The sequence below is a fragment of the Spermophilus citellus genome, assembly GCF_964194105.1.
Source record: "Spermophilus citellus genome assembly, chromosome: 16".
Lineage (NCBI taxonomy): Eukaryota > Metazoa > Chordata > Mammalia > Rodentia > Sciuridae > Spermophilus > Spermophilus citellus.
The window spans coordinates 46,875,442-47,364,621 of NC_138196.1; the positions used below are offsets into that span (position 1 = coordinate 46,875,442).

At 38.1% G+C, this 489,180-nt stretch overlaps 6 protein-coding genes and 1 pseudogene across 12 annotated transcripts; 5 read left to right on the forward strand and 2 right to left on the reverse strand.

The window, feature by feature from the left end:
• Positions 1–252: 252 nt before the first annotated feature.
• LOC308635197 (proline-rich nuclear receptor coactivator 2-like) lies at positions 253–849 on the forward strand (annotated as a pseudogene). The gene has a single exon. The product of its transcript is annotated as a proline-rich nuclear receptor coactivator 2-like (transcript).
• A 23,080-nt stretch (positions 850–23,929) lies between these two features.
• On the forward strand, positions 23,930–26,305 carry LOC308635312 (disintegrin and metalloproteinase domain-containing protein 25-like; the record flags this gene model as incomplete). Its single annotated transcript, XM_081269664.1, has 2 exons — positions 23,930–25,984; positions 26,081–26,305. The coding sequence occupies 2 exons, from the start codon at positions 23,930–23,932 to the stop codon at positions 26,303–26,305; spliced, it is 2,280 nt and encodes a 759-aa protein (XP_081125790.1).
• A 26,417-nt stretch (positions 26,306–52,722) lies between these two features.
• LOC308635314 (disintegrin and metalloproteinase domain-containing protein 25-like) lies at positions 52,723–56,175 on the forward strand (the record flags this gene model as incomplete). The annotated part of the gene is made up of 2 exons (XM_081269666.1): positions 52,723–54,846; positions 55,999–56,175. 2 exons carry the CDS (start codon positions 52,723–52,725, stop codon positions 56,173–56,175), a joined length of 2,301 nt encoding a protein of 766 aa, XP_081125792.1.
• A 42,398-nt stretch (positions 56,176–98,573) lies between these two features.
• On the forward strand, positions 98,574–162,026 carry SLC7A2 (solute carrier family 7 member 2). 4 transcript variants are annotated; one of them, XM_081269206.1, is made up of 13 exons: positions 98,609–98,730; positions 136,045–136,188; positions 138,384–138,774; positions 139,413–139,568; positions 144,194–144,359; positions 145,362–145,495; positions 149,170–149,392; positions 151,344–151,483; positions 154,345–154,447; positions 156,021–156,226; positions 157,272–157,438; positions 158,164–158,272; positions 159,304–162,026. In XM_081269206.1, the coding sequence occupies exons 3-13, from the start codon at positions 138,399–138,401 to the stop codon at positions 159,498–159,500; spliced, it is 1,977 nt and encodes a 658-aa protein (XP_081125332.1). In that variant the 5' UTR covers positions 98,609–98,730; positions 136,045–136,188; positions 138,384–138,398; the 3' UTR covers positions 159,501–162,026. The 4 variants fall into 4 exon arrangements, with proteins under 4 accessions (XP_081125335.1, XP_081125334.1, XP_081125332.1 ...); XM_081269207.1 differs by lacking the exon at positions 98,609–98,730 and adding an exon at positions 102,039–102,158; XM_081269209.1 differs by lacking the exon at positions 136,045–136,188 and having other exon boundaries at positions 98,574–98,730.
• Positions 160,106–222,718, forward strand: PDGFRL (platelet derived growth factor receptor like). Of its 3 annotated transcripts, none has more exons than XM_081269212.1 (6): positions 160,106–160,199; positions 187,894–188,191; positions 209,800–209,951; positions 214,960–215,253; positions 219,192–219,331; positions 220,717–222,718. In XM_081269212.1, exons 1-6 carry the CDS (start codon positions 160,145–160,147, stop codon positions 220,903–220,905), a joined length of 1,128 nt encoding a protein of 375 aa, XP_081125338.1. In that variant the 5' UTR covers positions 160,106–160,144; the 3' UTR covers positions 220,906–222,718. The 3 variants fall into 3 exon arrangements, with proteins under 3 accessions (XP_081125338.1, XP_081125337.1, XP_081125339.1); XM_081269211.1 differs by lacking the exon at positions 160,106–160,199 and adding an exon at positions 175,385–175,608; XM_081269213.1 differs by lacking the exons at positions 160,106–160,199; positions 187,894–188,191 and adding exons at positions 197,974–198,259; positions 205,423–205,522.
• MTUS1 (microtubule associated scaffold protein 1) lies at positions 221,885–369,353 on the reverse strand. The gene is given in 16 exon segments (XM_081269205.1): positions 221,885–224,072; positions 224,074–224,182; positions 224,702–224,799; positions 228,068–228,184; positions 229,004–229,099; positions 229,244–229,317; positions 230,346–230,451; positions 231,372–231,586; positions 246,231–246,297; positions 254,158–254,372; positions 281,059–281,097; positions 283,779–283,910; positions 290,907–291,068; positions 313,459–313,654; positions 318,212–320,428; positions 369,080–369,353. Coding segments are annotated over 15 exon segments (3,819 nt in total). The 5' UTR covers positions 320,291–320,428; positions 369,080–369,353; the 3' UTR covers positions 221,885–223,958.
• A 44,682-nt stretch (positions 369,354–414,035) lies between these two features.
• FGL1 (fibrinogen like 1) lies at positions 414,036–442,001 on the reverse strand (the record flags this gene model as incomplete). The annotated part of the gene is made up of 7 exons (XM_081269439.1): positions 441,925–442,001; positions 438,806–438,986; positions 429,545–429,704; positions 429,213–429,310; positions 425,690–425,778; positions 425,339–425,526; positions 414,036–414,195 (listed from the first exon to the last, which is right to left on the reverse strand). Exons 1-7 carry the CDS (start codon positions 441,994–441,996, stop codon positions 414,036–414,038), a joined length of 948 nt encoding a protein of 315 aa, XP_081125565.1. The 5' UTR covers positions 441,997–442,001.
• Positions 442,002–489,180: the final 47,179 nt, after the last annotated feature.

Here is a 489,180-nt window from a genome sequence, read left to right on the forward strand (position 1 = left end):
ATCTTTAGCAATTAGAGAAATGCACATCAAAACTACTCTTAAGATTTCATCTCGAGGAGGTTGGCTCTCAGACGCAGGGTGGTCAGCAGCCAGCTCCTCATTGCTCGTGGGCTTTGTTAGATCCTTGCCTCATCTCTCCCTGGAAAAGGGAGGGAGGGAGGCTTCGATGTTGAGAGGGAGCCGTGCAGTCCGAGCTTGAAGTCGTTAGGACTTCTCTCAAACTTGTGTGCTGAGGAGACTCAGACGTTGGCCTCAGCTCCTAGGCTGAACTCAGCAGATTGGCCTATGAAAACTTCTATATTGAGACAAAGGAAAGGATCCATCAGAAAACAACACCTATTATTTTGGGCTTGGCAGCAAGGAAGAGGACAGGTAGTGGAAATCCTGCAATCGGAAAAGCAGACTGAAAGGTGACAAAGAAGCTGAAGATGGGTGGTGGAGAGAGGTATAACATTCCAGCCCCTCAATCTAGAAATGGTAGTAAGAACCAACAGCAGCTTAATAGAAGACCAAGGATCAGAATTCCCAGATGAAAATTGTTTATAAAAAAAAAAAAAAGAAAGAGGACATGGTTATAACTCATCAGCAGCTGCATAGCAGGCCATGCAAAATGGGGGGAAGAACAAAAATTTTCCAAGTAATCCAAATTGGAAAGCTAGCTTATCAAGTCCCACCTTACTTTTTAAGTCTCAAGTTAATCAGAACTATTATGGAGCCAAATTTAGTGAGGCACCATCACCAAGTGTTCTTCCTAAACCACCAAGCCACTAGGTTCCTGTGAACTTTAATCCTTCAGACAAGGAAATAATGACATTTCAGCTTAAAACCTTACTTAAAGTCCAAGTATAAAATGATATAAAGTACTAATGTTTAAATTTAGTTTACAAAAAGTTGTCAGTTGGTCTGAAACAAATTACAGATTCACTAGGGAGTTGACCAATTTGTGTAAAACTGCTTATTAATGTAAGAGTATCAATCAAATTTCATCTCATTTGTTTTACATATTGTGTGCACTGTAATGTAATGGTGGTTATCAGTGCAACTTAAAATAAGTGTACTTGATAGTGTTCTCAATTGAATAGCTGTTAAGTGAAAACCAAGTTTATATTGGGAATGGTAAAGGAATCAACTTTTTATATTTTTATTGGTGGGAATATAGTAAAAGATTCATGGATAAGTAGATTTACATGTAGTAAATCAGATTAAGCATCTAGCTGAGACAAGGATTGAAAAATAGGTGGACATTTGAAAGTTTAATGTCCCAGAAAGCCAAACTAGTAACACGCCAACAACTTAATGCACTGCCAAGAGAGAATGTGAATTTTTAATAGTTGTATTTTACTAAATTGCACAGTGATGAATCTGTAAAGAGCACTTGGAGTTTACTAGAATGAGGCACAGTATACATAAGGTGCCATGTTTCTTAAATTGCAATGGATAGGTGTCTGCCAATAGATGCACCCAACCATTTTTTATAGAAATAGTATTGAGCACTTGATAGCTTTCAAAAAATACATTTTTTTTTGTTTTACAGCACTGCACAAGCTATTCTGACAGTGATGTGGCCTCATATCCCTGCAAATCTTAAAGTGGGGAGTTGTATAATGTGAAAGTTCAAAGTACCTTGGGAAGAAGAGCCATGTAAATACACATAATAAACTTGTAGCATATGTAAAGTCTTCTTGGCCTACAAAAAAATAGAATATTTTAGTATGAATTTGCTGAATATAAGACCATGGACTGTTTTTTTTTTACTATGGCCTAATTTTAAAGGTCCAGAATTGTTTTTAAAGTTTGCCCTCATGCTAAAGTGCCAGTGTATGTGTGTCATAATTGATTTGGTTGTAAACTATATTACAAAGTAAATCCTAGTGTAATAAGTTTTGTATTATAAACAAAAAAGTCTAAGTTGCTAGAACATTTCCTAATTTTAGGAAATGTAAAATGCAGTACAAGATTCCTCTACTCTCTAGTCTATAAACCCAAAGATTCATTTTGGCTTTTACAAGTTCTTGTAACCAATGATACAAATCAAAATTGTATTTGGTGCCAGTGAGTTTATTTTTTTCTGGTCATGAGTAAGTACAACCCAGGGAACCACTTAATGCAAAAGATGTAATCTCTTGCATAATACCCCTTTAGGCCTGTTTTACCAATCTTAAGGGAAAAATGCTAAATATGACAGTCTAATAGCAAGTTAGAAAAGTACATGGACCAATTTAAAAGTTCTGATAATGCCCTACTTTCTAATTTGGCATCTTTTTTGATGTTTTAAATATAACAGGCTAAGTTATACTTCACTAAATGAATTTTTTTAAGAGAGAGGGAGAGAGAGAGAGAGAGAGAGAGAGAGAGAGAGAGAGAATTTTAATATTTATTTTTTAGTTATCGGCGGATACAACATCATTGTATGTGGTGCTGAGGCTCGAACTTGGGCCGCACGCATGCCAGGCGAGCACGCTACCACTTGAGCCACATCCCCAGCCCCACTAAATGAATTTAGATGAACTATTGCCCAAGTCAAATATTGAATATACTAAAGGCAAAAAAAATTCATCTCATTCCAGTCAGAATGGCAGCTATTAAGAATACAAACAACAGTAAGTGTTGGCGAGGATGTGGGGGAAAAGACACACTCATTCATACATTGCTGGTGGGACTGAAAACTGGTACAGCCTATATGGAAAGCAGTATGGAGATTCCTTGGAAAACTGGGAATGGAACCACCTTTGATCCAGCTATACCACTCCTCAATATATACCCAAAGGACTTAAAAAACAGCATACTACAGGGACACAGCCACATCAATGTTTATAGCAGCACAACTCACAATTGCTAAATTGTGGAACCAACCTAGATGCCTCTCAGTAGATGAATGGATAGAGAAAATGTTATGTATATATATAACGTATGTATATGAATATTACAGAGAATTAAATGAGAATAAAATCATGACATTTGCAGGCAAGTTGATGGAGTTGGAGAATATAATGCTAAGTGAAGTAAGCCAATCCCAAAAAACCAAAGGCTGAATGTTTTCTCTGATATAAGGATGCTGATTTATAATGGGGATGGGAGGGCATGAGAGGAATAGATGAACTCTAGATAGGGCAAAAGGAGGGAGGGGAGGGAAGGGGACATGGAGGCAGTAGAATAAGATGGACATCATTACTCTAAGTACATGTATGAAGACATGAATGGTGTGACTCTATGTTATGTACTACCAAAGATATGAAAAATTGTGGTATATATATTTAATCTGAATTGAAATAAATTCTTCTGTTATAATAACAAATTAGAATAAATTTTTTAAAAGAAAGGAGTTAGCTTTTAATTTGTAAGCTAAGAAATAACAAAATAAAGTCAAGTAAATGAAAATTAAAAGTAGCAGGTAAAGGCCCTCTCTCTCATGCATATCCCCTTGGCTCTTATTCTTTCAATAGTAAAGATAATCCTGACTGCAAATCCAAATGCTGAAAATGAGGGCTTTTTTATTTTTCTTTCCCCAGAGCCTGCTGTATGGCAGGCTGGATAGATTGGAGAAGTAATAGCTTGGAAGCAGCCCTCAAACCATAATTGAATTGCTAGGTAATAAATAAAGTGTGAAGCCTTAACCCAAGTCCATGTCATAGTAGATCCAGTAGATCTATGGACTACCAGGTAGAAATTTCTTCGTTACATAAGGGCCTATTCAAAATATTATACCTATAACTGGCAAAATCTAGCCCCTGGCCTTTATTATGAGAATAACCACATTGGAACTCCCTGAAAAGACTCCCACCTTCCATGAAAAAAAACTAAGAACTATATCATATATTAAGTAGAATGATGGGAAGTCGGAAATATAGTCCCTACACTAAGGCATTTAAATTTCATGTAAGAAGTTAGCCCAATAATGTCCATGTTCAAAATGTGTGGGTCAGGAAGACACTTGGGAAATCTGTACTTTCCATCTCCACAAATTTTGGCAATGCTGAACCAATAGATCTGGACCCTGTGAAGTGGAGGAACCCATCTACAAAAAGGTAAAATAAGGGTCCCACAAATCTAAAGTAACCTATTCTCCATTGTCTTTTTTAGCTTCTTCTTCTAGGGAAAAAAAAAAAAACAAAATAAAGCCTGATATACATGAGGATAAAAGGGTTCTATTCCATGAGTGGTCAGGGACAATTATGTCCTGCAAGATGTTCATAGAGGCTTTCTCTAGCCATTAAGGCATGCCTGCCCACTCTTAAACCTTTAATCTGGAAAGTTCACTGAAAGCCCATATGTTGAAAGCTTGGTTCCCAGCCCATGGTGCTGTGGGCAGGTGGTAGAAATTCTTAAGAGGTGGGGTCTAGTGGGAAGTGTTCTGAGTGTTGGGGGCATGCTATGGAAGAGTGTGTTGGAACTTTGAGTCTTCTTCAATTTTCACTCCTGGCCATGATGTGAGTGGCTTTGCGCCACCCTATGTTCCCTGCCATGATGCAATGTCTCAAAGCAATGGGTTAATGGATCCTGGACTGGGACCTCCAGAATTGTGAACCAAAATAAATTTTTCCTCCTTCTAAGTTGATAATCTCAGGTATTTGTTATAGTAGTGAAACACCCATTTTCTGGAGGTATCAACAACTCCCCAAGAGAAGACCTAAATCAAAGCTGATGAAGCATGGCATGCAAATAGCATATTTTACTCTCCACTAAGTGAGACAATTCTAAGCAATTTACATACTGTTTCCCAAAGTCACCAAGAAGAGTTAAGCTCCAGTTGACCATGTAGCACTGCTCTTGGTAATGGAACCTTTGCTCCCATCTCTTGTCTTCATTCCCTACTTCCTTTGTTTTCCCAAATAAATTTCTTGCACTCAAATTCTTAGTTCTGTGTCTCTTGAGAGATCACAAACTAAGGCATGTCCCTTTAACAATTTTTTCATTAAAAACATGATTGAAAAAAAGCATGTTGATAATTTTTTTAAAAAATAGCTATAGTGCTCATTCACTACACCCACTTCAATAACTACTGGGGCAAGACATATTACAAAGCAATGTTCTAATTGTTACATGCTCAGAGTCATGAGCCAAAGATTCAATAAGATTTTGTTCTACCTTCTTTGAGAAAACAAGAAATTGTATACTTATGTTAAAAATCCATTTAAAGTGTTTAATTATCCATTTAAAAATACTTCTTTACAAAAGCTTATTTGCCCATTTTGTGTTGCTATAATACAATACCTAAAACCAAGTACTTCATGAGGAAAAGTTTTTGTCTTATGATTCTGGTAAACGCAAAGAACAAACAACATGGTATCAGCATCTGGCAAAGCCTTCTGGCCATTTCACTAAATACTGGATCAGCTGGCATAAGTGGGAGCAGCATATATGCAGAGAGGGGAAGCAAGAGACAAGTAGCAAGAGAATGAGCTGAAAAAGCCAAACTCACTTTATAACAACCAGTCTCACAAGTACTAATCTAATCCCAGGAGAGCTAGAACTCCGGAGACAGCATCAATCCCATGACCTTCACCTTCCACTGTTATTACCCACCCCCCACACACATACCTGTTAAAGATGCACTACCTCTCATCATTGGGGACCAACCTTCCAGCCCATGAACCTCTGAGGGGGGGGACAAACCATGTTCAAACCATAGCAACATATATATATATACATGGGCATTTCCCATTTGTATACTAAAGTGGACAAATTTCTGCTTTCTGAGAAGCTCATCTGTGCAGAACAGCTTGAATCCACAATAAGACTGCTTTTCAGGCTAAGTTGTACTCTGCCTAACCAAAGAGGTGCCTTTCAAACTCTAGTCCACATCATTGGCTCTTCTGGGATCATGCAGGGCCCAAGCAGCAAAGCTATAGATTTCCAGCATGCATTTGCAAAATAGGTATCTACCTCCTTAGATATTCATGCCAAACTCTCTTAAATATAAAAGGATGTGAAACCCCAACAAACTCCTACCACATGTGCACATGTGTGTGCATGCACACACACACACACACACACACACACACACACAGAGGAAATGTTAGATGGTTACTCAATGTAGTTTTCATTGCCCTGAGTTGCTTTATCTAATGCTGGAATGTACTCATTAAATATCATTTAAACCAGTATTCTCTATGATTCTATATGGGGCTCCAAGTCTCAGCACATTGGAACTAGAGAAAGAAACACTGTCAAGTTCAATTTAGTCAAGATGATCTCCCTAACAATACTTCAAAGATTGTATTCCCCTAATTCATACAATAGGATTAGGATATGCACTCAGTTTAAAAAGATTACTTTACCATTCTGATGATCATGCACAATTTTATTGCTATTAAACTCCTTTGTATAGTGTCTCAAGCAGAGTTTCTCTTGGGAAAAGTACTTATGTTACTTTTTAAAAGAAATGTATACTAAGATTTGTATTTTTAACAAATCAAAACCAGTACCTTCGAGAGAATCCTAAGCCTACACTAAATGTCAACTTTTGGGATTTAAAAGTAATTTTGAGGGCTGGGGTTGTGGCTCAGCAGTAGAGTATTCGCCTAGCATGTGCAAGACCCTGGGTTCGATCCTCAGCACCACATATAAAATAAAATAAAGGTATTGTGTCCATCTTCAACTAAAAAATAAATATTTAAAAAAATAATTTTGATAAATTATTTCCATTGACCGCATGATTAAATGAGTAAACATCCAATTGTTGAAATTTTTCAACCTCATAGCCTAATTCAGCCTGTGTTGTATATTGCCTGTCTGGTTCGGTTTTCATTCTTCTTTTGTTTTTAATTTAGTATTAGAAGTGCTTTCCAGTTCAATAGACTTCCTCCCACCAACTCATTTTTATCTAATTCTCAACTACGTGCAAATTTTGGTTTTCCTATCTGGCCTCCCAGAGAAACTAAAATTGCAATTGTTACATTAAAACAGGGAGCCCCATAGATTATTCCTGAGACCCATACTAGAAGCATTTAATACAAAAAAAGATTTTTGCATATTTCCAATAATGATCACATGCCTACCTTGGTTGTGACATAATTAAGCATTTAAAATTAAATGTAATTGCAAGATTTTTCTCTCGTGTCTTGTTTTTCTCCTGTGAATTATTTTTGCACCAAAGCTCTTTGAATGATACATATGGTAGGAAGATGATAGACACTGGGCCAGCAAAAGGGGAGGCTGCATGAGCAGCATGCTGAGACTCTTTGGACCAGATAACGGTCATAGGTCATCCCTAGCATCCACTGCTCCTCACTCATGGAGGTGGCCCCATAAATGGAACTGTTGTTGAAGGACAGCTTGGACAGAGTAATCTGGTTCAGAAAGGTCAATTCTTTAAAAGCCTATAGTCAACAGTTTTAAGATGGCAGCATAGAGAAGGTCACTTTCCTGAATTCTCCATGGTGTGAAACCAAGAAAGCAGACAGGCAAGGTGAAAGACAAAAGGTGGGTGGGGTAGGGGACATTACTGTTATAATATTGAGCACTCAAAGCAGATCTGGAACTCAAGAGGGTGGATATAATAAAATAAGGAAGAACACCCAGTGCATATTTCACTGCCCCTGCCAGAGGCACCACCAGAACTGTACCTCCAGAAGCAAAATGGAGAGATAAGGGAATTAAAGGATCCCATTTTTTTTTCAGAATGCATTTTCATTTATTGTATAAAATGGAGCACAACTTTTCATTTCTCTGGTTATACGTGATGTAAAGTCTCATCATGTATGCAGTCATACGTGTACCTATGTTTATCTCATTCCACCATCTTTCTTGCCTCATGCCCCCTCCCCTAGTTCCTCCATTCTTCCCATGCCCCCACCCCCCAATTGTGGATCAGCATCCACTTATCAGAGAGAACATTCAGCATTTGTTCTTTGGGGATTGGCTTACTTCACTTAGCATGATAGTCTCAAACTCCATGCATTTACCTGCAATTGCCATAGTTTTATTCTCTTTTAATGCAGAGTAATATTCCATTGTGTGTGTGTGTATGTGTGTGTGTGTGTATATATATATATATATATATATATATATATATATATATATATACACACACCACATTGTCTTTAGGATCCCATATTTTTAGGTGGGTCTAGATACAGAGTTTAGAGATCAAAGACAATGCCTACTACACTGAAAGACACGATGCACAATATCCTTATACCGGAAAGAAACCTCATCTCTTCCTATGTCATATGAAGGACATAGGAAGGAATCATTTTGCAGCTGCGATGCAGGAGCCAGCAGCTGAGAGATCCAATTCCTGGAAAACTTGAGTCTGGTTCAAAATACAGGCCTGGCAAACCCACACTGCATGACATATAGTGTGCCTACGTGGACTAGGAGAAAATCAAACATTGAAAGAGATTTACACATGGGACAACTGGTAAAGGAAACTCTCCTGGCTCTCCCTCTCCTCTCCAATCCCACTGCTTTCAGGACATGCTGAGAGAGAAGCATAATGGCTGGGTGTTTGAAAGGGCTGGAAGGAGAGATTGAGTTTGGAGACTAAATCTGAGACCAAGAAATATGGGGACCACAGGTGAGGCAGTGGACTAAGAATTGACTCTTCCACCACAAGAGTGGAACCCAGGGGAGAACCCTGGAGTACAGTCTTCCAGTGTGAACCAGCAATTGGTGGGCCCTAAAGGTGGGCTGATTTAAAATCTTCAGACCAACTGGCGTTCAATGAAGAGCCTGTAGCCTACCTAAACCTGCCCCCACCTACCCAATTTCCTCTCTCACCCTAGCAACCCCACCCTGAGGGTGGAGCATGATGCTCTAGATGTCCCTGCCTACCAGTGCTGAGAAGGGTAGCAGGAATTATTTGAACTCCAACAGAAACAATTTTATAACTTTTCATCAAGATATTTTTTTCATTTTTTCTTTTCTGTAATTGTTAGCTTAATGGTTTATGGACATTTAAACATATTCATGTTGCTTTTTCTCACTTCTAGCATTTTTTTTTGAAAATATTTTTTAGTTGTCAATGGACCTTTGTTTTATCTTATTTATTTATATGTGGTGCTGAGAAGCAAATCCAGTGACTCACACATGCTAGGCAAGGGCTCTACCACGGAGCCACAACTCCAGGTCTCTTTTCACTTCTTTCTTTTGCTAACAGCCAATTTCTATTGTTCTCTTTCACTCTTCCTTTAATTTACTCATATCTTCTCTTCTCCTCATCATAATCATCTCATCCTATATCACTTCTGTTCTGTCCCTGTAAACCATTCAAAATTGTAAACTCTTTTGCTAACTTACTGTTTTTATCATAGGCAATAACTGATCGTATCATTTTCTGTAACAAAATATCTGAGGCTAAGTAAATTATAAATAAATGCAGTTTATTTAACTCAGTTTGGGGACTAAATGTCCAAACCAGCTCTATCATGTCAGCCTCTACTGAGGCCTTTCTGAAGCAACATAACCTGGTTGATGGCATCATGCAGCAGGTAATTGCAGGAGTGGCCAGTGGCACATGGGGAAGAGATCACATGGTAAAAAAGAACAAAAGAGACCAAGGTAAGGAAGCCAAATTTGCTTTACAACAGCACATTCTTACTGAAGCATCTGTTGAAATGTCTTCTCCTACATTTCCAATTTTATTTACACCTCCTCATTTTTTTGTTAGTTTAGCTAAAGGGTGGTTTTTGTTTGTCTGTTGTTTTGTTTTTTGGTACCAGGGATTGAACCCAGGGGTGCTTAAACCCTGAGCCACATGCTTAGCCATTTTTATTGTTTATTTTGAGATAGGTTTTGCTAAGTTGCTTAAAGCCTCCCTAAGTTGCTAACGCTGGATTTGAACTTTTAATCCTCCTGCCTCAGCCTCCTGAGGATCTGGAATTTCAGGTGTATACCACTGTGCCTGGTGCTAATGGGTTGTTTGATTCTTTCTTTATAAGTTTAAAAAAATTCTTAGCTTTATTGATTTGTTCCTATTCTGTATCTTTCCTCTGCTCCAATCTTTGTGATGTCCTTCATTCCACTAACTTTGGGCTTAGTGTTCTCGAGACTACACTTGTAGTTCCTTGAGGGTAGTTGCTATAGACTGCCCTTATTATAGGATGCTTTTCCTGAATCCTATAATATTTTTTTTAAAGAGAGAGTGAGAGAGGAGAGAAAGAGAGAGAGAATTTTTAATATTTATTTTTTAGTTCTCGGCGGACACAACATCTTTGTTGGTATGTGGTGCTGAGGATCGAACCCGGGCCGCACGCATGCCAGGCGAGCGCGCTACCGCTTGAGCCACATCCCCAGCCCTCCTATAATATTTTGAATGTTGTGTTTTCATTTCTGTTTGACTCAAGATATTTAAAAATTTTTTCTTTATTCACATCTGACCCATTGGTTTTGCAATGTGTAATTTCCACACATTTGAGGATTTTCCCAGTTTTCCATCTATTCTTAACTTATGATTTCATTCTGTTTTGGTCAGAAGAGATATTTAACATAATTATAATCTTTTAAAATTGTTGTGATTTTTTTTTCTGGGATGTAACTTGTGATCAGTCCAGCAAAATGTTCTCTGCATGATTGAGCAAAATATATATGCACTGCAGCTGGGTGGCATGTTCTGTTCATGTCTCTTAGGTTTATTTATTCTATAGTGTTGTTCACATGTGCTATTTACTTATTAACCTTTGGCCTAATATTATAGCCACAACAAAGCAGGATATTGAAGTCTCTCACTATTTTTATTTCTCTCTTTATATCTGTAAAAGTTTGTTTCAGATATTTAGGTGCACTGATGTTGTACACAGAGATATTTATAATTGTCATATATCTCTCTGATACATTGACCTTTTATCACTACATGATGACTTTATCTCTTCTGACAGTTTTTGACTTAGCATCCATGTTCTCTGATATAATTCAGTGTCCCTATGAAAGGGGGAAATTTTGGACAGAAGGAAAACAGCAAGTAGAGATTAGAATTATGTGGTTGCAGACCAGGGAACTACCAGAAGCTGGGAGAGAAGGCTGAATGAAATCATTCCTTAACAACTTTAGAGGCACAAGGGGCTTGAGGATACCACGATGTTAGACTTATGGCTTCTAAAACTGTCATACAGTAAATTTCTTTTTCTTGTTAAGCTACATTATGTACCTTTGCTATTACAGCCCTAGCAAAATAACAGACATGAAAAACCATCAAATCAAGTTTGGTCTCTAAGAATTAGTGGTAAAAAACTAAACTAGTGTGTGTGTGTGTTGGGGGTTGGGGGGGGGAGGCAAGAGAGTCCAGCTGCAGATATGCTTTGTCTCTGAGTCATTCATTGGCCTTAGGAAGAAATATGTAGATGAATGCTGATGTCTGAGTGTCTCTGAATAGGTTCAAAAATTTTTTTTAATGGAACTTGAAGTCCTTCAACAGTTCCAAAGTATGATTCAATGTTGAAATAAACTGAGACCAGGGTAGTAGTGGTTTGGGCAAAAGTGCATAGTGTGTATGAGGAAAATATCAAATAGGAGTAAGGAAATGAGTCTTATTCATATTGAACTGTTATTGGAATACAATGAGAGTAAGGAAGTCAGGGCTTTTTATACTGAGTAGTAAGTAGCTTTAATAGAGACAATGGAGCCAGAGTGAAGAGGAATTTGAGGTTGTTGCCATGCTCTGAATTCTGAAAGATTCTTGTTGCTAGGAAGCTCAATCTAGAACTCAAATGAGAGACAATTGAAAGGGAAGGGATTCATATTTCTCTTTGTCATGAGAGTTCTCAAAAAAGTCTTTGTTGGTGGGTATTAGAAATGAGACATAAAGAAGGCTGTACCTAGAAATGATCATGGGAATCATCACTTCATCTATTGGTAAGTTATTCAAGAGTTTAGCTCTAAAGAAGAGAAACTCAAATAAACAGGATATGAATGAACACAAACTCGTTCACCCTGCTTCACTACCACCCTGAGAAACCATAATTTCTTGAGAGTTATTCAGATCTTTAAGAGCATTAAGCACTTTATCATTTCTAATTCTACTTTATTGGCTTGGGACACAGTGAACCATTTTTAATGTATTGTTACTCAAGTTTGAAAACACTGAATTAGACTATTATTAAATAAGAGTGAGGAGCCATGAGCAGTGGCATAGGACTATAATTCCAGTGGCTTGGAAGGTGGAGGCAGGAGGATCACAAGTTCAAAGCCAGCCTCCGAAAAAGTGAGGTGGTAAGCAACTGGGTGAGACCCTGTCTCCAAATAAAATACAAAATAGGACAGGGGATGTGTCTCAGTGGTGGAGTGCTCCTGAGTTCAATACCCAGTATGCCCCCCCACACACACACACAAAAAGAGGGAGGGTCAGTGATAATTAGAACATGTAGATGGACGCATTGTTGAAGTTTTGGCATAGGATAATCAACTTTGAGGATTCTGTACTATCAGAATATTATCTCACTTGATGAATAAAAATATTATATTCCCTCAGGGTCTTTGCACCTGGAGTCACTATATAAAACAATGTCATGAGTGAAAAAAGGCTGGCTTGAATTTGTTTTCAGTTCATTTTCCTATTACCTGCTTGCAAGATGAGGTCTTAAGAATATATTGTGAGGGGCTGGGGTTGTGGCTCAGTGGTAGAGTGCTTGCCTGCATGTGTGAGGCCCTGGGTTTGATCCTCAGCACCACATAAAAATAAATAAATAAATAAATAAATGTGTCCATCTACAACTAAAAAATATTTTTTTCCAAAAAAGAATTCATTGTGAGACATTTATTTTTGTTCACGCTCAACAAGGCACACAAGTAACCAATGACTATTTCCATCACAACAAAAATCTACACACTTGCATAATTTTAAATACATATAAAGAGAGAGAAGGACAGCAAAGAAGCTGTTCAGAATTTTACTCATTTTTTTATGTTTTCTGTTCTTATTTTTTTTTTTGGTATCATTTGATTTTTACTTTTATATTTTTTATTTTTTTATTGGTTGTTCACAACATTACACAGCTCTTGACATGTCATATTTCATACATTAGATTCAAGTGGGTTATGAACTCCAAATTTTTACCCCAAATGCAGATTGCAGAATCACGTGGGTTACACATCCACAATTTGGAGAAGCTGTCCTCAAAGATGTCTTTTAGTGACCTTGCTTACTCCGGTGGGTTTTTGGCATTCGTGAAGTTAGCGGCCTCTTTACTTAATTATGTCCCCAAGCAATCAAGGTGCTCTCCTCACTTGAAAGATGTGGGTAGTGACCAGCCTCAGCCGGGTCCCCTTCCACCTATCCTCCATGACAAAGAAAATTACCTGATCCTGTCCTAAATGGGCATTAAGTGAAGAATTCTTGGTTTTGCCACTTAAATTTACCGCGGTGGAAATCTGATAATAATAACAAATCGCCAAAACAAAGACAATATTGATTTTCATTTGAGGGAACATGTTGATGAGAAAAATTGAGGGGGGGGGAACACCCAGAAAGTTGAGAAACCATGTAAACAACAAAGGCACAGGTTATTAAAAACATGGAAGTATTTAAAATCAATATCTGGCCCTGCACCGCCCCGGCCCGCGTGGTTGACTGGTGGCTTCCACCTCAGCCGCAGAGAGAACCTGGGAAAGGATGGTGGCCCGCGAGGCTCCTAGCGGTCAAACCGGCCGTGATATCCCTGAGCCAGGCTAGTGAGGCAGCGTCGGCGGACAGGTTCTAGGTCTCTGTCCACCCTTCTGCCTGGGCCAGAGGAGGCCAAACTGCCTGTGGGGCTGGAGGGGGGTCCGGTGCCTGAGAAGGGGAATTCTCTTCACCAGGATATGAAGACTATTCCATCACCAATTGCACAAAGTGATCCTTGTTGGTTTGGACAATGCAGGAAAACTACCATCCTTTACCAATTTCCTGTGAAGCTGTGCATACATCCCCTACAATAGGAAGTTACACAGAAGCGTGATTAACAATGCGCGTTTCCTACGTGGGACATTGGTTGCATTTTTTCTTGAATACTTACTACACCAACTCGGAGTTTTGAATAGTAGTTGTGGACAGTACAGAGAGGATTTCTGTAACTAGAGATGAACTCTAGGAAAGCGCCTAAGGACCTAAGAAAAGCTGGATTACGGTTTTTTGCTACTAAGACATGAAAGACTGCAGGACTGTAGCATAAATCTCCTAGTTTTTGAAGCTAACTTCTATTAAAGATCATGAGGGGCATACCCAGGCATGTTGCGCTCTTACTGGGTAGGGACTATCCCAAGAACTTGAATGGATGTCACGAGTTAAGATTAGATGATCTCTACTGAGCTCTTCTCATAGACTTGTATAAACAAAGTGCTGGACTTTCCCTGAAAACTGCAAAAATTAATGTTTTGGATATACTTATAATGAACTGGTTTAAATTTTTCTTCTTGTTGAAAACAAGATGAAGTCTCATCTTTCAATTTGCTTTCTCATTCGTTCCTTCTAAAGTACTATATTAGAGCTGCATTTGACATTTTACTCAATGAATCCTCTCAGGACAATGTATAGCCTGTGCTAAGTACAAAGGGAGAGGTTTGAACTTTAAGAGCTTTATTATCAATATACCCCTCCCTAATTGAATATTGTTCTCTTCTTGTTCCACTAAGTCAAAATACAAATCAGCACAGATACTGTTTCCAATATATTAAAATGTAATGTTACTTATGAAAAAAGTATTTTGCTTAAAGTTGTGTATGTATTATGTATATATCTCAAGCTTTGATTTATGTTCTAAAGAAAAGCAAATAATGCAAAAATTAGTAATACCCTTTAATGTGATAAGTACTGGCATTGGTATAAGTGCCATTTTATACTTTTACTGTAGTTTCTCTGTATTGTACTAACCAACCCCTGCCTCGAATTATTGAGTGCTGCAGTCTGGCTGGGCACAATTCAGGAGCCACTTGTCAGAAGAAACTAACTGTATTTTTAGAACCACACAGCCAAACAAAACAGCTCCTCAGGAAAAACCCTCAAAGCCCAACTGCCACCACTGGCTTCCCACAGCCTCTCTCCCAACCACAAGCCTCTCCACCTCCCACAATCCTCCTGCTCTTGAGGCTGATTGGCTGGGTCCCATGGACAGAGCCAAAAAAGTCCCCCAATGAGCAGCTCCATGGTCTGAAAGGGCAGGGAAACAGCCCAATGAGCATCACCGCAGAGGAGCCAATCAGCTAGATGTTGCTGGGGTCGCTGTGAGCCAATCATCAGCTGGCAGCTGGAAGTTTGCCGGGGCCCCTTCGGCTGTGGCTCTCAACATCTCCCGCTCTCTGTTTAAACAACAAGCATGTGGCTTAGGGACCGACCATGCCTGCCTTAGGTTGTCCAATAGTACATATGGTTCTTACCCGTTATCGGATGAGCTGACCTCAAGGCGTCAGCCTCCTGTCTTAGGTTGGTACCATTGCAATTGGATCTTACCCGTCACTTACTACAGGTCCAGTATACAGCCACACCTGTGGAGAGGTCTTTGTACCTGCCGGGGGGTGAGGTTCTTTGCCTCACTTCTGTTGGCCCCCAAATTTTAGCTGAACGATCATGACAAGCAGAAGGGAGGAAGATACACCAAGCCAATTGATGGCTCCTTTTGGAAAAATTGTACCACCGATGACATCATCAGCAAAAATACCCCAACACTACTACAAGTCGCTGCACCAACAGATAGTTCACAATGCATACAGGTGATACATAGTCCAGGCAGGTTTTGCAACCAGAGGGAGCGCAGGGTTGGACATCTGCGCCTCCGCCAGATCAGTACTAACTCCAGAGATAGGAGTTCAAATCATTCCCACAGGAGTAAAAGGACCTCTTCCCGAAGGAACAGTAAGCTTATTATTGGGACACAGCTCTTCTACTCTAAAAGGACTTATGATAAGTCCTGGGGTAATGAAGGTGAAATAAAAATTATAGCCAGTTCTCCAAAGGGTATATCAGTAATTTCACCAGGAGATAGAATAGCACAGTTACTAATAATACCAAGCCTACATGATAAATTTTCCAGTCGTGTCGTAGAAAGAGGTTCCAAGGAATTAGGCTCCACAGGTGTAGATTGGGCTATGCTTTCTTTAAATTTAGATTCTCGCCCCATGCTAAAACTAAATATTCAAGGACATGAATTTAATGGGCTACTGGATACAGGTGCAGACCTTAGCATCATCTCTTGTCAAGAATGGCCAAAACATTGGCCATTACAACAAGCCACTCAAACGCTTCGAGGCCTAGGAGTGGTGACTAATCCCCATAGTAGTGCAATGGTATTAGATTGGAAGGATCCTGAAGGATGTGAAGGAACTATACAGCCATATGTATTGGATCATCTTCCGGTAAATTTATGGGGACGAGATGTCCTAGATCAATTAGGTTTGACATTAACAAATAACATCAACCAAAATGCACCCACCATTATGGCTAGACAAGGTTTTAGGAAAGGAAAAAGATTAGAAAAACAAGAACAAGGTATAGCAGCACCAATACAAATAGATCAAGGAACAGATAGACATGGGTTGAATTTTCAGAAAGGGCCACTGAGACAATAAAAATTACTTGGAAATCAGAAAGACCAGTATGGGTTCCTTAGTGGCCCCTGACTAAAGAAAAGATACAAGCAGCCCATGACCTGGTCAAACAACAATTAGCGGAAGGACATATACAACCTTCTGTATCTCCCCATAATACTCCCATTTTTTTCATCAAAAAGAAATCTGGTAAATGGAGATTATTGCAAGATTTAAGAGCCATTAATAATGAGATGGTTATTATGGGACCTGCTCAATCGGGGATTCCTCAATTGTCTGCTTTGCCAAAAACTTGGTATGTTTTAGTTATAGATATTAAAGATTTTTTTTTCCAATTCCAATTCATCCTGAGGATAGTCCACGTTTTGCATTTACTATCCCTGCACTTAATCATGAAGGTCCTGATCAGAGATATGAATGGAAAGTACTCCCTCAAGGGATGGCTAACAGCCCAACTATGTGTCAAATTTATGTTAACAAAGTAATCCAGCCACTTAGAAATCAAAATCCTGAACTATAAATATTTCACTATATGGATGATGTATTATTAGCACACAAAGCTAAAAACACATTGCTAGAATGTTATGCCACACTTACAAACTTATTAAAAAATTATAATCTAGAGATAGCAATAGATAAAGTACAATTAAATTTTCCAATTAATTATTTAGGAGTTCTATTATCCTCAACCATGGTCTGTCCACCAAAAATTCAAATACGAGTAGATCAACTCAAATCACTTAACGACTTTCAAAAGTTATTAGGAGACATAAATTGGATAAGGCCTTATCTAGGTAAACCAACAGGAGAGTTGGGACCTTTATTTGATATCTTAAAAGGTCCATCAGATCCAAATTCACCCAGAATGTTAACGCCTGAAGCAAGAAAGGCATTAAAAATCATTGAAACATATATGGAAAATATGCATTTGGATAGAATTGATATAAGTTTGCCTTTATTATTTATTATACTACCAACAAAAAATATTCCTACAGGAGTATTTTGGCAAGAAGGTTCATTATTATGGATACATTTATCTTATTCTCCTAACACTATTCTTACTAGGTATCCTGAGGCTGTAGGACAATTAATACTCAAAGGAATAAAAGCAGCAAAGGGAGTATTTGGAATTTCTCCCAATAAAATTATTACTCCATATACTATGAATCAAATTGATGAGTTAGCTAATAAGTTAAATACTTGGGCAATAATCATGTGCAAATCTAATGTTTCATTTGATAACCACTTATCATCTAATCCTTTATTGTCTTTTTGGTCATCGCATCCTGTAATTTTTCCAAAAATGACAAGAAAAACACCTATCATGAATGCTCCAAATATATTCACTGATGGATCAAATAATGGTACAGCAGCAATAGTTACACCTGATCAAACTTTTACATTTTTAGTACCCAAACAATCAGCTCAAAAGGTAGAGCTTAATGCAGTATTACAAGCTTTTGTGATGTTTAAAGATTCTGTATTTAATTTATTTTTCCGATAGTCAGTATATAGTTAATGCTATAGTATCCCTTGAAGATGCTGGTAGGATTTCCCCTTCCTGTACTGTTTTCTCTTTGCTTTCCACTATACAAAGTCTAATCTGGGACAGAAAAGATCCATTCTTTATAGGACATATCAGGGCACATACAGGATTGCCTGGAGCCCTTAGTTTGGGCAATGATTTAGCAGATAAAACTACACATGACATACATATTTTTCTCTACACTAGAAGAAGCTATAAATTTTCATAAAAGGTTCCATGTCAATGCTAATACTTTACAAAAGCGTTTTAAAATAACTAAGGAACAAGCCAGACAACATATAATAAAACAATGTCAAAATTTTGTGACATTTTTACCACAAGTTAATCTTGGAGTCAATCCTAGAGGATTGATACCTAACCATATTTGGCAGATGGATGTCACACACTTGCCAGAATTTGGAAAATTAAAATATTTGCATGTTACAGTTGATACTTCTTCTGGATTTTTGATGGGCTCCCTTCATACCGGAGAAAAAACTAAAGATGTTATAGCTCATTGCTTACAACATTTTCCCACTGTAGGCATTCCAAAACAGTTAAAAACAGATAATGCCCCTGGTTATACTTCTACCTCTTTTAAACAATTTTGATCATCATTTGGCATTACTCATATAACAGGAATCCCATACAATCCACAGGGACAAGGCATAGTTGAAAGAACTCATCAAACTATTAAAATGTACTTATTAAAGCAAAAAGATGGAATTGGGAAGGGGTATATATTCCCCAAAGATAAACTTAAAATAACCCTTTTTACTCTAAACTTTTTAAATTTGGATTCATCAGGACTTAGTGCTACGGAAAGGCATATGTGTCCAAAAAATGTGCATAAGCCCAAGGTACTTTGGAAGGATATTCTAACAGGACAATGGAAAGGTCCTAACCCAGTAATTGTCTGGAGTCAGGGGTCTGTTTGTGTGTTTCCACAGGGAGAACAGCAGCCGATTTGGATTCCAGAGAGATTAACCAAGGTCCTGACCCAGTGATTGTCTGGAATCGGGGGCCTGTTTGTGTGTTTCCACAGGGAGAACAGCAGCCAATTTGGATTCCAGAGAGATTAACTAAAGCGATTTCTACAGACCAAGAAGAAGATTATTTGGCTCAAATCCATAACAGCTGATATCCAAAACTCCAGTTTGGCTATCCTTACATCTGCGACAGAACTAGGATGCTTTTTTCAATATCTATTTTATTATTGCCCTTTCCCACATCATGAAGTTCTATTTTGTTTTTTGAGCTCATACAGACCTAGGTCAATGTTTTGCTGATCAGTTCTATTTTTTGACTATAGAGTTTTTAAACATTGCAATGGAGATTTCACCTGTAAAAAGTTATAAGGCCTTTACTATTATGTTATGTGTTGTGTGCACACTTGTGTTTTATGTTGTATGTTTGTATGTACGCATGTCCATATATCATATATGATGAGCGCTCATGAAAAAATGGATCCAAATATTTTTTTTATTCATGTGATTTAAATGGTTTAATTTAAATTGGGTAAACAACTGTTGAGGATTTTTTAATATGTGAACAAAAAAGGAGGTTAACAGATCTGTTTGTTTACTTTCACCTTTCCTTTTCATATTTAATATTATTTAATATTAATAATTCTCTTCAAGATAATGTAAATTGTTAAGAAAATTGTTTTCTTTTAGTGCCTTCTGGAATGTTACATAATTTTTTCTTTAGCCATTATTGCCAGAATTCCTATCTTCATCCCAGTGCTGGTGAAGACAAAGATAAAACCAATCTACAGCTTCTGCAATTGAGCTTCTCTTTAAAAAAAAAAAGATACAAGAAAAAAACTTGACATTGTATACCTATTTTGGCTGTTCAATAACACACGAGGAAACATGTAATGCAACTCAGTGAAATATCTGTCAAATTTGTGGCTTTACCAGGGACACGATTGTACAGTGAGCTTTATCAGATTATTCTTTGTATTGGTTTAAATTACTGAATAGATTATTACTCCATTCATCAGTCAATCATAGATTGCAATTAAAACTATCAAGTGATTTCTTCTTAATTGAAAACTATTGTATAAAACATGTCTAACCAGAGAGGTAACATTCTATAAATATTATTAATTAATTTAGCTACAATCTTTTGAAGTATTAAATTATATATGTCAAGCAGTTAAAATGAATTTGAGAGTACAAGTAAGGCATAAAAATTTTCCAGGCAACATTTCAAATTTTTTAATTTGCAGATATCCTACTTCTTATCTTAGGAGTTGGAATACTTGTCAGTTTTTTGTTGTTGTTGTTGTTTGTTTGTTTCTGAAAGTTTTTGTCCATCTTCTTTCACTATGTAAATGCAATGTATAACAATTAATAATGCAAATTATTTTTAAATGCTGTTGGCTGAAAAATTGATTGACATATGATATATTATTTTACTAAGAAATAACTTGACCCAAAATAACTTTTGTTTGCTTAAGCTCTTTTTTTAATGTATGAAAATTGAAGGTTATTTTTGTCATGATTGTAAACAGAATTATCTTGTGTTAAAACATATTCTTGAGTACTCTATTTGTATCTTTTATGCCCTGAAAATTTTAAAGTTAACCCAAATTAGCATGTTTAGAATATTCAAGAAAAAAAATAACTACTCTTTTAAATTTTTTTTAGTTGTAAATGGACCTTTATTTTTACTTATTTTATTTATATGTGGTGCAACGAATCGAACCCAGTGCCTCACATATGCTAGGCAAGTGCTCTACTACTTAGCCCCAACCCCAGTTCCAAATAACTACCTTTATTGAAACTTTTTAATTTTTTAGTTGTACATGGACACAATATCTTTATTTTATTTTTATGTGGTACTGAGGATTGAGTTCAGTGCATGCATGCTAGGTGAGCACTCTACCACTGAGCCACAACCCCAGTCCCCCAAATGACTACTTTTAATACCAACCTTTTAAATTTCATGAAGATTTGGGTAGGAAGAATAGTATATAATATAAGCATTGATAAAACTTTTAAAATTTATTTCTATAAAATGTAAAATAATGAGTATCTAAATCCAAGTTGGGTATGGTACAACAGTGTTTACTTTGGATGTTTCATGTGTTATATTTATGTTTTAATGTTCAAACCTCAATTAAAATATTAGTATTTGTCAGGCTTTTAAAAAAGTAAATCCTAAATTACTAAGCTTTGTCCATATGTACTCCTACTTTTGAAATTACTTGTCATATATTAAAAATTCCCTTAAAAAAACCCACGGGGGGGGGGCAATAAATATGTTCCTGACTTCATCCTTTAGGCTGAGCTATCAGGCTATCTTATTCTAGTTCTGTGTATCTTCCCCTCTTACCCATCCTGCTAAATAGACTCTGCTGTGATTTATTTCCTTAGAAGTATTGGCCGTGTGTTGACACAGTGGTGAAAAAAGGTGAGAGCATTCCTCTAGATTGGTTTGAGCACTTTGGTCAATAGGGGTTGAACCAACGGAGTCTTGAGCTGGGTTATAGGAATGAAAGATCAGTGATGGGAACTTGAAAAATAGGAGAACATGGAAGGCAAATTATGTGTGTCCTCTATGAAACCGATGAATAATTTTTAATTAAGATTAAGTTATGGACAACTAATATGTGAGAGTTAAGTTACGATGGCCAAGCATGATGACATGATACAGAACATGATCAATGGCTAAAGACAGTTGACCACAAGTCATAACAGAAACATACTCTCACACACCTGGGAGCTTGTGGTACTGAGGATTGAGCTCAGTGCATTCATGCTAGGTGAGCACTCTACCACTGAGCCACAACCCCAGCCCCCACAAATAACTACTTTTAATGCCAACCTTTTAAATTTCACGAAGATTTGCTTAACACAGCGAGAATATAGATAAGATTATTGGTGGAGAAGAAAGTAGCAGTAGACACCCAACACTTTCTGGCTTAGCAGCACTGATCAGGAGGTTGTTGAGAGAATTAGGAAGAATAGGAAATAATGGTGGAAGGAGATGGCTGCTACTTTTGTGATTTAAAGTGGCTTTGGCAACCAAAGCAAGGTACGACTGAATATCTGATCTGTCCGACAGAGGGGTTTCTGAGAAAGGAAGACATCTCCCCTGGTGGGCTTCCCAATGTTGGCTTATAAAATTAGGTTAAATTAACTAGGAAAAAGGAGTTCTCCATAAAGAAGTGTTAACAGGGGAGAGACTGCTGCTATGTTTCATGAGTAGATGATTCCATAGTGATAGGAAAAAAAATATTAGAAAGAACATCAAGATGAAATAAAAATTAAGGTGAAATGTGTCCTGGGTCCAGGAAGCAACAGGTGCTGAATCTGTTCTCTTTTGTGTTTGAACTTTTTACTATGGAAAGTGATGTTTGATCAGTGTGTTTTAGATCCCTCATTGTAGATTCCACATTCCTCTGCTGCCATTGTTGCTTTCTCCCCCAACCAGCATTGTGATTCTCAATGTCACCACTTTTATGTTACCATTCCTTTAATGATATCATGAGTACCATGGATACTTTCTCTAGGTCAAGACAAACAGGCATTTTATATGGAAACTATTGAATGAAATCTAACAGATTCTTAAAATATATCTTTGCTACAAACACTATGTAAATTTATGTTGTATATTATTAACTTATTCCAGGTTGTATCATACTTTGATGTTTCCCAGGTGTGCTACACAGTAACTGCATATGCTGCAGTATCTTTCCTACTTTGCTTGATAACAAAGTAACAAATCAGTATTATCAGACAGGAAGTGTGCTTTTATCAGATTTCTCATTTGTACTCTTCCATCATAGGATATTTGTACTCTCAGAATTATTGTTTAATCTGTATTTTTGTAGGTTTTGTCATTTCTGAGACAAATCCATGGGAAGATTGATCTTGGAGCAGTTTCCTCAGGATCCTGAAATGCCAGGGATTTTGATGCCTATGTTCTGGCACAACATCATCTGCACCAAAACTTTCCTCCATTCTCCCAGGGTTCATTGATTTAGTTTTCATATTAAGAGACACTTTTATTTTGCTCCCACCCTCCCTATTTCTGTTCCTCTTCCAGCTAGCTTGATCTACTTTTCTTTATATAGGGCCAGATATTTTGAAAATAGTATTTTGTGCATGAGTGTAATCATATAAAACACCTTTCAGTAACATGTATCAACCCAAGTTATGTATTCCCCATTCCAACTCCACTATTGCTTGTTTTAAGGCCTGAAAATATCCATTATGAGCAGATTCCAATATTTTTGAAGGACAATTGATGCTTTGACATGGAAATCCAACAGAATTGGAAGAAGACCAAACAAATCATAATTAGTTGCATGGAAGCCCATATTAAGAATCATGAAGAAAAGTAATGCATATAAAATTGTTTTGCATATTTCTCCTGAGTAATGTGTGTAAATAGTCATTTGATATAGGAAACCAAGTATTATTTATTCCAAGTCAATTTGTATATATTGTAATTCCTCATTAAAACAAAGTATATATTCAGCTTTTCATTCAGACTCTTGATTTAAATATTTATTGGGAAATGTTCCCACTTGTACATGTATTTAGAGAATGGTTCATGAACCCACAAGTCCTCCGTCTGTGTATGGCAATTTTCAACCAATGGGCAGTTGTCATTCTTTTCAACTCCCACAGTCTGACTCCACCTCACCAAAACTAAAGAGCAAATCCAGTGCATTATATGGAGTCATACCCTAAACCAAACACTAATGCATTTTAACCCATACCCTGCTATTCTTCTCCACCTTAGACTTTTCATAATTTAGCCACCCCATCTCTGCCCTTCTTTTCATTTTTTTCTTTTAGTTGTGTTGCTCTGATGGATTGACTCTGCCAGAAGATATCCAATTAAAGGTCAGTGCTGCTTGCAACCAAGTCAAAGGGAGGAGACAGGACAACAGCACCTCCTGCCCTGCCCCTTTGCCTCCAGTCACAAACCATGATGGCTGTGGGTGAGGCCCTGGTGCATATGAAGATCACTGTCCTACACCTCTGCCTGGGCATCTTACTTTTCCTTTCTGGATGGGCCCAGATTGGCCACTCTCAACAACAAAGCCCCCCAGAAGTAGTGATACCCTTGAGGATAACTGGCACCCATAGAGTCATGAGGCCCCCTGACTGGATCTCCTACAGTCTGCACTTTGGAGGCGAGAAACACATTGTCCACATGAAGGCCAAAAAACTTCTGGTGTCCAAACCCTTCTCTGTGTTCACCTACACAAAGCAGGGTGCTCTGCTCGAGGACCACCCTTTTGTCCAGAGTGACTGCTACTATGATGGCTATGTGGAAGGGGACCCAGAATCCCTGGTTGCTCTTAGCACCTGTTTGGGGGGCTTTCAAGGTATGTTAGAGATCCATGACAATGTTTATGAAATCAAACCCAAAAGACTTTCTGCCACATTTGAACATCTGGTTTATAAGATGCACAGAGAGAAGACACAATTTGCACCCATGAGATGTGGACTAACAGAAGAAGAACTAGCACGACAACTGAAGCTCCAAAGGAGTAATAATTCCATTCTGAGGCAAAGTGGCTATGAAGGGTGGTGGACCCACACATGGTATCTTGAAACAGTTTTGATTGTAGACTATCAGAGATTCCTTTATAAGCAAAGTAATGTTTCATTTGTTATACAAGAAGTATTTTTGCTTGTCAATAACATACATTCCCTTTTAAGTCCATTGGGTGTTGATTTGATTTTACTTGGAATTGAAGTCTGGAATGAAAAGAACTTTTTTGAGGTGAGTAACAACATATTTGAAACCCTGTATGAGTTTTGCAATTGGAAGAGAGACAACCTAGATTCTCGAATAAAACATGATCTTGCACATTTTTTGGTAAAACAAAATTTTGGTATGTATTTTGGCTTAGCCTATGCTTCAACAGTATGCATACCTGGTTTGGAATGTGGAGTGGATAGTTTCCCAGATGATGACCTGTATGAAGTCTCACTTACCATAGCACATGAGATGGGTCATAATCTGGGTATGTTCCATGATGTATGGATATGTCAATGTGGGCAACGCCATTGTATAATGTCTGAAGAACGATCGGATGGCACAAGATTCAGCAACTGCAGTTATGCTCAAATGTGGGAAAAATTTAAATATATGACCTGTATGCTCAACGCACCAAAACAAGAGGACATCTTCAGGGGGACTGGCTGTGGGAATGGTGTGGTTGAAGAAGGAGAGGAGTGTGACTGTGGATCCCCAATTTTGTGTACAAATCATCCATGTTGTTCGGTAACATGCACTCTGAAATTTGGAGCTGAATGTGCTTCTGGGCTTTGTTGTGAAGACTGCCTTCTCTTGCCACCAGGTCAAGTGTGTAGAGAAAATGTCAGTGAGTGTGATCTTCCAGAGTGGTGCAGTGGTACCTCACCTGAGTGTCCAGAAGATGTGTATGTGCAGGATGGGGTCCGTTGCATGGGCGGTGGCTATTGCCATGAGAAGAGATGCAATGCACGTGATGAACAGTGCAAACAGATCTTTGGCAAAGAATCTAGGAGTGCACAGGAGAGTTGCTACATAGAAATGAACAGCCGAGGTGACCGCTTTGGTAACTGTGGTCTCAGTGATGACCACTATGTTATGTGTAACATATCAGATTTCCTCTGTGGAAGAGTTCAGTGTGAGAATGTGAAAGAAATTCCCTCTTTGAGAAGTCACACTACTGTGCATTGGATTGACTTCAATGGTGTGACCTGCTGGGGTACCGACTATCATTTTGGGATGACCATACCAGATATTGGTGATGTGAAAGATGGCACAGAGTGTGGTAATGGACAAGTGTGCATACACCGGAAATGTGTCTCTATGTCATTGTGGGCAAGTGATTGTTCACCAGAGACCTGTGCTATGAAAGGGATCTGCAACAACAAACATCACTGCCATTGTGACCCTAACTGGGAGCCCCCAAACTGCACAAGAGATGGTCACGGAGGGAGTGTTGACAGTGGTCCACCCCCTGCAAAAGAAGTGCAAGAATGGAGGGCGAGGAAGAGAACACCGCTTTTTATATTACTTTATTGGCTCTTATTTATATGTTTGTGGCTTTTGATTTTAATTACAAAGAAAACACGGCTTAAGAAAAAAGAGGAAAATGTGCAGCCTTCACCTAAGAAGGAACAGTTGGGTACTCAAACTTCACCTGAGATGAAAGAGTTGGGTGATCAAACTCCACCTGATATGGAACAGCTGGACAATAAAATTTCACCTGGGATGGAAGAATTGGATGATCAATCTTCACCTGAGCTGCAACAGCTGAGGGCTTCAACTTCAACTTTATCTGAGGCAGAGGAGCTCAATGTTTAAACTTTATGAGGAACAGAAAAACAAAATTTTGCAATTTTGGAAAATAATACGAATCCTCAATTAAATCCCCATCCATTAATATTAGTATCCTGGCAATAAAAATGTTATTGCAGATTTTAGAAAGCACTGACAGAAAGTTCAGATCATTTCAAGATCATAAAAATTCAGTATTTAATATATGTAATTCCTAGCTCATTCCCACTTTTCACTATTTCAAGCAATTTTAGTAGTTTGTTTTGTTATTTCTTTATATTAACTGTACTGGGGATTGAATTCAGAGCCTTGCACTCACTAGGCAAGCATTCTACCACCAAATACCTCCCACCCTAGTGGTTTATATTTCATGGATATGGTTCTTTGTGTTTCTTTAGCAAAGGCCTACAGCATGGATGGGTCAAGTGTGTATGTGTGTGTGGGGGTGCATGTGTACTCGACATCTCTCAATTCCAAACCACCTTCCCTTCTCATTCTGCTCTGTCACATGGAGAGAGGAAATTTACAAATCACACCCCTTTGCAGTCCTCCCTAGCCTTTTCTTCCCTTGGGGGAACCAGAGAGAGACTGGATGCCTGTGGGAACTGCTTTGAAGTCTGTATCAGCATCATATCAGAGTTTTCATCTAGGCAGCTGTAGTAGCTTTCAGTGTGCATGTTATTAAATATCATCAGCACCTTGTGGTTACCTCAGGGGTGTGGTTTCTTATTTTGTGATTGAATTCTGGGGGCTATAAAACTTACCTTGGTATGATGGAGAACACAGGAAGGAGTCAGACATCAGAAGATTTGAATTTTTTCACCAATTCTCTTTACCCTCTTGAGAATATGATTTAAACTGAGGGAGAATGTCTTTGTAATCTCTAAACAGGACCAAAGCACTTGCCTCTCAACTCCTTTGCAACTTTGATTATAAAATAGGATAAGAAGATATTTATAATTATATATAGGATGTAATAAGTCTTGGTAAGTTTAATTTTCTCTGGGGAAAGAAGCCTAGAGAACTCCAATTAAGCCTTAAAAACCATACTTGGACATCATCAGAGAGCTGGGGAAGTTCAAACTGTAAGAAATTCTGAAGTGAGTTGAGAATCAACAGGCATTCTTTTCTCTGGAGAACTAGTGGATGTTGGATGTCAATTGAAGATGAGATCTGGCCCAGTGAGAGGAAGAGAAGCAGAACTCAAGTCCTCTGAGTTACTTCCCAGGGCTGCGTTCATAAAGTAGACATTTGGAGGCTTGAACTTGTATTCAGTCCCATCAGCCATATTTCATGGAATTGTGGGATACTGGTGAGCTTGTCTGAAATTTCTAAAAGGCATATTTTCCTAAATCCATGTTATATTTTGGACACAAGACACAGTAAAGTGGCTTGTCTCAAGCACACTGAGTTTCTCCAGTAAGACACTTACTGGATTCTGGCCTTTCATTTCACAAAAGGCTGAAGAGGTAGACTGTGAACATTTGGATGTAGAGATTGATCCCCATAATCCTTCAAAGCCGAGCAGTTAGTGTCATGTACACTCCCAAGTGAAAGTCGAGCAGGCCCATATCTGAGCAGTGCTCTATAAGTAAAGATTAAGTTGGGAGCCATGCTCTCCTTCTCCCCTCATATATGCTTCCATCTGGACTCGCCTGCCACTTCCCTGATCCTTCCCCTGTTCCATGAGCCAGTGCCTTCCCATTACCCCCTTCGGAGGTGGACCCTACTGTCTGAGACTTTTCAAGTCCTTTTATAGCCTCACACCATGAGCTCATTCACATCCATCTTAAAACTTTTTTTTAAAAGAGAGAGAGAATTTTTTTTAATATTTATTTTTCAGTTCTTGGCAGACACAACATCTTTGTTTGTATGTGGTGCTGAGGATCGAACCTGGGCCGCCTGCTTGCTGGGCAAACGTATTACCGCTTGAGCCACATCCCCAGCCCCCATCTCAAAACTTTTTGCAGAACAGCTTTGATCACATTCTCCCATTAGCCTTGTTCTCCCCTCCAAGGATTTGAGCTGCTTTGGGATCCTGGCCTGAGGGCTGGAGGACAATTACCACACACCTTCTTCCATTTACCTAGTGCTCTTCTTCTTCGTCGTCCACACTCCGGACTCATTTGGGTACAAGTCTCCTCTCTAGAACTTAGATCTTGGCCCCGCACCAAGGTTCTCACCCATCCCTTCCCCTTGATGAGTTCACTCCAGCTTGCCATGGGGAACTCCCAATCCCTTCCCCTTGGCGAGTTCACTCTTGGATCTTGGTTCTCAGGTCCTCAGCAGAGGTCATGAAAGCCCTGGCCAGGCAACCAAGACTCTCTATGGGCAAAGCCCAGGACTAGGGAAGTAGTGGGTGTCTCCCTTCTCAGTCCCAGACTCCAACTCACCATAGGGAACGCCCAAATCCCATCTGACTCAACTCTTGGCTGCCTCCTCACCCACTGAGCCTCACTCCATTTGGCTCCTGATCTAAAAGCCCATAGACCAATTCAACCTTCTAATCTTCATGACTTTTGTGCAGGCTTTCTTCTTTCTCTACTCTAACCCTTCCCTTTGCTCATCTTGCTCTCCTGCCCAGCTTCTACTTGCCACTAAAGCTCTGGATTCCTCCACAGACCCTACTTCTAGCAAGGGACCCAGAACTCTCCTATATTGTAAAACCCTAGGCAGCAATCTCCCTGGCTGAGGCCACACTGAAGCTAACGTTGACAAAAGACAGACTGAGTAGACTTGATAGGGGACCTAAGGGGGAAAAAAGTGTCAATTTAACTTTCCCCTTGTCTACCAACATGGGCTGCAACCTCTCATTAAGGAGTCAAAGAAATTCACCTTTGGTGCCCCACTCACCATCCTGGCTCCCCAGAACCTAAAGGAACTCCTCATCTATAAGGGCTTACATTTCTTACCCGCCTGCTGCCTTTTATCTCTACAGGTTTCCCTGGTGGAAGATCCCAGTCTTACTTTCCACTCGTGCTCACCTTTAAACCCTGCTACTCTCCCCTCTGCTCCTCACAACTCTTCTGTCTCTTCTCCTCTTACCCATTCATGCACTGAAAGTCTGGAGGAGTTTCTTCCACATCCCTCCTATGTATAGGAAAGTCCCTTGCTCCAGGCAACATACACAGAGTTCACAGATGGCTACTCCCTCCTTCAGGAGGGAGTTCATCAGCAGGGTATCTAATAGTCTCTCTAACCTCAGTTGTGGAAGTGGCTCCCCTCCCCAATAATACATCCAGTTGGCAGGCTGAACTTGTTGCCCTCATCAGAGCCTTCACTTTGGCAAAGGGAGCCTTCCTCAATGTCTACAGTGACTCTAAATATGCTTTCCATATAATTCTCTCCCACTCTGTTATTTGGAAGGAGCCTGGATTCCTTACCACCAAGGGGACTTCAATTACTAATTCCTCCTTTATCTCCAATCTCCTTCAGGTCCCAAAGCTTCCCACTGCCATTGGAACTGAAGGATGGCAGCTAAGTAACCCTCTTCTCCAGTGGGCACTTCCTTTCCTGACCTCTCTCCTTGTCATAGGCCTTTTTCTTATGCTTGCCCCCTGCGCCATTATATTTATTCAAGACCAGATTCAAAGGATCTCTAACCAAACCGTGAACCAGCTTCTGTTACAGGACTTCCAATCCCTCACCAAAATTGGGCTGTCCCCAGTCAGCATCACCCAGCACCTCTTGACCATCACCATTGCCTCAGTGACACACTGTAAGGGTCCGGCGAGCGACAGAGGAAGAGACCACCAAGAGACCGACTCATGCAACAGCAAAAGGGGGTTTATTGGGGATCCAGCGCGCTGGGGCTCCGTGCTCACTCAACAAGGGAGAGTGGCCCAGAGCCCCCAGCAGGGGTTGAGCAGTGCTTAAGTACACTTTTTTAGGGAGGGCAGGGACTTTACATACATCACAGTTTCCTTTAACAAATCACCATACACCGCGGGAAAATCAAACAACAATTCTCAAACATGATTAGTACATTCATTGGCGGGAACAGGTCGGGCGGGAGTGATAGGTCAGTTCTAAGGAGGGGGGTACATTCAAACTGATTGGTTTGGGCCCTGAATGCCTACATGCCAAACTGCACAGGGTCTAAGTTATTTAACAACTAAATGGTCAGGGGGAATATCTACTGGGCAGTCCTGGGAATTGTCCTAACAGCTACAGGAATTTCAGGTTTTGAGTGCAGTTTAGAAACTTTACAATACCTAGTCCTTTACATATTAACTCAGGCTTTGCAGCTTAGAAGCAGCTTTACAATGCCTGGTCCTTTACATTGTAACCTCAGTTTCTTTTATCCTTTCAACACCACTCTCCTAACAAGGGTCCAGACACTGCCCCTTCCCAGCAGGAAGAAGCTGCAGAAAATTGATCGATGCCCCTGTCCCTTAAAGACCCCAATAAGAAACAAAAAAGGGGGGAATGTAAGGTTCTTACTTAGCATCTGGGTGGCCATCTTAAGTGACAGTCGCCATCTTAAGAAAAATTTTGCTTTCCCTCCCAAGGGACTTTCTGAGAAAGGCTCACCACTCCCTCATACCAACCCCACCCTTAAACACCCACATTAGGACCCGCCCTGTTCTAATCCCTTAGCCACCCCCATGAAAGTCTCCAACACCAAGTCTATATTGCCTCTCTCCATTATGGAGAGATGTGCCTTTATTTGTCAGCTCTGACAAATAATATCTCAAATATATCATGGGATCCCTCGAAGAATAAAAACATTCACATTATAGAGAGTCCAGAAAGAAGAGAGGAGAAAAGAAATAGTAAACCTATTTAATAAAATGCTAGCTGAAAATTTCCCAAATCTTGGGCAAGACATCAATAAACAGGTCTATTAAGCTTAAAGGAACTTAATTAGATTCAGCCTAAACAATTACTCTCTGAGATACATTGTTGTCAAATATTTTAAGTCCAAGGCACAGAAATCTAAAAGATACCAACAGAAAAGCATCAAAACACATATAGGAAAATCTCCATTTAATTAACAGCAAATTTCTCAGTGGATATCTTTCAAGACAGGAGAGATTGGGACAATATCTTTAAAACTCTAAAGAAAAAAACCAAAACAAAACAAAATCCTGCTGACCAAGAATACTATACCCAGCATGGCTATCCTTCAGAATGGAAGGTGAAACGAACTCCTTCCAAGACAAGCAAAAACTGAGTCAATTCATCATCACTAGGCCAGCCTTACAACAAATGCATCAAAATTATGTCAAAATAAAAGGATAATAGCTACTATCAAGAAAATGTAAGAAAGTGTAAAACTTAATAGTACCTCAATACACAAAAGAAAAAAAGGATCAGCCCTTATCAATACAGAAACCAACCAACTACAAAGAACAAGAGAGGAAGGAGAGAACCAAAGCATATACAAAACCACCACAAAATTAACAAAACAACAGGAGTAAGTCCTTACCTAGCAATAAAAAGTTGGAATGTAAATGGCTTAAAAGATTCTCCACTTAAAAGATTTATACCAACTAAATGGGGGAAACAAAGACCCAGCAATATGCTGCCTGTAAGAAATACACTTCACTTGCAATGACACACAGGAACTTAAAATAAAGAGATGCGCAAAAATATTCCATGGAAACAGAAACCAAATGCAAGAGCAGGAGTAGCTATACTTACATAGCACAAACATTTCTACCTTGCACACAGGCAACAGTCATGAGACTTGCTTTGAGACTCCAATGATATAGTAGAGAAATTTGGGATCTGTTTGTTAGTTTTTCTTTCCTGGCTCTACCACTACCTTGTATTACCATCTTAGAGAAAGACATTTTAAATCCCCAGATCATCCTTGTGTGCAGAAGAAATACTGTACTGGGCCAAGTTAGGATTCACATGGGTTCTAGTTTACCATGAGCATAGTGTGGTTTACCCATACACAGGAATAACATTGAGCTTCAACAATACAAATCTCAGATTTCCCCTGTACTGTATACCTTGGGTTGTCATTTGCCCCTTTTCTTCTTAGGAGTAATAATAGAAACATCACATTGAAATAATCTTAAACTGGGGGAGGTAGCACATGCCTGTAGTACCAGCCACACAGAAGGCTGAGGTAGTAGGATCACTTGAGCCCAAGGGTTTGAGAACAGCATTGACAGCATAGCTACACTCTCTCTTAAGAAATCATAAAATAAAAATAATAAAAATAATCCTAAGGGGTTGCTTAATCCAAGCTCAGAAATAGCATCTTACCCTGTTCATGTAGGTATATACTTAAAGGAGCGTTCAAATGTTGCAGATTTTATTTGTTTTGTCATAAGGAAAATTTAATGGAGCATAGAAAATTGTGTGCAGAGATTTTTTATTTTTGATCACATTTTGTGGACTATAATTCATTTTGTATTCAATCACAAAGGATTTATTATTTTAAAATAATAAACCAAGAATGATATATTAATAATATAATATTTAAAAGTACTCTAATTTGGTGTAGTTACAAATGTAAATTAACAAACCATCACACAGCATAAAGTCTTCTCTGATATAAGGGGGTGACTCAAAATGGAGTAGGGAGGAAGAGCATGGGAAGAAGATTACTTCTAGATAGGAAAGAGGGGTGGGAGGGAAAGGGAGGGAGAAGGGGAATTGCATGGATGGTGGAAGGAGACCCTCTTCGTTATACAAAATACATGTATGAAGATGTGAATTTGGTGTCAACATATTTTGTATACAGAGATATGATAAATTGTGGTATAAAGATGTATTAAGAATTGTAATGCAAATAATAATAATAATAGAGCTCATGTAAAAAATAAATAAAATTTTTTTAAAAATCAACAAATATTTGTGCTACACATAGTCTGAAAAATTAGTTCGCAAAAGCAGCCTAAAGAGAGAAATATTTAGGAAGGATAATGAAAATTTGAGATAATTTTTATTAGATTAGCAATCCTATCACCCACAGTCCCTGGGGCAGTGTTTATCACAAAACTTTGTCAAAGATTGGCAGGAAGCCTTGAAAACTCTCACACCAACAAAAGTAAAAGTGCCACAATCGCTCTGATGAACTTATTTAAAAGAACAACCATAAAGTAATACTTTCCAATATAAAATTGTGTTGCTGAAGGTAGAGAATGGAACAAAATAGAAATATTTAAAATTGTACTGCTTAAGCTGGGCACAGAGGCACATGCTTGTAATCCCAGTAATTCAGAAGGCTGACATGGGTTTCTTAAATTCAAGGCCAGCCTGACTCAATTTTTTTTGAGATAAAACCAGATTTTTTTTTAAAAAAATATTTATTGTTTAGTTATACGTGGACACAATAAACTTTATTTTATTTTTATGTGGTGCTGAGGATTGAACCCAGTGCCTCATGCATGCTAGGCATGTGCTCTACTGCTAAGCCACAACCCCAACCCCCCAAAACAGATTTTGATATAAATGAATGAGTTATCCACACAGTGGCTCTTTTCATAATTAGCAAAAATATGTAAGTTGAAAATATATGAAAAAAATGTTCAACATCTCTAGTAATTAGAGAAATGCACATCAAAACTAGTCCAAGATTTCATCTCACTCCAGTCAGAATGGCAGCTATTAAGAATACAAACAATAATAAGTATTGGCGAGGATGTGGAAGAAAAGACACATTCATACATTGCTGGTGGGACTGCAAATTGGTGCAGCCAATATGGAAAGCAATGTGGGGAGCCATTCTAACACGTGATTGGGTGACTCCCGTTAAGGGCCTGAGGCGCTTTGGCTCTGTCGAAGCTTTCCCGACCCTTTCCTGATGAGAGAGCCCATCCGTGTGGGGGTGTGCCTGACCACTGACCCCGGGGACCCAATCACTGACCCTGACCTTGGAGTGCAGCCCCCCCTCAACCTTCATTGGATGGAATTCTCCCCTGAATCTCTTGTTCCCCAATAAAAGGCTACTCCCCGGTGTGTTCACTCTCTCTCTCTCCTGCTAGCCCTGAGTAATCCTTGCTGCCCTGCTGGGCGGCTAGAGGTGGGAACTAGAGAGGTGAGCCGTCTTGGACCTAGCAATATAAATAAGGTAACTGAGTTTGTGTGTTTTATTTCGATCTCTTCTAACTAACTTTATGCCTAGAATCTCATTAATGAAACCATTGCGCAGGACGCGTGGTAGAAAGCAATATGGAGAATCCTTGGAAAACTGGGAATGGAACCACCATTTGACCCAGCTGTCCCAATCCTCGATCTATACCCAAAGGACATAAAAACAGCATACTACAGGGACACAGCCACATCAATGTTTATAGCAACATAATTCACAATAGCTAAACTGTAGAACCAACCTAGATGCCCTTCAGTAGACGAATGGATAAAGAAAATGTGTCATATATACACAATGGAATATTATTCAGCATTGAAAGAGGATGAAATCATGGCATTTGCAGGTAAGTTGATGGAGTTGGAGAATATAATGCTGAGTGAAGTAAGTCAATCCTAAAAAACCAAATGCTGAATGCTTTTTGATTTAAGGATGACGATTCAAATTGGGGTTGGAGTGGGGGGCATGGGAGGATTAGAGAACTCTAGATAGGGCAAACAGGAGAGAAGTGAAGGGGGGGGGAAGGGGTAGGTAAAGCAGTCGAATGAGACGGACATCACTATTTTAAGTACATGTATGCAGACACAAATGGTTTGACTCTACTTTGTGTACAAAAAGTACCAGACATACGAATAAATGTGCTCTATATATGTAATACGAATTGAAATGCATTCTGCTGTCACTTATAACAAATTAAAATTTAAAAATATGTAAGTTGAATCAAAAAATTACTTTCTGTATAATAAATTATAATCAAACTTTAATATCCTATATCATACTAAAACTAACTCAAGAGGGAAATACATAATGTTCTTCTGCATTTTTCTTTTTGTTATAAAGTACCATATAGACCAAAGGGAAATTAAATGGAGGTATAACTTGGTCTCACATAAATCATATACTACTACTTTGAAAAAAAAGAACTTATTGAGAGAAAATATCAATAATTTGTTTTGTTTCCTACCTCAAAATTAATTTTTTAAATAAAAAAGGGGTCAGACATGGTGACACATGTCTGTAATCCTAGGGAGGCTGAGGCAGGAGTATCACAAGTTCAAAGCCAGCCTCAGCAACAGTGAGGCACTAAGCAACTTAGTGAGACCCTGTTTTAACACAAAATACAAAAAAGGGCTGGGATGTGGCTCAGTGGTCAAGTACCCCTGGGTTCAATCCCCAGTGCCAAAAAAATAAAAATAAAAAAGGGATGCGGATATTAGGTCAGTGGTAAAGTATCCCTAAGTTCAGTTCCCTGTATTAAAAAGAAAAAAGAAGTTCCACTTTTTATAATATATATATATATATATATATATATATATATATATATATATATATATAAACTTACTATTATGTCAACCAACATGACAAATCAGCTATAACATTTTAGACAAATGCTCAAAGGGAAACAGTATTAACTCCTCAAATCCCTTTCCTAGAGACACTTGTGAATGGTATGTATTAGAAGGCATTGTATCTTTCCTAGGTTGTAAGTTAAGTAGATAGCATGGAAGGCAAAGGATATGCATTTCTTACAAGAATGAAAATTTCTTAGAATGGTGCTGTTAGGATACCTATGGACTCCTCATTGGAGACAAACGTTTATTTAATATAACAAGATAAATTGTTTCCACAATTAGAACTTACCACCACTTTTTTGCTTGACACTGGATGAGTTAGTTGGATTGCATTCTGTGTAGTGTTGTACCAAATACATAGACCTTTAAACTCCACAATTGAACTTAATGCCATAAGATGGAATATATATAGGATCTGAGACCAGCTAAAGAATGAGAGGCAGATTCATCCACTATCATATGCTAAATGTAGGTCATAAATACACTGAGTAAAAGAGCATTTATGAGTATAATTGCAATCTCCCCCCCACATGCCTCTATCTCCATCACTATCTCTATCTCTATCTCAGTCTCCAAAGGGTGCCATGAACCTAACTTAAATGAGCAAAGGGTACAAACTTTTGCATCAATAGGTCACAGTGAAATAGAATGTCTTCATATCATTATAGTTTACTTTAAGTTAAACAACACACTGATAGGTAGTTCTTGACATATGGTTGGGAAAAGAGCTAACTGTGTGGAAAGAAGACAAAGTTAATTAAAGACTAGATGTTGAGCTAGATATCAACTGGAACAAAAATTGTGTTGAGATTAATGTTGATACGAGCAATGAGTATAGAAAAAAAATGGTACTAATTTGTGCCTGAATACTAACCCACATAATTTTTTTGAGATTCATTTTATTTACAAAAGATAGCTGGTGATTTTAAAATATGCTTCCAAAATTAATTAAATACTGAAGAAAGCAAAGAAACATGTAAATTCTATTAAGTGGAAGTTACTCAGTGTGTGACTTTTCCTCTGTGTAAACAATGAACAATCTACAGGTTTTCACTATAGTATATTCTCTATCAAGGTGTGTTATGGTTTGGATCTCTATTGTCCACTGTAAAGCTCATGTGCTAGGCAATGTAGGAGTGTTCAAAGGTGTAAGGATTAGGTTTTGACAGTGGTCACCCCATCAGTGGATTAATACCCTTGATGGATTACTAATTTGAATGGACCACTGGTGGTAACTGTATATACAGTCAGATTGGGCATGACTGGAGGAAATCATCACTGGGTCCATGTCCTTGGACTATATATGTCCTTGGCCCTTTCCCCACTCTTGCTCCCTCTCTCTTTCTCTCTGTTTCCTGGCTGCCGTGAGTTGAACAGTTTTCCTCCTCCATGGGCTTCTGCCATGATATTCCTGCTCACCTCCAGGCCCAGAGGAATGGAGCCAGCTGAACATGGACTGAACCTCTGAAACCTTGAACCCCAAATAAACTTTTTCTCCTCTAAGTTGTTCTGGTCATGTATTTTGTTCACAGCAATTAGAAGCTGACTAAGACAAAGTGGTTTCCTGAATATTTGTAATTCATCATTGGCTTGATGTTTATGACAATAAACTCCTTTTATGATTCTAAACATTTTCTCAGGAAGTTTATCTCAGTGGTGTTTTCAATGTCTGAACAGACAGATTCTGTCACCCTTCCTCTGAACAGGCTTCATTATATGAATTTGCTGCAGCCATCCCCAGGAGGAGCAGACAAATGAACTGTACCTCTCCAGGAACTGGTAGGATAAGCTTGCATTATAAGGAACGATGTAAGTCCGAGGAGTATTATAATAAATAGGACAGCCATACTAATTTAAAGCTAATGTTACCCCCACATTTGTTTCTATTTCTCAATTAACTCAGAACTCCAAGAGGGAAAAATGAAATTAATTCTCAAACTCAAGTATGTGATGTATGGACCAAGAGATCCCTAAACTGCACTAGCAGAAATGAGACCTGCTGATCAAGGTAGCATATGAGGATAATAAGATTCTTGGGTTGACTGCAGCATTTGATGACTACAAATGAGTGGCTGGTTTTCTAAAAGATTCGCTGTGAAAGTTTCAGTTCGGTGGAATATAAATAGTAAACATTTTCCCAACAGTGTTTGTTAAATTAACCAATTTCTGTGTATGGAGTTACTTTCCTAATTCTCCCTCAGTCCAATTCCATAGCTTTTCAATAAATTTTCTTAATAGATCAGTCTCATTTGAACGTTTCTAGCCTCATTTCATATCTTATATTAAAGGTATTGTTAGCATATGATGAACTGCACATTGAAAGTGTAGAGTTTGGCAAATTTGGATACATGTAGGCATTGATGGAAACTATGACCACAATCCAAACAATGGTTCTCATATCCTTGAATGTGGCCACATTTTCATGGTCCATTAACAGCCACATTTCCCTCTGCATCTTGTGGTCTTTCACTCCTACCCCTGCCTTCTCATATACAATATGCAGTTATTATTTTTTTTTGTTTGGCTTATTTCTCTTGGCATAATTTTTTTTTGAGATTTATCCTGTTAATCTGTGTTTCAATAGTGCAATTCTTTTTCTTACTAATATCTAAATACATGGTTATAGCTAATTTACATATCCAGTGACATGTTTTTTTTTAAAGAGAGAGAGAGAGAAATAATTTTTTAATATTTATTTTTAGTTTTCGGCGGACACAACATCTTTGTTTGTATGTGGTGCTGAGGATCGAACCCAGGCTGCATGCATGCCAGGCGAGCGCGCTACCGCTTGAGCTACATCCCCAACCCTCCACTGACATGTTGATGAACCCTTGAGTCATTTCTCCATGGAGATTATTACAAACAAACCTACTATGAACATTTGTGTTAAGTTTGTTTGCTTTTGTGGTAGAAGGTTTTTAACTCGGGGGCTTGAACAAGCTGAGTAAGCCCTCTACCCTAGCCATTTAAAAAAAAATTTATTAATTTTATTTTTGAGACAGGTAAGGTATCTATGTTGGCTTCCAAATTGCAATCCTCCTGCCTCAGTCTCCCAAATAACTGGCATTACGGCCATGTGCTTCAGTGTCTGGCTTGTATATAACAACTTTTTTTTCTCGGTTACCAGGGATTGAACTCAGGGGCACTCAACTTCTGAGCCACATTACCCCTATTTTGTATTTTATTGAGAGAAAGGGTCTCACTGAGTTTCTTAGCACCTCACTTTTGCTAAGGCTAGCTTTGTACTTGCTATCTTCCTTCCTCTGCTCCAGAGCAAATGGGATTATAGGCATGCACCACCAAACCTGGCCTATATATAAGTTTTTATATGGATACAGGTATTTGTTTCTGTTTTATAATACCTAACAGTGGAAAGTTCGGTTCATATGGTTTATATATATTTAATGTTTAGTGAAATGGCCCTACTGTTTCCCAAAATCATTGTATGATCCCAGCAAGGACAGAGATTTCTCATCACAGCATTCTAAGATTCTAGATTCTAGATTACAGTCTTTTTCCCCCAGTGATTAAAAGTGCTGTTATATAGCTCATTGTATGGGTATAAATGGCTCAAGAGCATTCACTCTGGAGAAGATTTGTTCATCTTTGATAGTGGCTTGACAGAGTTTCTTACAACTTCAAACTATGTGTTCATAGCACATTGCTCTCATATGTCCACCTCTTTGTTCCCAACAATGCCATGGTCCTGGCAATACTCCCAGTCTAACTCATGAAGCCAGTTCTGTGGTCAGTGGGTCAGAAGATCAAGTACTGTCCCCTTCTCAAATAAGAAACTCAGAAAGGAATGGGGTGAGATTTCAGCCCCCATGGAACATGGCAACCCACACCAATATCCTTCCTCTATTCTCTCATACCATCAACTAGTCCCATCACCAGACCTGTTGGCCAGATTCTTGTCAACAAGAATATTAAACAAAAATCTCCCCTGATTCCAATCCTTGGAAGTGATTTTTGGGGGGTTGAGGTCCTTCATCTTTGGTTTTAGACAAAGATGGGAATAATTTCAATCAATGAATCTCATGCTTCCAGAGCCCTCATCTCATACCCAGATCTTCTCAGACTGGTAGAGAAGGATAAGCCCCAACTTCTAATTTCCCTGAACTTAGAATGAGGGATACTCAGGGTTTTTTCCCTTTCAACTTCAATCCTAAAACAACAGGAAGAGATCTCACTTAACATCCTACCCTGGCCCAGCTATAACACCTGGAAATTCTAGATGTATGGTTGTTTCTCATAGGAATGAATCTTCATAAGCTCTTACATTTGAACTTCTATGGCTGAACATAACTTCAACACACTGGTTGAACTAAGGGTTGGAATTGCAGTTGTAGCTGGCATGGATTCTTAAACTTTGTGCAAGATAGTATTTAAGTTATATGGACTTTTTAGGAATTGGTGAGTTGGAAGATTCTTGTTCCTCATTGCCAATTTATTAGCAAAGAATAAAAGTCAGGACATTGAACTTCAAAGTCTACCAATCACTCATGGGATAGAGAACATTAGTGTAGGAGGATCTTCCTCCCCCCCCCCCCAATAATCACCCTGTCACATGGTCTCATTGGCTCTAGTTGGCTAATTTTAAAGACACTAATCTTAACCGTAAATTTCAGAGATTTAAACCATGTGTTAAACCAAAGAAAAGTGATGGACTTTAAGCACAAATAGAGACAATATAAAAAGAACATCTTCCACTTTTGTGGGGGAAAAGAAAATAACAATTTATCCCCAAACACACACACACACACACACACACACACACACACACACACACCCTACCTATGCTACATCTGGAATAATTGGTCCCCAGAAACAGGTTGGTTAGTACTGTGGATTGGTTTTAAAATATGTTCAGATCTTTACATCAATACAGAAGTCGTGATATAGTTAAAGAAAGATATAATGGACATGAAGTTTTTTCACACTATGTTTTGTAATACTTTTTTCTGATTTCTGTCTTATACAAATTTCTTAATTACAAAATTTCCAGAAATTTTTTTAAAAAAGAAAATTCAAAATACCCCCAAATACTCATAAACCAAAAACATCAGTAACCAAAAACATCAGTAACCAAAAGTAACATATAATTCTAACCATCTATATCATTGTTCAGAAACAAAAAATGGAGTAATGAAAAAGGGAAAGTTTCCAGATCCAGCAATTATGGTGTCTATGTTATGCAAAAATTAATGATAATCGGTTTACTTTTACTTTAATTCAACCAAAGAAAATGATTCCAAAATGAATGCAGGAATTGGTATATTAAGGTTACTATTTTTTTTATTGCACAATATATTTCTTTAAAAATCTCTCTAAAATTAAGAGGAAAAGTCCTTAAGATGTTTCAATAATATTAAATTTTAAAATACTATTATTTTTTGAAATTTTCAGATATCTCATATATTACTTTTTGTTTATAGTATTTATTTATTCATATTTAGATAATTCCAGATATCTAAAGATAACTGTAGAACCTTATTATGGAAAATGGCAAAATTAGTACTTACATTTAGGTTTTTTTAATTTCCATATTCCAACATCCTGGTTTTGATATTTATACAACTTGTAAATAAATGTTTATAAATGCTATATTTTTATACTATCAAGGTTCATAGCACTCATATTCTGTTCTGTAGCCATTATGTCCACATTGACCAATATTAGTTTCTGTATTCTTACAATGGATCCAATATTCTCTATCACTTCAACACAGCAGTTTCTCAAATTGGTGAATGGAAGCTCTGCATGAAAATGCTTAACAAATATGTGCACTAAATGTTCCTTCGAGTGCTTCCACTAACATTGATATTAGGGCTTGGATGCAGCTCAGTGGTAGAGAGCTTGACAAGCATGTATAAAACCCTGGGTTCAATACCCAGTACCACTACAAAAACAAAAGATTGATATTATAAATCATACCATCATTGTTGGAGCTCCAGAAGCCAAGGGCCTAAAAAGGCTTAATATAAAAATAATGCTTTCAATCCAAGCAAAGGTAAGTGAGTCTATGTTTTATTATATAAATAAAAGCTGTTCATTGTTGAAAAAAAGACAAGAAAAATATGAGGAAAAGTTAGACCTTCATTTGTAATAAAAGCAGACTAGAAAAAACCTCAGCAGTATTTTATTCATTATTTTACCTGAATTTTTAGCTTTAACAAACTATCATCGCTTATGTTCATCTCTTACATTGAATTAATGCTGTCAATGTGAATTTTATTGGTTTACAATTTTATTAACTTTTAATCCGTAATTTGAATAGGTTTTATAGTTTTCTAAGAGATATAAAGAAAGGAATCAATTAGTTTTTTATTTATAAGAAATAAAAATAAAATAAATTCAAATATATAAATTTTAAAAGTAGCAGGTGATAGTCCTGTCTCGTGCATATCCTCTTGGCTCTCATTTTTTTAGTAGTGCACATAGTACTAACTGCCAACCTAAATTCTGCAACTTAGGCCTTTTTCTTTTCCCACCAAATCTTGCTGTGCATGACACATGGCAGGCCAGATATATTGGAGAATTAACACATTGGAAGCAGCCCTCAACTCATAATCAAAGGAAAATGGAATATTAATACTTCATTTCTCCCTCTTTATGAGAGAGGAAAGGCAACTATTTCTTGTAGTTGTACAGCATATTTAAGAACCACCTGTTGGATGCAGGTCCCTTATGTAAGGGACCTAAACAACCATCATAGTCCGGTTTTCGAGTGGGAGGTACATGGAGGCTACATGATAAATAAAGTCTGAAGTCCTGAGCCAAGTCCATTTCACAGTAGATCGAGGAACTACCAATTAGAAATTACTCTGTTACCTAATTCCCGATTCAAATGCTATACCTATAATAATTGGAAAAATCTAGTCCCTGGTCTGTATGTTGAGAATAACCAAATTGGAAACACCTGAAAAGGCTCCCAACTTCCCTGAAGATAAACTAAGAGCTATATTATAGAATGGTAGGAAGCAAGGACTATGGTCCCAAACCTAAAGCTATTTTAACGTCACTTAAGAAATTAGCCTCCATAGAATCCATGTTCAAAATGCCTGGGTCAGGGAGCCACTTGAGAAATTTGTGCTTCCCATCTCCACAAATTTTGGCCATACTGAGCCAAGAAGTCCTGGATCCTGTGAGGAAGAGGAAACCCTCTGCAAAAAAAGATAGAATAAGGGTCCTACTAAATCTAAAGTTACCTATTCTCCATTGTCCTTTTGCTTCTTCTTCTAGTGGACCAACAAGAAAAATGAAGCCTGATACACATGAGGATGAAAGGGTTGTTGTTACATGATAAGAGCAAGCATGATTGTGTCCTGCAAGACATCCACGGAGGCTTTCTCTGGCCACTAAGACATGCCTGCCCACTGTTACCCCTTATATCTGAATGTTCACCAAAGGCCCATGTATTTAAAGCTTGGTTCCCAGCCCATGGTGCTGTGCACAGGTGGTGGGTGGAAACTCTGAAGAGGTGGGGCCTGGTGGGAGGTCTTCTGACTGTTGGGGCCATGCTAGGGAAGGGTGTGTTGGAACTTTGACCCTTCTTCCTTGGTTTTCATCTGTGGCTGTGGAGTGAGTGGCTTTGTGCCACCCTATGTTCCCTGCCATGATGTGCTGTCTCACCACCACAAATTCAGAACCAATGGGCTAACTGATCCTGGACTGGGACCTCCAGAACTGTGAGCCAAAATAAACTTTTCCTCCTCCTTAGTTGATATTATCAGATTGTTGTAGCTACCTGGAAATGGAACACCCATTTTCTGGAGGTGTCAACGACTCCCCAGGAGAAGCCCTTATCCAAGCCTGATGAAGGATGGCATGCAAATATCACATTTTTCTCTTCTCTCAATGAGATAATTCTGAGGCATTTGACTTGAAAAAAACGATCAAGGCTTGCCGGGAGAAAATGCCGGTTTATTGAGGAACAGCTCTGCATATTTATAGAGCAGGGGGGCGGTTTGACAGTTATGACAGTTTAATGGTTGAACAGTTTGACAGTTGGCTGGGGTACTTTCTAATTGGTGGGTAAGGATCATGTGAGCCAGCAGGGCTAGTCTGATTGGTGGGTAAGGATCATGTGAGCCAGCAAGGCTCACCATTGGACGGCAGGATCATGTGAGCCAGCAGGGCTCACCATTGGACGGCAGGGTCATGTGAGCCAGCAGGGCTCATCATTGGACGGCTCTTCTTGGGGGATGGGGAAGTTAGTCTTTGGAGCCCGGGCGACTCCCAACATGACTTACATGCTATTTTCCAAAGTATCCACAAAGGGCTAAGTAAGCTCCATTGTCCATGTAGCACTCTTCCTGTAACAGAACCTTTGCTCCCATCCCATCTGTTCTTCCCCTACTTCCTTAGTTCTCCCAGATAAATTTATTGCATTGAAATCCTTATTTATTTCAGTGTCCCTGAGAGACCCCAAACTAAGGCAGGTCCTTTTAAAAATTGTTTTTCATTAAAAACATGCTTGAGAAAAAATACGTTGATAACTTTAAAAAACATGGCTGTAGGTTTATTCACTACGCCCCCTTCAATAACCACTGTGATAATACATATTACAAAGCAGTGTTCTAATTGTTTACATGCTCATAGTCAAGAACCAAAACCTAGAAATAGTATACTTATGTTAAAATCCATTTAAAATGCCTATTTACAAATATGTATGTCTTGACCAATTTGTGTTGCTATAACACAGCCAAATACTTCATAAGGAAAAAAAGTTGTTGTGTCTTATTATTCTTGTAAATGGAAAGAACAAACAGCATGGTATCAGCATCTGACAAGGGCACCCTGGCCATTTCACTAAATAATGAAATAGGATCAGCTGGCACAAGTGGGAGCAGCATATATGCAGAGAGGGGAAGCAAGAGACAGCAAGCAAGAGAATGAGCTGAAAAAGCCAAACTCACCTTATAACAACCAGTCTCAAAAGTACTAACCTAATCCCAGGAGAGCTACAACTCTGGAGACAGCATCAATCCCATGACCTTCACCTTCCACTGTTATTACCCACCCCCCACACACATACCTGTTAAAGATGCACTACCTCTCATCATTGGGGACCAACCTTCCAGCCCATGAACCTCTGAGGGGGGGGACAAACCATGTCCAAACCATAGCAACATATATACACATGGGCATTTCCCATTTGTATACTAAAGTGGACAAATTTCTGCTTTCTGAGAAGCCCATCTATGCAGAACAGCTTGAATCCACAATAAGACTGCTTTTCAGGCTAAGTTGTACTCTGCATAACCAAAGAGGTGACTTTCAAACTCTAGTCCACATCATTGGCTCTTCTGTGATCATGCAGGGCCCAAGCAGGAAAGCTGTAGGTTTCCAGCATGCATTTGCAAAATAGGTATCTACCTCCTTAGATATTCGTGCCAAACTCTATTAAATATAAAATGATGTGAAACCCCAACAAACTCCTATCACATGTGCACACATGTGTCCATGCGCACGCACACGCGCACGCTCACACACACATACCGAGGAAATGTTATATGGTTACTCAGTGCAGTTTTCATTGCCAAGAGTCGCTTTATCTAATACTGGAATGTACTTATCAAATCATATTTAAACCAGTACTCTCTATGATTCTATATGGGGCGCCAAGTCTCAGCACATTGGAACTAGAGAAAGAAACTCTGTCAAGTTCAATTTAGTCAAGATTACCTCCCTAACAATACTTCAAAGTTTGTATTCTCCTAATTCATTCAACAGGATTAGGATATGCACTCAGTTAAAAAAAATTACTTTACCATTCTGATGATCATGCACAATTTTATTGATAATAAACTCCTTTGTATATTCTCACACAAACAAGCCAGAGTTTCTCTTGGGAAAAGTACTTATGTTACTTTTTAAAACAAATGTATACTAAGGTTTTTATTTTTAAAAAATCAAAACAGTACCTTCAAAAGAATCCTAAGCCTATACTAAATGAATATCAATTTGGGGAATTTAAAAATAATTTTAATAAATAAATCCTTTGACTACATGATTAGGTGATTAAACTTTCAAGTGTTAAAAATTTTCAACCCCAAAGCCTAATTCAGATTGTATTGTATATTGCCTGTGTGGCTTTTTATTTTGTTATGTTTTAATTCAGTATTTGAAGTGCTTTTTCCATCCCATAGCCTTCCTCTCAGTAACTCATTTTTATCTAATACTCAACTAGGTGCAAATATTGGTTTTCCTATCTGGCCTTCCAGGGAGGCTGAGAATGCAACTTTTACATAAAAGAGGGGGCCCTGCATATTTTGCTGAGACTCATACTAGAAGTATTTGATAAAACAAATAAAAATATTTTGTGTAATTCAAATAATGATCCCATACTTAATAGGTTGTGACCTGTTTAAGCATTTAAAATTAAATGTAATTGCAAGATTTTTCTCTCCTGTCTTGTTTTCCTATTGTGAATTATTTTTGCACCAAGTCTCCTTAAATGCTAAACATGTTAGGAAGAATATAGACACAGGGCCAGTAAAAGGGGAAGCTGCATGAACAGCATGCTGAAGTCCTTTGGACCACTAAACAAACCGTCGTGGATTATCCTCCAGCATCCACTGCTGCTCACTCACAGAAGTGGCCCCATAGAGGGAACTGTTTTTGAAAGACTTCCTGGATAGAGTAATCTGGTTCAAACAGGTCAGTTCTTTAATATCCCACTGTTTTAGTCTATTGTGGATTGCTATAACAAAATATCTGCGGCTGGGCAAATTATAAATAAATGCAGTTTAGCTCACAGTTTGGGTGGCTAAAAGTCCAAAACCAGCTCCCTCACGTAAGCCTCTACTGAGGCCTTTCTGACAGCAACACGACATGGCACATGGCATCATGCAGCAGGTATTTTCAAGAGTGGCCAGTGACACAGGTGGAAGAGGTCACATAGTAAAAAAGAACACAAGAAAGCAAGATAAGAAGCCAACTCTTGATGAAGCATCTGTTGAAATGTCTTCTCTTTCATTTCCAATTTTATTTGAGCCTCTTCCATTTTTTTTTGTTAGTTTAGCTAAAAGATGTTTTTGGTTTGTTGTCTGTTTGTCTGATATCAGAGATTGAAGCCAGAGATGTTCAACTAATGAGTAACTTCCTACTACTTTTTATATTTTATTTTGAGACAAAGTTTTGCTAAGTTACTTAGGACCTCACTAAGTTATTGAGGCTGCATTTGAACTTGCAATTCTCCTGCCTCAGCCTACTAAGCTGCTATTATTTCAGGCAGGTTCCACCGAACCCAGTGTTAAAGAGCTGGTTGATTTTTTTTTTCCTATCTGTACAAGAAAAAAAAATTCTTAGGTTATTGATTTTTTACTACTTTATTTTTTATGTTCTAATAATTGTGATGTCCTTCATTCTGATTACTTGGACTTAGAGTTTTCCTATTTCCCTGTTCCTTGAGGGTTATTGCTATCAGCTGCCCTTACAAGATGCTTTTGATGAATCTTAGAAGATTTGGAATGTTCTGGTTTTGTTTGAACCAAGATATTAAAAATGTTTCCCTTTATTCATATCGGACCCATTGGTTGTGCGAGGGTGCATTGTGTAATTTCTATACATTTGTGGATTTTTCCAGTTTCCCATCGACTATTGACTTCTAGTTTCATTCCATTTTGTTCAGAAGAGATGCTTAACAATATAACTACAATCTTTTAAAATTGTTGTGACTTCTTCTGGAATGTAACATGTGATCAGTCCAGCAACATGTTCTCTGCCTGCTTGAATAGAATGTGTATGCACTGCAGCTGGGTGGCATGTTCTGTTCATGTCTTTTAGGTTTCTTTATTCTATAGCGTTGTTCACATGTGCTATTTATATATATATACTATATGTATAATATTACAGCCACAATGGAAAGCAGGGTATTGAGGTCTTTTACTATTATTATATTGCTGTCTATGTCTCTCTTCAGACCTGTCAATATTTGTTTCATATATTTAGGTGCACTGATGTTGTACACAGAGATATTTATAATTGTCGTATATATTTCTGATGAATCAATCTTTTCTCATTACGTAATGAATTCCTGTGTCTCTTGTGACAGTTTTTTTCTTAGCATCTTGGACAGAGAGTGGAGATTATAATTATGTGGTTGCAGACCAGGGAACTACCAGAAGCTGGGAGAGAAGGCTGAACTAAATCATTCCTTAACAACTTTAGAGGCACTAGGGGCCTGAGGATACCATGATGTTGGACTTCTGGCTTCTGAAACTGTTATACAGTAAATTTATGGGGTTTTTTAGGCTACATATTTTATATTCCTTTACCATGACAGACCTAGCAAAAATAATACAGACATGAAAACCATCAAATCAAGTTTGGTCCCTTGGAACTAGTGATAAAAGTGTGGGGAAGGGGGAAGGCAAGAGAATCCAGCTGCAGACATGCAATGTCTCTGAGCCACTCATTGGCCTTAGGAATAAAGATGCCAATGAATGCTGATGTCTGGGTGTCTCCAGAAATGTTTTAAATGAGCTCAATTTTTTTTTTCCCCTGGAACTTGATGTCCTTCAAGTGTTCCACAGTGTGGCACAATTTTGAAGTGAACTGAGACCAAGGTAGCTGTATGAGCAAAGTGCATATTGTATATGAGGAACATATAGAATGTGAGTAAGAAAGTAAGTCTTATTCATATTGAATGGTTATTGGGACACAATCAATGAGGGTAAGGAAGTCAGAGCTATTTATATTGAGAAGTATGTAGCAAGAAGGTTTGATAGAGATAAAGGAGCCAGAGTGAAGAGGAATCTGGGGTTGTTGCCATGTCATTCTGAATTCTGAGAGACTCTTGTTGCTAGGAAGCTCAATCTAGAACTCAATCAAATGAGAGACAATTGAAGGGGAGAGGATTCATATTTCTCTTTGTCATGAGAGTTCTTGAGAAAGTCTTTGTTGGTGGGTGTCAGAAATGAGACACGAAGGGGGCTACACCTAGAAATAATCATGGGAATCATCATTTCATCTGTAGGTAAGTCATTCAAGAGTTTATCTGAAGAAGAGAAATTTAAATAATGAGGACATGAATGAACACACACACGCACACGCACACACACTCAATAAAACTATGAGTTCTTGGCAGTTATTCAGATCTTGAAGAGGATTATGTACTTTATAAATTCCTTTTCTACTTTATTTTGTAGGAATACAATAAACCATTTTTAATGTATTGTTACTCAAGTCTGAAAACACTGAATTAGACTATATACAAGAGTGAAGTGTAGGTGTTAATTAGAATACAGAGATTGATGGATTTGATGAAGTTTTGGTGCATGACGGTCACTTTGAGGCCTCTGTACTATTATGACATTATTCTACTTGATGAATGAAAACAGGGTCTTGGCATCTGGAGTCATTGTACAAAATAATGTAATGTGTGAAAAAAATAGTCTTCCTTAAATTTTCTTTTGAGTTTGTTTTTCTAATACCTGCTTGCAAGATGAGGTGTTAAGAATACATTGTGATGTTTTGAACATAAAGGGATGCTGTACTTTGTCGAATGGTTTCTCTGCATCTATCGAGATGATCATATGGTTCTTATCTTTAAGTCTATTGATGTGGTGAATAACATTGATTTCTGTATATTGAACCATCCTTGCATCCCAGGGATGAATCCTACTTGATCATGGTGCACAATTTTTTTGATGTGTATTTGTATTCGATTCGCCAGAATTTTATTGAGGATTTTTGCATCTAGGTTCATTAGAGAGAGATTTATTTTGCTCACTCTCAACAATGCACACAAGTAATCAATGACTATTTCTATCGAAACAAAAATCTACACCCCTTTGTAATTACTAAATACATGTAAAGACATGGAGAGCAAAGATGCAGATCAAAATTTTACCCATGATTTGGAGAAGTTATCCACAAAGTTTCCTTTAGTGACCTTGCTTACTTCTGTGGGGTTTTAGCCAATGTGAAGTTAGCCACCTCTTTATTTTACTTGATTACTTCCCCAAGCAAACAAGGTGCTCTTCTCATTTTAAAGATCAGGATTGTATCTAACCTCAGACAGGTCCCCTGCTACTTATGTGAAATGACAAAGGAAAGAAGAGAAAATCACTTGATCCTGAATTAAATAGCACTAAATGAAAAATTCTTCATTTACAACTTAAATTAACATTATGCAATTTGATAATCATAACAAATTGCAAAAACAAAACAATATTGATTTTCAGTTGAGGGTCCTACCCGTTAATAAGGAAATTGAGGGGGAAAAAAAAACAGAAATTAGAGGAAATATGTTGGACAAAATGCACAGATTTTTAAAAGGATGGAAGTATTTAAACAATATTTGTTTGTAACTTCATTCTTTAGGGTGAGCTATCAGGCTATCTTTTTCTAGTATTATGTGTCTTCCCTTCATACCCATCCTCCTAAATAGACTGCTGCAATTTATTTCCCCAGAAGTATTGACAGTGTGTTGTCACAGTAGCAAAAGCATTAATCTAGACGGGGTTGAGCACTTTGGTCAACAGTGGTTGAACCGATAGAAACTAGAGTTGGGTTATGGGGGTGACAGGTCAATGAAGAAAACTTGAAAAGTGGGAAAACATGAAAGGAAACCTTTTGTGTGTCCTCTGTGAAGCTGATGAGTAACTTTTACTTAAGAATAAAGTTATGGGGGCTGGGGATGTGGCTCAAGCGGTAGCGCGCTCATCTTGCATGCGTGCGGCCCGGGTTCGATCCTCAGCACCACATACAAACAAAGATGTTGTGTCTGCCGATAACTAAAAAATTGTGTCTGCCGATAACTAAAAAATAAATATTAAAAAATTCTCTCTCTCTCTCTCTCTCTCTCTCTCTCTCTCTCTCTCTCTCTCTCTCTTCTCTCTCTCTCTCTCTCCCTCTCCATCACTCTCTAAAAAAAAAAAAGAATAAAGTTATGGCTAATGAATATGTGAGAGTTGAGATGTTCAAGCATAATGATATGATACATAGCTGTCAGTCAATTGCTAAAGGTGGCTGATCACAAGTTGTAACAGTAATAAACACATCTGGGAGCTTGTGAGTTGCCCACATGCTTGCTTAACATAGTGAGAACATGAATAAGGTTGTTGATGGACAAGAAAGAAGCAGTAGACACCCAACACTTTCTGGCTTGTGCAGCATTGATCAGGAGGTTGTTGAAAGATTTGGGAAGAAGGGGAATAAAGGTTGGAGGGGATGACTCCTAGTTTTTTGGTTTGGAAGTGGCTTTGGCAACAAAAGCAAGTTATGACTGAATATCTGGTCTGTATGACAGAGTGGGTTTCTGAAAAACTAAGTCACCTCCAATATGTGCTTCAAATTGTTGACTCAAAAAAATTTTGTAAAATAAACTAAGAAAAAGGAGTTCTCCATAACGAAGTTTCACCAGAGGAAAGTCTTTTGCTGTGTTTAGTGAGAAGTTTCCATGAGTGATAGGAAAATTATTTTAAAGAGAGAGAAAGCTCAAAGAACTTATAATCAAGATCAAAGAAAAATTAAGGAGAAATGGGTCCAGGAGGAGAATGGTTTTGAATACAGACACTTTTGTGTTTGAATTCCCAATTGTGGAAAGTGGTGTTTGATTATTGTGTTTTAGATCCCTTGTCACAGATTCCACTTTCCTCTACTGCCATTGTTTCTCTTTCTCCCCCAGTCAGCTTGATGGTTCTTAATGTCATCACTTTTAAGTTATCATGGCTTTAATGATGTCATGAAAACTATGGATACTCTCAAAAGGACAAGAAAAACAGGCATTTTAACTGGAAAGTATTGAATGCAATCTAACAGATTCTTAAAGTGTATCTTCACTGCAACCACTGTGGAAATGTATGTTCCACATCATTTACCTGTATCATCCTGTGATATTTCCCAGGCATGCTGCACAGTATCTGCATATTCTGTAGTACATTTCCTACTTTGCTTGATAACAAAGCAACAAATCAGTATTGTCAGCCAGGAATTGTGCTTTTATCAGATTTCTCATTTGCACTCATTCATCATAGGATATTTGTACTCTCAAAATGATTGTTTAATCTCTATTTTTGTAGGTTTTCTCATTTCTGAGACAAATCCATGGGAAGGTTGATCTTGGAGCAGTTTCCTCAGGATCCTGAAATGCCAGGGATTTTGATGCCTATGCTCTGGTACAACATCACCTGCTCTGAAGCTTTCCTCCATTCCCCTAGGGTTCATTGATTTCCTTTTCATATCAAGAGGCTTTATTTTGCTCCCAACCTCCCTATTTCTGTTCCTCTTCCAGCTAGTTTGATCTACTTTTCTTTATATACAGCCAGAGATTTTGAAAATATTATTTTTTGTATGAGTGTAATTCCATAAAACACCTTTCAGTAACAAAACCAAGTTATGTGTTCCCCTTTCCAACTCCACTATTGCTTGCTTTATGCCTGAAAATATCCATTACAAGCAGATTCCAATACCTTTGAAGGACAATTGGTGCTTTGACATTGAAATCCGACAGAATTGGAGGAAGATCATACAAATCATAATTAGTTGCATGGAAGCCCATATTAAGGATCATCAAGAAAAGTAATGTATATAAAATTGTTTTGCATATTTCTCCTGAGTAATGTGTGTAAATAGTCATTTGATATAGGAAACACAACCAATTATTATTTATTCCAAGTCAATTTGTATATATTGTAATTCCTCATCAAAACAAGATATATATTCAGCTTTTCATTCAGACTCTGGTTTTAAATATTTATTGGGAAAATGTTCCCACTTGTACATGTATTTAGAGAATGGTTCATGAACCCACGGGTTTGGCAAATTCCAACCAATGGGCAGTTGTTATAATTTTCAACTCCCACAGTCTGACTCCACCTCACCCAAACTAAAGAGCAAATCCAGTGCACTATATGGAGTCATGCCTTAAACCAAACACTAATGCATTTTAACCCATACCCTGCTGTTCTTCTCCACCTTAGACTTTTCATAATTTAGCTAGCCCATCTCTGCCCTTCTTTTCATTTTTTCCTTTTAGTTCTGTGGCTCTGATGGATTGACTCTGCCAGAAGACATCCAATTAAAGGTCAATGCTGCTTGCAACCAAGTCAAAGGGAGGAGACAGGACAACAGCACCTCCTGCCCTGCCCCATTGCCTCCAGTCACAAACCATGATGGCTGTGGGTGAGGCCCTGGTGCATATGAAGATCACTGTCCTGCAGCTCTACCTGGGAATCTTGCTCTTCCTTTCTGGATGGATCCAGATTGGGCACTCTCAACACTACAGCCCCCCAGAAGTAGTGATACCCTTGAGGATAACTGGCACCCGTAGAGGCATGAGGACCCCTGACTGGATCTCCTACAGTCTGCACTTTGGAGGCAAGAAACACATTGTCCACATGAAGGCCAAGAAACTTCTGGTGTCCAAACCCTTCTCTGTGTTCACCTACACAGACCAGGGTGCTCTGCATGAGGACCACCCTTTTGTCCAAAGTAACTGCTACTATCATGGTTATGTGGAAGGGGACCCAGAATCCCTGGTTGCTCTGAGCGCCTGTTTGGGGGGCTTTCAAGGTATGTTAGAGATCCATGACAATGTTTATGAAATCAAACCCAGAAGATTTTCTACCACATTTGAACATCTGGTTTATAAGATGCGCAGAGAGAAGACAGAATTCCTGCCCCACAGATGTGGACTAACAGAAGAAGAACTAGCACGACAACTGACACTGCAAAGGAGTGATAATTCCATTCTGAAGCAAAGTGGCTATGAAGGGTGGTGGACCCACACATGGTATCTTGAAGCATTTTTGGTTGTAGACTATCAGAGATTCCTTTATAAGAGAAGTAATGTTTCACTTGTGGTACAGGAAGCATTTGTCATTCTCAACAATGTACATTCCCTTTTAAGTAAATTGGATGTTAATTTGAGTTTACTTGGAATTGAGGTCTGGAATGAAAAGAACTTTATCAAAGTGACTAATAACATATTTAGACTCCTGGATGAGTTTTGCAATTGGAAGAGAATCAGCCTTGAATCTCGCAAAAAACATGATCTTGTACATTTTTGGGCAAATCAAGATTTTGGTATACATCTTGGCTTAGCCTATATTGCAACTGTATGCATACCTGGTATGGAATGTGGAGTGGAAAGTCTCAAGAATGATTATCTGTTTGATTTTTCACTTACTACTGCACATGAGGTGGGTCATAATCTGGGTATGTTCCATGATGTATGGATATGTCAATGTGGGCAACGCCATTGTATAATGTCTGAAGAACAATCAGATGGCACAAGATTCAGCAACTGCAGTTACGCTTATATGTGGGAAAACTTTCCATTTATGAACTGTTTGCGCAATGCACCAAAACAAATGGACATCTTCAGGGGGAATGTCTGTGGGAATGGTGTGGTTGAAGAAGGAGAGGAGTGTGACTGTGGACCCCCAATTTTGTGTTCAAACCATCCATGTTGTTCAGTAAGTTGCACTCTGAAAAATGGGGCTGAATGTGCTTCTGGGCTTTGTTGTAAAGACTGCCTTCTCTTGCCACCGGGTCAAGTGTGTAGAGAAAATGTCAGTGAGTGTGATCTTCCAGAGTGGTGCAGTGGTACCTCACCTGAGTGTCCAGAGGATGTGTATGTGCAGGATGGGGTCCGTTGCATGGACAGTGGCTATTGCCATGAGAAGAGATGCAATGCACGTGATGAACAGTGCAGACAGATCTTTGGCAAAGAATCCAGGAGTGCACAAGAGAGTTGCTACGCAGAAATGAACAGCCGAGGTGACCGCTTTGGTAACTGTGGTATCATTGATGACCACTATGTTATGTGTAATATATCAGATTTCCTCTGTGGAAGAGTTCAGTGTGAGAATGTGAAAGAAATTCCCTCTTTGAGAGGTCACACTACTGTGCATTGGATTGACTTCAATGGTGTGACCTGCTGGGGTACCGACTATCATTTTGGGATGACTGTACCAGATATTGGTGATGTGAAAGATGGCACAGAGTGTGGTAATGGACAAGTGTGCATTCGCCGGAAGTGTGTCTCTATGTCTTTGTGGGCAAGTGATTGTTCACCAGAGACCTGTGCTATGAAAGGGATCTGCAACAACAAACATCACTGCCATTGTGACCCTAACTGGGAGCCCCCAAACTGCACAGAAGAAGGCTATGGAGGGAGTGTTGACAGTGGCCCACCCCCTGGGAAAATAGTAATGAAGAGAGCTAGGCCAAAGAAGAATTTCCCTGCACCACTTATTTTTTTATTTCCATTTTGTCTTTTGATGTTGATTGTGTTATTTTTGATTTTGGCGAACCTATAAACAACGCCTAAGAAAGAAGAGGGAAATGTGCAACCTTCACCTGAGATGGAATAGCTGTGTGTTCAAACTTACCCTTTACTTGACAAAGAAGAGCTCAATATATAAACTTTACCTGAGATAGAAGAGCAAAATTTTTACATTTTCAAAAAATAATCCCAATCCTCAGTGAAATTTACCATGCATTAACATTTATTATCCTGGAAGTAGAAATGTTATTGCAAATGTTAGAAACCACTGTCAGGAAGGTCCAGAGATCATTGCTTCAGGATCATAAGCATTCACCATAATACATGTAATTAATAACAGTTTCCTACTTATCATTATTTCAAGCAATTTTAGTAGGTTTTCTAATTTGTTTTATTGGGTACTGGAGATTGAATTCAGGGGCACTTAGCCACTGAACCACATCCCCAGCCCTATTTTTGCATTTTCTTAAGACACAGGGTCTCCCTGAGTTGCTTGGCACCTTGCTTTGGCTAAGGCTCGCTTTGAACTTGCGATCCTTTTGCCTTAGCTTCCCAAACTGTTGGGATTTCATGTGTGTACCACTGCCCCTGGCTGATTTCATTATTTTTTAATGTTTACTGCACTGGGATTGATTTCAGAGTCTTGCACATGCTAGGCAACCATTCTACCACCAAATATTAGTCATAGTGGTTTATTGTTCATGGAAATACTTCTTTGTGTTTCTTGAGCCTACTGCATGATTAGATCAAGTGTGTGTGTGTGTGTGTGTGTGTGTGTGTGTGTGTGAGTGAGAGAGAGAGAGAGAGAGAGAGAGAGAGAGAGGAGAGAGGGAGAGAGTGTGTGTGTACTCCCCATCTCTCATCACTCTGCTGTGTCACAGGGAGAGAGGAAACTCACAAATCACACCTCTTTGCAGTCCTCCTTAGCAGTTTCTGCCCTTGGGGGAGCCACAGGGAAACTGGATATCTGTGGGAACTGCTTGAAGTTTGCATCAGCATCACCTCACTTAGAGTTTTCATCTAAAAATCAGCTGCAGTAGTTTTCAGTCTGTACATTATTCCTATGTATATTTAGGAACTTCCAGAAGCAAAAGTATCATCAGCTACCAAACAACTTATCCTCAGAGCCCTGGGACCTGGTTCTCTGAGGACTCTGCCAGATTCCAGAGGTTCCAGCACCAACTTGGCTGTACCTGTCCTCAGAGGTTGGGGTTCTAGAATCATAGAACCTATTCCCAAGATCTGGGCTTGAATATCTGACCTCTTCCCATTGATCTCTAGTCCTCATGGTGACAGCTATGCCTTCTACTTAGTAACTTGTGGTTATCTCAGGAGTGTGGTTTCTTGTTTTGTGACTGAATTCTGGGGGCTATAAAACTTACCTTAGTATGATGGAGAACACAGGAAGGAGTCAGACATCAGAGATTTTTTTTAACCACTGCCCTTTACCCCCTTGGGAAAAAGATTTAAACTTAGGGAGAATGTCTTTGTAATCTCTAAACAGGACAATAGCAGTTGCCACACAATTCCTTTGCGTCTTTGATTACAAAATAGGATGAAGAACTTATTTATAATTTTTGTATGTAGGATGGAATAAGTCTTAGCAAATTTTGTTTTCTCTGGGGAAAAAGACCTAGAGGTCTCCAATGAAACCTTCAAAACCATACTTTGAGGTCATCAGAGAGCTGGGGAGGCAAGGAGGACTCAATGAACTAACTTTTCCAACTGGAACACAATTGTGAAGTGAGTTGAGTATCAACAGGTGTCTTTTCTCTGGAGAACTAGTGGATGCTGGATATGAATAGAGGAGGAGGTTTGGCCCCATAGGAGTACAGGAACTCTGCTGAGAAGCAGATAAACTCCAGTCCTCTTAGTTACTTCCCAGGCCTGCATTCATAAAGTAGACATTTGGGGGACTTCCACTGGTAATCATTTTCCCCCAAGTCTCTTCTGCATTGTGAGATGTTGGTGAGCTACTCTGAAATTTCTAAAAGGCATATTTTCCTAAATCCATGTTACATTTTGTACACAAGACACAGTGAAGTGGCTTGTCTCAAGCACATTCAATTTTTCCATAAAGACACTTACTGGATTCTGGCCTTTCATTTCACAGAAGGCTGAAGAGGTAGACTGTGAACATTTGGATGTAGAGATTGATCCCCATAATCCTTCAAAGCTGAGCAGTTAGTGTCATGTACACTCCCAAGTGAAAGTCGAGCAGGCCCATATCTGAGCAGTGCTCTATAAGTAAAGATTAATCCAAGATTTATTGAAAGCTTGCTCACCTCTGGCCTAGCTTAATCCATGATTGATTTAAGTAATTAGCTCCTTAGTCCATCTTCCCAACCCAGGAAATGGGAAATTGTAGTGGAGCCCTTGGTGATTCAATGTATAATTACCAACATACAGCGAAATATTTTTACATTTGCTGTTATGGTTCAAATGTCTGTTCCAAAATTCATTTTGAAATTTCATTGTCACTATAATGGTATTTGGAGGTGAGTCTTTCTGAGGTGTTTAGGCAGGACCATCATGACAGATTAAAGCCTTCATTATGGGAGTGGTACAGTTATCACAGGATTGCCTTTCTCATAAAAGCAATCTCCTTCTCTCTTGCATCAACTCTGTCCTTTCCATCTGCCATCATGGATTGATGCACCAGGAAGGCCTCATCACATGCAGCCTTCAATCAATAATTTCACAACTTTCGGAATCATGAGCAATAAACTTATTTTCTCTGTAAATTACCAATTTGCAGTATTATGTGATAGCAGCAGAAAATAGGCTAAAATACATGGTAAAAGGAAAAAACCTGACTTGCTATTAGAGAATTTTTTTTAAAAATGGAGTAAGGAGATAAAAGAACAAACTCTTAGAAGTTCCAAAATGATTCAGAATGTAGAGAAACAATACATGAGTCTATGATCATGATTAATATATGTTAAAATAGGAGAATATGTACAAAATGTAAGAAAATGTAGAATATCTTCAGTGAATTAGGAATTATCTAATTGATATTTTCCAACTCAAAATTATTGTAAATAGAACTCAGTAAATCAGTTGAACGGTTGATTGGACAGTCAGATATACAAAATTACTTAACTGGAAGACATGTCAGTTTAAAAATACCCGTAATAAAGCATAAAAAAGGCCCATGAAAGAAAGTATATGAAATATTTTAAAAATTATTTGATTCCTAGTATTGGAGTCCAAGAAAGTAAAAGGGAATTTGATGCAAGTAATGTTCAAAGAACTGTTTGTCAATGTTCTTTTTTAAATAGAAGTAAGAATCCATCCCAGTCCTCCATATTGGATTATGTATTTCTCAGAGACATTTTTAGCTTTTCTTCTTTCTTTAGATTGTGTCCTCTCTAATGATCTATCTTCAAGTTTTCTCATTTTTTCACTGCTTATTCAAATCTTCTGTGGATCTCCTCTAGATTTTGAAAAAAAATTCCCACATCCTTGCCAATACTTATTGTTACTTGCATTTTTGATAACTGCCATTCTGACTGTAGTGAGATGAAATCTCCGTGTAGTTTTAATTTGCATTTCCCAAATTGCAAATTTTTGAGCATTTTTTTATTGACCATTTGTATTTCTTCTTCTGTTCAGTTTCTTTGCCCATTTATTAACTGGGTTATTTATTTTTATTGGTTAGTTTATTTTTGTTGTCGTTGTTGTTAAATTTTGAGTTCTTTGTATATCCTAGAGATTAATGTTCTATCTGTGGTACAGGTGGTCAAGATTTTCTCACATATGTAGGCCCTATGTTCCTGCGCTTTATTGTTTCCTTTGCTTTGAAGAAGCTTTTTAATTTGTTTCCATCCCTTTTATTGATTCTTTATTTTACTTTTTGTACTTTCAGAGTCTTATTCAGGAAGTCTGTTCTTCAGCCCACATGATGGAGATTTGTGCCTACTTTTTCTTCTAGTAGGCACAGGGTCTCTGATCTAATGCCTAGATCCTTGATCCACTTTGTTTGGAGTTTTGTACAGGGTGAGAAATATGTGTTTAATTTCAATCTACTATATATGTATTTCCAGTTTTCCCAGCAACATTTGTTGTAGAGGCTATCTTTTCTCTAATATATGTTTATGATACCTTTGTCCAATATGAGATAAACTATATTTATGTGGGTTTGTCTCTGTGTCTGCTATTTTGCTCCATTGGCTTTCATGTCTGTTTTTGTGCCAATACCATGACAGTTTTGTTACTATGGCTCTGTAGCATAATTTAAGGTCTGATATTGTAATGCCTCCCATATTATTTTCTTGGTAAGAATGTTTTGGCTATTCTGGGCCTCTTATTTTTCCAAATAAATTTCATGATTGTTTTTCCTATTTCTATGAAGAATGTCATTGGAATTTAATAGTAATTACATTGAATCTGCACAGTGCTTTGTGTAGTATGGCCATTTTGATATTAGTAATTCTGCATTTCCAAGAAATCTTTGGAATTTTTCCATTTTCTAGGGCCTTCTTCAATTTGTTTAGTGTTCGATAATCTTTATTGTAGAGGTCTTTCACCTCTTATGTTAGATGCATTTGTTAAATTTATTTTATCTGTTAAAATTTATTTATTTGTTAGATTTATTTAATCTTATGTTAGGTTTATTTTTTTTTCAAGGCTATTGAGAAAGAGTTTTCTTGATTTCTCTCAGCTGATTCATCATTGGTATACAGGAATGCAGTTGATTGATGCATGTTAATGTTATGTCCTGCTACTTTGTTGAATTCATTAAGGAGTTCAAGAAGCTTTCTGGTGGAGTATTTGGGGTCTTTTAAATATAGAATTGTGTTGTTGGCAAAAAGGGATATTTTGAGTTCTTCTTTTACTATTTGTATCTCTTTAAATTCTTTCTTTTTTCTATTTTTTTTTTTTCATTTAGGATGATGTTAGTCTTTGGTTTAACATCTATAGCTTTTACAATGTGGAGGTACGTTCCTACTATCCCTAATTTTTCTAGGGTTTTGAACATGAGTGGACGCTGAATTTTGTCAAATGTTTTTTATGCATCTATTGAGATAATTATGTGATTTTTGCCTGTAAGTCTGTTAATGTGATGAATTTATGTGATTTTTGCCTGTAAGTCTGTTAATGTGATGAATTACATTTATTGATTTCTGTTTGTTGAGCCAACCTTGTATTCCTGGGATGAACCTCGATTGATCATGGTGCACTATTTTTTTTAATGTTTTAGTATGCTATATGCCAATATTGTATTAAGAATTTTTGCATCTGTGTTCATCAGGGATGTTGTTCCAAAGTTTTCTTTCCTTGATGTGCCTTTGTCTGGTTTTGCTATCAGGGTGATACTAGCTTCATAGAATGAGTTTGGAAGGGCACCCTCCTTTTCTATTTTATGGAATAATTTGAGAAGTATTGGCATACGTTCTTCTTTGAAGGTCTGGTAGAACTCAGCTGAGAATTCCTTTATTCCTGGGTTTTTCTTTGTTGGTAGGCTTTTGATAGCATATTCATTTTCATTGTTTAAAATTAATCTATTCAAATTTTCTATGTTCTCCTGTTTCAATTTGGGGAGGTCATATGTCTCTAGAAATTTGTCAATGTCTTCATGGTTTCCTATTTTATTGCAGTATAGATTTTCAAAGTAGTTTCTAATTATTATCTGTATTTAATAGTGTCTACAGTGATATTTCCTTTTACATCGTGAATTTTAGTGATATGAGTTTTCCTTTCTTTTTGTCATTAGCTTAGCTAAGGGTTTACCAATTTTATTTATTTTTTCAAAGAACCAAGTTTTTTTTTTAGTCTATATTTTGAATTCTTTCTTAGAATCAATTTCTTAGATTTTTGGCTCTGATTTTAATTATTCCCTGTCTTCTCCTTTTAGTATTGATTTCTTCTTCTTTTTCTAGGGCTTCAAGATATAATGTTAGGTTATTTATTTGGTGACTTTCTGTTTATTTAGTGAATGCACTCACTACGATGAACGTTCCTCTTAGAACTGCCTTCTTTGTCCCAGAGATTTTGATAAGTTGTGTTTCAATTCTCATTTTCCTTTAAGTGTATTTTTATTTCATCCCTGATTTCCACTGCTATCCATTAATCATTCAATAGTGTATTATTTAGTCTCCAGGTGTCAGGGTAGCCTCTATTCTTTGTCATTGATTTCTAATTTCATTCCATTATGATTTGATAGAAAGCAAGGTATTATCTCTATCTTTTTTATATTTGCTCAGAGTTGGTTTGTGCCTTAAAATATGGTCTATTTTAGAGAAGAATCCATGTGTTGCTGACAAGAAAGTGTATTCAGTCATTTATATATGAAACATTCTCTATATGTCTGTTAAGTCTAAATTATTAGTAGTATTTGTTAATACTACTACTAATATTATTACTAATAATAATATTATTCTTTATTTAGTTTATGTTTGGAGGATCTATCCAATGGTGAAAGGGGTATGTTAAAGACACCCAGTATTATTGTGCTGTGGTCTATTTGATTCTTGAAATTGAGAAGGGTTTGTTTGATATATGTAGATGTTCCATTATTTGGGGAAAATATTTACAATTGATTGTAATTGTCTTGTTGATATGTAATTCCCTTGAGCAGTATTAAACGTCCTTCTTTGTGTCTTCTGATTAACTTTGATTTGAAATCCATTTTATCTGATACGAGGCTAGAAACCCTTTCTCCTTTACAAGATTTATGTACATGATATGTTTTTCCCATCCTTTTACCTTCAGTGTGTGGATGTCTTTCCCTATGTGGTGAGTCTCTTGGAGACAGCATATTTTGGGGTCTTGGGGGTTTTTTTTGTTTGTTTGTTTGGTTGGTTGGTTGGATTTTTAAATTTTTTGTAGTTGTAGACAGACAGAATGCCTTTATTTTATTTGTTTATTTTTATGTGATGCTAAGGATCAAACCCAGTGCCTTGCACATGCTAGGCAAGTGCTCTGACAGTGAGTTACAGCCACAGCCCCTGGGTCTTGTTTGTTCTGCCAGTCTATGTCTTTTGATTGATGAATTTAGGCCATTTACATTCAATGTTATTATTCAGAAATGATTTTTATTTATTTTTATTTTCATTTTATATCATATTAATTTATTTCTGGTTTTTAATTTAAATTAGTGTCTCCTTTGATCAATTATTCCTTTAGTGTAGTTTATCCCTTTGTGGATTTTCAGTTTTATTTTTTATTTCTTCTTCATAAAATATTGTATTAGTAGGTTTTTTAGTTCAGGTTTTCTAGGTCTGAATTCTGTTTATCATGGAAGATTTTTATTTCCTCCTCAAATGTGAAGCTTTATTTTGCTGAGCATAGTATTCATGGCTGGCATACATTTTTCTTTCAGAGCATTGTGTGTGTGTGTGTGTGTGTGTGTGTGTGTATTATTCCAAGACCACCTAGCTTTGAGCATCTGGGCTGAGAAATCAGCTCAGATCCAGATTAGTTTCACTCTAAATGTTACCCATCATTTTTATCTGACAGCCTTTAATTCTATTCTTATTCTGTATGTAAGGTATTTTCATTATAATGTGCCTTGGTGTGGATTTTTTTAATTTTGTATATTTGGGACATCATAATCCTGCTATATTTGGTTTTCCATTTCATTCTTAAGGATTCACAAATTTTCTGATATTATTTCAATGGAAAGATTGTGCATTCCTGCAGTTTGTATCTCTAAGCCTTCCTCTATCATGATAAATCTTAAGTTTATTATCTTTTCATGTTACCCCATATTTCTTAGAAGTTCTGTTCATGGATTCTTAACATCTTTTCACCATGTTCAACTTTATTTTCTAAATTATATATTTTGTCTTCATTGCCTGAAACTATTGTCTTCCAAGTGGGCTAGTCTATTGGTGATGACTTTCATTGCATTTTTAATTTGATTTATCATTTCCTTCATTTTGAGGATTTCTGCTTGATTTCTTTTCAGAATCTCTATCTCTTAATTGAAATGATCTTTCACTTCCTGTGTTTTCTCTCTGATTCCACTCCTTACATTATCTTTTACCATATAGATTAGTTTAACTATGAACTTTCTAAATTCTATCTCTGATATTTCCTCCACTTTTGGATCAATTAAGTGTATTGTTGAGGTATTCTGTGCTATTTGAGGTGATTTGTTCCCTTGATTTTTGTATTGATTGTCTATCCATCTATCTGGATGGATCTAATGCTGTGTATTTTCTACCTTATACATTTATAGGGTCTATCAATGTTACTAGTACCTCACAGATGGGGAGGGGAACTCCCATGAGCACCAATGTATGCAAACACTATATAGCAATAGATTAGGTCCTTAGTTCCTATTTTGATATCTAGTGTTAATTGATGTAATACATAGAGATAGTAGGAACAAATTTTCCATCAGTAAAAACAGTAAATAATCATACATTATGTCTGAGTTAAAAACAAACAATTGGTGTTTTCTATGACTTCCACTATATTAACTATTCCTGTGATATTGGTGGTATACTAGACATTATATACCTCAATTAGTATTAAGAACAATTAAAGATAGAGTTGAGTATTAGGGAAAAAAGCGTTGGTCCTGATTAGAGCTGAAGAAACTACATTCTCAACTTTAACCAAAGCCATCATAGTTTACCCCAACAACATCCTAGAACACAGCACCAGAGCAAAGTCTTTTACCATGAAAGCTATCTTATAAAATTAGTAAAGCCAATTGATTCATCAAAGATACCAATATCAACATAAGGGCACTTAAAAAGAATTAAAAAAGCAAAGTAACATGACATCTCTAAAGGAACACAATAGCAACAATCCCCAAAGAAAAGGAAATCAACAAATTGCCCAAGAAAGAATTCAAAATAATGATTTTAAACAAAATAAATAAAAGAGAATGTAGGGAACATTTCAATGAATTTAGGAAAAAACAACTCATGATATAAATGAGTATTCAGGAAAGTGTAAAGATAATACTTAAGAAACAGAAATTTAAATCTTGGAGCTGACAACTCAATAAAGGAAATAAAAAATGCAAGTGAGATTCTCAATAACAGCAGGATATATAAAGCAGGAGAAAAACTTCTGAACTTGAAAACAGATCTTTTTAAAATACTCAAGTCTCTATCTCTGCTCTTTCCTACCACCCCAATACACATGAAGAGCAACAAAATATTAGAATGAATGAAGAGAATCTTGGAGACTTGTGGAAATCCACTAAAAATAAAAACATTCACATTATAGAGAGTACAGAAAGAAGACAGAAGAAAATGTATAGTAAGCCTATTTAATAAAATTCTAGCTGAAAACTTCCCACATTTTGGGGAAGATGTCAACACACAGGTCTATAAAACCCCAATAAGATTCAGCCAAAACATTCACTCTCTGAGATATATTATAATCAAATGTTATAAGTCCAAGGCATAGAATTCTAAAAATGGCAATGGAAAAGCATCAAAGCACATATATGAAAACTAACAGCAAAATTCTCATTGGATATCTCATTGGGAAAATATCTTCGAAACCCTAAAGATAAAACCAAAATAAAATAAAAGCTGCTGAAAAGAATACTATACCCAGAATAGCTACCCTTCAGAGCTGAAGATGAAATCTTTCCAAGACAAGTGAAATCTGAGACAATTCATCATCATTAGGCTAGTCTTGCAACAAATTCTTTAAGGGAGTTCTACACATCAAAATAAAAAGATAATAACTACAATCAAGAAAATGTAAGAAAGTATAAAACTTAACAGTCAGATAAACAAAAGAGAAAAAGAACACCCTTATAAATACGAAATCCAACCAAGCACAAAGAACAAAAGAGGAAGGAAAAAAACAAAGCATATACAAAACAACCATAAAATTAACAAAACAACAGGAGTAAGTCCTTACCTAGCAATAAAAAGTTGGAATGTAAATGGCTTACATTCCCCACATAGAAGATTTATTATAATGGCTGAATAGGGAAAACAAAGACTCAGCACTATGCTGCATATAGGAAATACACTTGCTGGTCATGACACACCAAAATAAAGGGATGGACAAAAATATTCCATGGAAGCAGAAACCAAAAACAAGAGCAGGAGTAGCTATATTGACATAGCTCAGATATGCAAATACCTTGCATATAGGCAACGTCACAAGACTTGCTTTGAGAAATCAAATTATAAAGTAGAGAAATTTAGGATCTGTTAGTTTTTCTTTCCTGGCTCTGTCACCAACATGCATTAAGATCTTGTGAAAGACATTTTAAATCCTAGATCATCCTTTTGTGCAGATGGAATACAGTACTGGGCCAAGCTAGGATTCACATTGGTTCTAGGATTCTCTGACCATAGTGTGGCTTACTAATGCACAGGAATAACACTGAGCTTCAACAATACAAATCTCAGGTTTCCCCAGTTCTGTACAACATGGGATGTCACTTGACCCTTTCTTCTTGGGAGCAATAATAGAAGCATCACATTAAAATAATCTTAAACTGGGGAAGGTAGCATATACCTGTAGCACTAGCTATACAAGAGGCTGAGGTAGGAGGATCACTTGAGTCCAAGAGTTTGAGAACAGCATAGGCAGTATAGCTACACTCCTTCTTAAAAAATCATAAATAAACAAAATAAAAATAAGGGCTGGGGTTATGGTTCAGCGGTAGAGCACTCTACTAGCACATGCAAGGCGCTGGGTTTGAACGTCAGCACCACATAAAAATAATAAATAAAAGATTTTTTAAATAAAAATAATCCTAAAGGGTTATATAATCCAAGCTCAGAAATAGTCCCTTACCCTGTTTATTGGGGGTACCTAGTTACAAGAGTGTTGAAATGTTGCAGATTTTATTTGTTTTGTCCTACAGGAAATTTAATGGACCAGAGAAAATTGTGTGCACAGCCCTGTTATTTTTTATTACTTTTTGTGGGCTATAATTCTTTTTGTATCCAATCACAAAAGATCATTTTAAAATAATAAACCAAAAATGATACATTAAATAATAAGGTAATATTTTAAAATACTCGAATCCTGTATAGTTATAAATGTAAATTAACAAACCAAAACACAAAATAAAGAAAACATAAACAAATATTTGTGCTAACATATAGACTGAAAAATTGGTTTACAAAATCAGTCTAAAGAGACAACTATATTGGAAGATAATAAATATTTGAGCAACTTTTTATTAGATTAGCCATCCTATCACCCACAGACACATGCATATAATCCCAGCAATTCAAGAGACTGACTCAGGGGTTCTCAAGTTCAAGGACAGCCCGACTCAATATTTTTTGAAGATAAAAACAGATTTTGAGGGAAATGAATAAGTTATACACACAGTAGCTCTTGTTACTTAGCAAAATTATGTAAAAAAAATTCCTAAATAATTACTTTGTGTAATAATCATAATCAAGTCTTAATATACTACATCATAATAAAACTAAATCAAGAGGGAAATACATAACATTCTTCTTTTTTATTATAAAGTACCATATAGGCCAAATGGAAATTAAAATGAGGTGTACTTTGGTCTCACACATAGGATATACTACTTTGGCCAGAAAAAAATAAAGAAGAAGAACTATTGTTATTGAGAGAAAATAACAATAATTTTTTTTGTTTTTTACCTCCAAACTAAAAAAAAATTTAAAATCAAAAGGGATGAGGATATAGGTTTAGTGGTAAAGTGTCCCTGAGTTCAGTTCCCTGTATCAAAAAGAAAAAAGAAATTCCACTGTTTAAAGAAAAAAAAAAAAAAAAAAATATATATATATATATATATATATATATATATATATATATCAACTTACAAATATGTCAACCAACATGACAAATCAGCTATAAAGTTTAAGAAAAATGCCCAAATGGAAAACAGTATTAACTCCTCAAATCCCTTTACTAATGACACTTGTGAATGGTATGTTACAAAGGCATTCTATCTTTCCTAGGTTGTAGGTTAAGCAGGTACATGGATGGCAAAGAAAAACACATTTCTTCCAAGAGTAAAAATTGCTTAGGATGAAGCTGTTAGGATACATAAGGCCTTCTCTTTGGAGACAAACTCTTATTTAATATAACAGATAAATTTTTTTCCAACATTAGAACACATCACCACATTTTTGCTTGACACTGGATGAATCAGTGAGATGGCATTCTGTGTGGTATGGTATTGAATACATAAGACTTTTAAGCTCCAGAATAATACTTGGTGCCATAAGATGGGATATGTATAGAATCTGAGACCAGCTAAAGAATGTGGCGCAGATTCATCCACTATCATATGCTGAATGAGGGTCATAAATACACTGATTAAAAGAGTGTTTATGAGTATAATTTCAATCTTTCAATCTCTTTCTCTCTTTCTTTCAATCTCCCCCACTTCATCTCTATCTCTATCACTACCTCTATCCCTGTCTCCAAATGGTTTCATGAACCTAACTTAAATGAGCAAAGGGTACAAAACTTTTGCATCAATAGGTTTCACAGTGAAATAGGAACTGCTATGCATGTCTTCATATCATTGTAGTTTACAGTTAAAGAACATACTGATAGATAGTTCTTGACACATGTGGTTGGGAAAAGAGCTAACTGTGTGGAAAGAAGACAAAGTTAATTAAAGACTAGATGTTGATCTAGATATCAACTGGAACAAAATTTGTGTTGAGATTAACTTTGATACGAGCAATGAGTATAGAAAAAAATGATACTAATTTGTGCCTGAATACTAACCCACAATTTATTTACAAAAGATAGCTGGTGATTTTTAAATATGCTTCCAAAATTAATTGAATACTGAAGAAAACAAAGGAACATGTAAATTCTATTAAGTGGAAGTTACTCAGTGTGTGACTTTTCCTCTGTGTAAACAGTGAACAATCTACAGGTTTTCACTATAGTATATTCTCTATCAAGGTGTGTTATGGTTTGGATCTCTATTGTCCACTGTAAAGCTCATGTGCTAGGCAATGTAGGAGTGTTCAAAGGTGTAAGGATTAGGTTGTGACAGTGGTCACCCCATCAGTGGATTAATACCCTTGATGGATTACTAATTTGAATGGACCACTGGTGGTAACTGTATATACAGTCAGATTGGGCATGACTGGAGGAAATCATCACTGGGTCCATGTCCTTGGACTATATATGTCCTTGGCCCTTTCCCCACTCTTGCTCCCTCTCTCTTTCTCTCTGTTTCCTGGCTGCCATGAGTTGAACAGTTTTCCTCCTCCATGGGCTTCTGCCATGATATTCCTGCTCACCTCCAGGCCCAGAGGAATGGAGCCAGCAGAACATGGACTGAACCTCTGAAACTTTGAACCCAAATAAACTTTTTCTCCTCTAAGTTGTTCTGGTCATGTACTTTGTTCACAGCAATTAGAAGCTGACTAAGACAAAGTGGTTTCTGAATATTTGTAATTCATCATTGGCTTGATGTTTATGACAATAAACTCCTTTTATGATTCTAAACATTTTCTCAGGAAGTTTATCTCAGTGGTGTTTTCAATGTCTGAACTGACAGATTTTGTACCTCTTCCTCTGAACAGGATTCTTTATATGAATTTACTGCAACTATCCCCAGGAGGAGCAGACAAACAAATTGTAGCTATCCTGGAAGGATAAGGATGGACTTAAGTCTGAGGAGTATTATAATAAATATGACATCCATAATAAATTAAAGCTAGATCCAACATTAGTGTCTGTTTCTCAACTAGGTCAGAACTTCAAGTGGGGGGAAATGAGATTAATTCTCAAACTCCAGCATGTCATGTATAAACCAAGAGACCCTTAAACTCCACTAGTAGAAGTGATACCTGGAGATCAAGGTAGTATATAAGGATAATGAAACTCTTGGGTTGTGTACAGCATTTGATGACTGCAAATGAGTGGCTGGTTTTCTAAAAGATTCTCTGTGAAGTTGCAGTTTAGTGAATATAAACAGTAAAAGATTTCCCAACTGTGTTTTTTAAATTAACCCACTTCTGTGTATGGAGTTACCGTCCTAATTCTCCCTCAGTCCAATTCCATAGTTTTTCAATAATTTTGATTTCTAGATCAATCTCTTTCAACGTTTAGAGCCTCATATCATATCTTTAAGTTAAAGGTATTGTTAGCATATGATGAAATGCACATTTATCGTGTACATTTTGATAAATTTGGATATATTTAAGCACCAATGGAACCTATGACCACAATCAAAACAATGGTTCTCATATCCTTGAATGTGGCCATGGTTTCATGGATCCATTAACACCTAAATTTCCCTCTTATCTCTTATGTTCCCTGGCTCCTACCTCTCCCTGAACACTCCTTTTCATATATAGTATGCATTTTGTTGCAGGGAAGGGGGTGTTTATTTCACTTGGCATAAAAATATTTTGAAATTAATCCTGTTATTGTGTGTTTCAGTAGTACAATTCTTATTCTTATTGACTAATATCTAAATACATGGTTATACCTAATTGGTACATTTTGATGAACATTTGAGTAATTTCTCCTTGGGGGTTATTAAAAACAAAGATACTATGAAGATTTGTATCGACTTTTTTTGCTTTGTGGTACTAGGGATTGAACCCAGGGCCTTACACCAGATGGGTAAGCCCTCTATCACTGAGTTTTATCCCAAGCCATTTTAAAAAATATTTTTTAGTTACAGATGGACACAATTTATTTTACTTTATGTGGTGTTGAGGATGGAACCCAGTGCCTCACGCATGCCAGAAAAGCGTTCCACCTCTGTTGAGGGCCACAGCCGAGTCAGGATGACACATGGCATTTTTGCCAGAAGTAGTGGTTGAGAGGTGACGCTAGCGATCCATTAAGATGATGACTTTTGAGTTCTGGCGGAGTTCCGGTTGGGTTCCGCTTGAGCTCTCGTGGGGATTTCCGGAGAGTTCCCATTGGTTGGGGAAGTGCCGGAGGAGGGATATTTCCGGTTGCTGGTTCCTGGAGGAGCCGCGTGGGATTCGGGAGAGTTCCCGGGGAGTGTGTGTGGAGTGTGCTGGTGGAGTTCAGAAATAAAGTTTGTTCCTGCTTCAGTGGCTCCTGATTTGTGCCCAGCCTGAGTGCAGCACACCTCTGAGCCACAACCCCAGCCCTATCCCAAGCCATTTTTAAAAGACTTTTTTAAAAAATTTATTTTTGAAAAAGGTCTAGCTATGTTGCCTAGGCTGGCCTTCAAATTGCAATCCTCCAGCCTCAATCTCCCAAATAACTGGCATTACAGCCATGTGCTTCAGTGTCTGGATGGTATCCAAGTTTCTGTATGGACATAAGTATTTGTTTCTGTTTCATAAATATTTAGCAATGGAAAGTTTGGTTCATATGGTAGATATATAATTAATGTTTAAAGAAATTGATCAACTGTTTAAAGCAACTGCCTAACTATTGTATGATCTCAGGAAGGACAGAGATTTCTCATTACTGTATTCTATGTATGATTCTAGATTCTAGATTACAGTCTTTTTCCCCCAATGATTATAATTGCTGTTATAGCTCATTGTATGGGTATAAATGGCTCAAGAGCATTCACTCTGGAGAATATTTATTCATCTTTGATAGCGCCTTTACAGAGCTGGTTACAACTTCCAACTAGCTGGAAACTTCATATCACATTGCTCTCATATGTCCACCTCTTTGTTCCCAACAATGCCATGGTCCTGGCAATACTCCCAGTCTAACTCATGAAGCCAGTTCTGTGGTCAGCGGGTCAGAAGATCAAGTACTGTCCCCTTCTCAAATAAGAAACTCAGAAAGGAATGGGGTGAGATTTCAGCCCCCATGGAACATGGCAACCCACACCAATATCCTTCCTCTATTCTCTCGTACCATCAACTAGTCCCATCACCAGATCTGTTGGCCAGATTCTTGTCAACAAGAATATTAAACAAAAATCTCCCCTGATTCCAATCCTTGGAAGTGATTTTTGGGGGTTTGAGGTCCTTCATCTTTGGTTTTAGACAAAGATGGGAATAATTTCAATCAATGAATCTCATGCTTCCAGAGCCCTCATCTCATACCCAGATCTTCTCAGACTGGTAGAGAAGGATAAGCCCCAACTTCTAATTTCCCTGAACTTAGAATGAGGGATACTCAGGGTTTTTTCCCTTTCAACTTCAATCCTAAAACAACAGGAAGAGATCTCACTTAACATCCTACCCTGGCCCAGCTATAACACCTGGAAATTCTAGATGTATGGTTGTTTCTCATAGGAATGAATCTTCATAAGCTCTTACATTTGAACTTCTATGGCTGAACATAACTTCAACACACTGGTTGAACTAAGGGTTGGAATTGCAGTTGTAGCTGGCATGGATTCTTAAACTTTGTGCAAGATAGTATTTAAGTTATATGGACTTTTTAGGAATTGGTGAGTTGGAAGATTCTTGTTCCTCATTGCCTATTTATTAGCAAAGAATAAAAGTCAGGACATTGAACTTCAAAGTCTACCAATCACTTATGGGATAGAGAACTTTAGTGTAGGAGGATCTTCCTCTTTTTTTTTCCTGGCATAATCACCCTGTCACATGGTCTCATTGGCTCTAGTTGGCTAATTTTAAAGACACTAATCTTAACCATAAATTTCAGAAATTAAAACCATGTGTTAAACCAAAGGAAAAGGGATGGACTTTAACCACAAATAGAGACAGAATAAAAAGGAACATTTTCCATTTTGGGGATGGGGAGAAAATCCCCATTAACCCCCAAACACACACACATACACACACACACACACCCTACATACGCTACACCTAGACTAGTTGGTCCTCAGAAACAGGTTGGTTAGTACTGTGGATTGGTTTTAAAATATGTTCAGTTCTTTAAATCAATATAGAAGTTATGAAATAGTTAAAGAAAGAAATAATGGAAATTAAGTTTCTTTACACTATGTTTTACAATACTTTTTTCTGACTTCTGCCTTATACAAATTTCTTAATTACAAAATTTCTAGAAAAATCAAAAGAAGAAAATTCAAAATACCCCCAAATCCTCATCAAGCAAAAACACCAGTAGCCAAAAGTAACATATTCTAACCATCTATATCATTGTTCAGAAACAAAAAAAAAAAAAAGGAGTAATGAAGAAAGGAAAGTTTTCAGATCCAGCAATTATGGTGTATATGTTATGCAAAAATTAATGGTAGTCAGTTTATTTTTACTTTAATTCAACAAAAGAAAAGGATACTGAAATGAAAATGCTGGAATTGGTCAATGTGAGTTTAATATTTGTTTATTGTGAAATGTATTTCTTTCAAAATTTTTCTAAAATTAAGCAAAAAAGTCCTTAAGAAATTTTAATAATATTAAACTTTAAGATATTATTATGTTCTTGAAACATCAGAAAACTCATCTATTACTTATTGTTTATTAATATTTATATATATCCAGACACCTAAACAGAACTACAAAACTTTATCAGGAAAAATGACAAAATGAGTACTTATATTTAGACTTTTGTATTTCCATATCCCAATATCCTGTTTTTGATATTTACATGACTTTTAAATAAATGATTACGTATGCTATATTCTTCTAATGTCAAGATTCATAGAATTCATATTCTGCTCTTTAGCCATAATTTTCACACTGACCAACATTAGTTCTGTATTCTTTTGTGTTTTTTTTTAATTTTTTTATTGGTTGCTCAGGACAATACAATGATCTTGACATATCATACATTTGATTCAAATGGGGTTGAATTCTTATTTTTCCACGTGTACAGATTGCAGGATCACATTGGTTATATAGCCACATTTATACATACAGCAATACTAGTGTCTGTTGTATTCTGCTGCCCTTCCTATCCCCCCCTTCCCTCCCCTCCCCTCCCATCATCTCTCTCTACCCCATCTACCTTAACACATTTCTCTCTTTTTTTTTTCTTCCCCCTCACACCATCATATATGTAATTTTATATAACAATTGTTTAAGTTGTAGATGAACACAACACCTTTATTTTGTTTATTTATTTTTTGTGGTGCTCTGGATTGAACTCAGTGACTCCTGTGTGCTAGGAAAGTGCTCTACCACTGAGTCACAACCCAGTCCAAGTTCTTATTCTTACCATAGATACAATACTCGATCACTTCAGCACAGCACTGTTTCTGAAATTGGTGAGTGCCAGCTCTGCATGAAAATGCTTAACAAATGTTTGCATTAAATGTTCCTTCAAGTGCTTGCATTAACACTGATATTATGATAATACCTTCATTGTTGGAGCTCAAGAAGGCAAGAGCTCAAAAAGTCTTAATATATAAATAATACTTTCAATCCAAGCAAAAATAAGTCAGTCTATGTTTTACCACATAAATGAAAACTTTTAATTGTTGAAAAAAAAGAAAAATGTCAGGAAAAGTTGGATCTTCCTTTCTAATAAAAGCAGACAGACATGAAAAATCTTAGCAGTATTATATCCACTATTTTACCTGGCATTTTAGTTTTAATGAACTTTCATCTGTTACATTGAATTAATGCTATCAATATGAATTTTATTGGTTTACAATATTATTCACTTTTAATCCATAATTTGATTAGGTTTTACAGTTTTCTAAGATATATAAAGAAAGGAGTCAATTGGGTTTTTATTTATAAGCTAAGAAATAACAATAAAATAAAGTCAAGTAAATTAAAATTAAAGGTTGATTAAAAGGAGTAGGTAATGGCCCTGTCTCATGTATATCCCCTTGACTAATTTTTCAGTAGTGAACATAGTACTGACTAGAATCCAAATGCCTACAACTAGAGGTTTTTGTGTTTTGTTTTTGTTTTTCTGTTGTGCCTGGCATATGGCAGGCCAGATGTACTGGATAATTAATACATTGAAGCAGCCCTCAGCCTATAAGGAAAATGGAGTACAAATATACCAGTTCTCCCTCCTTATGGGTGAAATAATATTCAGGCAACTGTTTCTTGCAAGTTGTTCAGCATATTTAAGAATCACCTGTTGGATGCAAGTCCCTTATGTAAAGGGCCTAAACCAACATCTTAGTCCTTTTTTAGAGTGTGTGTACACAGAGGCTAGATGATAAATAAAGTATGAAGTCCTTGCCTAAGTTCACTTCACAGTAGATCCACTAGAACTATGGACTACTAAGTAGAAATTACTCTGCTAAGTGCTTATTCAAATGCTGTAGTATGATTGGGAAAATCTAGTCCCTGGCCTGTATGGTGAGAATAACAAAATTGGAACCCCTTTCACCTTCCTGAAGATAAACTAGGGCTATATAATATATTGATTAGAATAGTAGGAAGCAAGGACTATGGTCCCAAACCTAAAGCTATTTTAACATCACTTAAGAAATTAGCCTCCATAGAATCCATGTTCAAAATGCCTGGGTCAGGGAGCCACTTGAGAAATTTGTGCTTCCCATCTCCACAAATTTTGGCCATACTGAGCCAAGAAGTCCTGGATCCTGTGAGGAAGAGGAAACCCTCTGCAAAAAAAGATAGAATAAGGGTCCTACTAAATCTAAAGTTACCTATTCTCCATTGTCCTTTTGCTTCTTCTTCTAGTGGACCAACAAGAAAAATGAAGCCTGATACACATGAGGATAAAAGGGTTGTTGTTACATGATAAGAGCAAGCATGATTGTGTCCTGCAAGACATCCACGGAGGCTTTCTCTGGCCACTAAGACATGCCTGCCCACTGTTACCCCTTATATCTGAATGTTCACCAAAGGCCCATGTATTTAAAGCTTGGTTCCCAGCCCATGGTGCTGTGCACAGGTGGTGGGTGGAAACTCTGAAGAGGTGGGGCCTGGTGGGAGGTCTTCTGACTGTTGGGGCCATGCTAGGGAAGGGTGTGTTGGAACTTTGACCCTTCTTCCTTGGTTTTCATCTGTGGCTGTGGAGTGAGTGGCTTTGTGCCACCCTATGTTCCCCGCCATGATGTGCTGTCTCACCACCACAGATTCAGAACCAATGGGCTAACTGATCCTGGACTGGGACCTCCAGAACTGTGAGCCAAAATAAACTTTTCCTCCTCCTTAGTTGATATTATCAGATTGTTGTAGCTACCTGGAAATGGAACACCCATTTTCTGGAGGTGTCAACGACTCCCCAGGAGAAGCCCTGAACCAAGCCTGATGAAGGATGGCATGCAAATATCACATTTTCCTTTCCTCTCAAGAGACAATTCTGAGACATGTGACTTACATGTTGTTTCCCAAAGTCACCAAGAAGAGTTAAGCTCCAGTTGTTCATGCGGCACTGCTCTTGGTAACAGACCCTTTGCTCCTGTCCCATCTGTTCAGTCCCTGCATCCTGAGTTCTCTCAAATAAATTTCTTGCACTCAAATCCTTATTTCAGCATCTCTGAGAGATCCCAAACTAAGGCAGGTCCTTTTAAAAGTTGTTTTTTCATTGAAAACATGCTTTAGAAAAAGCATTTTGATAACTTAAAAAAAAAAACACAGCTGTAGTGCTCATTCACTACACCTAATTCGATAACCACCTGGGTAACACATACTACAAAGCAGTGTTCTAATTATTTACATGCTCATAGTCAAGAACCAAAGTTGCAACAAGATTTTGTTCTACCTTCTTTGGGAAACCAAGAGATTGTATACTCATATTAAAAGTCCATTTAAAATGGTTATTTACAAATATGTATGTCTTTGCCCATTTTGTGTTGCTTTAACACAGCCAAGTACTTCATAAGGAAAAGAGATTTATGATTCTGATAAATGGAAAGAACAGCATGGTATCAGCATTTGACAAGGGCCCCCTGGCCATTTCACTAAAGAGTAGATCAGCTGGCACATGTGAGAGCAGCATGTATGCAGAGAGGGAAAGCAAGAGAATGAGCTAAAAAAGTCAAACTCACTTTGGAACAACCAGTATCACAAGTACTAATCTGATCCCAGGAGAGCTAGAATTCTGGAGACAGCATCAATCCCATGACCTTAACCTTCCATTGTTATTATCCTCGCCCCCACACAGATACCTGTTAAAGATTCTACTACCTCTCAACATTCAGCCCATGAACCTCTGGGGGACAAACCATGTCTAAACCATAGCAACATATACACACATGGGCATTTTCCATTTGTATACTAAATGGACAAATTCTGCTTTCTGAGAAGCTCATCTATGCAGAACAGCTTGAATTCATAATAAGACTGCTTTTAAGGCTAAATTGTACACTGCATAACCAAAGAGGTGACTTTCAAACTCTAGTCCATATCAATGGCTCTTCTGGGATCCTGCAGAGCACAAGCAGCAAAGCTATGGATTTCCAGCATGCATTTGCAAAATAGGTATCTACCTCCTTAGATATTGTGCCAAACTCTCTTAAATATAAAAGGATGTGAAACCCCAATAAACTCCTACCACATGTGCACATGTGCGCGCTTGCAAATACACATACACACACACACACACACACAGGAAATGTTAGATGGTTACTCAATGCAGTTTTCATTGCCCTGAGTTGCTTTATCTAATGCTGGAATGTACTCATCAAATCATATTTAAACCAGTATTCTCTATGATTCTATATGGGGCTCCAGGTCTCAGCACTTTGGATCTAGAGAAAGAGACGCTGTCAAGTTCAATTTAATCAAGATGACCTCCCTAACAATACTTCAAAGATTGTATTCCCCTAATTCATACAGGAGGATTAGAATATGCACTCAGTTAAAAAAGATAAGATTACTTATCATTCTGATGATCATGCATAATCTTATTGCTAATAAACTCCTTTGAATAGTTTCCCATATACACAAGAAGAGTTTTTCTTGGAAAAGTGCTTATGTAACTTTTTAAAAGAAATGTATACTAAAGTTTGTATTTGTTTAACAAATCAAAAAATTACTTTCATGGGAATCCTAAGCCTATACTAAGTGAATGTCAACTTTTGGGATTTAAAAATAATTTTGGTAAAGAATTTCCATTGACTGCATGATTAGATGAATAAACTTTCAAATGTTGAAAATCTTCAACCCCAAATTCTGCCTGTGTTGTATATTGCCTGTCAGGCTCAGTTTTTGTTTATTTGGGTTTTTTTTTTTTTGTGTGTGTGTGTGTGTGTTTTTAAGAATTCTTCATTTATCTTTTAGAAAAGAAAAATTTTAGTTTAGATACAAACAGTATCTTTAATTCATCAATTTATTTTGGTATGGTGCTGAGGATGAAACCCAGTGCCTCACCCATGTGAGACAAGTGCTATGCCCCTAGCTACAACCCCAGCCCCTTGTTTTTGTTTTAATTTAATATTTGAAGTGCTTCCTCAGTTCCATATCCTTCCTCTTACTAATTCCTTTTTATCTAACACACAACTAGGTGCAAAGTTTGCTGTTCCCTACCCCTAAGCCATGGAAGCTGAGATTGTAACTTCTACATTAAAATAGAGGGCCAGCAGATTTTTTGGAAATCCATACTAAGAGCATTTAATTAAAAAAATAGAGATTTTTTTTTCATATTTCACATAATCATCCCATACCTACATATGTTGTGACCTGATTAGGCATTTAAAATAAAATGTAATTGCAAAATGTTTCTCTCCTGTATGTTTTCCTATTGTGAATTATTTTTGAACCAAGTCTCCTTAAATGATAAACATGTGAAGAAGAAGGTAGACACAGGGCCAGCAAAAGGGAAGGCTGCATGAACAGATGCTAAAGTCCTTTGGACCAGATGACGGTCAAGGGTCATCCTCCAGTATCTACTGCTGCTCACTCATGGGGTGGCCCCATAGATGGAACTGTTGTTGAAGGACTGCTTTGAGAGAGTAATCTGGTTCAAACAGGTCAATTCTTTAAACCCTACTGTCTTGTCTTAGTCTATATTAATTGTTATAACAAGATATCTGAGGCTGGATAAATTATTTTTAAAAAGTAGTTTATTTAACTTACTGTTTGGCAACTAAAGTCCAAAACCAGATCCAACTTGTTAGCCTTTACTGAGTCCTTTCGGAAAACAACATACCGTGGCGGATGGCATCACATAGCAGGTATACATGCAAGAGTGGCCAGTGGCACCTGTAGAAGAGATCATATGGTAAGAAAGAAAGCAAGAGAGTAGGCAAGGAAGCCCATCTTGCTTAATAACAGCACACTCTTGTTGAAGCATCTGTTGAAATGTCTTCTCTTTCATTTCCAATTTTATTTGAGCCTCCTCAATTTTTGTGTTAGTTTAGCTAACGGGTGTTTTTTGTTTGTGTGTGTTTGTTTTGGTTTTTGAACCCAGGGACGCTTAACCATTGAAGTACATCCTCAGCCCCTTTTATTTTTGAGACAGGGTTTTGCTGAGTTGCTTAGGGCTTCACTAAATTGATGAAGTTCAATTTGAACTTGCGGTCCTCCAACCTCAGCCTCCTGAGTGGCTGGGGTTACGGGCAAGCACCACTGTAACTGGCACTAAAGGGTTGGTTGGTTTCTTTTTTCTATCTTTAAATTAAAAATTTCTTAGCCTTATTGATTCTTTTCTCTATTTTTTTCTATTCTAATAATTGTGATGTCCTTCATTCTGATTATTTGGGCTTAGAATTTTCCTATTTCCCTGTTCCTTGAGGGTTATTGCTATCGGCTGCCCTTACAAGATGCTTTTGATGAATCTTAGAAGATTTGGAATGTTCTGTTTTCATTTTTGTTTGAACCAAGATATTTAAAATGTTTCCATTTATTCACATTGGACTCATTGGTTGTGCGAGGGTGCATTGTGTAATTTCTACACATTTATGGATTTTTCCAGTTTTCCATCAACTGTTGACTTCTAGTTTCATTCCATTTTGTTCAGAAGAGATACTTAACAATATAACTACAATCTTTTAAAATTGTTGGGACTTCTTCTGGAATGTAACATGTGATCAGTCCAGCAACATGTTCTCTGCCTGCTTGAATAGAATGTGTATGCACTGCAGCTGGGTGGCATGTTCTCTTCATGTCTTTTAGGTTTCTTTATTCTATAGCGTTGTTCACATGTGCTATTTATATATATATATACTATATGTATAATATTACAGCCACAATGGAAAGCAGGGTATTGAGGTCTTTTACTATTATTATATTGCTGTCTATGTCTCTCTTCAGACCTGTCAATATTTGTTTCATATATTTAGGTGCACTGATGTTGTACACAGAGATATTTATAATTGTCGTATATATTTCTGATGAATCAATCTTTTCTCATTACGTAATGAATTCCTGTGTCTCTTGTGATAGCTTTTTACTTAGCATCCATGTTCTCTGATGTAATTCAATGCCCCTATGAAAGGGGGAATTTTGGACACAGGGAAAACAGTAAATGGAGATTAGAATTATGCGGCTGCAGATCAGAAGCTGGGAGAGAAGGCTGAACTAAATCATTCCTTAACAACTTTAGAGGCACTAGGGGCGTGAGGATAGCATGATGTTGAACTTCTGGGTTCTAGAAACTATCATAGAGTAAATTTCTTTCCTTTTTTCAGGATACATATTTTATATTCCTTTGCTATGACAGCCCTAGCAAAATAATACAGACAATGAAAACCATCAAATCAAGTTTGGTCCCTTAAGAAATAGTGATAAAAGTGGAGTGGGGCAGGCAAGAAAGTTCATCTGCAGATATGCAATGTCTCTCAGTCATTGCCCAAGGAATGAAGATACAGATGAATGCTGATGTGTGGGTGTCTGAGAGAATGATTTTTAAATGGGCTCAATTTTTTTTTCTGGAACTTGAAGCCCTTCAAGTGTTCCACGGTGTTTTTCAATGTTGAAATAAACTGAGACCAGGATAGTGATATGAGCAAAGTGCATAGTGTATATGGGGAACATATAGAATGGGAGTACGGAGTAAGGAAATTAGTCTTATTCACATTGAACAATCAATGAGGGTAAGGAAGTCAGGGCTATTTATATTGAGTAGTAAGTAGCAATAAAGTTTGATAGAGATAAAGGAGCCAGAGTAAAGAGGAATCTGGGGTTGTTGTCATGTTCTTCTGAATTCTGAGAGACTCTTGTTGCTAGGAAGCTCAATCTAGAACTCAATCAAATGAGAGACAATTGAAGGGGAGGGGATTCATATTTCTCTTTGTCATGAGAGTTCTTGAGAAAGTCTTTGTTGGTGGGTGTCAGAAATGAGACACGAAGGGGGCTATACCTAGAAATAATTATGGGAATCATCATTTCATCTATTGGTAAGTCATTCAAGAGTTTAGTTTTGAAGAAGAGAAACTCAAATAATGAGGACATGAATGAACACAAACCCTTAGACACACAGCTCAATAAAACCATGATTTCTTGCCAGTGATTCCGATCTTTTTTAAAATATTTTTTTAGTTGTAGAAGAACACAATATTTTTATTTTATTTATTTTTATGTGGTGCTGAGGGTTGAACCCAGTACTTCACACATGCCAGGTAAGCACTCTACCGCCAAGCTACATCACCAGTCTACTTATTCATATCTTGGAGAAGATTATGCACTTTACCATTTCCTATTCTACTTTATTTGGTGGGAACCCTGTAAACCATTTTTAATGTGTTGTTATTCAAGATTGAAAACATGGAATTAGACTATAAATAAGAGTGAGGTGTAGGTAGTAATTAGAATATAAGAATGATGGATTTGATGAAGCTTTGGCTTATGACAATCAACTATGAGGTCTTTGTACTATTATGAAATTATTCCACTTTATGAATGAAAACATTGTATTCCCTCACGTCTTTGACATCTGGAGTATCTGTATTAAAAAAAATGTAATGAGTGAAAAGATAATCTGGCTCCAATTTTCTTTTGAATTTGTTTTCTTACTAAACTGCTTGAAAAGTGATGTCTTAAGAATACATTCTGATAGATTTATTTTGGTTCACTCTTAACAATGCACACAAGTAATCAATGACAATTTCCATCACAACAAAAATCTACACACCTTCATAATTATTAAATACATCTAAAGACATGGAGAGCAGAGAAGCAGATCAGAATTTTACTCATGATTTGGAGAAGTTGTCCTCAGTGGTATTCTTTACTGATCTTGCTTACTCCCGTGAGCTATTGGCATTTATGAAATTAGCTTCCTCATCTTTCACTTGATTACTTCCCCAAGCAATCACAGTGCTCTTGTCATTTTAAACATGAGGATAGTGCCCAGCTTCAAACAGGTCCCCTGCCTGCAATAACAAATGAAAGAAAATAAAATCACCTGATCCTTTATTAAATAGCATTAAATGAAAAATTCTTGGTTTTAGAACTTAAATTACCATCATGGAAATTTGACAATAATAACAACTTGCAAAAACAAAGACAGTATTGATTTTCAGTTGAGGGTCCTACACATTGATGAGGAAATTCAGGGGGAAAAAAAAACAGTAAGTTTGGAGACCATGTGGACAAAATGCACAGGTTTTTAAAATCATGGAAGTATTTAAAATCAATGTCTGTTTGCCATTTTGTCCTTTAAGCTGAGCTATCAGGCTATCTTATTCTAGTTCTGTGTGTCCCCCTCCCTTATCCATACTCCTAAATAGACTCTGCTATGATTTATTTCCCCAGAAGTATTGGGAGTATGTGGCCACAGTGGTGAATGCAGTAATCTACATTGGGTTGAGCACATTGGTCAACAGTGGTTGAACCAATGGAGACTAGAGCTGAGGTATGGGAAAGACAGGTCAATGACGGAAGCTTGAAAGTGGGAAAACATGGACGGAAACTTATGTGCGTCCTCTGTGAAACTGATGAGTAACTGTTATTTAAGAATAAAATTATGGCTAACTAATATGTGAGAGTTAAGATGGCCAAGCATGATGACATGACATAGGACCCAGCTTTCCGTCAATGGCTCAAAACTGTTGAGCACAAGTTGTAACGATAACAAAAACACATCTGGGAGCTTGTGGGTTGCCCACATGCTTAACACAGAACAAGGATAAGGTTATTGGTGGAGAAGAAAGCAGCAGTAGGCACCCAACACTTCCTGGCTTTTTCAGGGATTGATCAGGAGGTTGATGAAAGTATGAGAAAGAATGGTAGATAATGGTGGAAGGAGATGGCTGCTAGTTTTTCAGTTTGGAAGTGGCTTTGCAACCAAAGCAAGTTATGACTGAATATCTGGTCTGTATGACAGAGTGGGGTTATGAGGGGAAAAAAAATCTCCCTTGGTGCACTTCAAATCGTTGACTCAAAAAATGTTGTAAAACTAAGAAAAAGAGTCTTCCATGAAGAACTGATAACAGAGGAGAGACTGCTGTGTTTGGTGAGAGGAAGATTCCATAGTAATAGGAAAATGAGTCGAGAGTGAAAATCTCAAAGAAATGAGAATCAAGATCAAAGAAAAAATGAAGGAGAAATGTGTCCTAGGTCCAGGAGGCAACAGATACTAAATGCAGCTACTTTCGTGTTTGAATTCCTTTTGTGGGAAATGGTATTTGATCAGTGTTTTTTAGATTCCTCATCGCACATTGCGCATTCCTCTGCCGGTGCTGTTGTTCTTTCTCTCCTAACCAGTGTGGTGGTTCTTCATGTCATCATTGCTTTAACGATGTCATGAAAACTGTGGATACTCTCATGGGGTCAAGAAAAACAGGCATGTTATATGGAAACTATTGAATGCAATTTAACAGATTCTTAAAGTATATCTTTGCTGCAAACACTGTAAATTTATATTCCACACCATTAACCTGTATCATCCTTTGATGTTTCCCAGGTGTGCTGCACAGTATCTGCATATTCTCCAGCATCATTCCTACTTTGCTTGATAACAAAGCAACAAGTCAGTATTATCAGCCAGGAACTGTGCTTTTATCAGATTTCTCATTTACACTCATTCATCATAAGATATTTGTACTCTCAAAATGATTGTTTAATCTGTACTTCTGTATTTTATGTCATTTCTGAGACAAATCATGGGAAAGTTAATCTTGGAGCTGGTTTCCTCGGCATCCTAAAATGCCAGGGATTTTTAAAATGAAATTATTTATTTATTCTAATTTGTTATATATGATGGCAGAATGCAATTCATTTTGTATTACACATATAGAGCACAGTTTTTCAAGTTACTGATTGTACACAAAGTATTTTCACATCATTTGTGTCTTCATACATCTACTTAGGGTAATGATATCTAACTCATTCCACCATCATTTCTACCCCTTTTTCCCCTTCTTACTCCTCTCCCCTCTTTGCCCTATCTAAAGTTCCTCCATTTCCTCCATGCTACCCACCCCCATTGCCATTATGAGTCAGCATCCTTATATAAAAGAAAACATTTAGCCTTTGATTTGGGGGGATTATGCCAGGGATATTGATACCTATGCTCGGTACAACATCACCTGCACTGAAGTTTTCCTCCATCCTTCCAGAGTTCATTGATTCCCTTTTCATTTCTGAAGGTACTTTATTTTGCTTTTAGTACCCTCTCTTTTCCAACTATTACACTTCCAGCTTGTTTGATCTCCTTTTCTTATCATAGGGCCAGAGACATTGATAAATATTATTTTTGGAACGAGTATAATCACATATAAACACCTTTGAGTAACATCTATCAACCCAAGGTATTCCCCCTTCCATTTCCACTTCTGCTTGCTTTAACGCCTGAAAGTATTCATTATAAGCAGATTCTAATACTTTTGAAGGACAATTGATGTTTTGACATTGAAATCCTACAGGATTGGAGGAAAAGAGGACAAGTCATAATTAGTTGCATGGAAATCTATATTAAGGACCATGAAGAAAAATAATGTATGTGAGAATTGATTTACATGTCTCTGCTGAGTAATGTGTCTAAAAAATCACTTGAAATAGAAAGGGATGCCTATTGTTATTTATTCCAAGTAAATTTGTATAAGTTGAGATTCCCTCATCAAAACAAGGCATACAATTTTCCTTTTCATTTAGATTCTGTTTTAAATATTTATTGTGAAGATATTCCCATTTGTACATGTATTTAGAGAATGATATTATGAACCCACATATCCTTAAACCCAAATGTCCTTCATCCATGTGTGGCAATTTTCAACCAGTAGCCATTTTTCATTATTTCAACACTCACAGTCTGACCCTACCTCACCAAAATTAAAAAGCAAATCCAATGCACTATAAGGAGTCATGCTCTAACCAAACACTAATGCATTTTAGCCCATATCCTGCTGTTCTCCTCCACCTAAGACAGTTCATAATTTAGCCACCCCATCTCTGCCCTTTTCATTTTTTTTTTTTAGTTGTGTTGCTCTGATGGATTGACCCTGCCAGAAGACATCCTATTAAAGGTCAATGCTGCTTGCAACCAAGTCAAAGGGAGGAGACAGGACAACAGCACCTCCTGCCCCGCCCCTTTGCCTCCAGTCACAAACCATGATGGCTGTGGGTGAGGCCCTGGTGCATATGAGGATCACTGTCCTGCAGCTCTACCTGGGAATCTTGCTCTTCCTTTCTGGATGGGCCCAGATTGGCCACTCTCAACACCACAGCCCCCCAGAAGTAGTGATACCCTTGAGGATAACTGGCACCCATAGAGTCATGAGACCCCCTGACTGGATCTCCTACAGTCTGCACTTTGGAGGCAAGAAACACATTGTCCACATGAAGGCCAAGAAACTTCTGGTGTCCAAACCCTTCTCTGTGTTCACCTACACAAAGCAGGGTGCTCTGCTGGAGGACCACCCTTTTGTCCAGAGTGACTGCTACTATGATGGCTATGTGGAAGGGGACCCAGAATCCCTGGTTGCTCTTAGCACCTGTTTGGGGGGCTTTCGAGGAACACTAGAGATCCATGACAATGTTTATGAAATCAAACCCAAAAGACTTTCTGCCACATTTGAACATCTGCTTTATATGATGGACACAGAGAAGACACAATTCCCACTCATGAGATGTGGACTAACAGAAGAAGAACTAGCACGACAACTGAAGCTCCAAAGGCGTGATAATTCCATTCTGAGGCAAAGTGGTTATGAAGGCTGGTGGACCCACACATGGTATCTTGAAGCAGTTTTTGTTGTAGATTATGAGCAATACCTTTATAAGAAAAGTAATATCTCACTTATTACACAGGAAATATTTGTCATTGGCAATACAGTACATTCCCTTTTAAAAAAATTGGATGTTGAATTGATTTTACTTGGAGTTGAGGTCTGGAATGAAAGGAACCTTGTCAATGTGACTGATAACATCTCTAAACTCCTGGATGATTTTTGCAATTGGAGGAAAACCAGCTTTCAATCTCGGGTAAAAACTGATGTTGTACATTTATTGGCAAGACAAGATTTTCATATATATCTTGGCTTATCTTATGTTGGAACTGTATGTGCATCTTACTTGGGATGTGGAGTGAATCGTGTCATGGATGATAAACCATTGGAATTGTCACTTTCCATAGCACATGAGATTGGACACAATCTGGGTATGTACCATGATGCAGTAATATGTACATGCGGGCAATCCCGTTGTATAATGTCCAGAGAACCACCATATGGCTCAAAATTCAGCAACTGCAGTTATGCTTATATGTGGGAAAACTTTCCATCTATGAACTGTTTGCGAACTGTATCACCGAAACAAGTGGTCAGCCCCAGCGGGACTGTCTGTGGGAATGGTGTGGTTGAAGAAGGAGAGGAGTGTGACTGTGGACCCCCAATTTTGTGTTCAAACCATCCATGTTGTTCAGTAAGTTGCACTCTGAAAAATGGGGCTGAATGTGCCTCTGGGCTTTGTTGTGAAGACTGCCTTCTCTTGCCACGAGGTAAAGAGTGTAGAGAAAATGTCAGTGAGTGTGATCTACCAGAGTGGTGCAATGGCACCTCACCTGAGTGTCCAGAAGATGTGTATGTGCAGGATGGGGTCCGATGCAGGGACAGTGGCTACTGCCATGAGAAGACATGCAATGTACATGTACGTGATGAACAGTGCAAACAGATATTTGGCAAAGAATCCAGGAGTGCACAGAAGAGTTGCTACACGGAAGTGAACCGCCGAGGTGACCGCTTTGGTAACTGTGGTCTCAGTGATGACCACTATGTGAAGTGTAATAAATCAGATTTCCTCTGTGGAAGAGTTCAGTGTGAGAATGTGAAAGAAATTCCTACTTTGACAGGTCACTCTACAGTGCATTGGATGGACTTCAATGGTGTGACCTGCTGGGGTACCGACTATCATTTTGGGATGACTGTACCAGATATTGGTGCTGTGAAAGATGGCACAGAGTGTGGTGATGGACTTGTGTGCATTCGCCGGAAGTGTGTCTCTAAATTTTTGTTGACATTTAATGCAAAATGTTCAGCAAAGAACTGTGCTATGAAAGGGATCTGCAACAACAAACATCACTGCCATTGTGACCCTTACTGGGGTCCCCCCAACTGCACAGAAAAAGGCTATGGAGGGAGTGTTGACAGTGGCCCACCACCTCCTGAACCACCCACTCTACCACCCCCTACACCAACCCCTACACCAACCCCTGCACCATCTGCTGCACCATCCCCTGCACCATCTGCTGCACCAACCCCTGCACCATCTGCTGCACCAACCCCTGCACCATCCAATGCACCAACCCCTGCACCACCCAATGCACCAACCCCTGCACCACCCAATGCACCAACCCCTTTTCCACCCAAAGCACCAACCCCTGTACCACCCAATGCACCAACCCCTGCACCACCCAATGAAACAACCCCTGCACCACCCAATGAAACAACTCCTGCACCACCCCCTGAAAAAATGGCAACGAAGTATTTCCCTGCACCACTTATTTTTTTATTTCCACTTGGTCTTATGCTTTTGATTGTGTTACTTTTGTTTTGTAAGAAAAAACGATAAACAATGCCTAAAAAGAGGAAAATGTACAACCTTCACCTGAGATGAAATAGCTGAGTGTTCAAACTTACTCTTCACCTGACAAAGATGAGCACATTATTTAAATTTTAACTGAGACAGAAGAGCAAAAGTTTTGCATTTTCAGAAAAGAATCCCAATCCTCAATGAAATTTCCCATGCATTAACATTTATTATCCTGGCAGTAGAAATGTTATTGCCGATGTTAGAAACCACTGACAGAAAGGTCCAGAAATCATTGCTTCAGGATCAGAAACATTCACCATTTAATAAATTCCTAGAATTCCTAGAACATTCCTACTTTTCATTATTTCAAGAAATTTTAGTGATTTGTTGGTTATTTCTTTATGTTTTCAGCAGCAGGGGGGGAGTAAATTCAGAGCCTAGCACTCATTAGGCAAGCATTCTACTACAAACTTCATCCCACCTCGTGGTTTATTTTTCATGGAAATAGTTCTTTGTATTTCTTCAGCAAAGACCTACTGCATGGATGGATCATGTGTGTGTGTGTGTGTGTGTGTGTGTGTGTGTGTGTGTACTCCCCATCTCTCAAATCGAAACCATCTTCCTTTTTCACTCTGCTGTGTCACAGGGAGAGAGGAAACTCAGAAATCACACCTCTTTGCAGTCCTCCTTAGCAGTTTCTGCCCTTGGAGGAACCACAGGGAAACTGGATATCTGTGGGAACTTCTTGAAGTTTGCATCAGCATCACCTCACTTAGAGTTTTCATCTAAAAATCAGCTGCAGTAGTTTTCAGTCTGTACATTATTCCTATGTATATTTAGGAACTTCCAGAAGCAAAAGTATCATCAGCTACCAAACAACTTATCCTCAGAGCCCTGGGACCTGGTTCTCTGAGGACTCTGCCAGATTCCAGAGGTTCCAGCACCAACTTGGCTGTACCTGTCCTCAGAGGTTGGGGTCCTAGAATCATAGAACCTATTCCCAAGATCTGGGCTTGAATATCTGACCTCTTCCCATTGATCTCTAGTCCTCATGGTGACAGCTATGCCTTCTACTTAGTAACTTGTGGTTATCTCAGGAGTGTGGTTTCTTGTTTTGTGACTGAATTCTGGGGGCTATAAAACTTACCTTGGTATGATGGAGAACACAGGAAGGAGTCAGACATCAGAGATTTTTTTTTAACCACTGCCCTTTACCCCCTTGGGAAAAAGATTTAAACTTAGGGAGAATGTCTTTGTAATCTCTAAACAGGACAATAGCAGTTGCCACACAATTCCGTTGCGTCTTTGATTACAAAATAGGATGAAGAAGTTATTTACAATTTTTGTATGTAGGATGGAATAAGTCTTGGCAAATTTTGTTTTCTCTGGGGAAAAAGACCTAGAGGTCTCCAATGAAACCTTCAAAACCATACTTTGAGGTCATCAGAGAGCTGGGGAGGCAAGGAGAACTCAATGAACTAACTTTTCCAACTGGAACACAATTGTGAAGTGAGTTGAGTATCAACAGGTGTCTTTTCTCTGGAGAACTAGTGGATGCTGGATGTGAATTGAGGAGGAGGTTTGGCCCCATTGGAGGACAGGAACTCTGCTGAGAAGCAGAGGGACTCCAGTCCTCTTAGTTACTTCCCAGGCCTGCATTCATAAAGTAGACATTTGGGGGACTTCCACTGGTAATCATTTTCCCCAAAGTCTCTTCTGCATTGTGAGATGTTGGTGAGCTACTCTGAAATTTCTAAAAGGCATATTTTCCTAAATCCATGTTATATTTTGTACACAAGACACAGTGAAGTGGCTTGTCTCAAGCACATTCAGTTTCTCCATAAAGACACTTACTGGATTCTGGCCTTTCATTTCACAGAAGGCTGAAGAGATAGACTGTGAACATTTGGATGTAGAGATTGATCCCCATAATCCTTCAAAGCCGAGCAGTTAGTGTCATGTACACTCCCAAGTGAAAGTCGAGCAGGCCCATATCTGAGCAGTGCTCTATAAGTAAAGATTAGTCCAAGATTTATTGAAAGCCTGTCACCTCTGGCCTAACTTAATCCATGATTGATTTAAGTAATTAGCTCCTTAGTCCATCTTCCCAACACAGGAAATGATAACTCTGTAGTGGAGCCACTTGGTGATTCAATGCACAATCACCAGCTTACAACAAAATAGTTCTATACCTGCTGTTATGGTTCAAATGTCTGTTCTAAAACTCATGTTGAAACTTCATTGTCACTATTATAGTATTGGGAGGTGAGTCTTTCTGAGGTGTTTAGGCAGGACCATCATGACAGATTAAAGCCTTAATTATGGGAGTGGGACAGTTATCACAGGATTGCCTTTCTCATAAAAGCAATCTCCTTCTCTCTATGCATTCTCTCTGTCCTTTCACCATCTCCCATCATGGATTGACCCACCAGGAAGGCCTCATCACATGCAGCCTTCAATCCACAATTTCACAGCTTCCTGAACCATGAGCAATAAACTTATTTTCTCTATAAATTATCCATTGTGTAGTATTCTGTCATAGCAGTAGAAAATAGGCTAAAATACATGTTAAAAGAAAAAAACCTTACTGTTATTAAGGAGTTTTTAAAAAGGAATGAATAAAGAGATAGAAGAGCAGACTCGTGTCTTGGTCTTTTGGATAAGATCAAATGTAGTATGATTCAGATAGCAGAGCCAGAGTATATGAGTTTATTACTATGATTAATATATCTTAAAATAGGAGAATATGTACAAAATATAAAAAAGAATGTATAATATCCTCAGTGAATTAGAAATTATCTAATTGATATTTAGAACTAAAAATTATAAACATAGTAAGAACTCACTGAATCGGTTAAACAGTTGATTGGACAGTCAAGTATATAGAATAACTTAACTGGAAGACACAGTTTTTCTGTAATCAATATAGTTTTCAACACGAGAATAACTAACTCACTCTGAGGAGGAAAGCATTAATCCCTCTTAAAGGTTCTTTAGCTTAACACTGGATGTTCCTAACTAAACTTCCATAACACAAATCTTTGGAGAGTAAACCATATCCACACTCACAGCACTTAGATTAGTCTTGTCAGACTGTTAAATCTAATGCTTTCATCAGAATATTTATCTCTACCTTGTGAATTAAGAGTTTTTTAAAAATTTTTGTATCTTTTAGCTGATACTTAAAACATTGCATATATTAATGGAGTACCATTTAATGTTTCAACACATGAGTATAATGCATAACATTTAAATCATTTAATCTAATCCACTGCATAATGTTTAAATCAGTTAAATATATTTATACTCTCAAATTTTTATTTTTCTTTATGTTGAAAACTTTTATAATTCTTTATTCAATATTTTTAAAATATATAGTATATTTTGTTATCTATAGTCATTCTATTATGCAACAACATAGCAGAAGTACTTCCTCCTATCCAACAGTAACTTAGTGTACGCATTGATAAGTTTTCTGCATTTGTTCTTCTTCCTCCCCTCTCATCCTCTGTAACTCCATTCACTCTAAACTTGTATAAGATCATCTTTTTTATAGTCCATATATGAGTGAGATCATGTGGTATTTTTCTAAAATTAAGAGATTTAAAATTTTAAATTGTATTTAGAATTGAATAGATTGGTGGAAGTATGAAGTGATATGAGAGTAAAACCTTAGTAATTTAATTTGTACACAATCTTTTCCCTTACTTATGTATGTCTTCACAATGTCTTGGAGAAGTTAAATAAGCATTAGTATTCCCACTGTCTGGAAAAAAGGAAAACACATTGATTTAATCAAGGAATGTTTTGCTCAAAATCAAACATTTAGTTAAGTTAGGAACCAGTAAGATTAATGTGGGCTTTTTACTGCATATCTGTATACAACTTTCTTTTTATTTCATCATTTCTTCCCCCAAATTAAATTTTAGAGAAGATCAAAATGAAAACTGAACATATCTGCAATTCTCTCTAGGGCAGCATCCCACTCAGGGTCAGCACCACTGTTAAGTATTATAAGAGGTCTCCTAGTCTCTCTTTCTCTGGGTCCCTTTCCCTTTCCAGGTAAAAGAGAAAAGGAAAAGCTTCCTCTAAAGCTTCTGAAAAAAATGCACAATATCTCCACGCAGTGTAGCTTGATTTAGTACTTGACAGTGGGGTTCAATTCACATCGAGTGGGTAGTTACAACTCTTCTCTATGTTGAGGAAAAGCCCCAGATGTTCTCCTTCTGACTGAGTAAGCATGCACTGACTTGTTACAAAGATGCTGGTGGACCAGACCACTCATCATTAACTAAGACTGCATTTTTGTCTGGGATTCAGAAGGAAAAAAAAGTGACCGCTTAATTTGCCAAAGGGCATCAATTCATACCAATCCAAATTTAAAAGTAAAACAGGTGGGAACTTTTAAAACATATTATCTGGGCTGGGGATGTGGCTCAAGCGGTAGCGCGCTGGCCTGGCATTCGTGCGGCCTGGGTTCAATCCTCAGCACCACATACCAACAAAGATGTTGTGTCCGCCGAGAACTAAAAAAAAATAAATATTAAAAAAATTCTCTCTCTCTCTCTCTCTCTCTCTCTCTCTCTCTCTCTCTCTCTCTCTCTCTCCCCTCTCTCCCTTTAAAAAAAAAATAAAACATATTGCCTGAGGACATTAGGACACATTACAAACTCACATTTTCAAGGATGGATTCTGTCTAACTCAGTTAAATATAAATATAAATATATCTAAGACAGTTAAATATATCGAAGTCATGCAGAGCAAGGAATTGACTCTCCCGTTTCCTTTCTCCTCGGTACCAGACAGTAATGGACATTTTTACTGTTGGATCTCAAAGAATTAAATTTTCTAATGAGGCCACAGGGAAGCACTGGAAGGTGTTAGACAGTAATATTTTCCACATGAATATTTCAAGAACCAAGTTTCACAATCTGGAATTCACAGCACTATGTAAGAAGTTTTTGCTAAGGGGAAATTGGAACTTAGGTTTTTTGGGTTTTTTTCTTTTCCAAACTTGGGCTAAAACTTTTCTATGAGTAATTCTATTATGGCTAACTTTATGAATATATGATATAACTGGTGTGTCATGAAAAGATTCCCATTCAGTAACTTAACAGTTCAAACCTCCTATCATTTTATCTTGTGGCTTCATTTCTTTAGGACTTAGAGTTTTCTTAATCATGTAACTTTACTTCTAGCACTTAGAATTGAAATGGTTTCCTTGAATTTCCCATCTAGGAGGTTTCACTTCATTTTGATGCTGATGCTAAGCCAGTGTCCCTTGAGAATAAGCAAGGGACTTGAAACAAGCGTGGCTTCAAAGGCAGCCAGAAAGAGGTCTCAGAGGTTCATGACAGGGAATTGAGAAAGGATTTGAGTTCGGCTCCTATGAAGAGATAATTCTACTTCCATGTAGGACTTCTTCTAGCTCCAACTGTTGAGACTCAAGTATCTCTTTCTCATTTGGTTGAGAGTAAGACACTCTTCTTCATAGAGGTATACATGGAGACAAATTCTTAAAATGGAAGACAACTGACTTTAACATGTAGGATTGCAACCTCCTATGATACCACACAACTTAGGCTAAGAAAAAATGTTGTGAAGTCAGCAGTAAGGTAGCTTGAGAAAGCAACCACATTCCCTGTTATAACATATTTACATTGTCTCTTCTCTGTTGTTTTGTCATAGCTATCAAATTCACAGAAGGCCAGTGGTTAGAAATGAAAAAGCATCAGAGCTTGAAGTATAGTAGAGTAAGGTAGACCAGCTGTCCCAGTTATCTCAGGACTGAGGGGAATGATTAGTCAACTAGATAAGTAGCAATTTAAATGAACACTGACTTCTGTTTCACATGGGTTGGTCTCTTCATTGAAATGGTTTACTCAGGACAATATTTCCTTAGAGAAAAGGTCACATAGTGCCATTGTACAAAAATCTTATGTTTGGTGCACAGGTTTAGAATCTTGGTCAGAAGCAGAACAAAGTAGGTAGGACTGACTGGCAACATTAATATCCCCTTTATTTTCTAGCTTCATAGGGCAGAGAAGTCCTTCTGAAGGTAATTGAATGCATGGAGGCAAATGATATGTGGAGAACCAATCCATATCAGAGCACAATATTTCACCCCAGACAAATTGGTCTACCCATTTTATCCCAAGCCTATTCAGGGCTTCTTCACTTCCTCTACCCCAGAATGCTTTTCTCTTTCTTTCCTAGCTGCAGACAAGGATGTTTTAAAACTCTACTTCTTCAGAAAAGGCATTCCCAACCACCTCCTTTTTAAAGCTCTCTCTCACAGGAATAATTTTTTTCTTTTGGAATTTGTCTACCGGTTTTATTTATAATTGATTTCCAATGCCTTATATTCTGTTGTTAGTCAGCTTTGCATCTTTGAGACCAAAATAAATACTTGACAAGAATAACTTAAGAGAAAGAGTTCATTTTGAACTCACAGTTTCAGAGGTCTTGGTCCATGGCTGACCAACTCCATTGGTCTGGGTCTGGGGTGATTCAAAACATCATGGTGGAAGGGTATGGCAAAACAAAACAAAACAAAACAAAAAACAACTTCTCAGCTCATAGTAATCTGAAAGCAGAAAAAGGGTAGAAGGAGCCATGGACTGATATGGTTTAGGATATGCCCCCAGTGACCAATTTCCTTCAGCCACGCCATACCTACCTACAATTACCATCCAGTGGTCCATTCAAATCATGAATCCGTCAAGTGGATTAATCCACTGATGAGATTATGGTTTTCATATCTTATCATTTCACTGATGAACATTCATATATTGTCTAACACAAGAGCTTTTCAGGGACATTAAAATCCAAACCATAACATCTCCTCAAGTGGGCTGTGTAGAAACCCAGGTTGTGAAGTGCCGCAGTCTGGGCACAAAATAACCGAGCCACCACAAAGCCTTGTAGGTTCAAACAGCAACTCCTTATTCCCGAACTCTCACGGGTACTCTACACACACTTCCCAAGAACACACTCCCTCCACCAGGCTCCGTGTGCCAATTCTCCTGGAACCCCTCGGGAACTCAATGGGAACTCCAAAATAGTGGGCACCAGAGGCAGCAGGATCTGCCCTAATCCCGGAGCCGCCCTATTCCCACCCCAGGATCTGCCCTAATCCCGGAGCAGGATCACCTTTCAACCATTCCCTCTAGCAAAATGCCAGGCGTCATTCCGGCTAAACTGTGGCTCTCAACAGTGAAGTAGGGTTATTTCTCTTTGAAAATTTTCTCTGTTCTTGCATAGTACCTAGCCCAGGTTTGTTCATTGTCTAAACCAGATTGTAATAGAAATATAAAGTAAGCCACATTTGCAACACATTGAAAGAAGTCCAAATAAATAAACTAAATCAATTCTAATCATATCTAATCTTACTTAGCTCCATATATCCAAATAATTATTTCAACAAGTACTCAGGTGAAAAAAATATTGAAGTTTTTTTTCTTACATGATTTTTATTGTACTGTCTTTGAAATACAACATTTATTTTGCACATCAATGAATCTCAATTAGGACTAGCCACACTCAAATGCTTAAGAGCCACATATGGCAGAGGCTACTATGTGGATGATATAGGTCTAAATGGTAAGCCAAAGAAAATGTACTAAGGTGGATGATGGAGACTTTCCATGACTTAGGGAGTTTAGTTGAATTCTATAATCAATTAGAAGATACCATGAGTTTTTGTGAAGATTGAAATAACTTACATTAACATGAAAGGGTAAAGTTTCTAAGCTGGAAAGCTTGAATTAAAATGTAAAAGATTAGGTATTATTAAGTTCCTCTGTTACACCCAGATTCCTGAGATAGTTAAGACAACGCCCTACTGGCCATTCAGCCTAGGGCCCTGTGCAGTTTGTCACAGGGCCCGAACCAATCAGTTTGAATGTGTACCCAGTTTAGAAGTGACCAATCACCCCTGCCCAGCCTGTTCCCGCCAATGAATGGACTAATCATGTATCAGAGTTGTTGTTCAATTTTCCCGCGCCTCATGATGATTTGTTCTGATGTATGCAAAGCCCCCCACCCTCTCCAAAAAGTGTACTTAAGCTCTGCTTGACCTCTGCTCTGGGCTCTGGGCTGCTCTCCCTTCTTGAGTGAGCACGGAGCCCCAGCGCGCTGGAATGGATCCCTAATAAATCCCCCTTGCCATTGCATGGAGCTAGTCTCATGTGGTCTCTCCTTCTCCGACGTTTCGCCGGACCCTTACAAACATAATGAGGGTAGATTAGGAAGGTGAATTTACAGAAATCAAGGGTTATTTCTGTGTTAAAGAGCAAATGGAGTAATAGTAGCAGAAGTGTGTAGTTGGGGGAATATAAAAAAAGTAAAAGAAAGAGTAAACAATAATTCTAAGGCATTAAGCCTGAAGTGTCAGGAGTGTTGGGAAAAGTATAAACGGCAGCCGTACCCCAGAGAAAAAACCCCAACATGGCACCTAAGGACTTCTTCTTCCTACCTTCTTCTTCTCTGCAGTGGCCCGAAAAGTTCCCGCCCTTGTGAACTCTCCAGCCAGCGCCAATTTCAAATCTCGCTGGCGGGAACCTTAGCCCCAATGAGAGCTAATTCCTGGGCGCGGGAGCTGATATCTGGAAGAACTTGCCAATAAACGGGCGGCCTGCCATTTATCTAAGCCCTACCATCTCCCCTTTAGTTCTATATAAGCACACAGCTTTTTGCAATAAAATTGGAATTCTCCCGGCGAAGTGTCTTTGCATGGGGAATTCTTTCAAGGAGAATAGGAAGAAAGAAGGAAACAGGAGGAAGATAGCATAAGTAAGTAAGGACCTTGTTTTAGCCATCTAGTTTTTGCAAGTTTATCTCATCAGAGACACAATTTGGAGCAAAGGTGAGACATGAGGCCTGATAAGGCAACTTTGGGGATCCATGCCATCAAGTTGGTTGAGCCTTAGGAATGGATCTCAGCTAAGATTGTGAAGGTTGATTGTTGAGGGCCACAGCCGAGTTGGGATGACTCATGGCATTTTTGCCAGAAGTAGTGGTTGAGAGGTGACGCTAGCGAGCCATTAAGATGATGACTTTTGAATTCTGGCGCAGTTCCCGTGGAGTTCAGAAATAAAGTTTGTTCCTGCTTCAGTGGCTCCTGATTTGTGCCCAGCCAGACTGCGGCAGTTGATGGAGATAAGCATGATTCAAGAACATAACCTTAAGAAGGCCATAATTAGCAAGCAGAACAAAAAGTTATCAAGATGATAGGAGGAAAACTAGGATATCATGGAAGCCAAGGTGGGAGGCAATTTCAAGACAGAAAAGAACAGAAAGCAAGAGAGAATATGAGGTTCCTGAAAACTAAGAACAGTCTACTGGACATAGTTAGGAAGACATCTTTGGAGCAATTAGGACATTTGTCAAAGCTGAAGGACAAAAGAGAATGTCCATTAGTTGAGCTCTTTTCTAAAATCCCAGTTTTTAGTCCTTAGAATCACAGGCTAACTGAAGATGTTTGGATGGAGAAAGTTAACTTTTTGTTTTTCCCAGCAGATACAATCCCAGCAGGAATTCTGGCAGAAGGAAACAGAACCCAGCACAGTGCTGGTCGAATTCTGGGCGATTCTTGATTAATGGCCAAAGTAAAGAAAACCCAGCAAGAAGCCAAGTGACAGGATGCAGGGAAATGTGTAAGGGAAGCAGTGTAGGACTGAAAACCATTGCAAAACCATTATTTGGTCTTAGTTAAAAGAGAAACAGAAAAACATGAATTTAAAAGATAACTTGTCATCACAAGGACTTCTCGTACTCATTTTCAATCATTTATTCAACATTTCATTGCTTACCTTAAGGGATGGGCAAATGTGGAATGTGACCAATGGAAAGTCACCTTTACAAGTTTGAGATCAATATCCAGTGGTCTAATCATTTGGAGAAAATTGGAGGATTTTAGCTTGAAGATTATAAAGTCACAAAGCAGAACTAATAATAATCAACTCATTCAGCCTTATTGATAGTTAAAGCAATCCTTTGTCGTTGTGGACTTAAGATTTAGTTTGGGTTGTATTTGGCAAGTGTGGGAGGACAGGGTGTGGAATATATTCAACTACAACAGTCCATTGGAATTCCCTGCAATTTCATAAACTTTTTAGGAGTTAAGGTTTGTTTGTGAAATCCTCAGAAGGCAACAATCTTGGTTACTCCTGAATATGACTAAGGTGGATTTTCTGTTTCATTCCTAAGAAAGAAACTTGGCAGATTTAAAAAAATAAAATGTTCAACTTATTTCAAATATTTCACTTCTAAAATTTTTATTTCACTTTCTCTTATCTCCAACAGTACATGTTAGAGCTCATACTAGATCTGTGGTCATCTTATTCTTTCTTCATCTACACAAAGTTTAAAAGCTGAGAAATTATCAAAGATGTAATGCAAGATTTGGGATTAATCAATAATTTCAAATATATTAAGACTAGTGGGTCAAAGTACTCCTATTGGAAACTTGTTAGAAAGAACTTGCTCATTTTTGTTAAAAGATGAAATGGTTTTTATTATTTACACATGGACACACTGTGTTTTTGTCCCAGGAAGTATCAAAATCAGATGGGCAGAATAAACTCTAGGATTGGTATTCTGACAAAATCAGCAGTTTCTAAAAGTTGAATACATTTGTTTATCCCAAATCATTGTGCTGCAAACTAATCACAGGGTATTTAAATAAAAATATATAGGGAAAGTGTCTTATATTTTAAAACAGAAATTTCTTTTTTTTTTTTAAATCAAGTGAAAATTTTTAGATTAGATCCTTTCCCTTGAAAATTAGATGAAACATCTTGAGTTTTTTAGTTTTCACTCCTTTGTGCAATATCTACTAGGGATTTCATTGGAATAGGAATTTGGTGTCAGGGTCCATACCTATAATTTTTCTAATGTTATTAGTGATCATTTGCATAAAGAATCTATTTTATACCTTGAAAATAATTTTACATTAGTAGAGTCTTCATCACGTAGGATATTTACTTGAACATATAATTCCCTAATAATCACAGTGTCCTTTAGGCCTGGAATTCCTTAATGGAATCCATGGATGACTAAGGGGTAATGAACTATGAAGGCAGTAATTGAGATTTCGTGCATGTACCATTTTCTTGAGGTGAAGTCCCCCCTCCACACTATTTATTAGTCTCTTGGTAAAACGTGCCTTCAAGAAAAACGGTTTAGAGCATAATATTAAAAGTATGTGTCACTGCATCAATATGAATCTTGAACTCTGTCAAAGATATTCCTAGTAGATGAATAAAGCGATATTACTATGATATTAAGGTAGAACTTTCTGCCAAACAAAAACAATAGTATAAACTTTTTGTTAAATTCTGTGCCAGTGTTTTGCTTCATTTGGATTAAAATTAACAAGAGTTTCACATTGTGACTCTAATCTTATCAGAGACTCCCAAAGTAAACAATAGCACAGTATGAGAGACCTTGATTGTGTAACTTCTGCTCTTGCTCTCTTGGAAATCGCAAATGCCATTTTCTTATAGACCCATTCCCAACAATCATGACTACCTATTCACGTTACTGGAGTTTTCAAAATACCAACTGCACACTATTTATAAGCTTTTATTTTCTTGGTGGAAGTAGTACTAATCGATAAGCATAACCATCTGGGCTTCTGTGTACCATTATATTTATTATTTTCTTATTTCCCAATGGTTCTCAGAATGAAAAGTAAACAGTGGGGGGGAAAGTCCATTTAGAAGAAACTTCGGAAATGCTCCTAAGGTTATGTCCCCCCAAAGAAATGGAGAATTTCTTCTCCCGCCAAGATCCTCCTTTCCAAGCCAGCGCCCACCCACTGTGACCCAGGCGGGTGCACGCCCACGTGTGCCAGCGCTGCTGGCCCCAGGCAATCCCATCTGAGCAGAGCTGGACGCCGCCCACCCAGAGGATTGGCCAGCCGCGTGACCGACCCGGTGGGAGGCGGGCTTGGCGAGCGGTGTCTGCAAGCGCGGGGGCGGGAGAAGGCGGTGCCTCCCCGCCCCTCGCCCCGCCCCCGGAGCGGCTACACCGAGGGACGCCCACGTGCCCAGCCCGCCTTGTGCAGCTCGGCGTCAGGCTTTCTACTCAGCGGGGACGAGCGAGGTGGCGGCCGTTCTTCCAGCCACTTCCAGCCTTGCGCAAAGACAAGCTCGCCCACCACCGCCCCCTCGGTCGGCCCTAGCGCAGCAGTAAGTTGCCGGGTCTGCGGCCGCACAGAGGGGCGGCCTGGGCGTCGGGGGCTGGCGGGGAATAAGTGTGATGGGGGCTCTCAGGCCATGTCCAGCTGCGCGCAGCTGCCCGGAGGCCGGGCTCCAGTAACTTAAGAGATCCCGGGAGCTGTGGGCTGAGGCTGCAGCTGTAGACCCTGCCAAGCTGCGCTCCGCCGTGCGCCTCTCCTAGTCTAGCCGCGTCGGGCTCTGCAGCAGCCGCGCGGGTCGCGGGAGCAGGGAGAAAGCCTGACACCCGGACTCCGTGGGGGTCACTGTTGTTCCGCGGGGGCCGGGCACCCCTTCCCGGAAAGGCAGGCCAGTCCTGTGTCTGGGACTTACGAAAGGTCCCAGAAGTCGCCTTCTGCACCTTTAGGGTTCTTGATTTAAATTTGGAACACGGCTTGGGTAGCTGGAAGCTTTTTCACCTCCGGCTGGAGACCTGGTAGGACAGGTAAAATGGCCCCTTCACGGTGTTGAAATTGGCATTTTAAAGTAAATGGATGTAGTTTTAAACGTGTTTGAGATAGGATGTATCTTTTTAAGTTCATTTTGTGAAGCCTTCAGCATTGAACTGGAAATTCACATCGTGAGGCATTAGAAATCATTGCTAAGCCCGTCACCCCAAAACGCCGGTTCAACTTGAGAATATTAAACCTTCAATTTTCACATATATTCCCATCTATGGAATAAGGTAATCAGAAATGGTACCGTGTAGCTGTATCAAAGAAATACATTTAGCAAAAGTCACAAAGTCATACAAGGCTTTGGAAGAGGAAACTACCTAGATTTCAAGAGTAAAAAAGTTCATTCTATTCAAACTTGAAAACACTTATGCAAAACTTTAGAAGAGGATTTTAGGTGACTCATTTCGGACTGATAAGATTGACCTAGATGTTTGAACAGGAAATATCTTCAGATCTTACTGAAACAGAACTACCTGAATCTAGGGACTGGACTATGAAGTGTATGTGGTCTCCGGCCTGTTCATTCTTGCCTGAGCCTGTATTTTAAAACTTTTTTTTCCCCCTTTTTCCTCCCTCAGTACTACTAATAATTATCTTCTCAGGAAAGAAACGTTTTGTGTTTGTTGTCTTTTTCAAACATATACAGGATAAAACCATTCTATGTTCTATACTTCCTTATGGTTACTTTGGGATATTAAATCCTTTTTCCTTCTAACTCACAGAAGATTGACATGAAATGGTGTCTTAGCGCAGAATGTGAACCATTTTTCCTCCCTTTACTAAAATGTTGTTAGTTGGCTACTCCAGGGTGACTCCGGGAGGCCATGTCATATATAAACATATATATTGATTTTTCAAGTTTCCTGCCTTGATTTGTAAATGTCATTTGCCTTAATCCGTTTTAATCTTTTAAGGTATGGCAGGCCTTGGAGACCAGACTAAAACTTTGTGGTATCTGCAGAGATTCTGTTTGCAGAGTCCTTGACTTCTTTAGCATATCAGCATTGCTTGATTCCAGAGTCTTCAGTCATTGTCATTGGAGTTAGAGTTAGGAGACTGTAAAAGGAGACTAGAAACTGGGAGGAGAGACATGGTAGCTGTGGGCATTTGAGAAATCTGAGCATACTCTGGAGTTTTTCATCTTATAGTTATATGTATTTTTGCCACTTGAACACACGTGTCTGAAGAGTTTTAAAGTTAATGTTTCTTTTCTATCACTACACATGTGCTCACCTTTGCAGAATAACAGTGCCTGGTCCCTGTTTTCTTCTCATAGCTCATTTTTTGTCCTGACTGTTCTGTCCAGGAATGGAACCTGCATCATCTTCTTTTTTTTTTTTTTTTTTGGTCATACTTTTTTTCAAATGGTTCTTCCCTTGTAGATTTTCTCTGATGACTTCTCTTATTTAGCCTGGTTAATGTCTTCCTTTCTGGTTTGTTATATTTGTTTGCCCCCTATCCTGTGTGTGTGTGTGTGTGTGTGTGTGTGTGTGTGTGTTGTCAGAGCCATCTGCTGGCTTTATGTTGGTACCCTTCAGTGACCAGCTTTCAAAACACAATCATGAAAACACCCTTATATTACTCTTTGCTTCACTCTTTCACCAAAATGGGTGTGAACACAAGGATTTTTGAAGACTGACTTCTTATTGCTTACCTGATGCCAAACATTTAGAATAAAAGTAAAATTTTCAGTTGAATATATTTCTGAATTTTCACATTTGGTACTATGTGCATCATTTGAATGTTTTGCAATACAACTAAATACTTAAAGTTTCTCTTAGGTGATACTACTTGATGAATGGCTTAGAAAATGTGCTTAACTTATTCTAAATCTCTGTGTAGTATTCAGATCCATATAGATATAACCTTGAAGAACAACAAAAAAAAACTAATAAATTGTTCTTTCCATTGTCCTCTACTTTAGCAACACAGTGCGTCTCATAGCACATGGTTAGTGTGTCTATGGTTGAACAAATGCCGCTATGTGAACAATAATGTGTAGCTCCAGCCTTGGAGGTATTTGATGATTATTTTCACTTTGGGGAGATTCTGTGTTGATGGAGAATTAAAAAGAGCAATTTTTTAAATTTGCTATAACTATAAAAAATATTACCACCTCTCAACAGATGACTTCAGTACTGTGTGCATCAGAAAGCAGGGGATTAATGCATTGGATCTATGAAGATATCTACAAAGATGATCATTAAAAGCACATGTGCTTAGCATTTTTGTTTGACTGCTAGTAACAAATTTATCCTGACTTCTCTTTTATTTCCTGTTATTTGCCTTTCTGGCTGTTTTAGAAGTGGTGGTGGTGGTTATGGGTATGTGGATGCCATTTTGACAAAACCAAACCAAATGGGGATTCATTTCAGGTGCCAGCTAGTCAAAACAATCTCAGCATATGATTCATCTATTAATTTTTTAAAATTTTTTATACCTTTATTTATCTATTTATTTATTTTTATGTGGTGCTGAGGACCGAACCCAGCGCCTTGCATATGCTAGGTGAGCGCTCTACTGCTGAGCCACAGCCCAGCCCTCACCTATTAATTTTTCCTGTCCAATTTAGTAAACAGAACTGGTATATGTTAGTCTATGGAAACAAGGAGTATACTGTTGTTTTTCACATGCTTATGGACTCATAAACTTCAGGTTAGTTCTGAGAACCTCTGCTGCCATTGTGGTAACCTTCTCACTGGTAAGTATAATTAGTATTGACTTAAGGAAAGGTGTGTGTAATTGTGACTATTGCTTACAAGACTGGATTTGAATGTGGATTATCTCTTCTGTCCTTATTTAGGCTTAGTTTGAATCTCTGTCTACAGAGAGATCTGTGATTCCCTGGGTTTTTTGGTGCCTATTGATTTGATACATTGTTGAAAATCTTGGTTTAACTTGACATGGAACTTTATTCATCCAAGATTGGATCATCCCGATAGGGTACGTCATGTAATGGATTTTATTTCTTACTTTTCCCTTAAAAATGAAATAAATTATGAATCTATACCTGCACATTCTAGGAAAATAAAAAAGTGCTGCTGCATGCTATAAGGCGAATGATATGAGAACATTACATGACCTTTCTTCTAGGAGTTAAAAAAAAATCACTGTTATATTCATTTTTGGAATATTTGGTGAACAATACACAACAAAGAATTTTTATGTCCCTTGTTGATTCTTACTAGTTTTTCCCACAGTTGTGGGAGAAAATTCTCTTAACCCATTCTGGCTTTATCATACATACAATTGTATTTCAAAGGCTCCCTAAACATACAGTTATATTAAATACAATGCTGTCCCCCCATCAAAGCTCATTGCTTTTTAGGGGAGATGTAGTGATCACAGAGTATAGAGCTTGGGGTTTCTATGGAGACCAAACAAGGCTGTGATCCGGACACCTTCATTTTGCACTCTACTGGTACCCATTTCAGGGGTCATATAAGCAGATTCCACTGAAAAACAGATGTTTGGTCTCCTCAGAAAGTCAAATTGTAAAGTAAAATTTAAAGCTTACTTTTTACTGATTTTACTTCTCTGTTGGCAGAAAAATGTTGTGTGAGTTGATACCTTGATCATGATAAAAAGATAAAGATTGTTTGGCTAGGGTATTTTCTTAATGGCTAGATACCTTGTTTGTGGCATCTAGCCATTATTTTGGTAAATGGTGAGTGGCAGTAGTCACTAGTGGAACTAACAGTTAATTTATATAGAACCTAAAAAAAATAATAAAAATCTCTTTGCAATTTCTGCATTATTGGCTTCCTTAATATGAACTTTGGGCAGATTTTCTGAATGCAGTAATACAGTTTCTGCTTCTTAAAAATCACAGACTTTCTAGAACTTGAAATGTGTTAGAGTGGCGGGACTGAGATATCATTTCTGTCTCACATGCAGTGTCTTATTTTATCAAAGCAAGTAGATTCTTTGTGTTATAATCCCCCTGCTCATCATTCATTCTGTATGGTTTCTAAAAGAAAGTATGCATTTAGTGGAAACAACTGAATTTGATTTTTGTGAAACTAATGTGTAAAATGTACCACTACTCCTATGCAAAAGTTATAGTATTTAGTAATTGTGTGAATAACCAAATTACTGAGTGGCATTTTGATACATTGAGATTCTATTGGAATAGGAAATAGGACTTTGTAACTTTGATTTTAAGAATATCTAAAGGAGTTTTTCATCATCAAAGTTTAGTTCATTCATCATAGATGAATGAATGTGTGTTATATGTGACTGTGGACTGGGTCTAGGGTCTGTAGAGAAACACAGAATAAGTCACTTGGTCCCTGCCTCTGGGTGTTGACAAACTATTAAAAGATCTGAGAGAAAAGGTACAGTATTCTATGAGGTTATATTTTATTTCATTATTATTTTTACTTTGTACTACTGATGATTTTACTCATGGGAACTCTACTACTGAGCTATATCCTCAATATTTTTATTTTTAAGAGAGGATCTCACAAGTAAAAAGTTGCAATCCTTCTACCTCAGCCTCCTGAATAGCTGGGATTAAGGTGTTGCTCCACTTTGCCCACTCAAGAGATTATATTTTAGATGGAAATCACAAAGACTAAAATTCCAGAACTGCAGTCAATCAAATTAAGAATGTAACGTTATATCTTAATTTCTTACTCTCATTTGAATTGTTACACTGATTTTACACAAACTCAGTGAATTTACCACCCACAAATCCTGAGGGGCTTTCAGCTTTCCCTTCTGTTATTCCTGCTGCAGCAGAAGACCCTCTGAAGACCACCCCAGAAAGCAGTCAGCATCTTCCAATCTTGGCTTTCAGCTTGGCATGGATGAAGAACTAATAAAAGGTTGATGGTGGAAGACATTCTTGTCCATTCCATGTTCTAGAGGGAAGAGTACTTTGTTAGAAAGAAACACATTCAGTTTAGTGACCTACTATTGGTTACTAGGTAAATGTGTGTGTGTGTGTGTATGTGTGTGTGTGTGTGTGTGTTTTAAGAATGTTTTCCTGTAATCTTCAATTCCTGTCAGACATAGCTCTTCTCTTGGACAGTGTAGTGATCTATGAAGAAGTGAAGGTATGTATCACTGCCTCAACTTCCAAGTTTCTAGTTCTTTAAAAAAAAAATCTTGATAATCATTCCTGAGATGGGGGCACAATGGGGAGTGGGCAAGAAATTAACTTACATTTCAGTCTACTAGGGACATTATTTAAAGGAGTGCTGGAGTGAGTCCATTTCTTCTAATTGAAAAAACATCATGAAGATTTTGTTTAATGACCCTGGAGTACTGAGAATTTCCTTCATAATTCTTGGCAACACACTGTTTTCTTGACATTGTTTGTTCATCAGTGGCCAATGAATATCTGTCGTTTTAGTTCTTGGGTTAGATACTGGGTAAGCATTCATTGTATTGTATTTATCAGTGATATATGAATAAGATTTTACATGGACTTCCCCTAAATAAATTAGTGAATAAAATTTTCAAAAATCTCTCCTTTGTGTTTTTCCTCAAGTAAAGAATATTTTTATTGAGTGAATTTTCCCCCTTTTCCTTTGGAAAGATGGCTTTTTTTCAGACATGGATTTTTATTTTTTCTCCTCCCGAAATGTACTGTTTTCACTTCAACAATGTTCTTGGTCTTTTCAAGTAAAAGGCACTTAGTAATTTTACATGGGGCCAATAGTTCAGAGGATAGTTGGAATTTATCCTAGGTATTTTTTTCTGATAAAAATTCAAATAAAAAAGTTTCCTGACAGTTTGTATCAAATTGGATATGAAATCCTCTGGGAAAATTTCATTCCCCCAAATTTAAGCTACTCTGTATAGACTTTTTGTCTGCTTTAATGATCATTTTAAATAATACAGAAGGTTGAAAACCTTATTTTTCATTAGGTGCCCTTTATTCACAATTTATAATCTTGAAGTGATATTTTTAAATGTTTATGTAATTATGATTAGCAAAGCCAATATTAATAGAATTGGTCTCCATTTGGGGATAAAATTGAGGTCATTTTGAATTGCCAGAGTAACTTGATTTACTGTTACATTTCTAAATGAATTCCTTAGAGAATCTATGTATGTTCAGAGTTATTTTCCTCCCAAATCCTCTTCTCTTTGGGTTTTTTGTACATTACAGACAAATAATATAGACAAAATTACTTTAACAGTTTTGGAGAAGTTAAAGTTCACATTCTTTTTTTTTTTTTTTTAAAGAGAGAGTGAGAGAGGGGGAGAGAGAGAGAATTTTTAATATTTATTTTTTAGTTCTCGGCGGACACAACATCTTTGTTGGTATGTGGTGCTGAGGATCGAACCCGGGCCGCACGCATGCCAGGCGAGCGGCCACCACTTGAGCCACATCCCCAGCCCTAAAGTTCACATTCTTGTTAGGTAGAATAGTTAATATTTACAACTTTGAAGTCCATGCTGTTTGAGCAATCTCTGAAATTTAACTGTAGATCTTGAAGGACTGAGTAACTGGATCAAGTGGGAAAATTAGAGATTCAGTTTGAAAATGAATGAAATAATTTTCAGCAGTCTTTTCTAATAATGTTAGAAGGAAATACATTTAGTGACCTATTAATTCAGTTTAGTACTTGAGCTAATGCAATTTCACCTGTTTTGTGTCTATAAGATAGAATCAGAAAGGAGTTCTTCCTCCTTTACCCTGATATGCTATCCATTCTGATTACATTTCTAGTCAGTGACATAAATAACAACCTCAGTTCACAGCAGCCATTCCGTATAGAAATGGCTTCCTTGATGTTTGGAGGAATATGTAGATACTTTGTGATGAAATTGTGTATCCTCCCATTCAACTCAGTTCACTTCCCCATAAAAAAAGAATGCACATACAGACATTTAGACTGCACCCCTACACCCAACAATTTTGGGTGAGATTTGTGGAAGTTCAAGATTTCCTATATATCAACCAGTGGACAGCTACTGTTTTAAGATACTAGGACAAGAACCTTGTGGTCAGAAACCATGGTAACTCCTCGGAAAAATATTGTAGGAGAATTCTCTGCAGGATGGGGACTTGGTCATGTATCCTTTCCTCTTAATGATTTAAGATGGATTTTGGATTTTGGAAGGACTGAGAGTGGCTCTGTGGTAGGTATGGCAGTGGGAGGCACTCTGAATCAAAGAGCTACACTAGTAATACTGGGGTGAGTGCTCCACAGTAGAAGCTGTTCCTGGCCTTGAAGGAACATTTTGGACTTTAATTTCCTGCATCATCATCTTTTCCTCCAAATTCTCAGACTCACAGATTTCAATATGTGCCTCTGGACCAGGAAGTAAAATAATTCTGAGGTGTAGCCACGATTATTTGGAGTATTTGTAAATGCATCCATAAACAGGAAGAAAGACAAGAATGAATAGGAATAGTCAGTATCCTCTTTCAAGTTGAAGCATCTTTAGAGAGTGATTGTGAAATCCAGTCTTGCTGCCTTGGTGGATCTTGTGGAAATCTCTGGAATTTAATAAACTCCCAGTAGAATAAAACCAAAGAGGTCATATACTAAAGAGCAAGGGAAGCATCACTGTGGGCATTGTTTTTAACGTGTAAACCCAAGGCCTTTCCTCTTCCTTGTGTTTAGTAATGTGCCGAGTTAATAATAATAAGGCAAAGTGAGGAATTTGAGAGTTGATTCTGTGCAGAAGAAGTTCTTGCTTGTTGTTAGGATTTGTAATATTTTGTTGCACCAAGGGGAAAATAAACCTTTTAAAAATGCATCACATTTAGTGGTTATGTAGGTGGAGTAGGGTTTGTGTGTGCACTATTCGTCCAGAAAATAGCACAAAACAGATTCACATGCCTTTGAGGAACAGTCGTGGGTGTTGATAAAATTCATAGTACTAGAGCTGTGAAAACTTCAAGGCTGCTGCCTGTTTTAAACTCTCTGAAACTGGAAATTTCATCTTTGAAACAAAATCACTTTTTCATTAGATGGTTGATGCATGAATAAGGCTTGGAAATAGTTTGATTTTGTAAAAATGATGAGGGACTGGGGCGTGATGGTCTAGCATGCCTAAGGTTCTGGGGTGGATCTCCAGCACTCTGGAGCATGGTATTTGGTTTTGTATTTCAAGCTGTAAGCAGTATATTTAAAACTGCCCTATGGAAACTTTCTAAAGCTTTAGAAGTGTTCATTTCTCCTTTCCTTGGCTGTGGAGAGTTTCCAAGTTCCTGGTGTTACCTATGAGCTGAGCACAATGCTACATGCATTTGGAAGAGAACTCCCAAGAATGACATTGTAGAGTTCTTCTTTTTTAAGTTAAGCTGACGTCTAGAGAGGTGTAAGTCAGCTGACGTTAGACAGTAAGAAACCAAGCGAAGACAATAGTCCAAGCATTTTGACTTGGAAAACATCCTGATTTATATCGGGCCATTCTGCTTTCATGAAAGAAAATCATAATAGCTATAACGAACTACCTATGTGGAATTTTATAAATAGGATTAAAATACAATTTTAACTGAAAGGTTTTTAGATTTAAAAATTTCTTGGAGCTTGGTGTGTTTGATAGGACATTTTAGTAGTGTGACATTCTTAGCATATGAACAATTTTATAAAATGTCATATATTTGTGGAAAATGAGAAAATATACCAATCTAAAACATAAAAGCATTGTAAATATGGGTTTTAAAGCCATTTAAAGTCATTAAGATTTAAGCCTCATAAATGGTGCTTGTGTAAAAGTAGGTCTGTTTGGAGTGCTATTGGGGTGTGTTAAAAAAAGAAAGCTGTGTGAATTTTTATTTTTTCTGATTTTTCTAGGTAACAGATGGTTTGTACTTAGTTCAGTGACCCAAACAAAAAAAGAGCAGACTTTGCATAAAATTTCTGTTGATAATGCATTTTATCTGCCCTGAAATGGATCATATGAACTTTTTGGATAATGAATAACATATTTACATTGCTCTGATCATTTTTGCTACAGAACACAAAAGAAATGTGAAGGACAAACAACCTAGTATTGTTGCTTTAAAAGTTATTCTTGTGGGCTGAAGTTGTGGCTCAATGGTACAGCGCTTGCCTATCATGCATGAGGCTCTGGGTGTCCATCTACAACTAAAAAAATAAAATAAAATAATTTTTTAAAAAGTTATTTCTGTAAATTATTTAAATTTTTTTTTCTGTTTTTACTGCATCGTTACCTCTAGGTATGCCTGGTTTCTTTTTCAAAGTGCTGAATTGTTATTGTGACTTTAAAAAGGGAAAGCACTATTTGTAAAGATTTTAAACTTTTAAAGTTGCAAAGAGCCACATAATTTCTGCAAATCCAGTTTTGAAGTATTGGGTACTGATCCAGTTTTGAATCCATTGTTTGTCTTTTTGTTGATTGTACTTTTCATGGTGAGCATCTGGGGAGATCTACTAGCAGAGTGTGGACACCAGCCCTAATCTTCAGGACCAATAGTAGTTGTACATTCAAACCTTCTGTTTTAACAGTGTAATTTACCACATGTAATTTTCATGCACTACATTTTTCATGCACTACATATTATACCAGAGGAATCAGTAAAATTGAACTATGTAATTTGACTTCTCATTTTGTATTCATGAATCAAAATTAAGGTCGTTTTCAAGCATTGGCGTGGGGGGTGTTCTTTTTTAAAAAACTAAGTGTAAAATAAAAGGAAAAATTATTCTTTCTTTTTCTTCACCCCCAGCAAAATGATAATATGCAGAACAATGTTTTAAGGAGCGATTTTTCTTTACTGTCCATTTGAATAGAATACCTACTGAAATTATTTCCTGGGTTGACCTTTTTCACATCTTTTAAGACATGATATTACTTGTTAGTATTAGTAAATCACGAGATTCTAGACTCAGAAGCAGCCTATGCATTACATTTCATTTCAAGCAGAACCGTGTCTGACCATTTCTCATAGGTGTGTGTATTATGTAGTGAGCTGGCCGCTATATATAGAGAGACATATCTGCAGAAAACTCAAAATATTTCCCAACTGGTAATATAAATAATATTTTCATATTTAAAGACAATAAAACATTGAGAATATCTGTAACTATAATGGGGGAAATCAGCATTTTTCCCTTAGTATCTTAACCCCTCATACTACAGTGCTGATTTTTCCAAATTAGTTTGGTGGCTAGGAAGACAGGGAGGGAGTGGTTAAAGCATCAGAAGAACCCTTAAGTTTTCTGCTGTGAACAAGAAACATAGCACATTCATTATTTCTTAGGTTTTCCCACCAAAAGTGTCTTGTGGTCTCTCCTGACCACAGGGGTATGATGCCACTCACAGATGTTAGCGACCCTGATTTGTAACTGGGACATTCCTGGGGCAGTGGCTGTTTAAGAAAGAGTAATTTACCATTGGTTATTTTCCTTCTTTTCCTCCTGTTCTCCTCCATTTTCTTCTTCTCTTGAGAGTCTGAATAGGAAACCTACTTAAACCCGACTCTCGTGCTCACCAGAGACCCACCTTTCAAGGCTGAGCTCTTTTATAGATCTTGTCCTAGGTGTGTCCCTTAACTCTGCTGTCCTTGGCCTCGAATTTGTATCATCTCCTTTGGTTCAGTTTGTCCTTGAAGAACATGATTATGTGCATCTGGCACAGGCTCTGGGGAGTGTGCCAGGGTATAAGGAGCCTGTACTCAGCATATTTTTGGCACAGGTGGGGCATCCTTGCTGTCCTCTCCCTTGCTAGTTCTCCTACACTCCCCCCCCCCTGCAATCCTTTCTGTAAATATGCTAATTGTAGGATAATTTACAACCTTTTCAGAGGATAGAAACAAACCAGTGAAAATGGTAACTCAAAATCTTTTTTTCTGCATTCATTTGTACCATCATGTTAACCTTGCAAGGAAGCATCGCTTCTGAGTAACTTTTAAATGGAGCTGGAAAGGACTCAATGCATAGAATTGAACTAATATAGTTGCTCCCTTTCAAAATTCTGCTATTAACTTTTGTTACTGTTCAAGTGATATAGAGTAGATAGAATTCAGTCAATCACCTTTGTATTCTATATAATCTGTCTCTAAAGCATTAAGTGTTATGCGTACATTTAACATTTTATTATGCTTAAGCATCTACTTGTTTTAGATTAGGTTTTTCAAGGATAATAATTATTTTATAAGGGTTTACTGTTACAAGGCAATGAACTGGGGGCTTTCCAAAGCCTCAATAGCAACATTCTCAGTTTAAAAAATTTCCCATTTGCAACTTGGACTCTTGAAAGTTAGGATTTAGAGTTGGAACTCATTTTATTGCCACTAAAGTTTATATTCTTTCTACAAGTTACCTCCTGACAAACTGATATGTGGAACCATTGATTTCACAAAATCATCTGTCCTTTTAAGTAAATCTCACTTAGAAATCTTTGGCATACTAGCTCAGAGATAAATTTTGAACTTTGTAACTCAGTTTTCTTGATTTTACTACTATGACTGCTCAGTAACTATGGAATGCCTAGCAAGTGCAGAACTTTTCTGCGTATTTAGATGTAGACACAAATGAAAAGGAGCTTTTGGAACTTATGTTAGTGTATCTGTAGCCAAAACTGAATAACAAAAAGCTATGTGTTTTTTTTCTCCCGTGGTCTCAGAGTCATACAATCCAGTATCATTTTTAAAATCATTAAAAAAAATAGAACCCCAAGTGGTTTGGAGCAACAAGTATATAATCTCTTCTCAACCCTCCTAAGGTGTTTATTTTTAGTTTTTTATCCACCACAATTTTATACACATAAAAGTTTACTCTTAAGCTTTTTAAAGTGTGCAGTTGAGTAGTATTAAGTGCATTCACGTTGTGGTGCAACTGAGCTCTGAACTTTTTAATTTTGCAGAGCTGAAACTCTATACTCATTAAACAACTCCCCTTTCCCCACCTGCTCTAGCCTCTGGTAACCGCCATTCTTTCTGTCTCCGTCAATGGGACTACCCTCTGGACTTCACATAAGAGGGAATCACACAGTCTTTGTCCTGTTGTGACTTTCTTATTCAATCTATAATGTCCTCAGGGTTCATCTCTGTTGTAGTATGTGTCAGAATTTGCTTCCTTTTAAAGCTGAATAATATCCATTGTAGAAAAAATGAATACTCCACATTTGCTGATCCTTTATCCATTGGTGGACACTTGGAACTCTTCTACTTTGGAGGGGGGGATATTGTGAATAGTGCCCCTACAAACGTGGGCATAGAAATATTTCTTTAAGACCCTGCCTTCTTTCTGGTGCATATCCAGAGATGAAATCACTGGATCACATGGTAATTAAGATTTTTGAATGCACAATACTGTTTCTCACAGTGGTGGCACTAGTTTATATTTCCACCACCACACGGGGGTTCCAATTTGTCCACAGCCTTATACCTTTGTTCTCTGTACCTTTTAATAGTGGCCATCTTAATGAGTTTTAAAGCATTTTATAGTTACGAATTTGCTCTGCACTGAAAAAAAAAAAAAAAAAGAAAGTGACACTTTACCTTTATTCACACACATAAAGAACTTAATCCCTTTATTCCAAAATTTAAGAAATTTCAGTTTATTCCTTGGATAATACATATATTCATATGCATAATAATGAATAGTATAGGGGGAGAAAAGCTCCTCGGCTTATCTCAACTTAAAAAGTGCATATAAATATTAAAGACACCCTCTTCTCTGTAAGGGTACAAGCTCCCAGCCAGCCATGGTGATCCATGTCTATAATCTCAGCATCTTGGGAGTCTGAGGAAGGAGGTTTGCAAGTTTGAGGCCAGCCTCAGCAACTTATTGAGGCCCTAAGTAAGTTAGCCAAACCCTGTCTCAAAATATTAAAAGGGCTAAAGATGTTGCTTGGTTGTTAAGCACCCTTGGGTTCAATCCTTGGTACCACAAAAGAAAAAGAGAGAGAGAGAGAGAGAGAGAGAGAGAGAGAGAGAGAGAGAGAGAGAGAGAGAAAGTGTACAAGGATACAGAGAGAGAGAGAGAGAGAGAGAGAGAGAAAGTGTACAAGGATACAAGCTCAGTCCTTACTGGATTGCTTAGGAGAAAAAACACCTCCGCACATTTGTGAGACTTCCTGCACCTCAAAAGACCTCCACTGATTTGGTCTCAGTTCTCTGGAGTAACCTAATGAATGAACATAAATGAATGAAACAGAAAATGCAGGATAGTAAGGAATGTGGTGAACCAGAGAGTGATCAATTTAAAACTTGTGGGTCTTAAAGCATACATTGGGCGTTGGAAGCAGTGACTGATAAATAGTTATAAAGAAATCAGCAAAGTCTCTGACATTCTTGGAAGAGTAGATGTGGAGTGAACTGCAACCCAGAAGACCCCTGTTTTTATTTTAGATCTTTCTAAATAATGTCAGAACACAGTGGTGTATAAAGCAATTTCAAATACATATTCCCATCTTAAAATGCATGGAAAGCTGGGGAAGTATGTTGCAGCTAGTGAGAGCTGAGCCCTTTAAGCTGTCTGATTCTAGAATAACTTAAAATTATGTTTTCTAGATTTCTCTTGAAGTGTATTTGAATGGGAAGAAAAGTCGGTTTTGTGTCTTAGGATAAAGGCAGTAGAGACTCCATGAAAACTTGATTGCAAAGAAAAGGATAAAAAAAAAATCTGTTAGTATGGGATCTGGATATTCCCAGTATCTGATGGCATGGATTGGGCTAAGTAGGTCAATGATGGAGCATTTCTTTTCTCGTCTTGTAGGAAATTATTTTATGTCTGATGGGTAGAGTTACCAGTAGAACTATGTGCCACTAGAGAACAGGAAAAAGGGGGCAGAAAAGGAAATTACAGTTGTTAATACCAAAATAGACTTGTTGTATCAGATGAACCTTTAAACTTAGGTTTACCAGATCAATATTTATTTGATCTGAATAGTATATATGTCATAGTTTAATGCCCCTTGACACTTTTGCAGAATGCATCAATAAGGCAGATATACCTTATAGTTTTTAAAATTTTCTAATCCCTATGGATTTACATGGCCGCTACTTTTTTGGGGAGGAGGAGGATATTGAGTGGGGTGTGAAGTCTTGGACAGTGTTGACTTTGGTGTAAACTACCTACCAACACTCTCGACTCCTGGTTTGTACATATGCAGGGAACCGTAAGCTAAGCCTTATTTCTCAGTGTTAGGTAGGCTGCCTAGAGCCTGGGAGCAGGCAGAATTCTGCATTTCTCATAGCTTCTAGGTTGTGTGACATAGAGGAAAAGATATGACTTTGAAGTTACACGGGGCCAATTCTAGCTCTGTGATTTTGATCAAGTTACTTAACATCTCTGAGCTTACGTCTCATCATTGAAGATGGGATGCTTTTTCTGAGTGGTAATGAGGAATAAATAAAGTCACCTGTGCCGGGAGCCTAACACCATAGCAGAAGAGCAATGAAGAGCCTTAGTTGTTACTCGTCATTTTCATATCTGGTGTAGAAGAATCTTGCTTTAAAATGAAATCCCCTTTGAATTACATTTTCTCCCCATATGCTAGCTCAGATGTTTATTCCTTTTTCTTCTTTCTTCTTATTTCACAATCCTCTTCAGCTACTATACTGAGCTGGATGATGTAATCTTTAGCCAGTATTGGCTCTTCCTCAAGCTATGGTGACAAGTTTCTTTCCTGAAGGCACACACTGGATAGTATTTCATCTCAGTTTAGAATGTGTGCTTCATAACAGGACTATTTATTCGTGGAGAACTGCTTGTGCCTCTCGCTTCCTGGGATGTGGTAATTAACACTTTGCTCAACACAGCAGTCAGTTTCCTCAACCCAGGGTTCATTGTGGAAAACTGAACTGTGGAAGAAATATAAACTTCACGCTTGTCTCTTAGATGGTGCAAACATCTAATCAAAAACTTCAGTGGCTACAACACAATAGAACATTAGCCAACAAATTTTATTTTTGTTTTTATTATAAGACTTCATACTGGGTGCACTGGTCCATGCAGGTAATTTAGGATGCTAAGTAAAGCAGGAAGATCACAAGTTTGAGGCCAGCCTCTGTAACTAGGTGAGACCCTTAGCAACTTAGCAAGACCCTATCTCAAAAAAAAAAAAAAAAAATTAATTAAAAAAAAAAAAACAGAATAAAGGGACCGGGATGTAGCTCAGTGTAAAGTGCCCATGTTCCATCCCTAGTATTTTAAAAAAAATCATTATATTGCTTCTAAATACTAATGCATATTTTAATCTATCATGGAGAGTCAGACTTAATTTAGGATCTTAAACTTGATATGTACTAGTGTGTTAGTCTGCTCGAGGTGCTGTAACAAATACCACAGGATGGGAGGCTTAAACAACAGACATTTATTTCTTATAGTTCTGGAGGCTAATAGTCTGAGATGAGGGTACCAGGACAGTAAGGCTCTGCTTGCGGCTCTTTTTCTGACTTCTAGCTAGCCCTCTTCTCTCTATGCCCTTACATGGTAGAGTACCAGCTCAGACTCTGCTCATGGGGGATCCTTCCCACATGGCCTCCTCTAACCCTAATTGCATCCCAAAGTTTGCAGCACCAAATACTATCATACTGGGGCGTTAAAATCACACAAGAATTGAGGGAGGGGGAGTATGTAAACACTCAGTCTATAACTACTAGCTAGTAGTTGATCTTTCTAAGCTTTGGTTTTCTCATCTGTAAATTAGAGATAATAATTGGTACCTACCTCATAGCATTATTGGGTAATTTAGTTAGGATAACCTATCTAATGTACATAGCCTAGTTCCTAAAACTGTGTTCCCTTGATAAAAGTTGGGTCTCAGTAGTGGCACCAGAGGTAAATAGCACAGCAATGGTAGTATATCTGTGTACATTTTATGAGCCTGTCTCATTCCGGAATGCTTGTCAGATTTTGAATTGATGCTCAAATTCTCATTAGGCAGTATCAGACACACTTCCATATTCCTGCCATTTTCTCTTCCCCGTGTAGCTGCAAGCTTCCTGCCTATACCTCTGGCTCCTCCCAGCCATTCTCCAGGTGAGCCTTCCTGAGGCTATGGACTAAATCATTGGGCTCTTCTGCCTTATATATAGCTGTGTATTTTCAGCTGCTTTGTCGCTTCCTGATCTTTACTTCAAATCCTTCAGTCTGTTTCTCTTAACTTTTTTCACTGCAGCTTCATCTTGTCTCCCTCACTCACATCAAGATCATTCACATCAAGATAAGAGGTTCTCCAGGTCTTCAGAATACAGGCAGGCACATTATTATCTCTAATTTACAGATGAGAAAGACAAAAGTTCACGTTCAGCTTGTGGGATGCTGTTTGGTGTGGACTTAAAACTGGGGACATTTTGAGATTTAGATAAGTAACCAAAACATTTTAAGTCTTAAAAATATTGGTTTTGTGTTACACATAGCAAACATGTTTTAGGATCGAATCCTCAAAGATAAAAACTTTATTATAATATATGTTCCATCAAGATATATTTCAAAGCAGAATCGTCTCATGCTTGGGAAATCGTCAGAATCCATGTGTGTGTGCATACATGAACCCTTATCCTTAAATAAAAATCATAAGTATTATTCAACACAGAAATGTACTTTCAATTCAAAGGCAGGTAGTAAACTCTACAAAGGAAAGGGTCATATGAAGATGCATCCAACAGGCTGCCCTCCAGCTTTATCAAATGAGCATGCGTCGAGAATGAGGTGATAAGCTAAATACAGACATTGCTCTAGTGCAGGGCTCTAGTGATGGATGCCATCCACAGAGGTGTCAGTAGGGTATTATGGGCTGTCAAAGGAGGAAATCCTTCACAGAAGCCAAGAAGAAGTTTAATGGAGAAGCTGGGATTTGAGAAAGACCATGAAAGAAGTGTGAAAGAACATCTCCATGTTTAAGAAGAGGTTAAAAAGACATTGTTGATGGGCTGGGGCTGTAGCTCAGTGGCAGGGCGCCTGCCTTGCACATGTGAAGCACTGGGTTTCATCCTCAGCACCACATAAAAATAAATAAATAAAATAAAGGCATGCTGTCTACCTATAACTACAAAAAGTTTTTTCTTAAAAAGACATTGTTGATTATGGAACAGCATGAGTAGAGAACTCCTCCTGTATTTGTATCAAGGTTACATATTTGACATTGAGATAAAGAAATGTCACTTTAAATAAAACTGTCTAAAAAAAAACCTGGAAAATATGGGACCTGTTGGCAAGAGCACACAATTCTCCATGATCAAAGAAAGTGGAATGTACAGATCTGTGCAGAGGGGAGGGGAAGAAGAAGATTGTGGAAATATTTCCCATTTATTACTTGCTTTCTGTGCTTTCTGTGTGCCAACGCTGTTTCAAACGTTTCACTTATATTGATTGATTTAATCCTGAGAGAGAAGTCTAGCTATATGGATTGAGGTCATGGTAGAGACTTTGAATGCTGGGGTAAAGAGTTTATGTTGGGGTCACCACTGAGGTGTATGAATTGCAATAAGGAGTAATAAGCTCCTATGAAATCAGAACTATGGGGTGAATTTTAGATTGAAGGAACCTTCAATACTAGAAGTCCCTATAAGCAGTAGTGGTATTTGCAAATTTACAAGTCCTTTAAGAAAGAGGATATATTTTTAAATGAAGGAACATGTTAGTTTATTTTACACTCCATTATTCATTTATGACCACAAAACTGCTATATAAGATTTTTGAAAGTGTCTTAAAAGCAAATCAATTGTTACCTCTTTGAAAGTTGTTTAAAATTTTCATCTAGAGCTAAGATACATGTTACTGAAATGACATTTTGTAAATCTATTTCAGGCTCAGCATTTTTGAGATGGAATTCGATTTTGAAAGAAAACACATAGTACCATAATGATATTTACTCTGGCTGATTTGTTGATATTATTGATTAGGTTAATATATGCAAGTAACTACAATTTTTTCCTATTCATCTTTTGAATCTTTTTGTTTTGTTCTGTTTGGGTTTTTTTGTAGTCCCTGAGCCTTTTTAAGATACTTCTAGGAAAAATTCATTTAAAACATGAAATTGTACGTTTTGATGAAAGGAGGTCAAAGAAATGTTTGTATTTCGGAAACATGGAGGGAAATACTTGTAGATCTTAGGCAATGTTTGGTGTACTTTGTTTCTCCCCCGTACAAAAATGCTTGTAAATGACCTGTGCTTGTTCTTTGTGATTGATGGCAAGGGAACAGAGTGTAGGGTTCTAAGAATTTGCATCAGATGAATTTGGCAGTATTCTGCTAGTTCCCTGGTATTTAACTCTAGGCACAGTTTCTGTCCTGTTAGTTTGTGTGCACTAAAGAAGTTACACTGAAAAAGTTCTACTGCTCGTCCACATTCATCCCTGCCTGACATCCATGTGGTGCCTCTGGAATTCCATTTCTGAGCTTCACACTGTGAAGACAGCCCGGGCAGGACTTTACCCCAGAGAGGGGCTCCTCACAGGAAGGAGACGTGGCACTGGGCTGTGGCCTCTTTTCAGCTTTCTGGCGCAAGTGTCTTATTAGCATGGGGTGCTGGGACACACTTGGCGAAGGAGGAGAACCCAAGAGGCGAAAGCTTGAAGGAAACCCAGCTCTGTGTCCACACCCACGGTGATGCATTGCTCATGAGCAGCCAGTGAAGGAAAAAATCAAACCCAAATGCGGAAGCCAGTTTCTGGGTGCTTTCATTTTCCTGTTGAAGGTTTTGTCAAGCAGCTCTCCAGGGAAGCCTTACCCGGGGCCATGCTTAGGGAAATTGCATTTGGAAAGTTGTTTTGTTGTTGTTTATTAACAGGGGCTACAAAATGTTGTTGAGACTGTGCCTTTAATGACTGCAGTGCCTGCAGCAACTCAGCCTCTGAGGCAGGAGGGGGAAATGGTCCAGGCTGTACTTGGGGCCTGAGAGCCTTAAAACCTGACTGACTCAGGGCTGAGCGTGTGTCCTGGGACTTGAGTTCATCCTGCACTTGTTTGTGCCTACCCGGGCGGGTGGTCCAGAGGAGAGACTGGGCAGGATTCTCTCTGTTTTCTCAGACAATGAAATAGAGAATGCTGCTTGTCCTCCTTATCTGTTTCCCAGTTTTTATCTGGGCATAAGCATGAATACCTAAAATAAAGACTGGGTTCTTAGTCTCCCATGAAGCATACTGTGGCTACTGAAGCACTTCTACTAATATCCTCCCCGCCCCTTCCCTGCTGGGGTTGAGCCCAGGCCTTGTGCATGCTAAGCAAGCAAACCACTGAGCTACATCCCCAGCCCTGAATTCTAGCTAATATCAAGTGAGGGGAGATGTCCTTTGTGACTTCTGGGAAGTATCCTTCAAAGGTGTGTGAGAGGGTATTTTCTTTATCCCTTCCTACTTGGTACTGACTGGAATGCAAATATGAGGACTGGAGTTTGAAGAGATTGTTGAGATCTTGGGGTGAAGGCTGTATAGTGAGTTGACAGGAATAAGCGAGAAGGAGCTCACATCCCTGATCTGTAGATCTCAGCAGATGAACTCTAGACCTGCCTGACGGGACAGTGAAATAAAGCTGCAGGTTCAAACCACTGCCATCTGGGTTTTCTGTCCCTGACATCTGAGCCTTAATCCTAATGAATCCAGGGGACTTGGTGGTAGAGGAAGTTAAAATGAAGATAGGCAAGAGAGATTCAGATTTTCAGTATTGAAGAATTTTTAAGCAGTCAACAGTGTTTTTAAAAACTAGAATGGATTAATAAATTCTGAGATGAAGGCATTAAAACATTTAGCACAATTATTCTAGGGTAGCTTAAAGGTCCTTTTCTCATAAAGTGGGGCATTTAACAACTTGGAAGGTGTTTGTTGACCTACAGTTCTTTCCTCAGTGTATCCATAAACTTCCAGAACATTTGAGTTTTAAAGTAGATTTGGGATTGACCTAACTAGTTTACCAGTCTGAATTGTGGTCAGATTTGTATGAGAGTTTCCTTTGAAATTTGCTTCATGGGTTAAAATTTTATCAGTTTTGTTTCTCATGGGTTTAAAAAGAGTATGGATTCTCTAATTTCTTGATTCAGAATTCCTAGCATCTTAGTCCGACACATTTACTTGTGTATTTGTTTATTGTTGCTCCCTGTGGGTTAATTTCCATGAGAGTGAGGACTTGGTTTTGTTTAAGGCTCTGGCTCTGACATTAAATGACTAGAACCGTGATGCACAGTAGAACTGATTGCCGTTTATAAGTTAATAGAACCATGTTAGGTGAGCTGTTCACATCATCTGTAGCACTGCTTATTTTTTGTTCTTTTAACTTAAATAATCGAGGGAGGTGAGCTGAAGTCTCTCACTAAGCATGCATTCCTCAGTTTGTCCCCATATTTCTTTGAGTTTTTGCTTTATGTTTTCTGAAGCAGTTTTATTTTAGTATATCGCTATGGTTTAGATGTGATTTGTCCCCCAAGGGTTTGTGTACTGGAAGCTTGGCCCTCAGTGTGGCCCTCAGTGTGGCAGTGTTGAGAGGTGGTGGGACCCTTGGGAGGTGGGGGTCAAGTTAGAGCTGGTCAGGTCATTGGGGTTGTTGCTCTTAGGGAGAGGTTAAGGTAGTTCTCCTTGGACCCTGAATTTGTTCCCACAAGGTTGCTAGAAGAACAAGATTGGCCTCTCCCTTCACTCTGGATTCCTGTCTAGGCATGTGATTTCTTCTTCTTGCATGCACTCCTATCTTGATGCCATCCACCATATGAGGCCTTCACCAGAGCTAAGTTGATGTCTGTTCCATGCCTCTGAACCTCCAGAACTTTGAGTTAAGTCAACTTCTTTTCTTTATAAAGCTCCCAGCCTTAGGTATTTTGTTATAATAACAAAACTGACTAACATATACATAGAAATGTAGTTGAATTTATTCAACTAAATAATAATAATTTTAATTTTTATGTAATAGCTCTAATTATTAGGCCTTTAGCCTCAAATTTCATCATATCTTATATTAACATGGTTATGTAATATCTTATTGACATAACTCTGCTTTCTTTTTTATTAGAATTTGCCTGAATTTTCTTTCTCTACTTATCAGCATTTGCCTGCTTGATTTTTCTTTATTTATTATGATTATTATCCTGTTTATTCTTTCTCCATCTATTTCCAACCTTTCCATATTCTTTTGTTTTGATATATCTCAGTTATGAGTTTTTTAAAAATTCAAATAGATGCTCTTTGATTTTGACAGGAAATTTTGTAAATCATATTTACTGAGATTCTTGATCCTTTAGACCTGTTTCTATCATTTTAACTTATGTTTTATTTGTGCCCCATTTCTTACCTCCTTTTTTTTTCTACTGTGCATCACTGTTCTAGTTATTAATGACAGAGTCATAAACAAACCAAGTCCTCACTCTCATGGAAATTAACCCACAGGGAGCTACAATAAACAAATACACAAGTAAATGTGTTGTACTAACATGCACAGAACTCAGCATTGAGAAATTAGAGAATCTATACTCTTTATAAACCCATGAGAAACATACACAAAAACCAATAAAATAAATTTGAAGTCATGAAGCAAATTTCAAAGGAAACTATTATACAAGTCTGGCCATGATTCTGTACTATTTGGATTTTATTATTCCATTTACTTCCTCTACTTACTTGACTTATATAAACTCTATTTCTTTTCTTTTGGTGCTTAGATCTGAAATTTGCCATGCATACTTTAAACAAGTCTGTTGACTCTCTTTCCTGATAATAACCTATGTGTAATTATTGTGTTTCATTTTAGTTAAGGAATTCTTTAGCTGTGTCTAATATGCCATTTAACTCATTTACTAAGTTTTAAATTTTTCTGTGATTCTATTTTTCCAAGAGGTCTCTTCAGTTATTTTTAAAATCTACCTGGGTGATTTCGTAAGTTTTCTGCTTTGATTCATTTTTTTTAAATTTTGATCTTTTATTTTCTAAAACTTTTTCTACATAGCTATTCCTTATGCTTAATCTGAAGTTTGAGGAGGGTTAGATATGTTGTTTCTATTAACTTTCACATATAGTGTTTTAACTTTAATATGTAGTGGTTTATTTAATAGCGTGTGTTTGGGATTTTTTTGATTGTGAGCCTATATTTTGTTGAATTTAGTCTGTAGAAATTCTGAAGGCCAAAATTAAGTGGACTTTCCTCCAGGGAGGATATACATTGGTATATAAAACATGCTAAATCTATTTTATTAGGTACACAAAAATGCCACTGACCTGGACCACGTGAGTCCTCTTTGTCCTGCCCTAGCACTGTAGTCTGGTTTCAACTCTCTCATCTGGAGGAGGGCCTGCGGCTTCCTACTTGATTTCTTAGTTTTAAGTATGTGTTATACTGGAAAGATATTCTTATAAGAATTAACAAGAGCCGGGCGTGGTGGTGCATGCCTGTAATCCCAGCAGCTCGGGAGGCTGAGTCAGGGGATCACAAGTTCAAAGCTAGCCCCAGCAAAAGCAAGGTACTAAGCATCTCAGTGAGACACTGTCTCTAAGTAAAATACAAAATAAGGCTGGGGATGTGCTCAGTGGTCGAGTGCTCCTGGGTTCAACCCTCAGTACAAAAAAAGAAGAAGAATTAGTGATAGCATGTATTTGTAAGATTCAGCCTCTGATTTCTCAAGTCTCCTGACACTTAAAAGACAGGTTGAGCATCCCTAATCTGAAAATCCAAACTTCAAAAATCTAAAACTTTTTGAGCTCCAAAGTGATGCTCAGAAAGTTTAGATTTTTAGAGTAGGGATGCTCAACCAGTGAAAGTCTACAGGTATTCCAACGTCACAAAATCTCTAAAGTCTGGAACACTTCTGGCCCCAAGCATTGCAGATCAGTGATACCCTATCTGTACGGTTTTGAACCTGCCTTCAAAAGACTCTAATGTCTGTATGCTGGTGTTTGAACATAAAGGAGCTTTATGTAAAGAGAGAGACTATTTATACAAAATCTCATGGGGACGGGGAAGGGTTGAGGTGGCAGCTTTAGAGAACCACTCAGTCACAGGTCACCAGAACGCTGTGTGGAACAGGGAGACCTGGGTTCTGATCTAGTCTCATTAGTTGTCTGTGTGCCTGGAAAAAAGTCTTTGGGCCTGAGCTTTCTTCTTTAGTTATCAGCAATCCCTTTCATTGTAAGTCTTAACTTCTGTGTATCCACAGTCTCTCATTAAAGGCAGGTGGTTTTTATAAGTGGATTATTTTTGGTGTTCTGAGACAAGAATTTCAAATACATAACTTTGGTTTATATTATAATAATGAATTAAGTACCTGCCTTTTCTGCACTTCACATATCCATCTCATTGGATCCTACAGCATCCTTCCAAGAATGACACTGTGTCCTTCATTTTACCAGTAAGAAGATGAGGAATGAGAGGTAGAAACCTGTCTGAGGGCATCGAAAATCCCAAGCTGCTCCCACATTGGGTTGCTTTTAGGAGTTCACTTTTATCACTTACCTGTAAGATCGGTGCATGGGTGGCAATATAACTACACCTGATTCTCATTAGAAATTTTTCAAGTGTTTAATTTTGCATGAGTGCCATCTTCAAGTTCTGTTCTATGCCTAGAAGTATGGGAATAATTGTTCCGTTGTTGCCTTTGTAAATTATCAAAAAAAAAAATGCCTTTTGTTTTCTCTTTATCCCCACCTTAAGAATTAGTAAAAATAATCAGATGAAATGTTTGTGCATTTATGTATACAGTTGTAACTTTCACACCTAATCCTGATTTTTTTTTTTTCCTGGCTTGTTTGTAGCAGAAGTAACAGCCACCACATGAAGTCAGGAACAAGTTCTTAGCCTCCATGATTAATATCTGTGATATCCGTGTGCTTGTTTTTTTTTTTTTTTTAAAGCAATAGCACCTTAACTTTTGGTATTGAAGAAGTCACCAAAAATTATTGATTGGGGCAGGAGTCAGGTTCAGACTCAGAACTTTACTCTGTCCCTGAAGTTAGATAAAATTGTAATCTAATATGGAACCCTTTTCCCACATATTTTCTCTACATTTGTGTTTTTAAAATTATCTTTTCCTTATAGGTATTTCTCTAATTGGAAAACTATTTAGAAATCTTTTTTTTTAAAGGGTGACTGATCTGATGCATGTATTAATTTGCTTGACTATAGTAACCATTTCACTATGAATAAGTATATAAGAACATTATGTTGTATGCCATGAGAATATACAATAAAAACCCAAACATGAAAGCAGCAAGTGGCCAGAGATCTTAGTTGTAATTATTAGCACTTGTTGCATTTGCTTTTGATTGCCTAACAAATTGTCTTTGCGTTCACAGGACAATGTCCTAGGAAAGGGGCACCATCATAGATAACAGCTTTGGGTGTGTGAACTGCAGGAATGGCAAGTCCTGAGGGAAGCTCTGGTGGTACTGCAGGAGGATTTGTTTACTGTGATTTTAATTTGACAACTGTTTACCTTTAACTTATTGTGGTATAATTCTGCCTGCCTTCTTAGTGATGGGCTGTGTTCCCACGAGTTCACACTCCGGGCACATTAAGCAACTGGATGTTGCTAGAGCTGCAGATGATGAAACATTGTTTTACTGCATGCAAAGGACATTCCTGCAAGCAGGATTTGTTGAAACCTTCCTATGAAAGATTCTTAAACAAACTTGGTCTCTGTTCACAGAAGATAAATGAAATAGGGAGGCTGAGTAGTGAGAGTTTGGGAGGTTCAAAAAATTGCAGAAGCTTTTTTTTTTTTTTATCTATAACACTTTTTTCTCCTGATAACAGAAATAGTTTGCTTATACCCAAGGACATTCTCTAATGATTAGCTGGTGGACACAATCCATATACTTACATTTTCAAAAGCAGATTTCAGAATACTCAGAGAAAACATAAATAGAACTCCATGAACTGTAATCTGGAAAGGTTATACTCTATGAGAAGAAGAAAAGACCACAATACAATTAAAATCCTAGTCAGATAACGAATGTTTAGCATTGGAAACAGGAGGGGCAGATACGAGAGCATTCATGTCACTGCCACAGGAATTCATTTGAGGGGTTCATATTTAAGAAGAATACAGCGAATAGTATGAATTTGTGAAAAAGTCACAAAGAAATGTTTTGAGTTTCATGAAATATTTGTTCGTGAAGGTGAACAACAAAGGGCGAATTCTTACCTGGTAGCAGCAGCAGGTGACCTAGGCAATATAGAGCTCCTGAATCTCTATCTTGCTTCTGTCCATCCAGGAAGAATGGCCATCTGAGTAGAAGGTCAAGTGGATAACCATGAGGGAAGCCAAAGCCCAAGCTGGTGAGAGAGAACCTAACTGCTTTAAGCTCGTTCAGTTTTCGAATGAATTACATCCTGTGATATTAAGAGGATTTGTAGCTATGTGTGTGGAGCGACCACCTGTAATCCTGACACCCTGAAGTACCAGAAAGGAAAGAGGCAATCACCCTTATTTTTATTTTTTATTTTTTGGTTTTATTTTTTTTATTAATTGTTCAAAACATTACAAAGCTCTTATGACATATCATATTTCACACATTTGATTCAAACGGATTATGAACTCCCATTTTTACCCCGTATACATATTGCAGATTCACATCGGTTACACATCCACTTTTTTACATACTGCTATACTAGTGTATGTTGTATTTTGCTGCCTTTCCTATCTTCTACTATCCCCCCTCCCCTCCCTTCCCCTCCACTCCCATCTTCTCTCTCTACCCCACACCCTTATTTTTAAACTGAAGACCAGTGTAGATAGAGTCTGGAAACCATAGAACAGGGAGTTGGACACAGTTCATTAGCAGAATTCCAGCAATCTGTGGTATGTACTTGGAAAAGAAGTAACTGATCCCCAAAAGGCACCCTGAGTTTACCAAGAACAAATTGTGCCTAACACATTTCACATCCTCTCTTTTATAGTTATCAGACTGCTGTATTTGGGAAGTTTAAACATAATGTGTTAGGATTTCAGCAAAGCACTCAGCACCATATATTCTGATAACCTTGGGATAAGTTGGAGAGAAATGTGCATTTCTCTGTAGGGGCATCATACGCTCAGGGTGTTGACTTATGGGTCAGTATCATAGAGGGAAGTTCCCGGTGGCATGCCATAGTGATCTTTTGTTGCTCCGTCAGGCTTAACCTTTTTTGTCATTTACTTGGGTTAAGATCAGATTTGCAATGGCACAAAGGTGGATGGTGTGTTTCAACACACTGTTTGATGGATTTGCACTGCAACATGATCCCAAGCACTATAAAACTCAAAATGATGAATTTAGGTTTTAAGGTAGCGAGACAAAATGAAAGTCAAGGAACCCATTCTATACTGATACACCTTTTAAAAATGGTGGTACACACCTATTATCCCAGTAACTAGGGAGGCTGAGGCAGAGGTTTGCAAACTTGAGGCCAGCTTCAGCAACTTAGGCCCTAAGAAATTTAGCAAGACCTTGTCTCAAAATAAAAAATAAAAAGGGCTGTGGCTGTGACTCAGTGGTTAAGCATCCCTGGGTTCAATCCCTGGTACCCTCCTTCTTCCCCCAAAAGTTGTAAAATAAATGTTTTTATTAGTGCATTATGATATTTATGTAAATATCTTTGAGAAAAAAGACAAGAAATTTAGTTGACTACAAACCAAGTAAGAGCCATTCATTCATTCATTCACTCATTCATTGAACAAATATTGACTGCACTCCTGACTGTATTTCAAAGACTGAGGACACTAGATGCAACAAATGAATATAATGTAGACCTTGATTTCAAGAAACTTGTAGAGCAACTTGTAGTCTAAAGAAGTGTATTAATTTCCAAGGATTGCCATTTAAAAAAAAAAAACAGGTATCTTAAAATAACAGAAATTATTATCTCACAGTTCTGGAAGGTACAGGTCCAGAATCAAGGAGACAGCCGAGCCACACTTCCCTTACACTATGGTGGAGAATCCTGCCTCACCTTCCCTAGCATCTGATGGTGGCTGGCAGTCTTGGTGTTCCTTAGCTTGTAGCTGCTTAACTCCAACTTCTGCCTCTGTTCATCACAAGACCTTCTTCCTGAGTGTCACATGGCACTTAACCTCTTCTTATAAAGACTGATCATAGTGGATTAGGGCCCACCCTAATGACCTTATCTTAAATTGATAACACCTACAAAGACCCTGTTTCCAAATAACATCACCAGGCAAGGTACTGGGATTTAGAACATCATCATAGCTTGTGGGAGGACAAAAGTCAACTCCTAACAAGGAGGAAAGCAAGTAGTCACCTGTATACTATCTATGATAAAGAAAAAGTGACCTAAAAATACAGAGTAGGCTAGGGGTGTGGCTTTGTAGTGGAGCATGTGCTCAGCCTGCTTGAGGCTCTGAGTTTAGTTTGATGCCCAGCATTTTCCCTACCAAAAAAACAAAAACAGAACAATAGGGTGACCTGTTTTAGCAGGGGAGGGAGGTTTGTCCCGAGTGATTGGGTGCTCTCCAGGTTAAAAAGAGAAGGAGCAACTTTCCAGGAAGAAGAAACAGCGGTGCTGAGAGCCCTGCAGCAGTGAGGCTGGCGTTCTGAGGAAGTTGATAGGAAACCCAGTGTGCTGGGCGTGGGGAGCAGAAGATGGGCTGAGGAGATAGGGAGGAGCGGAGCCAGCAGGGCTGTGTGCACCGTGTGGAGGCAGCGTGAGGGGGTTGTGGAAAACAAAGCAAAAAAGAATACAGGTATACAAGTATATAGGATGGATGGAGCCCTTGGCTGACCACATTTGGAGCCCTTTGTGTTGTAAGGAGTGCCTTATTTAGATCAGTGTTTGTTGGACTTTGAATCAATACATTTATCTGAAGGGATAGATGGCTTAGGATTTGGAACTATCGACTTGCATGAGAAGACTTTTCTATATTTGTCCTTGGGGCAGACTTAGACCCATTGGTAGGAGTTAAAGGAGGAGAGCGTGCCATGAAATAAAAGGCTTTCTAGCCCTGAGAGCTACACAAGGAGAGAACAGGAAGTCTTGAAACTTAGGGGATTCTTTGCCCCCAGAAGATGGCCACCTGTCAGGAATGATGGAACTCTGCAGTGAAAATAAGGTGGGAACAGTTTCCTTGAAGGCCCTCTACCAGGAGCATTTGTAGGCTTTCAATGTTACCCTAAGATTTCTAAGATATATTTACTTGTGTACTTTATAATTAAAAATTGAGAGCATTAAAAATGCCTTAAAAATCACACATCAGGCTGGGGTTGTGGCTCAGAGGTAGAGCACTCGCCTATCACACATGAGGCACTGGGTTCGATCCTCAGCACCACATAAAAATAAAGATATTGCATCCACCTATAGCTAAAAAATAAATATTTTTTTTTAAAAATCACACATCACTGGAGCCAAATTCATTTAAAAATCTGGGCAGAGTTTGAACAATCTGCTGCACTCTGCTCTGCGGCACCTGTGTTTCCTGACACTCTGCTGTGGTTGCAGTAATTACCCTTAACCTCACATCTGTGGTACAACCCTCTCTCCCCTTGTCCTTGCGTCCTCACGGCTGCCTGTAGCTGATGTGTTCTGTCAAACTCACTGCTGGGTACTGGGATTTAGAACATCATCATAGCTTGTGGGAGGACAAAAGTCAACTCCTAACAAGGAGGAAAGCAAGTAGTCACCTTTATACTATCCTATCTATGATAAAGAAAAAGTGACCTAAAAATACAGAGTAGGCTAGGGGTGTATTTTGAAATGTATGTTAAGCAAAAAAAAAAAAAAAATCCTATTTAGAAGTGATGGCATGTGAACACACACAGTGTCTTTTACATCAGGCAAGCAGCATTCCCTTCACTGGGAGAGCAGGGAGCAAGAGGGCACAGGGTGTGAGCAACCGTGTGAACCCTACCACATGTCTTCAGAGGGATGTTCTCAAAGCAGCACAGACCAGCTGCCAAAAGGACACTTCAAAGGAATTTCCATCTTCAGTCACATCTCTTGAAGGAGACATAGCCGTATTCTACTTCTTTTTCCTCTCCTCCCCACTTCTCACTTAGCAGGTGGACATTCCGGAGGGTCTTGTTCTTGAGGCTGCTGTCTTTACCTAGAGTCAAAAAGAAAGCTCAGGAGCTGATAGAGAAGGCAGAGAACCTTCTCGATCTGTCTCTGCAGTAGCTCAGAAGACCTGGGAGTGGGACCACAGGTGAAGGACTAGGGACCAGCGGGAGGCAGCCAGAAACATCTTAGGGCATCTTTTTACCTGTGCAGGTGAGAAGACAAATGTTCTAAGGATAGTATGAGGTCAGATTAGACTACAATATGCATGTGGAGAATAACAAAATATAAGGCTAGGAGGTTCTGCTAAGAACAAGTCACAGCAGAGGGGTTTTGAAACCCAGGCTGAAATGTTGGAGTTGTTGAAGTTGGCAGGAGGCCGATGAGATGCAATTGTGGATAAATTGATCTGGAGTCTGAAAATTAAAAGCTCATTGTTTACATTTTATAATTCTCTTATTTTACTATGTGCTGATATTTCTAAATATTTTCAAGCATCTGTAAAACTATAGAAATTAAATTGTTGAGCCAAAATAGTTCATTTATACATCTCTGTACAACATGGTTTCAAATATTTGCTTTTTTTTCTCCTGGGCATCATTTAAGGTCAGGGCTGGTTTTCTGGACATAGCCAGAATTCAGGACCAAAGAGTGGATCTTTCCCTCTGCATCTTAGGGCTGAATACCATGAAGGGCAGATCAGAGGATTTTTCCTACAGAAGCAGGATGCATGTGGGGTCCAAGGGAGTTTATCTTTGTTCTTTCTACACTCTTCTTACTTGAATACTGCAGGTGTACCACTGCCATTGTAAAGCCTTTAGAGGAGAGAAGGCTAACTTACCATTTACCTAAATTTTAGTTTGGGGTATTAAGATTAAAAATGAATGTTTTAAACAAGAAGTATGAGAAGCATCAGGAGTAACAGGTAGAGTTTAATTTAATATAAGTAAATATATACATATTTTATATAAATTTCAGAGTTTGCAATGCTTTATTCTTTTGTTTCTATGAATCTTATTCATATAAACCTACTCTTTGCATATTACTTTAAAACTCATTGATCAATGATTACCCAGTAGTTTTTTAGATTCTGAGATAATTTGAATCTTAAATTGTATAGCCACTTAAGCTATTGCTATTCAAAACTAAAAATCAAAATAAGTGTTTCCAGGAACTTTTAACTAAGAATTTACAGAGTAATATGATTAGGAATTTTTTTTCCTTTTTGCTATTTATTAGGGGAATAACTATTAATTACTAATAAGTATTTTACAAAATTCAGAATCTTTTCAGAGTTTTTTTAAAATACAGTGAGGAAATTTTTTGAGGAAAATTTTTAAATATATATTTTAAGAAGTGTCAGATTATATAAATCATCAAAATTCAAAATGTATTTTGAAGATTATAGATATTGCTTAGTTATTAGAAAAGAGCATAGTTGGTTTTCTTATTTTTTCTTTGCTCTAAGGAGTAGCTAAACAGTATTCAACTTTTTTTTTTTATTGGTTGTTCACAACATTACAAAGCTCTTGACATATATTTCATACATTAGATTGAAGTGGGTTATGAACCCCCAATTTTACCCCAAATGCAGATTGCAGAATCACATCGGTTACACATCCACAATTTAGTATTCAACTTTTTTAAAGAGTGGATTCAGGAGTGGAATAATGGATCAGTCAGATTAGTCGTGGCTTCTCCCAAGGAAAAGCCCTTGGTGCCTCCGGCTCCAGCCCCAGTCTGACCAAGGCGAGCCTTTTCTGTGAGTCCCAGTAGTGCCTGGACTTCCCATAGCCACAACTGTCTAGCAGATTCTCGGTAATGACCATTTGTCTATTCCCCTCCGTCCCCTGGAATTTTGTTAAGAAATTGCATGTAGACTTTTTATTTTTCGAAAATTTTAAGGCTTAATCTTTTAGAGAAATTGGCATTGTGTTGAACGACTGGTGGGTTGAATTCAAGTCTATGTAATAATATAAAAATTAAGACAAATTCTGGTAAGTACTTTTTAGAGAAATTGTTTGCAGTTATAGCTTACTGATAAGAGAATAGAAATGTGACAAGGAAGCCAGACTTCAATTTTAGGGATCTTATTGTTTCATTTTAATTTAAAAACATTTCAACTTAAAAAATTATTCTTAGTTTGCATATTCTAAATATAATTTTTACTGACTCTGAACTATGATGATGAAGAACTGGCACCATTTTCATTGCTTCTCGGAGCATACAACAGGAATGTTTTATTCAGAAGTATTTAAAGCCAATGGGAACTCACAAACTTCTCTTAGTCGATAGTAGTGTTTCAACAAACTGCCAAGATGCTCATGATAAAAATATCTGGTTATGCATTATTCCTGTAATTTAAGAGATACCAAATCAGAACGTGCTTTTCGAAGTTGAAAAATAGTTTCAAAAGTTATTACTGTTTTTCGAGAACTGACTTTGTAGTAAAACCATAAACTATAACTTGATATCCATCTCCATTTCTTGAACTTGAATTAAAAATGAGTGTGAATTCTTGTTCAGTTCTTTTTCTACCATAATTTTATGGAAGAAATTTTGCCAACCATTGAAACAAAAGTGGTCAAATTCTAACTATTAATGAAGTTAGGTGGTTTTGGGGGTGGAGGAGGTAAAGGTGGTGGATGGAAAGGGGTGCTTTCCGAGAGAATGATTAGAGGAAATTGGATTTCTCAGCTCTTTGCCTTCAGACAAAGAGAGGTTTCATGTACTTTTAATTTCCTTCCTAGTCTAGGTACCTACTTCTAGTGTCTCAGATCTGAAATTCAGCTACTAACCAAGACATGCTTAAGGTGCCTCCAGGTCATCTGGATTTTCTTGGCCTCCTGGAGTTGGCTAGAATTTTATGGGCAGTGGATTAAAGGTGGGAGTAAGGTAATATAGAGTGTTTTTAAAACAGTTGTGTTTATTTTTTAAAGCAGTTTCCTTGAGACGTAATACTGAATGAATCCCCCTCTTGTAACGAGGAGCAGTTTGAACACTGCATTGGCCACCATAAAATTCAGCAGCATTTATAGAAGAATTACTGGCAGTTTAATTGACAGTAACCAAAGATTTAATGCTATAAACTTCAGTAATCTAGAAAATCTACTCATCTGAAATAGCTTGCCCATAAAAAAACATCATGCCAAATGTTACAGTGTTCAGTGGGTGTGCGTCAAAAGCAGGCCTAAAGGGTATTAAACTCTTTGAATACCTTATGGGAAAAATATTGAAACAGATTTCAAGTTATTACATCCATACACCTGTTTCTGGAAGGAAGAATAATTATCAGGAAATGTAGCAGAAATTGCCAAAGTTCCAGATTTCATTGAAGAGTTGAAAGTGGGAGTATAAAACCTGGTAGAGCAGGCCCTCCTGTGACCCCCATGACCTTCAGCTATAGCTTCTGGTTTTCTTGACCAAAGACAACTCAGCATAGCTTAAGTACACAGAGGTTTGTGGAAAAGATGCAGAGGAATCTGGCACACTCAATTTCAGGTCAGCAGGGGCCGAAGGAAGGGAAAAGTTGGCTTGCGCCCCTCCTTCCACGTCTCCCTGCTTGGGCAACACACTCTGTTATCCCTGTTCTTTTCTGAGTGGCCACAGACTGGCTTCTACTGCCAGCTTCTTGGTTTCTGCACTGTGCCAGACTGGTGCCCGGCCCATGTGACTCCAGCTAGAGGACTGATGGTTTGACTGGTTCAGTTGTAATGTTCAGAGTTACAAGGTCTCCTAAATGTTCCCAGCCTTTGAGTATTTAACCCTAAGCTAGGTATCTGTCTGTAGCCCCCTTACTGTGGCTTGGGGGTTGTAAAACAGTGCTATGGGGAGAACAGTGGAGAGGAAGCAGGAGCAATGGTCAGTGAGATGGGTCCGTGGTATAATGACTGGACAGCATAGTGGTTGTCAGTAGAGGGTCCCACCTGCTGCGTTTCACCTCTGTTTCCATGACATGCTGAATGTGATATTGCATAACTCTTCTATACCTCAGTTTTCTCAGCCGTGCTATGAGATTAATAACAGTCCCGATCCCACAGGGATAGTGTGACAGGTCATCAAAGAATAAGTTATCAGGCACAGTGGTGCAAGCCTGTAATCCCAGCGACTCTGGAGGCTAAGACAGGAGGATCATGAGTTCAAAGCCAGCCTCAGCAATGGCAAAGTACTAAGCAACTCAGACCCTGTCTCTGAATACAAAATAGGGCTGGGGATTTGGCTCAGTGGTTGAGTGCCCCTCAATACTTAGTTCAATACTTAGGTATTTTTATTTTTTAATGTTTATTCTTAAGTTTTAGGTGGACACAATATCTTTATCTTACATTTAAGTGGTGCTGAGGATCGAACCCAGTGCCTCGTGCATGCTAGACAAGCACTTTACCACTGAGCCACAACCCCAGCCCAGTACTTAGGTATTTTTTAATAGTAGCACTTGTAGATTAGTGACGGGTGTGAAATAACTTTGGAAAGGCACTCATAAGGTGATGGTCTCAGTAGCCTGGGGAGAGGGAACAGGTGGTACCCTCTGGCATTTGGAGTGATTTATTACCCAAGGATTGCAAAGACCTTATGGGGATTAAGCCGGTCACTGAGCTCTTTGACGGGACAGGCAGAGTGCTGACTGGGCAGCTGCTCTGGTTACCAAGATGTAGAGGGCTTGCTTTCTTCATTTCACTTTCTTCTTCCCCAATCCTAAGAACAAGGTTGCATGCTCCACCCCCTTTATTTATTCATTTATTTGCATCTATTTGAATGACAGGTATATTTTGCTCCTGGTTTTTGCTTTCACTAAAGTTAAATGAATTCACATGTTTTGAAGCACCCGTTGTCTTTACAAACTTCAAATCTCTACATCAGCCATTTATTTCTTGCATGTTCTTAAGAAAAGTCCTTGCCTGGGTCTGGACTCTGTATCAGAAATTTTGAAATAATACATTTTGCTCTTACTTCTGACAGTACTGCCTTGCTATAAAAAGGAAGAAAATATAAACTGTATTAGGACAGTGGTTGTAACTTTGTAGTGGCCTCAACTGTGTTTTAATTTATACAGGTATCTACAATGATATTCACCTATCTGGAAAAAACTTTAGAGATTAGAGTTATGTAAGTTGTTCAGAAATTGTTCAGAAAATTTGACATGAAGGTAAGATAAATTTTGGATCAAATATAAGTGAAATGTATATGAAAAAGTATTCTTATTTTCCAGAAAATTAAGGTTTTAGGTTTGAATGCAAAAGTTTGTTGTTTTGGTTTTGTTTGTTTGTTTGTTTTGTAAACCCAGACTAAACAGTTATCTTTTATGATTGCCTTTTATCCTGAATAATAGTTATTTCTTAAGAAATTAATCTCACAAAGCTAAGAAAAAAGAATAAGAGAAAACCCAATATTTTTAAAAGATTTTTTAAAGATGGACACAATATCTTTATTTATTTTCATGTGGTGCTGAGGATCGAACCCAGTGCCTCACATGTGCGAGGCAAGCACTCTGCTGCTGATCTATAACCTCAGCTCCAAGAGAAAACCCAATAATTTTGTGGCATCCTGTCCATATCTTTCTTTCTTTTTACTAAAGTTATTTAACCTACAATATAATTTGTAAAATTGTCTTGGAACTTTAAAGTTGTAGAAATACAATTGATGATGGGTGTGGAAATCCAAGATCAAAAGGTCTAGTTCAGAGAAAAAAATCCCAGGAGGCAAAGATCTTTGTCCTATTTACTGTAATTACTTTCCTTCTGTCAGTCCAAAAACAAAGTGCATATGTCTGTCTGTGAAACTAGCAACTGGAATGAGGAAGAAAAAGTTGGTTATAATTTGAATGAGCTAATTCATGGATGATTTGTTGGGACGCCTGTCCCACTCACTTGTCACTGCTAGTTCCACTCCTGTAAGATTTATTGTTAGGGCCTGTGATACTGGGACAGAGGACTGAGTTTGAAATTTCAGCCTGTACTTAGAACAGGAGGAGAACAATTCATTTCTATGTGACTTAAACTCTGCATCAAACTATTGAACCAAAGTGAAAATCCAGGATGGACTTTTGACTGTATTAGCAGATTTTGAAAGATGTCTGAGGAGTTGAAAGGAAGTCCTCTCTGTGGTGGAAAATCATCAGGGCTGAGGATTTACTCGATCCCAAAATTCTGTGCTGTCATGTTGGCAACCTGGATGGAAGAAGTTTTAAAAGGTCATAACTCCAAGATGCTGAAGCAGGAGTTTAACTTTTTTTGGCAAGAATTAATAGGGGTTGGGGTTGGAGTCATAGCTCAGTGGTAGAGCGTGAGGCAAGTGGGTGGCACTGGGTTTGATTCTTACCGCCCATGTAGATAAGTTAATTAAATAAAGTTATTGTGTCCATCTATGACTAATAAAAATACTTAAAAAAAAACTGATAGGAGTTTGTCAAGGCATAAGGTGCTTAGAAACTGTGATACTTAAGATGGGGAGTGGGTGAAGGTGGGCTGAGGAAGATGCACATGTGTCATTAGGTTCATTGGCTCATTGAAATCATCCAGAACCTTCTGCAGCAGACCGTATTGTTAATCCTTCCCAGTCCTCACTTGGCTAATTTTATTTTCAGGTCTCATCTAATATTATGCCTGTGTTTCTTCCTCAAATAAGAAGCCACTGTTTTAGTAATTATTAAAAAAATATTGAAGAAGGATTCATATCTATTCATGTCACCATAATGATTTGAGATGTCATATAGAGACATATAGATATCATATAGACATGTCATATAGACACCCTTTATAATTCTAAGGCCAGGGACATGGGGATGAGTGTTACATGGGCCTCTTCCCAGAGTCAGATCACTGTCCTTTAGTACATATATGTAGGTTCCATACTAAAGATGAATCCTTGGTCAGTAGAGCAGAAGCTGACAGGGGGTATATGGTACAGATCCATATTGCACTCCTGGAAAAACTGTCAGCCCCTTGTATCAATAGCATCACTTCGTATGGGTTTGTTGCAAAAGGTTAAGTATGAGTGAATTACTTTTTTCCTGCTGTATAATTTTTTTATTTTTTTGAAAAAATTTTTAATTGATTTTTAAAAATAAATGACAGCGGAGTGCATTACAATTCTTATTACACATATACAGCACAATTTTTCATATCTCTGGTTGTATATAAAGTATGTTCACACCAATCGTGTCTTTATACATGTACTTTGGATAATGATGTCCATTGAATATTTTTTTAGCAGTGAAAGTGCCTTGCAAAAATGAGAGTAAGGGGCTGGTGATGTGGCTCAAGCGGTAGTGCGCTCGCCTGGCATGCGTGCGGCCCGGGTTCGATCCTCAGCACCACATACGAACAAAGATGTTGTGTCCGCCGATAATTTTAAAATAAATATTAAAATTCTCTCTCTCTCTCTCTCTCTCTCTTAAAAAAATAGAGTAAGGTTGACATAACTATCTCACAAGATTTTTTAAAAAATATTTAAAGGAAAAGTTATTAAACAAAAAAATGTATTGATAGCAAATTATTTCACTAACATAGGGATAGTGTGACATATCATATCACACATATAATTTTTCCCATTCCCTTGTTGCCACACTATTTTTATATATTGCTGTCTCTGCAAAAATATATATTTTATGAAAGCATGAGATTATCTTTTTTCTTTAGTTACTAAGCACTGTATGATACGCCCACTAGGATGTGATGAATGTTTATTTAAGAATGACTCATTAAGTTGACCCAGTATGTTTTCATGTTCCTTTTCTCCCATCCCATTATATTTCTACAAAATTAGTTTTGTGTCACTGCTTTTATTATCGGTATTTTACCAGGCTATGTGTAGTTGAGATTGTTTGCAAAGGACATTGAGTAACCTGTCAGTTCTGAGAAATTTCTGACGTATGCTTTTCAATTACTCAGAAGCAAATGAATGCTTGACAATTGGGACCTGTGTCTTATTTCCCCAGAGCCGCATAGAAAAGCTATCTCACATAAAATACTTTGCATCTTTAATAGGAGACAAGCAGGAGAAATCCAGTCTTACCTGATGAAAGCGATACATTTCTAAAAGGTTTCACTTTTTACTTCCTACATAATCTGAAGTGAATGACATTCAATTTTATATTGAAGAGCTGACCATTACTAATCTATTGATTTCAGGTAACAATTGGTTTCCTTATTTTCTTTCATTTTTATGCTATATTTTCCCCTCAAAATCTCACAAACATGAGTGTGATTATAATATCAGAAAAAGGTTTTAAAAGTAAAAGCTCACCCCCAGTCTTATCAAAATCCCTGCTTCGTTTTCCTTGCTTGCTTTCTGATTTTTTTTCCTATGTTAAATATGCTTAGTTGTAGAATCTGTGTCTTTTATTCACAAAAGTCAAGGTTAAACAAGTGCTAGCTCCTTCATGAACGTTTATTTAGTTAAATGACAAATAGGTATACCTCTTTCTGTTGCCCACTTGTTGCATTCCTACAGTTGGGTATGACATGTCCCATGATCTTAAATCTCTAGTGAAATTCAGTGTACCATTTCCAAGCACTGTTCCTTTAGCAGTGGTGCCTAATTCTTGATCTTCGAACAGGTCTGTATAAAAAAATACTTCAAACATTACAGAAACTCAGCATTTAATAAATACCTTCTCCCATCTTCCCTCCCCTCTTAATTGAACTCTACATAAAACTTCTACTTTCCACTTTCTGATTCTTTTTAAGCACAACACGTACCTATTTTATCTTCTAGATATGTTATACAGGGATAGCTATCAACGCCTAAATATAGTATTGACAAAGTTGCAAATTTTTCAACAAGCACTTGTGAAGTGCTATGTTTTGGTGTGGAAGAAATTGAAGATGTGTAAAAGTTTATTTTTAACTTCAAGAAATTTTTTACTTGTTTTCCATGTTGCTTTATATTCTTTGAATTAGCTGCCTTCAATATTGAGAACTTGTATTTATGTCAATGAATAATGTTCAGTGGGTTAATTTTACCTGCCAGAATTAATGTGATACTGATTTGTTCACATTCCAGAAATATCTCTTTCTCTTACAAATGTCATTTAGATTTAGTATAGAAAAGTAGCTTTATTTTATTCTTACAAATAAAATATTTTAATACAAGCTTTAGATTAAGGTTGAGACATGTTCAAGGGTTTATTTTATAGCATATAAGGGTCTAACCTGTTGAGGGAAGATGTCAAGTTGTGATCTTATGAGTTGAGGTTATTGATGGTGAATATAATAAGTTGAAGGAAACAGCATTCAAAGCCAACAAGATCATTGTGCCGAAGTACAATACATGAAGTGAAAACAAACATGACTTTTCAGTTAAAATTTTATTGACTGATAAGCAATTTGTATTCTATTTCCTATTCTTTAGAATTTGCCTGCTGAATCACATGTCTCTGTAGACAAGGCCATGTAGAGCTTTCTAATTTTTATTTTATACATAGGTTGTACATATTCATTGGAATCAAGTTTAAACAGATATTAGAAATATAAAATGAGGAATGGGGAGTAAGATTCTTTGCCTTCTTTATTTCTTCCATTTAAAAAAAAGGCTATAAATAATAATATATAATAATTGACATGGATTTTGGGTTTACATATTTCTTTTAAAATCTCAAATAAATATAGGAAGTCATACTTAAAGCATGATTAAATAGTAGTTTTAGTCACATAATCTCAGCATGCTTTGAGGCCAGTTTCATTATCCTAGCAAGTTCACATCTGCTCTACATTGTTTTAAAAGGAAACTGTAGTTCACACAGACTGGCTAGTGCATCACGATCACTATTTTACCTGCTTTTAGACAAAACTATACTGTAAATGCCATAAAGCTAGAGAACACATCTGTGTAACACCTTTCTGTACATACTCGTAGCACAACCCCTGACATTTAGTAAAGGTCTAAAATACCTGAGTTGACATTTAGTAAGGTCTAAAATACCTGAATGCTTATAGATACAGAAACAAACTTAACAGATGAGGCAATTTACTTCCTTCCTTGGAGCAATGACTAAATTAACCACCTCCTGGAATTTCTGTCAACAGAATACTTTTTTAAATTTTTAGAAAGTGAACAAAAGTGACAAATCCTTTTGAACACCCAGGTCTGCTAACCCTTTGCTTCCCAAATCAGCCACTCAATGGCATCTTATGTGTGGTGTGTGAGTGGGCTCTAGCAAATGCATAGCTCTCAACCCTCCATCATGTGGTTGCTCTGAGCCACACCATGTTAACAGGTAAAAAGTGAATGCAGTCACCCTGAGTCAGGACAGGACAGGTCGCCAGATGGAGGGATGCTGTTTCCAGATGCCTCTGACCCCCTCCTCCTCCTCTCTCCCACTCAGGTTGCACTCTTCAGAATGATTCCCTGCAAAGCAGTGCTGACTTTCGCCCGATGTCTGATCCGGAGAAAAATTGTCACTCTAGACAGTCTGGAAGATTCCAAACTATGCCGCTGCTTGACCACCATGGACCTCATCGCCCTGGGGGTGGGAAGCACCCTGGGTGCTGGCGTGTATGTCCTTGCTGGGGAGGTTGCCAAAGCTGACTCGGGCCCCAGCATCGTGGTCTCCTTCCTCATCGCCGCCCTGGCGTCCGTGATGGCTGGCCTCTGCTACGCTGAATTTGGAGCCCGAGTCCCCAAAACTGGGTCTGCATATTTGTACACTTATGTTACAGTTGGCGAGCTGTGGGCCTTCATCACTGGCTGGAATCTCATTTTGTCATATGTGATAGGTACGTTTCACAGATAAATCTAAATTGTGTAGAATGGTAGAAGCAGCACCCCCGAGCAAGAGGCCTGGTGGTGCAGTGCAGGTCTACGTTCCTTGACAGCTGCCTGACCACCCATCCCAGTGCCTCACTTTTCTCATTTCTAAAATGTCTCCAGTTGCACAATTCTGTGATTGATCAATTGATTGATCTATTGATCTTATTTATTTATTTTTTTGCTTGAAATTGAAGTCAGGGCCTCATGCATGCTGGGCAAGCACTTTACCACTGAGCTACATTCCCTGCCCCAATTCTGTGATTTTGTTTCAACACCAGATATGTCTCCTAATGGGTTTGAAAATCCCATGTTAAAAAAAAAGAAATATATGTATATATATTTTATATATATAAAATATATGTATATAATATATATTATATGTGGTTCTTTATTGCAAATAAAGTCACCTGATTCTACAGTTTTGAACTTGAGCATTTGATACTATTGTATAGTTACAAAATTATTAAAATAATTTTCTAATGTGATTAAAATTTTCAATTTATGTGAATTAATGAAAGTTAATCCTAGAATAAGACCAAGTAGCATATGATGTTAATTTTCTGCTAGTGATTTTTAATCTCTGAATGTTCTATATTTTGGGAAGGTACATCAAGTGTGGCAAGAGCATGGAGTGGCACCTTTGATGAACTTCTTAGCAAGCAGATTGGTCAGTTTTTCAGAACATACTTCAAAATGAATTATACTGGCCTTGCAGAGTATCCAGACTTTTTTGCTGTGTGCCTTATATTACTTCTAGCAGGTAAGATAACCAAACATACTTTTCCCTATGATGAGCCAAATTCCAAATTAATCATCTCAGGAAAGTAGGTCACTGCTGAATTTGGAGTGTGAGTTCTCCACATTAAGTCAGCATGTTTACACACTTAGTTTTCTGTTGGATGTCTGTGGGCATTGTCACTGGTTAAACTCATTTTATTTTCTGTGATTGGTTATGTTTCAAAAATAAGCAACTCAGGAGGCTCAAAAAGAGGATTGCAAGTTCAAGATCAGCCTCAGTGATTTAGCAAGACCCTTTCTCAAAATTAAAAATAAAAAAGGTTGGTATATAGCTCAGTGATGAAGTGCCTCTGGGTTTAAACCTCAGTACCAAACCAAAGACAAAAGTCTGAATCTGAATTGTTGGGGATAGAAGAAACATGTCTGAGTAAAAGGCATTAGCCAAATGATAGCATGAGGACATCAGTTTTATAATATGTATTGAACATTTGCAGGAGTGGCAGTGAAGTTTCAATAAGGAAAATGTACGATTTCTTGGGATTGATCCATCTTATCCAATACAACTACGGATATTTGCAAGTATACTATTTCTAGAAGAAATTCAGGTTTTCTATCAGGCTTTCGTCTGCATATTGTAGGCATCTGGTTGAAAAGGAGGCATTCAGATCATCTTTTTTTGTTGTTGTTGTCTTTTTAAAATTTTTTTTTAGTTGTAGATGGACACAATAACATTATTTATTTATGTATGTGGTGCTGAGAATCAAACCCAGTGCCTCACATGTGCTAAGCCAGTGCTCTACCACTGAGCCACAACCCCAGCCCACACCTTTTGTTTTTGAACATAGATGTTGTATAGCAAACATAGTGGATGAAATTTTGCAGTTTTTACCAGTGTTATGCATAGTGGTTTAAAAAGGCACAAGAACTACAAGTAGGAACAATTTGGTTTTCAATCTTGCTCTGCCACTTACTGCTTTTAGAACAGTTTACTTACAGTTTACTTAATCTTTCCATCCATCACTCAGTTTGCTCATCCATAAAATAAGGATATCAGTTTCTACCTTAAACATGCCTCTTTCTTGGTACTTAATAAGCACTCAATTGACGGCCAACTTCATTTTGTAAACATAGTTAATCCCTGTTGTCCCCTTCTGTTTTCTTTTTTTCTTTCTTTTTTTTTTTTTCAGTTGTGGACAGCATGCCTTTATTTTATGTTTATTTTTATGTGGTGCTGAGGATCGAATTCAGTGTCTCACATATGCCAGGCAAGCGTTCTGCCACTGAGCTACAGTCCCAGCCCCATTTTTTTCTTTGTTTCTTTAATATTTTTTTATTTGTTCTAATTAGTCATATATGACAGTAGAATACATTTTGATACGTCATACATAAATGGAGTATAACTTCTCATTCATCTGGTTGTACATGATGTAGTAGAGTTACTTACATCATGTAATCATGTATGCTCATAGGGTAATTATGTCCAATTCATTCTATCATTCCTACCCCCATGCCCTTTTCCCTCCCTTCACTTCTCTCTGTCTAGTCCAGAATACCTCTATTCTTCAGAGAAAACATTGAGCCTTTGATTCTTTGGGACTGGCCTATTTTGCTTCCTGCTATGCCCTTTTACTTGTTTTGATTATTTGAATGTTTTTCATTTTGATTGATAGTGCTATCTGCAGTCCTGATTTTGCTTGTGTGTGTATGTGTGTGTGTTGCTAGGGATCAAACCCAGGGCCTTGGGCATGCTAGGCAAATGCTCTGCCCCTGAGCCATTGGGCATGCTAGGCAAACACTATTACTGAGCCATACCACCAGCCCTGAAGTCCTAGTTAGGCCCATCAAGGATTGCACTAAAAATAAAATTTTTTATTTGTTCCTACTTCCTACTTGATTTACCCTGAGTAATCTACCCACTCTTGCCTGTCCAGCCTTACCTCTATTTTTTTCCCCCAGACTAGAAGGATGTGACAAAAATATCTTTTGGCTCATTATGAAATGTTTACCTGTAAAATTATCTAATTTTAAAAATATCCTTATCCTTTTAAAAGTTAATCCTTAATAAAATGTATTATATAGGGATAGAAACATGAACAAAATTTATAGGTCTAAAATGTTTTCTATTTTGCTTCTAATGGCAAAAAAAAAAAAAGATACATTCATTGTCTTTCATCAGATGATGGAATTTAGTTTGGTATGGTAGCTAAACAGCCTAGCTTACATTAAATAAGTTATATCATATTTTATTTAGAGGTGATTTCATTAAACTTAAAATATTCAGCATTAATCTCTCAGCATTGAGCAGCATGTAGCTGTGACCCATTTAAATTCCATGGCAAGACTAAGGCTTGGCCTGAGCCTACATCATTTTTCTCTGTTCATTCATCATCATAGCTTTCCTTTAAAGATAGTCTAAACTTACATTATAACTCTGTCCTTAGAGTCTTTGAAGGTCAGAAACCCCTCTTATAAATATTTATTCCTTTGGTAATACCCCCTGCCTTGTCAACCGGAGGGAAGTATATGCCATCAGATGAGATATTTATTGGTCTCTAATCTATTGGTGGGAGATGAGACCTCAGAGTAAAGAGTGCACATGGAGCTTTGTTATTCTCTGGGATGTATAGTAACCATTTGTAACCCAGCTAGACAATTACGAGTCAGTACTTGTCCAGACCCTGTGGCTGTCCTTTGTATCATTCAGAGTTATTATTATGAGATTCTGGGAATTAAAAGAATGAGATTCAACTTCTCTCACCTCTGCTTGGAAAATCTTGCTTATGGGATGCAGGGTGTTGTGGGTGTAGAGAAGAAGCAGGTAAATCTGTGGCATAGTAGTTCCATAGCAGTCATTTCTCCAATAATAATATGTAAACTTTATTAGGTCCATATCTTATGCTAGATAGATTAAAGATTCAAATATGATAAATATAATAATTATTAATAACTAGAAGGAAACATATGAACATTTATAGGTTAATGTTAGGAAAAAATCATTAAAGATAGTAATTAAAAGAGGAAAATTTATAGGTTCTTTGAATAACTTTTCTATATAAATAATCAATAGGAAGGTTAAAAGTAAATGACAGAACTGGGTATAGCTAACTGGTTAGAGCATCTGCCTCATGTGTACAAGGCCCTGGATTCTGTTCCCAGTACCATAGAGAAATAAAATATAAATAAAAAAAGAAAGAAAGAAAATGATAAATAGGGAAAGTATATACTATACAGAAAGCTTATAGCATTAATTTATAAATAAATCTTATAAATCAATATGAACAGAATGCACTGATAGAAAAACTGGGCAATTTCAATTGGGCCAAAGTTTCTGTGGAATATTTTCACAATATGACTAAAAAGCCTTGGGTAAAATTGCATACCCTTTGATACAGTATTAACTTATAGAAATTTATTGTAAATAGCTCAAAATAAAAAGGGCTGGGGGGGCTGTGGTTCAGCGGTAGAGCACTTGCCTAGTACAGGTGAGGCCCTGGGTTCAATCCTCAGCACCACATAAAAATAAATAAGTAAAATAAAGTTATTGTGTCCAACTACAACTAAAAAATAAATTTAAAAAAAAGGCTGGGGATGCAGCTTAGTGGTAAAATGTCCCTGGATTAAATTCCCATTATCAAAAAATTTTTTAAAAAAGAAAGAAAATTGTTGTGGGCTGAGGCTGTAGCTCAGTGGCAGAGTGCTTGCCTCAAATGTGTGAGGCACTGGGTTTGATCCTCAGCACCACATAAAAATAAATAAACAAAATAAAGACATTGTGTTCATGTATAACTAAAAAAATTTTAAAAAAGAAAATTGTTGTAAAGAAATATTTAGAAAGTATATAGAGATATTTATAAGAGGATGATATCACTGCTCTTTATAAATGTAAAAAAAAACTTAAGAGTGATCTAATTGTCTATAAATAAGAGATTAAAGTATGGTGTCTCCATATAATTGGTTACACAGCTGTTAAAAATGAGGTTATGTATTTGTTGATGTGGAAATATGTCTCTGTGTTTGTGCAAAATTCTAGAGGAGACATCATGGATGACTTTTATTCTCTTTATAGTTCTTCTGATAAGATTACTTGTATAGAATATTTTTATATCTTACTATACAATAAATATATCTTACTATACAATAAATCAATAGTTTCTATAAAACTATTGATTAAAATAAATTTAACAAGGAACTTTTTTGGCATGACAATTGAAGAATTATATTCCAACTACGTGTAAAATAAATACATGGCAGATGTATGATTGAGCTTTTAATTTTAAAAGGTTCAATCCCCAGTACCATGAAATAAATAGCTTAAAATAGCTTTTTAGAATAGCATTCTATTAGAGTGATGAAATGTCGCTTTACATCTGTCTACCATTGGTAACAATGGCCAGAGTTACTAGACTTATATTTCTTAGTATGGAATCTCCTGGCTGAGCACTTTTTCCTCCAGAAATCAAACTGGTTGTGTTCAAAAGATGTGGCTTCACAATGAGCCAACTAATGAGTGAACTAGCAATGGAAAAGGATAAATGGGAGTTAAATACATGAATGCTGGTAACAATAACATCCCTAAGTCTATATTTGCTTCAAAATGTCATTGCCTTTCCTATAGGTAAAATGACAATGCTCTTTCTTTTTCCATAGGTCTTTTATCTTTTGGAGTAAAGGAGTCTGCTTGGGTAAATAAATTCTTCACAGCTATTAATATCCTGGTCCTTCTCTTTGTCATGGTTGCTGGCTTTGTGAAGGGAAATGTGGCTAATTGGAAGATTAGTGAAGAGTTTCTCAAAAATATATCAGCAAATGCCAGGTAAAATGTTTACGCTTTTTTTTTTAATCCCTCTTTTAATTTTTATTTTAATGTTACATTGTAATGGGGTGTACATGAAAGTTTTTTTTAGTGCAGTGGTTCTCAAACGTTTTGCTTCTGAGACCTTTCTGGGCTCTGTTCTATGCCAAGGCTCTCCCTCCCAGACTCCCCTCCAAACATAAAGTTGTAGGTATGCTCCCTCTTGAGCCACTGTGAAAAGCTGTATAGCTGCTGGTTCTGGGGAAGGGCCAGGGCAAACCCTAACCACTGGAAGAACTTGACCTTTTTCCCCCAGCTGTACACCACCTCTAAAAACCAATGAGTGTCTTTGAGTCTTGCATCCTTTGGGACCACATTCAGTTTCTTTGCATTTTCTCAGACTTTTAATAATTTTCAGGCCTTGTTTTTTAGAGAATGATATTAGGTGTATAAGCAGAAATAAGATTACAAAAACATCTATTACATAGAGTAAGATACATGTAAATGTTTCTCTTTATATATATTGTTCATGGTCATTCTGATGAGGTAGAAATTAGTGTCCTGATTTTATACAGATTTTAACATATAATGAAATTTTAGCTTCCATATTATTGAGCAAGCCTAGGGAATTCTGTTTTACTTGTAATCTGGTTCCTATCTGCTTCATGAGTTGAAGAATGTACTTATCTTGGAAAAATAGGAAGGAAGTTTCTTGTCTTTGTCACAGAGCTTGGCCCATACTAGGGTCTGTACTCTGAAAATACTGCCTACTTGTGGGTTCCAGCCAGAGTAGGTCTGGATCTTATGCATTTGCTATTGATCAGCCTCTGCTTGGATGTTAGTGACACAGAGGGTCATCATCAAGAACAGGGACAAAATAAGATGTTAGTTTTAGTTTTTTATATGTCAGCTTCAAAGAGCTGATGAATACAACAACTTTCAAAGGATGTTGTTTGAGACAAATCACCAAAAATGTAAGTTTCTATGAAAATGACTTAACTATGTGTTTGCTCTCTTCCTTAGAGAGCCACCTTCTGAAAACGGAACAAGCATCTATGGGGCTGGTGGCTTTATGCCTTACGGCTTTGCAGGAACCTTAGCTGGTGCTGCCACTTGCTTTTATGCCTTTGTGGGATTTGACTGCATTGCAACAACTGGTAAGAATAATGTCTTAGCTCCAGGTAGAAGGTGAAAGTATTCCTTATACCACAGGAGTAGCTGTGAGTGGCAGCAGAGAGTCAAGGAAAGAAGTGGGATTTGGGTAGGAAGGGTGCTGGTTCCAGATCCATCTGTGACACCTGCCATATATGATTAAAAAGGCACTTAGTGAAACTACTGAGCCTTGGCTTCTATAGCTGTACAGACCCCTCAGATACTGTGAAGATTACCTAAGATAGCATATGGGTCCAGTACTTTGCAAGCTGTCAGATACTTAGTGTTAATCATAATTACTATCCTTAACCTTCTATTTGGAGTGCTATCACTTTAAAGTGATTATCTTCTTAAATTGTCTTTTCTTTAGCCAGACAAAACATTGACTGATTCTTTTATCTTTATCCTGTACAATAAGTACTCAAATAAGAATTACTCTCCAACATAGAAAATTTAAACAAATCAATTTCAAGCAAAAATTTTTTCCCATCAAAAGCCTACCAACAAATAAAAGCCCAAGGCCAGATAGATTCTTAGCCAACTCTACCAGACCTTTAGAGAACTAACCCAAATCCTCCTTAAGTTATTCCATGAAATAGAAGCTCATTCTATGAAGCTAATTATCACCTTGATACCAAAACCAGACAAAGACACATCAAGGAAAGAAAACTTCACACCAATATCCCTGATGAACACAGATGGAAGTATTCTTAATAAAATACTGGCAAACTGAATACAAAAACATATTAAAAAGATAGTGAACCACAATCAAGTGGGGTTTATCCCAGGGATGCAAGGTTGGTTCAACTTATAAAATCAATAAACGTAATTCATCACATCAATAGACTTAAAGACAAGAATCACATAATTATCTCAATAGATGCAAAAAACACATTTGAAAAAAAATACAGCACCTCTTCATGTTCAAAACACTAGAAAAGCTACGGATAATAGGAACAATGCTCAACATTGTAAAAGCTATATACACTAAACCCAAGGCCAACATCATTCTAAAAGGAGAAAAATTGAAAGCATTCCCTCTAAAAACTGAAATAAGACAAGGGTGCCCTCTTTCACCACTTCTTTTCAACATAGTCCTTGAAACTCTAACTAGAGAAGTTAGGCAAAAGAAAGAAAATAAAGGGTTATAAATAGGAAATCAAGGACTCAAACTACCCCTATTTGTCAATGAAATGATTCTATATTTGGATGACCTAAAAAACTTAACCCCTGTCTCTCACCTTGCACAAAACCAGAAAGCTTCTAGAATTCACAAATGAATTCAGTGAAGTGTCAGGATATAAAATTAACAATCATAAATCAATTGCATTTCTATATACCAATGATGAATCAACTGAAAGAGAAATTATGAAAACTATCCCATTCAAACTAGCCTCAAAAAAAATTAAAACATTTGGGACTCGAGCTAACAAGAGAAGTGAAAGACCTCTACAGTGAAAACTGTAGAGCTGTAAAGAAAGAAATTGAAGAAGACCTCAGAAGATGGAAAGATCTTGCATGTTCTTAGATAGGCAGAATTAGTATTGTCAAAATGGCCATAATACCAAAAGTGCTATACAGATTTAGTGCAATTTTCCTGTTAAGGTTCTGATGATGATCTTCATAAAAATAGAAAAAGCACTTGTGAAATTCATTTGGAAAAATAAGAGGTCCAGAATGACCAAAGCAATCCTTAGTGAGAAAAGTGCAATAGGAGGCATCACAGTAGTAGACGTTATTATTATACTACACGGATATAGTAAAGAAACCAGCATGGTATTGGCACAAAAACAGACACGAAGACCAATGGAACAGAATAGAGAACACAGGCAAACCCACATAAATACAGTTACCTCATACTAGCCAAAGGTGCCAAAAACATATGTTGGAGAAAAGATAGCCTCTTCAACAAATAGTGCTAGGAAAACTGGAAATCCATATGTAGCAGAGTGAAATTTAACCCCTGTCTCTCACCCTGCACAGAACTCAAAAGTGGATCAAGGACCTAGGCATTACACCAGAGACCTTATGCCTACTAGAAGAAAATGTAGGCCCAACACTCTGTCATGTCAGCTTAGGAACAAAGTTCCTCAACAAGACTCCTAAAGCACAATGAGTAAAATCAAGAGTCACTAAGTGGGATGGCATCAAACTAAAAAGCTTCTTCACAGCAAAGGAAACAATCAAGAAGGTGAACAGAGAGCCTACAGAATGGGAGAAAACCTTTGCCACCTGCACCTCAGATAGAGCATTAATCTCCAGGATATATAAAGAACTCAAAAACTTAACACCCAAAACCCAAATAACCCAATCAATAAGTGGTCCAAGGAACTGAACAGACACTTCACAGAAGAAGAAATATGAATGGTCAACAAATATATGAAAAAATGTTCAACATCACTAGCAATTAGAGAAATATAAATTATAACTACGCTGAGGTTTCATCTGACTCCAGTACACTCATACATTGCTGGTTGGGACTGCAAATTGTTGCATCTCAGAAACCATCATTTGACCCAGTTATCTCACTCCTCAGTTTATACCCAAAGGACTTAAAATCAGCATACCACAGTGACACAGCCAAGTCAGTGTTTGTAGCAGCTCGATAATTCACGATAGTTAAGCTATGGAACCAACTTAGATTCCCTTCAACAGATGAATGGATAAATAAAATGCAGTATATTTACACAATGGAATATTGCTCAGCCTTAAAGAAGAATGAAATATGGCATTTGCCAGTAAATAGATAGAACTGGAGACTGTCATGCTAAATGAAATAAGCCAATCCCAAAAAACCAAAGGCCAAATGTTCTCTCTGATATGTGGATGCTAACACATAAAGGGGGTGGGGAGGGAAGAATAGAAATTCATTGGATTAGACAAAGGGGGATAAAGGGAGGGGAGGAGGTATGGAAATAGGAAACAAAATGAATCTTACATACAACTTTCCTATTTCCTAACAATTCAGATATGTACATATATGAATACACAACCAGTGAAACTCCACATCATGCACAACCACAAGATTGGGATCCTAAATAGAATAAGTTAAACTCCATGTGTGTATAATATGTCAAAATACGCTCTACGGTCATGTGTATCTAAAAAGAACAAATTTTTAAAATAAGAATCACTCTGCAAGTGTTTCCTTTGGGTTCTTACCATTACATGGCCTTATATTACAGTTGACCATGTTTTGGGTAATGCCTAATTTTATAAGGATACAAAATATTCTTTTTTTAATATTGCAACTAGAATTCCTTTAGAAATAAGTTTATGGGAAGCCTTCATGTTTAAGAGCCTACAGAGTGTCATAGCAGTCATTTAATCTCTGTGGATGAGTCATTTTCCAAATGGATTAAGACTATAGGCCTATCCCTAAATCCTTAAGAATGCTGATGTGATTTTTTTTTTTTTTAATGGGAAACTTCTCTTTTTTTTTTTTTTTTTTTTAAATGCGTGACTTCTCCCTCTGGAAATTAGATTTTTATGTGATAGCTAAGTACTTTCAAAAAAAAGAGGGGAAGTTTTGTGTCAAATAAGTGGATCAATCTAAGAAAACAGCAGGGACAGATGCAGAGTAGAATCATCATGGAGGACAGGAAGAATTTGTCCCACATTAAGTTCTTTGCCCTTAATTTATTTCTTAAGCATGAATATCTTTTGTTTCTTTCCTTAGGTGAAGAAGTCCGGAATCCCCAGAAAGCTATTCCCATTGGAATAGTGACTTCTTTGCTTGTTTGCTTTATGGCTTATTTTGGGGTCTCTGCAGCTTTGACCCTTATGATGCCCTACTACCTCCTCGATGAAAAAAGCCCCCTTCCAGTGGCATTTGAGTATGTTGGATGGGGCCCTGCCAAATATGTTGTTGCAGCAGGCTCTCTGTGTGCGTTGTCAACAAGGTACTTTGCTTTGCCTTTGGGGTAGGAGCAGTTTGGGTTCCTCCAAAGTGCAGTTAGTATCTAAAACACTGCCTTTGTATGTTCTAAAAATATCCTAACATGAGGAACTTATTTTGCAGCTGTGTGTTCTCACTAAACAGTTTGCCCTGAGTTGCCATGTAAAAATATTAATTGATTAAAACAAAAAGCCTTTTTCCCCCATCAGTTTTAGAATTAGCTTTCCAAGATATGGATGGTCCAAGCTTCCACTGAAATATATATGGCATCAGCACAAACATATATATGTCACTCATCTTTGTATATGTGTGTGTTTTAAAACTTTAGGATTCTAACTGTAACGGTAGAATAACGTTAACGTTTTTCTGCTGGCCTTGGTGTTGCTTGTAGTGTTTGAGATGGTCTGAAACTGTATGCAGACTTGGCATTTCCTGCTGTCCTTTAAAGTAATATTGTCTGTGTGAGTGGAAGATATGTGTTGTATCATTTTAAAATACAAACATACACTTTTTATTATGAGCACAGACTAAACTTGCTCTAGAAATAGAAATTACCATTTTCAAATGAATGGTGGAAGTTCATATCCTATTTATCTTAAGAGAAAAGGGTATTTGAGTCTTACATGGTCATATTCAGTTGCTATTTGTTTTAATACTTTAGGATTCATATCTTGTTTTTTTTTTAGTTATCCGTATTTCCAATTAATGCATGATCAAAAGTAAAATTTACCCTAATATGGTACTACATTGTACTATAGAATATTTTTACAAAGAGAAAATTAATCTTTTTGCCTGATTACTAATGTTTTGAGTAAAAGTAATTTTCTAAAAGTCAAATTAGAAAAATAAATATAACTTTCAGTGTAGTTTTATTTCAGAATTCCTTTTATTTTTTTAAAACATAATAATGTTGAGTGGCAATTAGAAATTATTCTGTGACCTGGACACAGTGGTGTACACCTATAGTTTCTGTCACAGAGGAGGCTGAGGCAGGAGGATTTCTTGAGCCCAGGAGTTTTGGGCCAGCCTGGGTAAGCATAGTAAGATCTCAAAAAAGAAAGAATTGCTATTGTGGGTTTCTCAGCCGTGTGCTAGTGTTCAGGTTTATTTTGAAGACTTTCACATGGTTTTAAAAGTCTGAATTGAAAACATATTGTGTCACTGTAGTCTTAGAAGGGTTGGACAGAGATTCATCTGTGGTTAAGCTCAACACACCTTTATTAAAAGAGAAAATGGATTTTTAAAAATAAAGCATTTTACTTGTTTTCTCTTTAGTGTTCATCTTTTACAACTAAATAATAGATGGAATGGTATTACTAGAAACACAAGTAATTAAAAATCTTAAGCAAAATTCTTGTTAAACTTTACTGTTACTAACTTTTAGTTGTGGCTACTTCTCTGTACTACCTTTTCAGTAAGTTGATTTTTTTAAAAAAACCTGTATCAGCTTTAATTATCTTGTGATGCTGAGAATTATTACCAATTTGATCAAAGATTAGACTAGATGATGAAAAATAATGATAATATAAAAATGCATAGTTACTGAATATGAGATACAGCTGCTTAATCTCTTCTTTAATTATGTGTTAATTTAGGAAGTTTATTTCTGAATTATTGTCACCAAAAATGTCTTAATGATATTAATTTTTTTTTTTTTGTAATGTCTAACTATTTCATTTTAACTCAATAAGACTCATGGTGCACACAGATGGCTTACTTGCAATATTGTTTTCAGTGTGATAATTTGGTTGGGCAAATAATCTGGAACAAAATAATGACTAGTACAATGTATTGTCAAATATTTTTAAATGTCCAATCATAGTGCATTTTAAAATAATATGACTTCATAATTATAGCTGTCCAGCTGATTTGTACACAGTTACTTGATTTCAGTGCTGAGGTGTAATCTTGCATGAATGTGTTTGCCATACTGCATGTCTTTGCTTTTCATTCAGTCTTCTTGGATCCATTTTCCCAATGCCTCGGGTAATCTATGCTATGGCGGAGGATGGGTTGCTTTTCAAATGTCTAGCTCAAATCAATTCCAAAACGAAGACACCAATAATTGCTACTTTATCATCGGGTGCAGTGGCAGGTGAGAGAGGGTTGATGTCTGTTGAGAAAAGGGGGATCTTTTTCATCAAGGATTCTGAGAAAGAATAGAAAGTTAGGTGATCACCTGTTTTGATTGATATGAAGTTCAATAGTTCAGTAATTTTTTGTGACTTGTTCCTGTTTTGAATTTTTTGGTTCTGCATGTTACTATGTCCAGTCTTTACCTGTGTATATACCTTTCTGGAATAATACTTAAAATAACTTACATGTGGATTATGAATTTTTCTGTTCTAGTCTTCTGGGCTCTATGTTTCCTTTACCCCGCATTCTGTTTGCCATGGCCCGGGATGGTTTACTGTTTAGATTTCTTGCCAGAGTGAGTAAGAGGCAGTCACCAGTTGCTGCCACGTTGACTGCAGGGGTCATTTCTGGTAAGCTTTACAAATATAGGCTTCTTCAACACTGGACTGGAGCATTTTGTGCGCATGCATGGACTTAGAAAGTGGGTCTGCATGCTGTGCATGTAAGTTAAGAACAAAATCATGGATAAATTAATGTATGAGCATTGGAATTAACATTTGAAAATTGTGGTGATGGTGGTGGTAAATTGAAATTCATCCTTAATTGATCTTTTTGGGATTTTTTATCATGTCATTATTTTAACCATTTGGACTTCTAACTGATGTGCAAAGGTTATAAAATAATGCTTCTTCAATATGTATTGGGTATACTTTTTTAATTGATGAATGAGCACATGAAATTCTATTTTTGATACAGAATATTTTAATTGAAGAATCACTTAATTTGGGAAATATTAATTTTAAAATAATTATTCTAGGATTTTTTGAAAGCTAAACTTCACCCCTCCTTAATCAAGTATTGAGAAATGTCAAAGATAAAAGATAACCTCTGGCTGGCCATTGTACTTGCTACCCTCAGTACTGTGGCATCCCTGCTTTCTGGGTGCCTAGTTCTCTAAGACTTACAATATCCTCTTACCCCATTTGGAATCTAGTTGTATTTGCACCAATTTGGATGTGTAACTTACATTCAGAAAATCCAGATTGCCTACATTTTGACATGTCTTAATATCCTTGTAAAATGCCTTCGGCCAGATTCTTATTGCATGCAAAAATTTTCAGAGATTCTACAGCTTGAAAAGAATGGTCTTAGAGGACTGTTATAAGAAGCAGGATAAAAACAATAGAAAGTTTTATAGATATATAAAATGATATAGCCTTGGTAGTAGACATTTAAGTCAAAATAATTTGTTAAAGCTCTGATATATTGGGGACTTAGAGAGGGCTAATGCTTCATTGTATATGAAATGAGATTTCAGGGCTAGAAAGTATTTGCTGAAAACAGTTTCACTTTGTGAACATTTTTCAATAAATCTGACAGTTGACAAGGCGTAGATTAGAAGGTCAAGTCACTTGTTTTCTCAGATTTCTGTCCCTGTAAAATAAAGATTGAGCTGGATGACCCAAAGATCATTTTATTTATCAGTGTATTACAGTATTAAAGATAGTTCATAAATTTTTCTTGTCAAAGGATCACACATTTTATTTAATCTCTAAAACCTTTTACTCTTTTAAGTAAAACTATTGCCCAATAATACTTTGTATTCAGAATTTTAAAGATAATGTATCCCTCTCCACTTGAAAATAATGTAATTCAGCAGCATAATAAGATGTAGAAGTTAATAATGAAAGAAGGTAATTGTAATGGAATTCTTCTTTTAATGCTCTGAAATATTACATTTTGGTAATTTTGGGCTCTCAGACCTTACTTGCCTGTACGGATAATCAATCATATTTTCCTCTCTAGCTACCTTATTTCACTGTGATCCTTATAAAACATACGGAAATTAAGTATACTAGCAATAAAGAGTTTTTGAAGTTAGACTTACAGCGTATTTAAAGGAAAGATGTGGTATTGTAGAAGGAGTGCAGGGATGTTGGTTTAGGTGGAGCTCTGCCTCAGCCTGGTGATTGTAGCCTTGCTAAGTTAACCTGTCTGTAAAATGGGGATAATCCTGTTAGGTCAGACCATGGTCAAATGCTGGGTTTTGGGTCAAAAATGGTCCAATACCAGCTATTTTACATAGCTAAACCAAAATTATTTCCCATCTCATAAGATCATTGACTTAAAGATGAAATGAGATCATAGAGATATAAATCTTTCAGAGAGAGGTCTGGAATACCATATAAATGTAATGTGACATTCTCTACTCACTAGGATAGGGACTGATATGTGATAAATTTAAGTTAATATTAAAGTATATTTTACTTGTTAACATGATTGGGATTTGTGTGCAGGACCACAAACTGGTCTCTCACATCTAACCAGTCTGCCTGGAATGTATAGCTTTAATCAGAGTAGAATTTCATCTATATCAGAAATATTGAATTGAAAATTACTGTATTGTTTAATTTTGTCAAACTCATTTCAAAGTTTTTGGGTTGTATGTACTACTTAATACAGATAGAAATTAAAATGACTATATAACTTCTAAAATGAAAACTCTCTGAAATTTTTTTATGGTTTTTAATAGTGAGCTAGCCAGTATTTGCTAGCAATATTTTTCTTCTGAGACATCCCAGGACAGTATTCTATCATATATTTTCACTGTTTATCAGGACAAATGTGTTGCAAATAATAAATGAAACATATTTTGTACTTGCTAGACAGCTGAGGGTCTTTGAAGACTGATTAGCAATTTATATGACCTAAAGAACACTTTATAACTATGAGAAATATATTTTCTATACTTTAATTTGTCATTGATACTGAAATTTTTTAAAAAGTGCCAGTTATTTGTCCCTGAGTCACGTGATTAACTGTATTGAATTTCATCAGAGGTCATGAACTTGGTCTTTTTTCCTTTTCTTCTCCCAATAGCTGTGATGGCATTTCTTTTTGACCTGAAGGCACTTGTGGACATGATGTCCATTGGCACCCTTATGGCCTACTCTCTGGTCGCAGCCTGTGTGCTCATTCTCAGGTGAGTTACCACTGGTTCTGAAAGGCATTTGCCAGGTAGGGCTCAGGGAGTAAAGAAAATGGGTCTTACCATCCTTGCTTTCAAGGATGCCAATAGTCTGACAAGGTGTGAGAGGCCATGTCCGTCAGTAAAAATCATTGTAAAGTGGCAGAAGCAGAAGCAGCCTTGGTCTTTAGCAAAGAATTGAGCACAGTTTGATCATTAGTGATAGGTCGGCCCAATCTATGTAAATGGTAATTTCTTATAATGTATAAAGATATTTAAATATACAATACTTTTTGTCCCGATAATTCAGTGCCAAAATTTTACACTAAAAGTTTAATTGAAGAAGCATGCACACATATATACATACATATTGCTGTATGTATATATGTGACTGCATGACCAATATGATTCTGCAACCTGTACATTCAGAAAAATGAGAAATTAAACCCTATCTGATTCAAATGTCTGATATGTCAAGATCATTGTACTGTCATGTGTAACTAACTAAAACAAATTAAAAAAAAGAAGCATGCACAGATAGATTTAAAAGATGTTCATGGAAAAGGTAAATTTACAAGAGTGAAAAAAAATGCAACTAACCTATCAAAAAGAGAATGGTTAGATAAATGAGGATACATTTATTCAGTGGATTCTTTTACAGCAAATAAAATGATAATTGTGTGGATATATATGTCAGTTTCAGGATGTAAACCTATATATAGCATCTGAGCTTACTTAAATAACATATGTTTACATAAAGAATTGATATATGTATATACACATATATGCCTGGATGAAATTGTACCAAAATGCTAACAGTAATTAACACTGGGAGTGGTTCCAGGTGGTTTTAATTTTCTTCTGCATACGTTAGTGTATTTTTTCTCAGTGAGCATATTTCTTTATATGGAGGGAAAATACTACTTTCTAAAATAAGCAAAGGCTGCTCAGAAGAAGAGGCCTCACTGGAGAAGGATGGGGGAGATACCAGGAGGTGGGGCCTGTGGTAGGAGGTGCAGGCTGCTATCTTGACAACTTTCTATAGAGGAAGAGGGCACAAATCATAAAGGAAAATGGTATGCACTGGGTAGGGAGAAGGCAAAATGGTTAGATGAGCTTGTCTGGGTTAAGCTACAGGAGTCAGATTGGAAAGTTAGTGGAAATGAGACCAGACTATGATGAGGCCTTTGAATGCCAACCTGAAGAGATTACACTATTCGGTAGCTGGTATTTAGCCAAAGTTTCTATACTGTTTCCATGAACTTCATTTCCTTTGAGCTTAGTCGATTTCAGAAGCAATTATCCTATTGTCACAATTGCCTCACCTTAAAATTTAACTATTTTTTGCACCTATTGTATAACTTTCTAATTAAGTGTTATCAGAGAAAATCCAGGGTTGCTACAGATATTTTATTGAAAAGGTTTGTGACCTGGGTCGGCACATCATGTGTCTGGGTCGTGGGAAGAGTCACTTGATTGCACACAGTATGACTTTGTAACATGTCCTACTTAAGAGTTGTAGCTGCTGGTTTCATTTGAGCCAAATGTCTCTTTGAAAATAAAGACACAAGTATCTATTTGGGGATAGGTACCAGCCTGGTTTATGTTATGAGCAGCCCAAATACTCCCCTGAGAAAGAAGCTCTGGGATCATGTGCCGATACAGCCTCAAAAAGTGAGTCCCAAGTTATCATGCTGCAACAACAAGGCTTCAGCCTGCGAACACTCTTTAGCCCCTCTGCTCTGCCTACACGACAGTCGGCTTCTCTCGTGAGCTTTCTGGTAGGATTCCTAGGTAAGTCTTCTTCACTGCATGTTGTAAAAACCAGCAGATGTGTGTAAATGGAGCCAGAATGAAGTGAAAGAAAGAGGACAGTAGGACTTGTGTTGCTCTAACCTATGTTAGCAACCAATTTGAGTCCTGAAATTTCCACCTAACAAGTTATGAGTAGTTGAGATTATGTGAGTATTATCAAGATAGGTTTATTGTGTCTTGATAATTGAAGAAGAAAGGAAGAAATTCCCTAAGGAAAGAGTTGCAGAAGTGCAAAACATTTCACTGGCTGTTAGGATACTCTGCTTTAAGTCTATCAAGTCAAATACCTCTTCCAATAATGGAACCCGAATCAGATGGGATTGGGAGGCAATGTAGTAAATCTTTGTTTGCTCACCCTGTTATCTAATTACCTGTAAATCCAGTGACTTTTCTTGATCATCATGGGTGTGGCACCCTGCTGGGCACTTGGAGTAGTAGGAAAGATGGTCCTTGCTCTCACAAGGCTCTTATGGCACAAGATTATTGCTGGCAAGCCAGGGAAGAAGAGGTTTCTCTGAAGAAGAGTTAGAGGACCCTCTAACATAGACTAGGAATCATGTCATTGTCTGAAACAGGGAGAAATGATGCAGTTCATATAATATTATCCATCTGAATTATCACTTTATGTTTGCAACAGCTTAAAATACACTTGCCATCTCTCATTGGGGAAAAAAAAAGCGGGGGAGCTGTCTACCCTCTATAGCATCCCATCAGTCCATGTAATATAGTCAGAGAGTAGCAAATGAGGTTCCAGATGGCATATGGGCAAGGAAAGCAAGATGGTAGCATCAAGTGAGAAGGTTGTTGTCTAAGCAGACGGTAATGCAGAATCATACAGTGTTTCTTAAATCAGTAAAATCAACCATCTCTTTTCCCAATGCAAAAGAAGAAAGGAGGAAGCAAATAATCTTTACATTCGGTGAAGCCCATATATAAAGAACTCATGTTGTATCAGAATAGACTGTTAAAACTGCGGAAGTGAAGTGCATGTGCTGACTTCATTTTAATACTTACACCTTGGCAGCATTCCTCATATTGGGCCTGAGTATTCTGACCACTTATGGAGTCCAGGCTATTTCCAGGAGGGAAGCCTGGAGCCTCGCTCTTCTCGTGCTGTTTCTTGTTCTCTGCATCGCCGTCATCCTCACTATTTGGAGGCAGCCACAAAATCAGCAAAAAGTAGCCTTTATGGTATGTGTGGTGGGGATTAGAGATCCTAAGCATTGTGTGCACTCACTTCCTCTGTTTGAACTGTGAGTTGTTTAAAAAAATAATAATAATACTAACAAAGTTAACCCATGAACAAGAATGTCGAAATTCCTGGACATGTCCCTTTTGTCACAGTATTCCCTCTGTTGTACTCCTCATTGCTAAAATTTGGATATGCTCCTAACGCAAGATTTTTATATAGGGTAATAAACAAATTTTTTTTACTAATCTGTAATATCAGAAAAATAATTGGAATATCTTTAGAAATTCAGAGCCCTCTCACATTTATTCCCATTGAAAGCCCTTCCTCTGTAATAATCATGTCCTATTAGAAGTGAGAGCAGGCTTGGGCTGGAAGAGGGTTACCATGTATACACAGAGTTCCAGTGGCATGTCCTGTTTTCTATAGTAGACGGATAAGCCCTAAACCCACTTTATCTTGGTGATGATGCAGAAGTTATTTGGTTTGGTCAAACTCCTATTGCTTTGAGCTTCAGTAAATAATCTGAAATGTGTCTCTCCTTTCAGCAGTCTCTAGAAGTACGTTTTTTACTTGGGTTGGTTTTCTTGGAAGAATATAAATTTAATGATGCATTTTGAGAGTAATTATGACAAATTTATTGCATAATTTTGGAATCATTTGGGGAACATGCTTTCAAATATGAGTATAAAAATATGAGTTTAAAAAGATGTCCTTTTCCTCTTAGGTTCCATTCTTACCATTTTTGCCAGCATTTAGCATCCTGGTGAACATTTACCTGATGGTCCAATTGAGTGCAGATACTTGGGTTAGATTCAGCATTTGGATGGCTCTTGGTAAGTCTTTTAATTTATTAGTTTTGGGAACTTTGGCCCTCTCTTTCATTTTTCATGGGCTGTCATTAGAGAATATTTCCTCTCTAACCTCAAGCTTTTTAATTTTTTTTTTTTTTTTAATTCTTCAGTTCCTTCCTATCCCAAGTCTTAGAATACATCAGTGTTTTCTTTCTCAGGTATTTTTCACATACCTGTTTTTCTGTTTGTTTGTTTTTTGCTATGCTTGAAGTGCTAGGGATAGACTTCAGGCTCTCGCACATGCTAAGCAAGTGCCCTACCACCCAAAGATATCTCCAGTCCCTCAGATCTCTTTTTTAATTTAAATCTCTCAGTAAGCCTGGAAAACCACTTGGATTCTATTTTCTCCAACTTACAGATGAGAAAAATGAAGCACAGAAAAAGTAATGTCATATCAACCCAAATTCTCACCCAGTTTTCTAAAATATAACCAAAACACAGCAAAATGCTTGCATATGTGTAATTACCTTAAGAGAATACGAAAAAGATCACCTCTTATCCTCACACAATTAGCATGACCATTGATTGACAATTCCTGTATACACCATTCTTTGGCCTCTCATGGTGATAGTGACATGTGGAAGGCATATCCATGTCCCTTTTGTTAACATAGGACATGCTTTCCAGAATAACTAACCATGACTGTGATAGTCCACCATGCCTATTTAAGATGTAATTTTAGTCTTTACCCACATGTCATTTTGTTGAAAGTATGGTATTGAGTTTTGAAAACATACATATAATTTTATTCCACATAAACATTGCCTGAAAAACATTTGTTTAGAGAAAAATGCATTCTATAAAGTTAAAAATAAAGAAGTACATTTTTCTACCAGAAAAAATATAGAGGAGACATGCTATGGGGTACCTTGTATTTGCATTCCATTCTTCTAAAATGGCAGAAAGAGAAGGGGGGAAAGCCTATTAAGTTGTATGTTAAATTTCCCAGATGAAGAGTTACTTTCTGAGACACCTAAAAGTTTGTTTTTTGTTTTTTTTTTTTCCTCCAAAAGGTTTTCTTATTTACTTTGCTTACGGCATTAGACACAGCCTGGAGGGTAACCCAAGGGATGAAGAAGATGATGAAGATGCTTATTCAGACAACATTAATACAGCAGCAGAGGAAAAATCTGCCATTCAACCAAATGACCATCACCAAAGAAATCTCAGTTTGCCTTTCATATTCCATGAAAAGATAAGTGAATGCTAATGCTTGCAGGAGCAGAGCTGGTCCACAGTCTTACGTACATATCCTACATTGAATAAACTATGACAGGATGTCATCATCATGCTAGGTTGTCATGGGATTGCAGCGTGCACAGTTCACCTGAATTGTATCTCCTCACATGGTGAATTATATGCCTGGGGAAACCTCCTGAGCTCTCTTCTCAGTGATGAATATCCCTAAAATAGTGTATGTGTGTGTGTATGTGTGAATGTAGGTATATGTTTGGGAACATGAATGTTAAAAGTTAGTTGGTATATTTTACCATTATTTTGTCACATCACACCAGTATTGTCATAATTGGTGGCATATACTGCACATACCTAAATAGAGGTGAATCACTGAATAGAAAGTGTTTTGTACGTGCCCTCTGTGGTTGGGGAAATAATGATTGCTTTTCCTTAATAGGCTTCGTTAATGTCAGTGCAGGTACACTAAAGATGCAGTTGCCCACTATCATGTCTATCACTGGTAGAGGTGAGGGGATAAAGAATGAGCCTTTTCTTTAAGTTGTAAATACCAGTAATGAGTTTAGTTCAATTTTTTTCCTGTGTGGTACAACAGTTTGCTAACTTCAGCCAGAAGGAGCATTTGCCTCTGCTGTTATATGCAGGACAGAATGGCATTCCATGTCACCAGATGGCATCCCCTGGAACTCTTCTTTGCAAGCTATAGTCCTTAGAGGTGAGATACCTGCACCATCTGCACCCTCAACCCACTGAAGTGCTTGTCAGATGTACTGTGATCTACTTGGGACTCTTAAAACTAAGGAGTGAGGTGGGCCCCATGGCCTGAAAGCAGAAATAAATGGAAGTCACTTAAACCAGTAGAATCTGAGAAATGACTCCGTTGGTGGAATAATTCATACATTTTTTGTAGGATCTGATCACAGTTCAACATTTTTAACTAAACAGGCACAAAATTCACTCCTCTTTTTCTATTATTTTGTCTTATCCTAAGTGTGAGGGGATACAATAGCAAATTCTACCTTTACAACACCAAGTAGAGGAAAAGATGCAAGAATGTAAGAAACAACTCCCCTATTCTGATATTAAAGTGCCTGTTTGGATAGTAAAGGGCATTTGACCCAGTTTAAGGAGTTAAGATCTATTTTGATTCTGTTGTTTCTTTTGGAAGCGCTTAGGGAAGTCTCCCACCCTGCTCCCCAATAAATCTTTTAGCACTTTTTAGTGCCTTTGCTTTTAAATGACTGTTAGTCATTTAAACTATTAAACTATTAGTACCAGTTCCAGTGTTTCACAATAGCCATCAATAAGTGGGGAATTCTTTTGATTAAGAACGTAATTACTTAAAGCTTTAAACTAAAAAATTAACCAAACTGAATTAAAGCTATATAAACATGATAACCTTTGTCTATGAATAAATTGTATATGTTAAAATATTCTACGTTCTATATTTTACCTTATAGTGGATCATAAATTCATCTTCAGTGTGTTTTGCTCCTCATGAATGACTTTTTTGTGCAAATATTTAAATAGTTCATTAGAGGAGGCTAGAGCTAGACACTTACAGGTGGGTGGCATCCGAGAACACCTGGGTGAGTGTTACCAAGCATGCTAGTTGATCCCCCTAATCCAAAGGCAAGGAAAACATTTGTTTTCTGACATTTCTTCTAGGAGATCAGTTATCTTATTGATGCTATTCAAGTTGCAATTATATTGTGTAGTCAGGAGTTGTTTTAATTGAATATCAGATTAACAGGTAGGAGGCCTATGTTTATAGCTGCTATGTTTTAGCATCCCTAACACAACTCATTACTGACATTCCACAATTTCCAGGATGCATGTGGTAAAATCTGAAGCCCAGCCAAGTTTTACTGAAGGGGAGGAGTTAAATAAGCAAGGGGCAAAATATTTTAGTAAGGACTGTGGGGATGAAATCCTTGCTGTTCTAGCAGTACACTTAGACCCTTTTTATTCTAGAAAAAAAATGTAGAATGGGCCCTTCACACAGGAAATGTGCACAATTTCATATATGAATCTTTAAATCTTTTACTATGACAAAATTAAGAAATTAGCTTAGAATGTGATAGGCAGCTAAAATAGTATGCCCACTATATTCAATTAGGGAGCAGAATTAAGTTAAAAATTGTTTTTTCCACATTGAAACACTTAGTAGACAAAAATGTCTATGAAGAGATGCTTGGTCATGGCAGCACATTTTTTCTGTGAAGACTCAAGTGGATGTGCCTGTTTGTATGTATGTAAGCATGTTTACGTATGTATGTGTGATGTATATGTGTGTGTGTATTTCAAATATCCGTGTATTAAGTTGTGTTTATGGTAGGCTTTGATATTGTTATTTGGATAGAAAAACAGCTGATGTGGAGAAAAATTAGTGTTTTATATTGATAGGTATTTTAGGTTTTAAACTATTTAAAAATATACAGCAATTTTATATGTATATTTTCTATAGATGGATTAAGAAATATTTATCATGTTTCTAATATAAAATCACTGAACTCTACATTATATATATTATAACAGGTGCTTTGTAATCTAAATGGAGTAGAGGTAGGGACTTTGGGTATCACTGTTTACTTGTTTCCTTTGTACCTTTTCTGACACACCAGTTCTGTTGCCTGCATTTGAATTTATAACCCTTTGAACAAAATGTTATATTTACTTTTTTAGGATTTCCAAAATGTTTTATGTAGATTTGACTAGTAATCAATCAAATTTATATAAAGTCCTCTCCAGAATTTAAAAAAAAAAAGTATATCACATTCTTTTAATTGTGATTAAGTAAAAGCAGCTCCCATAACTTTTCTTTATATACTAGGAACTATCTTCTCAACATTTTTCAATGAAAATGTCTTATAATGACTCCTTAATGTTTTTCTCTAAAAAGGAATGCTTTGTGAATTACCGTAAAAGGCAATGCTATCCCTGCATTTAAGAAGATGACTGTGCATACTCTAGTTTAAAAACTCCTTATGAGAAAAGCTTGTTAGAGCCTTCAGTATAAACTAAAATTCAGATAATTGCTTAACCACATTTTCCCCCAAGATAAACATCAAGAAAACTAAAATATCATTTGATACATACACATGTGCATTAGTTCTATGTATCAACATCTCAATGTTGAAACTAATATCGGTATATAAAATCTTACTGTTACCAAAGTTGATATCAACCAATGAAAGGCAGGATAAGAGCCTGTTTTTTATTTTAATGAAGAAGTTTTTAAGCTTTTTTATTTTAAATATTAGCCAAAATATTTTCTGAGTCCTGGGTGTTGGCAAGTTAGCTGTCAATTCTTTTTGATAAAACATTTTTAATTAGAATCTGTTTTTACCATATTTTCTAAATTCTTTTGAGTACTTCAAGGAGTATAAGGGAAAGTAATTGCCCTCAATGATGAGAGAGCAGCTGAGCCTTATCATCTCTCTCTATCAGGGCATAACTACATGACAAAGTCGTGCCAAAATTCCAGCTCTCCTTTCCCTGCACCGTTGCTCATGATTTCTCCTGATTGCTTCAAGTGACAGCACCAAAATTACAATTCCCACAGGGCTTTCAAGGATTGGGTTTAGAGTGTACATCATGGATTATTAAGATTCACATTATTAGTGAGTATTTCTGGTGAGTGAAGTTAACTACCCTTTTTGCTAGTGCCAAAACAGTGCCTTCTCTGTACATTCTCTACTTTATAAAGTCCTCTAACGTGCTTATATATCAAGGGGAAAAGTACTGAAGATCATATAGTACCTAATGCCAGCAAAGTTCTTTTTTTTTTTTTTTTTAATGTATGGATGTGAAAATAAGGTTGCTTAACTTTTTTTTTTCCTTGTATAATTATATTTAAACACTTTAAAATAGTTTTCTGGTTTCTGGATTTTCAGAGGCCTGATCCATTGTTGTTGTAGTTGTTGGTTCATAATGTTCTTTATTGTTGTATGTATACGGTATGGTCTTATTGATTTCAAATGCATTTTGTTATGGCCCAACCCAGTGGGTAACACTGCTTGCTGAGAACATTGTACTCAGCTGTTGTTCACCATGGCTAAAGCCACTGCCACAGTCTCTGGGCCTTCAAGACTCTTCTTTGACCACTGATAGCACCATCAAAACCAGAACCCCAGGCTGGTTCCAGGGTCAGACAGCCTGTACCATGTGAGCAGCTCTAGCTACCCCTGTTGGTGGGGTCTTAGAATAATGGGGAGAATATGATATAAAAGACTTCAAATGCAAATAAGTTTGTTTGGGGTCTTTAATTTCAGTTCTGAATATCCCATGAGTATGTCCAGATAAATAAGGACCAAGGAACATCTATGACTCATGGAAGAGGTGGCTGCTTCCTGGAACTGGCAGGTTAGGAGTAGGGCCTGCTGCTCTTCCTGTACACTGATGTGCAGAGTGCATGGCCACGACCCAATTCATAAGAGCCTTTTATTACCAACAGAATAGGTTTCTCTGACCCACAACTGGTCAATAGACCCTTTATTTTTCAGATCCACTACCTATGCCTAGTTGTCTTAATGCTTCGTTATCATTGTACTTAATAGAAATTATTGATAGGGTCTAAAACATACAGCAATTCTATGTCTGTAAAACTCAACAAATACATTGCAGTTGTGCTAATGTAAAGATTTTTTTTTTTTGTTTAGGAGATAATTTTAAGTTTAATGTTTTCAATGATAATCAGTGTGTCTTTTTACTTTTAAAGTTGGATTCTTTTTTAGAATTTGTAATAAAAAAACTATTGCTGCTTTAACTACTGTAAAATATGCTTTCTAATGCGATCATGTATTTTTAAATAAATTTTAATGTGACAGTAATTAAATATGCATGTTTCATACAAACCAAAACTATGCATTTCATATTGACTAAAACCTTTTTTAACTGGGGGAACTTTAAAACTCAATGTGATCTACTTTGAAACTATTTTGTTATACTTGCCTGGGGCCTACTATATAACTGCCAAGACCTGCAACACTAAAGACATGTTTTTCCATATCTTCAAGCTTCTTGGCACATTCCCAAAACTATCAGTTGCTTCTGAAGCATGCTACTCCAGGGTCTCACAAGTGAGATTTTACACCACCTCAACTGCCATTTCATGGACCAGTCATTTTCACAATGCTCTGATCTATAAGAAGCTATTCAATGATCATCCCACCAAACCATAACCTTTAATAACTGGTGATAGGTTTTATAGACCTAAAATTTTTTCAGGATGGTAAGTAAATATTTGCCAACTTCAACTCTTTTGACCCTCTGATAGGGAGAAATGAAAGTATTTTGAACATGATTCTAAGTTACAAATCTTTTAAATTAGCTTAATTTTGAAATTTCTTGGTGTATAGTAGTTACATTGATGCTAGTAAAATGGAAGGAACACCTTGAAATGTTTACACTTTGATATCAATTTAGCCAGCACAGGAAACCCTGCTAAAATAGCTAAGAATTTGCTAAGTAGATACCTAAAACCATGTATCTAATTGTTGTCTTGATTAGCATTGCTAATAGGTGTGGGTGCCCCATCTCTGCTTTGGCACCATGGGAGCACAGGAAAGAACTCCCCAGCAGCTGTGTCTGGGTCCAGGCAGGACCCCCTCAGGGTACGAACATGACCTAAGTGTTGTGTAAAGATGGCCACCGATAAGATTTCTCCTTAGGCTCACAATCCATGAGTTGCTGAGGGACTGTGTTGAGAAGTCCCCATCTGTGTGGGATGAGTGATTCATTTCGTCCCATAAAATATCTCAAAAAAATTCTCCAAGACATACAAAAATAACTCCCATCAACACATTACCTCAACTGTTTTAATATGGGTGCAACTGGAAAGAAACTCAGTGCAAAACAGATTTACTGGGCTGGGATTGTGGCTCAGCGGTAGAGCGCTCGCCTAGCACGGGCAAGACCCAGGTTTGATTCTCACCACCACATTAAAAAAATAAATAAAATGGCATTGTGTTGTGTCCATCTATGAAAAAGATTTCTCTCTCTCCTTTAAAAAAATTAAAAAAAAAAAAACAGATTTACTTATGTGAACCTTTCTAGTAACGGTTTATAGCCACCTCTTAAATATGTTTAGATACCAGAGATTTGAGAGATCATAAATGTGGATAAAGAGGCCTTGTTCCTCTACCAAGACTGGAGCAGTCATCAGGAATAGAAAGACACAAAGCAGAGACTGCATTACCAAGAGACCCAGGACTACATCATGGCCCAGGTCATGGTGGAAAGCAAGCTGATTTCTGGGTTCTGGGTCCTTTAAGCTATTACTATTATAGCATCACCATAGTTCAGGATTCTGGGGTCCCCCATTGGCTAAGTCTCCAGAATCTACCCCCGCCTGCACATTGATGTCTAATGATTCTTTACACAAGGACCAAGGCTATCATGTCCTGATCAAAATCCAGCTTAAAATTGCATGTTATTATTAATTTTTTTTAATCATATGTCTTACTGCCAATGTTGTTGATGGGAACCACTGTCTTGAATTGGTTCTGAGATGTAAGTGACTGATAATGTAGATGCTTTTTAAAAAGCACTTAGAACAAGTAAGCAGAGGTAGAGATCATTGAAGTAGGAAGGAGGGATCCCATTAAGAGAAAGCCAAGGATGGAGAGCTAAAGGTCTTACATCAAAAATTTCCAATTACATATTTTAGTTTAGAGTTGTCCCCCTTTCCCCTGCCATTCAAAGACTCTTGCAACTGTTAAAACTTGTGATGAATCTTTACAACATGCTACATTCTTAGCTAGAAAGGTCATTTCTTTTGTGTCATTGACTTTAAGGAGACTAAGTTTCTAGGATCTTTGCCTGACCCTATGGTATCTCATGGATGTCTCTAGGAGTGTCAAAATGCCTGGCATTTCTATTAGAATGAGATTTTCAGTGAGTATTGTATTTAAAGCCATTAAAGTTAGATCCTGCTAAACCTTGAAATAATAATTCTTGCAAAAAAATCATCTGGTATTTCTGTGGTCCATAAAGACTATTTAGAGAAGTTAAATGTCCTATCTTGGGGGGCAGAGATGGGATGACCAGAATATAGGGCAATTTTTACATTTTATGCTTACTGAACAAATTCCTGATGGCATTCACCACTTTGAAAGCAGTTTAAAAAACAAAAAAATAGGGCAAAAGAGAAGGGAGATGTTTCTATGACTACTAGATAGTCATAGAAAACTACCATCATTACTTAAAATTTATAATGACTATGCATATAAAGTAATTCACGTACCAAAAAAGGAAATCGTTGAACTGGAAGGGTTGAAATTTCATTGTGACCTTTAGTAACCTGAAGGTATTGCTGATATTGCTGCTTTGTATCCATCCTGTACACATTATATACAAATTTGTGCTTCTAAATAAAATTGAAAAGCATAGGTCTTTATGGACATAAGCAGTGGCCCTCCATTGCTGGGTCACACTCAGTTCTCCCACTCCTCCATTCCCGATTTTTACTTATTCCTTCTGCCACTCTCCTCTCTAACTATCCATCTGTTAAGCCAGTGCCAGGAGCTGTTGATCACACTCTGCAGGGAAAGGTAACAATACTCAAGTAAAACTGTACCCTCCCAAGTGTGACAGTGGCTTCCTGGCTACTTTTAAAAAGATATTTCCATTCTTCCCACATAAGGAAGCAGCTGGTTCAGGAGAGGCGTGAATCCCCTGGTTGCTCCATTCCTGAGCCACTCAGTGCTTCGTGAATTTAGGGAATCCATGGATAATAAACACTAAAGGCTAATTCCAGCAGCTCAGGAGGCAGAGGCAGGAAGATTGCAAGTTCAAAGCCAGCCTCAGCAACTTAGCAAAGCCCTAGACAACTAAGCAAGACCCTGTCTCAAAATAAAAAATAGAGCATTCCTGGGTTCAATTCATGGTACCAAACAAACAAACAAAACAAAGCAAAAACACTAAAGGCTAATGTAAGAGTGGCATGGGGGAACAGATAACCAATAGCTAATAAAGAAAGAAAAAGTGGTTGTTGCTGACAATATGATCAATTGTATAAAAATCCAAGAGGTAAGTTCCAAATAGGAATAATAAGAGGGTTCATTAAAGTGACTAGATATAAGCTAAACAAGCAAAAATTAATGAGGCTATAGGAAACCAGGCTTCAAGTTGTATTTGATTTAGAGCAGCAAGATATTGCCTATTTTAATTAGTTAATTAAATACTTAAGTAACACATATTACAGGGAAAATGAAAAAGATCAACACAGTGATTCTAATAATAAAATTCTCATCCCAGAAACAAAATACAGAGGATTTTATAGTAAAATAAAACCCATTAAAATATAACTTTGGCAATGTTATTTTTAAAATTCAAACTCATCTTGAGATTTATGTCTTTTAAGAAGCTACATGTGGGGGGCTGGGGCTGTAGCTCAGTGGCAGAGCACTTGTCTAGCACATGTGAGGCACTAGGTTTGATCCTCAGCACCACATAAAAATAAACAAATAAAATAAAGGCATGCTATTCATCTACAAAAAATTTTTAAAAAGAAGAAGAAGAAGAAGCCATATGTGAGCTGGGGCTTCGGCTCAGCAGTAGCACACTTGCCTGGCATGTGTGAGGCACTGGGTTCGATTCTCAGCACCACATATAAATAAATAAATAAAAGTCTATCAACAACTTAAAAAATATTTTTTTTAAAAAAAGAAACTACATGTCTTGGAAAGCCCCTATATTTCTTGGAACTGTACTCCCATCCTCTTCTGGACCATTATATCAGTTTTCTATGGCTGCCATTACAAAAATACGACAAATTGAGTGGCTTAAACAGCAGAAAGATATTTTTTTACAGTTCTGGAGATCAATAAGCTGATTCTAAATTAATTTGGAAAAGAAAATGTACAAGGATAATCAACAGAAGAAAAAATGATGAAGTACATCCTTGGCCCGAAGAATAAAACCCACTACACTCCATAGCAATGAACACAGTGTGGTATTTCCCTAGGTATAAAAATATCAGTAGAATAAAATAAAACAAAAAAGATCCATTTACATATGTATTTAATACATACTAAAAGCTCAAAAAGAAAAAGGACCAAATGGTGAAATAATTACCATCCTACCAAAAACATATAAAGCTAAACATCTAACCAGCCATACCAAAAATAAATTATAAGGAGATTTAAAGACTACACATGAACAACAAAATTACAAAATATCATGATTTAGTTTGATAATTAGAGGCAGAAGAGACATAAAACCCAGAAGCCATGAAGGAAGTTATTGAAAAATGTAACATTAAATATGTGCTTTAATTGCTTGAAGAAAGGCATCATTAACAAAAACACAAATGAAGGATGAAAATGGTCTAAAATATGTAAAATACACAAAAGCTCAATAGCTAGTACATATGTGTGTATTTGTGTACATATAAAACTGTTATTATAAAGCAAAAATAAAAAGAACTCAGTTTTCAAAAATAGACAAATATATGTGACTAATAAACATATGATAAGATGCTCAGCTTCAATAATAATAAACAGAATAGGAACTGAAAGAACACAATGTGATTTTTTTTGCCTCTATCAGTTTATAAAAATTGAAAGAATGGTCACATTCAGTATTGGTGGAGCAGTAAAGAAATAGGTCAGCATACATGTGCCTGAGGAAAGTAGAACTAGTTATAAATAGGGACAGCTTTGTAGAAGGGAAAACTGGTAGCATTTATCAAAAATATTAAATATCATGGACTTTGGCTAAATAATCTCACTTCTAAGTGTCTATAGATATACTCATGGGTACAAAGAAGTTGGGATAAGGATAGTTTGTGTGGTGGTTTTTACAGAAGATTTTTTTTTAAACAAAGTACTATAAAGAGGAGAAAATTAAATGATAGTGTGTCTATGAAATACTTTGTTGCTAATAGAAGGGTAACAGACATGAAAGGGTATTTCTATTATTTTCATCATTTCCTGTCATATAATTCTGTGGGGGTTTTCAATATTTTTGAATGGATTAATTAGGTAGTGTTTTGTTAAGTGTTCTTTTATAAATAAAATACAGCTGGGTACCTTGATGCACACCTGTAATCTTAGGGATTCTGGAGGCTGAGACAGGAGGATCAAAGCTAGCCTCAACAACTTTGCAAGACTGCAAGCAATCTAATGAGACTGTGTCTCAAAATAAAAATAAAAAGGGGTAGGGATATGGCTCAGTGGTTAAGCGCCCTGGTTTAATCACTGGTGAAAGAAAGAAAGAAAGAGGGGGGAGAGAGGAAGAGAGAGAGAGGGGGGGGGAGAGAGAAAGGAAGGAAAGGAAAAAGGAAAGTAAAAAGGAAAAAGGAAAGGAGAAAGGGGAAAGGGGAAAGGAGAAAGGAAAGGGGAAAGGAAAGGGGAAAAGAAAGGGGAAAGGAAAGGGGAGGGGAAAGGGGAGGGGAAAGGAAAGGAAAGGAAAGGAAAGGAAAGGAAAGGAAAGGAAAGACAGCAGAGTGACCCAGTGCTACTCTTCATTAATGCCAAACTTCTTCATGACATGGCGTCATTTTTCCTCTCCTCAGGTCTTCCACTTCGCCCACCTCAAGGGTCAGCCAGTATTCTAGCATCTTCTTCAGTATGTACTTTGTAGCTTTGTGCTTTTCCAGATTTTCTTTCTCCAGGTATCACTGTTTAAAAACAAGACAAAAAAACTTAATGAAAAGCTATTAATACATTATGAATACAATAAAACACAATTCAGTCATTAAACATGAAATAGAGGGTGGAGTGAAATCAACTAAATTTATTTCCTGGCAAATGTCTCATTTTTTTAAAGAAAGCAATTTTTCTGACTGTAAAAACAATTCCTATTCATGGTAGAATACTTTGTGAATGCAGAAAATACACATTTTAAAAGGACTCCTGTAATCACATGACTTAAAGACAACCATTATGAGTTTCATCCAGGTTTGTTGCTTTCTGATCAGTGTTAAAAGCAAACACATCAAAAATGTCTTTCAACATGCATGGAATCATACATACATAGTGTTATATCTGGCTTTTCCACTGAGTGATGTAGAAGCAATAGTACAAAATCCGAGGTAAGAATCCAGGCAGTGGCAGAGAAAATAAGTAAACTGCCCAGTTCACACAATTACTAATTAGTAAATTCAAACCAAGTCTGTGGTCTGTGACCTGCCCTCTTAACACTGTTCTATTCCCACCCACTTTTATGTCAGCTTTGTTGGGTAAAAGTCACCTTAAATAAGGTAACAAACAACCCAAGCAAATAATGGGCAAAATATCTGAACAAACACCTCACCAAAGAAGATATAAAGATGGCAAATGAGCATATGAAAAAAGCTCAACATTATGTCACTAGCAAATTGCAAATGAAAATAAGGAGATAGCACTAAATGCTTCCCTATTAGAATGGCCAAATCCCAAACACTGACACCAACTGCTGATGGAGATGTGAAACAACAGTAGTGGGGATGCAAAAATGGTACAGCCACTTTAGAAGACAGTTTGGCAGTTTATTCCAAAACTAAATGTACTCTTACCATATAACCCGGCGATCACACTTTCTACGCTTTCTCGCTTTCTCGGTATTCCTGATTAACTGCTGGCTTTCAGCAGGCTGCATACCCAGGACACCTGGGGAGTTTCTTTACATTCTTGCCCCCTGGCAATGGTGACCACAGTGGCTTCTGTCTCAGTCCAAGCCTTCTAAGGTCATTTTTGCTTGTCTTGTGTCAGCTCAGTCATAAGGAGGCATTTTATGCCTGGGCCTTAACCAGAGGCCTTCCTTAGTGTTCCTGTCCTTCTTCCCAAAGGCACCGAAATTGGCCTGTGTCAATAGAGGGGCTTTGGAGGAAGGAGGAGCAAGTTTCCTGTCCCTCCCAGCACAGCAGCAGACCTCTGCTTTGTGTCAGTACAGGATCCCGGAGGAGAGCCACCTCTTAGCCCCACTGCAGATGGCTCTTCCTCCCAATCCTCCATCCACAGAGGAGGACCTTTGCCTGGAACCACAGGTGGAAGGCTTTCTCCTCCCTCATCCAGCAGCTTTCAGCTTTTGCTTTATATAAGAGAAAAGTTCAGGAAGAAGGCAAGTTTTCATCCCATGCACCCTTAAAGGAGGTTTTCTCAGGTCTTCTGTCTGCTTCTTCTTGTGAACAATCAGCAAAGATTCGTTGGAGTGGATTTGGGATTCTCCTTGTGTCTGGGGCTCACAGGGATCCTCAACTCTTGTGTCAGCCAGCCTTCATTCAGGTGCTAATTTATTAAAAATTTCAGCTGTTTTCTTCTCGTGGCTGCTTTTACGGCAGTACCAATACCTCCCTACTCCTGCAAAAAGCAGAGCAGGAGTCCCTGGCTCCATGGGACAGCTCGGGATTCTGTTCATCTGTTTTCCTTTTAAATTTTAAGCTCTCTGTTGACACATCTATTAGAATAACCACAAAGCACTCCCCTCTGATTTCAAGAATTTAAGAAGGGCATCTTTAGAGCCTTTCCTGCCTGTAGATCCGGGGAACCCTGCTTAAGAGCCTTCATTTGTAGGGATAACAACAGCTCATTTTAACCAGCAGAATGAAGGTTTAGACCCACATATACAGAAGGAAAAAAAAAACCTGAATTGTAACTTACCACAAGTTTGACTTTGGGCATCCTTATCCACAAAATGGGGATAACAATAGTGCCTACCTCATAGGCCTGTTTGTTAGGATCAACAATAAGCGTATGGTAAGGATCTATGGACCTAACACTCTACTTGAAACATAGTTAATTCCTAATAAATAATTATTATTTTCTAGGAACTGGTGGCACAATGCCAACTTTTATAAGGCACACTTCCTACTTTTGAATTCATAGTTGGTAGTTCACGAGAAAAGCATAAAGAGATTACAACTAAATTCTGAGTTCTTTTGTCAGTGCTATTGTAGAGGTGTACATACCAGGGAAGTACTTAGGACAACTGGCAGGATGTGAGATTGAGCTAAATTTTGTAAGATTAGTGAGGCTGCTAATTTTATGAAAAATTAGTGGGATGGGACAAAAGGAAAGCAGATGGTCAAATGGAGGGGGGACTGTTGGGGCAGGAGCAGCAGGAGAGGTGGCTAGGGGTGCAGAAAGTCGGGGCAAGTACCATGAGGAATGGAGGGCAGGAGGGGAGTGACCACATAGGAGGAAGCCAGAGAGGCAAGCAAAGGTCAAGAACTCCAGACGATGAGCCTTGCTGGAATGCCATGGAAGGGTGGAGGCAGGGTGAGTTTTATTTGAAGATGGATCTAATTGCTAGGGAGATCATCCACTGACGCACAAGAAGGAGAGATGGAGAGATCAGTTAGAGGGCTGCAGCCACACTCTGAATGAGAAAGGATAGCAGGTCCAACCAGGGAAGTGACAATTGATGCCAATGGCAAAAGAAGGGTGGACTTAGGGCTCCAGGGGGGTAAAACAGAACAGGACCTAGCTACCCGATGGAGCCAGCAAGAGGGAACTCTAGACTGAAGCCCAGGCTCCAACAGAGAGGGAATGTGAAGCACTCAACTCACAGACTCAGAGTGAAAAGGGACCCCAGGCTGGGGCAGCCAGACAGATCTACATAAGCCAGCATGCACTCCAGGAGGTTTTGCTCAGAATCCTCCCCAGAAGGTGACTGTGGAGAACAGGCCGTGCTCTGCTCTGAGTTACTCCATGATACATAGACACTCCATGATACTCTCAGACTCACCTACACCTGAGTTACTCCATTTTGGAAAGCACCTTGACATAAGCTACTGCATTTTGAGCTTAAGCGCCAGCTGGAATGACTCTACACCTTGGTTGTACAAGTCAACAACCACCATTTGCCTAGCACAACTATAAGGCCGACAGGGTCCAGGCTCCTTGAGTGAGGAGCCTTGAGTGAGGGGGTTGCTTCATTTGGTGATATAAGTTTGATAATGCCCATGCATCCATGTGCTTCTGATTAATTTGATACGTTTACAGATGAGAAGCAGGACCTCAGTGGGAAGCCAGTCTCATTGTAGTGTTAGCACCAAATATTACTACTACAGACTCCTGGACTCGAAGTAACAAGAAGGAGACTTCTCCCTTACCCCCAAGGTAAGAGGTGCTGGAGCATAGAAACGAGTGTTTCTTAGCTGCTTCGTGCAGGAAGAATCAAGAATTCTATGTTCTATTGCCAACTATAGCTTTGCTATCCACTTACACTGTTTATGGGGAAAACTGTTATCTGGGAATAGAAAAGGCCAAGGACTCTCAACTCCTCTCACGGCTCATTTAACCTTCCAGGATCTTGCATTCATAAAGGGAGGGAACTAAACTTGAGGATTGTTTGAACAGATGTGCACTGTGTGTTTGATGTTGTGGTTATGAAGACTAGGACATTGTCCCATCATGGCCACTTTTAAGGAGTGGAGACTAGCCTGGAGATAAGCATTTAGACTACTGCAGAACTGTGTGTCATTGTCATTAATGTAGACCACTGTCAGAATTTATTGACTGACAGTAAATTCACAGGGTATACTATTTTCACCTGTAGAAAGAAGTTCACTGAATACTTGTGGGTCACCTGATAGTCATAAGCTGGGCAATCACAAGTTCTTTTATTCAAGTCTTAATTTCTAATATATATATAACACTCAGAACACACATCATACTTCACACAATTATATATATATATATATATATATATATATATATATATATATATATATATATATATATATATATATCAGAAAGGCTAAGAATGGGTTAAGGCAGCCATAGGGGTTCAGTAAGATGAACTGAGAGGAAAGGCAGAGAGCAGGTACTAATGGTGGTTAGATTAGATGTTCAGGATGTCAAAATGCAGGAACTTATTCTATGCCAAGGTCCAGACAGACAGCAATTTCAGAGTGTCCATTTGGAGTTTCAGCTTGGAGTGGGTCATGCATGGTTGTCATGGGCAGGAGAAACCATGCTCTGCTGAAGCTAGATGGCACAGGAAATTGAAGGTTTGTCACTATGGCAAATCTCTCCCCCTCAGCTTCCTGAGTAGAGGAGACTACTGACACTCACAGCACCTAGCCCTTTTCTGGGTTTCTTAATGTGCATGAGAATGGGATTCAGTACTAGAACTGAAGAGCCTACTTGGAGAAAATGAATCCTATACTTACAAGGAGCCCAGAGCGCTGACAAAAGATGGGAGGAGGGTACTGATACTGTTACTTGGATTTGGGGGGGGGTGGGGCACAGATCCTCCTAAACACCTGTATAGTGTTCTGCAGAGCAGTGGGTTTTCTGTATACTAGAGGAACAAGCAATTCCTCCAAAATCTTGGTGGGAAGGAGTTGGCCAGCTGTGAGTCCTTCTGCTGGCAATGCAGACTCTTCCATATTTGGCACCTCCCCTCATATGTCTCAGCTGTAGTAAGATGCTCCTTACTCCTTTTTCAGTAGGTTCAGTCCTAGGTGCATAGCCCATCTCTGTCCAGTCATAGGGTGACAGCAGGAATAATCAAGGACAACAGTGCAACAAATGAGAGAGACAGACAGACCGACAGAAAACCAGGCAGGCAGACAGACACTGACCTTCTGGGATCAAACAAGTTTAGGGGGAACTTTTTACAGAGCACTACGGCCCTGCTTGAGCAGGTGGAGTAAGCGCTGGTGACATTTGCATAGATATATTGTGTGACTCCATCCATATCCACAGGTTGGACCTCAGCTACTGAGTGCGGGTGCCACCCAAGACCTTCTCGAACTTGTAAACTTGATAAAAACGCTGAGACTTGGAGAAAAATCGAGGCGTGGTTATTGTCATTGACATTTCGCCTTTAAACCTTCCTCAGAACTCAGAAGTAGTACTGCTCTTCACCGCTCCGCCAGGGGGCAGGAGGGGTCACATTACACAGGGAATTTTTTAAAAGAAAAAAAAAAATCCCTAACTTTCCCCCCAAATTGTGTTCCTCCTCATGAAACCGAATCCTCCAGCTGCAGCCTCCCAGCCGCCCGCCCCGTGCTGCCGCCGCGGCTTGGAGGCGGCGCCCCTTGCCCGCCGCCTCCCCCTGCGCCCCTGCCCTGCCCTGCCGCGTCCTGCGCAGCCCTCAGCGCCGCGCCACGGACCCGCAGTCCCCAGCCCTGAAGATGAAGCTTTGGCTGCTGCTTGGTCTTCTCCTGGTGCTCGAGGTGCTGGAGAATGGTGAGTGACTCTGGATGGATACGATCGGGCTTGTGCTGCCTATAGCCCCCCGACCCCCGTCCCCATCCTGCTCTGGCCAACAGTTCCTCCTACTCCGGCAGTCTGTGGTTCTGCTCCCACGACTCCCTGCCTGGTGCACCTGCCCCCTGGTAAGAGGGTCTCCTTTCTTCTGCTCTCCACCTCTCTTGCTAGCCTTCTGAGAAAGTGGCCGTTACTTGGACCCTCAGGAACCCATCGGGTCTGCTCCAGCCCTCTCGGGCAAAAAAAAAAGCTCTCCGCGGGCAAACGGAGCATCTTCAGCCAGAGCCTGGTCCAACCCTGGTGTCAACGTGTCGGTCTGGGAGGTGGCGCGGGAGGGGTAGATCGCTTTCATTTCCGCGCTGCAATCGGACCTCAGCTACTGAGTGCGGATGCCACCCAAGCAAGGCAATTGCTGATTCTTACGCAAAATTCTTGCACAAAATTCCAAGGGTCCTCCCCCGCAGTCCTGAATTTATTTCTGTATACCAGTTTGGGCTTAAATCCTGCAAGATCTGCATAAGTCTTTGACTAGAAATTTTTGTGAAACCTTAAACCTCAACCCCACCGCTGTCACGTTGCTTCATTTCTAATGGGAAAATGCATTTTTATACCACATAAATGCACTTTTTAAAACGTGTGCCTGCTTGTGGTTCTTACTGTTGTGTGGACTCAAAACCACAGGGTCCGGTTTTATTTGTATGTATGTATGTTTGTGTGTGTGTGTGTATGTATACATATGGTATAGATCATATATATTCTATTTTTGTAGTATCTATCTGCTGTTTAGTTTGCCTCTTTAATTGTTGTTATTTTTACAGTACATCTTTCATCTGGTTACATCCTGGTTTCCTCAAACCTCCCTTGAAATTCCTTGGCTACAGCCATGCATTTGCTTAGATTTGGTTGGAAAGCAACTTTTTTTGCTGTTATGCCACCTCACACTGGCTCAACCTGGTTCAAATTTTAAAACACTCCTCAATCCTGAACGGTTCCTTTCTTTCCTGTGAAATTATAATCATTTGGAGAGAAAAAAAAAATTCTACTTTGGGAAGTTCAGGGTGGTTTGTGGGACTTGAAGTTGAGCATGAGGATCCTTCAGCCTAGAGCCATGCTTAATAAAATATAGGCAGAGTTCCACTGGAGGAGCAATGTTTACTCTTTGCCCAGAGAGAAGTTGGCATGAGTTCAGTTTGTAAAATCCAATATTAAAATGCTCCTGGCAGGTCCCTGTATGTGACAGTTGAAATGGAGGAAATGCAGTATTTGGTACCATTTTTTTGAATAGGGAAAGAGATGGCCAGACAAAATAATTCCAAATAGTCCATTCATTTTGTTTATACCCAAGATGCCAGTCTCAGAGGTTCAGGAGATGTCTTCGGCCAAGGTGTACCCAGATCATGTGAATTGTTACCAACATCTGCCTAAATTAACTAGCATCTGTTTAAACAAAATGTGATTCTTTCAGTATTAAGTTGAATACAGACTGAATATTTTATAAGAAATAATGAGTAAATTTTATGTGTGAAAATAGTGCTGTGATTTTGTTTTTTAAAGTCCATATGTATGATTTATAGACCATGGATAAAATATTGAACACATACTTGGCAGTAAATTTGCTTTATTAAGTTATATAACACTTTTCCCAGCCTAGCCAGAATTATTTTTGGTGTTTTTTATTTTTTTATTTTTATTTTTTATTTTTTTCTGTTTTGAGTTGTGGGGCAGGCTCAGACTAGGAACAACCAAGGAAAGTCATACTGGAAGTCCTTTTAATGCTGGTCTCTGATTGGCAGATTGATCCCAATACCACCTGCTTCTGATCCAAAATCACAAACTGTAGACCCAAGGCTTGGCTTGTCCCATGGCCTTTTGGCTTTTGAGATCACATCTGGGAGAGAGGTTTTTATGAGGAGGAAAAGGATTCCCTGCAAGTGGGGGCGAACATCTGTCCTAACCTAGTAAAGTTTGCCATGCCTAATTCTAATGTGAGTTATGTTTTTAGAAATGTTATTTCTCTTCATGAGGTGGAGGTGATTAGAGGTGCACATTTCATGCCTCAGTAGCATGAAACTGAGGCATGAAAACAGTGAATAAATTCCCCAAGATCTCAGTTAGAGGTACTCATAAGCAAATGGAGAGGATAGATAATAAATAAACAAGACATGGGGCTGGGATTGTGGCTCAGCGGTAGAGTGCTCACCTAGCATGGGTGGGACCCAGGTTCAATCCTCAGCACCACATAAAAATAAAAAAGGCATTGTATTGTGTCCATCTACACATAAAAAATAAATATTTAAAAAATCAGGTCATGTACTTTTTAAAAGTAAATAAATAAATAAACAAGACATAATTTTGGGAATTGATAAGTGGCATGAAGAATCATTAACCCAGGTGCATTAGTTCCCTGTGGCTGCTATAACAAACAAGTTGAGTATCCCTTATCTGAAATGCTTATAATCAGACATGCTTCATATTTCAGATTTTGAAATATCTGCATATATAAGTGATTATAATAAAGATGGGGACCTAAGTCTAAACACAAATTTCATTTATGTTTAATATATGCCTCATGTACAATATTTTTAGTACATCTGTATTTTGACTGTGACATGTCACAAGAAGTTGAGTATGGAATTTGTTTTCTTTTTTGGTGGGGGGTGGGTACCAGGGTACAGGGGCACTTGACCATTGAGTCATATCCTCATCCCCTTTTTAAAATATTTTATTTAAAGACAGGGTAGCAGTGAGTTTCTGAGGGCCTCACTAAGTCGCTGAGGCTGGCTTTGAACTCACAATCCCCCTGCCTCAGCCTCCCTAGCCACTGGGATTACAGGTGTGTGTCACTGCACGCGGTGGGTATAGAATTTTCTTTTGTGATGTCATGTTGGTACTCAAAAAGTTCTGGATTTTGGAGCATTTTGGATTTTGGATTTTGGATTAGGGATGCTCAACCTGTACCATGAACCAGGTAGCTTGAAACAACAGAAGCTTATTCTCTTGCAGTTCTGGAGGCAAGACCTTGTTGCTTTTAAAACTCTGGTCAGGATGCTTTTGAGCCTCCATCTAGTAGTGTCTGGCAATTCTTGGTTCTCTGTGGCTTACCTCTGCATCACCCCCAATGCAGCTGATGTCACATGGCTGTCTTCTTTGTGTGTGTCTCTGTCCTCATGTGGCATTTTCCTCTTGGTGTGTCTCTCCTCTTTTCATAAGAACATTAGTCATACTGGATGAGACCCTATCTTCTGTCTTCATCTTAAATTGATTATAGCTGTAAAGACCCTATTCCAAGGAGTTCACATTCACAGGTACCAGGGGTTAGGACTTCAACATGTCTTTTTGAGGGACACAATTCAACCAATAATCCAGGGTGAGACATGAGAGGTGCATGATGCCAAGGTGGGGAAGCAACCTCTACAGATGTTAGAAAGAAGAGCCCTGCATTCAAGTCAAGGCCATGGCGAGTGTAGCAGCTTCCAGGTGGCTGATGACCATGGTGCCTAAGGACCATGAGATGTAACAGGAGATGGTAAACCCTTGTAGCACATGGGAAGACTTAACACTTTCTTCTAAATTAGGTGAAAGTCACTTGAGGTTCTGAGCAGAAAAATGTCCATGATTTATATTTTCAAAGGTTGAGTTCTAGGTAGAAACCAGGACCCTACTTATGAGGTGGTTTCATAGTGTGAGTAAAATATGGCTTAGGCAAGGATATGGCAGATTATGGAAGTAGATGGAGGGAAAGGAGACTGGGGTCAGAGTCAGTTTTGAAGTCAAAACCACAAGCATTTGCTCCTGGATTGAATATGGCTTAGGAGATAAAGAAAAGGATCCGGTAAGACCCTGAGGTTTTTGTTCTGAGCAACTGGGTCCACAGACTTGCCATTTGCTGTTAAAGGAAACTCTGGAGAAGAAGCAGGTCTAAATCACTTTCAGAGTTCAGTTATAGGTGTATTAAATTTGAGATGCCAGCGAGTTTTCTAAGCAGGAGTGCTGAGTAAGCCATGGGATATTCAGATCTGAGTTCAGAGGCAAGGTCAAGACTGGAGGGAGGGCAGCTCACCACATGTAAATGATGCCAGAGCCCTTGGATGGTGTGAGGTCACTTAGAGAATGAATGTCATTAGAGAGAAGCTGCCAGGGCTAAGCCTTGGGGGCTGAGATGGAGCAGAAAAGAGAAGGAAGAGCTGCCAAGGAGACAGCAGAGTTGTCAGAGGCACAATGACAGCAGACAACTGAGAGCCAAGAGGATAAAGGTTTTTAAGAAGCACATCATCATCTGGGTTCTAATAACGGTTCTGGGAAAATGCCTCAAATTCTATCCTGAAACAGAAGTAATGAATCCTCTGCAATTTTATGAAAATGATACTTTTAAAAGTGGTGGGAGGGGTTTTGGAGTGGGGTTCTGGAAGGGAAAAGGTGTAATCTTTCCACCTTTTTATCTTAGAAAAAGTATGGGGTTTTTCAGGAAGAGTGGAAAAACAAGAAAAGACATCTCAGTCTATACAAGTAAAAAGGGGTAACATCTGAGCTGCTCCAAAGGGTTTATGGTGTGGGGGTTACTTGATGCTACCCTCAGGGCTAGCTTTTCCCCTTAACTGCTCATCAGGGAGGAAAACAAACAGCTGTAGCTCTTTCACGTTAATGACTATGTTCAACATGTAATCCTCCACTAAGCAGCAATGATTCAATTAATGAATTTATTTGCTTCTCCAACACAAGCCTACAGAATTAGAGAGGTCAATAGCCAGGTCAGATTTCATGAAGAAGGTCTGAATGGAAATTCTCAATCAATGCTGAATAAGCGAGGTCCTTTTCCTGCTTGCTTCTTGCTGTGTAACATAGGGTCATTCACTGGGAGCTTTTGACCAGCGTCTCCTCACTTGTGGATGCTAATATATGTCTTGGAAAAGTCATCTCCGGCCTCTGTGCTCTCATCCCCAGTGTCAAGTTCTGTTTGACTTGGAACTCCTTGTGAAGGGCTGGGCCCATCCAAGAATCCACTTAGACAATGGTGCTATGCCTGAGATTTATGCAAATAAAGTGAAATTGCCACAAGATGCTCATCTCTATGGTGGAAAAACAATGGCATGCACCAGAGAACTCTCTAGACTTGGAGTCAAAGGATCTGGCTTTGCATTCACTACCTTCTCAATGACGTGGAGTAAGCTATTTGGCATCTGTTAATTACAAAAAGAATAATAGCTTCTTTGTTTCACTACCAGTGTACCATGGAGTCACATGAAACAACTACAAAGCAACAAATAGCACTTAACTAGCATTTACTATGGATCACACATTATTCTTAGCATTTTAAACACACTAGCTCATTTAATTCTCACAATAATCCATGCAATAGTTATTCTTACCATATCATTCTCAATTACAGAAGAGGAAGCTCAGTCAGAGAGAGGGCAAATAACTTCCCAGGACATGCAGTTAGTAGGTGGCAAGTCAATGATGATATTTTATTGTCTGTGAATTTTGCCACCTATTTCTCTATGAAATATCCTATGCAATAGTTTCAAAAATGCAATGTTAATAGATTATCACTTTTATTTACTTATGATACAAATTCTTATGAAGCCTTTTGGGATATAACCAATTTACATAGTTAAGTAAGTCATATTTTTTTTTTTAAAAATAAGACATGGATCTTGACCATTCCTCAATCCCAGTATTCTCTGGGTATCTGTGGGGCCACTAGGCTGGGATTCTGCATGAGTGTGAGTGTGCACACACACACATGTGCTTGAAGCCAGGGCCTCACATATGACTATGCACAAGCTCTCCAACTCTTCTCAGGTTGGCTTCTTCAATTTAGTGTTATTAGCACCAAATCATGGATCAATTCTGTGGTCAGATACCTGGAGCAGTGGTACATTGGATCAAATGATGGATCTATTTGGTCAAAAAAGTCATATTGTTTTGCAAATACAGTAGCAAATATTTGGATGCATGATATCTGTAATTAGATAATCTGATGTTCCTGAGTAGCACAGCCACATAGGATCTGACAGTTCAGAAGTCAGACAAAGACTAAATTCCAAAGGATTTCAGAAGGTTATTGTCATTTTGTGATTTTTTTAAACTAGGGATTGAACCCAGACAAGCTTTTACACTGAGCCACATGCCCAGCCCTTATTATTTTTTATTTTGAGACAGGGTTTTGCTGAGTTGCTTAGGACCTTGCTAAGTTGCTGTGGCTGGTCTTGAACTTGCAGTCTTCCTGCCTTAGTCCCCCTGCATCGCTGAGATTACAACATGCACCATTGCTCCCAGTTGTTTATTGTCATTTTGGTCACTTGAATTCCTGTTATATGATAGTCTGGAGATCTATTAATCTCACAGGCATAGTGTGACTAAAATGTTTATAACTTGGACATTATCATAGTAGGCTTTTATTTTTATCTTTAGGGGGGAAAATGTGACTTGTAGGGGCAGGGATGTAGCTCAATGGTAGCGTGCTTTCCTAACATGTTCAAAATCTTGGGTTCAATATCCATACCAAAAAAAAAAAAAAAAAGGAAGGAAAGAAAGAAAGAAAAATGACTTTTACCTTATTGCAAAGCTGAGGCTTCTGCTTCATAATTAATGTTGCTGAATCAGTGAACTTCTGTTGGTCTGATATATTCCCACCAGTTACAGTGCTTCTCCTTCTAAGAGGCTGAGGAATCCTGTACAGGTAGACACTGTGTGTGCTGTCATTAGAACCAGGCGTGAATAAATCAAATACTGAAGGTCAGTGGAAGTCTAGGCAAACAACAGTTTCAACAACAGGCACTGGGAACTCTATCTTGGAGAACAGGGTTCAAGGACACAGTTCTACTCCTTAAGGGGATTGAGAAAGTTCAGCAGGAACTATGACCCAGAAGAATTGGAGTAGAGGAAAGAAAGGAAATAAGAAGAAACAAAAGCCTAGGAGAGGAGCTGGTCCTAACCAGACCTGAGGCCACAGAAAAGAGCAGGTCTCAGGGAGCAAGGCTTACAAGCCCAAGGAAGGCAGTGTACTGAGGACTGGAAGTGGGCACTGAGCTGAGAGTTCCCAGTAGCGGGATTGGTTCCAGAGTCTGGCTCAGGCTGAACTGAGTGGAGGCTAAATGGCTCCTCTCTGTCTCAAAGATCAAATGGGTTAAGGATATAGCTCAGTTGGTAGAGTGTTTGCCCCCATACTGAAGGTTCTGGGTTCAAATGCTAATACCAAAAGGATAAAGGAAAAGAAAAATGAAAGATCAAAAGGTAAGCCTTTTCTGGTATCCTAGTTTATCATTTCATAGTTCAGTTCAAATTAATTGAGTTTTGATTATGATTTTCTCCTGACTTATCATTTTCCCCATTTTATACAAATGCCCTGCAATTCCCTCAATTGGCTGAGGTTTGTGTAGTCATATATTGCAAATATATACAAAATGTCTATCTCCACATAGTGAAATGAGCACTTTGGAATAGGGATCAGGAGACTTGAGTTTTATTCTACCATCTGCACAATTTATTTAACTTTTTAGAGCATCCTTTATTATTTTAATCTATAGCACAAGGACTTTACCTAATTGATTTCTAAGGTTCCATAAGTTTGGATGCTTGTGTAAATCTGTGGGCATAGATCAAGTCACCCTTTGAGCTTATGCAGACAGATGGTCCAGCTGAAACTTAGGTGCCTATTCGCCTTTTTATCCTTGGTGAGTGGACAACGGCACGGCTATAGGAGACTTTGCTGAGGTTTCTAGAGCCCAGTGGCCTGCCAAGGGCAGGGCCATGGGAGCAACTCTCCCTGAGACAGGTAATAAAGGGTGCATTGTCTGAAGAGAAGGCAAAACAATAAGTACGCCAACATAAAGTAGGTCAGCTTTTTATTATCTCTGTTTGCTGCCAACTCTCGACAACGTTGGTGATAAGATCCTCCTCCTCCAAATATATTTCATTGGCTCAACTCTGAACCATTGCTACAGTTAATGTTTAGTTTTAATAACTTATCTGTAAGCTTTAAATTATCACGTGTTTAGCACTTATTGTTTAAGAGACCTTGTATTATGCATGAATGTTGTCAGCTCTTGACAAATTTAGAATCCACTTTACACTTTCATTTTGAAAGAGAGTTTGTTATGGCGCAAAGTCTTTTGAGTACACTTCCGGTGCTATTTGGGTCTCCAGTCCCATGAGACTCCAAGACCCTGCATTTAAATGGTAGATTCAAACCGAACAGTGAGAACTCAGGGATGAATAAGACCAAAAGCAGATTTTGAATGAACTACAAGGAATAATATTTTTTTTTGTTTATAAGGGCAAATTTCAGTTCATATGTCAAATATTTTGCTGAATTTGAATAATATTTTTGAAGCTGAAATATATTCCTTTAAAATTGTTTAAACTAAAGAATGAATGAATAATGATTATTTGTGATAATTAATGAAAACAGTTTTGACAATGAGAAAGGGGGTATTTTTCCCATTACAATTGTGTGTAATAGCAGGATTTGTTGCAACATATTTGTAGATGCACAAAATATAACAATATAATTTGGCCAATGACATTCCACAGTATTTCCCCACCACCACCACCCCTTTCCCTTTCATCTACTGATTTTCCTGCCTACCCCCCAACACACACACCTTTCTTTTTCTTTTTCCTCTCTAGTTTCCACATTTGAGAGAAAATATACAACCCTGGACTTTTTGCATTTGGCTTATTTTGCTTCACATAATATTCTCAAGTTCTGCCCATTTTCTTGCAAATGACATAATTTCATTCTTCTTTATGTCTGAGTAAAACTCCATTGTGTATCTGTACCACATTTTCTTCTTCCATTCATCCATTGATGGACACACAGATTAGTACTATAGTTTGGCTATTGTGAATCGAAGCACTCAATTCTTTAATAGTTGGGGAGGTATGCTGAGTTTCATAGATTAATCCACACAAAATTAATTTTATGGTTAAATTCCTAACATTACAAAATTGTATAAAGTGAAAAACCAAAGATTTTTCTTTACATTCTTTGTTTTGGGAGCAACCAGATTCCTTGCTTCCTCCAAGTTCCTATGCATATACAAATAATCAGAAGGAAGGCCCATTGCTGCCCTGCTCACAGAGAAAATCATGACCTGTTCAGTTCCACCTATTCAGGGTAAGTTATTCTTTCCTTCATGGCTTCATCTGCAGACCCTGGGTGTGAGTCCTTAGAGCTCTGGTTACCATAATTTATAGGTCTTCTTCTGAGAACATGGTAGTATTGCATTTACCTCCCTTGGAGTTAAATATGACTTGTTTGGGTCAATAACAGGTGAATTGGAATGATGTTATACTTCTAGACTGAAGCTTCAAAAGCAGTGAGCAATCTTCTACACACTCCATTTTCCTCTGCTTTGGTGCCTGGCAGTGTTCTGGTGGCTGCTCTGTTAGCCTGGGTCCTGAGGTGAGAGGAGGTCCTTGTGTAAGAATGACCTGTCCAGTCAACACTTTATGGGTGTGTGCAATGAGCAAAATTAACCTTCTGTGAGACTGTGATCTAAGAAGAAATATATTTTTGGTCTTTGTCCACAGTTCTGAGCACAGATCTTTAAAACCCTTGTAGCTTCCTGAGTTACAAGGATGAGAGAATACCTTTTTAAAAAAATTCCAATAAGCCCTTTCAACCATACTTGAGTTTATGTTAATGAGGTGATTTTTAGAGGATGAGGCTGTTGCCCAGTGGAACCAACCATGTGATTAGAGGATTGGAACTTTCAGCCCTACTCCCTGAGCTCTGGTGAGGAGATGGGGGCTGCAGATTGAGTTCAATCACCAATGGCCAGTCATTTAATCAGTCATGCCTACATAATGGAAACTCCATTAAAAACCCTAAGTAAAGGGGTTTGGAGAGCTTCATGGGCTAAACACATGAGGTGCAGGAGGATGGTGTGCTTGGAGAGGGCACAGAAGCACAAAGGTCCCTCCATATTGCCCTGTGTACCTCTGCTTTGGGCTGTTCATTTGTATCCTTTATAATAAACTGGTAAACACAAGTGAAGTGTTTCCTTGAGTTCTATGAGTCATTAGAAAATTATCAAACATGAGGAAGGGGTCATGGGAATCCCTGATTTGTAATCCAGTTAGCCAAAAGGACCAGAGACTCAGTAGCATCTAATATGAGAGCAACTCCTGTGACTGGGCCCTTAACCTGTAGGTGTAACAAGGAGTTAGGCTGTTCACTTGGGCCTGGAAATGTCCAATGGGTAGCTAAAAGCACAATTAAAAACTTGGCATCTCTGTCTCCATTTTGCATCTGAGTCACCTTGGATTCAAGGAAGGATGGGTTTGATTGATAAACATCTTGCATGAGTGCAAACTCCTTCTCAGACAACCTGCAACTTTCTTATCTTAGATCAGGCCCCACCTTACTAATCCTGAGATAATGATCAACCATAGTTTTCCCAAGACTGCTTGACTGTGCATCTCTCTAGTTTTTATCTATATAATCTGGAAGTTCATACCAGTACCCTGGAAGATAGAACTGGAAATACTCATCCTCTTTGTCTTCCCAGTATAGCTATACTAATTAAAGTTCCTTTCAGGCTTTTCACTATTACTTTTCCATTTGTGTTTGGGGTGAGTGACTGAACCTAATTTGTTGGGATCTTCAGGCCTCTTCCAGGAACACAGGGTCTATGCTTACGCTAGGTAGATAGTATCAGAACTGAAGTGAATAATAGGACACCTTATTAGTTAGTATCAAGAGACTTGGATAATTTCTTGATGGGGAAAACCCATACATTTGATGCCAAGATACTGTGAGTTCAGATATTTCCTTCATTTTGCTATTTTGAGCCACTGAGATTTGGGGAGGGGGCATATCCTTACTGCAGCATAATCTAGCCCATCCTAACTGCTAATTCGTCCTGTTGGAAGTCTCACAAGTGCCTGGGGCTATTGAACAGCAGATGGATGTTGGCTGTGGAGCTGAGCTGACAATAAAGCCACACATTGTGAGCTCATCCTCTCCCTGGCTCCTCTCTGCCAATTCCTTGGACCCTCACCCATTTTCTCAGTCCCCCTCCTGGCACCAGTCTGCCTTGTTCCTTCCTTTCCACAGGCACAGTCTTGTTTTACTTTTGGTAGAGGAAAAGCTGGTTCTCCTTTTTAATGGCTGCTTATTATTACTGGCTTTCCCTTCACAAATAATTGTCACTTCTGCTGCATTTGATCATAAGCAAAGCTGGAGGGGCCATCTTGGTGTAGAAAAGAGCAGTGATCCAATCACAGGCCTCTTCCTCCTTGAGCCACCGAGTTGTCCTCATAGTCCCAGATTGGTATTTGCCAGGAGTTTTTTCCTTCTTATTAAAGTGATGGGGCAGTTCAGCAGAAGTCCATCCTCATCAGCCAGAGGCAATGCAAAGGTCCAACTCCAAGTCGGGGGGGGGGGGGTGGGGTGGGGGGGGTGGGGGGGGTGCGGAGACAGGTGGGCAGGAATGAGTGAGGAGGCCATCTCTTAGAATGGTTGACTGCTCTTTGGGCCTCAAGAAGGTGAGACATCTGGCCAGGTCTTGACATAGTGAGGCCATCAGATCTGCCCCTTGCCTTTGTGGTTTCAGCTGCTCCTTGACTTGCTGACACTCCCAGAGCTAGGTAGGAGCGTAGGACTAACTCAGATGCAGTGTACAGGTAGTCCAAACTTCCTTTCCAGGTGGTGTTTCTTCCAGGCAAACTTTCTGGACCAAGTTCCCTGCTGTGGATTCCCACAGAAACCTGTAGGTGCTGCTGTCCAGCAGTGACCACCAGCAGTACTTGGGGTTATTCCTAGGGTCTGCTAAGAAGCTCCTCCTGCCAAACCAGATTTGGGGTTCTCTCTCTGGTCCAGGCCCCAGCATAAGGAGGGGGAGTGGGTATAGAGGCCTCCTCTGGCCTGGAGGCTGGAAGACCTGAGGCTCCTCTGGGTCAGGAGTCAGTGCTTCAACTTGGGGTTGCCCAAGACCAGTACCATCTGCTCTTCTGAATCCTAGTTTAGAATCTTCTTAACCCCTTGGCAGCATTCCCAACTCTTTTCATTCTTCACCTCTGTGGAACATGAACCCAACTCCAACTCCTGCCATTAACACTGTGGCTGCTGTAACAAAATACACTGAGTGGCTTAAACAACAAAAATTTATTTTCTCTCAGTCTTGGAGGCTGGAGGTTTAAGATCCGACAAGAGGGGTATTAAAAGTGGGTATTAAAAGATTACCCACTTGGGCTTTCACATACTCCGGGGATGTCACAATGCTAGCCCACTGCTCTCTTCTCCCATTTGTACAGTTGCTGGCCAAGACCCTCCCAAGAACAAGCGTCCAAAAGAGCAAGGAGAGAACAGAATCAAACCTACCAACAAAAAGGTGAAACCCAAAATTCCTAAAATCAAAGACAGGGACTCAGCTGACTCCACACCAAAGACTCAGTCTATCATGATGCAAGTGATGGAAAAAGGTCGCTTCCAGAAACCCGCTGCTACCCTGAGTCTGATGGCAGGTCAAACGGTAGAGCTTCGATGTAAAGGAAGCCAAATCGCATGGAGTTACCCTGAATATCTTGACACCTTTAAGGATTCCCGCCTCAGGTAAGCATTCTTTTGTTCTTGTTTAACTTGTGTTGGGTCAAGTTTTGGTTTTTGTTTCCTCATTCGATATTATGTTGTTTCTGGCATCTACCATTTTACTCTAATAGATTATAAAAATGAAAGTTCAGTGAGCAAAAGCTGTAGATTTTATATCTTCAGAAAAGAATTGTTGCAAATCCTATTGACGCTGGTTGAAAGAATGAAGTTCTATGGGCAACTCTAATGCACAGAAATGGAGATTGAAGGTACTCCTTAGTCAAAACTGATGTGTAGATTAGTAAAAATGTACTCAATGATTTATGTTGTTTTTAAGTAATCATAGTGAAAGCTGAAATGAACTAATGAGATTTCTGTGGCTAAATTGACCAGGGAATAACTTTCATTTAGTTTTAAACTTTTCTATTGTGTCTGATTATTTTTACTTCTGTGAATGTAGAACTTTCACATACCAAGCTGCCTGAGAAGGTAAGAAGGCCAAATATTTCTCATGTTGAAGCAAGTACTTCAGGAGGCTGAGCTTCTTGTTCAGGGCAAGTAGTCAAGAGGATGACAATGGATGAGCTGGGTGCAGTGGTACACGGGTGGAATCCCAGCAACCCAGGCAAGAGGATCACAAGTTCAAGGCCTCAGCAACTTAGTGATATCCTGTCTCAGAATAAAAAAATAAAAAGGACTAAAGATGTAGCTCAGTGGTAGAGTGCCCCTGGGTTCAATCCCCAGTGTGAACAAAAAAAATTTTTTTTAAGATAATGATAATGAAAAGGGGTTGGGAATGTGGCCCAGTGGTTGAGCACGCATAAGGCCCTGGGTTCCATCGCCAGGATCACAACAGACAAAACTGCTGAGAGGACCTTCCCAGGGTACTAGGAAGGAGCCCTGAGTACTGGCTATGGGTCAAGAAGTGTGTTTGGGGTTAGAATCCTGTATATCTTTGGGGAATTCTCCTAAATCCGTTGGATCTTAGTTTCCTCGTGCATAGAATGAAATCAAATGATTTCCAAGATTTTTTCCAGCCTTGTTTTCTATGATTTATGATAAGAAATACAGAGTATTATCTGGGATGACTGGAGTGTGGAAGGAAGGCATTTCAAACTCTGCTTGTTCATAACAGACATATATTTCTGCACAAATTCCTCCTCCACCGAAATTCAAGCCTGCGAGGACATCACCATCCTCTCAGTTGCTCAGCCAGAAAACTCAGCAGCATCTTTTCCTTACTCCCTTAATCCTCATGTCCACCCGCCAGGTGAAATCAGCCTTCTCAACAAACATAAACCTGTGCTCTTTCCACGTGGTTTCATTCCTGTTCCTCTAAGAAGCCACACCCAGGGGTACCCTCTTAGCCACGCCCAGGCTGCCCTCAGCCACACCCAGGTGTACCCTGTTAACCACGCCCAGGCTGCCCTCAGTCACACCCAGGTGTATCTCTTAGCCAAGCCCAGGCTGCCCTCAGCCACACCCAGGTGTACCCTGTTAACCACGCCCAGGCTGCCCTCAGCTACACCCAGGTGTATCTCTTAGCCAAGCCCAGGCTGCCCTTAGCCACACCCAGGTGTACCTCTTAGCCACACCCTGGGGAACCTTCTTTTTTTTTTAACTTTTTTTTTTTTTTTTTTTTTTGTAGTTGTAGATGGACACAATACCTTTATTTTCTATTTATGTATCTTTATGTGGTGCCGAGGATCGAACCCAGGGTCTCACGTGTGCCAGGCAAGCATTCCACCACTGAGCTACAGCCCCACCCTCTGGGGGCACCTTCTTAACCACACCCAGGGGGGTCCTCCTCCTGTCCCCTTCTCCAAACAGTCAGTGCGATGCTAACCAAGGCAGAGCTGGTCATGTCACTTCCTACCTAGCACTCTGTGGTTTCCACTGGGATCAAGTAGAGCCTACTCCAAGCACTGAGACCTCCCTGATCTCTACTTTTTCTTAGCCTCCCCTTCGACCTCCACATTAATATCTCTGCTCTCCTGACCTGGGCTTCGGGGATGTTAAAAGCACCAGGACCCTGGGTCTTCAAAACTTGCTGCTTCTGTTGCCTGCAGAACTCTTGGCGCCTCCTCACCTGGCGCCCTTCAGCCCAGGCTCGGCTTTCTCAGCGAAGCCCAACAGGCTGCTCTGGGTGTGTGTGCCCATGGTAGCTGGCCTTCCTCCTTCCTGCTCTCTGCATACTTACACCTACTTTTTCCTGAAACTTTGAGTGCTAGGTATTTAGCTTTATCTATTTAATGACCAAATGACAATAACCTCCCTTCCTCCCAATACTATATATGCCCTTCTTTCTTACACACACACACACACACACACACACACCTTAGAAAATAAACTAAAATACATGCATCTAGTATCCTCTTGTATAAGACCTTTGTTGCATATTTATTCTGACCCTACACTTCAGCATCACAATGTAACACTGTAAAGTCTTTAAAAAAAAACTTTATTTATTTATTGATTTAGTATGTAGTGCTGAGGATCAAAGGCAGTGCCTCACATGTACAAGGCTAGCACTCTACCACTGAACTACAACCCCAGCCCCTATAGAGTCTTTTTTTAAGGTTTGATTGGTTGAATGGTGACCAGAAAGTGAGAGAGTCAATCAATTTTCCCCATTCCCCTCTCCATACTTGAAGAATTTGTGTGTGTGTGTGTGTGTGTGTGTGTGTGTGTGTGTGTGTGAGAGAGAGAGAGAGAGAGAGAGAGAGAGAGAGAGAGAATATGTATGTATATCCTATGTATGTATATCCTGCTTGGTACAAATCTGGAGAGATTTAATACTACATATATTTGCTTTTTAAATACACATGTATTTGTGTTTTAAAAAAAATAATGTAAATTTACCCTCTTAATAATTTGTGTGGTGTGTGTGTGTGTGTGTGTGTGTGTGTGTGTGTGTGTGTTGTGCCTGGGATCAAATCCAGGGCATGCTAGGCAAGGGTTCTACCACTGAGCTACATTCCCAGCCCGCTCTTAACAGTTTTTAATACAACAGACTTCTAGAACTGAGACTTGCAGGACTGAGACTCTATGCCCACTGAAAAATTCTGTTTTCTCTGTTTCCCATCCCAGCCCTGGAAATCACCATGCTGCTCTGTTTCTATGAGTTTGACTACTTTATAACAATAGAAGTGGAACCACGTCGTATTTGGCTATTTGTGACTGGCTTATTTCACTTAGCCTAGTGTACTCATGGTAGCACAACAGGACTCCTTCTTCTTAATTTTTTCTGGTGTTGGAGTTAAGCCCCAGCCTTGAGCATGCTAAGACCATACTGTACCACTGAGCTGCAACCCAGTCCCAGATTTTCTCCTTGTTTAAGGTTGAATAATATTTCATGCATAGATAGATGGATGGATGGACGGATAGATAGATAGATAGATAGATAGATAGATAGATAGATACAGAGATATTTAAATCCATTCATCCATGGATGGACATTTACTTTGCTTCTACATTTTGACTATTCTGAACAAAGTTTCAGTGAATGCATGTGCACGTATATCATCAACATCTTGTTCTTAATTCCTTTGTTATACTCCCAGAAGTGAGATTTATCACGTGTGTATTTTAAACTACTTAATTTACTGAAATCAGATTTACACACTTCTTTGAAACCAGAATTGAGGTAATTTACTCTAAACATTTTTTTTTTCACTTATAAAAAGTACCCTACACTTAGAGGGTTTGGTGCTTGAAGATTTAGTATTTTTTAAGAGTATTTTCCAAGTTACATCTGAATTTTATGATGAAATATGTTTGAAAACATTTTAAGGAGCATGAATCTGAATTGAAAAGGAATATATGGGAGTTGAAAAAAATCCATTTGACTTTTTGACATTAAATAGCACTTATTTAATGCACAGTTGGGGCCTTATAAGAAAGTAAAGACAGATTGGGGCTCCCAAAGATCTTATGAAATGTGAAAAACATCTACTCCTACCTCTCTATCAACTACAAAAATCCACAATTTATTTGACACTAGAAATTCAAGAAATGGACTCTTGACATTGCTCCCAGAATGTGGCGCCTTTGGACAGCAGAGAAGAATTCTTCCTGTGTTTTCTTTTCCTGTGGAATTAGTTCTTTCCAGCATTGACTGCTGTGGGGTTTGAAGCTCCCCAGGTGTGCTTCCAACAGAGCCTGGTGGTGTTAACCGATATTGGTAACTTTCTGGAACCAAGTTTAATGTTAGTTACCACGTTTATCCAAACAATCTGAATTCTTCATCTTTTCCTACTAAAGTGTGAGCTGTTCTTGTCACTGATCTATAAAAGCATGCATACAGAGGCAGCAATTTATGAAGAAGAAAGGGGTCTAATTATCTTGCAGAGCCCCAGGTAAGTGAAATAGGACCTATGTGGATATAAATGTTATATACATTTGTTTTCCCCAAAGTGATGGGCATGACATAATCACTTACTAAATGCTTGAATGAATTAATATATATGGCATAACATTTTTGGATAGTTGATTTAAACATGATATAAACAAAAGAAAATTACCCACCCCAGTATAAGTAAGTTGGCCTCTCCTTAGAACTGAAGGATGCAGAAATCCATCTGGACCCATGAATTTTTCGTCCCAATGTTTTAGCTTCAATACTGCTCCAGTTTCTTAGACTATAAAACAAGATGGCCTCTGCGAACCCTCACAACTGTGAAACTGGGATTTGAGAAAATGAATTTTGAAACCAATATTTCAGTACATTGGCATAAATATTTTAACCAGCAATAATTATATATATATATGTATATATGTATACATATAGTCTAACTATTTATCATTTTCGTAATAATATTATGTTCCATTAACTTAATAAAGCATTGTTTGCTCACCTGGTTCCCAATTTGTGGCTGCCTTGAGAGAAATTTTACTATCATAATTTGTGTAATTATAAGTATTTTTATATAAATCTCTTGCTGTGATTGTTTATATGTCTAACACTGAGAGAGAGAAGCATTCAATTTCCTTAACCAAATCATAAGGAAAGAAAATGTGTTATTTCACACATTTGCTCTATGAGAATGAAGAGTTGAATGTGTTCTGGAACAAAGAAGCCAGACTGAGGCCCAGTTAGGTTGGAATCCTGCCTTTACCACTAATCAATCAAAAGTGATTTTTGATTAGTAATTTCTCTAGGACCCAGGTTCTGCATCTGGAATATGAGATAATATTACATGTGGTAGGTGCTACCAACAGAATGTATGAGCCATGGTAGGCATTCAGTGAATTTTAATGAATTGTTACCAGGCAGAGTATATTCCCAAGGACACTAATCTATTGATTCTTTGGGATAGTTGATTCTGCCCAGAAATCACACAAATCAGAATTGTGCATGGCCTACTTGGCTGCCCATATAGAAGATTCAAGAAGGTTTGTATACCTCTTTCTCAACAAGGTGTGTACTGATGTTAATTGATATTTTGCAACATGGTGTTTATGTCTGTCTTCCCTCACAGAAGAAGGAGCCCCCTGGGGAAAAACCCATGTCTGTTGGGCTCATCATAGGATTCTGAGCACCCAGAACAGTGACGCACACCAGACCTCAGGGAATGTTTTTTGGTTTTTTGGAGGCTCTTGCTCATGTCAGGAACCAGTTCCTCATCATGCATTCATTCATTCAATACTTTAAAATAATTGCTTTGAGCTCAAGTGTGTACTTCATATAGTGAGAGGAGGGTCTGAGAGGCAACCAATTAGTGTTACCTTATTTTATGCCTAAAGTGTTGTGCCACATGCATATCCCCATGTCTCAGAATCTATTGCTTCTTGACTTTGTAGAGCAGTTAGTTGACGTTCTCTTCTCTCTCCCTTTATCCACCCTGCCCTGTTCTGTCTTCACTTCTTTCTCTTAGATTCTGGGGTCTGATATTTTGTTATTTCTAGAACGCTAGAATGTGTTCTAAATTCTTTTACTCTCTGTTCTTCCTTCATTCCTGCTTGGAAGCTTTTCATCTCAAAGAAACCTGTTCATCTGCCCTCTCTGTCAGCATGTGGTCACTGAGCTCTGCTGGTGGAAGCCACAAAGCTGCCCAGATGGGTGCCATTAGACTGTGGTCACCTTAATTCAGCGTCGGAAAGCTGAATATATTTCATTGGAGAGGCCACATGTTCTGTCTTCTTAAAACTCTGCTTCCCTCCATCTCTCTCACTTTGAACTAAAGAAGTTATCTCCAAATTTATGGAGAAATTGTAGCTAGAGTTACCTTAACCTCCCCTATCACGTATTCTCCTTCCCTGTTCTCTCAGTCACAATGGAAGAAGGGTTTTGCCTCCTAATGCCAAAGTTGTAGTAGTGCCCTGGATCCCTACATACTTCTTGTGAACTTTAACACATTAGTTATCATGTCTCTGATCTGGCCTTTCAACCTTTCCATCTTGACTGGGTCCATCCTTTCTGTAAGTCTTCACCAAATTAAGAATCTGGCCTTGACCGCCAGGCACCCTGTAGCCACCTTCCTCTCTCTTCTCACCTTCACCGCCAGACCCTATACTCCTGGTTCACATTTTTTCTCCTGGACATCCTTCCTTCCACCTCCTCCTGGCTCCATGACTCCACAGACGACGCATCACCAGGCCAACAAGGTCTCTGAAGCCAGAGGTCACTCTCCATCCCCGTGTGACTTGCTCCACCAGGTCCAGTCATGGGGGTGAGCCTTCTCCTCTTGACATCTGCAGCACTGTGTTCTTATAGGGTTTTCTTTCTGTCTCACTAGCCCCTCTTTGCAGTCTCCTTCACCTGCTCCAGTTTTCCCAGACATTGAGTATTGGTTCTGTGCCCTCTTCTCACTATATTCTGACAAATGCCCTCCGCTTATCACGTGTTATAGTTGAACGCTTCTTTTGAGCTACACATTGGTCTCTTCACATGCCTGCTTACCATATCCCCTGAGGTCTTCCATGAGCCTCTTTTCAAACTTATGATCTTCCTCCACACCTGGTTCTCCTGTGCCCTTCAGTTCAGTGAATGGCAATAATCCATCCAGCTGCCTCTGACCCAAGACCTGGGAATCACCTTGGACCCTTGCATCTTTCTCAATTCCATATCCAAACAATGATATCCAAACAATTATTTCTAGAATTTTCTTACTTTTTCCTACAACAACCACAATGACTCTACTATCTTATTAATTATGTTATCTGCTTTTTCACTGGTGTTCCCAGCACATTGTATAATAATCAAATCAATATTCAGCATACCCATCACCTCATACATTTATCTTTTCTTAGTGGTAAGAACATCCAAATTTATTCCTTGTAGATATCATGAAATATCTATAGCAACCATAGTCACCCTGCTGTGCATCAGAACACCAACTTCCTCTTATCTAACTGTAACATTGTACCTGTTACACGGTCACCCTATCTCTCCCTTCTATCTTCCCCAGCATCTGGTGACCACTCAGAAGGGAACAGAGTCATAGAGACAGATACACAGAGAGTGACAATCGGGTGGTGGGTGTGAGTTCTAGAACTCAGGCCCCTTGGTTCCTTAGGTATAGCTGCTGACCTCTCCAGGGCTCTGTGATTTGTCCAGTGGAATAAATTTAGCTCCAGTGTCACTCTTGGTCTGAGGAAGGTAGCTTCAGAGAGGATAGATTTGTTGACTGATTTTTTAGCTCTAGATCAGAGTAATGAATCTGATTTTAAATTTATGGTTCACACCAGAAATTAAGAGGATATGCTTATGCAGAGTTTTCCATTTACTTCCTGCTTGGGACAGCCTTGAAACTGATATTTACAAACCATGTCATCATTAGAATGCCCACTAGGTGGCAGGCATCAGCTGTGCTATAATTGTCTTCTTGAGAAAGATTTCTAATGAGTACTGATTGGCAAAGAATGCACACTTCTGCATGTGGTTCTTTTATCCTGTTAGGCTATGTAGTGGTCACAGTTTCAAGTTATATTTTAATTGATAAGGAATTAGATTTACCAACATATTTATTTATCATTTACTTGTGGTACTGGGGATTAAACCCAGGGCCTCATGAAAGCCAAGCAAGCCCTCTACCATGGACTGAGCCACATCTCCAACTCAGCAAGTCTGTTTTAAAATGTGATGTAAATTTATGTATCCACACAAGAATGTAGTCATGAATAGCTGTGAGCCCTTCTGCGTCTTTCAAGAGCAGTGGCCACTTTGAATCATTTGGTTGCTTCCTTGGAGGCTGAAAGTAATACGCCAGAGATTCTATTTTTAGGATTTTCTGTATTTTCAGGTGCTGAAATTGATTCAGTTTTCACTACTACACTCAGTCCATCCTCATCATATAGATAACCCCTTTCTTTAAGATGAGTAACAGCAAAGAGGTTTTTATTTTGTTTTGTTTTGATTTTTTTTTTTTTTTTGCGGTATTAGAGATTGAATGCAGGGCGCTCTACAACTGAGCTATGCCCCCCACCCCCAGTTTTTTAAAATATTTTTATTTTGTGGTCTCACTAAATTGCCAAGGCTGGCCTTGAACTTGCCATCCTCCTGGCTCAGCCTCCCTAGTTGCTGGGATTACAGGTATGAGCCATGGGGCCCAATAATTTTTGTTTTTTTCCGACCTGATAGTAGTTATGATAATTTATTTAACACTTTGTTTCTTGGGTCCTCTGCCCCCTCCCTCTTTTCCAACAACAACAACAACAACAAAACAATTTTAAAGGATTATTATGTTCAAGGTCCTGTGCTAGGTAGATGCTGGATATGAAATTAGCTGGGGAGCAAAATAGATAGAGCCTCTACACCCATGGAGTTTTTAATATTATGGGGAGACAGACTGTCAAATAAGCAATTTTAATATCATTGTGTGCGTGACTTTCTTATAGAAATACAACATCGGGGAGGTGAAAACTCAAGTTGATATCTGAGGGTTGAGAGTCAACCAGGTAAAGGAGGGTGCAGAAGAAGGTAAGAAAATTCCAGAAGGAAGGAGCAGCATGTAGGAAGAACCTAGATGTGAGAAGAGTGTAGCACCTGGAACATTGAGGGGGAAAGTAGGGTGTCTAGAGGCAAGGCCCAGAGGAGGTTACTAAGGAGGAGAGAGGATGCTGGGAGGTGAGCCGGAAGCAGAACACGCAGGGCCTTGTTAGCCAAGTTGAGCAATGTAGAGTGAAATCTAGGGCAGTTATGAGCTCTCGACTCAAGGCCTTTACAAATGTACACACTAAAAAATGCAGAGGCATATAAAGCCACAGTGTGAGAGCTGGTGTTCCACCCTGAGGCTGCCTTTGGGACAAAGACAGCGATGTCTCTTCCCAGTCCCAGGTTTGCCCCCTTTCCCTCCATGCACCCCACATTGCTTCCCTCAAACTGGGGCCTTTAGACATACTCATGGACCTAATGCTTCTCGACAAGAGCATTTAAACTTTTTATTTTTATTTTGCTGCCAACATAAAACATATCAGGAGACTATTCCAGATCATCTCCTTGAGCCCCATTGGTGCATCAACATGTTTCATTTCCATCTTCTCCAGAAACACTTTATTTCTTCAACCTCATCGTAACACACTCCCAGAGTTGAGAGCAGGCGATTTCTTGACATAGTGCTGAGCCAAGGATGGACACAAGAAATACAGAGGCCTGTCCAATGGCTTAACTAAATCTGTGCTGGTAGGGACCAGGGGATGCTGGAGATTGGAGCTGGAGATTATGCAGACAAGCTGGGCTGATGGGGTGGTACCCCTTGGTCCTGTTCCCTAGGAAATAGCATCCCAGCATTGTCTTTCAGGATGTTTCTGTGGTATCTGGTGGGATGTTGGTGTTTTTCACTCAAGAACTGGAAGTCGGAGCAGTGGGTGGAGCACAGGAGATCTCTCTGATGGCTGGTTCCTCTGAAAACAATAAATAGCTTCTAGAGAGAAGGGAAGGCATCTGGGTTTTCATTTGGCTGCAGTTGGTAGCCGCTCACTCCACCCACGGACAACACAAAGGCGGGTGGGCTGAGGAAGCAGACGGCGGGCTCCGGGCCAGGCTCCGCAGTTTCTCCAGCCTGTAAAGAGAGGGCTCTCGGACACGTTTTAAAAGAAGAAAGATGTTTACAAACAGAAGAATCCCACTGTTGAGAATCTGCACAGACTTTGGTAAATATTGTGAACACCACCGTGGTGTTATAGTAAGAGGAAGGTAGCTTTTTCCCCTGATTTTGTTTTGATAAAATATACATAAGAGAGCTGAGGCTGGGACTTAGTGGTAGAGGGCTTGCCTGATACATGTGAGGCACTGGATTCCATCCTCAACCCCACATAAACAAATAATTAAAAAGTTATTAAAAATATATGATTCACCTAGTCATTTTTAAGTCTACAACACATTCACATTGTTAGGTTGGTATCTTGTAGGTATTTTGTTTGTTTTTTGTTTTTTTTTTTTTTTGCTACCAGGGATTAAATCCAGGGGCATTTAGCCACTGAGCCACATCCTCAGTCCTTTTTTATTTTTTTATTTTGAGACAGGGTCTCACCAAGTTGCTTAAAGCCTTTGTAAGTTGCTGAGGCTGGCTTTGAACTTGTGATCCTCCTGCCTCAGCTTTCCGAACTACTGGGGTTACAGATGTGCATGCACCACTGCACCTGGCTCTTTTAAGTTTAAACTCACTTTCCTTCAAAGCTAGTTTTTGTTTTCTGGAGAGTTTCTTTCTTCTCCCTGTGTCTTTGTCCTTAACCTGGAGGTGAGTCTGGGTTGGTTTGCAGTGGTGAATCTAAAGCCTACACTGCCACCAAATTCGGATGCATTTCTTCAAATGACTTTCTACCCCAGAAATTAAAAACAAATAACTCATCCAATCCCAAAGGTGGAGCTGTCTGCTCCCAGACTCCCCGGCACCAGCATCAGGCCCTTCAACATGTGCCTAGAGATGGACTGCGGGGGGTGACGGGGGTGACGGGATGAAAGACTTCTCTGGTGTACTAAATGTTCTCACAGGTTGTTCAGCGTTCAGGAAAACACAGCTGTGTTCTGTCCAGGACATGGGTGGGGGAGGGTAATAATAGAACCAGTCTCATTGTGTTGTCAGGAGAGAATGAGGTCATGCCTGCAAAGTGGTTGGCACACATGGTCAACTATCTCAAGGATGATGAGCTATTTTTATTCACATTACTGTACCCCAAAGAGGTAAATCATAAGCAAGCAGCCAGGTTTTCAGGAGGTTTTTTTTTAATGCTTTAATTAATTAATTATTTTAAGAGAATGTTTTAGACTCATGTGTCAATCTCCTACAAACTTCATGTTCATGTTAGTTTGGACCTGGAATGTTCCGCAAAGGCCCAGGTATTAAAGGCTTTGCCACCAGCCTGTGTAGCTATGCTGATGTGGTGGAGCATTTAAGAGATGGGCCTAGTGGAATATCCATTAGTTATTGGGAGTTTGGCCTTGAGGGTGGTGTTAGACCCCAGCTCCTTCTTCACTCTGTCTTTACTTCCTGGCTGCCAAGAGCACTTTCTTTTGACATGTGTTCCTGTCATGATGTGCTGCCTCACCACAGGCCCAAAAGTAAGGGGCCAACCACCCATGGATGGAAACCTCTGGAACTTTAAGCCCAAATAAACCTTTCTTCCTTAAAAGTTGATTATCTCAGGTATTTTGTCCCAGTGATGGAAAGCTGACTAACACTGTGATGCCAGAGCACTGATGGCTATTCATGCTAATATTCCCCAGGTAGCCTAAGATCCAGTGCACTCCCCACCTCTACCATTCTAGCCATTAAGAAGGGGGAAAATGTTTTCTGCTGTTATTTTAAAACAACGTTAAATAAACGAAACATTACATTTCTTGAGCATTCTGGTAAGTCTAGGTACTGTGGAAAGGTTGGCAAGAGGAGGTATAGTGGACCTCTATTCACAGTAAATTCACTATGCCCTGTGTGAATGGGCCCAGGCTCCTTGGCCTCTGAATTCACTCTTCTGACTTGGCCATAATACATTCACTGTGACTGTAGGCTTGCCTATTAACAATTGTTTTTCTAACAAGGGTGGCAGAGGCTTGCTCCATTGTCTTCTGGCCCTCACTCCTTTTCTGGGGCCTATTTTTCCCAGAATATGTGGCTGTGGGCATTCAGCTGAGCAGAGCTGGGAGATCTTTTTCCCACATCACCCACTGAGAAGTGTCGAGGAGCTTACTTTACATGGTAGGATTAGAATGGCCAATAAGTAAGGAAGGCCTGTTAAGATCCAGGAGCTTGCTGGGCCAGGGTGAAGCCACAGGGAGGAGGCCCCGTCTAAGGAGCTCCCCCTGTGTGAGAGCCAGTCTGAGAACAAAATCAGGCTGCACTCCCATGGGTATTATTTTTATTTACAAGCATAAAATGATATCCCAGATTTTTTTTTTTTAGACCTGAAAAAGAATTCCTGCTGGCCCTCCCTGTTGGAAATTCATGTTCTAAAAAAGGCGATATGATGTAGAAGTCACCTCCAGGTATTTAAAGTACACAGGAGCCATGCAGGATTACATATTTATAGAGCATCGATTCTGCAGTTTTATATGTGGTTGAACTTGTTTTGCTTTTATTATAGTTTTTCTTATTACAAAACAATACGTGCTCATTTGATTTAGAAATTTTCAAACTACAGAAAAGCAGAAAGAAGAAGGAAGCCACTAAAAGTCCCAGACATACTTACTATATGAGCTCTGTAGTGTAGAATCTTCCAGATTTAACTTTACACATAAGGAAACACACAGTTATGATTAACTTTTCCCTAACATATCATGAATACTTTTCTGCCTTGTGGCTACAATACCAGAATACATTTAACTAAATGTCTTGGGTCTCGTGGGCTCTTGGATTCTGTCCCATTTTCTGCTATCACATGCTGTAGTCCGGCTGGGCTGCCTAAGTCCGGCTGGGCAAAATAACCGAGAGGTGACAAGCAACTTGAAGGTTGAAGCAGGAACTACTTTATTGAGAGTGAACTCAGTAGGAACTGAGAACTCAAAGTAGCGGGCACCCAAGGTAGCAGGAGCCCCTTCTCTGCCGGACCGCAGAGGTACATATACCCAACTAATTACACACAGCTTAACTTAATTGACATCATCTAGACACAGCAGTCAGTCATTAAGGAATCCTCATCATCTTAATGGCTCAAAAACCACTCCTCCTGGCATACTGCCAGGCGCCATCTTAACTTGGTTGTGGCCCTCAACAATCGCAGTTATTGCACAACTAACATCAAGGTAGCAATGTCCTGTTCCTATGGGTGGAATCTGGCCCCAGGCTACAAGTGTTTTATTCTAGGTGGCCTGATGGTATTTTCAGTTGGGTGAATCTCTGGCATGTCAGGTCTGATTCTGGTTTGTGCTGTCAAAGGGACATAGACACTTCTCATTTTTTCAGAATCTGGGAAGTATCTGAGGAGGAAGAGGAGTTTTCCCTTGGTAGAGAAGTCAGATGCACTGGACAGAAAAGACGATAGCATCAGGTGGCTGGAAGACTGGGAGGAAATAGGGAGGGGAGCTCTCAGCATGGTGCTAAGAACCCAGCCAGTGCCAAGGAACGGACTTGAAGAAATGAGAGAAGCTGGCAGGGCCAGAAGGACTCCACATATGTGGTCTCCTGTGAGAGAATGGAAGAGTGCCTAGTGTTACTTCTTTCCCAATACTACAGAAGAACTGGCATAAGTTGTTGTCGTAGAAAGGACTTCATTGCCTTTGCCATACATTAGCATGACTTGTCATTGGAACAGAAATATTGTAGTTATAAGTGCAAGAGTTTGGAGAAGATTCTTGGATAGCACTCGAACATGGAGATAGATGATAGATAATAGATTAAGAGGACAGATTATAGGTGGATGGTCAGTTAGATTTCAGCCTAGTTTCTGATATTGGACCTCTATTTGCTTTGAAGGTCCTTAGTTTGCATATTTGGTTCTTCCTGAGTTCTCACACATATGTCTTTTTTTTTCTTTCTTTTTTTAAAAATATGTAAACGGTGACAGCTTCAATGTGTTTTGCCCAGCTGTCTGTTTCCCAGGATTTGTGCTCTGTTCATATGGTTCCATTCGCAGCATCATGGAGTAGTTCTTTTCTGACACATTCTTAAATCAAGACTCAGAGTAAACACAGGCCCTCGACAAACACTTGAAACAAGGACCAGCAAATACCCACGGGTCTTCGTCTCCCTTAGTTCTTGGCACAGTGCCTCACATGTGGTGGAAGCTAACCAACTGATGGTTGAAATGAATAAGGAGGATGCATTACAAGATCTTTTCACCTGGCTCTTTACATTTTTGTTTTATGCCAATGTAAGGTACACAGAGTGGCCAAGGCAGAAAATCTGAGTTTAGATAGCTAAATGGCCCCGGGAAAGTTATTTAAACTGAGCTTCCAATTCTCCTGTGGCTCCAGCACTTCCTGTATAACCTTGGGAAAGTCTCCTAAGCTGTCTGGCCTTGGTATGTTCCCTCCAACATGGGAATGACAGATAGCACTTCCCTCCCAGGGCTTCCTGAGGGTCAATTAAGTCAAAATGGGTAAAGGGCTTATGTCAAGGCTTATATTAGGCTCAACTTAAGTTTTAGTTATTATTCTAATTGGTTTCATCATCACCAGCTGATAGGATTAAGAAAAAGTAACTTGCATCTTGGGTACTGTCACTTATATACTTGATTATTTGGGGGGGGAGGGGTACCAGGGATTGAATTCAGGGTCACTGGATCACTGAGCCACATCCCCAGCCCTATTTTGTATTTTATTTAGAGACAGATCTCACTGAGTTGCTTAAGGACTTGCTAAATTGCAGAGGCTGGCTTAAAAACTCGAGATCCTCCTGCCTCAACTTCCCAAGCGGCTGGGATTACAGGCGTGCACCACAATACCCAACTGAGTTCTTCTTTTTAATTTTGTTTTTTAGTTGTAGATGGACACAATAACTTTATTTATTTTTATATGGTGCTTAGGGTAGAACCCAGTGCCTCACAAATGGTAGGCAAGTGCTTTATCATTGAGCCAGAATCCCAGCCCTGTACTTGATTCTTAATAACTGGTTTTCCTGTAATTGTTTGCTTCAATTAGTTACTGGATGATTAGGTGAGGATTTAATTAGAAAGTAGTTGGGCTGAGGGTGAAGCTCAGTGGTAGAGTACCTGCCTAGCATCTGCATGTCTCTGGGTTTGATCCCGAGCACAGCAAAATCAAACAGAAAATGGGGTATCATTTTGAAAACTGGGTTGATTTAATCAGATTACCCATGTTTTAGTTTGTCATGTGAAGATGTAGGTATGACTATAGTTAATCGGCTTTACAAACAAGTTGGAGGCACTATCTCTCAATCAAAATTGCTTAGTTCATTTCATTTTGTTTTTTTAAAATATTTATTTATTTAGTTTTCCGCGGACACAACATCTTTGTTGGTATGTGGTGCTGAGGATCGAACCCGGGCCGCACACATGCCAGGCGAGCGCGCTACCACTTGAGCCACATCCCCAGCCCCTAGTTTATTTCATTTTGATTGGATGGAAATCCATACCCTTTTCGTTTACAAACATCCATAACCTGTGTCTATACAGCACTAGATTAGATGCTTTGCCACTTCACGGCTGGGGACTTTGAACAAGTTACTTTTCTAAGTTTCTGTGTCCTCATTAGCACAAGAAAAAAATAGTGCCTCCACACTAAGGTGGTTGTGAGAATTAAAAGGGACCATAATAATGATGATAATCTCTAAACTGTATGGAGCTCTATGTGCCGGACCCTGGGCAGTTACGAAACTTATTTGAAGAGCTTACACAATGCCCAGCACTCCATGTGTTATGGTTTGGATGTGAGGTATCCCCCAAAAGCTCCCATGTGAGATAATGCAAGAAGGTTTGGAGGAGAAGTGATTGGGTCATAACCTCAACCTAATCAGCGAATTGATCCCTGATGGGATTAACTGTGTGGTGACTGGAGGCAGGTGGGGTGTGGCTGGAGGAAGTGGTTAATTGGGGGCGTGCCTATGGGGTATATATGTTGTATCTAGAGAGTGAAGTCTCTCTGCTTCTTGATCACCATGATGTGAGCTGCTTCCCTCTGCCACACTCTTCCACCATGACGTTCAGCCTCACCTCGAGTCCTAAAGAAAGCGGCTGGCCCTCCATGGATTAAGACCTCTGAAACTGTGAGCCCTCAAATAAACTTTTCCTCCTCTAAAATCGTTCTGGTTGGGTCTTTAAGTCACAGCAGCGAAAAAGCTGAGTAAAACACCATGAATGATTGTTTTTACCACAAGTCTGAAGAGGTAGGTGTCGCCAGACTCTGGAGGTTGGGACCTCTAGCTTAGGAGTGTACAGGTCATGTGGAGTGGGATTTTGAGTCTTTGCAGGCTGCATCTAAAGTCCGCCACCTTACAGTTTACATGGCCCCTCCCTCTCACCATAGCCCAGCCAATCAGAACTTTCTTTGCTGTGCACTGATCTTCCCTATTTCTCCTCACAGGAGATGCCCTTCTTTTGGAATGCATGTCTCCTGTTTGCATGTGTTGAAATCCCTCCCTTATCCCAAGTCCCTCTGGGCCTTGAAGCTTTTCCTGGTTATCGTCCTTGGAGTTCCCAGGGTACTTGCTACTGGGAATTTGAGAGTAGACAACTACTGCCTAGACATCTTTGCCTTCTTCCTCTCCGCTCCAGTGCCTCCCATTTAATTTGTGCTCATGAAGTATGGAGGCTTCTAATGAATAATTACCTTATAACTCAGAGTTCACCCCTGGCTCTTAGCTTGCAGCGTCTAGGGAGAGGATCCCACAATAGTTACCTGGTCACTGCCAAGGTGAGCAGCATAGTGGCCCTTAATTCTGGGAACTACCAACTCCTTCCTTTGTGCCATCCTTTGTCCACCTCTAGAAAAGAGTAGGTCAGGCTGAATGCTGGAGCTTCAGCCCTTCACTGATGGGATCAATAAGTGCTAACCCATTGGAGGAAACCTCCAATCCTCATGAGTCTTAAATTTTGCACAAATGCTGTCCACATTCTGGCCTTGTCTGTCACTGAGCTGTCTGCAGGCAGGGCTGGAAGTGCTAGTGTGGAAGACAAAGCCAAGGTGAGCTGATGGGTGGAAATGTTTGGAGCTGCTCTAGTTAATGCCAGTTTTTCTAATCTTATTCCACTTTTGTCAGGGCACCTCTTTTTCTTCACTCAGATTTATATCCTTCACCTCTTCCACCCCTGCAGGTATTATTCAGCGGTGCAAAGAGAAAGCAAGGGTCTTTGGGATGAAGTGCTTCCTTACAAACAGTGGCTCTCTTAGGGCTCAGTGAATCCTTTTCTTCACTTTATGACAGATGCAGCACCCGGAGGCGTTAGGCCATATCCCAGCCCCTTGGGCCACATGCTGCTTGGACTGTGCAAGACCATTAGTAGAAATGGACATTTTAAATCCAGGTACTTAAACTGTAATCCTGCTAAATAATTTGTTTCCTGTTTTAAATGGTTTGCACAGAAGAGGGGGTGGAAAAATGTAGAAATGTTTTCCAGTGCATTTCCTTCCTTCCGCCCCCAATCCTGCTAAAGATACAGCATGAGGATTTCGTGGTGGCAGTAGGCTTATTCCCAGGTGTTAGGTTTTTATGTGCCTGTTTATTTTCCTGGTAGGAATGGCCTCTTTTACTTACTATCACGACAACAGGAACAAGTGCTTGGCCCAGAGAAGGTGTTCAGCAAATTCACTGATTACCTGTTGGTGTTGTATCCTGGTTCTGAGTTCTGTGGGGATGTGACCTGATATCATGGTCCACATGGGGAGACCTCTACCTCCATTTTCTCTTCCCTTTGTCATTTTTTATCAGATGAAATCAAGATCCATCCTTAAAGCCAAAATTGATCTTCTGCTAGTTGTCTGAGTCATTCATTCTACAAAATAAAATGTGTGTGTGTGTGTGTGTGTGTGTGTGTGTGTGTGTGTGTGAGAGAGAGAGAGAGAGAGAGAGAGAATGAGAGAATATCTCAGCTAGGCAACTGAGTCTGTCAGGCATCCATTTCTTGTGTCTTTCTCCTGTGATTTCCTTTATGATTCCCTTTCCTCAGTTTATCCTCCCCTCTATCCACCTCTTCTTTTCCCAATGACCCCATAGTTTTTTTTTGTTTTTGTTTTTGTTTTGGTACCAGGGATTAAGCCCAGGGGTGCTCAACCACTGGGCCATATCCCCAGCCTTTTTTTTTTTTCAATACATTTTAGTTAGGAACAGGATCTTGCTAAGTTTCTTAAGATTTTACTAAATTGCTAAGACTGGCTTTGAACTTGTGATCCTCCTTCCTCAGTCTCCTGAGCTGCTGGGATTACAAGTATGTGCCACGGCACCCAGACACCCCTTAGTTTTGTCCTCAATGTCTTCTACCCCTCTCTTCTTGAATGTGTTTATTCTTCTGGCTTCTGCTCTTACCTTTGGGAAAAATGGACTCCCATAAATACAAATCATACTTAAATGACCCACATTTCATCTCAAATTCAAAATCTTCCATGGGGAATCTATTATTTTTACCAAATTTCCATTTACCTCCCAACTATTCTATTCCATTCCATTCTATTCCATTCTATTCTTTCTGACACAGAAATGCAAATCAAGTGGCCATCCCTGGTGCATCTTATACCTAGTCTGTCCTAAATCTCTCTCACCTTGGATTTGCTTACGTTCCAGCCCAGGCCCCAGTGCCTCGTATTTCTCTTTGTAGCAATGGCAGCAGTGTCCCAGGCCCTCCCTGTTCTTCCTTACCCTCCCACTCTGCCCCCACCTTGGCTATTGTGGTTCCATCATTTCCTACCTCCCAAACTGGATGGGAGGGGTCCTCACTGCTTGGTGGTTGAACTCTGCAACTGTCTTGCTCTTCTCAACAATATGCTCACGGCTCCCAACCCACTGCTCTGTCTCGCTCTGTAACGGATGAAACCCCCAAGTCATTATTGGGTTTCTTCTACTCACCACCCACGAGGGCCTCTGTACTGAATGCAGCAGACCCTGATGTGGCTTGAGGTTTCCTGAGCAGTGTGCTTGGTGTGCCTCTCAGTCCCCTTGCTGTCCACCCTCCTTCCCCTACCTTTCAAAGTCTAGTTTGTCTCACCTCCTCCTCAAAGCTACCATCAACCTCTTCAACCCACAGTGAGCAGCCCCTTTAGAAATTCTGTCATTCTTTTTGCTTTTTAAAAAAATATTAGTTGTCAATGGATATTTATTTATTTATTTACGCAGTGCTGAGGATCAAACCCAGAGCCTCACACATGCCAGGCAAGCGCTCTACCACTGAGCCACAACCCCAGCCCCAATTCTGTCATTCTTGTTCTGAGGACCTCTTTAGTTATTCTTGGATCTTTTCGTATTGATTGGTTTTAACTCCCTAACCAGATTGGAATTTCTTTAAGGTTCACTGATTTTTTTTTTTTTTTACTTGCTGTGCTAATTCTCCCCAGTGCTGAGTGTGTGCTGTTTGTCATTGCTATGGTCGTATTCACAATAACTACTCTCAATCTGTAATTTTATGTGTAATTACAAATAATTAGGATAATACACCTACCCAGGCATTGTATGAAGTGCTTGATATGCATTTGCTTATCTAATGAGTACATATTCAGTAACTTAGGAAGAATTGCTCAGTTGGTCACCAGCTGTGGGATCTCGGGGAAATCATTTCTGACAGAGTTTCCTCTTGTGCACGGTTGTTAACTTTCCATTACTGTAAAACACTTGAAAAGAGAAAAAGCTTATTTTGGCTTGCAGTTTTGAAGGACCCAATCCATGATTTATTGGCCCTACTGCTTTGGGCCTATGATGTCACATTATGGTGGAGTGGAGCAAAGCTGCTCTCCTCATGGCCAGGAAGTGAAAGAAGAGGAAGAGGAAGAGGAGGGGCTAGGGTCCCACTCTCCCTACAAGGGCATGCCCATAGTGACTGGAAGACGTCCCACTAGGTCCTACCTCTTAAAGTCTGTACCACCTCCCTGGGCTGGCAACCAAGCCTTTAACTTATGGGCCTTAGGGACAGATCCAAACTACAGCACTTGCAAATAGAGAACTGTTTTGCAAGTTCTTTCCATTTCCAACTCTGTGGTTTAATTACAATTCACTCGTATTTAGGGAATCCTCACTGTACACTCTGCACAGATTTGTCACTCTACTCTGCACAGAAATGGCTCAGTCCCTTCTCTTACTACCATCTGGATAATAACAGGAAGCCACGGGTATCTGAGTGGTGGAGAACAAGGGACCCAATGACTTCATTAGGAGAAAGTGGGGAGATTCCTGAGAGTCTATTGTAATTAGAAGCTTCCTGAGGGAGGAGAGATTTCCGTTCCCTTTAAAGGAGGCAGTTGATAAAGTGGGAGTACAGAGACGCCTCTTGGCAGGACTGTTGAGCACAACAAGCTATTCAGCAGTGAACTAGAACAGGGTTGTGGTTAGGCCCAATTAGCCTCTTGCATGTGCTAAATTTAAAGTGATGACTGACCATATTGCTGTAAGATAAAACGAGAATCTCGACTCTACCAGAAAGGTACGTGGCTCTCAGAGGAGTGGAAACGTTTGGATATTTGAGAAGAATCCTCAGATTTAAACCATTTATTTTGGCATCCCCATGTGCTAAGAATCATTCAAGATAAGACAGTATTCATTGCAAGGACAATACATCTGGATTCCTGTCAAAATATATTAGAATTGATTACCATTACAATTGGTTGGAACTTGTGTTTGATAGTAACAAGTATGTCTCTCTTGGTTTCAAAAAGGAATTGAAGGGGTTTGCAAAATATATTTGCCTGGCAACAAAGTGAAAGTATGAGAGAAAGAGAGAAAATAAAAGTAGAAGTAATAGAGTGAGACCAGAGAAAAAGCCCAAAGGTCCAATGATATTAAATATTTTACCAGAGCTGGGCTGCCAACCTGGAGCTCAGCTTGCTAGAAGCCAATTCTTTTTTTTTTTCCCCCTAAAGAAAAGGGTTTTGCTGCTGCTGGTAGTAGTGGTAGTTTTAGTTTTAATTTTAGTTTTTTTTCTTAATATGATGATGTAGCATCTCTAAGATTCCAAACTTATAGTCCTTTTTTTTATTTGTTCTTTTTTAGATATACCTGACAGTTGAATGTGTTGTGACCTATTATACATCCAAGGAGTATAACTTATTCTAATTAGGATCCCATTCTTGTGGTTGTATATGATGTGGCGTTTCACTGGTGGTGTATTCATATACTAACATAGGAAAATTATGTCCAATTCATTCTACTATAGAGACTTATCCTTATTAATGAAGAGGATTTTGTATTTTGGATAATGCTCTTGTGCTTTCATTCATGTTGTTTGCTTTTAAAAGAACTCATTAGAAACCATGGCTAAAAGCAAAACACCAGCCTGAGGCTTTTTGGCTTAGCTTCTGAGGTCACGCTGCTAACAGACCCATCAGCTTGCTTAAGAAAACCCCAGTTCTGAGGCCAAAGAGAATTTCCTCTCCTTGGAAAACACAATTGTCATTTATTATTTCCTTTTAGGAAAGGCTTTTCTCTCTGCTTCCCCCACGCCCCATTTCCTTCCAAACACGTTCTGATTGCTTGGTGCCATCTGAGAGTGCCTGAAGTCACTGGGTGTTTAAATCAGAGAGCAATAGAGCAGAAGAGTGGTATCTGGAAGGCCCCTGGCCTGGCTCTGACCTGCCTGGGTCCCTGTCTCTCTTGTACTCATAGTGTGAAGCAGCATGAGCGCTACGGCCAGCTGACCCTGGTCAACTCCACGGCAGCTGACACGGGTGAATTCAGCTGCTGGGGACAGCTCTGCAGTGGCTACATCTGCAGGAGGGATGAGACCAAAACAGGCTCCACCTACATCTTTTTTACAGGTAACATGTTTAGTACATTTAATGGAACTCTTCAAACTTCTGCTTTTGGCCCAGAACATTGCATGCTAAATAGCCAATAATGACAGTAAGAGCCCTCCCTGTTTAGATTCTGGGTTAAAGGCTTTATATCAATTACTTCAAGTAAGTCCTTACAACAACCCTTCAGGGTAAGTATAAATATCATTTCCATTTTTAAAATGTTTAGGTGGGAAAGTAGAGGTCTAGAGAGATTAAATAAATCCTCAAGATTACACAGCAAGGAAGTGGTGGTACCAGGATATGAACATAGAACTGTCTGATTCCAGGGGTCTCTACCTGCAATGTCCAATATGGTACCCAATATGCACATGTGTCCACTTAAATGTAATTGATAGTACTAATTAAAACCCAGTAAAATTTAAAACTCATTTTCTCGGTCACACTTGTCACATTCCGGTGCTCATCTGTGACAAGTAGCTGGTGGCTATGGTACTGGAAAGAAGGCATAGACAGGGAACATTTCTGTCACCACAGAAAGTTCTGTTGGATGGCACTGCTTTGACTTTATCACCCTAACCTCAGAACCTATGAGGACCCCCTCTGCGACCCCCATAGTCACAGGATGCTTTGCTAAAGACCTCCTCACATTTGTTCTTATGAGTACATGAGCTAATGTTTCAGGGGCAGGATTCTCAATGGGTGTGGCCCTCGTGGCTCTAGTCCCTGTCCCTGAACCTAAGCAGGGTGACTGAAAGCATGCAGATACTGTGCCAAATATGGTGTGCAAGTTGAAGCCTGCACTTTGACAGACGGGTGTTGCACAGTGGTCCCCTCTTCCTCCTAAGAGTTCTCTAAGCTCTGAAGTTGGTAGGGGGGATGAAATTCTCCAACAAGGTTCAGAGGTCAAGAATCTTACACATTCCACATCCTGGTACTGGTGTTCAGATAAAGCCAGAATCTTTTCTTGGTGTCCAAGAAGGGATTTTCCATGAGATTTGTCTACATCGTACTCAGTTCATCTGTCTTTCAGACCTAGAGTGACTTATGCCTAGGACCCAAATGACCTTATGCCTTGGTCCTTAATTAATGCTTTAGTAACATTTCATGGGTTTTCCCCTTTCTTCCCAAATAGCTTGTCTTTTCTGACAAGCAGTAACATTAGCAGGAGGGTATATTACAGTTCATTTCCATGACATCCCTAGGAAATGAATAAAATCTAATTTTAATTGTTTTAGAAATAATGCTAATGCTGAGATTCAAAAAGGCAAGTGACTTGTCCAGTGTTTCGTGACTTTTAATGGCTGAGTGAGGAGTCAAAGCTTGTTCTTCTGACATAGGACCCATGTGATTACTGCTTGGACTCTTTAAAGAACAAGGGCAAGATGGTAGATAGACTGATAGACAGACACTAGCTAGCGTAACTTACATTGCCAGGAGAATTGCTAGGGCAATACCTTTGGGTCTTCATTTTGGTCTACTACATAAAATTGCCCATGTGTCCTTTGTATTATTCCACACTACAAAGCAACAGTGGAAAAGGCAACCAATGAAGATAAGTAAGAGCCTATTCCAGACAAGGAGGGCACCATCTTTCAAACAGCAGAATGAAGACTCTTTGTTGAGATTAGCTCTGCTTGTCATATTTTCCAAAGTATTGCTCCAGGTTTTGAACTGAAGGTTTCACTTGAATAGAATGTCCTACTAGGTTTATGGACTCTCTTTGAATTTTTTTAAAAAAATAGTTTTAGTAGTAGATGGACACAATACCTTTATTATTTATTTATTTATTTTTATGTGGTGCTGAGGATTGAACCCAGGGCCTCACATGTGCTAGGCAAGTGCTCTACCACTGAGCCATAGCCCCAGCCCCTCTCTTTGAATTTTTTAGATCTTCACTGAAGTCTTTTTGTGAACCAAAGGAGGACAAAACCATTGATTTCAAGAAACCTGGGTCAAAATAGGATGTTATCAAATGTGTTGTATAATTTTAAAATTCCTTAACACTAAGCTAAGAGTCCTGTTGGATTTTCAGAATAGGGTTTGTCAATTTGTCTTTTCAAGCATGGCTGTGTTTGAAAAAACCAAAATGGGCCATTCCAGAAGCTGAGGTTCCTGCCGCTGGCTCTGTCAGAGCATATGCTTCTCAGCTACCCGTGCAGAGAAACGTCTACTGTTCATTATGTTTGTGTTTCCTAAAATTTGTTTGAAAATATTTTGAAGCGTCTTTCTCGGGGATGACTATTAATTTGTGCAGTGTTTGATGAAGCAACTGCCACATATATTTCCTCTTTGGTCTTTGTCCAGGAGGCTCTCAAAAGGGTTTTCTTCTCTCTTCCACTTTTTATAGAAGTATAACATACATAAAGAAAAACATTCAAATCCTAAGTATACAGCTCAATAAGTTGTCCCCAAGGAACAGGCAGACGTAGCCACCGCCCAGACAGATCAAGGAGGAGAACATTACCAGCAGGAGGGCTTCCCTGTAGTGAAAGACTTGGGCAATAATTTTCATATGTAGGAAAAACCACATTAATAAGTACTGTACTAAATACTGAGTTGGCTGTAATTTGGATTTTAGTTTCTAGACTATTAATTTTTCAGAAATATAAAATTCCACATGTTTAGTTTTCCAAAATAATGTTATACAAGCAGATGCAAACACATGTGCATGGGATATATAATATATATATTCTGTAATTTTTTAAAGGAACTTCAACACAATTGGTTTTTTGTTTATGTGTGTATGTGGTGCTGCTCATCAAACCCAAGGCCTTGTGCATGCTGACAAGTTCCTTACCTCTGAGCTATATCCTGAGCCCTGCAAATATATTTTAAAACAACTGGTAGGGTTACTTATTTCAAAGCACCTATTATAGTATGAGAAATAAGACAGTTTTTTTGTTTTCTGAAAATTGTATTGTTCCTTCATTCCATAGGCTTTGCTCATACTCAAAAACCCTTTAAAAAAATGTTGCCTCTACAATCTTACAATCATATAATCCTGGTATTATTGCTAACAACATGTCTTTAATATTAAAAAAAAAATCGTGGTACTGGGGATTGAACCCAGAAGTCCTCCACCACTGAGTTATACCGCCCAAGCCTTTTTTACTTTATTTTGAGACTGGATCTCATTAAATTGAATTTGATATCATCCTGCCTCAGCCTGAGGCCCTGGGGTTACAGGCATGCACCACCATGCCCAGCTAGGATGTCTTTAATAGTATTGACTCCAGGGTCTTCTTTTTATAAAGGGTTGTTGAAGCACAGATAGATTAAGTGATACAACCAAGGCCAAAAAAGAAAGAAAAGCTGGTTTATCATAAAATAGCACAAACTGCCTGGTCTGGTTGGTATATAGCCTTGCAATGGTGGAGACTCTTGAAGCTATAACCTTAGAGATAGGAGGAAAGACCTCCATGCTAGTATCTTGGTACTCCAAACCACAGAACGCTTGGCCCTTGAAGACTCTTGATGTTGCTTCCAGGAATCCTGTGGCCCAACTTAAAACATTATACAGTGTTGACACAGAAGCTCATAGAAGAGAAAACTGAGAATGGGTACTTGTTTCAGGAACACTGTAAGAACCCAGGAAACAATACAGCAAGTGTTGTGGTGAGATTAGCCTGAAGATTTCTTTTAGAAATCCTTATAATATTTTTTCACAGAATGATCCAGAAAACAAAGGATTTAATGTGTTGTGCCAAATGAATCAAGCAACATACACACCCTCAATAAAACGAAACGAAAGCCCAACTCAGAGTCCCTTAGCTGTCCTGGGGACAGTATGGCTAAGCCAGTCCTCATTTCTCCCATTTCTATAAGATAAAAATGCCACCATCTTTGGCTTAAAGAGCCTGGAGAATGCAGTTCACTTCAGAAGGAAAAGGGGGAGTCCAAGAGGTTGGCTGAAGGTCTCAGCCTAGTGAAGGCCCAGCAGAGGCCAGACCTGGGATTAGCAGGTTTCTCCTGCATCCTCACCCCATTCCCACACACTAACCTTGGCAGGGAGTAGGTCCTCTGAGCTGAGAGTGAAGACAGGGTCAGAACACCAGTTCTGTCACTATGCTGGGCCTCCCAGAGGAACTCTGATATGCTAAGAAATGCTGATGATGGACAGTTACTGACTGTGGGCTCTGGGGCTAATTTCTCCACACAGAAGCAGCAGCAGATTGTTCCAAAGTATAAAACTTCTCTTAAGGAAAATAGTCTTCTTCCCTGCTTTCTTAGTGTGGTGATCCATGGATCTGATTGAGACTTGAACTAAGGTTTTTTTTTTGTTGTTGTTGTTTTTGTTTTGTTTTGTTTTGTTTTTTGGTACTGGGGATTGAACTCAGGGGTGCTCAACCACTGAGCCACATCCCTAGCCTTTTTTTTTTATTTATTTAAAGATAGGATCTCACTGAGTTGCTAGGGCCTCGCTAAGTTGCTGAGGCTCACTTTGAACTAGCAATCTTCCTGCCTCAGCCTCCTGAGTCACTGGGATTACAGACACATAGGGTTTTAACATTTCTTTTGAGGAGATATGTTAGTCAGCTTTCCATCATTAGAACAAAACATCTGAGATAATTAACTTATAGAGAGGAAAGGTTTATTTTGGTTCATATTTTTGGAGGTTCTAGTCCATGAAAGATTGGCCCAAATCTTTGGGCCTGTTGCCAAATGTCCCAGGGAAAGCCTACTGGAGAGCAAAACCGCTCATGGCCAGGAAGCAAGACAGGAAGAGACTAGGCTCCCTGAGTACAGGGCCCCAGGGATCTAAAGACCTCCCACTAGGCCCTACTTCCTAAGTGTTTGGCCACTTTCCAATAGTGCCACCCGGGGACCTCTAGGGGACATTCACCATCTAAACTATGGTAGGAAGTACTTTTCCTCCAAAAAGTGAAAAGCACAGAGGATCCATCCGTTTCTACTCATAAGAACCCAGTGTTCTGAGTGATTGCCCCCCTCTCGTCTTTGTGCCGGAGTGTGAGGATCCCTAAGGTGCTCTTTCGCCTGGGTCAATGAGCCTGTGTATTCCCCTTCGCAGAGAAAGGAGAGCTCTTTGTACCTTCTCCCAGTTACTTTGATGTCGTCTACCTGAACCCAGACAGACAGGCTGTGGTTCCTTGTCGAGTGACTGTGCTGTCAGCCAAAGTCACTCTCCACAGGGAGTTCCCCGCCAAGGAAATCCCAGCCAATGGAACGGACATCGTTTATGACATGAAGAGAGGCTTTGTGTATCTGCAACCTCATTCTGACCACCAGGGGGTGGTCTACTGCAAGGCGGAGGCCGGGGGCAAGTCTCAGATCTCCATCAAGTACCAACTGCTCTACGTAGAGGGTAAGTCTGCTCCCCCATAGGGCCTAGATTTTAGTCATTTCTGGATGGTCCACTATAGGTACTGCAGTTCCTTCTTATGGGTGGAAATAAGGAAGCACAAAGTGCTGTCCTAGGTGCCTTCATTACAACACCACTTCTTGAATGTTCTACATCCTTGCCCTCTGATCCAACCAAATTCTTTGGCTCCGGTACTGCCTGTGCATTTGACCAGCAAGTCTGCTCTATCTCCAGCCTCCCCTTAGAACATCCTTTAGGCTTCTTTAACTAAAATCTGCTGTCTCCCAGGAGCACCATCTACTCCCCACCTCGAGGATGACTTCCCTCTTGTGCCCATTCCCACATCCGGACCGTCATTCTCTCAACCTGTCAGGAACCTCTTCTCCTCTGCAGGGTAGGAACCTCCACGAGGTTCCACCATCTTTCTCATCTCTTCCTGTTGCTGTTTGCCATTGAATTTTAAAGATTACGTCAATGTCCACTTGGAACCCACTGGCCTGTTCATTATTATGTCAACAGGCACAACTGGTCTCCATATCAGAGTCCAAACCTAAACTCCAACCATAGGCTCATACCTTCCCAGGTTGACCCAGCCACTCCTTCTGCAGGGACCCTCCCCTCTCTACTACCCCCAGAATCATCCTATCCTCCCCACCCCAGCTTGGATTGGATTCCAGGGCTTTCTCTGCAATACTCTGCTGCCACCTTGAACTCCTTACACTGTGTACTCTCCTCTCACGGGTCCAGGAAACACATCTTCTAGCTGAGGGTGGAAGAGTGTGCCTTTTCTACCTGCCCATACCCAGAGAGCTGAAGGCTGATGGGAAAATCCCACAGGTGGACAGCAGGTGTTGCTATGAACTCTGGGTCTCCAGTCTTTGATGCCTGGCAGTCTCTGCATTTCTCCAGTCTCTTCAAATGGGTACTGCAAACCTGAAGTCCTCACAATTCTGCCCACTTCATTTGCTTCCAGTTGGTCTCAGTCCTTCGTCCTGACAGAATTGAACCAAGATCAAATCTCTCCATTAAAAATGGATTTTTTTTTTTTGGAAATGTGACATTTTGAGGGGGGAGTTTCAACTCAGTGCATCATACATGAAATGCCTTTTTCCATAGTAACTTCCATCAATTCTGCTGTGTTGAGACTCCCTTTCTAAGTGTAGTGAGATCCATTGGTGTTAGCTAAGTCAAATTTCTCATCCAACAGACACTTTGGGTTAGTAAGTCAGCCTTAGTCTAGTTTTTAAGACTGTTCATTTAATATTTTAACTCCATATTTACTCCAAAACCAGCTCCTGTTCTCCCCTTTAGCAAGCCTAGCTGCTTGGAGAGGGAGTAGTTGATCTTCGCTTGGTCCCCTTCCCACTTTGGTGCTAGCCTGGGGGAAGGAGAGAGACTGGAGCCCAGAGGTGGTGGTAGTAAATGTTGACCTGGCTTCTCATTTATGAACCCAGTGGGGACAGGCTGTAGCTTTAACACTTATGTATGATAAGGGACTCATCCCAAGCATGTCCCTGGGTGCCAAAAGTCCCATTTCAGATGTGATCTCATTCTCCTGCTGATCCCTTGGCTGCAGGTCCCCTCTGTTAGCATGCATTTCTTTGCATTCAGCTGCAGTGTGTTCCCAGAAAGACGATAGCCCTGGAATCTCTGTTCCTCTGATCCCTGGACTATGGAGCATGTGGCAGCCAGAAACTTGCATCCAGTCCCTTTCTTCTCCTGGCAACCCTCACCCTCTTGCCTTTTCCAGGGCCCCTCTGCCCTGGGCGGATGGAACAAGGCAGGCCAGTGAGTAGATCGATTGCAGAAGGACATACTGCTTCCTTTCCCTGACAAGTGTTTCTTTTGAGTCCCGTACCCTCCAATGACTTCCCGGAGAGAACACGCCCTTCCAGCCCCTTGCAACTGGGGCAAGCCGATGGTTTTCCATGCATTATAGTCCCTTCAAGATGACTTCTCTCTCTCTGAGAACTCTTGTGCTGATGGGGCGAGTGGTCTGTGTGAGGCGCAGGGTTCCTTTCACTGCATGGAGCTTCTCCATTCTCTGAAGAGATGAATGGCCCCGAGCTAGCTGCTTTCTGAAATTCGAATTTGGGTTCCTTGAGGCCTCCTGTGCTCAGCCACGGGACTTATTCAGCAGGCTTCTAATAATGTCACAAAATAACTCTCACAACTCTCTTTGACCACCCGCAGCCCATTGCTAAGACTCTTTCTCCATCAGAGCCAGGCTCCCTGAGAGAGCTCTCTCTGTTCCCCTTCTGTTTCCTTTCCTTCTTCACACACTCTTTGATCCACTCTATTGGCTCTTTCCCCTGCACTCAACCAGAACAGCCCTGGCCAAAGTCCTCAGGGACTCCCATGCCATTAAGCTCAGAAGACAGTGTCTGTCCTTATCCTACCAGATTCCACCTCTCCTACATACCCCCCCCCCCCACTTCTTTGGCTCCGCGTCTTCACTCTGCTTTGTTAGTGCTTTGCTTCTGTCAGCTCTTAAGTGTTGCAGTTCCCCCAGGCGTCCTTCCTACTCTGCCCTAGAACTCTTCCTGGGCAAACCTGTCTATGGCCATGGCTCCCCTTCATATCTATTCACTAAAGCACCTAAATGATTATGTGTGGCCCAAAGCTGTGAGCAGCAAGCTCATGTGTCCAACTAGGGTCTGCACTCATCTGCAATTAGATGCCCCATGGCCCCTCTGTCCTCGTTTCTGAACTCAGCATCATCCTCCCTGGACCCAGTTCTCCCGTGTTCTCTGCCTCAGTGATGGCACTGCATTCATCCAATGCAGGACCACAGCTGGGAGCCAAACCCAATCTCTTTCTCCTCCTAGTCCTTTAGATTGACTTTTAAAAGGTACTGTTTCTATCCACCCTCACTGCAAAAAAAGACCTGCACTATCATTACCTCTTCCAAGAACTAAGGTATCTAATTGAGCTCTATGTCTGCCCTTTCTTTCTCCAGTGCATTTCCCACACAGATGTTGATTATAATTCCAACAAAACCACATCTCTTAGAACCACAGTTGATATCTTCCTCATGACCCACCTCTGCCTCTGCCCTCCTCACCAGCCTGGTCTGGCTTCTCTCCTCCCTCTCTGCAGCATGCCCTTGCCTTCCTCTGCTGGGGGAGGCCTTCATCTCACCTCATGGGCTTTGCACCTGGGCATTCCTGGCCTGTCGATGCCTCCCCCTCTCCCATCCTTGTCTTTCAAGCTCACCCTGAGATGTTTTTTTTTTAGTTCAGACATTGCTTCCTCATGGAAGCTTTTCCTGGCTCTCAGACAATTCTGAACTTGCAGAGAATGTTGGGCTTCTCTTCTGCAGCTCTCAATACAGTTGAAATTTTGAACGAGCCATACAATGACTTGCTTAGTGGCTGCCCCTCCACTGCCATGCAGGCCCCGAGTCCATACCTTTCTCATTTGTTCCTGTGGTCCCAGCTCCTAGCACATACCTAAGGCTGCCATCAAAATTACTAATTAAGAAGTGGCCATAATAAAGATGTGTATTTTCAAAATGGTATGAAGTAAAGGCACTGCAAACAGATAGTTCTGTGACTTTCCTGGAAATACCATTCTCAACCAGATATTCAGATTTTCTCCATTTTTTTTTTTTTTCCTGAGAATTGACAGCCACTCACCTGTCTGTTCACCTCCATTCCTTTCGGTGCTGCTGTCCAGACTACCTTCATCCTGTTCTACTTGCTTTTTCCACAAGTACCTTCCTCCTATTCATCTTTTATTCCCTTCATGTGACCCTAGAGTTCCAGATGACTACCCTATTCTGGGCCACCAAGGTAGAAAGGCACAGGCAGTGCCAAAGGAGACCCAAAGTGGAGGGCTAGCCTCAGTGCTGGTTGGGAAGCCATGAGGAAGGCAGAAATATCATACTCTCTCCAAAGGATCATGGATCTCCCCTCACACTGTCACCTGCTTACTTCCAGTTCCCAGTGGCCCTCCATCCACAACCATCCTGGCCTCCTCAAACAAAGTGAAAGGCGGGGATGACATCAGTGTGCTCTGCACTGTCCTAGGGGAGCCTGATGTCGAGGTGGAGTTCAGGTGGATCTTCCCAGGGCAGAAGGTGAGCGCCACATCTCAGCCAGCCATTTTAACTCATGGTTTTAAAAACTGCAAGAAACCTATGGGACAATGGTAGGGACCAAAGCCTGTTTTCCTCTAAAATACTTCAGCATATTTCCAAAATGAATTTTTTAAAGGACAATAAAAGGGATTGGTTTCATTAGGTAAGTCACTCAATGTGCCCTCTTTGTATGCAGTTTTTCTTCATGACCTTAATTAAGAAGAGACAAAAGGGAAAGGAGGAAACTCCCTCTATCTTCAGTCTCCTCTTGTAGGTATGCCAGAGGCTCTTCACAAGGTTCACTTACACTCTGTGCTCTGGGGCGAGGAGCTCTGAGCAGATATCCACCAACTGGGCCCTGTCCAAAAGGTGCTGTGAGGCCAGATACCATTTAAAAATAGACTTTCCATAAAAGCAATTATAGGCATATTTAGGCTTTGTGCATGCTCTGCTTGCAAAAATAAATAGCTCCACTACCAACATGGAATAATCCCTTTGTTGCCAGAGGAAATTTGGCCCCTTAAGTCATACTCAGTAGCCAGTATACTTCTGGACTAAGGCTGTGATGGGTGGAAAATAAATACCTCCGGAGAATAGTATTTTCTAGCATCCTGGTACTTGATGTTTGTTTTTAAGCAAGTGTTGCCACACTTGGAAGGCATTAATGATTTTTAATAGAGGGCTTTTTTTCTTCATTGCTAAGTGATATTTTGTGAGCAGAAAAACTCTTAACTTAGTAATATATTACCTTTATCAAATGAATTCAGAAACACTATGTTCTTACCACCAAAGTGGGCCAAAATATTTCAAAAGTGACCATCTCCTTCTAGAAAGAGGGGTCACATTATCCACAGCATCACTTTATCCATCCTCAGTACAAACCTCTTCTCCCTGGGGTTTGAAGTCACCTTTGCCTGGCTGTGCTTCTCCCTCTCCTGTGTGTCAGTGCTTGGGAGTTCATTTGCTGAAGAGTGCCTGGGTGTCTGACTTTTAAGTTTATAAATAAGAACCACCTGAGGGGCTGAAGGTGGGGAATGTGAAGACAGGATCGGTAGGAAATTCTGTCCACGTTTTTATGCTTAATACTAGTTCCACTTGGAGTTCCAAAAAAAGACATTTTTATACTAAGTAGAAACTTACTCAAGGGCAGAAAGAAATCATCAAACAGTATCCTAAAATTCAGTTCTGCTGGAGGAAAAAAAATGCAGCCTTAAATGATTATACAGTGTAAAAGCTCTCAGAGCCTCCGAGCTCTGCATACCAAATAGTCTTTTCTAAGCATGTGCTTTGCACTTTGAAAGGAAATTCAGTGATGTTGGATGCACAGGAGCTGTTTTAGAGCAGCCTGCTGCCCTGCTTCAATCTGTGTGGATGTCTTTAAACAGGATGAAAGGCCCGTGGCGATCCAAGACACTTGGAGGCTGATCCACAGGGGACACGGACACACCACAAGAATCTCCCAGAGCATCATCACAGTTGAAGACTTTGAGACCATTGACGCAGGATATTACATTTGCACTGCTCAGAATCTCCGAGGACAGACTACAGTAGCTACCACTGTTGAGTTTTCCTGACTTGGAAAGTGAAGTCTAATGGACTGATGGAAAGCCCATTTGTCTACACAGTTGGCTTTGGGGTTCTTTTTATTAGTGCTTTGCCAGAGGCTGACATCAAGTGCCAAGCCCCAACCCCTGCCTGTGAGTCAGACTCAGACATCCAAACTACAAGGAAGTCATCCATCTATTAATAGAAGTGTTAACTTTTCTAACAGAAAGCATGTATTTTGATTGCTTACCTACATCTATGTGTTTCTAGTTTTTATACTAAACAAGCATATGTCAATGAGTTTATATAATCATTTCTATTAAATGAGCAAGTTTTTAAAAAAACTAGCATTTAGCCCATTTTTCTAAGTGGGCTTGAAGTACATCTAGAATTACTTTGGCAGCAATATTCAGGTCAATACCCAGTATTCTTTGATATAACAGCCACACTACCATTTCAAAATGTGCTTATAGTTTGACTACTTACCCACAAGTGGCCACTCAAGATTGAAATATTCAGACATGGCACTTTTTCTCAGTAACTTTAAAGCTAATGCGACTTATTGATGTAGGCATTAAAAAAAAGCCTATTAAAAAAAAACTGCTGTGCTCAAAAGCACTAATTCTAGTCTATTTGATAAGAACCAGAGCAGGCATTTTTAAAAGTTTAACTTTTAACCTAATGTAGACACCATGATTAAGGAAGATATGATTGTCTAGACTCATCTCTGAAAATATTTAGACCATAGCTGTTCCAATTTTATGTTACACAGCAGAAATTCTTAAAACAAACCAAAATATTTCTCAACACACATCTTTGAATTTAGAAAATCTTAGCCCTAACTCTAGCTCTGTGAGCCAAATTTCAGCCCACAACGAATTCTGTGGTTGCCTTGGAAATTCTTGTTGGAATAGGAGATATGACCTAAACTACTGAGCTGAGAGGGGCTACGCATGGGTAATGCTTTGAAGAGCAAAGTAGGGCAGAGGCTGCAATTCTTACAGTGAATATTCCAGCATTATTTATTTGATCAAAGTAAAATACACTTTCCAACACTACAAACAGCACAACCACAGTTGTTTACACATCCATATTTTTAAGATGTGCCAACATTTTGCATCCTACATGATCCATTTGGTTTGGAAAAAAAAAATCTTAAAAGTTCTCTATTTCTTTTTTCCTATCTTCTCTCCTGTTGTCTCCCATCCTCTGTAGACACGTTAAACTAATTGCTATATGATTTATTTCCCAGACACCTAAATGGTATGGAGGACAGCAGAAAATAGCACAAGATTAACCATGCATAAGGGGTGAATGGCAAACCCAATTTTGGCTAATGTCATTGAGAACAACTTGGAAACATGAGCAGAGATTCCAGGAGGTGGCAGTGAACCTGCGTTCCCGTTCATCTGAAGCAAACATGGATGATTACATACATAACAAACTATTGCAGGTTAAAAACTTCCAACACAATCACTAATGGAAATAACATGCATCATGAATGTCAATTTGCTACGTAGTGTACAGGTAAGGTGATGACTCAAATATCCACCTCTAGTATCCTGAGTCTACAGGGGTTATTTGCATAGTCATCAAATGCAGATTAGTAAATACTGACATCACAATGTTGACACATGCAGAGAGAAGGGAAAAAGCCACAGTTGTCCTTCCACCTTCCCCAAAGTCCTAGAAGTGGGGAAAGTAACAAGTGAATTTTTGAAGAGAAACTCAAACACAACTTGGAGAGTTGTAAAAGCCACATTTTCCACTCATCAGCTGGCCATTCTGCTACCTTCCCAAAGACAGCAGGAGTCCTTAAAGGGTATCCCCAAGAGAGCATTATTCCCAGACAGTTTGGTTCTAGCAAACACTGCATCACTGGCTTTAGTCAAGGTGCCATGTTCACAGACTGCTGAACACTATCTTGGTTCTAGCCAATGACATTCTCTTTTCTCAAAGGTTTCCCAAAATGTGTCAATTCAGATCCAGGCCTTGGTTTATTTGGAAAATAGGTTCAGCACCTTGAAGAGCTGGCTCTGGAAAAGCATATTCCTCTATCCTTGTCCCAGAGAAAAGCAGGTAGGAGGTAGAAGGTTTGCTTTTGTGACTCTGGATGGTGGAGAAAGGACAAAGGGAGAGATGAGGATAATAGGAGAGAAGACAACAGCTTAAATCTGTAAGGAGAACTTAGATCAAGGTAAAAATAAGGCAGAACAATCCATTGCTACTGCCCTTTTTTCTTTATACAGATTTTTTTTTTTTTTTAGAAAAATTAGGGTTCTACATTTGCTCATAGCCTGAGAAAATGGATCATAGCATAGTGTGAGGCTGTAAAAAATCTACAGGTAAATCAAGCTAAGTTTCAACTGACAGGGCTGAACATTGAAAAACTGCCAACGTGTTACTCCAAAAAATGATAGGGAGAATATACAGACATCGACAAGTCAAAGCTTTTCCTGTCGCACGTACCCTCTCCCCACCTCGTTACAGGGCTGAACAGAGTTGGTGGTAGATCATTAAAATTCAAGCAACTATTGCTTTTTCTTTTATGGCTTTTGTTGAAACATGTACACTATGATTTTCTTAGTCCATACCCAGTTATATTAAGCTTTTGACTTTTAATGTGCAGCAAAGAAGGCTGCCCCAGACACAGGACACTGTTACATCCATTTCATTCACACCCCCTACCCACAGTCAGACCGAAATAAAAAAATCACAAGAAGGTGTCTGTGGTGAAGAACATTATAAAGGTTATAAATCTTTATCTTAATAGGCCCCTGAGAGTTTTTCCCCTTATGCTTAAGTGAAAAAGGCAATGAACAAGATTCTCTCGTTCCTTAAGTGCTCTGTGCAACAATGTCCACGTCGATCCCGAAATCCTTTTTTGGAGGAGTCTTCTGCAACCAGTCCAAAGTGTTCCTCCAGAGTCCCCGTCTCGTAACTAGCCAACTCTGGTGGCAGGTGCTTTCCAGTTATTCTGTAGTAATTCCACATAAGCTAATGTAGCTTTTGCTCCCACAATCACTATTGGGGTCGGTCCTGCAAACCTGCGCCCAGGTGCCTTCAGAGAGTCTGTTGGCTTTCAGAAAGCGTCATCTGGGTGAAACGCTGGGGCTGGGGAAGGAGCCAGAATTCCTTGGTGACTGAAAAGGGATCGCTGAAGACGTGGGGGATCTCTTGGGGCTACACAAGTCCCCGTTGTGCAGCTTCCACAGCAGCTCCTCATTCTCCATGGAGAGGCGCTTGTTGACTTTCGACTCCTTCTCCAGCGACTCCTGCAGCACTGCTTGCTCAGTGGAGAGTTGCCTTAAAAACAAAAAAAGGGCCAGAAGCCGTGTGGATCTAAGTTAACAACAACAACAGCTTGAAAAAATTTCTTACCACTTACAATCTGAAAGCTACACCAATAAAACAGAACTCTACACATTGCTACAGGTTATTAAGCTGGCTTAGAAGTCCAAATATTGAAAGCATAAGCTGAAGCCAAAAAAATTATATTTTGGGGGCAACTTCATAGTAGGCTATGACACTGCTGTGAGAATTTTACGTGTTTTCTGACTGTCTGATGTTCAGGGTTATTTTCTTTTTGTCTAAAAGCATTCGGCGGGGGCTCTGGGAGAAGGCTGTTCACCAAGTCTGTGTTCAGTCCAGACCACTTTGGTAACAGCATGGACACCTCCGATCCCACTTCCCAGATGATCAGTGCCTCCATAACCCCCAGCTTCAGTCACGTGACCAGGAGGTCCATGGGGGAATGAGCCAAGACAGTAAGGCTACAATCAAGGATGGGAGGGGCTAGGAAAGAATGGGCCGTTCCATTTTTACCTTGAAATTGCCATGTGCTTGTCCATCCGAGCTTTTAATTCCTCATTCTCCTGCTGGAATCGCTTCAATTTGTCAACCAAGGCTGTGTTGTTGTCCACCTTGGTGAAAACGAAAATTCCAACATTTATAGGTAATAAAAAACAAACAGAATCCCCTCATTTTTTTCAGGCACATTCCTGATGCAAGCACACTTTGGGGAGACTAAGTTAGGGAAATTTAATAGCATATTGGAATATTTAGACACTGGGACACTACAGAAAGAATCAATCTACAACAGCAAAACTCAGCATCTAGATTATGTATTTTTTGAAAATGGTTATGCTTCACTACTTGTGGGAAGCCATTCTGACGCGTGATTGGGTGACTCCCGTTAAGGGCCTGAGGCGCTTTGGCTCTGTCGAAGCTTTCCCGACCCTTTCCTGATGAGAGAGCCCATCCGTGTGGGGGTGTGCCTGACCACTGACCCCAGGGACCCAATCACTGACCCTGACCTTGGAGTGCAGCCCCCCCTCAACCTTCATTGGATGGAATTCTCCCCTGAATCTCTTGTTCCCCAATAAAGGGCTACTCCCAGGCGTGTTCGCTCTCTCTCTGTCCTGCTAGCCCTGAGTAATCCTCGCTGCCCTGCTGGGCGGCTAGAGGTGGGAACCAGAGAGGTGAGCCGTCTCTCGGACCTAGCAATATAAATAAGGTACTGTCTGTGTGTTTTATTTCGATCTCTTCTAACTAACTTTACGCCTAGAACCTCATTAATGAAACCACTGTGCAGGCCACGTGGTAGAACTACTGACACATCCAAGTTGAAACTTTGTTTCAAATTCCTCCTGAGAGCTTGTTCCCTGCTGGGTCTTTCCCTTTCAAGGTGGTAAAATAAATACTGCAGCTGAATGGCCAGTGTTTGTCAAAGTTATTACATCTTATGGCGATTTTTGCAAAAATAAAAAAATTAAAAATTTCTCACATCTGATGAAAACTCCTAGGTCAACATTTCATAGTTCTTGGTCAAAGAACTTCATGTTCTTGGATATTAAGAAGGCCTTAAATGCATCTCATGGCGACCCTCTGGCAGTTGCCTCTGCATGGCCAAAGGTACAGTGCAGTGGAGCACAGCACCAAACAGAAGGGGTAACACTGCAGAACCAAGGGGTAACACTCCGTCTTGGATCAAGACACATTTGTTTTGCTGGTCTGCCAAGGCTAAACCTTCAAGAACAAACTGATCAGCTGAGAGATTAAAAGATAAGATCCCTGAAGACATTTAATCACTTAACACAATGGAGAGCCAATTCCATCCAGTTCACTTTTCAAAGGTACGATTTCATTACTTGCTTAAGAGGCAACATCACAGTTTGGTCAGAATTAATCCAAACCTCTGTCATTGCAGTATTATGACTAATCCACTTTGATCCAAGTGCCTGGTTTGGAGCTTTGTTGTCATTTTTTGTTAGTTTTGCAGAACCCAGGGCCACGGGCATGCCAGCAAGCCCTCTACCACTGAGCTATATCCTCAGTGCCCAGTTGCTCCTAAAACATCCTCATATCCAGGAAATGCTCAGCACAATCCATTCAGGTGAAATAACTTTCCATAAAGTGACTACAGAATAAAAGAAAAAGGAGACCTCAAAATACTTAGTAATTATGAAGGAATTCAAGATGAAAATTAGAGGTGGGAAAACCTGGGTTTAAGAGACTAAGTGGGGACTGGTGTTAAAATATTCTCATCTAAGCCTTCATTTTTATAGAAGAGGAAATTGGTCCTGATAATGATACAGAACTAAGTATTTATCTATTTTTGGTATTAAGGATTGAACCCAGGGGTGCTTTACCATTGGGTTACATCCCTAGTTCTTTTTGTATTTTGAGATAGGGTCTAAGTCGCTGAGTCTCACTAAGTTGTCCCCAATCTTGTGATTCTCCTGCCTCAGTTCCCAAGTTGCTGGGACTATAGGCTTGTGCCACCATGCCTGGCCAACAGATCTAACTACAGACAGAGCTGGTTTTCACACCACTGCTTTTTTTCCTTAGACAACCTCTGCGAAGACCTGGAACTTGCTATAAGTAAGGTGATGGTGGCTGTGCCCGTCACAGCAGCAACCCATCTAATGTGATGCCCCTTGGGTGTGGCGAGAGACAGAAACAACCACGGGTCAACAAAAACTGAAATGTGCTGGTACTTTCACAACAGAGTCGATTTCATTACATATGATTTCTGAAAAGTTTTGTTCTATGAACGGCATATGAGGCAACAAATTATTAACAGGATTGTCTCTCTCATCACTACCTGTTGTCCAATCTGGTTTAACAGGATGATTGTTGGCAGGAACTGGTATAGCTACTAGGTTGGGCCATTAACAATCATGAGTTCCTTTCATTTCTTTAATAAAACCAAGATTTCCTGATGATATCAAGTGTCCATATATCCAAGTGGGGGCTTAGCCATTACCTTCCTCAAAAGACAAATAATAGTCTCTAAAGAAAACCAAATGAAACCAAACTTGGCCAAATCCCCAAACTCCCAACAAACAAATGCCAAACAGACCAAGAGCAACCTCCATGCTCCTATTGTCCAGGGCTAGTCTGGGTTTGAATGAGGAACTTATTTGACTATGAGTCACCCACAACAGGGGTGGGGGTGGGGGTGGTAAGCAGTGCTTGGAGGCTGGCTCCTTCTAGAGCACAGTACAACAACAACCGGGATCACTTAAGCTGCCTGGCCAAACCTGCCAACTTGGTTAGAGTCCTGGATAGTGGCAGCTGGATTTCAGGGCTAGGTCAAGAGAACACTGGCCTGCCACTCAAACACAGAGCACCGGGCAGCTGGGCTTTGTCCTAGAGGCTGCAAACTAAATTCTATTCATATTTCTCACAATGCTTTCTATTTGTCCCAGTGGATTGATCTTATAAAGCACAATTCTTTTATCATACTCTAATTTACATGAAGAAAGATGAAGAATTTAGATATGTTATTCCAATGGAATTAATTTACATACCCCACTGTTCTGGACCTGAGAAACCTACCCAGAGTTGGTGGTTATTCATTTTATGTTATCCAAAAACTTTTATTATACAGGTGAAGATTCACAGACCACTGAAACATGAGTCTGATTCATTTGGTTATAGTTTTTCCAAGAACTGAATGCTCCTTTACATATTTCTTGAAAAACAAATATTCTAGAAGGCAACAATGAATCAGCCTTGATCAAACTCGGAAAAGAAAATGAAATTACCTTTTGTATAAGGTCCAAATACATCTAAGTATTGGTGAACCAAACTCCATAGTTCTAAGACTCAGAGTTTGATTCCTATTTCGCAGGTATTAATACATTTGGTAAGATCCTCAATCTACTCTCCTGAAAGAAGACCTACCAGTTTCTCCATTTTCATTAACTTGATGTCCTGTTGATGCAGTTTCTCGTTCTTGATCTCCAACACAGCTTTCAGGCTTTCTAGTTCTTGCTCCAGATACATGATCTGAGGGTTCTTCTGGAAAAGACACAGTTCAACATTGCTCTGACTTGTTTCATACAGTCATAGAGTCTCTTTAATATAAAGAATCTTTTAAAGTTAGACATTGGAAAAACAAGTAGCAAGCAATTTCCTCCTTCTTTGAGCAATTTTAGAGAAAGAGGTGAAAAAGAAGAATTAAGATCATTTAATCTCAAGGACTATAGTTGTAATATTGAAAACAAACATTTCACTCAATTATCAGTAACTTCATGCAGAAAATATATTGGTAGCATCAAAAATGTTATTGGAGCTTGGCTCTGTGGCCACACACTACTGATCAAATGTCCACAACAAGCAAATCCATAGACATGAAAGGCTGCCTGGCTGCTTAGTGCAGGAGGTTTGGGGGGATATGGGGAGTGATGGCTAATGGGTCAGGGATACTATTTGAAGTGATAAAAATGTTCTGTAATTAGACAGTGGTGAGTGATGCATAATGAATATCCTAGAAAATGAACTGGAAATTTAAAAAGGGGAACTTTGTAATAAATCATATTATAATCATTTTTTTTTAAAAAGATGGTTTTCACCCTGATAGTTTCCTGTAGGTATTTGCTCAGACCACCCTGAAAATATTAACTTTCTGTCAGCTTTTAGAATGTAAAAAGAAAGGAGATATCAGTAAACAAAGAGAAGCTGTTTTACATTAAAAAAAAAAAACAAACAACTGCAAGACATCAAGGGGATTCCAAATTTGCATTAATTCTCTGGCTGCTGAACACTGAATCTGAGAGGCAACTCATATTCAGTTTTTCAGAAGAAAAACTCAGTAGTGATAGACAGCACACAACTTACCAAATTTGCCTTCTCCCTGGATATTCTTTTTTGCTCTTCCGATTTCAGCTTTTCATTTAAAGCATCGTTTTCACTCTTCAGATCATTGATTTGTTTCTAAAAGACAAACAATGACATGTAGGATGTCAGTTAATCAGCAGATGGTAGAAAACAGAGCGAAGGTACACAGGGACATAGCCAAACCACAGACATCCAGAATGATGGCTTTTTGTTTGGAGGAGGATATTGAGATTCACCCACCTCTAGTGATTCCTGCTTCTCAGAAAGTAAATCCTCAAGCATTTTCTTTTCCATTTCATGGCTCTTCTTGATTTCTGAAAATGAGATTTTTTTTTTTTTTTAAGGCAGTAACATTCTGTGATTGCTGCACTCCACAGTTGCTGAAGCATACAGATGTATGAGCTCGTCATGAAGTTATGACGGTGCTACTTCACATCTGCATGATGCCTTCACATAAATTAAGCAACCTGTTCTCAGAATGGCTTTATGAGGTGGGTAGGGCACTGAGACCCACAGAGCCAAGAGACTTTAGAAAGCACAGAATAGAGGGCAGGGTCTCAAAACAAGGGCTTCGGACTCTAGGTCTGGAGCCCCTGTGTTCTTTTCAATGTGCATTCCTCCACACCATAGCCTACTAAGATTAAGCTTGTTTCCAGCACAAAGATGGAAAAACAATGTTTATTAAATGTCTACTGTGAGCCAGTCACCTTCACCTATCGTCATCTCTGACCTCACGCAGCTCTATTTTTCTGATGAGAAAAGTCCTTGCTCAAAGTCACACAGCCAATTCCCACCACGTGTGCGTGTGCTCCTCCCCAAGATGCCCCTGGCTGGTGTGAAGACTCCAGCCACACTGTCAAGTTCTGAAAGAAAGGGCTTCTTGTTCTTTTCCTTCAACCTCATCTTTCCAGTGATGACAGGAGAGAGAATAACAAAGGCTTCTTTCTTGATCCAGTGAGCGCCGCCTACGTTTCACAGCAGTGCTGGTGTGCAAGGCGGGTACTGTGGCTCCTTCACTGTGGCATGATATAAAACTGATGCCTTCAACTTCCCAGGAGCATAAAATAGCAACCAGCTACAACAACCAACACCAAAAAGGCCTTTAAAATCTTTAAAAGTTCATACTGCTTCCTAAAAGACTGGCATTTATAACAAATGCTTATTTGTATCCTTAGGGAGAAAGGGCCTCCATTAACAATGAACAATATAAAAAGAAACCAAGAACACCCCAAGATGAATACCACAGGGCATTCTCTGGAGGGGAAAGTCTGAATCATTTCTGCTTAAAGAAATGTCATGTTTTTCCATTATCTCATTTTTAAATAGCAAATAACATCCTTGCCTGAAAGGGAGTCTTCATAGGCCTTCTTTAGCAATTCCACTTTCTCGGAGTGGTTAGCTTCAATTTCCAGCTTAGCGGTTTCATGGGCGGCATTTAAGTTGTCAAACTAGAAGAAACAAACAAAACAACAGTTTCCTGGTAAAACCAAAAGTTCTATGTTGAATAAACATGCAGCGACATTCGGTGACTTCATACAAAGTGGCTCCAGAGCTTAAGGGCTGCCTAAGCCAAGGAAAGACCACGTGAAGAACGGCTCAATGTGCATTTACTGCTCTACTCCTGTCCCCAGGGCCCTCTGGTAGCAGTGGCACAGTCCATCCAAAGGATGCTTCACCATGACAGTGACAGGTGGCCCTGTCACACTAACCACCACATCCTCAGCCCCTAGCACAGGACTGGCATGTACAGTAGACACTGTGTAAATACTTGCTAAATGAAAACTTAAGCAAAAAGAGGTTTACAATATCCTAGTCAGTGGGAAAAAATGGGTTAGAGAAGAGGAGGTGTGGGGGGACGGGAGTGGAAGGAAGGAGGAGGAGGACAAAATTCGAACCAACACCAGTATGCTTCCAAATCTGGGTTGTTGGATAAAGGCCTGTTTTAGCCGGGAATGATGATGCAAACCTGTAATCCCAGCGGCTTGGGAGGCTGAGGCAGGAGGATCACAAGTTCAAAGCCAGCCTCAGCAAAAGCAAGGTGCAAAGCAACTCGGTGAGACCCTGTCTCTAGATAAAACAGAGCTGGGGATGTGGCTCAGTGGTTGAGTGCCCCTGAGTTCAATCACCTGCATCCCACCCCTGACCAAAAAAAAAAAAAAAAAAAAAAAAAGGCTATTTAAAATTTTATCTTTTCCTTCATCCTTTTTCTTCCCTTCTCTAACTCAGCATATATACATTGCTTTGATCATAAGAAAAATTCAATTAAGACAATTTCTTTTAACCTATTCAACTAAAAGACCAAGGGAAACTCCTCGAGAGGTATGAACAGAGATTAAGCTCAGCACACTCCCTCCAGCAGGGCACAGACCTGCTCTTGCAGCTGGATTTTATACTTCTCTGCTTCTTCAATGTAAATGTTCTGGAGCTTTTCACACTCTCCAGTGTAAAACTCCTTCAGCCGATTCTCCAGTTCTGCTTGGTCCGTCTGGTGCTGCTGGTTAAGCTTCTGGACAAATCCTTCATAGGCCGTTTGTAACTCATTCCTCGCTTTTTCTAATTTCTCACAGGTTGTTGAAGCAGCAACTAAGATGGAAGAGAAAGGGAAAGTTGCCGCTGAATTTGTTGAATGTCCTAAATTCACAGTGTTCACACACCCTGATGGTGACTCCAGAGGCGTACACAGTAAGGTCTCATTCCTCTGGTGACCAGTGCTAGTTTGCGTCTTGAATGTACCCAAAGGCCCATGAAGGCTTGGTCTCCAGCCTTGATGCTATTGGGCAGTGGTGATTGGGAGGTCTTAGGTCACTGGGGCATGCCTTGAAGTGGATGGCGGGACCCCAGGCCCCTTCCTCCTCCTCTTTCATATCCCAGCCATGAGGCAAATGGTTTGCTCTGCCACATAATCCCTCCCCTCCCACCATGCTACACTGCCTTACCACAGGCCCAAAGCAACGAGGCCAATCCACCACGGGCTGAAACCTCCAAAACTAAGTCAAAATAAGTCTTTTTTTCCTTCATAACTGGATTATTTCAAGCGTTTTCATTACAGAACCGAAAGCTGGCTAACAAAACCAGATTTTCAAGCATAATAGTATATAACTGAACTATAAAAAGGAACAAAAGGGAATGATATCTGGAAGAAACAACAACAACAAACAACCATAAGACACCCCAAAAGACTGACTACACCAAGTGGTATGAGAAGAGCTGGGTTCCCAAGTAAAGATCACTCTCTTTTGTGATGACCAGACTGGGCAATGGTCACAAAGAGAAGAGCCCAGATTGGCCAATGTATGTATGAATTGCTTTTCTTTATTTTGTTTTGTGATGCTATACTGGGGAAGAAACTCAGGGCCTTGTGCATGCTCTGCAAATGCTCTAGGTCACTGGCCACAACCTCAGCCTTTCTCTGGCCAAAGTATTTCTGATGACAAGTAACTCCACTCAGACCAGCCAGGGTTAGAAGCCAAGACACAGAAGGAGCAGCAGCAATCACACAAAAGAAACAAATGGACTTTTAACTTGTACTGAATTTGAGTTGATAGCAATTTGCTATTTCAAAAATATAGGTATAAAAACAAAATATTAAAATATACTAAACACAAATCACATAAAAACCTTAGGAATAAAGTACTACCTTTTAAAAGCTCTAATATCAAATAAATATACTGAAAGGTTAGCATATTTTTAAAAAGCAAAGTAATATGATAAACACAATTTTAATGTGAAACATCTTACCTTTTCCCTATCACTATTAAAAAGAGGACTACGCACAATATAATACATTGTATAACACAGAGATACCTATTTACACACTCTAGTAAATCCTAGAAGATCTCAAATGTCTCAGGAAGCCTGACTTCAAGATTTCCCAGCCTTCCTTCACCACTGAATAAACACAGGTAAACAGAACATTAGCGGGTTCGTGTTTTTTTGTTTTTTGTTTTGTTACTGGGGATTGAACTCAGGGACACTCAACCACTGAGCTACATCCCCAGACCTATTTTGTATTTTATTTAGAGTCGGGTCTCACCGAGTTGTTTAGCACATTACTTTTGATGAGGCTGGCTCTGAACTCTCAATCCTCCTGCCTTAGCCTCCAGAGCCGCTGGGATTATAGACCTGTGCCACCATGCGCAGCTGGTTTGTATTTTGAATACTGCACAGTGTCCATAGATTAACACAAAACAGTCACTGGTAAATCTGCTGAATTAATCCTTACCTTTCTTTTGGTTTTAAAAAAATACCTTTTAGGAATTATGAAAAAACAAACTGTTTTAGGGCAAAGAAAAGAATATTTTAGATCAATCATTATTCTACCTAAAGAATGTGAAATTGGCTGGTTCCTGGGATGAACTTCTTATAATGGTGTAGACTTGTTTCTCCAGGAATTTGCCACGTGGTGGTAAAACTAACCAAAGCCATTTGTCCCAAATCAGAATTCTTTCAGAGGAAAAGGAAGGCATGTTAAAGTAGTGGCCAAGAATAATGTCTACCAAAGAGAACCCTTAAATAAATCCATAAATATTTACTGAAGAGGTGCTATAGTTTAGATTTTAAGTGTCCCCCAAGGATCCATGAGGTACCACTTTAGCCCCCAGCTAGGTGCTATTGAGAAGTAGGGGAACCTCTTGGAAGTGTGGACTTAACAGGAGGTCATTAGGTCACTGAGGTGTGCTCTATGGCATTGCTCTGCCATGACATATGGCCTCACTCAAAGCAACAGAGCCAACAAATCATGGACTAAAACCTCTAAAACTGGGAGCCAAATTAACCTTTTTCTCTTTCTAAGTTGGTTATCTCAGGTATTTGACCAAGTGCTCGAGAGCTATCTCACACAAGGGGAAAGGAATGTTCGATGAGTCAGAAAAGCAACTTGGTGACTGACACAGAACAGGGGTCCATACTTGTTGAACCCCGAAATCCTATGAGAACCCGATTCCTAAATGTACAAATAAGGGAACTAACACAAGGAGGGTAAATACTTTGCCCATAGGCACAGTGCTGGTAAATGGCAGAGGGCTGGATTTTGGCAAACAGCCTGGATTCTGATTCAATCTGTGCCAGAGACTGCACTCCTCCTGCCCTCCCCAAGCTGCCTCTTGTGCCAGGAGCTGGTGGGGAACAGGATGGCGCCTGTCCCAGGAGGCTCCTAGTCTAAGACGATACAGACACAAGCAGCAGCAATATTGGGCTACACCTAGAGTCCCAGTGAGTGGCACCCAAGTGAGTTCCCATCCAGTCGGAGCTGGGGGGAACCAGGTTTGGTCAGATTTTTAAAATAGTTTTTTAAAAATTGTGGTAAAATTGACAAGACATAAAATTTACTGGTATAATTCAATGGCATCAAGTACATTCACATTGCTGTGCAACTGTCAGCACCATCCATCTCCAGAGCTTTTCTCACCATGTCCCCCCCAAAACTAAAAATACATATCAATTGATAACTCCTCCCACCCTGCCCCAGCCTCTGGCAACCACCATTTCACTTTCATTCTCCATGACTGAGACTGCTCCAGGAACCTCCCATGAGTGGAATCACACAACAGTTCTTGTCCAGCTTATCCCACTTGGCATATCGCCCTCAAGGTCACCAATGGTATAGTATAGTCAGGATTTTCTTCCTTTCTATGGCCAAATAACATTTTATCATTCATATATCTATATAGATAGATAGATCTCACAAACTCACACATTTACCTGCTGATGGACCCTTGGGTTGCTTCTACAATTTGGCTGAGATTGAATAATGCTGCTGTGAAAATGTGTATACAAATACCTGCTCTCAATTCTTCTGTGTGTACATATCCAGAAATAGAATTACTGGATCATATGGTGATTATAGTTTTAATTACTGGAGGGACCACCATACTGGTTTCCATAGTGGCTGCATTGTGCTGTATGAGAGTCTGGTTTCTCCACATCTCTGCCAAAATATGTGGAGCCATCCTGATGAGTGAGAGGTGGTATATTATGGTTTCAATGTGGTCAATAGATTTTTAAACTAAGCCACGTGATATAAATAAATTTCTGGTATCAAGAATAAAAATTATACTCCAACACGAACAGTAGCAAAAGACCAAACAGTGTGACCTTGGGGACTAAAAAGTTTACAAGCAGAAATGCTGAAGATCCAAAAGTAGACAAAGGCCAGATTATAGGGGCTATCCCATGGAATAGCAGACAAGTAGCCCTTTGGGATTAAATATTAGAAATTATTTTTCTAAAAAATTTCATAAAAGTTAATGACTATCTTAGGCTGGGGCTATAGCTCAGTGGTAAAGTCTAGTATGTGTGAGGGTTTGATTCCCCAGTATCAAAATACAACTTTCACATTCACTGATATTCCATTGTTTATCAAAGGAGAAAACAAAAAGATTCAATAAGTCAAATGTTAGTCACATGAGTAAATAACACATTAGCTTCTGCCAACTTACTCTACAGTATGTACAAATAAAATGACAGCACAGGGCCACAAGGATGGGAACCTTTCTCTGAAGATTCCTGTGCGCATTCCATATTAGACATTTATATGGACATAGCCAATAGAAAAATGCTTTGCAAAACATTCAATGATGGTATCAATAGCCCTCATGTCACAGAAATCTTGGTTTGACCTGGCCTTTTCACTTAATTCCTTTGGAATTTCAGATATCAGTAAAATTTTAAAAAAAGAAAAAGTGCTAACATGATCTGAGCTCTCTGAAAGCTCCTATCAGAAATAGAAGTGCCTGAGTGAGGCCAGTAACTCAGTAATAAACTCAACCTGTCTCCATAAGTTACCGCACCTGGCGGATTTCAATGCATTTGCCGATAATTAAACTACCTCCGTTTTCACTATATAGCTATGGTACAGAGTTTCAAGTCAAATAGGATACACAGAAATCCTTTCACATTAGCCACTGGACAGGATGTTTCCTCTGTTTAGCAAAAACAAAAAGTCCAAATAGTGTGCACTCTTGTTGGCCACCACGAATGAGGTGAGGTGAGGACAGACGGGAGGGACCGGGAAAGGAAAGAGGAAGAAAAAGGGTCAGATGGGCAGCGGGTAGTTTACTGCTGTTATTCCAGCAGTCCAAAGCTGCAGGCCCAGCCCCAGACGGTGACATCAGCCTGCAGCTGTGCAGAGACCTTTGCTCTGTTTACTGGACTGTGGTGTGCTGTGTGGAGAACAGCTGGGGTGCAACAATTATCACTCACACAAATGGCTGTAGTTTGAATCCACTCGCCTGGGCTCCGAAGGAGACATTTATCTGGCATGAGGACTCCAGAGCTACTTTTAAAGGGATGCACATGTAAACACTGTATAAAGGGTTTGCAGAGTGCTTCATCTCTGCAGGGACACACTGTGCAGGGAGGGAGTGGAGGGACGTCACCCCATGGACTTTCCTGGTACTTATCACAGCACAGGAGACATCTACGACATGCCTATGCTGCCTCCCATTCCTGTCCTCAGTCTTGCTCATTCCCATGCTCAGTTAATCAGACAACCAACTTTTTAAAGAACTTACTACATGAACACAGAATCTACTTGCTGAAGCAAAGGAGGCCTTTTGTCCTTGTTTCAATCATTCTTAGATGGATTTTAAAACACACATATGATTAAAGCCACTGAGGGTCCACGACCTGGGGGAGAGCTGAGACTTCTGTGCACGCACTTGTAAACTACGAGAGCTTGCTAACAGCCATCTTCCTAAAAATGAGGAATACGGTTTTCAGAATGTACAGAAAAGTCACTGGCTCATTTAAAGAATCATCTCTAAAACGTAACACCAATTAAAGAGCAGAAGTCGATACTTTGACCCCGGGGTACACCACCCCTGAGAAGAATTCTAGGCTGAGGAAAGTACAAGAAAAGCTGCTGCCCGGATAGTCTGCCTGAGCTACCTGAGCAAGGGAGAAACATTCCCTAAGAAGTGAAGAAATACCTGCAGCTTTGCTTTTCAAACAATTATTTGCATGGCATCTAGAAAAGTTGCCATGCCACAGTCAAACATAACCTGGGGGGGGGGGAAGAGCAGGATTCATCCCTGGTCCTTTAGCAACTGACCTTATGGAGCAAGAGTCTTCACGGGTTTTTGTAAGGGACGGTTAGATTTATTTTCATCTCAGACAAGTTTCCCTTTGTTGACCAATAAATGTTCTGTTTACAGAGGAAAATAGTACACACCCATGGCCTGAACATATACTTTTGAAATGATAAGGAACTTTCTTAATAATCATTTCACAGAAGCATGTTCCATTATGAGAAAACAACAAAAAATTAAAAAAAAAAAACAACTTTAAGAACATAAATAAATGCCTTAAGAGAGTACAGCCAGAACACTTAGGTTGAAATCTGTCATACCATTCTGCTATGTGATTTGAGCAAATTACTTAAGCTTTTCAAGCCTGTTTCCTCATTTCTTAAATGGAGGTAATACCAGTGTTTCCCCTATGGGATTAAATAGGCTAACACATGAAGTGCCTGGCCCTGTGCCCGACTTGAGAGTGTGGTAAATGTTACTGTATTATTTCTCGCTGACTCAAATGTGTTTGGAGGGTCCTCAAAGGCATGCTTGGGATTCCGTAACAGTTAAAAAGTCACATTTCTTGTGGATTTCAAAAAAAGGAAATATGCATGCACGCCTACAGATGACAGGGAGCCAGTTTAGTAGTGTACCTCCATCTCAAACCTTATCAACTATGGTTGCTCTTGACATCATCTACAACAGAATTTCCCTAGTTTCAGGGGAGGTATGTTCACATGGAAGGTGAGGCAAATTTTTGTGGAGCTACATAAGAAAAAGAAGAGTCAAACAAGATTTCAATCATTCTCCCCCTGCAGATGCACACCTTCCCTAGGTCCTGGCAAGCCTGCTGGGCTCTTCTCTGTACCACCCATGAGGGAAGTGAGACACCTGGGTCCAACTCTGCTGGTCTGCTTTGAATTCCTCTTTCAATCTCTTTGGCTGACTGGAAACAAGCCACCTGCTCTTAGTTCTGGTCTCAAACAGCACACAGTTGGTATAATTCTCAGCATAACTTTATCTGACTTCTGTCCCCACCCTCAGAACCAAGAACAGATACACTACCTTCTACCGTAGTAGTGTGATTACTTCATGAAATCCTACTGAGCCCTTCCAGGGCCAGCAATGATGTTGGTGACTCTTAAAGCAGGGTGGGCTCTTTCAAAACTGGAGGTAATAGTATTCAACGAAGTATCCAATAAGCACCTTTTTTTTTTTTTTTTTTTTTTTTTGGTACCAGGGATTGAATCTAGGGGCACTTGATCACTGAGCCACATCCCACCCCCTTTTTAAACATTTTATTTAGATACAGGGTCTTGCTGTGTAACTTAGGGCATCACTAAATTACTGGGGCTGGCTTTGAACTTGCATCCTACTGCCTCAGCCTCCTGAGCCACTGGGATTATAGGCCAATAAGCACTTTTTGAAAAGCACATTGATACTTTGTGGGAAGGCAGTCTTCTGTAGAACAACAAAGGGTGAGGCTTAGACCATCAGACATATAGGCTTTTCCAACTTCCTGGGCTTCTAGGTTGTGATTAACAAGGTAGGAACGAATACCACCTGTTCTGCCAACCTTATAGTTTATTGAGAAATACATAGTTATATTAAATTTTGTGGAGTCTTCACAGACTGTGGAATGACACCTAATCACAAGAAGCTCCACGATTTACTTCCTCAAAAGTACTTTTGTTTTTCCCACATGACCCAAGAAATCTGGCAGACATGTGCTAGACGAGGGTTTTTTGTAAATTTCAGAATTAGCTGCAAAGGTTTTTCTCATTGCTCTTGGGCCTTATACCCATGAATTGACATGAACCAATTTCAAAATCTTCCACTGATCATAACTTAACAAGAAATTGATTTTTACAAGATGCCTGCACTATCAAATCAACTCTCCCATAAATAAGACCCCTCTACCTTTAAAACTCAGTTCAGACTTTACAAAGGGTTCTTATGTTTTTGAAAAGCACATTGATACTTTGTTCTTATGTTTATTTTTCATGTAATATAATAATACTCTGAGTTGATAAATAGCTATTCCCACAAATCTCATTTTACCAAGGAGGGAGCTAAAATGTCAGACTTCAGTGGAGACCTCAAGCCTTTGAGTACTATAGCACAAAACACCAAATAGGATCTGACCCGCTGTTTCCCAAGTCTGAGATGCAGAAGAGAGAAGTTAACTTAGACCTATAATGGACACCTCAGGGAATTAAGAGCTTAATTATCTTGTGGAGGTGCTGAAAGACTGAAAGTCTTGGCGCGGGAGGAGTACCTTTGAGGAAGCAAATCCTGGAGCTCTTGTGATTAGGTATCATTCCATGGACAGTTAAAAATGATCTTTTTCCCCTTCCCCCTACACTGATTAGTTCTCACGAAGTCTTACTGGCAGGTGGGGGATGACGGGCCCAGTCAGCCTATCTTCTACCTCCTGACACAAGGCCAGCGGGGCCTCCAAGGAGCCTGCAGGTTCTTCCTCCCACCATGAAGACAGGTCAGGAAAGGCTTTGTTGGTTTTCAGTTCGCTCACTGGCCAACGACAGGCTGCAAAACAGATGCTCTTCTTTTCACAACAGCAGACAGACATCCCAAGTGCAAAGGAAAACATCTAGGAATGAAAGTGGATCCCAGAGGAAAGCATGGCCTGGTAACTGGCAGTGTGCTCCACAGCGCAGGCCTGAGGAAAAGGAGCTCGACTTGGAAGAAACCATGTTACAATCAAGAGAATTAATTTAGTGTGAATAGAAATGTGATTTCAAGTCAGTCGCTAGCTATTCTGCCTGTCCTCCCTGATGAATCACTGTTTAGGGTACAAGGGTAAACAGCACTGGTAAAAGTCTATATCATGCATAAAATCTGGAGGCCTGTTTACAGGCATGAAGCAAGGTGATATCACTCTTACTATGCTTACTTGATTTTTTTTTTTTTTTTACATAAAAGAAACAACTTTCTAGATAGTGCACTGTCAAAGTATAGTCCTGGGAGCACCTATGTCAGAATCAACTGGGTGATTATTAAAAGCGCAGATTCTTGGGCGCCATCCCAAGTCCACTGAGTCAGAATTAATGGGCGTGAGAACTGGGAGTCTCATTTTAAGCACGTCTATTTCATTATACAATGAAGTTTGAGAACTATGCTCTAGACAAATGATGCTAAATTAGGAAAACCAAAAGGTGAGAGACTGGAGTTAAGACAAGAACTAGGACAAAGAGGAATTTCACTCAGGAGCTTTCAAAAACAGACACCAGTGCTAACATTTTACATTACTGCAGGTGAAACAACACGGTTTTTTACTGATAAATGTGGCTGGCCAAAGTCCAAATTTAGGACAGATATCGATAAGAATGAGCTAAATTTGAGGTGTCTATCAACTCCATCTTCAACTCAGCCAAATAAAGTACTCTGCTTGGTGTATACTTGGTTTTCATTTCACTGATAGACATTTCATTAAAGTCTACTTTAAAAAAAATCACTTCTGTAATTTTGTAACACAAAACTGACTTAGCTATATGAAGAGTTTTTAAGTTTTTAGTTCACAACCTTGTTAAACCAAACTTATAGCCAGAACTAGGACAGGGAAAGAATTAACACATTCCATGGGGCGTGAGCTAGTCTGAAGTTCAGAGCCACTGGGTAAGTGTTGATCTGTTTACTACTTTTGACAACTTACTTTTTAAAAGTAGATAACAAGACATTCTAATAATACTGCACTTCTTAAACTTTCTATCAGAAGAAAAAGTTCCAAAAGTTCAATGTAAACTAGCGTTTATTTCAAAGGATTTTCCAATGTTTTTCATGAAGCTTTCCTGTTGTGATTGACTTGGGTTTTTAATCCAACCGTTTTGCTTCTGAGCAATTTGGCCTTAGGAAAGGACTCACTTTGTTGGAGTTTTGTTTTCTTTTTATAAAATGCAAACTACTTATAGAGCTGAACATTGCTTTCTAGGAATAAATAATAAATGTTGCAGCCATACCCATCTCATAACTTTTACACACAGAGGGCAAAATCAACTAATCTTTTACATACTATGGGAATTATAGAAGTGTTTAATGAACTAAGGGTTAGAGCCTTCATTTGGTTCATAAAACAGAAACAAGTAGGACTAACATAAAATTACGTGAGAGTTAGTTAAGCTGTTAGTTCTTATGGCTGAAAAATAATTTGGAATGCAAAATACCTTTCTCTATTGAAATAGATGAAAACATGCGATCCCAAGGACTGACTTTAAAGACAACAGAAACCCCTAACAGATCATAATGATGGCCCTCTATACACCAGTTTTCATTCAACACAGCTCTAGAAAGAATCAGGATGACACATTTACCCTCTCTTGGGGCAAAATATCTGCTGTGGGTGTAGACCATTAAATTTAACTATTCAAAATGATCTGCTAATTAACTGGGATTACCAGACACAATGTGTCCAAGAAAATTATATTTTACCTTTATTATTATTCACTCCTAGAGACACAAATGTAGCTCTCAAAACAATTCATAAGAAAACATTTGTGCACAAAACCCATAAAGTGTTTGTGTACCAAAAAGAGAAAACCCCCTTTCCCTAGCTCCCATCCTCAGTAACAAAATCCCCTCATTCACTACGGTCTAGGTACTGGGTATGTGCCAGGCACAAGGTGGTAGAACTACAAAAAAATGCAGGAGATAGTGACCTTGCCTTTGAAGATCTCATAGTTCTGGATGGCGAGAGGAGATCTATAAACAAACAACTGTCAAAACAGAGTCTTCCGTGTGGATAAAGCACCCTGAAGGGCATAGTGAAAGTGAAATTCACTTGCATAAAAGATTTGGGTGAAACTCCCCTGAAGACGAGGTATTTTAGCTGGGACTTAAAACACGAGAAAACGATGAGGCAAGAAGAGAAGGGTGGTAGAAAGAGGAGGAAGCACCGCAGGCAGAGAGGGTAACACATGCAGGAGCAGTGGACAGAGGTCAAGTAAACCGGGGCCAGGGCCTGGAAAGGAGGTGTGATGCAAGGGGAAAGAACAGCATGTGAGGAAGAGAGATGGGGGCCTAGAGGCAAGGCAATCTGTTGGGCGGCCACTGCAGTATCATCTAGATAAGAAACTATGGAGCTTATATTAGAACAGTGGCAGCCGGAATGCTAGGGAAGGATGTAGTACTTAGGACTCAGACTGCCACATGGGCAGAGCATGGGGAAAGGAGGGTGATCATTCATTAGCTTGGGTGGAAAGTGAATCAGTAATGTCAACACAGGCCGAGTGAGGAATGGGTCTGAATGAGGAAAGACTGCGGAGAATCTGGAAGCCTAGGAAGGTTTAATCACAGTAGACTGGCTCACCTAGAGGCAGCCCTAGAGGAAGAAGAACACCTACAGCTTAGGAAGGAAAGGGCTAGGAGAATACACTTGTGAGTCATGGTTGTATAGCATGGAGGTGAAACCAGGGGAGTGGATGAGGAAACCCACTGACTGCAAGGCTATTTAACAGGTAAATGCAGGCTTATCAGGCAAAAATGGAAAAATACTGCACCTGTTAAGTTAAAAAGATCAGAGGATACACACAGTAATACGGATGCATCTTAAAAACATGATACTGTGTGAATGAAGCCTGACACAAAAAATGAGCATACTATGTATTTTCGTTCACCTGAAATTCTAGAATAGACAGCACTAACCTGTGTTGATAAAAGATAAGTGTTTGCTTCTGAAGGATGGGGTGGTCCCCCTGAAATAGGGCACAAGGGATTTCCTGGGATCACAGAACTGTTCTATGTCTTGACAAGGATATAGGTTATATGAGAATATGTTTATCAAGTTGGACAGAATAACAGAAATGCTGCTGTATGTAAATTATACCTAAATTTTAAAACCAGAGCACAAAGCTGTATATATTCATCTAAACAAAAACAAGGAACTATGCAAATATAAAAGTTATAGTTGGATAGTGGAACTAGGGGCTATTTTCTTCTTGATTAAAAATTTTGTTTTCATATAAGTTTCTTAAATAATAAAGGAACTTTAAAACCTCAAATGCCAATAATATTTATCAAGTACTCAGGAAAATGCGAAGCATATTATAACCCCCACCCCCACCCCTTGCAGGAAGCAGGAAAGAATCTATATAATTTAGGGCTCTACTGTTTGAATATACTAGGAGAACACAAGATAGAGCAGATACATTGGTGTAAAATCTCAAGGGGCCGCTGGAATGAGGGGAGCTCCACAGTTTCTTTCTAAGCTTTTTTGAAGAGTTATTGCAGAAGCAAATAGCCAATAGCCAATTATTCCATGAAGGTGTGTAGCTCAGATGGCAGAAACATGCAGGCTGCGGTGGAGGGAAGCTACCTTAGCTTGGTGGGGACAAGATGAGGCATTAGATTCTCAAGGTCAAAAGCACAGCTCTACTTGGGCTTCAGTGCCTCTCAGTTTATGAGTTGTCTTTATTCTCTGCAGTGCATAGTAGTTTGGGAACCTGGTCTCAGTTTTCATAGAGAAAGTAAAGAAAATTCACCCTGTTGGAGAGCGACAACAATGACCTCACATCATCTTGGAGGGAACGGTGGATACTGCGCTGATGAGGATGATGGCAGCTCTCTCTTCTTGAGTTTCCTGTCATGGGCCAGGTGCTATGCCATTGTTTCTTACATGTGACTATTTTATTCATGCTACACAATAGGCCAGAAAAATATCAACTTTCATATCACCAACAAAGAATCTGTACTCAAAGAAGTCAGGTAATGTCTAAGGATTGGAAGGACAAACTGCCAAGCTACTATCTCCACACAATGAACTCCACCATCAGGAAAGGATGGATCAGGTCTCAGGAGTCTAAGGAGCCTGTCCTGAGGTATTTCTGATAACATCTCTTGCTATTCCTCCCTACAGTATGGTTTATGCCCTTACAAAATGGCAAATGTGGTCAATCACTACCCAGCTGGAAAACTGCATATACCTCAATACCTATTATTTAATGGCAGTTAACACTTGGTGGGAGACACTTTATAAAGTATCATTCCCCCCCTGTGATTCTCATAACCACCCTCAGGGCAGACAATCACTACTGCCACTTTACAGAGAATGAAACTGGGACAGCAGAGACAGACGTGACTTGCTCTAGGTCACTCAGCTACTACGGATTTGAACAAGGACACGTGACGACACAGTCCTTGCTTGGTGCTCTTCTTGACTGCCTCAAAATTTAAAACAAGTTTTAAACTCTGTTATGTAAACCTATCATTTTCCATCTCGGTTCAGGCTAAAACCAACAATCCAACTGTGTGCTCTGAGATGTTCTTCCTGGCCAGTTTATCACAAGTGTTTAAGGGATTATCTTCTCTTCCCTGACAGAACCAAACATTTTCCAAATTCTTTATGCTGCTACTTGAGCAATTCTGCTGGATTCAACAGCAGCAATGACACATTCCCAGAGATGGACCTTAGGTGATAGGAGGATATGGCCAGGCTACCCACTGCATCCCGACACTCTGGCAGCAGAGGAACAGCACACCCGGACACTCTCTCCCAATCACAGATGGAAGGTGAGAGTGGGTACAAACTGATGGCTACTTCGTGACGATGTGATTGACTGGAGGTGTCAAGTACTGCACCCCAGTTTAAATTGCTTAATTGTGCCATCCACTAAAAGGCAAAAAGAGGATCCCCAATTCAAGAAGAGTGAATGAGCACAGTGTTCCGTTCTTGTTCCTCCTTGCCTTAAAGAGAGGTTGAAATGTGAAACACTAGGTAGGCTCAGCTCCACCTTCACTGGGATACAATGAATGCTAAACACACAGAAAGGCCTCTTTCCTGATGTTCTAACTCTGTATCCATTACATTATTTAAGGCACAAATGCAAATTAAGGTGGCCATCTGTGTAAGCAAAAGGGCAGCAGTCAGGTAACATGGCAGGAAGCCCTCAGAAACGCCTCTCAGCTGTGGTTTCCCTGAATGCTTTCACGAGAACTGTCAAGTCTTCGGGGTTCTGAAGTTTCATTTGTCTTAATATTACTTTCCCATAAAGGGTACTTCATGTACACAGCCTAAAACAAGGTCAAGACTGTTGCTTTGGCCAGATACTATGATCCAGGGAGTTAGCCAGGAGTTTGTCCTCCCTCCTCTTGGAGGGTGGAAAGAGAAAAGTAACATGAAGAGCAAGTCTTGACCCTCTAGGTTCTGCCCCTCAATTCTTGCCCTGCTTGGACTTGGCGTGGTGACAGTGGTTGTTTCAAAGAGTTTCGGTTCAGCAAATTAGACTGGCAATGCTTAAACTCTGGTCTTTTCCAAAGAAAAACAGGCACAGATTCTCTTATATCTGGATGAGCATAATTTGCTCTTCTAGCTGTTACCTTTGCATTACTTATACTCATACCTACCCATGCTTCCAGTGGAGACGACTGCTGGCACACACAGAAAACTACGAAGGGCAAGGAAGGCAGCTTTTGGATGGACAGCTCCAGGCATAATTGGCGCTAAAGTTCTCTAGGCTGAGGAGCCCCGCAAACAGGGGATCCCTAAGCAGCCCAGCTCACTCAGTAGCTGAGGCAGAAAAGGCAGTATTGTCTCTATCCCATGAACCCTGAGGACCTCTAGGACAGACCTGAACTAAAATAATCTTGCCTTGAACAGCAGGAGTGGGTGCTGAGCCATTCAGACATGGCTCCCTGTGGAGTTGGGCAATTATTCACCCTTAGCACTATCCAAATCGTAAGATCAAAATAGAATATGCCTTTTTCAGATGAATGGTCCTGACAAGCAGCACCCTTTTAACTGTAAACTCACTACTCACAAGGCACCCCTAGGAAGTGTAATGTAATTGCTGTTATCAAAGGGAATTTCCTCAATGTTCTTTCATATGAAAAGTGGTTCAGAAAAAGAAAAAAAAAGATGATGGAATTATTTAACGGGAATTCAAGCGATTAAAAAAATTATTCTGTCTCTCTCTCTCTTCAGCAAGAGACATGTTTTGGTCATCAGAGGCTCTGCTAGGCTTTAGTGAGATCAGTGCCAGGAATTCTGTGAACTTGAGGTCAAGCTGCCAAGATTCAAAAGAAATGTCGATAGTAAGTGTTTGCACAGATACTGGAGTGGGAGAGCTGACAACCGCCAGCATGCAACTCCAGACACCATGCAGACAGGAAGTCCAAATTCTCCAACCTTCCCCTCACCCCATACAATGTAACACCACCACAAAAAAAAAAAAAAAAAAAAAAAAAAAAAAGAAAAAAGAGGCTCTTACCTAGCTCTCCCCTGAGGTTCACAAGTTCTTGAGATAGGGTTTTGTGTTGTTTCAGTGCTTCCTCCCGCTGTGGAAAACACACATCAAGTTACTAATGTTTTCAAGAGGGTCCTTTTCAGTAAGGTACACAATTGTTATCACTAGGAAAATGAGACCCAAGATCGGGAAGCCAAGATGTGAATCATTTCAGCTAAACTGTGTGTGTTGTTTAAAACACACACACACACACACACACACACACACACACACACACACAGATGTCCTTAGTTGTAAAGGAAATTCGTGTTTTAAAAATCTGTATTTTCTCAGGTCCTCGTGAAACTTTCCTTTGAGGAATTGAATTGCTCATTTAAAAAAATATTTGCTTAAGAGTCAATGCTTCTGGGCTGATCCATACAGCCTTTCAGCTAATGCATACTGTACTTAGGAGAAAACACATTCTCCTTCCCACGGGCAATAAAAGGCCTAATCAGTTTAAGATAAATATTTAATGTTCTAAACATAGGCATTTATATATACTTTGTCCTATATTTACAAATAAAAAAGTTTTGCTACAAGGGCAATCCTTTACTTCTAAATGAGACCAAAAAAAAAAAAAAAAAAGTTTGTTACAAAGCTACAACAACAAAAAAGTAAGCATTTAAAGACGAACTAAAATTGAATTTATCCAGCTACACATGAGTTTTGAAAGATTATTGTATCTTAGAGCAGCTATAATTCTAAATAGATGTTAAAGAAACGAAGCAAAAGAAACAGGCAGCTGTTTCAGCATTAAAAAGGCAACAATCAACTTTGCGATACAGAATAATTTTTAAGTTCCCAGCAACTCGTACCAATCACACAGCCACACATACTTACACACAGTCATCAGACACAGTTCCTTACAAGGTGGATTCCCTAGTATCAGGGCATAACTAAGGAAGACGTACAATTTCCAAGCTCTGAGAAAATGCCCTCGCTAGGATCGCCCCAGAGGTAGCTCCCACCGCATCTTGATTGCAGTATTGCAGAGATCATAAGATCCAGCCTTTGCAGGCAAGAGTTGCTTGTCATTCAAAGCATTTCCCTGATTCCAGACACCCTCTGCCCTAGTCCCTGACATTCTTCCAGAAAAGCACTATAAACAAATACTAATTACCCTTGTTGCTGCACATGGAGAATAGAGGCACATTTTGCTGCTGGGGCAGCCCATTTTCCAGCTTCTGTCTCCAACTCCCCACCCCCTGCACTGTCCAAGAAGTGCACAGGTGGCTGTGCCACCCACCAGTCGGGTCTGTCTACATTCAGAGCTCTACCAGGAGGAGCGCCATTGGCCCTGGTGGCCTTCCTGCAGGTTACCGTATGCCTCAGACTCCTCTCTCCCCACAGAAGCTGATACTGCAGCTTCTGCCTTTGGCACAAGCAGCCTGTGATTACTTAAAGCCACAGCCCTTCATTTATGAAAAACGAGAGCCAGACATTAGACTGATCGATTGCCACTTACTTAAATATCAGCTGGGATGGTGGAAACAAAAACTGACCCTTCTGCAGGGATAATGGAGTTATTTTTAGATTTGTGAGCCTTGTTACTCCCCTCTCTAATTGAGGTCATTAGATTATCACACTTGCTAATAAAGAAGGGAAACCTGTTCCTCAAAACCCATAAACTAAATGAGGTTATGAACTAGGCGAAGGGCAATGAAAGGGGCCATGTTGTGCTGTAGAATTTTACATGATGTTGTAAAATGAATGGAGTTTCTCTCAAAATTTGATTTGATTACATAGGACACAGACCATTGATGAATTTTTTTTCCTCTTTTTTTTATTGGTGCATTATACATAACAGTGGGATTTATTGTTACATTCTTGTACATGTGCACAATATGAGTTTAAAGTGTGCAGATTCAAGATTTTGAGGTCATTTCTATTTTATTACTTTTATTTTGCACTAGTCTTTCACAACACAGTTAAGGAAATTAACACTCCTATGAATGGATAACAGTAACCAATACTGAAGAAACATTTTATTCATTGAGAACATTTTAGCCTTAATGGTATCCTAAATGCCTGAATTTTAAAAAATGTGGTATTATTTTGAAATAACCAATCAGTGATTCCAAGTTTTAAAAATAATAAATAGGGCTGTGGGTGTAGCTCAGTGGCAGAGGGCTTGCCTAGCACTAGAGTTCAATCTCCAGCACTGCAAATAAAAAAGTATTTGTTAGGAAAGCAATCAACTGGGATAATAATGGAAGAAATAATTTAAAATGTATATATAATTTTAAAAATATGTTCTTAATCTCAATTTCAGCCTTAATTTTGTTGGGTAATCTACTTTGGATAAACGGTAGTACGTTTTGTCCCTGATTATATTTATTAAGAAAGAGAAATACATAGTTACTATTAAATGTTGTAGAGTCTTCACCGACTGTGGAATGATACCTAATCAGAAGAGTTCCAGGATTTGCTTCCTCAAAAGTACTTTTGTTTTCTTCCACATGACCCAAGAAATCTGGCAGACATGTGGTAGACAAGGGTCTTTTGTAAATTTCAGAATTAGCTGCAAAGTTTTTTCTCATTACTCTTGGGCATTATACCCATGAGCTGATATGAACCAATTTCAAAGTCTGAAGACAGCTTTATTAGATACCACAAGTGATCCTGAAGCAGTCAGGCAGGGGAATGAAGCTCTGGGAGTGGGCATCGCCCAGTGAGCCTGGGCTACACCCCCCTGAACTCAATCCCTTGCCTCATTTGGGTGGAACTTTCTTGAGTGTCTTCCCCTCAATAGTATGGCTTAAGGCATGCTCACTGTCGATCTTGTCCTCCTCTCTTGCTTCCCTTGTGGGAGCTGGGGCCAATGAGACATCGCTGAACCCCAAGAAAAAGACATTTTCTCTCAGTGCCAACCCAATTCACCTGGAGTGACCCTGACTGATTAGTCACATGTGGTGGCACCCTCTCTGGATGCCTGACCTTCTTTACCTGTTACAGAAACCTTCTGGGAATGCTAAATGCCAGTCAGCAGACACAACATCCCCTACCCCAAATGTGCTTCTGAATTGGTTGGCAAGTTGTTACTCATTACCAATTAGCTAAGCATTTTTCATAGCACATGCTTTAAAAAAAAATGTAAGAAATTTAAGGTCTCTGCCTTCAAGGCTCCTGGGTCCTGGGTGGAACTAAAATGTCCAGGCCCAACTCTTTGGTTATCAATCAAAACAGATGACCTCATCTGAGGGGAAGCAGTATAGGATAATGGAAAAACTGAAGGCTTTAAATATGATATTTATGTGAAATGCCAACCACAGGGCCCATACCATAACAGACACAAAAAATGTGTTCATTTCTGCCCGACTTCCTTGGTAGCTTGCCCTTTAAATGTATTCATCCTTTACTTGCTGATGATAAAATATATTTTGTCAGATTCTGATTCACTGTTTTTCTTCAGATATTCCCAGATCAGTGTTTATGTCTTAGCTAATGAACTCCAGATAACAGGTTTATTTGATTCTCGTTACTGTAACAGCAGACACACACACACACACACACACACACACACACACAGTGGAAAAAAACTAAAGGGGGAATCTGGATAGAAAAATGCTTTTATACTCATGAATTAAACATATAAAATGCTCCAAGAAAAAATACGGATTCACCATAATTTAATTAAGGGTCCCTGGGACACAGGCACTTAGTGTCTGGCTGTGGTCCCATCAGTGTGCCTGAATTCTGCTAGCTACTGAGGAGTATCAACAGCACAGGATCTTGCAGGGAAAAAAAAAAAAAAAAGCCTGCATCAGACAGTTCTGATGTGGCCATGTCTAACCTCCCCAAGGGCCACACAGTGAATTTGTCAGTATGGCTACTTTTTTTTTTTTTTTAATCTGAGGCAATTTTACTTAAAGTAGACTCCTAGCATCACTCAAGATTCACCTTTGTTTAGTTACTAGTCTAGGCTAAATTTGAAGGCACTTAAAATAAGAGATTGTGGGGAGGGGTAGAATTCAATCTTCTCTAGGTTTACCTACACAGACCCTTTTAAAAAGACACTGGGATTACTACCATCACAATCTTGTTGGCTTTGGCTGTCAGTGTAGGATACTGTACAACCATTCCAGGATGAACCAAGAATGAGAACAAACTGAAGATAATGGTGTGTATTCTGAGAAACAGAGGGTGTAACATAAGTTTCCAGAATGATGAGACATTTATTAGAACTTCTAACGAAGGTGTGATGAAATGTGTCTGCATTGTTGAATACACTTGCAACAGAAGGATAAGAGAGAGTTCTGGGACTCACTATAATCAACCCTTTTTACCCATAACCCAATGCTTCAAAATCATTTAGAAAAGATTAGTAATTGCAAGATATATACGTGCACATATAGGTACACACATATTTATACATATAAATATATATATTTGTACATACATATTCATACATATTTATATATACACACACAATATATGTGTATGCACACACACACACTCTACAGGGTGAAGGGAATTTTTTTTTAGTTGCTTAACTTTCCCCCTGGCTAAGTCTTTCCAACTGTTTTATAACAGTACCTGTACATATTAGGCAATCAGTAAATATTTGCTGATTGAGTATGAAGAAAGAAGGAACAAAGGACATTTACATGAAAATTTCCTGTGTATCCTCCATCTGGGATTCCATACTCCCCATTCATTACTTCATTCACAAATACACTGTCTATCACAGCTGCTGGGTGGGTTCCTAATAATGAACTAGAGTCAGATCCTGCTCTCGATAAGCTTCCTATCTTAAAAAGCACTAACTGGAAAACTAAATACAAAGAACAAAAGGGAAGTAGAAATGCTGCTGGAATCTAGAGGGTGAGCTGAATAGACAACTAGAAGGCTGAGGAATCTTCACTAAAGAGGGAACTCCTGAGCTTTGTTCAATTGAGTCACAATTACATAGGTGTCAGGACCCACATTTAGGTGTGAGCGAAGTTCATATATGGTAAAAACATCCTTGGAACTCACTCATGTTATGGACTATCCAAGCATTTCTCTGTATGCCCAACCCAGTGAATTTTTAATCTAGTGTTGGATCTGCTCTTTCCACAACTGAGTACCTGATAAATTATTTGGCTTGGAAGAGCTAGGTCTTATAAGAAAAAAAAAGTATTTTAAAATACTTTAGATCCAATATAATGGAGAAGGTTCATGTCACAAGGGAGCGAAACTTGGGGCTTGAGAAGATGCCTGAAGAGCAGACTCCTGTCTTTCATCTCAAATCACTCCTGGGCCTCTGAGGGACATGGAAGACAGCATTGCCTTCTTCACTTAATTTGCATTTTCACTTTGGTTGTTTGCATAAAAAAATCTATAAATTAAATGCAGGTGGTGATATGAGAATGTTGTTAAAAAAAAAAAAAAAAAGTCCTGAACATGTGAGAAGGTTTCAGAGGGAGAGTAGCTGCCCAGGAAGAGTATTTAAACCAAGGACACAAAGGGATAGGACATTTTCAGTTCATAAAGTCCTAGCCATAAGTTTAAGTCCTGGTCCTCCTCTTGCTTACTGTCTGATATTACTTCACAACTCTATTCCTTAATTTTCTTGACTGTAAATTCCAACTTATTGTGATTTTGATGATGATTTAATAAGGTAAGAAAGAATATCTGGTATCTTAGAAAATATTCAACAAATGTTAGATCCCTCTCACTTTTCCTCCATTTTCCTAGTATGCTGCTGAGCACTGGCACTGTGAGGCTTACATTAAAAGGGCAGCTGGTGGGCTGGGGTTGTAGCTCAGCGGTAAAGCGCTTGCCTCACACATGTGAGGCCCTGGGTTCCAGCCTCAGCACCACATAAAAACAAATAAATAAATAAAAATAAAGATATTGTGTCTATTATAACTGAAATAAGTAAATATATATATTTAAGTATATATATTTAATATATATATATATATATATATATATATATATATATATATATATGGCAGCTGGTAACAAATTATAGAGAACCTTACATTCCAACTTGTAAACCAGAGTTGTCCAAAACAAATATGATGTGCTGTGTATGTAATTTAAAATTTTCTAGAAGCCACACTTTAAAAAATTTAAACAGATAACATTTTACTCAATCTGAATATATATTTATCAATACCATTTTGACAGTCACTATAAAAATTAATAATGAGGCATTTTAGGTCCTTTCACTTCATTCAAAGTTTTAAAAATCCATATGTATTCACCACACATCTCAACTCAGATTGATTACATTACAAATGCTCAGTGGCCTCCTAGAGGCTATCCTATTGGCCAGATCAGTTGTAGACAATGGAGATACCCTGGGGGGGTTTAATCAGCAGAATGGAAAGCTTTGGAACAGTGAAGTTGGGAGTAGTGTTCGGGAGAGATTATAGGGGAGAAAGTTTACAGGCATAAAGGCTGGTTATGAAGTTGCTATCAGAACCAAGCGGACAGTTAGTTGTTCCGGGGCTGAACAACGAAGACAACTGGTAGGAATGGCAAAGATGGGATGAAGGGGACAAACCCTGAGTTGAGAGCTCACAAGACCTCATGACTGACTTACGTAGGAGATAAAGGAGAGAAGAGTTGAAGATGGTGCTGTTAAGCTGGATGCAGTAAAACGAAATCACTGGTTTATCTCTGAATAGAAAAACCAAACGTTCCCTTTGTGGTTCCTAATTTATCCTACTTGGTTACATAAACTAATTCTTGAATTCCTTTCTTACATATTAAAGAGTACCAAAAACACAATATACTACCATAAGTAAAAAAAACTAGGTAAATGTCTTTACCTCCCCCTCAGGGGCAAAAGATACACACGCATGTGTACACACACACACACACATATATATACACGCACGCACAAGGGGCTGAGAATACAGCTCAGTGGTAGAGTGCCTGCTCAGCATGTGCAAGGCCCTGGGCTGCATCTCAGGCAAACACACACCCACCCACCCACACATATTCACATAAATATATCATATATGTAATGTTTAGTAGCTTTATCTGCATAAATTTTAATTAATATTGATATGGACATTATATATTTGTATATAACCAATATCCATATTTATATAAAAGACAAAATTGCGAAATATTCATCAAATATTGGTCTAAACTGTTATCTAGTCTCCTAGCTCTTCAAAGGCAAAGGCCAAGTCTTATTCACCTCTGTCTCCCCTCCCTAGGTGGGCATCTGCATCATAGTGGCCTCTGTATTAAGATCACTATGGGTTTACTGTGTTGAACTGACTTACAGAACGAAATTGAACAGTTTTCTTCTTTTGAGAAAGGAAGTTATCCACCTTTAAAACTGTGATTAAAACATATCTGAAGAACTATGTCTGCAATGTTCACTTAAACTTGGTTTCTCTATAAATTTTAACCAGTTCCTGAATTAACATCCCTGTAAGAATATCAGGGAAGAGTAAGTAAACAAAGAAAATCTGCTTTGCTTCTGACATACCACAGATTATTTTAGGAATGGATGGAAACTTTGAAGAGTCTCCAGATGTTATTCTGGGAGTTATCTCAAAAAGAGTTCTGACCCATAAACATAATCAACCTCATTTTTGAAAGCATTAAATTAAGTGTGATATTGGAAAGCTGCATATAATTAGACAAAAAAAAAAAAAGAACTGGGAGGGGGCGCTTAATGCTATTATAGGTGTACTAAGAGTACCACAGGCAATTATCTTTTTTGAATATTGTCATTCTAATCAAGAGACTGGGGAGAAAAGGACATACTAAGAAAATGTTTCCATTCTAAATTTCGGGAGAGGAACTTAGGGTATCAATTAAGTAAACAAAAGCAGAATTGGAGGAATTATACAACTCAGGCATACTCACAAGGGCATTGCCCCCAGTCTTCTCCCATTTTGCCCCACCCCTGCCTCAGTGAGCAAGATGACCCAGAGTGGAGGCCACCCTTCCTTACCTCGGACAGGAGGTGCTGGATCACTACCGTCAAGGCTTCAAACTTGATGTTACCACAGGAAAGAAGCTGTTTGAGCTGCAGGATAAATCCACTCTGATTTTCACATTTTGTTTTATATCGAGCCAATTCCAGTGTTTTTTCCGAGGACAGTACATCTGGAGATGTCTGTGTCTGGATGCATGAACTTCGGGGATTCTTTTGTCTGCCCTTTTCAACTGTGAAAGGAATTAATACAGGCACAAGGATGTGTGAGGTTAACTTTTCTAATCACCAACACATGGGTTCAAAAACAACTCGATAAGCCACAAAAATGCATTTATGTCATGTTTACACAAGGAACGCATATGGATGAGAATGGGGTTGATCAGTTGATCAAAGATCTGGATGCTTAGAATTTGTAAATGCAGACTAAGGCTACAGTTGCTGACTTTTAAAGATTAGTTTGGAGCAGAGAACTATGCACATAAAACAAATACGTCTAGCAACCTAGACTTTAAAGATCTTTTCCTTCTCCTGTACATTTTGTACAAATGCCTCACTCTTGTCATATTATAGTGTCATATTATAGTCCAGAAGAACAAATTAACAGAAGAACAGAGAAACATGAAAGTTGGGTGGAAAATAATGTTGGCTTCATAGCTTTCAATTTTGCAGTTAAATTGGTAGAGAAATCTGATAGTGACTACTATTCTGATTATATATGCTGAAAGCAAAACACAAATGACTGGACTTTAAAGATCTTTCCCTTCTCCTGTCCGTTTTGTACAAATGCCTCGCCCTTGCCGTGCTGATGGCCCGGTCATTTCAAAGATTTATACCACAGATGTGCCATTTCTGAGTCTTTAATAAGTCAGCACTTAATTGAAAATCTACTCACATTTTGCCCCTTTAAGTTCACTGTTAAGAAGAGATATGTGCTTGACCATACTATTCCGTTTTCTACAAAAGGCGAGCTTCATTCTCCCCTCCCCCAGCAAGAAGCAATAGGGCGGGTGAGGTTTTTTTTTTTTTTTTTTTTTTTTTTTTTTTAAAGCACTTGCTAACACTACAAATCCACCTAAGATGTCACACTAAGTGATTCTTCACTTCCTATGCCATCCTGCCCCGGGGAATGACTCTATTTTAAATGAAAAAACTGTTCAGTTTGGAACCATTCCAAATGTCCCAGTCACTTTAAATAATCTAACAGAATTGGAAAAACAGGAAGCAAGCAGCTTAGCTTCTTGAAATAAACAGGCCAAATGATCAAAACAAACCTAAATCTGAAGAAAAAAAGAAAAGACCCAAACAAACAAACATTTCCTTAGCCGACAGACATTCCGTGGCATCTGCATTTTGTGGTCAACAAATTGAAGACAACTTGAAGCAGCCAGTGATTATTTTCTCTAATTTTTCAGGGAGAAGCAAACCACTACTGTGATTGTTTGAAGGAAAATAAACAAAGCACAACCTTGGTATTCATGTTCCAAGAACCAATGGCAAAATACACTCAATATACTTTTCAAGTATAAATCAGAAAAAAGGCTCTTATTTTCTATGGTTTCTGTACATGGTTAAACAACTCACATTTGTATCAAAACTTAATAATCCTTAGTTCTAAAATACTAAAATATCCATTGTGTTTTATTAATACTTGAAGAGAAGGGGAAACTATCCACAATTCTTTATTGGTAATAGGCTTTTTTTTTTTTTTTTGATACTGGGGATATAACCCAGGGTGCATTATTATGGAGCTATATCCCCACCCTTTTTTGACACAGGATCTAGCTAAATTACTGAGGCTGGTCTCAAGTTTGCAATCCTCCTGCCTCAGCCTCCCAAGTCCTTGTGAAAAACCAGCCTCTATCTCAGAGCAAAGCCTGTCCAAAGAAGGGACATGGCCTTTGTCCTTGGAAAAACCCACAGAGCACTCCTAGGCACATTCCCACCCTGCTAAGTTGTTTATCTACAAATAACAGGAGAGATCTGCTGCACCAGGTGTCCCTGACTCAGTCAGGTTAGGTGGGGATCCATAGCAACCCCCTAGCAGCCACCAATCAGCATGAGACAGGGAAATACCTGGGATGCCAGATGACCCTCCCAGTAGTTTATGGTGGTTGATAACAAGTTGGGAAACCATGTAGTTCAGCACGTACACCCCTCTTGGCTTAAACCAATCAGTTCAAACGAATACCCCTTTTGTACTGACCAATCACCCCTACCCAACTTGTTTCCGCCAGTGAATGTGCTAATCATGTTTTAGAGTTGTTATTTGATTTTCCCGCGGTGTGTGATGATTTGCTAAAAGAGGCTATGATGTATGTGAAGTCCCTGCCCTCTCCAAAGAATGTATAAAATTGCTGCAAACCCTGGGCTGTGTGCACGGAGGACCCAGCTAGCTCGAAATAAACACCTCTTTGCTGCTTATATCGATCTTGGGTCTCTGGTGGTCTTTGGGGGTCCCGAATTCGAGCATAACACTTGGGATTGGTATGTGCCATTGTGCCTCATTACTGATAATAGTTATTAAGTTGCTTATTAATAATATCCACTTTCCTAGCAGATGGAGAATATATCCAACTGATAATGTCATATTATAGTCCAGAAGAACAAATTAGTCACTTATTATATAAATTAAACATAATTCAAATATTTAACAACCTGTCAAAATATCTAAGAATAGTGTTTCTTTATTTTATGTTATTTCCTAAATGTTCTAAGAAATTGTATTTGCCCGATAATATATAATAATTGTGTTTTACAGTTCAGTATTCTCACTTTCCCTTTCTTTTTTGAAATGGGGGCCTTATTACGTTTTCCAGGCTGGCCTCAAACTACTGGACTCAAGTGATCCTCCTACCTCAGCTTCCTGAGTAGCCAGGACTACAGGGGTGTGCTATGACCCTGGCTTCCCTCTCTTTTTATCCTTCCAGTAACCTAAGTAGGGAAGGGAAGGCTCATGAATATAGAAGAACTTCCCTAGGTGTAGACAGCCTCTGTGGGATTGTTTCAGTCAGAATCCTCCAGACCTCTTAAGCAAGTCTCAGCTGTTCCCACATGCTTTGGAAAGTGGATTGTTTATCATATAAACAAAAATTAAAATTTTTGCAATAAACTTAACAAAATATTGTTTTAGTACATTCAGGTTAGATACAAGTTCATTCTCCTGATATCATTGTTCTGCGTCCCATCAATACTCACTCAAATAAAAAAAAATTTTTTTTTTTTTACTAGGGATTGAACTCAGGGGCACTCGACCACTGAGCCACATTCCCAGCCCTATTTTCTATTTTATTTAGAGACAGGGTCTCACCGAGTTGCTCAGCACCTCACTTTTGCTGAGGCTGCTTTGAACTCGAAATCCTCCTGCCTCAGCCTCCCCAGTCACTGGGATTACAGGCATGCGCCACTACTCCAGGCTTAAAATTCATTTATTTTTGATAATTGCTTTATCATTTCTTGAGTTCTTAATAACATCTGATCCTCTTTCTAGAATTTCTCTCTCAACTATTATTATTTAACACAATATCAGTTTTAAAACTGCCAGATGACAATTATTTACAAAATCTGAAGGAACTTTTTAATATTAATATTTTTTGAGAAAATACTAAGATTCTTGCTTTTTTGCTTATAAATTTATGACAAAAATATTATAGAATACATACTAAAAATGTTTTAACTTTTTAGATCAGGGAACAGGAACCAGAGAGGTAAAAGATGTCCTAAAGCTTTTTTTAAAAAACTTTTAAACCATAGGGTAAATGTATTACCTACTCAAAAGTTAAATATAAAATCAAAATGTAAACATTATTTTTAAAAAAATGGTTAAATGAATTTTGAGCACTTTGTATTTAACACTTAACCATCAAGAATATATTATCTGTTCAGAATCCTTCTTGGGGAGTAGACAGGAATCTAAATAATATGGGTTTTATTAGGGACTTGGACTAGATTTATAATTAAGGAAGAAAGAACACACTGACATATTACTCTAAGAGAACATGTCTTCATTTGTCTACCCTCTACCTGGAGCTGGAAAAGTATGCTGTGACCTCAATCTTCCGCTCCACATACTGTGCTCCCTAAGGACAAAACTGTACCAAGGGGCAGCTGATGACCCAGTTTGCATATCCTTCCCTCTCCTCACTCCCGGTTCAACTGAAGATCAGGGATGATGCAGAAATCTCCGATGATGCTCAAAGCTCTAAAGACTCATATAAATAGGATTCTTCATAATACTGAAAAGCCACGGGTTTCCCTTAAATACTGTGGGATCTGTTATTTACATGAAGTTAAGGATAATATGAGCCAAACTTTGCCCTTCTATGCTTACATGCCCTTACATATTTATTGGGATGTTACTATTTTGATAATGCAGCTATTTTTTTTAAAAAATAAACCATTTTGTTTTATATATATATATATATATATGTTCCAATTTCAAAGAATCAATTTAATAAGAAACCTTAAAATTAAATGTTAACTTCTACATCAATTCAGATTTCTCTCAACAAGACAACTGATTCAACTTTACATGGGATTCATTCTAATGAAAATTGAAACCTCCATCACAAAAACACTTGAATCAAAGTCATTTGCTCAACTGAAACAGCTGAATAATAACACTCTTTGCCATCTTTGTTCTTTCTGCTCAGAAACCTTAATTTAACAACTGTAAAACTAACCCAGTGAACTGGTTTATTGTCTTTAAGTACTTGGGCAAAGAGGAACAGGCCCATTTTTCAGATACTTTTTGAGAGAGTCAGGTCGGTCATAGAGGAGGACACATCCATCCTAAACAAGCCATACTTTTACTGAATCTGCTGGTTTTCCAAGTTATTAAAATCAAGTTGAACTCATGACTACTAAGAGAATTTGCCTTGGGTTCCATGAAACATAGCACTAAACGCAGGATTCAATAATGTTAACTAGTTTCTGTATTTACTGAGCCACTCACTTACTCACCAACTATTTACCAAAATGTACCATGATAGCATTGATAAGGTGCTGGTGAACCTACTCTGGTGCCTCAGGGTCCAGGAGGCATCATGGTGGTGGTGGGGGCAATGCTGTGTCTGAAGCAGGTCAATACCTGGGACCCTGTTGACACAGATTTTTCCTAGTGTCATCTTCTTCAACTTTCAAACATCAACCTCCTTGTACAAAGGTGACAGGCACTGGGTAATATGTGCTTTCACTACATATTGCATTGAAAACTAATGTTGTCTAATAAAATGTAGGTCATGAATCTCTACCAGCCTGAACAGACAGCCAATTCACTCCTTTCTGCCTTAATCTGAACCTATGTGTCTAAAAGCCCCAATAGAGATACCCACACACAATTTCTTTCAATCAGTGTTTCCTTAGCATTTGATGATGGGTGTTTATCACAGGATTCTTCATGAGAGCAAAGCATTAAAGTGAGAATTACTGGAAAATATTTTCTAATAAAAGGGAGCATCAAACTATGAAACGGTCACCCAAATATCTACTGCTCTTTCTGTAAGTGTCTATGGGATTTACATGAAGTTAAGGATAATATGAGCCAAACTGGTCCTTGCTCTCTGTTTAGCAGAGACAGAAATATGCCAATAGTGGCGACATGATTTGCTAATTAGGTACTAATCTATACAGTGTGGTGGGAGCACGAGCAGGGAAATGCCTAGATCTGGGGCAGAGTTCCCAGGGGCATAGTCCTTTATGGACATTTGGCAGATAGACAGGCAGGCAGAGGACATTCAGAGTAAGGGCATTCCAGGCAGGTAAAGCCAGCAAACACAAAGGCACAGGGGATGCCCTGGTATCATGACACAGGCAGCAATCCCCAAATTAAAGTAAAATGAAACTGCTGGAAATAAATAGGGAAGACAGCATTTGCACCACACAAGGTTTTATCTTGTAGGAAACAGAGAATACTGAGCGGGGTCCTGGAGGCATGGAAAGGAAGATCTGAGGGAGCAAGACCAGAAGCAGAGAGGCTGGGAGGGAGGCCCAGAAGAGAAACTCCAGGGCCCCTGGTACTGAGAGCAGGCAGGAAAAGAGGAATTTGCTCCTGAGGGAGAAGAGGAGGACTGCGTGGCCAGCTGGATCAAGAGGCATCCAGGGTGAGTCACAGGTTTCCAGCTAGGAAATAACATCAGGAGGAGATTAGCAAGAGGAATGAGGGCGAGGGCAGAGAGGGGAAAGAGTTTGGGGTGGGATGTGTTGAAGAAGGTGTTAGGACATTCTCTATGCTCTGCTCTTGAGTCTCTAAAAACAGTCTATTTTAATCTTACCTGCTTTCTAAATTTAATGAGCAGTCATACAATTTTTCCAAGGTGCAATTGGCTCCTTATTTCCCATTGTCTTGTAGATGGCCTCTAACCCACAAATATGAAGACTCACTTTCAGGTTGTAGCAATTTAACAATGAACCCATGGTAACTTGTATAACATTATCAAAAAATTTTTTATTATTATTTGTGTTATAAATACTAGCTTAAATTTATATGAAACTTTCTAGTGTTCTTTTCATTATTTGTTTGCTCTGAAAAGTTAGTAATCATAATTTAGGAGACACATGTAACATTTTTCTATTCATAGGTAGGTGTGGTATTTGCTTAATACGGACCAATACAGGTTCAGGAAAGTACTAGTGTTTAGAGTTTTAAAATTACCCAACCAAGAAATTCTTTGGAGAAAGGGGACTTTAGGAGTCCTTAGTTTTTTTTTTTTTTTTTTCTGTCTTGGGGATTGAATCTAGGGCATGCTAGGCAAGCACTCTACCATTGAGCTATACCCCCAGATCATCATTTACATTTTTACTTTACTATATTGGTAGGATTTGTTGCCATGAGCTATATTATAGGTGTTAACAGTTTTGCTTTTTTGTTGTTGTTTTTGTGTTAAAAGCTAAATTAGATTAGAAAATAGAAGGCAAATTCACATAAAAATTACTGTTTTGGGTTAATTATGCTTGTAAAATTTTTCTTGGAAGAAACCCAAATAGTCCAAAGTTGATCTTAAACATTTTCTATGTAGCTTGGCAGGAAGAAAGATGGAGTCTCATGTTCTTGCGTACCTAAAACAGACTAGCAATATCAAAAGAAGAATACAAATTCATTTCCTTCAGAAGTACTGGAAGAAGGCACTGCCTCCCTCCATCAGATGGCTTTCTAAATAGCTTAAAGTCCATCTTACTGTGTTGACTTTTTGGATTTGTTTCCATCTTAAAAGGTATGTTTAAATGGTATGTTTACCAGTAAGGCAGGAAACAACAAGAAATATGTGCAAGTTAGAATTATATATATATATATATATATATATATATATATATATATATATATATATATATATATATTGGTGGCACTGGGGATTGAACCTAGGACCTAGTACATGTGAGGCAAGCACTCTACCAACTGAGCTATATCCCCAGCCCTAGAATTTTATATTAACATTAAATATTCCAAAGACAAAGTATTTTCATTCTAATAATGTAATAATTTCATTAAGAACGTGAATTTTAATTTAAATCAGGAAACATAATTGAGTTATGTTTATTCACATTGTATATTAAACTGAATAGGTCTTTTCTCAGAAAACAGTGCAAGTTATAGAGAACAATATGTTGTTCAACACACTGCTATTTCATAAGATAGTAGCTACCCATCCTAGCTTTTCCCTTTATTATCATACAAATTGTGGTTTCTCACCCTAAAATATTCAACAGTAGCCTTCTTATACATCTATGTTCTTTGTTTCAATGATCATTTGGGCTCACCAATTTTATTAGATACCTAAAAACATGCTTAGTATTATAAAGCCTGCTTTTGCCAAGCATTTTTCATATTATTTGTTTATTTATTTACTTATTTTGGGGGCCAGGGATTGAACCCAGAGGCACTTAACCACTGAGCCGCATCTCCAACCCTTTTTTCATATCTTAGAGACAGGATCTCAATAAGTTGCTTAGGCCCTTGCTAAATTGCTTAGCCAGCTTTGAATTCGAGATCCTCCTGCCTCAGCCTCCTGAGCCACTGGGATTACAGACATGCGCCACTGTGCCCGGCTAAACCAAGCATGTTTTTTTTTTTTTAATTTCAACAACAGGACTAGGATTGTGGCTCAGCGGTAGAGCACTTGCCTATCAATGTGTGGGGCCCTGAGTTCGATCCTCAGCACCATGTAATAATAAATAAATAAAATAAAGGTATTGTGTCCAGCTATAACTAAAAAAAAAAAATAAATATTTAAAAAAATCCCAACAGCAATAACATGCATCAAAAAAGGATCCTTTTAAATATAACACACGGATGAATACAGTACCAGAAACAATGTTATCACCAGTAGGAACTGGTCCCAAAGCAAGAAGGGAAGTCTTCAAAACCTTTCTCCTTACAATTACTGCCTCCAGGGCCCTTTTTATTTTATGATTTCAAGTATTGTCTCTCCCGAATTTCACATCTGAGCTAGCCATTTTAGGTGGTGTCACCACAGTGCCAACAAGGCCAGAACCCGTGGGTCAGAACTCCACAGACACATATGGTACCCCCATGTTCCCAGACATGTTGCAATCATGTTTTTTTCTAACAGAACCTCCCCCCAAAAGCATCATGGTTGAACCAAGACACATGCAGATATATAACCTGAGTGGGTAGGTTGGGGGGGGGGGGCAAATACTACAAAGGGGGTTAAAAGGGGGAAAAAAACCCACAACCTCATTATTGTGTATTAAAGACAACAGACTATCTTAGGAACCAAAATTAAAATAGCCAATTAAAACATTCAACATTAGAAATAGCTATCATACAGAAACAATAACAAAAAGAAAACAACATTCTCAAAATACTAACCAGTTAAGAGGGCAGTGCCTAGATCTCAGGTCACTAGTGAGCAATAGGAAAAAGGCAAACCTTGCACCCACAAGAAAGCTCTATTAGTCTTGATCCTCCCCAAAGTTATATAATTGCTCAGTTTATAGGGATCCTAATGTGCTAAAATAACCCAAAGTATTGCCTAAGACAAATACAGAAAGATAATACTCAACATTAAATATATTTAAAATCATATCCATTGCTTCAAAATATGTGTTAGAGATAACAAAAAGTACAATACATATTATTCTATATACAGAATGATTCTCTATTAATGAAAACTCAACCTACTGAAATATTTCAATTATTCTAATTAAATTAGCATTTCCTATGTATAGTTTACCATATTCTTCTATTGTTACCTGATGAAAAACACTGCTATACTCTTGAATCCAAATCCAAACTTTAATTTATGGTTTAATCTCCATTTTTGTGTGCATGTAGATACATTAAAACACAACTCAGTGCAGTAAAACATTTTTTAGCCATCTAAAACCTGTCAGATTAAGATGTATTGGCTATCTCTCTTTCAACCTTCCCCCTACCCCACTCAGTACTAGGGATTGAACCCATGGGTATTTTACCACTGAGCAACATCCCCAGACCCTTTTATTTTTTTTTTTTTAAAGGATTCCACTAAGTTGCTTAGGGTATTGCTAAATTGCTGAGACTGGCCTTGAACTTGCAATCCTCCTCCCTTAGCCTCCTGAGTCACTGAGATTATAGGAGTGCATCACCATGCCCAGCTTCAACCTTTTACCAAAATATTATTTATAATGAAAAGTCATTTAACACTTAACTGCTTTTTAAGTTAGAATGCTGTAACTAAGAAAGGCAGACCCTCACATCATAGCAAAGCTATAGCTACAGGGGCGTCTGTCAATCTATGGCAATGTTTGTAGTATAATGCCATTTATAATACCATATCTTACTAAATTGCCCTTACACTTATGTATGTCAAGAGACCAGGAAAACTGTCAAGCCTGCTTCCAAGGAATCCAAAAAGAAGAATCTGGATTCACAGCAAGATAACAAAGAGGTGGTGGAAGGTTACATCTTTTATCTGTTACTCTTGAACTTGGGTCTTTTGTGTTTTACAAATTATTAAATCTTATCTTTTTACAAATTGTAATACAGAGACTGGAGTTGTAGCTCAGTGGTAGAGCACTTACCTCAAAAGTGTAAGGCACTAGGTTCGATCCTAATACCACATAAAAACAAATAAAAGCACTGAGTCCATAAACTAAAAAATTTTTTTTTAAAATTGCAAAACATACAACGAAGCTATGTAGCTTCACTGATGTCTTCATTTTGTAGTGAGAGAAACACAGAGTTGAAATTTAGTCACTACCACCTTAATAGTGCATGGACAGAATAACCACCATAAATGCACTATTAATAAAATATTAATTGTATAAGTCACATCTAAAATTGAGAACATTTTTTTCTCAATGTATTGTTTTATAATGAAAAAACTCACTTAAGTGACCAAAGTCAAATGTTTCAAATTTTCTAATTAGTATTTGTGAAAACAGCAGCTTCAAAATTTACTTGAAATAAGTACAAACAGGTAATTACCAAAAAAATTAATTTTAAACAGACCTGTTGCAAGTTTTGACTTGTTAAATAATATTTGCCCCTCATTTTCAAGTGGCTAATAATGGCTTCTGAGAAATAACTTTTACCATCCCTGGGGCAGAAACCATAAAATACCCATCAAGTACTGGAGAGATTAGAAAAGTCAAAACATTCTGTTTCCCAGCCTCCCTTGCAGGTAGACAGCCATGTGACTGGGAGCTAACCACTGAGATGCAAGCTTAAGGGACATGATATCACCCCCATCCCTATATATTTTTTTTCCTGTCCAAAGCAGCTATTGTGAGATCAAGAGGCCACAGTCATGAGGAAAGGACTAAGAGAAAAAGTAGAGATGTTGATCCTGACATTACTGATCTAGTGAACATGATTCCTTTTTCTTAGGTGAGACAAATAAGCTATTTCTTAGTTAAGCTGTTTTTTGCACCTAAAAGCAGTCCTACTTCTACTTGACAGTTTAATAGTGAATACCAAATATAAGAATATAATTGGATGAAGTTCATCCTAATTAAACAAATTTATTCACATTCTGCCTGAACCTAATATACAGTCAAAATGCTTCTCTTCAATACTACTTTTAAGTACATGAAAATATTTTCTTCTAATAACACTTCTGCCCTTCAATACACATACACATCCACCACTCCTTTTTGCTCCTGCCATCACTTTTAAACTCACTAGCTCATCAAAAAGAATTTTTTACTTCTTACTGCAGTAAATTGACTTCACTTAAGTCAAAGAACATTAACTCTGAGGTTCCAATGACACTACTCATAATAATTAATACAAGTATTTCCAGCTTCACAGAAAAAATGAATTCTAAGTGGTGATGACTATTTCTACTTAGAAAATTCTCTTCCCCATACTGATTCATTATAAAATTGGAACTAATAGGCTGGGTAAAATTCTGAAATATACCGAGCTTAATGCTTGTAGCAAGAGATCATGCCAGCACTCTGACTAGTCAGTGAAATCTCTTCTGCACTTCTCTGCTCCAGATATCTTCATCCATGCCTGACATCACAGGAGACTCCTGAAAAATTCTCTATTTCTCTTCTCACCCCTATTTAACCTGTATCCAACAACACACTTCATCAATGGTGTTGCTCAAAAACAATATACCAAAGGGCCCAGCTCCCATGTTCTGACTGGGTGTTGGTTCTCGCCATCCCCTCTTTCTCGCCAGATTTTCTACTCAGGAAATACAATTCCTTTTTTTTTTTTTCCCTTGAAAGAGGCACCCCCTCCCTCGCCTCCAGGCCATCACAAGCTATTTTCTCTATCTGGAATACTTTTAATTTCTCAGCTAATTCCCGAGGGGGCAACTTAAAAGACATGACTTCTTTATGAAGTCCTTGATGAGGGTAGCTCCACCTACTGAGAGCTGCCTGTGAGCCTGGTCCACACCCTACCACTACACAGCCCCACCTGCCAGGTCTGACTCCTTCTGTTAAACTATGGGCTGGGTGGAGGCAGGGCCAATGTGGGACCTGGTCTTGTGCCTCGCACATAGAACACGTCTGACAGATATTTATGCAAAAGACTGATTTTAGTCCTGCAATGTGAAAAGACAGTGTATAAGCTGAGGGAGGACTGGTGGCACAGAACAAAAATAAAACCCTTCAGAGATAGCCCAGACCACATTAGGGCAGATGATAGGAAATTATCAATATTTTTCCCTATTTTTATTAATAAGAGGAGCAATTTCAAATACTTAAATGCCTGAACCAGGGTAGTGCCAGTGGGTAAAAACAAATAAGAGATTTTAGAGGATGAAGTCTTAGATTCTTGTGATCAATTGGCTGTGGATAAATAAAGTTTGATAACCAGAGAGGGGAGAAACATGGTGTCATGAACTAAATAGATGAATGAAGAATATTAGCTGAGCTTAGGAGGTAATAGAAAAAACGAATTTTCAGATGCGGTGATATAACCAGGGTTTTAAAATCTACAGGCAGGAAATGCAGAGAATTTGAAGCTAAGGGGACCCTGGAAACATCTTAATTCCAGTCCTTTATTTTGCAGCCTTGTGAGGTTAGGTGATCAAGGCCATTCACTTAGTTACTGGTAGAACCAAAGCTCTGACCCAGGACTCTTAGAATCCAGGTCAACAGCACCGCCACTAAGGCAACCAACACCTCTTCCTTTACTAAGAATACAAACAAGTTACTGGCTTCAGATCATTTAAGAATAAATGCAATGGCTTCAATATACGTATCTGGGAGGATTTCTCCAACCTTAAAATGACATAATATGGATAAGCTCTTAAGACTCTTATTGGGGGTTAAGTAGAAATACATTTTTTACATAATTTTAAAATGTTTCTTCCACACCACTCTTTCTATATTATTTTTTTAAATGTCATACCATTCCCTGTTCTAATAGAGTTGTAACAACATTCAAAATCAGAAAAACCTGAAAGTCGGACATTCTAAACAGAGCTCCCAGGTTTTATACCCATTTCTGCCACTTACTGTGTACCCTTGGGCAAGTTAATTCACTTCTCTGGGCCTTGGACTTCTTGGTGCAAAATAAGGTAGACTAGATCACTGCTATATATACATTCTAAAAGTCATAACTGCAAGCAAATAAATTTTTAAAGATATTATTACAGAAATTTGGAAAATAAAATATATCCAAAAATCATTATTAACTAAACTTGGGTAATTACAGCCTTGTCTCTTTGCTCAGGTTTTCTTGGAAAGCTATTTGCTTCACAGAAGTACCACAAATCACCTAAAAATGTCAACTAATAGCTGGTTAAATAAATTAAGTTTGGCCAACAATGGCTATTATAGGACTATCACAAACAATGAGGCACCTGATCATGTATTAACACGTTTAATGTGTTAACATGAAACTCTGAGATATATTAATATTAAAAAAACATCCTATAGGAGGCTGGGGTGTGACTCAGTACTTGCCTAGCCTACCTGAGGCCCGGGGTTTAATCCCCAGCACTGGGAGAGAAGAGGAAAAAAAAAAAAAAGTACAGAAGTTATATACTATGCTTCCAGTTCTGTATAACAAAAAAGATAAAAGCCCTATTTTTATATATTATCAATATATAGGTTTGCATATGATTATATGATTAGATTAGATTATATGATTAGAAAGTGAGAAGAAGAATATCCAAGAAACTATGAGGCTGGATGCTCCGTGGAGAGGGCAAGGAGCCTGGGTTGGACAGAGCTCCACTCAAGAGCCTTCTGAAGACTGTTTCTCTTTTCAACCTGGTATATGGATTACAATACTTTTAAACTTGTTACAATTAAAAGCTATTTGGCACTATTCTAGATAAATTACTACAAATATAGCGCGCCCATTTATTGTTAATTTTCCCCACTTTAAAAAATTCATTTCAATTTTTATTTTTGAGGGGTGCTGGGGATTGATCCCAGGGCCTGAGGCTGAGCTACACTCCCAGCCCCCCACCTTTTCATGTTTAAGGCTGAAGGAGTGAGAGGGGTACTGGGGCTGGGAGAGGAAAGGCCACTGTGCCCCTCGCAGCTCACCTCATTTACCTCGGGCCCTCAGCTCAGACCACAGGGAAAGACCGCCAAAGGCAAATGACAGGGCAAGGGGAGTTATGAAACCTGAGGAAGAGATGTTGGAAAAGAGAGAATCATCCCACAGAGAAGGCAGATGCCTCTGGGAAAACAGTCAGCTGAAAAAAATCACCAGGGACAGAGCCAAGTGAAAAACAAGAGGACATGTCCTATCAAAGTCAACACCAACCAGCCCAAAACAAGGGGAAGAGCACCCTGGTCTTCACAGCCGAGAGCAACTTAACTGCCCACAGCTGTAATTATCATCTGGCACAAGAGGCAGCAGCACCAGGCAACCAAATCCCCTGCAAGTGAGCCGGCAGGTTCACGTATGCCTAAAATACACACCGAGTTTATTTCCATCTTGGGCACAGAAAAGGAAATATCAGATGAGAACATAAATACCAGGGGCAGTATTCTGTGATTGCAAACCCTTTTTACTTAACAAGATTAGAAAACTAAATTTGTGGTTTGCTTGTTAGCTCCCCACAAATATCAGGATATTTCATTTCATAATTGTTTAGAACATAGAAATCTTTCAGGATATTAAAATAGCCTATCAATCTCAATGAGAAATGACAAAAATGAAGAACTACAGAAATCCTCTTATCTCCCTTTTTAATAAAAAGAGAAATGGTCTTTTTGATTTACTTGTGTTCCATTTCCAAAATCATCTGAAGTCAGTTGTAATTTAATAGGTACTGGTTTTTACAAATTTGGTTGGTGGCAGAGAAAAGAGCCCAGAGCACCAAGGCAACGATTCTGCATCCCCTAAACACAAACAGAGCACACATCCACTTGCAAACAAAGTGCAACACCAAGAAAAAACTGCTTATTTTCACCAATTCAGCTGACTTCTTTCATTAAACAGAGCTCTATTTTTCCCTAATTATCTGTCTTCTTAAACATCTCTGATAAACATCTGCAAGTTAATCAAGATGTCCCCCATGCAACACTCAGCAGAGATCTAGGCAAGACTAACCTGTATGGAAAATAACAGTGCTCTTCCTGAACCCTGAAGGGAGTCGCAGATTTCGAAGCAATCCTTTGGCAGTCAGCCGGACGTGGATGGTGGATAAGGAGAATTTGGGTGACAACAACATGTCTTCAGAGCAGGTGGAAGGGTTTCACAGAAGAAGCTGCTTCCGTGGACTATCACATGCTGTCTTTTTAAATTCAGTACTCTTCTTTGGGGCCAAGAGGCACAGCAGAGAAAACATGCCTACATAGCTAATGTCATTCCACCAGAGGCTCACAAAGTGAAAAAAAAAAAAAAACAGCGCTATCCAAGGGTTTCTGGCTTCCCTTTTCACTCCCAGATGTTGTCAAAACAATGCTCTTCCTCTGAATAAGATCTCCTCTTAGCAAATTCAGAGGCTAGCAGCCGCTAAGTTACATCACACTGTGCCTGGGGTGGCCTGTGGTTCTCATCAGATGGGAAAGGGGAGGAGAAAGTGGGTGGTCTTAGGAGCTTTATGTAACAGCCAGTGCTGTCACAGGTCCTGTAACTACTTGGAAGATGGAGGGAAATTAACTACCTCATATACCTCGTGTTTATTTAGAAATTAGGAAAAAAGTAAGATTAATCTGTGTCCTGATTCAATATTTTAAAATTAGGAATATTCACACTAAGAACACTGGGCATTCCCCCCCCCGCCCCGCCCAATATTTTTACCTATGAACCTGATGCCTTGGGTAAAGAAAAAAGCAAAAACCGTCAAGCAACAAATGTTCTCAATCTTTAATAAAATTTCTATTCTACTATGCTAACGACAGAATGATGAAAGGTTTAGGTTCAACTTTAATTCTCATGTGCTTAGGACTTTAAATAAAAATGAATAAAAGGCTAATGCAATTTCTTTACCAGAGGAGCAGTCAACCAGACATGCAGTGCTATAGGAAATACACTTATTACATTGGTAAAGTATCAAGGTGGGGCTGGGGACGCAGCTCAGTGGCAGAGCACCTGCTTAGCATGTGTGAGCCCCAGGTGGAGAAAAGCAACATAAGGTGATCTTTTACTGTGATCTTTTAGAGACTAGGAATGTGGGCAGGGAACAGCTTTACTGGTCCCTATTAATTTTATTTCAGCAGAGTGGTTTGTAAAAAGTACATTAAAATATGACAGCAAAAGTCAAAAGAAGTTGAAAGTTAAAAGTAGGATTAAGAAACACATGCAATATGCTCACTTAAAGTTCATTCTATAAAACCAAGGGTAGCCTGAACTCAATGTTATTTTTTTCTTATATTTTTTATTAGCTGTTGATGGACCTTTATTTACTTATTTATATGTGGTGTGAAATCCAAACCTAGTGCCTCACACTTGTTAGGCAAGCTCTCTACCACTGAGCCACTACTCCAGCCCTCAATGTTATTTTTAATTTAAAAAAAAAGCAATGTATAAAAATGATGGATGCCTGTTTCCAAGATTTCCTAAAAAATAAAGACTCAAAAAGAAACTGAGAAACTGGTAACCAGAAACAACCCTACTACATGCTGTTAAAATAGAAAGGAAGCAATTATTCTTTTAGAAATTCTATAGAGCATCTAGGGTTTGAAGAGGGAAGAATACAGACAGGAAAGGAAATAATTAAACACTTCCTCCACCCTGTTCACTCCACATTCCACAGCCTGTCACATCAGAGGTCATCAACAACAGAGACAGACCCACTGACTTGCCTCAGGTCACTGTGAGACAGAGACAACGTGTTCAGATGCACTCTGCATCTGTGGCAACTGAAGCACAAATAATCAAGGAATGAGGTGAAAAAAATGGACTTTTAGATGTTGTGTCTCTACTTTATCAGTTTATTTTTAAAAATCCAAATACTTTCTCCCAGATTCTGAATATTAAAAACATATCAAGCTGGGCATGGTGGCCCATGCCTGTAATCCCAGAGGCTTGGGAGGCTGAGGCAGGAGGATTGTGAGTTCAAAGCCAGCCTCAGCAACTTAGCGAGGCCCTAACCAACTCAGCAAGGCCCTCTCTGTAAATCAAATATAAAAAAGGGCTGGGGATGTGGCCCAGTGGTTAAGCATCTCTGGGTTTAATCCACAGTCCTAAATAAATAAGTAACATGCCATGATTCTCTCCCTACAACTCCCCAAACTATGGAAAAGCCAATATAGCAACCAGCATCAGAAGTATAAATAGAATAATCAAATTAAATATTGATATTAAAAATAGATATGCCACGGTCTTTATAGTCGGAAATGTTTCTGCATTTTTTGGTGGTGGTGAGGCTTTGTTATTTGCTAATAGTGAACTATAAATCATCCCCGTCTTTAGCCTAGACTTCCCAAAAGAAGAAATCAGCAATTTAGTCACCGATTGGTCATATTCATTAAAATTTTTACTTGAACTGTCCTACATACTTTACCAGTAATGTTATTAATGATCTTTTTGAAACATCAGAGCAAGAAAGTGCAAGAATAGATATAAATAATGCCAGTGGGAAGGAAAATTCAAAAGACGTTCTTGTTTGTACAAGAAAGCACGATAACACACAAAAGCAGAGAAGCCTACTAGGTAGAGACCAAGAACTGCTCAGGCCAAGTTTCCATCCTTTCCCAAACACAGTCTGCCGCCTGGTGGCCATCCAGCACAAGTGAGCCCCAGCAATGGGGCTGCTATGCTCTCCGTTAACAGGGGTGCCAGGGGATGCCTTCAGACCACCAGGCTCCAGGCACTCCTGCACACACGGCAGTCACTGCTCACTTAAGAAACCGAGATATTTTAAGGTCTCAACTATTTTTAAAATACATACCTGCACATGCATATATACACACATACTATTATTTTAAACATACATATATACATACATATACAGATCAACACACACACTTCTGGGGGAGCAAAATTTTTCAAAAATTTGTTCAAAAAAGTTCTTTGACTATTTTAATCAGTCAGCTCCTACCATTTCTACACTATCTACTACTGTTTCTGAAATTCTATTTAAAATGGAAAAAATAGCTAAGAAAAGAAAGTGTCAGGTTTGTTAGTTTAGAAAGTCCCAATTTGATTTAGGTGAACATGGTAAGGCTCACCACGGGCAGCAGTGGGGAAAAAAAAAATCAAGAAAATTTGATGGTTAAGATGGGAACAGTTTGCAGTTATTACAGACTAAGTTTTTATGACTTACATTAAAATATGAGTTAGTATGTTACTATGAATTAGTAAGTAGAAAAGTAACACCAAGATTTCAACATAGAATTTCAACTTTAAAGAGATAAAGGATGAATACTGAAACAAATATATAAAAACATCAGCAATGCTTCAGGAAGTTTTAATTTTTGTTATACATTTCAATATTTTCTTTTTTTTATACACAGAAATTGGACGCAGGAAAATAATTTTAAACATTAGAACAGTTTTGCAGAAAGTTTCCAAAATAAACAGTTTCTACAAATGACATAGATAAAGGAAAACAATTTAAAAAACTGTATATAAAGTCTGCAGTAAAGCTTAAACAACAGAAGAAGATAGCATGAGTGTTAGGTCAGTACATTGTAATATCACAATGTATGCAAACAACAGAAATCAAAATTGTATTGCATAAACCGTACTGTGGCAATGTGTGTCTGTTTTGTTTTGTTTTAAATCAGCAATTTAGAAAACAATGATCTCATGATTCTAGCATATGTTGCTCAAGGGGTTTAGATGCCAGGAAATGCATTCCAAATAAGACTGTGTTGTTGCTAATGATGGTAAAGAATCAGCTGGCTAGTTCAGACACTGCAGCCTCTCTGTCCAGCCAACCTTCTTAACCTAATAGAACATCAACCATAACATTCATCTCCTTATTTCCCCTAACACATAACACAAATTGCAACAATCTCTACCATAAAAAGTTCAGTTCTTTATTTCAGTTGTGGAATGCTCAACTCAAGGCCCAATATTTCCATAATGTCCTCTTCCTTAGGCGGAAAATATACTATACTATAATTGTTTTACAAATTCACACAAAACAATAAAAAATTTAAACTACCCACCCATAAGATTATCAGATATTCAAGAACAGTGTAATTTCCTTTTCTGTAGTTACCCAAAATAAGAGCTTAATTTAAAAGCAGTATTTTATTTCATGCTTAACATTTGTTAAAAAAAATGAACATGTGAGGGTTTTTTTAAACAAATTTAATTTTTAAAAATAAGATTTAACAGCCAGAGATATAGCTCAGTTGGTAGAGTGCTTGCCTTGCATGCACAAGGCCCTGGGTTTGAATTCCCAGCACCAAGAAAAAAAAATTATATCAGGCCACTCTGTATATCAGACCACTCTGTAACTGCTTAGTAAACTTATTAAACTTAAAAGTTTAATATCTGTCTTACCAAAGGATTAAATAACCCCCTACATTGTTAATTCGATGGCTTCAAGAAGATTATTTAAGTGTCAATAAACATACTTTAAACAACACCTGTAAAGACATTGAGGTTATTTTCAATTTGCCCCCATTTTAAGCAATTTTGAAGAGCAGTAAGTAAATCAATCCTTTTCCTAGGATCATTTCTGATAATGAAATTGCTAGGTAAAAGGCTTTGGCTATATACCACAACTACTGTAATCTCTACTCTACAGCATGTAAGAGCAACTGTTCAGTATTTTCATTCAGTAGGTAAACTTCTTTCATGTTCCTTGGCCCTACATATTTCCTTTCTTTCCACTCATTTTTCCTTTTTTGTTTGTGTATTATCCTATTATTATTACTATTATTATTACAGTAAAACATTTAACTTGAGATTGAACCCAAGGGTGCTTAACCACTGAGACAGGGTCTTACTAAGTTGCTTAGGGTCTTGCTAAGTTGCTGAGGCTGCCTTTGAATTTTAGATCCTCCTGCCTCAGCCTCCTGAGCTACTGGGATTACAGGCAGGCAGGCACCATTGCACCTGGCTCAACAAAATTTTAAGTTTACAATATCATACAATGTTGTCCAGCAGATCTCCAGATCTTTTTCATCTTGAACAACTGAAACTATCTATTCCCCTTGAAAAGCAACTTCTCTTTTCCTGGCAACCACCTGCTAGTGCCCAGGACCTCTGTGCTGCATTCTGCTTCTGTGATTAAGCACCTTGTGTAAGGGGAATCATGCATTTGCCCTGTGACTGACTTATTTCCATTCAGCCTAATTTCCTCGAGGTTCATCCACATTGCCAGATTTTCTTCCTTTTTGAAAGCTGAACATTACAATGTCCACATATACATTTTCTTTATCCTCATCCACTGATAGCCTACAGGTTGCTCCCACACCTTGGCTACCATGAGTAACGCTGCAATGAATGTTTGAGGGTGACTTTCTCTTCCAGATCCTGGTATTGTTTTGATGAATGCCCCCTTTATCACAGCCTTGCTTCACAAATATCGTCTCCCATTCTGCCTTTCATGCTACCATTCCCTCTGGTCTGTGGAAAAGTCTTAGTGGTGTAGTCCCACTTGTCTAATTTCATTTTTGATGCCTGTGATTGTGGGGTCATACCCAGAAGCCATTACCAAGAACACGTCATGAGTTTTCCCCTCCTCTGTTTTCACAGGAGGGCTTCATAGCTCCAAGACTTACACTTAAGTCTTTAATCCATTTTGAGTTGTTTTTGTGCACGGTGTGAGACGAGGGTTTACTTTTTTCCTTTTTCGTGTGGATATCATTTCCCCAGCACCATTTGTTGAAGAGACTACCATTTCCCCGCTGTGTATTCTTGGCACATTTGTCAACCAACAGTTGACCATACATGCAGATTTATTTCTGGCTATTTTATTCCACTGTACTATATGCCTAACTTTAGGTCAGTACTATACTGTTTTAATAACTGTAGCTTGGTAATATATTTTGAAATCAGGATCTATGATGCCTTTAGCTGGTGGCAATTACAATTATGTAATTAAAATTACAATTACAAAACAATTATGATTGTTTTGGCCATTTTGGTTCTATATTGTTCCAAAGAAGTTTTAGGATTTTTTTATCCTGTCTCTGTAAAGAAAACACCATCGGAATTTTAATGGGAATTGCATGGACTCTTGGTCTCTTTGGATAGTATGCCCATTTAGTGTTTATTGTGGAGTTGACTATCTTGCTGATTTTAAAGAGCTCCACATAGAGTAAATAGGGTGCTGATATCTCAGTTTGTTCTTTGCTTATTTATAATGATTTTAACAGAGGAGGAGCTTAAAACAGCTACATTTACTAATACAGTGTTAGTATTATAACAGTGTTCCCAGAAAGGCCTTTTCTACTCAAGTCTACATTCTTAGTGCTTTTATTATTTTAACTTTTGTGTTTAAAACTAATCCCATCTGGAATACAGGTGAAGAAGAGATCTAGCTCCTTCTAAAAGGCAGTTATTATATCAAAATTTACTAAACAATCCATTTCCCACCTACTTCCTAATTCAAAACAGCAAATTTATCATGTATCTAAATAGCATCTTCCTTTTTTAAAAAAATTTTAATATTTATTTTTTAGTTATCGGCAGACACAACATCTTTGTTTGTATGTGGTGCTGAGGATCGAACCCGGGCCGCACGCATGCCAGGCGAGCGCGCCACCGCTTGAGCCACATCCCCAGCCCCAACATCTTCCTTTTTTTAATATTTAATTTTTAGTAGTAGTTAGACACAATACCTTTATTTTACTTATTTTTATGTGGTACTAAGGATCAAACCCAGGCTAGATGAGAGCCCTACGGCTGAGCCACTACCCCAGCCCTGCATCTGCCTATTAAATATGAAAAGCACATGATTATAATCCTATGGCAACAGAGAGAGCGCGCCTCATCCAGAGGACACACTCTGGCAACATTAGCACCACCTCATCAGAGCAGGGTTGCAACTTTAAACCACTTTCCAATACTTGGAAAAAGGATCTACAAAAAGCCACCCTGCTGTGTGCTACCTTGACTAAATGGGTACGGAAGGAAAAGTGCATGTGTATTTTCCAGGGCAGACACCCTGGCACCTGAGACTGATGGTCTTAGGCAAAACAATCAGGGAGCAGAAGAAACAACTCAGATGCCTCTGGTGTCCCAGATAGCTTCCCTGTGTGGCAGAACCAACACCATAATATTATGCTGCGGTACATGTGATATCTTCCTTGTAAACAGTAAACCAAGTTTATTTAGAGTCAATGTTGCCCAGAACCTTATAGCATCATAACCTTTAAATAAATTACAACAGCTAGACCCTATGAGAATGCCTCTTAAGTTTAAGAGGTCTTTCCTGCTGGCTTTAAGGATTCAAAATAATCCAACTTCCTGGAAAAGAACTCTAAAAATCAGCCACTAGAAGTGTAAGAGCCATGGAGAGCATGGTCATCACCATCCCTCACAGCAGAAGGAGCCACTGTCTGAGGACCTCGAATATAGAAATCCTACCTCGTCCAAGTTATTCCCATACTGGAAATTACTCCCTAAACATTCCCATATTGTGAAATGAGAAACTTGAGAATTGGAGAGGCTTAGCAACTTGCCTGACGTCAGTATGCAAATAGAAAGTGTCAGGCCCAAGATTTACACCAGCACCCAGTGCCTCACAAGTTCACTCTCTTCCTGCTCTCCTGTATTATGGGAGAAGGGAATTCCTTCAAAATAATTGATTAAATACTAGACTAATTATGTAAAATTTTTATATATCAGTCAAAAAAAATTTTAAGTAATATCCAGTGTTGACCAGGAGATGGTGAAGCCAGCACTCTCACATTGTCAATCATGGAACAAACTGACACAAAGCTTTTGGAAAACAACACTGTTATCTAAGCAAAGCAACTAACACGTGTGTATGTTTACTGATACTACTTTGAATAATCGATCACAAGAAAATTCTCCAAACTTTGAAAGTGCTAAGTGTAAAGCTGTTCATCGCAGAATCATTATGAATGTAATATAGAAGCACCCCAAATATTCAAGAGCAGTTGCTAAATATTCCCACATAAGCTGAATGTGACCTTCATTCAAAGTGATCACTGTGGCCAGGTGTGGTGGCACATGCCTGTATTCCCACAGGCTCAGGGGACTGAGGCAGGAGGATTGCAAATTGGAGGACAGCCCCTGCAATTTGGAGAGGCCCAATGCAACTTAGTGAGACCCTGTCTCAAAATAAAAATTAAGAAAAGAGGTGGGGATATGGCTCCATGGTTAAGTGCCCCTGGATTCAATCTCCAGTACCAGGGGAAAAAATTGATCACTATGTATTAAGAAATAAAAATGATATTAAGCTATCTGAATTTTACTTTAAAAATCCCAATAAAATAACCTGAAGGGTAATTTCTGAACCTCTGCTTGCTAAATTTCTTTGGAATCTGGCAAACTGCTATAGTTAAAGGTGGTTATTTTCCTAAAATTAAAGGATATGAAGTTGGTCACCTGTAACTTTTGCCACTATTTGCTGCTCAGAAAAATAAAATGATCTTAAAGGTTTAGTACAATGATTAAGTACAATGGTTTTTATATCATCTAAAATGTGATGATTTGCCAGCAAAATATGAAGAAAGTCAAGGGGATCTGCTGTCACAGAATATCATGCTGGTGATGGTGGGGAAACCTTAGCAATTCACCCTTCCAGTTATATGGAAAAAGAAAACTATCATTGAAGAGGCTGACCACCTAAAGTCATTGGCTACTGGGACACCACTTCTTAGCATCAAATCTGTGCCTCCCAAAAATGACACGTGGAGACTTTTCCTCATTAGATTCTTAATACCAGGTCAGTCTTAAGTCACAACAATCAAGTAGAAGAACCTAGAATAGTCATGTTTGTGGTTTTAGGAAAATACATGGATGCACCACACAATCTAGATCAAAATGTCAACCTCTTAAAAGGATGATACTTCAATTAGAAAACTGATTAAAATTACGTTAAAAATGTTAGTGGTTACTCAGTCAGGTGTTACACAACTCTGCCCGTTTCTACTCCAAGGTCAAAGGCTTTGTCAAATAAGCCCACAGTACTTTCCATTTCTTTCCTCACATAATCAGGCATAAATCTGCCATTCTGATAAACTCTGTCACTGAAATGTCAGTCCTACAACCTAACAAGGGAATAAGCCTGATGCTACAGCATTTCTGTAAAGGAAGAATACATCGAAGATTATAATCTACTATGTCTGACAGAAGTATTCTTATCATAGTTCATATGATCACAGAATTGAGACATGACTTAAGATTGTCTTTCCAAGCTTGATATTTAATATAGAGCAAAACAGGTGAATTCGATTAATTTAACTAGCCACTTCACTGTGCCACGTATCAACAACAGCCCACAAAGCACAGAACAGTCACACACAAGAAATAATACTTAACAAAAGACTTGCTCAAAACTCATATTTTGAGAACTATAAAATATTTCAGAAATCAAAGAACACATAACTGGAAAAACATCCTATATTCATGGATTAGAGTACTTAATATTGCTAAGATGCCAGTAGTTTGCAAATTCATCTACAGATTCAATGCAATCTCTATCGAAATGCCAGCTGATTTCTTTACAGAAGTTGATAAGCTGGCCATAAAATTCATATGAAAATTCCAAGGGGATCCAAAAGAGCCAAAACAATCTTCAAAGAGAAGACAAGGTTGGATGACTCATGCTTCCCGATTTCAAAAACTTGACTACATCACAGTAATCAAGACACTGTAGTTTTGGCAAAAATAGATGTATGTAGATCCACAGAATTCGATTTAAAGTCCAGAAATAGATCCTCATATTTATAGCCAATTATCTAAGACAAAGATGCCAAAACATTTTAATGGAGGGGGAAAAAATTTTCAACTCATATCCACATGAAAAACAATGAAGTTGGATCCCCTACCTCACACTTATATTTAAAAAAAAAATGAACTCAGTTCATAACTTGGTATGTGTGAGGCCCTGGGTTCAATCCCCAGCACTAAAACAAAAACAGAACACCTCAATGGATCAAAAACTTAAGTGTAAGAGCTAATAGTAAAATCTTAGAAGAAAACAAGCATAAATCTTCATGACCTTGGATTAGGCAATAGTTTCTAAGATACAAAATCAAAAGAAAAAAAAAACAGATAAACTGGACCTTGCAAAAACTTTTGTACTTCAAAATACTAGCAACAAAGTGAAAAGATAGTCCACAAAATTGGAGAAAATATTTACAAATCATATCCCTGACAAGGGTCTAATAACCACAAAATATAAAGAACTCCTATAATTCAACAATACAAATGATCCATTTTTTTATAAATGGACAAAGGATTTGAATAGACACTTCTCCAAAGAAGATACACAAGTGGCCAATAAGAACAAGAAAAGATGCTCAACATCATTAGGCCTCAGGGAAATGCATATTAAAACCATGAGATACTGTTTCATAGCCAGTAGGATAGCTATAACCAAAAAGACAGAAAATAGCAAGAAAAATTGAACCCCTTGTAACACTGCTGGTGTAAAATATAAAATGATACAGTATCTTTGAAAATAGTCTGGAAGTTTCTCAAACATGTTACATACAGAGTTATCACATGATCCAGTTCTCTTGATAATGGTTAACTGATTTTCCTACATAAACAAAGCTATCTTTTTCTTCTAAATGTTAGTAAGTGTGAGAAATTTTTAAAAAAGAAAATAAAAACCGCAATGTACATAGAGTAGTTTCTTTTGATTTTTAAAATTAGAACCACATATACTCAAACTCAGGCTATTGAGGACCTTTAGAATTTAAATCATTCTGCATGGCTGTCTTTTCTAGCTTCAAGAATTTACAAAAGGTTAACCATTTTCATAGCATTTCTCACATTGCTCTGCCTTATTAAACTGAGTGTGTTTGGTGTGTCTTCAAAGATTCTAGTTATTCCCTGTGCACTGTCATCTGCCCTATTTTCTTTACACAGGAGTCTCACAAATTTAACTTCTTGCCTGGGTTTTCCTCACTAGATTGCATCCTTCAAATCAGACCTCATGTAGCCTTCCTGCCTTCCTAGAACTTACTGTAGTTGTGATTTATGTTTATTAGCCAATTCTTTGATTACCCTGTCAGATCCCTGAAGACAATACCATTGCTCATTTTTGGCTCACAACTGCAACCTGATCTGACACTGTCACAGACAATGAATAAACTATGGTCAGGGTGCTGTAACAGGGCCCCTCTCTCTCTTCTGATTTCCTGCCCTAATCTGCAAAGGACTTAGAATCCACTGTATGTAAAGTAAGAGACTGCAGATAGTACGCGGGGGACCTGATCAGATGCACAGAGTATATACGAAAATTCCACTTTGTGAAATCTGTGACTTTGAGACACAAAAGTTTTTGATTCTATGTGATTCAAATGATTGAAGTTACAGGCCACTGGAGAAAGATGTGTGCCCAATAGAATTGTAAAAAAGAGAGAAAAAAAAAAAAAAGAACAGAAAAATGTAAGCTGCTGAGCTGACAAAAGGCGCTAAAACCAGATTTGGAGACTATTCAGCAATTTAAGACTATCCAATTTGGATATCCAATTTGGATAATTTGGAAAAAAAATTTGGATAATTTGAAAAAAAAAATTTGGATAATTTGACAACTGGCATGGAGCTATAAGGCACTACAAGAAAACCGTGAGGACTCTGCTTATCAGTGTTTCTAGCACATAACCATCTGCCAATTACTAGTTAAAACTAGCTGCCATATTCTATCCAGGGAACTTTACAGAGATCATATGAACCATATTAACAAAATCATTTTTTTAAACTGAAATTACCCATTATTTATAAAATGTCCTTTAACATATCAGGTGTCTTGTCAATCATGCTCCCCAAATATTAACAATCTGCAGGTCCACATCATAAGCAATTATTTATACCTCAAAGTCTAAAATTCTATTTATAAGCCTATGAGTGAGCAATTGCTTTAAATAAATTTAAATAATTTTCATGATAACATGACTTAATAAAAAAATTATTTTTCTCCATCAATATTTAAAGTGGTCACTCACCTGTATTGAAAGCTGTAAATAGGTTTTTTCTTGAAGGACCTAAAACATAAAAGAAATATATGTAAAATGCACATATATTTTATTGGAAATACCACACAAAAACCAAACTATTTTGTAATAAGAATGGTTTTATTTTCAAAAACAATCCATTAACCTAAACTTTAGGTTTCAGGTAAGAAATACTACTGAGATGAAATCACTTTTTATCAAGCATGTTTTAAGTAAATGATATTCCAAGTGTGATCCAAAATGATAGTTTAAGAGTGATATGAACTCATCACAAATTACAGTTTTTAAGTGGGCAGTTTTAATGGGCCAAGCCACATTATTTTTAAAAAATCAAGAACAGCTAAAGTTCATTTTTTTAATGCCACTGAATTATGAAAAGTAAATGGATGTGCAGATTATTTTTAAAAACATACTGAATGCACACATTTTCTAAGCACATAGTATTATCTCCCATTGCTATCAGGGCAAAGGGGCCAGACTTTTTATAAAAGACTAGTGTGCTTTCTCAAAGTGCCAACTTCTATTCAGTTGTGAAGAAAAGCACACTTAATGCATTTTCTCCAAACTGATACAGTATAAAATACAACCAGGAATGGCAACTGGTATGGAGCTATAAGGCACTAGAAGAAAACTTCGAGGACTCTGCTTATCAGTGTTTCTAGCCCATAACCATCTGTCAATTACCAGTTAAAACTAGCTGCCATATTCTATCTAGGGAACTTTACAGAGATGATTATCTCTTCAAATATGTGACCGTTATAAATGGAAAGCACTGATTCCCCTTCAAATCAAATCTCTGTGATATAAAACTTATAAATTCAATGGTGAGGTACTTCAGAATACTGGAGTTCTCTGGTCCACAAAATCATCAGGGGAAGCTCTAAGTTTTTTCCTGAAAGTTACCACAGTATCAGAGTTTGACAATTTTTTTTTCAGTCACTGTTGTGCACATTATGGGGTTTTATCATCATCAATAAAAACTACAATTCACATCCTGATGCTATCCCAGGAATGGGCCATTTGACGCCTCAGAAATGTATTTAAGAGCATGGACAAATGAGAAACGGATGGCACACTTAAGAATTTTTGTTCTAATACTTGCAATTGTCTCTTCAATTAGATAGCAAGAAGAAAGTGTTGATAAACAGTCAATAGGTCCATTATCTTTAAGTTACCACATGATCACACACACACACCGAATACATGGAGATATATACATACAGAGACACACACACAGAGGCACAAATACACTAAACTGTTTAGAATGCTGAGCAATGGATACTCTCATACTACTGTTAGAGAGTAACTCCTTTTTAGAAAGTTACTTAGTAATATATACTAACAAAGAGATTCATACAGTTAAACCTAGTAATTCTCCTTTCAAGAATATCAGGAGGAAGTAATTAGAATCTGAAACAATGAGCAATGATTCATATTGAAAGATGTTCATCTCAGTATTATGTACCACAATAGAAGTCAGATACTATCCAATATAAACTAACTGGACCACCATAGAATTGGAAAGTACATCACCATTAAAAGTGAAAGAAACTCTCACGATATACTATTAATTAATAAAAAGGAAGATACTAAAGGATGAATACACTATGATCTTGATATTGTTGAAACAAAAACAAAACCTTGTTTATATATATAGGAAAACAATTAGAAGGAAATGCAATGGTAATTGGTGGCTGGCAGAATCAACAAAGACTTTTCATGTTTCTGTTTTCCAAATTCTCTAATATAAAAACAGGTCTCATTTTGTGGGCTGATTCTCTCATTTACATTTATTCTTTCAGTTAAGCAATCTTTTAATTCACTAAGAACAAAGAAGACTTTTTTTCTGATTTGTATATATGACAATGGAATGTCACAATTCGTATTACATATATAAAGCACAACTGTTCATATCTCTGGTTGTATACAAAGTATGTTCACACCATTCGTGTCTTCATACACGTACTTTGGATAATGATGTCCACCACATTCCATCATCATTTCTAACTCGGTGTCCCTCCTTCCTTTCCCACCTCCCTACCCTATTCCTCCCATCTCCCCCTCCCTATCCCATATGAAACAGCTTGATGCTGTTTGTTTTAATGAATCATAATAATAGCCATTACTTATCAGGTGGTTAGTATGTCCTCAATACTGTTAGAACAAGAAGCCTTCTGATGTGTGTCAGACCCACTGTGAGAAACTAATGTGAAAACATTGGATGTGAAGTATATACATGTGAAAAATATATAAGCATGTTTTATAAACCCCAAAAATTATTCTTAGCAGCTACAGCAATTATAGTGAGTGACATAGGAAAGATTAGAGATAAAGAGCAGAGATAAATGAACATGGTCTTGGAACAAAGACAAGAAATTAATAACCATGAAACATTGACAGAAAGCAAATCATAAATTTCTACTCCTTTATGTCTCATGCTCTAGAGTGTTACAATAATTTAACTCTTTTGCTACTTTCACCTTATACCCTTCTTTTACCTGTGGACTTTTATATAACAGGTTTTATTTATAGAACCTACTAAATCTCATAACAAGAACAACTCTCTCAGTGTCAAATGTATTCTATCTCCTTATTCAATACCTTTTTTTAAATGCAAAATATACCATAAACCTAATTGTCAAATTTTAACTTCCTACAAGTCAAGGACTCCACATGTCTTACTCTCCTTCTATCCATACTAAAGACCATACCTTTTGGAGGAGTTTTTAGCAAGTGCACATGAGCTCTGGGTACCAAAGGCTTCAAATATAAGGATCCTGAGCCATTCTGAAATGCTGGTTTTGGAGGTTTCTCCTCATACTTGATGGCAGCAGCATTACCAGCTGTAATAAAATAGAAAAGTACTTTTTATAAGTAAATAAATTGGATGAGGATCAGGGGAGCATAATCAATCTTTCACAGTTACTCCTTCTTCCTTGAATCAACAAATGCATGCTCATTGAGCATCTATAATGTGCCGGTCACTACTGAGTGTTGGATATACAAAGGGAGTTCATGTTTTCAATCTTGTATCTTCAAGGACACAAAGTCATGCTATAACCAGTGTGACCATACGTTCTGGCTTGCCTGGCATTATCCAAGTTTATACATCTTGTACAGTTCACCCTTCATCCCAGATAAAAATTGGGAGGTAGATCATATGGCTACCCATGCTATGTAACAATCATGCCCAAGGTGCAGACAGGAGAAGCATACATCTTCACAGGTACAAGGCAGAGTACAGCTAGCCAGCTACATTAATGACACAAGGACAACTAGACAAAACTCTAAATTCCAACATGAGATCTGGTTATGATCCCTGGCTGCTGCAGCAAGAATCTGAAATGCCAACAGCTGCCCTGTTATTAAGGTGCCTAGCCCCAAAGCAAAAAAAGATCAAAGGGACTCCGACCTAAATAAAAATCACCTTCTATATTACATGGAAAAGTTTCTCCTCCACCAATAAGACTTGATTTTTTTATTTTTATTTTTTTAATTTGTTTTAGTTGTAGATAAACACAATATTTTTATTTTATGTATTTACGTGGTGCTGAGGATCGAACCCAGTACCTCTGCATGCGAGGCAAGCGCTCAACCACTGAGCCACAACCCCAGCCCGATTTTTTATTGTTTTTAAATAATTTTCAACATCTAATTCCAAACATCTAATGCTACTCTGCTATTCGGCCCTATGTTCACACATTTCTTAATTACCCCTTTGATGCCTTTCCTCATCTTAGGCTTTCAGCAAAGGTTAAGATGTTTACCTTGTTTACAAATACATTATCAATGTGAAGACCGCTAGAAAGTTTTTGCTAGGCAAAACTATCCTAATTCCTACAATAGTGCTCATAGCTGTCACATTGGAAACTTGTAAAAAAAAAAAAAAAACACAAGCAATTATGCTCCCCTGATCCTCATCCAATTCTTGTACAATAAGCCATCTGTGAATTCTTCTTGGGCACAGATAACTTTTCTAATATTAGGTCAAATCACTCAGAGCCTTCCCTCCTGCTGACAAGCTGCTGTCACTTTCCTGACCTTTTTTCCAATTCTCACCTTCCCCGGCACTTAGAGCTTGTTTTTCCAAAAGTTGACAGGAAGCTAAGGGAAATGACAGACCTAAAGGTGCTACTACTGTAAAATTCAACAGCACTTTTTAGTAGATGTACAGGGAATGTTATAGTCTTAAAATGACAGACTCAAAATTTCATAGGTTATTTTCTAGATTTTCATATAATATGGTTATCAGGCTTCAATGAGCATTCCAGTTTTTGTAAAATTGAATCCAATAAAGGAAGAAAATGATGTTATTAGAATCTTAACCATGATTAATAACAATTGGGATTTTAGTCTTGCTTTTCTGTAAGCAATTTTTGTTATATTTAGCAGCAAACAAATCAAGCCACGTGTTCAGTTAAATTTCTGAAAGTAATATAAAACTGTATGATTCTGCATTCATGCTTTTTTTCCTAAGCTTTAGACCTGCACTTCGCAAAAGAATTTAGTGAAAATATTTCTTACTGAAGCAAAGGACATATTTGTCATGAGATGTGACATTTATGTCTGCTAAAAATTCTCTATCATATGCAAAACAAGCTCGATACAACAGCCCCTAGCACCAGATCCCTCATCAACTTTGGGACATACAAGAATTAAAACTCATATTTCAAGCATAAAATGTCTGCATCTTACTCAGATACAAAAACATTTGTATCTTTATGGCTTACTTACATATTTAGGTAAAAATATACATATATACTGTATAGTGTGATCCATTATATATGCATACCACTTAGTGAGGCAAACTGTTACACTGAACATACTTTTATGACCCAACACCCAAATACCTTTCAATTCTCAAAACACTCTACTCCAGCTGGCTCTTGCTTTTTAGTCAATGCCATCTTGAAGGATGAGGCATGATACCCTTAAAATATTTCTCCTACTTTCTATTTTGGTTCCTAAAATGGCAGCTGATCTGGTATCCTGATGCTATCTAAAAATTTCCTCATCCAGAGTTATTATTCCCAGATGATGAACTCTTTGGTGGCAATGATTCCAATATAGTAAGAGAAGCATAACCAATGTTCAAGCAATGGAACAGGAGCCGGGATATTCAGGCTCTGGTCCTGACTTGACCACTGCCTCCCTGTGCTATAACACAGGGACCCACCAACCTCACGGTACTCATACCTACGGAGGCCAGATGCATCCTCAGAATCATCCTAGCACAGTGCTCCTGGGGCCATGACCACCCCAGAACACTTGAACTGTGGATTCAATATGTGAATTCTACATGTGATCACCCAGGTCTCAGCTCTAATGTGTAGTTTTAAAATTATGTTGTCTTCTTTAGTCCTATCTAAATTATGCTGAAGTAACGGACTCTCTGAAATATTTATTTTCATTTCCCCAAGGCAAAATGTGCTTCATGTGAAATGAGAGAGAAAAAAAATCAAAAAAGAAAATGAAACAATCTTCTCAAAGTCTAAGCAGAAGAAATAATTTTACTTTTAGAAAAGGATTTATCAGGGGCTGGGTCTGTAGCTCAGCGTAGCATGCACAAGTCAGTCCCTCAGTTTGATTGCCAGCACTGCAAAGCAACCAAACAACAAAAATAACAAAAACTTATCAGTCCAGTTTATGTGTAAATGAACTACATTCTAGCATATATTTGAAATTAGTGTGGTTTTTTATTTACTGAATTATGGATATATACACACAGAGCCAACCTTCTGTTCATTTATTGAATTTTTTTGTGAATCAGTTTCACACTCCCCACTGTGCCAGATCATCTGCCCACCTGGCTTAAAATCAAATCACTACTGAAAGCCTAAGCTTTAGGATTTCAAAAGCAAAATGTTCAACTTTGTAATAATGAGAATGTCTCACATATACATCAGAAAAACAAGGGGAACAAAAAAGTGTTCTGGATTAAATTTCCATATTAAACAGTCCACACATAAGTGCACAAGTAGAAATGTAGCTGTGATGCAGAGCCGGCTGCCTCTCCCAGCCTCCTAACCTACAGCAGACATTACTAGTCAAACAAAGCTTCCCCTCGGAGCCTGGAAGCAGCCTGAGAAAGTGGCAGCATTGCACTTCCTGGAGATTCTTATCAACTGACCAATGTTGGCGGGCAAGTTCATACTCACTTGCCATTCCTGCCATGACAACCAAACAAAAAACAGGGTGAACAAGACTCCTTCTCTCTACCGGCTTAATCGCCTGAACAACTCAGAACACCCTCCTTCCAAATTATCAGGCACCTTCTTATTGCAATGCATAAATAAATATGAATGAATTTTTATATGAATGAATGAATAAATAAAGTCAGTCAGACATTTGCTGCATATGGCTTCTGAAGATGATCTGGCCCTTCCCCTCTCATTCCTCAGATGAGAAGACTGAGGCAAAGAGAATGATCATCCAACTTCACCAGAACTGGCAGGAAAACTAGGATGAGCTTGAGGTGAGTGTCCTTTTCTATGTGCCACCCCTACCCCCCATCCGGGCAGCCAGGGCTAGCCATAAAGGTGATAGAAAAGAACACCTATTTCTTTATTTAGTCTCCTGATCTATTTCCAAGAGAATGCAAACAGCTTCAGCTTGCATCTCATACACTTCCCTGCACCATCTGCCCTAAAAAATAAACATGCTTTTGTGGCCAAAGTGAAAAGGGAAGGAAGTCTCTGGACTTCAGATTCCTGCCAATGGGGCAAAATTGTACACTCTCTCAAGACCTAAATTGCACAATGGTCTATAAATCTTCAACTGTATTCAACACCCAGAATATATCATTTATCCTTATCCAATTAATTTAATGGTCTTAAAAACTGGATGCTAGGTACCTGACTCTAAAAATAGCTTATGATATTTAACCTCAATAAATGAGTGTGTCTGGTTACAGACACTATTGTGTAGTGTTTTATGCTAATATCCAAAGGAAACCATCTTCATGACTTTCAATCTTTCTATGTTTAAAAACATACACATATAAAATGCCCGCCAAAACTCTGAAATAAGAAAAATTATTGTCTTACACACATCTTCATTCATTTATGTTATTTCTATAGGATCCCAAAGTACTGAGAACTGGATGCTAATTTCACAATAGCACTACACTACTCCTCAGAAGTTCTTACATGATGCTGCCACCATTTGTCACATCACAATGAAATGAACAAAGCAAAAAGCCAACATCCTTTAAAAGGGTTCAAATGCTTAAGCCAATAAGAATCAAAACATTAATCAATAGATTATTTCCTAACATGACCCTCCATTTTGAGAAGCAGGAAAATTCCAAATCAAAATTAGTTTAAAATATGCACATTTAGTACTTTTATATGAAACACACGTTAATTATGATTGAAGAAATTAATCAAAGATGTGATGTTTCAATTATAATTGTAGGAAAGTATTTTTCTAGATTTGTACAACCACAAACTACACACACAAAAGCTACTAATAAGAAATTAAACTATCAAATAGTCTTTGAGAATAGCATCATTTTATATGCCAAGAATACTGACAATGCTTCTAAGTTACATTTAGTAAGAATCTCCAAATACACAAAATATACAATAAAATTTGTTCTGTACAGAAGTATTCACATCTTAAATATATTTAAATACGCCTAAGAAATACTATAGTTAACACAAATTACAAAGATAACAATGAAGAGGTCCTAAAACCAATTTATTGAATAGAAATTCAAGCATGCTTACAAAGAAAAGAATCAAACCAGAAATCATCGACCTACTTCTTTTCCCAGTAAACGTGGCTAACAAAGGGATTATACAAAGGCTGTAGGATCCCACGACCAGCAGTGTCAATAAGGTAGCATCATAGTGCCTCTCTGAACCAGCCGGTGGGGTGAGTGTAGAATTGATAAAGATTTTTGAAGAAATATCGGTTTCTGTACAACTGCGAAATCCTCCTGGTACAGTCATTTAAAAGGATCAAAGCAAGCTCAATCAGGAAAAACTGCAGCCATGCTCACTCTGTGTCCCTCATGCTTGCTCTTAGTGAATTAGAATGGAGGGGAGGAAAAAAAAAATCTGTGCGCTCCAAGGCACTACACAAAACAGATTAAACCAGCTAGCAAATCAAACTAAGAAAGAGACTCACTGATCTGAATGCTTAATCTGCAACAGAGACACATCGCCACTAGACAGCTCTGTGGGTGTATGGTGAACCCCTTTGTTAACAGACAAAAAGGAATGACAAAAGCATTTCACAGCCTCCTTAGGAGTGTCAGACGCGGTCCTGAGGCAGTGTCCAAGCCAACATGGGCGGTTGATGGAAAACGCTGGGTGACAGCACTAGAAAATGCATCTGCTTCCAGTCCAGTGTCACAAACCCTATCCCTGCGGGTACTTGGTGATTCTGTTTTGGCAGTTTTTTTTTAAAAATTCACACTGTAGAACAAAGAAGGCTGGAAGGAAAATGATCTTAAAATAATACACGTGTGAGTTACCTTTTCAAATTCTGAGAATAATCAGTTGCATGCAAACCCTTCTGATGTTTGCCCCAAATTCAACTAATAAATAGGTCATAATCCTGTTAAGATTTAGATAATATATTCCAGTATTGCTAATGTGTTCATTTGCTGCTACTTATATTTGTGTATGAGACCAGCTACTGCTGTTTAAGTGACTTGTCAGAAATGTGCTGTCATTAACTCAATGACTGATCCTCCATAAACCATTCTGTCACATACCTGCTGTGTGACTTTGGACCTGTAACAACATCTCTGAGCTTCAACTATTTCATATATAAAATCAAGATAACAGACGTCATTTGAGGGAAAAATATGAAATAATGTATAGTAGCCCTGCTACTATTTTATATTCAGAAAGATTCAATAAGCATTATTCCACTTTGTCCTTATCTCCTCACCAAAAAGAAGAAACTGATTTGGTCTTAAAAGGGAGAGAATCCTCCACTCCTCCCCACATGTTTGTATCTTGTTTTATCTGATATTTTGGTCACCAACATAAACGTCTTCTTTCTCCTCAATTACTTTTTAAAAAGTATTTGTTCATTTTAGTTATACATGACAGTAGAATGTATTGTGACACAGTATACATGTATGGGTCTCCTCAACTACGTGTTACAGTAAGGACCGTTCCATCGATATCCTGTATTCCTCACTATTACCTATCATGATGGGGTCTGGGCACAGTAGGCACTCCAAGAGGGTCTGAATTAATTCACAAATTATTTTGTGAGTTAATTTAAGGAGGAAATGAAAAAAATAAGTGCTGAATCCATTACATTTTTCAAATGAAAAGGAAAGCTTAATTAATTTGCTTTACTAATTAACTTTTTATACAGAAAACAGAAGAACTTTAAAAATATGCTCCATTTCAATTATTTAGAATTAGGCTTGAAGTTACAGCATATTAGTTACACTGCATGATTCTAGCATCTAAATTAAAAGTTATAGAAAATACATCTACAAGAAAGTCTTTTACAATCTCTCTGAGTTCCAGTTGGGTTCCAAGAGCCTCTACATTGTTATTCTTTCGTTAAACCCCAGAATACCACTGACTGAAATGATGCTTTTCAGACTCCTTCATGAAAAAACACAACAGGTGCCTCAACACATCATCATTTCAGTGCTTCAAAGCACATTCATCAACATAGAATGTTTAATAAAGAATTCATACTCCCTGCCAAACTTTCTGAACAATTCCAAAGAAGCATTATGCAGATTTTCTCCTAAATACAGAATCAAAAATTCTCCTACTTGTTTATAGAGCATTGTTTTTTAAAAAAATATATAAATACTGTTCCAACCACCCCCAAATTTTGACAAGAGAGCAACTTACAATTAGTGCTGTAGGTGCTCAGATCACTGTGGGTGCTGGCAATGGACCGGCTGCTTCCTGTCCTCCGGAGCACAGAACTTTTCACAGATGCCTTGGATTTGGGAAGTGGCCTAGGCAAGTTCACCCAAGATGGCTGTGCAGATTTCAAGCATGTAGGTTTTCCTTGGGATTCAAAAAAAAGAAAAACGCACATTTCATTTTGAAAGCTGGCACATTCAGTTTTGTAAACTCAAACTTCTTCACTGTCAGCAGAGTCAGAATACAAAATGAATATTCAGATCAAGTAACTTCAGATGAAGGATGAAAGCTTCACACAGACTTTTTATTTCCAAGGCTTCAGAGACAGAAGAGCATAAATGAGGAGGCAATCAGGCTATGAGAAGTGTGGCTGTAACCCTGCACCCTGAAGTAACTGACGTGCACGTCCTCTCTGAGGTAGAAAACAGATCAGAGAATCCTGTGAGAAAGCTTTCAGCAAAGTTGAAATCAAAGCAGAAACAAATTGATATGAACCCCTTCCGTACATTAATACAAAAATAAATGACTCCATGCACATGTTAGGCTGCCAAATAAACTATAGAAGTGAAAAATTTTAAAGCATCCAAAACAGAAACACCAACTTGATCTGAGAAAAAATTCATTTGGAAAATGCCTAATGCCTAACACCAGGTGGTGCTACATTATTAGTATTTTTAAGATCCACCTCTTCATCTTTACTCACCAGCTTGCCAAACATACCACACCACACTTTCTAAACTCTTCCTTGTGGCAAGTTTCCACTTACTTGTGAAATATGCACGTTTCCTATCCTCAGACACCTTTGAAGGCACACCATGCTTACGCTCAGACCTACTACTAAAGGCATGAGCATAGCCCAAGCTCAAGTCTTTGATCCCAACTCTCTTCAAACTCATTTTCTTAAAGAGTCTCTTTTATTTACTTTACTCAATGCCTTAAACAGATGAATCCCAAATTCTCACCTGCAGCACCACCCACCTGAATCCCAGTGACACTCAGGTTTTAAATTCCTTTTTGAGTGTTTCAACTCCCATCTGTATATGCTAAATTCTAGCTCCACTTTTCCTTTTTCACAAGCCCAAAACATTGCAATGGTGTTTTTTCCTCAGATCCCCATACCATCAGTCACTCTATACTACTAGTATCACATAATCGAAGGACACCAAGGGTAGAAAAAGACCTTTGAAGAAAATATTGTCATGTTTTACCAATGGCACCACAAGTGAGTAAAATCATGCTCATTCCCTTATCTTAGGGATTTCAGTAATAAAAATCACATCTTAATGGAGAAAAAAAAAAACCGCCAGCTCCTTAGGTCAGGCATCTGAAGCCTCCAACAGGAAGCCTCCCCATCACCAGCCTCACCCCATAGTGTTCTTGTATATCAGTGTTTGCTCTGCTCCAATCAACCCAGTGTTCTGACATCAGGATACAGATACACCATGTGTTACTACACTTGGTTGAGCACACCATTTCTATCCTTCCATCACTTCCAACTCTATCACCTTTATCTCCTGAACATGAAAATTAAGGTCATGACCCAAGCTCAAGTTTGGGATTTCCCACTATCTACAATATGCTGACATTTTTAATTCTCTTAATTAATATTTAATTTTATTTTTTTTTTCAATTTTATTTTTTTTATTTTTTTTATTTATTGGATGTTCACAACATTACAAAGCTCTTGACAAATCATATTTCATACATTAGAATCAAGTGGGTTATGAACTCCCATTTTTACCCCAAATACAGATTGCAGAATCACATCGGTTACACATCACATTTTTACATACTGCCATATTAGTGACTGTTGTATTCTGCTACCTTTCCTATCCCCTACTATCCCCTCTCCCCTTCCCTCACATCTTCTCTCTCTACCCCATCTACTGTAATTCATTTCCCTCCATGTTTGTTATCCCATTCCCCTCACAACCTCTTATATGTAATTTTGTATAACAATGAGGGTCTCCCTCCAGATTGTGGGGACGGGCTCAAAATTCCTTAACAGGACACCCATAGCACAAGAGTTAATAACAAGAATCAACAAATGGGACTTTCTTAAACTGAAAAGTTTTTTCTCAGCAAGAGAAACAATAAGAGAGGTAAATAGGGAGCCCACATCATGGGAACACATTTTTACTCCTCACACTTCAGATAGAGCCCTAATATCCAGAGTATATAAAGAACTCAAAAAATTAGACAATAAGAAAACAAACAACCCAATCAACAAATGGGCCAAGGACATGAACAAACACTTCACAGAGGAGGACATACAATCAATCAACAAGTACATGAAAAAATGCTCACCATCTCTAGCAGTAAGAGAAATGCAAATCAAAACCACCCTAAGATACCACCTCACCCCAGTAAGATTGGCAGCCATGACGAAGTCAAACAACAACGAGTGCTGGCGAGGATGTGGGGAAAAGGGTACTCTTGTACACTGCTGGTGGGACTGCAAACGGGTGCGGCCAATTTGGAAAGCAGTATGGAGATTCCTGGGAAAGCTGGGAATGGAACCACCATTTGACCCAGCTATTGCCCTTCTCGGACTATTTCCTGAAAACCTTAAAAGAGCACACTACAGGGATACTGCCACATCCATGTTCATAGCAGCACAATTCACAATTGCTAGACTGTGGAATCAACCCAGATGCCCTTCAATAGATGAATGGATAAAAAAAATGTGGCATTTATACACCATGGAGTATTACGCAGCACTAAAAAATGACAAAATCACGGAATTTGCAGGGAAATGGATGGCACTAGAGCAGATTATGCTTAGTGAAGCTAGCCAATCCCTAAAAAACAAATACCAAATGTCTTCTTTGATATAATGAGAGCAACTAAGAACAGAACAGGGAGGAAGAGCAGGAAGAAAAGTTTAACATTAAACAGAGACATGAGGTGGGAGGGAAAGGGAGAAAAAAAAGGAAATCACATGGAAATATTTAATTTTAAATGCATAAAAGGGAGTCCTAGGATTGGTTGCTACCAAGTGCTGTTCCCTTGTTCCCTGCCCTCTACATACATACATATACACACACACACACTCACACACACACACACACCCCACCCTTATTTGTCTTTTTCCAGGTCATTCTACTCTGTTCTCCTCTTATGCCCTCTGTGTGACTGAATTGGGCTCCCTCACCCAGCTCCCATTTCTGCCCTGTGATAATTCTCTCGTAAATCCTTGCTAGGACACACTTACAGCTCCACTCTAGGTCTACTGACCTATAACCTGCATTTTAACAAGGTCCCCCAGATAATGAACACACACATTAAATTTCAGAAGTGCTGCTGACAATCCCAAGGATGTGGAGCCTCTCCTGCCAGGGCACCCTTCCCTGTGAGGTCCACCCCTTGCCTTGCGCTCACACCACACGCCTGCTTCTGCCACCAACTAATTCCACAGGTCTCCTAGACTACTTTCTTACAGGAAGAACGTCTGATTCGACGTTCTTAGACCTAGCACTGGTGTGGAGTATGGAGTGAGAACACGTGTTTGCTGAATTGACTTTTCTTTCAATGCCAAGAGTAAATAATGAATGTGGATAACGTGTTCCCTCATCATCCACATGAAAGCATGACGCACTGTACCCCTCTGAACAAGCCTCTTCAGTCCTTTAAAATGGTTAGCAAATATCAGATATTCCAATACCCATCTGATCTTTCATTTATATTTGCCATCAGTTTTACTAGCTTTTAGAGGAAAGGAAAAATTGATTTGGGGAACAAAAATTTACCAAACTATTATACCTTCAGCAGAAACGTTCTAATGAATCATCATCAGAAATAGTGAGCAGGGCTGGGCAAGTAACAGATTAAAATTTCCGGGGCCAGAGCTCCAATGTATTCAAGGCTCAACAGGTTTTGAAGTCACTTATTCTTCAGAAAGGTATGCTTCACAGAACTGCTTCTGAAAGCATTGTAAGTTTACAGGCTCAGCATGAGTAGGCTCAGCATGCCTCAGAATTACTAGAGACCTGGACCTTTACTGATTCTACACATAGCCTACACCAAAAGCGCACTCACCCCAGAGCCCAAATGCCATTCCAAGTCTCCCTGTCCCTCCCCTCTACCTAATGGCAACTTGTAGTCCCTGCAAAGTCTTCTGGAAAAAGAAAAAAAAGCCATCTTTATTCCATCATTATAATAAGCAATAAGGGTAGTAAGTAATGCCTTTCACCAAAAGATTAGCTCTTTTTAAGTTTAGTGGGGGTTTTGTTTGTTTTGTTTTATTAAGATGGGGTCTCACGATGTTGCCCACGCTGTCCTTCACTCCTAGGTTCAAGTTATTCTGCCTGAGCCTCCCAAGGCCTGGGACTACAGGGGCACACTACCACACAGCTCTCCTAGCTAGTTCTTTTGATGCTGAGAATAATCCTAGTGGTATATTATTATTACAATCCCAGATAAGAGAACTAGGTGGTTAAAGGGGCTACTTGGATCACATGTCTAACTAGTGTTAGTGAGTCAGAATCCCTAACCACCAGCCCAATGTTCCGTCTGCTGTGCCACAGAAAAGCAGCATCACATTTAAAGGAAGAAGAACAAGGCTTGTGGGCAAATTCAAAATTTGACATATCATCTTTCATACATTTGATTCAAGTGGGTTATGAACTCCCATTTTTATCCCAAATACAAGTTGCAGAATCACATCGGTTACACATCCACATTTTTCCAAAATGCCATATTAGTGACTGTTGTATTCTGCTACCTTTCATATCCCCTACTATCCCCCCTCCCCTTCCCTCCCATCTTCCCTCTCTACCCCATCAGCTGTTGTTCAATTCTCTCCCTTTTTTTCCCCTTTCCCCTCACCATCTCTTATATGTAATTATGTGTAACAATGAGGGTCTCCTTCCATTTCCATACAGTTTCCCTTCTCTCTCCCTTTCCCTCCCACCACTCGTCTCTGTATAATGTTAGTCTTTTCCTCATGCTCTTCCTCCCTGCTCTGTTCTTAGTTGCTCTCCTTATATCAAAGATGACATTTGGCATTTGTTTTTTAAGGATTGGCTAGCTTCACTTAGCATAATCTGTTCTAATGTCATCCATTTCCCTGCAAATTCCATGATTTTGTCATTTTTTAGTGCTGCATAATACTCCATTGTGTATAAATGCCACATTTTTTTTATCCATTCATCTATTGAAGGGCATCTGGGTTGATTCCAGAGTATGGCTATTTTGAATTGTGCTGCTATGATCATTGATGTGGCAGTATCCCTATAATAAGCACTTTTAAGGTCCTCAGGGAATAGTCCGAGAAGGGCGATAGCTGGGTCAAATGGTGGTTCCATTCCCAGCTTTCCCAGGAATCACCATACTGCTTTCCATATTGGCCGCACCAATTTGCAGTCCCACCAGCAATGTGCAAGTGTACCCTTTTCCCCACATCCTCGCCAGCACTTATTGTTGTTTGACTTCATAATGGCTGCCATTCTTATTGGAGTGAGATGGTATCTTAGGGTGGTTTTGATTTGCATTTCTCTTACTGCTAGAGATGGTGAGCATTTTTTCATGTAATTATTGATTGATTGTATGTCCTCCTCTGAGAAGTGTCTGTTCAGGTCCTTGGCCCATTTGTTGATTGGGTTATTTGTTATCTTATTGTTTAATTTTTTGAGTTCTTTGTATATTCTGGATATTAGGGCTCTATCTGAAGTGTGGGGAGTAAATATTTGTTCCCAGGATATCGGTTCCCTATTTACCTCTCTTATTGTTTCTCTTGCTGAGAAAAAAACTTTTTAGTTTAAGTAAGTCCCATTTGTTTATTCTTGTATTTAACTCTTGGGCTATGGGCATCCTATTAAGGAATTTGGAGCCCGAACCCACAATATGTAGATCGGAGCCAACTTTTTCTTCTATTAGGCGCAGAGTCTCTGATTTGATATCAAGCTCTTTGATCCATTTTGAGTTAACTTTTGTGCATGGCGAGAGAAAGGGGTTTAGCTTCATTTTGTTGCATATGGATTTCCAGTTTTCCCAGCACCATTTGTTGAAGATGCTATCCTTCCTCCATTGCATGCTTTTAGCCTCTTTATCAAATATAAGAAAGTTGTAATTTTGTGGATTGGTCTCTGTGTCCTCTATTCTGTACCATTGGTCCACCTGCCTGTTTTGGTACCAGTACCATGCTGTTTTTGTTACTATTGCTCTGTAATATAGTTTGAACTCTGGTATCGCTATACCTCCAGATTCACACTTCCTGCTTAGAATTGCTTTTGCTATTCTGGGTCTTTTGTTTTTCCATATGAATTTCATGATAGCTTTATCTATTTCTACAAGAAATGCCGTTGGGATTTTGATTGGCATTGCGTTGAACCTTTAGAGAACTTTGGGTAATATCGCCATTTTGATGATGTTGGTTCTGCCTATCCATGAACAGAGTACATTTTTCCACCTTCTAAGATCTTCTTCTCTCTCTCTCTTTAGGGTTCTGTAGTTTTCATTATATAAATCTTTCACCTCTTTTGTTAGGTTAATTCCCAAGTTTTTTTTTTTTTTGAGGATATTGTGAATGGGGTGGTTTTCCTCATTTCCATTTCAGAAGTTTTGTTGCTGATATACAGGAATGCCTTTGATTTATGCATGTTGATTTTATATCCTGCCACTTTGCTGAATTCATTTATTAGTTCTAGTAGTTTCTTTGTAGACCCTTTTGGGTCTTCTAGGTATAGGATCATGTCGTCCGAAAATAGTGATATTTTAAGTTCTTCTTTTCCTATTTTTATGCCTTTAATTTCTTTTGTCTGTCTAATTGTTCTGGCTAGTATTTCAAGGACTAAATTGAATAGGAAGTGGTGAGAGAGGGCATCCCTGTCTTGTTCCAGATTTTAGAGGGAATGCCTTCAGTTTTTCTCCATTTAGAATGATGCTAGCCTGAGGCTTAGCATATATAGCTTTTACAATGTTGAGGTAAGTTCCTGTTATCCCTAGTTTTTCTAGTGTTTTGAACATAAAGGGATGCTGTACTTTGTCGAATGCTTTTTCTGCATCTATCGAGACAATCATATGGTTCTTATCTTTAAGTCTATAGATGTGGTGAATAACATTTATTGATTTCCGTATATTGAACCAGCCTTGCATCCCAGGGATGAATCCTACTTGATCATGGTGCACAATTTTTTTGATATGCTTTTGTATTCGATTCACCAGGATTTTATTGAGAATTTTTGCATCTATGTTCATTAGAGATATTGGTCCGTAGTTTTCTTTCTTTGCAGTGTCTTTGTCTGGTTTCGGGATCAGGGTGATGTTGGCCTCATAGAATGAGTTTGGAAGAGCTCCTTCTTTTTCTATTTCTTGAAATAGCTTGAAAAGTATTGGTATTAATTCTTCGAAGATTTTGTAAAACTCCACTGTATACCCATCCGGTCCTGGGCTTTTCTTGGTTGGTAGTCTTTTGATGGCTTCTTCAATTTCTTCCTTTGTTATTGGTCTGTTTAAAGTGTGTGTATCTTCCTGACTCAATCTGGGCAGATCATACGACTTAAGAAATTTATCGATATCTTCACTGTCTTCTATTTTATTAGAATATAGGGTTTCAAAATACTAATTATCTTCTGTATTTCTGTAGTGTCTGTTGTGATATTGCCTTTTTCATCCCATATGTTAGTAATTTGAGTTTTCTCTCCTCTTCATTAGCATGGCTAAGGGTTTGTCGATCTTATTTATTTTTTCAAAGAACCAACTTTTAGTTTTATCAATTTTTTCAATGGTTTTTTTTTTGTTTCAATTTCATTGATTTCCGCTCTGATTTTAATTATTTCTTGTCTTCTGTTATATTTGCTGTTGTTTTGCTCTTCCTTTCTAGGGTTTTGAGATGTAGTGTGAGTTCGTTTATTTGTTGGTTTTTTCTTTTTTTGAGGAATGAATTCCAGGAAATGAATTTTCCTCTTAAAACTGCTTTCATTGTGTCCCATAGATTCCGGTATGTTGTCTGTATTGTCGTATATCTCTAAGAATTTTTTGATTTCCTCCTTTATGTCTTCTGTAACCCACTGATCATTCAGTAACATAGTGTTTATTTTCCATGTGATGCAGGATTTTTCCTTCCTTCTTTTATCATTGATTTTCAGTTTCATTCCATTATGATCAGATATGGTGCATGGTATTATCTCCACACCTTTATATTTACTAAGAGTTGCCCTATGGCATAATATATGATCTATCTTTGAGTAAGATCCATGTGCTGCTGAGAAGAACGTGTATCCACTTGATGATGGTTGATATATTCTATATATGTCGGTTAAGTCTAGGTTATTGATTTTGTTATTGAGTTCTCTAGTTTCTTTATTCAGCTTTTGTCTGGAGGATCTGTCTAATGGCGAGAGTGGTGTGTTGAAGTCACCCATAATTATTGTGTTGTGGTCTATTTGACTCTTGAACTTGAGGAGAGTTTGTTTTATGAACGTTGCCACACCATTGTTTGGTGCATACAAATTGATAATTTTTATGTCTTCTTGGTGGATGGTTCCTTTTAAGAGTATATAGTGTCCTTCTTTATCCCTTTTGATTAACTTAGATTTGAAGTTGATTTTATTCGATATGAGTATGGCCACTCCTGCTTGCTTCCGAGGGCCATGTGAGTGGTAAGATTTTTCCCAACCTTTCACCTTCAGCCTGTGTATGTCTTTTCCTATCATATGAGTCTCCTGAAGGCAGCATATTGTTGGATTCATTTTTTTGATCCAGGTTACTGAGCTTTCCCTTTTAATAGGAGAAAGCTCTTACAGTAGAATGGTAAACAGAATAGGCATACACCAAAGGCCTTAACCATTCACCAAAGTACTAATGTTTAATAGTAAAGTTGACCTAGAGTAGTTATATAAGTGGATCTCATATAATGAAGCAATAAAGCATACACATCATCAGCAATATTGAAAGAAAGACAAGGCAACACTAAGCTAATTGAGGGACTATATTAATCTGAGCACCAAAATCTCCAACAAGTGAAATCAATATGAAACTTCTCTTAAAGTTCTGAAAAAAAAAAAAAAGACCTTTATGGGTTCAGACCACATCATGTAACATATCCTGATGTAAGGTAAAAAGATTTAAGATCTACCTATGGATATATTATTGACCATAGTCATTTATTTTAAGCTTACACATTTGGCATAGACTTACATCCAGACAACAGATTTGTTTTGATTCTATGAATTATAACCATCTGTTGCCTGGGGAAAAAGAAAAAAAAAATTGTGCTTTGCCATATGTTATAACAGAGTCTATTGGATTTGAAGCATACATGTTTTCCTCTAGCACCCAACTTACTAGGAGAGCCATCTTAGAAAACCTGATTGAGAGCTCTGTATACAATAATTATGTTAAAGCACTGAAAAACTGCATTGAGCATTGGAAAACTGACTTGGCTGTTCTTTACAGTGGATAAAAAAAAATAATGGGTTTTGGAGATTCAATTATCTAAATATAAAAATATTAACTCCTATATTACCTACATTAGAAGACATAGTTCATCTTAATATATAGACAATGGATTTATGTGAAAGTGTGTGTTACACACGTATATACCTGCTTACCTAGTAAAGTAACTGTAACTAATCATAAAGTTTAAATGTGTGGTGATAGAAACAATTGACATCTTACCACAGAAATCACTACCATATGTTTGCAGGGAAAATTATAAACTGTTAGCAAAATCCTTATGTCTTTTTATTAGTTATGCTGTTGTGTAGCTTGCACTCCTTGGTAGGTGCACAGAAAAAGAAAATGAGGCTGGAGAGGTGGGTAGTTTCCAGTTGAGAGAGCGATGACAGTAGAGGCCATGATGCTGAGAATGTTAGACCTTACTTGCTGGGGGTGAGTGTGGTGAGAATTTGGGGACAGGAGCTATGTAGCCTCTTCAGCACTCCCACCAGGACCTGATCATGCGGTGGTGGAATGCAGAACAGATTGAAGACTTGGAAATCAAGGAAACAAGTAAGAAAAGTCTGGGGCACCTGCCAGGGGTAGAGTGGTGGAAATTTTAACTAGACAATGGAAATTACTGAGATCAGTTTGTAACATACAAAAATTAATAAGAAATGCACACGGCAGAGTCACTTACTACAAGTGTCAGGAAGAGAAAATTCTAAACAGTTAAAATACAAAATTTAAGAATCTGTTAATAATTATAACTTTAAATGTAATCACATAGAGAAAGTGACCTTTGTAGTAATTGTGTACAGCAGCTCAGAAGTATAATAAAATTAAAGTCTACCCAAAGCAATAAAAAATTAACAATTTTGGGGAAAATGAATTACAATACTCAAATCAGTGGCTACAGGTTCATTTCCAACTCATACTTTCACTAACAATAATGGACATGTCTACAAACTTAGCTTCAATGAAAGTGTTTTAGTGTGTAAACATTGCTTAAATAAACAAGATATGTGGCCTAGAAAATAGATGCTACACAATACCAACAGGTTTTTCATCTACCAGGAAGACACAAGAATGGTCCTTTAGCAATGATGAACAGTTGCACATACACAACTTTCTGTGAAGAAGTTCACTAAAAAGTGGTAATCCCATGTGAAAAGTATAAAAAAATAGGAAAATAAGAAGTTTAAATAAGTATATGTTAAACATGCACTAATATTTTAATTGAATGCTATTCCAATAAAGTACTTTTAAAAGAGCAATTAAGTTTTTAAAAAACTTTAGTCTGTAATTAAGATAAAAATAGCCAAAAATTCCATAACAGAAAAATAAGAAATCCACAACTCAAGAACAACAAACCAAACAATTCAATTTAAACATGGGCAAAGGACTTGAACAAACATTTCTCCAAAGAAAATATACAAATGGCCAACGGGCACATTCAAAGATACTCATCATCACTAGTCATTAGGGAAATGCAAATCAAACCACAATGATACAACCTCACATCCATTAGGACAACTACTATAAAAAACAACAAGTATTGGCAAGAATGCGGAGAAAGTAAAACCATTGTACATTGTTTATAGGAATACGATAGGGTGTAGCTGCTATGGAAAATAGTGTGGCAGTTCTCCAAAGAATTAAACATGGTGTTTCCACATGATCCAGCAACTCCGCATCTAGACGTACAACCAGAATGAAAGCAGGGATTTGAACTGGTATCTGAATGCCCAATCCCAAAGCTGCATTACTGACAATAGCCAAAAGTGGAACCAATTCAGAGTTCACAAAGAGAGGAATGAACAAAACGTGGTACATAAATACAATGGATTATTATTCAGCCTTTAACAAGAGGGAAATTTTGACGCTTGCTACACCTGCATTATCGTTGAAGACACAATGCTAGGTTACCTATGATAGTTACAAAAGGACAAATATTGTAAGACCCCCCCCACTTTCCATATCACAGAGACAGAAAGCAGAATGTTGGATGCCAGGGGTTGGGAGAAGGAGAAACTTGGGAGTTATGGTTTAATGGATACAGAATTCCAGCTGAGGCAGAACAAAAAGTTCTGAAGATGGGCAGAGCACAACAATATAAGTGTCCTTTACTCCACAAAAAACAGCATATTTTTAAAAAGGCTAAAATGGCAATTCTACATGGTGTAAATTTTACTGTAATCTTCAAAATATATAAAAAGGAATTTGTGCAACTAGTTGATAAGGCATATTATTTAAGCATAAAATAGTCAATTGTGAGCCTAAAACTGCATTGACAGATTAATAATCTAGTTATTAATAAACACTGGCAATATAAGTCAGGATAGAACAAAGGAGATAATTTAAAATCACAAAATGAATTTATTTGTGGTATTAAGATATTTTAATTTCAAAGAATTAAAATTTGAACTGGACACAGTGGTACATGCTTATGATCCTAGCTATTCAAGAGGTTGAGGCAGGAGGATGACAAGTTCAAGGCCAGCCTCAGAAACTTAGAGATACCCTGTCTCAAAAACAAAAAGGGCCGGGGGAGACTGGAGATGTAGCTCAGTGGTAGAGTGTCCTAGGTCCAATCCCCAATACCATAAATTTTAAAAATATATATATTAAAGTTTTGAGGGGCTGGGGATGTGGCTCAAGCGGTAGCGCACTCGCCGGCATGCGTGCGGCCCGGGTTCGATCCTCAGCACCACATACAAAGATGTTGTGTCCGCCGAAAAACTAAAAAATAAATATTAAAAAAAAAATTCTCTCTCTCTCTCTCTCTCTCTCAAAAAAAAAAAAGAAAAAATAATAAAAATAAAGTTTTGAGAAGCAGTGTGAGGTAGTGGTTAAAATTTGGACAATCTAGACCAGATGGCCTGGGTTCAAACCCAACTGCAACAGGCACTAGCTATGTGCATGTTACCTACTTTCTCTGAGTTTCTATTTCCTCTCTGTAAGAATGGGGTGATTATAATTGTACTTACCTCATACGTCCTTGTGAGAGTTAAAGAAGTTTATAATTAAAAAAAAAAAAAGAACAGTGCCTGGTACATAATATCATACAAATATTAGCTCCTAGATCTCACCAGCCATCAAAACAAAATTAGATAAAAAAGTAAAAGGTTTAAGATAAATATAAAAAATAATTAAATATAGGCCAATCTTCTCTGTGTAGGAAGGTCTTGTTATGCATAAAAACAGGAAAAATTTAGGGAAATGATATATTTGACAACATAAAAATTTAAATTTTTAAAATCACCACATACAAAATTAAAAGGCATATGGTAAAACAAAGAACAAAGACCAGATCAACAAGAATCATATGCTCCCAAAATAAAAGTCAGTAAAAGGAATTTTTTTTTTTTAAACACAGCCTCAATTTGTCTTACACCTTTCCTGGCTTCCCAATCCCCATCTCCATGGCTCACATCCTATAGAAAGTTTTAAAAGTCAAATAATTGATTCCTGACCTTTCTTGATGTTTGGAGGGACCATGTGATCCAGTCTGTGCAGATAAGAGGTAAGAATAAGAGTACTGGGAGGTGAGCTGCTGACCAGGATTTTTCCTCCCTGATAAACGTAGAGAGGCATGTCAGGAGAAAACTCCTACTCTGGGATACCAGGGTTGGCTTCCAGCCTTTGACCACAGTGGCAAGAGGCTGTTACACATGGAATTCTCAGCGACCATATTTTAACTGAAAAGTTACTGAGATTAGCTAATGGGGGTTGAGGCAGGAGGAGTGGAAGCCCAGAAAGTAGAAAGATGACATTACTCAATCACTGCAGCTGGATCTGCCTGCCTCTAGACTTCCTGTTAGACATGACCTTCAGGCTTAAACCCATTGGGTGGGTTGTCCAGCATCTGCTGCAAACCATGCTCAACTACCATGTTCTGTCTGTGACCCTTAACACAGCTGATCCCTTCTTTCTCCTTGAAAGGCTTATTTACTTGGCTTTGAGGATGCTACACTTGACTGACTACCCTCCTATATTCCTAGCCATTCTTTCTCGGTCTCCTTTGTGATTCCTGCTGCTCTTTCCACCCCTTTAAGCTTTGGAGTACCCAAGAGGTACCTCTGACCTGCTCCATCTACACTTACTGTCTTGGTGATCTTCTCCAGTTTGGTAGCTTTATCTATCATCTCTTAAAGAGCCTCTTGCCACTGTGTTCATTTGTATTGAATCCCAAATGATATTCCTACACCAGACTTCTATGAACCGTCTTTTATGTATCTACTATTCACCTATCTCGGTCATTGAATTCCTGATGTCCACCCCCTCGATATCCATGTCTGCATCATTCTTTGCCATCTCAGTTAATGTCAGCACCATCTTTCCACTGCTCACACCAAATGTTTATGGTCATCCTTCACTCCTCTCCTCTCTGCTTTTACCCCTCAACCAACCAAGTCCTGTTGGCTTTACCTTTGGCACAATCCTGATCCAAGAAACCAGTATCTTCTGTTGTGATTAAGCCTCTCCTCATTGCTCCCAAACTCACTTCCATTCAATCTATTCTCAACTATCAGAGGGGATCCTCTCAAAATCTAAGTCAGGTTTAAAGCCAAAGCCCTTATGATGATTTTCAAGCCTCTGTGTGATCTTGCTCTCACTACCTCTCCAACCTCATTTCCCATTTCCCTTTTCCTTACTTCATTCTTTCTATTCCTAGGACACATTAGTCAAGCTCCACTTCAGGATCTTTCCTCTTGCTGTGTGCTCTAACTGGAATAGTCTTCATCTAGATAGTCACAAAGCTCTGACTCCTTGAAATTACCAAGATGTAATTTCAAGGAGGGAACATTTTTATCTCGTATTCACCTGAATGCCAAGCACCATCAATGAAAATGAGATATCATTTTGCACCTTCTAAACATGAATACTTGGAAAGAGTGTTAGAAATGTCAAAATACTGGCAAGAGTTTTGGAAAAACTCATATGCTCAGAGTAGGAGCATTGACATGTATGCTGCTTCTGGCAGGAACTTGGCAATGAATCTCAAAGCCTTGAATAAAATTCCCCCACCCAGGGTCCATCTAGATGAATGTATCCAGGAATTTATCTAATCAGTTTATGTACTTTCAGAGTTCTTCTATGTGGAGTTGTTAAGTATACTAAAAAATAAACTACCTTAATGGTCAAAACATCTGAAGAAATAAACTGTACCTACTGTGTAGATACAGTTGAATGAGTTACAGCTTGAGTGAGTCCCTCAAAGTAATTGTGTTGAAAACTTAAACTCCAATGCAACAGGGTAGGGAGGTGGGGCCTAATGAGAGGTCATGAGGGCCCTGACCTTAGGAATACACTAATGATATCTTGGGTTAGTTATGGGAGAGTAGGCTTTTACAAAAGTGAGTTGGACCCCATCTGTCTACTTATTCTTTCATGCCCTCTTGCTTTTCTGCCTTCTACCATGAAATGAGGCCAGTGCCAGGATCTTGGACTTCCCAATCTCCAGACAAATAAATTTGTGAGTCAAATAAATTTCTATTGTTTATAAATTACCCAGTTGGTAGCATTCTGTTACAGAAATACAGACTAAGACAATATCACCTCATGATAGAGTATTATAGTCATTTAAAACCATGTTACTAAGAAAAATGTAAGAATCTAAGAAAACAGGAACCATACCTTCTAAATAAAAAAGAAAATTCTGTGAACTAACTAGGTACCTATTGGCTATTAGGCATAGGATTTTATTTTATTTTTTTCTTTTTGGAGACGAGGCCTGTGTTACTAAGGCTTGTCTCAGACTCCTGGGCTCAAGTGATCCTCTGGCATAGCTGGGACCACAAGTGCATGTCACTGTGCCCAGCTAGAAATGAGATTTGTAAAACAGTATAAATTGTCCCCATTAAATATGTGTAAACATGTGCAAAAAGAAAAAGCACTGAATAGTTATAAATTCTGATGCTGAAAGCTATTTGGTGGTAGTAAGGTTAAGGGTCATTTTTGTTTCTTTTTTCCTTCTGATTTTTCACTTAAAATAACCTGCTGGGAAGCTGGCAGTGGACACTTGACAAATAAGTTCAATGCCTAGTACCAAAATCAATCAATAAATAAATTGTCCGAATTGACTAATTCAAGATGACAAGGGGTAGAATAAGGTTTGCCTTGCTTGGAACAATGCCCCCACATTCCTTTCATGAACTTAAAAGACCTAAACTCTTTTCTTGGTTGATCGCCAGAATACTATTCCACTGTGTCCTAACTGACCATCCGCTCTCTTCAGTATTTCTACACATCTTCATGTTATACTCTGAATCCTCTATTTCTGCTTCCTGGTACACCAGCCAATTTCTACTTAAACACACACACACACACACAACAAAACCTCAATCCATATGTGTGTTTCTGATGTTTATTTCTGAGGTCTTAAATGTCAGAAAGCATCAACACTAAACCAAGACTGGCTGTTACCAATGTAAGGGTATACATCTCTTATAAAATTACATTTATTATATAGAAAGAATTCCATCAAGCTGGTATTCGTAACCTCAGCCTCTTCTGAGATCCCATTGTTTCTGTGTTTTGTCGTCTCATATCATAAGGACAAATGTGATGAGAAGGACTCACCACCCTCCCCCTTTGTCAATGCCCTGAGGGCGGGAACCATGTCTCACTCTCTCCACAATCCTCCAGTGTCTGGCATAGGACTTGCATAGTATTCACTCTCAATCTGTGAAGTGAATGAATTACTTTCCAGAGCACAGAATTTTAGTAACTCGCTCCATTTCTATATTGTGAAATGTTATTTCAGTATCCCACGTTCTTACCATAGCCAAGATAATACTTTACTAGCAGGATATAAGAAACTGTACTCTGTGTACCCATCACACTGACTTAAATTCCAGGGTAAACTCACAATAGGAAACCACAGCAGCACAGGTGAGTCACAACAAAAACACAGCCAGTCCCAAGAGAGTGGTAATTTGACAGAGAAACAAGAACATTCCACAAAGCAAGGTTTTCACAGGCACTTGAATCACACAGAAGCACAGCACTGAAGGTCAGGACCTGAGGACCTGTCTGTGCCTGGACTTCACAAGAAGTCTAATGCTTTGGGTGTGGATTAACAAAAATAACTTCCTTAGTTACGGGGCTGGGAATTTGCCCACAGCTAAGGGAATGTCTAAACTTCAGAGTATGATAAACCCAGGACTTGGAAGTGCTGCATCCTTTCCCTAGCTACCATGCAAAGATGGACAGGGTCTTCACATGTTCACCAGTGACTTTATTTTTTGGCAATGATACCAAGAACTGATAAGAACAGAGGATGGGGCTGGGGTGTAGCTCAGTGGAAGAGAATGTGTTTAGCATTCACAAGGTCCTGGGTTCAATCCCCAGTGCCAAAAAAGAAAAATGGTAGAAGGCATTTGGCAAGCATTCTGACTCATTAGGAGCCAAGATTTGTGGGCAGAGCTCCTCTAAGCAGTGAAATCACTGAGACCTCAAGAGTGAGCATCAACTTCCTTTCCTAAGTTTACAAAAGTGAACCAGTCAATAAAATCCACAAACTTGTTTGGAAGAAATCATCAATCCTCAAAAAAGTGAGCTTGAATATATGCAAGAAGCTACCCAGCCCATTATCTGCTGCTACTTTGAATGTTCACTCTTAAACCTATTTCATCTCCTAGTATATCTCCTTCTACACGCTTCTGCATTCCCCTCTTTATTTCAAAGACATATTTGCCCGGGCAATGGATGCATTCTGACTATTCTGTTGGCGGGCTGTCATGCTCATCCCTCTTGCTCAAGATTAGCTGTTTTCCCACAGGCTTTCTCAACCTTGCCACATTTTTTACTGTCTTAAACCTCAAACACGTACACACCCCTTTTGAGGTGCTCTCCAGTCTTCAATACCTTCAGGGTTAACATCCCTCAAGCCAAACCCCTCATTCTCTAGAGAATCTTCTCCTGCTGCTCTACTGTATATCACTTTATGATCTCACTATCTACACAGCCATCAGAAAAAGAATGCTGGTGACACTTGGGACCATTCAGATCTTACTGGACAGTCTTCCTTGAAAATATCTGTAGTACGTGCTCCACTTTCTATTCCGAAATGCTGGCAGGAATCTTAGAATTCTGTGTCTAGACTACTAGAACGGACTTGCCTCAACCTCCTTAGGGCCATCTCTCACTGACCCCAACACATGCCTTGCTCCAGGCATGCTGACCCTAGCCTCACTGGTCCCCAAACACAATATATACTTTCACAACTCAACATCTGAATCTTTGACAATGCCGGCTATTTTATCTGCAGGCAAACCACCACAGGCACATTCCAAGGCTCCTTTGAATGTCCACACTCTTCTCCAGCCTTTCCTTAGTCTGAGCTGGTGTTGTTCCCTTTACTAAGGGCACACAGTGCTCCCTACAAGTCTCCATTCAAATCAAGTCCAGTGGTGTTCCTAAATATCTGCTGGGTAACAGGTACAGTGTGCTAAACACAAGAATATAAAAATAACTAAACCTGGACCCTATGCTATGGATCTCACAGGTTAGCAGGAGACAGACATGTAAGAAAATAATTACCACACAGCTTGATATGTCACAAAGGTCAGAGCAGTTCTTCCAAGATCTGAAGCATGAAGAGCCTACATTGTATGATTTGCTTGGACACCCCTTTCCACCCCACCCTCCAATTAGTGAGATTCCTAGGAGAGTATATTGGTTTAATCATATTTATATCCTGAGTCTAGTAGACTCCCAACATGCAGGCCCTCCAAACGTTTCATGAATGGACAAATAAGGGACTTCATAGTGACATATTAAGCATATTCTATGAGTTATTCCACAGACCAATGTCCTTCAGAATCATTACTAAGCGAGAAGTATGTGCAATATCTAGAAAAGATCAAGAATTTAGTGATGTTATGAGAAAGAACAGGGAAGATACTTCTTTCTCAAGTGCCTACAGGGTCCTTGCTTTAGCTTATCTTCTTGCACTTCATCATCTTATATACTAAACATTTTATTTAGTTTATTTTCCGACTTCCCTTACTAGAACTTAAGCTACCCAGGGGCAAGAACTTGTCTCTCTTGTGCACTTCTTCATTGCCAACACTAAGAATAGTTCCTGGTACAAGCAAGCATTCACTGGACAGTTAACATAATGCCCTTTAATGAATAATCCATTCAGATGCAATGATGAAGAAGTAAGTGTGTCAGGGCTGCCACATGCACAGCAAACAAGGGCTGAGAGCACAGATTCTAGGGACAGACTGTCTGGTAGTCACTGAAAAGGCAAATGCATGATTAAGTGGGAAACACACACTCTTAGGATGGAAACCTGCTCAGAACCAGTGCTACCTGAAACTGCGATCCTGACGTATCTATCTAGGTTACTTACTCAGCAGCACTCACTTTTGATAACCATAGAGAATAATTTATATCATGGAAATTTAGCCAAGGGTCTGAAGTGTACCACAGTTTCTAAACCATTCCGTTGAGCTCAAGAATTTTCTTTATTTATTTAAAAACTCACGATCCTACTCACAGTTCTTTAACAATATGAGGGCTGAGAGCTTGGACTCCAGAGTTTACCACTTTGTCTGAATCCCACCTCAGCCACTTCCCAGCTACATAACATCAGAAAAACCCTCCATGGTGGTTTCCTAATCTATAACATGGGAGGAGGCCTCAGAAAATTATTCTGAGTGTTACACGGATTCATAGATGAAATGATTAAAACAGAACCTGGAACTTGGTATACATTCAACAGCGTGAGCTGCTATTGCTGGCATTATAGACATAAGTTTTATCATTATTTCATCTTACTTATTTAACTAAGTGTGTTAAAAAATACATACTCCCAAGAAGCCAAAGTACTTTGGATTTGGTTTCTTATAAGCTAACCTAGTCTTATATAAATTTTCCCATTTTGACAAATAAAACAGAAGAGATCCATTCAGTTTAATTATGATTATTTCTCACATTCATTCTAAATCTTCAAGAAAATGGCTATTTTAACTCTAGGTCTGGTTTTCCACTTAGTTCTCTGAAAGGATTTACTAAAAACCCTATACAGGCTGGAACATTCCTGCTGCTCACCTTTTCAGCAAAGTGACTTTGTACGAGTACAGTGGATATTCGTTTGGTTTCAATTTTCGAATACACAAACACTGCATTGTATAAGAAAATAGCAACAGGCTCTCAGTGATCTGAAGGCGCATTGTTTTTGTTCCTTGATTCTTCTTTTAACTCTGATGATTACAGTTCCTTTCCCCAACACAAAAACACCTTTCAATTTGTTGTGAACAATCCAAACAAATAAGTTGCCATCAATTTTTTAAAAACATAACAGCATAATCAAGTTAGTCCTTGACTTAGTCTGCTCAGGCAGCCATAACAAATATCATAAACTATTGTACTTTAAATGACAGAAATTTATTTCCTCATGGTTCTGGAGGTTAAGAAGTCTTATCAGCTCATGGTATCAGCTGATTTGGTTCTAGTTGGGACCCTCCTCCTGCCTTGAAGCTGGACACCTTTTCACCAAGTCTCACAGGGTAGAGAGGGAGCCCTGGTGTTTTTCCTCTTCTTATAAGGGCACCAATCCTTTTGGCTCAGGGTCTCATCTTTATGACTTCCTTTAAATCTTCATCACTTCCTTAGTCCCATTAAAATTCATGGCTTCCACATACAAATTTGTGGTGATAAGACTACTTGGTCTATAAATCTTCTAACCTCTCAAACATAAAACTCTAATTCAAATCCATAACATTTCTAGTTACATAAAATTTTCTTTCTTTATATATGGGAAAACCACTAGGTAAATTATAATTTAACTCAGACTAAAAAATTTTTGTTTTCTTGGTACTAGGGATTGAACCCAGGGAAGTTTTACCACTGAGCTATACCCCCAGCCCTTTTTATCATGAGACAGTTGCCAACCCTGGGCTCAAACTTGGAATCTTCATGCCTTGGCCTCCTCAATAGCTGGGATTACAGGCATATACCTCTGTGCCCGATCGCATTTAAATTTTAAAAATTTGAATGCATAACTTAATTATCAAGCTCATTGACACAGGATAACAAAAGCTTCAGTCATTTTCCCTGTCCCTTCCTAAAACAATACAGATCACTTTTCCCTAAGATAGGACATTATGTAGCACACACTGAAAGGATTCAAAAAATATTTCAGGGTTTAATGGGAATGGTCACCTACCTAAAAGAATTCTATCTTTTAAAATATACCCTGGGTACTGGCCTGATTTTTTTTTTAATATTCATTTTTTTAGTCTTAGGGGGACACAATATCTTTATTTTTATTTTTATGTGGTGTTGAGGATCGAACCCAGCGCCCTGCGTGTGTGCCAGGTGAGTGCGCTACCGCTTAAGCAACATCCCCAGCCCCCGATTTCTTAAAAGTGTGTGCACTAAAGTTTTCTGGGATTCGAGCATCATGTGGTTCAGAGAATCATACTAGTAGCAGCCATGACTCGGAAAATTAGATGAGCTCCAAACTGCACCTAGAAAGATAGGACTACTAAAGCTGACAGGATCCCAGAGTCCCAAGCTTTACACTCGACAGATGTGAAAGCTGATGGTCAGGGAGGGTGAATGACTTACTGTCTATGGCAGCTCATGGGTCAGAGTGATATTAGAACACAAGGCTCCTCACCACAGGCCATAACTCCACTTGCCTCCAAGCCACAGGTTCTTCTAAATAGGAAGGGAACTCCCCACACCCTGGCAAACACTGTGTGCCTTGTCAGGCAGCAACAGTGAGAACCAGAGCTTTGATCTCTCTCACACCTTGACTCCCAACTCTGGCAATACCCTAAAAACAAGGATCACAGCTTCTCCCATATCCTTTGGCTTCACTTTGTTTTCCTCTCAAATGATGAACACTTCAAGCTGATGGATTCCCCTTTCCTGATCAGCTCTTCTATGGATGGAAATGAAAATGGGCTAGGTGAATCTCCATGGGTCTGCTTCCCCAACCGCATGATCTTCACATAATCTGTGAATCTAAATAAACATCCCTTAAAACACTTCTGTGCCTTATAGCCTTCTCACACTAGCAGCTTCATGAGAGGATTGGAAAATGAAACCTAAAAATTCTCAATTGTAGTGAAGAGATCCTCTGGGATTTGGCTGGTTTTATTAGTTTCTGTAAATGTTCTCACATGTGTGGGTACATGATTTGAGAGGCATGTTTCCTTTTAAGACCATTCAATAGTAGTCACTATTTTTTTCCAAGGGAACTTACTTCTAAATCTATCTGACATGCCTTTAATTTGCTCAACGTTGTACCTGCAGAAATAAGGGGTGTTCCCTGCAGACCGTGATCCGTCGACTAGAACGGCTGGCAGGCTTTCTGTCTTAGCCTCTGTGAAACAGGGCTTGACTTTTCCATTTCCTGTTCTGGTTTGTAACACAAAGAAATCTGAACATCTGCCAAATTTAGTAAGACACTTAATAGCTATTCTTGAAGTTCTCAAATTTCATCCATCCAACACAGCTTTAAAACTACACCTTCAAAAGTACAAGCCAGCATAGATGAAAGTTCACACCAGAAAAAAACTCAACTGTTTAGTTGCCCTCATCTCCCTATAAATTTACATAGAGTAATTTTCTACTTGAATTTTACTGAAAGATGTATTCTTTCTTATATGGTGAGGACACTCGATGAATCTATAACATAGAAATACTGTTAAATATTAACCATTTATTTTTAAAAAGTTAATGAAATGACTCATAGTTCCAACAGTCACCCAAGTGCATGTAGATATGCATCCTTCTCAACAGCTTGTAGTTTATGTACATAAATCTATCTCCAACTAGATTTTGTAATGCTCAAAGATAAGGGCTGAATTGTCTTGTTTTGTGATTTTTTCCTAAGCATAATGCTGAACCTCAAAAGGCTAAATGTGGGCTGGGGTTGTGGCTCAGTGGTAGAGTGCTTGCCTCACACATGTGAGGCACTGAGTTCAATTCTCAGCACCACATATAAATAAATAAAATAAAGGTTCATCAACAACTAAAAATATATAAATATATAAAAAAGCTAAATGTATTCATGACAGAGGTGTTATTGCTGTGACCAAAACTGTCATTCTGCTTTCTGCCAAGTTTAATTCAACATTCAAATAATTCATAAACTGCTATAAGCAGAGCTCAACTACTTTATTCTTACCAGAGGTGGACACACGCCTGATCCTCTGAGGAGATAAGGTTCGATCAGAACTGAGGCTCCGACTGTCACTGTTCCGCCTTAAACAGGAAACAGCAGGCCCCACTTTGACTTTTGGAGTGGGTGTTTTTCTCAAACTGCAAGAGTCAGGTTTGGATATGTTCCTCCCTGAGGTGGTGGTAGGTTTTGAAGCAGAACCCTAGGGAAAAAAAAAATAAATTAAAATTTAATCCAGATCAGAGCTTGTCCATACAATTTCCATGTGTTATTAGCAATGGAAGAGAAACACTGTCTGTCTTAGCAGATTTTCCAGATAAACATTTAATTCTTATTTTTACTATGAAGCAATTAAAACTCTTCACAGCTGACTTTTCAATTCAGCCTGATCTGCCTTTGGACCCATTAATGAGGTTGTTCTCAAGATCACCCATACCACAAGTCCTTTGCTGGAGAGTTCTCTCTCTAGCATCTGATACTGACCACTCACTCCATCTTTCTTTGGTTTCCCCAACAGAGGTCTTTCCTGGTTTTTCTTCTGGTTCTCTGGCTATTTCTCTGGGTCCTGTTCTGAGCCTTTAAGTGCTAGTCTTCACCAGGACCCAGACTTGGTCCTGTTCTCTTTTCTCACCACATCGTCTCCCCACATGATCTCATCTGCTGTCTCAACCACCACCTACACATTGGTGCATCCAAAATCCATATGTCCAAGCCAACACTCTCTCCTGACTTGATCCTATATTTAACTCCTATCTGCCCCTCCCCACTTAGATCCTTCAGGTACCTCTGATTAACAATAATCCTATTATTGTTGGTGCTAACAGTCCTTATACTATGCAAAATATCATTCTAAATTCTGAATACATGTATCAACTCACTTAGTAATCCCATGAGATTGATACTTTATCACACTCCATTTTACTGAAGAACATGAAGCACTTTCTAAAATTAAACTGATTTTACACATTCATCTCAGAACTTATCTCTTCTCATTCACCATAAAAGCTTCTTTTGGCTGCTTCCTTTCTTACCTCTTATATCCCTCTTTTCCATCTCCCCTAGAATAAGCCAGCCAGCATGGTTTACCACTAGGATTACTGAAGCTATGTCCTCAGGATCTCTCTGGTCTCACCAGCCTCCCATTCATCTTCCATACCCTGGCCAGGGCAATCTCTCTAAAATTGAAATAGGGTCAGACCTAGTTCTACCCCCACCTTCCAGAAAAAAAAAATCAACTTTTTTTAAGATACATCAAGCCCCTTCTAATATGGTAGCCTCTTCATACTCTTTAGCTTATGTCCAAGCACCCCAGCTCCATCACGCCCACTTATCTGGAGGCCCCCAAGTCAGAATATCTTCTCGTATTTCTTCATCTTTATACATGGTATCCCCTCCACCTAGAATATGTGCCTTCTACATTCTGGCAGTGATTCAACTACATCTCCCCCAGAAAACTTGATAATTCTCCCCACTGACCACACCCTCCTTCCTCTCCTGCAACACAGGAATCTATTTATTTTCCCAGCTTGGTATTTAACATGCTCTTCTAGCTTACTTTTTAACATTCCCCACTGCACTAGGCACTATGTTTGGGGAGGGGCTATGTCCTTTACATCCTACCAGCTGCCACCATATATGTGGCACACAGTAGGCACCTAATAAATGTTTCCATTCTACATTCAGGAAATGGGAGTCAAGCCTTACTCAGAGGACACATGCCAATGCTGTAAACTACCATCTGTGTTCTGCCTTCACATAAAGAAGAGAGGTCATTTTGCAGTGAATGATGGAGCTAGAATTTGAAACAACTTCAGAATTCATGCTCTTAATTCTGTGTTGCATACTCCCACTTGGACCCTTCTTTATTTAGTAAATCATAAGGATGATTTCCAATAGATACTAAAGCCCTATGCTGATGGCTGTTGGATCCAACACCAGGTGAACTCAGTGCTAACTTATAGACCAATATCTCAAGGGAAGAGCTGCAGGTCAGGTTCTGAGATAGGAGAATACTAAATTGGCTAGGAGAAGCAGGGGAGAGTAGCAGACACACTCTTATCTTCTACCTCTACCTTAAAGCTGGCTGACCAAATCCCCCAGAGCAACTTTCTTCTAAAAATTAAAACAAACTTCTCATTAATTTACAAAAGTGAATCTTATCTTGCCTTTCAGAGCCAACACTCCACAAAAGCCCTGTGATGTATGTAACAGTGAGAGGACGTGAATTTGAATTTCCATTTTTCCACTTAGCAGCTTTATGAGTTTTAAAGAACCTCTTAAACAATTGCCTTGTTGTTACTGGGAAGAATAAATGACAATGTATGTGAAGCACCTGAACACTACTGGGAAAATTAAATGACATAACATACATACACGGTGACTGAGCCAAGTGCTTGGTTCAGAGCAGACACTGAATAAATATCAATTCCTTTCCTTTTAGACACTTCACCACTTTCTAACACATTATCACAATTGCATAACTTCTTCAATGGGAAACTGCACTTCACACTTTGTATCAAAATAAAATTCCCTCTTCCAAATAAGAACCTTTCTGAAGTTTCAGATAAACCCTGACCACCCAACAGCTTATGAGGCTGTAGACAGCCTCGAGTCAACTAATTTGGCCCACAGACCATACTGAAAATTAAGATCCCTCCAGGACTCTCTCTTCACAGACCCTGGGCAAGCAGAGCCCTTGGGGAGTGCTGAAGTCACCCACGAACACTGCAGGTGACTAAAGTACACAGCCAGAGTCACCCACTCAGCTTTCAGAGCCAAGCACCTTCCCTTCCAGACATGTGGATACTGGAGAGGCGAAATAATGAAATCAAAGGGCACCGTGCTTAAGACAGGGTCACGGAAACAGAGTGAGTTCTTTAAGTACCATAAGTACCAGCACCACAGAGATCGTAAGACTGTCCTTCAGGACTCATATCTAATTATGAATCCTAATTGCAGGATTCTGAAGGTGAAAAGCACCTCATCTCCAAGATGTACCGGGACCCCTTTCAACCTGAGGATCCTATTACCTTACTTGAATACTGCATCATGGGCCTGAAAAACATGCTTTCATTCTGCATGGGGGAAAATATAAGGTTAAGACTGAATGCATAAATCTGGAAAAAAAAAATCCTCTAGCTTCAAAAGTATATAACCAATTTATATTCAAGGTAAATATTTAAAGAAACTTTACACCAGTTTTTCTGGTAGCCAGGGATAGATATGAAATAAAAGTCTCCCATAAATCAAGAAGAAATAAGTGTTCTGTTTCTATGTCTATCAACAAGCACCAAATTAAAATTACAGGTTGGAATCAAGATGTTACTGAAACATAATTTAGCAAAATATTACAATTATAAATTATATGTTCAGTTTGATAAATTCTTTAAAAATTTTTAGTTGTCGATGGACCTTTATTTTTATTTGTTTGTTTATATGTGGTGCTGAGAACTGAACCTAGAGCCTCACACATGCTAGGCTACAACCCCATTTCTGATGTTTAAAAAATTTTTTTTAAACAAAAACAAACAAAAAAGCTTTTAAACAAGCTTTAGGATGACCAAACCATTTGTTACAAATCTGTGGTTTACCATTCTTCCTAACAGATCTCTAAACTGACACAGCTGAAGAGTATCTTCAGTCTTTCTTAACCTTATCACCTAAAATAATCTTATAATTCCCTCCTTGTGGCCCCCATACACCCTTAAAACTCCTCTGAAACAGCCCATCAGCACCTGACCACAATACATATTTCATCCCTCTTACATATGAGCCCTCCAAAGGACAGGCTGTCTGTGTTATGTCCACCTTCCTCCCCTGCACCCAGTTCCACTCCTGGCCCCAGGGACAGACACCCAAGGACAGCCTGCGTGGGGCTGAAAATACACATGTCCCCACAGCCAAAAATAGGCCTGAGGACAAGTACATAACCCCAACAGTAGCCTATCAAAGTGTTTTCAAAACTCAGAAAACCAATGTCTTCATACTGTTGCCAAAATATATGCAAGTTTATAGAAAAATAATCTTTGAACTGCACGTGAGTTCTTTATTTTTTTTTAAATGGACTGATCTAGTCCCAAGTATTTGTTGCTATAGGAAATATGCTGCTTGTTCACTAAACACAAATAAAATGGATTTTATTTATTTCTTATACCAGAAATCAATAATTAGGTATGCAAGAGACCTTAGAAATCTACTAGTCCAATCCTTTGACCTTTGGGTCCACAAAAATTACTTTCCCAAAGTTACATTAGCTTGTCAGAGACAGAATCAAGAATCACATCCTTGTTCACAGGAAGAGGGGTCTACTCCCCAGAGGTAGGTCCTCAATAAAACATCAAGAGTTATTCTTATGTTTACTAGCACTCCCTAGCTATTTCTTAGTGTAGGTCAAGATATCTGAAAGTTTATAAAATATTTTCATAAAAATAAATACCTAATGTAATCAGGTTATATTTTAACTTCAAATAACCAATCATAGTAAAATATTAAATTAACTTGTTCTTTTAACACACTATCAAAAGGAACATTGATATTCAATACAAAATACTGAAATGGAGGATTTTTTTCAACATGCAGGTTTGTTGTATGTATGACCTACTCACTCTAGTATGTATTCTCAGACAAAACAAAGAATTAACACCTGAAAGCATATTTGCACACCTCGTTCTGCCATATTATTGGATATTAATGGACCAATATTGCTAATAGACCCCAGTTTTTTCCACCACCCCTGAAGCACACAAAAGCTTTCACTTACCAAAAACAGGGAACCGTATTCAAAAGTCTGATTCATAACTTCCTTTTTTAGCTCTCGTTTTTCCAGAGGTGTCCTATTTTCTTTTTCACCCTTCTTTTCAGGGCTAATCCTATCGATGTTGGAGACATATGTCAAACATTCAGCACTTTCCATTTCGACAGGGAGTATGCCTTTCATCTTCTCAAAAAGCACAGCTACAGTCCGGGTCTCACATGCTGCATTACAAGAACTTGCTTTGTCAACATCTTCCTGATTCGATTTCATGGCAGATGTTGTTCTTGGAACCCTGTGTGAAGCATTTTTAGAATGAGTTGTAACATGTACAGCCTGGCCAGTAATGAGTTTATTAAACTGCTGCTTGTGTGTCTTGTTAATTAGGATTTCTGCTTTTGTGTCTGAGTTCAAGTCAGATCTTGGTGTTTTGCTCAAAACTGTCAACTGCCTTGTGGAAGACACTGTTGAGGGGGATGAGACACTATTCAACTGAGATTTGGGTGTGACCTTTGGTACCGCAGGATCTTTGGACTGCAACACAGGTCTAGACATAACTTTTGCTTTGACATTCTTGAAATTTGGTCTTGGGTAACTTATAATTTCAGTTTTTCTAACCTTGCTACCTACAGAGATATTCGTTTTGGTAGCTAATTTTCCTAGGCTAGGCTTAGACATGTTCACAGGTGTCCCCTTGGATTTTGACAAATTTTTAAGGTCTCGATGACTCTTCTCCATTTTATTATATTCTTCTGTTGCTTCAACAGGCGAAATAGTAAAGCTTGCATTTGTGTGTTCTAGGATGGGCGTTGACATGCAAACTGTGTTATTTGTGCTAATGATCATATCATTTGGATCCCAAGTCAGTTCCAATGATGAAACCATCTTTTGTCCTGGTGAGCTATTTAATATCAGTTCTACACCATTATTTTGGGTTCCCAAATCCTTATCATTGGAAGCAATTTGTCGATCATCAGTCACAGTGAAGTTGTGCTCCGAGTTCAGCACTTGGGCTTTATTTTTATCAAAAGCTGGCACCAGTAAAGGGCATTCATCATCAATAACACAATCGGACACTGTTTCTCTTAGATTTTGGCCCATTTCCTTTTCACCATATGAGCTTTGTGAATGTGTCTTACTATTTGGTTCATCTTTAGAGAAACAATAGAACTCTTGTAATATAGACCCATTGGGGACTTCTATGCCATCGGAAACTGGTGTTAGTGCTTGTATCTCTTTTTCTCCAACTAGTCTTTGCTGTGACCCATCTGTGTACTCACTGGTGACCTTTCCTAAAGAATACTGACACTGATTTCCAATATCTGGAACAACATCTGTTTGCATTACCATGTCAGAAAATGCTGTATTTGAGGCCTCTGATGATGTGGCTTGAGGGTTTTCAAAGATCTCTTTATTATAATTAATTTCTCTCATATGCATTTTATCAAAATGGGATGATGTCCAAGTGGAACAGGATACAGAAGATGTATTTCCACTTCTCATACAGGTTGGTTGAGGTCTTCCAGAGGTGTGCAAAGACTGACTCTTTTCACCGACATGATGTGTGATAAAAGTGCAGTTAACTTTATTCACTTGTGCGTCAAAGGTTTTGTTTAACTCCAAGGCAGCAGTAGCGTAGTCTGAACAATTCAAATCATCATTAGATTTCCACATGAGAGGCAGAGATGGCTCAACACTCTGGTCCTGATCTGCTTCTAAGGAATGACAATCGCTGTGCTGGTATTTGGGCTTCTCTGTATTTATAAGTGCAGAAGACAGACATGTGGGATCTTCATGTGTTTCCAATACCCGCTTACTAATGAAATCACTTGACTTTTGGTGATCGAGTACTTCAACACATTGGTAGTTTGAAAAAATACTTTCATCGCTGTCCACAGAAGGGTCCATTTCATAATCGACCACCATGTCCTCTGGGTTGAGAGAACTCCAATTCACATGACTGGTTGAAGAGTTTTGGGTAGATGGCGATTTTTGGTTGTATGCATACCTATTTCCATTTTTATCGCTGAAAAATAAGGAATGCGATTCATCTTCTGTTTTATCATCATTCATTCTGGATATTGACATTAAACCTCTTCCATTTTATTTCTTCAATTCTTCTCAAACGAGAGGGAAGGAAAAATATTTTCCAGCCTCCTAACTTTTCAGCACAGTCGGAAGTTTTTCAGTTTAAGATGCTTCAAAGGTGAAATGATTTGTTGCTCCCTGGAAGAAATAAAATGTTTAACTCAAGTAAATATTAGAAAAATTAATGTCACCCCTTGATTAATTTCAATCACTTTTTTCCCCACATGCAGTATCCACCACTTTTAAATATGTGAATAATTAAGATATTGTTAGCTAATTGTCTATCCCCTTTTAAAGTTTTGGGGTTTTTTTAGTAGGAACGAGGCATCAGAATGGAAAGTAGAGATACTGCTAAAGTCCCTGGGACACACATCTCAACTGATATGTCTCCTCCTTGTCATAAGAAGAAAGCTAAGTCTGGCAAAGTTTTTCCTTCTTGTTGGTTGACAGAGTGACCATTCATCTGAACTTGCCTAAGACAGTCCCAACTTCTGTCCTTAGTCCCAGCATAATTCCTAACAGTGTCCCTTTCTCAGAAGAGCCCCCTACCATTTCCAAGGAGAATGATGACCAGACAGACCACATGGGCCCAGCAAATGAGCTAAAGATCAAGGAAGATTTAAGGAATTCACATTTCACTTTCCTCTCCTTCCACTTCTGTCTTAAACATACGCCATTTCCAAACGGAAGGGGGAAGAAGTTGTCGATTCTTTTTTTTTTTTTTTTTTTTGGTAATGGGCACTTAAACACTGAGCCACATCCCCAGTCCTATTTTGTATTTTATTTAGAGACAGGGTCTCACTGAGTTGCTGAATGTCTGGCTAAGTTGCCGAGGCTGGCTTTGGACTCGCAATCCTCCTGGCCTCAGCCTCCCAAGCCACTAGGATTACAGGCTTGTGCCATTGAGTCCAGTGAAGTTGTTGATTCTTAAAAATGAAAGTGGTACTCTACTGAACGTTCCTTGAAATTTTAAGCAGAGAGTTACTATATGTTTACACTGACCTGTGTTTCTCCAAAATCCACAGGTTAAAGCCTAATACCCCCACCCCAATATGTGACTATTTCGGAGATGGGGCCTTAAAGAGGTAATTAAAGTTAAATAAGATCATAAGAGAGAAACACTTATCCAAGAGAACTGATGCCCTGCTGAGAAACCAACACCTACCTATACACTCTCTATTTCTGACCCCTTATGTAAGGACACGGCAAGAAGCAAGTTGTCTGTACAGAAGGAAAGGAGCTCTCATAAGAAACCAAATCCTGATAGAACCTTGCTTAATCTGGAACCAGCTTACAGAACTGTGAGAAAATAAATTTCTGTTATTTAAGCCACTCAGTTTATGATATTTTGTTATGGCAGCCCTAGCCGACAAAGATTTCATATCACCCAGCTACTTTACTCCTAAGTATGTATTAAGAGAAATAAAAACATGTCCATACAAAAACTTGCAAACAAATGCACACGATTCTTAATAGAAGTATTATATTGTATTGTATGGCCAAAAAGCAGAAATAATCCACCTATCCATCAACTGGTGAACAGATAACAAAATGTTGTATATGCATACAATAGTATTCTTGGGCACAGAAAGGAATACAACATTGATTCATACATACTACAACATGGACATGTGTCACATGAAAATATTATACTAAGTGGAAAAAGTTAGTCATAAAAGACTATTATGATATTATTTACGTGAAATGTCCAGAATAGGCAAATCTATCCAGATAGAAAATAGGTTAAAATGGTTCAATCCCCAATACAAAAGAAAGAAAGAAAATAGGTTAGTGGTTCTCTAAGGTTGAGAAAGGATAGAAAAAAGGGAATAAAAGTGTCTAAATGGGATGTTTCTTTTGGGGGAGTGAAAAGTTCTAAAATTAGATTTTGCTGATAACCGCACAATGCTATGAATATACTAAAAACTATTAAATCATGCACTTCAAGTCTTAGAAGCACCCATAACAGCTTTCAAATCCTGTGATTTTTTGAAAATAACTAAAATTTTACTATGCTTTTTAATCAAATTAACGTGCTTAAGAAAGATCTGAACGTTCAAAGTTGAACTACAATCACTCAAATCACTCATTCAGATACACATCCACTTGAACTGACTTTCTCATCCTAATAATCAATGTCAGCCAAATGTCATGGTGCTGTTGTGAATAAAATATCCATGAAGGGGGAAAATGACACTCTGTGTGAGATCTATAAATTTTTGAATTAAGAGATCTCATTTTTCCCTTTTGCAATCTTTCTCTGTATTGAAACTTCAGTGACCTGAATAAAAAGAATAAAATCAGAATAGAAGCCATGAAGAACTGAAAGGATCAGTATCTTCTCTAACAGTGTTTTGTGTGTTTCTGGCCATGAATCCAGAAACCAACCTTAAATGGGATTTTAAAAACGCTGCAATGTTTATCTCAACAGTGCATGTGTGCATGCACAAAAACACAGATTCTAAACTCCTAATCCTAAAATAAGGGCTTTGTTATTTATATACCGATGGAAAACACAAATTAGTCAACTATTTTCACCAGATGACTCTTCAATTAAAAGGAATCACTGAAGCAATATTTTTATTAGCTAGGACCTTCATAAAAACTTTCATGAAACACAAATTAACATTTTAAATTCTCTGTTATAAAATATACTGAAGCTGAATGTTCAAATCTAGAAGTACATTTACTCCCTTTTGAGTTTACAAGTATGGAGTATAATTTCAAAAGCATTAAAATATGTTACACCTTTCAGCTTCCAGGAAGATGGATCCTCATTCAAATTATGCTGGTAGAAGCAAACATGAGCAAAGAACATTACAAAAATAAGTATTATTTGCCTTTATAAACAGGGTCCTTAGATTCAATTAATGGAATTTTTGTTACCTAAGCTCTCCTTCCTCCAAAGTACATAAAAGATGATTAAAAAAAATACAACCTGTTTTAAACTGAATAAAGTAAACTGTTCATGTCAAAGCATTTTATTTAAAAAATACACAAATAGGATAAATTATACCACCAGTCCCATGCTATTTGATATTTAAGTTGTTTCCAGTTTCTCTTTATAAATAGCCCTAATCTTTTTTCAATCTTTGATTTCTGATCATTTCCTTTAGAAAATCTTCTTGGAAATAAAAGCATTAATGAATCAAAGGGCATGATTATTTTAAGGTTTTTGACATAGTTTATCAAATTGGTAAATAAAAAAGTCAAGATTTTTTATAATGTATGTCTTAATATATGTGGATATATTAATATATGTGGATATAGATATAATCTGAGTTCCATTTTTAAACCTCATGCATCTTGTTCAGCATGGTATCACAAGCATTTTTATAAAGACCATGAAATTCCATTAAAGTTAAGACTAAATGTTGCAGATTTACAAAAAAAATCAATGGTTTATGTAGAGTAATATGAAAATAAACCCATCAACCATTCAACTTTCAGATGATATTTAGTATATTTGGGCTTATTTTTTTTAATTCACAGAAACAAATTTCAAGTGGGTTAGCAAAGCTATTTTAAACAAACACAAAAAATGAATTTGGAAGATATACTTAAGGAGAATTTTGATATGGCATATTTACAGAAGTATTTTCTGTCTTTTAGATAAAAGAATTAGTGATACAGAGATCTGGATACCAAAGTTTCTGCAGTTAACCTTATCAGTTCCAGGATTGGTTAAAAGATCAACTGCACCATTCACTTTAGAAAACAATGCCTTGACTCACCATTACCATGAAGATAAAGACATAATCAGGAAAGGGCTGACCAGCCTTTCCAGTTTGTTGAAAGCTGGCCATCTGCCTTAGGATCAACCTCATTCCTCTCCTGCTTTAAAAAATAACACCTCAGCTTCCACCCACTATGAGCTAGACATATATTCTTTGAATTAATCTCACCTGGTTAAAGTTTTCATATACCTATGGTTGCAATATAATTTACCTCAAAAAAAAAAAAAGACAAAGTTACTATCTTGGAAATATTTTTATCAAAGCAAAAGCAGAAAGAGAAAGGAGAGAGAAAGAAAGAAAAATTTGAAACAAATCATTCTCACCATAAAGGATAAATTCTCAACTTTCAGTAGCACTAAAAGAACAAAGTATAATGATCAGGTTTCCTTTTAAAGAGAATCTTTTTTTTTCACTTAATGTTTTTTTATTTATATGCGACAGCAGAATACATTACAATTCTTATTACACATATAGAGAATCTTTGGGGAAAAAAGATCTTTTTTGAGAGAATTTTGGATGAGAGCTATTCTGCAATAATTCAAATTTTGGCATACGATATAGCAACTCCTCTTGAATAAAAAGGTTATCAAAATGTGTATTCCCATAATGATTTATAAGGTTCAAAATTGGTACCCAGGTATTAAAAGAAATGATCAAAGAATTACTAGTATAAGTTCTAGGATAGAATTTTGATACCTTTGAAGAAAAACAATATAGGTAATAATAATTTAGGTTCCTCTCCAAATTTTAGCTTTAAAAAATGACTTTTTATTGCCCAGAGATAAAAATTACATTATTTCTTATAGTGAAGAAATACATCTGAAAAACTGAATCCTTATCATGTTAATTAAATCATAATTGAATCCATTATCTATCATATGAATGCTGGAAGAAATTTTAGAAATCCAATTCAGACTTCATTTTACAAATGAGAAACCTCTGGGGAATAAACTACACGTGGTGGCCAAATTAGTCATTAGCAGGTTTGTGTCAGGTTCTACAACAGATGTGTCTTGTTGTAGCAATTGAGGCTTATATAACAGCCCATATCTGCTACATCTTCCTATGACCCACCATGTCTAGCTCTGTAATTTGAACATTCATAGGATCAAACTTGCTGTACAATGTGATAATTATGAAAATGAAAAAAAAAAATTATTTCTAAAAAATCAAACATAAAACTAGCTTCATTAGCTGAGGCTGTGGCTCAGCAGTAGCGCATTTCCCTGGCATGTGTGAGGTACTGGGTTCAATTACCAGCACCACATACAAATAAATAAATAAGATAAAGGTCTATCAACAATTTTTAAAAAATATTTAGGAAAGCTAGCTTCAACAATCTGTGAGGTGAATAGAAAGCCTACATCCTGGAAGCAAATTTTTACCCCTCACACATCAGATAGAGCATTAATCTCTAGGGTATATAAAGAACTCAAAAAGCTAAACACCAAAAAACCCCAAATAACCCAATCAATAAATGGGCCAAGGACATGAACAGACACTTCTCAGAAGAGGATATTCAATCAATCAACAAATATATGAAAAAATATTCATCATCTCTACAATTAGAGAAATGCAAATCAAAACTACTCTAAGATACCATCTCACTCCAGTCAGAATGGCAGCTATTATGAAGACAAACAACAATAAGTGTTGGCGGGGATGTGGGAAAAAAGGTACACTCATGCATTGCTGGTGGGACTGCAAATTGGTGCAGCCAATATGGAAAGCAGTATGGAGATTCCTTGGAAAAGCCTTACAAACAGCATACTACAGGGACACAGCCACATCAATGTTTATAGCAGCACAATTCACAATAGCTAAACTGTGGAACCAACCTAAATGCCCTTTAGTAGATGAATGGATTAAAAAAATGTGGCATATATACACAATGGAATATTACTCAGTAATAAAAGAGAATAAAATCATGGCATTTGCAGGTAAATGGATGGCTTTGGAAAGATAATGCTAAGTGAAGTTAGCCAATCCAAAAAAAAACAAATGGCAAATGTTTTCTCTGATATAAGGTGACTGACTCATAGTTGGGTACGGAGAGGGAGAATGGGAGGAATTGATGAACTCTAGATAGGGCAGAGGGGTGGGAGAGGAAGGGAGCGGGCAGGGGGTTAGCAATGATAGAGGAATATGATGGACATCATTATCCAAAGTACATGTATGAAGACATAAATTGGTGTGAATATACTTTATATGCAAACAGATGTGAAAAATTGTTCCATATATGTAGTAAGAATTGAGATGCATTCTGCTGCCATGTATTTAAATATAAAACCAATTTTTAAAAAAAGAACTAGCTTAATGGACTGGGTTGTGGCTCAGCGGTAGAGTGCTCACCTAGCACGTGCAAGGACCTGAGTTCCAGCCTCAGCACCACATAAAAATAAATAGAGGTATTGCGTCCAACTACAACTAAAAAAATTTTTTTTTTTTTACACAGTTGTAATTTGTAGTTTCCAATCATAAAAATCTCAACAGTCTTCTTAAAAGTGTTTTTAAGAACTCACACATCACCATAATTTAGCTCTCTGGGCTTTGAAACCCAAAATATTATCTGATCTTCAATTTGCTTTAAATTAAAAAAAAAGACAACAGCACAATATCTAAGCTATGAATTTTATTTTACTCTAAATTTAAAATTTAAGCAGTTGAACAAAAAAATATTTGGTATGCATATTTTTAAATATATTCATAAGTCTCTATTCTTCTGCTCAACCTATTCAAGGTAGGTTTTTCCTCAAAACCTCAGCTTATTACCATTCTTCACAATTCGGATTTAAGTTCTTAAATTAGCTCCTGTGACTGTCTTCAGACAAACTCCTCAAACGCCAAGTTTAGTAAGGCCCATCTTATGCCCAGGAACCAAGGACAAGCCTACCTGGTGCTCAGCTTCCTGAAGTATAATAATTTCTTGCGACACCAGTTGAACAGGAGGAAGCTAGAACTAGTTTAATGGATAGCAAAATAGAAGGCTATGGAAGCAACACCAGCATTAAAAATATCTTAGTAAGTACAAATTGGAAATCATATGCTTTTATTCTCATTCTTCTAAACATGTGTTTCTGACTTTAATGTGCATACAAATCGACTGAGCCTCATATTCAAAAAATGATTTATTAGTGGGGAGCATTGGGATTCTGCAATTTCAACCCATCTCCCTAGTGATATTGATGCTTTTAGTCCATGCACCACCTAGATGCAGCAGGACATAGCAGAGAGCTTTGAGAAAGGAACTGACTGGATCAACCATACTGCTGGCTGTCAGGTAGCTGCTTTCACATCCAACTGTACCATGTCTCTAATTGGAACACTTTCCCCACATTTGAATCTTCATTTAGGCTTTTGAACTTTCCTCTAAAGGCAAGAGTGTACGCTCATTGAGAGTGTTGCTTCTGTCCCTCTTCAGTTTTTTCATGGAGAGAGCGCCGAACTAGGGTACACTCCCGCCCTTTTTCCGTCCTTTCTCACTCCACTCGGAAATAAAGTGACATTAGCGGATCTTGTAAATTTAGGAAGAATTAGGTGCCCATGTTCAGAATGGCCCAGTACTGTCCTGTTTCCACTCAGGAATGAACTTCCCCCTAGAGTCAGGAGTAGGGAAGGTAAAGAAGGTTTTTAAGATGGGATCAGGGGCTGGGGTTGTGGCTCAGTGGTAGAGTGCTCACCTAGCACGTGTGAGGCCCTGGGTTCAATCCTCAGTACCATATAAAAATAAATAAAACAAAGGTATCATGTCTAACTACAACTAAAAAATAAATTAAAAAAAAAAAAGACCAGATCAGTACCTTGTGAGAGGGGGAACAATCACATGGTAAGACAGGAGGCCAGAGATTTAAGGGCCACCTCACTCTTTATAACAACATGCTCCTGCAGGACCTACCCAGGGTCCCTTGACAACTAACTAACCTGAGAGTGATGCCCCAGTGACCCGATTACCTCCCACTACATTACCACCTAACACCACCACGCTGGGGACCAAGCTTCTAGCACACGAACTCTTGGGAGACACACTCAAACTCTATCAGGTCATGACTAGGGAGAGGAGGAAAGTAGGAATAATATTAAAGAATTTTAATGTTATGGTTTGGACCCGGAATGCACCACCAAAGGCTCCTGTGTTGAAGGCTTGGTCCTCACTGGTAGCTCTAATGGCAGATGATAGAAAATTAGGAGGTTAGAATTAGTGGGAGAAAGTAGATTACAAGGCATGTTTTTGAAAGGTATATCTTGTCACTAGCTTCTTCCTCTCTCTGCTTCTTGTCTGCCATGGGGTGAACAGGAAACCTTCCACCTGCCTTCACACAGGTCCAGAAATTATGGAGTCACATGACTGTGGACTGAAACCTCTGAAACCATGAGCAAAAACAAAAATCTTTCTTCCTCAAGTTGGTTTTCCCAGGTATTTTGTCATAGTGGCAGAAAGCTAACACAATTAGCAACTGATCCTGAAAACATGATGGCCACAGCACTGAAGCAGGATCCTGCATGTCAGGCCCCTCATGAGCCACGCACTGACCTTTAGCTTTAGATTACGGTGAGGTCCAAGGGATGACCCAGCAGAGGCTACTGCAGCCACCCACAGAAACACATGGGGCTTCAGGGAGTGGCTATTTGCAAATCATTACAAGGCATGTCACCAAGATGTCAGTCCAGATGGACAGGATTTTTGAGAAAGCAAGACATTTGTTTTATTCACCAATATATTTACAATACTCAGAAGAGTATGTAAGAGGGGTCTCAAAAAAATTTGTTGAATTGATGTATAAAGAGCCAAAAGGAATTGATTTTGGACTTGAACTTCTTTGGGTTTTATTTAGCATATGCGGGCTTTAAAGTACAAGGAAAAAAAAAAATCAATCCTAAAATTATTTTTCCCCAGGAACTTTATGATGGCAAAGGATTAATAATATTCAAATGCAAGGCATCTCTATTTCACTGGCATCTTAACATTTTCATCAGATCTCACTGTGCTCCTACAAAAATCCATATTATACATATATATATATATATATATATATATATATATATATATATATATCTCACACACACACACACACACACAATGTTATATATAATTTAAGACTGAAAAGAAGAAAATAAATTTATGCCCTGGGCACAGAGAGATCTCTAAACCAATTTAGATAATGCATCCATCAGACTTCTGGAACAAGATCTGAACTGCCCTTCAGAGGGGCTAGAAGAATGCCCAGAAGGACAGTGTTTCACCAAGGAGCAGTCTCCTGAAGTTGTGGATTAAGCAGAAGTCTGAATTGAGGGAATAAGAAGTAAGGATGTTGTCTTCTTTGATATAAAGAGAGCAACTAAGAACAGAACAGGAAGGAAGAGCATGAGGAAAAGACTAAGAGTAAACAAAGACGAATGGGGGGAGAGAAAGGGAGAGAGAAGGGAAAGCATATGGAAATGGTAAGAGACCTTCAATGATACACAAAATTATAAGAGGTTATGAGGGGCAAGGGGGAGGGAAAAAAAGGGAGAGAACTGAACAACAGCAGGGGAGGTAGAGAGGGAAGATGGGAGGGGAGGGGAGGAGAGGGGGGATAGTAGGGGATAGGAAAGGTAGCAGAATACAACAGTCACTAATATGCCATTATGTAATAACGTGAGTGTGTAACAGATGTGATTCTGCAATCTGTATTTGGGGTAAAAATGGGAGTTCAAAACACAATTGAGTCTAATGTATGAAAGATGATATATCATGAGCTCTGTAATGTTTTGATCAATAAAAAAAAAAAAAAGAAGTAAGGATGTTAGAGGTGAATACTTTATCCCCTTTCCTGCTGTGTCCTTTCATGCCAGAGTTCAACTAGTGTTATCTTTCTTCATTTCAGTCTGATCCCTTGTTTTCATCCTGCTCAGAGGAAGTGAAGTAACAAATCTAATGAGAAAATGTGGGAGGAATAAGCCCCGCATTCTTGGCTGGGCTCCTCCTGCTGTCTTCCTGGGGACAAGTCGGCCTACGAAGAGCACAAGTGCACTCCGTGACCGTGACCAGGGCAGCCCTGCAGTTGACTGAGAGGACCTGATTCTGGGCTTTGACATTACAAACGGAAGCTGCACCCTTCACAAGCAGCCTTGATGGTGACAGAATGGCAATTTCTTTACCCTATTGTATTTTGCCATTGGTTCTGAACTCAGATCAGAAAGAGTATGATGGACCCTCTATTCATAGCAAATATTACAGTTTTATTTATGTTTAATTCCTAGTTTAAACCTATGGCTTCCACAAGGTTCACCTTTTTTATTGTAGTAAAATATGAATAAGAATAATATTACCACATTTTGTTTATCCATTCACTTATGGATGGACCACATTTTGTTTATCCATCACCTATGGATGAACACTTAGACTACTTTCCTCCTTTTGGCTACTGTGAATCACACGGCTATAAACACGGGTATACAATTATCTGTTCCAGTCCCTGCTTTCATTTAGGTTGGGCATATACTCAGAAGTGGAACTGCTGGATCATACTGGAATTTTTAATATATTTGAGGAATCACCATATTGACTTATACAGCAGCTACACCATTGCACACTCCCACCAGCGATGCACAGTGTTCCAATCTCTCCATATCCTTGCCAATACTTGATATTTTCTATTTTGTTTTACATCAGGCATCCTAGTACGTGTGAAGTGGTATCTCATGGTGGTTTTGATTTGCATTTTCCCAATGACTAGTGATGCTGAACATCTTTTTATGTGCTTTTTGGCCAGGTACGTATCTTCTTTGGAGAAAGGTCTATTCAAGTTCTTTGTCCATCTTTTTTTAAGTTGGGATTTGTTGTTAATGCTGTTAAGTTAGTACACTTTTTTTTTTCCAAAAAAAAAATAGATCCAATTTTGGAAGCATGATTGACTTAAGACAGTATGCTAGAGAGGGGAACTTACTTAATTCCTGTTCTCTCTTTGAGGGGCACAATTCAACCCATTAGACAAAAGTCAGCTGACAGAAGCTGGGAAGAGGCAAGAATAAGGCCTCCTCCATCGACAGCAAAGGGAGCATTGTCCTGCTGAGGCCCTGATTTCAGACTTCAGCTTTCAGATTTGCGAGTAGATAAATTTCTGTTATTGTAAGCCACCCAGTTAGTGGTACTTTGTTATGACAGCCCTAGGAAACTAATAAACTCCAATCACAGAAAATAAGTAAAGTCAAGTCCTTTCATAGGTTAGTTGTCTGAAATTCACAACACAGTTTCTATTCTTACAAAAAAATATATGCATAAACAATTGTGAGACTCCTGGTCAACCTACACATGGTATTTTAATTTACTAATGTAGCTTTCATATTGCCCAATAGTACTGCTATTTCCAGATTATAGGAAGTGCAGCCAGCAAGCATGGCTTCATGGATCCCTAAATGTTAGAAACACATACCCTTTGCCATAGCCATAGCCTCCAAGATAACGAAATTTTTCTCTCCCTCTCTAATGGGTGAAGTGAAGACGGTATTCACCCTTTCCCACAACCACTCAAAGAAAGTGACTCTTGCTCTGCAATTGCCCAGATGGTGAGAAGGTCTCTACCCCAGTTCCTTCACTCACACCTGCACTGTATACGCACAAGCACAAACAACAAAAAAATTTGTCTACTTCCACATTTTTCTCTCTCTGCTTGTAACTGCAGCAAAATTAAAACAGCCCCTCATTTTAAGGATTAGTAGCGATGGAAAAAAAGTTATTTGAGGTGGAAATATTGGTATAAACCCAAAAACATCCTAACTTTGAGAGACATTTATACAGAAAACCATAGTTCAAATGTTTAGCAATATTGGAAACTAAGAGAAAAGACTTTTTATAATATTTATAATTATGCTGTTTTGGGAACTAAAGACCTAGAGGGCTAATGATTTTGAAGCGTAAGACAAACGCCTTAGAATAGGTTCAGTTCTGCTGTGATAATAACCCAAACTTCAGTGACTTCACACAAATGTCAGGGGTGTGGGCAGGGAGCTCTGCCCATATCCCTGCTCAGTCAGGAGTCCAGATTAACTGCATGTCACTCGGTGAAAGTTCCATGATCAGTAGGTCACTAGGTACTGGGAGTTCCTCAGGAAACAATGCACTCCCTCTTAAAGCTCCTGCCTAGAAGTGACACACATCACTTCTGCTACAGCAGCAGATGTCACCAGATGAAACAGGCCATCGGATGAGATCCAACTTTAGGAAAGTGTATAAACACAATCTAATCCTCTGCCCAGGAGTGGGAGAACAAGAAACAGCTACACACAGAACTAAGGTAGTAAGGGAAGAATCGATTTCTGCTAAGAAATATGATACAAGCAAATCTAATAAACAAATTTAGCAAAGTAGGACACACACACTCATACACACACACAAAAAAATTAATAAACAAAAACCAGTATCTTTCTATGTGCCAATAATAAATCCACTGAGAAAGAAATCAGGAAAACAATTCCATTCAAAATAACTTTAAAACAGTACCTAGGATTAAACCTAACCAAGGAGATAAAAGACCTCTACAACGAAAATTTCTGAAGACTGAAGAAAGAAATTGAATGAGACATAAGATGGAAAGACCTCCCATGTTCATGGATGCTCTCCATTACACCAGGACTAGTTGTCATCTGCATTTCACCATCCTTAAAAATCTTTATTTCTTTTTTTTTCATTTTGATTTCTTGACTCTTTCAGAGAGGTTATCTCAATGCAAGACTCAATCTGAATACAATTAATAATAATCTCCATAAAAACATCAAAAAATACACACATAAAAAATCTATTCATAATTCCAGTGACTTAAGAGCTGAGGCTGGAGAATCCCAAATTAGAGGTCAGCCTGGGCAACTTAGTTAGACCCCAAGCAACTCAGCAAGACCTAAAAAATTAAAAGGTCTTGGGGCTTAGCTCAGTGCTACAGTGTCTCTGGGTCAATACCCAGTATGATAGAGGAGGGCAAAGAACACATCCACTCACAAATACAGCTTCTAAATTATCTGACAACAAAAATGAGAAGCTGCACCAAAAATTGGCTCTTAATTTTCATAAAACCTCCCATCAATTACCACAAAGCTATATATAATTAAGTGATCTGTTTAGCAGTTTGCCTTCATAATTTTTTTTCTTTTTACCAAAATCTAATTAATTGTGACTTTAGAGCTACATTTTAAGCACAGTTGACATTGAGTGCCGTTTACTGAATTTCTTTTGACAAGTTCAAGTTTGGCATAGCTGTTAAGGATCATAAAACCGAAAGCACACTCCATTAGCAAAAACAAATCTTATCAGTATCAGTGCAGTTTTAAGGACAAGAACAGAAACTTGGCAACTAATAGGTAATTAAATGTCTGCAAAGCACCACATGTGAGTACACCCAGTACACAAGTAATTACCATCATTGATTAGACACTGACAGATGGAAAAATTTAACATTCCCACCCATCCCAGAGGCCACATGCAAATTTCATTCCTTCATTATCTCTTCCTCCCTCTCCAGACTTCACTAAACCCTGTGCTTCCAAGTTCCCTTACCTGGGGATCTCAGGTCAGACACCAGTATGTGCATACCCATTCCTCATTCTGCCCCTACCTGTCAGCAGAAACCTGAATCATACAGATGTCTGCTACGGCCCACGTAGTTTTGGAAAAGAGGTCATCCATAGTTTAGCAGAAAATTCTGATTCAGAAAAATCATGATTTTCTATGGAGTTTTGGAAAATCAGCCAAAAATCTGGATCATTAAGATTTATTATTTTGGGGGCTGGGATTGTGGCTCAGTGGTAGAGTGCTCACCTAGTGCGGGCGGGACCCGGGTTCGATCCTCAGCGCCACATAAAAATAAGGGCACCACATAAAAATAAAGATTTATTATTTTTGAACTTAGAATTTCAATGGGTATAAACTTAAGTCAAAGACCAGATTCCCACTTAGACTCAGTTTCAACAATTTATTATTTTCACTTGAAACTCATAAAAATTGCTATGAAGGATACAAATGTGTGTCAGTGTGATGTTTTAGAATAAGATTAATAGCCAATATGTGATTATTGATGGGGCACAAAAAGCTATTCTAAGTGCTTTCCATAAATTTTCACAAAATCACAAACAACTCTTGAGAGGTATAAAGTAGTATAAGCCCAACTGTATACATGAGGAAGCTGCAGCATCCAGAGTTAATAACTTGCCATAGTTAACTAACAAGGAAGCTGCAAACTAAGTACTCTGGTTTTGTGTTTCTTTTCAACGCTGTGCTAAAGAAAATCAATTCCAACAGGGAAAAACACATACAAAGCATCATATATGAAAGAATGATATACTCTACCTCATTAATACCAAAAGTTAGAAGACAATGAAGAAATGTCTTCAAATTTCTGAGTGATAAGTTATTTCCAAAATGTAATTCTGCACCCTATCAGACCATGAATTGGAAGTGAGTGCAGCCAGGCACAGTGAGGCATGCCTGTAGTCCCAGCTACTCAGGAGCCTGAGGCAGATTACCTGAGCCAGGAGCTTGAGGCTAGTGTACTTCAAAAAGAAAAAAAAGTAAGGGTAGATAAAGAGTTTTAAAGGCATGCCTAAAAATCCCTTTGAGTTTGTAAACCTCAAACTTAGCACCCTTACACACTTTCTCAGGAAACAGAAATGGTGGAGAATGAATGCCATCAAAATGTGGCAGAGCAAGAAAACAGGGAATTCAAGAGAGGGAAAATGCAGAGCCCTACACTAGCCCAAAGAGCAGCAGGATGTCCGTGAGGTCCAATAAGGATGTCTCCAGGGAAAACAGAGAATAAATATTGGAAAGCTTTAGCAAGTTAAAAGCTTGAACAGAGAGAAACCAGAGATTTTGGAGATGTGAGATGCTTGTCCAGAACAGTCAAACAAAACAAAGTACACTGCAGGGTGAAGGGGAACAATTATTAATCTTAAGGAAAACAAACAGCTATACAAAAGAGAAAACATCATAATATACCATGTGGCTTGCTGAGGACATTAACGTCATATTTGTGGAAGCAATAAAATTTCACCCAAAAAAAGGTCTTATGGTTATAACAAAGACTTGGGAAGTTAGAGGGGTAACAAAAATCCTCATCAATAATAAGTTAATACATCATGCTTAAAAAAGATGTTAAGAGACAGAAATATAAAAATATTGCTTTAAAATATAGGGGTGAGCACAATGTGAAACAGTGAAGGGAGAGAAATTAACTGGATCTAAGAACAAGAGTGAGCTGCCCTTGGATAGAACCCTCTGGGCATGAAGTCCTGCTCTCTTATCTACAGTTTCACTTTCCACAGTTTGTTACCCACAGCCAACCTCAGTCCAAAAATATTAAGTGGAAAATTCCAGAAATAAACAATTTATAAATTTTAAATAACTTCTGTAACAGTACATTGTTATAACTGTTTTATTATTAGTTACTGTTGTTGACCTCTTATTCTGAGGAAACCACAAAGTATGGGTACTATTCATGAATTCACGTATCTACTGGGGGTCCTGGAATGTATCCCTCACCCCAAGGGGAGATGACTGTAATCATCTTCTTAAACTCTGTGCATATCATAAAAATTAAAGAATTATAGAAAAAGATGACATGGAAACTTTAATCTCTAGCCTATTTTCTCTTTCTACTTAGAATCATGCTACAAAATAAGGCTCCCGTTTTTAGTTCCTTTTGTTTGTTTGTTGTTGTGGTGCTGGGGATTGAACCCAGGGCCTTGTGCCTGCTAGGCAAGGGCTCTACCACTGAGCTCCATCTCCACAGCTCATGGTTCTGCTTGCCTCTTCTAATCTGAGTCTCAAGAAAGGATGAATGGAATTACAGATGGAGCTCCATGAAGAAACTGGGAAACCTGGACTTCAAGTGACCTTTTTCTGAATGTATCAGTGACTCTTTCAGCTGCTGCTCTAGACTTAATCCTAAAATGGATACCGTAACCTGCTGATTTTAGGCCAATATTCATGCTGAAACATTCTTCTAACTCTAGCCACCATGGATGAAACCTATGGACGACTGAGGTCAAACGTGAAATTCTGCTCTAATTATAGGCCAAAGCTACAAGGCTGCCTTATAAAATATATCCTAATTACAGCATTAAAATGTGAAAATATGTCTCAGACATGATTATTTTGTGAGGTGCTGGGGATCAACCCCAGGGCCTCAAACATACTAGCCAAGTGCTCTAGCACTGAACTATACCCCACCTGGCCCATAAATGATTTTTAAAAACTAATAAATTATTCAAACAAAGCTCACTATAAAGCCATTGACTCTCAGACAATAACTTTAAATATCATATATGGACTCTTAACATTGACCCAATATTTTAATTCTCTTTTAGGCTGAAACCCAACAATCTTTACCCACACCAGAGAATACACGATGTTCTCGGCTGTTCCCTACATTTGTCTACACACTGCTCATGCAAAGTCAAAGCATGCCTTTGAATTTGGGATCCAAAATCCAGTTAATCACAAATGACAAGAACCTCAAATAAGTGGCAGAAGACAAAGTTAATTATCTCTCTCTCATGCAGAAGTTTGCATAGGTTGTCCAGGATGGGGGCAGCCAGCTAGCTATCAGGGACCCAAGCTGCACCTTCCTCATTCCTCTGCTAAGCATAACCTCAATCCATGGCCCAAAATAGCACCATCTGTGTTTCACTGGACAGGAAAGAAGGAGGGTGAAGAACAACAAGGATGGAAGCTCCCTCCAAAAACATATACTTAGCCCGGTGGGCACAGCTTACTCATGTGACCATACCTGCCCAGGAGGAGGGCCGGGAAACAGACAGCAACATTGACAGCCACCTGAATCCCCAGATAATAATTCTATAAACCTAGAAATAGGAGGGAAAAAAAAGGAAAGTGAAGGACAAATATTCATCTCTGCCACACTTGGCACAGACCCAACCCTCTATTCCACATCTGTTCCACAGGACACTGCTCTTCATTAATAAGACGATAGATTTGTACTCAGACCCCCATGGCTATTTCCATTTTAATAGAGCTTTTCTAGAAATCAGAATGCCTTAAACTCAAACCCATTCTGAATGTATCCTGCCAGATTCAGGGATGGGGGCCAGATCTTTGAGAGAGATGGCCCTTCAAGTTATGATGACCATCGTAGTAGACTTGTAGATCCCACAGAAAACCCACAGATCACTCTGAACCAACCACATGCAACAGAAAAAAAAATGAGCTTCTTTTCATGAACATGATCCATCTATTTTTACTTTGGTTTTCAGTTTTCAATGAATAAAGCCCCTTAAAGTGTCCACTTCTTAAGTGTAATTACTGGCAACTATGCTTCTGGATCTTGAACTAAAATGTGTATCCAATCACAAACTGTGGACTGGATATATTGGGAATATTTTATCATAATGAACACAATTAGGGAAACTATTTGAAACATGTATCTGACATCTTCCACGTGCTGGGAGTGGTTGAGTTCTGGAGCCCTACAGACTGGATTCGTATTAAGTGAGGCACAACAAATGAGCAAATGCCTTCCTAAAGATCCACATACCACAGAAGTAATGAAAAGACCAAACTGAGGGGCTACCAATGCTTGCCTAGGGAGGTCGGGGAAAACTGGTAGGACTTTGTCAAGTAGAACTGGAGAGACAGGCAATGCAGCCAGAGGCAAGCACACAGGGCCCAGTATGAAAGAGACTGGGACATTTGGAGACAGGAAGAAGCTCCGAATGGCAGGTGGGTAGACCAAGGGGCAGCAGTGGGGTCAGTTCTAGAGTTTGCATTCTAACTCTACGCATAATGCGAATCTGCAGAGCTGTGAATATGCACACTAACACCTGGCTGATGTGTGGAAAATGTTCTAGTGAGGAGATGCTGTAAGCAGGAAACTGTTGGGCTGGATCTGACCTAACACAGGGGGTTGGAGAGGGAAAGGAGAAGAAAAGCCAAACAAGCTTAAAAGGCTCATCTCTGTGCTATCTACACCTAGCAGCAGAGTCAGTACCCAATAAATGTTTGCTCAATTTAAAATTATTTTAAGAGGCTACTTCGCAATATTAATATTTAAAGCAGAAACCCACAGATGATGGGATAAGAAAGTTGCATTTAAAAGTCTATCACATCCTAGGAAAATACACAAAGGATTTAAACTTTTAGTACAAACTAGCAGAATTTTATGCTTTCTCTTTAATTAAACTAATATATGAGCTTAGGATATTAATTCTAGGTGCACTAGGTTGAAAGGTTTACTGCCCATTCCAAATAACAAATAGAGGAGCCCCTCATACAATGAAGAGGAGATCTGGGTTAAAACAAATAATGTATTCAAACAAAGAGATGGTATGATATTATTTCATATAATTATCCAAGGAAAGGCAGTTTACTGCTTTTTTAAACAATTTTTAACTTTAAGAGAAAACATTAATGAACAAACTATGCTATCAAAAAACTATTTATGTTATAGAAAAAAAAAATATATACCATTCCCTATTCCCACTCACCCTCAAAACCACATAACAAGGTTTGTATTTAAAATATCTTTAGGGGCTGGAATTGTAGCTCAGTGGTAATACCCTTGCCTAGCATGTGTGAGGCCCTGGGTTCAATCCTCAACACCACGTAAAAACAAAAATATTGGGTCCATCTACAACTAAAAGAATTAAATCAAAAATGAATAAAATAACTTTAAGGTCCTATATTTTACTAATTAAAATATTTTATAGGATCAAATATTGCCAAGTGCCTTAAAAGCAGATGTTCCTCATTTCTAAAAACAGACCCATTATGAGACTACCAGTAGATAATAGGTGTGTGCCACCTAAAACTGATATCAAACACACCAGAAAAATAGAAAACAGACTTGAAAGGAAAATAATTGTTTTTACACTAATAGAGATTAAACAATTCACTCATATTGTTTAAGCGTCATATATAAAGGCTTTTGAACCTATGGCTACAATTTAAATAAGCACTGGCTCAGGAAAACTGACTACTTCTGATAATACTACAGTAAAGTCTTAGGTAATTTATATTGTGCAATTAAGAGCCTTTTTTTTTGGAGTAGGATGGAGGGAAGGAGGAGGAGTGAGGCCCCAAGGACACCACCACTGACAAAAAGGTCCCTGGCTAAAGCCAGCTGGAAATATACAGTCCACACAAGGCCAATTAACTGGCCTACCAAGGTTAAAGAATTCTGATTCCTGCAGTTTGTTCCAAAAATATGCTTTTATTCCAAAATTTTCTGGCTCAAGAACTTAAGACCTCCAACCCAGCATGTGAAAGACCCCACACATTCACCAAGCCTTTAAACTGCATTCCTGAGAGCTTAGTCAGTAATCTTGCTAAGTAAAATGTTTTAACGTTGGCCTTTTACAAATAACTATACTTCAGGATATCCTACATTCTTTAAACATGCTATAAAAATACAGCATAAATAACAAAGTTGTGTTCCCTCAATCCTCTCCTGCAGCTAAGATAGTGTAAAAGCCAACTTGCCAAGTTAAACATGACCACAGCATTTTAAATCATAAAATGCTAAAATTGTTCTAGTTTTCTTCCATCTCTCCCTTCCACTCTGCTTCATTCACTTTGTTTACACACACACACACACACACACACACACACACGAAATAACCCGAATCATAAAGCAAAGTTGACCAAATAACCAAGGTGTTAGCTGTTCCACATCAGATGACATAGTAAACGAAAGAGAGAGAGAGAGTGTGAGTGTGTCTAAGTAATAATTTCATACTATACTGCATGCTGATATCAGTATAACCATAAAATGACCATGGTCAGTTGTAACAATATGTAAAATTTTTATGTTGCTTAATTGTTTTTGTGTTTGACAATTTATGCCCAAAGCAAGCACCACACTTGACTACTTTTGTTTCCAAAAAGTAGGCAAGAGTATTCAGATTTGTTCACCATAATATTTACATTTTCAAAGATTCTAAAATTTATCCTTGAAGTGGGGGTAATTCAATATGATAAATTCCATAAGCAAAATGTGAAAGAGTGGAAAGTATATAAGACTCAGAAAGCAGCTTATTTATCACTTTTAAAACTTCAGTGTTTTTTTCCCCAGTTTAAATGCTAAAAATCAACTATATTCAGCTAACTTACCTATGTTCCTCAGAATACTGAAATCAACATCTTGAAAAAGCAAAAGATGTCTTATTTATTTGTTAAAAAAAAAAAAAAACAACAATAGAAAACTAAAAATCACTTTTGGTTGCACCTAAGAGACCGATATTTTTATACAGCAAAGAAACAAAAACAACAACAACTAAAAACTGCTTTTGGTTGCACTTAGGAGACTGACATTTTTATATAGCAATGCAGAAACTACAATCAGACCAAAAGAAATGCAAACTCCAGACCATACAATGACTCCTCTCTAGAGCCCACAGTTATTCAAAGACCAGCTCAGCCTTGCAGCAAAAAAAAAAAAAAAACCCAGAACTAAGTGTAAGGACATCCCCCCACCCCCACCGCAAGAATGTTCCTTGGATTCCTTGCCAAAGAAACATTACAGACTTTTTGAGACTTAATAGGCGGAAAACTTGTACCCAGATGTTTCTTGGTTTTACTGTACATCACTTAGAGTAATACTCAAAACAAAACAAAAATGACAAGCTTTGTAAAGTAAGAAATTACTGGTCTATCCAAACTGTCTCTCAAAACAGGAGGGACTTTTGCTTGTCAGATTAAATCAGCATATACTGGTGCTGGGTGATTGCTTCTGGATTAAAAAAAAAAATCAGAATATTCCAGTGACTTAGATAGTTAAAAGTTTTGATGGAAAGATGTGAAGTATGTATCTATACCACAACTGGAACTTTGACTTAAAAGTGTAATCTTTATCAACCCATCTCAATTTTACTTCTCATCTCCTATACAAACAAATTCTTAGGAGTTTCATATCCTTTAAACGGAGAAAGTTCTGAATACATGAATATTCAAATTAATAATTAATATAATATGTATAAAGGAAAGTTCTAGAAAGATATGTAATGTACCATTAACAATGACAGTTCACTATCTCAAGTGGGGGAAGTAAGTAGAGGGATATTTCATATCATATTTGCTTTACACATTTTTATTTTTTTGGAATTCTACTTAAATATCAAAATATTAAAAGCATATTATGCTCCAATGAACTATAATACATTTCATATGGATTGTACTTTTTTCATCAACATCTGTTTCATACATAGGAACTGAAATTAAAAGATCTGGAAATCATTTATTCAGAACCATAGGCCAGTATGTCTGCTCTTTACAACTTGTCTCGAAGCTGCTGATTCACAAAATAAGTTAACTGCAGTTCCTTAAATAAATGTCTTTCAAATTCTAACCACAGATTGTGTGATCCAGACACCTGAACTGCTTGCCAAGAAGTCTTGCCGGCAGTCTACACACGAAAACAAACACTAAACAAAGGAACCTCTCCTGAAATAAGCTACTACACTCTTAAAACAAAGATAACTTCACTATCCTCCTAAAGAAGGGCCCAACGGAGTTCATTTAATCCAAACTACAGGCTCTGTATGTGAGAAAACTGAGATCTGGAGAGAATAAGTACAGATTTCTAGGATGCCTTCATTGAATATTTGAGATACACACTTCACACAGGTCTATGCAACAGAAACACCAGGGGTGGCAATGACATTAAAGGTGATGGTGCCCTGAGCAACGCAGCAGCCACTTGACTGCTATGAAATTCACACAATCCTTTAGAGACAGAATCAGGATCAGAATTATCTCCCACCTCTCCTCTGGCTCACCATCATCTTGCCTCATAAAATTATGAAAGAAAACAAAATTAAATGGTGTACTTAGGATATAACCGGAATTTTTATTCTTCTTAACTATGAATTTAACTCCCTTAGGTGAAATGGGAAATGGCCATAGACTAATCATGCATGAAGAACATTATATATACATATACATACATTATATATGGAAAACCAGAAATGAGAGACAAGCTTGCAGAACAAAACAACCTTTAAAAAAAAAAAAAAAAAAAAAAAACCCTTAAGATGGCCCACATCAACATAATGTACTAAATAGCCTGTGTCTCAAAGCCTCAGGTAAAAACAAGAGTAAATATTTTAACTGTATAATCCAAACTTGAATTCCTATTGTTTGCAATATCCCCACTGATTACACCATGGAGGATTTAAATAGAGGGATTCATAATTATGACTGTCATATTGTGTTTGCTAAAACAAAACAATCTGGTCTTGATTGCCAGTGGAAGAGGCCAGCTTCATCAGTACTGATGTCATACCAAGGAAGCACTTTTGGCTACAATCCTTGATGCCAATTAAGATAAGAAACCAGTACATTCAGTACTGCACTGGGTCACCAAGCAGATTAAATTTTTCTACAAAGAGAAACTAGGCCAACAACTACACATAGTATGTTCAACCTCTTTTTTTTTTCTTTAACAGCCCACTATCACTCCATACTAGAGAGACCTACGCATTAAGTAAAAATGTTTCAGACCAGTGTTGTTTTTCCAGAATCTAAAACTGCATAACCACCTATGATTCACCACGCCAACACACAAAAGGATGAAAAGTAGAGAGAAATAAAGTGGACACGGGTGCCTTTGAGAAAGCACTGGCATAGAAACTACTCAAGAATTACACAACAAAGCTAATCCCTATTAGAGAATCAAAAGGAGATTAAGCCTGCAAAAGTAAGTTCATAAGAAAACTATCTGCCATGAACAAAACTATCCTTCTAGTTTCCTAAATTTGTGCAATACACAAAAACACATACACCTTTCCCTCTCTTTCACCTTGGTGGTTTTAAAAGTTATATTAGGCTGAGCAACACTTATTTCTCTTTAATCCTGACATGCCAATGAGGATCCAAGAGGGAAAAGAGTATACAGTGAAATATAAAAATTAGGAATCAGGGGTTGGGGTTGTGGCTCATCGGTAGAGCACTTGCCTCACACATGTGAGTCACTGGGCTCAATCCTCAGCACCACATAAAACAAACAAAATAAAGGTATAAAAATTTAGAAATCAGAACCCCCCAAAAAGACAATGTCTTGGAATTTGTGTGTGTACATGTGAATGCACACTAGGGATGGAACCCAGTACCCTGGGCATATAGTCAACCACTCTACCACTGAGCGATAGTCCCAGTCCCAAACCAAACTTTTAAATCACTTAAATGTCATCCATCACCAAACCCAAATTTAGCAATGGGAAGAGAGTCTTCATAAGTCATGCTGGCCACATCATCCACAGAGATGGCTTGGAGGTGCACCAAGGTTACCTGAAGCAAGTCCAAAAACCCAATATCTGTATCAATGGCCTTTCTACACATGGCAAACTTAGGGCAAGATACTCCACTTTGATGTAGCACCAAAGCCCAACAGGGTTTCCCAGGAAGAACCCTCTGACATCTTCTCAATCACTCCTGCTATGACAACAAAGCTTTGACACATATCTCCACACTCAGGTACAACAGCTAGCATCTCCTAGGTAAAGACTTGGCCAAAAGCATGACATGGAAGCAGGACTGGGATGCCAACCATGGGGATCCCCATGTTCTTTCCTATCCCACAGCCCTCACTCTCCCTCCTTCAACACCATCACCTCATCAAAGGACCTCCAACTATGCTACAGGTAAAGGCAGTCCCCAACTTCCATGCCTGTGATCTTGCAAAGTTCACTTGGAGATTTACTTTACTTGAAATTTGTTTTCTAGAGAAATGCATTTAACAGTGCTGAGGTTTCCAGGCTAGCCCCAAATTGATGTCCCTTTAGTCCATAATGCAGCTCCTACTAGCTCAGAAAAACTTAACATCAGCCCTTAACATCTCTATGAAAGCCAAGGAGCCAATATCTGTAAGGGCTTTGCTTCAATGGGAAAACAGGCATTTCAAGTTGGAAAAACAAAGAAGATACTTTCCCTATTTGACCCTGGCTATTACCACCTCAATCTCAGAAGTTCTTCTTCCTAAAATGTAAAGGAGAGTAATGAGGAAACACCACCAGGTGTCAGGATCAATCTCATGAAAAGAAACTTATCATTAGTCTTGTGGGAAATGCAATCAAAGCCACAATGAGATACCATTTCATACCCACTAAGATAGCTAATATCAAAATGTGAGTGAGATGAAACTGGAACCCTCACGCATTGCTGATGGGATTGTAAAAATGGAGCAGCAGCTGTGGAAAACAATTTTGCAGTTCCCCAAGAAAACTAAACACAAAATTACTACATGATCTAGCATCACACTCCAAAAGAAAAGAAAGCTGGGATTCCAGGAGATATTTGCACCCCACGTTCACATCAGCATTTACAATAATCAAAAAGTAGAAGCAACACAAGCATCCATCGATGGATGACTAGATAAACAAAGTGGGGTAATGCATAAGTGAAATATTTATTCAGCCATAAAAAATGAAATTCCAACACATGCTACACATGAATAAATCTTGAAAGCATTAGCTAAGTGAAATAAATCAGTCAGAAAAGAACAAATATTTTATGATTCTATCTGTATAATAATTCTTACAGTATTCAAATTCATAAGGACAGAAAGATTTAAAAAGGTTACCAGGAAGAGGAAAGTGAAGGGTGAGGAGTTATTTTTTTAATAGGTACAGAGTTTTTGTTTGGATGATGGAAAAAGTTCTGGAACAAGCAGTGATGGTTATGCAACATTGCAAACATACTCAATGCCACTGGATTGTACTCTTTAAAATAATTTAAAAGAGGAGCTGGGGATGTAGCTCAGTGGTAGAGTGCCTAGCATGCATGAAGCCCTGGGTACCACACACAGAAAAGTAAACTTTTTTTTAATTTACATTTTACCACAACTTTTTAGTAAAGCAACTCCACAAATTAAAATTGTCAGAGCTAATGGCTTGACGTCATCCCTCAATTTTCTCAGTCTACAGAATAAGTGAAAAATACTACACCACCTATCTTAGAACTTCAGGCTGCCTCATAAATATTTCAGACCACAAACATTAACTGTGCACTGTAGCACTCATCCTCTTTACCGATCATTGTGGCACTACACTGCTGACAGCTAGAACCTTCGGAGTCACATAGGAGGAACCAGTTTGTACATATGAACAAATTCCTTAAGTTTGCAAGCTTTTAAAATCTTTACTGGTATATGCACTACTAAAAATTATCATAGTGAGTTGGGCATATCTGTTGACAATGATGTTTTTAGACATGGCTATTTAGAATGTAGAACTTCCTAAACATCCATGGTCAACAGATAACTGAGCAAGTCCCAGGAGAACTCAGGTGTAGACTCCAGGTAAAACAGCCTGACCAATGTAAGAGAGTACCCACTGGGGCATAAAAATCAAAGTGACCACAAGACACACGATTTAGGAACAGACTCTCAGCAGGCATTTCAGAGTAAAACCAAGGGGCTCAGGCTGCAACTGGGCCTCCAAATTCCAACACCAGCGTTGCTATTATTTCCAGACAAAGGATGATGTGGGATCACCTCCGCATGGAACATTCCCACTCAAGGCCCACTTAACAGAAGGAACTCCTTACTCAGGGTTATATGAACTCCAATTAGAATGCATGTTTCTGAGGGTCAAAGCGGTCCCACTGCCTTGTCTGCAGTTATGAAAGTCTTAAACACAACACTTACTAAAGTAAGCATTTGATAAACACTGAGTTAGATTTCATTAGCTAGACATTAAATGTCACTCATTAAGCGATGGAGCAAAATTAAGAAGTGGTAAACAGTTATTTTCACTATTTAAATACAAAGAAGTAGATGTGTGTGATAATACTCCCTTGACTCTCTCCTCTGTTAAGACAGTTAAGGGTACAGTGGCACATGCCTATGCTGGAGGCTGAGGCAGGAGGATCACTTCAGCCCAGGAGACAAGAGGCCAGCCTGGGCAACACAGGGAGACCCTGTCTCAAAAAAAACATTAAAAAAAGATAATCCTCTTGGAAAGCTACTTCAATAGCCAGAGGGGGGAAAAATGGATTTTTATACCACCTTACTTTATGTGGAAAACTTGAGTGTGGGCTTCACCCCTCTCTCTGAGAGCATACCCTTCTACTTGCTAAGGTGGGTTCCACTCTGAGTTAGCAAATGAGCCCTGGTGTAGATACCTACCTCAGGTGGAATCAGATCACCCCACCCGCCCACCTGCCTGCCTGCCCCGCCAATCTCTGGCATTAAGATTTGAAACAGCAGTCCAGGCACACTGTGTCCTGGAACTGAAGAACATATAAACCCAGCCCTCATGCACCAGCTTCCTTTCTTCACGCTCCCAGAAAGAGAGAAAGCAAGTCTCCACAGAGAGAAGAATGAAACCAACACCCCAAGAGAGGCAGAAATGGAGACAAAGGAGGGCCAGCTGCCTAACTGACGTGACCCCTGGCAACCTCCCAGACTCAGCCTGGAGGAAGACTCCACACCCTATTCACACCTACCCCTGTCTGGCCAGTTCCCTGAACTGATTTCTGTTACCTTCAGCTAAGAATCTTAAACTGTTACTTAGAATTTACCATGGGAGAAACTATAGAGTATTTTTAGCATATTTTCTACAATTGTAAAGATTTTTCTAGAAACAACTTAAATGTCAACAAGAAACTAACTAGAAAATTACAGTACAATAAGTCAGTGAAATAAAATCATTTAAAATCTATACCAGGCCTTGTGGTACATGCCTATAAACCAGCAGCTTGGGAGACTGAGGCAGGAGGATGGCAAGTTCAAAGCCAGCTTCAGCAACTTAGCGAGACCCTGTCTCAAAACATTAAAAAAAAAAAAAAAAAAAAAAAAAAAAAAAAAAGAAGAAGGGCTAAGATGTGGCTCAGTGGTTAAGCAGCCCTGGGTTCGAATAATCCCTGGTACCAAAAAACAAAACATAAAAAAATAAAATCTATGCAGTTTATTAAACAACTAGAAAAAATATATATTTTATTATAGCCATGTAAAATACAATATACAAAAAAAGAACAAGGGTAGCAGAAATGTTAGATGTGGATGGGTTCATGGGGCTATTGGTTATTGATGGGGTTTTAATTTCTTCTGTTGTTAACTAAAACTAGGAAGAGAAACCTAATTGCCAAAAACTAGAAAAGACCATATGTTCAACACTGATGGGCGATTTTTTTAAATTGTGGTACATCAATAAAAAGGTAAACCAATACACATAACAACACAAATGTATCTCAAATACCCTGAAAGATGCCAAACAAAACAAAACAAAGCTATTCACGTTTAGCTCTGTTTATGTAAAAATCTAGAAAGGCAGAAGTAAGAGAACAAGATCAGTGTTTGCTTGGGAATGGTAAGAGAACTCATAAACACAAGAAAGCTTCTTGGCATGGTGGAAATTTCTTTGTGGTTAGTGGTTACACAACTACCTAAATGTGCTTAACAAAATTCCATGAACTGTACTGTACGGGCAAATTTTAATATATAAAATATAATAAACCAGGTTTAAAGAAGATACTGAGCTTGGAAACCAAATCAAAGCTACTTAGGTACCTCTAACACATTTGTTTTCTAATACTGGGTGACACTTATTTATCACATTTAACAAGCCATCCATCATATGTCAAACACTCCACCAGGAGTTATATAGAGTGAATAAAATAGACAAAAAAAAAATAAGTGCAACTACACAAATAAATTGTAGTCAATGCATAAAAGCAGGAGCACTGATGACTGTCATAGGACGGAGGGTCAGCAAAGGCCTCTCCATGTCACACTCTCAGCTCAGACCTGAGGCATAAGCAGCAGGAAAAGGATTTTAAATGCATCATTATATTAATAGTCAATAGCAACTCAACTGAATATATGAAGTATGGTTGTATTTTAATATTTTGATAGGATGTGAAATGCAGCCACCTAAGGAAGAGTCCTTATGAATAAAGATCTTAAAATAGCACTACAGGCCAGATGTGGTGGAGCACACCTATAAACCCAGTGGCTCAAGAGGCTAAGGTAGGAGGATTGCAAGTTCAAAGCCAGCCTCAGCAAAAGGGAGGTGCTAAACAACTCAGTGAGAGCCTGTCTCTAAATAAAATACAAAATAGGGCTGGGGATGTGGCTTTGTGGCTGAGTGTCCCTAAATTCAATCCCCAGTACCATCACCACCCAGGCCCTCCCCCCGCCACACACACACACACACACACAAAAGCACTACAGGCAATGACTAGGAGATAGAGAAGTTTGGGGGTTTTACTTCAAAGAGTGCTATAGTTCCTCCATCCCTTGTTAATATTTCAAAAATGATTGACAAAATGTATATATTTCCCTAAAATGAGATGGCCTAAGGTTAACTAAATTCCATGTTCTGGGTGTTTTTTAAAAGATGTGTTGTACTCGTTTTGACTTTTGGCTGAATTTATTGTGACTTATTTACAATGCTTTCCTGAAGTTAATCAAAGTTTCTAAATAACAACACAAAACACACACACACACACACACACACACACACACACACACAAAGTTAACCAGAATGTTCCCAGTTTGGTAAGCAAAACTCTTCACACTCTGGGATAAAGTTCAAGCACACCTCCTCCCCTTGGCTTCAGAGGTGCCCCGCCCCCCCCCCCCCATTTTCCTCCTAGTCAAGACTTTTCTTTTTGGCAAATGCCTCTTTCTTCTCTAACCAACCTTTAAGTGTGAGGAGTAAGGCAGGTCTCAGCCCCTCCCCACACTTCCCTTCCACACTCCCCTCTTGTTTTAAACACCCTTTGTTTGATAACAACTCCCACTTGAATCTCTCTATCCCTGATCTTTACCCAAAGCTCCAGATTTTAGTACCCAACTGTCATTTAACATTTAACACCTCCATTCACATATTTAACAACATCTCAAACATCAGGTCTAAGAAAGACCTCTGACAACTTCCCTCTCTTCACAGTGCTCCTCCTTCTCAGCAAGAAGGCACCAACCATTGTGCGCCCAGGTTGCTCAGGCCAAAAGCCTGGGAGTTGGCCTTAAATTGCCCCTTTCCTTTTCACCCCAGCATAACTCCATTAGGTGCCACATTCTAAATGCATCCTCAGGGCTGAGGCAGTGGCTCAGTGGCAGAGTGTTTGCCTAGCATGTGTGAGACACTGGGTTCGATCCCCAGCACCACATTTAAAAAACTAAATAAACAAAATGCATCCTCAATGCAATTATTCCTCACCTTCACTGCTATCCCCTGGGCTAAACCATATTCTCTTTCTCCTGGACTACTAAACCATTATCCCCTTGTCTCCTTACAATATACTCTCCACTCAGCAACAAAATAATCCTTTTGAATTATAATTCAGTTCATGCCTCTAAGCCTTCTTCTTCTTCATGGTGCTGAGGATGGAACCCAGTGCTTCATACATACTAGGCAATATAGTTACATCCCCAGCCTCTCCACCCTGGTAATGGCCTTCCGTCACACTAACCAAAGAAGGACCCACTGCTCTAGAATGATGTGAAGGTTTGGATGCATGCTCATGTGTTAAAGGTTTGATCCCCAGGGGGGCACTAATGGGAGGTGCTATGGACCTTTAGGAGATGGCGTCTATGGGAAGTCCTTAGATCATTAAGGGCATGTTCCTCATGTGGAACCCCTACTTGTCCTCCCTTTCTCTTTGCTCTCTGACTCATGATATAAGAGCGCTACTCTGCCACATGCTCCTGCCATGTGTCATCCTTGTCAGAGACCCAAAGTCAACGGGGCCACCTGATCTTAGACTGGAACTTCCAGAACCATGAGCCAAAATAAATCTAAGTTAATTGCCTCAAGTATTTCCTTACAGTGATGGAAAACTGATTAACACAATAAGTGGCAACAGATTAAGTTTAGTGCTAAAGGTGACAAGAAGCATTTTCAAAGGCACAGCAGTCTACTGCCATCCCCGCCCCAAATCCGATGGCCTGCAAATCAGATCACACTGCATACACTCAACAGTTCATGCTGAAATGCTGTGGCAGAATCTCTGAAGTCAATGACCAGCCACTCCTAAATCAATATGCGTTCAAACAGAATACTCCTCCCCCATCTCATCAGACCTCCAAGATGACTCTGAAGGCTGAGGGAGAAGGGTGCTGCTCTAGGTCTTCTGACCATGGTTCACTTTCATGCTTCAAAGTCATCTAGTCTATATAGCTTCCACTGAAAATCTGTACAATACTGTATCTAAAGAGATATAAGGAAGAATGTTAAATAAATAAATAAATTTCAATCTCAAACGTATTGGCCTCTGTTTAAACGTTCTATTGTCTGCAAGTTGTCAAACAATGCTTCACTCTGTGTTCCTAGGCAGAAATAAATATAGCTGATGCTAAAACTAGACATGCTACTGTTTAGATTCCTCAGACTTACTGTGATTAACTTTAAATACAAGAGTTTCTCCCAAGTTTGAATCACCTAGAAACAAATGCCAGTGAACCTATCTTCATAAAAGGAAGGGCCTCAATATTTACTGTTACTGTTTCTAAAATTTGTTTTAAAGTCAACCAGTAAAACTTCTACCTCCCCCTGCAGAAGCCAGGAAGAAAATTCAGGCTTCTCTCCCTCTGCACACCTGTCATTGGACAACACCCTGGCCCCATCGCCTCCCTTCTTATGTGATCATCTCCTGGCAGCAGGAAGGCCGTGGTGGATCTGTGCCATTCAGGCCTTCTTTGAAAGCTATTTTTAGGACAGCGGCCCCTCTCTGATTCCTAACTTGGCCCTAGATAATCATGAGGCGGTCTTTAGAGAGAAACCCTTCAGAAGCCAGGGAAGTCCTAATAATATTGGCAACATTCCTCTGCTAACACAGCAAGAATCTCCAAAGAGCCACAGAGGAGAGGACAGCCTCATCAAACCTGAGTGTCCTCAGCTGGGCCCCTGTTGCACATGTATATGGTGCCCGGTATCCAGGATTTCATCAGGTTAAGCAAATCAAAGATGGAAGAGAGGTACTACTCCTCTATGGAGGTTTTGAACCATGTGCCAGGAAACTGAAAAACAACTCACAGATGAGAATATGTCGTGAGCACTACTGACACTGAGATTTCAGATTTGTGGAACAGCATTGGAAAAAGATTGAAAAAAAAATATCCAAAAGAAAATGTTAGTCATCCTTCATTAAAAAAAAAAAAAAAAAAAAAAGAGCATACCAAGACGATGTAGTAAGTTAAATATCCCCTGTGCTATTTATACATGTAACATCTATCAGTTCTAACTGGAACAGGCATTCCAGAAACAAACTATATCTGATGCTAAAACATCTAATCTTCTACACCTCTATAAAAAAAAAAAGAACTGCAGTAATATAAATTTAAAGAACTCCAAGTTCAAAATAAATATTTGTTTGGCTTCTCCATCTCACTACTAAAATGAATATAAGAACCTCAAACTAGGCCTAAGTATATCAACTGGAATTTCATGGGAGAATGCATCTAAAACCATGGGGAGAAATTTACATATTTCATTTTGCACCTTTCCTCCAAGGACTTTGTGTGGGATGGAGGGGTTACTAGAGATTGAACCCAAGGGCACTTTGCCACTAAGCTCCAGTCTTTTTTATCTCTAAGACAGGGTCTTGCTAAGTTGTGAGGGTTTCACTAAGTTTCTGAGGCTGGCCTTGAACTTGCAATCCTCTTGCCTCAGCCACCTGAGTTGCTGGGACTACAGAAATGCACCACCACCACGCCAAGCTCCCTCCAAAGATATCTTAACATATCAAAATTGATCTCTGTTCTTTATCCCTAAGCTGAACTTTGTCAAGAATCAGAATATTTTTTTTCTGAATACACAAACCTATGGTGTTAAAAATATCTGCTCTCCAGATTTCTGCTGATAACATTAAATGAAGACCTTATGAAACCCCTGAAGATAACACCTTTTATGTATCTGACTCAGGTTCAAATATATAAAATAAAAAAAGATTCAGGGCTGGAGTTGTAGCTCAGTGGTCAAGTGCTTGCCTAGCATGTGCGAGGCCCTGGGTTCCATCCTCAGCACCATATAAAAATAAATAAAAATAAAGGTATTGTCTCCAACTACAACTAAAAAATAAATATTTAAAAATAAAGAAAGAAGAGTCACTCACTAGTCCCAGCTCTAGTAGTTAGCATCTGTTTACTGAGAGTCTCTGGCTCTAACTGTGAGTACACCTCTGTTTGTCAGGTATCCTTCCTTGCATCCACTTTGGAGTTGGAATTTCTGCTAAATGTGAGAGCAGTCTGGGAGAACAAAGTAATACCACATGGACCTCAGGAAGCAACAAACCCAGTGAAGTTCCCTCCCTTACCCTCACAAGCAAAACAAAATCTCACTGCTCCAATATTGGCTACTTTTTGCATTTCTTAGATGGTAATGCAAGAAGAAGGAACCTATCAGATCTCAGAATTTGTCCTCAATAGACATGGAGGAGCAGATGATATATTTTATAAAAGAAAAAAATTTTTTTACTATGCATGTTGTGCTATGAGAAGAATTTGGAAATTCATGAATCAGGTTTTGTCAGTTTTGCATTTGTAAGGATGATATGTTCCATTCAAAGCTCTCATCACCATGAAAATGGCCCTTTAGTCTGGCTCCTAATGGTATGATGTCTTAACTGACAGACTTTAAAATCATTGGTATGTGAAAGTCAATCAAGATGGAAACACCAATAACTACCCTCGGCAATAAATTCTCAACAGAAACAGTTCGATAATATATTGACTTCATCCTCATCTGTGGCCCACAAATTTCAAACTGACCAAGGCCAGGGTCATTGCTCCCAATATCATAGATCTATGAGTCCTGATGACCTGACAGATCAGCTCAGAGATGTTTGTTTTGTGTGTGCAGGTGTGGGGTGTGGGGCAGTAACTGGAGATTGGACCCAGGGACACTTAACCACATACCCAGCCATTTTTTTTTATATTTAATTTTGAGACAGGATCTCACCAAGTTGCTTTGGTCCTCACTAATTTGCTCAGGCTGGCTTTGACTTCCAATCCTCCTGCCTCAGCCGCCTGAGCCACTGGGAATCCAGATATGAGCCACTGCGCCTGGCATCAGCTCAGAGTTTAAAGACAGAGTTGCGTGTGATAAGGATTTTCACTTAAAGATGGGAGAGAAATGTCCTACCATACTAATCCAATTAACATCTGTAGAATTTTAAGCCCCCTGATTTTTTAAAATGAGTAATTCCAGTCCTTACTCATGCTTTTCTCCAAATGATTTCAACTCCGTGTAAAGTATTTTACTCAGATAAAATAACTTCTCTCCTTTTGGACACTAACTTCCTAACTTAGCTGTAGAGGCAAGACAGCAGTGTGGCCTAACTAAATCCAGTGGGGATTACAGTTGAGAATAATGCTATTCTCTACATTTATATAAATATGCTTCAGTTAGCAACTTAAACCTTTTCAATTTCCTTATCACTGTTCTCTTCACATTATATAGACTTCTGAGAATGAAATGATTCTTATGTAATTTTTATTATATTCAGAGTCTCCAGTTAGGCACATAAAGGAGTTTTACAATAGCACTTTGAACAGTCCCAGAGAAACTACAGGGGTTCACAATGGGGGTTGGTTCCCCCAGAAGCACTGCCAGTTTCCCCCCTTATCCCTGTTTCAGAGGAATCTTTCTCCACCAAGGGCTTTCACTCACTTGACAAATATTCCTTAACCCTCCATTGCTTTGCTAGGTGTTGGGCACAAAGTGGTGAACAAGGCAGACCATGCCTTCAAGGCGCTTTCAATGATCCTACAGTTAAGACAAGAAAGTACAAGCAAACAATTATAAAAACTGCCCAAGTAGAGGTGACCAAAACCTAAGGGGACCTATGGGGACCTTAGGCCATGGATATGGAGGGAACGGTTAAGTGCAGCTCCTTGAAGATAGGGAAGCTTGAGCTGAAGATAAGGAGCAGGCAGGTGAGTGTTTCTCAGCCTTTCAGATTTTATGGACTAGTAAAACTTTCCCTTTGGAACTCTGGAGAGACAACATGGGGATACCAGCTTTTAATTTTGCCACCAAGAGTATATCAGACAGCTACTGTCAACACATTATAAAGGCTATTTTAAAACAAAAATGGAGTATGTAAACCACTCCGGAAAGCAGTATGGAGATTCCTCAAAAAACTAGGGATGGAACCACAATATGATCCAGCTATCCAACTCCTTGGTATTTTTCCCAAAAGATCTAAAATTGAGCTAGGCACAGTGGCACACACCTGTAATCCCAGTGGCTTGGGAGGCTGAGGCAAGAGGATTGCAAGTTCAAAGTCGGCCTCAGCAACTCAACAAGGCCCTAAGCAACTCAGCAAGATCCTGTCTCTAAATAAAATATTTAAAAGGGCTGGGGATGTTGCTCAGTGGTTAAGCACCTCTGGGTTCGATCTCTGGTACCAACAAATAAAAAATTTTTCCAAAACACTTTTTTAAAAGATCTAAAATTGGCATTACTAGAGCCATATTGAGACCTCAATACTTACAGCAGCACAATTCACAACAGCCAAATTATAGAATCAATCCAGATGCCCATCAATAGATGAGTGGATTAAGATACTGTGGTATATATATGCCATGGAGTTCTACTCAGTCATAAAAAATAATAAAATTATGGCATTTGCTGATAAATGGGTGGAAATAAAGTCTATCATGCTAAGTGAATAAGCCAAACTCAGAAAATAAAAAGTTGAGTGCTTTCTCTCATATGCAGAAGCTAGAATAAAATGAAGGAAAGGGGGAGGGAAAGACAGGATAATATAAAGACCCAATCAAATATAAATTAATAGATGAGTGAAAGGAAGTCAAGTACAGTAGAGGAAGGAAAATGGGAGAGAGGAGGGAGCAGGGGAGGGAAAATGGGATGGAAAAGAGGGGGAATCATTAACTGAAACAGATTTCCATGCATGTACAAGTTTGTCAGTGTGAACCCAACTACTCTGTATAAACATAAAGCTCTAATTTTAAAAAATGGAGTACATAATTGCAGAATAAAGAACGTTCCTTTAGTTGGGTTATATGAATTTTGACTTTTGAAAACCTGAGCTCCTTATATTTTCTCCATCTCGTTGCATCCTAGTTAACATTTTGTCATCAAATGTCTGATTTACAACCTGCATTTGGAAGCTCTGAGCTAAGCAACAAAATGGCAGCAATGGGATATGGAGGACAGTTTGCAAACCTCCAGGAAGATCAAAGCAGGAGACCCACAGAGAAAGACACAAACAGAGGCTGGTGCTAAGAGAGTTGATGGACCAGAGAAGGCCTGGGACACTTGAAGGAAGGGCAGTGTAGCTAACCTTGCCAGCAGAAGCCACAACAGAGACCACATTCACCAGCACACACCAGCCCCACAGGATGCACAGGGACAGAGGCACCAAGGACCAGCCAGGATCAACTGCCTCAGTAGAAACCAGAGGCCTGAAGGGCAGCACCTGGATCAGACCACCCTCATCCAGTGCCGCCATGTTATCAGGCTCCTCAGAACCCAGGTATCAACTCAGAAGGGCTGTACTGGGGAAGGAGAGAGAACAGCCCAAGATAGGAAGTTTAAATTGACCAAATTTAAATACCTGGGAGTGATGGTTTTAACCAAAAGTTATCTGGTGGTTGCCGTGTGTTCTCTACAAGAGAGATGAAATGGAGACCTGTGAGCAAGCTGGGTTAGAAAGAGATAAAATTCCACTTCTGATTTGTACTGTGAAAGTCATACTGTGTAAGTGCTTCTGTGGCTGCTAGAGTGACTGGGGCTGGAAGAAATGGACCCTCCCTGAGCACTGTTAAGGAGTTAAGGATCTAGGTTTAATACTTAGAAAAGTGAGGGTAGTATGTTTAATACGCAGCATCTAAACACACTCCAGGAGCAGCTCATGTTACGTTCAGCCCAGAGGACTTCTCCACAGTTCTTTGGATCACTTAAAAAGTCACTCACCTCAAACCAACACATACAGTTCTGTATCAAGGATATACTCTTTGGGAAGAAAATAAAAATAGAACTTTTTAAAAAAGGCTCTTTCCTAACACAGTTGACAGGTTTTGTGGAGCGAGGATGACCTAACAGCTGAGAAATGATCTGCAGCTTCTGAACATCAGCAGGACTGGCCAGAGAAAGAGCTGGTCAGCACGATGCTCAGCATGTCAAGGACCTGGCAAGTGGGGACCCCCTCTCTCTGACACACTGTCATGCCTGCTTACTTGTCCACCATCAGCACTGTGTGAGGCCAGGGTGGGAGAGGAAGCAGACACCTCTTCCATGGACAAAGATAACATCAGGCGCAGCTCTTCAGAGTCCACTGACAGGCCTTTGGACAGACAGGTCACAAGACAGTCACCTTCCCCATTCCTCCTCCCTTTCAGAGATGTTCACCTGATGTTTCCAGGAGAATAGCACCTTGCCCAAGAAAATAGTTAATGAATAGCAGCAATGGATATTAAGCCCAGTTCTTTATTTTTTTATTATTTTTTTAAAGGAGTCTCACGATGTTACCCAGACTGGCCCTAAATTCCTTGGCTCAAGCAATCCTCCTTCCTCCTCAGTAGGTGAGACTGCAGGCAGGTACCACTGTACCAAGCTCAAATGGGGAATCTTTTTCACCCTCCTCTCCACAATCACAAACATCACCTAACATTTGTAGCTCTTAAATGCACAGCAACAGGGGCTAGGGTTGTGGCTCAGTGGTAGAGCACTTGCCTAGCATGTGTGAGGCACTGGGTTCAATCCTCAGCACCACATATAAATACATTAATTAAAGGTACATCAACAACTAAAAAAATATTTAAAAAACAAAACACAGCAACAGACCCCAAAGCCACCTGGACATGGAGGGTACACGTTTCTCAAGGAGCTCCCAAACTGACTCAGTAACTGAATTACATTGGCAAGCCAAAAACTAATCTTGACCTCATTTTCCACATCTACAAAAACCAACATAACGACAACCACCCCTCTTACAGGATTGTTTTAGAGTTAAATGAAATTTTTGTAAACTTTCTAACATACCCAGTTGTTAGCTGCCGTGGTTGTAATGTTGACAACCTTGTCTGACAACCTTTATTATCGTCCTCATCATGCTGATGACCAAAGCTCAACATCTTGTTCATTCGCCTCAGAGAACTTTCTGGGATGATGGACATGTTCTAAATCTTAACTGATGTATGGTTACATACAGGCATATTTATCTAAACTCGTAATTATACACTTACACTAGGTGCATCTCATTTCATGGTACTTAATTTTATCTCAATTTTTTTTTCCAAACATCACATGGCCAGTAAACAGCAATGTGCAGCCGAGCACAGTGGTGCATGCCTGTAATCCCAGGACTTCAGGAGGATCTCAAGTTCAAAGCCAGCCTCAGCAACTCAGTGAAGCACTAAGCAACTTAGCAAGACCCTGTCTCAAAATATAAAACATAAAAAGGGCTGGTGTGGTGGCACAGTGGTTAAGTGCCTCTGGGTTCAATCCCTGGAACAACAACAACAACAAAAAAAAAAAAAAAAAAAAAAAACCAGCAATGTACATTCTGACAGATCCAATACTTCATGTCAAAATTTACATTTTTTCTTCTGGTTCTTGTTCTGAAATCTGCTTTCCAACTAATCCTTCCTACCCATTTGAAACTTCTGAATGTTCATTATACCAATTAACTGCTAATTTATCTATTCTACTTATTCAGAATTTTAGCTTTACTGTTACCTCCTAAATATATTCCCCCAGACATTTCTATTAAATGTAGGTCTCTGGACACAACTCTTTAAGGGCACTATAGCCATAGACTGCATCTCCTTAAAAAGCAGGTCAGGACCATGTGCCAGTTGCCTACAGTCTCAAGCCAACAGACTTCTGATGACTCGAAAATGTATTTTTCAGCCTTAGTCAAAATCCCTAAAACTATTTATTGAGCAAATAAATATAAAGAGCTAGACTCAATACTACTAATAGAGAAGTAAACAAAATTAAGATCTAATTAAGGTCAAAATTTTGGCTATTACATCATAATGTAGATGATTTTCAGAATTCCACTGAAAAGTAGATCTCTTTCCCCATGAAAATCAGTAAAAAATGACAGTCAAAACAACAAAACCAAGTTCAAGAGCAGTATTGAGCCAGTATAGAAAGAACTGTTCAAGCTGGGCATGGTGGTGTACACCTGTAATCTCAATGACTCAGGAGGCTGAGGCACAAAGATCGTAAGTTCAAATAAAAAAATTTAAAAGTTAAGGATGTTACTCGGTAATAAAGAGCCCCTGAATTCAATCCCCAGTACCAAAAATTAAATTAAAAAAAAAGAAGAACTGTTGGTAAAAGTAAATAACAAAAACTAAACCACCATGCATACCTGGTACCCATCGAGGACAATGTCAAGGACTATACAGTTGGGCTAAAGAAATGACTTGAAGACTTCACATGCTTTTTGTTTGTAAAATTACATATAGTTCCCTAGAGAAATTACCCAAGAAATAGCACAAGCAATTTGAGGGAAATGAGGTAGGCCAGGTAGGTGGGCAGAGTTTAAAGCTAAAATAAAATCTTTTCCAGAAAGGGCTATATGACCATGAATAGCTCCTTGTTCAAAACCTTTGGACAGGTATCACATCTCTTCAAAGTCCAGTTGGCTTAAAGGAAATAATTTTCCACTTGAATCATGCCAAGACCAACTGAAAATCGTCACTGTGTGTGTGGGGTTACGCAAGTTGGCACCTCACCTAGTACCTCCCAACCTTTATTAAACATCAGCTTCCTGTACCCTTCACTTGAAAATGATTACGTTAGGCTTTCCATTGGCTAATAAAAGTTTTTGAACAGAAGATCAACATATGTACACATATAACTCACTTTGGTTAGGCAAAAGGACTGCCAACTTCCAGAAAAGGGTCCACTGTTAAAGTCCCAATACTCTACCTTTCTTAGACAACACCTGGTAATAGAGAGCTGATGTCCTCCAGGGCTAGAAATGCGACCCAGACTCTCAGGTGTTAACTGGTTTCATAGGGCATTCATCTCTTCCCAGTTCCAACTGACATCAGGCCTCACCTTTTAGCTGAATTTCCAGGGAATTATCCCTATACACCCCAATAATTACCTGCCTCTGTGTAGCTTAATAAGGAAATAGGACTCGTATTCTTATAGAAGAAATTATTTCAAATATCAGTCCCTATTCAACATGACTGGACAGCTAATTTATGAAATGGGATGAAATCAGAAGATCCAAATGATCATTCTTTCAGAATAGTCTGAAAGCTAAATTCCTATAGCAATGAAATACATTGTAACAATCTGTAACTGTCAAATTTCCATTTGTGCTACTAATCTAAATGACTTCCAACATTTAACATTCTATATTAATGTTCTGTGGTTAGAAAATGGAACAATAATGAACCATAATTCTAAGCTATGTCATCTGAATTTTTATATTCCAAACCATTGCATAACTTGGATCCCACTTCAACACCCATATTTAGGAAAAAACCTGGCAATACTAATTTATTGCATTTTACTGACATTAAAACTCATCAAGTAAGAGTACTGTGTTGGGAGTAGAGAAAGAATGAGTAGAAGTCCTTAGTACTTAAGTTAACTTACTTAACTTACCATAAGACAAAACATTTACTCAAATAGTTCTGGTTCCTAATTTCCTTCTGTGTCCAACAGAGCTCTCATGACCTGCTCTGCACAAATCACAGGGCTGACATGCTTACTGAATGAAAATGTTCTTAATGTGTTATATTAACAAGGTGCTTTCCAAAAACATAATTTCTCTTTGCCTCAAAAATAAAAGTTCAGAAACTCTTTAGTATTTAAACATATAAATAGTAATATTTTACAATTTATACTCTTGAACATTTTGGACTAAGTTAAAGCTTAACTATTAGAATAGGGGCCCTCAAGTACTTTAAAATCCACAAGAGCATTATTACTTCAAAAGTGATGACTCAACTCTAAGTGCTTTTAAAATGTGTGGATAGAACACTGGTAACATAATATATAGACTTTAGCAAAGGTGAAAGTATCTGCTTGGATTAAAAAAGATACAGCTCCAATCTAACAAAATATGAGGTCATTAAATTCACAGCTCTAAAGAAAATCAAAAGGTAACAAAACTGGAGTCCAAGAATAAATGTCAAATGCTACTGTATAAACCAAATCTTTCAAAGGAAAAGAGAAAGTTATCAGGCTCCTTCCTAATAATTTGATTCCAATAGAGAGCACCAGCAAGTTTAAGCAACACCTTCACCAAAGCCAAGTCAAGGAAATTACAGAAAACAACTTATAAATCAGAAGAGATTTAAAACAAAGGAGATTATTAGCACCTATTGATGGTCTTCTATATACCTGGCACTGTGACAGAATGACCCCAAGAGATAGCACCTTAGCCTTGAGGTACTGATGATGCACCTGGCGTGCAGAGGTAATGAAGTAACTCACGGAAGGTCACCCAGCTGACATAGAAGACCTGAGACATGAACCCGACTGTATCTAATTGCTCAGTTTTTGCACTCTCCATTTCATTCCTGTTCCAAGTGTTCTGATACTCATAACATTTTTTTCCAATTCTATAACAAAGTATCTTTCCGAGGTCTCATACCTGAGGTCAGGGTGAGCAAAACCTAGCTAACTGTAGAAATACCTCTATTTTAGTATTCCAAATTCAAAAGCAAAAGAAGAAAAGCAATACTCAGTACTGGACGGTGGGGAAGAGGGCAAATTATTCAAGATCAAAATACCTTTTACTATTGAAGTAGAAAATAACTGTCCTATTACTATATATTAGTAAGGTTATAAGTTTTTGAATTTCAGTTTCATTTGATAAACTAAAACTCACATTTTTTATAATAGTCCAATCTGCAATATAAAATTTTTTTTTCCATAATAAAAGAAACAGGTTTTTTTCCTACCTCCATTCCACTTTTATTGATTAGAACCTTATTTTCACATTGAAATTAAGAGTTAGGAAATCCCTCTGCAATAGTTCCCATTAGTGTCTTCCTAAAGCAACATCAGTGAGATGTTGACAGAAATATTTCTTAAATGTTAAACAACAATTTGTTAGTACTTGAGAGCATTATATTGAGTTCAATAATGAAGAATTCTACAAATCAGATGTGTGATTTGTATGGTGGCTCATGCCTGTAATTTCAGTCACTCAGGAGGCTGAAGCAGGAGGATCACAAGTTCATGGCCAGCTTAGGCAAATTAGCAAGTCCTTGTTTCAAAATTAAAGAAAAAGAAAAGAGAGCCAGAAATGTAGCTCAATGATAGACCACATGCCTAGAACGCACCAGGTCATGTTCAATCCCCATTACTGTATTGAAAAAAAAAATCTAGCAAACTACCAAAAGGTTTTATAGAAATGCAAAACTACTCTGAAACACAAATATTTAATACTATAGGAGAAAGAACAATCTCAGGGTGAAAAGTCACCTGAATTCTCCTCTATAAGTTGTAAAAGACATAGTTTTTAAAACAGAAAACAGCCCAAGTTGGTATTCAAGAGAAATCATCAACTTGTGATTTTCTGCGTAAGTGGAGAAAGTAATAAATTATCACAAGTGGAATCAATTCTGTTTAAGAGTTTACACATGGGTATGGCAGATGTCCTGAGAAAGGCTCTTCCTAACAAAAAAGTAACTCAGAAGGAACAGGATCCTCTGCACCTTCCAGCTCTGCTACTCTGCTCCAACGTCATCTTTCCCAGAGAGACACAGGAAATAATTGTCCTATGATTATATATTAGTAAGGTTATAAGTTTTTGAATTTCAGTTTCATTTGATAAACCTCCTTTGTCCCTTTGCTTGTCCAGTATGTAACTTTGGATGAGGGATGAGAGCAAGAGGAGAGGTCAAGGAGGAAAGTGGGGAAATGAGTAAGGAAATTCATACTTCTGATTTAAAAGACTTTCTACTAATTAACTGCAAAAATAATTTGAATTTCCATGCCATCAGAACTCTAAATGATTTATCAGGCTACATCCATCACAAATAATTATAAAAGTACAAATGTTCCCAGTACTGTAAGGTTCAAACTCTATCTTCAAAAGCCTTACAAAATGTAACAAGAAGATATTGGAGAACTAGCTCAATGGTATAGAGCACTTGCCTAGTATGCTTGAGGCCTTAGATTCAATCCCTAGTATATATTTTTTTAAATGTGTATATATATTTTCACCTACACGGAGAAAATATACATATCCATTCATATATTGGAAAAATTAACTACCAAACAGTATTCAGAGAAATTAAGTAAAATCAGAGTACAGTATTAAGTGTTTTTGCTTTTCAGCTCTTCTAGTAATAAGGAAAAGAGTCATGATGATTATAATCAAGAATGTCAAAACAACCTGTTTACCAAAATTTGGTGGGAATTATGGCACAATAACAACTTGGGAAATAATTCCAACAACAAAAAGAGTAACATCCTCAGAATTGGGGCCAAATGCTTTTCATATCTGTGCCCTGGTACAAGATTTGGACCATAGAAAGTGCTTGAATCAGGACTTGTGGATGATGAAAATCAAATATAATATTCAAACAGCAAAGATTCTTTTACTTGCTATTTAACATGAAAACACAGCCCTAATTATACACATAAAGGGCTTGGTTCTGCATGTGAGGCTGACATGGATGAGCTAATAAAACAAGTGCATTTTTCTCAATAAACAGGTCCTGACATAACTCAGCCTTTTTAACCCACTTCTCATTTCTCCAATCCATCTTTCTCTACCAGCATGAGGCATTTCTGCCAGGTTCACTGCAGTTAAAGCCTACTGGATCAGATTAGTGACAGGCAAATATGGTTCAATTATGTAATGTGTCTAAGAATGAGAGGATTACACTATAGCAGTTTACTGTATAATAAAAAAAATACAACTTTTTATGACCCAAGATAATTAACTGGTATTCTGGTAAGTACAACTCAACTACTTGACAGAGAGGTGGGGGAAGAGGGCAGATCTTTGTTTGAAAGCCATCCCTTAGAACGCTTGTATCTACACTGGCTTCTATTTTTATTTCATCAAGCTAGCCAAATGAGCTCTGATTGAAAAGGACCTGCAGTTTCAACATGCTATCACTAATCATTAACAGTCATTTAAAAAAAGATAAATATGAAAGAAAATTAATTTCTTATATGCAACTGAACACTACTAAATACCTCATATGAACTGCTTATCTGAAATAAGGTGAAGAAATATTGACTTTTCCTTCAGGATTGGTATATAGAACCTGTAAATAACACCTGAGTTAATTATTACCAAGGCTCCAATGTAGGGAAAAAATAGGAGATAAGCTAACAACCCAATAGTCAAGACTTAAAGAATACAGTTATAAATGTGATTTAAGCTATGTGTTTATTTACATAAGAATATACTCTTACACCTCTTCTTCCTATTCGTCTAGTAAGTATGGATATTTCACAGAAGGACTCCTTTCACAATGCCAATTTAAGTCTCGGCAATATCTTAGTTAATAGCAGACCATCATGGTAATTATGATAGGCCCTCAAACTTAAATTTTCTTTTGCATCCAATTTTCTTAGCTAAAAGAATGATAATAAGGTAATTTAATGTTTTAAAAGCCCATTCCAGCCAGGCTCAGTGGTGCATACCTGTAATTCCAGTGACTTAGGAGACTGAGGCAGGAGGAACACAAGTTCAAGGCCAGCCTCAGCAACTTAGGGAGACCCTGTCTCAAACAGAAAACAAAAAGTACTAGGGATACAGCTCAGTGGTAAAGCACCCCTAGATTCAACCCCCAGCACCAAAAATAAAATATTTTTTTAAATGAGAATAAAAACCCATTACAAAGCATCTTACCTAGAAGACCCATGTGTTCCTAGTCTGCCCCTCTGTTCTGCTGTGCTGGTGGGAAGCACTGAAATCTGGTTCTGAAAAGCCTGCTTTGACCAGAGGTCTCCACACTGTGGGAAACTGAGCAGAACTATACTTCCTCTTGGCACAATCCTTATTGACACATGAAATCAGTATAGTTTCAGGCATAGTTACAATGCCTGGAAGTCATTCTTTGCAACCTCTTTGCCCCTTTGCAGCTAATCTAAGGAACATAGGACCTGCACTTCATCTTTTTTTCACTGCTCAAAAAGATTCTACTCAGCCAGACACATGCCTATAATCCCAGTGACTCAGGAAACTGACACAGGAGGATCACAAGTTCAAGGCCAGCCTCAGCAATGTGAGGACACCCTGCCTCAAAAATAAAATAAACAAAGAAGTGAGGATGTAGCTCAGTTCTAAAGCCCATAGGTTCAATCCCCAGTACACACACACACACACACACACACACACACAGATTCTTGTTTTATTCATGTAACTAATGTGTACACATGAACATCCTTGAGACACGGGCCTGACAGCAAAACTTAAAAGCATTTTATCTTTAAATAAATACATTTTCAGTACTCAATATTGTATTTGAGCTACAGTGCAAGGAAAACCTACTAGCTTTAATGAACAAATTAAGTTGCCTTGTAAATCTAAGATTTATGTGGAAATATGTACTTCTGAAGTGTTTGAAAGCTATAAAGTGAAGTACCTCTAGGTACTACCTTATTTACACTCAATTGGTTGAGCAAATCTTTCTTCCTCAATTGTGTAACACTGTACATCTGAAAAATCACAAATACAAACTGGTTTATGGTGTACAAAAATGAAGCTTACAGTATTTATTCACATAGTAAAGATAGACCCTCAAATCTGTCATCCCCAAAATGAAAAACTTTTTTTTTAAATCTTGGGCCAAGTGAACAAGAAAGTTATTCATTAATATCATCATAGAAAACTGCCCACATGAAAGAGTAGTAGTAACTGCTGACTTCAAAGAATACTGAGAACATTTTAAAAAAATTAACTATCATCAGAGCAATCTTTAATTAAACTTGGTTTAGGAATAAAATTTTTAGAAGAAATCGCTACTCCAATTACATTAGGCTATCATAACTCAAGCATGGAGACCTCTGGTCAAAGCAGGTTTTTCAGAACCAGATTTCAGACTAGCTGAGTTCTTACCATGAGACCTGGTTCCTCTTTTCTGTAGAATATGATCACTTGTCCTCAGCTCCTATTACTTACTTCCTCTGAAGGCCACAGTCACCACTGCCCACATACCTGCCAGCTATAGGGCCACCTCCTCCTAGGCCTACTCACCTCCAGAGAAAGTCTGCCACCAAACACCAGGAGTACTAACCTCATGCTCACAGCCCAATTAGTACCCCGTGGCTTACCCCTGGGCTCTAAAGATTGGGGGGCGGGGGAGAATGCATGGATTCAGGCTGTGATGGAGAACTCATGCGGTTCAGTGAAGCCTTTGAAAAGTCCTCAGGAAATATTTAAACTTCCATAGTATATATAGAAAGATAAGTTTGAGAAATCAGGAAGGTTTTTTGTCCCCTTCAAACAAATAGTTTAATCTATGAACAGTATTGGAAATTAGTTTGGGAAAAACATTACTGTCAAGACATCAAGGAAAGACTCATATCAACAATTCTGTAAGAAACTACAATAACGAATAGCAAAAGAGTCTGACAAAATTACACTAGAAATGGATGAATGGAAACAAAGGAATTGTGGGCCTGCTTTGTATAATCACAAGAAATCTAAAAGGTTTTCAATGTCTGGGATTTGAAACTTTCTGCTTTGATTTTAAAGAACGTTGTTTGCCAGTCTTGACAATTTCTCACCAAAAATGCAAGAAGTTCTGCAATACTATATACTCTAGAACATAGATTCCAACCCATTACAACAGCCTCCAATTCAGAATCTGAGGAGGAATTCTTTTCACAAAAGTATTCTACCACTTTCACACACAGTTCTTAAACATAATTTAGAAGTATTAAGAATTCTGTCTCTAGAATGTCAATAGATTTAGTAATGTTGAGTACAGAACTTTGTTGATCAATACCACTATAAATGCTTACAAGGCAAAGACTGAAATGGAAAGATTATCTTCAATATGATGGCAAAAGTTTTCTAACAATCCATAAAGAGCTCTTATGAATTCACAGAAAGACATTAATGTTCCAAGAAAAAATGTGGCACTATATCCAATTAAAAAGAAAGAAAACCACTGGACACAGTGGCACACACCTTTAATCCCAGCAACTCAGGAGGCTGAAGCAGGAGGATTACAAGTTAGAGGACAGCCAGGGCAACTAAGCAAGACCCTGTCTCAAAAAAAAAAAAAGAGTGGGGAAATGTGGATGTAGCTCAATGGTGGAAGTGCCCCCGAGTCCAAACCCCAGTAACAAAAATTTAAAAAGAAATAAACCAAAAATATTTTTTTGTTGTTCAACACCATTTGTAACCAAAGAAAATGGAAATTTAAATACTGAGGTGGCAAGAATATTTCTTCCTTTTTTAGGGATGATCCATGTTAACAAGTACTCTCACAGAATGCTGATAAACATTACTTTGGTTAAAACTTTTTTTTTTTAAACAAATGCTTATCAAGAGACTTTGAACTATGAACTGTTTTTCAAGGACTCCTTCCTAATATATCCTGTCCCAAAGTTTTTAAAAGGATGATTTTTCTAAGAGTATATTTAATAATAGTAACTGGAAATAAACAAAAGTTCAGCTGTTAGAAAATGGTTAAATAGGAGCTGGGGGTTGTGGCTCAGTGGTAGAGAACTTGCCTAGCATGTGTGAGGCACTGGGTTCGATTCTCAGCATCGAATATAAATAAATGAACAAAATAAACGTCCATCAATGTCTTTAAAAAATTTTTTAACAAAAGAAAATGGTTAAATAAACCAATACAACTATAGAATAAAATACTGCATAAACACTAAAATAAGGTTTCTGAAGACAATGTCATGCGAAATTTTTATGATATGCTAAGCAGGAAAAAAATGGCATGTATGTTGGTATATATTATAGTAAAAATTTGTTTTATATATTAACATATACGAAGAAAATGTTAATTATATCTTTAGGTAGGTAATACGATTATTTAACTCTTGCACTTTTCTGAATCTTCTAATTTTTATATATCGAGCATGCATTACTTTTGAAATCATAAGATAGTTAACAGGACTATTAAATGACATTAAAAGCTCACGTCTAATAATTGGAGCTTAGTTTCCAAGAAATACTATAAGAAATTTATCTAGAATGTCATAATCCTATTAAACACTCTAAAAGTCAACTTTGATTTATTGACATTTAATTAAATGATGCAGACCTCTACCAAACACTATTTTCTCTGCAAGAACAGATGTTGGAGGCTGGGGGTATACCTTGATAGGAAGAGTATATGGGTGACAGGCACAAAACTGATCTCCAGCCCCACCCCCACCACCAAAAGCCAGAAAGAATAGGTGGGAAAAGTTGATGCAAATTACATAAAGAACTGCATGTTACATGTTATTTTAAACTAAATTCGACTCCTATGAGGGTTTTTATTTTTTAATAAGCAAATAGGGTTTGGGGTATAACTTTCTTTATGGAATACAGTACTTAAAGAAAAATTCTATAAAAGCAATTTTCCACATTGTAAAGCTATGTAAGTAGGGTATCGTTTTAATTTAAAGTCCATCATTCCCTGCTGTAATCATCCCTAAAAAAGTTGGTCTATGTAACCACAATTTCGATTATGCAGTTCCCTTTGGAGTTACTGTTATCTGGGTGTAGTTAGATTTCTTAAAAAGGTCATAGGTTCCAGGTAGCAAAGACTCGTATTTTTTTTTAATCCCCCCACCCCATAGATTTCTTCCTCTCCCAGGAATTCACTCCTTAAAACTCCACTCCCACCCACCCCCATCCCCAGAGCTGTGATTTAGTGTGATGATTGAATTCCAATCACCTGGCAAAACATGAAAGCTCTCACCCCTCTTGTTTGGCCTAAGATTTTGGTTTTATTCAAACAAACAAAATACACTGGATTTCCTTGCTTAGAACACTGACTGCTTAAAATAGTATTTAACGGAATAGGTGCAACTATGTAGGCAGGCTAAATGAATAATTAACCTCTTCATTCCCCCTTCTAAGGTTAATTATTCCAAGTCAAAATCTACAAATGACCTAGCAGAAAAGAGTATGTCTTAAGATTAGGGGGAGGGGGAGGATTAGGGCAAAAAAGATTTATCTAAAATAAGTTCAACTCCTAAGTCCACTAATTACTATTGAGTAGTCAATAAGGTGGCCTTAACTAGGAGTGGATTTTTTCTAGAGAGCTTGAAAAGTACAAACGAGCCGCAGGAAGTAATGAGGCACAGCGAAAAGACTTAGGAACTGCGGCAACCCCCATGTCTCCCACATTTTCAGCCCAGATTCCCAAGCAAACCGCCCAGCGGGAAGGCTGGGGTCGCTGGCCCCGGCGGTTCAAGTGCCTGGTGGGCGGCTTCTGGCTGGGGGTACAAGCTGGCGTGTAGGCTTCCCCCAGTCTACAATGAACCCCCCCCCCCATCACCCCAGCCGGTCACTTTCAAGGTGACAGCGACAAGATCCGCATCCGTCCCTTCCGCAGGAGCCGCACTGACCCCACGTGAGAACTGCCTCTGCCCCACGGAGCTGCCACCCCACCTTCTCCCCAAACTTTGGCACACCCAAATACGCGCCCCTCTCTTCGGAAACTAGTCGCATCTCCACCAGTCAGTTGCACTGACCGCGTCCCCCTCGGAGAGATCGCCACCGCGGCCAGGCTGGGCGGCGGGAATCTACTCAGCTCTGCACTTACCCGCAGCGCCTCGGAGCCAAAGCCGAGCCCTCGGGGGAGCAGCGGCAGAGAGAGCGCTCCGAGCCCGGGCGCCCTTGGCACTCTAGGCGGGGGCGCTCCAGGCCGATCCCGGGAGGACGGCGCGGCGGCTTGTGCACCTGAGGCGCGCGGCTCGGCCCCCAGCCCAACTGCACCCCGGCGGCGGCAGCAACGGCTGCCAAGCGGGAACCCGGAGTCCGGGCGTCTCGGCTTCCCCGCCTCCCGGGCTGCCAGGGGGTGGAGCAAGGGCGGGGAGTTGGGAAAACTTGTAAATAGAAAAGCTCAGCGGTCTCAGCTCCTCAACCCGCCGCGGCTCTTTCGGAGCGGACCCCTCCCTCGTCTCCCAGCGGGAGACCCAGGACAGGCGAGGTTCCAGAGGGCTGCGCCCCGAAAAACTTGAGAGACGCGCGAGGCGGTACCTTGAGGCGCGAGCCAGGGAGACTCCTGCTTTTCTTGGCTCGACGAGGCTCCTCTCGGCAGGTTGGCGGGCTCTGCTCGCTCCCTCCTCTCGCGCTCCCGTGTCCCAATCCCGAGGCCCCGCGCGCTCCCGGGCTAAGAGCGAGCGCGCCCCCACGCCTGAGGCGTCTACCCAGGAAGGTGCTGCACCTGTTGCCACGTGCGACGCTGGGCCGCGGGATGCTGCCTGCGCACCTGGATGAAGCGCGAGTCCCCAGACCACACAAGTCCCCCGGGCGACCAAAGCTCTGCCAATGCTACGTACCTAGGGCTGGCGGGGCTACACAGAGGATCAGCCTCCCGCTCCTCCCCTCTGACCACCAGTTCTTATGAGCCCTCTGACCTCATGACAGAGGTGGGGTCAGTGCATCAAGGGATGGTGGAGATGGGAGGTGGGAGGGTTGCAAGGAACCAACAGCGAATGTCTCTTTGTGGTTTCGACTGACGGTCTGTATTTGTCTTCATAGTTCTGAGAGGTTTATTAGCAAACACCTATTAAAGATTAAAGAAATGAGCACTCCAGCTGTTAGATACTAATATAAAAAGTGGGAAGGAGTGTAGAACACTGGAGAGAGAAACCGGGCCCACCCACTTTTCCCTAAACACAAACTGAGTCTTTGCTCTTTGCTTGACTAAGCAAATTTCATCCAAAGCTATTTTCAGCCCATAAAGTGTTTTCTTCTATAAGGCATATTTCGAATACAAAGCTTTTCCAAAGATAATATTCTGCCTATGAGAGATATAACATTAATGAAGCATTAAATGTCAGACAACTTGAATCCAATTTTTAATTACCTCACTGGGGTTTGCTAAAAGCACTTTAAGTTTAATTACCTCACTGGGGTTTGCTAAAAGCACTTTAAGTAAACTTTTTCTGAGGGGGAAAAAAATCTAAAGATGCTGTATTTCATAGTTGCCTATACCAAGAATATTAGATGAACTAACAAACAGATGTGTTGTTATTTGTAGTTGTACACTCTTTTCACATATACAATGGTCCATTATTTCTTCATGAGACCCAGGTGTATATAGGTCAGATTATTATCTTCATTATTCTGAGTGAAGAAATTGAAGCTCAGAAAGGTCAAATGACTTGTACAAGGTCATACAACTAGTGAGGAGCCAGTGCAAACCCAGGAGGCCCAACTCCTAGTCTTATTTTATTCCATTATATAATGACACCTCTCACTTGTTGTTGAGGTCCCTGTTACAAAGACAGACACATAACTAACATGATCTATGACTTCTAAAAGAAGCCATGTGCTTAATTTTAAAGAGAAGCAACATTAAGCACCATTGGATGACTCGCCCATACACACACGCACACACACACACACACAAAGGAAAAAAAGCCACGGATGTTTCTGCAAGTCATGAGACAATTATGCTAATTACCAATGTGCCTCCTCCCTAAGCAGAATATTCTTTGTGTTAAACATGTTATTTAATCTTTATAACCCTCATATGACCCAGATGACTTGGTCCAACCCCCCACAGTTCTATTGTTATACCTATAAATATAGAACCTGTTTTTCTTCATTTTTCTATGGGATAGATTGAGAGAAAAATAAACAAGAAAACACCCTCTGCCAAGTACTTAGAGCTACTTTTGTGGGCATTGGGAAATCTGAAACTTCACTGCTAATTGCATCCACATAAAAACAGAAATTATCTTCTAAGGATATCATCAGGGACTCCATCAAGGCAAATATTCATGAAATTGGGCCTGTTGGCTTTTCTTTCCATCTTGGTTCTGGGCATGTTGCCATTTTCTTGATCTCTGAACTCTAATGCTGACCTGCCACAAAACTTCAGGAACAACATTAAGGATCAGATAATAACTCCACATAACTTTATGGCTCTTTGTCATAAGAAAAAATTTAGCATATATTTTTCCTCTTCAAGGAAAATGCAAATTAAAACTATATTGAAAAATAATTTTTTCACTTAAACATTAGAAAGTTTGATAACACTCTATAGAAATGTGAACAGGCAATAGCAGTGCAGATGTGAATATAAATTATAATGACCTCTATAGAATAATTCACAATGCCTAACAAAATTATAAATGCACATGTTCATTGAGCCACTAAGTTCACATATATGAATTCATCTTACAATACACATTAGAAGAAATGGCATGTACATAAAACCTTGTTTATCTCAACATTGTTTATATTAACAGAAGATTAAAAACAATATAAATTATTCATGAATTAAAAGCTGGTAAATCATGATACAGCTATAAAATGAAACATTATTGAAGATAAAAAACAGAAAATTCTTTATACTACTATGAAATGATCTCCAAGATACTTAATGTGCAATTTTTTAAACATATAACACTTATATAATAGTATGTTACCATTTTCATTAAATCAGGGGAAATTATATACACCTGTATGTATGCATCTATTTTTTTTTTTGTTTGTATAAACATAATATATCTAAAAGGATACACTACCAGAAATTGATAAAGATTGGTTGCAATCTTAGGAAGGAGTTGGACAGTTTGAGGGAAAAATTTGAATAGAAACTTTTATGAGATATAATTTTGTACTTTGTTAATTTTTAACCATGTAAGTAACAGTACCCATTCCAATATTTTAAGATTTTCATCACTGGAAGTTTTTCCATCAGGAGTGACTAAGTTTCTTAACTAATCTCACTTATAGAAAAGCAAATGATCAAATTTCTCATGCATTAAGGACAGGCCAAAGAAACTACTCAACCTATTTTTATCCTTTAACTTTAACCCTATTCTTTCTCTAGTTTATCTAAAAAGGGAGAATTTTAAGAGAAAACTCTAACAAACGGGCTGTGAGGTTGGTGAAAATGATGAGTTAACAAATTCCTTAGAATTTTATTAGCACTGACATCTCCCCAGGGTAGAGCTTCCAGCCAGCTTTCCCAGAATCACATTCAATCAGAAGGAAAAAAGAACCCCACGCTCAATTCTCAAGAGGGAAACTTCTGTGTGTTGATGAGCAGTGAGGAAGTAATTCCATGGGAATTCTGTGGAGTCATTTTACTTTGTTCCCAGTCTAGGTTTCTTTTTGTTGTTGTTGTTGGTGTTGTGTTCTTAATAGGTACTTCTACCATCACTTCATTGAACAGGGATTTGAACAACTCTAAAAGGAACAGTAAATTTTAAACAATAACTATTTAGAGGTACAGTGTTTTTCGTATATAGGGTCCCAGGAAAAGCACTAAACATACCATTGAACAAGTTAAAACACTGAACTGTGGTAGCCCAGTGCCCCAACCAATTACATAATTAGCATTTTCAAAAGGGGTTGATTCCTTAAAGGAAACAAAACTACTACTAAGCAGTGAATTCCAAGAAATTTTTTTCATTCTCATTTTCTAGATCAAAACTACTAAATGGAAAAAAAAGCCCAATATATTATTAAAATATTGTAAGAAACTTTATGTTTTTTTTCATAGTGGCTTTGAATAAAAACCAAAAGTATGATATTAAAACTCCACTGAAGGAAGGTATTCATCCAATTAGGGACCAGGCTAAAGTCCTCCCAGTCTATAACTGCATAAAGGGATCAGAGATGGGCTATAAATAGAGGTGTGTGACAGCAGCTCCTCCAGATAACCTTCTTAAAGTCAAATATGCTTATGGTAAAGTTCTAACATCTCCACAAATCTCTTGCCTTAAGAGGTAGTCACAGTTGCTTTATATAACATTCCAGAAATTTTCTAGTCAGTCAGCCACGGGTGCGGAGAATTGGTACAATTTGTAGTAATCTTTGACAAAGTCCCCAAATATTGGAATTTTGTGATACAGTTGATTTTTTTTTCTATTTTCATGACCCAAAATAAAAATGTTATGTTACAAATAGCCACAGGACTTTTTAACTCCTAGATTCCAAGTTGGTGGGCTGCATGGTCAAATACACAAACTGGCCAGCTGAAGTAATGATTACATAACAAGAAAATGAGAGCAGTGAAGTATCCTAATTTACTTACAAATAACTCTCAGGTTTCATACTGCCTATTCTTCTTAGTGGGTTTGGAAACTCAATTGGACTGTTTTCTTCATGTTCCAGAATGGGGACTATCAGAGTAAGTTTGTTCTTGCAGAAGTCTTCCGATTTTTAAGTGGAGTTTACCAAGAATAGAGTTACTCATTGCAAGTTCATAGCAGTAGCAATAATGAGGAAATGTAGCTTCCTTTTATCAAAATAACCTGAGAGCATCTGAGGAACTCTTTCATCTCCCCAAACTGTGAATTCCACCTTCAACAGTCCTTCTCTTCCATTTATAGACTTTAGAAGGAACCATTCTTATAGCATGATGCCAAAATTATTTTAGTTCACGCACAAACAAGTTGTTCTTATAATTCTTCTGTAGGCCTTCTCATATTAGGAAGAAATTAAGAAAAATATAGCACTACCAGTTTGTTATGCAACCACTTTGAAAGTGTTTACTTGGAGTGCTTAAAATGTCATGACCAAAGAGACTACGAGGCTGTGTAATCCACTCTTGACCATGAATCATAACTGTGTCACACTTGAACTTAGTTAGGCTTTGCTCCAATCAGATGAAGTTGTCCCTTAAAAAGAGGATGTATTTCAAATTTTAAAGTATTTGCTGCTTTATGACAAATATTACTATAAATCTGTGGCTTCGAGGTCTCATACCATTGAGATTATGATAGGCCACCTAGACTTTTTGAATTTATTTTCAATTTATGCCTCTGGCCTTATTCTTTTGATTAAATGTAAGCTCTGAGAAAGCTGGACGCAGCCTTCCAACTTGTCTCCATCCCCTTGGGCTATCAGTGATAACCTGAAAATAGTGCAGAGTCACAAAGACTGATGAGTTCAGTCTTGCTGTGTATTGTTACTGAGCCAGAGTGCAGTTCTGGTTTATGATTGACTTTTGGTTCATTCCATTTACAATTTTTGGTCTTGATTAATGGTATCTGATGTATGACTGGCTCTGAAATCTCCCCCCTTGCAAGTGGTATGCAAATAGCCCAAAGTGCTCTAATTTTAACAAACCTTTGCAAATCATGATGTAAGAAGAGTAGTATATTAAATGAACAGCGATTAGCCCTTGTGTTGTTGCATAAGCATTCCTCAATATATAATCACTCTTCTGACATGGGCAAGTGATCCAGGAGACACTGAAAATACGATCATCATTTTCTCTGTAGTTAGCGTAAACTGTTCTGCCTAAATCACATTACAGTGTGCAAGCATTTTAAATTAGTGCCAGGTTAGTTATCAGAAAGTAAGACAATCTTACCTTTGGGCATGTTGAACACTGAGAAGTCCAGTGGCTAATCCAGTCTAGTAACTTAAAACCACCAAAGATTTATCTACTTTGGACAAGTATATTTATGATATCTTTTTAAATACTTACAAATTATAGTTAATCCCTAATAATTTACAAACTGATTATCTTCAGATCTATAACAGGAGAATAAAAACACTAAAATATCATTATTACTGTAAAACTGAGGATGCAAAATGGAATTTGAAAGTTTAGATTTGGGACCCAATTATGCTTTAATTGATCTAACCTGTCCAGATCTCATTTCTCTTTTATAGAATTAGTACATTAGATCTCATGCAGCTCATGCAGTGGTTTTGAGAATAAAATGCAAGGGATTATTATTAATATGTTTTTTTGTTTATGTATTATCTCACGTCTAGAATTACTAATATTGCTCATTTCCATTCTCATTGGTCTACAAAAGCAAGCCTATGGAAAAACGCACATTTCCAAAACAACATCCCCTCCCATCTAAAAAGACCTGCCAACCCTCCTGATTTCAGGTCTTCACTTCTGCCATATGACTCAAGTGAGCAAACTGGTAGTCTCTAAATTTTTCAATTTATGCTTCTCTATAAAGTATATGGTAAAGTAAATATATGAAGTCATATTTACATATAAAGTATTATGCCAGATATTTATTTATTGTTAAACTTTATATAGCACTAGAATAGCACTAGCATATTTATATATCATGTACACAAATAAACTATACCAAAATAAAAACTAGAATAGGATAAGATTTTAAAATAGGTATGTAGGTAGGTAGGTAGATAGATAAATCTCATATTTTCTTCTCTCACCAGGTACTCTCTGGTACCAATCAACTATCCCTTTTCTTTCCTTCTTGATGATATTAGTGTAGAAAATTTTCCAATAATGAAAATTAGAAGACACACAAAAAAATCATTTTTAGTATAAATGTTCAGACTTACCTATTTCACCTTCTGGCATTCTAGGTAACCCCCCAATCAGTTTCCCTTAAAAATGCACATACCTGGAAGCAGCCCTTTAAATATTGAACTTAAACCTTGCATCCAGAAAGGGTGATTTTTTTTAATCCTAATTGTAAAATATAATACAGACAGAAAACTGCATAAAACACATTTGTAGCTTAGTAAATATTATAAAGTAAACATAAACCATTACCTTGGTCAAGAAATAAATAGAGGTGGCCAAGCACCCATCTGAATCATGACCCCTTCCTTCAGCCTTTCGGTAAACACATTCTGGTTCTTATGGTAATCACTTCCTTGCTTTCATTTATAGTTTCATCATCCACATATCAATTCCTAAACACTATAGTTTTGCCTTTTTAAAAAAATGTTATTTGAGTCTACATATTCTCTCCCACTCTTCTTTTTTATTCTCTTTGCAATGTATTTGTTGAAGAAATGGGATCATCTGACCTGTAGAATACTTTGTGTCTGGGTTTTGCTGATTTATCCCCATATTCCTCTGTCCTTTCTATCTCTAGTACATGTTGTTGGGACAAGCAGTAGTTTGAGGTTTGATTCTGGTGAGGGGAAGAGTATGTAACTAGTGGTACTGTTCTTCTCACCAGAAGGCACACACATATGTTTGACTCAACTTTGCTGGTAGTAATCATTGATGCTTAATTACATCCATCCATCCATTCATCAGAGATGGCAATAATAATATTTTAATTGAATCATTCCTTCTTCAATTATTAGATACAATATTTCTATGAAAAAAAAATTCCCTCCTGTATCATGTAATTACTCAATGAAATAGCTCACATAGGAAAGAGGAAATGGACTAAATTATTACCCTATATTTAGCCTTCTCCACCACAAGCTTCTACCATGATGTACTGTGCTGCCATAGGACCAGAGCAGAGGAGTCAAGCAATCATGAACTAAAACCTCTACAATGGTGAGCCAAAGTAAATCTTTCCTTTCATTAAGTCGATTTTTTTTTCAGGTATGTGTCAGGGCAATGGAAAGCTGATTAACAGTCTTTCCCAGGATTATCTAGTACTTTTTCTAGCCCTGACTTGAAGTTAGCCATTTCTTTAAGCTTCATTCAGTGGTTTCATTCAGTAGAAAAGTGTTTTCCTAAACTCCAATCTGGTGCTAAGGAAATTCACTGATATTAAATTTCCTGGACACTGAAATTTCCTAGAATTGTGTTTCCTAGAAATTCACTATTTCTAGGAAAGAACTAGGCAGTATATTATATCTGTGTATACCTAGACTATGTATAAGTTCTCTGCACAGAGAATCTTGTTTAATAACAAATGTGATTTTTTTCTCTTTATTAGTGGATTTCTTTCTTTCTTTCTTTTTCTTTTCCTTTCCTTTTCTTTTCTTTCTTTCTTTTTTTTTTTTTTTTGGCTAGATGACCAATATATTTTTTCCTTTAAAATCTAGTAAATTTATTTTTAATATGTATTAGGTGTATTGGTGTTGCTAGTTCTGGCTCAGTTATATTTTTTTAATTTTATTTATTTATTTATTTTTGTAGTTGTAGATGGACAGAATGTCTTTATTTTATTAGTTTATTTTTATGTGGTGCTAAAGATTGAACCCAGTGCCTCATGCGTGCTAGGCAAGTACTTGGCCACTGAGCTACAACCCCAGCCCCCTGGCTCAATTTTCACAAGTATGTAGTATAACCTTTAACATGTAGCTTCAGTTACATATATTGGTAATTTCAAACAAATATTCTTGATTCTATTTTTTGTAGTTATTCTGTGCCTTCCTTTGTTTTTTCATCTTTAGGAATTCTCATTAAACATGTGTTGTATCTTCTTTGCCTATGTATAAATTTGGCTCTTTCTCTCCAATCCTTTTTATGGCTTTCCTTCCATATTTTCCCCTTAATTTCCTTTATCTTCTGTTCTTAAGGCATCCAGCGTGTTTATTTATTCCTGTGTTACTGTTAGCTGAATCTTCATTTCTGAATTGATTTTATTTCTACATTTTTTTCAGACTTCTGTCATCTCATTTCTGAGGTTCCCCAGTTCTCATGTTTGTTGTCTTTTAATATTGTAGATGATTTCTTTAATGTCTTTCAGTTTGTGGTGAAATAATGTGACTGTTTTTATTTATTCTACAGATATGTCTTTTTTGGCATTTTTGCAACTGACTGTAGAAATGTTATTCAGTGTCTTATCCTCTTTTTCCTTAGAGTAATTGTGTATCGGATTTAACCTTGGTAAGTTTTTAGTCATTTTTAATATGAAATAATTTTCTTAAACTTTGGAAAGGAAGCAGAATTTGAGATAGCTTTGCCAACTTCACAATTCTGTACAACAAAAATGTGGTTTCTGTGTAGTGTGTAAACATATAGCAGCTTACTCTTTGAGATCTTTTGACTCTGTTCTCCTTCCTCACTTTTACCTGGACCCTCTCTTTCCTTTGTCTTTATCGTCCCTGGTCTGCTTAATGAGCATTTTTTCCCCAGAAGTTTTTTCTCTGTGCAGTGCTTGTCTAGGAGTAAAAATTTTGGCTCATTAATTTTGAATACTCCAGACACTTTGCACTTCCCTGCCATTGGAGTGTGCAAAACCTCTTCCAGTTTCAGCTGCTTTCTCAAATTGAAGCTTTAAGCTTTCCAGTGAGCGCCTGGTAGCTGTTTTGAGATTCTCAAGACTATAGGTCTCTCCTTGCTTTCGACTACACAGCTTCTAATACCACACAGCCCTGTAGCTGACTGTGGCTTTCCTCAATTATTTGGGACACCTTATCACATTGTTTTGTTATAGATGTTGTCCACAGTTTTTTTGAGCCAGGATCTCACTGTGTTGCTTAGGCTGATTCCAAACTCCTGGGTAGAAGGGATCCTCCCCTCTTAGCCTCCCAAGTAATTGGAGCAACTACCATGCCTGACCATGATTATACTACATACTTGTGAAAATTGAGCCAGGGGGATAGTTTTTGATTTTGTTAACTTTGGTCCTCTCTCTTTTTATGGAAGAATTTGCAAGTTAAAAAACAATAACCCCCAGATAGAGGTGACTGATGAAAAACTTTGGTAGGCATAAGCTCTGTATAGTGGATACTCCTTAGCAGCACAAAGAATGAATTGCTCAATAGGTTGGCAGAAGCCCCCTGTGGATGCTAAACAGGAGTTGTAGAGCAAGAAAAGGAAAAGAGAAGGAGGCAATAAGCTTTTATTTGGGGTCTGTTATGTGCCATATATTTTGTTTGTAGTTCCACATCTGGTATTTGCTTGGATTTAATCTAATGATCAACCCCAGTCTTCTGAAATAGATTTATTTTTCTTTTCTTTTCTTTTTTTTTTTTATTTTGGTACCGGGGATTGAACTCAGTGGCACTCAACCACCACTGAGCCACATCCCCATTCCTATTTTGTGTTTTATTTAGAGATAGGGTCTCACTGAGTTGCTTAGTGTCTTGTCATTGCTGAGGCTGGCTTTGAACTCGAGATCCTCCTATCTCAGCCTCCCGAGCCACTGCTATATTAGAATTTAAACCCAGGTCTTCATAAGCCCTATGCTCATTTGACTTGCAGTTTACTCTCTAGGAAGGAATAAGAATCAGTTAAAATGTAACAGAGTAGAGATAGCTGCTTCAGTTTTAGTGTTTTAGTTTTGTCAAAACTGTGTTGTTTGGTTGGACCCTTGAAGTAAACATGAAAATCATTAAAATGGGAAAGATGACATAGGATAAAAATAGAAAAAATATATTTACTAACATGTAAAAGAATGATATTTAATAATAAATATGTTTCTATCAAAGCAAGCAATTCAGAAGTTATATAGGCAGACCCCTGAGAATTTACTGACTTAAATAGTAACAGATGTACTTGACAGGTAGTACGGATTCAAAAACTCCTTGGTTAAAATTCTGAGTTATCAATGGCTTTGTGGTGCACATCTGTAATCCCAGTGATTTGGGAGGTAAAGTCAGGAAGGTCATGACTTCAAGGCCAACATCAGCAAGTTAGTGAGATCTAAAAAGGGTTTTGGGGTAGAGCACATCTGAGTTCAATCCCCAATATTAAAAAAAAATCTGAGTTACTGAAGTCAGTTATGATGATGATAAAAATAATACCAAACTTTGATTGTGTGCCACAAACTATTTTAGGCATTTTACACTTTATATTTGTTAACTGCTTAAATACTCATAACAACTCTATTATGTAGGTAATACTATGCCCATTTTATAAATTACAAAATTAAAACCCAGTCTGGTTATAATTATGCCCTGTGTCACATATCCAAAAAATAATAACAGGACTACAATTGAAACAAGTTACTTTAATTAGCCCCCAAATTCTGGGTCTTACATCTCTTGTATAATATCTCTATTCATTACTTCAGTGTAAAGAGAAGAAAAATCTGAAAATTTTAAGAGGATTCCAAAAAGTCGAAACCACAAATTATCAAATAGAGATTTTGAAAGGAGTAAATAAAACCATATCCAAAAAAGTTTATTTAAGGAGATAAAAGTAATAATGGTAGGGGGCAATGTTGATAATGGGAGAAGCTAAGAATGAGTGGGAAAGAGGATATATTAGAAAATCTAAATTTTGCCATGAACCAAAAATTATAAAAAACAATAGTCATCAAAAAATAGTAATAAGATAGTAAACATGTCCAGGGATTTCAAAGAGCCTTTTCACAGCTACCACCCCCCCCCAATCACATCCTTACATATGTGGGTGTGCACATGCATACATATGTGCAAACACATACACACACACACAGTCACATCTCTCCTCATTCCCAGACTCAACATCTCATTTGCATATTCCCACTGGCTCCCAATAATCCTAAGGTTTCAGGTAAATTAAATGGTACCCTTGAAGAAAAAGATTAGAACCCTTAGGGAGAAAATCCTCAAGGAATAGAACTAGACATTTCATTTCTCAGGAAACAGATTAACAAGTCCACTGTATTTGAAGGAGGAAATTTTTTCCAATTAGATCAATTTCAAAGTTTCTTTGGGTCAACTGTTCCTAGGTAAGTCTGACCTGTCAGGCTCCTTTGTTGATACTTGATCTGATTATGCCTTATCTTTCATTCACAGAGATCAGAGACTAAGAAACCAGGAGATATATTAAAGGGCCTTCAAAACACACTGACAACTATTGACATGTCTCCTATTTTATGCCCCAGGTTAAAATGATAAGCCAAGAAAAATATAGTTAAATTCAACCTGAGGCACTTGACACAGCATGGGTAATTATGAGTATGCAGTATCAGATGATGCTCTATGGACCTTGGATATGGGATTTATAACAAACCCCGTGACTCGTGTTTCAGGACAACAGTCTTAAAGCAAAGGCTTAAAAGTATCATCATTAGACTAATTGAAATTCATTTGATCCTCTAATGTAACAAGATCCTTCCATCTGCTTCCCCAAGCCATTACTCCTTGTGTTCAGCATGTTGGTTTGTCTACCATTAAATATTCATTGTCTGCAGGGCCTTTTGGAAGACAAACAAAGCAGTCATTTTACTGCTTTATATTGATTCCTGGGTTGTCCTTAGGAAAAGCTTTTAGGAAGTTTAACAGTTTTGAATGATAAGGAGGTTTACTCTATGATTAGCAAATAAACTTCTTATTTCAATAATAGAATATTGGAACTTAGATGTTCATTTCCGTCTACTCTGTCCTGTCATTATTGATGAAGGCCTCAAATTACACCAGTTCTGACCTGGAACTAATCTATTTAGCAGAATATTAAAAGAGAAAAGAAGAGAATTGTATATGATTTTCTCAGCCATGATGTTAACTGCCTTAAAAGGAAGTTATGCACCCAATGAAGAATGGAGCCATCCAAGTGGCCTGAAGCTAAGGAATTCAGGTACATTTTTCACCTTTTTTTAGTTTAAAAAGGAGCTTTATCAAGATTTACTAAAGCTGGTTTAAACCTGAGTTTGTGATTTATAGTCTCCTTCCACGAAGCCTTGGTGCCTTTTTATAGGACACTTATCCTAGATCTATCCAACTTATGAGAAATGCCTTTGGTTTGAGTGTCTGGTATGTCTGATCTTCCATTAAGCACATTTAAATAAAACAGTGCATTCCACAGTGTCAGATATATTAGTTATATATTTGATGTGGTAAATATTTAAGAGGTTCCAGTTATTATCATGAAAAAATATCAAAACACATGATAGTCATTTAGTCTTTATTTTGGCTCCCAAAAATATTCACTAAACAGATACTGTTTTATTTTTTCTATGTGTTTTACCAGGTACAGATACTCTAAAAAAAATCTACTGAACAAAATATAAAAGAAAGCATAAAATATAGTTTCTGTCCTAAAAGCCTAACAGATAATAGTTGTTTGAAATTCACAAAAGACATTGTTTTCTACTTTATTATTTTAAATTTGTTATTGTATTATTTAAACTTCACATATCCACTTTCTTATTGTGGTTACAATCTAAAATTGCAATTAACCTTGAAATAATCTTCACTTTCCTTTTTCATTACATTCCCCTTAAGAACATCAATAAATCATTTTACTGAAGACCATAGTCTTTAAGTACATTTTCCTAAGCTAATCATTCAGGAAGACAATAGTAGTGTTTAAGGAAGCACAGTTGTCTAAACTGTATAGTCACCTGAGGTTCTTGGTAAGCCCTCTTTCTCACTCTCTATTTCAGGTAAGTGCCAATGATTAGGAGGTCCAACTATTTTTTAGCAATGAAATGAATCATGTTTTTCATTGCTTTATGAACTGCACTAAATGAAAAAGCATATTTTAAAACATGGACACCTGGGGTTTTACATTTGTTAGTGGCAGAGTAGTTGGTATGAAACTAAACCTCTTGTGGAAAACAATTATGTACTAAGAAAAAAATATAAACAAATTCTCTTTGAAGGAACTGGAGAGTGAACAAAAGCAGGCAAAAATTAGAAAGAAATCAACCCTGGAAAGAAGAAACTATATATGGTTTTCAATTCAGTCCCTGTGGTGCAAAGAATCCAGAACTCCAGCAGAAAAACACAATACTAACCAACCAATATCAACCAATATGGAAAATGAAAGAAGGATATTAATAAAGATTTTAAAGAACACAAAAAGAAAATGGGAAAATACTATAATCAACTTTATGTCAGTAGAATTGACAACTTAGGTAAAATGGAAAATTTACTCAGAAAATGCAACTGATTAAAATGAAACAAAACATCTAAATAACTATACATCAATTACACAACTCATTCAGAAGACAGAAAAAGGAAATACTTCTCAGCTCACTTTATAAGACCAGTCAAATACTATCATCTGACTTTGTCAGCATAACTCGGATACAGATATTATGAAAAAAGAACATTAGAGACTAATGTTCTTAATAAATTTAGACACAATTATTCTTATCAAAATATTAGCCAATTTGTATAATAGTATATAAAAAAGATGTTACATCATGGTCAAATAGGGTTACTCCTAGAAACAAAGGTTAGTGAACTGAAAACCCGTGGTGTAACTCAATGTAAAAGCATTAAAAAAAAAAAGCAGAATAATTACAATAGATAAAAACTTTTGATAAAAACTTTTGAAAAACTAGGAATAGAAAGGAACTTCCTCAACTTGAAAAAGAGCAAATGTGAAACCTCAGCCAATATCACACTTAGAGGAAACTCTTAAGATTGGAAACAAGGCAAGCTGCCTGTTCCCTCTCAATTCTTATTCTCCTGGCAGTCCCATCTAGTGTGATAAGACAAGAAACAGAAATAAGACATAAGTAGAAGAAAGGAGGAACTAATTCCTATTTGCAGATAACATAATTGTTTATACAGAAAATCTTAGGGATCTACCAGCAAGTTAATAGAATTAATATGTGAATTTAACAAGATTTCAGGATATAAGGACAGTAGTAAACAATTTTGGAAATCAAAAGATCACTCCATTAGCAGCTTAAGTGTCCATCAATGGTTGAATGGATAAAGAAAATGTGGTATATATACACAAAATGGGGTTTTATTCACCCATAAAGAAAAAAAAAGTATGTGATTTGCAGGTAAATGGGTGGAATTAGAGACCATTATGTTAAGTGAAATAAGCCAAACCTGGGAATTCAAGAATCATATGCTTTCTCTCATGTGGAAGCTGGAGAGGGAAAATGAAAAGAAAGTAGAGATAGGGATCTCAAGAAAATCAAAGGGAGATCAGTAGAGGAAAGGGCCAGAGGAAGGAGGCAGGGAGAGAGGAAGGAAATGATATTGGCCAAATTATATTGTTATATTGTGTAAATGTATGAATATGTAACAATGTATCCCATCATTATATTCAACTATAATGCACCAATAAAGAATGTGGGGGAAAAAAGATGATTCTCAAATTATAGACTCTAGGACTACAGGCTTAAGGATCATCTAATTTGGTCTCTTGGGTTTGGCTTATACATGAATAAATGGAGGACTGGCAAGATTGGGGGAAAAAAAAAAGACCATTCATGAACAATAGCATTAAAGCATAGAGTAAGCTTAGCTTACTGCAGGAGTACACACCTGCAGTCCCAGCTACTTGGGAGGCTGAAGCAGGAGGATCACTTGAGCCCAGGAGTTCAAGGACAGCCTGGGTAACTAGAGAGAGCCATCCGGGGCCAATGTGGACTACATAAGCATCACAGCCCACTGAATAGGAGAATCTGGTGTCTGGGAACTTACAGTGGACATTTCCTCTGGCTGACTGCCCAGACACGGTCCTATTCAAGCTCTGTCTCAGGTCCCACACAGCTCCAAAAAGGGGTGACTTGCTGCAGCCACACAGCCTCTCAGAGATAGGTGCGACCTGCCAAGATGCCAATCAGCCTGCTGATTGCAAGACATTATGAAGCAAAACTCCACCACATTATGCCTACTTTTGATGTACCCCCTTAAATAAACCACGGGAGACATTTTTTTTTTAAATGTCCAGCTCCAGCTCCTGTGTGGACTGGGTCTATCAGGCACTCTACTTTACAACTATAATTCTGAACTCTGTGTCTTTTGTTCTTCACTAATTATTTCTGACTTATTTTCTCTGGTGGCTTATACCCTCCTGGGCAGGAAGAAGGACCCCCAGACCCCATTTAAAATAAATTTTTAAAAATATGCTTAGGAACAAATTTAACAATAGATTTGTAAAACCTCCATATTAAAAACTACAAATACTGACTGATAAAAGCAGTTATATAACACCTACATAAACATGGAGATATACCATTTTCATGTTTTGGAAGTCTTGATGTTGGTAAAATGTCCATTTTTTCCCATTGATCCAGAGATTTATTGCAATCCTAATCATAATCTCAGCAGGCATTTTTATAAAGTGACAATCTGATTCTAAAATTTAGGCAGAAATGAAAGAGCCTAGGATAGCCAAAACAATTATGCAATAAAAGGATGAAGCTTGAAGATTTATATTATTTAGCTTTAAAACTTAATGTAAATTACAGTTATCAAGATGTGTGATATTGGCAATAGACAGACCGATCAAGTGGAATAGAATAAAAAGAAGAAATAGATCAATACCTATGTAGTTATTTCATTTCAGACAAAGGTGCTGAAGTACTTTAGTGAGGAAAAGAAAATCATCAATAAATTATGCAGGAAAACTGGATAACTATGCGGCAACAAAATAATCTCTGCCTCCTTAATTCAAGGTAAATCGTGGACCTAACTGCAAAAGTCCAAACTTTTATTTTTTGGAAAATAAGTATATTGTCAAAACCAGAGAATAAGCAACAATTTCTTAGATAAGCAAAGACATTATCACAGAATATTTTTAAAAAGATACATTTTATCAAAATTTAAATCCTGTCATTAAAAGATACTTTTTAAAAATGAATAGGAAGCCACAACTTGGACAAAATAATTGTAAAACATAAATCTAGTAAAAGTCCCATATCCAGAATATATAAATTAGTACTACAATTCATTAATAAAGGCACCAAACCAAGAAAAAGAGATACAAAACTTTAACAGACACAGAGTGAAGGAAACATGTTTAAGAAAGTCCTCAATATTATTAGTCATTAAGGAAATGCAAATTAAAACTTCAGTGAGACTACTACATACCAACTACAATGGCTACATTTAAAAATATTGACAATGGCATATACTGGCTAAGAGACGAAGCAAGTAAAAGTCTAATACCTCAATGATGGGATACAAAGTAGAATATTCCCAGGAAAGATTTGATAATTGCTTTTTAAATTATTCCCCCGGTGTGTGTGTGGGGGTGGTGGTATTGGAGAATTAAGCCAGAGGTGCTCTATCATGAGCTAAACCCCAAGTCCTTTTTAAATTCTTATTTATTTATTTATTTGAGACAAGGTGTCAATAAGTGGCTGAGGTTGGCCTCAAACTTGCAATCCTCCTGCCTGAGTCTTCCAGGTTGCAGAGATCACAGGCATGCCCCACTGCACCCAGCCTGACTTGGTAATTTCTTATAAAGTTAAACATACACCTGTACCTTATGACCTACTTCTAAAATATTTACCAAAGAGGAATAAAATGTATGTTCAGAAAAAGTCATGACTAAGAACATTCACAGCCACCCAAAACTGAAAGTGACCCAAAAGTTCATAAATAGGTGAATGGATCAACAAATTGGGGTATCTTCAAACAATAAAAACTATCTACAAGAAAAGAACTACTGATACACCCCAAAGCATGAATAAATCTCACAGACATTATGCTGAATAAAAGAAGTTAGGCATAAAGAATACATTCCACAATTCCATTTATATCAATTTCTTGAATAAGTTTTTTAAATAAAGCTATGCTGACAATTTATGGCAGAAAAATGAATCTAAGATGAAACAAAAACAAAGTCAGAAGAGCATTTGCTTCTGGCAAGGTTGATTATTAGGAAGAGGCAAAGGAAACTAAAGGTTGAAAAATATGTACTAAATGTTATTAGAGGCATGGGTCATATGGGAGTACATATTTGTCAAAATTCATCTGTGGTAGTTCATTTTTCTTTGCTTTAATGACATGCCAGAGGTAGGACTCTTTATAAAGAAAAGAGGTTTATTTTGGTTCTTTGTTACAAAGGTGCAAGGTGAAAGGGGCACATCTGGTGATATTGTTCTTACTGGCAGAATCCCAAGGAGACAGGAAGTGCACATGTGTATTATGTCCATCTGGTCTCTCTCCCTCTTCTTATAACGCCACCAGGATTTAATAAGGGGTCTACTCTTAAGATTTTAACTAATCCTAATTATTTCCCCACCAGTGCACACTGTAGCCAGATGAAGTCTCCACCCTCCCAATACTTCACGGTGGGGATCATATTTCAACACTTGGCATCTTGGGGAAATGCTCAAACCACATCCAAGCCATACATAGCACCATCAACTTGTGTACTTCAGATTCCTGCATTTTATAGTATTTAAATTTTATTCAAAAGGTAAAGAAGCTGAGCTTCTGAGTGTTTTTAATATTCTTAATATTTTTCATATCCTTTTATCTTTTTATCTCACTGATAACCACCTTGAAAAGCATATACAAAGCACTGAATGTCCCTGGCCATTTTTTTTCCTTGATGCTTGTAGAATGACATACACCTCGTATCAGTTAATGTGGTAAAATAGGCAAGAAGCAAGAGTGATTCTGAATTTCATGTACTGTGAAAGTATAAGTATCATCTGTGCTGAAATGGAAAAAAAAAAAACCTTGCATTTGAAATAACTCAAAACCCTATGTTCTTCAGCTGACCTAAGTAAGTAATAAATATAGTGAATTTAAAAATGCTGATAGGGCTGGGGGTATCAGAGCAGGTGCTTAGCATGTGTGAAGCTCTGGCTGGGTTCAATTCCCAGCGTGCCTTCCACCCCAAAACAACTACAACAAAGCAAAAAAAAAAAAAAAAAAAAAAAATGCTGAATAAGGATAATGGGTGTTAAAATGATCACACAGGGATGTAAAAACCCATGTAATGTGTGGAGATTTTCCTTTGGGGGGGCTGGTGGTGCAGTAAACAACCTCTCCCCATCCCCCCACCCATCCCCAACCCCCTTTGCTGCCTTCCTCTCTGATGGCTTCCTTCTTCCCTCCCTCCCTTCCTTCCTTTCATTTGCTCATATCAGTATGGACTAAAACATTCTAACTTTACTCAAATTACCTCAGTGCTCCGGGTGTCCCAGTTTTGGGTTAGGGGAAGTCACTTCAAGCCAAATCCTAAACAGGGATCTATGAGGCCTATAGGAGCCCCACCTCCCTCTCTAGTTTCTTGACCTGCCTTCTATCCACAGTGACCTTTTGCCATTTCCTGCTTCCTGCCACCTTGGGGTCTCATTGACCATGTCTATGCCTGCCTGGAATGTTTTTTTATCTCCTTTTTCTTGGTTAATAATTATTTAACTGTCTGAACTGAGCTTTAAAGAGTCCTTTTATCAGAGAAGTCTCCCGTAATCCCCAGCCTAGGTCAAGGACTGTGAACTTTTACATCTATTATACTGTGCCAAAAATACTGCAGGAACAAAAATCAATTCACGAAATAGCATATTTTTTTTTTTCAAACCACAAAACCCACTAAAGAAACCTCCTGCTAGAAGCCAGCTTCATATGTAGTGAGGATTGAATCGATGGAAGAAGAAAAAAAGAGAAGAAGAAATCAAAGAACTAGGAGCTTCTCAGGCCAAGGGCCAAGGATAACTTGGGGACATAAATTTTTATCAGTGAGCAGCTGCTGAGAGAAATATTGAGAATGTAAGCTACAGGAAAAGATTATATATAGTTGTTTAATAGGAAAGGACTCCTTTGGGGTATTTTCATAATTAAGATTTGGGTTTTGCTTTTATTTAATATTTTTGAGCTGGACTAACCAAGAGAATGGATGGTTAATATGGTTTCTCCATGGTGAATATTAACTTAATGAATCTGTTCTCTCCTCTCCTCCTCTTACATATAAATTTCTGAGATCGATATCCTTGTCTTATTTGCTCATCTTTGTAATCCAGGTGTTTGCACAATCAGTAGCAGGTGCTATATCAATATTGATTAAATTAATGTGTGTTTAAGGCAATTTGCTTAACCTCTCCAGACCTCAATTAAGGTTGCACTTCAGACTTCTTAACTCTTTCAATAGAAAGAGCATCAACTGCAGAGAAGAAAAATTCAATCTCTCCACTGCCAGAAAACTAGAGTTGTTTGAAACAGCCAATTATTGTTCTGCTATTTCTCTGAAGTTTCATATTCCATCTTAAACACTTGTTATATTATTCATCTTAAAACTTTAAATTTTATATTCCATACTATTATATATCAGTATTTATTTAACACTAAAGTGACTTTTATCTCAAATCCTCTAATTAAAATAAATAGCTTTGTACCTATTACCCCTAGGACTATGCAAATTTCAAACCTATTTAAGAAACACAAGTATTAATTAAATGACCTATGAGGTTCCCTTTTAGCTCCATGTTTTCTGATTGTTTGATTTTTTAAAGAAGCCAAATAGCTAATATTTACTGAATTTCTTTCATGTTTAAGTCACAGAGGAGAATACAAGGAACAATGAGATACACTGTTTGCCTTTATAGAAACTGAATTGGGTAAGTCATGGACACATGAAAAGACAGTGTTAGGAGGCAGTATAGAGTAAGTGCCAAGTAAATAGAGTAACTTGTACAATTCAGAATGTTGGAGCCCTGTAGGCCTCAGTTTTCTCATCTATATCATGGGATAAAAATGCTCCGACTTTTTATCTCACAGGGTAGCTCTGAAACTCAATAAAGCATGCCCACATACAAATGAAAAAGTGATCAGGGAGTTTTAATCATATGGTCAAACTTTGAAATTTGAGTATTAAACAAGTTGATAGGAAAATGACTTCATGAAGTCACAAAAGGAGATATATATACCACAAAGGTACAGGAAACTAAAAATAATCTTTATTAACCAAAAACCAAAACCACAAAACAAAACAAACTCAGGGGAACTATTTCTAGAAAAGCAGAATATTATGGGCTTTGAATTACAAGAAAAATCTAGAATCACTGTCATGGGTTTTATTTTAAAAAGATAAATCCCTTGATATAATTTGGTTCATATTTTGAAACAGCTGGGAACATTTTGGTATAGACCAAAGGGCTATTTTAAATGCTTCAACCCCTTTAAAGATTATTAAAAGGATACTTGAAGAAACCAGATAATTATTTGCAGAGATTAAGTGTCAAAATGGTAATCTTACTAAAAGAATAAAGAAGGAAAATATGATTGTATGTTTAGTGGAAAATGAATTGGCATTATGCCAGAAGTGGAAGACAAGAAAAGAAGTAAATTTAGGAAGTAGTTTCAATATAATTCTTGATGGAAGGTTAAAAACAAGAAAAAGGATACTTGAAGAAACCAGATAATTATTTGCAGAGATTAAGTGTCAAAATGGTAATCTTACTAAAAGAATAAAGAAGGAAAATATGATTGTATGTTTAGTGGAAAATGAATTGGCATTATGCCAGAAGTGGAAGACAAGAAAAGAAGTAAATTTAGGAAGTAGTTTCAATATAATTCTTGATGGAAGGTTAAAAACAAGTAGCCTTCTACATAATTTGGAATAAATTTCAACATTATTGAATGACTAACACGTCTCAAATCTTAATCTGAGAGTTAAATCAGTTATATACGATGAAATGTGAAATCTATGGGAGGCTTTCTAAGCATAGTATAGAGGAAATGGTATCTGGTGATAATGACAATTATATGTATTTGATCATTTAAATGAGATTTGAAAGTCAACGAAAGAGAAAATACATCATTAGTTTGTGGCATCTGTTTAATAAAAGTGTGTAAATGAAAAACCAATCTTTATTTCAAGAAGTTTCTAACAAGCATTCCTGTTATGATTTGGATCTTTAATGACCCTTGAAAATCTCATGTGTTAGGCAATACAGGAATGTTCAGAGGTGACATGATAGATTATGAGATCTGTAACCTCACCATTAAATCCATATTATGGGTTAAAAATTTGAATGGAGGGCTGGGATTGTGGCTCAGTGGTTGAGCGCTCACCTAGCATATGTGAGGCCCTGGGTTTGATCCTCAGAATCACATAAAAATAAACAAAATAAAGGTATTGTGTCCAATTACAACTAAAAAATAATTTTTTCAAAAAAAAAAGAATTTGAATGGATTATTGGGTGGTATCTATACAAAGATGGGGGAAAGCTGGAGAAAGGAGGTCACTGGGGGTGTGGCTTTCTTCCACTACGTTGTTCTGCCTCACCTCTGGCCAAGAGCCTTGGAGCTGGCCAACCCTGAACTAAATCTCTGAACCTATCAGCCCCAAATAAACCTTTCCTCCTCTAACTTATTCTTGTCAGGTGTTTTGATCACAGTGATGCAAAGCTAATCAACACTATATCCCTTTTTTTTTTTTTAAGAGAGAGTGAGAGTGAGAGAGAGAGAGAGAGAGAGAGAGAGAGAGAGAGAGAGAATTTTTTAATCTTTATTTATTTATTTTTTTTTTAGTTTTCCGCGGGCACAACATCTTTTTGTTTGTATGTGGTGCTGAGGATCGAACCCGGGCCGCACGCATGCCAGGCGAGCGCGCTACCGCTTGAGCCACATCCCCAGCCCCAACACTATATCCCTTTTGCAAAACATGGAAAATACTGCACAATTTAATGTTGAAACCATACACATTTGAGTATAACTAAAGATGGCTGCATTTGAACAGTACATAGTGTGTAATACAATATGTGTATAAAGCAAGGTAAAGAAAGAGCACTCCTATTGCTAGTACTTGCATAAAATAACTGAAACAGAAAATCTTAATTTGCTTCTAGGATGTAAGAATGGGGAGGGTTCTCTTTGTATATCCTTTATGATTTTATTTTTATTTTTTTTAAATTTGACTTGTTTAAGTGAGTTACGTAGTCGAATAAACAAACAAAATCAAATGACCTCAAATACAATGATTATCTGGGAAATAATTTCTGGAGATTCGAAGTTTATTAATTTAAAAAGTCAATTCGTATCACATAGATAGGTAAGATAATAATCTTTCTCCAGAACATCTTCCTCAAACTTTAGCATGCGTCAGAGTCACCTGGGGGCTCATTAAAAAATAGAGTTCTGGGCCTCACCTTCCAGATTTTCTGAATCAAAGATTTGGGGCAGAGTCCAAGAATTTTTATATCAAATAGGTTCCCAGGTGACGCTCCTACTGCTCCTGGTGATATGGGGACCAAGAACCACTATTTTAACAGTTATATCAGCAAAGAATTCCTGATGCTGTAAAAGACTCCACACTCTTAGGCAGAAATAAAAATGTATGATAAGTCATCAGGTTATCTAAAACACAAGCGAAACTTCACAAGTCTAAAATGTAACAGGATCTAAAGATAACATCTCAATGAATTGTTTCATAGTCTTCTGAGAGAAGTAAATTGACACCAGGCCCAGTACTCAGTTATTTATTATGAATAAAACAATCACATCTGAGTTTCTGCTCTTCCATCAAGAAGCTTTGTGTTCAGTTTAAACAAATAAGAGTCCCTTTTTGATGGACGGTCTATTTGAATGTCTGTCCTGATATTGAATTACATAGAAGGTAAGACTCAAGGAGTTTTGTGATAAGTGTTAATATTTCTTGTATTTGTTTCTCATTAACTTTTATCCCAATTCAAATCTATCAGTACTCAGGGAGTAGGATATAATTTTGCAATTTTCACATAAACTTAAAGCACATAAAATACCTATGTAGGTTTAAAGATGAACATTACTGCTAATGTTGTATAAGCTTAATTTCTCTAATACTGTTTCTTTAACTAAGTATAATTATAATTATTGAATTTTGGTGCTTTATGACAGTAATAAAAATATGGAATATTTACAAAACACTCACTATATATTTACATGCATTAAGTCATTTACTCTTCCCAACAATGCTATGGGATATGTACTGTTGTTATTCTCATTTTTCTCAATATGAAAAGTGAAGCTCCAGGAAGTTTAAGAAGCTTGTCCAGAAGCTGGGGTGGTAGTTCAGTGGTAGAGGCACTCGCCTAGCACGGGCGATGCCTTGGGTTCAATCCTCACCTTCCAGATTTATTTACTTATAAAAATAAATAAATTAAATGAAAGTATTGTGTCCAACTACACCTAAAAAATAAATATTTTTTTAAAGAGAGAGGGAGAGAGAGAGAGAGAGAGAGAGAGAATTTTTTAAAATATTTTATTTTTTAGTTATCAGCGGACACAACATCTTTGTATGTGGTGCTGAGGATCGAACCTGGGCCGCACGCATACCAGGCGAGCGTGCTACCGCTGAGCCACATCCCCAGCCCATAAATATTTTTTAAAAAAGAAGCTTGTCCAAGATTATGTGGCCAGGAAGTGATCTAGCCAAGCTTTGAATAGGACATGTAAGCAGACTGGTTTTTTTTTTTTTTTTTTTTTTTTTTATGTGTGTGTGTGTGTTTAAACACATTGCCCTAATACAAGCTCTTATGACTGTAGAGACAGTACATATACTTATCTGATTATATAATATAGTATATGCATAACAGTCCTCTGCAGGGGATCATTACACAGAAGGCTGTTAAATTTAGGTCGTATGTTTATTGCAAAAGATAAATGGCAAATGTTTATTTAGCATTTTATACTCTTTTCTAGTTCCTGATAATTTTTTTTTTGAAGCAGGCTTTTTAGAGCAGTTTTAGGTTCATAGCAAATTGAACAGGAATTATAGAGAATTTCCATATATCTCCTCTTCTTCCTATATTGCCACCTCTCCCATTTTCAATATCTCCCACCAAATGATTGTGCATTCGTTCTGATTAATGAGCCAACACCAACATATAATTATCATCCAAAGTTCATTGTTTAGGGGCCACTTTTGATTTTATACCTTAAATTTTGACTGATGCACAATGACATGTGTCCACCATTATAGCATCATATAGACTAGTTTCATTGCCCTAAAAATCCTCTGGGCTCTGTTATCCATCCATTTCTCCCTGCTAGCCCTCTATTTTTTTTTTTTTTTTTTGAGAGAGAGAGAGAGAGAGAGAGAGAGAGAGAGAGAGAGAGAGAATTTTTAATATTTATTTTTTAGCTTTTGGTGGACACAACATCTTTTTTTTTAATTGGTTGTTCACAACATTACAAAGCTCTTGACATATCATATTTCATACATTTGATTCAAGTGAGTTATGAACACAACATCTTTTTATTTTATTTTTATGTGGTGCTGAGGATCGAACCCAGTGCTGCACGCATGCCAGGCAAGCATGCTACCGCTTGAGCCACATCCCCAGGCCACCTCTAATTTTTTTTTATATTTTATTATAATATAAAAAAGTATACAAACAATATATGAGAAAGAAGAAACATTTTGTTCAAATAATATAGTATGGTTAGTGATGTTTGCATAGTATACATTTTGGAACTAATTATCAAGAATATCAATTTCTAAGCATTTAGCCAACTAAGACCAAAGGATATATTTCATTAGCTCATTTATGTCTCTATAAATTTTTTTTCAAAATAAGAACTAAAAAATCTACCAAGCACTGTAATTCAGAATAATATGTTCCTTCATGAATCTTATGTTTAATCAGAAATTCATCCTCTTCTAAAGATAGGTGAAGATTTCTTAAACAGATTACAGAAAACACTAACCACAAAACAAGATTGATACATTGAATTTAAAATCAAGACCCATTCATCAAAAGAGAAAGAGACTGGGGCCATGGCTCAGTGGAAGAGCACTTGCCTAGCATGTGTGAGGCATTGGGTTTGAATCTCAGAACCACAAATAAATAAAGAAAATAAAGGTCCATCAACAACTATATATATACATATATATAGTGTATAATATATATGGAGCAGGTAAACCACAGAGTAGGAGAATATATTTGCAGAATTTTCATTCAACAAGGTCTCATATCTAGAATACATAAAGAAAAACTATAAATTCTCAGAAATTTGAATAAATACTTCTTCAAAGAAGATGCCCAAATGGTCAGAGTGGCAAAAGTATATGAAAAGGTCTCTTTTAGTCTTCAGGGAAATGCCTATTAAAACCACATTGAGAAACTACTGACCCCTAGCAAAAGGTCTAGTTTAAAAACAAAACAAAAAAATCCATAGCACCAACTGCTGGAGATGATGTGGGCAACTAGAACTCTCATGTTGCTGATGGGGGTATGAACCGGATCAACCATTTTGAAAACCTGTTCAGCAGGATTTACTAATGCAATTTTTATGCCTACCCTATGACCCAAGTATGTATGTAAGAAAAATCAATGGTTTTGTCCTCTAAAAGGCATATACAAGAATGTTCCAAGAATGTTTCTAGCAGCTATGGTTGTGATAAAGCAAAACTGAAAACAACCCTAATGCTCATCAAAAGTAGAATAGAAAAATAAGCTGGGTGAGATATGTCCCTACAATGGAATATTCTATAAGCAATAAGAAAATGAAAAAAATACTATTGCATGTAACAAAATGAATGAATGTCATTGGAAAAATGCTTAGCAAAAGAAGGCAGGCAGGAGCTGGGGATATAGCTCAAGGGCTGGGGATATAGCTCAGTTGGTAGAGTGGTTGCCTCGCCATGCACAAAGCCCTGGGTTCTTCCTCAGCACCACACACACACACACACACACAAAAAGAAGAACAAGAAGGCAGGCAAAGTCCCCATTCCACTGTTCAATGTGTGTGCGTGTGCATGTGCGTGTGCAGGCACACGTCCATGTGGGCATATGTGCATACATTTACAACATTTACAATTGTCTCTTGGTATACAAGGGATTGGTTCTGGGACCCCCAACAGACAGGGAAATCCACAGATACTCAAATCCCTTATAGAAAATGGAATAATATTTGCATATAACTTATGCACAACCTTCTGCATCTTCTAAATTATCCGTAGGTAGCTTATAATAAGTAATGAATAAAATGTGAGTGCTATTTAATTAGTTGTTATGCTGTGTTGTTTAGGGAGTGATAATAAAACGTCTGTACATGTTTTAGTACAATTTTTAAAAAATATTTATTTTTTAGTTTTAGGAGGACACAATATCTTTATTTTTATATGGTGCTGAGAATCGAACCCAGTGCCTCACACATGCTAGACAAACGCGCTACCACTTGAGCCACATTAGTACAATTTTTAAAAGTATTTTTCATCCTGGGTTTACTTCACAGATGTATATATTGGGTGAATAGTAGAATAGTGGCTAATTCAAAGTTGGAGGGTGTGGTACAGTAACTAACTGGGAAGAGGTATGACACAGCCTTTGGGGTGCTAGAATGTCCTATATTTTGTTGTGGGTAGTTACACAAGTGAGCACATGTAAAAATTCATTAATGTATTAAGTGAAGATTAAAGCACTTTATTACATATTCGTTATACCTTTCTTTTTAGAAAAAGAAAAATCCAGTCTCTCTGATTAATATTGTGAAATATATATTGCCATTCTAAATAATTTCCAGCTCTGGCAGATGAAAAGAATGAACAAGTATGGAGTATTAGTCTAGTCAAAAGGATCCAGCTGACTTTTCTAAATATGGAATTGGCATGGTAAAATTACACTTTACTCATGACATTATGTACAATGAATGCATCAGTGGAACATCTGGAGGAGAATACTGAATAACTTTTACACAGTGAATATGCTGTCTGTTGAGAAAAGCTCGACTCTGATTGCTTTGAATTTATGAGTCAGAACTGGAAGGAAGAGAGTGTGGAACCCCACCCCACCCACTTTCTTCCCATTCGGCGCCCCTACTGACCACAAATCCTTGGCTTTGATTCTTATTAGGGTTTTTCTGTCACATTTTATGGTTTTCCACATTCTAAAATACAACTTGTATAAATAAATGACACATGTTTAAAGGCCCACAGATGCCTTTAGATGTTTCTCAGACTTCCCTGTAGACCAGTTCTGCACCTTCCCACCGCTCAGCCCCCTCCATTCATAACATATTTAGGATCGGGCATTTGGACCTAAATGAACAGGCAAACAGTTGGAATTTTTCCTTCCAGCTTTCATTTACTTTATTGTTTGTTTCATTGGCTTTAAGTGGAGTTTGATTAGGGCATAGCCCATAGGATTAAAATGAACAACTTTTAGAAATTGTTTGAAAGTACAAGTTTACCTAGGTGAAGTTTTGTGTGATGTCACTATGAATGCTAAAAATAGATTGGTTTACCATGTGCTGCATTATGTAGCTGGTAACCATAGAATTTAGTCAGCCCCTATCCTCAGGTTCAAGGATACATTTGCTGGGTGCATGCATGCAGGCATAAAGGAGCTGCTGAAATTTCTGCATAGCAGTTTCACACAAGTTTTCTATAAGACCAGCACAATAGAAATAGTAAAGGGTATTCTTAAGTTTCTCTCTCACTAAGCATTGAGTCTACCAGAAGGAAATAACTAGGATCAAGAGAATGGCCTGAGCCTGGTATTATCTTGACCTACAGTCTCAAATGCAGATTAGCACTTACATGGTAGAGCATTGTTTTTGAGATTGTAAATATCCTTCTACTGCTGCTCACCACCTGACATATGCAGGACATTATATTTTCTAATTGCTTTTCTAATTGCCTGAATTCTCATTCTCTTGTCAAAATGAGGTTGAGATTAGGTTTTGGTGCAAAGGCAATGATGAAAACAGGTGCTTTCTTCCCTTTTTCCTTGTAGATGATTGCAAAAGGAATCCTTTCAAGGATTATCATGGGGTGTTAGGTCAGCTCCATTAAGCACAAATGATGAATGACTAATGGGCATTCAAAAGCAAACTTGTTAAATTGATTCTAACAGAGATTTGAAATTGTACTAAGATTTTTTTAACTAGTTTTCATAAAACATTCATGTATACTAGTTGTTTACCTTTCTTTCAAAAGTGGAATTTAAAGAATTGAAATCACTAGTTTATTATTACTTAATTATTTCCTTGACTCTGGCCCTTACCATCTTTTCTTCGTGACATGATTCTTTCTCCACAGTTTAGAGACATTTTGGTGTTGAATCCTTAATTTAGATTTAGATTTAGATATTAGATCTTAAAGCCAGGATGCCTGGGTTCATATCCCAGCATATTAGCTGTGTGCTCTTGGGCATTATTACCTGACCTCTCTGTGCCTGTATTTTTGCACTCATCAAAGGGAATGATTATTAACAAGACCTAGCACATAGGGTTGCTGAGAGAATAGATGAGTAAGCAGAGACAAAGCTCCTAGAACAGCGTCTGGCATATAAACACTCTTAAGTGTCAGCTGCATTCCTGTGTTTGCAGAAGGACACTCCCAAACTTTTTGCCTCTTCTTCATGCTGTTTTTCTCCTGGTCTTAACTCTAGGCTTCACTCTATATCAATAATTTTGTTTATTTGTTGATATTTATTCTCCTTGAACATTTTACATCATGAGATTCTCACTGACCTTCATTACAGAACTACTAAAACCTGGCTGGGTGGTCACACACACCTGAAATCCCATCTGCTTGCGGGACTGAGGAAGGGGTGTGGCAAGTTCAAGGCCATTCTTAGCAACTTGGTGAGAAGCTGTCTCAAAATAATAAACAAAAACGACTGGGGATGTAGCTCAGTGATAAAACACTCCTGTGTTCTATCCCAAGTACCTATAACAAAAACAAACAGACAAAAAAACTACCAAGACCTTAGACTAATATGTTAAAAGACTATCATTTGCAACATTAAAAAAAAAAAGCATTAAAAAGGGAGTTGGGAGGAGACTGTCACTTGCTAAGTGATTCATCTATTACCCACTACTGTCATGCACTGTCATGCACTGGTCATAAGACAATTGCAAGGAAGAGATGAAAAGAACACTCTTCTACTTTATTCATTTTTAAATCCATTTTTGGTTGTCAGATGATTCCTTATTGAAATGTTTTCCTTTGTGCTTCTTAACTAGTTGGACATTCCACTGTACCTCTGTTGCTGTCATCTATGATGTCACCTAGGTGGTATCCAGCAACATTCCAGACCACAGACAGGACCATCCCAATGGATTCTTCTTTGGTTCCAGAGAGTTTGCTAGAGAGATTAGGGCCACATCTATTACACAAAATTGGCAACTTCATTGAAAGTGATATTTCCTTGGTGCCTAACGTTGTTTTTCTGTTTCTTTCAGTCTCTTGGCAATTTCTTTAAGGTTTCGATGATCAGGGGAAAGCATCCTTAAATTACTGTAGTTTAAGAATAATGTGTAATACTCAAATTGCATTCCCAAATTATAAAACATGTTTGGAAGAGGCTAAAAGATCACTTATTCTAACCACCCAGGTGATGCGTAGGTGCATTTGCAAAATTCTCTGCAACAGTTTCAACCTCAATTAAGCAAAGTCTGCCATGATAATGTCATCAATCCAAGAGACAATTTATTCTATTATTTAGATAGCTCTGATTCTTGGGAGTTTCTTTTTTAATTTTAGTCAAAATTAGCATACTTGTATTTCTAACATATTTATTTATTTGACTCTTGAAGTCTTATGGAATAAATATATCTTTCCATTAGAAAACCCTTCAAACATTTGCCTATGTGCTAGCATATTTCTCCCAGTCCTCTCTGGATATCCCTATGAGCTAAGTCTCCCATGTGGATGGTCTGTTCTGAATGAATTTAGTGTTTATTAATATACTTTTAATTTGGGGTCCAAAATTGAACCAAGTATTCCATATATAGTTGAGGAAGTTTAGAGTTAAAATATACATCCACTATTCCAGTTTCCAGATGATACACTTCTAGTATAGCATATTAGTTCATTTTCAGTAGCTGTATCATCTTTTGTGAATAATATAATCCCCTGGCACAAGACACACCTAACAACTCATTATTTGAAGTTTCCATAGCATTTTATACAGACTGCTATTGTAAGACAAAATGCAAAGGTATTCTAATAGTTTTATGCTTTTATTATAATTTACTCTAATTACTTCATTGGGTTATTGCATTTGACCCTGAATGCTGCATAGGTGAATTTTCCATCATTTCACTGTAGTGACTAATAACCCCTCTGTTACTCAAAACATGTTTGTTAAAAAAAAGTTAAATTAATTAAAATTAATTAATTAAAAAATTAACTTGATAGTGGGCTTTTTAAGGCAACCCTGGTTAGCAAAGATCACTATATTATAATTTTATATGAAAATTCCATGTACAATATGTCAAAATGCATTCTACTATAAAATAAATTAATTAATTTAAAAAAGAAAATTTTGATATCAGAGGTCCACAGAGACTAATAAAGCCATCTCCTTTCCTAAAGGCCTGCTTATATTTAAACCATCCAGCTGAAGGTTTATATGACTTAAAGCAGAAAAGGGATTATTTAACCCCATAGTTAAATCAAGTGCATGCCCTCTGTACACCTCTAACTATATAACATTGGAAACATTATGTAAGTATATGGATAGATTACCACCCAGAGTCAGCTCCCACTGTGGCAAAGTAATGAGCTTTAGAAGACTGAAACTATGTACCAGCCTGTTCAAGGAAACCTGATACTGGAAACTTTCAGTGAATTCTGCTGCCCTGGCAATTACAAGTCACCCAACAGTCTGGAACAAGAGAACTTATTTAGAGAACAAGCATGCCTTTCAGGGTATTGCCATGAGTCTTAAAACGAACAGTAGGGGTGTAGAAGATTATGGTCCTATAATTTTTGAGTTTTTACGTGCTGTGTATCACTCTGTAACTGTTTTTTGGTAAATATATATTCCTCATTAGTAGCTGCTATGTTGAACACAGAAAGATAGCTCAAGATCTTAAGTCAACTGGATTTTTGCAAACTTGATATTCAATGTACAGTTCAGCTTTGACAGCAATATTTCCAAATGAAAGTAAATTTTAGTGTTGCAACAAGTTCTCCTCACAGCCGTTCCTGTGTGCACCAGCTAACATGGAACAGTGAAGTATATGTCTGTGTCTTTGATGTGATTTACAAGGTGTATCCGGTTACAGCTCCCTTCCTTTCTGTCCGTCACTCAAGTTAGATTTAAAATAAATGAAGCTACTGCTTTAGTATTGAAGGCCATTTCTATGACCCGAAAAGGAAAGGGATTATTTAACACAAGAAAGGAAAAGAAGGAAAAGAAGACATTCTAGCTCTGCCTTATTGGCATCTTAGGGGATCTACCTGAAGGGATAAGTCTCAGACATTCAATTCCCAAGGAGAAAGAGAATGCAGTAACTAACTGCCCTTGGCTCCAAGCCCACATCTGGAGTCTCTTTGAAGACTGGAACAGATAGTGGGGATTGATAGTGGGCTTTTTAAGGCAACTCTGGTTAGCAAAGATCACTATATTATAATTTTACATGAAAATTCTATGTACAATATGTCAAAATGCATTCTACTATAAAATGAATAAATTAATTTTGAAAAGAAATAGAATACCAAGCACTGGTGGGCACAAAGTCCTCAGGCCAAGGTTAAGAGTGTCCAAGGCACTGGGCCAGCACTTCAGGGAGGAAAGGCTAAAGGAATGACAGGAAGTAAGTAGCCAGATTCACCTAGGATTTGATCTGTGAGAAAAGTTGTCTATGGTGGTAACTCTAGCTTTAAGCAAAAGCCAAGGAATGCTATGAATTCACAGGACAATCCTTCCTAGGAGGCAGCAGAAGGAGCCCCTCAAAGGTGCCAGCCAGCAATTAGGCAAAGATAGTCCCTCTGGGAGGCTCACTTTGTGCAGAAAAGGCACAAACTGTAGCATTCAGCAAAAGTGAGTACAGTGTCTTCTTACCAAGATGACAAGACAGGTCACAGCCACCCTGAGAAGGGCCTTAGGTCTGCCACCCTATTTTCTTACCAAATTCATTAACACCAGTTTTGGAAAAAGCTAATAAGTGTCTTCATATCCCACCACTAACGGAACTTTTTTGAGTTGACCACTTCATAAAATTCCTTCCTAACACACAGAAAGATTTCTTACATTTTCGTTCTATTACTTGAGGACATTGGAACAAAAATAGTTTTTCAGGTAAAATACACCAATATTTATTTTAAATTATTTATATTTTTAAATATCCTCCAGACTACAAAGTATTCTTTGTGGAAGACTTGTTACAGTTTGTTATTGAAGACTGTGTTTTGGCAGTTTTATTTATAGATCTGGGGGGGGGGAGTAACTGAAATGGCCAAATAAACTGCCCCATACTTAAAAAAAAAAAAAAAAATTACCCCCGCTCTGGGCCTGAATCCAGCATGGAAAAGTTCTAGTCTCTAAATAGACTCTTTCAGGAAGTTTTGGATGATGGTAAAGACGGTCTAAATAGAAGTGGTATGTCACCCTCACGCTTTGAGCTTTGATGAATATTTTCCTATGAAAAAAATTAAAGTGATCAGTGAGCTCTAGAGATTAACTTTTTATTAAATTATGAAGCAGCTGGCATTCATACCCACTTTGAGATAAAAGGGCAAATGCATTCCTGGGTCCTTGGCTCAGAACCTGACAGCCATTAAAAAGTTCCACGTAACTTACAGTTTGTCAGATATCAAATGTGCCTCATTCATCCACCCTCAAACAGTACCAGGTGCATCATGACAGCCAGGGTGCTTTCACTCAATGCATGGATAACATTCCTAAACCGCAAGGCCAGCACTATTTTGTTGTTGCAGTTGGATTGAGCCAGCCTGACACTTTCCTGTTGGAGCTGTGTCTCTCTTCCCAAGTGGAGGCCCCAACAGAGGCTTTGTGCTCTCAGGACTTGGTTTCATTTCTGTTATCTTCAGGTCAAAATTACCAGAGTCCAGCATCACCCTGACAGGGAGTCTAACTAGTCTTGCTATCTGAGGGAATGAATGTAGGGAACTCACCAGCCATGTGAGCATCTTGACTCAGGGGTATTTGATATCAGTATGTGTATCACAAGAGGCCACGGTTCTTGTGATATCAGCTGAAACATTTAGGGACCACTCCTGTTAACCATCTACACACTGTAATCACTACTGAACTGCTGCTTTCTTATTCTGTTGCAGAAAACTATGAAAATATAGATCCAAACTTCTCACATAAACTTTTATCAATTTGGAGTACATCCAAGAGAGTCCTTGAACTCAAACTAAAAATATCAAACTGCTCAGCTTCCTTGATTAAGTATTGAGGAATGACACCAAGGATCCTTAAACTTTGGGGTAAATCAGATTTATTTATGGAACTCATTAAAAACTAAGTTGCCCGGGGCCTGAACTTGATATTAAAAACAGCCTTGAGGATAATACTCAGTCCCTCTACTAGCTCCTCTGAGTTACTCATTCTACTGCATGGTGATTCACATGCAAACAATATACAGATGTTCTTTGAACCTGGATTTCAAAAGATCTATGTTTAGAAAAGTTCTTAATCATATTCACCAAATTCCTTACATATTCTGACTATTTTCCAAATTAGTTTTGTTTTTTTTTTCCTGGTCCTACTGGTCTCTGAGTCAACATGGAATTATCATTAAAATTTCATTTTAATTTGGCATTGCTTTATTTTGCATAAGCATACCTATATAAATGTCTATCATCTTTGGACTTTTTAGAGATACTTTAAAATATATATATACATATTTTATATATATATATGATTTCCTTCCCATCCAACATGAGTAAGTGCATGACAATGTAAGACTCTTTAAAACTTCAATTACTAGAATAGGACAAAAGTCAAAGGGAATGATGATTTTTCACCAGCAAGCTACTTACTTTGTTGTTTCAATTTATTTTTTTTATTTTTTTAGTGCTAGGGTGGGACCCAGGGCCTCACACAAACTAAGCAAGCACTCTTACTACTAAGCCACACCCCCAGCCCAACACAGGCTCTTTTTAATTTTCTTTAAAAACTAGTGATAAAAGGATGGTATTATTTATAAAGGACTTTCTTTATAGCATGTGATTCTGAAGAATCTCAATTAGCTAGTCACCAGAAAAGCACAGAGAAGGCTTTATCATGAGCTGACTTTTCTGAGGTTTCATTTTACAATTCAAGAGCTCTGTGTTCTAATATCCCTCAACTGAAAAGAGATACTGTAGGTGTAATAAAGGAGGAAAAGAAAAGAGATGAAACAGCTGGCATATGTTAGCCACCTTTAAGAGCTCCTAAATTACCTGGTATTCCAAAGAATTATGGCATGTGTGATAATTCCAGAGGGTATAATCATTTCTTTTGGGAGAGAAGCCACAGCAGAAACCCAACAGTAAGCTAGCATCCAACAAAGGCAAATCTGTTTAACACCCTGAAGAAAAAAAATTACCCTCAAATCTAAGCAGTGGGTGAAAGGCTGTCATCTTCTAAATGAACTTCAAAATCTAGTTCTTCTAAGATATACTCCTGGCCCCCTTCCAATTACTATACAACCTCGGAGAAGCCTCTTTTGAAGTTTTCTATGTCTATAAAACCTGGATAATAATACTATCTGTCCCAGATGGTTGGAATTGTATGAATTAATTAGTTCAAGCTGGAAAAGGTCTTTGATAATGTTAAATACTGAATATTGTTATACGTGCAGGTGGAGGCAGTGTTACACAGCACATCTATAATTAGAAAGGCCTAGAAACTGCAAACTGTGCCAACACCCCAGGAGTTAAGAGACAATACTCTCTGTCATTTTCTCCCCAAGACTCGGCCTGTTATGACTGAATATTTAATTCCTTCTTTTATCCTCTGTGAAAGGTTGAAGCTTGACTTGGACTTGCCCACCATGGAGCACAGCTTTTACTAGGCGTATGTGCTTTTTAAGCCAGTGTTTTGAATGAAGTGCTGACATTCAGTAGAACACAGGGTACAGTCTTAGTACAAAGCTTGTTAATTGACCAAGAGAGTAAGAAAGCCCATCCCTACAAATGTCTGCCCTCTCAAAAATGCGGAAAATTTTTAAACTTATGAACTAAAGAGATAGAAGCCTTCTTTTAAAGATGAAAAGCTTTTTTTTTTCCCTAAATGGAAAAATGTTATGTGGAACCAAAATATATAAAGCAGATAAAAAACTGAGTTATGCTGACTGAAAAGAAAAACATGGAATCTTTTCCTGTTCCCCATAAGGACCCTGAGCTGTGTCCTTAGAATCTAATGCTCCCCTGAGCACAACTTAGAGACCATTGGATCAGATCATCTTTAAACCAAGTTTCAAAATCTAATTTTACATTAAAAACCTACACTGCTGAGTTCTTGTAGAAGATAAAGTTTTCCCAGACTTGGTTCATTTTATATGCTATCTCCTCTGGAAAACCTTCTCTGACCATGCACGCTATGTCTTCTCACTCCTTTGACTCTCGGGGAAGGTCACACAGCACCCCAATTCACCATTACCACATCCCCCTTTTATATTCTTCTCCATTACTACCATCTTCATCTTCATAGCAATATTTCTGGAGCCCTAACACATACAGTATTACCATAGCATAGCTATAATATTATTAATATTCTAGAGAAGAGAACACTCAACACAGAAATGTAAAGAAATTTGCCACCTAAAATATGGCAAAGATAGAAGCCGGGTGTGGTGGTAGATACTGGTAATCCCAGCAACTTGGGAGGCTCAGGCAGGAGGCTTGCAAGTTTGAGGACAGCTTAATCAATTTAGCAAGGTCCTGTCTCAGAATAAAATGCAGAAAGGCCTGGGAGTGTAGCTCAGGGGTAGAGCACACTTGGGTTCAAACCCTAGTAACATAAAAAAATATATATATATAATTTAAAAAATTTTAAAAAGCAAACCCCAAACTGCCTGGCCCTTATTCTCTTGGTCAATAACAAAACCCAACTTCACTTTGTTTATCATTTGATAAAAGTAACTCCCTCATGTCTTTTGCCCCAGACAGATTTACTAGTGGTTCAAGGGCAGGCACTCTTTTATGTTCATCATCACTATGTTACTATGTATAACCTTGCACAGTACCTGACACACAGTAGGTGCTCAATAATTTAAATGAGCAAATTGGCAGCACATTTCTCCAAGAAGACATAACAATTTGCTTATGGTTATTCAAAAGGGCAAAATATTAGATACAATAGAATTAATTAAGTTTAACATCATGAAGAGTTTCAAAAAATAATTTCTAAAGAAAATACTAACCTCTGAACCTTTGGGATGAAGATAGTCCTCTGGTAAAAGCTAAATTTTACTGCTGGGGAAAGCCAAACTGACACAACTTGGGGAAAGGAATGCAGCAATTCCACTTCTGCAAGCTTATCTAGAAAGTAATTCAAAACCACAAACAAGCAAGACCTTTGTATAGAATTGTATTTACTACAACAGTGTTTGTTGCAAAAACAATTAGAAATAGCCTAAATATTTTAAAAGGAGGAATGGTCAAAGGTCATGGGGCCAACTACGGGTGATGTTTTATAGAATAAAGTTGTGTATGAAAAATGTTTTAACTTGAAGGTACAGTTTTTAAAAAACCATGAAATTCTACTCTGTGATTTCATAACTGTTGTTAACAAAGCAAAAGAAAATTAAAGCCAAGGAATTATCCAAAATGCTAATTGGATGCTAATCAATGCTAATGCTCTAATTAATGAATACTTTTTTCTTTCTGTCTTCCTTCCTCTGTGTATGTGTGTGTGTGTGTGTGTGTGTGCGTGTAAATATGTGTGCGTGCACTTACATGCATCAAGCCTGGGGCCTTTGGTTTGCCTGCTAGGCAACTGTTCTAACACTGAGCTATATGTTCCCAAACCCCTGTTTGTTTGTTTGTTTTTTTCCTTAAACATCCCTGTATTTAAATTTTCTATGGGATTATTTTATTATCAACTGAAAAAAAAGCTATGGTTCTTCAAAAATATATATATTGTTTAATAAGAGTAGCCATCTAGCCGGGTGCGGTGGTGCATGCCTGTAATCCCAGCTACTTGGGAGGTTTAGGCAGAAGGATTGCAAGTTCAAAACCAGCCTCAGCAAAAGCGAGGCATTAAGAAACTAGGTGAGACCTTGTCTCTAAATAAAATACATAATAGGGCTGGAGATGTGGCTCAGTGGCTGAGTGTCCCTGAGTTCAATTCAGGGTACCAAAAAAAAAAAAGTAGTCATCTAATACCACAAAGGTAGTTAAGTTTAATTTAGGAAACTCTTCTATAAATGAAAAGATTCTAGAAGCACAAACCTGGTTGTTAATTCCTAGAGTCAAATGGCATGTCTCTGTATGTGGTGTTTATCCTATACACAATCTGTTTCCTAAGTACCAGGAGTTAGCAAGATGTGTTTATTGAAATAGGAATTTATGTGATGTCTACATGACCTTTCTATAGTAGTTTCTATTAATATGGAAAAGTTTTAAATTCAGAAGGTAAGGTAAATATTTGGGTTCATGAATATGCTTTACTGCTTATAATTACATTTTTCTCTCTCCAGTCAGATTCAATGTGACTCTCTATATTAGTAGACACTGTTCTAGATGTTTCCACTGTGTTTCATTCAATTTAATTCCCATAAACACTGTATTGATGTCCACACTTGACAGATGAAAAACCAAGGTTCAGAGAAGTGGTCATCTCTCCACATTTGATTCCTTTGTTGGGCTGTGAGTTCTGGTCTTCTACACCTTCTTTTAATAGCATTGAAGCTAGACCATTTGTCCTATTAAAAAATAATAACTAAAAGGTAACAACAAAAATATTTATTAAAAAGTAACGATGATATTATTAAAAAGTGATATTCTCCATATTAGTCTTATGGTGGCTAAAGTGGTTATATAACAGTATACAGTTGTCAAAACTCATCAAGTTGTACCCATAAATTTAAATTACTATAAAACTTTCTTTTAAAAAGTAATAAAAAACTAAAAATCATAAAAACAATTTTCATTGTTAGAGTTGTAATAGTCCCTAGGGCTTAGTAACTGGAAAGAAAATTGAACCTCTATCTAAAATTATTTTTACACTAGTTTTTCATTTCTGTTATATCAATTCTTTCTATATTGTCTGATAATTTGTCACATACTATAATTTCTGAACAAATAGCACATCTTATGGCATGATGCACGTCCAGTATAGGGTTATAAGATTTTGTTTAAACCTGCAATTAAAAAAAAGAAGAAGAAGAACACAGACCAGCCATGTATGCACAACCAAGAACTATGATCTCACTCTAAATCACAGCCATTAGGAGGACTTTTCAAAACCAAGCTGGTGTGTGTGTGTGTGTGTGTGCGCGCGCACACACATCTTAAGGAAAATGTAAGTGGTGGGGTTAGAACCCACAATTTAGCAATCTCTTTTAGGAGGCTAGGAGTATATATACCTCAGTGATATGTGTGAGGCCCTAGCACTACCAAAAAAAATTACGTATGGTAAATGTTCATGTAAGAAATAAATGAAAGAATATTTAGCCTTTTTTTTTGATAAGCTGAATAAATCTAATTTCACATGATGTTCTAATAGTAGTCCTGAGGTTTAGAATAGCCTCAATATTGCTCTATAAATTACTTGTGTTTAAAAAAAATTGTAAACATCTCCCCGCCAGGCTGAGTTCCTCAAAGCCAAACCATGTCCAAACACGCTGTGTTTGCAATACTTTGCATTGTGTTTGTAACACAATTGGTAGTGAAAAAAATGGTTGCTATTTTTTTTCTTTCTTTACTTTTGAACTTGATTTTTCTTTTCTTTCTTTTTTTTTTAAATAGTTGTAGATGGACGGAATGCCTTATTTTACTTGTTTATTTTTATGTGGTGGTGTTGAGGATCGAACCCAGTGCCTCACCAATTTGCAGTCCTTTTGTATGAGTGTACCTTTTCCCCCACATCCTTGCCAACACTTATTGTTGTTTGTCTTCATAATAGCTGCCATTCTGACTGGAGTGAGATGATATCTTAGAGTAGTTTTGATTTGCATTTCTAAAAAAAATATGGCATATATACACAATGAATTTTACTCAGCAATAAAAAAGAATAAAATCATGGTTAGGTAAGTACTCTGTCACTGAGCTATAGCCCCAACCTTCAACTTGATTTTTTTAAAGAGAAAGTTTGTCTCATTTTTTTTTTTTAGTTGTCGATGGAACTTTTCATTGTATTTATTTTTGTTTTTGTTTTTTTAATGTGGTGCTGAGAATCAAACCCAGTGTCTCATACATGCTAGGCAAGTGCTCTACCACTGAGCTACAACCCCAGCCCTGTCTAGTTGTTTTAAACATTAACTCATTCAATAGTCACATCCAGACATTTATGTACTATTTATAGATTATAGACATACCATATAATAGAGATTGAATGAAAATTCTTTGGCATTGCTGTCCAATAGAAGTATAATGCAAGTTGTGAATGTGAGCTATATATACGATTTTTAAATGTTTAAAAATGACATTTTATTTATTTATTTTTATTTCTATATAACAGCAGAATGCATTACAATTCTTATTACATATATAGAGCTCAATTTTTCATATCTCTGGCTTATACATATATACTCACACCAATTCGTGTCTTCATACATGTACTTTGGATAATAATGATCATCACATTCAACCAACTAAAAATGACATTTTAAAAATTAAAAAAATAGGTCTAATTAGTGTTAATAACATTTTATTTAAACTCATATACCAAAGCATTGTCTTAACATGTAATTAATATTAAAATTACTCTTATTTTTAAGATATTTTCTTCTCCTCTTCTTCCTCCTCCTCCTCCTCCTCCTCCTCCTCCTCCTCCTCCTCCTCCTCCTCCTCCTCCTCCTCCTCTTCCTCTTCTTAAGTGCTCAGTAGCCACATGGGACTGGCAGCTACCACATTGTCAGCGCAGCTTGACAGCAGTTCAGATTCATTTTTGAAATGGGCTAACTTGCCAAACATACATATAATATGCCTCATTGTATAGTATCCTTAAGGTCATTGATCTGTTCCTTAGGACCAGCAGCCTTTTTTTCTTCATTTAGCTTCTATTAAAAGTATCTTTAAAGAGGTACTACATGTGCAAGACAAAAAACTTCACATGGTACTAAAAGGTATAATATATAAAAAAGAATGTTTTTCCACCCAGTCTTCATGCCTAGTTCCCTGAGTTAACAACCATCATGTGTACTTACAGATTTTTCCACATGTGTATGACATAGGATGTTTTTTATTTTGTTTAACATAAATGAGGGCATAATTCATTTTCATAGTCCTGATAAAATACTAGCAAAAACTTCGAAATATGCATAGATCAGGGCATTTTTCAGGTGTAAATCATTATCAGCAATGAGGAAAGAAGAAGAAAAAATAAGTAAACTGGATCTTGATATCATTTTAGACCCTAATTTACTTATAGCATCCAAAGTTTTGCTTATCATGGAAATAACCAATAGCTATGAATTCTATAATATTGAATGGAGAAGCACTACAATAATAATTATGTTTAAAAGGAGAGGTAAATATGCCACATTTTTTTAATCCATTCATCCACTGAAGAACATCTAGGTTGGCTCCATAGTTTAGCTATTGTGAATTGTGCTGCTATAAATATTGATGTGGCTGTGTCCCTGTAGTATGCTGTTTTTAAGTCTTTGGGGAATAGACCGAGGAGAGGGATAGCTGGGTCAAATGGTGGTTCCATTCCCAGATTTCCAAGGAATCTCCATACTGCTTTTCATATTGGCTCACCAATTTGCAGACCTACCAGCAGTGTATGAGTGTACCTTTTCCCCCACATCCTCACCAAACTTATTGTTGTTTGTCTTTATAATAGCTGCAATTCTGACTAGAGTGAGATGATATCTTAGAGTAGTTTTGATTTGCATTTCTAAAAAAAATGTGGCTCATATACATAATGGAATTTTACTCAGCAATAAAAGAGAATAAAATCATGGCATTTGCAGGTAAATGGATGGAGTTGGAGAAGCTAATGCTAAGTGAAGTTAGCCAATCCCAAAAAAACAAATACGGAATGTTTTCTCTGACATAAGGAGGCTGACTCATAGTGGGGTAGGGAGGGGGAGCATGGGAGGGATAGATGAATTCTAGATAGGGCAGAGGGGTGGGAGAGAAAGGGAAGGGGCAGGGGATTAGCAAGGATGGTGGAATGTGATAGATATCATTATCCAAAGTACGTGTATGAAGACATGTCAACATACTTTATATATAGAGATATGAAAAATTGTGCTGTATATGTGTAATAAGAATTGTAATGCATTCTGCCATCATTAATTTTGTTAAAAAGGAGAGGTTAAAAAAAGGCCACAAATGGAGTAACAACTATGACTCTACAATTTACAATCATTATATCATTTCTTTCTTCACATTTTCCCCTTTTTTTGGTATTAGGAATTCTACATTCCCTTCTTCCATTTTTTTTCTTTCTTTTTTTTTTTTTGGTAGTAGAAATTGAACCTGGGGGCCCTTAATCACTGAGCTGCATCCACAGTCCTCTTATAAAAAATCTTTGAGACAGGGCCTTCCTAAGTTTCTGAGGCTGGTCTCAAACTTGCAGTCTTTCTGCCTCAGCCTCCTGAGTCTCTGAGATTACAGGCATGTGCCAGCACACCCACTTATTTCTTCAATGAGCCAGTCAACAAAATATTTCCTTTTTATTTATTCTTTTTAGATATACATGACAGTAGAGGGTCTTTTGATATATTATACATACATGGAGTGTAACTTATTCTAATTAGGATCCCATTTTTATGGTTGTACATGATGTGGAGTTTCACTGGTTGTGTATTCATATACAAACATAGGAAAGTTATGTTTGATTTAGTCAACAAACACTGAAATCGTAACATGTGCCAGATATTGTGCTGGGAGCTGAAGAGAACACTGAACAAGATGGATGTAACCTCTAATACAAAGTATGTCATTCAGTAGATTTATTTCCTTACAACCAACATTACATTTTTCTTTAGAATTTGCTGTCAAAAAATAAAAACAAAAACAAAAACCTCAGGAATTTATTGTCCCTAAAGTATCAGCTTATATGAATTAAGCACTGCATTTTAAAAAGTGATAAAGGCTAATAAATAATTCTACTGGTGAATTTTTAGAGAAATTTGTTTTAGACTGGGGTCTTCCAGATGTTGTTGGCTTCAGATAAAAAACAGTCCAGTTTCTCTCTATTATATACACATTCCTCAAGTGACCTATCTATTTCTCTCGTCTGCTTTTATTTCCTGCCCTCTAGCTACCTCCCATTCCACAGAAATGGACTTAGGAACACAAATAACATTCTCACTAAATCCAACAATTTTTCATTAGAACTCTTTCCTTTCTGTATTTTGATGGCATTTTCATGCTTGAATCATTCCTTCTGCATTGAAAAGTAGTAATAGTGAGATTTATGCAACACTACACTGCTTAGCTCCCTCTCCTGTGGAATCATTTTCACCCCCTTTTTAAAAGCTTTTCTTCTTTTGATCTCCTAATTGTGTGAGTTTTTGAGGCCACTATTGAGCAAGTCATACCCCTATTTTAAATTGTCAATGGTGCTCCATTATTTATAGTTTCCCAAAGTGCAGTCTATGGAACACTCTTTACACAAGACTACATCCAAAAACAAACGTTCAGGAACCATGGCAAACACTTATCCCTACCTGCACATTCTACAAAGATTATATATACTCTCTTTCCCAATCTTCCAGGTGGAGTAAACCTATGACACAATTCTGGTCAATAGAGTGTAGACTGAAGTTTGTTGACCCTTCACCTTTCATATTGTTTTCAACATGGATTCAAAGCACTGGAAACAGCACACACTTGCAGTTTGAGAAAGAACTTAATAATTGCAGACATCAGCCTCCATGGTGCACAGCATTGAGCCCAGGCCACAGCCAACTACCTGCTGAGTTCATGTTACATAAGAACAGTAAATCCTTATTTGTTTGGACTTCCATAATCAGATGATTTATGCCTTGCAGATGAACACACTCTGTGTCCTCTTGGAACTTGGGAAAGCACATCAGCATATTCAGGGACCCAAGTAATTCTCAAGAGAAGAAATGTGCTGAATTTTAACATCTCGTCTCCTAGGCTTGCTTGATCAGGAGGCCTTTTCTTCCTGTACTAACCATTAATATCCCATAGAACTGTGGTTCCCTACATCATTGCTTTTCCAAATGTGATTCCTAGACGAGCAACATCTGCATCATCTGGAAACTTGTTAAGAATTTTGGGCTCCAGCCTAGATTCAGAATTGATATTTTAACAAGATCCCTAGGTAATGTGCATGGCTTTGGGAAACACTGGTGTTGAGGACAAAGTACAACTAATGTTAACATCTTTATCTGACCCAAGACTTCAAGGATGTTTATTATTATTGTCCCTTCATGCCTAATTTACTAATAACTACAACTAGTTCTTGGTGAATTTAATTTTTTTTTTTTAGTCATAGGTGGACACAATACTTTTATTTATTTATTTTTATGTGGTGCTGAGGATAGAACCCAGCGCCTCACATATGCTAGGCAAGTGCTCTACCACTGAGCTACAACCCCAGCCCCATAGTTCCTGGTGAATTTTAACTCTGTGAAAGGCATTATAATAAGTAGTTTAGTTCTGCAATCCTCAGAGTAATCCTGTAGGCACATACTATTCTATAGATGAAATAGCTGAGGTTACAGATGAAATAGCTGAAGTAGCCTACCAAAGGTCACTCAGTTATAAGGTGGCAGACTCCTTGGTTTAAGGATTTAAGGATCATCAAACTATATTGCCTTTCTAAACTATGGTTTCCATGCACTTTCCTGTTCTGTATACTTTACAAGCAGGGTTCCTTCAGCCTGTAATGATTTACCCAACTATTCCTCGTTAAGAGGTTTCAGGTTAAAAAGTTCTAGGTAGCTTCTCTGACTCCACCCCCATGCCCCCAGCCAGGTCAGGCCCTTACTATATATCCTTCACACTTATCAGCTTTTCAATTTATTTTCATTTTTGTGATGATGTGGTTACTGTGTATTTTTATCAAATAACTAAGTTTTATGTGTGCTCGAACGGCATCCTCTGTGCCTAATGCATCCATATTTTTTGGACTACCTTGCCTACACTCATGCTTTTGCTCTCACTTGAAAGGTATCAGTTCAAGTTCCATCCAGAAGAGCCACAGGCTGGTGGCTAAATATTTGATGCAGCACCAAAATGCTGGCATTTGAGTCCTTGTTCCCTTCCATATTAACTTTGTAACTGAGCAATCATAAAAACTCAGAGTCACAAATTCTTACCTTTGCTAAATGGCCGTAATAACACCTCTCAGGGTTAACAAAAGAATTAAAATGAGGCTCATGAAAGAAGTGTATAACCTATCAAAACATCCTAAGAATCTGAGTGGTGTTTTAAAGCGATTACAATTCTGGGTTGTGGTTAGGAGCTTCAACACTGTAGCCTAAGACCTGAGTTCAAAGTCCGACTCATAATATATATTGTCTATACAGTTGATTTGGTAATCCATCATTTGCTGAATTCTGTCGTGTTTTGTCAGTGGCATTCATAATTTATTATGTTTCTGTTACTTTGAATTGCATTCATAATTTACTACAATGCTGGAGTTATCTCCTAAATTATGGTGTATATTCTGTGCTTTTTTTTTCTGGTACAAGTTCTTATCATAGTTTTTACACATAAAAATTAAATAAATATTAACAAAATCTGCATTTTTGGTGAATATTGCATATTTGCTGCACTTAAAATACATTAAGCAATAAAGACAAATAAGAAAAACGAAAAGAAGTACATACAATTGCTATCATCATATATTTAGACATCCAGAATTGCTATTTTTCAAATTATTTTAAACCAAGATGAATTACAGAAATGACAGCCCAACAGGGACAATTAAACAATATTTGGAATAAAATCATTTGGCCGAATTTTCATAACCACAGATTTCAAAGAATACCACCACCCATGCCAGGTGTACCAGACCACACCATTGTCGGTTTCAGCTGTGTAGGGGCCCCTGTAGTATACACCATTCAGGTTTGCTGAGTGACACCTAGTGGGAGAAAAAAGAAAACAGACTTATTAGACTAGAAAAACACACTTCAGAAACTATATTTTGCTAGCGAATGATCAAAACTTTTCAACTATGGATTCTGCCATTTCTTTGACACATGAATATTTATTGGTTTCCAAGAGCTGAAACATTCCTACAAAAGACAATTATTTTAAAATGGTGAGTTTTAGGGCCACAGCAAATCTGAGGATCCAACACAGGCCATTTGTAAAGTATTGAAAAGTAAACATTTCAGTTCTTAGTAATCTTTAAACAACAACAACAACAACAACAAAGCAAAGAACGACTTTGTAACCTCCAGCCTTATATCCTCCAGATCAAGGGAGCTAATATCCTGCTTGGCAAGAGGGGCATGAATAAGCAAATCAAGGTGGGGGAAAGGTGCCCTGTTGAGGCTTCCCTGGTTGATCTGCGTGTCTGGGTTCAGCAGTCTGCCACCAAGATGTGGCTTTGTAATTCAAGCACCCTTCTTCCTCTTCTTTAAATCACTAACCTATCAATTGTTTTTTTTTTTTTTTAATCTCAAGGATAGGCAAACAAAACCTAAACTACCATTTACAATTTTCCCAGCCATCGACCAGTAATCATTTGTCTGAATTGCTAAGTTAATTTTTAATATATATTGCACCAATCTAGAAAAGTTCACTAGGTTATCATAAAAACTTTAAATGTCCTTCTTCCTCCTTTAGAGCCTGTACATTTGTCCCTGGTATGTATGTATAAATTGCAGGTAAGAGCACAAGATAATTTTCTGTGTTGTTACTACGATATTAATTACTATGTTTCTTTATTGATATAACCAATGAAAAGATATCAAATATTAGAGTATAAGAACATTCACAAGGGGTAGTTTTGAAAATCTATGACAAGAACCCAAATTGTGAAATCAAAAATTACATAATACAGAGGGAGAAGATGGCCGCTGCGTAAGGGGGTAGCTGAAGTGCTGAGCCTGGTGCTCAGAACAGCGGCTTTAATAGAGACTTCGCCCAGCTTGTTAGAGCTCCTTTCACCATTAATCTGTAGTGGACCACCCGGCCAAGCAACAGAAAAAACAAAGAGATTGAAAAAGAGACGCTTGGCTCCCGGACGCTTTCCTGCTCAAAACCACTGGCGCTTTGCGCCCATATGCTTCCTCTTTCACTTCGCTCCCGGCAGAGAAGCTGAATGGGCAATCAGCAGTGGATTGTAAGTACCTGAGGCAAAGAAAGCTCAGTACACCCCGCCCTTTTTTTTTTTTTTTTTTTGAATATTGTCTATACAGGGAGAGTTAGTGGATTGGAATTGTTGGCGGGGCTGTAGTTTCGGAGCCGAAAATCCACTCCGCGGGAGCCGCCATTTGCTTTCTGCATGCTGTCTTGATGGCCCTGTCTACACGGTCCAGCTACCGCAGCTAGAGACTGGAACTGGGCTGCGTGCCGAACCCTGTCCTCCGAAGGCTGGTCCATGGCCTCAAGTGCCTCGGTCGCCTGTTCCCTGCTGCACCTTGGGGCATAGCCTGCTCTGGGGTCATTCGGCATCCCTCTGCGAGGGGACAGGCGGAGCGGCAGCCGCTTGGGCCCTCCGCGGCGGCACTGCTAAGGTCTCAGACAAGTGCGGCGCCAAAGAGCGCGGACCAGAGGTGGAGGCGAAGGCAGCAGGATTTCAGTTCTAGAAAACTGGACTGGAAACAGAAGCAGCAGTTTGTATAACCCCAAGATCTTGCTTATGCCAGGAAACTGTAAGGGTAACATGAATATCATTGAGGAGGTCTAACATGACGGCAGACGCGGAGGGATCAAGTCTCTGACCTCTTCAACTGCGAGGGCATAGAGAGCTGTAAATTATCTGAAGCCTGTTTGCTCAGGATTACTAGGCAATGCTGAGCTGACGTGGAGCTAGGGCATACACTTTGGGCCCCTCAGAAAACACACACTGAGCCCGAATTTGCTGCATTTAAGCCCCGGATCGCCTGCTTCTCGTGACTCAGCACTAATGATCCTGCTGAAATAACTAGTCGGCCCACCTGATCTCACAGAGGTAAAAGCCAACTGAGCACCATAGCCAGACCCAGGGAATCAGGAGTAACGTGGGACTAGTGGAGCAGAACCACGGCTATCGGTCCCACCAGGGCTGAAAACAGAGGTCCCTTGCACCAGCTACCAGGGGAGTTGCTACCTAAGGGCAAACAAATTTGCTGGGGGTCCTCAGCCCCAAGCCCTACAAACTTAGGGTCCGAGGGAGGCAAACGGAAAGGGTGTGCCCAGGCATCCGTGAAAACAGGGCTCCCAGGAGCAGCAGACCCGGCGTGTAGCCAGTAATGTGGTAAGCGTCACAGGTGAGTGGGGCCTGGATTGAGGAACCACAAGAGAAGGACCTGGGCACTCAGGACTGGAGACTCGCACAGTCTGGGAAGAAGAGCTGAGGCACAGTGATTGGTTCCCACCTATCACGAGGAGAAGCCTGGCCCAGTGGGCGTAGCTCCACCTACTGGAAGAGAAGTTAATCGAGCTCTATGACTGCATTTATTATTATTACTATTTTTTTTAATGATTATTATTAGTATTTTTTTTATTCTAACTTTTTGTAGTTGATGTTGTTGTTGTTCTTTAACTTTCTTATTAATGGTTTCAATTTTTTCAATTCTTTTTATTCTATTATTATTATTATTTTTTAAACTCCAATTTCATTTTTCTATTATCATTATAATTTTGTTTGTTTGTTTTAAAATTTTTATTTTTTCGTTTTTTATTTCTTTCTTTTCACTTTCTTTTCTTTTGTCTTTTCATTTCTTTTCAATTTTCTTATTCCCCCTCTCTTGAATTCCACCTGCCTACACTCACTCTATTTAGTCACTTCTTCCCTTCCCTTCTAATACCTCTCCTCCCAAGCATCAAATAAATTTATAAGAGTAAACAGTAACTCAGCAGTCAAACAGAACAAGAAGTATCATGAGCATAAAAAAGCAAGGAAGAAAAGGAGTACAAACAATGAAAGACAGCCTAAATATTCAGGAGGACCTGGAGTCATCAGAAAAATGGCCATATAAAGAACTCAAGGAACACCTTAGACAGATGGAAAGGAACCTTAAAGAGCACATTGAAAAGGAATTACATAAACAGATAAAAGAAGAAGTTAAGCATCTTTATCAGGAGATAGAGAATATAAAAAAAATCAAACAATAATTCTAGAAATGAAGGAAACGATAAACCAAATTAAAAACTCAATCGAGAGTATCACTAACAGAGTGGAGCAAGTAGAAGCCAGAACGTCAGATAATGAAGACAAAATATATCATCTTGAAAAGAGTCTAGCCAACTCAGAGAGACTGGTAAAAAATCACGAGAAAAACATCCAAGAGATTTGGGATACTTTAAAAAAATCAAACTTACGAGTCATCGGGATAGAGGAAGGCACAGAGATTCATGCCAAGGGAATGAGTAACGTGCTGAAGGAAATAATTACAGAAAACTTCCCAGAAATAAAAAAGGAAACAGATATACAAATTGTAGATGCATACAGGACACCGAGCACACAAAATCACAGTAGACCAACGCCAAGACACATTGTTATGAAGCTATCCAATATACAGAACAAAGAGATAATATTAAAAGCTACAAGAGAAAAGAGGCAGATTACATTTAGGGGTAAACCAATAAGGTTGACAACGGATTTTTCATCACAGACGCTGAAAGCGAGAAGATCCTGGAACAACGTATTTCAAACACTGAAAGACAATGGATGCCAACCAAGAATTCTGTATCCAGCAAAATTAAGCTTCAGATACGACAACGAAATAAAAATCTTTCATGACAAACAAAAGCTAAAAGAATTTGTAGCCAGAAAACCAGCATTGCAAGGCATCTTGAGCAAAACTCTACACGAGGAAGAAATGGAAAACAATAACCAAAACCATCAGCGGGAAGTGCCTCGGTAAAGACAGAGGATGGGGCGAAAGCTAATCATGGAGAAACAATCTAAATTAGGGGAAAAAAAAGAGATAAATAATCAAACATGGCAGGAAGTACAAACCATATATCAATAGTAACTCTAAATGTTAATGGCTTAAACTCTCCAATAAAGCGACATAGGCTGGTAACATGGATTAAAAAAACAAATCCAACAATATGCTGCCTCCAGGAGACACATCTGATTGGAAAAGACATACACAGGCTCAAGGTAAAAGGTTGGGAAAAAATATACCACGCACACGGTCCTCGTAAGCAAGCAGGGGTGGCCATTCTCATATCGAATAAAATCGACTTCAAGACTAAGTTAATCAAAAGGGATAAGGAAGGACATTATATACTGTTAAAAGGAACCATTCACCAACAAGACATAACAATTATCAATATTTATGCACCAAATAATGGCGCTGCGACATTCATAAAACAAACTCTCCTCAAGTTCAAGAATCAAATAGACCACAACACAATAATCATGGGTGACTTCAACACACCTCTCTCACCATTGGACAGATCCTCCAAACAATAGTTGAATAAAGAAACTATTGACCTCAATATCATAATCAATAACCTAGACTTAACTGACATATATAGAATATATCAACCATCATCAAGTGGATATACTTTTTTCTCAGCAGCACATGGAACCTTCTCAAAAATAGATTATATATTATGCCATAGGGCAACCCTCAGTAAATATAAAGGGGTGGAGATAATACCATGCATTTTATCTGATCATAATGGAATGAAACTGGAAATCAATGATAAAAGAAGGAAGGAAAAATCCTACATCACATGGACAATGAACAATACGTTACTGAATGATCAATGGGTTACAGAAGACATAAAGGAGGAAATCAAAAAATTCTTAGAGATAAATAAAAATACAGACACAACATATCGGAATCTATGGGACACAATGAAAGCAGTTTTGAGAGGGAAATTCATCGCCTGGAGGTCATTCCTCAAAAAAAGGAAAAACCAACAAATAAATGAGCTCACACTTCATCTCAAAGCCCTAGAAAAGGAAGAGCAAAACAATAGCAAATGTAGCAGAAGGCAAGAATTAATTAAAATCAGAGCAGAAATCAATGAAATTGAAACAAAAGAAACTATTGAAAAAATTAACAAAACAAAAAGTTGGTTCTTTGAAAAAATAAATAAGATCGACAGACCCCTAGCCATACTAACGAAGAGAAGAAGAGAGAGAACTCAAATTACTAACATACGGGATGAAAAAGGCAATATTACAACAGACGCTTCAGAAATACAGAAAACAATTAGAAATTATTTTGAAAACCTATATTCAAATAAAATAGAAGATAGTGAAGACATCGATAAATTCCTTAAGTCATATGATTTGCCCAGACTGAGTCAGGAGGAAACTCACAACTTAAACAGACCAATATCAATAGATGAAATAGAAGAAGCAATCAAAAGATTTCCAACCAATAAAAGCCCAGGACCGGATGGGTATACAGCGGAGTTCTACAAAACCTTTAAAGAAGAATTAATACCAATACTTTTCAAATTATTTCAGGAAATAGAAAAAGAGGGAGCTCTTCCAAATTCATTCTATGAGGCCAACATCACCCTGATTCCGAAACCAGACAAAGACACCTCAAAGAAAGAAAACTACAGACCAATATCTCTAATGAACCTAGATGCAAAAATCCTCAATAAAATTCTGGCGAATCGGATACAAAGGCACATCAAAAAAATCGTGCACCATGATCAAGTAGGATTCATCCCTGGGATGCAAGGATGGTTCAATATACGGAAATCAATTAATGTTATTCACCACATCAATAGACTTAAAGATAAGAACCATATGATCATCTCGATAGATGCAGAAAAGGCATTTGACAAAGTGCAGCATCCCTTTATGTTCAAAACATTAGAAAAACTAGGGATAACAGGAACTTACCTCGACATTGTAAAAGCTATCTATGCTAAGCCTCAGGCTAGCATCATTCTGAATGGAGAAAAATTGAAGGCATTCCCTCTAAAATCTGGAACAAGACAGGGATGCCCCCTATCACCACTTCTATTCAATATAGTTCTCGAAACACTGGCCAGAGCAATTAGACAGACGAAAGAAATTAAAGGCATAAAAATAGGAAAAGAAGAACTTAAATTATCACTATTTGCAGATGACATGATTCTATACCTAGAAGACCCAAAAGGGTCTACAAAAAAACTACTAGAACTAATAAATGAATTCAGCAAAGTGGCAGGATATAAAATCAACACACATAAATCAAAGGCATTTCTGTATATCAGCGACAAAACTTCTGAAATGGAAATGAGGAAAAACACTCCATTCACAATATCCTCAAAAAAAATAAAATACTTGGGAATCAACCTAACAAAAGAGGTGAAAGACCTATACAATGAAAACTACAGAACCCTAAAGAAAGAAATAGAAGAGGATCTTAGAAGATGGAAAAATATACCTTGTTCATGGATAGGCAGAACTAACATCATCAAAATGGCGATATTACCAAAAGTTCTCTATAGGTTCAATGCAATGCCAATCAAAATCCCAACGGCATTTCTTGTAGAAATAGATAAAGCAATCATGAAATTCATATGGAAAAATAAAAGACCCAGAATAGCAAAAACAATTCTAAGCAGGAAGTGTGAATCAGGTGGTATAGCGATACCAGATTTCAAACTATATTACAGAGCAATAGTAATAAAAACAGCATGGTACTGGTACCAGAACAGGCGGGTGGACCAATGGTACAGAATAGAGGACACAGAGACTAATCCATAAAGCTACAACTATCTTATATTTGATAAAGGAGCTAAAAACATGCAATGGAGAAAGGATAGCATCTTCAACAAATGGTGTTGGGAAAACTGGAAATCCATATGCAACAAAATGAAACTGAATCCCCTACTCTCGCCATGCACAAAAGTCAACTCAAATTGGATAAAGGAGCTAGATATCAAATCAGAGACTCTCCGTCTGATAGAAGAAAAAGTTGGCTCCGATCTACAGATTGTGGGGACGGGCTCAAAATTCCTTAACAGGACACCCATAGCACAAGAGTTAATAACAAGAATCAACAAATGGGACTTTCTTAAACTGAAAAGTTTTTTCTCAGCAAGAGAAACAATAAGAGAAGTAAATAGGGAGCCCACATCATGGGAACAAATTTTTACTCCTCACACTTCAGATAGAGCCCTAATATCCAGAGTATACAAAGAACTCAAAAAATTAGACAATAAGAAAACAAACAACCCAATCAACAAATGGGCCAAGGACATGAACAAACACTTCACAGAGGAGGACATACAATCAATCAACAAGTACATGAAAAAATGCTCACCATCTCTAGCAGTCAAGGAAATGCAAATCAAAACCACCCTAAGATACCACCTCACCCCAGTAAGATTGGCAGCCATGACGAAGTCAAACAACAACGAGTGCTGGCGAGGATGTGGGGAAAAGGGTACTCTTGTACACTGCTGGTGGGACTGCAAACGGGTGCGGCCAATTTGGAAAGCAGTATGGAGATTCCTGGGAAAGCTGGGAATGGAACCACCATTTGACCCAGCTATTGCCCTTCTCGGACTATTTCCTGAAAACCTTAAAAGAGCACACTACAGGGATACTGCCACATCCATGTTCATAGCAGCACAATTCACAATTGCTAGACTGTGGAATCAACCCAGATGCCCTTCAATAGATGAATGGATAAAAAAAATGTGGCATTTATACACCGTGGAGTATTACGCAGCACTAAAAAATGACAAAATCACGGAATTTGCAGGGAAATGGATGGCACTAGAGCAGATTATGCTTAGTGAAGCTAGCCAATCCCTAAAACACAAATACCAAATGTCTTCTTTGATATAATGAGAGCAACTAAGAACAGAACAGGGAGGAAGAGCAGGAAGAAAAGTTTAACATTAAACAGAGACATGAGGTGGGAGGGAAAGGGAGAAAAAAAGGGAAATCACATGGAAATGGAGGGAGACCCTCATTGTTATACAAAATTATATATAAGAGGTTATGAGGGGAATGGGATAACAAACATGAAGGGAAATGAATTACAGTAGATGGGGTAGAGAGAGAAGATGGGAGGGGAGGGGAGGGGGGATAGTAGAGGATAGGAAAGGTAGCAGAATACAACAGTCACTAATATGGCAGTATGTAAAAATGTGATGTGTAACCGATGTGATTCTGCAATCTGTATTTGGGGTAAAAATTGGGAGTTCATAACCCACTTGATTCTAATGTATGAAATATGATTTGTCAAGAGCTTTGTAATGTTGTGAACATCCAATAAATAAAAAAAAAAAAAGAACTAAAAAAAAAATTACATAATACACCCATAAATGCCAAGTGGCTGCGTTGGATCACTTAGCTTAGTAATTTGCTTTTAGTGACCCCCTGGCCATTCTCCTAATTTAAATGGATGTCACTAATTGACACCATGTAGGCTAAATCTGCGAGTGTCTAGATTTTACTGTATTTTTGAAACACCATGAAAAGTAATGTTAGAAAAAAGAACACTTGTAAATTGAGTCTCCAGGATAAATATTTTGGCATCTCTTTATATTGACATCTTCTACATATTCTTTGATTTACTTTGATATTTAGTCTGTGATTTGAAACTTATTTGGAAACTGACTTTCTAAGAATAATTTTCCAGCATCCAATTCTGAGAACAGCCTGGACTTGACACCAGGTTGGATGATGGTAGGTAGGTGCATGCTTGTGAAGAAGCGGTTGTGGTGCTCATGTTTAGACTCTGTACCAGCAGCACAGAGAGGGCAGCAATGCTCCATGATTGGTTTGCCATATGAGGAATAATTATCAAGTGCTAATATTCTGTGTAAATTAGAAGTTCGATAGGACAGGGAAAATAAAAAGGAAAGAGGAAAAGAGAACAATAGAGTTAAAACATAATAGTAGAAGTAGATCAAATTTCTAGAACTATTTACTTTATCTCTAGCTTTTCTAAGTTTTCTTTGGTGGCTCCAGCTACTGAATTGTCTTTCTTTGTTCGCTCTAAAGCAGGTCAATCATTTATTTGCCCAATTAGTATGTGTGCCAGTTGTCATTCCGGTGCAAACTAGTCAACTAATTGGATAAAGAACATACTTTAGATCTCGTGGTAATACTAGTGATTTTTCTGCACATGGAATTCTGTTCAAAATCCAACATTTAATTTATTTATTTACATATTTATTTATTTTGCAGTACTATAGATTGAGCTCAGGGGTGCTCTTCCACTGAGTTACATCCCCAGCCCTTTTCATTTTGAGATAGGGCCTTGCCACACTTCCCGGGTTGACCTTTATTTCTTGAGTCCCTGGGATTACAGATATGTGCCACCATTCCCTGCCAAAATCAAACATTATTGATGCTTTCAAATGTCTTTGTGAATTATGGGTAAGTGTTAAATAATGCTAACTTAGAAGTAAAGTGGGAGGAAAATGAAGAGGAGGAGGGGAAGTTGCAGATGGTTTTTTTTTGAAGAACAGGAAAGCCACAGAGGAAAAGATGATCATCACTGGTCATTTGCAAAGTAGGGGAAATTATTTTGTTTCTTTGTTCCTTCACATTACTGCATGTACTCCAGTTCTCCTATAAATGGCCAGATAGTAATTGGACTAAAACTTTAAAAAATTTAAAAAAGCAAAATCCATTAAAAAAAACAACCTCTTTTTCCAACTCCTTAGATCTGCTTGATATGCTCCACTACGTTTAGCTCCTTGTATCTGAATTGAATCTACCACTCTAAAATAACTGTGATAATAACTGATGTTATAATGAGGACTTTCATAATTGTAAGTAAAATTAACACATGTCTGGTATGCCTCTGTTCAATAGAATAGAGGATTCCAAAATACTTATTAAAAAATTAAATGGATAGTCCTCATTATTAGGAAAACCAGACACTCCAGAAATATCAAAGATTGAAAAATTAAAGGTTTAAATGTCCAGATATTTGAAGTGGCACTCATCTTCTAACAAGAAAAGATCTTTCAAATCTTGGAGCACATTTGTTCTGCAGATATAGCAGGCCCATTGGGTCTTTTTGTTGTTGTTGTTGTGCTGGAGATTGAACCTAGGGCTCTGTGCATGTGAGGCAAGCACTTGACCAACTGAGCTGTATCACCAGCCCCCACTGGGTCATTTTTTAAGACTCTCTGCATGAGGTTTCCATTTCTGTCTTAAATTTGTGAATACAACAAATGGAAATTAGTAGTCCAGCATCTCCAGTGGACAATGGTTAAAGGAATGAGGGATATTTGGCTCAGAAAGAAGACCTTAGGAATGCAATTCATAGCTTCTCACTTGATGCCAGAGAGTTAGTTACATAGGAAAGGAATTACAATTACTCCATAGCTCCTGAGGACAAACCTGGTAAGGTAGAAGACAAATTTTAGATCCATAAAAGGAAGATGTTTGTACAATCAAAAATGGAAGTTGGGTGCAGTGGTGCACAACCTGTAATCCCAGCAACTAAGGAGGCAGAGACAGGAAGTTTGCAAGTTTGAGGCCAGTCTCAGCAATTTAGTGAGACTATCTCAAAATAAAAAATAAAAAGCACTAAGGATATAACTCCGAGGTAGAGCACCCCTGTCAATCCCCAGTATCAAAAAAAATTTTGAATGATCTTACTGATAAAATAACATTTAAGTATTAATCAGAGAGTAGGATTAGGTTTGGGGACTATTGTAGAAAACATTTCTGCACTGGGAGAATTTGAATTCAGTGAAATAATGAAAGTCACTGTGCTTGAAAAGTAGCACTATGTAAAAAAAGTACAGCAATAGCAATGTCTATTTTGTATAATATGAAAAAGTGAAGCATTAGTTGATTATTAGGATGCCACAAATACTTCTCCCATGAATATATGTTTTCTTTGTGTCTATTTGTGGCCTTCTATTTATTATTTATCCATTATACAGTTTGCAAACAATCTTTGTAAAAGTAGTAATTCTGTATATTCCCAAAACAAATCTTTCAAACTTCGCTCATGTACACAATGAACAAATCTTCAAAAATACTTCATGGCAGAAGAATCCTATTAGGGCTTACTTAATAATATTCATATTACAAATAAGACCAACATGACCTCATGTATTATAATTAATGCCCACCACTGAGCGATCAGCAACACCATAGCAACCATGTTCATAAAGCATCCAACCTGTTAAACCACCAGCCAGACTGTTCCTCCTTGGCACAGTTCTCTTCGTAGTTGTCATTATCTCTGTCCCACGTGCTGAACTTCATGCTTTGGTGACTAGCCCACCACTGCACCTCGGGATGGAAGTTCCCTGCAAGGGAGTCTCCAGCTGTTCCAGAATATTCCCCGATATGCAAGTCATAGGAATTCTAAAGAAAAAGAGGAAAGTTTTCCTACCAGTTATCATCATTTAAACATGTTTATTTAATATAGAAGAGACTCTATGGTATGTTTTTATTTCTACTGACTTAGAGTTACATTGTAGGTTCTCATTACTAATCCATGTTGATAATAATTGGGAAATTGTAGTACCTTTTCATTCCCGACTTTGAAATTTTTATATTGTGCATAACTGCTATTTTTTTCGAAATCTGTGAGATCAATTTTTAAAGTGTAGTCTCCTGGAAAAGAAACAAGAAATTGCATTTTTAAAATGAAGGAGACCCTCATTGTTATACAAAATATATGTATGAAGATGTGAGGATAAAAAAAGAATAGTGTTACCCTAGATTAGGTAGAGAGAAGTGTTAGGAGGGGAGGGGAGGGGATGGGGAGATAGGAAGGATAGTAGAATCAAACAGACATTATTATTACTGTGTGTATATATGTGACTGCATGACCAATGTGATTCTGCAACCTGTATACTCAGAAAAATGAGAAATTATATCCCATCTGATTCAAATGTATGATATGTCAAGATCACTGTACTGTCATGTGTAACTAAGTAAAACAAATTAAAAAAAAATGTGTGACGTGACATTGACTGGGGAAGTTAAAAAGTAATTTATAGCTCTTTTTAAATTTCCTTCTACCAAGAATCAGTTTTCAAAGAATAAGCAGTGACCCCCTTGTATTTACAACAAGAATATTTTATTGCTTATTTTACTGGGGGAAAAAAAGGACACAATAGTAGAGGTAGAAAGGTTCTACTAAAAATTATACATAACAACTAGTACAATTCACTTGGTAAAAAAAAAAAAACAACAGAAAAATCATTATTTAGTTAGTAGAATAATAAATCTAATAATGAAAAGACAGACGTTTTAAGAATTTTAATAGTATATCCCTTTTTCCAAATAAGAATCTTAATCTTAAAAATAAAGAATTACTGGGCTAAGGTTGTGGCTCAGTGATAGAGCGCTCACCTAGAACGTGTGGGGCGTTGGGTTCGGTCCTCAGCACCACATAAAAATAAAATAGAGGTATTGTCCAATTGCAACTAAAACAAAATATTTTAAAAAGTAAAAAATAAAGAAGTACTATTAATGATATCTTGTATTTTGAGTATCAGGCCACAACATTTCACAAGATACTCTCTCTTGCCTGCCTGTAAGTGAACTTAGTTATTTTTCCTGGTAGTAGAAAAGATCAGCCAGTAAACCCTTCAAGAACTACTAGAAGAAGAGAGAGGAATCCTGGGAGTTATATGAAAAACCTTCCTTTGATATTAGCTCAAGAACAAGTGAACATTAATCTCAAAATCCATGGAATGGATTTTGTTGCAAACACTTCCAGTCACACTTTGTATAACAGGGATAAAGCTATTTTCAGATGCAATTTCACTACCTTAAGTGCTCTCATAATTAAAGAATGCAGGCACCAGGGCTCTGTCTTTTGTTTGGGATGATGTGATACATTGTTGTAAAGCCTGGAACTGATAATACATTTATAGTAAGAACAAGCAGCCCAAACACTTAATCAAAACATGAAAGGGAGACTTGCGGATGTAGCTCAGTGATAGAGCATGTGCTTAGTAGGTGCAAAGCCCTGGATTTAATCCCTAGCACCAAATAAACAAATATGAAGGTGAAGCAGATTTGTTGGCAAAGTCATCTGGGCAAAAATGTACACAATAAAAGAGGCTTGAATGTCATATATTTAGAAGGATCCAAGGGTGGCAGGCATGGTGGCACATATCTGTAATCCTAGCAACTCAGGAGGCTGAGGCAGGAGAATTGCAAGTTCAAGGCCAGCCTCAGCAACTTAGTGAGGCCCTAAGCAACTTACCAAGAGCTTGTCTCAAAATAAAGGACTGGGGATGTGACTCAGTAGTAAAGTTCTCCCTAGGTTCAATCGCCAATAATAATAATAATAATAATAATAATAATAATAAATACAAATTTTAAAGTTCCGAGGGTTACTGCTTGGGGTTTTCATAGTTTAAATGATGAACTTGATATATATTAAAGTGAAAAAGAAATGGAAGTGATATGAAAGGAGTTATATATCTGGCAAAAACTATTTAAAATTATGATAATAAATATGCAAAAGAAAGGCAATCTTATATAAATTTAAAAAGCACCGATCTAAAGAAAAAGGAGAAAGTATTAGACTTCCTATCCATACACTCTATTATTCTTATATCTCAAAGATATTTATAACTATAATCCTACTGATTAGTATGAATATAGAAACACCTTTAGCTTTGCTGAACTTGAATGAAACAAGTAAATCCTTGCTCTAATATTAATACATTGTGATTTAGCATGTTTTCTTGGACAATACAACTTCCTTTTATGAAATATTCAGGATCAGACTGAGTGGGGTTGACTATAGTCTCAGAGTTAAGCAAGGAAACAGACAAGAGCAAAAGAACATGGGACATAGAAGCTTAGAAAATGTGTTGTCAAATTATAACATGTTAGACAAATGTCAATCTCCAGGTAAAGACCTGCACATGAATGTTGGTGGGGAGGATTGTACAGATATCTGCAATTTACTTTGAAATATGTATCTTTTTCAAAAATTGATTGATGGATAGAATGATGGGTAGATGCATAGATATGTGATAAACATAGAAAAATGTCAATATAGAATCTGGGTGGTAGGTTGAAACTTCTTTCAACTTTGCTATATCTTTTCTTTTTTAATTTTTTAGTTGAACATGGACACAATGTCTTTATTTTACTTATTTATTTACTTTATAAATAAATAAATATTTATTTATGGTGCTGAGGATCGCACTTCCACAGCTCCAGCCCCATAACTTTGCTGTATCTTTGAAGAAGTTTTCAAAATAGAAAGTGGGAAATGGCACAGAAACAAGGACATTTCTTATATCATGATTATATAATTGCAAAAACAGCCCCAATTCCCTAATTCTTCACCTCCCTTTTATAATGTCTCTTCATATCTCTCCCTATTACTTCCTTTCCCCTTAATCTGAGCTGGTCTTGTGACTTTTTTTCACCAATAGAAGGAAAATGGCTGCGTGTCAGTTCTGAGGTCTCAAAAGATTATGTGCTTCCGTTTTCTTCCTTGAAACCCTGACTCTGCTACAAGAACAAGTCCAGGCTATTTAGCTGCAAGATGAGAGAAGATATAGAGCACAGCTGAATATTTCCATATGAGGTTAACCTAGAGCAGTCAGCCTCCCACTGACCAGGATGTTGATTGCAGACCCATGAGCAAGTCTATTGAAGATCAGTAAAACCTAGCCCTTAACAGCAAGCTACTCCGATAACTTATAGAATTATGAGGAATAATAGATGGTTATTGTATTGAAATCGTTTGTTCCACAATATTATTGTGGCAATAGATAACTGATACAGTACACATAATTTTGTATTGATTATGACATTACATTTCCTTTCAAGAAATAGAATATATATATGAGAAAATAATTCCTTCCCAACCTTGTTCTAGTTTCTTTTCTTTTCTTCCTAGTTTTAAGCAGCCACAATTTGCAAAAGGGATTACTGCTCAATAGATATCATTACCATCTGCAAATTATAGTAGTTACTGAATTTGTTCAATTGCCTATGACTTAGTGGAAAACATTTTAGTGTTGTTTTCTATTGTATTTCAAGTGAATTTGCTGTCATGCAAAACTTACCTTGTGTAGTCAATAGGTGAAGATTTTTATTGCCCAGCCAATATTCACCATTTTTTTGGACAAAATTTCCAAAGCCATTTTCATAGTCATTCCATCCTCTAAAATTTTTAAAATGAAGTTTAATTTTAGCAAAATCCAAATAGACATCTGAAATATCCAAGGTATCCCCCTCCAACATCCACCTCTAATATTTTCTTGTTGAGTTAAATCACCCTCCATATTCTTACTTAGTAAGTGAAATTTAAATTAATAAACTTCAGTTATGATTTAAAAGTTTTAACTTAAATCTCACATTTATTACTGCAAATAAATTTTTGTTGTGATTAGCACACCTGTTGAAGTCCTCACTGCCATCAGACCTCCTCTGAATTACAGTCCATCCTCCTCCATCAGACATGTCACAATAAACAGAGAATTCTGCTAGGCTCTGGAGAGGTTTGATTTTGTAAAATCCACTGCGCTTATAGCCATCATTAAAAATCTCTGAACAATCTGTTTGTAAAACAAGGTAATTAACAGTTGTCATTTGTCTTTTTTTTTTTTAAGGGAGCCTCTGAATTACATTACTTAATACCATTGGAGAAACATACATAATCATAATCATAATACATAATACATTGGAGAAACATGACATAATCAGCTTTTTATAATTACATTTTGTACATCTCCCAGTAGATATGAGAAAAGTCTTATTTCCTTTCCAAGGATTTAATTATTATCTAACTCCTTGATATGATCATGGAGGGAAAAGAGTGAAATAGGAATTGTTTTCTGATTTATGATTTTTGCAGAGAACAATATAAAATACAAATTATTTGTATTCAGTTAATTATAAAATATCTATATGAAACTTATAGCTTTATTAGACAGCATAGTAGAATCTATCTCTTCTATTAAGCTAAAAATAAAGGTAGAAATATAACATTCAAACAATAATTTAATATTGATTATCTTAACTTAGAGCCTTATAAGTAATCTGAACATTGGAAACATCCTAAATAGTAATCTTGTTAGGTTCTTAAAACTTCTCAGTCTTATCAGATTTTTTATTAACCTACTGAAATTTCTAACAGTTACACACTCTTAAATGTTTTTGCCAAAGACTACCAGTTTCTATAATTCCTTTCATTTTTCTTTACATGGTGTTTCTTTTGCTATTGAAATAAAATTGCCACCAACCTGTCACTGAAAGGTTATATTTGTTTCTCAAGTGATTTGAGGGTAGGACAAGTTAATAAGCATTGGATCTCCTCTAGGCTGATCTGTGCAAACTTGAGAATATGGTTAAGCATTGTTTAGATACTCAGGAAGCTGTTTTGTAGGGTGACTAAAGTAGTGTCCACTACAAAGATCATCTCAGACTTTTGAATAAAAATGCTTTATCTTCTCTAACTTTCACATCTTGTCCTTATCATTTTCTTTAAGAAAAAAAAATATCTTCCTGATTGGACCATTCCAATCTATCTTTCTTTCTTTCTTTTTTAAAAATTTTTAGTTGTAGATGGACACAATACCTTTATTTTATTTATTTTTGTGAAGCTGAGGATGGAACCCAGGGCCCCACCCAATGGGAAACAAGCACTCTACCACTGAGCCTGAGCCCCAGCCCTGGATCATTCCAATCTTTAAACATACTTTTAAGTTCTTTCTTTATGTTCATTGTTTTGATGCCAAATTGTCTACACTCTTTTGTTTTGCTACAGATAAAATAGGATTCATATTAAATAAGTTGAGTGGGAAATAGGAATCCGAAGGAAAAAAAATAATCTTAGTCATGTGATAAAGTCCCCCACAAGGCTGAGACCAATCATACACTACTGCTTTGTTGAGATGTTCACCTTTGTGATGATCTAGGCTTTGTTTGTACATTTATTTGCAAGAGTCAAAGCACAAATGTTCCTTAAACAACCTCAATTATAAAGGTGACCCTGTTTCAGCAATTTAACAAGAAGAAAAACAATGCAGAAATGATTACATCGAGTTAGCCCAATATTGTCAAAAAGCTTAAGTCTTCTGGTCAAGTCTATTGTATGACAATTTCATCATAGTAAGCACATTTTAACCAAGTTTGGAAAGGAGCTTTTTGTTTACATTTCATCTCCTCCCAAAGAGCTGAATAGCAAAGACTCATAAGGTTTAAGCTATTTTCCAGGCAAATGTGGAAATAATTAGCTATAATAGTTGCCTTTGGAAAATTTTGTTAATATAGAGTTTACTGCCAACATTTTCAATTTGTTTTTATTTTTTGCCAACTATGAATTTGCTTATTTGTGTTTCTTCTCCCCAGGAGAGAACAACTTAAGATGTGGGGCGGGGAAGCAAAACTGAAAAACAAAAACAAAAACCAACAAATAAATACACATCAAAAAAATCCAGGGACTGGGGCTGTAGCTCAGTGGCAGAGCGCTTGCCTAGCATGCGTGAGACACTGGGTTCGATCCTTAGCACCACATAAAAGTTAACGAATAAAATAAAGGTACGATGTCCATCTACAACTACAAAAAAAATAAATAAATAAAAATAAAAACAAAAAATCGAAAAAGCACCAGTAGTTCAACTGCTTATAGTAAAAAAAAAAAAAACAAGTTAAGAAGTCAAAGTGGGGAATTAAGAGAAAGGTGATAGCAGAAAGTTTGATCAATATAGTGTTTAAAATGTTAACTAGATATTTAAAACGGATTTTTACAATGTTTTAACCCACGGTATTTCCTGGAGAATAGGTAGGACAAGGGCAAATTTAGGGAGCTGTGTGTTTACAGAAGGTTTACCTAAGTAAGGATTCTTGGATACTTACCTAGTACCAGAACCAAGCCAGGGCTTCCTGCCCTTTGTTTTGACAAACATTGCCTTCAACTGGGTGAGGTGAACACTGTCTCTGATCATGCAGAAAGCAACCCATGATAGAAGACTGAATGTTTAAGCTTCATCGAGTGACAAGCCAGCTTGCCAAAAGAGCTTTTCCCCCTTGTCCCAGAATGATGACTTTAAGTTCAAAGCTGAGAACCAAAACAGACACTAAGTACTCCACATTCTCCACTGAAATAGTCCAGCAACAGAGATAAGCCTCAGTCCATGTTGGGACATGCCCAAACTAGACCTGTCCCAGACATTCTCATACTGAGGCAACACAAGAAAAACTTAAGAGGAGAAGTGTTGTTGGCTCTTTGGAGTATGCAGTATACTTGTAGGGTGGGATGGGTGGGCTGTTCTAAAAACAAGGGAAATAATATATGATAATGTCCATAGATTACTCACATGCATTGAGTACTTCTTTTGAGCTAAATACTATATTAAAAATATTGGCTCATTTAATCCTCATGACAAATAGATATTCTTATCATTCCCATTTTATGGGTGAGGAACATGAGACACAAAGATGTTATATAATTTTCCCAAAGGTCAGGGCTAACAAGATGGGCAGCTGGACTTGGAAACCAGACTTCCAAAGTCTACACTGTAGCCATTACACATGCCACCTCAAGAACTGACATAAAGACGAGGGGCTTCTGCAGAAGGGGACATGGGGGAGCCAGTGGTCTTGCTGGTCAAATAGACAAGATGCCAAATTACTGTAATTATCACCAATGAATGTGAATTTGTTACAGTAATATTTTAACTCATAATACAATGCACCCAAATGCTTGAAAATAGATACAGTTTAATTATACACTGTATAAAAATCATGTGATTTATGCATTGTTTGCACAAATTGCTACCATGCAATGAATTAGAATTCAGAAAATAACTAATTTAGTAATAATATAGTAACTTGTAAATAAGAACAAAGATATTTATATTTCTACATATCATATATGTGAGCAGTGTTTTGTTTTGTTTTGTTTTGTAAATTTAAGGATACCAGAAACATACTTGGATGTGAGCAGTCTCTTATATATTTTGTATAATATATGGTATTGGGATTGAAGTCAAATTCCTTGTATGTACAATTATGTCAAAAGGAACCCAGGCACTATGTATAAATATAATGCTCTATAATGTCTATGATACACACAGTATATTACATTTTATTGAAATTTATGTGTTATATACTTATTTATTGAGTGTCTGACCTTGGTAGCCTCTCTAGCACTATTGGTCTCTACACTAAAAAATGAAGTACAATTGAACTGTATATTTCAGATTTTATTCCCTCATCTCCTTTCATGTTTGTACCATATGTGAAGAATATTAAGTGCAAACCTACTGACTTTAGGGTTTTGTTTTAGTTGTGTACCCAGAAAAAGTAATCTAGAATGTCTATCATCTACCTTATCATCATAACACATACATACATACACATACACACATACACACCACCATCACCACCATTACCACCATCACCACCACCACCACCACCACACCCAATATAATGGTTTGTAATGATCCGTTTCTTATGACTCTTCTACCTAATTCCTTTTTGCACAATCAGCCCTTCTCTGACCTTGGCATTTTAAATGTCCACTAATACCTTGATTTTTTCCTCAGTCACCTCTTGTTTCCCAGGGTTAGTGCCCCACCACTCTCAACACAACAGACTTCTTCCCATGATGAGTTGCACAATAACAAACAACTGCCTACCTACTGCCATTCTGTGACCCTTGTTGGTGACTTGTTCACATGGTATTTGATCAGCTACTCTGAATCCTGAGCTTGGTTTGGAATTGGGGATAATGATTCTTTACTTGCTTCTATCAGTTCTTACCCTTGAGATCATTTCTGTACTTGTCTTTTGAATTACATATGTATATGCTCATACCTTGTATGATCAACATGTTTCGCTCCTCTCATGCTGTTATTCAAATAACTGTCTTGTCTAACTCCATGGGTCTCTTTGAAGTACTTGCCTACACTTTCTTTCACCTGTTCTGCCCACCAACTAAATTTTTTAAATATTGAATATTTTTATAGGCCAGTCACTATGAGAGGTGCTGAAGATACTACTAACTAGACAGTTTGGCAGGGGAGATAGACAATTAAGCACGCAGTTACAATACTCTGAGGTAAGTACAATGATACAAAAGGAAAGGCTGCTTCTGGTGTGCAGAGAAGTGCTACCTCATCCAGCCTGCTGAGGCAGGAAAAGTTTCCTGAAAGAAGTGAGGGGAAGAAGGAAAATACAGAAGATGTTCCACAGAGAGGAAAGGGTTAATGAAAAGTCCCAAAACTGCAAAGAGAAGGTACTACCGAGAAATCAATATAAATTTAGTGTACCTGCCATATAACATGCAAAAGGAAAAGCACAGTAACCCAAATGTTCACATTCTGGTTCTCTGTATACTTTTTTTTTTTTTTAATAAGTTTTTTTTTTTTTTTTAGAGAGAGTGAGAGAGAGAGAGAGAGAGAGAGAGAGAGAGAGAGAGAGAGAGAGAGAGAGAGAGAGAGAGAATTTTTAATATTTATTTTCTAGTTCTCGGTGGACACAACATCTTTGTTGGTATGTGGTGCTGAGGATCGAACCCGGGCCGCACGCATGCCAGGCGAGCGCGCTACCGCTTGAGCCACATCCCCAGCCCCTCTGTATACTTTTTAAAATACCTTTGAAGATTATTTATTTATTCCTCCTGTCAAACAGAAATTTCATATCTTTTGACCAGTATCTCCCAACTCTTCATCTCCCCTCGCCCCCATAGACTCTGGTAACCAACATTCTACTCTGTGAGTTCAAATTTTCTAGGTTCCCCCAAAAGTTATTTGTATTCTAAAATCTGACTTATTTCACTCAACCTAACGTCCTCCAGATTCACCCATGTTGTCAAAATGGCGGGATTTCCTTTGTTTTTTAAAGCTAAGTAGTGTTTCGTTGTGTATATTTACCACATTTTCTCATCTATCCATCAACACCCTCCGTTGATTCCATATCTTGGCTACTGTGAATGGTGCTGAACTGAACATGGGAGTGCAGATGTCTCTTCCACATACTGATTTCATCATCTTTGGATAAATTCCCAGGAGTGGGATTGCTGGATCATATGGTAGTTCTGCCACATACTTCTGACTACATATGCTGCTTCCACAAAGCATAATAATGGGGCTTCCTTTGCCACAGTGATCCCTTCCGTTGCCAAACATACTTTAGTGCTCCATTTTGAGCTCCTGTGACCTGGAGGAGGTATCATCCCTAGAATCGAAGACCTCCTCCTTTATGCTTTTCTTACATTCTGTTCCCTCTCCCTTTCACCACTCCCACTTTCCTCTTTTCTCTAGCTTTGATAATGGACTTGGGGTTGTTGGTTGCTGCTTCTCTGATCACACTGATCCCTTTTTTGAAATGGGGTGCTAACAGGGGTTGACCAGCAAATTCAAGCTCATGTGGGAGGATGTGTCAAATGTAACTGTCAAAGATTTATATGCATCTTCCCCAAGGAAGATGGTATAAGGGGAATAGATATGATACGTAAAATGCTTGTTTTTTTAATCAGGATCCTGTCTAGTTGTGTATATACTTATTGTTGCTATGGTCTGATTGTGTTTCCCAAACTTATATGTTGAAACTTAAAAAAATCACCACTCTGATAGTATTAAGTAGTGAGACCTTTATAAGGTAATTAAGTCATGAGAACAAACCCTCATGGAGGGGATTAGAGCTCTTATAAAGGACTCCTGCCATGTGAGGACAATGTTTGCCTTCTACAGAGTCCACAGCAGCCAAGCACCATCTTGGAACCAAAGACCCAGCCCTGACCAGACACCAAGGCACCAAACCTGCTGGCATGTCTCATCTTCAGTTCAGACTACAGCCTCTAGAACTATAAGAAATAAATTCTTGTTGTCTATAAATTACCCAGACTCAGGTATTTTGGACAAATACAAATGGACTAAGACAACTGTAACGATTTATCTTTAGAACATAGAAAAGAAAATCATATTTATTAAGCACTCCCTGTGTACTGGATAGTCCTAAGTGCTTTATATGCAATCATTTATGTAATCCTCACAGAACTGCTGTAAACTAGATGCCATTATCAGAACCATGTTATAACTGAGAAAACGGAGGCACAGAGAAGTTGAATCGTTTTTTCAAGGAAATATTGCTACTAATGCTGTAATTAATTCTTTGAGCAATAGGCAAGACTTAACCTTGGCTAAGTGTTTGGGACAGTAGGCAGGGAAATCCAGAAAGATCTGATCTGGGCCACTGTGATGGAGCCCAGAGTCAGTGTACGCCATTGTCCTCACGGTCACTGTGACAGCCTCTGCTGTCTGTCTAGAAAAATTCACCAGGAAAGGAAATCTCTTCTGACTTTCTTATTGAGAATCAGTTACATCAGAACATAGCAATTTCATGGATGCCTTGCTGGTTTCAAACCTAGCAGAGAAACCAGAAATATTATTGCTATTTCTCCTCTGGCTAGGGAATGTATGGCTCCAAACGTAACTGACTCTTCTAGAATAAGATTAATGTTCGGTGCCCTGTCTGTCAATATATGACAACCAGCTAACCATAGACTTTGGTAGTAGTAGGGTCAGGTGGCTCTCAGAAGGAGTTTTTGCAGTAAATCTGAATGTAGGTTGAGCACCTAGGCCTTTAAATGTCTGAAACTAATAAATAAAACATCTTTTTAAATCTATAAGCATGTCTCAGAGCTACTGCCTCATTTCCCCCCATCTCTGTGCTATGATTTGAATGTGTGTCCCTCCAAAATGCATATGATGGAAGCTGACACCCAATGCCTTCTGGGAAGTGATTAGGTCATGAGCACTTCACCCTTGTAAACAGGATTGGTGCTCTTATAAAAGAGGTTGGAGGGAGTGCCCTAGTTTCTTTTGTAGCCCTTCCACCACAAAAGATCCCTGCAAGGGATACCATCTGAGAAGCAGTGCGAGCCTTTATCAGACCCAGAATCTACTGGCACCTTGATCTCAAACATTCCAGAACTATGAGAAATAAATTTCTATTAATGATAAGTTATTTTGTTATAGCAATCCAAACAGACTAAAACACCCTGCTTGATAAAAGAGGATGAGAACCTCTTGGTAGATGATCTGATTTGCTACTTGGTGGCAGATAGCAGAAGCCCAAACCATATCACAGTCCAAGTGTATTTAGGTAGGCATTTTTCCAGTATCCTCTGTTGATCCTCAAATGCTCTCAAAGAAGGATCGTGCAGGATTACATTTTGGGTTGACCAACATGATCTGTAACATACATTATTCTAATGATGATAGACACTCTTCTGAAAATGGTACACTATTTCCCTAAAAGATTTTCCCCATCTGTACTACCCATTGACTATTATTCATCAACAAGATTTTCCTCTATCATGCATTTAAAGCCACAGGATGTTGACTGACACATTCTGTGTGTCTCCTGGATTTAGGAAGTAGGGTTCAAAGCAAAATTCATCTGTCCACTCTCTGATTTCCAAATGACTGCAAATGGACTGCATAGGAACCTACCTCACAATACCCCTTGCCAACTGATGTATTTATCATATCCCTTATGAATTTGCCCCAACTTGCCACTGAAACCCTCCATTCTATAGCAACTGTGACTCTCAGTCTTAGTGCTTCTGTTTGTCCCTTACCTCATTACTATTTCACTGATCAGTCAAGTTCTGGACAAACTGCAGATCTCCCAGAAGGATTTCTATGATACCTTCTAGTGAATTAGTGACAAAGTACACCAGTTGACCCTGCACCTGAGCAGTCTAAATGACACTTGAGCTACTTTTCATTATAAAGGTACTTGCTTTGTAGGACAGGTGATATCTGTGGTGCTGCAAAATGTATTAATTTGCTAAGGCTTCCATAATAAAATACCACTGAATGATTGATTTAAATAACAGAAACAAAAGGTTCTTAAATGATCAACTCATTATACACTTCAATGCATATATCATTACCCTCTATGGAGAACTGTTCATCTGACTTCCTCCATGGGGGAAATATTGCCCTAACCAAGAGGGAAATTAATAAGCTATAAAATATACATATCAAAAAACTTCTCTTATTTTTCTTAATAAGTGTGGTTCTTTTTCCTTTCCTGCTATTTTATTATACTAATTTATTTGCCCCCAACCCCAAGACACATCAGAGTTTCAGAAGGGAAAAGTGGACACAGTGGCATGTGCCTGTAGTCCCAGCTACTCAGGAGGCTGACACAGGAAGATCACTTGAGCCCAGGAGTTCAAGACCAGAATGAGTGACACAGGGAGACCCAGTCAGAAAAGCAAAAACAAAGAAACCAACAACAGAAAGAAAAACTGCATTAAACATGGAAATAGTCACCAAAACAAAGCTCAAATAGAAAAATTCATAATTATAATCTGCCATTTGTACAATAATATTTAAAAATCTATCATCATAATTTCTTATAAAACTATAGAAATTCTCAGGTACTTAGCATTCATATTAAACACTCCCTGCACTCCCAGATAATATTGAAAACACTCCCAGATAATATTGAAACACTCCCAGATAACATTGAAAAAAAAAGGTAAAATATGGTAGAAGACTTCTAAGATATGTTTCATATTGCTTGTTACTCCAACAGAAAAAGCTCTTTTGCAAGACCTGAAGTGAACAAATAACCAGCATTGCAGCTGAGTATATGATAAAAGTTACTGAAAGACTTAAGAAAGTTCAATTCTGACCTGCATACTGTCTCTTGCCTCCAATGTCAATGACACTATTCTCCTCTCCTCTATCGAGGAACTGGACTTCCTTGTCACGCAAAAGCTGTGCAATCCTGACCTGTTGCTGTTTGACTCGGGTCTCCAGCTGGCGCACCTGGGCTCTGAGCCATGCCTGCTCCTGGAAACAGTCCTCGAGAGCCTGCAAAGCAACGTGCATCTATGAATTATGAATTTTCATGGAAAATAGATGTGGCTAGCAATTTGGATAAACCAATGATTCAAATTGGTCTCCAACTCCCATTTGAGAATGTTACTCGAACCAGAAAAGTGGTGTGAAAATTTCTAATACAATTTGCTATTTGAAGAATAAGTGGCTTATGCTACTCCTGAACTCAAGAATGAAATCATGTAATCAGAATGACTGTGCTAAGAGATTTATAGTTGTTGTCTCATTCAGTCCTCTTGACAATTCCATGAGGTAGGAATGGACTCAATTCTTATCAGAAGACTTCCTCATGAAAGCCCAGAAGGTAAAAGAACTCTGGACTTCTCAGCTCAAGGAACATTTCTCCATCTCTGCAGGAAACCACCTAAACAGTAAAGTATTTTATAGCAGTTACTCCTATCATTTAACTAACAGTAAAGTGCTTATGGAAGTTAATTTTATCGGTAGTATGTTATTCCCCATAAAAAAAATGAGGTTTTCAAATGGCCTTTTGGTATAAATGCGTTTTTAAATATAATTTCATGCTTATAATCTGATGACATATGGTTACCTTTGTAAGGGTTGCTGATTTAGACTCATATAGCAGAGTAGCCCACCCATTTGCCACTGTTGGAAATTCTATTGGAACCACTTTAACTTTTTGCTTTAGTCTTTATTTTTCTTTCTGCTGCTTCAAAATGGCATGGAAAGAGCCTGAATTGGTTCAGTTACGTCATTTATCTCCTCTTGAAAGGCCAATAACCCAAGATATGTGTAAGAGTGGACAAGTCTATAAGCTACGCTCCTTTTTTCACTTTTATTTATTTATTTTTGGTTCATGTTAGCTACACATTACAGTAGAATCTGTTTTGACATAATAATAAAAGAATGCAATGTATCACATTCTAGTTCAGACCTCAGTACCTCTCCTTCCCCTTCATTTTTCCCACCCCCTGCTCCCTTCCCATCATTAATCTTTCTGCCATTTACCTATAGTTTTTTTAAAAAATTAACTTGTTGTATATATACACAATGGTGAGATTCACTGTGGCATATTCACGTATGTACATAGGAAAGTTATGTCAAGAGTCATTCCATTGTCTTTCCTTTCCTGTCCCGCCCCTTCCCGTTAAGCTTTCTTCTATTGTGACAGTAGACTGAGCAGAGCTCTTTCAAGATAAAGCAAATGTGGTAGGTGAATTGGGAAAGAGAATTGCTGAGGTGGGTCTCCTAGGAAGAACTACTGAGGCCAAGACCCTGCAATAAAGACCCTTGAATACTCAATTCTGGGAAAGCCTCTGGGAGAATGGAAAGAGACTCGAGATAATTTCTTGCCATTTTCCCATTTCACCTCAACACCTCTCTCTATTTGTAGCTCATGTCATGATCTCTTCTGCTAATTAAAAATGTTTACTTCTCTAGGGAGGGTGCATGGGAGCAGGAAAGATAGTGGAATGAGATGGACATTGTTGCCCTAGATACCCATGGTACAACTCTACATCGTGTACAACCATAGAAATGTGAAGTTGTGCTGCAATTGTGTACAATGAATCAAAATGCATCCTGCTATCATACATACCTAATTAAAATTAATTAATTAATTTAAGAATGTTTACTTCTCAAAAACTGTGAATTTTTTTTTTTTTTTTTTTGGTACCCGAGACTGAACCCAGTAGGGCTTAACCACTGAGCCACATCTTGATCCCTTTTTTTATATCTTATTAAGAGACAGGGTCTTATTAAGTTGCTCAGGGCCTCCCTAAATTGCTGAGGCTTGCTTTGAATAATCCTCCTGCCTCTGCCTCCAGAGCTGCTAGGATTATAGGCGTGCACCACCACGCCTGGCAGAAATTGTGAATTCTAATATATAATTGCCCTATGCTACTTTTACACAGATAATTTCCTAAAACATTCCAATGTGGTCAGATAAATTTCCTAATTTACATTTGCTAATTTCCTGTCCTACATACTTTTTCCATAAATAGGATCTCCTATGTTCGAGGCCCTCTGACGGGCAGGCAGAATAGGATGATTAAATGTTTTATTGAGTAAAGGAAAGAGTTACACTGTCTTCCTGAGAAGGGCTATAAATTCAGCTTACAAATTTCAGGAGGACAAAAATTCAGCCTCCAAAAAAAAAAAAAAAAAAAGATAGCAATGGAGAATCCATGATAAAGGCCCTTCCTTAGCTCTAGGTCCAGGTCACTAGATGTCTCCCCTTTTTCTAGAATTATTTCCTATTTGCTCTTGGTACTGTGTCCTATCACACTTTGATTTATCCTGAGAGTTATTTTCTTAGCCCTTGAGTCACACAAGCTGAAAAATGAAGAACAAGAACATTTCATGGTGTCTCGATCTCTTGTCACTTACAGTAAAGGTAAATTGTTTGTGATATTGTTAAATAGAGTGCACTACATAATTTAAAAATAGCTGAAGGGATTAAGGCCAAGTATGTTCAATCTTTATGAGACTGCATATAGGGGTTTAGTAAGCTTATTTAAAACTTAGGAGTCTTCTTTTTCCCTGAAATTTGAGTAAACAAGTATTTTGTCCTTTTTGACTCACAAAAGGAAGACACAAGTTTATCATAATTACTTTTAAATAATCCAGGTAGCCTACACTAATAGTGTTCAGTGTTAGAAATTCCAAGGGCAATTCTAATTACTGTAGCCAGTTTTAAATTCTTAATATTAAACAAGGAAATAACCCAGTGAATTAAAAATATTTACTTACTTGTTGTAAATACTGATTTTTACTTCACAAATTTTTTTAAGTAAGTGCTACCTATATGCCAGGTACTTCCACAAAACTCATGTTTCCCCTTACCCTTATTTAACTTTTTTCAGTAACCAGTTTACTACAAGTTTTCTGCAAAATAAAAGAAAATCCAGGTCAAAGTAGACTTTACAATCAGTTTTCACAGTAAACTTACCCAGCACTCCCTGCCCATTATTAGAGTGGTGATGACAAGAAAGAAGCTGAATATCTTCATCATTTTCCCCATTGAAATAACTGAAAGAACAAAAAGAATTTTGCAAAGTGTTCAACTTCAAATTTTTCATGAGACCAGAACTGAATTCAGGTAGCTCCAAGAGGTTGGCTGTAGCTCCAGGACATCCCTAATCTAGAGTAGGCTTGGAAAGTCTCCAGGACTTCCCACCACACAAAAGGAATCACAGTGTACTTAAAGTACATTGAACCTATTTAGTAACACTAATATAAAAGGGATGGGAGCTTCTTTAGGGGTCCTGATATGTTGCTTGGATGACAGTATAGAAAAGTCACAAGCTCAGTAAACAGATCTGGGACCATATTTTGGCTGAGATAACTTCCTTGTTGTAGAATCATAGGCAATTTACTAAATGCTCCTGATCTATAAGTTGGAAATAATAATTGTTCCTACTTTATAGGGCTGTGAAAATTTTGAGAGAATATTTTTAGATAGCTGGCATATGATAAGTGATAAATAAATGGTAAGTCATTTTGTATATTGACGTTCTTGTATTTTTATTTTATTTTTTATTTATTTTTAATTTTTTTTTAGTTGTAGATAGACACAATATCTTTATTCTTATTTATTAATGTGGTACCGAGGATTGAAGCCAGGGCCTCACACATTCGAGGCAAGCGCTTTACTGCCGAGCTACAACCCCAGCCTTGTATTTTTACATTTTTAAATTTTTTTTTAGTTGTACATGGACATAACTTTGATTATTTATTTATTTTTATGTGGTGCTGAGGATCAAACACAGTGCCTCACATGTGCTAGGCAAGTGCTCTATCACTGAGCCACAACCCCAGGCCCAAGTCTTTGTATTTTTAAAGGAAGAAAGTTATAACAAGTAGGAAGTGATATTCATTGTTTTTCTCAATGTTTTAATGGATAGGAAAGAAGCCAAGATAATATAAACATTAAAGTCTTCTTTAATGTGGAGGAAAATTAATTTTAACACTATTTGAGCATTTTTTTTTTTCCCAGTGCTGGGAGGATTGAACCCCGGGGTACTTACCACTGAGCTTCTTCAGCCCTTTTTATCTTATATTTTGAGTCAAGGTCTCACTAAATTGCTGAGGCTAGCCTTGAATTTATGATCCTTCTGCCTCAGCCTCCTGAATTGCTAGGATTACAGGCATGCATGTCACCATGCCTAGCTTGAGATGATATTTCAAATCAATCTTAAAGTTGCAAGTCTTGTTGAAAATTTTTGATTATCCTAATAAATGTTTCTGTGTGCTGCCACAAATCTGAGCTTTCATAAATTTTAGAAGCGAAGAAGCCTATAAGAGCAGAAAATACCTGCATATTCTTCGAGCAAATTTTATACCTACGGTTTCTGATTAAAAAGAATTGTTATAAATTGAAATATTTACTTGTTAGACCATCTTTATTCTTTTAGAACCCATGACCACTACTTCTTTCCATAAATTGCTTTCTTTACTTTTATGTAATTAAGGAAGTGGTTCCTACACTTTACTACTCACTAAGATCACTTGGGAAGCTTAAAATCTCCATATCTAAGGATTAAATCCAATGTGTAAAGGTGGCGATTTTTGCAAAGTTTAGGAATCAGTGATTTAAGCACTTAAAGCTAATTTTTTAAAAAATCTATGCCAACCATGTAAGTAGTTCTCAGTCCTCCTGGGGCCAGCAACCAACCAACCAACCAACCGCAACAATAACAATTACAAAATGGGAGGGCTATCATTTGAATTCAGTGAAAAAATAAAAATAAAAAAAAAACACTTTGGGAAACATTATAAAATATAATGTGGATTTTTAGAATATGTGAAACTAGGCATTTTAGAGTTATAAAAAATATGCTAGACATAATTATAAAATATCTTTTTCTTTCTTTTTCTTTTTTTGGCAGTACTAAAATTTAAACCCAAGAGCCCTTTACCCCTAAGCTACATCACCAACCCTTTTTATTTTGAAACACAGTCTTGCTTCATTGCCATGGCTGGCCTTGAACTTGTGATCCTCCTGCCTCAGCCTCCCCACTTGGTGGGATTACAGGTGTGTGTATATGCAGCTCTGCCTGGCATAACTCTATAATTTGACTTCAAACATTTGTGCCTCTGTTTTTTACAACCTACCTAGAACTGTGCCATCTGTTATATAAGCATTGTGCTACTTCATCTTCAAATAATTCTATAAGGCAGGTTCGTCCAGATGAATAGATCAGAAAGATTAAGTCACTTTATTGAGATTGCCCAACTGGAATACGGAAGGCCCAGGCACCTAATCAGCATTTTATGGGAACTTCCTCACTCTGCTCTTGGTACATACAGGGTTGCTAGAGGTCCTGAGACTTGGCCTTCTGCAGTGAGCATCACTCTGTCACTCCTGAACATGGCTTTGACTTATTTGTTCCTGAATCATATGTGCCTCAAAAAAAAAAAAAAAAAAAAAATGTTAGGTCAACTTAGCCAGAGGAGACAGCTGCATAAAAGCAGAAGCAGACCTAGGAAATGGTAGTGTTAGCAAGAGCTTATTTATTGATCATCAGTTACTGGCTTAGCACTATATTAATGTGAAAAATAAAGCATAGTTGCCTAAGTGAGGTAATGGTTTGGAAAAGAAATGAAAATAAATATTACAAAGGAAATTAAAGACTATAAATTAAGTACACATGAAACCATGTGTATTGGGGGGTTTTCCCTTATATTTTAATTGGTGCATTACAATTATACATAAGGGTAGAATTCACTGGAAACTATATCTATTTGTAAAACTAAACTTTTCCATACAACCCCTCAAGGCAAAATTAATTACATCCTCCACCGTGATCCCATAATATTACATTCACAGACTAGCATACCACTTGCTCACTCAGTAGACACTGTTTATATGCCTTCTATATTCTAGGCCTTGAGCCAGGTGATGGAATTACTATTTGGCTAGTGTGTTATTTGTCTTTCTCTTTTTCCTTTGGATCCTTAAAATAAGATTTTTGAAGGCAATAGTCATATCATACTGTTATACCCACAACATTTAACTCATTGTGGTGATCCCCGTAAAAGTTTAGTAGATGCCTCATCAGAAATTATTCCCCAGTTAGCAAAAACCTTTCCAGAGGGGAAAATGTGATCTTCTTGCCATAAAACTGGTCTGTTTATACTGACCAGTTTATATATATTTCTTCCTCTATGGGAAAACAAGGGGTTAAGTGTATATTGGAAAACAAGCCTGGGGATGGGCTTTAGCTCAGTGTCAGAGCGCTTGCCTAGCATTCATGAGGCACCGGGTTTGATCCTCAGCACCAAGTAAAAGTAAACAAATAAAATAAAGGCATGTGTCCATCTGCAACTACGAAGGAAAAAAAAAAGAAGAAGCCTGAAGATGGAGGTGGGGACTTATTATTTTTCTTTTTCACAAAATCCCACTAGCAAAGGAGTAACCCCCCCCCCAAAAAAAAAAAGAAAGAAAGAAACCAACAAGTTGAGGTGAAAGAGAGAAAAGACACGAGGTGTGCTATGTCAACAAGCTGGCAGATGAGAAAAATCCTTTGGGGGAAGTTGGCAGAGCTGTTGCAGCTGGGGACAGCAGGAGACTCAAGCCTGCACTCCAGAACTGGGGCAGGATGGCAGACACCAGCTGGCTTAGAAGGCGGAGTGAGGCTGGGCGGATGAGAGATCCTCACCTGAATCTTGAGCAGCCAGGTGCATGCTGCTTGTCCCTTGCCACCAGAATATGGAAGGGTTACTTTCTATCGAGGTTGAACCAGAGAAGCTCCAGGTAAGGTAATGGCAGGAGCGCTGGAGGAAAGCAGAGGGACAAGGGTCTAAAAGTTGAGACCCCTCCCAGGCTACTTCTGTTCTCCAGCCAGGCAGCTCTAGAATCCTCCATGGTAACTCAGGCCAGAGCTGCCTCTCTGGAAGAGCTGAACAGCCCCCTTTGAAAAGATCTTCAGAGACTAACAATGGGGGATTCTCCAACAAAGGAGCCTTGACTTTGTTCCCCAAAGAAGCCCACCACTAGGCAAGCCCCATTTAGGCCCACAGGAAAGGTATAGACACAATATTTTGCTTATTTCGTTTTAATATTTTTAGTTGTAGATAGACACAATGCCTTTATTTTGTTTAGTTTTGTTTGTTTGTTGTTTATTTGTTTTTAATGTGGTACTGGGAATCAAACCCAGTGCCTCATGCGTACTGGGCAAGCACTCTACCACTGAGTCACAACCCCAGACCATTGCTTATTTCTTTTATAGGTGGGTTTATCTCTGAAGGTAATAATATTCCTTCTTTTCTTCCCTCCTTCCCTCCCTCCTTCCTTCCTTCCTTTCTTCCTTCCTTCCTTCCTTCCTTCCTCTCTTTTTCTTTCTAGTGCTAAGAATTGAACCCAAGGCTTTATAAATGCTGAGCATACCACTGAGCTACACCCCCAGCCTTTAACATTTATTTTGTGAGAAATACCAAATTTCTGTATCACAATCTGGGGCAGAAATCCATACATATAACAACAATTAGCTTATCATGAAAATATATATTATTCTCATTATAATTTAACTCTTTTACCCAACAGTATGAACAAAATAACTAAAATGTATAGAAAGAGGTAAATGATTAGATGAACTCTAGATAGGGCAAAGGGGAGGAAGGGGAAAGAGGGAGGCATGGGGGTAGGAAAGAAGGTGGAATGAGATGGACATCATTACCCTAAGTACATGTATAAAGACATGAGTGGTGTATCTCTGTATACGACCAGAGATATGAAAAATTGTGCTCTATATGTGTAATATGAATTGTAATGTATTATACTATCATATATAACAAATTAAAATCAAAACAATCTTTAAAAAAAGAAAAAGGTAAAGTACTAAGTAAATGAGACAACAGGCAAAGAAATTAGATAAAAATATAAGAACACAAAATTACTCATTATAGAAAAGCTCAAAGTCTCTATAGACTAATTTTTTGAAAAATAAGTATCCGTTTATACATTTGTACCTATAGTTTATAGCAACAATTTAGGAGCACTCTGGTATTTCATTCTATTACCTTAGCAACTATTTTTCTTTAAAATTCAATCATGTATTGATAATCTACTTTACTCTAGGTGCTATGTATACTAAATGCTTTTATATATAACTTATTGAATATATTTCATGACATTGAAATATTAGCTTGGATTAAAACAGGAAATACTAACTTTAATTGTGTCACTTAAAATGTTTTCTAGTGTGACTTCTTCTATGCTTTTATAGAGGGTAGAGTGAGTTGAGAAGAGAATTGCAAAGAACAGAAGTCCAAAGCGATTGAGAACAAAAGATTATCAAATAGGTTTGCTGCCAATTGATATTTCCTAATTAATAAAATAATCTTGAAATTATTTCTAGGTTACATTTATTATTATCATGAAAAGTATAATCATTTCCTCACACAAATTATTCTATGGAGCCATCATTTAACACAGTAATGTCCTAAACTATGCATTTGCAGATGTTGAGGTCATATTCCAAATCTGCAAAATTTTGAGTTGAAATAAATATCCAACCAAAGATATCTGATGTTATAAGTAAACACATTTGCATTTTGAATCTGCAGGTGGTTTCATGTTTTTTTGCCTGCTAGTTCTAGGATGGATCTGTCATTACCACTGGTCCATCTATTAAGACTCATTTGTGAAGAAAGAGCCTACAGAATATAATTACAGTCATTTACTTTAAATTTATGGAATGAAGACATTTCCACTCTCCAAATTGAGCATGGTCATCAAATACTATTATAGTAAGATTTATTTTTTTATAGATTTAGCTATACTGATGCTTTAATCTTGTTCATTTGGACATAATTATATACAATTAAAGACTAGCAAAATGCAACAAATCTCTAAAGATACATCTTCTTTCCTCTGTCAGAATGGAAGTCAGAAAAAAAGGGATAAAGAAAAGGAATCCAATCATTTGCAATGACTACACTTCATAAATTACACTTGAAAAAGCAATTTATGTCAATATATCCACTGTTGTTTGTACTAAATATCAGTAGTTTTGTATTATATCTCATTGGAAACTTAAGACTGACTTTTCCTAAGTAGAGATGATGGGTAGAGTTCTGAAAATCATCAAGAAGGAAGAGCTCTCTATGGGAGACTTGACCTGGTTGTTTATAAATAGGTATTTTCCTACTTGAATCATACAAGTTTTTCGAAGTTCATTTTTCTGCTACATTCTAAGGACTTTAAATTACCAATTCTTTTTCAAAATAGAAAAGACATGTATCTTTAGACTTTAATACTCTCATTAATTCTATTATTATTTAATATTATTTAATTTTAAGCTGCAATTTAAAAATTGTAATTTTAGCCAGTCATGGTGGTGCATGCCTGTAATCCCAGCAACTCAGGAGGCTGGGGCAAGAGGATCTCAAATTTAAGACCAGTTTCAGCAATTTAGCAAGACCCTGTCTCAAATGAAAAAATAAAAGAACTGGGGATGTGGCTCCATGGTAAAGTGCCCAGGGTTCAATCCCAGTAAACCCCCTCCCAAAAATTCTAATTTTAACGAGAAAAGTAAATCAGCATCCCTGTTCTAAAAAACAAATGTAATTGAGAGCAGGGAGTTGAGCAGATATTTGTACATCAATATTCATTGCAACAAGAGTTAAAATAGCAAAAATGTGGAAACACCCCAAATGTCCATTAACAGATGAATAGGTAACTGGGTGTGGTGGCACACACCTGTAATCCTAGTGACTCTGGATGCTAAGACAGGAAAATCACAAGTTCAACACCAGCCTCAGCAACTTAGTGAGACTCTCTCTCCAACTAAAAAATAAAAAGGGCTGGGAATATAGCTCAGTGGTAAAGTGCTCCTGGGTTCAATCCCCAGTACCAAAAAAGAAAGAGAAAAGTCAAAATGATAAATTTTATGTTATATATATTCTATTATGAAAACTTCCCCCAAACAGTTATACTTGTGGGTTACCTTTTGCATCATCTAAAATTATCTAGCATATTTCAATATCTAAGTATCTGAATATATTTTACTCCTTATTCATTGTAGCTAAATTTTTTAAAAAGACATTGAATAGTTTAAAGGGTTAGATCAGCTACAAATGGATAGGGATTTTATTAAGAAGTAATGCTATTCATTTAAACTGAATTATAACAAGAGAAGTATATTTGAGAAGAAAAGATTAAGAAGAAAAACAATAATAGGAACAAATGAATTAGAATGAGAAAGTTTCAGTTTACATTCTTGAACTATTCTTAGTTCAAGTTTTTAAGACCTAGTGGATTCTAGTCTTTTCCTTTCTATCACCAGATAATCACTAACCTGGAGTAGGCTTTAGTATCTTCCCTCACAAAAGTAGAATAATATTTTAATAGTAGCCCAGGAAAATTGCTGAGTGAGCCTCTGGGGACGGCTGCTGTACTCCCACAAAGATGACAAATAGTGTGCTTTGCTTGGGGCATTATTTAGAAGAACATGAATTTGCTGAATCCACTTCTACAAGGCTGCAATATTACTTAAAATCAAAGGTCAACTGAGAGCTCACCTCCATCAGCCCAACATGCAGGTTGAAAAAATGAGGAAATCAATCACTTGTATCATATTTGTTCCTAAGGATTACTAAACATGCTACCAATATGTAATTGGTCACTCCTTTATTTCATACTGCTCACAATGAAAATAAAGAAGTAAACAGAATCCTACCTAATGAATTCCCAAAATCTGTGCAGCCTCCCGTTGCTAAAATATTCAGCAACAACCTGGTTTTATGTGAATACTGTCTTCTATGTTAATACATGTGCTGTTTAAAATACATAAAAACAAACTGCTAATGGATAGACAATACCTGAAATCTCATGGTTCTTTTTTGGGGGGTACCAGGGTGTGAACCAGGGATTGAACTCAGGGACACTCAAACACTGAGCCACATCCCCAGCCCTATTTTGTATTTTATTTAGAGACAGGGTCTCACTGAGTTGCTTAGTGCCTCTCTTTTGCTGAGGCTGGTTTTGAACCTCACAATCCTTCTGTCTCAGCCTCCCAAATTGCTGGGATTATAGGCATGTGCCACCAGGCCCAGCTAATCTCATGGTTCTTGCATAAACTAATCTTCAGAATGATTCTGGAAGCAAAATTACAACATTTACTTTTTACTAAATGCAGTTAAAATAGGTTAGCAAAGTAACTTTACCAAGTAATGACTCTACCTTCTCAACTTACAAAACAACATTCAACTGCTTTTCACCATCTCTGTTGCCACCTTCTGGTCTGAGTTAGCGTTGGAAGATTCCAATGTTTGTTCCCAAACAGTACATTTTTGAGAATTACACTGGGACGAGTCAAAACTATGCCTTTCCTAAGCAAACCAAGATATATGGTGACTCACATATGCTATGGTTTGCTATATATCCTCCAAATTCCATGTGTTGGAAACGAAATCCTCAAATCATATGCTAATGATATTTGGAGATAGAACCTTTGGAGGTGATTCGGTTATGAGGTCTCTAACCCTCCATTCATGGGTTATAAAGGGAATGGCTTTTTTTGTGAAAGCTCTGTCTCACCACGTGATACCCTCTGCCATACCATGACTCAGCAGGAAGGCTCTTACCAGGTGCAGAGCTGATGCCAGGCGATGCTCTGGACTTCCCAGCCTCTGGAACTATAAATAAACCTCTCTTCTTTATAACTGACCCAGTCTGTGGTATTTACCACATAACAACAGAAAAGGAACACATCCACCTCCACATACCTTTCCTACCACTCTCCTCTGACTCCCTATCATCTGGCCACATTGGCCTCTTGGTCATTTCTCAGACACACTAACATACACATACTCCTTGGAGCACTTGTACTGCTGTTCCCTCTGCCTCAAATGCTCTTCTAAACATTTCCATGATTTGCTGCATCATAGTCTTCAGGTCCTTGCTCAAATATTCCCTTCCATAGATATCTTCTGTGACTATCATATATAAAACACTCACTGTCCCCCCTGCACCCGACATCTCAGCTACAATGCGTTAAGCTTCTCCTTAGTAGTTATCACCAATATAATGAAATATGGTGTGTGTTCCCACCTACCTCCTATCTACAATGTGAGTACCAGGAGGGGAGGGATCATTTTATGTGCTGCTGTGTCCTAATGCTGGGTGAATAATTAAGTATTGCTGTGTTCATTTCTTAGGGCTACTATAACAAATTATCACAAAATAGATGGCTTAAAACAACAGACATTTATTATCCCATAGTTCTGGAGAATAGAAGTTCAAAATTAAGAAGTTCAAAATCAGCAGTCCCATGCTTCTTCCAAAGTCTCTACGGAAAAAAATCTTGCCTTTTCTAGCTTCTGGTGGTTACCAACAATCCTTGATTTCCTTTGGCTTCTCTTCTTTCTGTGTAGTTCTTTGACGAAATTTCCCTCTTTATATAAGGATATGGGGTTTGGATTAGGGTTAACGTTAATCCTTGACCTCATTTTAATTTGATCACATCCACAAAGATCTAATTTATAAATAAGATTACATTCACTGGTAATAGAAACTAGGATTGAACATATATTGGGGAGCATAATTCAACTCAGAATAGGTATTCAAAAAGTATTTGTTGAATGGATGAGAAGAAAATTTGCATGCCTAAATTAAAATTTTATAGTTTCTCACTAGAGATCAAATTATTTTGTGCTTATTCAATTTATTAGATATTCTTGTCATAGTCCCTCTATCTTCTCTACCTTTTAGTAATAACTAAGCACACTTAATAACCCATGCTGTTCAAAAATTGTTCAGGATTTGCAAATATGACATTTTGGTGTATGATAGCTTATTTTGGTTTTAAAAGAGACTTAGATTTATAAAATCCTGAAGGAAAATAGATAAAGAAAAACTTAATACCCCAAATCTTCAAAATTTGTCTATTTCAATAGACTAAGGCAATTGTCATGAATATAATAAATTTTTAGGTGGGGCTGGGGTTATGGCTCAGTGGCGAAGTGCTTGCCTAGCACGTGTGAGGCACTGTGTTTAATCTTCAGCACCACATAAAAATAAATAAAGGTAGTGTCTATTGACAACTAAAAAATTTTTTAAAAAAGTTTCAGCTTGACTCACATTTTCAGCTGGCAATAAATATATTTCTTGAGCAAAATTATAATAGATATGGGGTTGGGGATATAGCTTAGTGGCCGAGCACTTGCCTAGCATGTGTGAGGCACTGGGTTTGATCCTTAACACCACATAAAAATAAATAAATAAAATAAAGGCATTCTGTCCATCTCCAGCTACAATTTTTAAAAATTACAACAGATATGATATTCTGAAATTTTCAAAAAATCTCTTCTGGTCTTTAATTAAATTTAATTTCAAGATTTATGATAAAGTTCAAGTACTAAAAAGTAAACAACAACAACAAAAGTATCCCTTTGACTCTGTATAATAGAGATTTCTCACACATGTAATCAATTACATAATCATAAACATAGTCCTAGAAATTTTAAAGTTACAGGAAATAAGAAACAAGAAAAAATGTTTTTAAGTAATCAAAAATAAAAAATTAGGATGAAACAGAAAATATTTTTATAAAACATAAAGAGATTTTAGGCAGAAAGCATTATCCCATGAGGCTGGAACAAGATGTCAAAACATAATCACAGGAAGTGAGATCATCCATCCAGAGATCCTCAACACATGAGAAAATGAGGCTCTGAGAGGGGATATTACTTATTTAAAGAATGAAATAGCCAAGCGAGGGACACTCTCCTCTAATCCCAGAGGCTCAAGAGGCTGAGGCAGGAGGACCAGGAGTTCAAAGCCAGCCTCAGCAACAGCGAGTCGCTAAGCAACTCAGTGAGACCCTGTCTCTAAATAAATACAAAATAGGGCTGGGGATGTGGCTCTGTTGTCAAGTACCCGGGAGGTCAATTCTCATACCAAAAAAAAAGAAGAAGAAAAAGAGGAGGAGGAGGAGGAGGAGGAGGAGGAGGAGGAGGAGGAGGAGGAGGACGACAACGACGACGACGACGACGACTTTCATTAGGTGTACTTATATCATTTTTAGAGATTGGTATAAAAAATAGAATATAAAAAGTACTTATTTGGAACTTCAACTCAAATTGTTCTTGTGACTGAAAAGAACCAATGAGTTAATGCTGACCAGGCCTTTGATTAAAGGAACTGCTAAACAAAGACAGTAGTAAACACTGTATCCTTTATTTCTTTTTCCTTCTCCTTTTTTAGGAGTGGTACTGAGGATTGAATTCAGCATGCTTTACACAGAGCTGCACTCCCAGCCTTTTTAAAAAATTTTGACACAGGGTCCTCCTGCCTTAGCCTCCCAAATTGCTGGAATTATAGGCCTGACAGCTGGCCCCTTTCTCTTATTTGATATTATATATTTTATAATGTATATAAATTTTATTTAGCATTAGACTTGATAGAAAATAAAAAGCTAATGAAAATGTTTATACAGGTCTCTGTCTCTTGGTGTCCTAAAATTTTCATCTCATTGCCATTAAAATTATTAAATATAGTTTGTCCCAGAGAAAAGAAGCAGCCCCTAGTCTGGTAGATGCTTAAACAATAAGGCATTTCAAAATGACATTATATATTTTTCAAAATCACTATATTAATTTTACCATCTTTAGAATAATCCCTGAGAGTTATCTTAAGTCCTCTAAAATTTCTCAGTGTCCTGCTTTATAATTCTAATTAACAATTACCATGTGGAAAAAAATATTTCTGTATTAGAAAATTTCCTTTGGAGGTTAAGGTGTAGTTCAGTAGTAGCATGCTTGCTTAGTGTGTGGGAAGCACTGAGTTCAATCTCAGCCCAGCAAAAATAAAGCTTGCTTTGAAAATCTGGTTTGCATAATTCTTTATAGTACACCATTATTTATTCTGCAAATCTCACCTATAGTAAACCTGTAACAAAATATTCTGTTCTATACTATACAATTAGTTGCATTTCTTTTATAAGTTTTTTTGCTTTTGGCTGCTTAAAATTATAAATTACTATTAGAATTATTAAAATTATTATGAAACTAGAATTATTTTCAAATGGTTATTCTCTAATGGGCTATATTATTTGATATAAATTATTTTTAGGGGGTTGGGAGTGTAGCTTAGTGACAGAGTGCATGCTTAGCATGTGGGAGGCCCTGGGTTCAATCCCCAGTACCTAAATAAATAAAAATAGATAAATAAATTTAAGGCTACAAATTTTAATTCTTTCCCCACTTAACAATTAGTTAATTACACCATTAACTTGGAAGGCAAAAATGTTAAATTTGGAAATGAAAAATTCTATAGCTGCACATAATTTTTAAAAACACAATTACAAAGCAAAGTACATTAGTAACATAAAATTTCAAAAATGATGTTTTAAGTGGGCCATTATGAAAAGAAAGAAGGTAAAAGAAATAAGACAGAAGAGTTACTGAAGGAAGCATGTTTAATAAGTTAGCCTTCACAAATGAATGTAACCTTAATGTAAGACAGTTAAAAATTTACCCATAAACACAACCTTAGAGATTCTTCTTAGGACATTTTCTTCTAAAATTTTCCTTTGTCTAAAAATGGAATATAATCATATCTTTGTTTTTTTATCTCAAGAATTTATGCTTGACTTAAGCCTTAAAAAACTAAAATTTAATTCCCAAATAGATGAAATAACATAAAACATTTGTGAAGTGAAAATTCTAATGTGGTCTAGTTTATTTTTCATTTTAGATTGAAACTACAAATCCTATCATTTACATCAAACTCCCATGATTCAAAATATAAAGAGAATGGAAAGAAGATATAATTCTCCATCTATTTTCTAGGGTGCATAATCTGCCTTCTTGCTAATCATCTGATTTCTTTCAAAAGCCAACAGTTATTTCTTGAGTTGTGGTAACTACCATACCTGTGAAATAAATTAACAATATTACAGTCACATAAAGAAGCACAGAGATATTAAATAACTTGCCTAAAGTCAGAAATGAGTCAGAGAAGACAGCTCAGGCTTGGTCCAGACACTCTGCTTCCTAGGATCCTTTAACTACGTTCAGAATTTGTAATTTTTATCCATTATTTGATTAGAAATACAGAGAATGTTGATTCTGGCTTTCATCCAGAAACAACATGAAGAAATTGGTTTAACTGGAAGGAAAATTTAAAAAAAAAGATTTAAGGAAAATACCAATACTCAGATATTTTCCATTTTTCTTTGTTTGTATGAGTTTTTATAAAAGATCCAATTCTATATCTTTATATTTTAACCTCTTATTTTTGTGCTCAGAGAATTTTTGTACATTAGTGTAAATAATGCTCAGTTGAAGATTAAGTAAAATCAAAGTTCAGTTTTATAGGGGTATTAATTTTTGCTTTATAGATCCTATGGATAATAAACCATGATCTGTACAAATATGAATAATATGAAATTTTAACTAAAATATGGAAAGAGGCCAAATTTTTCTTAGTTATAAAAATGTGGCAGGTTAATAATTGCCAAGATGAAATGGTCAATTTATTCTTTAAAAAAAAGCCAAAGTATTCCCTAAGGTGTGAAGTTGTGAAATTTATCCATAAGCATCAATTATATTCTGGAAAAAAATACTTCCTTTTATTTTAAAATCCTCTAGAGGATTTTCTAATGTGTAATAGGTGACTTGTTAACTCTGTTAGTCATGTTGTGCAATAACTTCAGACTGAATATCCAGGTTCATCCTTTCTTTATTCATTCTGATGTTACTCAAGTAGTTATTTGCTCTTTGTTCTGTGGTCCCTATTTATTAACTCAGATTCCAGTAAAATAGAAGTTGTATTTTCTCTCTGTTTTTCTTTGTTTACTGGGCTGGAGCACTGGCTGTGTTTGACCTTCATATTAAACATTTTCCTGCACTTTACTCGGAAATTTAGAAGGAAAAGGTAATCCTGGTGACTTGCTGGAAAGAAAAAAAAATCAATTAAGCTGAAAAGATTTACATACATGGGAGAATGCAAATCATACACTCAAAATGGCAGAGAATTCAAGTTGCTGACTTTAAATTTCAAAAGCAAAATTTGGAGTTATTTAGCTAACATGATAATTATCTCTGGTAAAATAAAATACTTTGAAATATAAATCTACTTTTCCTCCTTGTGTTCCCATTGCTTTCTTCCCATTCCAGCAATTGGTAAACCCTATGTTTACTTCCTTGGAGGAGGGTGGATAATATTAAATAATAACTGTTCCTATCACATATGGCACACTTATTGCATGCTAGATAGAGTAACTATGTGCTCTTTCCTTTTCTTTTTCTTCTCCTCCTCAATCTCTTCTTCCCACTCCTTCTCTGCTCCTCCTTCTTGGTGATTGAACTCAGACCTTCTACCACTGAGCTACCCACCCAGCCACAATATTAATTTTATTAACTCATTCAGTCACAACAGTTCTACAAATAGGCACTTCAAATATCTCCCAGTTCATGAATGAGGAAATTAACACAGAGAGGTTTAAGTGACTTGGTCTGAGGTCACACAGCCTAGCAAGAGGCGAAGCCAGAATTCAAAAGCAATCTGGCTCAGAATCTGTGCTCTCACTATTAAAGCCAGATTATGCTATCAATCAAAGATTTAGCTGAGGTCATTTCTTGGAGAAACTTGGGGAAAAAAACTAATCAGTAAGGACAGAATCTAGGGTCAGTATTCTGTGAAGGCATGCAAAAACTGAAATTGCTAGAAGTAATATTATTCCTTCCGTCCATGATACATTGCCAGATATGGTGGAAGAGTTGACAGCAAGAAAGGCCAGGGCTGGGGATGTACCTTGGTGGCAAAGCACTGTGATAGTAAAAGCAAATGGGACTCCATTTTGTTTTGTGACTCCATTCTGTAAAACATGCCAAGGAGAAGGGTCATGACTGGTGCAAGATGTTCTTTTCCTTTTGCTATAGAAACCTTTAAGAACACGGAACTGCCTAATGGGGCATTGTTTCTGTAACTAGGGTAATGGGGTTCTGTTTCTGTAACTGGGAATGACTGGGCTAACTGTGATTGGTTAGGCTTCCTTTTGTGGTTTTCAGGCTTATAAGGAGAGCCCTTGCAATTGTTCAGGGCTGATCAGGGGAACAGCTTTATGTTCTGGTCAGTCGTCATCGGTGTGCTTCAATAAAGGCTTGATTCAATTATATGTGAGTGGTCTGGAAGTCAGTTTATGAAACCCCGGGATGAAGCTTTAACTATAACAACACTTACTTAACATGTGTGAGCCCTGAGTTTGACCTCAAGCACGAAATGTGTGTGTCTGTGCAAACACACAAACACACAAAGGTAAAAATTGGGAGCTTGCATGTTTGTGCAAAAGCTGTGAAATAAGAATGAGACTCGAAATCAATGGCTGTAAGAAGTGTGAGAAAATAGTAATATAAGCTCTTCTCTCAGCTTTCCTCCAAGGCTTTGGTCTGGCTCCCCCTTGTTCTGAGCCCAAAGCCTAGCCGCTAATAACAAAACCGTGTGAGACAAACAGCTGTGACTCAGCACTAATCCATCTGGCTGAAACAACTGGTCAGCCCTTCTGATCCTACGGAGGTAAATGCCAACCGAGCCTTCATAGGTAGTGGCCACAGGTTTGAAACGGGGCTTGGGAGAGACAGTAAGGACCCACCCGTTGCATTGGTCACCCGGCAAAGGGAAACGAACTGTCGCCATTTGCAAGAGATACAACCATGGCAGAGAACTGACGTTATCAGACTGCGGCGGAGGAGATAACTTCATTGAAACCTGCGGCTACAGGTGTGTAATCCCCTAGCCTTCCCTCTCCACACATCGGGGAAACCTTAAGGGCCCCTCCCAGCTCTCCCGTAAGGGCCCCTCCCAGCTCTCCCATGAGCCGATAGCCAGACCGAGGGAATCAGAGGTGGCGCGGGACCCGCAGCGAGGAACTACCGTTCCCACCAGTGCTGACAGCTGCGGTCTCTTGCACCAGCTACCAGGGGCGTGGCTACCGGAGGGCAAGTAAAATTGGCTGAGGATTCTCAGCCCCAAGCTCTACAAACATAGGGACTGAGGGAATGGCAAATTGGAAGAGTGTGCCCAGTCGTTCATGAAAACAGGGCTCCCGGGAGCAGCAGACCTGGCGTGTAGCCAGTATTGTGGTGAGCGGCACCCGTGAGAGGGGCCTGGCTAGAGGAAAAGTGGGAAGTGACTAGACACAAGAGGAGGCCCTAGGCACTCAGGATTGGAGACTCACCCAGTCTGGGAGGAGCTGCTGCACAGTGATTGGTTCCCGCGTATTGACAGGAGAAACTTGGCCTGGTGGGCACAGCGCCACCTACTGGAAGAGAAGTTAATCAAACTCTAAGACTGCATTTATTAGTTTTTTTTTCTTTTTTTTCTTTTCTCTTTTTTTTGATTTGGGTTTTTGATTCATTTTCATTTGTCTTTCTTGTTGTTTTTTTAAATTTTTTTTACAATTTTTTTTAAAATTTTTTTTCTTCTAATTTTAATTTTAATTTTTTTATTATTTTTTAAAAAAATTTTCTTTTTTTATTTCCTATTTTTTTCTTCTTTTGTCTTTTCATTTCTTTTCAATTATCTTATCCCCCCTTCCTTGAATTCTACCTGCATACTTTCATTCTCTTTAGTGACTTCTTCCCTTCCCTTCTAATACTTTTCCTCCCAAGAATCAAATAAATTTATAGGAGTAAACAGTAACTCAGCAGTCAAACAGAACAAGAAGTAACATGAGCAGCTTCAAAAAGCAAGGAAGAAAAGGAGTACAAACAATGCAGGACAGCCTAAATATTCAGGAGGACCTAGAGTCATCAGAAAAATGGTCATATAAAGAACTCAAGGAACACCTTAGACAGATGGAATGGAACCTTAAAGAGGATACAAGACAGAAAATTCAAGCAGCAAAAGAACACATTGAGAATGAATTACATAAACAGATAAAAGAAGAAGTTAAGCATCTTTATCAGGAGATAGAGATTATAACAAATAATCAAACAATAATTCTAGAAATGAAGGAAACGATAAACCAAATTAAAAACTCAATTGAGAGTATCACTAACAGAGTGGAGCAAGTAGAAGCCAGAACGTCAGACAATGAAGACAAAATATATCATCTTGAAAACAGTCTAGCCAACTCAGAAAGGCAGGTAAAAAATCATGAGAAAAACATCCAAGAGTTATGGGATAAAATAAAAAAACCAAACTTACGAGTCATCGGGATAGAAGAAGGTACAGAGATTCAAACCAAGGGAATGAGTAACCTGCTGAATGAAATAATTACAGAAAACTTTCCAGAACTAAAAAAGGAAACAGATATACAAATTGAAGATGCATACAGGACACCGAGCACACAAAATCACAGTAGACCAACGCCAAGACACATTGTTATGAAGATATCCAATATACAGAACAAAGAGAAAATATTAAAAGCTACAAGAGAAAGGAGACAGATTACATTCAGGGGTAAACCAATAAGGTTAACAGCGGATTTTTCATCACAGACACTGAAAGCAAGAAGGTCATGGAACAATGTATTTCAAACACTGAAAGACAATGGATACCAACCAAGAATTCTGTATCCATCAAAATTAAGCTTCAGGTATGACAACGAAATAAAAATCTTTCATGATAAACAAAAGTTAAAAGAATTTGCAGCCAGAAAACCAGCATTGCAAAGCATTTTGAGCAAAACACTACACGAGGAAGAAATGAAAAACAATAACCAAAACCATCAGTGGGAAGTGCCTCGGTAAAGACAGAGGGCGAGGGGAAAGATAATCATGGAGAAACAAACTAAATTTTTTAAAAAAAGGATAAATAATCAAACATGGATGGAAGTACAAACCATATATCAATAGTAACTCTGAATGTTAATGGCTTAAACTCTCCAATAAAGCGACATAGGCTGGTATCATGGATTAAAAAAACAAATCCAACAATATGCTGCCTCCAGGAGACACATCTGATTGGAAAAGACATATACAGGCTGAAGGTGAAAGGATGGGAAAAAATATACCACGCACACGGTCCTCATAAGCAAGCAGGGGTGGCCATCCTCATATCGAATAAAATCGACTTCAAGACTAAGTTAATCAAAAGGGATAAAGAAGGACATTATATACTGTTAAAAGGAACCATTCACCAACAAGACATGACAATTATCAATATTTATGCACCAAATAATGGGGCTGCGACATTCATAAAACAAATTCTCCTCAAGTTCAAGAATCAAATAGACCACAACACAATAATTATGGGTGACTTCAACACACCTCTCTCACCATTGGACAGATCCTCCAAACAAAAGTTGAAAAAAGAAACTATAGAACTCAATACCACAATCAATAACCTAGACTTAACTGACATATATAGAATATATCAACCATCATCAAGTGGATATACTTTTTTCTCAGCAGCACATGGATCCTTCTCAAAAATAGACCATATATTATGCCATAGGGCAACCCTCAGTAAATATAAAGGGGTGGAGATAATACCATGCATTTTATCTGATCATAATGGAATGAAACTGGAAATCAATGATAAAAGAAGGAAGGAAAAATCCTACATCACATGGAAAATGAACAATATGTTACTGAATGATCAATGGGTTACAGAAGACATAAAGGAGGAAATCAAAAAAATTCTTAGAGATAAATGAAAATACAGACACAACATATCGGAATCTATGGGACACAATGAAAGCAGTTTTAAGAGGAAAATTCATTGCCTGGTGGTCATTTCTCAAAAAAAGAAAAAAACAACAAATAAATGAGCTCACACTTCATCTCAAAGCCCTAGAAAAGGAAGAGCAAAACAACAGCAAATGTAGCAGAAGGCAAGAAATAATTAAAATCAGAGCGGAAATCAATGAAATTGAAACAAAACAAACTATTGAAAAAATTAACAAAACTAAAAGTTGGTTCTTCGAAAAAATAAATAAGATCGACAGACCTTTAGCCATGCTAACGAAGAGAAGAAGAGAGAGAACTCAAATTACTAACATACGGGATGAAAAAGGCAATATCACAACAGATGCTACAGAAATACAGAAGACAATTAGAAATTATTTTGAAAACCTATATTCCAATAAAATAGAAGATAGGGAAGACATCGATAAATTTCTTAAGTCATATGATTTGCCCAGACTGAGTCAGGAGGATACACACAATTTGAACAGACCAATATCAATGGATGAAATTGAAGAAGCCATCAAAAGACAGTAGATGGGGTAGAGAGAGAAGATGGGAGGGGAGGGGAGGGGGGATAGTAGGAGATAGGAAAGGTAGCAGAATACAACAATTACTAATAGGGCATTATGTAAAATTGTGGATGTGTAACCGACGTAATTCTGCAATCTGCATTTGGGGTAAAATTGAGGGTTCATAACCCACTTCAATCTAATGTATGAAATATGATATGTCAAGAGCTTTGTAATGTTGTGAACAACCAATAAAAATAAAAAATAAAAAAATATTACCAACCAAGAAAAGCCCAGGACCGGATGGGTATACAGCGGAGTTTTACAAAACCTTTAAAGAAGAATTAATACCAATACTTTTCAAGTTATTTCAGGAAATAGAAAAAGAGGGAGCTCTTCCAAATTCATTCTATGAGGCCAACATCACCCTGATTCCGAAACCAGACAAAGACACCTCAAAGAAAGAAAACTACAGACCAATATCTCTAATGAACCTAGATGCAAAAATCCTCAATAAAATTCTGGTGAATCGAATACAAAAACACATCAAAAAAATTGTGCACCATGATCAAGTAGGATTCATCCCTGGGATGCAAGGATGGTTCAATATACAGAAATCAATAAATGTTATTCACCACATCAATAGACTTAAAGATAAGAACCATATGATCATCTCGATAGACGCAGAGAAACCATTTGACAAAGTACAGCATCCCTTTATGTTCAATACATTAGAAAAACTAGGGATAACAGGAACTTACCTTGACTTTGTAAAAGCTATCTATGCTAAGCCTCAGGCTAGCATCATTCTGAATGGACAAAAGTTAAAGGCATTCCCTCTAAAATCTGGAACAAGACAGGGATGCCCTCTGTCACCACTTCTATTCAATTTAGTCCTTGAAATACTAGCCAGAGGAATTAGACAGACAAAAGAAATTAAAGGCATAAAAATAGGAAAAGAAGAACTTAAATTATCGCTATTTGCAGATGACATGATTCTATACCTAGAAGACCCAAAAGGGTCTACAAAAAAACTACTAGAACTAATAAATGAATTCAGCAAAGTGGCAGGATATAAAATCAACACACATAAATCAAAGGCATTTCTGTATATCAGCGACAAAACTTCTGAAATGGAAATGAGGAAAAACACTCCATTCACAATATCCTCAAAAAAAATAAAATACTTGGGAATCAACCTAACAAAAGAGGTGAAAGACCTATACAATGAAAACTACAGAACCCTAAAGAAAGAAATAGAAGAGGATCTTAGAAGATGGAAAAATATACCTTGTTCATGGATAGGCAGAACTAACATCATCAAAATGGCGATATTACCAAAAGTTCTCTATAGGTTCAATGCAATGCCAATCAAAATCCCAACGGCATTTCTTGTAGAAATAGATAAAGCAATCATGAAATTCATATGGAAAAATAAAAGACCCAGAATAGCAAAAGCAATTCTAAGCAGGAAGTGTGAATCAGGCGGTATAGTGATACCAGATTTCAAACTATATTACAGAGCAATAGTGACAAAAACAGCATGGTACTGGTACCAAAACAGGAGGGTGGACCAATGGTACAGAATAGAGGACACAGAGACTAATCCATAAAGCTACAACTATCTTATATTTGATAAAGGAGCTAAAAACATGCAATGGAGAAAGGATAGCATCTTCAACAAATGGTGTTGGGAAAACTGGAAATCCATATGCAACAAAATGAAACTGAATCCCTTTCTCTCGCCATGCACAAAAGTTAACTCAAAATGGATCAAGGAGCTTGATATCAAATCAGAGACAGGGCGTCTGATAGAAGAAAAAGTTGGCTATGATCTACATACTGTGGGGTTGGGCTCCAAATTCCTTAATAGGACGCCCATAGCCCAAGAGTTAATAACAAGAATAAATAAATGGTACTTACTTAAACTAAAAGTTTTTTTCTCAGCAAGAGAAACAATAAGAGAGGTAAATAGGGAGCCTACATCCTGGGAACATATTTTTACCCCTCACACTTCAGATAGAGCCCTAATATCCAGAGTATACAAAGAACTCAAAAAATTAGACAATAAGATAACAAATAACCCAATCAACAAATGGGCCAAGGACCTGAACAGACACTTCTCAGAGGAGGATATACAATCAATCAACAAGTACATGAAAAAATGCTCACCATCTCTAGCAGTCAGAGAAATGCAAATCAAAACCACCCTAAGATACCATCTCACTCCAGTAATGAAGGCAAACAACAACAAGTGCTGGAGAGGATGTGCGGAAAAGGGTACTCTTGTACATTGCTGGTGGGACTGAAAATTGGTGCGGCCAATTTGGAAAGCAGTTTGGAGATTCCTGGGAAAGCTGGCAATGGAACCACCATTTGACCCTGTTATTGCCCTTCTTGGACTATTCCCTGAAGACCTTAAAAGAGCATGCTACAGGGATACTGCCACATCGATGTTCATAGCAGCACAATTCACAATAGCTAGACTGTGGAACCAACCCAGATGCCCTTCAATAGATGAATGGATAAAAAAATGTGGCATCTATACACAATGGAGTACTATGCAACAATAAAAAATGACAAAATCATAGAATTTGCAGGGAAATGGATGGCACTAGAGCAGATTATGCTTAGTGAAGCTAGCCAATCCCTAAAAAACAAATGCCAAATGTCTTCTTTGATATAATGAGAGCAACTATGAACAGAGCAGGGAGGAAGAGCAGGAAGAAAAGATTAACATTAAACAGAGACATGAGATGGGAGGGAAAGGGAGAGAAAAGGGAAATTGCATGGAAATGAAGTAGACCCTCATTGCTATACAAAATTACATATAAGAGGTTGTGAGGGGAATGGGAAAATAAACAAGGAGAGAAATGAATTACAGTAGATGGGGTAGAGAGAGAAGATGGGAGGGAAGGGGAGGGGGGATAGTAGGGGATAGGAAAGGTAGCAGAATACAACAATTACTAATAGGGCATTATGTAAAATTGTGGATGTGTAACCGACGTGATTCTGCAATCTGCATTTGGGGTCAAATTGGGAGTTCATTACCCACTTCAATCTAATGTATGAAATATCATATGTCAAGAGCTTTGTAATGTTGTGAACAACCAATAAAAAAAATAATAAAATTTAAAAAAAAGAATAAAACTGTCAAAAAAAAAGAAAAGAAAATAGTAATATAAGACGAGCAGTTTGGACCCAGTGTTTGAGGCAATGGACAAGAAATAGAAGTAATGCATTCTTGTAGGCATGGTTTTTAAAGGGGGTTTCCCTGAACAGAACTGTGAGGTTATTAAGGCTCACATGTCATATTCACTTGCCTAAAAGTTAGATTTTCTGCACTTAGCCTCAGAGCAATTAGTCTCTGGAGAACTGACTAAACACTTCATTTCTCAAAGGATATATAAAACAGAAATGGTAACATATTAATTTAGAAAAAGAGAATTGCCTTGTAAAATAACGCGTTCAGATATTTTGCACAGGAGACTTTCTGTGGGCAAAGTCACACTGGGTTGCAAATCAAACTAAAGGAATTTTGGAGAACAAAGAATATGAATAAAAGGCATTGGAGAATCTTGGAAGCCTCCTTGTTTTTCTCTGGTTTGAGAATATTTTCACTAGACAACAGGCATGGTTCCATCAAGATCAGGTTGCTCTGGTTCCCAGATAGATTAGATGACCACTGACAAATTCTTCTCTTCTCCTTTTGGAAGACCTCATTCAGAGAACTCTTCAATTCACACATCAATGCGACACCATTGTCATTCAAACCCTCTGGATCCTCTACTGTGCCTACTGACTTGGACACACGCCTTTTATGTGACATTTGACCCAGTCCCAGTACAAAGTTTTAATTTCAGGCCTCTTCATCTCCAGTGCCCTCAAACCTGCAGAAGTGGCCATATCTGCTCTCAGCTCCATCATCAGCTAGACTTAGGTAACTGATCTTATGCCCTTTAGTGTACTCTGCCAGCATACTGTATTTTCCAACCTTGACTCACAATTAGTGAAATGCATCTTTTGTGGGGGCTTATAAGACAGTATGTCCTCTATAAAATTATAAAAATTTACACTTAAGATGTGCCTTTATTAAAATATTTAGAACAGAACATATTTAAGTATTAAGGAAAGGGAAATTAAGAATAGTCTTCATCCCATATTACTCTGCCTTAAAGAATGAAATTATTGCATTTGCAGGTAAATGGATAGAGTTGGAGAATATTATGCTAAGGGAAATGAGCCACCCCCCCCCCAAAATCAAAGGCCAAATGTTTTCTCTGACAAATGGGTACTTATCCATAATGGGGGTGGGGGGGTAGGGAAGAATGGAGGAACTTTGGATTGGGCAGAAGGGAGTTGGGGGGGTAAGGGGTTTGGGGGTGGGAAGGACAGTAGAATGAGATGAACATTATTACCCTATATACAGGTATGATACAGGACTAGTGTGACTGCACCATGTATAGCCAGAGGAATGAGCAGTTGTGCTCCATCTGTGTACAATGTGTCAAAATGCATTCTACTGTCATGTATAACTAATAAGAACAAATTTTTAAAAAATCATTAAAAGTTAAAAAAAAAAAGTATAGTCTTATTCCAGACCAACAACAGAACCTTTTCAGGTGGAGATAATAAAACTTCTTTCTAAAATGTTGATTTGGATGTCATCTCAGGCAAAGTCCTGAGAAGATACAATATTTGTTCTCATGTAGCAGAAGTCAGAGAAATTACAATGGAAAGGCATCTTAAAATTAGTAAAACCAATTTTACTAATTAGTCACTTTTAACTATTGTTTTTTTAATATTTACTTTTTAGTCATAGTTAGACACAATGCCTTTATTTCACGTGTTTATTTTTGTATGTGGTGCTGAGGATCGAACCCAAGGTCTCACATTCGAGGCAAGCCCTGTACTGCTGAGCCACAACCCCAGCCCTTAACTATTCTTGTTGTCAACGTAACCAGTGGGGAACAAGACAGGGATGCCCTCTATCACCACTTCTATTCAATTTAGTTCTTGAAACACTAGCCAGAGCAATTAGACAGACAAAAGAAATTAAAGGCATAAAAATAGGAAAAGAAGAACTTAAATTATCGCTATTTGCAGATGACATGATAATATATTTAACAGACCCAAAAGCATCTACAAAGAAACTGCTAGAGTTAATAAATGAATTCAGCAAAGTGGCAGGATATAAAATCAACACGCATAAATCAAAGGCATTCCTGTATATCAGCAACAAAACTTCTGAAATGGAAATGAGGAAAACCACTCCATTCACAATATCCTCAAAGAAAATAAAATACTTGGGAATCAACCTAACAAAAGAGGTGAAAGATTTATACAATGAAAACTACAGAACCCTAAAGAAAGAGATAGAAGAAGATCTTAGAAGATGGAAAAATGTACCCTGTTCATGGATAGGCAGAACTAACATCATCAAAATGGCGATACTACCCAAAGTTATCTACAGGTTTAATGCGATGCCAATTAAAATCCCAAGGGCATTTCTTGTAGAAATAGATAAAGCAATCATGAAATTCATATGGAAAAACAAAAGACCCAGAATAGCAAAAGCAATTCTAAGCAGGAAGTGTGAATCTGGAGGTATAGCGATACCAGAGGTCAAACTGTACTACAAAGCAATAGTAACAAAAACAGCATGGTACTGGTACCAAAACAGGCAGGTGGACCAATGGTACAGAATAGAGGACACAGAAACCAATCCACAAAATTACAACTTTCTTATATTTGATAAAGGGGCTAAAAGCATGCAATGGAGGAAGGATAGCATCTTCAACAAATGGTGCTGGGAAAATTGGAAATCCATATGCAACAAAATGAAACTGAATCCCTTTCTCTCACCATGCACAAAAGTTAACTCAAAATGGATCAAGGAGCTAGATATCAAATCAGAGACACTGCGTCTGATAGAAGAAAAAGTTGGCTATGATCTACATACTGTGGGGTTGGGCTCCAAATTCCTTAATAGGACGCCCATAGCCCAAGAGTTAATAACAAGAATAAATAAATGGTACTTACTTAAACTAAAAGTTTTTTTCTCAGCAAGAGAAACAATAAGAGAGGTGAATAGAGAGCCTACATCCTGGGAACAAATTTTTACCCCTCACACTTCAGATAGAGCCCTAATATCCAGAATATATAAAGAACTCAAAAAATTAAACAATAAGATAACAAATAACCCAATCAACAAATGGGCCAAGGACCTGAAAAGACACTTCACAGAGGAGGACATACAATCAATCAACAAGTACATGAAAAAATGCTCACCATCTCCAGCAGTCAGAGAAATGCAAATCAAAACCACCCTAAGATACCATCTCACTCCAGTAAGAATGGCAGCCATTATGAAGTCAAACAACAATAAGTGTTGGCGAGGATGTGTGGAAAAGGGTACACTTGTACACTGCTGGTGGGACTGCAAATTGGTAAGGCCAATTTGGAAAGCAGTATGGAGATACCTGGGAAAGCTGGGAATGGATCCACCATTTGACCCAGCTATGGCCCCCCTCGGACTATTCCCTGAAGACCTTACAAGAGCGTACTATAGGGATACTGCCACATCAATGATCATAGCGGCACAATTCACAATAGCTAGACTGTGGAACCAACCTAGATGCCCTTCAATAGATGAATGGATAAAAAAATGTGGCATCTATACACAATGGAGTACTACGCAGCAATAAAAAATGACAAAATCATAGAATTTGCAGGGAAATGGATGGCATTAGAGCAGATTATGCTAAGCGAATCTAGCCAATCCTTAAAAAACAAATGCCAAATGTCTTCTTTGATATAAAGAGAGCAACTAAGAACAGAACAGGGAGGAAGAGCATGAGGAAAAGATTAACATTAAACAAAGACGAGTGGCGGGAAAGAAAGGGAGAGAGAAGGGAAAGCATATGGGAATAGTAGGAGACCCTCAATGTTACACAAAATTACATAGAAGAGGATGTGAGGGGAAAGGGTGGGAACAAGGGAGAGAATTGAACAACAGCAGATGAGGTAGAGAGGGATGATGGGTGGGGAGGGGAGGGGGGATAGTAGGGGATAGAAAAGGTAGCAGAATACAACAGTCACTAATATGCCATTATGTAAAAATGTGAGTGTGTAACCGATGTGATTCTGTAATTTGTATTTGGGGTAAAAATGGGAGTTCATAACCCAATTGAGTCAAATGTATGAAAGATGATATATCATGAGCTTTGTAATGTTTTGAACAACCAATAAAAAATATTAAAAAAAGAAAAAAAATTGCTATTGTGGAAAACTAGTTGCTACCACTGTAAATTTGACAACTTTCCAATCCTTAAAAATTTTCACAGTGAAATCAGTGGTGTTCTTTACTAATGTGATTATTTCTATCTCATATAATTAAATATGTCACCATTTGAAAAACAAACAAACAAAAAAAAAACAGTGGAATTTATCCTGGTGCTCTAAGCAGAAAATGACAAGTTGCAATGACCAAGTTAAAAACCCATACTATTGTCTTAAAAAAAAATAGCTATTTTGCTCTGTTGCTGGTCAATTCCTGGCGTTCTGGAATCATTGGGGTCCCTTAAAGTGCTACTTCTGCCATCTGGTAGATCTTAAAAGAGAATGGAGATGGTGGGAAAAGGCTACTTCTTCTTTTGAGTCTAACCCAGACTTGAAAACAAGCACCTTCCTGTCACAACACACGACTAAGTCATTCAGGGTCACTCTAGGAGGACTGGGCTGGCACGAAATAAGCATACCAAGACAGAGAAAATATTTTTTTCTTGGGATTCTTCAGGGATGGCCCCTCTTCTCCAGCTCCCACAAGGGAGGCAGACAAAAAAGAGGAAGAGGATGTTCTGAAGCTACATTTTATTGAGGGGAAGACACTCAAGAAAGTTTCACCCCAGGGAGAGTCTAGCTTCCTGATGTCTTGTGGTCAGAGATCAACTGACATCTTGGAAGGCCACACCCATCTCATGTGCTGTGTGGGGATCCTAGGCAGAGTGAGTGAAAAGAACACATTCATCGCCAGCCCAAACAGAGAGGCAACGCCAATCCAGTCCACTTATGTGCTCATGCTCATAGTTCACACACCCACAGCCCATGGCTGGCTCACCACACCTTCCCAAAGAAGCTTTTAGTAGGCTGTGATATTTAAAAAAGTGTCTGAAACCTGGGAAATAATGGAAGAAAGTTATAAAGTAGAGCAGGAAAACTGGGATTTCCTATTCTCCCTGTGTCCATGGACCCAGATGACTACCACATTGAAGGGGATACATAACTTACGTGGCAGAAGTGACCTTTTTAATTTTTTTATTGGTGTCTTATAATTATACTTAATAGCAGAATTCATTATGCCATGGCAGAAGCATCCTCGATCATGTCCTACCCTTAATCCTGTCTTGCCTCATAAAAAGGGGTGAATATTCTATCTCCCCAGTCATTATAATAGTAAACACTGATAATATAGTCATGACTGCTGAAAAGACAAACATTTAGGATTATGCAGAGAAATATTGCTTCTTATTTCCACAAAGTTTCTATTTCACAATATAATCTGGGATTTAATTTTATGGTAATAAAAATCTCATTAAAGCTTTCCTCCAAGAAAAGGAAATGTTTTCTCCCCCAAATAAATATAATTCTGCACCTAGATAAAAAGAAGATCATCGTCAAAACCTTCTTAATAAATATGGTGGACTGACCACACATTTTTATCTGGATTCCCTCCCAAAATCCCTCTAAAATGACAACAAAGGAATGAAAAGGCATAAACTCACAGTGCCAAAGAAAACAGAAGTGATACATGAGAAGATAAAACCTCATAACTACTTCTTGGAAGAAACACAAAATTCAAGGGTGAGTCAAGGCTGAAAACGGGGTGGTAGTGAGATACTATATCAAGTGTAATGGACCCTACCTCCATGGAGTTCCTACTCTTTATCCACATATTGACCACTTTTTTGCCCCTGTTTTGCCCCTAAGCTAATTTGATCTGGAAAGCATTTTCATTTGGCAATGTCAGGAACATCAGAAGAGATGAGTCATTGTCGGGAGCTGCTCTGGACAGGAGCTATGTATGTGGCAAACCAGCCATGGGCTGTGTATGTGAGCTGTGAGCATCTGGAGCGCACGAAGTGGGCTGGAGATGTATGGATTCCTCTTGGGAGAAATGGAATAGCTCAGAGAAAAAAAAATGCAATGACACAAACATACAGTAGCCTTTCCATAGATAAGCTAGCTCACCATTTAAATTGCACATTGAAGCTTTCGAGTCCACAAAATCCATCGATGCACATAAAGCTAGCTTTCAGTTTGCGCTTTGGGTGCCTCACATAGAGATACCAAAGAGTAGCAGACAGATGGTAAATGTCTTCACTGTGAAAAACAGATAAAAACAAGGGAAAAGAAAAAAAGTAGGGGGAGGGATCCAGGGAAAAAGAAATATTGTTGCATATCTACTATGTGATGGTCAGTGAAGAAATGTCCCTGCCTTCCTAGAGCTTGTATTCTGATGGAGGCAGAAAGTAAACATCAAACAGAATAAGTAGTTGTTCAATACATTAGAAGGTGATGTCATATATTGTAAAAGACATGAGATAGGGGAGATTGGGTTTGGAGGAGGAGATACAAAATTAAATAGAGTAGGTCAGGCAAGGTCTTACAGAGATGATGTTTGAGCAAACTCTTGAAGGTGATAAGAAACTCAATAATGGGGATTTCAAGAAATGGGGGAAAGGAGAGGCATTCAGACAAAGGCAATCCGACTGTCCAAGGAATAGCTCAGAAGCAAGCAATCTGTGAATTCAGAGAGTTAATGGGCATCCAGATCACACAGGGCCTACTAGTCTGTCAATTCACTTTGAGAGATGTGGAAAGCCACTGAGGGATATTTGAACCAAAGAATAGTATATTTAAAAGAAAAGACTCCGCTGGTGCCTTGGTTGTGTGTCTATTGTCCTGGATACTCAGGAGGCTTGGGCCCCTCCCCTCTGTCATCCCTTAAAAAAGGAGAAAGAAAAGACTTAATTTCGGGACCATAAAGGTAGAAGTAAAAAGACCAGTTCATGGACAAAGGGAATATGCCAGGCAAGAAATGACAGTGACTGAGAACAGGGTGGTAGTTACCAGGGTGAAGAGAAAGGATTAGATTTGGGGTATAATTTGAAAGTGAAAGAATGGTTTTGTTGGATTGAATGTGAGTAGTGTGGGGAACGAGTCAAAGATAACTTTAAAGGTTTTGATCTGAGCAATTAGAAGGATGGACATACCAATAAGCTGAGGCAGGGAAGAATAAGAAATAAAACATTTGAAGCTGACGAGGAGAGATCAAGAACTCTATTTTGGATATTTTAAGTGCACGCTGTTAAACATGCAAATAAAAATGCTGAGAAATATTTTGAAGTTAATGTCATTAAAGAACGCTATTCAAAGTCATAAGAAAGGATGAAGAAATCAAGGAAATGAATATGTATCCAAAAGAGAAGTGGTACAAAGAACAGAGCCCTGGGATTCTTAAATATTGACAGACTGGGGAGAAGAGGAGCAAGAAGCAAAGAAAAATAGATAGGAGTTCTCAGTGAGGTTGGGGGAAATCAGAAGAGAGTGGCATCCTGTAAATCAGGTAAGAAGATGTTGTTGGGAAGAGGAGCTAATCTATGGGATCAATAGAGTAAAGTGAGGACCGAGAATGGATCCTTGAAATGAGTCAACCTATTCTGCTACAAGTGGCAAGTAGGGTAAAGAGAGGTTGTTGTTTTTAAAATATTTATTATTTTACTATGCTCTATTTTTTGTAACAGGATCTCACCATATATCCCAGGCTGATCTGCAAGTCACACTCTCAATCCTTCTGCTTCAGCCTCTGAAGTAGCTCACTACAAGGATATACCACTGTGTGCGGCTATTTTTAATTTTTTTTTAAAGGAAGATATTTGCAGAAAATAAGTGTTCCCCAGACTATATTTAGTAATATTATCAGAGAAATAAAAGACAAGAATAGAATGCTATTAATTTTTAAGGGGAACAATTTGTGAAGAAGAAAGAATACAAAAAAATTAAATATAGTAGTTAAATTTTTTTTAAATCACTGAATCGATTAGAATATATATTCAAGGAAACCTCCCAGAAAAGTAGAATAAAGTGACAAGGATGTGGAAAACAGGAGAGAAAAAGATAAGAAAATTAGAGGTTTAATTCAGGGAATCAAGAATCCACCTACTAAAACTTTCAAAGAGAACATAGGAAACAATGGAGAGTAAATTATCAAGGAAATAATAGAAAAATAATTCCCAGTATCAAAGGAAATGAAGTTGAAAGAACCCATGCAGTGTCCAGAAAAATCAATTAAAAATAAAATCCCACACCTTGATCAACATCATGATGAAAATTTGAAAGATAGTGATAGTGAAGAGCGGCCAAAGCTTTCAGAAGGGAAAAACTCATGTAAAAAGAACTAATGCTAAGAAAGGCAGTACCCTTTTCCACAGAAAGAAGATCTTAAAAATTCAGAGGGAATTTATATTTTCCTAATAAGGACTCTTTGTACAACCAAGCTGTTAAGTGGGATGATTGAATAGACATGAGGAATTTTAAAAATACTCTCCTGACACCAGGCTTAAAAAAAAAAAAAAGGTAAAAATCTATAAAAAAGAAGATGGGAAAGAAGTGGGGCATGTTGGCTAGACTGAATTAAATTTCCTAGAATTCATTTCCCTTTATGTTTCTCACTGGGTGAGCCACAAGAGAGATTCATGAGGAGATATGGAGGACAGAAGGGACGTGGTAACCATCTTTGTAGCTCACACATGCTGTCACTCATCTCCATAGCATAAAAGAGCCAGGCCTGTGACTGCTCCCCCCTGCCCTGGATCTTCCTTCAGCACATGACAAAGGGTCTGACTTCTGCAGGATGCCCACATCACCAAAGGTAGAGGGCATAAGAACTGACTCAGGTTTCGGTCCATCCTCATGGACTCCAGCTTCTTGTTGCCTTATATCCACCTACCATTCTTGTCCAGAGCCATCCGTGGACTGTGAATGGACTAAACCAGCATCACAGCAAATTAATAGGAAATCTGGTGTCTGGGAACTTCCAGTGGCAATGATGCCAAATACATTAAGACCACCCAAATACATGTGAATTCCTATGCAGCTCTGCCAGGTCCCACACAGCACCAGAGAAGGGGCACATGGACTCACAGAGATGGGTGTGGCTTCCCAAGATGCCAATCAACCTCTTGACTGCAAGACCTCAAGAAGCAAGATTCCACTGGTGAAACCTTTTCCCTGCCCTTAAATAAACCACTGGAGCCAATGTCTAATTGCTTTGTTCCAGCTCCTGCGTGGACTGGAAGATCCTATCAGGTGCTTCCTTAAAACTAATTCTGACTTTGTCTTATTTCTTCACTAAGTACTTCAGACTTTATTTTCTCAGGTGGCTTATCCCCTCCTGAACAGGAAAACTTACTAGACAGGTGCTAGCCACATCGAGATACCTTCTTACTTCTGTCCGTTCAAGCTCTAACATGATCTGTAAAGAGCAACTTTTCAGAGAGAGCTTAGCCAGCTCCCACAACTGCATTAAGTCATACCCTTGTAGAAGTTCTGCTTCTCTGATTGAACTCTGACCCTTGAAATAAGTCTCCCAAACAGGTAAGCTGAAGGCTAGAGAGAAATTTTCTGAGTACACTCTTGGCTCCTGGAGACCTCCCAGAGTTCTCTGAGTTTTGCTCAAACCTGACTGCTCTCCCGGTAGGCCTGCTACATGAAGCATATAAAAAATAATATTGATAGATATTTGACATATTTCTCAAAATGCATAGCTTTACTTTACACAAAACTTGTGTCCTCCCCAGTATACCAGTTAAGATAAAATGAAATGCTTATTCATTACTCTTCTTTTCAGAGATTTCTCACCTACCTGGACTTTCTTATTTCTACTCTCTCATTATCTAACCATGTCTACATTGATTTCCTAACAGGGAAAAGTGCAAAAGATGTTTTTTTATTCTATTTTTTCCTTCAAAATTAAAATGAGTTCTAGCAAAGGAATGTTTGTTTTTCTTTTACTATACTATATATACAAGAACTTGGGAGCTGCATACATTTTATGCTTTTGAACAATAACAGCTTTCTTATTAAAGAAGAATCTCCCCATAAACTAGTATACCATTAAAATTTTTCCACCCAATAAGGTTAAATTCTAATAGAAAACAGATTTTTTACACTTAAAAGATGAAGAAGAAATTAAGCTGTATGGTATAAATATATGGGGACAAAGAAGACAAGAGCTCATATTAAGTAAAGACACATTTTAAAATGTCTTTTAAAATTAAAAAAAATAATAAAAGGAATTATCCAATATTTTCCTACCAAGTGCCAGGAACTGGGCCAAGTTCAGAGTAAGCAGACAAACCCCTGGTCTATACCTTCTTTGTGTTTACAGTTCATTGCCTACTGAGGGTTTCATAACCTCAGTACTAAGGACGTTTGGCTCTTGCGCATTGTACTGTTTAGCAGCATTTCTGGCATCTGTCCACTGAATGCCACTGACATCTCCATCCCTGTCTTCCTAATTGTAACAACCAAAGATGAATGCTGGTGTTGCCAAGTGTCCCTGGGGGTCAAAACTGCCTTCAGTTGAGGGAAAGAGAAGTTACTGGGGAATGACATTGATCGAATTACATTGATTGAATTTTTGATAAAATATGATCAAGGGCTGGGGGTTGTAGCTCAGAGGTGGAGCACTTGTCTAGCATGTGTGAGGCACTGGGTTTGATTCTCAGCACTGCATGTAAATAAATAAATAAATAAAGTCCATCAACAACTAAAAAAAGTATTTTAAAAAATATGATCTAAATGGATCTCTTTTCTTTGGTTTTTAGATTCTTAAAACATTATTTCCACATGAAATATCATCCAATTCATTAGAAAACACATGATGATACATACTGTTATGATATAATCTCAAACTATAGTCCCCAGGGTTGTTAGTCCTTCTGACAATATTTTGGACTGTAGCTGAAAATTTTAAAACATATATTTGAACCAGGGACTATGGTATGCACCTGTAGTCCTAGTCATAAGGAGGATGAGGCAGGAGGATTGCTTGAGCCCAGGAGTTGGAGGTCAGCCTGGGCAACATAGTAAAACCCTGTCTCAAAAACTTTTTTAAAAATATGTGTGTGTGTGTGTGTGTGTGTGTGTGTGTGTGTGTGTGTTTATGAAGATAAATACACATGCATATATGTACTTTGTCAAAAAATGTATTTGCACATTTAAATTTAAAATTTGACCTTGTTTTTCAAGATAAATTTTCTAAATAGAGAGCTGGTAATGTGGCTCAATGCAAGAGTGCTTACCTAACATGCACAAGGCCCTGAATTCAATCTCCAGCACTACAGATAGGGAGGAAGGGAGGGAGGAAGGAGGAGAGAGAGAGAAAGAGAGAGAAACCCTAAATATCATTTTCGATGAAACAGTTTCTTGCTTTCACTTTGAAATAGCTGTATGTTATGTTGAGAACAAAGAAGTTTGATGTTCACAATTATATACACATTTTGATTAATTTATTGATTGTCCTACATATAGTTCATTTCAAACAACTTATTTTTCTACATGTGTATTAGAGATAAGAACCTAGCATATTGAGCTTTTTAAATTCTCATTTAAAATTTTTATATTTGCACTAGGATGATTTTACCAATAACTAGAAATTTCTCAGGATCCAAGGCAAAGGTATTTGCTCATATGTGCATGGCAAAAATAGTCGTCAAAGTGATTGATTCCTCTAAGACTGATACATTTTTTCATGATCTCTCTTTAGAGTCATTAAGGGAAAATTCTAGAACTTTTAGAATAGACATTTTATGCTTGCCACCGGACATCAAAGATTCGGAAATATTGAGGTCCAATCTCACAGTTATTTATTTATATGGTGTGGGTTTTTTATTGTTGTTGTTGCGGCTGCTGTTGTTTTGTTCTGCCATCTGCAAAAAAAAAAAAAAAAAAGACAAAAATGATAGAATTTGTGAGAGGATTTTTTTAATTTGTTCTAATTTGCAAGGACATGCAACTAAATCAATCAGGGTCACTCTGAATAAATTTGGGCTGACTAAATAAAGACACAGACACAGAAAGTACCTTTTTCTTTGGGTTCAGTGACCGCTCCTCAGCCACAGCTCCCATAAGCTGAGCAAGGCAGGCAAGAAAGAGGAGGAGTATGCCCCGAACTCACGTTTTATTAATGGGGGGAGCTAATCCATGGAACATTCTATCTAAAAAAGGACAAAGGGTAGGGTTACAACAAACAAGTGGGTGTAACTCAACCCCATCGGGTGACACCCATTCCTGGAGCTGCACCTTTCTTATCCAAGTGGAGGTAAGGTTCAATTACATTGCAACGGGTGCAATAACAGTTCAGTACCTCTTTACTCAGGACTTAAAAGTGTGTACATAGCTCCTTCCAGAGTGGCTCCAGATGCTAATTAGTTATACATGACAGCAGAATGCATTTCAATTCATGTACACAAATGGAGCACAACTTTTCATTTCTCTGATCGTGCACGATGTAGAGTCAGTCACACCATACATCTACCTAGGGTAGTGATGTTCATTTCATTCCACCATCTTTCCTACCCCCTTGACCCTCCCCTCCCCTCTGCCAATCAAAGTTCCTCCATTCTCCCCCTCCCCCATTATGGATCATCATCATCATCCACTTATCAGAAAGAACATTTAGCCTTTAGTTTTTTGGGATTGGCTTACTTTGCTTAGCATGATATTCCCCAACTCCCATCAATTTACCTGCAAATGCCACAATTTTATGCTCTTTTAATGCTAGGTAATATTCCATTGTGTATATATACCACAGTTTCTTTATCCATTCATCTGTTGAAGGGCATCTGGGTTGGTTCCACAGTTTAGCTATTGTAAATTGAGCTGCAAAAAACATTGATGTGGCTGCATTACTATAGCATATTGATTTTATGTCCTTCGGGTATAGATCAAGGAGTGGGATAACTGGGACAAATGGTGGTTCCATTTCAAGTTTTCCAAGCAATATTCATACTGCTTTCCATAGTAGTTGCACCAATTTGCAGTGACATCAGCAATATATGAGTGTACCTTTCCCCACACATCCTTGCCAACACTTATTAGTGCTTATTGTTTATATTCTTTTTTTTTTTTTTTTTTTGGTGGTGCTGGGGATTGAACCAGGACCTTGCTACATGCTAGGCAGGCACTCTACCAACTGAGCCAAAACCCCCGTCCCTTTTTGCTTGTATTCTTGATAATTGCCATTCTGACTGGAGTGAGATGAAATCTTAGAGTAGTTTTGATTTGCAATTCTCTAATTACTAGAGATATTGAACATTTTTTCATATATTTATTGATCGAATGTATATCTTCTTCTGAGAAGTGCCTGCTCAGCTCCTTAGCCGATTTATTTTTTGTTGAAGGGATATTGAAATAACAGAATCAATGACTGAGTAGAGTATTCTCCCATGTATTTGCTTTTCCTCTATCACAAATCTCTACAGCATGCACCGGAATGCCTCTCCTCACTAAAGGGAGATTGGGGTCATATTGTTGTTATTTGCATATCCATAGGAAGCAGCACATACAGACTATACAATAGGAGCTAAGAGATATTTATTTTTCATTATATAATAACATTTCCTATCAGTAATAGCATTTAAGGACTCAAACTTAGTAACCTGATCCAAATTGATAATGAATGTGAACTGCTCACTACAAAGCCTGATACACAGAATAAATGTAATAAAGTTTCATTTTCTATCGAAACAAGATTGGGACTGTTTAATTTCATATATAGTGAGGAAGACAGCCATATATACATACAGAAAATAAAAAGAACTAGAATTATCTGTGAGATGAGAAAGGTCTGAGTCCTGATGCACATAATATAATCCTCTGAAAATCACTTTACTAACATTTTCAAATTCGTTCACATTTTGGCATAGGAATTTTACATTCCAATAAAGAAAGTTGAGAGAAATTTCTGGTTTAATCTGTAATGAAAGATCTTGTAGCAGAAAACAAATAGTGTTACCTTAGATTAGGTAGAGAGAAGTGATGGGAGGGGAGGAGAAGGGATGGGAAGATAGGAAGAATAGTAGAATGAAACAGACATTATTATTACTGTGTGTATATATGTAACTGCATGACCAATGTGATTCTGCAACCTGTACACTCAGAAAAATGAGAAAGTATATCCAATCTGATTCAAATGTATGATATGTCAATGTCATTGTACTGTCATCTGTGACTAATTAAAACAAACAAACAAACAAAAAATGGCACCAAGAAAAAGTTGAAGACTGGGTTGGGGGAAGTTGAGTGACAGAACAGGTGCTCAGTACACATGAGGCCCTTGTTTGAGCCCCAGCATAACCAATAAATTAATAAGTAAATAACTAAACAAATGAATAAAAAGGAATGAAGTACGAACCATCAATGAGTTACTAAGGAGTCAGGGTTTGAGGGACCAGGTTGTCAAGCAAAGAAAAAAGCTCATTTAGGTATTTAGTAATTAAGCTGCACAAGACACTGAGGCAAATTTTAATTTGCTATAAACAGCAAATTAAAAGCAGAGTGGAGTTTCAGCAGCCCTTAGTGGTGAGGAGAAAGAAATCATCATTTCTTTCTTTCTTTAAAGAACCTTCAAGGAGGAGGAATTCTATGAGATACCTCAGGTTGTCTGGACAACTATAGGACCACATTTAGGATAAATGTTATACATCAGAAGTAAAGTCAGTATTGCAAAGACAACAAATCAGACACAATAAATTCACTATTGCCTAAATTAGCCCATCAGTAACCAACCAAGAATTTCAACTGATATGTTGATGTTACTATTTTCCTGCTACTCTTCATCTCCCAGATTTCTCTCCTACTCTGGCCTGTATCTATTTTTTTTTTTTTAGTCAATGACACAGATATATGTAGCTTTTGAAATGGACTTACATGTAGACAAAATGCAGCTATAATTTTAGATATAGACAAAGGAGTAGAAGTAGACATAGCAGATCTCTGTAGCCAGCTATTTGAGGAGTAGGATTCAGAAACAGTGGAAGTGAAGAACAGTGACATAACTTGACAGCTCTTCTGCTGTTTTCAAACATCTCTCTTGAAAAGATCCTTTTTTTAGACTACTCAATCTAATATAGCACCAACAGGTATGGATAAAGACTTAGACATAAAAGGCACAACTTGTATCCAGAACATGGCATATACCCAGTTTGGCAAAAGGGTGTAGTATATTTAGATGTAAAAATCCAAGGCCTAGCATCAGAAAGCCTTGGATAATGTCTGAACTCAACCTCATTTAAACTGGGGTTCTCCCAAAGCACATGAGATGAAGATATGGTGGCAAGTAGTTTATTTGAGAGAAATTCCATGAAGCATACATCAGAGAGTAGAAAAAGTAGATGGAATGAAGAAGTAAATTTATAAAGGGTGTCGACTGAATTGGGTGTAACTGCAGACAATGTGGCCTCACCCTCTCACCCTATTAGAACCTACGAGAGAGCACCCATCACAATTTCCCCATGTAGTAAAAGACCTGATTATACTTATTCACCAATGCCAGCCCTTATCTCTGGAGCATTGCTTCTATGGGTATTGATTCCTCCTGTTTTAACCTAAACAAAGTACCTGTCCTCCAAATCCCAACCCAGTTCTTCTCTAGAATTGTTCCTTTGGTTCTCATCCCCCCACCTTTTTTGATACTGGGGATTAAACCCAGGGGGGCTTTAACACTGAGCAATATCCTTTGTCCTTTCTTACTTTTTGAGACAGGAGCTCTCCAAATTACTGAGGCTGGCCTTGAACTTTGAACTCTTCTTCTGCCTCAGCCTCCAGAGTTGCTGGGATTACAAGTAGGTGCCACCACTCCCAGTTTGTTTACTTTGTCAACATTACTTTCATTATGTCATCCTCTTTTTCTATGGTCTTGCCCTCTTTCCTTCTATTAGGCAAGTTCAACTCTTCTAAATTGTAGAAAATCAAAACCTCCCTTAATCCTGCCTCTAACTACCTTCCTATTTCTCTTTCTTTTTCAATTAATCTTTGTAAAAAGGACAATCTACACTCACTGACTCCACAGTGCCTCTTCACATGAACTCCTTAACCAAAGGCAATGACTTTTGCTCTATGCACTTTACAATAACTCCTTCCAAGGAGACCTCAAGTCTAATCATGCAGTTTCTTATTAATTTCTCACATTAAGCCTTCTTCATCAAAACTTATTCTTCTATAAGTTTTCATAAAACTCATCTGCATTTGTTTTCCATTCTGTTAAAAAAAAAACCCCAAGATTGAGTAATTTTTAAAGAAGAGAGGTTTATTTTTCTATTTTTCCTCCCAGTTTGGGAGACTGATAGTCCAAAAAGCATGGCACCAGCTCTGGGGAGGGCCCTCTTTGGGCTGTGTCAGAAACAGAGAGTGGAAGAAAGAGACAGAGTGGAAGCCCAAGGCAATGGTGACTGAGGGTAACATGAACTTGGAGTGTAATATTATGAAGAATCCCTCTCTCCATGTCAACCCAATCCTGTTCAACTCCCCTACCCCAAACACGCACACATCCTCCATGAGAAGCTTTTATAGACAAGAATAAGAATCACTGCTGCAGAGGGTAATGATGGTCCCAGACCATGTGAGAATGTTTCAAATAATAACGAGAAGGCGGAATGGAAGGGAGGAAATATATCAAACAAACAAAAAATGACACCCATCTAAAGTACTGGCCACAGTCTTTAATTCCTCTCTGCTATGATTTAGACTAAAGACTGGCCCCAATAACTGAGTTAGCTGTCCCCTACTCTATTCTTGAATACCAGGTGAGGAGATGTCAGGGAAATGGAGATGTTTCTTCTCACTGTATCTGCTAATCAGGATAGTTGAGGACTTTATGCAATTAGTTTGAACATTCAAAGCCACTATGAATTATTTGAGGGTCTTCACTTGGTATCAAAGCCAGGCAGATTTAGGTTTTTCCTTGGGAACTATCTGCAGCGGCCCTGTGCACATTAGATTGCCCAAGGCACATGACCTCAACCTCTGCTTTACTAGGAAGACCCCTCTTGTAGCTCCGAAGTTGGGCATAACCAGTTGGGAACTGAACAGCCCACCTCCTACCTTATTTGGCAAAAAATATTCCATGGAAAATCTCTGATATTCCCTGATATGAATAAAGTAAGTGAGGGCTCCATTTTGCTTTTTTCAGTGTGGAAGCTCGATCCCTAAGATTGTCTAGCCCATCCCATCCCCACTTTCTAAAAATATTTCCTGTGTTCTGTGGTTTTTTTGCCACTATATTTTTTTTAGCCTTTATTTTGCAGCCAGCCTATTCCACCAAGAGGAACCCCATTTTCACTGCCCACGAAGGATGTGGGTGAAAGACAACCATTTCTTTGAACTCCATCTGGGAGTCACACAAAGTGTAGCAGTGGATAAACAGTGCTCATTTTAATACTAAATATTGGGGTCAATAGCCAGCATCTCATTGGGGGGTTCTTTCTTCCTGTCCAGGAAAATCCAAGCCACCCTAAACTTAAAATCTCAAATAATTAGTTAATTTAAAAACACAAATATTCAGAAATATATTTACAAAGGCGAACCCCCTCTCCGCCCATAGGTCTAGTCCACATTGGTTCTGGAATTAGACAAAGAAAGAACCACCTAAGGGTGGTTTGTTTAAGGGGGTACATCAAAGGCAGAGATAAGGTTTCAAGAGCAGAGTCTTGCTTCCTGATGTCTTGCAGTCAGCAGGTTGATTGATATCTTGGCAGGTCACACCCATCTCTGGTGCTATGTGGGCCACGGCAGAACAGGACAGAAATTCACATTGTCCCTGGGCAATTGACCAGAGAAAATGTCCACTGGTCGGTCATTCCCAGGAACCAAATGTCTCTATCCACTAGGCATTCATGCATGGTGACCCACATGCAACCCGTGGATAGCTCCTGACAAGTAGGTCTGGCTGGAAAGGGCTAAGAGCAAGCTCAAGAAAGCAAAATTTTCTGTTAATGAAGAATGGAGTTTCTACAGGTAATACAAGAGAAAGAGGTGAAAACAGGAGGTGTGAATGAGACATGAATGGGGAATAGGGCCTGAAGAAAGAATCCCTAAAGATAACAAGGAACTGAGCAAGAGAGAGGAGCCAGTGAGAAGTTCTAGGCTATTGTCAAAGATCTTTAAAGCACAGGAATGCTGAATAGTCAGTTTTTAGATGTTTACTGAAGGTTAATTCCTCTCTCTCTTTCCTTACCTTCCACTGTTAATTTTAAATCTTCAGTGAATATGCATCCTATCAAGATGCCTTGTGTCCATGGTATTTCGAGAAAATAATGAGAAAGAGGCTTTGTTTTGCTTTGGGAATGATATACAATGGAGAAAAAAATATAGCCAAAAAGAGACTAGATGAGAGAAATCACAGAAATTCAGTATGAAACCAGAAATGATAGAAAAACATAAACTCCAAGGATCCTAGAAGACATCAGCCAGTCAGGTTAGGTTTCTTTCTGTATATATAATGGAGATATGCATACCCTGGCAACTTTGAGGGCTTGCAAACATTCAGGTATCTGACATTTGAAATGTATCAATAAAGTAACTCTCTCTCTCTCCTTCCTTCCTTCCTTCCTTCCATCCTTCCTTCCTTCTTTCTTTCCTTCCTTCCTCCCTTCCTTCCTTCTTTCTTTCTTTCCTTCCTTCCTTCCTTCCTAGAGTGACAAGCATGAGATTTTTTATAAGGGATATGAAAAGGGAAAGGAGACACTCTCAAAGGAGGGAGTGAGAGCTAGTAGGTAGTTTCTTGTGCCATAAATTTACATGTTCCCTAAAGGCTCCATTCTACAGGCTTGGAGAAACTTAACCTCACTTACTTCAGTATTATATCCGATAATTCAGTCTCTCTCCAGTCAGGGGATTGCATGTGATTTCTGAGGATGGGGTGAGGTTTGCATAGTGCCACTATGAGCATCTATGCCTGCTACAGGTAAGGAGGTTTGTTTTTAATCCACACAGATCACTTCTTCCTTTTCAGAGATGCAAGTGAAAACATCCAATTATTTTAATTTACCCCCAGTGCTTCCTCTTTCCACCCCAGCAAATCATGAGGAGGGGGATCTGCTCTGATTTTCACCTTATCTTTTTTCAACGTTTGAAATTTTATATTTTGCTTTTGGTACATCTGGATGTGACAATTCTTTGCAGAGGAAACCTATTCTTACATCTAGTCTGGAGAGGAGATAACAATATATATAAGAAAATATATGGTACAAACTAATACCTATAAATATTGTCCAGTTACATTTATGTTCCACATCAAATAAACACTCTGCAAAGTAATTAAACTATATTTTCTTCCATTGCTAATTTCTACTTTGATCTAACATTAATTATCTAAGAACTAAAAGTGTTTAGTGCTCTATGTCACAGGTCAGCAATCTTATCTCCTGTGGGCTAAATTGTAACCACTGCCTGCTTTTATGTTTTTAAATGGTTTAAAATAATAAAAAGAAGATTAATATTTGGTGATATATGAAAATCATATAAAATCTATATTTCAGTGTTTGTAAATAGAGTGGTTGGGGGACATAGACATGCGCATCCTTTACATTTGCCAGTGGCTGCTCTCATTCTACAACCACAGAATTGATTATGGCCCACAATGTGGACAATATCTAACATCAGAACTTTTACAGAAAACATTTGTTAACACTTGCCTTATACCACTCTGTTTTACCTATTGTCAGGGTTTTCCTTGTTTCCTTCTCTGGATCAGGGGTAGATCCTTCATAGTCCACCCTACCACCCATTATCCCCAGTTTTTGAGCCTGAAAAATTATTTAGTTATCTGCTGTTAAAGAGAGCACATGCTAATCTTTCTCACCTGGCTAACTGGAGTTCATGCATGCTTTGCCAATTCTTCTCTGACTTTAGAATCTTTATCATGGAAGGAGAAATGCAGCATGGGAAGCCTTTTTATGGTAAAAGAGGCGGGATGGGGGGGACCCCACAGCATATTCAGTTGTAGCTTCCCTAAATAGTGAGTGAATTTAATGTGCATGAGTGTAACGCCAATTGTGTTGGACCCTCATTAGCCCACACTTATTTGTAGGCGTGTATCAAACCAGCAGATCTTATTTTTTTTGAGGGGGAAAAAACACTTTTCCGGGTGAAATTTAATGTTTTATAAAGTCACTTTAGATTACTCTCTTATAACCATGGCCACTGTGAGTCATTACTTCATACAATTTTGTTTTCCATAAAGGGTTTTTAAAATTTATTTTTTAGTTGTAGGTGGACACGCAATTTTTATTTCATTTTTATGTAGTGCTCAGGATTGAACCCAGTGCCTCATGTGTGGTAGGTTAGCACGCTACCACTGAGCCACAACTCCAGACTCTCCATAATGGGTTTTAAAGTAAAAGTTGTGGTTTGATTTTTATTCCTTTCTCATATTTTTCTTATGAATTAGAAAATAAAAGCCCATAATTTAATATTTTTGAAACTCTTTCATCAAATTACCTGATTTCTCTAATTAACAGCCTATATCTGGTTATATTTAATAGTTTTATTCTGTAGGGATGAAAGAAGGTTAAGAAAAGCATATTTTTATTGTAGACTTTTTATTTACTGCTACTCATAATCCCTCCAACTTGCTATGTCCTACAGAGGATTATACTATCCCAACCCTGACCAGTTTACAATGAATAGGGATTAGAAGGTAAAGACATATAAACCCCCAAGAATACATGCAAAAGAAATATAAGAAGTGTGTCATAATTATAGCTTTGTAGAATCAAAACCATCAAGACTGGTGAAATACAAATATGGATGAAGTTACCAGAATTACAAGAATTGCATTTGTTGAGTGAATGCTTTTTGAAAGAAAAGAACATAAATTGTTTATGAAGAAAGAGACAGTTCAGATTGGTGTAGACACTAAATGCTGTATATTGAAAACAGCAATTAGGTATTTTTCTATTTAGTAATGAAGATCTGAACTAGGCAGTAATGAGAGATGTCATGGTAACCAGATATAGGAAAATGGGGGAAAGCAATAAGAGCCTTGAAACATTACTTATACGTGTGAATTTGATATAATTAGCTGATATGATTATACAATTGATTTCATTATGTATGTTAACTTCAAGTTTTTGAGCAAAAGATTTATATAAAAAAATCATAATTAATGTAGTTTTCTTAATGCAAAGGTCAGATCAGTGTTTCTCAAGTGGGAATGATTTTTCTCTCTTCCCTGCAACTCCAAGGAACACTTGACAACCAATGCCAGGAGACATTTCTTGGCTTTCTTAACTGGGAATGGGGGTTGCTAGATGAATCTAGTGGGTAAAGGCCAGGGACACTGCTAAATATCCTGCAATGCACAGGACAATCCCCAAGAAGAAGAATCATCCTTCCCCAAATGCCAATATTGTCAAGGCCAGATAAAAGAAGAGAAGTAATAATGCTTAAATTTAACCAAAAGATATACAAGCTAGGCTAAAGGTCTTCAACTAGTCCCTTCTTTGGCATGACCAACTCTTTTTTCATTAAGTTACCCACTCAATTAAGTTAAAATCCTGTTACATTCTTTTAGATATATCTCAAAATATATAAATATGTTCCCATCCATCAACATGGATGAATCTCAGAAAGATATTTTGGACAAAAAGTAGTCATATAAAAATATATCCAGTATGATACCATTTACATAAATTTTAAAAACAAGAAAAATAAGCAATATTTTGGTGAACATCCATAGTTATATGAGGAAAATGAGAGAATGATAACATTGAATTCAGGTTAGTACTTTTTTATGTCTACAGAGAAATGAGTTTGGAGAAAAGAATGAGAAGTCCCTTAACATATTAAATTCTATGTGTTAGATGAGCTGGTGGGTTCTTGGGTGTTATTATTATTTTACCTTATAATTTACAAATTTGTCATATATTTTGGAGGGTATCAAAAATCACATAAAAAACAATGATATAATTTAATAGTCACTGAAAATTTTTCCTTTAAGTTCTATCACCACCTGCAGGTTGAAAACAGGAATTGCATAAAACTGTTTGTTTCAAAGCCCAAATTAATGAAAATCAAAATAAAAGAACTGTATAAGGCCTGGGGATATGAAGAAGTACAAAGGCATGGTTTCTGCTAAAGCCATGATTACAGTCTGTGAATAAAGAACATTACAGAATATAACATAAAAATAAACAACGTAATACAAAATGTTATAAGAACCACCTGATCAGTGTCCTACTAAATATCAACAGAAACAAATGGTATTTTATGCATGACAACAATATTGTTTATGTTTAAAAAATCCAAATTCCTTGTTTAATTTATCCTGTTATTACCTAATGCCAAGCCTTTCTTACTTCATACCTGCTCCCTTTGTCTCTACCTTTTCTTTTCTTTCTGGTCTGGGCTAAACGTTGCTACTAGATTGAAGTCTTAACCATTTCATTACATCATTTCCTTCTTTCCAAAATCTTTAGTGGTTTAACACTGACTGCAAAACAAAACCCAAACTCTCCAGAGCAGTAGTTCAGGTTTTCTATAGTCTGGCTCCAACCTCTTCATCAATCTTGCCTTCTCCTACATCCCCATCCTTCATTCCACACGAATGCTTTTCTTCACTTAGTCTGGTTCCTGTGTTGTCTAGTGCTCATTTTTGATGTGTTATCTGAGTTTGTGGAGTGTCATGTTTCCTTGAACCTTAATCTGTCATTTATACCCTGCATCTTAACACATGTTAAACTGTCTAAATGAGGACAATTGAAATGTGGTTTCAACATATATATATATATATATCTCTTAGAGGCAACTCTTCTATTTCCGAGAGATATTTTCACATATTTCTGTCCCTAATTTCATCCTATATAGAAATTTTGGAGCTATCATAATTTCTGAGACAATATATCCCTATTTTATTCTGAATTACTAAAGCACTTTCTGCCTATAACATTTATTTGACATAGTCATGCACAACTGATACAAAATTGATTCATTGCCATAGGGTTTGCTTTTTAGATTAAACATTAAACTTTTGGAAGTTACTGTTAATTTTATAGTTTCTCTGATTTTTCTTTACTTTTTCCCCTATAAATTTCAGTAATGTCCATATTTGAGTTTAAGAACCCTTTCCCTTTGTTTTTGTGATACTGAGAATAGAACCTAGGGCCTTGCACATGGTAGGCAAGCAGTCTATGGCTGAGCTACATCCCCAACCCTTTTTAAAATTTTTATTTGAGGCAAGCCTTGCTATATCGCACCAGCTGGTCTTCAACTTGAGTTCCTCCTGCCTCAATTTCCTGAGTAGCTGGGATTGCAGATGTTTAACACTGTGCCTGCCTAAGGATCTGTTTTTTGTTTGTTTGTATTTTTAATACTTATTTTTTAGTTGTAGTTGGACACAATACATAATAAATATTCTATTTATTTTTTATGTGGTGCTGAGGATAGAACCCAGGGCCTCACATGTGCTAGGCAAGTGCTCTACCACTGAGCCACAACCCCAGCCCAAGGATTTGTTTTTAATTTAAGAAATTTTCAAATTCTTCCCACCACTAACAGTATAGTATTGACATTCCATAAATTTAAAAATCTTAGTGGCAATAGTTTCTACATACATTTAAAAATTATATATATAGGTGGAAACTTAACAGGGGTGGGGTGTTGGAGGGGGTGAGGACTCTGACTCTGATTTTCCTTATCTGCCAAAGTTCCCCTGCCTGCCAAAAGTATCTGACAAACTCCTTCCCTAAGGTGGCCCTGCTAAACCCTATAAAATTCAGACTCTTGTTGTAGTCAGTCCCCATTTTCCTCTTGAAAATATGCCCCTCTGCTGCTTAATAAAGCATTGCTGATCTCTTGAGGTCTGTCTCCATTTCTTTTTCTTTTCATTTGCTTTGGTAACATATATAACAAAATGATGATGATAGTAATGTTTGGGGGCTTTGCCATGTGTTAATACTTTTTTTAATCCGCCCTCTCTTTTTTGGTACTGGGGTTCAACCCAGGGGCATTTAACCCACAGAGCCACATTCCCAGCCCTTTTTATATTTTTATTTTGAGAGGGTCTAAGTTACTAGGCCCTCACTAAGTTGCTGAGGCTGGCCTCAAATTTGCAATCCTCCTGCTTTAGCCTCCCAAGCCACTGGGATTGGAGACCTGTGCCACCACACCTAGCTGGCTGCCTTTTCTGTCTTAACAACAATAAGTTCCTCCAAGGAATCAGTTATACCTCAGTTTAAATCTAGTTTATACTACATGGTTCTGTCAGAACTTTATTTTACTTCTTATTTGTAAAATGGGTCCTATGCAAAACCAACCTCTTCAGGGATTTTGTGAGAATTAAGAAAATCATAGTAATGAATTAAGAAAATCACTGCCTGGTATAAAATAAACACTAAGAATAAAAGTGTTTAAATCCTTCGAAATAGGCAATATTATTCCCTTTCCCTCATTTCATAGATGGAGCAATTGAGGCTTAAAAAGGCTAAGTAACTTGCCCAAGATCTCAGAGCGATAAAAGTAGGATACAGCATTCTGGACTCCAATAAACACCTAGACAATTGGTTGCTTTCTGTCCTGCGCTCTCACAGCACTTTTCTTACAACACAAATTACCTACATTAAACTCCATCATTTCCCCATCCTTCAATAAAATATTAGTTCAACGCCAGTTTTTTTTAAATCTCTGTACTTAGCAATATTAGAAACAACAACAAAATGTTTTTAAAGTAAGATAAATGAATACCATCAGTGATCATTCTGGCCCTGATGACTGAACTCGGATGCAGTAGCAAATCGCAGTGGCTCAGAAGAGCTTTTTTTGAATTGTGTTCTGAGATGTAGTTCTACTAATTGGTTTTGAAAAAATTTCTGTAGGTCACTGAGAACAAATTATTGTTGGAAACCGGAAGCCCATTCTTTCGCATTAAAAAAAAAGTTATCCCATAATATAAACTGTCTAAAGCTAGAATGCCTTTGCACTCAACTAAAATTGACAAT

What these genes read in the sequence shown, in the direction of transcription:
- SLC7A2 (XM_081269209.1), top strand. Translation starts at nt 138,399, where the DNA reads ATGATTCCCTGCAAAGCAGTGCTGACTTTCGCCCGATGTCTGATCCGG. An exon ending in AATATATCAGCAAATGCCAG is followed by an intron (nt 144,360 to 145,361) that starts GTAAAATGTTTA and finishes TCTCTTCCTTAG; the next exon opens with AGAGCCACCTTCTGAAAACG. An exon ending in CTTTCTGGTAGGATTCCTAG is followed by an intron (nt 156,227 to 157,271) that starts GTAAGTCTTCTT and finishes ACACCTTGGCAG; the next exon opens with CATTCCTCATATTGGGCCTG.
- PDGFRL (XM_081269212.1), top strand. Translation starts at nt 160,145, where the DNA reads ATGTCACCAGATGGCATCCCCTGGAACTCTTCTTTGCAAGCTATAGTC. An exon ending in TTTAAGGATTCCCGCCTCAG is followed by an intron (nt 188,192 to 209,799) that starts GTAAGCATTCTT and finishes TTGTACTCATAG; the next exon opens with TGTGAAGCAGCATGAGCGCT. An exon ending in GGATCTTCCCAGGGCAGAAG is followed by an intron (nt 219,332 to 220,716) that starts GTGAGCGCCACA and finishes GTCTTTAAACAG; the next exon opens with GATGAAAGGCCCGTGGCGAT.